General features: G+C 38.8%; 9 protein-coding genes, 1 long non-coding RNA gene and 1 other non-coding gene across 15 annotated transcripts; 4 read left to right on the plus strand and 7 right to left on the minus strand.

Annotated features, from left to right (window-relative positions):
* Positions 1-1,769: 1,769 nt before the first annotated feature.
* Positions 1,770-53,849, plus strand: LOC120525195 (rho-related GTP-binding protein RhoA-D). The gene is made up of 5 exons (XM_039747302.1): positions 1,770-2,003; positions 38,350-38,507; positions 38,871-38,991; positions 44,757-44,887; positions 50,355-53,849. The coding sequence occupies exons 2-5, from the start codon at positions 38,352-38,354 to the stop codon at positions 50,526-50,528; spliced, it is 582 nt and encodes a 193-aa protein (XP_039603236.1). The 5' UTR covers positions 1,770-2,003; positions 38,350-38,351; the 3' UTR covers positions 50,529-53,849.
* A 27,947-nt stretch (positions 53,850-81,796) lies between these two features.
* On the minus strand, positions 81,797-192,629 carry elapor1 (endosome-lysosome associated apoptosis and autophagy regulator 1). Its single transcript, XM_039747304.1, has 22 exons — positions 192,412-192,629; positions 152,354-152,474; positions 149,295-149,481; positions 148,898-149,045; positions 143,224-143,304; positions 138,737-138,842; positions 136,865-137,014; positions 133,805-133,893; positions 129,750-129,927; positions 127,118-127,246; positions 126,678-126,768; positions 121,404-121,509; positions 120,857-120,994; positions 116,679-116,933; positions 108,789-108,962; positions 105,695-105,845; positions 105,114-105,207; positions 101,480-101,584; positions 97,622-97,748; positions 92,486-92,664; positions 87,076-87,241; positions 81,797-83,639 (listed from the first exon to the last, which is right to left on the minus strand). Exons 1-22 carry the CDS (start codon positions 192,508-192,510, stop codon positions 83,571-83,573), a joined length of 2,943 nt encoding a protein of 980 aa, XP_039603238.1. The 5' UTR covers positions 192,511-192,629; the 3' UTR covers positions 81,797-83,570.
* Positions 192,630-228,648: 36,019 nt separating this feature from the next.
* On the plus strand, positions 228,649-237,222 carry c3h1orf194 (chromosome 3 C1orf194 homolog). The gene is made up of 5 exons (XM_039747305.1): positions 228,649-228,855; positions 231,559-231,675; positions 235,600-235,715; positions 236,413-236,531; positions 236,762-237,222. Exons 1-5 carry the CDS (start codon positions 228,775-228,777, stop codon positions 236,830-236,832), a joined length of 504 nt encoding a protein of 167 aa, XP_039603239.1. The 5' UTR covers positions 228,649-228,774; the 3' UTR covers positions 236,833-237,222.
* Positions 237,223-240,492: 3,270 nt separating this feature from the next.
* On the minus strand, positions 240,493-240,881 carry LOC120526982. The gene has a single exon (XR_005633264.1).
* A 3,556-nt stretch (positions 240,882-244,437) lies between these two features.
* On the minus strand, positions 244,438-260,320 carry tmem167b (transmembrane protein 167B). The gene is made up of 3 exons (XM_039747310.1): positions 260,148-260,320; positions 257,523-257,654; positions 244,438-246,081 (listed from the first exon to the last, which is right to left on the minus strand). The coding sequence occupies exons 1-3, from the start codon at positions 260,155-260,157 to the stop codon at positions 245,999-246,001; spliced, it is 225 nt and encodes a 74-aa protein (XP_039603244.1). The 5' UTR covers positions 260,158-260,320; the 3' UTR covers positions 244,438-245,998.
* Positions 260,321-263,220: 2,900 nt separating this feature from the next.
* Positions 263,221-402,570, plus strand: LOC120525201. The gene is made up of 4 exons (XR_005632901.1): positions 263,221-263,277; positions 316,645-316,819; positions 317,163-317,196; positions 401,957-402,570. It is a non-coding gene; the product is annotated as an uncharacterized LOC120525201 (long non-coding RNA).
* On the plus strand, positions 282,838-285,214 carry gpr25 (G protein-coupled receptor 25). The gene has a single exon (XM_039747309.1). It carries the CDS (start codon positions 282,982-282,984, stop codon positions 284,137-284,139), a length of 1,158 nt encoding a protein of 385 aa, XP_039603243.1. The 5' UTR covers positions 282,838-282,981; the 3' UTR covers positions 284,140-285,214.
* Positions 339,898-386,992, minus strand: LOC120525198 (innate immunity activator protein-like). 3 transcript variants are annotated; one of them, XM_039747306.1, is made up of 10 exons: positions 386,884-386,992; positions 369,743-369,853; positions 365,964-366,097; positions 365,237-365,359; positions 363,330-363,558; positions 360,379-360,432; positions 358,422-358,674; positions 357,046-357,213; positions 355,884-356,637; positions 339,898-344,352 (listed from the first exon to the last, which is right to left on the minus strand). In XM_039747306.1, the coding sequence occupies exons 2-10, from the start codon at positions 369,795-369,797 to the stop codon at positions 344,260-344,262; spliced, it is 1,863 nt and encodes a 620-aa protein (XP_039603240.1). In that variant the 5' UTR covers positions 369,798-369,853; positions 386,884-386,992; the 3' UTR covers positions 339,898-344,259. The 3 variants fall into 3 exon arrangements, with proteins under 3 accessions (XP_039603240.1, XP_039603242.1, XP_039603241.1); XM_039747308.1 differs by lacking the exon at positions 386,884-386,992 and adding an exon at positions 383,697-383,792; XM_039747307.1 differs by lacking the exon at positions 386,884-386,992 and adding an exon at positions 374,568-374,918.
* A 7,181-nt stretch (positions 402,571-409,751) lies between the features above and the next one.
* Positions 409,752-486,324, minus strand: dcst1 (DC-STAMP domain containing 1). Its single transcript, XM_039749655.1, has 16 exons — positions 486,253-486,324; positions 458,409-458,534; positions 448,902-448,976; positions 448,498-448,626; positions 441,859-441,998; positions 441,366-441,618; positions 436,626-436,769; positions 436,327-436,448; positions 430,429-430,586; positions 429,824-429,923; positions 426,153-426,248; positions 425,709-425,835; positions 420,736-420,852; positions 420,262-420,404; positions 420,065-420,178; positions 409,752-410,247 (listed from the first exon to the last, which is right to left on the minus strand). The coding sequence occupies exons 1-16, from the start codon at positions 486,308-486,310 to the stop codon at positions 409,996-409,998; spliced, it is 2,154 nt and encodes a 717-aa protein (XP_039605589.1). The 5' UTR covers positions 486,311-486,324; the 3' UTR covers positions 409,752-409,995.
* Positions 486,325-492,965: 6,641 nt separating this feature from the next.
* Positions 492,966-513,247, minus strand: LOC120525202 (ras-related protein Rab-5B). 3 transcript variants are annotated; one of them, XM_039747312.1, is made up of 6 exons: positions 513,142-513,247; positions 512,013-512,283; positions 511,309-511,460; positions 510,169-510,291; positions 509,935-510,028; positions 492,966-495,443 (listed from the first exon to the last, which is right to left on the minus strand). In XM_039747312.1, exons 2-6 carry the CDS (start codon positions 512,173-512,175, stop codon positions 495,322-495,324), a joined length of 654 nt encoding a protein of 217 aa, XP_039603246.1. In that variant the 5' UTR covers positions 512,176-512,283; positions 513,142-513,247; the 3' UTR covers positions 492,966-495,321. The 3 variants fall into 3 exon arrangements, with proteins under 3 accessions (XP_039603246.1, XP_039603248.1, XP_039603247.1); XM_039747314.1 differs by lacking the exon at positions 513,142-513,247 and adding an exon at positions 513,090-513,109; XM_039747313.1 differs by lacking the exon at positions 513,142-513,247 and adding an exon at positions 512,592-512,658.
* Positions 513,248-519,088: 5,841 nt separating this feature from the next.
* On the minus strand, positions 519,089-531,897 carry cdk2 (cyclin-dependent kinase 2). The gene is made up of 7 exons (XM_039747315.1): positions 531,601-531,897; positions 530,194-530,271; positions 529,879-529,999; positions 523,550-523,720; positions 522,645-522,746; positions 520,135-520,338; positions 519,089-519,809 (listed from the first exon to the last, which is right to left on the minus strand). The coding sequence occupies exons 1-7, from the start codon at positions 531,714-531,716 to the stop codon at positions 519,705-519,707; spliced, it is 897 nt and encodes a 298-aa protein (XP_039603249.1). The 5' UTR covers positions 531,717-531,897; the 3' UTR covers positions 519,089-519,704.
* Between the last annotated feature and the right edge of the window lie 20,242 nt (positions 531,898-552,139).

Raw genomic sequence — 552,139 nt, forward strand, 5'->3', positions numbered from 1 at the left:
CTCGCCCCCCCCTTACAGCATCAATCAATACCCCTCTATCAGTCTTCCGTGCTGTACTCTGCCCTCCCTCAAATCGGACATAACAGTCACTTAAAACAAAAAAGGCTTCAACCTGGCTGGTCACTACAATACTTTCGAATTTTACTGCTTTCATATTCTTTACCTTTCTCTGCATGTGTATCGCGCCATTGTTTGTTTGAGCCTTTCAAATTCCACTGCTTTCATAATCTCTTATCTGCCTTTGTTTCTCTCCAACGTTTTTGGGTCTCTTTTCTCCTCTTTTCTTCTCTTTCTTCTTTGTTAGTTGTTGACGTTTCATCTAGACCGTATTGTCCTTATACGCTTTATATGTGCTGAGAGCACAAGATCTGTGTGTGCTACGTGCCTTTACACGACTGAGTGTTTTGCTGGCAGTGCTCTTATTTGATATTGTTTGCATCTCGCGGTTCTTTTAAGTGTCTTCCGAGAACTTCCGAGAAGATCACGTCTCGTTGCCCTGCTTTTCCTTTCCAGGATTTTTTTTTTATAATAGAGAGATTTATTCATTATTATTCTTATCTAATTCTATTTTTAAATTTGTATTTAAAGGAATTTTTTTGACATCTTGTAAGGCACTCTGAGTACATCCTGTGTACTACATTGTGTTATAATGAGAAGTCAACCAAAATGACACCTTTTATTGCCTAACTGAACATATTACCATAAGCAAGCTTTCAAAGCAGCTCAGGGTGCTTCTTCAGATTGGTTGTAACACGGTACAACACACAGACATTGTGCTATACAAATAAATATTGCTGCTGCTGTACTTGGTTAATAAGTTTATAATTTGTGCTGTGTTTCTGTGTGATTTGGTGTAGAACACATCTCAATATCAGAAGGACCTTGGAGATACCTATTGGATATTTTCAATCTCAGGTTAATATATATTTTAAAACATATTTAATATACACAAAAAATAGAGTGTGAAATACACTCTCTAAAATATATTGTGCTGTACACTTGACAGTTTATTTAAAAATATATTATGCATTTTCTAAAATATATCTTACAATACATCATTCCTATTTTCTAAAAATATAATATGCAATATGCTTTTATATTTTGGAAATTACACTACAAAAACGGCAATAACTTGCATATTTCACAATACATTTCAGTATACTACAAGAATTGTGTAATATATTTACTCTTTAGGTATTTCATAAATTTTTTTAAAATTATAATAATCTAACATTTTTTAAAATGTTTTAGATGATGTCATTTTTGTAACGGGTGTAAGTCTGCAAAATATGGGTGAATTATCTTTAATTTTTCTTTGTTTTGTTTAATCATTTATATAAGCATTCAGTTACTTATACTGTATATTTCTCTTTCTATTTCACTTCTACGTCATGTTTTCCTAAAATGTAATTTGTAAATGATTATAAAAAGATAATCTTCAGGTGTCAACGCAGTACGAGTTCGCAACAGGGTGCAGACGTTCATTTCGTCCGACAGCGTGGACCTGATTATACCGCAGTTTCCCATTTCGTGGACGTGTCTGTCAAGCATTGTGTCGCCGATACTTTGTTCCTTTTTCTAAAATCTTCACAAGGGAGAGGCACTGGGCCAAGAATAGACTCTCACGCAACTTCGTATTCTCCCTCACTTCTCTTCCCTCCCTCCTACCGTTCGAGCAGCCGTACCCAATTGCTCCCTCCCCGCCTCCTTCCAAACTCCCATGATCCTCGCTGTCGAATGATGTCATTATTTTTTAACCCGAGAAAAGGGGTGGGGATTTAAGTAATTCCAACAGCTGCACCCCGCCCCTCCTCTTCGGACCCCTGCGGTAGCGAAAAAGGCAGGAGGGCGGGAAGGCGTGAGCGTGGAAAGAAGACTGGGAGGTTCCAAGGAGCGCGAGAGTCGTGTGTGCCTGGTTTCTGTGGTACTCTCTGTCACCCCAAGAGACTGCACCAGCAGGAGACATTGAAGTGTGAGCTGCCGTAGGATCCCAAGGAGTACAGGTAAAACAAGTCTTGGTCTTGGATGGGATAGTGTTTGTGGGAAAGGAGCTTGACGACGCCCCAAGCCGGACAAGTTTCCGTGTACTTTCGGGTCGTTTGACTCGTCATGGAGTACGGCGCGGAGTCGAGCAAAGTTCGCAAATAGGGAGCGTCACAGAGGTGTAGTTGTACCGCCCAGGCTCGCATGGATTTGGAAGGAGTAGTGTCGGCTCATTTCTGATCCTTCTCCACTCGCCTGTTTCTCTTTTGTTTTGTTAGCGGGGTGTCGAATGACTTGAAAGGTTTGTTTATTACGATTAATGTAATAGCTGCCCGCGCCCCTTTCCGTGTCCTTTCTAGGTTCCTCATAGTATGTTTCTTTTTTTGACCGGTTGATTCACAAGGTTGTTCACCATCTGCGCTAGCTAGATAAAAAAAAAACACGTATAGTGCTTCTACTGATAAGAATATTTTCATTTTTTATAGTAAAAAAAAAGTTTTGTCGGCTGTATTTTATTTTGAGCACCGTGTAATCCATTTCAAAACCGAGTAAAGGCTAGTGATGGTACGTTGCCAACCACCCCCGCCCCACAGCGCCACCGCATATACATAGTTGGTCATTTAGTTACCCAGTGTGTTTCAGAACTCTCCAGTACGCTCATGAGCTTGAATACCAGAAGGACGGGGTCACTTATCTCATTAAGCAGATTTTCTTTGTAGATCATCCAACCATTTTCTTAAACCGCTTAATCCTGTTCTAGACCACATACTTATTTTTATTCTGTGTCGTATTTTATTTTAAATAGAACATCGGTGATATTTATTTGAAATAAGAACTTTTACTGGGACTGCGGAATAATTACTTCTGTTGTGTAAACCCTTATCCAGTTTTTGAAGCTGGGGCATCCTGCCAGACAGAGGAGAAAGGGACGGAACTGAACCTAGACATGGCCCCCGTTTATCCTGGACATAGTTTTTGGTTACACTAATAAATATAGGTTAATAACCGCATGCAACCGTCCACTTTATGTGCCACTGACCAAGCAACATTGGTTATGTATTACAATGCTAGTAATTTAATATGGGTATATTGATTCATTAATACAAAGTATGATCAAGTTGTAGTTATTGTTTTGTTCATTTTTAATTTGCTTTGCCTGTGCATGTTACAATGACAACAAACTTTATTGGCCGACTAAGATCTCCAGATCTTTTTTGAATTTCAAGTCTCCCTAAAACCACCTGAGATAGATAATCTTTTCAGAGCGTCCTTAGCCTGCTGCAGGTCACTTGCTACTATGTTTCGCTCTGTCCTCTTCCCATGGCAGGTACTCTGAGCATTCTCAGTGGGACTCTCCAGTGATCTCATCAGACTTTCCTGTTTATGGTAATGCAGTAACTCTACTTCATAGTCCTCTAACATTGTCAAACCCCCTTTTCCCTCCTCGCAAAATCGTGAAGATTTAGGCTAGCAACCCCGTATTACACTCATTTTCATATTTTCTATATTTGGTTTTTCATCTGTGTAAATTTTGTAGCTGTGGATAAGTAGATTGACCTGTAGGTGGAAAGATTTGTCAGAGAGCTTAAACTTCTGCTTCATCACCATCCAGCAGTAACTTAAAAAAAAAAAAAAAGTCATAGTGTTCAGTTAGTGGTAAAGAGAAAACGGAAGTAGAGAATGGAAGATTTCTTACTCTGTCCTTGAGCAAATCTCTCACCAAGAGCTTCAGTTGGATGATTGTAATTAAAAAGCGATGTAACATGCCCAAGCACAGATTTCCATGTATTATCTATCTTGACCTAGGTTGATGCTTTAATAAGTTTATATTAACTAAATGGGATAATTACAGTATATTAGGATAGCTAGAAAGGTAAATAAACAAAATTCCAGTCTGTACTGAGTACTTTCAAAGTTGTGTTTAACAGTTGTAATGAACTTGGTAATATCTGCTTCAGCTGCAATATTGAAAATATACAATAATGTACATTAAAAATTAATTTTTCCTTTCACTCTACCCATTTTGTTCAGTTTATGGTATCTGGGGCTGAAAATATCCCCACATCAATAGAGAAAATTGTGAGGAAAAACAGTCCTAGATGGGGATTGTAGGGCACATTTCGTTAAACAAGGACTGTTTATACTTGCCAGTTAACTTAAATCGCATGACTTTGGGATGAAGAAGTGGTGTATCAAGGTATGTGCAGAACGGGGAGAATACATAAACTGTGTACAGATCATTACCCCATGTTTAAAATTCAGTCACTTAACAGCTATTAAACTGTTTAATTGTTTTCCACTTTTGTTACGGTTACTTTGAATTGCCTTCATTACAAATTTGAATTTTCACCAATTGTTAGTACTTGTAACCATGTTTATTTCTTACATTATGATCAGAAAGTGTTGGTTCTGTGTTGCCATTATGATGCCTTAGTCCCCCAAGAAAGCTCTGCACAATGGTTATTTGAGATTGCATAATATTCCTAGTATATTGTCTCTATTCAAAACTGTACACTCTGTATTCTCATTTGAAAATCCTCACATCCAACTCTGTACTATTTTCCTGGGCTTGCTCTTGCTTCATTTATTGCAATGTGCTTTTTCTGGTATTCTACTTTCTGCTCTCTCTTGGTAGTTCATTAAACCACATTCAAAGATAACTGTTAGGTAAGGACATAAAAACATTAGGTTTGAAGACTTGTCTGGTGGACACTATCAGGAAGTGAGAAGGGATACACAATTTTCGTTTTTAATAAACAAAATAAAGTGTTTCATTAAATTCCGAGGACACCTTGCCACATTATCTCAGAAAAGGATGGATGTGTAATGATTACATCCATCAATTCAAAGGATGTGCCCATTCCAACATGCATCAGACATGAGGCTGAAACAATCCCTAGACAGAGCTTCAGCTTACAAGCACACACATACACTAGCGTTATTTTATCATCAACAAATCCCCAAACCTGCATGTCTTTGGAAGGACACCAGAGCCCACTGTGGAAACCAGGAAAACGTGCAAACACCAGGCAGGGAACACCAGGGACATGACTCCCTGCGAGGCAGCAGCGCTATCGCTGTGCCACAAAGCCACCCCTCAAGTGTAATTATTAATAGTATTATTATGTAAATAAAGTTAATGATTTATCTGTAAAATGTAATATACATACTTTATATGCATTTCATCATGAAAGTGATATCAGGTGTACATCTAAGGATTCTAAATGTGCAGAGAGCTGGAATATCATAAATTGAATGTGTTCTGTGTGGCAATTGCTGGTTGCCGCTGCAGTCAGTACAGGAGGAAGCCTCAGAAGCATGTAGCAATTAAAAACTGGGTAGGTTTTAAGACAACGTTTACGATGTACTACTTTAATAACAAAATAAACTACAGGTTTAAAGTGGAAATTTCGAATTTAAAGACAAAATTTCCACTTTAATCACAAAACAGACCTTTTCTCTGTGTCCTTTTTTTTTTTTTTGCTGTGGCTCCAGTACGCTTCTGTACATTCTGATGCTGCTGTGAAGGTTAATTAAAAAAAAAAAAAAAAGACGGCACAGAAGATGGTATGTGAGACCTTTAAAATGTATCGTATGATTACGATGGGGAATGTGTGATGCTTCAAATGTACCATGAATACATTTGTATGTCAGCATTTTGCTTCACCATGTCGAACCATTCATCAAACATCGCAGCACACACATTGATCCTGTAGGATGTACAAAGCGGCTTGCTGTCATATTGATAGTAAACAGATACTCTGACGTCACATTCCAACTTGAACACACTGCACCCCCTGCCTTTTTTGTAGTACTGCTACTCACGCACACATCACGTTAATTTCTGAGGATGTGCTCAGAGGACACGTCAAATGAACGCTGGGAATGTGTGGTAGCCATGATACATGTGTGTAAGCATTCTGAGTGTGAAATATAAACCCACCCTAATAAGAAGACTTAATGTTCTGTAATAATCCTGACAGATTTTTTTCAAGCTATTAAGGTCTACTGATCATAATATAATAAGTTTCATAGTATTTTGTAAGAATCTAAACTAAATTTTAGTAGTAATAATAATGTCAAGCAAATGCAACAAAGTCAAAATGAATACCAAGGTATGTTTTAAGAGGATATAGTGTATAATGTAGAACTACTTACTAGGAGAATAAAGAGTTGAGCAAAAATTGCAAATGGAAAAACTGCTATATAACGTGTAGCTTATGCATGCATGAGAAGAATGGTTAAAAGTAAAAGTAGAGCTAAAATGCGTTTTCTGCAGAGTTCTGCTCTAACTGCAAGAGTTTTTATCTGCGGAGGTTCAGTGCTTTATTAGTAAATGAATGGTCAAGGAGGCAAGCAATGAAGTGACATTTTTTTATTACAAATGTAACAGTAGACACACTATACTGTAATGTAGTGCTGCTGTAAGTAAAAAAAAAAAAAAAAATTCCAATTCACACCTCAAATCATTGGTGTTCATTCCACTCATCAGTATAGTCTGCTTAGAATAGTTATTTTGAGACAATGTTGTTGCAAACATAGTAGTTTCTATGATATTTTATGTGTTCTTTGAATTATAATTAAGGCAAGGGATCCATTATTTTAGCATGGAGGAACACAATGATCATGTTAACAATAATAGGAAATTTTGTGCAAAATAACTTTCCATGTTCAACTAGCTGCAAAATACCAACAAGTCAAGATATGACGGTCCCCAAAGTACTGTCTTACTCTGTAATTTCTTCTACATAATCTTTATTCACCATGTGAGTCACTAGGTTCCAGGAGAAACATTGAGTACTTCAATCTACATCTCCTTATAACTTCAACTTGCTTAAATGAAAGATGTTCAACCTTTTTCTCATAAGTCATAAAATAATGGTCCTGAAATAAGTCTCAAAAGAACTAGAAAGTTTTTGGAACATCCTCTAACCCCAATAAATGTTTCTTATAATATGGAAACAATTTCCCTTCTCTACACTATCTGCATGTGGGTAGTTGCACTACTACTCCCAAGTCAGTTTCATGAGGCGTACTTTCAGACTTTTCAAGTTTGAGCTTCACTTTGCATGTTTGACACTTTACTATTGTTTATATTACATTTTTCTGCCTTCGTCAGCATTCTGTAAAGATACGTTTGTAATATTCTACTGATTCTATTCTGCTTCTCAAACTAGTTTAATGTCATCTGCATACTAAATCAGCCCGTTAGCTGCAGGTTATTTACAGAAATAATTAAAAAAAAAAAAAAATTCAGTCTATTTTTAACATTACTTAATTAAAAAAACTTATTTGCACTATTGCAGTGTTTTTTGTGTTTTACTCAATTTTGCACTTATTTAAATAGTATGCTTTGAACTTCTAGTTCTTTCAGTTTGATCACTAGCCTTTTATACAATACCTTATGAAAAGATTTTTGAACATCCACATAAATATTGCTTCTAGCCCTTTGATCAAATGCTTTTCTCATTGAATTCGCAAAAAGTAACTCTCCCCATATAAAACCATAATGGTTGTTCTCCAGTACTCTTGTATTGGTGGGTTGTTTAGTCTTTGCTTTAATAATTACTTCCATTAATTTATTGGTGAAGCACCTTACTGGCCTCATAGATGTGCTGGTTGGCCTGATCGCCTTTTTTAAGTAACGGGTTAAATTGTAAGCTTCCTGTAGGCACTGATTTCTGAAAGGTTTTGTATGCAGATCGGCCCCAACATTAAAACCACTTGCATAATGTTGTGTAGGTCCCTCTTGTACAACAAAAAAGAAGCTTTGACCTGTTTAGGCATGGACTCCACAAAACATCTGAAGGTATCTTGTATCTGACTCCAAGTTGTTTGCAACAGATCCTTTAATCTGCAAGGTGGGGCCTCCATGGATTGAACTTGTTTTTCCTGAAAATCCAACAGATGCTTGGTTGATTTGAGATGTGGGGAATTTAGAGGGCAAGTCAACACCTTGAACTATTAGTCATTTTCCTCAAACCATTTCTAAACAATTTTTACAGTGTGACAAGGCACATCATGCTGAAATAGGCCACTGTCATCAGGAAATACCATTGCCACAAAAGAGTGCACAAGGTCTGCAACAATTTTTAGGTAGGTGATACGTATCAAAGTAACATCCGCATGAATGTCAGGAGCCAAGGTTTCCCTGCAAAACATTGCCCAGAAAATCACACTGGTTTGCTTTCTTCCAATATTGCATCCTGTTGCCATCTCTTCCCCAGGTAAACAATGTGTTTGTACCCGGCTGTCATCCTGATCTAAAACAAAATGTGGTTCATCAAACTAGATAACCACCTTCCATTTCTCTGTGGTCCAGTTTTGACTCTCAAGTGACCATTGCAGGTGTTTTTGGCAGTAGACAGGGGTCAACGTTAGCTCTCTGTTCTGTGGTTATGCAGAAAGCTGCAAAGCCCTGTGAGTTCTGATACCTGTCTGTCATGCTCAAGATTTTTTTTTTCCTTTTTCCTCCTCTACTTCGAAATCTTACCAGACCTTTAAAACTGACACTTTTGCTGTAAAATATTCCATCCCTTGACAGGTACCTTTGTAAATAGATAATGTTATTCACTTCACCTGTCCATGGTTTTAACATTGTGGCTAATTGCTATCTATTGATGGTAATTGTTGTAATTTGATTTAAGATTCTTTATAGTACAAAGAATATTCATATTTACATGACAATCTTGGCTCCAGCAGACCCCCGTGATCCTGTGTTAGGGTTAGAAAATGACTGACTGTTTCCATCCATTTTCTTAACCCTCTCATCCAGGGCAGGGTCACAGTGTAACCATGACTGACTGTTTCCATCCATTTTCTTAACCCTCCTATCCAGGGCAGGGTCACAGTGTAACCGGAGCCTATCCAAGTAGTCATCTGGCACAAGGCAAGAATAATACTTGTACAGGGTGCTGGCCCATAATAGGGTGACCACATGTACACATTCTAAGTTCAGTTAGTGCTAAAAAACAGCAATGAGAATAAGACTCCATAGTGATGCAACATGTTAACAGTTCTATTTACAGAACTGTTAAGCCATGTCCATTCCTTCAAAATGAGTAACATAAACTTGGATATAGTAAATTAAAGCGTTCCTTGATTATTCTTTATAGGCAGCATTGCTAATTTATGATGTTGTCATTATTTTTTGGGTAAACTGCAGCAAAATGAGAAATAAAGGTTCAAATATCTGCAATGGCATGCTGACCTGATTATTAGACAACATGCATGGATTTCTAATCCCTGTAACAATGCATCAACCATTTCACTTCACTAAATCTAGCACTGCACCTCCCCAGAAATGTTTAAGTGGGATAATCACCTTCAAAGTGCAGTGGTGCAATAACATCCGTAAATTTGGCAGCTATCATTTGTAAGCTAGCAAAGATAAGGAAACAACTTATCACTGGATACTCTGACTGTTTGGGGGAAAAAAAACTTTTGTATACCACGCCTACATTCATTTTTGCTATGCTAAGTTCTAGACTATGAAGCTTGATTCTGACCCACCTCTCTTTTGGTCTTGGTCAGCTTATCTAAGACCGGACCAGCACCTTGCAGGTTAAGATATCTGAGAGCACCCCTTTGCATCCAAATATGTTTAGCTTATAATGGCTAGGGGGGTGATGGTGGGAGTAATGTAAATGTTTATCTTCGCAGGATGACATTTGTTTTCCTATCATCTACTACTTGTGATCTCTTATCAGAAAAATGTTTATTGTATCAGAATACCTAAATGAACCTGTAAAAAGAAATGACCAGGTAAAATGAATACATAGATTTAATTATGAAATTCTTTGAAAAGGAGGACTGACTAAAAAAGCAGTGTGATACCTTATATTTTTATATCCAGCAAGCTTACTCGTCCATGGTTTGGGTGAAATTTTTTATAATGCTGTAATTGCCCAAATCATGGTTCCATATATGCCAGCCATGTCCATTCCTTCAAAATGAGTGATATTGCTACCTTTAAATTTTTTGACTGCCTATTTTTTTTGTTAACCTCACATAATTATTTCCCAACAGAAGAAGCCAATTTATTTTTTTTTTTAACGCTCTTAGAACGCATGTCATGCAGAGGAATAGCAGTAAGTCAGTATTGGCAATTGAACTGGAGCCTTTCAAAGCTGTTTTACATGGGCCCTAAAAGAGATTTTTTTATTTTTTTTGGTTAGTTCAGTTTTCACCTGTATGCTCATTATAGTAAAGTCACTGATCGACAGTACTTGCAGATATAACGTTTAGATGTTGTAAGTGCAATAAATCAAGCCACAATTGATTTGTGGACTTTGAAATGGGATTAAAATGACACCTTAAAAGTAATATTACTGTGAAACAGTTTCAGCAGATTCATGTGAAATATATGCTGTAGGTAGCAAAATATTTCAGGTTGAAAAAAAAAAGTTGGGAATTGACTGTGTGCCTGCTTCAGTAATGATGTTTTAGAATTCTTCATTCAGTAGACAACACTGGTAACAACCCGAAATAGCTTATTTGACTAGTTGTCTATTTTGTGTTGTCTCGGGTGATTTAAAAGTTGATGCTGTTAGCAGGTTTGGCTGGTCATGGTTTCACTGAAGAAATACATGAAATTTTACCAATACATTGAATGGCTAGAAAGCCTCCAGAAGAGGTTTACAAACAAGGTCAACACTTTCTTCCAGTAAAGACAAATGCTATATGTGGTACAAGTGGGATGATCTTCCCACAGAAGCCCAAATTAACTTCATCCTGAGGATAGCTAAATAAGTTTGTGTTGGTAATGTTAGGCCAATACTGTACTAAAATGCTGGATTAAACTTGGACTCTAGACCCATCATTCTATTTGTAAAATTTTGAAAGCAGGGATCTGTTGTAGGGCATTTAAAACCTGTGCAGATCAATCTGAGAGAGCTGCAGGAAGAGAAGTTTAGAGATAAAGTACAGGAAGGGATGGAGGAGCCGTTACATCCAAAAAAATGTGAATTTTAAAAGATCTGGGTAACATTCAAAACCACACTTCTTAGGGTAATAATGCCATTATAAGATAGGAGCAGAAAAAAAAAAAGACAACTGCATTGTGTCAGGAGACTGTGAAATAGGCTGTAAAGGAAAGGAAAACCCTCTTTAAGATGTGGAAGTTCAAGAAGGAGGAAGATTGTAGGTTGCAGTCAGGCCAGAAAGATGAGCTAGCTTTAACTACAAGCTTCAGAATTATGAGTATTGTTAGGAGTACTTGGCAAGATCTGTCTAAACCTTTCAAACAATTGCCAAGTGAGTGTAACAAAAGTGTGAAAGCAATTGGGGATTGAGCTGAATTTTCTGATTCAACAAGGACAACCCCATATATGAGGCTGGCAAGACCAAAGAAAGTTGGGAGGAGTACTTCAAACAATTCTTGACTCCAAGTGGTGGGCCAGCAACATCATTCTCTGTTCATTCTGAGATATCCAGACCTAAAATAACCAAACATTCTTCAGACGGGTAATAAACAACAGTGCGGATAATGAAGCAGCAGAAGTAGATGCAATATCGAGAGGTTTTATTTTAGCCTGTGATGAGGCATTGTGTGCTTAACAGATCTCCCAGAAGGCCTGCACAAAAGAAATGTACCTGGAGGACAGGTAGGTAACCTTGGTTGTCCGAATTTGAAATAAAAGGGAAGCAAAAAAGAACCGGTTGGTAATGAGATTTCTCTTCACTGTAACAACAATTCTAGTGACTATGGATTTGGGGAGTTTAGTGTAGGTTTTTTTTTTTTTTTTTTTTTTATTTTAAAAAGCCCACAGTGAGAATATCAGCCTATCTGTCAACATTCAAATACAGTATAACTGACATTTTATGCCTAGTAACTGAAAAATTACTATAGTTTAAAATAAGTGCTAAAAAGAAACATTATTATATCACTGCCATGTGAATTAGTGATTATCAAGATAATTTAGGATATTTTCATTTGCACAAATTCTTTTAAGTTGCTCTTGTAACAATACAAATTTTCAAGTCTGGTTTAGCCAAAAGCCATGTTTTCTAATGTATAACTTGTGCTGTTGTGAGATTTATATTTACATCGGCATAGGTGATTAAGAACACTGAAAAATAATATTTAATAGACAAGTCAAATTCAAACTTCTGATGCTTTCATTTTCTAAATATCTCCCCGTTTGATTCAGTGTTTTCCGCAAATAGAACATCTTGCGGCGGGGTGTTACAGATTTGTGTTCAAATGCCAACGCAACTGAAACTTTGTTACACGCAAACTGTTTAGAAACTACAACTTTACAAGTAATTTAGCAGTGGCATATGTTATGCAAACTCCAAATGTCCCGTTTGTTTTTAAAATTTATAAAATCCTGCTGCGTCTTTTTCATTGTAACATTACTCCTGCAATGCCAATTAAACAGCTAGAGATGTATTTATTATATTCATAACAAGAGAGAAAACGACACTATGACTTACTACTACATCAGATTTTCAAAATGTTGCACCATTGGCAAACACACATGCTCGATCAAAACATAACTTTCTAGGGTTTGCTTACCTGCTGAGAATGAATGTTGTTTGAGTATATACATGCATATATCTCTGTTACTCAGTTTTTGTGCATCATTGTAGCTACAATTTTTAAAGTGCTTGGTGTCAAATAAAGGTATTGTACACATACAAAATGACTTTGCAATCTCAAATTTGATTTCTAAGCCGAGTAAATAAATTTAATTTTCTAGTAGATTACTTTTAGTTGCAAGTTAGAATTTTCCATGAAATAGAAAAGTGTGCCAGTGTAAGTTAATATACACCACAATGGCTGCTGGTGTACCTCAAATAAGTAAAGAGTTCAGGTTCTGTGTATTATATTTGTTCATCTGTTTGTGTTATATTTAAATTCTTATTTAACTGTCAGAGAAACAAACATTTAAATGGAAAATTCCTTTTTGTTTGTTGGTTATTATTGATTTGTTTGTTAATGGTGCAAAATCTTAATTTTCTTTTTTTTTAAATTACCTTATTAGCACAATGCAAAATAGCAGTTATCATGACCATTATACAGTTGATTTAAATATATGTGAGAATTGACTCACAAAAATGTATATTAAACATCAAAATGGTAACATTTACCAAGGAGACCCCACATGCACCTACTGCTAGTTCAGATTTTTGAAGGAGAAACCGAGATATGCCCCAACTTTAAGAGTACCTTTGTGAAATCAAACTTTTCACTATAAGATGATTATTATTTAAGAATTCATGCAAAACCACCTTACTTTCTGTTGTTTTCAAGCAGATTTGAATAAGAGATATTACTGTATCTTAGGTCTGTGTTTACTAATACAGAGTTAGCAGTTGAAATGGTCTGGCCATGGCTATATCCCATTTGTTCTGGTATCATTTAAATATGTGCCATATGTACTTTTACAGTTTTTATCACATTTTAGTTGTACTAGTGAACATTACTTTTCCTGTAAAAAAAACAAATGAACAACACAAATTAAGTGTTTGTGGATTTGTTTTTCCCAAATAAATATGCTGTTTTAGTAACTTGGCTGCCTGCATATGTCTACATTTGTGTGCTTCCATTAACACATTACATGCGTTATTATTAGACAGGTGCCAAATGCTTCATATCATTGCAAGCTGAGCCACAAAAATGTCTAGTCAATGTACAAGTTTTGAAATGATAAATTTTATTTTAGCATGAGCATAAGAAGCAGCTCATTTTGTCACGATTGTAGGAAAGTGAGGGTGATGTTCTATCCAGTGTGGTGTTTTACGCCCAGTGCAATCGTAATTGCTCCAAGTGATCCGTACTGAATAAGCTGGTTAAAAAATAGGTGGATGTTTGGATGAACACCTTCAGCCATATCCATTACCATTAAATAATAAATGCAAAGAGTTGTTGGTTTGTGGTTTTTTTTTTTCTCTCCTCTAAGGTATGTGATGTTGTTTTCATGGTATTAATCTTTCCATTTCACATGTGTGATACTCAAAGAGAAAATAATTGCAATCTATAGCTGTTTATACATGTATGTATAACACTCTATAATCTTGACAAAGTGGTAATTTTTGGTTTTGCCTTGAAAGAGCTGGAGATTTTCTATTTTGATGAAGTTACTCTATGTGGGATTTTTTTTTTTTAAATTAGCATGCCTCCATTAATCCCATACTGAAATTCAAGCCTTGAGTCCAATCATTGTCATATACATATTTCATTGGAAACCATTATGGTTTCCTTGTTGATTATATAGGTGTGTGGTAGAGGAGCCATTCAGTGTGGGTGAGGGCTAAGCGAAAGAGGGCTCCTCTGATGTCACCAGGAAGCCCTCCATTTTGTATTGCTCACCACCTGTGATTATGTGAACAGTTGTCCTTTAGCTAACAGTGTAAAAAAACTGATTTTAAGGACAGTTTATTCTAGTTGGCATAGTTTCACAGCTGATCGTTTATTGGCAGTTACCTCAGTACTAAATGTGGCATACATCATGGTGTGATCCCATGAAAATATAGGTCTCTGTGCTTTAATACCAGGCTGGTGGCAAAAAATTTGTGGAAATAGTCAATGAACAGCATCCTGACATAGGTGTTTTTTGACCTGTTTTTGTCCAGGTCAAGAGAGATGGCATCATCCGCACATCTGTTACAATGGTATGCAGACAGGTCAGCAGGGATGTTGTGATTAATATGGATCGTGACCAGTTTCCCTAGACACTTCATCACTGTGAAGTTGAACACAGTGGACTAATAGTTATTCAGGCAGGAAACAGAAGATTTCTTTGGCACAGGTGAAATATTTAAAAAAAAAAAAAAATACCACTGTGGCACTATATATATCGGTGTTCACCTGTAACAGCTGGGTGGTGTATGCCTTCAGGACGAGGGATGGAATGCTGTCTGGGCCAGCAGCTTTGTGGGAACCACACCACTTTCTGGTACCACTGGAAACATAACAACAACAACATTTATTTATATAGCACATTTTCATACAAACAGTAGCTCAAAGTGCTTTACATAATAAAGAATAGAAAAATAAAAGACATAATAAGAAAACAAAATAAATCAACATTAATTAACATCGAATAAGAGTAAGGTTCAATGGCCAGGGGAGACAGAAAAAACAAAAACTCCAGACGGCTGGAGAAAAAATAAAATCTGTAGGGATTCCAGACCATGAGACCGCCCAGTCTCCTCTGGGCATTCTACCTAACATAAATGAAACAGTCCTCTTTGGATTTAGGGTTCTCACGGAAGGGCTTGATGAAGATGGTCACGTAGAATTCTGACTTTTAATCCATCCATCATTGTTGGAGCATCATGAAGCTTTGAGTAGGTGGAGGTGGTGCAGGCCACCACCACAAAGAAACCGGAAAAAGAAACAGAAAAGAGACTAGGCGTCAGTACGGATTTTAGAGCCACAATGAATAGTTATTATGAGGAAATTGAACATATAGAGTATCAGGATTAAGTTAAATTGAAGTTATAGAAAGGCCATGTTAAAGTAATGTTTTCAGCAGTGTTTTAAACTGCTCTACTGTATCACCCTGGCAAATTCCTATTCCCACTCTGAGCCCAGAGGCATAAAATGCTCAAAGCAGTCATTCAGCTCATCCGGGAGTGAGGAGATGTCTCTGGGCATGTTTGGTGAGGTTTTGTAGTCTGTGGTCGCTTGTATATGTTTCCACAGTCCTCTTCAATTGCTGCTGCTGTATTAATTTTCCAGCCTGCTTCTGAGTCTTTGCCTTTTTGATCAGCCTCCATTGCTTCTACCTGGAGCTCTTGCCATGGAGTGTCATTTGAATTTAAAGCAGCATTTCCATTTCCTCAGGTACAGTACATTTGAACAGCGATGTTCACCCAGGGCTTCTGATTAGGGTAGGGACATGCAGTACTGGTAGGCACACACAAGTTGATATAAAACCTCACTTAATCCGTCATCAAGTTTGCATATTCATCCAGGATCTTTGAAGAATCTTTGAAAGTGGGCTAGTAAGTTAATCAGTCTTAAAGTTTGGATTCATGCTTGGGATGTTGGGTTTTGACTCTTCAACAGGGATCCATACTACTAGAGCTTCTTGCATTCCTCAGCTTGTATTGTATTCCCCTTATCCTTCTCTCAGCTGCTACCAACTCTTTACTGTTCTCCTTCTGCCTTTTTATTAATCATATATTCTATAGCCGTTATCATTTTTGTGTTAACCTTTTAAATCACATTAAAATGTGATGGAGTTGTGGTAAAGCTCCTGGCTGTATGTGGATTTTATTTAGTCATTAGGACATTTTTTGTTTTGATGCTGTGGAAGTGAGAGTTTACAATAATAAAAAAAAAACACTATGAGCTTCAGTAGGCTTCAAACAGTTTATCCTCTACTGTCCTGCACTTTGCACTTCTTCATACCCACAGAAATTATTAATCCTTAAGATACTGACACTTTAAAGGTTTTTTCCTTACAAACAATGGTTACCACACCTAAAAATCATACTAAATACAGTGGTGTGAAAAACTATTTGCCCCCTTCCTGATTTCTTATTCTTTTGCATGTTTGTCACACAAAATGTTTCTGATCATCAAACACATTTAACCATTAGTCAAATATAACACAAGTAAACACAAAATGCAGTTTTTAAATGATGGTTTTTATTATTTAGGGAGAAAAAAATCCAAACCTACATGGCCCTGTGTGAAAAGTAATTGCCCCTTGTTAAAAAATAACCTAACTGTGGTGTATCACACCTGAGTTCAATTTCCGTAGCCACCCCCAGGCCTGATTACTGCCACACCTGTTTCAATCAAGAAATCACTTAAATAGGAGCTGCCTGACACAGAGAAGTAGACCAAAAGCACCTCAAAAGCTAGACATCATGCCAAGATCCAAAGAAATTCAGGAACAAATGAGAACAGAAGTAATTGAGATCTATCAGTCTGGTAAAGGTTATAAAGCCATTTCTAAAGCTTTGGGACAACAGTGAACCACAGTGAGAGCCATTATCCACAAATGGCAAAAACATGGAACAGTGGTGAACCTTCCCAGGAGTGGCCGGCCAACCAAAATTACCCCAAGATCGAAGAGACAACTCATCCGAGAGGTCACAAAAGACCCAAGGACAACGTCTAAAGAACTGCAGGCCTCGCTTGCCTCAATTAAGGTCAGTGTTCACGACTCCACCATAAGAAAGAGACTGGGCAAAAACGGCCTGCATGGCAGATTTCCAAGACGCAAACCACTGTTAAGCAAAAAGAACATTAGGGCTTGTCTCAATTTTGCTAAGAAACATCTCAACGATTGGCAAGACTTTTGGGAAAATACCTTGTGGACTGATGAGACAAAAGTTGAACTTTTTGGAAGGCAAATGTCCCGTTACATCTGGCGTTAAAGGAACACAGCATTTCAGAAAAAGAACATCATACCAACAGTAAAATATGGTGGTGGTAGTGTGAAGGTCTGGGGTTGTTTTGCTGCTTCAGGACCTGGAAGGCTTGCTGTGATAGATGGAACCATGAATTTTACTGTCTACCAAAAAATCCTGAAGGAGAATGTCCGGCCATCTGTTAGTCAATTCAAGCTGAAGCAATCTTGGGTGCTGCAACAGGACAATGACCCAAAACACACCAGCAAATCCACCTCTGAATGACTGAAGAAAAACAAAATGAAGACTTTGGAGTGGCCTAGTCAAAGTCCTGACCTGAATCCAATTGAGATGCTATGGCATGACCTTAAAAAGGCGGTTCATGCTAGAAAACCCTCAAATAAAGCTGAATTACAACAATTCTGCAAAGATGAGTGGGCCAAAATTCCTCCAGAGCGCTGTAAAAGACTCATTGCAAGTTATCGCAAACGCTTGATTGCAGTTATTGCTGCTAAGAGTGGCCCAACCAGTTATTAGGTTCAGGGGGCAATTACTTTTTCACACAGGGCCATGTAGGTTTGGATTTTTTTTTCTCCCTAAATAATAAAAACCATAATTTAAAAACTTCATTTTGTGTTTACTTGTATTATATTTGACTAATGGTTAAATGTGTTTGATGATCAGAAACATTTTGTGTGAAAAACATGGAAAAGAATAAGAAATCAGGAAGGGGCAAATAGTTTTTCACACCACTGTAGAAGTTAGTTTCTATATAAATAATATGGCAATAAACATGAATTTAGACCAACAGATAATAAACTGTAATGATGTGTACATTGCTCAGCTGTAGTTTTCATTTCGAAAAGCAGAGGTGTGATGAGCAGATCGCTACTGTTCATTAACTAACTGATTTGTTTAAATTTTGGACCCCAATTTTCTTTCTTTTTCGCTGCTTAATGTAGTAGATTGACTTTTGCCAGCCATTATCTCCAGCTCCTGATTCATATTCAAACTTTAATAGTACCTTGTTAACAAATCAGGCTTTGAAAATTGCTGTTGTAGGGGTAAAATTAGTCATATTAAGCTTTTTTTCAGGTGTTTGCTTAAACTGGTGATTTTTATTCTGATAGATCCAGTATAACACAAATCTATAAAGTATCATTACAAACATAAAACTCGAAGACAACAATAATCATTCCCAAAAACTTGTAAGCAGCCAGTTTCTCAAAAATGCATTGAGACTGATATATTTTTTGGACTCGCATCTTGTAGGTAGTCTGTTGGGAAGCCTGGTGGCCCTGATGTTGATTGACTTGAGCTTATCAGGTGAAAGGAAACTGGTTAATTTTGGGAAAGGGTCTAATGGACTGGAAAAGATGTTTACTGTTCCAGAGTGAAATGTTAAATGAATCCACAGTGGGAAGGTGTCAGCCCTTGATATTATTGTGCTAGACACCACTCTGTCTAGCTGCTTTCAGAATTTGCAAGCATTGACATATTTAACCTTAATGTTAAGTGTTAACATTTTACTGATTCCTATGATACTCCAGTCGTCTTTAGTGCAGGTGAGCTATCTTAACCATAAAAGATGTTCAGTAGTGTTAGTGCTAGAAATGGTGGTGGCCATCTATTAATGTATAGAGTGTAGAGTGATATTTTGCCATGTTTAAAATCCACCATGTATGTTTTTTTTTTTCTTAATCTACATTTGAAAACCATTTGTTTGTGGGTAAGGGGGAAAAGGAGCCTTGATGAGATACAATACTCTTTTGAATTCTCAATAATTGGGTGGGGGTTCATGGACATCTACATATACATTTATTGAATGTGTAAAAACTTAATAGAATGGTTTTGTTAATATTATGTTACATTTACCTCAAGTATTGTGCAGAGCCAACTAAGGTGGTGCGGGCATGTGAGGGGAAAAAAAAAAGGCAGACAATTGGCTTAGGAATTGTGTCGGTGAAGAGGATAAGGTTGACACGAAGGCCGAAAATAAGATTGTTGGAGATGGAATGAAAAGAATGAAGTACACAGAGAAAGAAAATTTTATGGGTTAACTGGCTAACTTTTATAAACCATGAAAATATCTGTTAAACCAAAGGCAGTGATAAAGATAAAGAACAGCATTGTAGTCAGTAAAGAGTGTGTGGATGTACATGCTGTATAATTCTGATTGAGTGTCTCGAAGCCTCTTGAACACTGTGTACTCCACAGATTTTGTTAGGTATGAGTCATTCAAATACTTTCAGTATAAAAGTCAATAAAGCAGTACAATGAATATTTTTGAATTTCTAAATTGTCATCTTAACAGTTCATGAGAATAGAAACCAGCTGGCTTGTTCAGGACTTAAATACCCATATAGAAACGTGATTAGTTCCTGACAATGTTGTGTATGCTAAGAAGCCACCTTATATAATTTTCTCAAAAAATAAGTGGCTGAAGGAACATGTCAGATCGCTCCTGGTCCATCTAAATCTTCATCTTGTTTTTCACATACAGTAAATCCTGTCATTAATTGACTGTTTCACCTTGTACTCTGTACTTAAGAGAAGATTTTGCCCCCAAAGTCTTCACACTAGTCCTTATTTTATTTTTTCATTCCTATATTTAGCCTTTACCATAGATATTCGAAAAACACTTTACAGTGTTTGCTTTTAGCCTTAATAGTTTTTGAGAGACCTGCTTTCTTGGAAATGGATCAGCTGTATAGAAGAAGCTGTTTTAATACTATTTCTAGTAATAGTGATGCCAGTAATTTAGTAGTGATCACATTTCTTCCAAAAGAGAAGAAGAATCATCCTCTTTAAAAGTTGTTGTCATGCAAACATATGAGGGTAAGAGACATGTTTTAATATTGTAAATTGCTAACAATTCTGAAGGCACAAGTATTGTTACATAAAGGATGCATGATATGGGCATGGAAAAGGAAACATTAAATTTGGTTATTAAACTGTCATCATCATCAAATAGACTTACACTTCACAAGGAGGTGAACATTTGGCTGTTTATTGCAGGATGAATGCACTATCAGTAAAACTGTTTGGAGGATGCCTGTGTGTATATACTACTTGTGCCTCTCAACAGTGCACTAACAGAAGTGGTGGTTTCGAAAAATAAATGAGTAGAATTTCTTTTAATCTCTTTGAAAAGGGTGTATTTTTAACAGTTTGTCTATTGTCCGTAATTTTCATTCACTTGATTAAATTCATTTTATAGTTGACACAAACATTTAATGAGTCAGACATATCAGTCATGCACATAAAAATAGAAGCATTTGGATGGCAATATGTTGTATGGCACAGTTTAGGTGGAAGACCTGGTCCATGACAATTAAATAAAAAGGGTGGTGACTTGCTGTGTTTTCCAGAAAATCCGGTCTAGCATTTTGTGCTGAGAGGTCTAATTGAAGCCAGGGAGCGTATTTTCATATACAAATGAGCATGGCTAACTATACCAGCTTTCGCTCCCAACAGCCACCCATTTGTAAGCTCCACAAAAAGCCATCCCGTTTTACTTGTAAATGTTTTATTTTGACAAGCTATTATCTGTTCTTATAGGTATACAATGTCCAGTTTAAGTAATACAGTGATCCCTCGCTATATTGTGCTTCGACTTTCACGACTTCACTCCATTGCGAATTTTAAATGTAAGCATATTTAAATATACATCATGGATTTTTCGCTGGTTTGCGGATTTCTGCGGACAATGCCTCTTAATTTATGGTACAGTTTGTTTTCCCAGTTGATTTCATACAAGGGACGCTATTGGCGGATAGGTGAGAAGCTATCCAATCAAAGCACTATTACGTATTAAATAAAACTCCTCAATGATGTACGATATGCTTCCCGCACGGGGCTTCGCACACTTAAAAGCTCTAACAACACGTATTGATATTTGATTGTCTCGCTCTCTTGCTCTCTCTCTCTGTGTCTGTCTGCTCCTGACACGCATTCTTTGAAGTGGAAGATATGTGTGCATTCTTTTAATTGTGAGAAAGAACTGTCATCTCTGTCTTGTCATGGAGCACAGTTTAAACTTTTGACTAAAGGGTGTTATTTAATGTCTATAGGGCTCTAATAATGTTAAAAAAAAAAAAGTATTTAGAAGGTCATAAACAGGTTTTCTATGCTCTAACTGCGAAAATATTAGATTTATAAATAAAGAATCCTACTTCATGGAAATTCATTTATCGCGGTGGAGTCTGGAACGGATTAACTGCGATAAACGAGGGTTTACTGCGTAACTCTGCAGAGAATATTTATAAACCATGTCAGAGAGTGTACTGTACTGGGATTACTGTAAACACTGATTAATTGATATCAACTGAGTTATGCAAAATCTGATTTCCTTGGAGCTCTGAATTTTTCAGTACCATGTTAATGATGCCGGGCATGGGATTTATCAGAAAACTGTAGTGGCCAATAATTTGCTTTTTTCGCATGTGCACAGCTTTCAGACTTTACAAAATGCAATATATATGCACACAGGTAAGTAACACTACAAGTGCAGTGGAAAGCAACTTTTTAAAGCCTGCTATGTTAAAAACTGTTTTTCTTCCATGAAGAGTGTCAAATTAGGGAATGAGCCATTTTAATGAATAAGATTCAACACATTACTGTGGACTGAACCTGAGTGCAGGATTATGAAAATCATGCATTTTATTTCAAAGTTCTTAGATTTAGCTTAATAAAATGCATTCAAGACTTTTGGAAAAAACACCACATAAACTATCCTAAGAGCTTAAAGCTGTCCTTGAGCCACCTAGAATGATAGTTTCGACCCGCACATCATTGTTTTGGTGAAGGCCAAGGATTACTCCACTGTTAACAGACAAACCTAAAACGACACAACTGATCTCTACCAAAGCCTAACTACAGAAACTAAAGTAATTATGACAAAACGTTTTGTGGAATGATGAAATCAAACTGCTCTTTAGCAATGTAGACCAGTTGTTTAGTGGCTACAAAATGAAACATGTAAAGAAACATGCACTTTATCTACAGTTAAATACATTGAAGGTTCCTTAATTTTGTTTGACTCCTTTCGTGTCTTTGGTGTTGGAGGTCTAGGGCATATTAAAGGAATCATGGAATTGGAAGATTATCTAGGCAAATTAGAGTAGAGTATGACACCAAGTATCAAATAACTATGCAAGTGTCAAAGATCCTCTCTTCTTAAAATAAAAAAAAAAAAATCTGTTAAATCTGGCTATCAATGAGTTCTGAATTAAAATGAAAACCTTCAGAAAAAGTGGAAATCTGCAATTGGTAAAGAGGTATCCAGCACACATTTAAGAGCTAGGACAATTTTCAACTGACGTTTGCACAGGCAAACTTGAAAGATCTACAGTGCATCCGAAAAGTATTCACAGCGCATCACATTTTCCACGTTTTTGTTGTTACAGCCTTATTCCAAAATGGATTAAATTCATTTTTTTTCCTCAGAATTCTACACAACACCCCATAATGACAACGTGAAAAGTTTACTTGAGATTTTTGCAAATTTATTAAAAATAAAAAAATTGGTATTTTGAAAGGTGTTACAAGAATAGATTGAAAGAGGTTTTTATAAATGTGGTATTGTAATTTAAAACTTTGTGAGTAATCTTGGTGTTGTATCAATTCATGTAGCACTGATATGTTGTTTATATTTAGTTTTAATTAGTTTTGATTTAAGAAGTATTTTATATTAATGACAGCAAAATATCAGTGAATATACTTAGTTTGTTCTAAAGTTGAGATAATTTAGGTAGTTCATGATGATAATGTTTCCAAAAAAAAAAAAACTATACAGCAGGCATGTCAAGGAACCGGCCCGCAACAGAAATCTGTGCGGCCTGCATGACGGATCCTAGTTAACATTAAACTTGTACAAAATGATTACTATCGTTTGTGATTGAATCATTCTGCATCTTCGGCGTTACTTATTGACTCTTCTTACTTCTGCCTTCTGACAAAAGCACGTTTTCCCATGGCATTACGGTACTGGAAACCTCATCTGCTAGTATAGTTGCAGCCGCGACTGAAGTGCTAGGCTGCGGTCCGCGGCACACTACCGGGCCGTGAGAGAACTGCTAGCAACGGAGACTCACTCAGTGAAGGGCTACAGCAAAAAGGCTGCCTCCTTCACTGAGGACACTTTTCAGAACGCTAGGCGGGCAGGGCTTTGCAGCGGTGCAGAAAGAGGAGAGAGACCACGGTGAGAGAGTATTACAACAAAGTATTATGTTTCTGACAGTTTTCCCATATGACACGAGTCCACAGAAATCTCGTTGCTACGAAGTACATTCAGCAGCAGATACTTTCATTACAACGAAGTGACTTTGAAATGCTTGAATGAATCATCCACAGAGCAGTTAGTTCTGCGGTCATAGCTCAGTTGTGGACATTTGCACAACGATCCCCAAACAGAAACACTGTTTAAAAAAAAATAAATAAATAAATGTTCGTTCTTCGAACATTCCTTGTGCTGTTTTTGTTTTATGTCGTTTTAAGTGATACCTTATCCTTATTGCTCATCAATATTTGAAAAACATCCATTAGAATTTAACTCATTATCACCCTTCTATAGAAACGGAATACTTGTTATATGCAAAAAAGCAGAAAAATCTCGGGTTGCAAACGTATGCGAACTGCTGCATTTGAAGATGCCGAAAAAGCCGTTTTTATATGGTTGCATTGATGCTTGTTCAAGAAACATTCATATTAATGCGCCACTCATTCAAAAATATATGAGGTTTTTAAACTCTCTTGGGACCCGGACAAACAATCTCGCACTTGGCAATAGCGCTTCGGGACGCACTTCAGCGTGTCGTTCCCGTTGGGTGGGGGGGATCCCAAATCCCAAAAGAGTTCAGAAACTTCACAATATGAAGAAAAAAAGGATCATTTGGCTTCTGATTGATTAACGGCACTGACCAAAACATGCTTCCGCACTTAGATAATGTTCATGTTGAATTCCTCCCACCCAATTGCATGGCAGAGCTTCAGCCATTGGATTTGGGCATCACTCGCACCCTGAAAATGTATCATCGCAAGGAAATGCTGAGAAAAATTCTCATAAGCCTAACTTATAGACAGGAGAAGATTAAAATAATGAGAAAGAAGCTATTGAAGCTGCTTCCATTTCCAACATCCTATCTTTGTGATGCACGTTTTCTGCAGTGACAGCAACCAAAATGAGATTACGGAATAGACTGAGCATAAGCAACACACTTCGCGTGTCACTGTCTTCCATCCTCGTCAGATGGGATCGTCTGGTTATTACTAAATTATAACTTAATAATAGAAATGTAATGTAAATTGTGTATAAAACTGCCCTACGAACCCGCCCATAATCGTCCCATAAACTCCAACCTCCAACAACCCAACCGGTCCCTGGAAAAGTTTGCTTCTAGTAAAGCAGTCCTTGGTGTCAAACAGGTTGCGGACCACTGGGCTACACTACTGGCTGGGCTGCTGAGACTGGGCACAACTGACCATCACGAGTAGTAGTAGCTCGCATATTTTCATGTTTTTTTTGTTCTAGTTTTATGTAATTTTGTGCTAGTATTGTAACGAACAGTTAGTGCAGACTACAGCTGAAGATCTGAAGTGGACGCGAGAGGTTGGTGAGTTGTTAACAGATTTTTGTGATTTTGAATTTGTATAATTAGTGTAGGTCATGGGGCTTTTTGCATATCGGCTTATTTTACAATGTAAACCTTGAAGTAAACTTAGTAAAGTAAAAATTGATTTTTTGGAGGATTTGTTTTCCAACTTGTATTACTGAGCAATGAATTCAGTGAGCGTTTTCGCAATTTCAGTTCACACGATCAGGACTTTGTGCTGTTTACGTCACCATACTCTTACAACGTTGAGAATGCGCCTGAGAATATCCAAATAGAATTGATTGAACTGCAGTCAGATTCTGTTCTGAAGGCAAAATATAACACAGTTGGTGTGCCAGGCTTGTATGCTTACCTCCCACCCTCGTATGTGCAGATCCGTAAGTTGACATCGAGAGTACAGTCTATGTTCAGAAGCACTTACCCTTGTGAGCAATTGTTTTCATTAATGACAGCAACCAAAACCCCACATCGCTCAAGACTTGCTGTCGAGCACCTTTCATCCCTCCTAAAAGTTGCAGCTGCACAAGATTTCAAGCCTAATATTGACAAACTGGTTACTGGCAAGAGATGCCAAGTGTCAGGGCAAAAGGAATAAATCTCACACTGTAAGACTCCTATATAAGCAATAAATATAATATAAGGACCTACAGTGGAGGAAATAATTATTTGACCCCTCACTGATTTTGTAAGTTTGTCCAATGACAAAGAAATGAAAAGTCTCAGAACAGTATCATTTCAATGGTAGGTTTATTTCAACAGTGGCAGATTGCACATCAAAAGGAAAATCGAAAAAATAACTTTAAATAAAAGATAGAAATTGATTTGCATTTCATTGAGGGAAATAAGTTTTTGAACCCTCTAACAAAAAAAGACTTAAAACTTAGTGGAAAAACCCTTGTTTGCAAGCACAGAGGTCAAACGTTTCTTGTAATTGATGACCAAGTTTGCGCACATTTTAGGAGGAATGTTGGTCCACTCCTCTTTGCAGATCATCTCTAAATCCTTAAGGTTTCGAGGCTGTCTCTGTGCTACTCTGAGCTTGAGCTCCCTCCATAGGTTTTCTATTGGATTAAGGTCCGGAGACTGACTAGGCCACTCCATGACCTTAATGTGCTTCTTCTTGAGCCACTCCTTTGTTGCCTTTGCTGTATGTTTTGGGTCATTGTCGTGCTGGAACACCCATCCACGACCCATTTTCAGTTTCCTGGCAGAGGGAAGGAGATTGTCACTCAGGATTTCACGATACATGGCTCCGTCCATTTTCCCGTTAATGCAATTAAGTTGTCCTGTGCCCTTAGCAGAAAAACACCCCCAAAGCAAAATGTTTCCACCCCCATGCTTGACGGTGGGGACGGTGTTTTGGGGTCCATAGGCAGCATTTTTCTTCCTCCAAACACAGCGAGTTGAGTTAATGCCAAAGAGCTCTATTTTGGTCTCATCAGACCACAGCACCTTCTCCCAGTCACTCTCTGAATCATTCAGGTGTTCATTGGCAAACTTCAGACGGGCCTGCACATGTGCCTTCTTGAGCAGGGGGACCTTGCGAGCCCGTATGGCAGTCGAAGCAGCCCACCAATGGTAGTGAGTTTGACATGCCTGCTATACAGTATCTCACCCGTTGTTTTTAAATTTGTAGTTTTTTAATTGTTGCCTTATTTGTTTTGATCAGCAGTACACATTTGCAGTGAAAACCCCCTTTCAGATTATTTCAACTTAAGGTAGATTTATCCTTACAAAATAAATTGGCCTTAGTTGTGTGCTCTCTGGATCATTAACTGTCTGGCATGTTAGATTTTAATGGTTATCTCAGTCAAGAATGATGCTCAGTTTGTGTTTTGGGAGGGTGTTTTTTTTTGTTTTTTTTTGTTTTTTTTAAACGATCAATGTAGCCTGTGTAATGCCTTAAATATTATCTCATCCGGGACCAACAATGAAGCAAACTCCTCAGGCAGCGCTTTAGTCAGGGTGGTAAACAATGATACAAAAGTAAAGTGTTACAGAATTACATGCACATCCAGTACCATATTTATTTACTACCTTTAAAAAATTTTATTAAATAAAATTTTAATTTAAAGGTTTAAAATTTCCTATTTTGCAGTTGACCACGGTATGCCACAGATCAATCTGTAGCATTGGTGTTCATTTTCTTGATTTTATACATGGTGACGTAGGTGCAGGAAAGTGGGTAGGGAATGGAAGTGCAGTTTATGGCAGTACTGGTGCAAAGTTAGAGAAAGATCGAATCAATGCCATATCCTATAAGTGCTAGATAAGTTATCTTTGTATGCCACTAAAACCAAAATAAGCCTATAGTAGCTCTGTATTTAACAGTGTTCTTGTCATCTTGGCAAACATTTGCACATCAAGTAGTTGTTGTTGTTGGTTTTTTTTTTTTTGGATATTTCATTTTCAGGTTAAACCAAATCCATTTGCTAACATTTAGTTTCCATATATAAACTTTTTATCCTGAATTAATCATGTAGCACTTGACATGAGCAATACTACAATGATAGAATAGCAAAAGTATTTTTTATTTTAACCAGTGTCGGACGTATTTTAAGATAAAGAAGCTTAGATCTGTGGCACCTCTGCACGAGAACCACCTTTTTCCACCCTCTCAAACATGCATAGTTTTTAATGTCTAGAAAACGGTCAGTCAGTCATTCTCCAACCCGCTATATCCTAACACAGTGTCATGGGGTCTGCTGGAGCCAATCCTAGCCAGCACAGGGCGCAAGGCAGGAACAAACCCGGGCAGGGTGCCAGCCCACTGCAGTGTCTGGGAAAACCTTTGGGATTAAATCAGTTGGAGATCTGTACATAGACAATGTCTTTGCATCCTATGAACAGTAACACACCAAATTTAACTTTCCAGCAACACCTTTCTTTCACTACCCTTGAATTAGAAACTTTGTTAAACAAAACCTGCCCACTTTTTCTCACCTCCCACCTACCTCTATGCCAGAAAAAAATATTAAATCAGTCGTAAGGACTCGGACAGCATCTCTGAAATACATAAAAACATTTTGCAGTCCCTCCTTTTCCCACTGTACTCTTGGATCTTTAAAAAGGATCTCTCACTCCACATCTCAGAAAAGGAGTGGAAGGTAACAATGCACAGAATTTACTTGAGCTCCATATGTGCAAAGCATACAATTATTCAACTTAACATTTATATATCAAGCACATCTGTGTCATTTAAAATTGTCCAAAACGTTTCCGGGGCGAGATCAAACCTGCGAATGTTGCAATCAAGTTCCAGCCTCATTGGGCCATCTGTTTTGGGCATACACCAAATTAACATCATTTTGGACCAAAATCTTTAAATGCCTTTCAGACAGCCTTGTCACTATCCCTCCTAATCCAATAACGGCTGCATTTGGTGTACTTCCAGATGGGCTTAAAGTGGAGAAGGACAAACAAACTGTGATTGCCTTTACTTCACTATTGGGACATAGACTTATCTTGCTGAACTGGAAGAATCATAACTCTCCTATTTTAAGTCAGTGAGTAGCTGATGTTGTATACTATTTGAAATTGGGGAAAAAATCAAATTCTCACTTAGGATCTGTACAAAACATTTTCAAAACCTGGTAGGATCTAATCGGTAACAATTTGGAATAAGCATTTTAATTGAGTAAGCGGATTCTCTCCCCTATTTTTTTTTACACTTTTTATTCATTTATTAATTTATCTATTTTCTTAGTCTTACTAGTTAAAGTTTTACTCTGCTATCCTAGCTCTCTTTCTTATGGGTGCGGGTTGATGCGTTTCAAACCTAGTTTTGTTAAACTTGACTTTCTTGCATGGAATGTTATTTGATTTTAATGAAATGAATAAAATGCAAAAATGAAAGCATTCCTTATTTTTTTGATTATTTTCCATTTTATTTAACTTCATAAATAACAGCAGCTAGTTTCAATGTGAAGTAATATGGTGGATTAATATCTGGCAGTTTGACCCACTTGTGCTTCTTTTAACATTGAAGATTTTTATGTTCTGCTTTTGAGATAAGAAGAGAATTTGTTGCCTTTATGTTTAACGTCCCTGTGTGGAGTACACACTATGCCTAATGAAAGTTGATTGTCTCTTCTAAGTGCTGTTTCCATGTCTTTCTTTAAATTCTAGGCATTAGGTAAGACAAACATTAGATAAGAAAGAAAACATCTACTTAGCCAGATTAGCTGAATCCGCTGTAACAAGAGCATATTGGAAAAAGCAAGTTCAGATAGAAATTGAAGATAGTTAAGTTTATAATTGTTAATTCTGTTACACTGTATCTTGTATACACCTCGAGGTTAGATTCATACAAATATGCATTATATGTTTGCTATTGTCTGGAATGTAAATGCACTGTAAACTGGGACTTTTCTGACTCTGTGGAAAAAACAGAAAAGTCCCAGTGTGTGCTTTTCTCGCTCTCTCTCCTTCTGATTCATGAAAGAAGTTATTAGCATTAATTATTAGTTTCAGAATAGATCCTTCTTTAGTTCCTCAAAGTTACGACCTGTTTTCTTGTGTTGCTTGCCTCCTTTTGTTTTGGGTAGGAAGGACACTGGAGTAGATTGGCCTGGAATGCAAGCTGTACAAGGAGGAGATGGCCGAGAAATGACGCATATGCGGCTGTTTCCAGCTTGTCCTGTTTAATCTCCCAGGGATTGGAATGCTAATGAGCACTTCCTTTGTTCTGGCTCCCGCTCACTCACTAAACTTGCTGGTTGTGGGTTAAAACACAGTATCAAAAATGAGAACATAATTAAGATTTTTCCTCAACTTCAGGGTTTTTTTTCTCCTCTTCATTCAAGACTTAGGATTACAACATTGTAAGTTAGGTGAAGTCACAAGTTTACAAATGATTGCTTTCTATTTCCTTGTTAAAGAAGCAGAGTCTTTTAACCAGGTATGCCATCCCTTTATCCCTATCAAGCAGAAGTTGTTTCAGTGTATTGTTCTGCCCTATCCATATCTTGCTGCCAGTGTTAATTAGTAAACAGTAAGGTTATGTCCCTTTTATTCATAGTAAAACTGTACGATCTTAACACTTCGTTGATTTTATCTCCTAGTATCCCTCATTGATAAAGGTTATTGTGGTGGTGTGCACTGTAACAGGTACAATATAAGACTGTACATAGGAATAAGTTCAAAGCTATTTGTGAATATTACCACACATAATCAAAGCTTGTACTCGTCTTGCTATGGGATGCTGTGTGAGTTATTTTCAGCATGTTTAAACAAAGTATTAAAGATATCCGTGGACTTTGGAATCCACTGTCTAATAGCCAGGGACAAATGATGATGCCAAAATTGTGTAATATAAGTAACATTTTAACCTGTTCAGTGTATTTTCAGGGATCATTATTTTCTTTTTCTTTTTTTAAATACTACTTCCTTTCCCACCTTCTGCTGTCTCCATATCCATTCACTTTTTATAAAAAAGTGATCACTTTTAACAACCAACTACTCTTAAATCTATTGCAGACATGAAGAATAGTTACATCACCGCCATCATAATGCTCATAACTGTTACTCAGGCCAGTATCAGCCATTTAAGCACAAAAGTTGCACTGACTCGGTAAAAGTGCATGGTGATAAGAATACATCAAATATATTAAAACACCAGGGCTATAGGTGTTTTAGTGACGGACAGTGGAAACAAAAAAAAAAAATGATGGCTTTTAGGTACCAATTGACTAACCATCAGATGGGGAGTGATGGTCAATCTCAATGGTTTATGAATGGCTTCATCTAGCTAGCAGTTTAGCTAATCTGGGCAATAGCATCTGTTTGTAAAACCACTTTAGGAACTTATGTCTGTAGTTCTTAAAGTGTGGGTCATGGAACACCTTTGGTCCACACAATTGTGGTTGACAAGGTGACAATCCTTGTTTTATGTACTTTAGTCTATTAATTTATAGTACCCATGTCTGACATTTACTGTATGGTATGATCTGGGGACTATGGGGAACGGATCAAAGAATTGCCATAAAATACTTCATCCAAGTTTGTCAGTGTCAAATACTGTATATTGTTTCATTAACTCTGCCATACATGGACATGTGAAAAAGGTACACAGTGATCCCACAATATTAATGAACAAGTTAGAAATACTGCACCTTTGCTGTCTCCTGACACTATTCTACATTTCTGTAATTCTATTAATAAACTATGGGCTGCTATGTTACTGGTACTATATGTGCATGCTTTGTCATGAACTTACTGAAGGAGTCCTCAGAATGGTATTGATGGGTGCAGGTTTTTGTTCAAGTGCAGTTTCTTAAATTTACTGTAGTTATTGCTACTGAAGCAGTAATCGCTAATAGAAAATTTGAGTGCTTTATTGCGGCTAACTCTTGATAACATTTATTTTAGCCTTACAGTTTTTCTCGGTTGTTTTTGACAAATCCGCAAGTGAAAATGGTACTGCTTATTACCACATAGTTTATGTAAACCTGCACACCCTTAAGTCAGTTTCTCGGAACAGAATATAATTACTCATTATTCTTATTATATGTGTGTTTTTTTAAACAAATGATTTAGTTGTGGTCCAAAATAGGATTAAGTATATTCACTTTGAATTACCCCAAATATTAGTTCTATTAGTCACATTATCAAAATGAATTATGTTTTCATCTGTTTAGTTCTGCTCTTCAAAACATTTTAGGGATGTGTGCATGGTATAAATCATCACATGCAGAAATGTTAATTCAGTTGGTAGGTTCCTTCAATGGTGAAGTAAAAGGGGAAGTAGTTTAAAAAATATAGGTTTTAGTAGATGATAAATCCTGTCCAAATGTGGGAGTCAAGTTCAGAATAATTTTCAGCATGGAGGTGGGCATTATATGATCACCAGTCACAAAACCAAGTGCTGCCAGTGATCATCCCAGAAGATTTTTTTTTCCTCTGTGTATTGCAAGAGAGAATATCAAATATGATTTACATGGAAACATGTGGCCAGACCAGCAGGAGCAATAGAACAACTCATGATGTAGAACTATACTTGATCTTTCCAACATAACTTCCTAAAATACAGTGTATATTTCTGCTGTAACGTATAACTTCATTTTTTTAAGGCTTCCAGATTTGTCTTTGGTTCAGTGTGTAACATTGTAATTTAGGTTGACCTAAATAAAAAATAAATTCCTTTACAAATGTTAATTTCCCTGTCCTGTAGAAGATATCATTGTGCCTTCATTGTAGTGGTTTCTAGAACATACATGTGCACCTTTTTCTGCCACATTTTTTCCTTCCACTCAACCTTCCATCAATATGCTTGGATACAGCACTCTGAACAGCCAGCTTCTTTAGCAATAATCTTTTGTGGCTTACCCTCCTTGTGGAGGGTGTCAGTGACTGTCTTCTAGATAACTGTCAAGTCAGCAGTCTTCTCCATAATTGTGTGGCCTATTGAACCAGACTGAAAGACCATTTAAGGGCTCAGGACACCTTTGCATGTGTTTTGGTTTAATTAGCCAAGTGGAGTGTGACACCATGAGTCTACAATGTTGAACTTTTTCACAATATTCTAATTTTCTGAGATACTGAATTTTGAGTTTTCATTACCTGTAGGCCATAATCAGCAAAATGAAAAGAAATCAACGCTTGAAATATATCACTCTGTGTAATGAATCTATATAATGGAGTTTCACTTTTTGAATTGAATTACTGAAATAAATGCACCTTTTAAGTTCATGTGGTTTTTGTGCACAAGCAAATTCAGCTGACTATAGAGCAGTAATAGAGAGGTGGAGTAAATTGAGCAACAGTTGATACATTTTAAATCTTGAAATACTTCCATAGTATATTTATAGGTTGGCAACATGACTAAACATTCTGGCTGGTATGTCTCTAGGTAATGGTTCAGAAATTTCACATTTTGGTGTCATTGACTAAATGGCGGACAAGAGAATTATATTTTGAAGCATGAATAAAAAGATTTGTATGAATTACTTCATTTTGCTGGTTATCCAAATAATTGTAATGCAGTGTACAGTATAAACTGTTCTGACAAATGCACAAGGAGCTGAGCAAAATGCTGGACTGTTTAGAGAAATTATCCTGATTGCAATTGCTTTTTTTTTTTTTTTTATATATAAACCAGCTGCTAAATAAAAATGAGATGCAGATGACAAAGTAGCCAGCAGTTCTCCTCCTAACTCATAACATTTGTGTCTAATATGTTGTTCTGCCCAGAAAGGTGTGCATTCCTTCTGCACAAGGGTACAGAAGATCTATTTGTACCCTGAATGTAGGGTAATGTTCATAAAAATTAATAACCTCATTAACAGAAATTAAGGGTTGATGAAAATATTGGTCATTGGTATTGGGGGATTTTTTTTTTTCCTCATGGGCAAGTAATAAAGTATTTTAGTATTTAAAGTAATGGGAAATGACAAACACAAGACATGTAAAGATTTCAGTAACCTACTCATTAATTAATAGCAGCCTAAATAATTAGTGAAAGTGGAATAAAAATCATGAGGTTAAAAACAGAACACTGAATTATCCTAGCACAACATGCTTAAATGTTGGGTACATTCCAGTAAAAGTTTAGCAAACCCAATTGTCTAATTTATGACTGGGCACCAAAACATATCAATTGGGCAATAATAGCTTGATTAATTAAATTACTAGTCCAGGTAAAAGTAGAAGTTGGATGGGATGTAAAATCATCAGCCAAAGTGGGCAATGGTGGGGCCTGCTGAAACTAAATTAGAGAGAAATTATCCTAGTTCTGTTTACAACGGTGTATGTTCATTGTAAATTTTGTTTCAATAAAATATTTGGTGGGACAGATGTAGCTATTGTGGTGTTAAGTTAAATGATTTTTTGCTGTTCTTCCTTTCCTGTTTGCTTGTCTTGATTGCTCCATTTTCTTTCTTTTGCTTAACAGTTCAAGTGCAGGCTTCTCTAGTCCAGATTTTATTGGTCACTATGCATGTCTCTTCTAAGTTCACTTTGTCAACCTGGAGAACCCATGTGTAGCCGTTGCTGTCCTTTAATTCTATGCTGCCAATTACATGCACTGCTTCTACTGCATCAGCGCTGTCAGGCTGCCTATTGTTCAATTATTTTTTTTGTTGTCAGTATGGATCACTGGTTGAAATTTGGGGTATTGAAACACATTGTTACAAAAGCAACAATGTTAGATTTGAATTTTATCATGTTTCCAATAAGTGCCTTACACATCATACTAACAAGTGAGTGTTAACCATTGGCTATCCTCTATTTTTTTGACTAAATTAAATTGGATCTGTATACTGCTTAATTTGTATTTTATTTTTCTTCCATTGAGGAGACTTAAGTAGTCACTTTCAATTAAGGTGATATTTTTTTTTTTTTTTAATAATTTTATTGGTTCTGGGGACTTCACCAAAGCAAGTTTAGTGAATGTTTATCCTTAACATGACAATTGTCACCTGCCCGAAAGGTTGATAATAACTTGGATCACTGCTACACCTTAACGGCAGCCTATACTACGCATACACCTTGGATGGCCCAGCCACCTGTCCGTACTCCTGCTAACCGCTTACAACCAGAGCTTGAAATGCAAGGACCTGGCAAAAAAGTTGAAATAACGAGGCAGAAATCAGGAAATACTACAGGATAGCTTTGTTTGTGTAAATTGGGACATGCATAGATTCTTTTAATCAGATCCGAATACATATGCAGATGCCGTAATGGGTTTTATCGAAACTTGTGGATATCATCTGTCTGCCTATGAAAACAATTCACATATTTCTTGATAACAAATCATGGCTCACTGCTGATATCAGGAATTTACTGAAGGTATGCAGCAGTGCATTTTGAAGCAGATATGGAAACGCTGAAATCCAGGTAAAACTCAGAAAAGCCATCAAAAGTGGCTAAACATCTGTAGCAGTTGTAATTTTTACAAATTTTGGCAGAAATCCGATGTAGTTACTGACTATAATTTAAAACCTAATCTAATTTCCTGTGCATTTTTCCCTTCCCGTTATACTTTGTGCTTTGATGCCCGTTTTGATTCCGTTAACAATCGCCCAGTCATTCAGGAAATCTGTAGCCCCTACCTTCTTTAAAAAGGCAATTATCCCTGTCTCTAAGAAAACAAAAATGATCTGTCTGAATGATTACAGACTGGTGGAACTAACTCAGTCATGATGAAGTCCTTTGAGACAAATTTTTATTTATGCAAACTGGACTATTGTTGCAACAAGTCAATACAGGATGCCATATCCCATGCATTTCATACTGTCCCAGCAAATCTGGATAATTAAAAAAAACAAACAAAAAAAACAAACCAAAAAAAAACCTACTGTGTTACTAGTCTCCTGTTTATAGATTACAGCTAAGCATTTAACAATGACCACAGATCTACTCAGTTTATTACTTTGCACCACCCAATGCAACTGTATTTTGGACAGATTGGCAGCAGCATATCCTTCACGCTGATCTTTAACACGTGCACTTCACAGGGTAGTGTGTTGAGCTGCTTTCTCAACTTGCATACAAAATCGGATTACAGAAATGGAACTCATTCATATCCTGAGGGCTTTGTGTGTGGTTCATGTAAAAAATTGTATGTGTTGCATGCTGTGTATATTTTTCCAAACCCAGCTGGAATCTGTATCCTCCCAACACCACCTGGTTAACTACAGTCTGACAGCAATGCATATCAAACAGCACATTTATTTAAGAAATCTACCAACATTTTTCCAAGGGTTTTTTTTTTTTTTGGGGAGCAGTTTGCCTCAATGATTGGTGTTGCTGCCTCACAGATCCAGTTTCTGGGTTCACATTCCAGGCTCGGGCATTTTTTGTTTAGTGAATGTCCAGCACTTGTCTTTATACAGTATTTGAGAATACATTTTAATTCTATTAACTATTACAGCTCTGGTGAAAACAGTTCCAAACTGTAAAATAGCATATTTATTCAGCATCCTTCAAAATCCAAACCTATAACTCGAGCAAAAGCTCCAACCATCACATTCCAGCACTCTTGTTTTTCAAGATAAGTGAAGTAAAGCCAAAGGAAAAAATTCATGTGCTTAAAATATGGAGCAAAGAATAATATATAGATTACTCAATTTCAGTGGTTATACTTTCCTAGATTGAACAATTTAGAGCAAGCATTAATAATGAATAGTGAATGAAGCCAGATATGGTTAAAAAAAGTAAGTATCATTATTTCAGAGGATTTCTATTATGAATGAACAATAACTTTGTGAACAGAGCACAGTAAAAAGACTATCTTTTGGGTATTTATTAAAGTGAGTAGAAGATTCATCAGCATGGAGGAAAACTAATGAGCCGGGATGGGGGGGATTTTGCTGTTTATTAAACAGGAAAGTAAATGGGACACACAAAGGTGAAAATATTAAGAGTTCTTCCAGAATATATAGGGGAAAAGTACAAGGAACAACAAGTTGACATAAAGAATCAGATGCCAATCCACCTACCACACATCCTGGGAGACTGTTTGAGGGAAACAAGGGAGTGCTTTGCCCACTTAACTACCAAAGGATCCCTTATATGCTCACTGTGCTGTTTGACTTCCCTCTTTCTAACTCTTTTCTCCTTCCCTTCATGCCAGTCGAACTCTTGCCATCCAAAGTTTGCAGACTACAAGCTTGAAGATTATGATCATGGAGAGATGCTGTAGGTCATTCTCTTTTAGTTAGGAGTTTATCTTAATTACTAGGTGAATATTGTATAACTAATATACCTAGATGTATTTTTTTGGGGTTAGACCTATTTTAAAATCTATGAAGAACATGCACCGTGTTGGTGTGCAGGTATTTGATGTGTGAGTAAGCCATTTAAGTGGAGCATGGGCACAGATTAATGCATCAGAGTGTTGCTGTTTTTATTAGCTGATATCGATCAATTGGAGATTTGTGTGTTTGTAAGTTTCAGTGATGCAATTATGAAAGAAAAACAAGTTCTTGCCCTCTTTTCCTTCCTAAAATTGGCAAGTCCTAGTTCTTCCAGTAGAAGGAGCCCTAGCTTTTTTTTTTTTTTTTTTCTTTCTCTTCCCAACACTTGTCCATGTGAGTTGTAATTTCATTGACAAACTGCTCCCCAGTTTTTGAAATCCAGGAGTAATCATTAAAGCACAAGTTTCGTATTTGTCCATAAAAGCATATTTCTTCACAAAAATGGTATACTGTACATTAATTTGCCATGGAAAACTGTTTTTAATTAAGCATTTTTGTGTTCATTTTAAGAAAAATGCTGGACCTGTTTATGTGGTTTAGCTGCATTTAAAACATCCTTAAAACTTACTGAATATGTCTACTTTCAGGCCAGAAATGGTCCCAAGCATTGATCCATGTCTTGAGATTGCACACATTGTAAAACATATCTGTGTAGTTTTTAGTGGCTCAAACTTCCTTTTTCAGAGATTCAGCCATTTTAAAGGCAGTTCTAATGTATTCACTGCCTCATTGTCTTTCTCCCTCTGTGGCACCTTTCCATCCACCAGGACAAGGATTCCTGTGGCTCGTTTTTGTGAATGCAGCAATTGCAAGCGTAATTTGAACTTGGGTTTTTCTCTGAATAAAAAACAAAAGCAGCTGTCATATTATACCTAATTGTACACACTCCTCCACACTCCCAACTAATTTGGAATTGCCACTTCACCTAACCTCTGCATTTTTGTGAATGTATAAGGAAGCCCAGTACTCACTTTGGAAGAATATGCAAACTTCACACAAGCCACAATTGGGCACAAGATTCTGTCAAGAACTAACACTACACTACATGCCACCCTAAATAAGAACTTATCTGTACAGTATTCAGTTTACCTAATATTCAAGGCTGTGTTTTTCACCATGCTTCACTTTTAGCTGCAGTGCAATGACTTGTGGATAAAATTTGAAACTGCCATAGTAGGTTTTAGAAAGAGACAATTGGGGAAAATGCTCTTTTCATCTTAGGCTGCCATGCACTACCTTGGACTGTGGACAATTTGAAGTCAGCACCCATAAAAATAGTCTTCAATGGCATATTGTGTTGTCTTTTTAGTTTGCCATTGGAACTCTTCATGTGCTTTTGAATGTTAGGTTCTGTTCAACAGAGGCGGGTTTTCAAACATTCTAGTTGCTGTAAAATTTCTGACCTTCAAACCTTTAACTTGAGTAACTACCTGTAACTTTGTTTTTGCTGTATCTGTTTTTCCTCCCTCATGTCAGTATTTGTTATAGACATTTATAATTATACTTTAGATTGACTAATAGATTGGCTAATGGCAGTGTGTAATTGTAGAACTAGAATTAGTAGAATGAATAATTATGTAAGCACTTTGTTGGTAGGATGAATATAAAATGTGGGTTTGCTCAATAACATGTTATCATTTTTAAGAATATCTCAGAATTCACGATAAAAGTTACATTAATGCATGTTTAAAGCTGATTCCTATAGTATATGTATTTTTTTATTTATTTATTTTTTTCTTCAGGAATGGCTGCCATACGGAAGAAGCTAGTGATTGTGGGGGATGGAGCATGCGGAAAGACATGCCTTCTTATTGTCTTTAGTAAAGACCAGTTCCCTGAAGTTTATGTTCCAACAGTTTTTGAAAATTATATTGCTGACATCGAGGTGGATGGCAAACAGGTTTGAACTGACACTTACTTCTGTCATTTGCCTTGTTCTGTTTCCTGCTTTGTTAATTGCTACTTTTTTTCTCTTTATTTGGGGTTTGAAGAAATTCTGGTTAGCAGTTATGTTGTTAAATTGAATTGTAAATGGAATATAATTTATCTCACTATTGTGAGATGGTATGTTGGAGAAAAGCAAATTTTCATGAAGAAAAACACCAGTAGGTTGAAATGCTGATCACTCAGCAGTATACCAAGGTAGAGGCAGGAATTGTAAAGGAAACTTTGTGGTTTAAAGTCCTGTTCCTAAACCACTACATTGTAATGAATACTTGGTTGGTACATATTTAAATTGACAAACCTCTGCTGCTCTTTAAAGGTTGAGTTGGCTTTATGGGACACAGCAGGCCAAGAGGACTATGACCGCCTGAGGCCTCTTTCCTATCCTGATACAGATGTGATCCTCATGTGTTTCTCAATTGACAGCCCTGACAGCTTAGGTAAGTTTTGAGAGTTATGGTGTTACTAATTATGTTGCCTTTCATTTATGTGGCTGCAGAGCTGGCTTGACTCTGCAATAGTTAGATAGTGGTGAGATATTAATAGAATTTGAACAGCTTTGTGTTTTGATTCCTGGATTAAGTTGCTATCTTTGTAAAGTTTGCTCATGTACTCATGTACATGAGTTTCAACAAATTACTTTGTTTTCTTAACTTTTACCAGATATGTCCATGGTAGGTCTTTTGATGATAACAAGATAAGCACAAGAGTGGATGTCTGTTTTTACTTGAATAGATAGATATGACATCTGCAATTAATAGACAAACCTGATTCTTGGAATATACAGTAAAATGCAAGTATTTTATTTTTTACTTCTTTTGGAAGTGTTGACCGTAATTTACAAAATTTATAAATATAGTGGATTTCCTTTTATATATGACTAGCAAAACACCCGCACTTCGCAGCAAAGTAGTGTGTTAAAGAAGTAATGAAAATGAAAAGGAAACATTTTGAAAATAACGTAACATGATTGTCAATGTAATTGTTTTGTCACTGTTGTGAGTGATGAGTGTTGCTGTCGTGTATGTGTGTGTGTATATATATATATATATATATATATATATATATATATATATATATATATATATATATATATATATATATATATATATATATATATATATATATATATATACACAAACAGTCTTTGGGTCGAGCAACTGTTGCTGGGGTGCCAGAATCCATGAAGGAAGAAAAATGAAAAACATTATTTGTACAAAATCTTTATTTATCCATTCCTAAATAATTAAATGGGCAGGCTATTTCAGATCAGTGCAATACGCTGTTTGTTAAAACGGATGACTCCGCTCTTACGTGCAAGTCTGCCTGGATATTATGAACTATCGTATCTGTTCAAGTTCTATTTAAATTTTAAATAGAAGGAATTTTTATTTAGTCGACAGAATATTATTCCGGAATAAATCAACTCAAACCTTAAATAACTTATAATATTTTGCTCTCCATAAAAATATATCCTGTCTAAATTATACAAGTTAGAAATAAAGTAAACGTTAAAAGAACAAACATTCAAATTTCTTTACTCTTATGTAATTTTATATAAAAAATAAACTTAAATTTTAAATATCCCAAAAGATTTTGCTCTCCATAAAAATATATCCTGTCAAAATTATACAAATTCAAATATGAACATGGTGCATAACAAAACCTGGAAATATAAATAAAATTTGTTCTTTTCAGCAATAACAAATCAAATCATTCAGTTGTCTTTGCTCTTATGTCATTTTATCAGAGCTGGACGCTGGCATTTTTTTGGCAACAAGTTCGTTTATGTTTGGTGTGAGGTTCTGTGTTGTGGAGATTCTCAGGATGGACTGCAGGTGCTCATCAGTGAGGCGACTCCTGTGTGCTGTTTTGTTAGTCTTCATGACTGAGAAGAGCTTCTCACACAGATATGTGGTACCAAACATGCACAAGGTTTGAGCCGCATGTAGACGGAGCTGGAGCATTTCTGCAGGAATGGAGTGAATAAACTGTGCGGCCGTGCAGTATCGTACTTTGCCTTCAGTGTGCCATTACACTGCAGCTCAATCACCTCCATCTGAATCTGCACAGGTGCAGTTTCCACATCAACGGCAAATGGGTTGCGAAACAACTCAAAATTCTTTTTTTGTTCTTCAAAGCCACCAAAGCGCCGTGCGAACTCAGTGCGCAGTGCGCTCAGTTTATCAGCAAAGTGCATATTTGGGAACACCATAGTGCAGAGTTGGTTCAACATTACTTGGCAACAGGAAAAGTGGGGCAAGTTGCACTGGTAGATTTGTGTCTCCCATAAAAGTAGCTTCACTTGAAATCACTTTGTGATTTTGCACGGGTAAAAACGTCTGCTGAAGTGTCAGATTCTTCTTTAACTCTTCTGCTTTCTGTATCTTGTGCATTGCATTCAGGTCTTTCAGGTTATCTTGATGTTTTGTCTCATAGTGCCATCTTAGATTAAATTCTGTAATTACAGCCACATTAGCTCCACAAATGAGACACACGGGTTTACCGGCAATGTCAGTAAACATATACTCAGCCTCCCATCGATTTTTAAAGGCTCGATGTTCAGAATCACCTTTTCTCTTCAGCATCGTGTGGGCTAGCTTCGCAATAACTTGCAGCATCATAAGCTAGACTTGATCAACATGGTAAGTGTTCGGCAAGGCAGCTGAAGCGCTGCATTATGGGATCTGTAGTTTATTGTGTTACCGGCGCTTCATATCCCCGGGCCATTAATAACAATAATATATAAAATGATCTCGCGGGCGGATATAATTACACGCCGGGCCGGATGTGGCCTCGGGCCTTGAGTTTGACACATATGGACTAAATAGAACTTGAAAAGATATATTTTTCAAATGTGATCGCAATTCAGATCGAGTTGATACGCACTACAGTACATCGAGCCCGCGTGCTATTGTGGTTTTGCCTGTGTGCCTCAATAAGTTACCCTCCCCTCGCTCTTACTTTTTTACCGTTCATCTAATGAATACACTGAGTATGGCTTTACCAAAACAATCATTGATCGCGAATAAAGTATCCATTATTCATAAAGCTTCAATTGGTGATCTGTCTTTCTGTGTTAACCGCATATTTTTTCATACGTCTCAAACCAAGGGGATGCGAGGCTAAAATGAATCGGGAAGCACGCGTACATACTCAGTGCATCCCCTCTCGGGAATCGAATCTCGGACGCCGGCACTAGAGGCGAAGCCTCTACTATTGCCACAGCGTGTTGCTTGTCTATTTGAGCGTAGCAGTGTAATTCGGTTTTTGTTCAGCACTCTTTGGAACTGTTGCTTTTTGTCTGCGCACTGCGTCGGTTCACGTGAGCCATTGAATCTGGTTTTATATGTCGCTCGCTTCTAATTGTTTCGCTGCCTTCTTAATTATATAATGTATGTTTTCTTCAGCGGTTTTTGGAGCTCTTCCTGGTTTTCTATGTACTGCGTGATTATGTGGGAGGCGTGATGATGTCGCACGAAACTCCGCCCCCCACGGCTTTCGAGCTCAACTCCATTATAGTATATGTAGAAAAATAGCTTCCAGTTATGACCATTACGCGTAGAATTTCGAAATGAAACCTGCCCAACTTTTGTAAGGAAGCTGTAAAGAATGAGCCTGCCAAATTTCAGCCTTCTACCTACACGGGAAGTTGGAGAATTAGTGATGAGTCAGTCAGTGAGGGCTTTGCCTTTTATTAGTATAGATTTAGATTAACAAAAAGCTGCAAATTATTAACATTAAATATTATGTACAATTTTTTTAAAAAATGAAATACCCGTGTGAGCGTGTACACAATAAAATTTATTATGAAATACTGAAAAGGTTTGTATGTGTATTAACTGAAGGACAACATTAATTTTTGTCAGATTCAAAGAAAAAATAGTATTGTTCCATTTTATATGGATTTTTTTTTTTTAATAATTTGAGTAGGGACATCGTTTTTCCATTGGAATGGTAGGTATGTTAGAATTGTTACAGTTGAATAAGGCCAGACAATTTGCTAAATTGAAGAAAGGTCAGTATCCCTTCTAATATACAGACCTGTGTGGTAGGCTGGTCTCCTTTACCTGAAGTAGTGTTGTTTATATAGGGGGCTTAAATGATGTTTTTCTGGTTAATGTTTTAAGGCAATATTCAAATACGAAAATCCTCTTTTTTTTTTTTTTTTTTTTTTATCGGTACACTCAAGAACTATTGGGTCACTCAAGAACTAAGTCTTGATAAGTAACATACAAATAGGGCTGTTCAGAACCCCACAGGTATGGGGCAGGCACCAAGGAGCTCCATCAACCCGCTCTCAATGCAAAGTAGCAACCAAATTGTTGAGGGGTGGGAATTAGAGAAGAAAACGGGGTGCCAAGACTATAATATGCAGTAGTTTGTGTGAAATTGGTTTAGGTATGAAAGAGAGAATGTCAAACAAGCCAAGGTTAAATACAAAGTTTAAAAAAAAAAAAAAACAAAAAAAAAACGATGGCAGTTAAAATTAGCAGCACATTCAGGTTTATTTCGGCACTTAAAACAGAAACCGCAGAATGGAGCCAATGTGAGAAAGCACATGATGAGCTGAAGGTAAAGCCTGTCCACAACCAACAGTTCTGGCGTATTCATCCAGCTGCTTCAGCATGGACCACACAAGGCACAGTCCCATATTACATATCCCATTAGATAGCATGATTACATTAGGAGCACATTGTGTCTTGTCTAGAGCGGGTGGAAGAATTCACTGGAGCTGTCCATCACATCTTCTTACCCTACAGTGATGGTTAGGCTATGGTGGGTAGAAGAGAGAGCAAGCTGTCTGTAACAGGCAGTCAGAGGACTATCAGTAAAAACTTGGAGTAAAAGACTTCTCTACAGTTGGGCTCTCCAGAGATCTGTAGTTATAGTGAAAGGGAGAAGCTAGCTGTTGTACTCTGAAAGCTACACTGTTTGTTAGAAGAAAAAAAATAGCTTGTGGTATAGAGGAAGGTATGTCTTCGGTACAGGAAAGAGCAGTGATGGCTGCAAGAAAAAAAGCATTAGGAAAACTGCAAAGTTTAAGGAAAGTCCCGGTTACAGGGATAAGGAGGGCTGAAAATGTAAGAACAAAAAAATCTGTTTTATTTGCATGTTTTCTTTTTGACAAAAAAATGTTTTTGTATTGTTTTTTTTTCTGTCAAGAGTAATTCTGATTTCATAAAAGTGATTTCTGTGTTGAATGTTTAAATCATGAATTGTGTAAGATTTTATTTCACTGTAATCTGTACAAATCTGTACTACTACTGTAGCTACCATTTGATTGGGAAGTTTATATATGATACAGTAAATTATGGTATAGATTTCTACCAGGAAGATATTTAAAGTGTAACTGGATTTTTATGCTTACATAGATTGCACTGCCAACAACCTTGCAAAGTAGTATTTGGAATTTTTTTTACATTAATTGGTCATCATTTCAAATTCTGAGATATTATGGCTCAAGATGTTAACTGTTGCTGATATTTGGAGGTGTGAAACATTCATAATTACTGATTTTCAGTGATTCAAGTGTATGGTGCCTTTAAGTTTCTGTGCCGGTAAATGCATTTGGTTCTCCTTTGCCATAAAAGCAAATGCACATGTTCAGTACATGCAACTGAAACATGCAGAGAATTGGTATAAGGCTGCGTTACAGAGATTGAAAGGAGCAGTAAACTTGTTGAAAAGAAGATCTCTATATTGGTTGCTACGACACTGATTGGATATGAAACCTCTGACTATGAGCAGAAAACAGTTATGAGTAAGGTTTGTTGGGTTCTAGTTTTAGCCAGCATTACAGGCAACCTTTCCTGTAACCAAAAAACAATGTCTGCAACCATGAAGCCTGAACAAAGTGGTTATTTCTTTTATACTACTTAGATAGACATTGTGCTTTTATATTTATTTATTTTTTTATTTATTTATTAAATGTCACTAGTATTAATTAAATTGTCAATTACCAGTCTCCAAAAATGAAGTATTGATAGTAGGATGCCAGATTACTGAAACAAAGAAAAACATGATATATAGTCACATGCTTATTGATTTGTGTTGGTGGTGGTTGATACCCATGTACAACTGAGCTCACATTTTAAAGGTGTTTTTTAAATCTCCCCATAACCACAAAGCCCCCCACCTTTAAGTTGACACCGTTGTTTGTATTTGTACTGTTTTATGACCAATATTTTCCTCATTTTTGTAGAAAATATCCCGGAGAAATGGACTCCTGAGGTAAAACATTTTTGCCCTAATGTGCCTATCATCCTTGTTGGAAACAAAAAGGACCTGCGAAATGATGAGCATACAAGGAGGGAATTGGCCAAAATGAAGCAGGTATGTTAGGTAAAACTTCCAGGCTAAGTTTTACATGGTGAACTAGTACTGCAAAAGTATTGTAAAACTCAAATTTTAGAATGGTATGGTACTGGCATTTTGGGGTTTTTGGTACCAGAACTTGTGAGATTTATGAACTTTTTGAGACCCTCCCCAACAGGACGACATGCAGAAACACACAGAAACGCGATTGCCTCTTTTGAGACCCTTCCTAAGAGGATGACACACAGAAGTATGACTGCCACGTCTGTTGAGGGTTGCTTGTCTGTCGCTGAGGCAACCGTAGATTCGGCCACAGAAACAATTACAAGCTGACCACTGCCACACACAAATCGCCAGTCACCTTATGGGTGATGCAGGGAACATTATAACTTGGCCACTGACCTGGCCCCGACCCTTCCTGTTTGCTGTGTCTGTGTATAGTAGAAAGGTAGATCCTGCTACAATAAATGACCTTGCTGTTTTAACTTGAATAAAGCTGGTTTTGCTAAAGTACTGAGACTCCACTTAGTCTTTGGGGTGCAAGGCACTGATTTGCACGTCACAAAGTAAACTCGTTATTGCAGTTGTGGAAAAATCTGTTTTGTAGACTGAACACCCCTTCGATATAATTGGAACTTCACAGCTATCAAGGTGGGACGTGGTGGGCCCAATGGCATGGCATAATAGGGACGCAAGCAATTGTGATGCACTCCGGAGAGGCCAGAGTAAGATGAGAATGGGCATGGTTAGGAGTTATTTGCTTCTGAACCATTTTGGTACCAGTATGGAGGTCTTAAAGCTGGTATCGATAACTAACAATTAAAAATTTACTACCAAGGCAACACTATCCAGACTAATAAGAAATACCATATCAAAGGGATTAATGAAAGCTATCAGAACATTTAACTCCTAGTATACAGTTCAATTTGATTGTCTTTGTCTGCTTATGTTTTTTTTTTTTTTTTTATATAAAAGACAGGAGGGCTAATTGCTTAGACAGTGAATCCATCTCAGTCATACAGTTAAAACCCAACAGTTTCCTGGAGATCCATCCCACCTAATCAAACCCCACAACATCTGTTGTTTTGTGGAATTTATACATTAAGAGGTAATTTTACGCAGAGTATGCATAGGACAGTCTTTAGATCATTCTCCTGCACTCCAAAAACTTGCCTGCTAGACTACTTGTATGTCAACTCTAAATTGGTCTAATGGAGATGTGTGTTTAAGTGTCATCCTACAAACTCTGATGTTCTTACCTTTATACAGCTTTGCATTTGGGCCGCCTTTTTTCTTTTTTTTTCCTGGTTATATGCAGTTTGCCCTCTTAAGACAGTAATGGACACCTTTGCATGAAATCTTCGGTTTCTTGGCAGTTTGGCACATAGAATAGAATTCATTAAACAACAATGCTTTGACATGTTTATTGGGAAAGCAGTCTCATTTTGGACATTTTATTTAGTCCAGAATTGAACTTGAAGAATGCCAATACCTTACAACCCAAGGAAAGATCGTTTGCTTTATTGAACAGAATAAAAGGTTTCAAAAGTGCTAACATATGTTTAAAGCTACGTGGTTATTATAATAACTTGATTGGTTAAGGGTGAGCCAAGAGTTTGCCATTAGAATGCTGGAGTAATGGTTGCTGATATAAAAAGTGGCAGTTTCATGTGGGAAAATAAAAATTTTAAATGTACCCTGATTTAAAAAAAAAAAAAAAAAAAACATAACTTTTGGGTTATTCCAAACTTTTGAAGCTTGTATATGTGACTGGAGTTCCTTGTTTACCAAAGTGTTGCTAGTGGTGATCTTCTCTAACAGCATGACAATCCCTGAACCTGTAATTCTGGATATATTAAATTATTCTGAAAGTTTTAGCACCTAATATTGGCAGAATTCTTTGAATTATCTGTCTTCTTTAAAGGGTTGAATTGCGTAATCCACAGCATGGAATTCTTTATCTCATTTTATTGGAAGTTGGACACATAAGCAGAATTAAAATCCAGTTCTAATCATGGATCAATCAGCAGCTAGAACTGGTTTCACACTTTTAATTAATCAAAACAAATATTTTAAAATAGTCTTGTTTTAATCGGTAGTCCAGAATAAGATTTAACATCTGTGCGCTTTAAATAAACTAGATTAACAAAAAAAATTGTGAATAGCATCGTAACATTTATTTATAGCAAAGAGATCCTTTAGCAAAGAGAATACGTGTCACTGCATGTAACCAGCAATACTTGCTGCTGCTCAATAAGCTCTGTCACTGGTAAGCAGCTCTCTGTTTAGCAGAGAAGTGGTATTGATTGTGATAATTTGTTTTTGGTTATTGTTCCACCTGCATTTTTGCTGCTTAGGGCATTGTGGTGCATTAGTTATCAATGCTTTCTCGTTGTTAAGGTCCCATTTTTGGCCTTAATAATCAGTCCAGGAGAGTTGTCAGATGCTTCCCTAACCCTCGGGGTTACTTAAGACCATAGCATAATTTATAGCCCACTTAAAACAATATCAGTTCTGTAGGTGGGTGTGTGGCCTCGGGATGTATGATGGGGTGAGTAGGGCTGATTGCATTTGCACAAGAGTATGGTTAGTTCCATTTGCTTCATGCACTTCCCATGGGTTGTAATTGAGATACTGCAACTGCAGAAGCAGAAGAAGCAAAGTGGTTAGTAGCCCCACAGAGCAGCTAACGATCAGTCTCTCCAGGGGTGGATCATCCCCTGGTGTCTTCCTAATGATCCTGAAGATGCTGAGAGAAGCATCGTGGAAAGCTGAATAGAGTCGGCTTGGAGCATATTGGTGGGACAAGAACCAGAATTGGGCACCACAGCTGCTAAAGGCTTTGACAGCTGGAAAACTGCTGTGGTCAACTGGGGAAACAAAGAAGGATCACTATAACAAGAGAAAAACCATACTCTAACCTAACATGCATAAATACTAAGATAGCATTTTTACAGGAGACTTGTTTAAGCAGTAAGGACCAGTTTAGACTGTAAAGAGATTGGATTGGCTACATTTTCCACTCCAGCTATACAAAGGAAACTGCAGGTGTGGGAATCTTAATACATAAAACAATCTCCTTTGTTGCATCAGTAGTATTTCAACTTCAAGGTTGATATGTCATGGTGATGGGTAATCAAATCTAATATAATTTTGATAAATATCTATCCATCTAATGAGGATGATAGATTTTATCCAAAATCTATTTGCATATTTTCCCATTATGAACACTCTTGAAATTAAAATAGCTGGATACTTTTTAATGTTTTTTTTTTTTAAATCCACACCTGGATAGGTCTCCAACAACAGTGGCAATAACATCTAATACCGCAAAAACAAACCCACAGTTTGTAATGGATCATAACTTATCAGACCCATAGAGATTCTTAAATCCAAACTCGAGAATATTCCATCATCTCACCAATACATCATAGTTACTCGAGAATTTATTATTTCATATCCATAATTTAATGCCCACTATCAAGCACTTCAAGGCAGAGAATCTTATCTGTTGCAGCTCTGAATGTTCACTTTTCTACCCTGTCAAACCTACACAGTGTATTTTTGAAAAATGTCCACAATTAAAATTATGTAGAGAATTGTATATAGATAATGTCTTTGCATCTTAATGAACAATTATGCCTCAAATTTAACTTTCCAGCATCACATTTTTTTCCCACTTCTTTCAAATCAGTAACTTTGCTAAAATGAACCTACCCAATTTTTCACACCTTCCATCATTTTTTATTCCAGAGGAAGTACTGATCAATCTTGGACCCTGACAGCATTTCAGTAATATATTAAAACATTTTAAAGTCTTTTCTTTTCAAAGATCTTAGGATATGGTGGTGAAAGGATTCACTTAATACTTCAGAAAAAGAGTGGAAGGCAAGCTATGCATAGATTACACTCTAGCACCCACCTTTTATAAAAAATAAAAAAACAATCCTGCATGTGGTTGGTTTTTTTTTGATTGATTGGTGGTTTTTAACTCATAGAAGAACACTTGGTTTTATGAAACATTTATTTATTGACTGTTTTATTGGAGGCTTGTAGAGCACTACACTTTGAATTTTTATTTGTTGAATAAAAGCATTCATGCACTTTCACCACCTCTTGCAGTGCTATGGATCCTCATTTGCCCAGTTCATCCCGGTTGCGTTATCGATGATTTTATGTTCAAGTGGTGCCTGGGTGTGTGCAGCTAACTTGGAACTCGCACTTCCCATTTGACCTCAGTACATTTTGCCTAGTTTTGTGAAGTTTCTAAACTTTTCCTCAAGATCACTCCATTACTGAGGTTTAGGTGTAAATTCTTAGTATTTTATGTTTTAAATTATTACTGCTTCAGTCTAATTTTAGTTTGAAATATTTGTTTTAAATTAACTAACAAAGCATTATGCTCTTTTTTGCCTATATTTCCTTTCATTTGATAGATGTTTTTAGTGCAAGGTCTACTCTGAATTTCATTTTGTCATTACACTGTTTTTAACATTAAAAATTTAAATCATTCTAATTTTAAATGGGATAGATTAGAGTGGGATGAGTGTTGTAGGTTTAATTTTTTTCTTTTTAGTAATCATTCCATGGTTATTCTATACTGACATAATTCTTCTCCCTGTCCATAAAATAGTTTTATCGAAAAGAAACTTTACCTGACATCAATAGTGTGTTTTATGTTTTTTTTTTTTATAAATTGGTATGTGCAAAATCGATCAGTATCAGGGTGTGAGGTACTGTGGTGTGTTGCTTTTTGTCACAGTCCTCATTTTTTATATATAATATATATTTTGTAATTAATAGTTAACTTTTTGATGAGGGAGAACATACTAGATTAGTCAGTTTCAAAGTCATTATTTGTACCAGTTTGGCTATACCCATTTATTTATTTATTTATTTATTTTTAAAGACAAAATACAGAAGTGATCTTTATATTCATGTAACAAGATCAAGAAATTCATCAAACAATAAGCTTCTAAATGTAACCTTATAGTTTGTAACTGCACTGTTTCATTATTGCATCATAAGCCTGGGGTCCGGATTGGTGCCTCATAGACCCTGGAGATTGAGTTTGATTCTTGTCAGGTTACTGTCTATGTAAAGTTTTTTGTTTTCTCGTGTCTTTTAATATATATTCCAAGTACAAAAAATGGTAATACAAATTGAATAGGAACTCTAAAATCCCAAAATTAGCATTAATATGTGCCCTGTGGTAAACAACCACATTCAGAGTTGTCTGCTAAATGCCTAATTTTGAAAAGAATGGATTTTTGGCTAACGGCAACAGTAAAAAATGAATTTAATAATGTGAATGCAAGCCTAAAAAATAAAAGGGTCCACTGAAATAATCACTTATGTCAGATTGTCCTTTCTTACAAAAGTACTAAAGAAATAGTGGGGCTAAAATATAAAGTATATCTTGCTTCAAACCAAATTCATTCCTTAGGACTGTCCTTCTAACCTTTCATTTCTGTTGATTTCATAGGAACCGGTAAGGCCAGAAGAAGGGAGAGATATGTCAAACAGGATCAGTGCTTTTGGCTACCTGGAGTGCTCTGCCAAGACAAAGGAGGGGGTACGGGAAGTGTTTGAAATGGCAACACGGGCAGCCCTACAGGTGCGGAAACGCAAAAAGAGAAATGGGTGCCTGCTGTTGTGAAATGGAATGACAAAGAAGGCTAACAAATCTAGTAACTTTTCCAACAACCATCTGTACTGTATATTCTCCCCACTTTCTCTCATGCATATTTTTCATGGCCCAGGAGCTAATTTCACCTCTGTGGCTCACATTGTGGGATTCTTGTTTATGGGTAGATGTGGGGAACCTAATTGAATTCAGCTACGCATCTGACAAGATGCTTTACAGAATGAAGTTTAAGAAAAAGTCTTATTTTTAGTCTGGGGAACCTGTCCCTTGACCTACAGTTTGCCTTGGTCTTTTTTGTGTGTGGAGATATATATATTTTTGTCAGTCCCTTTCTTTCTTCTCTTATACTACTTACCAATTTTTGTCTTCATTTGTTTCCTGGTTGACAAGGTGGGGCAGCATGTCATCATATTAGTGTGCCGTACTTGTGTTTTGAGGATCAGGGTGCAACAGAATTGGTTACCAGAGCTGGCCAAATTGATTGTGTCTAAGATATCTCAGCTTGCAGACCAGCTGTGGCTGTTGGAAAAATGGTCTAGATTTCTATATAAATATAAAGACAAGTATACTTGAATATTCCTTTTTTTTCTGTCAGGCCACAAGAGATAGCATTTTCATATCTACAGAACACAACTACAAGAAAGTGATTTATTTGTCTAAAATGCACATAGAAGTATTTTAAGTTGTAATTTTTTTTTGTAAAGCAGATACTTAACTCTTGCTTCAGGAGATGGCTGGCTATTTCACCAGCACTCTTGAGGTTGGTTAGAGCAATAATAATGACTACAATGAGATATGATAGTAAATTTACCATTTTTAAGCTATATAATGCTGACAGGCACACAAGTACTGGCTTGAGCAGTTGGTGTAAATAAAGACCCCAGAAATGAAATATATGAAAATGAGAAATCATCAAGAGCACCAGCCAGGTCTCTGAATCTGAGGCCTTAGTGTGCTACCTTGTTTATGATCATTTACTTGATATGCTCTTCCTAAGCAGGAGAAGGAAGTGTGTGTCAAGTTGTGTGTGTGTTTTTTTTTTTTTGGTAAATGTTGCCATTCTTTTTCATTTTCAAAATAAATCCTTTTATGCGAGTTGCTGTCAGATGAATATATGATGGTTTTGCCTCATTACAACTCCAAGACCAAATCTGTTAAGCCAAGTGTAATAGAATGACTTGTTTTCCATAGCTTGATTTCAGAAAGTGGTGGGCTTTTATATATTATAACCATTAGCCAAGTTCTTGATTTCATAAGTGCATCTTGTAATGCAGTTTTTCCTGGTTTTCCAGTTGTTTACAAGATCGTATTCTAATTTGCATTCTGATTTGATGTTTGATTAAAAAATAAAATATTCAGATTAAAAAAAAAAAATTGTAATACTTTTAAATAATGTCTAAAAATGTTAGTCACTTGTTTCCTAACCTTTATAATGTAAAAAAACTTTAATTTTACATTACGATTTCCATGCACCAAAGCTGCTGGTAGCAAGAAAAAGCAAAGACAGTTGTAGGCAGCTCAGGGCAGGCCCTAATGGAGCAGCTTCGCAGGTAAGGGACTGAGAACAACAGAAAAGCTTGTTAGTTGCCACCTTATTTTGCTTAACTTCCTTTAGTAGTCTACAAAGAGCTAAGACTGTTTTCCATTTACCATTTTGTAGCCAGAAAGCTTATTTGAGTGCTGTGACAACAGTGGGTATGTTTATTGAACATCATCTGTGGTCAGGCTCTGGTGACCACTTGCACCTGCCTTTTGATAAATTTTGTGAATCTTATTCTTAAATCTGTGAAGCTGGAAGGGAGAGGTATGCACGCTTTCTTAAAAAAAAAAAAAGGCAAATTTCTATGAAAGCCCATTGTCAGTGCTTTGTAATTCAGTGAATTTTGCTGTAGTGAATGTTCAAAGAAATCAAACAAGGAATGATAATAAAAGTATTTTTTGCAGTTGTTTTGAGCTGCCTCTTTTTTAATAGTTGTCACCAGGTGATGTTTATGTTGATGCCCCTAAATGTTTCAGTTACTGATAGCTGAGTACATTTTAAGACCAGGTAAGCAGTAGGCACAGTTTCATCTTAAACCAAAAACTGTAAACAAAGTTTTCAATTCATGGAGTCCTGCATGAATTTATGGAGTAGTATCTTCTTTCCAGTAGGCTGTCTGTAGTGGTCTGTGTAGTGGTTTCTTTCTAACTACTGCATGAAAAGTAACTAATTGGAAGGACTTCTCATACAGTTTCAACTTTCATGGCATATAAATAATGGGCAAATTTAAACATTTCTTATTAACTGAATGCAGCTATTTATCATCCAACTACTCTTAACTTGCACAGACAGAGTAAACAAAGTAATCAGTATAAAATTATTCCAAACAGTTGGAATCTTTTGATCTTTGTGAGGAGAACTGTGCATAATTTCAACATTTGAATAATTGTACATGCACTTAACTGGCTCTTAAGGTAGCTGATGACATAATAACATGAGATTTATCCTGTGACATGGTCATGCTTCCTATAGTTTTAACAAGTGTGAGTGTAAGCTTTGCCATAGTTTAAGGCTGCATATTTTGTCCTTTTTGTCTGTTTAGTTCTGTTCCACCCAAAGGCTTTGTTCAGCTGCGGTAACAAAAAATGTACTGTACAGAAGTGTGGCAAGTGTCTAATATTGGTAAAGTTGTCAGTATGCTTTGAAAATATCTGATTGGAGTTTTCTCCTGTCAAGCCATTGCAATTGTATGGGATTCAAAACTCATTTTTCCTTTGTGTGCTCAATTTTTTTTTGTTCTGCCTTTCAGCCTTGTTGCAATTTTGAAAACTCATCTGTGTCAAATAAAACAATTTATTGTTGCATTTTCATACGTTCAGGTCTGCCATCTCTGTAAAAATGTGTGCACCTTTCAGCAGTGTGTTCTTCACCTGTGGCTTGCCTGTCTACTCTGTGCCATTTTCACTTCTCCATGTGGAACACAGTTGTGTGCTTTATGCTATTGGCTCCAAATGTATGAACAGCATTATAATCCAATTCTCAATCAAATCATGAACTACAGGATTGGTTGACTATCGAAGAGACAACTTTTCACCAATTTACATTAAGTGTTCTTATTTCACGCAGCCTATGGAACGAGAGTGGCAGCATGTTATGTTATTTAGGCATGCAAGTAGAGTTCCATTGTACTTTGTACACATGATAATACATCTGAACTGATTACAATACGTTTTTTAAAATGATACATTTTTTGAAAGAGCCAAGGCCGACTGTATGTTGCTGCAAAGTTCATGGTGCCAGTTCACACTTAGGTTTTACACACTTTTTGTGGTATGTTGTATTCATGCACAATTTAAAAAAAAAAAAAAAACTGGGGAAAGGAAAAAGGAGTTTATGTGAGAAAGCTATGCTTAAAGCTTGTTGGTCTGTGAAATGTCTTTCATGCAAGATATAGACTGTCAAACTTCTGTGTTTTGTTGTGGCTTTGGGTCTGCCAGAATTGTTCCTGTCAGAGGTCCCCCCAAGTTGTTAACCCATTACATTTTACCTGAAAAAGGCCCTTAGGTATAATTTTGTTTTGTTTAACCTTATACAGATTATAATTTACTGTGCCTTTGTACCACTTCAGATTATTCACCGGACTTCTTGAAAAGATTTTTGTTCTCTAGTAATGCCTGTATCTTTGGATCAGAGAGATCCATAGTAATAAAGCAGCAACAGTCTTAAGCTAAAGCCAAACCTGGGGCCTCGTTTATAAAACTTTGCTTAGGTTCCATAGTAAAATTTTGTTTATGCAAGAAAGGGAAAAGGATCCACGGTAAATTCATTTATAAATCTCAAATCAACTTAAAACTGTGCCAATGTGCTTGTTGCCACTGCCTATCACTAACCATATATAGCAAAAAAAAAAAAAACCAAACGTTTTTGGATATGCATGACCTACTCACCATATAACTTTGCCTGTGTTCCTGAATGACATCTGTACTACTAACCATGGAAGAAAAAAGGAAACCAGGTAGAAACAGACTTCAGTGAATGCAAATTTGAATTATAGTATTGATTGAAGTGGAGAATCGCAACAAACAGTGTTTCTTGGTCGCTCTGTAGGAGTCGCAAAGAAATGGGGGGAAAAAATCAAGCGTGGGAGCAAATGACTCAGTTGCCAAAGTGAAGAAAAAATGGTCAGTTATAAAGGTTGGAGTGAAAAGGAGAATTGCAGAATACAGCCATACTGCGCATGCTACTGGCAGAGGTACCGATACAGCCGACCTCCGCTCCTTTGGCTTGCAAGTTGCAGTTGTCATAAGTGAAACGGCCATCAGTGGCTTTCTGTCAGACTGTGACAAGGATTCAGGTGTCAAGATGACAGGGGAGAGCACATTCTGTTTTGCAGCATTCAATATCACAATTCTATAGACAATTACAAAAATTATATAAAATGAAACAGTATGATTGTGCAAGTTGTTAATGAACACACGTGATCAATGTGTTTGTATGTTTATTTTACCGTTCTGCAGATTGTAATTTGCCAAGTGGAGAGAGCAAGAGCACCTGCTGTCCGCCAGTTCAGGGAGCCTGACACGCCGTGTTCTGAGTGATGACGTGCTGTAGATGCACCAAGAATTGATTCAGGTTATTCATGCCTTGTGTCAATCTGAGGCAGGCTGTCAGCCAAGGGTTGTGAGATATTAACAGCATCCCTATACGTAAAATACTTCATCCAAGTAAATGTTAAATACATCCAGTAGTTTATTCTCACTGCATTTTATTTATAACATGCAAATATCTTAGAATTGACATTGCAGGGATGTCCTGAGAGATGGGATCAGGGTCATCTATTTGCTCATCTTGGCCCGTCTCACGTGGCAGAGAGAGTCCACCTTTCTGCACTGTGTTGTGCCATACTCGCAAGCCATCGTGCTGTGGCAAAACTTACTGGAGTTATACAGCAGTGTGCCGCTCAATGAGTCCAAACACAGCTACCTATGGTTGAAGTCAGAAATTGAAACAGAATTCTTTAAAACTCATAACCCTGCCACAGATTTTATACTAATAAACTATAAATTTGGCATAGCATTTAACACATCTACACTGTGCAAGGCAAAAGTAATCTTTTTCCAACAGTAGTAGACAGATTATTTCTTTTTTTATTGACTATATCACAATTCCAGTGGGTTGCAAGTCTATGTACATTTTAACTGTTCTTTTAAACAATTTGGAACATTCCAGAAAATTATGGCAAGCCTTTAGGCAATTCAACAGTTAGCTTCGGATAGCCAGTTAACCTAATTGGAGTTAACATGTGGATGTATGTTAGTTAAGGCCTACCATCAAACGCTGCTTGATGTAGTGAAAGAATCAAAAATCAACCAAAACCTCAGGAAGAAAAATGTCAACCTCCACAAATCTGGTTAATCGTTGGGAACAGTTTCCAAATGCTTGAAGATTCCACATTTATGTGTACAGACAATAACACACAAGTCTAAACCCCATGGGACCACACAGGCGTCATACTACTCTTGAATGAGATGTATTCCGTCTCCTAAAGAAGAACGTGCAAATCAATCCTAGAACAACCGCAAATGACACCATGAATATGCTGCAAGAAACAAGGTTGACAAGTACTGTAGCCACAGTAAAACAAGTCTTAATATCCGCATAACCTGAAAGGCTGCTCAACAAGGAAGAAGCTACTGCTCCAAAGCTGCTATAAGAAAGATGGAACGCAGTTTGCAGTGACAAATGGGGACAAAGATCTTGCTTACTGGAGAAAGGTCCTCTGGTCTGATGAATCCAAGGTTAAAGTGTTTGGTGATAATGACCATTGTTATGTTTGTTGGTAAAAGGGTGAAGCTTGCAAGCCAAAGAACACCATCCCAATCTTCAAGCATGGAGGTGGGTGCATAATGTTGTTGGCGTGCATTGCTGTAGGAGGGTCTGGTGCACTTCACAAAACAGATGGCATCATGAAGAAGGAAAATTATGTAGATATACGGCAGCAACATCTCCAAGAGATCAGTAAGGAAGTTGAAGCTCAGTCACAAATCAACAATGAAATCAAGCATACCTCAAAGATTGTGGCAAAATGGTTTAAGGTATTGGAGTGGCCATCATAAAGCCCTGACCGAAGTCCAACTGAAAATGTATGGTTAGAACTGAAAAGGCATGTGCCAGCAAGGAGGCCTATGCACCTGTCCCAGTTACAAAAGTTCTGTCTGGAGGAATGGGCCAAAATTCAAGCAACTTATTGTACGAAACTTTGTGGAAGGCTACCTGAAACGTTTAGCTCAACTTAAACAATTTAAAGGCAATGCTACCAAATATTCACAAAGTGTATGTAAGCGTGTGATCCACTGGAATTGTGATATCGTCAATAAAAAGTGGAATAATCTGTCTGTGAACACTGTTGGAAACAATTACTTTTGCCCTACACAAAGTAGATGTCTTAAATGATATGCCAAATGTATAGTTTGTTAGTATAAAATCTGTGGAGGACTCCAAGTGAGTTTTAAAGAATTCACCCTAAATTGTTTTTATGTTAACAACTGTACACTTAATGAAGCTGTGGCCTGTTCTATCACCGATTGTGTGCCTTTCATTGCATCTCCTCTCGTGTGCTGTTTGTGGGTTAGCGAGTGATCTGAGGAGCCAGTCTCTCTTTGGGGTACCCACTATCCCCTGAAAGAAAGATCATTCAAGTTGTCTGAAGTACCAAACTTAATTGCACTCCTATTGAAGTAGGTTTACTTACCAAGAAGCCAACCGTCAAACGCAGCATGACCCCGAAGTCTGCATCCCACTCTACTGTTTGATGAAATGAATGAAGTGTGGTTTCGAGCCAAGCCACCTTGCGATCGTGTGTGTTAGATGCGTTTGAGCATCGCCTGGTAGTTGGGTGTTAATCAAATAAAAATGCTTTCTGTTTATGAAAGCAAATTTGTTCTGTGAAGGCACCTTTATCGCAATATGCATGCAGTCATTGCCCCAATGACATTAGAAAAATCGATATTTCTGCAAGTTGCCTTGTGATCTTAACTTACCCAATTGGCGGTCAGGAAATCCGATATATGCGGTTAGCATCTTTATTCTACAATCTCATACAAGTGGCATGAAACCCTGAAGCGCACCTGTCGCCAAATGGCTCACGATTGTTAAAAACCTGCACTTGGACAGTTAGAGCTCGCTCACCTTTTACGTTAGTCACCTAAAGTACAACTTGAAATGAAGAACTAACACAGGTAAAGCAGCAGCCCCGTTTGTATTTTCTAGGCAGCTTGTACAACACTCAGAATTTAAAAAAAAATAATAAGTAGCAGTGCCCCCTAGACATGGCCGAAAGGGAACGCTTTTTAAGTGAAAATGTGTAAGCCATCTGGGCAGTTTGCATCGTATGAGGTTAAAGGTATCCATTGTCATGAAAACTGCCAGCACTAGCTTTCATTTGGATTCAGTAATTAACTACTTATTTGTGCATTGCAGCAATATTGAGAAAAATGGTCAAGAGCTTTAGAATTGTCATTTATCAGCCAGCACGCAAGTCCAGGATGAGCTTATAAGTGGTGCCGAAGCCATTGACCAGCAGTAATGCATGTCTATGCCATGCTGTACTTCATCGTGTCTAAATCACAAGTACGGGTCAGTATAGGAGCCATGAGCAGGCTGAAGGATTGTTTTTGCATACCAGCTCAAAATTTTATGCGTGGCTCTGTAATAAATACAGGTATAGTCACTAAATAAACTTCCCAGCAGGAAATTTTAGAATTAAACTATATATAAATGGGGAATCTGGACAACATTTTGGCAGAGAGGTTCAATGGTATGGCGTGTCCTACTGGATAAAAACACACACTCGACTTTACTGTACACAGTGCATCCGGAAAGTATTCACAGCACATCACTTTTTCCACATTTTGTTATGTTACAGCCTTATTCCAAAATGGATTAAATTCATTTTTTTCCTCAGAATTCTACACACAACACCCCATAATGACAACGTGAAAAAAGTTTACTTGAGGTTTTTGCAAATTTATTAAAAATAAAAAATTGAGAAAGCACATGTACATAAGTATTCACAGCGTTTGCCATGAAGCTCCAAATTGAGCTCAGGTGCATCCTGTTTCCCCTGATCATCCTTGAGATGTTTCTGCAGCTTAATTGGAGTCCACCTGTAGTAAATTCGGTTGATTGGACATGATTTGGAAAGGCACACACCTGTCTATGTAAGGTCCCACAGCTGACAGTTCATGTCAGAGCACAAACCAAGCATGAAGTCAAAGGAATTGTCTGTAGACCTCCGAGACAGGATTATCTCGAGGCACAAATCTGGGGAAGGTTACAGAAAAATTTCTGCTGCTTTTGAAGGTCCCAATGAGCATAGTGGCCTCCATCATCCATAAGTGGAAGAAGTTCGAAACCACCAGGACTCTTCCTAGAGCTGGCCAGCCATTTAAACTGAGCGATCTGGGGAAGAAGGTCCTTAGTCAGGGAGGTGACCAAGAACCTGATGGTCACTCTGTCCGAGCTACAGAAGTCCTCTGTGGAGAGAGGAGAACCTTCCAGAAGGACAACCATCTCTGTAGCAATCCACCAATCAGGCCTGTATGGTAGAGTGGCCAGATGGAAGCCACTTCTTAGTAAAAGGCACATGGCAGCACAACTGGAGTTTGCCGAAAGGCACCTGAAGGACTCTCAGACCCTGAGAAACAAAATTCTTTGGTCTGATGAGACAAAGATTGAACTCTTTGGTGTGAATGCCAGACGTCACGTTTGGAGGAAACCAGGAACCACTCATCACCAGGCCAATACCATCCCTACAGTGAAGCATGGTGGTGGCAGCATCATGCTGTGGGGATGTTTTTCAGCGGCAGGAACTGGGAGACTAGTCAGGATAAAGGGAAAGATGACTGCAGCAATGTACAGAGACATCCTGGATGAAAACCTGCTCCAGAGCTCTTGACCTCAGACTGGGGCGACGGTTCATCTTTCAGCAGGACAACGACACTAAGCACACAGCCAAGATATCAAAGGAGTGGCTTCAGGACAACTCTGTGAATGACTTTGAGTGGCCCAACCAGAGCCCAGACTTGAATCCAATTGAACATCTCTGGAGAGATCTTAAAATGGTTGTGCACCGACGCTTCCCATCCAACCTGATGGAGCTTGAGAGGTGCTGCAAAGAGGAATGGGCGAAACTGGCCAAGGATAGGTGTGCCAAGCTTGTGGCATCATATTCAAAAAGACTTGAGGCTGGAATTGCTGCCAAAGGTGCATCGACAAAGTATTGAGCAAAGGCTGTGAATACTTATGTACATGTGATTTCTCAGTTTTTTTTTATTTTTAATAAATTTGGAAAAACCTCAAGTAAACTTTTTAAAGGTGTCATTATGGGGTGTTGTGTGTAGAATTCTGAGGAAAAAAATGAATTTAATCCATTTTGGAATAAGGCTGTAACATAACAAAATGTGGAAAAAGTGATGTGCTGTGAATACTTTCCAGATGCACTGTAGATTAGAGATGTGCTATTCACACTAACACATGAGTCTATTGCTGTTGTTATTTATTGTACTTTGCCAGAAGTTAGTTACGAGATTGGGACACATCACAACTAGTTTTACGGATCTTTTTAACAATTAGAATACAGACTGGTAAAGTGATTCACTCCAGGTCAGTTGGTGAGTCAAAGCAAAAGACTGGCAATCTTAGGTGGTGCCAAGTTACACAGAAAGGCAGGAGACCCTAACCAAGTGGACATTCAGAGTACGGATCACCTGCAATCATCTTCTAATTTATTGGCTATGTTATGTGACCCTGCACTTGAAATCTTAACATTTTTAAACCTTTATAAATGAACTTGTGTGCAGAAGTGTTATTTCATTAAACATGAAGCAGCAGGCCTCTTCCTGCAATGAAAACCTCTGTCTCTGGTGCCATCTAGTGGCAGCACACTTGTAAACTACCTGACAGTCTAATTGAATTGGTCCTAAGGGACCCCTGCAGTTTTTGTTTTAATTGAATTCTAATCTTAATTAAAATGTGGTTATTTCAGTATTTGTAACATTTTGTATTCTATCAACCAGAGGAGTGAACCACTGATTATGAAATGTGTTGAGATATAAACCTGCACCAAAAAGGGTCTCCGAGTAGAGCTTGAGCCTCGCTGGTGTAGCATGAGGGGAACTGATAACATGGAGGAAGACGGTAAAAGTTAGCACACTGACTCTGAGAAGAGACTTTTTTAGTTTGTGGAAGTCAGCTTTTTAAAGAGCTGCAGTTGTTTAATGTCGTTCTTGTCCTGCACACTTTTTGGGATTTTATTAACGAGCAGCGCCATGATTTTCTGGGTGCTCAGCCCCTGCCCCTCCCTATTGCCTGCACGGTGACCCCCTCCATTTCTATGCCTTCTCCTCCGTTTCTTTTGCCATATGAAATTCATCAGGCAGCAGTCATGTGATGAGCAGGTCCAATGAAAGACCACTTGCAACCAGACAGGAGGCTTTCCCAATGGCAGGATGCACAATTCTAGGGTGTAGTTCCTCTGTCAAGTTCTCTCTTTCATTTCTCTTCCTCCTCTCATCAAGTCATTTGTAGCAAGAAGGGCAACAGTGACAATTTTGAAATAAAAAGATGACACCCTGATTGAATGCTAGACAGGGGGAGCTCTTTAGCTGGCTAAGATGGCTGCACTCGACAGCGTCAATGAGGACCCTTAAGTGAGAGTGACACTGCCTGACAGAAGTTTACCACCAGTAATGCGACTTTCTCTCTCAGTCTTCTTTGTGCTGTCCGGAGCTTGAGGGGATGAAGAGTCTTCCACGGGACTCTGTCTGCTGATGCTGCTTTGGGGCTGTTTTGAGAGTTTGTCCTTTGCTCCTCAGTTGTTTTTCTATCATCCTGCGCCAAGTCTCTTTTGGTCGTACTGTTTCTTTTTCTCTCGGGTGTCCATTGAAAAGCTATTTTTGGTAATAAGCTGGAAGCCATCTGACATAGATGTCCCAGCCGTCTCCTTTGACACTTCTGGGTTGCTTCTGCCAAGGGACCTGCCCCTGTCTTGTTTCACAGTTGTTTGTTCAAGGTGGTATTCAAGCAATGGATTTTCAGGATACGCCACAGACGTTTGGTATGGAACACTTTCAGCTTCTGCTTGATGGTGGTAATGGTTTTCCAGTACAAACCATAGAAAAGAATACTTAAGGTGGTGTTCTTGAATATCCTGAACTTTTTGAGGACGCTGGGTCCAGTAGATCTCCAAATAGGCTTGGACAATCTGAAGGTTTGGTGGCCTCTGCTGATTCTGGCATTAATTTCTTGGTTGCAGTCACAGTCTGTTGTCACCTTATTGTCCAGGTAGACAAATTCTTCTGCATCCTCTAGTGGCCTGCTGTTTGACTAGAAGGGGTAGGTTTGGTGTTTTTCCTTGGGACCTGTGTCTTCTTGTTGTTTACCTTGAGTCCAATGATGCTGGCTGTCTCACCGAGATCCTCCATCTTCTGTTGGATGTCTTGTCCATCTGATAGTAGCTCCAGGTTGTCAACATAGTCTAGGACCTCTAGCATAGAACGTAGGGTCCATTGGATGCCCTGTCTCTTTCCTTGGGTAACCTTCTGCATAAGCCAATTGATAGCCAAGGAGAAAAGGATTGGTGTTCACACTGAATGAAACTGTTAGTTTATTGTTGCAGATGACTTTGAGTTCAAAGTTCTCATGGTGGGACTGGATGATGTTGACCAGTGGCAAAGGGATACCATAGTGTCATAGGAATTTCCTAAGCAATGCACAATGTTGGCTGTCAAAAACTTTCTCAAAGATGATGAAAACCATGTAGAGGGGACTACTCCATTCATGGGTCCACTTGAGGATCTGGTGAAGGCTGAAGATATGAACAATGCAGGCTCTCTCCTTCCAGAAACCAGCTTGTTCCTGGTGCAGAGTAGTGTCTGCTGCTGTCATGATGCACTAAAGAGTAAAATGGCTGAAGACTTTGCTAGTAAGATGGGTTATGCCTCTCCAGTTGTTACAAACCCCTAGGTCTCCCATCTTTGGCAGCTTTATGACAATGCCAGTTCTCCATTTGTCTGGGGCTCTCTCCTTTTCCCAGATGCCTTGAAGGATGTGCTGTTAGAAATTTTAGTGTCTCTTGTTTTTCTGCCATCAGCATCAGGGCAGGGCACATGCCATCCTCTCCTGGAGCCTTGCCATTCCTTTCCTAAGTTTGTGAATGGCTTCGCTCACTTCTCTTACCATGACGTCTCCCATGTTGCTATCCAGTTCCTCTTCTGCCTGAGTGATTTTAGAAAGCACTGGTGGATCTAATCAGTTCAGGAGCCTCTGGAAGTGTGGTCTCCATCTCTCTACTTTGGTGTTCTCTTCTGCAATGGGTGTCCCATCCTCAGCCATCACTGGGAGGTCCTGGATCTGTCCTCTGTCACCCACCATTGGGTGACGTCCAAGTCAGTGTACGTATGGTCTTGTGTGCAAAGTTTGTCATATTCTTCACATGGACCAGTGAGATGTTCACGATTTTCATGTTTCTTGGTAATCATATAGACCAGGGGTGGCGAACTCCAGGCCCAGAGTGCTGAAGTGGCTGTAGGTTTTCATTCTTAATTAGTGACCAGTTTTTGTTTCTGATTACTTCTTTTAATTAACTTGATTCAGGCCCCATATTTGTTTCTTTTTCCTTAATTAGTCGCCAAACAATAATGAGACACAAAACAAGCCACCACATGACCAGCTCCCCTGTGCCCATCAAACAATATCTGAAAATAAAGAAAGGTGATGGTCTTGGTAAGGTTGATCTCTCAGCTCTCCAAAACATTTTGACAGCATCTCTGAGAAAAAAACATGAAAATTAAGAGTTTTGGAAATGTGTGCTGTGGCAGAATGAGAGCAGCAACAAACCATGGAGTTAAATAACTGGTTTAATTAACAGCGAGAATTGTCTTCTCATTAAGAAAGTAATTGGAGTCTAATTGGTTGGAGTTTGAAGCCCCAGTTTAGCTGGTCATCTGTTAGCTCGTTTCATATCTCAGTTCTGCTTGGCTGTCATTTAATGAAGAAAGGAATCAATTCAGAGGGCTGAACTCTTCTAACAAGGCTATTAAAGTGATGGGGAAAAGTTAATTAGCAGTGAAAACTGGTCACTGATTAGGAAAAGGGTTAGAATGAAAACCTGTAGCCACTGCGGCACTCCAGGCCTGGAGTTCACCACCCCTGATCTAGACGGTCTTCATGTCCTGCAGCTTGCTGGTTATTTTGGCCTGTTCAGCGAGTCATTCTGTATATTGCTGCCCATCTGTTCTTGCTGCCATCTTGACTTGAGTGTCATTCTCTCTATACTGCGTTACCATCCTCTCTTTCAGCATAGGTGACTTAGAATCCAGAAGTTTCTTCTTTATCTGCTTCTTTTCCTCTATGGAATTCCATGAGTTAGCAGATGTCACGTCTGAATGGATCTTCTATCTGTAGCCTATCGTCTCTTTTGCTGCTTCACTCATGGCTTTATTAAAGCTGTAGATGGTCAACGCTGCTTCATCTTGAAGGATTCTAAATTGGTTCCTCAGTCTTTCTTAATTAATGGGGCCTTCAGCTTAGCAGCATCAATGCAAAGGTTTCTCGTCTCCCTGATTCTCGGCTTCTTCAATTTTAGAGTAGTGGATTGTGGTCGCTGCCAATGTCAGCAATTTGCATCACACGTATGTCTTGTAGGGAGCACTTCCACTTGCTATTAATGATAACAGCAACATTTATTTTAGTAACATTTTAATACAACAATGTAGCTTAAAAAGAAAACATTACAAGACAATTAAAAACAGTTAAGATTGGGCAATAATATTAAAGAATAAGTAATGGCAAAACAAAGTAAGGTCAGATGGCCGGGAGGACAGCAAAAAACAAAAACATAATGCATGGTTAATTTGGTTCTGAGTTCTTCCATTGGGTGATGTCCAAGTCAGTGTGGGTGGTCTTGTGTGCAAAAATTGTACCACCAATGACTCGGCCGTTTTCTTCACATAGACCAGTGAGGTGGTTTACCATTTTCAGAGAGTCCCCCAAGTCCATGTTGTCCCATGATTCTCTGTCTGTTCTTGTTCCTGCCAACTCTTGTGATGAAGCTGTTACGCTGTAAAAATTCATTTCCAAGGTAAATGGTGTACAGTATTGTTATTGTGACTTGATTGAGAAGGCATTGTTACAGCACAAGAGTTCACATTAAAAATACTAAAAGGGTAAATATGTGGACACATCGTTTGTCATGCAGAACAGTGTGATGACTTTCAAGTAGAGTGAATAATTTTTCATGGCACTGTATGAAAAATATATATAAAGAGAGAGAATTAAGAGAGGGAATTATGTGCAAATGCTATTTTTAGACCAGGGGTGCCCAATGTGTCGATCGCAAAGGTAGTGCAGGTAGATTGCGTTGCATTCAAAAAACATTTTTTTAAACGTTAGTCTATCATATATCCTCCCTATGGCATTTGCCACTTGATTGACATACAGGGCGGCCAGTCTGAGATCTCTTCTCTTCTAACACGCTGGTCATCCCGCACGCATGATGAAACGTGCGAGCTACTGTAAAACTCTAGTTAGCCTTCCAATTTATATCGAATAAAGAAGGGATTTAAAAAAAATGTTTGGGGAGGGTATGGGCTGGATGTGGAATTGGAAGAGGACTTTTTTTCTCACAATGTCACAATCGAAGTGCGTTTGTCTGATCTGTCAATCTATTCCAAAGAAGGAAAATGTGGAAAGGCACTTTGGAACTGTTCATAAAAACTACGAAACTGACGTCCTGCCGAAAAGCGATCTGAGAAAGAGAAAGGAAAGGGAACTCAAATCACAGTTAATCGGACAGCCGTCATTTTTCACTTGGCTGAATTCAAAAGCTCCTTGACTGCATTATTCGAAGCCTACTTATGTATGCGAATCAGCCTTTTCCCACGTGACGATTATTAAACCCAAATACCCTAGTGACCATAAATGTATTGAATTGTTATTGTGCTGTAAACGTTATTCAGTTATGCAAGGCCAGCCCACCACACACACACACACACACATATATATATATATATATAATTTTCATGTAGGTAGATCATTTCGATCATTTCGACCTGGTCATTTTTTAAAAGTAGCTCGCAAGCCGAAAATAGTGTGGGCACCCCGTTATAGACTATAGCTCTGCATTGAACGCAATACTCCCCTCTAAACTCGTCAGCAAGCTCAGTGGCCTGTGTCTGCGCACTTCTTTGTGCACTTGGCTTCTTAACACGATGACAGGCAGACCCCACGTAATCTGAATGGGTGGCCACAGCCCATCTTCCCTCCCTCTCGACACACACTTCCCAGGGCTATGTTCGGACGTTTACGACAGTTGTTGCTGAAGAATGGCATGAGAGTTTTCGTCGTATTTTGAGCGAGCTGCTTCACCCGCACATCAATGGAAAGACCACTGCAATGAGATCGCCTGTCAGTGTTCTCAAAAAAGTGGCCTGCACACTATTAGCAGACGAGGGGAGACTACGCAAGACGGCAAACGCCTTTGGGTTGTCAAGACAGGTGGTCTCTAAAATAGAAAGGCAAGTGTGTAATGCAATTACAGTCCACATGGGCCCTGTGTATAAACATTTACTTGTCACCGAGCCCAAAGTGGAGGACGTTGTAGCAGCCTTTCACCGAGCCCATGGAACTCCCTCAGTGTGTGAGTGATGTGGATGGGACTCATCTAGAAATAAAGCTGCCATCCACAAATTCCATGGATTATTTGAACGAAAAAGTGGAGGATTTCTCTTAACATACAAGCCGCCTGTGATTACAAGTGTTCATCGACTGACGTCATAGTGAAATGGCCGGGTAGCGTTCATGACGCCGGTATTTTCGGAAATTCCATGCTGAACACACATTTTGAAATAAAAGGACGAAGGACATTAATCTAAATGACCTTCCCTTTGTTCTCAATGCTAAGGTGACTAGAATTTTTGGGCCAATCCGGGGACATGGGGGGGCTAGAGGAGCGTTGACTACTCCCCTCGTGTTCCGTGTTTGAAGTTCACAACAGAAGCATCCGGGGTCGGACGCAAATACGAAAATTCACGCTGAAGCCCATCACTGAACTGACACTTCCTTTTAGCACTCATGTTGAATCACAGGGATCACTTCGCCAAAATGCAGAAGCAACAGGTGGAAGAAAAGAACCGCCACGCTGCTCTCGCATCCAGAAGCAAGCCACGCGTAGACACAGCCACAGCCACAGCCAGAGCACGAGTAGGGACTCTAAACACTGCAGAGTACAAAGCGAAAGCTTATCACGTGATTTCTCGCCAAAGTTACAGAATGCGGTAAAGCATAACCTCCGTGAAAACACCGCGCACGCGTGCCGAGTTCAAATTATCGTGGTGATGAGATACATTCAATAAAGTGAACCTGCTGAAACCGGGGACGAAATCTTAAAACGGGGACATGTTTCTAAGTGGGGATAGTTGTCCGAAAAAGGGGACTGTCCCCGGACAACGGGGATGGATGGTCACCTTATCTATGCCTGTTTCGTGCTCTTTACACTGGATTTTTGTGTTTTCATGTGGATGGAGGGAGGAAAACTCCCGTTTTAAAAAATCCCCGGGTACGTGTGGACTAGACCGCAGGCTTTACTCGCACTGAACAACTCAAAACAGCGGATGGGAGGAGGTGGATAAACTTGAATTCATAATAACGCAGAAAACTCGACGGTGGATCTTCACTATGTTGTATTCCTCCTGTATTCCACTTTAAGAGGTATCTAATTCCGTTTAATAACCACCGGCTCACACACGGGTTCTTACTCAAAACAGCGTCCTTTTATTGTTTTACTCTCCACACTTCTTCACACTTATATTTCCGGTTCCCATAATACCTTTCCAAAACACCTGACCTATGACATGTTAATCATGGATATGACATCCCCCCTTTACTTGGCATTAGACTTCTATTTGAAACAATAATAAAATAGAATGAAACTGGGTTGCATGCACAGCCATTAAACTAATCAGCATTACAGCTTAACCAAACATAAATTCCTTATTACACAGATAAACATTGAAAAGAGCATTATTTTTTTTTTCAAAATCATGAATAGCATTAAAGTGTTGACTTTGTCAATCTTATGCATCATATGTCAATCATTCACAAACATAGTCAGAAAGTCTACTAGGTTTTCGCTTAACTCTTTGTGGTCTAATCAGTATTTCTGCATGTCTCTGTTTATCAGAGTCCTTTTCTGTTTGCGAAGTTATCTGTTCTTTTCTCTCTTCATTAGCATCTGTGTCTGTAGATCTCTGTGTTGCCTCCTCTTCATGTAGTGTTTCGGGAATTTGTCCTTGTAATTCATATTTCTTGACAAAAGTAGTATTTCTCGCATATTGTGCTCCGGTTGGGGACTCTACTACGACTTTGTTTCCTGTTTTGCTGATGATTTTATGTGGTGTCGTACTGAATGTTGTTGAGAACTTGTCAGTCTTGTCTTGTCCCAAGAGTACAGTATCACCAACATTGACTTCTGATTGTCGTGCCCCTCTGCACATCTGCATACATTTTGCTCTTTGCTTTTTTCTCTGAGTCATGATCATATAGTTCCTGATCAGCTTGCGTCTCTAAAAGTTCTGGCAGTTTTCCTCTTATCTTTCGATTAAAAAGTAATTCAGCAGGACTTTTACCAGTTGTTGCATGGATGATGCTTCTGTACACCATCACATATTTCCGCAATTCTCTTTTCCAGTCTAATCCTTCAGCTTGAGCAATCCTAATTCTCTTCATAAGTGATGCATTTTGACGTTCAACTTCTCCATTGGCTTGAGCATATTTTGGTGTGGTTTTTATATGCGTGATTCCATTTTCATCACAGAAACGTTTGAATTGTTCTGATCTAAATTGAGGTCCGTTATCTGATTTGCATGTAATCGGTAGTCCGTGTCTGCTAAAGATTGTTTCCATGCTGTCTATGACTTTTTCTGTTGTAGTGGTAGTCAAGATGTCATACTCGTAGTATCGACTGAAGTAGTCTATTATTACCAGAATGGAGTGGTTTGACGGGAGAGGTCCTAGAATATCTACTGCGATATCCCGCCAAGGTCCATCAGGTAGTTGTGTCGATCTCAGTAATTCAGGTGGATCAGGCTTAGCCACTATCTGACAACCGTGGCAGGCCTTGCAATGTCTTTCGGCTGCTCTATCCATGCCCGGCCACCATACTTTTGATCTGAGATGTTGTTTTGTTCCTACGATACCTAAATGTCCTTCATGAGCTAATACAAGTGCTCGTGCTCGTAGTACCTGGGGTAATATTATACGTGTACTTCTCAGAACAAGATATCCAATTGTGCATAGTTCATTTGCAATAATCGCATACTGTTTGCACTTTTCAAAATGTCCAGTCTCTATAGCCTTGCGCACCTCACATAATTCTGGATCAGTGGCTGATGCTTCCTCCACTTCTCTGGTTGTCAGTGCTTTTGGAGTTGCATTCACTGCTACAAATCGTACATATTCCTCAGCTCCATGTTTGTGTTCAATATGTTTCACTGTATTTGTCAGCAGTCGTGACAACAATCAGCAATATTATTCTTCCCTGCAATGTGGATCACTTTGAATTCATATGGTTGCAATCGAAGAACCCATCGCTCAATCCGTGCACATGGTTTGGATCGGGGACCATATATTACCTCCAACGGCTTATGATCTGTGACTAGGTCAAATTTTCTCCCATAGATATATGGATGTAGTCTTTCGCAGGCCCATACTAAGCCTAGCCCTCTCTTTCTGTCTGAGAATATTTGCGTTCGCAGTCAGTTAAACTGCGGCTTACATAGCACACTGGAACATTAATTCCTTTTTGGTTTTGTACTAGTACTGCACCTAATCCCACCGGACTTGCATCAACTATCACTTGTGTTGGCATCTTTGCTGAAGTAAGCTAGAGTTGTAGTTTTAGCTAATTCTGCCTTAAGAGCATTGAAAGCTTGTTTCTGTTCTGGCCCAAATCTGAACGGTGTGTCTTTCCTTGTCAGGCGTCTCAGTGGTTCTGACATGGTTGCAAATTGTGGAATAAATCTGCTGCTATAACCCACTAGCCCAAGGAAGCTACGCACCTCAGTCGCATTCTCTGGCTCCCGTGCTTCAGTTACAGCTCGCACTCTCTCCTTTGTCGGTCCAATTCCTTTCTGCGACAATAGGATTCCCATAAAAATCAGCTTGTCCATGTTGAATTGACATTTTTCTGGGTTCAGCGTTAATCCTGTTTCTCTGAGCCTTACCATGACTGCATGAAGTCGTCTGTCATGTGTCTCTTGGTCTTGTGCGTGTATGATTACATCGTCTGATACATTCTCGACACCTTCAATTCCAGCTAGAGCATTAGCTATTTCATGCTGATACTGTTCACTAGCAGATGATACTCCAAATAATAGTCTTTTATATCTGTACACTCCATTATGAACTGCAAATGTGGTAATTTCACGTGATTCAGGGGTCAGCTCAAGTTGGTGGTAACCCCATTTCAGGTCTAACTTGCTGAATATGGTTGAGCCATTCATGCCCTGGAGCAGCTCATCCACAGTAGGGATTGGAAAACGTTCTCTCACTATGGCTTCGTTAGCCCGTCTCATATCTAAGCAAAGACGAACATCATTCCCTGGCTTTGGGACGATCACCACAGGATTCACCCATGGGGTAGGTCCGTTCACAGGTTCGATGATGTCTAAGTCTATTAACTCCTTTATCCTGGATTCCACTGCCCTTCTGAGATTAAAAGGTATGCGTCTAAGTGGTTGAGCTACAGGTCTCACCTCTGGGTTAATGTGTAGCTGGACCTGTCTCGTTTTCAGCTTTCCTACTCCTTCGAACACGTTAGGGTACTGCTGTTGAAGTGCTTGTTTAATGTCGGTTACTGTAGAAATGTTGGCACCTATTTTCAAAACTCCCAAGCGCATCGCTGTTTCTTTCCCCAGTAGTGGTTCACCATTACCTCTGATTACAATGAACTCAGCCTGTTCAGTCTTATCTCCTATTGAAATTTGACATGTGAATGCACCTTTTACAGACAATGGCTGGCTGGAAGAATATGAATAAAGTTTCCTTTCTGCCTTCGGGATATAAGAATGACATTTAATATGTTCTGACTTCAGCTTTTCCCACGTGTTTTCTCCCATTACATTGTTTGTAGCACCTGAGTCAATCAACATTTTTATGTTCACTCCTCCAACACAGAAAGTAAGTCTCTCTGGCATGTCACCTTCATTAATAGTAAATGCAAAATCCTCATGTGCATCGACAGTGTTTACATTTTGTTTTGTTTTTGAATCTTTTGTGCGGCACATTTTTGCATAATGGTCTTTTCCATGGCACTTGTGACATATCTGTCCACGTGCTGGGCATTTCGGATCTCGCCCTATGTGGTCGGTGTTTCCACATCTGTAGCATTTTCCATCATTTTTATTGTCTCTATTTTGTTTTCTTTTTACATTTTCATTTCTGCATTTTGCCCCCTTTTCTTTCTGGTAAATTCGGCTGACCGACTCTGTGCTCGCTTTTGCTGTGTGTGACATGGTCGACATTTGCTCCTCGATGCTCTCACAGCGCGCCGCTATTTCTAATGCACAAGCTAGCGTTAAGTTACGTCCTTCTTCCAAAAGTTTTCTGCGTACATATTCAGACGTTCCTTTACTTAAAATTGCATCCCTGATCTGATTGTCTGAGTCGTCACCGTAACCACAGTCTTTTACTACCTGCCGCAGGCGTGTGGCAAACTGCTGTACCGTCTCACCCAGCTGCTGGTGTAGCTTTTGAAATGCGTGTCTCGCTAACGCTGAATTAATTTGAGGTACAAAGTATGTATTCAAAGCATCGACTGCCTTTTGGTAGTCTGTTAGCTCACCCGTGTCCGGCAAAGTTGAGAAGATATCCTGCACGTCCGCTCCGGCCATATGTAGTAGTAGCGCGCGTCTCCTTTGCTTCGTAACACCGGTTGCATCTTCGTTTATTATGAGCCCTTTACCGTCCGCATATAGCTCAAACGACATTAGCCATCTTTTCCATCTCGAACCTAGCGTGGCTGGATCCGTGTAGCATGCGAAGTTCTGGATTCCGGATTTCTCCATACTAATTGACTAATTAATCCAAGTAGTAAAATTAAAGTTCTCCTCGTCGCCAATGTTGTATTCCTCCTGTATTCCACTTTAAGAGGTATCTAATTCCGTTTAATAACCACCGGCTCACACACGGGTTCTTACTCAAAACAGCGTCCTTTTATTGTTTTACTCTCCACACTTCTTCACACACTTCTTTACACTTATATTTCCGGTTCCCATAATACCTTTCCAAAACACCTGACCTATGACATGTTAATCATGGATATGACACACTATAACTCGGTTATAACATTTGTGATAAACATCAAAATATTTCTAATATTACTGAAGCCTTTCTCCCGAATTTGTGACTGCTGAGCTCTTTCTTGTATGCTGCACAGCTTTTATACCACTTTAAGGGACGCTTTATACTTCACGCTCAGAATGCGTACGCGCACACATCATGGCTACCATGCATTCATTTGATGCTTCCTCTGAGGTTTTCCTGAGAAATTAACACGATGCATGCATGAGTGGCACTACCAGCAAAAAATTGAGAGGCGCAGTAAGTTCAAGTTGGAAAGTGACGTCAAACCGCTTTGAGGAGCCGACGAGATCGATGTCTGATGAATGGCTCGATGTGGTGAAGAAAAATGCCGACATAGACATGCATTCGTGGTGCTTTTATATTCAAGCGTCGGATATTCCCCAACATAACGACGCAATACATTTTAAAGGTCTCACACCTTCTGTGCCGTCTGTGCTGCACTTTAAATTTTATTTTATTTTTTAACCTTCACAATAGCACCAGAATGTATGGCAGTGTATTTGAGCCATAGAGAAAAAAAAAAAAATTAGGGACACAGTGGAAATTTTGGGTTTAATCTTGAAATTTCCACTTTAACCTCATAGTTTATTTTGTTATTAAAGCAGACCGTCGTAAATGTCATCTTAAAACCGCCCCAGTTGCTAATTGCTACGTGCTTCTGGGGCTTCCTCCTGCACTGACAGCGGCGTCAGACAGCAATTGCCACACAGAACACATTCAATTTATGATTTTCCAGCTCTCTGCGCATTTAGAATCCTTAAATTTATACTGGACATCAATTAAATGATGAAATGCATTAAAGTATGTATATTTCATTTTACAGATAAATTGTGGGTGGCGCAGTGGTAGCGCTGCTGCCTCGCAGTTAGGAGACCCGGGTTCGCTTCCCGGGTCCTCCCTGCGTGGAGTTTGCATGTTCTCCCGTGTCTGCGTGGGTTTCCTCCGGGCGCTCCGGTTTCCTCCCACAATCCAAAGACATGCAGGTTAGGTGGATTGGCGATTCTAAATTGGCCCTAGTGTGTGCTTGGTGTGTGGGTGTGTTTGTATGTGTCCTGTGGTGGGTTGGCACCCTGCCCTGGATTGGTTCCTGCCTTGTGCCTTGTGCCCTGTGTTGGCTGGGATTGGCTCCAGCAGACCCCCGTGACCCTGTATTTGGATTCAGCGGGTTAGAAAATGGATGGATGGATGGATAAATTGTTAACTTTATTTAAATAATGAATACTGTTAATAATTACTCTTGAGGGGTGGCATGGTGGCACAGCGGTAGTGCTACTGCCTCGCAGGGAGTCATGTCCCTGGTGTTCCCTGCCTGGAGTTTGCACGGTTTTCCTGGTTTCCACAGTGTGCTCTTGTGTCCATCCAAAGACATGCAGGTTTGGGGATTTATTGATGCTAAAATGACGCTAGTGTATGTGTGTGCTTGTATTTATCTTGCGATGAGCTGATGCCTCATCCAGGGATCATTTCTGTCTCACGCCCAGTGCTTGCAAGAATGGGCGCATCCGTGGATTGATGGATGTAATCATTAAACATCCGTCCTTTTCAGAGATATGTGGGAAGGTGTCCTCAGAATTAATTAGATGTTTCAGGCAATTCACAACACAGCAAAGCCGAACGTTGTTTTCTTACCGTCATGATCTCGCACTGCCACGTGGTGGAACCTTCCAGATTTATGTAAAGTACATGCACTAGTATTTATTACCGCTTGCGTAGCAGTAGTGTCTGCAGGTGCCAACATCATGTCGCTTGAAGTATAAACCCAGCTTAGGCCTGGACTTGGACTTGCACTTTGACAAATTCTGAATTTCTCCTACTGCCATTCAGTTGTAAATTGACTATTTTGCTTTTGATCGCTGACCTGCCTGTTGATAACAGTAATTTTATTCATTTCATCCATCCATCCATTATCCAACCCGCTATATCCCAACTACATGGTCACGGGGGGTCTGCCGGAGCCAATCCCAGCCAACACAGGGCACAAGGCAGGAAACAAACACCAGGCAGGGTGGCAGCCCACTGCAGCTTTATTAATCCCATAAAGGAAAGATTAACTCTTCCAAGTATGCCATAATAAAACATAAATTATACAAAATACAGATTATGCAAAGAATAAACTAAAATGTACAGTTAGTCATTTTCTAACCCCCTGAACAGGGTCGCGGGGGTGCCGGTGCTTATACCCGGGTCTCCTTACTGGTACATGGGCTGACTGAGGCTGGCCTATGTGGTGGTCGGTACAATTCGGTCCATCACCAACAAATACAGTCCTTCTCACCTCACTCTGTTATGAATCTGGGGAGTTTAGAATATTTTTGGGAGTATTTTCTTTATGTAGCTGGCAGCCATTTTGTATATTTGTTTTGTTAGCAACCAGGTGAGTTGTATGTTGTCAGCCGGTCACCACTGTTTGTCCATGGTTCTTGGCATCAAATAAGCTAATTTGGTATTGTTTCTCATGTGTTTTTGGTGTCTGAATTGTGCTTTCTTTTTGACTTTAGCTTTTTGGACATTGGTGTGTGTCAGTTATTGTTGTTCTGTTTTTGACCTGAGCCTCTTATCTCCTGTCCTTTTACTCATTTCTGCCACTTTCAGCACTGGCACTAAACGCACGTCTTACTCTCACTCTTCTTCTCTCCCTGTCAGATGAGCCCTGACCACCTCTACTGCCTTTACTGACTCCAAAGTTTCTTGGTCTGGACTCTGGAAGGAGTCTTTTGTCCACTGGGACCACTCGAGCTCGAGCCCTGATTCACTTCCAGACAATTTGTTGCACAACGTGTTTAATTCCTAACTTGTATTTTTCATGTTTTCTCTGTGTTAATATGGTTATATTTATTTACTGTTTGGTATTTGGGTACTGTTTCTTTAAGTGCCCTTCTATTCATTGTGTTTTGTATGTGGAACCAGCATGAGGTGGGACCACCCTTGGCCTTTCTACTGAGGTCAGTGAGGATCCCAGCAGTGGATCACAACCTTGGAGTTTATTTAAGTATTAAGTATAAGTATAGTTTTCACTTTTTTCCGTTTAATATTTTTGCGTCTATTTTGGGATTACAGTCTCTAGATTGTATATTGGGACTTGCTTGCCTTAGATTATGTTTTTAGGCAAGTCATATTTGCCCTTATTTTTACGTTTACAAACGTTTGTGTATTTTTCACTTTTATTTAAAAATAAAATCTTAAATTACACAGATCTTTTGTAGGACATATCTCCTCATCCAACAGGCCTTACAATCCCTCCCTGTTATAAGGCATTATTGGGCATTGTGATCTTCCAAAGCCTGGCAGTGTTGTTTGAGGGCTGGCTACCTGGTGTGAGGACATATCTGGTCAGGCTCAGGAAGGTCTTGGCTTGTTTTGTATGGCTGTTACTGGAGGCCTTACACCTCCTTCTCCATTTATAACTTCACCACAGTTTGGAATAATCCATGAAACTCTTGGTGCCATCTGAGAGGAACTCCCCTGGTAGGCTTCAGCTGTCCCTGCAACCACAAGCTCTTATCTGTAATATTGTGACGAGAAAGCTGGGTGTAAGTGAAAACATCTCCTTGTTGCCAACTTTGTTCCCACAATTAGTTATTTTCAGTAATTCTTCCCTTAACTGTATTTTTCAGTAACTCAACAGGGACAACCTGAAACTTCTCCCTTCATCAGTGGTCTGTTTCCAACCATAACATTGCTGTTGATGTTTTTTTTATGTGGTAGCCCATCCTTAGTACCCTCATGATACACAAAAATCATGGGCATTGTGAACAGCAGGAAGACCATAATGATGATAAGCCACAGAATGCCAGAGAATTACAAATGTTAAGCATAGAAGGGGGTCTTGCTAGTTAGAAGAGGATCCTAAAATGGTCCTGGCACTTTTTTGTCATTAGTGAATTGGAATGGCAACGCATGGTCACAAAAGCCTTCTGCCAACAAGTTCTAAGAGACCACCATGGAGCTCTAGCATGAGGTCACTTCAGTACAACTAAAGCAGTGCCCTGGATACAGCAGAAGTGCTACTGGTGTCACTGGCCGAAGGATATCGAGTATCACTGTAGGTGTAGTGATGCATGTACAGCTTGGTGAGGCAGTTAAGGACACCCCTCCACAATAATACAAGCCAAGATGTTCAAAAGAGTGGGTAAGAGAAGAGACCCCAACGTTCTTGCTGGAATCTGACCATCTTACAAAGAAGCCTCTGCTATGCCCAACCAGACTCTCTGCCTGTACTTCAAGCACTCGATGAGGATTGCATTTAGCATTTCTTTAGTTTTGAACAACCTCTATTCAAATCAGGGGTCCAGTTTTGAATGTTGCATTGTCTAGATGTGCCAGCAGTTGGAGACACACAGCTGAAGACCTTGAAGAACCCATTTGTACCCGAAAAGAGATGGTTTATTGGGTTGGTTCAATCAGACTGTAGGTGTCCAACTTGCACTCCTCACATCACAAGATCATGGAGAACGGGATGAGCAGTTGCCACTTTCTTTTTTCCACAGATTACTGTCGAGTCCACAGGGTGTACCTCTGCTGTTTTAAAAATGAGATGGAAGATCCAGATCAAAAGGCTGCTTTTGTGTTCCCATTAACTCACATTTCTCTCATCCAGATCTATAACAACATGAAACATTGGAGAAAGATAAGAACAGCAGAAAGTTGATTTTTTTCCCCCACACACTGAACTATAGACACGTGGAATGAATGAACAAATAATGTGGTACAAAGACCATTCAACCCGGCATATCCTGATAATCCTATCCACTTAATTTCCCCAAAATAACATCTAATCACAGATTGAAGGTTTCCATAATCCAACTCTTTACCACACTACCTGTTCATTTATTTCATGTGTTTTTAGTTCTCTGTGTGAAAAAAAAATATTTCTGGATCCACTGTAACAATTCCCTTTAGAATATTAAACACTTTGATCATATCACCCTCTAAATCTCGGTTTTCTTAAACTAAGAAGGTTCATATCCTTCAGTCTCTCTTCATAGTTCATACCTCTTAGGCCAAGAATCTTCCGAGTCGCTCCCCTCTGGACTTGGTGCGATGCTGCTCCATAACCTCCCTTGACTTGTACTCCACCCATCATGATATACAACCTAACATAGCTAGCATTAGCTTTCTTGATTCCTTCTGTCCACTACGACTAATAAACCCTTCTCATAAGGAGCACTTCAACTTTAGACCTCCCATTGTATATTCAAATTCCACTTTTGTACTTCTTCCATGTAATGCTTTACTTAAATAAAATTTCAGCAGCCACAGATCTAACCATAGCTGTCTGCTGTCCAAGTCCTTCGGTAATGATTTGTCTGATTCTCGCTTACCTGCATACTTTGATAGTTATTAGCTCAACTATGACATCTGATCTCAAGGAAGGCACTTTAAAGAAGTAGAAAAGATACAAGTACATCCCTCACAGTCAGAGTGGATGCTGCCATCAGTAAGGCCTTGGCCAAAACTTACCTATCTGGGAGAAATGGTTTAGCAGGTGCATATTACAGCAGAAGGGAGGATGGCTGTCCTTTGTCAAGGCTAACTTGCATCACAGATCTACTTTCTACCTCCAATACGGACAACAGGGTTACCCAAACCTTGATGGCTATGCCTTCTCCAGCTGATAAACTGGGATGATGATAATGTCAGCAATATGAAATTCACTCCTTCATAGATAGGCAAGGTACATAAGAAGATGACTCTTGATCTCTTGGTTTTACTATTCCCTCTAGAGTGTGAGTTTGAGAGGAACTGGAAGTGGAATGAGAGAAAACTAAAAAGAGGTTAACTGCTACAAGTAAGGGGTGCTAACATCTTATTGAAGAAGTCCTGAGGTGGTGTACAGAGGGGAAGGAGATGCTGAAAGAAAGAAGAGTAGCAAGGAGAAAGAAAAACGTATTATACAGCTAGAAAATTAATATGGTGCCATCACAGTGAACACTAAAACAATGTGAAAGACAGTTCCGTTTATTAAAGTTGAGTAGACAGGCAGTACTGTACTGTAAAGAAAAGATGCACAATAACTGAAGATGAGAACAGAATGAGATTTTCAGGATATATGCTAGCAAAACCAATAGGACTTCAATAAATATAAAATACTGTAAGGCAAATAAATAAACAGATTATGCCATATTTCAGTTTTTACACTCGTTTTAGTTTGTATCCTTAATTAATGAACCGTCAAAGTTGGCAATAGACATTTTCCTATATTTGTTAAATCTATTAGAAAATGAAAAATGTTTTCCTACAAAATGAGGCTCACTTTGACCAGTTTCTCTGGTGAGACCACATTTCACAAGGATCCCATTGTGTCCTCTGACAGATAGGCGGCAAATTTTACTTAAAAAATAAAAGGCATCCTGGACCTTTTGAAGGTGTAGAACGGTAACTAAAATTACGAAGACTAAAAGGAAAGACCAGCAATGAACAAAGCAGACCTTGGCACCAAATTCCCATGTCACACTTTATGTGAGGCCGACAACATCCACCTGAGTGTGTTCAGTCAGGGCAGCCCGCAGCAGTGGGAATGTGCCCTGAAGAACGACATCCAGTACGGGTCTGCTTTGCTACTGCACACGTGTGTTTGGACACTGTCCTTTAGTCACCAAAATTAGGGTCTAAAAATCAGGTGCTTTCTTTTATCCTTACTGTCTTTTTCCTGTCTATTGACACCTCAGCTTTTCCTCCTGTTTGTTATGTGTCTTTTTTTAAAAAAAAATATTTCTTTAGGCTCTATTGAAGCGAAACTTAATCACCTCTAGAGAGACGCTGCCTAATCAATTTTCTAGCAATGGTGTTGCTCCTGTTTAAACTGGACTTTACTTCAGCTGCAAGAATTAATAATTCAACTACCATAACTATCAACTTGTTGGAAAATAATAACCACAATGATCAAGAATAAATTCAACCTGTTCTTTTGACACTCTCAAAATTTTGATTACTTTTGACATCAGGGCTGGGGTGGGTTGGGATGAGTATTTTGGAATATATATACAGTATGTAGTCACACATGCGGGTCAGAGGAGCACCTTCTGGGCTCATCTGAAGTATGTAACGCCACTCTGGAGCGAGAGGGGGCGCTGTCACTAAGTGGGTCATCTCCGTTTCCATCAACAGAAGATGCCCAACGAAGGCAACTGACTTTGCCCCTTCTGCTCAGACCTCTATAAAGCCTGGGGGCCCCCAGAACAGAGCTCCCACCATACCTGACCCGCTCAAGAGAGCGGACTAACCCAGCCTCAAAATGCTAGGTTCTGTTATTTGTTTTATTTAAACCTGACAAGAGGATGTCATGTTTCATATCCTTGGTTAAAAAACCAAAACCTGGTCATAGCTATAACAGTTCTCTCAGAAATGGCCAAATTCTTCATACAAGTGACACAAAATGTAACAGTTTCTTACAACCAGAAAATATTTTATAAGAAAAAACAAAAACTTTACCCAATCAAATAAAAATCTGAAGATCAGATAAGTACAGCTCATCTTGTTTTTCAACATTTAACACAGAAAATAAATGTCACAGGAAGCAATGACGATCAATCTGTGCTGCAATTCCAGCAATAGCGTATTTACAGTATATGCATAATAAAAAAAATGAAACTGTAAGACCACTTGGGTGTGCCAAAACAAATCTGTATATGTTATAAACAAAGGCTGGAATAAGGACTAATACAATTAAAAATACTGGCAGTGTTTATTTCTGAGCCTTCAAACCAGTTTGCTTGTAATACAGAAGGTTCCAAACTAGCTTTTAGAAATTAATTAAACATTAAATTATTAAGGAGAAATTCTGGTTTTCTTGAAAAACGTATTGAAGGTAAATTAAAAGGGAGGAAGTGTCTGATCAACACTCTGAGACCACAAGGACAGTCGGCTCACAGTCCGTGCCTTCCAGAAGATATGACCTGTCTGGCAGAAACCACAAAGTGAGAAATCTGAAAAGATTCGGCTGATTTTTCTATGCTGCATTAGTAACTGTAAGCGGATTGATTATTAATTTATTAATAATTTGAACCCATTTGTAGCTCTCTTTAAAGGTTAATATGCCTTATTATTATGTTTACTGTTTCCTTGTGAGGTGTCTTAACAGATCACATTGGCTGCAGGGGAACATTTGAATTACTTCACAGTTAAAATGTATGCATATATCAAACAGTATATGTATAATAAAATTGTAATATGAGAGAATGTAAGTACACTCCATGAAATATTTCTACATGTTACACACATGGACATATCAAGATACATTTCATCATCATTTAAACAGTATCTGTCAATAAAGCTGATATAACAAACATAATGCTACATATACATTTGTAGTCCATTGTATAATTTAAATAGACATAAATACAAATTTTTTATGTGGGAAAAGTATATCCCCAAATTGATCACTACCTCAAACATGTAAACCTAGAATTAGGCGCACCAGATCAGACACAACGGATTAAAACATCATTAGAGAAGTTCTAGGCAGAGCTCGTCTTATTTAAACATCACACATGAAGTTTGGTTTGCTCTTTGTTTCTGAAATGTGTGTCATTGCCATGCCAAGATCAAAAGAGCTCTCTGAGGCCTTCAGAAAGGAAGTTATAGATGCCTATGATTCTAGAATGGGATTTAAAAAGACCTCCAAACAATTGGAAACCAACCATTTTACTTTTCGGAAGATCATCTACAAGTAGGGAAGATTTCAAATAACTGCCAACTTGTCCAGGCCAGATCGTCCCAGCAAGTTCTGCCAAGGGCAGAATGCAAGGTGCTGAAAGAAGCATCTAAGAACCTCAGAATTTAATCATGGGACCTCCAGGTAGCTCTTGCTTCTGTTGATATCAAAGTGAACAAGTCTACCATTACAAACAGGCTGCATAAATTAGGTCTACATGGGAAATGTGGCAGGAGGAAACCTTTGCCTATGTGTTTATGGGAAAACTTTAGTCGTGCCCTGATGTTTTTTCTGGGCAGCAAAGATAAGGACTTCTGAAACAATGCGCCCTGGAGAGTTGAGACAAAGATAGTTATTCCACCACAGTACCAGCCATGTTTAATGAAAACCAAAGATGGCACTGTGGTATAGCGGGCCCACAGCTCAGATCAAAGGCCACTTTTTAAATAAATAGTCGCCGTACTCGCAGTTACAGAGAGAGGGGGGCGTGGTAGTGTGGCCGGAGCGGTTCCCGGGTGATCCGTGATACGGATGGTCCTCGCTAAAGTGCACAGGTGAGGAGTCATCCACATCTGTAATTGTTGCCGGGAGTTGCTAATTGCCACACCTGATCTACATCTCCATAATATTTAATAGAAGCGCGAGGCGGATGAAAAGGGGGGAAAAGAGAAAACAAGAGTAAGAGAGAAAAGAAGAAAAAGAGAATGGAAGGTTAAAGGAGAAGGAAGCAGGAAGGAGAAAGCCGGTGCATAAGCAAGTGAGAGCGCGAGGAGGAACAGAATCTATTAAGGTGGAAGGCAGCTGGTAAGAGAGCCCCAGAGGAGTGTTTGGCCAACTCTCAGAGGGGGGCTGTTGGAAGTGGAGTTTAGAGGAGCTGGAGTGACCGGCAGAGGGGTTGACTGGCCGTTGAAGGAAGCGGAGTCGAGGAGGCTTTGAGTGTGTTGAGCCCCAGCAGAAGGAACCCAAATCTCGGTCCGGCCGGAGCCCAACGTAGCCGGGGAACAGGGGGCTACCGGACCAGAAAAGGAGCTGCACTTGCTGGTAGGTGGACTCCCCTGTTGCAGGGTCCGAATGGGAGAAGCAGGGAAGCCACCAGTAGAAGAATGCACCTGGCTTTAGTTTTAAAGAAAGATTGCTTCCAGCTGTTATTTTAACCTCATTCTTTAAAGGATTTTTTTCTATTGTGTTTTTAACCTCCATGGATTCACCTGTTTTATTGGATTATTTATTTAATGACTTATTTAAAGCACTGCACTATTTATTTGAACACTTTGATTTTGTTGATTTTTAATAAAAGCACTTAGCACTTTTTGCATCATTCCCTTACTCAATGGTTGATGTCTTCACTGCCTAGCTCATCGGTGACATTACCGACGATGTCGGGTTCGAGGGCTCCAAGAAGTAAGATAGGAGCATGGAGCAGAACCCGCATCGTCACGGGCACTTGACCTGAAAAACCTGATACCAGCTGTAAAGCATGGTGGGGGGCATGTTATAGTTTGGGACTGTTTTGCTGCATTATGGCCTGGGAAGCTCACAATCAAAGAATCTACAATGAATTCTTTATTCTACTGGAGGATGCTTCAGGATAATTTGAGACTATCTGTGAGAATACTGAAGTTACATTGAAAGTGGACCTTGTAACATGACAATGACACTAAACAGTCCAGTAAATACACCAAGGAAGGGCTGAAAATAAAAAATGGAGGTTCCAGATTGGTCAAGTTAAAGGCTGGATCTGAATCCCAGCAAGATGTTGTCAGGGAGATTTGAAACAAGCTGTACATGTAAGACATCCCTCAAATATCACACAGCTGAAAGAATTCTAAATGAAGGAAAGGGAAAAACTTCCTCACAGTCAAAGTCAGAGAGTGCTAGACAGTTATAGGAGCAGATGTCATATTTTTTGTTGAATACATTATTGAGATGTAAAATTTTCATTGCATTTTTCAGTTACAGTACCTTTATCTAATGATACTATTTAAGCAAAGATCAAATCTTTGTTAAGTCCATATATGGTAAAAAGAAAAACATTTTACGGGGGGTACTTACTTTTTCACATTAGCTATATAGATAACCTAACATGAGATGCATGAATTAAACAACATGCCAGGGAAGGATGAGCTGTTGCAATAAATCAAGCTAAAGGCAGAAGTCAGAGACATGTAAAAGTCACTGCTGTGGCCAGTTTTTGGTCTGCTGAAATGTAACATCTGCAAATTTCCTGAGGTGCAGGATACGCATTTGATTCTCTAGGTTTCTACAAGTTTTGCTTGTAGTATTTTATATATTTTACAAAAGGTACAACAGGAAAATTAACATTTCTTTCAGAGCCAAGTTTAAACAATGCCTTAGTGCAGAAGTCCTATTTCACATTATTTATAATACGTGCGAACTATCCAATAATCCTTTTATTTATCTGCGCAACCATTTTCAAACCTGCTTAATCCACTTCAGAGGTGTGGAAGGCAGGAACAAACCCTGTGGGATGCCAGTCCACTGTGGGGCACTTTCACACACATAATCAAGTAACCTAACCTAACAATTTTGGAACTGAGGGAGAAAAATGCCGGCAAACACAGACAGTGACCAGAGCAGATTTTGAACCTGCCTGTTCTATTTTAATTTGCCACAGTACAGTTCAAAGTGCAGGGACTAAATTATAGACAACCAATTTTAGTTCACCCCACACTGTATATTTGACAAAATTAATACTGTAATACAAGCAGCACCGTCACTGACGCAAGTGAGGTGGGCTCTCAGAGCAAGCAGTGCGCTTGTTTACAGCAAATGTGCAGTCGGTGTACAGAGGCAGTCAGTTCGAATTATCAACAATAGTCATTATCTGTAAAATGTTAATAAGCTAAAAATTATCCCAGCCCTATTAAAAAGAAAAGGTCTTCTGCAGAAGGTCTTAGTTGGCCCACAAGAATAAAAAAACATTAAAATTCTACAGGGTTTTTTTCCCCCCACTTTTGAGATCTGGATGGGTTGGCCTGCTTCATAGCTCAATGTCATTTTGCCCGGAGGATGTCTTCAGTGGAACAGAATCAAAGCCATCAGAAGTCCTCTGTAAAAATAAATAAATAATAATGTTAACACTATAAAAGATTAAAACTAACAATTTGATGACAAGCTCAATGTAACTACTATAGAACCAACAAGGAAAGGGACAACATTCAGCGGGAGTGATCTTGATTTTTGAATGAGAAAGAGAAGGATATGACAATGACTCACATGCTTGCAATAAAAAATTGAATATACTGTATTCTGGATAAAAATGGATATGGACGTTATATGCAAAGTATAATTTTTTATTCGTGCTGCATTTTATAAACTGTCTAGGGGTCGTGAAAGTGTGAATTTTTAGAAAACATGACAATATACCTGACCTTTTCATCCAATAGTGAGTGTAAAGTGAGCCTTTACAAGATCCATCCAACATCCAACCCTCTATAGCCTAACTACAGAGTCATGGGGGTCTGCTGGAGCCAATCCCAGCCAACACAGGGCGCAAGGCAGGAAACAAACCCCGGGCAGGGCGCCAGCCCACCGCAGGGCACACACACACACACACACACACACAAGGGACAATATAGAATCGCCAATGCTCCTAAACTGCATGTCTTTGGACTGTGGGAGGAAACCCACGCAGATACGGGGAGAACATGCAAACTCCACTCAGGGAGGATCCGGGAAGCGATCCCGGGTCTTCTACCTGCGAGGCAGCAGTGCTACCCACTGAGCCACCATGCCGCCGCCTTTACAAGATGAATGTACTAAATATTACACTCAAAGCGACATTGGATGGGGTCCATGTACCTCTAAAGCAGGGCTTCCTAAACTTTGTTCTCTTGCTAAACCCTTCTTAGTCGGGGCTGGGCTTTGGTCTTAGAACCCCTGCAGATTTTGCTTTTTTTCTCCAGCCTAACTGGAGTTTTTTTTTCTGTCTTCCTGGCCATTCGACCATACCTTCTTCTTTGTTGCATACTGTATAATATTATTGCCAAAGCTTATTTGTTTATATTTTATTATTTATTTCATTTTGTAAAGAACTTTGAGCTACACTGCTTGTATGAAAATGTGCTATATAATTAAATGTTCAAGACCCAGTCCATGATGACCCTTTGGAGAATCATTGCTGGCATTTAAAGCGGGCGGTGCCCCCTTGGAGAATCACTACTCATATTCATTGGAGCATTTAGGTGGATGCAGTTGGTACCTCTTGGGGAATTGCGGAGCAATATCCATTACTTAAATAACCATCATGAGACACTTTGCAAATCGTAGGCAACCCATTCCCATTAAATACAGTGGTGAGTGACAACACTAGCGACCCAACAGTGGCAATCTGCAAACCATTTTAGTTTAGTTTAATAAACTGTGCTCTGAAGTGTTGCCTTGGACGTAAAGAGACTGTCGAGATGCACATCGATCTTAATCACCATAATGAAGGGGTATTCAGGAAATTCAATATCTTCATCCCAAAAAGGCTTAAGGAAAATGTATGAGTGATATGCTTCACAATCAAGGACTCACTTTTAACTTGCACATGCAAAATAAACTGGGGTGAGAAATTAACTTACATTTTATTTACTTAGCAGACACTTTTATCCAAAGTGACTTACATGAGAAGTCAAATACAGTACACTCAAGTAAACATCAGTCTGGGAACTGTTTAGGAACAGGACAAGATAACAAAATTGAGCATCACAAGTGAAGAGTTCTAATCTAAACAGAGCAACACAAGACTACTTACTCTGATCTTGGCTGCTAAGTGTTTTGTCAAAAGGAAAAGGCAGGAAGTAAATGTTTTTAAATGCCTGGACAAAAACCCTAGCAGTTCAGCTGGGTTGCAGTATAGGTAAAGCACAACGGCGTTTTTAATCCTAAACTTCCCTGCTACAAAAAAGTTGACAAAAAAAAGACTGGGAGAAAAATGCATACAAAGCTCAAAGATCGACAGAGCAAAACTCTAAATCAAATCAAAAGTCAGAGCCAAAACACCAAGGAATTCAGAAATAAAGAAAATAGCTAGAGGTTTTAACCCTTTTAGCCCTGGATTTACTGTTTTTATGGGAAAAAATATTTTGTGAGATATTCTACCTGAATGAAAAAGTAACACTATTATTATAAAATAGCTGCCAAATACTTCAATCTTCTTGAGGAAATAAAATTGAAAGTGTTACACAAAGTCTGTGTTTCGTAGACTGTATACCAGTCTCTCCAGTCTGTGTTAATGGTAGCACGCCCGGTTCCAACAGCTGCAAACGTACCTGAGCTTTACAAAAATTGCTGCATATATATACTAGTAATAGGATGCCAGGGACGAAAGGGTTAAAGAGTGATCTAATCTGGGATGGCTGGGAAATGCCCAGAGCTGGTCAATGATGGCATCAGTAGTTGTGCACTCCTGGGTCATTGCCTCAGCGATGCTGTGGCAACCATAAACAAAATGGTGGCTCCCAGGAAGAATAAAATGATGTCAAATCAAGATACAAAAATACTTTAATTAAATGTAATGAATTTTAACTAAAAAAAACCCTAATCACCATTGTTTTCAAAAACCTTCAAAACCTATTATAAGTAAGGAAAGGACCAAAAAACATGTTGTTAAGATAGCAAGAAGGGTCATAACGAACAAAGTATTAAAACCATGACCATTTAGAACAGAAGTGGCCTTAGTGGTGTGCGGGGCTTAGGGCTGACCAACTACACGTCAAATGCTGTTACCAGTATGTGTGGACTGTATAAACTTGCGCACAAATTTAATAAAAATAATGTTAACAAAAAAACAGATTTTCTCATTACAGTATTCAGCTAAATTTTTGCAAGATAACACGCAGGCTTTATCAAAATATAACTGGAGAATAGAACTCTGCTCGAACGGAACATGCGGACCTCAAAGGTGGGACGGGACCCCCTTAGGTGTGGGGGCCTGGGGCTGTCGTCCCACTTTCCACCCCAAAACACCGCTCCCGATTTAGAAAAATACTCTAAATAACACCACCACACCCGGAGGCTATGCTTAACATATAATCTTCAAAAAAAAACACAAGAAATGGAAATTTGGGGAAAATCAACTCTATAACTACAGCTGGCTTTTCTCACAGATGACTGAAAACTACATCAATGTGGTGTATATCATTCATGATTCTATTAAAGTGGAGCTAGCAGCACTGGACACAAAGCAGGGGTGATCCATGAATGGGATGTCAGTTCATCGCAGAGTACGCTCATAAGCAAGTCAGCCTGGAACAAGTTACACTCACCAGCCAAACCAATCACATAAATCAGTGATGTGAACAAGTGGAGATGTATAAACTCCACAGAGATAGTGACTGAGTGGAGAACTGAACCCAGGACTCTGCAAACGTGAGGCAGAAGCTCTAACATCTGAGTTAGTGAGCTGCACTAAAACTGGACCATGTTGTATTTTAGATTTTTGTATTTTTTTTAAACCATTAATGCAAACAAATTTTGTTTATTACCGAACCCACCCTTACCTTGGAAGAAAAAGATTTGATTTTCCCAAAAATAGATTTTTTTGTCAAGAATAGTAAATCATCTTCAATATCCTCTCCCTCCATTATGGCACAACTGTCCGCAGCTGGAAGCTCACAGTCCTTCAAGTTAGAATTCATCATTAGCCGAGAGTATTTATACTCTAACCTGTGCAGAAGACAGAGACATTGGTCAGAACCTGTTTCACAGGAATGTGAAGGTAAAATCCAGCAAAAAAACTGACACAGAGTAATGGACAAGGAGATAACATTTTAATCAACTAGAATGCAGCATTGATGGCCTCCAGGTCATATTCAGCACTTGTTGTGTAGACGTCACAGAAACAGCCACATCCCAAGCTTTTCACTCAAAGTCACGTTCAGGCTAAAAGTGCTTCCAATCACACTATTAAACACACCACATGTCCCCATATCAAACCTGCTTAACCCCCTTGTTGTTAACCCCAAGCGTGATTAGGGCTTGGAATTCTATGTAAATAGAGTTAAGCCAAAGTCAGACTTGGGGTGACATGTCACGATCCGCTTTACTGGATTACATCTTGCCTGAAGAAGTGGCCTGAGTTGCCTCGTAAGCTTGCATATTGTAATCTTTTTAGTTAGCCAATAAAAGATGTCATTTTGCTTGGCTTTTCTCTACATTCATAATGGCTAACACGGTACAACACCCTAGTACTACTACTGCGGACAAACCTGCACTTCCTCATTGACATTTTATGGGTAACCCGGCCTAAAGACATCTGTTGATCAGGACTATGAGAACTAGCTATGATTTGTCAGTGATAAGTTTGGTTGTGAAAATAGTTGTTTTAATGAACAATTATGATGAGCAGTGTCAAAAAAGTCACAGTGGACCATTTGCTTGTTGCAGTTGCTGGTAGCCTGTTTCTGCAGATGACATGTGGGTGTCTTTTGACACTGCAGGGCACAGTGGGTAAACCAGCCCAGAGATGATGGTACTGGTCCGCAAACTGGTTTAAATATAATAATACCCAGAAGATGTCTGCAATTTAGTCCAGCTCTCATTTTATCTAAGCATTTTGAGCTTTTTGTCCTCCATAAAGTAGATCTGGGATGGGTTTCCATTTAATAAAAGCAGATGGAGATACTGAACTTTTGAACAGCACTAAAGCATGATAATGCATTCAAATTATAAAGTTTGTTCAGGATTGCTTTAGAAATAAGATGTACTGAGGCGAGAAATTCAATGTGGCTTTGCAAAAGCTTTGTTTTAAAGAAAAACTCCAATCTGATACAATCAGTAAGGATTGTGGAACTCGAAAAGTTCACAAACTCTTTGTTTTGATGTCTTCAATGTGTCTCCAGGCCAAAAGTAGTTGATACCTGCCATGAACTTTGGAAATGATAGCTTTTATTATGCTAGTCTCCCATAAACCACAGATTTCTTACAAATCCAAGATATTATTGTTGTGTGCATTTTCTCCTATGCGTTTTGTGGAGGACTGTAATTCGATTACAGGTGCCAAAAGCCATCTGGCAACCTTCCTGACGAGTCTCCTCCTTTACAGGTTAGCATTTTCTGGCACTTTTCACAGTGCCTATAAAAAATATGAAATATGAAGATTTTATTGTTATGTAACATTGAATCCCAGTGGGTTTAATTTGGCTTTTATGACACAGATCGAAAAAAATACTGTTTAAGGCACTCTAGGTAAACAAATGCAGAAGTAAAGTTTCCTAGGATGATAGAAGTAATCATAAAGCATAACAATTTCAGCTACAACAGACTGATTGTTACCTTTCTATTTTAGGACGCTCCTGACAAATCCACTTTGTTATTTCAAATCAGTTTTCATCAGTAAATGGCAATAAAGAAATTGCAAGTTTGACAGTTTTTTTTAATGTGTTTATTCTCAGTAGGCTGTGGTGTTTATGCTTTGTTTGTGAAAAAATGTTGGTCTTTAGAGCTGATAGTGTCCCTTAATGTTGCATGTACTGTGAGGAAAGGATCTTAAACTGATTGGGCATTTTATTAAAGAAATACTCCACTCAAAAATGATCATTACATACCCCATGTAGTTAGTAATGATGGCCAAGGAAACATGTTTAGCTTGTGTTTTAGTGAAGAAAGGACATGACAAAATTACTGATAAAATGGGACCTAAAAGTGACCAACACTGTACAATGGCAAATGGTATGAAAACCTCCAAGTAATAAAAGAAAAGAAATGTTGTATAATTCATGTGTCAGTTATCCATTGTGGAAGCTGGCCCGGACACAGACAGGCAGACACGTTCATGTCACCCGCAACACGTTTATTTACAATCATATATACAAAAGTGCACCACAAACCCCCAAAAGTCCTGGCCACAACAATGCCTTCTTCACCTTCAGGCCGCCTCCTTGCCTCCTCCAGCAAGCTCAGTCCTCTCCGCACCCGACTCCAGCTCTGAATGAAGGGAGGCGGCCCCTTTTATAATCACCCGGATGTGCTCCAGGTGGGTTCCGGCAATCACCCACCGACACGCCCCTGTGTGGCGGAAGTGCCAGCTGCATCCCCGGAAGCACTCCGGGTGTCCCTGCTCTTCTTCCCCCCAGCACTTCTTGGTGTGACGGAAGTGCTGAGGTCCAGGGCTCCCAAGGAACGGGAACGCCCCCAAAGCAACCAGGATGGCAGCCCCCACGTGATCCAGGGCGCACGTAGACCCTCCTCCGGTCCCTCAAGGCGTCCCGGCCGGGTCGTTGCCCCTGGCATCCCTGACACCATTTATATGCTCAAAATATGCAAAATGCATGCTTTTCTGCTACAATATTTTTATTTAGTTACTAATGGAATAAGTAGAAACTGTTTCATGACTTTTTGAATTGAAGACAGGACTCTTGACCAATAAGTGAGGGGGAGAGATGGGTCTTCAATTCTAAAAGTCATGATGCCTTAGTTTCCTGTTTATATGACTTTTGCACTTTATTCCAAAAGAAAGTAACAGTATTTTGGCAAAAACACAAGTAACACAAGATTTTTTTCTTTATCCATGGATGTTTTTCACATTATTTAACGTTGTCCAGTGTTGGTCATTATTGGCTCCCATTCTATAACAGTACCTGCTTTCTTCACAAAAACATGAGATTTACATTTTTTTCTCAGCCACCACTACAAGCTACATGGGGTAAGGAATGTATAGAAATAACATTTTTGTGGAGTATTCTTTTAATATCTTTTTAGCATGTCCTTCCCACCTTTTATATATAAACAACCAATGGAAAAGGGAAACATTTTCTGCAATGAATAAACTATAGTTTTGACTTGTGTGTGTTCCTCGCAAAGTTGTCAAGTTGTTTTAGCCCCCCAATAAGCAGTCCAAGCTTCAATTCACCAAATACACAAAAGCTCAAAAGGTGAACTTTTACCCAATGAGGTTCTTGAGGAGCAATGCCTGAGCAGGTCACTTTTAAAAAAGGCTTCATTGAAAAGTTAGGTCACAGCTAGACAAATGTCACACTTTTTGTCCAATCCATAATGCCTTGAATGTCACCAGAAGTATGGTTGAGGGTCATAAGCAGGCTGCAACTGGACATATCATGGATCATCCTCACCAGACACCATATATTAAGCTGCTCCCTCAATGCAGGCAAAGTTTAAAAAAGAATAATAAATAAATAAACAGGACAGATGACCATCCAAGCTCTGGTCACCCTCAGAGCAGCGCAGACATATGTCCGAAGTCTGTTATTTCAGCTGTCCAGAAGGCTTTGTATTCTGTTGGGGGCCTAGGCAAAAATGGCCTACAGTACCATGCGCTTGATGCCACAGTGGAGATTAATAAAATAAGCAATTGTACCTATTTCTGTAGTAGGTCAGTGCAAACAACTGTTGTAACTACTAGTCATGGTAAGGTCTTTAAGAAATGTATTAGTGCACCTCTTAGTTTGACGAATTTAAAGAAATTGCTGGAAGGTGGCACACTGACACTGCTGACACCAGGATTATCAGAAGGTGACTAATAAAACTGGCACAATAACTTAAAAGACTATCTACCATTTTCTTACTGATCTGTCCCTCACTCAGTGACTGCTTGTGGCTTTACTTACCAGTCATGTACAACTGAAGAAAAAGCAACTTATCACACGTACAAAAACAATGTGGTAACAATCTTTTACAAGCATTCTTTCCAATGAATAAAAATTTCAAATATTTAAACCATTTTGTTTGCAAGTTGTTCAGACTTAACATTAAACACCACATTTCAAAGGAAGCAATGAAATTAACAACACCACATTTTTTATTTGCTTTACTTAATATGTTTAAGTTTTTAGATCAAGCAATTTTCTAACATGATACTCAAAAACAGTAAAATGGGCAAGTCACATGAAACAACATTTTCATTGGTAGCCATCGCCTATTCATGAGCCTTGAGGTCACCAGTTAAAACACAATAGATGACTTGGGCCAGTTTGACATGCTTCACAGAGACATGAGCTGGTTCTTTAGTAAGTGAATTTTAATTGTGTAAAAGAAGAAAGTAAAGTCTAAGAATGTGAAAAAACATGCTCACATGACTAATAGTATGAAAGTTGAAACAGCTTTTAAAAGAGCGTTTTGAATGTATAGTCCTGACTCACATAATCATAGTTTCTATAGTCTCTTTAGCCAGTGCACGTCAATGCAGGAGATGCTGCTCATAGACATGAGGGCTCCGCGTTGCCCATCTAAAGGACTGTCTGGCTGTCAAGGGAATGTCTCGGGCAATGGTGCAACAGGAGAAGAAAGAAGGTCAAAAGGGTCTGTGGAAACAGGGACAGGGCAACCTACAATGACAAGGGGAAAGCAGCCTGGTGTGGGCAGACAGTAGGTGGTATAACCTTCAGATAATTAAGTGTTGCTGAGGGTAGAAAAAAAATATACTGATCATTGAGAATTTCTGGAAATAAAATGAATGGCCCCCTCAGCAACTAGTGGCAGCAGCCCCAGCAATGCCAAGGGCATCACATCCCCCACAGAGAGTGAGAGCACATACTGCAGGTGAGTTGTGGGAAGTCAGTTCAATTCTTCCTGGTTTGCAGTTGGATGTCCAGAATGGTATAAAAGGAATCATGTTACCAAACATACTGTAGATAGTAGCTGGCCTGTGTTATGGCATTTGAGAGAAAGTTGGAGATCAGAAGAGGCCACTAGGGCCTATTTTGTAACTCTGGAAATTTATGGGAGACCCCTAACCCTTAATGACTTGGTTTTGAAGTGATGCATGGGTGAAGTTTAAAGGACATCCTAGAGTGACCTGGTGTGTGCCTGTGGGTCTCCTCCAAGTTGACTATGCATGGTGCATGCCTCACCAGAGGAGCAGTCACTCTATTTTAAAGTTCCCCTGGAATGTCAAGCTATGCAGATGTTGTTATTTTTTAAATATTATTTCAAACACTTGGACTGGGTACTCACTTTTGTGTTTTTTTCCAAAAGTAGCATATTACTGCCACTAGAAGAACAGCCATCAGTGTGCCTGTGGACAATCCCAGTTTAATCCAGAAGCTCATGGATTTGCATGCCCTCACCTTCTCCATTGGTAATTCCACACCTGCAGCACAGAGTCGGGGTGTCCTCCACATGTAAGTTGTTTTCTATTAAAATAACAAAAAAAAAAACAATTACAATATTGTCCACATTGCAAGTTTTATTGACATTGTGTGTACATCTGGAAAACCCCAATGATCTTGTTGTTTAAACATTTGCTGATTTTGATCCCAAACCTATAGACTCTTAACTGGGAAGTAAATTAAATAACGTAGGATCCTGTACATTACTGGCAGCTATAACAAAGAAGCAAACCACATATATAATGCTGTGAAAAAGTATTTGCCCCATCCTAATATATGGTTTTGCATATTTTACAATGCATGTCAGACCTTTAAACAAAATGCACTATTACAGAACACATAATAAACTTATTAATCGTTACTTTATTCATTCAAGGAACAAATTTATGCAACACTCACATCACTCGTGTGAAAAAGTAGTTACCCCCACAGTTTCAATAATTGCTGACAGCATCTTTTATCAGCAGCATTAATTATATATCAGTCTTTCTCATCGCCATTAAGCATTTTACCCATTTTTAATTGTTGTTCTTCTTCCAGTTCAGATATAACAGTTTGCAAGCATGAAATGCTTGTTTCGGGTCTTGACACAAAATCTCTTTTGGATTCTAAAAAGGACCTTTACTATGCCACTGCAAAACTTTAATGTTGTTTCTACTGAGCTATACAGCTGTAGGCTTGCTTCTGTGTTTTAGTTCACTACTCTGCTCCATCACCCACATCATGGAGAAATGACTGGATGCACACCTTAAGAATGCAGAATTCATGGTTTATTCAATAACAGTGAGTGCTAAGACAGTAAAGTATCCCTGCACCACTACATTACCAATCCCATGGCATATTGTAGGTATGATGTTCCTGCTATCCAACACTGTATTAGCCTTAAATCATTTAATTCATCTGTCTATAGAACATCATTCTAAAACGTTTGGGGATCATCCAAGTGTTTCTTTGCAAACACAAGATAAGCATTGATTTTGCTTTTGGATAGCAGACGCTTCTTTCTGCCTTGCTAATCTCCCATGAACCCCCTTTTTATTCAGTCTTTTTCTTATCTATGAGTCATGATAATTAGCTTAAGCTAAGGCTACAGAGACCAGTAGTTCATAGGATGTTCCTCTGGAATCCTCAGTGACTTCTTGAATGAGTCTTCATTATATCTTTAGTGTAATATTAGCAGGCCGGCCTTACCCTGGAAAATTTATCACTGTTCAAAATGCTCTCCATTTTATTATAACAGCTCCAACTGAGGTGCAGTGAATCCCAGAGCCATTCCCTGATTAGTAATTTTCAGTAACATTTCCCTTTTCTTTTCTGGAATTTCTCTTCCACCCTTGGGTTGACTGTTTCACTCTCATGGTTTATATTCAATAGGACTGGCGGCAATCAGGTCTGGCTATGTTCAGGCTGAGTTCGATTAACTTTGGTTAGTTTGAATGAGTAATTAAGACGACAATATGGTTGTTAGATAGCTTTATTACTTAAATATACTGTATTGTAAGTGCCTGAGAGGAAGGACAGGCATCCCAACCAGGACGGAAGATGATTGCCTGAAAAACAAATCCACAGCCTTCAAGTAGAGGAGCTGGAGTTGGGTGGAAAAAGGATAAAGCTTGCCTGAAGGAGTGTAAGGAGAGAGGAAAAGAGAAGGAGAAGAATTATACTGCATTGGAATTGTAATTATGTTTACTTAAAGAAGCCTTTTTGTAAGGTATTTGTAAAAGTAAGCCTTTTATTGTAACAGGACTTGTGTCTGAGGTTTGGGGTGTTACAACTCCCCATAGTGGTCACAATGTTAAACTATTTAAAAATGGTGTTATGTGTTTACTCTGGTTCAATTTATTTAAAACTACTTTTTGCCTAAAGATCTTAAGCCATTCACTATGAGAAAAAGTGAGAATATTAGAAAGGAAGCAAATATTTTTTTCACAGAACTGTGCTTTTAAATTGGCAGATTAATGAAGGGAGTTTACATAACTAGCTAGGTGTGGCTTCCAGCATCCCCTTTAATGAATTAAGTAGATCTGATAATGGGCAGATAGATGAAAAAATGAGACTGTTTAGTAATTTAAGGATTTTCATTTTAAACAGGACCTTATGTTTCATTAAGAAACTGCAGGCTAGCAAACCAGTTGCTGAAGGATTTTCCCAGGACCATTACTAAAAAATAAAATCTTTAAGTATGTGCTGCAATGCTGCATTGTCGTAGCATTTTTTTGGCTACTATAGTTTAGCAGTCTAAGCCTGAATACTCCCAAATGAATGACACCCATAATGCAGTACCGTTATTAAACACTTGCAGTATGTGACATGAATATATATGGATTTAGCAGATATCTGTTTTCACATTGACAATGAAGAGTGATCAGTATCAAAAAAGCCACATTAAATCCATTGTGATTTAATGCCGTTCAGCAATGAAATGTGAAAACTTCCAAAGGGTTAGTATTCTTTTTAGGCACTGTATAGAAGATCTCAACCAGCCCTGGGCGGGATGTCGGTCCATCATTATATGACGGTATGTCTAAAATGAATGTACTTGAATAACTCAAATTAAATTATCAGGGCTGGCTCTACCATTTAGGCATACTAGGCAGTCATCTAGAGTGGCAAAACCTGGGGGTGGGCATTTATTTAAACAATGCCAACTCTGGCTTACAAACACTTAAGATTACCCGTAAATACAACTGTTTGACTCCTGTTAACCCTTTTATACTTTTTCCCCCATAGAAGTGATGTGTGACTGCCTGTGCAAGCCCATTATGAATGATCTTCCAAATCCTCAGCTTCACAGAGGTGCTTTCTGTGCTCTTCTTTGCTTCTTTTTTTTCTTCAGGTGCAAGCTTGCAGTTCTGCTTTTGTTTTAGTACTATTTCTGTTTCATGCAGTTTGTTCTTTATTTTTTTCCATCCTTATTTTATAGATTTTGGATTTCTGTTTCATCCTTTTTTTTGCAAGTTACAATGTTAATACATGGGGAAACACATAGTTGCAAGTGAACCATTTCAAAGCATCCTGTCTGTTCCACAGCTTTCATTGTCCAGATTATTTAAATGAGAGTGTTGCGAGGGTCAAAGCATTTCCATTGGCAGGAGAGGAGGGTGAGGAGCACCGATGCTTCAAGTGTAGGAAAAGGGATCATGGAAAGACAGCCACAAGTCAGAAGCACGATTTAGAATAGCTGCCAATCATGCCAAGCTAGGTTCGAGGTGAGGATTTACTTATTCTCATGTCTGGCAGCAGCATATTTCTTGTTTTGGAGGTGTTCCCTATGGCCAATAACGGTGGGTAAATTTGCATAGTCGCATTATATCAGTACTAATGTCAATAATACGTGAACGTAATAGAAAAAACTCTGTCATACAATGTAGTAGTCAGTTGTGCATTTTTATTGTGTGTGTGTGCATATATATCTCCATCCAACCCACTTCAGGGACAGCTGGAGCCTATCCCATCAAGCATCAGGGTGCCAGGGTAAACACACACACTCACTCACTAGGACCAATTTAGCAATGCCAGTCCACCTACCTGCATGTCTTTAGACTGTGGGAGGACACCAGAGCACCCATTCGAAACCCACAGGTACACAGTGAGAACATACAGACTCCGCACAGGGAAAACATTTTTTACTTACATGTGCTAATCAAGATGCAACACGTCACCACTCTTCTGTGCCATGATTAGTGAGTAGAACATCCTTACCTCAAAACCTCGGACTTCCTTATTTAGAATAACTATTTTATAAAAGTGTACTTTTAGAAATAGGGAAATGTCCTGTTGTAGGCACTAATAATATCAGTACGTCCACGTGATTCATTTAATTCACAGCAACCTTACCAGGGGAGAATGAATTAGTTAAAACAATGGATTTTGAAAAAAAAAATGTTTTTAAGATCTCAAAGAAAATATAAAAAAAAGCAGTTTTGAATTTTAGGGATTTTTATAATTGTTAAGGACTGTTTAAAACTGTAAGCTACTATGTAAGTAATTAACCAATTCATTATTATAGTATGTTCTCCCTGGGTGCTCTGGTTTCCTCCCACAGTCCAAAGACATGCAGGTTAGGTGCATTGGCGATTCTAAATTGTCCCTAGTGTGTGCTTGGTGTGTGTGTGTGTGCACCCTGCAGTGGGCGGACGCCCTGCCCAGGATTTGTTCCTGCCTTGTGCCCTGTGCTGGCTGGGATTGGCTCCAGCAGACCCCTCGTGAACCTGTGTTAGGACTTAGCGGGTTGGAAAATGACTGACTGACTGACTGATTATTATAGTATATTGTTAAATGTATATATCTCTATTAAATATTTGTGCTTACATATTACACATTACTAAAATGCTAAGTCAAACTTACCTAGTATCTGTTTTAAACTGCTAGGTTTTTTTGGCATCATTTATCACGAATTGTGAAATTCATTATAACACATATATAACCTGATAGCACAGCAGCACATGGTGGTCCCTGTGTAAGTCATTTTAAAGCAGAACTATCTAAATTTTATAAATTGTGATTCTTAAAATGTACCCTCTTTAGGTTCTGTGCCCAAACCTCATTGTAGTGAAAAGGAATAAAGAGGTACCCTCAAGGTCAAAATTTTACATTCCAAAGTAGTCTAGTGTCTCTTCCTGGCAAAATGTGATGTGTGCATAAAGAACAAACACACATACTCACATTGATCTTTATATATGATAGGTCATATTAAATGCATACATGAATGTAAATATATAAATCAGTTCATAGTCCATTTAAAAAAACAGATTCTAACCACAATGCTATATAGATAATATATCAATAGATAAAATAACAATAATTCTACATTTATGAAAATGTTATATCATTTAAAGTATCAAATGATTGGCTTTGTTAGGGATAGGGTGGCAGCCATTTACAACTTTGCCTAGGACAGCAAAGATGCTAGAGCCGGCCTAGGTGAATTATGCAAACAAAACTTTCCAACTACAGCTACCATATCTAACAATATTCTTACCTGGACTCCCTGGACACACTCGCTTTCAATCTCTTTGTAATCATGTTCTGAACAAAGAGGGCACGCATGTGCTGTCATCCAGAGAAAGTGGTATGTGCAGCCATCACATGTACCTTCTGGACACTTGCTATGTTTATTAGAAAAGAAAAAAAAAAATAGAAAAAGGGTGAGCAGCTAATGTTAAAGTAATTTTCAACTACAGAGTTCCACATTCCCAACAGTTATCTGCTGTGGCTTTCAAGCTTCATCATCTACTGATGCAAAGAATGACATAAAGATTGAAATCCTATACCGGGATTACCATGAGGGGCAAAAGGAGAACATGCTGTTTGGTAGGGCACTGATAACTGTGGTCACTAATAGTTTGTCTGGCTGTGTTTTGTTGTTTTATTTTTTTCTCCAAGCATTGTGACTTCTTTTCATATTTAACATATGGCTTTTGAGAAATCAGTCTCTTCATAACTGAAAGTACTATACAGCACAAAAATGTTCTCATATAGAATTTATTTTGAGGCAGTTCTTCAACATTATTTTTAGTTTTTAACTTTTATACTGTTTATGCTCTTATACTGTATTGCCTTGTTTTTATTTTCATTGCATAGTTTTACAGTTTGTTAGAATGCTATTATGGAATTTAGTTTTAAGAGGTAAAGATTTGATGAGGGGTTTGCATCTTCAGTAACCTTTGACATTTGATCAAACCATTGGCTTGAAATTTCAAAACATTGCAGTTTAGAGTATACATTTCCAAAAATGCACATTAGACCAGAACGCTCTAAAAGGGTACACAACACATAGGAAGATAAAACAGTTTATTCAGTTTATAAAAACAACCCCTCCTGGAATTTCTTAATTGTAGTCAGGACAAAAAAAAAAAAATCAGGAAATCCAAGATGCGATTTTATTGTGGCCAAAACTTGACAAACACAGACATAGGAGAAGGATGAAAATACACAAAGGAGAAAAAGAAAAAATATTTTTGAGCAAAAAAGTTAATAAGTGCCAGCAAATAAAACCAAAAACTTCAGTTCAGTTTTTAGATTTATTGAAAACCTTGGATTTTGCACTATGCACACAGCCATCTCAAATCCTGACACTTTAAGCATAAGAGACACCATCAGGGCCATGACCATTTCTTAGTCTTACATGTTTCAATTGAGTTTTCAGTTTGTGGTGTGTCACAATTGAAATGGAAATCACAACTTTTATTATTTTTTATTTTATTTTGTATTTTTTTGCTTTCTTTTACTTTTATGGCCATCTGGACATTGCATGATGATTATGGCATCATTCAATGATTTTGGATATCACGATGCTGTGAATCACTAGGTGGACATGGTTACCTACCCTTCATGGGGACATGGCTACATGGCCTTTTCAGCCATCTATTTACGATACTTATTTCACTTACTTAAGATGCCTTATCGTTTTTCAAATTTTGTTTAAAAAGGAAATGTTTGTAGTTTGAAAAAATTAGTTTTCTGTGTCGTAAATGGATAGGTATCCCAATGAAGGTGGATTCAACATTACCTGGATGGGAAGTCAAAATAATGGATGTTATCAGTCAGTGTGACAGAAGACCTAGCAAGACTGTCATCACAGCAGAGATAATTGGGAGGTTCTAACCTGCCTGAGCGGTCAATGTAGTGGATGGACACAGCTGAGTTGTTCCAGTCAGAAGGGTTAGTGTTCCCTTTCTCAGTTTTGAGTCCAGGGCAAGTGAAAAGCACTGGAGGGCAGCATTCCTTCTGGTGAGTCCCCCATTGGACACCTGTATGGCACCACAGAGAGTCTGCTTTTGTAGGGTTGCCCTGGTGTATTTCACAGGTGCTGCCAGGTGGGGAGTGGCTATTGGGTGAGGAGCCCCCTTGTCTTGAGGGGCCTGGGTTGCACTGAAAGCTTGCATATTGTAATCTTTTTAGTTAGCCAATAAAAGGTGTCATTTTGCTGAACTTCTCACTACAGCTTTTAGACAGACATTCACCAAACAAGCAATTCTTCAAATGCTACTTAAACACAGTGAGGGAGTCCGCATTTCGAATGGAGCTAGATGCTACATATGAAAACCCTGGACGGACATTTGACACCACACAGAGGTCATCACCAGATGCTTGTTCAATAGCAGACCTCCACCTCAACTATATTGACTTCTTTTGTCTTTTTACGACTGAATAGGTCACAGCTGAGAGCTGTTATAATATTTTTTGCTTGACTTACACCCTTTGTCTGTTCTAAAATAAAATAAGTAATAAATTATTTAGATAATTTCCTAACTGAAGTTCAGCTTCCATAGTGTACAGAATGAATGTTTCTAGAAATGTCACCTACTGATTGCTAAAGCATTACCTAAAGCAATGATAGAGCAGAAGAGGATGACACAAATTACACACAGACTATGGCACAGTGAGACTAAAATTGATGCAGATTACCACATTCACACTTCTATAGAAGCAGAATTCAGATACAATGCTGTGAACCATATTTTCACCTCCTTCATGATTTGCCCTTTTACCGTAAATATTGATGCTGGGTATTTTCATGTCTTCAGACAAAAATCTTATTAGTTAAAAGTCTCCTGAATGCACAGACATATCTTTAACATATTTCATTTAAGTAATTAAAGTTATCCAATACCAACTAGCACTGTGTGAAAAAAATAACTGTCTCTTACTTAAATCAGCCAAACTCAAGGGATAACTACAGATAGCTGAAGACACCCAGGTAGGCTTCATCACAGCCAGCCCTGCTACATATAAACTCCACTTCCTTTGACTCTAACCTTTATAATCAAGTTGTCAGCAAAGGATTTAACAAGCACATCATGCTACAATCAAAGGAAATTCTTGACAAAAAGTTTATAATAGCTATCAGTCTGGAAGCACTAATGAATCTTCTCAGGAGTAGCATGCCTGCCAAAATTGCACCAAGGATGCAGGATGTCATGCAGGAGGTCACAAAGGATCCTAAAAAACTAAATAAAATACTGCAGGCTTCTCTTGCCTCAGGAAAAGTTAACATTCTTGACTCCACAATCAGAAAGACCATCTGCAAAAATGGGCTTTATTGGAGAGTGTTAGAAACCACTGCTAACCAAGAAGAGTGTAAATGCCCATCTCTCATTGCCAGAAAGCACCTGGATGATCCCAGAAATGGAAGAAGGTAATGTAAACAGAGAAAAGATTCCAAAATGAGAACCCCATACCAACAGTCAAAACGCTGAAATAGTAGTATGATGGTGTATTTGATGCCTGAGCACCTGGACTTGCCATAATTGAAGGAGCCATGAATTAATAAGGAGCATGCTCATTTGATGTAGCAAGACAATGATCAAACAAACAAAAAGTATGTCTACATCGGAATGGTTGAAATGAAGCAAAATGTAAATGCTGGACTGGCCTATTCAAAGTCTAGATCTAGACGCAGTGTAAAAACCTACCAGTGTTGCGGAATTAAAGCAGTTGTGCAAGGAAGAAGTAGCAAAAATTCCTCCACAGTGATGTATAAGACCGATATTGAATTATAAGAAGGGTCAGGTTGTAATAATTGCAGCTTGTTAGCCTTTCTTCTCTAGCCTCTTTTGGTTTGTTACACAGTGTAAGGTGGTGTTAGAGACTGTTTATTCAATAAATTAAACAAAAAAATATTTGATTTGTTCACTCAGAAGACTTCAAAATGTTCAGTGGCAAAAACTAAATAAACAAAGGAAACAAGGAAAGGAGCAAATGCTTTTTCATGACACTGTACATATTGCATATTTCATAGAAACAAGAATCTGCAAAAAAAAAAAAAGGTGTCTTTTTGCAGCCACTTGTTTTCTAACACAATCTGAATAAATGCCTCACGGTTGGTGACACATACCTTGGAAGGCTCACAGTTCCTTCTACGGCCACCGCTGTTTGATCACATCTTAGCCGGACTGCACTTGCTCTTCCATCTTTACAAGCCTGAGTCCTCTCATTGGACCTGCAATGCCCGAAACATACAGTCACTGGGAGAATAGCTATAAATAATGCTGTTACTGGCACATAAACACTTATCCTTTGAAGTTCTGGAATGATACACGTACAGTAAGCTCTGAAAAAAATACCAGCATGAATTACTATGACATGGAGATCCAGAATGTTATATTGTGTGTGCCCTTAGTCATATTTGTCCTCCAATAGTATTGTCATCCCTAGTAAATAAAAGCAAAATAGGCTGTTTTTCCTCTTGATCTTTCAATCCAAATATTAACAAAAATCTAAATTTTATTTGAAGTAAAATAACTGAAAGGAGAAAATTCTTTATAATAAAACATATATTTTACTGAAATGTATGTATGCCACCATTTTTGGCACCCTATCATTTAATACTTTGTACATCCCTCTTTGCCAAAATAACAGCTCTGAATGTTATTTTAAAATACTTAACACATAGCAAGGGACCCAAGATGATTCCTCCATACAGAATCACTCTAGATCTTCATAGTTTGAAGTCCATGCTTGTGGACTTTTCTGTTCAGCTCATGCCACAGGTTTTCAATGAGGTTTAGGTCAAGGGACTGGGATGACCATGATAAAAGCTTGATTCTTGTGGTCACAGGACCATTTCTGTGTTGATTTTGAGGTGTGTATCGGATCTTTGACCTGCTGGGCATGGACCAATATCCTGGTAGAGGCAATCAGGTTTTGAAGTAATATCTGCTCATACTTCGAGTCAATGATACTATGTATCCTAAAAAGTTGCCCAGGACCTTTAGCAAAGGAACAGTCCCACAACAGCAAACTTCACAGTGGGGTTGAGGTATTTTTCTGCATGCCTGCCCACCTTTGGTGTTTTTGCTAAAATGTTCTATTTTCGTCTTCTCTGATCATAAGACTCAGTCCAACTGAAGGTTCCAGTAACATCTGTAGGTGCCTGATTTTGTTGTTTGATGACAGCAGAGGCTTGTTTTCTGGCAACCCTCCCAAACAAACTGTGGATATGTAGCTGATCATACTTTTGGAGACGCTCTGATGACAACGCTCAAATAATGTATGCGATCCACTAGCTGTGATCTTGGAGATTCTTTGGTCACTCTAACCATTCTCCTCATGGGGTAAGGCGTCAATATAGACACGTCCTCTTCCTGGCCGATTCTTAAGATCTTAAGTTGTTTTAAACTTATTTATTATTGCCCTTTCAGTGGAAACTAGCATATTCAACTAGCAGTTTGCTGATCCCTGCAGCTCAAATACTTTTTCTCACACATCATTACTGTGTTCTCAGGTCTTTCCCAATGTCATGGATGGCTAAAGGAATATAGCCAGTGTCTCACCAAATATTTACACCCGAATGAAATAGCAAGTTATGGCTGACCATTAAGTGTTCCGGTTCCCTCAGATGAATTTCTAAACATAAAATATGAATGGAAATACAGTATACTTTGGTCAACGTTTACTCATGTGACTTTCTAGGGGTGCACATATATTTGAAAAAACTATTTGTTTCATGATGAGATTTTATTTTTCCTTTCAATTATTCTACATCAAGTAAAAGTTACATTTTAAATGAAAGAGCAAGATGATAAACAATAAAGTTATTCTTTCTACAATCCATTTTACTTTTATTAACCAAGGGTGCCAATTTCAGTGGATGGCCATGTAAACTGCCATAAACAAAGCAAAACTCTTGAGGTTTAGACCTCAGAGAATCTGTTATCAGTTGAAGTGAAATGTGACTGTCAATCATACCTTCATTCTCACTAAAATATGCAGGATTTAATATGTTGCATCATATGGTAATAAGACCCTTAAAGACTTGTGCATTAACAGGGTCTTTGTAACTTTTCACAGCCCTAATTATATGTATGACAGTTTAATGAATATTTTTAATTAATATAGTTCAATTTTTTAATGAATGAAGGACAATTCTAGATAGAATATACTCAATTTAAGCAACAGTATTTTACAAGTGTGCCAGGCCTTTATAGAATAAACATTGGACTCTGGCGATATTATATTATCAAAGTGTTGTAAAAGGTTTCATGGACTATCATGTTTGATCATTAGTGAGAAAATTAACATTTCTTAATGTAGAGTTTGGTACATGTTTAACTTGCTCTGTTAACAATTACTGTGTCTCATACTGTGTCTGCCCTGAACCAAGCCACACTTCCGGTGTGCTGTGCCACTGCTTATTAATAACAATTACTGGCTTTGCCTGTGGCCCACGTAGATTTGTTGTATCTTAAGCATATTCCTCAAATTTATTGATCACTTGTTCATTTATTTCTCTCTAGCCTCCTGAGCTTTCCAGGTTCTTTTAGTCACTCTTGTTTATGACCTCTTGGTTTTATTCTTTGTTCCTTGCCATTTTGTCCCTTCTCTTCCTTAATTTATACTTCACATCTTTTGTCTGAACTCGACTGCATCTCCTTGCTTTGCTCTTGTTAGACTTCAGTCTTTCTTCTCTGACTATGTCTAACAAGCCACACATGCTGTCCATTGTTAGACCTTCAAGACACTCAACATACATTAGGTGTTGTACTTATGGCTAATCCAGTCTGTTTTGGTGACTGAAAGCTGAAGGCAGCTCACATGCACAAGACCTGAGAACTCATAACTTCTGACGAGATAAACAATTCTAAATGAATTTCACAAACCCGAGACCAAATGGTGTCACAGCGGGTTAAAAGGTAAGCAAAAACTCAAATTAAGCTTATCAATCAGCTATAAACACCTTCGAAATAGAGAAGCTGGTGACCACTGATGCACTTTATACTATGCAGTTAATGCTTGAAACTGTTTCCAAAATATCTCTGGTTGATTTATGAAGCTTATAAACTTGATGACAAGTGCTTAGAGATAAACTAGTATGCAGCCAGTGTGAAAACATACATCAGTTGCATAAACACCTTTTCCTGCATGGTTTTAAATAGAAAAAAAAATATATAAAAAAAAGAAAAAGGCCAAGGAATTGCAGACACAAAAATGCAAATTAGTAATATACAGTTAAGCATAATGGGCAGCATGGTGGGTCATGGGATAGCACAGTTGCCTTGTTGGTGACCAGGTCTGAAATTCAGACCCTGTCTCTGTGGAGTCTATATGTACGTTTCCTCCGAGGTTCTTCAATTTTCTATCCACATTCCTAACGTGTGTCTGAGGTTAACTGGTGACTCTAAACTGTCCCAGTATGAGTGAGTGTGTGTGTTTGTGGAGTGTTCCCTGTGACAGACTGGTGCCCCAACCAGGATAACTTTGTACACCTAATACTGTCAGGATAGGCACAGGGTCCCCATGACCATGATCTGGGATCTAAGAGATTTGTATCATTACTTACCACCTAAAACAACTTTAGAAACTGTTAGGATATGTTTCATGCACTATGCTATTTAACCAATCACCCATATTGTACTTTCAAACAAACCGGACATTAGCAGACAAACAGGTGGACGCTGAGTCTGTACAGAAATTAAAAGATAAAGAGACTGAGAATCATTGCCTTTCTTCTTGCTTGGCTTTTGACTTACCTGAAATAAAAAATGATGTCGGGCACTTCAGTCTTACCAGGAAACAGGTCATCTGGTGAGGAGATATTGTGGAAAGTGCTCTCAGTTGTGACACCTAAATAACAGAGGAACAAAATAAATAAATAGGCACGGTCTCTTAAATGTCTTTTAGTGCACACAGAACCATAATTATAAATCAATACCTAATATCCATTATTATCTTCCTTGTCAAAAACTGTTAGTCACTTATGATATAAAGTGAAACAACAGAAATTATATAGTACATGAAGAAGCAAATATAAAAATAAAAAAAACTATAAAAAAGAGAGTTTTAGGGCAAAATGTTATTCAGAATAAAATACATTTTTTCTTCCAAGTGTAGTTGTGAAGGTGACTCCCAGCTAAAATGTCATTTTACAACTGTACTGTATCATTTAACAGTTCTTACACTGCATTCAGTACACAGTGTGGCTTACGTTCTGCTTTTCTGGCTAGACCCCAAGTCAGCTTCTTCGGCATGGATTTCCAGGTCATCCAAGTTCAAATCATTGGCTAATGGCCAAGTGCTGGTGCCCATTTATAACTTACAAAGTGAGTCCTACCTATGAGTCTATCTGCAAGGCTGAAAGGCTGTGATGAAATGATGTTCCTCACACCCCTCATTTCTGACGGTAAAATAGTTGACTGACAGATGTAAGACCGGATTCCTCGACTTTCTGTGACATTTTCGATGCAGACAGCCATTTGCCTTCCCTAGGAAAATATGAAGTACATATTAAATATAATCAATGTTTATCAGACTGTGAATTCTGTATATAGTACATAGACTTAATGGGAAAAAACAAGTCTTTTCAACTAAAAAGTTCAAAATTTGTGGTTTGTTTTTGAACCAGATGTTGCAAAGAAATAATAGATGATGCACAACTTTCCACAAAGCTCCTGATACTTGGTGCAGTAAACATAAGCTTTTGGAAAGTGTAGAGTGTGTGATCTGCACTAACAGTATGTGTATGAATGGAGCAGTTTCATTCATTATGTCATGGATTGAATAAAGCCTGCGCAGTAAGCGCTATACATTTAAGAGGCTCCACCAACTGTTAAATATAAAGAAATCAGTTGTACTTGGAGACCTCAGGCAGTGCTACAGAGACTTCGAAAGAGGTGCAGGAGCGGTAGAAAACAGAGGAAAAGAAACCTGGGAGAAGTCTGAGACCGAGAGTGAACACTGGCTGTAGAGAGCAGCAGGGGGTCCAAACCATGCACAAGGTTTTTATTGTGAATGTAATTCTATATTCCTCAGTAGCACCTTTTAGTAAAGATATGACACCCTTGTGACGAGGCTAGCAAAATATTTGATACATTTGTATTTACATTTATTTGCTTACCTGACACTTTTGTCCAAAGCACCTCACAAAAGAGGTCAACATAACCATGCAGAATAAACATCAGTCTGGAGGACTGCTTAGGAACAAGTGCTATAGGACAAGGTTACAAACTTTATAATCACAAGTTAAGAGCTCAAAACAAAATGCAAGCAAGTTACACAAAAACCAGCCAGTATCAGTTAGACAGAAATTCAAGAAACGCTGCTTAAACACAATGTGGAAATCAAAATTTCAAATGGAGGCGAGTTTCATTTTTCATTTCATCAAATAGGAGTAACGCACAAAGAGAGTCTGGATTGAGATTTGAATCAGACACCATTCATCAGCAGACCTGAGTGGGTGAGAAGGAGAAGAGGACTTCACAAGTGTCTCCATATACATTGGAACAGTCCCAGTAAAAATTCTATAAGCCAAACATCAAGCCTTTTAACTTAATACTTGCTGCTACAGGGAGCCAATGTAGAGATCTGAAAAGAGGAGTGAGGGGTGTCCACCTTGATTGGTTGACCACCAGACATGCATTGGGTGGCTTTGCTGTGTAGTGTTGTAAGCTGAGCTATGCTACACATGAAATACTTAAGGCAAGCTAAAACTCTCAAAGTTGATGATGATGAGTTTCTTTCATTTCCCTGATGTCTTGTAACGGTAAATAAAGGTCCGAGAGCACAGAAAATAAATGAATGGTTAGTTGGAAGTGCCTCAAGCACCAGTAAATTAACCACAATTAATCACAATGCCATCAAGTATAAAGCTCTTTAAATTGTATGATTGTACATACTGTATTAGAACATTACTAGTAATGTACAGTAGTACTTACCAAGTCCTAAAATTAGATAAATCCAACCATTGGTGACCAAAAAAAAAAGATATACAGTAAAGAATAATTTTCCTTTACAGTGTTCAGTCATTGCTACTCTGGTTCTCAGATCTTCAGTAAATCACGTGAATAGCAAGTGAGAAAATGTACATATTATATAACATTCAGGTGCATGCAGGGACTTTATTAACTGATAAACCTGGAGATTTAAAAATTTGTAGTTACTCTAAAGAGTCAGTTATTACATGTATATTAAATATTTTTGCAGCAGTGAGTCAATTTAAGCAATAAAAGTAATAAGCATTAGCAGATGACATTAAGTCCATGTGTTTTAATAGCACTTTACAATGTCATGTAGTGAAAAAGGGGCTCGGACAGGCTTGTGGTTGCTCAACAGCTTTTATAACCAGCAGTTTCTATATTACAAGAAGTAAAAATGATGGAGATTGTAACTTGTGGAGGTTTGGCAAATAACTGCAGTTCAAACTTCTTAAACGAAAAAAAGTACCCCATGGAGTTTTACAATTCTTCGCTGCTTTGGACCACAATGGACAGCAAGCCTTAAGTTTTGCCAATAAATGATAGCATTACAGAAATATTAAATGATCATAATGTGGAGATAAAACAGCTATTAGGGTGTTTTAAATGTGATGTAAATACTGAGTATTCATTTGTTCACTCTGTGTATACAGAAACTGCATAATTCCCATTCTCATTCAGAATATTTACATGGATGACTATTTTTTCCTTTTTTACTTTTACAGTTAACTTATCTCAAGCAACAGGAGAAGGGTACCGGTGTGCAAGCACCTTGTATGGGCACCTCTCCCAGCATTCGACTAATTTGTATTTGGGATCTATTTTGCCATCAGGAATGGCTATCAGATAGGTAAGTAAGAAAATATTCACGCTGAAGTACCCCCTCACAAGGTCAGTTTGAAACTAATTTGTACTTGGAAGTCGCACAGAATGTTACTCTGTTTTAAAATGGATGAATTCACCAATGCTTTTCAGTTGGATGGTTTGAAGCTTCACAAATATGAGCAGTGTGATCTATTTGTGATATCTCAAGAAAAACTGAACTTTCCTGACAAATTTTCTTAAAAAATAATTGTGCCAGAATTTCAGCAAAATCAGTTCACAGGGAGCCAAGATGGTTCACGCGGACAGATGAACAGATAGACTGATATGACAATGACAAAAGGTATTGATTGTATTAGATGTGAATGTGATGTGAACCCTAAAAAGGGATAAGAAAGATAATCTCTGATATTAATATGCATTTTTTAAAAATGAGCATTCTGCTGCACAGCAGTGAGAACAAAGTCAGAAGTATCTACAATACCAGCAAAGCAACTAATTCTGTGTTAGCCACCACCTAACACATTGATATGCTAGAAATTAGGACTATTATATTCCGTTGTAAATATTCTCCTCCACAACTACATTTTTATGGTTTGTTTTACTGGCTCTCTATTCTTTGTTTACACTTACCTCGTTTCCACAGATACTGAGGCTGAATTGGTGGAAGTACTTGAGGCCTCTAGATGTGAATCTTGGGCCCATGAGAAATGTTGTGCCATTGGATAAAAGGCTAAGGTCAAAGTGAAACAGCTGCTCCTGTCTAGTTACTTCAAATATACAGTCATTGAAACACGCTGTCTGCATCTGAAAAAATGAAAATATGCAGTTGAGGATTTAATAACCAGCGAATGTGAAATTTTGAACAATGGTAAAAGAGAAGAAGAAAGTATGATAGCAGGGATACTCATTTTTTGTCTTAGATAGGTCCACATAGAAAGACTGAGTTTAGATAAAGCTGGGAACTCTGGAACTATGAAAGTGCTACATTTATGTTACCACTATTTGATGTGTGATTTCAGTATGTGCACCTCAGATTTGATTTCTTCAGTTGTCACTACAACTGAAAAGAAAAAAAATCACACATGATAATTATGAAAGATACATTAAATATATCTAAAATGCATTTTAAAATCTCAAAATGTTAATTCAGCTTGCCATACCTGCTGTTTGACTATTTTTATTTTGTCCACTGTACAAGCCATGTTTTTATCCTGGTTCCAACAGCTAGTCTGTGTAGGGAGGCTTTTGAGCCATGTAAGGTACATTAGGTGAAGCAAGTCCTTGCAGACTTGACCATAAGGCCTTCTTTCCAGTTCCTGTTTCAACATTATTCTTGCTGCTGGTAAAATCCTTGGTAATTCAGCTGTATGCTTTTTTTGCATCTATATTTTTAATGTTAGTAGAGTCTGCCACAGAGAAATTTGCAGTCAGTGTTGGCAGAAACATACATGGCAGTGGTTAGTGAAATCTCCCATGATTCGTAGGTGACATTGAACAGTGAGTTTGGTCTCCCTAGGAGACCGGGGCACGCTCACAGATACATGTAAAATTAAAGAGAAGGGAATTCATCCCCCTTGGAGACTGGCACGTTACATATTACAGTACGGGTAAGGGAGGCACTTGGATAGGCTTTGGTGCCCCTAAAGTCAAGGAATCCCTAGGCTTGTGCCTACTTGGCTTATGATTAGAGCTGGCCCCGTCTGTTACTATGCATAGTTTTTTTGAGAAATTACACTAAGAAGCTCAGCAACTAAAGGCTTCATAATAACATTCATCTCCTCACAATTTTGTCATGCACATCTTGGGAAGGTCACCTATCATATTTGATGGTCCCATAACACATGCTTTGCAATGATTGTCGATTCAAGAATGATGTTTAAATTGAACATGTCAGTCAGATGGGCCTATACACAGTACACAATTATAGTGCTAGTCTACAGACCACCAGGGCCATATTCATTGTTCATGACTGAATTTAGCAACCTTCTGTCTGATTTGGCTATAAATTATGATCACGTAGTACTGATGGGGGATTTTAATGTACACATTGATGTGGAAACTGACACTTTTAGCAAATGTTTTACTTATTTGTTAAATTCAGTAGGATTTTGTCAGATTGTCAAAGGTCCAACTCATAATCATAACCATACATTAGATTTAATTATAACTTACAAAGTTGAAATTCAAAATTTAAATATTACTCCATTAAATGTAGTTATTTCCGATCACTTCTTAATTACGTTTGATTTAGTTCTGCCCATGCCAGCGCACTCGCAGATTAAAACAAAGACAGTGCGACATCTAGATTGTAATTCTGCTTCAAAATTTATAGATACCTTGAGTAAGTCGAGTGTAATTGTGGAAAACCATTTAGATCAGTTAACATCAAATTTAAATGTGGAAAACAATTTAGATCAGCTAATATCACATTATAATGTGACCTTGAGAGATGCTCTGGACACAGTGGCTCCCCTAAAACAAAAGTGATCAAAGCACATAGAAACTCTCCCTGGTTTAATGAAAATACTCGAGCTCTTAAATTAGAGTGTCGAAAACTGGAGCGCAGATGGAGAACAACAAAGCTACATGTCTTTCAAATTGCATGGACAGAGAGTGTAAATAAATATAAAAAAGCCCTCTTTAAAGCTCGCTCAGAATACTATTCTACATTAATAGATAGCAATAATAAAAATCCTAGGGTACTTTTTAGAGCAGTGGCTAAATTAACAAATGGGAATTCAGATCAACAGTGCAAAATACCAACAGATATTAGCAGTACAGACTTTATGAACTTCTTCAATGAGAAAATTAAAAATATAAGATCCCAGATCTCAGCATCACAGTACAAACCAAATACTAGCTTAGCAGACCCTGCTGCACATTGCATTCAGCACTTTAATAATTTTAATCCTGTAACTCACCAGGAAGTCTTTTTAATTACTAAAATGAAGCCCACTACTTGTTCCCTAGATCCAGTGCCAACAAAACTAGTAATAAGTGCAATGGATGTTCTTGCAGCGCCTATTTTAACCGTTATCAATAGTTCATTACTGCATGGCACATACCTGATGCACTAAAAGTGTCAGTCATTAAACCTTTACTTAAAAAGTCAGACCTAGACCCACACATACTAAATAACTATAGGCCTATTTCAAATTTACCATTTCTCTCTAAAATACTAGAGAAAGTAGTCGCCAGTCAGCTTCAGTCACACCTTACGCATTACAATTTATTTGAGAAATTCCAGTCTGGCTTTCGACTGGTCATAGTACAGAAACGGCACTAACACGGGTTGTAAATGACATTCTGATATCCTCTGATGAAGGAAATTCCACTGTAATTATGTTGTTGGACTTAAGTGCAGCATTTGACACCATTGACCATTCTATTTTACTGTACAGGCTAGAAAACGATGTTGGGCTTACAGGCCCCGTGCTCGCTTGGTTCAGTTCTTATTTATCAAATCGATTCCAGTATGTACAGAAATGTGCAGACAGTACTCCATCATTATACACAGAAGTTCAATATGGTGTCCGCAGGGCTCAGTACTGGGACCTTTACTGTTTTCACTTTACATGCTTCCACTGGGATCTCTCATTAGGAAACATAATGTTAATTTTCACTCGTATGCAGATGACACCCAGTTATACCTTTCATTTAAATCAAATGAAGTTTCTCCGATGTTGTCTTTAATTAGTTGTGTTAGTGAATTAAAGGAATGGATGAATGAGAACTACTTGTCTTTAAATACAGATAAAACAGAGATGTTAATTGTTGGAGGGAATGACGCTGATCACAGCAATATTTTGTCGTCATTTAACTCAGTTGGAATCCCAATTAATTTTACTGAATCAGCCCGCAATCTAGGAGTTATCTTTGACTCTAGCATGTCATTTAAAGCATATTACAAAGTCGTCCAAAACATGTTTTTCCATCTTAAAAATATTAGGAAATTAAGGCGCTTTCTAAATAAACAGGATTGTGAGAAATTAATTCATGCATTTATCTCTAGTAGGATTGACTACTGCAATGCGGTGTTCACTGGCTGTTCAAACTGTTCTCTATACAGCCTACAGAAAATATGAACACATAACCCCAGTTCTTAAATCTTTACACTGGCTCCCAGTTAAGTTCAGGGCAGATTTCAAAATCCTCCTTTTAACATATAAAGCATTAAATGGCCAAGGTCCGGCTTACTTGTCTGAACTTATCATGACTTACAAACCTGAGCACATTAAGATCTCAAGATGCCGGTCTGCTTAGGATTCCAAGGATTAATAAAATAACAGTGGGAGGTCGAGCTTTTAGTTACAGGGCCCCTAAACTGTGGAATGGTCTTCCTGCTTCCATAAGAGATGCCCCTCGGTCTCAGCCTTTAAATCCCGGCTGAAGACTCACTACTTCAGTTTAGCATATCCTGACTAGAGCTGCTGATTAACTGTACATACTGCATCTCTGTTGTTAGTCATTAGCACTATAACATAAGTAACATGATAATTATATTTGAATACTAACCCTCACCTATTCTGTTTCTTTTCTCGGTACCCAAATGTGGCCATTGGTGCCACGCCCACCTGCCAAGTTGTTTGCCTGCCTATGGTAAAGTCATCCCTGATGGAGGATCACAGGAATAATGGGAAAGAGGGGTCCTTTCATCGGAGCAACGTTTCAGCCGTGGCATGGCCAAATGGGGAGGCAGCTAGATGGATGAGGTCTCCAGGACTCTAAAAATATCCAAACCTAATTATGTCATATCATCTACTGTTAAACCGTACTTCTAAAATTTTTATTATTATGCTGTCTTAAGGAATTGTTCTGTTCTGTATATTGTATTGTATTGACCCCCTACTTTTGACACCCACTGCATGCCCAACCTACCTGGAAAGGGGTCTCTCTTTGAACTGCCTTTCCGAGGTTTCTTCCATTTTTCCCTACAAGGTTTTATTGGGAGTTTTTCCTTGTCTTCTCAGAGAGTCAAGGCTGGGGGGCTGTCAAAAGGCAGGGCCTGTTAAAGCCCATTGCGGCACTTCCTGTGTGATTTTGGGCTATACAAAAATAAACTGTATTGTATTGTATTGTACCTGAGTAGTGAAACTAACCACTATACGTGACCAGTTGCCAACCCACTGATTCTTGAACCCAAATCTAGTCTACTCGCAGTTTTTGTTGCCAAGCAGTCAATAGCTAATCTCATAACAGATACCTAGAATGTGATGGGCACCATATCTCTTAGGGTATTTGTTAGCCATAGTGATAAAAGCTCATGAGACACAAGAAGAGATAAGACTCTGAATATTCTGGACTTGGAGTATAACTTATCTCAGGGAGGCACACTGTTACAGTGATCAGCACTGCAGACTCACAGCTCAGGTCATATTTTTGGAAACAATAATTGGTCCAACATAGTTGACAGACACTTCTCTAAACCACATGGACAATTAAAAGACCATTGCACCATTATATTCCACTCAAAACTAGTTTTAATATCTACATTTTCACTGACTTTGGAGCATTTCAAGGAGTTTGCTGAAATTCATGAAAGTGTCCATATTTTCAAAGAGCTTAATTCGGGTGGTTCATTTATCACTTAATAATTACTATTGTGTCTTCAAATTTTGGCCTGTTCTTTTTTCTTGGATTATATGTCTTCAAAAGAATTTCTTATGAAAACTTTGAAATCACTTCAGTTTTTTGTGCAGTATCTTCTGACTCCCCGGTATGAGAAAAACCCCACATATGATATGCCATTCAACTCATCTTGATATCTAGCTATGCAAGACGTTTGCCTCATTTGTACCCCCTTTCCCCCATTTTGGCCCAATAGACCTGAAAAATCCTCATTTTAGGCAATTTTGAGAACATATTTTATTTAGGAAATTACACTTTTATGATAATAAGTAAAGCGATAGTTATACTCAGTAAAATTAATCAGAAGAACTTGAAGTTGGGCATGTCATATCAACCAACCCCAAGGGTTCAACCCCTAATGGGATAAGAAAGGTCACATTTATTCCTTTTCACAATACTTTGAAAAAATGGGGATGGGTAATGTAGGCATATGGAGTGTTGTTTTATTCTGTTTCGAGGCTGTGGATCATGGAAGGTTAAAAATGAGAAATTTCAAATATAAGCATGTGGAGTATCATTTTAGACTATTTCAAGTTCAGTTATTACATATATGATGCTATTTTTTATTTTGATTCTTTAACAGTAGAGAATATTTAGACTTTAAACAATTAAATTGAAGCACACATTTTGATATTTCATACATTTAATGCAATTGTTCTTCTACCTCAAGAAGTAAATCAGAACACTACCTATGAACACCCCGAATTAGGATGGCTTACGCGAAATCAGAATTTTGCTGAATTATTGCTGTAATTTCAAATTGTGACCCTTTTTGTATACAGTAATCCCTCACTATATCGCGCTTTGACTTTCGCGGTTTCACTCTATCGCGGATTTTAAATGTAAGCACATCTAAATATATATCACAGATTTTTCGCTGGTTCGCGGATTTCTGTGGACAATGGGTCTTTTAATTTATGCTACACGCTTCCTCAGTTTGTTTGCCCTGTTGATTTCATACAAGGGACGCTATTGGCGGATGGCTTAGAAGCTACCCAATCAGAGCACGTATTACATATTAACTAAAACTCCTCAATGCTATAAGATATGCATCCCGCGCGGAGCTTGATTGTTTGCTTTTCTCTGCCTCTCTCTCACCCTCTCTGACATTCTCTGCGCCTGATGGAGGGGCTGTTTGCACAGAGGCTGTTTGCTTAAAAGATACTGACGTTCCTCTAAAAAAATGCCGCTTTATTGCGGTGCTCGGCATATTTAAAAGCACAAAAGCACACGTATTGATTTTTTGATTGTTGCTTTAATCTCGCTCTCTCTCTCAGACGTTCTCTGCGCCTGACGGAGGAGATGTGAGCAGAGGGGCTGTTTGCACAGAGGCTGTTTGCTTAGAAGATACTAACGCTCCTCTAAAAAATGCCACGGCAAACTTAAAAGCACACGTATTGATTTTTTGATTGTTTGCTTTTCTTTGCGAGCGCTCTCTCTCTCTCTCTCTCCCTCTGAAATTCTCTGCTCCTGAAGAGAAGATCTATTTGCATTCTTTTAATTGTGAGAAAGAACTGTCATCTCTGTCTTGTCATGGAGGACAGTTTAAACTTTTGACTAAAGGGTGTTATTTCATGTCTAGAGGGCTCTAATAATGTTAACAGTGTGGGAGAGTTTATAAGGGCTTAAAATATATAAAAATAACTACACAAACATATGGTTTCTACTTCGCGGATTTTCGTCTATCGCGGGGGGTTCTGGAACGCAACCCCCGCGATCGAGGAGGGATTACTGTACTATATTTGAATTTTGGGCTATAGTTAGCGTTTGTCCTTTTTTGCCAAATAATCTCTATATTTTGAGTTTGGACTTTTTATTTTAGTCTTGTTTTCTTGATTATTACTGAATTTTAATTAAATAATTTATTTTGTAACTTTAAGTGTTTTACAACAATCTACTTAAAATGATCAAGTCTTTATTGGGGCTTATGGCCTTTTCTTTTATTTTCACGAATGAATTATAAGATATTGTTTCAACTATTACAGTATGTTTCATTATGCATGACGTTCCCAGAGAATCACTTAAGCCATTACAGTAAATAGATGGATGGATACGTATTAATTAATGGTTATATGCCATATTATATATCATGATACTGGCTATCTCATAATTCCTAGAATTAATAAAAAACTGCTGAACAGCCATTATATCATTTCCTCCTAAACTCTGCAGTGACAAACAACCTCACTTTAAACATTTATTCTGGGGCTGAAGACACAACATTTTACCTCCATCAACTGCAGTTAGAGTCTTTCCAAGTTATTCATGTTGAATTTCAGTCATTTACATATTAGCTGCCATATCTGCCACAATGGCTATCACATTCAAGCCTGCTGGGTGCCCCATTTATTGACCATATAAACCTGTAGGCCTATTTAATCAGGCGATGAACCCACCTCCCTCTCCGCAGTTTCTGCACACTGGTTCATTGCACTACCAATGAATCACTCCATTTTACCAGAGAAGGGCTGAAGGGTCAGGCCTACTTTCTATTAAGTCTAATAAGAACTCTGTAACTCCATACATATTTCTTACTGATAGTGATGCTTCAGACAAGTCAGGAGTTTACTTTTTCGTAATTTTGCTGTTGTTGTTTTGTATAATATTTTTTGAGCTTCTGTAGAAAGATAAATTTCCCCCTAGGGACATATAAAGTAACATCTATCTATCTATACTGGGCATTGCTTTTATTATAGTTTAAACTCTGCACATGCTACTGTGAGAGAAACTATTAGTTCTTAAAAAAATGCGGCTTTTTATATATTCTCTTTATCCCAAGAATATATCTGCCTAACTGAATGCCTTTTATTTTAAATGCAATTTGTACAGATTTGAGCCACAGATGAAAAAGAACTGAATTTGGACTCCAAACGTTTATAACATTCCACCTACCAGGTTGCTTTTGGTGTGATCTCCACAAGGAAGACATGCCTTGAGTCCATATGGATGCTCCAGGTTAAGGTAAGTGTTAGAAGGGCATTGATGGCAGGTACCAGTGTCCACCTCTATGTAGTGTCCTGCAGGGCAGGGGACACATGATTTTGATGAGCCCAGAGCACAGTGACGACACCGTGACGCCACACCATTTACCACATTTGTCACATTAATGAAGTAGATTTTCGCCATGTCAGTGTTGAATTTTCTTTCCTAAAAGACATTATAAACATTTACAAATTAATACATATTTCAATCATTGATCATTTCAACTATTGTATCAATATCAGGTGACTGAGGGGTATAAAAGTTTCCAAAGGCCACAATTTTTTTTTTAAGAGCTTGGAAGTGGATAAGCATTAGAGGTTCTTGTTTAACTGGTCTGATAGTTAGGCTGGCTTCAGCGACACAGACTACTGTTGGGCTATAACAAAGTGTAAAAATATTAATTATCCTAGATTAAGAAAAGTTCACCTTAACAGCTCGCCTAGTCACACCTGATTACATTTGTAATAGATAGCATTTCATAAATGTCTTATAAAGGGACAGTAATGTCATAGTCTATACAGCTATTTGAAATATAGAGCAGTTTCCTCGGCTCAAGCTGATGTGAAAACAACTTTGATACTCCATGGCTTAAGCCTGACTGTTTATTGCAGAGTGACTTGGAGCCAGAAGCCATCTGTACATGGGTACATAAATCAATATTATCTGCTGAAGCAGGGGATCCAAGGGCAACACCACAAGGTGACAGAAAAAGGAAGCTAATTAACTCAGTCATATGATACGCCAATGAGGGATAAAAATGATGCATTCAGACAAAGACTCCTTGTGGGTGACAACAAGTATTATAAAGCAACATCTCATCTGGCAAAAGGAACAAAGAGGAGAAAGAGAGCCAGCCCCCCACCTCATTTAACAGCTTGGCAGGCCAATTCAGGATTGTTGACTGCATGGAATCTACTGCAACAGCCTTGTACTGTGTGGCTGGTCATGGCGTTGCACACGTAAACACTCAGGATCATGTGTGTTAGAATGAAGGATGGTGATATTGCAGCAAATCCTGAATTTTACAGGTATCAGATCAACCACTGAATTTGTACACTTTAAAAGTAGGTATAAAGATGCTATACAGCCCCTCAGTCCTTTGATTACCTGGTAAAGTTCACAGCAACAACAGGCATTTAGGAAAATGATAAAATGAAATATCACAGTTAACAACCAAACAGTTCTACCGTAAAGCCTCCCCATAATAACTAACCAAACTAACATACACAACACATAAAACACTCTGTTTGATTATGCTGTCTTAAGCGTATAAGACATTTATGAAGTAGACCTGCCTGACTGTGAGGGTTCAATGGTCAGATGGCAGTCCACTGACGAACAGCTTCCCAAAATTGAACAGGCAACTTCTCCTGCCATTAACTCTGGACAATTTTTTTTCTCAAAAGTTTTGCTTCCTGAAAAATGTTTTAATGATTATGATAGTGGGCTTCAAGCTGAATCCAAATATAATTTCAGACTTAGCACATAGAAATTTTGAAAAATATAACATTAATATTTACTGAATTTAGCGTGTTTAATCACTTAATGATGCTGAAACATTACATTAGTTCAACTGAGCTAAAACTGTTTTGCTCCTGATTTCCATTTTTACTCAGCATCTGATGCTTCTCATTTCAGTGTCCAACAATATTCAGCCAGTACTGAAGGATTCTAATACCATTTTTCCATCATTGCAATGTCCTGGCGAAACCTTTTACCATGTTCAATACTGACTGCACCAAGATTAGCAGGGAAGAATTCCAAGTGTGAATGTAGAAAATTAATCTTTAGCAAAATATTTCACTTCATGATTTTGTATGCCCGAAGCATGTTATCAACCAGATTTACATAGTTTGCTGCTCTGTAGATGTCAAGAAAATTCTTAACAACATACATGAAAGTCTTCCATGTGATTTACACCAGCCCAATTGGCAGTTCTTTGAATTGCTTATCATTGATGATTTCTATGATTTGTGGACAAACAAAAATCCATCCATCCATCCTCTTCCGCTTATCCGAGGTCGGGTCGCGGGGGCAGCAGCTTAAGCAGAGAGGCCCAGACTTCCCTCTCCCCGGCCACTTCTTCCAGCTCTTCCGGGAGAATCCCAAGGCGTTCCCAGGCCAGCCGGGAGACATAGTCCCTCCAGCGTGTCCTGGGTCTTCCCCGGGGCCTCCTCCCGGTTGGACGTGCCCGGAACACCTCACCAGGGAGGCGTCCAGGAGGCATCCTGATCAGATGCCCGAGCCACCTCATCTGACTCCTCTCGATGCGGAGGAGCAGCGGCTCTACTCTGAGCCCCTCCCGGATGACTGAGCTTCTCTTCTTACCCTATCTTTAAGGGAAAGCCCAGACACCCTGCGGAGGAAACTCATTTCAGACTTCAAACAAAAATGCCTTCCTTAATCTTGGTACCAGTTATTCATGGAAACAAATGCATCAAAATTTAAAAAATCCTTCAAATTACTTGTTTAACGCTTTCGCAAAATTCTTAATCAGTCCAAGGTTTATATGAAGAGGAAGCAAAAACATTCTTGTTGGGTTAACACGTGGTTTATGTACTTTTCTGTCCTGGAACAAAATGCAGCCAAGTTATTCTTAACCTAGCAAGACTCCTTAGCATGGCTGTCACATTCCAGTATTTGATATATCCAAGTTGCATTCCTTGTAGCAATGCAACTACATTTAGATCACCAGACATGTTCCATCTGTAGTAGTTGTTTTGTATAAGTATTCTTTTTAAATAGTGGTAGAGTACCAATATTTTTGGTCTCAAATACAAAACTATGCAAATGCAATAGAAAGGTATCTGACAGGAAAATTTAAAGTTGATTTTTGTGATCAGCAGGCCAAAAGTAACAATATACATACACCAAGAACTGTTCAGAAAGTTAAAACTTCATTGTCCACTATAATTAGAGTTCATGCCATCAGTACATCCTAGAAATAATTGGAAGTGTGTCTTTCTCTTTTAGCTGCAGAATGTTTTCCCTAGCCACACTCTTGTTTCTGGTAGATGTATATTCCTTCAATGCTGGAAACACTCTTCATCAGTCATGCTTACTTCACCAAGGTTATTCTGCATTGAGATCCAAATGCTTCACACCCACCTATTTCAAGTTAATTTGTAACCCTTAAAAACATCCCACGGATCAAAAGAAACTCACCAGAGCTGACCTCAATTTAGTATTTTTGTTGTCCTCTTTACAATACAGAAAAAACCACACAGGCATGGACAAAAATATCAATCAAATGTTAACACAGAAGAGAAACCAAATACTGTATGTGCTATTGCCATAATATTATAGTACTGAATGACTGCCATTATGCAAGTAGGTGGTATTTCATATTCTTGCTGTAGCATTTAGGCAGCACTGTTGCTTATGTTTCTAACTCAGACTGTCATTATCCATCATACATCAAAAGTGTCCCCCTTTGTTGATTGGCACCCTGTTGAAAGTAATGCCCTATTTATTTAATAGCACCTGAATTAGCTCTCTGCTGCCACCAACACTTTCTCTTTGCTTGTGAAACATGTTGTGTATCAGTTGCCTTCCATTCAGGCAATGTACTGTAGTGGGTTGTGGGTTCAAATGCTACTACTGACACTGTGTGACCATGAGCAAGTCACTTCACCTGCCTGTGTTCCATTTGGAAAAAACTGTATCTCAAATGTTCTATGTTGACTTGGATAAAGGAATCAGCCAAATAAATAAATGCAAATTGTACCCCTTGGTGTCAAAAGGAATGTCAGACCTCAGAATATTTAGGTTCTAAATGCAGACATGAGCCTCAAGTAGGCATCCATTTAACTCAAAGCATTCCAGGAGGAAGATGGCCAATCAATTTCTTGGTGGCTCTATGTTCTTATGCTTTGAGCAGTTATGGTTTGGATTACTTAGTGATTAACCTCTCCTTCTCTCTCTCTCTCTAACTGTATGCTGTTGGTAGAACAATATTAATATGTTACAATAATGTATTTGGTGGAAGGAAACCAAAGAACTGACTCACATGTCATTCTCCCTCTGTATTTTCACCCAAAGAAAAAAAAAGGCTAGGAATTCTTTGATATTATTTTCATGCACCTTACCATAGATTGGCTTTTTGTACGCTGAAATGCCCAGGTAAAGCTTGTTGTGTAGTTAGAAGTCACAATGTATGTATAAGACTGTTTGAAAGCAGAGTCACTCCACTGTTCAACTGAATTGGTATGCCTTTCATTCGTGCCCTGCGGAAAGTGGAAGAAGGGAGCTTAGAATAATGAAAAATAATCAGCAGTTCAAGAAAGACATCCTCAGATGTTTTACAGGTATTAAAAATGTTTCCATCCAGTGTATTTTATCTACCAGCACCCTGTGGCAGCACATAATCAATGTGGTTGATTTAGTTTACACTTCACTTTAGAACACAATTTTACGTGGCACAAGTTAACATATACACCAGTTGTAAAACTTGAAAAATACCACATTTATTCTGTAAATGTTGCTACATAAATTTAAAATGATTTTAGAATAAGACTGCAACATAATAAAATGTGAAAGTGATGATGTTTGAATATTTTCTGAAAGCACTTTTACAGTATGTGATTGTGTCCACTACAGAAGCTGCTGTACAAAATAATGAACAAACGATCTTACCGCCATAAAGTAAAACTTGCAGTCGCCGCTACATATGGTTTCAAAGACAAATGTTACCCTTGCCAGCTCACTGTTCAAGAAGTCATCAGACACAGAATGTGGAAATCTGTTAAAATAGCATCAGGTAGATGTCAGTAGTAGTAGTAGTAGTAGTAGAAGAAGAAGAAAAAGCATTGTCAGAGGCAGACATTGCTATTTTTTCCCTGCTCTATCATCAGGGTGAAAATGACACCAACTGTGGGAAAGTTCAAAATCTATACATCTACAGTCTAGGGTGATGGCAGGTGGTGCAAGGCTGGCATTGGAGACAGGAAGACTCATTAAGAGATAAAAAGCAAAAAAGGCAAAAAGGCACAGTGGAAAGAGGGAAAGCCCCATCATGATGCTTTATTATGTATTTAATATCTACTATTTTGAAGTGACATTAGGACATCTTGCTTTTTAAAATGTATTAGATCACAGCATCAAGAACACAATTTAAAAGCATTTTGTTTTCTGTTATTATCCAAAGTGTAGAAATCCATCCATCTATCCATCCATTATTCAACCCACTATATCCTAGCTACAGGGTCATGGGGGTCTGCTGGAGCCAATCCCAGACAACACAGGGCACAAGGCAGGAAACAAACTCCGAGCAGGGCACCAGCCCACCGCAGTGTAGAAATCCTGGATTAAATTTAACATAAAGATAGCAATACTCTGAGACAAAAAGCAAAATCTGGCCTCGCTTTTAAAATTTACAAAGAAAAATGCTTCACTTTAGATCAGTGGATCACAACCTACTTTTGGATGCTTGTGTTTGATGCCCTTCCCGCTCAAACGATCGCCCTCGATTCAACAAGGTGGAACCCACCAAACATTTGGTGGTCACTAAGACACTTGTACGCGAAAAAGTGGGTTGTGACAGTAAAAAGGCTGTTAATAGATCACAGCCTATAGACATTTAGCCTTCTTTGTTTTTGCAAGTGGGCTTGACATCTCAGCTATTACTTTGTCCTAAAAACCTAACAATCATTTTGTCTGTGGATTTCCCCAAATTCTCCTTTTAAAATTTTTTTATTTATTTTTATTTTTATTTTTATTTATTTATTTATTTATTTTTATTTATTTATATACTGTATATATTTTTTAAACTATTTTAGCTAAAATAATACTTAATAACCCATGTACTAAAGCACAAAGTGGTATTATTTCAGCTTTAAGTCTGCCTATTTATGCTCAATCAGTTTTCAAGATGTAATGTGAATATTTGTTATTTCCAGCATCAGGAAAGTGATTTAATAAGCTCAGTATATAGGCCTTCAATCACAAATGTCAAATCAGTATAGTAATGACCTTATTAAATTAGCCATTATATATTGTTTGCATATACAGTGGGGGAAATAAGTATTGAACGTGTCAGCGTTCTTTTCAGTAAGAGTATTTCCAATAAAGCTATTCATATGAAATTCTCACCAGGCATTGGTATTAATGCAATAAATCCACTAGTATAAAGAATTCACAACATTAAAGGCCATTAATAAAGGTATGTGTAATAACATGGAATGACACAGGGAAAAAGTATTGAACATGCTAAGGAAAAGCAGTACACCAAAGCAAGGAAAGGCAATGAACCAGCTGAAATCCACAAGTCGTTAGAAAGTAATTCCACCTCCCATCTGTGCAAATTGATGTCAGCTGGGTTAGTACATATTGATGGGCTATAAAAAGGTGTTTTGCTACCAAGGTGTCTCACAAGAAACATTTTATGATGAGTAAAAGAAAAGAGCTCTCCCCAGACCTTCACAACCTGATTGTTGCAAATCACACGAATGGAACTAGTTACAGATGTATTGCAAAAACATCCGAATCTTCCAGTAAGCACCAGTGGAGCTATCATCCACAAATGGAAGGAACATCACTCCACCATCAACCTCCTCATGACATTTCTAAACAGGAAGCCAGAAGGATAGTCAGAAGTCTAGCCCAGGTGCCAAGGACCACTCAGAAAGACCTTCAGAAAGACTTGGAGGCAGCAGGTACAATTGTTACAGAGAAAACAATAGGCAAAGCACTCCACCGGCATGGCCTCACCCCGCAAGCACCAAAGTTGCACTTTTTGGCTGTCATACTACATACCATGTTTGGAGGAGAAATGGAACTGCACATCATCCAAAAAAATACTACACCAACAGTGACATTTGGAGGTGGAAGCATCATGGTGTGGGGCTGTTTCTCATTTCATAGTACTGGAAAACATCAACTAATTGAAGAAGTGATGAATGGAATCATATACCGAGATATTCTGCTACCATCCAACAGGACGATGAAACATGTGAAACTTGCAATTGGTTTCAGAGAAAGAAAATCAAGTTGTTAGAATGGCCCAGTCAATCACATGACTTAAATCCAATTGAACATTTGTGGAAGGAACTAAAGATCAGGGATCACAAGAGGACTCACCAGGAATCATCAAGATTTCAAGACAATTAACATTGGAAGAATGGGTCAAAATCACACCTGACCATTGCAGGTGATTGGTTTCTTCATACAGGAAGCATCTTGAAGCTGTCATTACAAACAAAGGCTTCTCCACTAAGTATTAAATTAGCGTGTTCAATACTTTTTCCATGTTTCATCCCACTTTATTACACATACCTTTATTTATGGCCTTTAATGTTGTGAATTCTTTAACTCAGCCACAGGGGATGCACAAACCAGTGTGTTTCTTCATGCAGGTCCCAAGCCCAGATAACGGGCATCCGGTGTAAAATTTTACCAAATCAATATGCGGACAACAATGCAAATTTCCATATCGGATCAGTCGAGCCCCGGGTTAAAAACGACTGCCACCATTACTGTTAGCCAACAGGGTGCCCACGGAAATTGGGCTACTGTTGGCCAAAGAAGAAGAAAAAGAGGGGGAGGCAGGAGGAGAGTAGGAAAGTAAAGAGAATGGAACTTAGGGTAGGAACTTTGAATGTTGGCAGTATGACTGGTAGGGGAGCGAGTTAGCCGATATGATGGAGAGAAGGAAGGTTGATATATTGTGCGTGCAAGAGACTAAATGGAAGGGGAGTAAGGCCAGGTGGATCAGAGATGGATTCAGATTGTTCTATTATGGCGTGGCTAGGAGGAGAAATGGAGTAGGGGCTATTTTGAAGGAACAGTATGTCAAGAGTAATGATTATGAAGCTGGAAATTGGAGGTGTGATGATAAATGTTTTTAGTGCATATGCACCACAAGTTGGGTGTGCAATTTTGCCAAAATGGACATGGCTGTGATGAAACATACTTTTTAGAAGAGGGAGGAACATAGGGTTACGTAAAAGAGTGGAGGAACATGCACACAGGTAGATTACATCCTATGCATAAGAGTTGATCTGAAGGAGATTGAACACTGCAAAAGTGGTGGCAGGGGAAAGTGTAGTTAAGCAGCATAGGATGGTGGTCTGTAGAATGATGTTGGAGATCAAGCAGAGGAAGAGAGTGAGGGCAGAGCCAAGGATGAAATGGTGGAATTTGAAAAAGGAAGAATGTGAGGTTGAGTTTAGGGAGGAGGTGAGACAGGCACTGGGTGGCAGTGAAGAGTTACCAGACAGTTGGGAAACTACAGCAGATGTAGTAAGGGTGACAGCAAGAAGGGTGCTTGGCATGACATCTGGACAGAGGAAGGAGGAAAAGAAAACCTGGTGGTGGAATGAGGAAATACAGGAGAGTATACAGAAGAAGAGGATGGCAAAGAAGAAGTGGGATAGTCAAAGAGCTGCAGAAAGTAGACAAGAGTACAAGGAGATAAGTCGCACGGTGAACAGAGAGGTGGCGAAGGCTAAAGAAAAGGCGTATGATGAGTTGTATGAGAGGTTGGACACTAAGGAGGGAGAAAAGGACCTGTGCTGATTGGCTAGACAGAGGGACCGAGCTGGGAAAGATGTGCAGCAGGTTAGGGTGATAAAGGATAAAGATGGGAACGTACTCACAAGTGAGGAGAGTGTGTTGAGCAGATAGAAAGAGTACTTTGAGAGGCTGATGAATGAAGAGAACGAGAGAGAGAAGAGGTTGGATGATGTGGAGATAGTGAATCAGGAAGTGCAATGGATTAGCAAGGAGGAAGTAAGGACAGCTATGAAAATTATGAAAAATGAAAAGGCCGTTGGTCCAGATGACATACCTATGGAATCATGGAGGTGTTTAGAGTTTTTAACCAGATTGTTTAATGGAATCTTGAAAGAGAGGATGCCTGAGGAGTGCAGAAGAAGTGTACTGGTGCCGATATTTAAGAATAAGGGGGATGTGCAGGACTGCAGTAACTACAGGGGAATAAAATAGATGAGCCACAGCATGAAGTTATGGAAAAGAGTAGTGGAAGCTAGGTTAAGAAGTGAGGTGATGATTAGTAAGCAGCAGTATGGTTTCATGCCAAGAAAGAGCACCACAGATGCAATGTTTGCTCTGAGGATGTTGATGGAGAAGTTAAGAGAAGGCCAGAAGGAGTTGCATTGCGTTTTTGTGGACCTGGAGAAAGCATATGACAAGGTGCCTCGAAAGGAGCTGTGGTATTGTATGAGGAAGTCAGAAGTGGCAGAGAAGTATGTAAGAGTTGTACAGGATATGTACATGGGAAGTGTGACAGTGGTGAGGTCTGCGGTAGGAGCAACGGATGCATTCAATGTGGAGGTGGGATTACATCAGGGATCAGCTCTCAGCCCTTTTTTATTTGCAATGGTGATGGAAAGATTGACAGACGAGATTAGACAGGAGTTCCCGTGGACTATGATGTTTGCTGATGACATTGTGATCTGTAGCAATACTAGGGAGTAGGTTGAGGAGACCCTGGAGAGGTGGAGATATGCTCTAGAGAGGAGTGAAATGAAGGTCAGTAGGAACAAGACAGAATACATGTGTGTTAATGAGAGGGAGAGCAGAAAGATAATTTAGGATGTCACTTATTGTCTCTTCAGAGCCAACCCCCATGTTAACAATACCAAACATGATTTCCATCTCTAGGTACTGTATGTGTAATGGTCTCATATGAAGGATCTTCTACAGCCATCCCAATGTCCCCACCCCATCCATCTCTTCTGAAACCTTCCATCTCGTCTCTCCAGTGCTTCTTTTGAAAGAACAACATGAAAAACTTAGCACTACAACATGCCAAATACTCATACTTCTCACTCAAGGCCATGCCTTATAATTGGAGCCCCATGATTCCAAACAAAGGCAGCTTCTGCCACCTACCCATAAGAGGATTTAAAGTACTGCTTTTTAAATGATGGTTATATTTTTCCTTATTACCTAAATCCAGGAACATTTAAAGTGAGGGTCATGTAGTCATTATCAGTCAGACCTGGAGTTGTGTAGATGTAGTCTCCGGCAACCTCCCAACCTTTGAAAATGAAGAACAAATCATTTAGGGTACTCAGAAAATTTTAAGAAACCAGGAAATATTTACTGGACAGGACTATTCAATTTTTTCTCAGAAAAACAGAATATACTTTTTAGGATGTATTAACCAAAAAACAGTTTACAGTTCATTTATAAAATAACTTAAAAGCAAATCAACTCTTGCATATTGCTTTTGCATTTTTAGGTGTTTATTTAAAATAATTCACCCAGTCAAGTCCATGAAGGCTAAGTGGATGGACTCAGAGATTTTTTCTTTTTTTGCCCTTCCATCCATACTTTTCAAAAGGTATTCCTGCCTAGACTGATATATATTTTTTCCTGTTACTTACCCGTAAAATCATCGCTTTCACTGAGATCTGATCGGTATATTTTGCTCTTCAGGTTGTCTGGCTTCACATTCCACCATTTGTATTCAAAGCCTAGCACAGGCTCAGTACCTGCAGGACACTTTGTGCACACTGGAATTTAAATATAGGAGTAAATGAGTATATTTTAGTAGTTCAGAGAAAGTACTGTAAAACTTGCATTTGCTGGCATATTGCTTTTGTGTACAAAAAAGCATTTGACCATATCCCAAAAGAAGTCATAAAATAAGCAATGTGGTATATGGGAGTGTAGGAATGGTTTTGTTCATAAAAAATGGTGCTAGGACAGCTGTATAAATGGAGTACACGGAGAGCGGCAGCTTTAGAATGAAAGTGGGAGTACATCAAGGTTCAGTTCTAAGCCCTTGTTTGTCATAGTAAAGGAAGCAGTTACTAGAATATAAGACAAGGACTACCAATGGAACTTCAATATGGAGATGACTTAGTTTTAATTGCCAATAGTGAGGAAGAATTAACAGAAAAGGTTCTTAAATAGAAAAACAGATTGGGTGATATGGGGTTAAAAATTAACCTAGTCAAAGCTAAGGTGATGATGGAAAGTGCCAAAGAGGAAACTGTAGAAGAATCTGGAAGGGGCAATGTAGTACATGTGATAGAAGTGTAGGTTCAAACTCTGTCAAGTGCACAGAATGTGAGAAATGGGTTCATGCAAAGTGAAGAGGTATAAAGGAGTGGCTGACAAAAGTCAGCTTCCCCTACATGTGCAGAAGATGCAGTGGTGGAACCCCACAGACAGTTGGTGGCACAGCAGACTTTGTGATTGAGGGTGACACAAAATTAGAGTGAATCGATAAGTTTCAACATCTTGATGTTATTCTAGGCTCTACCAGTGGGGCAGATTTAGCAGCGACCACCAAGCTGAGATGCAATTAGCAAATGTTTAGAAAAATACTACCATTACCATAGTCCAAAGTGAGTTCACCTAAAACAAAAGTGAACGTTAATTCCACTTGTGTGTGTCTGTATGTTAGAGAGAACTGAGATGTGTATAATAAGATGGATGTGTTTCTGAAGGACTGATGGAATGAATGAAATCTGAGCTGTAGAATGAATGTTGAACCTATAAAAATCATCTTGCAGAGGTGCCACCTTAGGTGGTATGGGTATGTGATGTGAAATGATGATGACTGGATGCAGTGAAGTCTTGATCTACTGGTGGATGGTAAGAGGCCTGTGAAGAAAACACATTTTACAGAAGATGATACGCATGTCAGAAGTCAAAAGAGAAGAGGATTTTGGGGTAAAATGGTCAACATAGGTTATTTTGGAAACTAGACATAAAACTGAACTGAATGAAACACTTATTTGCTAGACCATTTTGAGCACTTGTTCCAGTTTGGTTAAGTCATGTACTCTGGCTTCAACCTCATCAAACAGGTCCTGCTGCTTTTCCATAGTCAAGCGAGTCTAATCTGGACAAATGTTAACAGGTCAACCTGAACACAAAAGACCTACAGCATTGTGGAGCTTCTTATATTCCTCATTGTCACAAAGTTCTAAGCTTCCCAGCTTATTCAGCTCCAACATAAGAGATTTAAGATTATCTTTGTTTAGATCCAATCATTTTTAACAAAGCCTAATATTTTCATTTGTCCATATGTTTAGAAGGGCTTGTGCTCTGCTGGACCTTGCAATAAGAATTATCAACCTTCACTGTGTCACTGATGGATTGGGTTTCTCCTGTTATTTGGAGTTTATTTTTTTTATTGTACTGTAAGTGATGACATCATGGCTCCATATTGGTGATTTTCACTGGTAACATATGTAAAAAAGGCATTCATTGTTAGGTATGTCACCAGGCGGCATTGTTACATGTGACATTACCAAGAAAAGCACATCACAGAATGCTTGTTAAAAAAAAAGCTTTAAAGCATAGCTTAGAATCAGTTAGGGAAAAATAATTCAGCTTAGTTTTATGGACCTTATTATTTTTTAAAATGTATTCATTTATGATTTTTGACTTTGATTTTGTACATTTGGTTTAGATTTAGTCTATTCAATTTTTCCTTCTGGTTAAGTCTTTTTTGTACCCATTCCTTACTAATGACAAACATTTCTAGGTCTGCAATGTCTTCATTTCTTAATCTGTGCGACATTTTCTTGTGGTGTCCTCACAATCTGATCATTCATGTCCTTCATCATGAGCTAACAAGAATTGCATACACTCTGGGTCACACACCAATCTCAGCATGGGAAAATTCATTTATTGTTTTGTAAAAGACAATGCTTGGACAGTATTCATATAAAGAAAACTCATACCATAAAGCATTCCTAGTTTTACAGTCTCAAATCCATTTAATTCAATTCAGTGTCGTGATGCTGAGGCCTATCCTGACAGCATTGAAACACCGTATGAACCAGCAGGGAAAGGGCACCATTCAATTACAAATATTACAATAAGAATAATTTCTAATAGATTACTGAAGATGTATGACATTAGGTAGAAAAAAAGGTCAAGATAAGGAAGTAGGCATGGGTATTTGTTAATACACCAGTAATACATATTTTCATGAAATTAGTGTCTGCAGAAAATGAATTCTACATGGAAATGTTTGATGTGAAACACATACAATACCTGTGCCATTTGAGTAAGATCCAAAAGGGCAGGCCTCGCAAGATGAAGTGTTAGTTTTAAAGAAGCCTGGATTACAAGGTGGGCAATCAACCTTCTCACCAGATGCTGGCAGTGACACTGACCCACTGATATCTTCACTGCAGATTTTGGGTTCTGTCCATTTATACATCAGTTGAGTCTGCAAATCCATCACATGAGGGCTTAGTTAAAATCATTAAACATTTTTGTTTTTACACCATATTTTAAGAGATATACACCGTACATGGGAAGATAAGGAATGTGCTAAAGTTTGCAATGCATGCTACATCGGATTTTGTAAATTCATCTGAAATTTAGTAAAATCAGCAAATAAAATAAAAAGGTCAATTGACTGATTATCATATTGTACAAAATAGTACATTTTGAAAATGTATTACAAATGGCAATTTTATGCACTACAAATATAATTCCATAGTAAATAACTGTCATTTGCAACCAAATGACTTTTGAAAATACCGAAAAAAAGATCTTGTGTTGGTTTGCTCAGGTCATTATGTAAATACCTATACCTTTGTTAATGTACTTATAGATAATTCATGTTATATGTGTATTTGTACCTTGTATCTATGATTATAATCATTTTTGTTAAGTATATATTTTTTCCTGTTTGTCTGCTGCTGTAACCCTGCAATTTCCTTCAGGATTATGTTTCTTGGAATTGTTCTCTCATTTTTGCATACCCCCTTCCATCATGCATTATGGTACCCCGGCTTCATGACAAATTTTCAAAATACCCACAAGTACATGTAAAACACATTTACTGTGCAGAAAGGTCATGCTTTTTCCTGTACCCTAGGCAGTCAGTAAATAAACAGAGCTCTATTTTGTACGGTGAATGGCAAGATAAAAACAGAACACTTATGGCTGAAGTACATTTCACAGGGATGTAGCATTTTTTGACAATGAAAATAAATGCCTAAAATCCCAGAATGCAGAACATGGCAGCCAAAATGTCTAACAAAACCTAATGCATCCTGACATATAATACAAAAGTAACAGAAAAATCTATTCCATCCCTTTTCTAACCCACTTAACCTGTTCAGGGCCATGAGTAAAAGAAAAACAAATAAATACAATTTCCCTATTCTAAAGTCTTGCATTTACCATGCCAATCAATGTACCAACCTCTATGTTAGACTGCAGTTAAATCAATCACCACTTCTTTTTTATATCACAGCAGGAGTAACTCATTTCAAGATAAGAGCCAAGTCCCTTGTCACCTCACTAACCATCTCCATTATGTGTGGTCAGTGAACTAAACCCCCTGTGACTTTGAGCAGGTGTAACATGAGTGGCTGAGGCTGTGTGCGAGAGTGTGCCCAGTGGTGTCCCCTCCTCAATTGGTTACTGCTGTATGCCTGGGAGAAGATGACAGATCACTAATATCTTGAATTAACTTAAGCGGGTTCAAGAATAATATTGATGAGTAGTTGAGAAGCACCATTATGGTGCAATGTCTGCTTCTACCAATGACATCAAAATAATTAATACATGTTATCTTCTACAAAAATGTAAAAAAAAATCAAATGTCTCAAACAAATTTCAGTCTATAGATGATATAAAATTAAGACACAACACAAAGTGTTTTTCCTCTTTTTCCCTAAAAGAATGACAACATAAAAGGAAATATTTAAAGAACAATAATGTCTTTATTATTACTGTGTGTATATACCAGTATATAGGGATATAAAAAGTATACACACCTCTTCCAAATCACAGATTTTGTGTAATTAAAAAATGAAACCAAGATAAATCCCATCAGAACCTGTTCCACTTGTATTGCAAAATTGCTATCTATACAAAGAAGGTACAAGCAAATCAGAAATTGTTTATAAATAAAAAAAAACTTGGTTGCATAAGTGTGCACACCCTTTAATAATCAGGGATGTGGCCACGTTCAGAATCAACCAATCACAATAAGTCTCATCTCAAATAATAGTTAGTATACACCTGACATCAATTAAAGTGGCTCTGATTAAGCTCAGATAGAGTTTGGCTGTTGCTGTAGGATTATTCTGTTATCCTCCTGGTTGCAACAAACTCCAAAAGCCATGATCCGCAAAGAGCTTTTAAAACATGAACAGGATCTCATCACTGAAAGTTATCAATCAGGACAGGGGTACAAAAAAAGCATCTAAAGCATTAAACATCCCATGGAGACTCAACAGTGACTCTACCAAGATCAGGATGTCCCTCCAAGATTGATGAGATGATGAAAATAAAACTGGTCAGAGAGGCCACCAAGTGGCCTACATTAACATTAAAGGAGCTGCAGGACTTACTGAAAGTACTGGTTGTTCCCTAAATATGACAACAAATCAGTCATATTCTTCATATGTCTGGGTTGTGGGGTAGGGTAGCAAGACAAAATTATTTTCTCACAAATAAAAACATCCAAGCCCAGCTAAACTTTGCCAAAAGGTATACCCAGTTTCCCACAACCATGTGGAAAAATGCATTATGGTCTGATGAGACCAAGGCTTAACTATTTGGTTATAATTCCAAAAGGTATATGTTTAGGGCAAAAATAACATAACAGATCATAACAACAACAATGCCCCCAAGTGAAGCATGGTGGAGGCAGAATCATGCTTTGGGGTTGTTTTTCTTGGGCTTTAGTCAAGATGGATAGAATGATGAACAGCTCCAAGTATCAGTCTATTTTGACAAAAAACCTTCAAGGTTCTGTGAGGAAGGTAAAGATGAAGAGGAACTTCACCTTTCAGTATGACAATGACCCAAAGAATACATCAAAATCAACAAAACAATGGCTTCATCCTAATCCATTCAAAGAAGGATTAATGTTCTGGAATGGTCAAGCACTTTGAAATTCTGTGGGGTGACCTGGAGAGAGCTGTGCACAAAAGATACCCTTATAATTTGACAGATCTGGAAATTTTTTGCAAGGAGGAATGGGCAAAAATCGCCAAGTCCAGATGTGCCAAGCTGAAAGATTCTTACCCAAAATGACGGAGTGCTGGAGTACTAATGTAACCAGGTTTTTGTATGATTGTTTTTTTTTCTTTTTTCACTAAAAAGTTTGATTTATTTTCACCTTCTTTGTATAGATTGCAATTTTTCAAAAAACGTAGAATAAGTTCTGACAGGATTTGTCTTGATATCTCTTTTTATTACACAAATTCTGCAATTTTGTTAGGAGTGTGTAGACTTTATATCCACTGTAAGTGCAGGGGAAGTTTGCTAAGTGCATGGAAAAATACTCTGCAGGCACTGAAGAGGTTTTGTTGCACAAAATGATGATTCAAGAAGATTAGCCATGGTATCACCAAGGCTGTTCTTACGAAAGGCACAGAAGTGCTGATGTTCGACATAGAGGGAGGAATTCATAACGCTAGCAGATGAACCCTCCTCGGGGATGACTGGGCTAGAAACACTGCATTCATTTCTGTGACTCTGGATATTGTGGTGATTATAAATCTACAAAGCAGCAAGGCCATACTGCAGGAACTGATCTGCTTGACAATGCTGAAAATAATTAATATTCTTTACGTTCCACTTTTAGCATGGAAGTGCAGGAGAATTCCTCAAGATAAGCAAATTTGGGATGATGGTCTCCACTGCAGAAAAGTGTTTATTCATCTCTGCAATGTGACCTACTAACAAAACTTCACTTTGGAGTAGTCTGAGGTGGTTTAACTGAAATACGTTTCTCCTGATATTATATATTTAATATAAGACTTGTCAATGCCTCATATTAAAAGGTCATTTTACTATCAAGTCAATATGCCACACTGCCCAAAGATGACTACTACTAATAATAATCTACTGATGTTCTGCAAGTGTTATGAAGATGAAAGATAAAAGGAAGCCTTTGTTAAATTCTTGTTACATAAGAGTAAATGAGTAATAGATGCATTTTGAAGTACCTAAACTAAAGTGTTACCAATAATAGTGTACCTGCTATGGCACATGCATTTTATACTGCCAACACACTCAGATGAAACAAGCCTGGGTCCATAAGAAGAGATGACAATAAAGAAAGCACTGTGGTTTACCTGTCCATTGACATCACAGGGTGTATGAATGTAGAAATAATCTTTTTCTGTACAAGATAGACGCTTCTGGCATGTTCCAGACCCAGTTTCTAGAAAACATAACAATTACCCAAATAAATATAACAAAGACATTTTTCTTCTAAATTTGGGCCAAAAAAGGAAACTCCACTAGAATGATTTATGGGAGATGGAGGCAAATATAATTACCTTCCTGCTCAGAGCTACCTATGATATCCATCCTTCACCTAAGAATCCCAACCAGTGGCTAGGCAAAGATCCATCATGCCCTCTTGTGTTTAATACCTGCTACCCTCAGACACATCCTCACTAGTTGTACAGTGAGCCTCTCCCAAGGTAGGTACACTTGAGACACAACCAAGTGCTGAAGTGCCTGGTGGCAGCACTGAAAGCCAAGCAAACAGCTACCAAAATATTGCCCCCTTAAAACATCATGTGTAGCCCTAAAAACATTGTTTGTCTGAGAGGGGAAGCAAAGGCAGAGGAAGCTTCACCCACTGACAGGGTAGGATAGCTGGAAGCTGCTCAGGACTGGGAGATGCAGGCTAGTAAATGCCTCCATTGTACAGTCCAGTCAGAAATAGTTTCTGCCACCTTGAGAAACAGTGTTAGTAATGTGGTTCAACTCTCTGTGCACTGTCTGCTTTGTAGATCTGTTGATGAAGCAAGTGAGAGGAAAAACCTGAGCTATGCCAAGCTGGAAGCTGAGGCAGAACAGCAAGTACAGAGAGCAATGGTCCATCCAGTGGAGGATGGTTGTCAGGTTGTTATATACAAACATCTACTGCTAGGTTGTGGAGTGACATGGGAATCCATGACCAAGCACTACATCAGACTATTAAATAAACTTCAGGGACTGCAAAACACAGTGGCCAGTGGATATGGCTGAAGAGGAAGGATCTTAGTTAGGCCTCAAAGCATGGAGCACACACCTGGGTCTGATAGACCTGTGGTGGACCTGGTTCAGTAGAGAGTGTATTGCAATTAAAATGCCAAAACACCTGATGACGCTGAGGTACACATCTGAAGATGTGCCACAAGTGACATCTGCTAATCATTGAGAAGCTGGTGTTGGGGGTTATCTATGACAGACTGTCTCAGTTTATATTATGAAAGTGGCAAAGAACAGCAAGTTTGTTTAGTGTGGGGGACTTTTTTAGGCACAAGGGAATGTAGTATCACATCTTGTGTATTCAAATGATTTAAATTAACTTCACGATTACATGGTTTCAAAAAGTTATGGATGAATGCCTACATTGTAGAGCTATCAAAGGCACACCGAATTGAAAGAGTAAACAGTTTTTCTTGTGATTCCTCCTAATGAAAAGCCATGCACAAAATTAAGACAGATCAATTGAACCAAGTGATTTTTGATAGTATCATCAAAGAGATTGGTTTCCCTGACTAGTTCCAATTTATGCAATAGTGTCATTTGATTAATTTGCCAGTCAATAGTCACTGACCATCACAGTTAAATTTATCCCCTGCTTGAACAAAAAAAAAAAAAAAAACAAGTGAGTGGTCTCAGGGAAAAACATGGAAGGGTTGACACTAGAAACCAAAACCAAGATTTCTTTGTTATAGTGCGTCCATGAATGCAATGTAAGTAACATTATTAGAATTTCTGGAGAAATGTCATCTTTGTGAAGTAAGAAGTTACTTCAAGAGTTCGTTATGTAGACTTGCACATTTGGAAGCATCAGGAGGTACACCATACTCTCAGTGAAGATATTGCTGCAGAATGGAGAAAAATACTTATGATGTAATAGAACCTAATGGTGACTTGTGCTGTACCATGGTAAACGATGTGAAAAATGCCTATAGAAAAAAGAAAAAAAAATCCTTTAATGCGGGGATGTCGAACTCTGGGCCTGGAGGGCCACAGTGGTTGCAGATTTTCATTCTAATCATTTTCTTAATCAGTGTCCAGTTTTCACTGCTAATTAACTTCCTTTCCCTTCATTTTAATAGCCCTGTTTTTAAGGATTCAGTCATTTGAATTTATTCCTTTCTTCATTAAATGACACCCAAACAGAAATGAGACATGAAATGAGCCAAAAGATGACTGGCTAATCTGGGATTTCAAACTCCAACTAATTTCACTCCAAACAATATCTTAAAGAGAAGCTGATTCCTGCTGTTAATTAAACTCATTATTTAATTACATGGCTTGTTGCTGCTCTCATTCTGCCATAGCAGACATTCCCAAAACTGTTGATTTTTCTGTTTTGGTGACCTGAGAGATCAACCTTACCAAGACCATCACCTTTCCTTATTTCCAGATATTGTGTGATGAGCACAGGTGAGTTGGTCTTGTTTTGTGTCTCATTATTGTTTGGCTGCTAATTAATGAAAAAGACAACTAAGTGGCTTGAGTCAAGTTAATTAAAACTAAGAAAAGAAGAAGTTAATTAGTAGGAAAAACTGGTCACTAATGAAGAAGATGGTTAGAATGAAAACCCGCAGCCACTGCGGCTGTCCAGGACCAGAGTTCAACATCCGTACTTTAATGTTTCAGCAGTTTAGAGAAGACTAAATGCCTCTGTTTCACACCTCTCAGTTTGTTCTTAAGAGGCACATAATTTATGTTACTTTCAGCTGGCAGTAACATATAGCATTGCTAGTTTTGGACATGTATTTGTTATAAGTCAGTTATACTGTTTATTGTGTCACAGCTTGTTCCATCTGATCATCTGGCCGAAGTTGGGAGCACAAGCAGAACCATTAAGAGAGTACAGAGGAACTCTGAGTGTCTCAAAGAATGTTATGTTTTCTTTTAGTAAGGATGTGATCACTCCCTTCTTAACAGGTTAAGCTGAAGCGTGACTGGGGCAGTGACAAGAAATGGGCTACTGCCAATGATTCCCAATTGTGTCTGTCTTTCACCAGATGTCTGCTGTGAGTTCAACTGTCCTATACAGTATATGGTATTTGTCAAGACGAGTGGCTTTTGAAATAAAATTTCTATTTAAATTCAGATATCATTATGAGTTAAGATACACTGAACTGTAAATTAAGTCAACTCTCCGAGTTTGTACATACCAGAGTAACTGTTTTTGTCACATTGCAGGCACACTGTTGCTCCTTTGTTTGAGTATGTGTTTGCTGGGCATGGACTGCAGATGGAAGAGCCAGGCTTGGAGCTATATGTGCCAGCTTTACAAGGAAAGCACTCAGAAGTGTAGGCAACTCCTTAAAAAAAAAAATAAAGGGTCAATTAACTAGTCAAGTGACCATGCCACAATTATTTAACTTTAACAGATTCAACGCCACTTACTGACTTATAGTAGTAGTGGCATTGTAACATATGCAGGGTAAGGTAAATTTATACTTATGACCAAACAACATGCAACATATCACCACTCCATGGCTCCATGACAACAAGAATGTGTTAAAATATATAAATATATAATTTCTCATTATACCAAAAAAACAAGTCTAAGTGTCAAATATGGGCAGTTTTGAAAAGATTTAGTAGTATGGCTAGATTATACCTAAATAGATAAGCAAGTACACATTCAAATAAAATATTAGAAAGCCGCAAGCTTCTATAACCCTGATTATCTGAAAAATAGTACTCTTAATTTTAACCTCAATAATACAAGGGTCGTTTGATTAAGTTTGGCACATCTGTATGAGAAGACCCAACAAATAATTTGGTGACGCCACGGCTAGCAAGTGTCACTCTTGAAATTAGGTCAGGCCAAATTTCAGCCGGAAGTGACGCATTATGTTCTACAGACGTTTGAAGAGATTTTTTCCAATAAAAAAACAGTGTTTAACTTGCTTTTTTTTTAACCATACTTTTTCAAATGACCATCATACTTATACCAATCAAAACATAATTACACATTAAAGAACAAAGTTTTCTTGTATAGTTTGTTCTGAACTTGCACACTATGTCGTCTGAACTCACTGACCTCTTCAGAACATTTTAGAGCATTTTATTTACTGCTCAGAACTCGCCCAGCAAAAAGACACAGTCCATATTTTTATTATGCTTATCAATGTTAAAATAATTATTTTATTTCTGTACATTTATGACCAAATATATCCACATTTTATTTCAAAGCTATTCTGCAGTATTTTTCATCAAACCATATACAACAGATATATAACCAAAAAAACTCATGATATCAGATTTGCAAAAACAAGTTGTGTTGCAGTGCCTGTTTACTTAGCAGGACAAAGCTAATCTCTTTTACCAGTTTAATTTTCTATTGGACAGAATAAATGTTTTTTTAATAAAAAAAAAAAAAAAGCGATTTGTGGGGACCAAAATAAACAACTGTACACTAAAAAACAACAACTTTGTTTCTCTTGTCTGTGTGCCAGTTCTAAAAACGCTTACTATTTACAAAAACATTGTTACAGCTAATGGGTAAATCACATACTCATTAGTGGAAATTAATAGGAAGCGCATTTGGACTGAAGCCAGGAAGCACTTCTTTCTAGGACTCTGGAACAAACAACCGAGAAATGAAGTTGACGCAGAAACCTTGACAACCTTTAAGAAAAATCTGGATAAGATATTGGGACAGGTTAGCTATTAGCTAAACAATCAGGCTTGATGGAGTGAATGGTCTCCTCTCGATTGTCAAATTGTTCTTAAAGCTGCCTACTGGCTCAGACATAGTACTAGCCTTTAAACACCAAGACTGCCAATTCAATGTCTGATCAGATAGTAGCAGTAGGAATGCCACTAGAAGTGTCATATCAACCGAGTACATGAAATTTTTATTTGCATGTCCATGTGAAAGTCATCTCACCTGCCTAAGCTACCACTGTTAAAAAAAATATACGTACTGGTAGAATGGTTCTATACTCACAAAGCGCTTTGGAAAGATGTTCACAGCAGAAAGGTTCTATGTCAAATGAAGATTTGTAGTAGGAATTATTAATGGGATAGTTCACCTGTAATGTCCACTGCTCTAATGAGAACAGGCTTGGGTACACTGGAGTCCGGTGAAAGGCCAGTTGTCTTCCAGAAAAGCACATTATTGCCTCGTTGAAGATCAAGCTGAATTTGATTGAAACAAATTGAAAAAAAAAATAATACCACATTAAGCAAGATATTATGAATAAAAGGGGGAAATTTAGAGTGCTAGAGGTTGAGTACTGTATATCTAGACCAGGCAAAGCTATAAAAAGCAAAGAGTGCTCCTACTGTGAAAAAATGGTGTATATCTTGACAGACGTGGTGCCATTAAGAGGGTCTATCTACAGTTCAAATACTCCTGCATCTGATGGGTATGAACACCAGAATACAGATGGTTAAATGATCAAACAGAAACAAAATCCTGGCATTCCTCCATTGGGCTCAACGTTTGAGGACTTGTAAAGTACAGTATGTCTGTCTGTCTGCCTGCTGTGGCGACTTGCACACTTGCAAGCCTACATATATCAATAAAATACTCTGTTCCTCAACTGTCTATACATTTTAAATAAGATTGTGGCCTTCCTTCCTCTTACCTGTTGAACCACTATTCTATCTAACCACCACACTACGAGACTTTTAAGCCCTAGCCAAGAACTGCTTCCAGGAATGCTCCATGAAATAACATTTGGTGTTAGGACTGTGTTGATGAAACTCCAGGCCATTCTGCTTATATTCCCTCTAGCAGCCCACTTCTCTCTTTTTTAAAGGGACTGGCAACCCCCAATTACTTGCTCAGCACAATGAGAAACAGGGCACCATATAACAGAACATTGGAACAATTGTGAAGAAAACAGGACATTCAACCTGTTCATCTATAGATTGTCCAAAATAACATTAAAATGAGATTTGAAGGTCTCTAAAGCCCTGCTGTCTGCCTCACTACTTGGTAATTTTATTCAATGGTTATTTGCATGAAGAAAAATATTCTAATACAGTATTTGCATGCACACTGCCCTTAAGTTTTCAATCATTTCCTTCTGTTCTTGTTGCAGGATTTATTTCAAAGTAAGAACTGGGATACACTGCGCTAATTACTTTCATATAATTTTAAATACTTTGATCATGTTGCCTTTTAATCCCTGTTTGTTTAAAACATAACAATATAATTCACTTCTCTCCTGCCACCTAGTGTTCATTGAGGAACTTTTTTCTATAACAGTCCCCCAATGTCCTTCATTTGTTCTTCTGTTCCCTTATGGTGATGCTTTGGCTACTCCAGCATGACAAAACCAATAATAATAAACAGTGCAGTCCTGAAGAGGGACATTTATTGCCTGACTCTTGTCCTAAACATCAAGACTCTGACCAGGGGTCTCACTTATAAAACTTTGCAAAACACACAACAGACAGACGAGTCCCTTTTTTGTTTCTCAGGTCCAAATCACTTTTGTTCCTTATTCCTCACAGCTGCATTATATGCATGGTATTTCTAGGTCAGCACTTACTGTTCCTCATCTCTTGCCCAGACGACTTCAGCAAAATTAAACCTGTTTAACTTTGATGGATTGAGTCACAAACAGGTTGGACTGAATATGGACTGGGAATGTCAGACTGGCACACCGGGACTGCCTCTGACTTAAAAAGGTTATGTAAATGTTGTCTGCAGCTGAAAATTACTGGAAAGGTCTGCAATTTGACATGACATCGGGTCAGTTTTCTGTGAAATTATAATGCCTCAAACTTCTCCAAAAGCAAGGGAGAGAGCAAAATTGACAAGCTGCAGACAGGCGTGTCTTGTGCTGGCATCGCCAGACACTATGGATTGTGGGGAATTGAACATGAAAATATGTGAACACTAGAAAACAGGAAGATGTAGACACATCGCATAGGCACGTTTCTGTGGAATTTACCTTTATAAATCACAATCATCTTGTAAATTTGTGTACATGAATGCACCTTGAACTCTACCTGGTTGCTGCCCTGAAAAAACTATACACAGAGTATGCTAATCAACCTCTACCATATTCAATCACAATACTGGAGAATTCCATTTGCCGCTAGAACAGCCTCCCTTCTGTCACATCAAGAAGCCACCACTTGCATTCAAGAGTATCTCCGTGACTGAATATTCAACATTATATGCAGTAGCCTCTGCACTCTCAGGGCCAGGGAAAAGTGTAAGGTGCCAGTGTCTGAGCGGGTAGCCAATATCACTTGACATATGTAATGACATGACAACAGTTGCATTACAAACAGGTCATTCACCACATACAGCACCATCACGCCTGCCAAAGCTACTTTGCCTCAAAATAAACAGATCATGGCTTGACCCAAGCCACCAAGCCATGACAAGTATCATTCACATTTTTGTATCACAGATGACTTGTGCATTAATGGAATGTAACTGCTTACAGTTAACAAAAGCAGCTTCATTCTTGTTAGATGCCCCTGTGGAAATAAAAGTGCAGTAAACTGCTCCAACAACAACAGTAGAACCGGAAACTGCTGCACATTTGTTGGCTCAAATGTGTTGTTTTATGTATGCACACCCACACTATATGAAAGCTGGAGGTAGCGCTCTTCTGGTCAGTTATTGGCTTCCAGGACAGTGGGCATGAAGCTTGGCTGAGATATTTGACATGTTCCCTAATAAGTAAAAACAGGTTAGCGATAAATATATAAATGAACAAAAAAACAAAAAGTTCTTCCATGAAAATGCATCATATTGACCATCCCAAAAGTGAACCAAAACATAGTCTACTGTATATATCACAATTGTCACTTTTCAGGTGTTATATGTTTGTGTTGTGGGGTACAAAATCTATACATTTTGGTTTAATTTTCCATTATATTTTGTTCAAGACAAGACAACAGATGAACTACATTTAGGACATATCAAAGCAGGTTTTCTTCCCTTACACCTCACTTATAAAACAGCTGTTCCAACATAGTAAGGAAGACATGCTGGTGGCTCAATTACTTTATAACCTGAGAAAGGATGGACATCTAATTATTTTACAGCCTGGGAAAGGAAGATCTGCCAACACCTCAGATAACATAAAAGGTTTTATTTTTTGGGAAAACAGACAGTGAATTAATTCTTCATATTGACAGCCAGCCAATCAGAATATCTATCAATCACATCTTGCAAAACCCCCTGGTACAATTTTAGAATAAATATGTCTCATCTGAGGAGTAAGAAAGAAGAAGAAGAAGAAGAGAAACAGCGATGACGGACAAAGACGTCACTGGTCGTCAGAAAAGCATCACGAACATTGATTGCTAAATGAAATGCCGCCCTGGGATATTCATCCTTGTCATCTGTAACTTTTTTTTTAAGCTTTTTCTAAAAACTATATATATTCAGACTTTCCTATTAGTTCCCATTTTCCATTATTCTTTGTTCCAGTGCTATTATTATTCTTGTAATAAATACCATGCTGCTTTTAACGTTCTATGCTTTGTCTTAATGTCTATAGAGTGATTGAAATAATAAGTTAGATTTCTTTGAGCACCTAGTGCAGCCGGAGATTTGCCATTACCTCTGTGCTGCGAGGTTTATTAGGCTGAGAGTGAGAGCTCCACTCAATAGTAGGTACAGTACGTAAAGAAGGCATTCTTGGCTGATAAATGGCCAGTAGTCAAGAGTGCTAAGTCTTTGTATGTTTAAATGTATTCTTGTAGACCAAAAGTAATATTTAGGTATGATATATCATTAAAACATTGTATGTTGTTCGTGCCGATAATAAATAAGTCTCTTGAAGTGCTTAGTGACAGGCTGTATTATACCTAAAGCACTTGTGTGGTTCAAAGTGCTAAAGGTTAATCAGTGTGTGTGTGTGTGTGTGTGTCATTCATGGGGCACTGTTGTGGTTAGGGTCTGTGTGTATGCGTATATCTATGTATGTGTGTATTCATCTCAAAGTGCAACAGTAGACCAACCCGATAACGAACTTGACGAGAACTTGGGAAAACAAGTAAAGGGTAAGTAGAGGGAAATACTACGATAATACAGTTTGTCATGTCAGCACACATTATAATAACAGCGGGGTGATGTCAATTATTATATGTGTGGGCCATAATTTATCTGATTTGGCTGCAATTTCCCTACTTGATCAACAGAGTGGTCATTTCCCAGTTTCTCTGAAATGTTGCATATGGATGGCTCAGAATTTCTGTAAATATACACACTTTCTCTTGTCAAGTTTTCTTTTATAAATCCTGAGTCTACATACATACATTTACAACCTCTTTTTGTGTGTACACAAGTTTTAGAAATCTGACTTCTGGTCTCCTTCTCTAGGGCTATAAGATCAACCAAATATGAAATGGGATGAAGATCTCCAGCTACTGCTTAAAGCTTCTCCCAAATAAAAAAGTCAATTCAGTATGAAATGGCCATTGCAGGGAGAGAAGAGAATTAAAATAACTTGGAGAAGGAAAATATAATACCCAGAATCAGGGTATTTTCAACATAACACTCAACTTCCATTTTCAAAATCAGCAAGACAGATATACTTACATTGTAAGAAATCCATTTATTTTCTGTGATTTGCATCCACTGGTTTTGACTACCTTCTGACTGGCACTGGTCATTTTGAACCTGAAAGATAAAAGATACACAGAGAAGAAGAACAGATATCTTTGATTCAGGCCCTGCAAATGAAAGTGGACACTAGGAAGAAAGCGAAATCATACAGCCAAGTGACAGGTTAAGATGGTGCTAGTTTAATATTCTTGCTTCTGAGACCTTATGCTGCATATAAGAAGGGATAAGACAGCAGCCTCCATTTCCAAACTTAAACCCAAGACCAAAGCTCTAACCAAAAAGAAAGATAAGTTACTGACTACAATGAAAAGGAACATTTCTTCAAGGGGCATTTTTGAGCAGAAAAATGGTGGAAGGTGGGGACAGTGGATGAAACCGTTAGCTTGCTAACAGATTATTGACTGACTATGAAAATCTGATTACTGACTATAGTATATTCTACAGTGTATCCTAATATTTGTATGCCATCTTCCCTTAACAAGTTTCTAACCATTTCCCTGTGTTCTTGTTGCAGGATTTATTTCAAAATAACGACTGGGATCCAGTACACTAATTTCTTTCATATAATTTTAAATACTTTGATCATGTCACATATTAATATAATGAACCTCTCTGCTGCCACCTAATGTACGCTGAGGAACTTTATTCTTATTGACTATAGCCAGCCATTGTTGCCTGTAATAACTTGGTGGGACATGGGAGATTTAGTTCATACTTTAACACAACATGTAGTAGCTACAGTAATTAGAACATGCATTACACAGTTCCAGTAGCCTGACTTATCTGTGCAGATTTAGAATGTTCCACCTACACATTTCATCCCATTCTGTGTTTTTATCCCTTTAGATAAAAAGTGAAGAAGCTGTCGCTGCTGCACTATTCTAGAGTCCAGGGTTCAAATTCTGGAGCAGGTGCTGTCTAAGTAGAATCATCATAGTCTCCTCATGAGTGAGTTGCTGTGGTGTGTTTGTGCTCTGCAATGGGCGGGTGTCCTATTTATGGGTTAGCACCTGTCTAGCTATCAGAAAATGACTCTAGCCCAGGCCAAACTTGTAATGGAAAAAGCCAATTCAGAAATCCGATGTATTGTACAGAAACTGTATTATCAAATACTAATGTAACAACAAAAATGTGTAAAGTTAGGACCACTTAATGTGGGTGTAGTTGTAAATAAATTTAAATAAAAATGTACAGTTTCTTTATGATTGTAGAAATTATATGCTTATGGAAAACACTATATTTTCTGTTCATATATATTGCGTATTTTCACAAAAAAAATTTTAATCTGTTTTAGATATCTTGTTTGTGCAATGAGGCATTGAACTTTGCCAAACACACTAAGGCTTGTCATTTGCACTTCTACCTGTTGTGGTTCAGGTGGAGCAACACCTGCTTGTGTCACCTTTATAAAGGGTTACAGAACAACAAAGGTCATACTTAAGCTGATGGCACATTACACGACTTCTAGTCGTAAGCAGATGACAAACCTGATATGAGAATGTCAGATTACGCAACTAAGGTGCACAGCATGATAGATTAGATGACTCCATAACAATTTTGAAGCAGAGTTTCATATTTCCTTTTTTCTGACAGCCAGTAATGTGCAGCCTGACAAAGCTGGTGCTGGAAAAAAGCGCACAGTACATATCCGCACAGTCATATAAGCATACGGGAAATAACCATACATGGAAAAATGCGCATACAGAAAAAAACACACATGGAAGAATACGCTAACGGTAAAGTGCGCACGTGGAAAAAAGCACACAGCAGCAACATATAACTATTATAAATATAAAATACTCTCCACCTATACTGCTAGACATTTTTTACTATAATAAAACAATGACTGGTTTGCTCTTGTACAACGTCTCCGTTCTTCGTTTTCATTAAGAAATGGCACTTTGTTGATTGATTCTCACGGCACCTCCAAATATCTATTCCAATTGTTGTGCGAAAACGCAGATATTCAAATCCCTTGTAACCGAGAATTTGCTTGCCTTTCTGACTGGTCGAAACTCCATCTCCCTTATTCAAAAAAAAATGTTCAACTTGCCTTGCTCGAAAGTTAGGGAAGATTAAAGAAAACTCTAACTGTGTGGCCTATTTATAGGACAACCTTTACTTACTTGCCGTAATCAAAACTATAAAACCCTAATTTGCCTACCTGTGAAATAAGAAGGTATAATATAAATTCTGAAAACTACTGTAAAGAATAATAATTTCCTAGAAATGGCAATTTAGGCACAACAATGACATTAATAAAAGGATTAATGACTATTTTATTTTATGGACCATCCAACAGCCCACTTGGATTACCACACAATAAAACATACAAGCTTATAAATACGTTTAGTGAACATTTATACAATTTTGTTTATTGTGCTGTATAATAAAATTTTTTTTTCTTCTTTGCATATAAGCCTTTTCCGTATGCGCATTTTTCCATGTGCGCATTTATCCACGTGCGTTTTTACCCGTGTGCGCATTTTTCCACGTGCGGTTATTTCCCGTGTGCTTATATGACTGTACGCTCTTTTCTGTGCGGATATTTCCTATGCGCTTCTTTCCGGTCACCTCAAATTCAGTAGTAATCTCTGCCTTTTTCTTTCCCCATTCTGTCATGATATGTAAAACACAAGACATCAGATGGCAAGCATCTCTTCAGTTCTTCAGGTCTGAAAAATTTGCATTCTTATTCCTCATAGCTGCATTCTACGCTTTGTACGTCCAGGTCAGCACTCATTGGTCCTCAACTCTTTTACACTGAGCTTGCCCCAATGACTTAAGTAAACTCAAACCTGCTTAATTTTATCGAGTCGAATCACAGACTGGTTGGACTAGGTATAGTAGACTGGTGCACTGTGACTGCTTCCAACTCACTAAGATTATGTAAATGAAGTCTGCAGCTGAAAATCACTGGAAAAGTCATATAATGTGACATGACTTTGAGCCAGTTTTCTGTGCCTTTATAATGCCTCAAACCTCACCACAAGCAAGGAAAGGAGTGCTATTGGCAAGGTGTGGACAGGCTTGTCTTGTGTTGGAATCATTGGACACTATGGATTGTGTACTGACTGCAGGCAACCACATAGATGACCATCGAAGATCTATTTGCCTTCATGTGAACACACCAGGACAAACTGACACATCAGACTGACATCCCACAGACAGACCATTTCAGATTTTCACTCACGGTCCTCTGTTCATGCCTCTAGATTTGTCATCCTACAGCATGCTTTGGCCTGCCTTCTTCCTGACCTTAACCTCATAGAGCAGCTTTGGTATGCTCTATATAGTGGCATCTGGAGATGTTGGCCTTTGACAGGCTGAAAGTCACAACATCCCACACCTGTAGATTCAGTGGTTCATTGGCACTGTGCACCAGAAGTGCCAAGGGCAGGTAGCTCAAAAGGTGGCCAAACAAGATATTAAAGGACACTGGTGTAACTGACAACTGATCTTGATCGCATTATATATTATCTGCATGGCTCATAAATTCTGAAAGAAAGTTTTGGTCTGTGACTGATGCCATTGTAACATGTTTTGTATTATCAAAGAGTATTTTTTGTACTAGTGGGACTAGCAACAAATACTTTGCAGTGTGTTGTGAAAAATATTGACAATAAATTGAACTGAGAAAACTGAGAAATGCAATATACAGTGCACCCGGAAAGTATTCACAGTGCATCACTTTTTCCACATTTTGTTATGTTACAGCCTTATTCCAAAATGGATTAAATTCATTTTTCTCCTCAGAATTCTACATACAACACCCCATAATGACAACATGAAAAAAGTTTACTTGAGGTTTTTGCAGATTTATTAAAAATAAAAAAATTGAGAAAGCACATGTGCATAAGTATTCACAGCCTTTGCCATGAAGCTCAAAATTGAGCTCAGGTGCATCCTGTTTCCCCTGATCATCCTTAAGATGTTTGTGCAGCTTAATTGGAGTCCACCTGTGGTAAATTCAGTTGATTGGACATGATTTGGAAAGGCACACACCTGTCTATATAAGGTCCCACAGTTGACAGTTCATGTCAGAGCACAAATCAAGCATGAAGTCAAAGGAATTGTCTGAAGACCTCCGAGACAGGATTGTCTCGAGGCACAAATCTGGGGAAGGTTACAGAAAAATTTATGCTGCTTTGAAGGTCCCAAAGAGCACAGTGGCCTCCATCATCCATAAGTGGAAGAAGTTTGAAACCACCAGGACTCTTCCTAGAGCTGGCCGGCCATCTAAACTGAGTGATTGGGGGAGAAGGGCCTTAGTCAGGAAGGTGACCAAGAACCCGATGGTCACTCTGTCAGAGCTCCAGAGGTCCTCTGTGGGGAGAGGAGAACCTTCCAGGAGGACAACCATCTCTGCAGCAATCCACCAATCAGGCCTGTATGGTAGAGTGGCAGACGGAAGCCACTCCTTAGTAAAAGGCACATGGCAGCCCGCCTGGAGTTTGCCAAAAGGCACCTGAAGGACTCTCAGACCATGAGAAAAAAAAATTCTCTGGTCTGATGAGACAAAGATTGAACTCTTTGGTGTGAATGCCAGGTGTCACGTTTGGAGGAAACCAGGTACCGCTCATCACTAGGCCAATACCATCCCTACAGTGAAGCATGGTGGTGGTAGCATCATGCTGTGGGGATGTTTTTCAGCGGCAGGAACTGGGAGACTAGTCAGGATAAAGGGAAAGATGACTGCAGCAATATACAGAGACATCCTGGATGAAAACCTGCTCCAGAGTGCTCTTGACCTCAGACTGGGGCGACGGTTCATCTTTCAGCAGGACAACGATCCTAAGCACACAGCCAAGATATCAAAGGAGTGGCTTCAGGACAACACTGTGAATGTCCTTGTGTGGCCCAGCCAGAGCCCAGACTTGAATCCGATTGAACATCTCTGGAGAGATCTTAAAATGGCTGTGCACCGATGCTTCCCATCCAACCTGATGGAGCTTGAGAGGTGCTGCAAAGAGGAATGGGCGAAACTGGCAAAAGATAGGTGTGGCAAGCTTGTGGCATCATATTCAAAAAGACTTGAGGCTGTAATTGCTGCCAAAGGTGCATCGACAAAGTATTCAGCAAAGGATGTGAATACTTAAAAAAAACTTTTTTCACGTTGTCATTATGGGGTGTTGTGTGTAGAATTCTGAGGAAAAAAACTAATTTAATCCATTTTGGAATAAGGCTGTAACATAACAAAATGTGGAAAAAGTGATGCGCTGTGAATACTTTCCGGATGCACTGTAGTTCTAGAGTTATTCAGAATCGTCAATATCCAGAAGCTTTCTGTAAATGTGGGTACCATGGATTTCATCTCCTTTCCCTCATGGGACTGTGGAGACTTGGGCATCAAAGAGTCATTGACCATACATTAGAAACTTACACAAGCGGGAAGACTTCCTCCCATTTTACTGATCTTACTTTAGACTTTGGTATCAATGTGGACATCTTTAGTAGCTCGTGATGACAGAGTATGGGCTTTAATTTGGGTTTTAATCCTCTTTAAATGAACCAGCAGTCTCAATCAGTAATGGCAGCATTATTACTTCACATGCTGAAAAAATAACTTCATTTAAAATCAGTACACAGTGATATGGCCTATCAACACTGATGGATTTATAAAGTCCAAAAAACATACTGTACTTACATAAAACTCAAAGAAGATCCTAGCATCTGGGTAATAATAGTCAAATGTGACTTTGCCAGACTGCTTGAGGTTGACAGAATATGACAGAATGGAGGTGTATTCATCAACACTGGAGGCAATGTAATCTCCTTTGGGAATCCACGTTGAACTGAAATAAATTATATAAGAAAGTAGTTTATTCATTAAAAAACAATGCCGATAATTAACATCTGATCCACAGACTCAGATCTTATTCACTTCAACAAAAAAGGCACATCTGCTGACCAGAGAAAGCTATGATATTTTTGTTCAGATTGAGATCAGATCCAAATCCTGCTGCCTATTGGGTAGGTCACCTTGTGGTCATTCTAATATTAGCTACAGGATTGTGCTGTAAACTTTAAATTCAAGCACTTACTTGGAGCAGTTACTCTCACTCATGTGGAATTCGAAAGTCGGGGTCATAGCAAAGTTTGAAAATCCAGGCGGCAGCGTGTCCCACTCATCTATCCTGATGCCAGTCCCCAGAGAGTACGTGCCCGCCGAGCACTTCAGACATTCCTGATTCTTCATTTCAAGATACTCCCCAGCTTTGCAAGAGAAAGCTGGAAAGATGAAGGACAAATTAAGAACAAAGGACGACTGCTTTATGAGCACTAATATTATCTAAGAGGACAAATATTTTCTTTCTGCCAGACTAATCAATGAACTGCATTCTTTGAATCTGATCAGACCTACGTTTAGTGCACATCATTATGAAACTGTGTCTCTACCAGAACTTAGGTGACAAAATAGCGCGCCACAGACTGCAGTACCTATGAAGTGACACTGGCAGAATATCAGGAATGTCTCTGTATTTAGAGCAAGTGGGGCGCAGCAGATGGCGGTGTTGTGCAAAAATGAAATTGACATTTCCCTACAATTTGAACAGCTTATTAAAATGTTTATAATGGTATTATGGTATCAACACAATGGAAATTCAAAAATGTTTGGATGTCATACACTCACCTAAAGGATTATTAGGAACACCATACTAATACGGTGTTTGACCCCCTTTCGCCTTCAGAACTGCCTTAATTCTACATGGCATTGATTCAACAAGGTGCTGAAAGCATTCTTTAGAAATGTTGGCCCATATTGATAGGATAGCATCTTGCAGTTGATGGAGATTTGTGGGATGCACATCCAGGGCACGAAACCCCCGTTCCACCACATCCCAAAGATGCTCTATTGGGTTGAGATCTGGTGACTGTTGGGGCCATTTTAGTACAGTGAACTCATTGTCATGTTCAAGAAACCAATTTGAAATGATTCGAGCTTTGTGACATGGTGCATTATCCTGCTGTAAGTAGCCATCAGAGGATGGGTACATGGTGGTCATGAAGGGATGGACATGGTCAGAAACAATGCTCAGGTAGCCCGTGGCATTTAAACGATGCCCAATTGGCACTAAGGGGCCTAAAGTGTGCCAAGAAAACACCCCCACACCATTACACCACCACCACCAGCCTGCACAGTGGTAACAAGGCATGATGGATCCATGTTCTCATTCTGTTTACGCCAATTTCTGACTCTACCATTTGAATGTCTCAACAGAAATCGAGACTCATCAGACCAGGCAACATTTTTACAGTCTTCAACTGTCCAATTTTGGTGAGCGCGTGCAAATTGTAGCCTCTTTTTCCTATTTGTAGTGGAGATGAGTGGTACCCGGTGGGGTCTTCTGCTGTTGTAGCCCATCCGCCTCAAGGTTGTGCGTGTTGTGGCTTCACAAATGCTTTGCTGCATACCTCAGTTGTAACGAGTGGTTATTTCAGTCAAAGTTGCTCTTCTATCAGCTTGAATCAGTCGGCCCATTCTCCTCTGACCTCTAGCATCAACAAGGCATTTTCGCCCACAGGACTGCCGCATACTGGATGTTTTTCCCTTTTCACACCATTCTTTGTAAACCCTAGAAATGGTTGTGCGTGAAAATCCCAGTAACTGAGCAGATTGTGAAATACTCAGACCGGCCCGTCTGGCACCAACAACCATGCCACGCTCAAAATTGCTTAAAATCACCTTTCTTTCCCATTCTGACATTCAGTTTGTAGTTCAGGAGATTGTTTTGACCAGGACCACACCCCTAAATGCATTGAAGCAACTGCCATGTGATTGGTTGATTAGATAATTGCATTAATGAGAACTTGAACAGGTGTTTCTAATAATCCTTTAGATGAGTGTATATCAAATGTAGACAGACTTGTATGTATTGTAAAATTGGCATTTACTTGTCAAAATGATATTTTTTTTTCACAAGTTCATTAAGAATGTTCTTAATATCTCGTAGTTCTGTGCATACAGTCTGCATCAATTTACACTGTATCCTGGTGATGGTCTGAGTACTCCATAATGGCACATTGCTATTGCTCTCCCCACTCAGCTGTTCCCACTCTTAGTTTTTTCTTTTATTTGTGACTCGTGCAGAGAGACCAGTAAAAACAGTGTTTTTATGGTTCTACACTTTAGTCAGCAATAAGTCAAGTTTACATTGACTGAAGTTTCATTTTCAGTGTTCACTCTTGGTTTGTAGTAAGATGTCAATCAAGAACATAGCCAAATTTACATAGCGACTAGGTCATGGATATTCAAAAAAAAAAAAAAGAAAAAGTCCAATTTTATGGTACCAAGCTCACATGAATATGAAACATCTCCAGAGCTTTAGGTAGGTAAGCAATTCCACCCCAGAATGAGATTGGCACACTTGCTAATGCAACCTTCTTTCCAATCTGCAGTTCAGAGGGGCGTCAAGTGTAATATGAGTAACTTCTCTTCCAGTTCTTTTCCACCAAGCTCCGCCCCTTTGGTGATCTCCACCAGGCATCAGGAGGCAGTCAGATGATTCAACCCATTGCACCTGAGCAGAACCCTCAGAAGCTCTACTTTATTCAGTGTTGATACTTTTCTGTACCTCACAATTAAACTGGGGCCCATTGGTTTCTCAACTCTTTCTGTGGATTATGGACACCTCATTTATTTTACATTGGCTACTAACGGGAGACAAGGAGTGGTTAAAAGTGCCTGCACAAGCGCATAGTTTTAAGCTGATTTGAGATTTTTAAAGAAACTTGGCATGCCATATAACATACATACGGTTTTATAAATCCAATTTTTCTTGTGTGTGCATCATTTTTGCCTTTTGAGAATAAGCAAGGTTCTACACACAAGGCCCCTGAACTTTAAATACAATGGCAACTGGTTTAGTACCTTATTGATGGCACCTGTGTAAAATCAACTAACCTGCCTGTGCTCCAAATGTAGACCATTTTAGCAAAGTACTATAAAAATAAAGGTTGATTGTTTGCAGTATAAAGTTCACCTATGGAAAGATACCTAGTTTACACGAAAATGCAAAAACCCTCTGTGAGCCCACATAAAACATATATTAAGACTCTCCACATAAATGATTAATATAATATTTGGAAATTGCTTGCTTACAGCACTCTGTGCCTCTGATTGGGTCCGGTAAGCCAGTGCAAATTTCTGGTGTATGGGGCACTGCCACTCTCCACCTGGATCCAAGGCTGTCACACTCAGTGTATTCATAATGGTAATCAGACTGCAAAGAAGAACATAAAATGGTATGGTTACTCTTACATCGAAGGACATAAAGCTTACTTCAGGAACATATTTTTGGTACACTCTATTAATCACTATAAAGAAATGGTCTTTTCGCATGATCTGTGGAGGTAACAGTGCTGTTTAAAATGACCTACATCTCCTAGCAGCCCTGGCATTATAATGCTATTGGGCACATTGGGAGCCTAAAAGACGCCAAGGCTATCACAATCATCTGCTCATCACATAATCTATTGGATTACAATCTTGGATTACAGTTTCTTCTGGATGTATGTGCTGTCCTATGCCTGCTTGTTGGTGTGAATTCATCTTGGCTGGCTTCATCAACATCTGGGGAGCACTCCCAATCACCTCCAAGCCTCATGCTGGCAGGAAAAACTTTACATTTCCTTCAGAGGGCTGTTCACAGAGATTTAATTTCACACATTCATCATCACCTTCATTTTTATTTATCAGTTAATTGTTCTGCTTATCAGTGTCTCTGTGTGTAAGTATGTGCGTGCCAGGTCAATGCAGGGTGTGTACCTGGGGTCCCCACAATAAACAAAACAAATCACCATCCTCAGATGGTGTGAATCTTAGTGTTCCCCATGATCACTACAAGGCATTGTGTCTTTCTGTTCTTATCCAGCCTCCTTATTAGTGTTGATTGGGGAAATTCAACAAAGCATTTTTCACAGAGGATATGCTTTGCTTAATGAATAATTCCAGAAAAAAATCACTCTGTTGCCAGCGTATATGATCATTTTTTCCAGCTCTCCATGACGCTTTTTGAGGCCAGCATGATATTACAGAGCTTTGTCCAGCCGTTGCAGAATTTAATGCACGTGTACTGCAAGATCATTGCCATTCTGCTTTGAGCACGAGTTATGTCACAAACCAATCAGTACTCAAGTCTTCCATCTTGCATGCAGTTAAAAAAATAAGTCAATGAAAAAAAAATGCAATATTTCCATTTGAGGGGTACATTAGCTGACCATAAACATTTTATGAGTATTGAAACCAGATATATAATTTACAGGCATAAGTAGCCATGTGCTACAACTATGATCCAAAAGAGGCCTTAAAGGAGCCCACCCCAAGAAAAAAAAACACATGCATTTTCATTAAATAATAAAAATAAAAGACTTGTTAACATTTACAAGGGATTTCTATCTTCTTCAATGGAGAAAAAAGTGCAAAGCATCTGCTCAGATACACAGGAACCAAAAAAGACATTCCAGCTGCGTCCAGAATCACAACTTCAAGCAAGGGAACAAGCCAGTCCCATAACATGACTTTGTTGCATGGCCAATGTGTTCCCCCAGATTGGAACTTTGGGAGTGCAATTACATACACACTATATTGCCAAATCATTGAATTCAGGTGTTACAATCACTTCCATGGCCACAGGTGTATAAAAGCAAGCACCTAGGCATGCAGACTGCTTCTACAAACATTTGAGCAAAGAATGGATCGCTCCCAGGAGCTCAGTGAATTCAAGTGTGGTACTGTGATATGATGCGACCTGTGCAATAAGTGCATTTGTGAAATTTCCTCACTACTAAATACTCCATGGTCAACGGTTAGTGGTGTTATAACAAAGTGGAAACAATTGGGAACAACAGCAACTCAGCCACGAAGTGGTAAGCCATGTAAAATCACATAGTGGGGACAGAACATGCTGAGATGCACAGTGTGCAGAAGTCACCAACTTTCTGCAGAGTCAATAGCTACAGATCTCCAAACTTCATGTGGCCTCCAGATTAGCTCAAGAACAGTGCGTAATGAGCTTCATGGAATGGGTCTCCATAACAGAGCAGCTGCATCCAAGGCAGATGCAGTGGTGTAAAGCACACCACCACTGGACTCTAGAGCAGTGGAGACGTGTCCTCTAGGGTGATGAATCACACTTCTCTGTCTGGCAATCCGATGGACAAGTCTGGGTTCAGCAAGGTATATAAAGAAATGGATGAGCGAGTTTGGTGTGGAGGAACTTGACTGGCCTGCACAGAGCTCTGACCACCACCTTTGGGATGAATAAGAGAGGAGACTGCGAGCTAGGCCTTCTCATCCAACATCAGTGCCTAACCTCACAAATTCACTCCTGGAAGAAAGGTCAAAAATTCCCAAAAACACACTCCTACACCTAGTGTAGAACCTTCCCATAAATTAAAGTTTTTATTGCTGCAAATGGTGTGCCAACTCCATATGTATATATGTATGTATATAAAGCTTATGTATTAAGAATGGGATGCCATTAAAGATCATGTGTGTGTAAAGGCAGGCGTCCCAATACTTTTGCCAATATTGTGTATGTTTTTTTTTAATTTTTGTTAGTCAGTGGCCATTTGTTGTATTTTGGTTTTGATTATTGGTCCAGCATACTTGGCAGATGCTTCCATATTTCTCAGGGACAATTAAAACACCACTGAACCATTATACGCCACTCAAAACTAGTTTAGCTCCTCCTCCTACTGTACATTGACTTCAATGTATTTCTTGGAGATCAGCGGACTTCCCAAACATTTCTGCAATTTCGCCAAGCTCTGGCAAAGTAAACTCCACAGTTCTTTCTCATTATTTCTCCTTATATCCAGAATTTAATTTATTCAGACAATTTTTTATATCTGTCCATATGAAATTGTTTTCAGAAAACAAACTTTTATAAGGGCTGCATAGTGGTCCAGAATCATTGGCTTCAATCTCACACACAGTTATGGTTAGAGTTGGGTTTGCATGTTCTACCTATGTCTGCATTGGTTTTCTTTCTCCATCCTCAAGGACATGCAAATTAGGTTAACAGATGATCCTACATTGTGCCAGTGCGAGTGAGGGAGGATATATGTGAGACCGTATTCTGCAGTGGAACAGCACTCCATCTCGACACGTTTCATGCCTTTATTCAATGTTGCCTGGTACAGGTTCCATCCCCCTTTCACCCTGAACTGAATTAAGTGGGTTTGAATTTATGTATGAATTTTTGTGTACAATAAATATCTGTGGTCAAGTTCTATTGAGTTACACTATCTTTATGAAGTCTCAAACTTGTGTAGTGCATCTTCAACAAAAAGTGTATCAACAATAAAAGGAACATTCAAAGCTAAGCTAAAGGGTGTAAGGAGGTGCTCAAAGTATTCCATACAATATGGCACAACTGTGAATCAGTGTAGAAACATGGAAATCTCTTAAAAAATGGAAAAATACAAGTCAGGTAGGCCACCAAAATATCTATTGTAACAGAAAAGGAATAGGTTGTCCCCTGTGGGGATGTTGAAGGACTGGGTTGCCATCAATATTTGCCCCCACATTGTTCCTGACTCCAAGAGTGACATATGTTGAGCAATACCACTGTCTGTAATTATGGGGTGGGGGTACACCAGACAAGTAATAGGGGATCTTTACAACAGCTATTTACTGTAATTTTGTGTACTGTATTTCAAAAGTCTTTAGCTAGATTTTGCATTTATAGTTTTGGAAGACACACTTTTCAATTCTGTCCCATTTTGGGTTACCTCTGCATGCTTTAGATAGATAGATAGATAGATAGATAGATAGATAGATAGATAGATAGATAGATAGATAGATAGATAGATAGATAGATAGATAGATAGATAGATAGATAGATAGATAGATAGATAGATAGATAGATAGATAGATAGATAGATAGATAGATAGATACTTTATTAATCCCAAGGGGAAATTCACATTACATTTCACATTCACATCACTTTACCCCATTAGAATGAAAAAAAAAGTCAAACTGAAAAAATACAGTAAGCGGGAACCAAAACAAGTTTCTATATAAACATACTGTCACACATGCGTGTTTAGGAGACAACTAAAGGGCTTGAGTACATGTAATTCCACACCGGACCAGGGGGTGGTGAAGTGCACTAATTCTCCCTTTCGATCTTTTGTAGACCATTCTAGGGAAATCCCGCCCAGCTCTGGGGCAGCCACCGACGTCACTTCCGGTTCTGGTCCTGATGACATCACTTCCTCTACTGGTCTTTAAAACTGCCATCTTGTGTATAATGAATCAGTTCTGTTTTGGACTCTATTGTGTGAACATATCTGTTCTTTGGACTCAATTTTGCAGCTGGGAAAGACAACACGGGTGGCTGCCCCAAACCTTCTCAGAGTCTTATGGTCGTTTTGTGACAATACAAAATCATCAATAAATATACAAGAAAAAAAATGCGTGAAATTATACAACTCCACTCTATGATTTTTTTAATAAAGCAAAAGCAATTGTACATAAGGCAAACAACTTCTCAAAGCCACTCACAGAGGATTACAATAAAAGTAGTAAACACAGTTCAATCAACATATGTAAAAACAAAATGTTCTCACAAACTAGTTATATACCAACTTGTAATACAGTAATACATACAATACAGTACAACAAAAATTGCAAACCCAACAGAGAATGTTTTTCAAATGTCTATTAATAGACTATACCAAAAAAATACAAAATGAATTTTTGTTCAGTTTTTACAGACATTAACAACGAAAGGATGTATAGAAAGTCAGTATAACCAAAAACAAACAATAAAAATAAAATAAAAACCAGTGTGAGTGAACTGAATAAACCGATCAGTCCTAGTTGTTTACAATGATCATCAAAAAGAGCATCAGAAGATGGGTACACTTCGGTCAAAAAGGGATGGACATGAACAGCAACAATACTCAAGTAAGCTATGGCATTTAAACAATGCTCAGTTGGTACTAAGTGGCCCAAAGTGTGCCGAGAAAATATCCCCCACACCACTACCCCCCAACCATCACCACCACCACCTGTCAAAACCATTGATACAAGGCAGGCATTCTGACCCTACCATCCGAATGTCGCAGCAGAAATTGAGACTCATCAGACCAGGAAATGTTTTTTCAATCTTCCATTGCCCAATTTTGGTGTGCCTGTGTGAACTGTAGCCTTAGTTGCCTGTTCTTATCTGATGGGAGTGTCACCTGGTGTGTGACTTGCTTCAAAGTTAAAATATTGTGCTTTCAGAGATGCTCTTCTGCATACCTCAGTTGTAACAAGTGGTTATTTGCCCTTCTATCAGCTCAAACCAGTCTGGCCAGTCTCCTCTGATCTCTGGCATCAACAAGGCATTTCTGCCTAGGGAACCGCTGCTCACTGGATATTTTACCTTTTTCGGACCATTCTCTGTAAACCCTAGATATGGTTGTGTGTGAAAATCCCACTTAGATCAGCAGTTTCTGAAATACTCAGACCAGCCCACCAGGCACAAACAACCATGTTACATTCAAAGACTCTTAAATCACCCTTCTTCCCCATTCTCATGCTCAGTTTGAATATCAGCAGGTTGTCTGGACAATGTCTACATGCCAAAAGGCATTGAGTTGCTGCCATGTGATTGCCTGATTAGATATTTGCGTTAACAAGCCGTTGAACAGGTGTACCTAGTAAAGTGGCCAGTGAGTGTACATTGTACAAGTGAAAACTGATACTCAGCAAAGGTGTCTATCCAACTGATGAGAACCTGATTAATTTTGCTAAAAAAAGAGCCTTTTGATCAATAGGGAAAAAAGCCAGATAAAACACACTACTACTACTTAACATTCTCAAATCTGCTTACCCTAATTCTGGGCCTGTGGCTATCCTGGCAGCACCAGACACAAAGCTGGATTCAACTTGGGAACAGGTGTAGACCCACACACAGGACTAAAGTGCATGTGATTGGGACAAGGTAGAAAAAAATACTCAGAATCTCAGAATACTTTCTGCCACATAATAGGTATTTTCTTTCTTTCTTTCTTTTGAACTCTGCAAACAGTAGCTTTGCTAGCAATGTCTTTCAGACAGCATGGAATAACACGTAGAGCAGCAGTGCAGCCCTATGAGATCATTCATCCACAGTTGTAACCACTTTATTACACAGTTGTGTCTGGCAATGGCTGGCCCTCTGTCTTTCATTTCTCTGCTTTGCTGGACCAGATATCACTCATTCCACGCTCAGGATAAAGTTTATAAAACAGCACAAAAACAATGTGTGCATGTTTGTGGTTCTTCAATTGACACCTCAGCATATTCACAAAAAGACATCTTTTGTTCTATTGATCTGTCTCTTTATGAAGAAACTGTCTACATATAACTGCAAAATTTATTAACCTACTCAAGATGGTGTGAAAGCAACTGATAAATATCAATAAAGCTGATCAAACACCACCGCAGGAATTTTTGCCTGAACATCTTAGATATTTATAGAGTTAGCAACAGAACAATCAGTCAGCATGAATCTTTTAAAATTATTTAAAGCATTAAAAGGGAAAGCTGTCTACATGTTTGTCATCTGTTAACTTTCATTTCCATCAACAATATATAGCAGCCTTTTAAAATTAAGCAGAAATGCCATGGTTTCCTTAGTGATGACATGTAGTTGTATGGTAAACAGAAAAGGCAACAGCAGGTCATAAATGCCCGATAGCAATCCAGTATAACTAATTAGTTGTACCTCGAGCTGAGCAGCTTCTCCTTGAATATCCCCATTTATTAATGAAATGACTCATGTCATGGTGACTTGTAGTGCCCTGGTGTTTATCTAAAAGGCTGTCAGCTGCTTAATAGGCTGAACTGTTTGCCTTTCTTCCTGGGCGCCAGGCAGATTATTACAACTGAGCATTTTAGGGAAGGTGTCAGCAGCTGTCCTCGGAGTAACAGTAAAACCAGAATAAGACAAGAGATTTGGGAGCTTTCAGTAATGCTTAACAAGAAAGCCAAGTTACGCCTGCTCATGGGTAACTACTTACCTAAACATCTAGAACAAGTGTCAGTCAGCACACGAGGCGACAGGAAAAGGAACACTTACTCTTGGTAACACTATTTCACTATTAGCTTCTTCCCAAAGTTAGTTTTGTTTAAAATATGTAGTAGGGTTGCAGCTGTCCAAAAAGGTTGGTTTCCTGACTCCCAATTAAAAAAATGAAATTTAATATCCTGGCAACAAAGTCCCTGAAGCCAGTGTTTACTGATACGGTTGACTTGACTAATGCTGTTTCAGTTGTTTGATATTTATTGCACCCAACAAATAATTCACAGAATCACACACACATTGACAAAGGTTTACATAGTGGAGCATACCATATTATATGTATAAAATCTCCACCTTAAAAAAAATAAAGTATAAGTGTTTGTGTGTCTGTCTGTGCATCCATCTGGCAGCTACATCTCTGTCATTTCACACGATGGTGCATCACAAACACTAATGCTTCTTTTACAAATCTCATATCAAATGGCATATAACAGAAACATATGTCTTGCAAGGCACACCACAAACATTAAAACTGAGGTCTACATAGATTACTTTGTGAGGTTTCTAAACTCTTTTAGGATTCCCAACAGGATGACGCACCGAATAGCGTCCGAAAGTGTGCTCACCGCGTCTGTGGAAGAGCAACTGCAGGCTCACAGCACTGAAGCGGCTTGCCGCGGAAACAAGTCCAAGCCCATTGCAGTCACAGTATAAAAGCCTGTCATCGATGGATGATGCAAGGAACATTATAAATTCAGGGAATAGTTTTACTTGGCCACTAACCTGGCCATGAGCCTGCCTGACTGCTGTGTCTGTGTGTAGTAGAGTGCTAGTTCCCGCTACAATAAGTAACTGTGCTCTTCCAGTTTCAAGCTGAATAAAGCTGGTTTGGCTAAAGTACTGAGACTCAGCCTCAGGTTTTGGGGTGCAAGAAAGTGACTAACATGTCATAACTTAAATTTCAATCTGTCTCAGCGAGTGTAACACATGTGCATAAAAGGATCACTTTCTACCTTTGTCACTAATAGTATTGTTTCTTTTCTCATCCACAGCACCGAGAAGATACCCCATAAGCACAAATGACTCCGCCCCTTCAGGTTGGAGGCCTATAAAAGATGGGGTTACCTTTGGACCACAGCCAACTGTAAGACATAGGTCTGCCAAGCCAGACCTGCTATTCGGATCCATTTCAACCTGCTAAGAGGCACGTATTGCCCTTTTATTTGTGTAGATCTTTTGGCACCTTCCACACGTTTTCTTTTGTGCCAAAATCAGCGGATTAAACAATTTAGGATTTTGTGGTGTCTTCACAGTTGGCTTAGTTGTTTGGCAACAATATGGCAGTATCAATCAAACTGATATCTTTTTTTTGGTGTAAGTGCATAAGTCCTTCAGTAGTAGTATTTGTGGGTTTTATTTTAGGATAGTTTAGTTGTAGCTTTTAAGTGTGTAAACTGTATGAATAAAGCTAGTATTACTTTTGTCAGGAACCTAGCAGGCAGGTGTCAGACACATAAAGGCAATGACAATGACTCACTCAGAATGTTTTCCAGAAGATTGGATAAGACTTTTAAAATGCATGCAGGTTGATTAAGGTATTCTGGTATACAGAGGCAAACATTAAAATGGTGTGTTATTTATTAGCATGTACTGTATACATTGTGAACGTTACCCGGACACAGACAGGCAGACATGTTGTAATCCACCACCACACATTTATTTTACAACTATTTACAAAGTCCAAAAGTGCACACACCCCAAGTCCCCAAAGTCCTGGCCAACACACAATGCCTTCACTCTTCAGGCCGCCTCCACTCTCCTCTGCTTAGTCCTTCTTCCACCCGACTCCAGCCTCGAATGAAGGGAGGCGGCCCCTTTTATTAGCACCCGGATGTGCTCCAGGTGAACTCCGGCAATCACCCACCGACACGCCCCTGTGTGGCGGAAGTGCTCTCCGGGTGTCCCTTCTTCTCTTCCCCCCCAGCACTTCCTGATGTGGCGGAAGTGCTGAGGTCCAGGGCTCCAAAGGCATCGGGGCGCCCCCTGCCGGTGACCATGGGCCCCTACAGTGTTGGGCTTCCAAGCCCTCTACCCGTGGCCCCCAAAGCAAGCAGGGTGGCGGCCCCCACGTGATCCAGGGTGGGCATAGACCCTCTTCTGGTCCTTTAGGGCCCTGGCATTCCTGACAACATTTAAGTTCAGAAAAACTAACTAGTGTACAGTATATAAACATGTAAGACGACGTAAAACAGGGGCTTGTGACTTTATAAGTCAACATGTTTCTCATATTTTGCTCAAAGTAAACTCACAAGAGAGAGAAAGAGAGAGACATTCATACATGTTTTTTTTTTAAAATAAGCAAAGGTTGAAATACAATTTTTCAGTATTACTTACTTGAATTTGTTATGTTTATTGACATTTAGCAATGACCGAATAGTGTTAATATAACTAGCTGCATTCATTTAGGTTATGTCCTCTCAAGGGCAGCAGTTTGAGTGCAAACAGCCATCACAGTAACTCAGTAAGGGAAGGGTTTTGTTAGAATATTTGTGTAGCCCTCTTAAGTTAATATTAATGTTAAATTTACCTACATTTTTACTTTTTTTTCCCCTTTTATTTATCAGTTTTCCATTTAACAGCAACATAAATACACATCTCTTCAAATACATAAAAATGCCAAAGGTATTGATAAACATTTTAGTGTTGACTATCAGATACGAACAATAAACCTATAATGCCTAAACCCCATATCCCACCCATAGGCCCACAAAAAAGATAAATAGATAAAATAGATAATGATTAATTAAATAATTAAACAACAAGAAAGTAATTTAAAAAAAAAAACGCTAATACACAGGATGTTACAAAAAATAAGTAGATAAATAACAATTAAAAAAAAAAATTAAAAAAAAATAATAGTAATAAAATTGGAAATAAATAAATAAAGTTCAATCGGGTGCAATTGTTTCCAAGGATCTAAAATAAGAAACAAAAGGTTGCCAGACCTTCAAAAACCCATCAGCTCTCCCTCTCAGACTAAACTTGATTTTTCAAGTTTTAAAAAGAACATAAGATCCTTCAGCCAGCGGGCCATGGTCGGGGGATGCGAGCCTTCAGGACAATAATATTCTACGTCGTGCTAACAGTGAAGTGAAAGCGATTGCATTCAATTGTGTACTATTAAAACATGTATCATGATCTCCAGGAACCCCAAATATAGCGATCAAAGGACAGGGTTCCAGTCGGATTCCAAAAACATGAGAAATAATGTCAAAATAGGAGGTCCAGTATAACTGGATTTTGGGGCAAAGAAAAAACATGTGGCTTAAATTGCAGGGAGAGGAGTTGCATCGGTCACATAGGTCAGGAACATTGGGATAAATTTTAGATAGTTTAGACTTTGACCAATGTAGCCTATGTACTACTTTAAACTGAATAAGAGAAAGCCTTGCACAAGATGAGGAAGTACGAATCCTCTTAACTACACTATCCCAGTAGCCCTCTCTGAAGTCCAGACCCAACTCCTCTTCCCAATTTGAAATAGTTTTACTGTCAGAGCAACTGTCCATTGAAAGAACAGTATTATATATTTGCGAGGTAAGAGATTTCTTATGTGAAGAAAGTTCGAATAAGTCTTCCCAAGACTGTTTAGGTGGGCGAATGGGAAACTCAGAAAAATAGTGGAAGCACAGTGTCTAACCTGAAAATAACGAAATAAATGAAATGAGGGCAAACCATATAGGGACGACATATCCGTAAAGTTAAGAAAGATATTATCCTTATAAAGATCGGAAAAACATGTAATGCCCTTTTTATCCTATAAATTAAACAAAGAGTCTAAAAGGGAAGGGGGAAAAAGGTGATTATTACATAGTGGGGCCAGAGCAGAAGCAGAAACAGATTTGAAGTGGGGTCGAAATTGATGCCATATCTTAAGAGAGTTAAGTACAACAGAGTTATCTGTATATTGAGTAAGGGATACAGGGAGGGATGAAAATAATAAAGCGGGGAGAGAGGTTGAAAAACATGATTGAGCTTCTAGCTGACACCAAAATGCCTGAGGATCTTTTAGCCAATAAATGTATTTTTGGATGTTAGCTGCCCAATAATAAAACATCAAATTGGGTAAAGACAGACCTCCACTGAGTCGGCACTTTTGTAATAATGGCTTGCGAATTTTGGGAGACTTACCTCTCCATATGAATGAGGAGATCATTTGATCAATAGATTTAAAAAAAGATTTGGGTAAGAACAAAGGAATGCACTGGAAAAGGTATAAAAATTTGGGTAAAACATTCATTTTAACTACATTAACCCTGCCCAATAGAGATACCGCAAATTAGCCCATCTTTGAAAAGCTGACCTTACATGAGACAGTAGAGGAGTGAAATTAGCAGCCCGTAGAGCCTTAGGTGAGCTAGTCACATTCACTCCCAGATACTTGAAACCAGTATAACTCAGGTGGAAGGGAAGGTCAGTCTGTCTGAGCCGTTGTGCAGCTTTGTTTATAGGCAAGCATTCACTCTTTTGAATGTTAAGTCTATATCCAGAGAAGAAACCAAAATCTTTTAGTATTTCCATAACATGTGCTAGGGAATTAGTCGGGTTTGTGAGATACAGAAGTAAATCATCTGCATACAAGGCCACCCTGTGTTCTATATTTCCACGAGTCACGCCTTGGAACAAAGAGGAAGTCCTGAGAGCTATCGAAAGTGGCTCTATAGCTAAAGCAAAAAGTAAGGGGGAGAGAGGACAGCCTTGACGTGTGCCACACGATAGAGGAAAAAAGTCAGATTTTATGTTATTGGTATAAACAGAAGCTAGGGGGGAAGCATACAAGAGACGAATCCAAGAAATAAATCTATGCCAAAGCCAATTTTCTTCAGGACTGCAATGAGGTACTCCCACTCCACTCTATCAAATGCCTTTTCAGCATCCAATGAAATGACCACTTCAGGAGAATACTATGATGTTTGGAGTACAATATATTAAAGAGGGTGAAAATATTAAAAAAGGAGTGTCTTCCTTTGATAAAACCTGTCTGTTCATCTGAAATAATAGATGGGAGGACTCCTTCTATGCGAGAAGCTAACAGCTTGGCCAGAATTTTCACATCCACGTTAAGAAGGCTTATGGGTCTGTAAGAAGTACAAAAGTCGGATCCTTCCCTTCCTTAAGTAATAGTGAGATAGAGGCCTGTTTCAGCGTCATGGGGAGAGAACCTTGCTCTAATGATTCCTCAAAGACAGACAAGAGTAATGGGGCTAATTTGGGATAAAATTTCTTATAAAAATCTGAAGAGAATCCGTCAGGACCAGGGGATTTACCCGATTGTAAGGATTTAATCGAAAATATGACCTCATCCAAATTAAGGGGGGCATCAATTTCTACTGCTTTAACTGCCTCAACTGTGGGGATAACTAAACTGTCAAGAAACTGCTGCATATTTCCTGAGTTGGGAGGAAACTCTGAGGTGTAAAGACTGGTATAAAATGCCTTAAAGACAGAGTTAATTTCAATTGGGTCAGACGTCAAAGTACCTGATGTATTTTTTATTTGCATAATGTGACGGGCGGCATTATGATGCCTTAGTTGATGAGCTAACAAATGAGAAGCTTTCTCCCTGTATTCATAATAGTTACCACGAGACTGTAATAACAGCTGCTCCACCTCACTCGTTGACATCAAGTCAAACTCAAGTTGCAAGTTAAGACACTGCTTATATATTTCTGGAGAAGGCTTCAGGGCATACTGGTGATCAAGTTTAAGAATTTCTGTAGATAGGTCTTTTAGTCTGGATTTCTTAGATCTGGACAGATGAGATGCGTATGAGATAATCTGGCCTCTTAGGTAAGCCTTAAGAGTCTCCCATAATAAGGAATTTGAGATGGTATCTGACCTATTCGTAATTAAAAAGTCATCAATGGAAACAGAAATATATTCACAAAAGGCCGGGTCTGAGAGAAGCAAGGAATTGAGCCTCCAAGTGGGTCGAGCTGTATGGTAGGTGGACAAAGCGATGTCTATAGCCAAAGGCGCATGATCTGAGATAACAATTGGGAGATACTCAGAATTATGGATTTTTGAAATTAAAGAGTCATTAATAAAAAAATAGTCTATACGAGAATATGTGTGATGAACATGGGAAAAAAAAGAATATTCTCTGGCTTGTGGATTATGAAATATCCATGGATCAATGTATCCATTTTGAGTCAAAGTCTGAAAATGACTTTGACATGGCAGATGGGGCTTTTATGCTGGAGGCATATCTAGTACCGGATCAATAACACAGTTTAAATCCCCCCCAAAGATCAGAAGGTGTGTATTCAAATTGGGGATCATCCTCAAAAGGTTATTAGCAAATTGGGCGTTGTCAAAGTTTGGGGCATAAACATTCACCAAGACAATAGGATTGTGCAGGATAGTCCCTACAATAATTAAAAATCTTCCATTTTTGTCTGTTATTGTCTCAGAGAACGAGAACTGTATTTTATTACTAATTAAGATTGAAACACCTCTTGCTCGGGAATCAAAGCTGGAATGAAAGACGTGACCTATCCATGGCGTTTTAAGTCTTTTCTGATCCTTAATACGCAAATGAGTCTCCTGAAGAAAATAACATCTGCTTTGAGACGCTTTAAATGAGTGAGAACTCTAGATCTCTTGACTGGACCATTCATGCCCTTCACATTCCAGGACAGAAACCTAATCGGGCTCCCCATAATGTTACTGTCAACCATATTGGTTTTTTCCAAGCGCGTTACTGTACAGCTATAGTACCGAATTGGAAGGAAAGAATAGAGCAAACATTGCAACACATTAAGCACCGACACTGTGAAGGAAATGACACACTGCAATCCAAATAAAACCAAGTAAATGAAAAGAAGCAAAGGAAAACAAACCAAAACACATAAACATGGGCCTGAACCCCCCCACCCCTCACCCTCTTAGTCCCCTTCCCCAAATGAAGAAGACAGCAGCATAATCCAAACATCTAGAACCTCCTATCTCGGACTCCCACCACACTATCCACATAACATTATAAAAAAAGAAAAGAAAAAAGTAACCTCACCCGGTAAGATGAACATACCAGTCTAGAGAATAAAACAAACACCTCAAAACCAGCAGAATGTCCTCAATGATTAATTAAAACCATTAATTCAGTGTCACATAGAATGAGCCCTGCAACCGTGCAGATAAAGGATCATTGAGGTGAAAAATAATTACTTGTCTCTGCACAAATCTTGCACAAATTTGTCGGCATCTGACGCAGATTGCAGCCATTTTCTCTCTCTGGTCGGCAGAACGATGCGCAGTTTAGCTGGATAAAGAAGCGCAGGCCGGTATCCCCTCTTGTAGAGCTCTGCCATGGCCTCCTTGAACCTCGCGCGCTGCCTTACCACTTCAGGGGTGTAGTCCTTGTAAAACCGAATCTTATGGTCGTTATAGACCAGATCATCTCTCTTACGCGCCTTGCGAATCACCAGATCCTTTATTTGGTAGCGATGAAAACGAAGGATAACCGGCCGGGGTTTCCCCCCGGCGGCCGGCTTGGGAGCTAGGCTCTGGTGTGCCCTGTCCAGCTCCGGCGGCGAAGTAAGCACCTGCGATCCAAGGACATCGACAAGGAGTTGAGAGAAAAAAGTAGTAGGGCGTGGACCCTCAATAGCTTCAGGTAAACCCACAATCCGAATATTATTGCGTCTGCTGCGCCCTTCTAGATCTGCCATCTTGAATTTTAACCACTTGTTATCTTTTTGGAACGCAGAGCATTCCGCCTTGATCTGGTCTAAACGTTGATCAAAATCGGTATGAGCAAGCTCGAGAGAACTAATACCAGACTATGGTCGTGTACTGCAAATTGAACACTGTCCAGTTTAGACGATAAGTTCTCAAAAGAAGGCTTAAAGTCCGCAGACAGCGCAGCTCTGTGATCTTCTAGCAAAAGGCTAATCTGCACCATAGTTGCAGGAGCCGACGGCGGTGAGTTTTCTTGGTCTCGTTCGGATTTATCCTTCGATTTAGGCATTCTACAGCTGGATTCAAAGTAATACACGTAAAAATTCCTAAATCTGGGTTTCAGAGCAAAAAGTGTGAGGTTTGTAAGATAAATATAGTACAGTGTAGCAGCGTGAGCCGAATACACGTCTACTCAGTAGACCACATCCCAGAAGTCTCCATTTTTACTTAATTTGAATAGAATGTAGTTTTCACATTGTTAATGGAACATTAATGTTCAGCTGTATTCTTATGCGATAACAGAATGCTCACATATTATAGTTAGACAGCCAGAAAGAAGCATGAAATGTCAAATAGAGAGCGTGTATTTTTCTGACCATTTCATATGCATGTTACTGTTCATATGATCATAGTGTATATGAAAACATATAGAAAACTTTATGAAATGTAACCTAGACACAAAGGTGTAAAATTGAACTTCTTATACATTTTGTATTTAACCAGCTGAGACAAACACGTGACTCCTTTCTTCAAGTCACTACACTGGCTCCCTGTAGCAGCACACATTTCCCTGAAGCTTGCCTACAGAGTAGTCAATGGGTCAGTACTGGCGAGGTCTGATGCTCCTTCTCCCCCACTCTGGTCTGCCAGTGAACAGCATCTGGTGATTGTGCCTCTGTGTGGTATCAAGTCTCAATCCTCTTTTCCTGTATAGTTTCTAGTTGATGGAATGAGCTGCCAACCTATATCTGTACTGCTGACTCCCTCATTGTATTCAAGAAGCAATTGAAGACCCATCTGTTCTCTGAATATCTGTCAAATTGATTGGAAAAAACTTCTGCTCTGTGATATTTTATATTGTTGGTTAATCTGTTATTAGACTAAGTTTAATTGCTTTGTCAATTGTCACCTATGATTGTAAATTCATTATTGATTTCATCTTTTTCATTTGTGACAATCAGCTTTTGTTACCCGTCCTACTAAACATTTCTGAAAAAACAGGCCCTAACCTAATGTTACTCGACTATGTTTACCTCTTTTGTAAGTCACTTTGGATAAAAGCGTCTGCCAAGCAAATAAATCTAAATGTTATGCAATACTGCAGTGGGCTGACGCCCTGTCCGGGGTTTGTTTCCTGCCTTGCGCTCTGTGTTGGCTGGGATTGGCTCCAGCAGACCCCTGTGACACTGTAGTTAGGATATAGTGGGTTGGATAATGGATGGATGGATGTTATACAATAACTTTACTTTTCTTTGTAAAATAGATTTTTCTCTTTATTGTTGCGTGACATGTTTGCTTTGAATTTTACTAAACTTCAAAGAAAGACTTTATTTTGAACTATTTGGAAACCCTTGACAAATGTAACAACACTTTTCAAACGTAGTTACCTGGATGTAGAGCACCACATCCATGAATTCCACCAGGAGCACAGTCCTTCAGTGCGCTTTCGGACTTTGCCAAGATATTCTGAAGTGTGGCCATTTTAGGGGAAGCAATCCAAAATTAGATTCCCAAAATGGAACTAACATATCTGTGAACCCTGGTAGGAGTGTGGCTTGTAAGCAGAGCTGCCTCTGGCCCCTAGTAAGTTATTAAAGCTGAGGTAGCCAGCCTCAACCATCATTAATGTATTCCAGACCTCTTTGCGAGAACAAAGTACTATCGAGCATAAAGTGCGGCATGTTAGGTTGAGTGGACGGTGTCAGTGATGAGTGAATATTTAAAAACTGCACAATGTATATGTGAATTATGGCCAGTCGTATTTCCGGTATTAACTTCTCCAGCAACATAAAAACACCTTAAAGGTTAAAGTGCCTTTCGGGAGTGCTTTTTGATAAAACATCCAAAAATTAGAGGTAACTGCTCAAACATTAATAAAAAATAAAAATACAAAATTACTGTGGTGGGCTGGCGCGCCCTGTCCTGGGTTTGTTTCTTGACTTGTGCCCTGTGTTGGCTGGGATTGGCTCCAGCAGACTGTGGTGTTATGGGTCCACAGCTCACTGAGCAAGGGCCATTAATAAATAATCACCGCACCCGAGGCGGCTTCGTGAGGGGGGGGCGATGTTGTAGCGAGCCGCGGGGTGGTCGTCGATGTGGGCGTTTCTCACCGTGTGCACAGGTGAGGAACTGCCCACATTTGTGATTGCTCCCGTGGCTAATGCTGCAGCTGCTGTGGCCCTCGTCATTTTAAAAAGAAGCGCGAGTCGGTTTTAAAGGGGTAAACGATCGGAGAGAAAAAAGGAAGGAGAGGACGGAGGTTACCGGGAGCAGGAGAGGAAGCAGGCGGTGCGTGAGTGTGGTGAGCGCGCGATCGAGCGCTCGTGGACAGCTGCGTGGAAGCTGGGTGTTAGGCCGACACCCAGGTGTTTGTGTTGATGTCGCTCCCGCTGAGCGATCAGGTAGCGGGAGTGACCAGGGAAGGCGACTGGCCGCAGAGAGGCCATTGAAAGGCAGCGGAAGTCGGGAGACTTGGTGGTGGGAATCCCCAACGTGAGCGACCTGGCCGTTGTGGGAAACCAAGTTCTCCGGGACTGGGATGAGTGCCATACCGAGCCAGGGATCGGAGGTCTCCAGTCTCGAATGTGTGATGTAGGAGGGCAGCTGCAGAGAGCGTCTTGCCTGCTGCGAAGCCCAAACGGGATAAGCAGGTGAGACGCTAACAGAGACGCTACCAGAAAAGCACCAGAGTTGTTGTCGGTTTAAGACTGCTTCCTGATCATTTTAACCTCTCGTTTTAAAGGAATGTTTTTTTCTTATTGTTGTTTTAACCGCCACGTTCTTTTATGGATTATTTATTGACTCTTTGAAAGAACTGCACTATTTATGGAACACTGTTTTTGTTGGTTTTTAATAAAAGCACTGTTGCACTTTCTACCTTCCCCTTGCTCAGTAATTTGCCTCCATTGACTAGCTCACTCGGTTACATTATCGACGGTGTTGGGTTCAAGTGCTTCAAACATCAAAGGGAGTGTGGAGCCAGAACCCACATCGTCACACAGACCCCCTTGACCCTATGGTTAGGATATAGCGGGTTGGTTAATGGATGGATGGAATACAAAATTAATCCTAATGCATACTCTTTGTAGAATTTCACATTGTAATGTGTTGTCCTTCTCAGGGAATTTGGGATTAAAGACAGTAAAAAGATTACAAATTGAATGGGGGGAAAAAAAATCAAACAAATGCCAAAACCATAACTGTGATAAAGGTTTAGTTTCATTTTCATTATAGTATAAAAAACATTAGTTTATAAACCTAAAGGAAACTAATCTAAGCAGAAAATGAATAAGCTAAGCATTCCAAGAATAGACAGACTGATGGCAAGGTTTTCACTTAAACAGATAATTAAATGCTGAAATGTGCCGTTTCAAAAAGATAACTGTCTGCAAGTGTTGAATACTTTGAAAAATTATCCAAGTGTAGTATACAAATGTAATATGGACTCCACCTTTTTACTTAATCATATTTCAAACCAGTCTAAATTTTAGTGATAATTACTTTAGTTGAATTACAAATCAGTGACTAATGAGGCCTAAATTTCACCTAATAAAGATTTACACCAACCAAAAAAAATACAGTTGGTCCGTCTGAATATTTTGGAAATCGTATTTATTTGTTTCTATTTGGTTCAAATATCATGTTACATATGTGCCCAGCACCACCTGCTATACTTGCATTATTCATAAAAAGCAAAATCATTGTCTGCTGCTTACCTTTCCTTCTTATTGCATAATGAATATGAAAGCAGAAAACAGTAAAACCTGTAAGTAATGCATTTAAAAAAAATCCATGCTTAAAACACAGCACTGATTTGATAAATATAGTGACACAGTTAAAAATAATAAACATAAAAAAGCTAAAAAGGCTGTCTTTAGTCAAATACACAATGAAAGAGAACTCTGCCAGCTGGCATTTGCCCTGTTTTTAGACTCATTTAGCCAGTTCTGAATTATCAGGAAAATGAGAAACTCTATCTGCACCTGGAAACTTAGTTTCCTCAACAAACATAATAGATTTTAAATGCTGAAGCACCTCAAGACTCTTACCTTACTTAGCATTATACCGTGCTCACTCTTCACATGAACCGCAAAATGTACTGCAGCAATAACCACACGATCAGGTTGTGTAATGACACCAATGCCGACAGGCAGATCAGTACAAACACCAAAACATCTTAGACAAAAAAAAAAATCACTGTTGACGTTAGGATAAAAAACCTCCATGCCAGTGGAAAACCATCTGCTGCTTTAGTGTCCTTACATTACGAATCATGGAGATCTTTGCTTGAGCAGTTTATCACCAAGATTATACTGAAAAAAACCTCCAGAGTATATATTCACATTCTAGAGTTGCCTGAGGGAAAGCTACACGTGTTGTATAAGAGGATACTGATGAACTTTTATTGCTGCACGGCGAGTCCTGATGATATGACTGTCAGCCATTACTATCAGTAAGGTAACAAAATTACACAAAAGAAAGGCTATCTGAAACAAGGCCAAGCTTGTCTCCTTTTAAATTATATATTTATATACATACACAAAGGATGAACCAAATATTTGGCTAAAAATAGGAAAAAATATATTTGGTATTCACCCAATGAGTAAAAATGCTTATTTTTTTGCTGAATGCATGAAGCAGATTCCATTGCTCTCCTGGACGATGCTTTCAAACAGCACCACCTGTTCTATAGTCAATGAGTAATATGTCACATTGCATTGCATCGTGGGACACAGGTGTAATCTTTAGGGGACTGTACTGTTTTACAATTATAAACAAGCAGTAATGACACATTACAAGAAATTGTAAAGCTTATACAAGGCAAAAGCAACTAGACTGAGGAAGGGAGGAGAATAGATCATACCAAGACAAATTGATTTCGGAAACAAAGCAACACCATTTAAAACTCGAGCTTAATGAACAACGCATATATGTACAACTTACCATCCAAGTTATAAACAAAATGCCTCAACAAGCAAACTCTGCTCACATTTTCTTATTGTTTCATTTCGGTTCAACATTTAAATATGTTCTGCTTGTAATGACTGATTACAATAATAAAAGGATTTTCATTAATTTACAGTTTTAATAATTCAAATTAAATAAAAAAGATTGTTTATTAATTTAGGTCTTATGCAATAGCACAAATATGCCAAAAATAATTGAAAAAATTATTCTGCATTTGGCAGATTGTTTTATGAAATTAGCAGCTTTGGCTAAGAATTTTCATTACAGTGCATCCAGTGCCCCCTGGTGGTGGTCACGGACCCCTGCCGGGTTGAGCTTCTAAGCTCCAATTCCGTGGCCTCGATGTAAACTAAGGGGGCTGCCCTCTCGTGTCCTGGGGAGGTACTGCTGGTAATATGTCCATTCCCCCGGTCTTCTCTTCAAAAGGGCGTCACGTCCGGGGAAGATCCCCGGCCGTCCATCACAATACATACACTGTATGTGTTTACTCTGAATGTGGCTTTGTGTCCATTCCATTCATGTGTGAAACCCACGATGATCTGGTACTTCATCCAGAAAGGGAAACGTAGATAGTTTGTTCCTTAGGGGTGCACAAAATGTAACAAGTTTTCATAATTTCAATTTGTTATTTTGAGAAAGGGATTGACAAACTATATTGGGCTAAATGGCCCATTGTCAAAAGTTGTTCTTACTGTATATTCTTATTTAGTCTGACAGCCTTGCCCTTTTTTCATGAGGAGTTTCCTCCAATGTCCAAGAACTCCACCTAAATCCACTCCCCCTTTAAATCTTCATAAGATTACTTAAATAAATTAATGTTCTTCATACTTACACTTGTGTTGAACATTACAATATGTACCCTACCTAGACTTCTCAAAAAAAAAAAATCTGCTGACTAGTAAGTACATGATTTCCAAAGGTCATGATATACCAGCAAAGCTCCCAACAGCTGCAAGTAGGAGTTTGTGTCAACTCTGGTAATTAAAAGCAATTAGCATAAAACATATCAAAAGGTAACAAAAAATAAAATTGGCATGCAAAATATCTAGTAGAGGTGTGTTAAATGTGAGTCAACATACATTTAGGTAGGAAAGAGTCCTTATCATCATATTATGGAATCTTATGAAGATAAAAAAAATTAACATCAATGTACCGCACAAGATTATCTACCACGACTTTCCACAAGGATCAAATCAACAAGCTACATGAACAGGGATTTAGTGAATGACTTGCAGATTGGTACAAAATTAGATTAAACACAAAAGGGTAAGGAAATGTTCCTGTATTAGGAGATATCAAAAGTAGCATCAATTACTGATCAGTGAGGGATCAGCTGGTCCGTCTGATTTTTATTAATGAATGACAGTATCACACAATATATATGTGCAGACAATGCTATTTTAGCTATTACTTTGAAGCAGTTGCATTTTTGGCCTGAAAATTATGAAGGAGTCACACGGAGAGAGAGTGAGACAGAGATACAGTAGGAGAGAGATTATCAAGCACAGAGAAGCACTTATGAAACCCGCTCTTCTGCTTAAATCAATTAGCCTGGGTACATGACCACCATTAATCTCCAGAAGGATCCTGACTTGGATAGGCTCACTGACCTGGGGAAAGTGAGTGCAAATGGTGTTTGCTATGACCCTAAGTGAGTGGTGCGAGGCACAGCTTGCACTGTTAATGTTCAAGCAGGACAAAATGAAGGATCTACCAACATATTGTCATATGGTATAACCACCAAAGGATAGTATTATAAGATATGTTAATATCATGCTCAACACCAAAAGCAGAAGTGCTAATGGATATTCATGAATTTCCAATTTTTATTCAGTGGACAAAGTGCTACATTTTAGTACAGAGGTGTCAAACTCCAGGCCTGGAGGGCCGCAGTGGCTGCAGATTTTCATTCAAACCCTTTTCCTAATCATTGACCAGTTTTCACTGCTAATTAACTCCTTTTCCCTTCATTTTAACAGCCCTGTTTTTAAGAATTCAGCCCTCTGAATTGATTTGCTTCTTCATGAAATTGCAGCCAAACAGAAATGAGACATGAAACGAGCCAACAGATGAGCAGCTAAACTGGGATTTCAAACTCCAACCAATCTATTAATGAGATGCTGATTCTTGCTGTTAATTAATTAAGCCTGTTATTTAATTTTGTGGTATGTTACTGCTCTCATTCTGCCACAGCGGACATTTCCAAAACTGTTGATTTTCTGTTCGTCAAAATGTTTTGGTGACCTGAGAGCTCAACCTTACTGAGACCTTCACTTTTCTTTATTTTCAGATATTGTGTGACGGGCACAGGTAAGCTGGTTGTGTGGCAGCTCGTTGTGTGTCTCATTATTGTTTGGCTGCTAATTAAAAAAGAGACAACTAAGGGGCCTGAGTCAAGTTAATTAAAACTAAAGCAAAAGAAGTTAATTAGCAGCAAAAACTGGTCACTAATGAAGATGGTTAGAATGAAAACTTGTATCCACTGCGGCCCTCCAGGCCTGGAGTTTGACACCTGTGTTTTAGTATATATTAGTAATCAATGTGATTCATGATAATGATGATGACTACACCAAAATAGTGAGATGTACATGTTCATGTACACTTTAAATTGTGTCATAAAAACAAAATTGTGGGTTGCTTAAAACAGCTCTATCATTCAAGCACTAAGGTGAAACTGAAAAGTTCATCAAAGTTATGCCTCGAAAACTACAGACGCAAGGGCTTGCCCAAGCAACCTGAAACCAGGCCTAAAGAAAATTCCACATGCTCCAAAAATAAATATTTTTCTAGATAAGAAATTGGATTGAACATATCAGGAACAGTTAGAAATAAATTGCTTAAAGTGACTAAGAGGAGTTTTCTATAAATGTTATAGCAGTATGTTCATTGTTGAGGTCATTTATTTTTATTTAAAAATTTAAAAAACAGTGTCATCTTCTGGGAGACTGGTGGATGGTGTCCCAAATGCCCTTAAAACAACGTTTCTCAACCTTTCTGGTGTCATAGCCCACTTTTCCCCCATGTAAGTGTTTTAGCAAACCACCTATGGGAATCATGTGCTCTCCTCATAGTTTTTCCTATTTCTGAAACATTATCATCTGTCCCCCTTGTTGAATCAAGCACAATTGTCAGAGCAGGTTAGCAATTCACGACCGCCAGCGGCAGCTCACCACTGAAAAGTGGGGCACCCAGTGGTTAAGTAACATTGCCTTAAAGGATAAGTTTGGTATTTTCCAAGTCAAATCATCTTTATAAGGCCAGTTGTTCAAGCTTTAGTAACACCTGTTAGCAGCTTGGGTATGGCAGTTCTTATACTGGTAATGGTGGTTGCAGGAAGGCTCTCGCACTCTTAGGATATGACAAGACTAGAGGAACCAAACTGGGGAATAGCTAGTGGATCATGCAATGGGCTGTATTGGTGCACATATCAATGCTTTAAGCTATGTACTCAGATGGGTCATTCCCCATTAATCAACGGGCAATGACTCAGTATATGGAATGACGATGTTTGGAGGTCTGCCTCCATTCACTGCATTCTTTTCATCCACTTTTAATATCATTTGTTACTCCTGTGTCATCCATTTTGTATACTGGTTTATTTAAGACATCTAGACTCATGCATCTCGGTACAAACACTTCTTTATTCGACTGTAATTGATATAATGATACATTTCCAGTCTCAGTTAATATGCAAAACTAAAACAGTTTATACTGCAAACACTGTGCTTAATTGTAGGTACACTGTTAAAATACCTGGTATTAAATGAGACAAACTGCATGAGAAACTGAAAAAACTGCAGACTGTCAGCTAATGTATGACAATAGTTTATTTAGCTATAAAAGTTAAATAAGATGTAACGCATCATTCGAAATGTCGTTTAGTCCAATACAGGGTCATGGAAGGCCAGAGCCTATACCAACAACACTGGGAGAAAGACAGAAAAAAAGCAGTAAAAAGCTTAATACAAAATGGTAATAAAATACCATATGAATATTATAACAACATAGTAGTAGTAGTATTGTCATGTGAACAGAGTACAGTAAAATTTACAGTGTAGCACATCACCACTTTCTGGCACCATGATAAACAAGATAAGACAGAACTTGTTCTATTTCATTAAAAAAAGAAAAGAAATTAGCTCACCAATGTTATCACTTATGAATTATTTACACATTTTAAACTTCAATTAAATTATGGTAATGTAATGGAAAGGAAAAGTAAACCTGTAAAATATGTTTTGGGATTTTTCATTTTATTAGGTATGTTCAGGTTTTTGTTAAACTGGTTCTAATTAACTGCAATGGGCCAGCGCCCTGCCTGGGGTTTGTTCATGCCTTGTGCCCTGTGCTTGCTGGGACAGGCTCCAGTGCCCATCATGACCCTGATCTTGATAAAGCAGGTTAGAAAATGATGTGTCATGATTCTAATTAATTCTGATTTTTGGAACCTCTTCGTTTCACTCCTATTTGTACTGGCAAGGGTCACAATGGCAGGACAAAGAGTTAAGCAGTCTTTGCCATTAGCAACAGTCTCCATGCATTTAGCTATGGAAGTCTTTTTTTTTTTGCTAACTTGTATAGCAAATGGATGACAGCTGTTGTTTAGGAGCTGGTGGTAAGCTAATAATTAAAAGTTTATTGCCCTAAATATGTCTTTTGTCTCTATTCATTTCTAACACATTTAATTCAATCTACAGTTGCAGGGGGTGGAGACTAATCATTCAGTTAAGCGTTTTTTTATCCTTTATATTTTATTACTGTGTCAAAAATGTTTTATTCAGGATAACCTCTTTAAGGCAGTGAATTAATTAAATGGACTTAATGATGCAGCAGTATACTGTGGTGACAATAAGCACATCCCTGGCGTACATCTGAAGGCAGAGTACACAAGTTCAGAAGGCTTTTAAGCTATGTACATTAAGTCTGTTGTCCATCCATCCATCTATTATCAATCGCTTATCCCAGGTCGGGTCGCAGGGGCAGCAGTTTAAGCAGGGAAGCCTAAATCTGTTGTATCATCTTTATATGTGTAAACTAGTCTAACTTAATAATTTGTGACAGCTGCCTGTCTGACAGATTAGCTCGAGCAGCTCCTAGGGGCAGGATGGGAATGATAGGCTGCAATGATTTGTGTAAGGGAAGGAAATTACATGCTATAGCCCACACAGTCATAGAATGTGCCTAAGGAATTTTACAAGCGATTTATATACACACACACACACACACACACACACATACATATATATATATATACACACACACACAAGCTATTAGGCAGTGACAGGCAGAGGATGATTAGGGGTGGGGGAAGAATGGACAGGGCCAGGACATCAGGATAAACGCTCCTCTTTTCAAAAGATGCCCAGGGACCTTTAATGACTATAGAGAGTTAGGTCCTATGGCATTGGGACCCACAAACAAACCATAGGGTAAGTGCCCCCTGCTGGTCTCACCAATGCCTCTTCCAGCAGCAACCTAAACTTTTCCTAGATGGTCTCCCATTCAAGTACTGGCCAGGCCCAAACATGCTTAGTATCAGGTGGATGACCTGTTCTGAAGCACAGGTGGTATGGCTGCTTGCTACCATTGCAAATATAGCACAACAGATATACAGTGCTCTCCATAATGTTTGGGACAAAGACGGTAGTCGTCTGTGACACACACACATCTGCTTCCTGAAGACTGTTATCTGTCAAACAGACATTTGGGGATTTTTCTTTAGCATAGCGAGGATTCTTCTGTCATCAGCAGTGGAGGTCTTCCTTAGCTTACCAGTCCCATTGTGATTACTGAGCTTACCAATGTGTTCTTTCTTCTTAATGATACTCCACACAGTTGATTTAGGCAATCCTAAAGTTTTACTGATGTCTCTAATGATTTTTGTTTTTCAGCCTCATAATGGCTTCTTTGACTGTCATAGATTAGGTCTTGCCCTCATGTTGAACAATGGAAAATACAGACTCCAAATAGTAGAAGCAAGCCAAGGTATCTTAAAGAGCAATGAAACACACCTGAGGAATCACAAACACCTGTGACACCAACTGTCCCAAACATTATGGTGTCCTGGAATGGGGGTACAATGTAGAAAAAGTGTTGTAATTTCTACAAAAAGTGTTACTGAAGTATGTGCAAATATTCATAAATGAAAGTCTGCAGTGTACTTTATTTAATCACGTCTGAATTGTTTGATTTGTAATTTTACACTGTGGAGCAGAGTGGTAAATCCAAGAAAAATGTGTCTTTGTCGTAGACTTTATGGAGGGCACTGTAGATTTAAAGTGTACCTGAGTTGTATTTATTCCTAACTGTAAATAACTATCTGTTATAAGCTGAATTATGTGTACTCTACATGGGACAGCATTCACTATTCACTGCACACAGTAGAGGCTTGTCCACAAGCCAAGAATGCAAAGGACAAGTTATATTATTTACTTTTAACTTTTTAAAATTATGTTAAGTTTCTTATTGCATGCAATATTTTATTTGGTATATAAACCAAGAATTTTCAGATTTTAACAGAGTTGAAAAAAAAGTACAGTATACTAAAAAGGCACATGTTAAACATCAGGATGTTTTTAGAACTATGTTATCATTTTTATTTGCACTGTAATAAGCAATGTTTATTTTGCACACAGAGTGGAGTGTTTCAGCTTTTGTGAAGTGAATAACATCACAAGAAGGAGGAAATTCATTTGAATAAATTTTGGTAGAATGGTTTCACGCCAAAAAAAAAGATCAAAAATATTTCACATTTCACATGGACAATCAGAAGCAGGGCATGAATACTTCACATCAGGGAGTGAGGCATAACCTTTTCAACAGCCACACAAATTGCACAACATTAATTTAAAGGACTATAACCTCATTATTGTCACAATTACATATTTGACATCACACATATTCTTTCTTAAAATGCATGGCATGAAAACTGACCAGCATGTCAGACATCAAAAATGTGCAGGGGTGCTAAACTAGTATTCAGAACTCTTCATTCAGATTTGCATTTCGATAGTTTAGCCAATTTTATTTGATAAATAAAAAAAGACAATTATATATTGCACAATTGTAGAATGACCGGACATTGCCACTGCAGCAACCAACACTGAAATAAAAACAGACTAACAAGAAAATAAGGGAGGTTGGTTGGCTTTTGTTGTAATGGAGTTAATTAAAAGGACTCACTGTTATTGCTGTGCCTAGATCACATTACTGTAAACTGCACGAAAATACAGGATTTTTTTATAAATAAACATGCACTCAAAAATCACTGCATAAAGGATAAGATTTTGCATCCATTGTTCCAGCATTTAGAAACTTTTACAGAAGGTATCAAGATCTCCTATACTAATTCTCATTTTATATATATGTAATAGAGACACTGCATTTTAAGAATTTTCCAAGCAGATATAATAGCACTAGACAAGGCAAACTTGAAAACAAAGAGGATAAAAGAAGATGGAAAATCACAATAAAAGACCTTAAAACTACAAAATCCCAACCAATCTCCTCACCAAGTTCAAGCACTTCTGGCTTATGGTGTATTTCTAAGTTTTCCTTGTGGACAGAATCCAGCTCCAGGGGACAAGCTCAACCAATATCATGAATTCAGAAAATGAATGCAGGGATTAAGTTGTTAAGAGTAAAACTACACTTCCGCCTGGCAAAAATTTGCTGAGTGTTTACTTTTAAAGAACATACATTAACTTTGAAGGATTACTAATTACAGTTTTTAATGAAAGGCAAAAAAGCCTCCAGGCCATATTCTTGTACTGAGAGGAGTTCAGATAACAAAAGTGACATATAAGTGGCAATGCTGGAAGTCATGGATGTGTTAATTTGTTAATACAAATAATGCTAAAACAAACACCACCACCAAACAACAAAAATGAAAATAATACAACTATTAAAGCCACAGTAATTTACACCCACAATAAAAATATTCTTTTTGCTCACTACTTTAAATTAATTGATGAGCAGTGCACTTTGTAGTCAAATGCTCCATCCATGGCATATATGGGTAATCCCCATATTCATAGCTGATCTCTAGAGAAACCAAAGAATAAACTACTAGCAGTTTTTAAAAAATGGATTGGGCAGTTCAAGAGCTTCTCCTCCCTAAAGAACCACAGCATGTTAAAAGTTCCCATTTTAAAATGAGCCTTTTAGTTCATTGCTCTAATGTCGAGTTCATCTGAAATCCTTCGATTTTCTGTAGCCTCATTGTTCATGGACTAACTTAAGTGTGTAATACGAATGGTGGATTTTGGGCATCCACTAACCACAGATGGCAAGTTAATCCATTGATGGGGCATTTTCACCCACACATCAACATTCTCATAGTGCCTCCAGTCAAAAGCATTTGCAATGTTCACTCAAAAAGGAGGCCCAGCTGGCAGTCAAAGCAAACAAATAAGGCAACAAAACTCCACACAATAAAAACACATCACAAATAATTACTATACAACAGGTTAATAATGCTGAAACATATTTAAATATTTGGCAAAACACTCAAACAAGCTTACAAAGAATTCTTGGAGTGTTCATTCGAACAATGACTTAAAAATGGTACAGTGGAACTGTATTTTTTGTCAAGGGTGTCTAAAGCAGGACATGCTCCCAACCTGAGCAAACAGCACACCCTTTCTTTTATGCAAACATAGACTTGTTTATCCTTCACAGGCTCACCTTCAACTAAGCGATCACTTAATGCAGACTATCATTGCACAGGTGACCCACTTTATAAAATGAATGCAGAAAAAAAACGTGTAAAACAATGCACCCTTTATTGTAGCTGCATAATTTATCTAAAATATGCAGTGTTTCCTGAAGGACAGACACTAGAGAAAAGTTCCGTAAAGGTGGACACCAAAAATATTACATTTATAGACACCTGGAAAGGGCCTCAGATATTACATTGTTAAAGTATAAGATTTTCAGATGATATGTAGCAATAAAACAATGATAACTTTCAAAATTAACAACAATATGATACATTCATTATGGCAGCATATTTGCTTAAAGACCATATCTTACCAGAAGCCAAAATTAAATCAGAATAGGCACTAAAATTCTGAAGATAAAACAGTGGTGCAGGGAAAATACAGCAAAAAGTACCCCATGTGTATGCAAATTACCAAAGCACATCTTTTTAATGTGTATGTATTTACGTCACCTGCTGTTGCTTTAGAATACTTGATTTTTTTATTATTAATTAAGCATACACCTTTATCCAACTTGACTTACAAAGAAAAAGTTATATGCAAGAATGATTTGAAAGTACTGGAGATATTTTGCAGACAGGCAGAAGAGAGAGACTTCTAGAGGAGACATATGGAAAGACCATTAAACTTGGACCTGGAATTATTGAGGAGCAGGACCATTCAGAGAACTGTAAATCAAGACAAGAACTTTGATGTGGATCCATGAAGCAACAGAAACCCAGTGGAGAGACAAAAGCAGAGTAGTAGTAGGAGTTAAACAGTGGACAAAGACCACCAGCTAAGTAGATAGATGAATTCTGGAGGAGCTGAAAAGGTGTGATAGCACCTGAAGGAAGCCCCGCAGGAGTCAGTTGCAATAGTCTGGCCAAAAGAGCACCAGTGTCTGAAGAATGAGTTGCATGGCATAATTAGTGAGGAACGGTTAACTCCTCTGAATGTTATAAACAAAGAAATGACAGGATTGGGTCACTGAAGAAATATATTCAATGAATTAAAGTGAGGAGTCCTGAATCATGCTAAGATTGTTACTGATGGTGAAAGGGTGACATCTTCAAGTGCAATGTTTAGAAACAAACCTGAGAAGGTAGAATCAGGAGGCAAATGAATATGTGATATCTTACTTTGAAAGGTTACGTTTAAGTTGATGACCATTCATCCATGGCAAGGGAGCAAAGAGATGCCTGGAGATTTGTGCTTAAACCTGTGGGTTGTAAGAGAGAAATGAGAGGAAAAGCTGTGTATCATCAGCACAGATGGCAGGAAAAGCCATGAGAAGAATTAACATTGCCTAAGGAATGAATGTAGAGAGAAAAGGGAAATGGACCCAACACTAATCCTTGTGGCATACCTGTGGAGAGTTTCTGGGGAAAAGACAAAGATTTAGACCAGGAGACACAAAAGTACCCATCACAGAGGTAGGACTTGAACTAGTCCAAAGAAAAGTCACTGATTCCAAGCTTATTGAGGGAAACGATAAGTGGCTAACAGTATTGAAAGCTAATTAAAATAAGAACTTTGGATAGAGAAGCAGCTTGAGCAGATCTAAAAGCATTTCTGACTGAAAGCTGTGTGTTCTCAATAGAGCGACCCTCGTAGAACTAATTTTTGTTATACATTCCCATGCATGTTTCAATGTAAAGGGTTTATGAGTTAAAAACATATCTTCAAATCAAATTGGCTCAGGAATTTACTGTGGCAGTAACAAGTTGAAAGAAACACAGCGCTGGTGTGATAACAGTTTACTGCAGACACAACAATACAGCTTTACTCTCCTGCATTCAGGAGAGTAGTTCCAAAAATAACTACAGTATATGGCTACTGTACATTTGCAAAGAACCTTGGGATAGTATTTGCTATAGAAGGGCATTATACAAAATAAGGGCTATTTGAAGTTTTTTTTACAATAATGGAAATACCAGAACCCTCATCTTTGTAGCTCATATACATATTTTGTCTTCACTCGTGGATGAAGATATGGAACAGGTGGACACATACAGTGGTGTGAAAAACTATTTGCCCCCTTCCTGATTTCTTATTCTTTTGCATGTTTGTCACACAAAATGTTTCTGATCATCAAACACATTTAACCATTAGTCAAATATAACACAAGTAAACACAAAATGCAGTTTTTAAGTGATGGTTTTATTATTTAGGGAGAAAAAAAATCCAAACCTACATGACCCTGTGTGAAAAAGTAATTGCCCCCTTGTTAAAAAATAACCTAACTGTGGTGTATCACACCTGAGTTCAATTTCCGTAGCCACCCCCAGGCCTGATTACTGCCACACCTGTTTCAATCAAGAAATCACTTAAATAGGAGCTGCCTGACACAGAGAAGTAGACCAAAAGCACCTCAAAAGCTAGACATCATGCCAAGATCCAAAGAAATTCAGGAACAAATGAGAACAGAAGTAATTGAGATCTATCAGTCTGGTAAAGGTTATAAAGCCATTTCTAAAGCTTTGGGACTCCAGTGAACCACAATGAGAGCCATTATCCACAAATGGCAAAAACATGGAACAGTGGTGAACCTTCCCAGGAGTGGCCGGCCGACCAAAATTACCCCAAGAGCGCAGAGACGAATCATCCGAAAGGTCACAGAAGACCCCAGGACAACGTCTAAAGAACTGAAGGCCTCACTTGCCTCAATTAAGGTCAGTGTTCACGACTCCACCATAAGAAAGAGACTGGGCAAAAACGGCCTGCATGGCAGATTTCCAAGACGCAAACCACTGTTAAGCAAAAAGAACATTAGGGCTCGTCTCAATTTTGCTAAGAAACATCTCAATGATTGCCAAGACTTTTGGGAAAATACCTTGTGAACTGATGAGACAAAAGTTGAACTTTTTGGAAGGCAAATGTCCCGTTACATCTGGCGTAAAAGGAACACAGCATTTCAGAAAAAGAACATCATACCAACAGTAAAATATGGTGGTGGTAGTGAGATGGTCTGGGGTTGTTTTGCTGCTTCAGGACCTGGAAGGCTTGCTGTGATAGATGGAACCATGAATTCTACTGTCTACCAAAAAATCCTGAAGGAAAATGTCCGGCCATCTGTTCGTCAACTCAAGCTGAAGTGATCTTGGGTGCTGCAACAGGACAATGACCCAAAACACACCAGCAAATCCACCTCTGAATGGCTAAAGAAAAACAAAATGAAGACTTTGGAGTGGCCTAGTCAAAGTCCTGACCTGAATCCAATTGAGATGCTATGGCATGACCTTAAAAAGGTGGTTCATGCTAGAAAACCCTCAAATAAAGCTGAATTACAACAATTCTGCAAAGATGAGTGGGCCAAAATTCCTCCAGAGCGCTGTTAAAGACTTATTGCAAGTTATCACAAACGCTTGATTGCAGTTATTGCTGCTAAGTGTGGCCAAACCAGTTATTAGGTTCAGGGGGCAATTACTTTTTCACACAGGGCCAAGTAGGTTTGGATTTTTTTTCTCCCTAAATAATAAAAACCATCATTTAAAAACTGCATTTTGTGTTTACTTGTGTTATATTTGACTAATGGTTAAATGTGTTTGATGATCAGAAACATTTTGTGTGACAAACATGCAAAAGAATAAGAAATCAGAAAGGGGGCAAATAGTTTTTCACACCACTGTAGATCAGTGGTAGCATAGTGACTTCACTTGAGCATTTGTTTTCTTGCCTTTGGAACAGCCACTGCCTAGAGCTCCCCTTGTGTAGTCCCCAGTTCTTTTATCATGTGAATGCTGCATAACAAGTTACTAAACAACAAACCATGCTGAAAAGGACCAGAGGCAAACGTTGGGTATAAAAAGGCAAGACTAGGGTCTGCCCATTCCCAATAGAAGGCAGCTTAGTTCTGAATGTGTTCAGGCTTTCATTAAATAGTTTCATTATGCTATTACACAAATGTTTGGCTTATATTTTAGACGCAAGTGTAACAATCAGTGGGCTTAAAAGAATTAAAACAACAAATAATGTACAAAATATGCAGTTGAGACAAGACAAGAGACAAAAAATAGCATGCACATGCCATTGAGATTAAAATAGAATGTTATTATATTGTTATTGTAAGGATCTGTTTTGCTCTTTGGGCCAGGGGTTTTACTATTCCCTTCTCCATTTCAGGATGTACTGTATAAGCTTGGCCTTGTTTTAATTGTGAAAGCCACAGACTTGAATTTGCATTACTGAGCCAGGGTTACTTAATATTTCAAGACCTACGTAGTGGTTTGAAGCTTTCTTTAAGCCCTGCATTCTGTCCTAACTTGAATGGAAGAGATACTATTTTAAAGAAAAACACGAGGAAACACAACATAGTCAACACAAAGCAAGCTAGAATCAAAACTGAGATATCAAGCCACACTTTCTTCAAATTCAAAACAGAAAAACACAATTCAAAGTCAAAATGTCATTGTCAAAAGTATGTTCCTCAAGCAGTGTTTTTTAAAAAAAGAAAATCAAAATGGTATCCAAAACACTGAAATTTATTTTTAATAATATCAAATAATGTTTAAAAAATAAAACAAACCAGATAAACAGAACCTTCACATCCAAAACGCCTAAATGGTCACAAACAGCCAAATAAGATAAACCGAAGACAAAGAAGAATTAAAAACAGGGACAATTTATAACATGTTCATAACACATTTAGTGATAAAAAGGGTGGGCAAACAGGTGCACTATGATGGACATGTAAGGAAACAGTCAAGGAACAAGTCAAAAATTTAAAAAAAAAAGATAGAGGTGGAAGTAGTCGCATGCAGAAGGACAATGATGCCCAAGGCTGTTACATATAGAAATATGGTATAAAATGACATAATGTTCAATGGGCTGCAACCCCCCCTTTTCATTTTTTTTAGATTTTATAAGACACATATCAAATCAAGGACACAATCACTACTACATCTCATAATTTATTTTTCATTTCAGTTTCAAACCTTTCCTCAATTAACTCAGAGAGCTAAGTGAACAGATAGTCCAATGTAACACACACTCTCATGCATATCTCGTGCATTGAGACATCAAACAGGTTAACAGAGGCCCAAGTGAGCTTACTTTTGACTAAGTCTAAAAAAGTTTTTTTTCTAATTTTAAGAGAGTCAGAGTTCTTCCAAATGATCAATACCGTGAGCAAGCAATGCAGTAGAAGATATCAGAACCGACTTTCATGACAGTTACTGTAAATAATGGTATTACAGCATTTAAAACAATTATGAATCCCTCCAAAAGTGTCTAACAAAAGGGGTTGTTGTTCTTATGTGAGAGGCTTGTAGCCAATGGTATCTCATGTGGCACTTTGGTCTGGGAGCTTCGTGATTAGTAGCATTACCCGCATAATTCACTAAAGTCATGTAAGTCTGCAGTATATAAAAATATGGATATTGTAAAACAGTCAAAAGGAGTAATAATAGTTAAATATAAAAAAGTCACAGGAAGGTTAATTTGTATAAAGTGAACATATTCAAATTATTATCAGATGCCTCTTGCTGTATGGTAATCACCATCATACAGAGCTATATAGATTAACATTTCAAAATACTGCAGAAAAAATATTTAATGAGGGAAGAAAGTTTAAGCCCATACAATACCATTATATAGACCAACTGCAGCACATGCAGCCACTACTGTACAGTCCCATTAGTTCATTATTAGTGCATTATGCATCGGGAAAATGTATGCCTGCATGGTGCATGTTCCTCCATATACAGTATGTCTTAATGTTCCACCATATTTTAATTAGTGTGCAAAGGGCAAACATAGGAAAATGTTTATTTCAGATCACTTGGTCTAATTTGACCACATGATCATTTAGGTTTACAATGAGAGAAAACAGACTTCATAATCATTGTCTTCACAGTTTTGTGCTGTGAGGTTGTTGGGAAATAAAGCAAATTAATTAATTCATCTTTGAATTCATACAGTACCGATGATGGCTGTTACTTCAGTGAAGTATTTCAATTGTGTATTTGTAAGCCACAAATAAGAGGTCAGGGTACATCAGTATTGGACCTCAACAATATATATTTTATTATCATATAACATCAATCAGTCACATTTTATGTGGTTACAGCAAACACAGGCAGATTAGGTTGTACAAGAGACACCTCTGTGATTTGAATATTCTCCACCTAAGCTTTATACCATCATGCTATCTTACAGCTTGTTGCTGGCTTATTGGGTGGATCTTACACCACATATCCAAATCTTTCTTTCTAAACACTTAGGAGAAACATTTAACCTGGAAAAACAACATTCAAAACGTCTGAATTTAGTTAAGCTTAAAATGAGCCCTGATAGGCAAATAATCCAAGCTAAGGGGAGTCTGCTTAGCAAACAGCTGACACTGTCACACCCAGTGCAATTATTCCTCCTATTTGCCTAAGAACTGTCTTTTCCAGGGGTTTTAAACAAATGATTAGTTATTCAGAAGTTACAGGACTTTAAAATATCATCTCAACTGGGTATGTCAGCTTTTCTCAGAATTAGATGATTCAGGCTTCAGAGTCCGTTTTTTTCCTTAACATCTGAACCCTCAAAGTGCTCACTGGATGCAACCACATGGAATCTCACTTCACAAATGTGAAACCCACGGCTACTGTAGGAAAAAGGGCACAGCCTTCACTTACCATTGGGAAATTTAACAGAATTAGTTGGCACTAATTATTTATTAATTAGTTGCTTTTAAAAAGATTCTACAACAGCACTAAATCATTCATTGTTTGTCATTTTTAAGCAGGTTGCCATACACAAATTGGCCATAAAAACTGAAGGGGGGTCAAACTGAAACACATCAAGGATGATAGAAGGCACTCTCAAATTATCTCCATACAAAGTAGAATGCTGAAGTGTTCAAAACTGCGTTTTTATTACAAATAAAGAAAACAAAGGTGAGTTTAACAAAATGAGCAACAAAAATTCACAAATTAAATCCTAAACTAGATGGTTAGCCTTCCTATTAGATGTGGTGGCTGGTCCCCTTTCCATCTCAGTACTACACCAGTAGTCTTTTTCACTCAATTCCTGTACCAGTTTCGCAGATCCTCTGGACTATCTTATCTCACTGGTTGAGAGTGCATGCCCACAACCCTTTCAGCTCCAAGCTCACTGAACCTTTGACTGTAAAAGGATATTAATCGCCATCCTCGAATCACTTCTAGAACTCCTGGGGACATCCTGCCAGAACTTCTCAGATTTCCCCACATGTTCGGAGTCCTAGGCCATATTTAAATATTCAATTCAAAATTAAATTTTCTCTACTTCTGTGATCACTGAGGAGATCATATACAAAAAGTACCTTAATTTTAATCACATGCATCATCTACAGGATTATATTTTTATTCAAAAGAGATCAAATAGTACAAACGAAAAAACAAATTGTACTTATAGAAGGAGCTTCTGTTATGATGAGTGCCCTAATGTCAGATATAAATGGAGAGGTGTTAAATGGTAATTTTACAACATTTCCTTGGAATAAACTGAAGGTATTTCTTCAGAAGCAGATCAGCTATTAAAGGTTTACTTTCAAGATTTGAAAAGCTCAGTCATTGAAACTTAGTCATTCAGAATGATTAACCTTAGATACATTTTTGTATCTTCCTTGTAACCGTGTAATAATATAGGTGGGCACAGAAAATGAATGCATGATTGTAAAAATCACTGTTGCGGAATTTTGTCTCTTTTGCAATTGCTTCTAATTTACTTTACTAAGCTCCTGCTCTCTTGACTGTACTCTGTAATGACTCTTACTGTAAAGGGACTCCTGGATTCAGGAAAGTTTTTGTCTGACTGGAAACAAAGCCATTTGTAGGTACTATTTTCTTAATTTGACTGTAATAAGGCTGGAATTTGCATAACTTTTTTTTTTTATACAAATATTTCCCCAAAATACAGGGGTTGGCAAAAGTAGGTTTACAGTTGTGAGTAGGTAAAACACAAAGTTTAATCAGGTATTTTTTTTATTAATTAAATGTATTATTCCTTTGTATTATTTGTCTTCTTATTATTATTGTTATTAGGAAGTAGATTACAAGAATGTGTAAATAATGAAGGCTGGAAATTTGAGCACTTATGGATATTGTACCTGAATGCACTGTGTCATTCTTTTGAGTTAATAAATTTAAAAGCTATTGAGTTAATAAAGCTGTTGTAATAATCATAACCTGCATGTCTTTTTCCACATGAACAACTGTAAACCTACTTTTGCCCACCCCTGTATAATCCTGTGTACTGTATTATATCCAAATTTTGATGCTATGAAAACTTAAAACTTGTGGAGCTTAAGAAGGTGCACAATATAACAAAAAGACTGAAACTGAAAATTGCAACATGGGCATCAGCAAGTAACCACCAATACCGCACTATGGCTTGTCAACATGACTTTGCATTTAGTTACCATCACTAATTCATCATCATTATATAAAAGTTGCTCCAACATTCCTATGCAACATTTCTCTGTTTAGCCAGGTGACATTTTCCAAAACTAGAGACACACGCAGTATATGACAGAAATATAAACTCGTCCTGCTTTAAGACCAACTTCCAGCTGGATGTCTGCCAAAGATACTGTCTCTGTCTTACCCACTTTACCAGACATTTTCTTTCTCTTATATTTGAATAAACTGAGGGTAGCTGACTAACCATGCAGCTAACCTTGGTCTTCTCATGTTTTCTCTCAATAGTGGTCTTAGCATCCTTTCGGATTTATTTTTATCACATTTGGCAGCATGAAGTTCTTTATTTTGTTGTCCTCTGCTGCCTCCTGGGTTTTAGGAAATACGTTTAAAAATATTTTACTTAATGCCAAGTGGTGTGGAAGACAGTAGGACTTTAGAGACTTTCAAAACTAAACTTATTATTTATTTTAGAATTATCAAGTGGATAGGACTTGTGAGCTTTGTTGGGCTGAATGGCCTGCCCTCGTCTAGATTGTTATAATACATTTGCATTATTTTTTAGTGCTGGGTCACTAAAAGGCATACAGCCTATTAGTGGTCGGAGATGCTTGACCCTTGACTATGACAGAGAAAGACAGAGAGTGGCCAGAATAGTATGAAAAAAAGACCTCAAGATCAGTTGGTGCGCTTATCATATTGAATTACCACAAGCTGGGGACGACAGGACTAGAAAACTAACTTAAGGGCAAACGTGAGGACTAACAAGAGTCCATTTCTCTCCAACCAAGTAACAGCTGATAGGCTGTCTTGGTGATCTGGCATTTTAAAGACAATTACAGACTCATGGATATATAGACACCAAAAATAAATAAATCAATAAAAACAGCAACCCTCAACATAAAATATATGGCTTGGATAAAGAGAGTTGCTGCTGTCAATAAAAGGCTTCTAGGTAGCTGTAACATATATATATATATCTCTATATATCTATCTATAACAAACTGAATGAGAATCAGTGTATGTGGCCGTAATGCATATCCACAAAACTGAACCTGCCAAACTTTGCACAGATTCCACATTTGTACAGGAGAAGACCACAGGCTATAATTTGTTCTAGTATGTGATCACACCATGGACTATATATATATAACCATATATATATATATATATATATATATATATATATATATATATATATATATATATATATATATATATATATATATATATATATATATATATATATATATATATATCACACTGCATATTAAATATATATTAAGCAGAATGTTTTTGTGAACTGCGGTGGGCTGGCGCCCTGCCCAGGGTTTGTTTCCTGCCTTGCGCCCTGTGTTGGCTGGGATTGGCTCCAGCAGACCCCCGTGACCCTGTGGTTGGGATATAGTGGGTTGGATAATGGATGGATGGATGTTTTTGTGAATGTGGCTGGTATGGAAATTAACACTGTTGAACCCATCCCCACCAAACTTTGCATAGAATGCCATTTATACAAAGGAACACCACTGGCTATGTTTCGTTCAAAGATTTAGTTGGTATCCCAACTTTTGGGTAGTCCCTGATATTATACACATATACAGTAAATTACAGGGTGCTGTACTAGTGAGTTCAGCCCAGCTGGTGACAGCTCTAGATGCCTTGGTTTCAGTCCAATGCAAGTATGGAAGTTACACATTTATCCCATGTCCAAAATCTGTAATGAACTAAGTTCGTTCAGAAAATGTAAGAATGGGTAGATGTGTATAATGATTTTTGTTATAATTTAATCCAATATGCAACACTGAATGTACATGTGAAATATAATAACATATGAAATTACAACAGCTTCTACCCCTCTACCTTTGACTCTGAACTCTGTGCTGCCTCCCTGCCCTCAAACCTGCCCCTTGTAGCTCATTTACATGCTGTACATTTGTAATGCTTGTGATTACTATTGATTTTTATTATTTGTTTTTATTTATTTATCACTATATATTTACTTAACTATTATTTATTTATTTATTTACAGTAAAATTCTTTACCCATCTTCTCCTGTGTTTATTTATGTATATGATGCACTGTTACTGCTATTTTGTGCCATGGTGTGCTGCAATGCTGTGTATGGATAGCGTGACAATAAAGCCACTTGACTAACAATCTAACAATTAAATCAAACACATTTTTTTTTTCATTTTAACAGTGTTTGATCTATCAGGCTCAATTAGGATTATTAATGATTCATTCACTAAAGAGATTCTATTTCAGGAAAAATTATACTGTGGTGTAGTAAGGTGTCACACCATCATGTTTAAATGCCAAGAATAAAATATGCTATATGAGCACCTCACTGCTGAATTTTGGACAAATTTAATGCATTTAAAATTGCCCTTTAACTAAATGTAGTATTTAACGGCTTGCTTTCCGTTTCGAAATACCATAGTTTGTAATTATAAAATCCTGCAGATTTAGTTGTTTATATGAATACTGTACGTAAGAATCACTACTTTGTTTTTGGCGCTTTGAAATCTTATCTAACCAGGTGGTAACATTTCATGGTGGCATGGCGATTTCTGGTGTTGCCCATTAAATCCTGCTCTCATAAGATGGTTAGTAAACAGAGATTACATTTACAGAAAAAAGTGTCAATTTTTCCACAATAATTTATTGCCACGTAATCGACCGTTCAAATTGATCTCAAACCGCCTAACTGGCAGTGCCTACAGACTAAGTGGATTCCCGTTAATAATACGCAACCTTTTGTTCCAGCCTGTTCATTTGCGAGTTTCCGACCTTAGGCACCAACACCTGACAAAGGTGTCGATGGCTCGCAGCATTTCTATGCCAAAATGCACATGAGATAACACATCTCAGCTGCTTTCTATACTGTATATCCTTAATGAAGTTCAGGTCGTAAAAGGCGCTATAAGCAGGAACGCAACGCACAATTCTAGGCGTTGTCGCGTAACAGCTGTTTCAGGTATAGTGGAGCCGCCGCACCTGTCCTCCACTCTTCGACCTGAAACTTGTATTTGCAGCAGTTGATAAGCTATTAAAGTAGTGACAATTCAACGCGCCACACAACGGACGAAGCAGGGTAACTATGTCCCTTTGACTTAATTACAATAAAGGTCTGCGCTCACCTCTTTGCACACCGGCAGCTGCCTGCTCTGCCCTGCCACGCCGCCGCACAGCAAGACCACGCTGTTCAGGTAAGCGAGAGCCCAATGGGAGAAGACCATGTTGCAGTCCGGTGAGCTGGCTGTGAGGATTACCCTGCTCGCGACTGTTTTATATACTCGCGCGACGCGGGGCAGAGGCAACAATGTACCTGCTCTCTTCGGAAAACTTCGATTCTTCTTTCCGAAAAGTAACGAAGCTGCTTTGGTTTGACGGGGTTGATGGGCGTATTTACGTCGACGGGTGTGGTCATGAAGGGCAGGTGAATGAAGATAAGGGTCGCTGCTGTGGGCGTTTTCGGATGAAAATTAAGTGGAATCTATTCAAAGTGGTTAATAAAACAGGCGAGGAGCCTCCGGATCAGTAATAATATTATTAGGAGCCGCGTGGAATGGTGTAACAAGGTTGGTGAAGCAGCGCGAGACTGGCTCCACGAGCGACATCACCACCGAGACCACACAGGTTTGGTTTGGGTTTGGGTTAGGTTTGGGCAAGGCTTCACACGAATGATCCTGTAAAGAGAAAAGTCGGGCTGTCTGTCATTTCTTCGGCTAACGTGTTGATACATTAAGTGTTTTATACTGCAGTAGAAGAAGATGGAGACGCAGTCATCGTTGATCTGTTCTATCGCGGCTACACACGTATTGTATTGTACTGTATTAATACATACGGTGGAACATCTGTTAACCTATCCTTCCATTTCAGGATAATAGATGTTAATAACAGTTCGTATATATCCTTCACCTTTGGCACTTTCAGTGCTGGAATGCCCTCAGACAAGGCCTGATTGTAATGATGTGAAAAGCATGAGTCTTGGCGAGCCTGTTTCAGGAAGCCGACCTGCACTGGTGCAAGGCAACATCAGGCTGGACTCCAGCCGCTGGATAAAAAGTCATGCATATTTTATAAAGAAGATACCAGAATGGTTTGGGAGTAGTTAGGTGATAATTCTGCTGTGTTCATAATTTTTATCATCTTTCCCACCAAACATTTTCAAACTAGTGATAAGCGATACTGCTGATTTTCTTTTTGATCCAGTACCAGGTGTTACAGAGGCCAGTAATGTCGATACCGATACCAACATTGATGCAGCCAAAGTGTCATCTTAATTTTATATAAAAACATGGTGGACATCAAAAAGTCACATTTTAAAGACTTTGAATTGGTGCCAAAGATCTTGCCTTTTTTATTAACAGAAATTATTAAACATGTTCAGTTCTTGCAAACAATCTGTGGAACATCAACAAGTGTTAGCATTACATTTTTTCTCAACATGTAACAAGCATTGCATTCTTTGGCTCAAAAAATGCCATTTTTATTTTTTACTGTAAAATGTGAAAAACACAAAGTATGCAGTCAGAAGTGTAAAAAGTATAATGATGCATATACTTAGTGAGCAGCACTTTCGGATTCACCAGGATCACTTTCAGTTTCATTGTCCATTTCAGTTTACTGCCAGAACACAGATCGGCTTCGTCATTACTGCTGATGAGAGGCTCCTCAACATCACTTCTTATCACTGTCAAAAGCATGAAGCACTTGGGCTGCTGAAAAACGTTTTTTTGCAAGACACCATTATTACTAGGCGGACCTACAGGTGAAAGGAAAAGATGCACCTATACTGTTGCCCAGGTAATGTTTGGGACTACCACTTTTAGCATTGTTTTAACAGCCCAAGTGACACTCTGGCCTAATGCTAGGGAATGGGCTGTAAAGATAATGTAGAACATAATTTTTTTTTATTTTACAAAATGGAGATAATAAATACAGAAAGACTGAAAGTGTATTTTAAGTATGTACATTCATTAAGCTATAAATGTAAAATACTCCCTGCTAAGAACATACATTGATTGTTTTCTATTCAGACAATTGCAGCAACCTTACATCAATTTACAATAATAACGTTACCTGGGTACTTACCTGCCTTTTTGGAAGGCTTCTTTAAGAGTAAACTGCAGCCAGAGTATCTGTGCACTCTTCTGATCGCCTCGATTGTAACTCCTCATGTTCAGCAACGTGACTAACTTTTCATGAGTTTTACTACGTTTGTGCTGTTGCTACAATAATGCACAGTCTTCTGCCACATATCACATTTTGCTTGATTATTGTTCACTCAGTGGAGTAGAATAACTCCAAACAACGCTTCTCTTTCTTTCTGCTATTTGCCTCACACACACAGTCTCACTGCTTTGGCTGGTGAACCACAGCACTGCCAGTGTGAATGCAGGGGAATCAAAGGCGTGGATGAAAGAGCAGCTCCCGTTTTACACAATATTTGACATATTTAATTTAATCATGCTCTCATTATTAAATGCTTTTTAAAATAATTTCTAATAAACCTGCATATTATTGAAAATTTATAATATTGAAACTTTTAATGTGAACATTGAAGCTTAAATTAAAAGGGAAGGATCGTAAGCATCGATACTTTAGTATCCATCCACCCAGGAACCAGGAACTGAGAGGGAGCGGTGCTAGCCACTGAACATAAGAACATATGAAATTTGACAAGCAAGAGGAGACCATTTAGCCCACCAAGTTAATTTGTTTAGGTAATATCTTAAGTTGTTCCAATGTCTCAAAGGTTGTCAAGATTTCCGCTTCATTTACATGTCTCAGTAGTTTCTTCCAGATTGCTGCAGCTCTTTGAGTAAAGAAGTGCTTCGTGGTTTCAGTCCTAAATGCACTTCCCCCTAATTTTCACTAGTTGAAAGAATTCTGCTGGATCTACGTTATCAATGCCTTTGCTTTGAGTCTCTGCTCAAAACTAATCAAGTTTAATTCAATGAGTCTGTCAGAGTATGACATGGCCTAAAGTCTTGGGATGCCCTTAGTTGCTGTCTTCTGAACATTTTCAAGTGCTGCTATGTCTTTAATGTAGTGTTGTGACCAGAACTGCATGTAATACTCCAGGTCTGGTCTTGCCAGTGCATTATATAGTGTAAGTGTAACATTATTTGGTTTATATAGATAGATAGATGGAGAGATAGATACTTTATTAATCCCAAGGGAATATTCACATACTTCAGCAGCAGCATACTGATAAAAACAATGTTAATTAAAGAGTGATAAAAATGCAGTGCAAGTTAAAAAATGCAAGGTGGAGAGTGCAAGGCAGGTATAACAGTCAATAACATTGTATAGTGTTAACATTTTTCTGGTGTTCAGTTGTTGGTGGTTTGGATCACCCCATTTAACAAAGTCCTTGATTAAGTTCCTATACTCCTCCTCCTGCCCACTCCTGATGCAGCCCATGATAGCAGTTTTGTTAGAGAACATTTGCACGTTGTAGGACTCCGAGTTGTATTGGAAGTCTGATGTGTATGGGCTGAACAGGACCGGAGAAAGCAGATTCCCCTGCGGCGCTCCTGTGTTGCTGACCACAATGTCAGACCTGCAGTTCCTGAGACACACATACTGAGGTCTGTCCACGATCCATGCCACCACGTATGAATCTACTCCCATCTCTGTCAGCTTGTCCCTAAGGAGCCAAGGTTGGATGGTGTTGAAGGCGCTAGAGAAGACCAGGAACATAATTCGTACAGCATCACTGCCTCTGTCCAAGTGGGAGAGGGATTGGTGTAGCATATAGATGATGACGTCCTCCGCTCCCACCTTCTCCTGGTATGTGAACTGCAGAAGGTCGAGGGCGCTCCATGGTCTTCATCACATGTGATATCAGGATGACACATATTCAACAGTTTTTACGATATAAGCAAATTATTTGCCTTTTTAATACTCTAGCCTCTGCATATTGCTTAGATGATAAAGGTGATATATCAATATAAATAAACCCCCAAAACAGGTTGTGTCCTGTTGGACAGTGTATCACATCTTGTATTTATAATTGATGTTTGTTTTTCCTACGAGTAAAACTTTACACATTTCAGTGTTAAACTGCTTTTTCCAAATGTTCACCTAGGTCTAAAGTTTTTCAAGTCTTTGCACTGCTTTTGCTGCTTCTTCAGTGTCTGTCTTTCGTCTAATTTTAGTGTCTTCTTTGAATTTCACAAGTTTAGTAACAGTAGCAAAATCTGTATCATTAATATAAATTAGAAAAAGTAGCAGTCCAAGGAAAGACCCCTGAGGGACCTCACTGATGATGTCACTCCACATGGAGTTCTTTTCTTTTCTGTACTCTTTGTTTCCTGCTGGTTAACTAGCTTGAAATCCAGTTTTGTAGGTTATCTCTGATGCCTGCAGCTTCTAGTTTCACTCTGCCAAAATGCCTGCAGCAAATATGTTAAATGAGGAATGATACTGATCCTGTAAACCTATATGTGCATATATTGTATGTTAAATATTCCACTATGAAAAAACACCTTGCAGTTCCATCACAAGAATATATTTATATGAAAATGATTCCAAAACAAATTAATCAACTGGCCACCCATTCATTGAGTGGGGTTAATCTAATTTTAGGGTTACAAGGAGCTAAAGCCTCTTCTAGTAGAACAGGACTTAAAGCTGGAACTATTACTAGATGTAATGCCAGGCCATCAAGTGGCCATTTACACACCCTGTACCACATGCATGTCCTAAGGAAACAAACAGGCTATTTAGAACAAGATGCGCTTATAGTACAGGAGGGCACAATAGGCCTTAGAGAAATAAATGTTAATGGATGAATATCCATCAATCCATCCATTTTCAAACCCGCTGAATCCAAATACAGGGTCACGGGGGTCTGCTGGAGCCAATCCCAGCCAACACAGGGCACAAGGCAGGAACCAACCCTGGGCAGGGTGCCAACCCACCGCAGTAATGGATGAATAGTTAATTTTAAATAGAATTAATATTAGTAATTCATTATTTGACAAGAAAGCTAATACAATGTACTTTACAGAATAATTCTTATTAAAGAGGAAAAATATGTCACATTCATAGCAGAAACTGTAAATAAACTGGGAAGCCTGATTTGAAACATGCAATGATAAAATAAAAAAATAGAGAAAAATAAGTAGTACAGTTTAAAGAAATCCACGTGCAGAATGCATTTTAGTAAAGGTGAGTCTTCAGCCTTGATCTGAATGTTGGAAGAGAAGGAAAGAGGAAGGTCACTTAAAGATGATAGTACAGCGCCACTTGAGAATAGGGAGGGAGCTGACTTCAGAAAGTTACAGTTACCACATAGGTTTGTGTTTCCAAGCTTTATAAATAAATAGCAATTTCTCAAAAATCATCATGGTAAGAACAGGGAGCCTGCACAGTGGAGTCATCTGGGAGTTTAATTGTTGTGATATTAGGAAATATCAAAGATACTGTGTTCTGGATAGGATTGGTTCCTTCCTTACCTCCCTCTGAACACCTGAATTAAAAACTGGGCCCAAAAAAAAAAAGAGAATAATCTGGCACCCTCCTTTAGCATTATGTTAACCCTGGAAAAAGAAGCCAAAAGCGCTGAATTTTTTTCAGCAACGAAAATGTCATTATGTGTACCAGAAACATGTAAATATCAAAACGTCAACATAATCGCGTTGGGAAATGTACTGTATGTCTAGTGTGTCTGCTGCTGTATTGATGCAGATTTAGTTTACATGCTTTGTGTGATATGTTTTGACAATGTCACCACTGCACATAGATGCTGTTCAAGAAGATGTAAAAAGATTTTTTGTAATATTTTTTTCTGCTGCTTGTGCATGAGAGGGTAGAATGACAGTGTCTGGTGCCCACATGATTAACACCACTCTTTGGGTTATTGTATGCTACCACAGTTCAAGGCTTAATGACGTCCACATTTTCCCAGACACAGACATTGACAGGAGGCAGATATCTTTCTTGTTATGACTTCCATTTGATCACAAAAAATTGTGCCTTTTTGCCACACAGCTAATGCAATACGTTGTAGTTGGATGCGTTCATGTGACAAGAGTCTTATCATGGTAGTTCACTCGTAAAGTGCCATATGCATCAGTTTCACTTTCCATGCCAACATATGATGACCAATTCACATTGTCGTTACTATTGCTCGATTCAACTAATAATTCAGTTTGTTCTAAGATTTATGGCTTTTCATTTTCCATTGCATTTTTGGTTGAAGGCTCCTTCCCTCTCAAAAGTATTGATGAGTTACCACAAAGTGGCAGAATGCACAGAAATACTTATCATTTTTTGCAGCATGATATTATTTCTTCTAATGAATGACAGCAGAATGCTATTCCAAGAGTTTTTCAGACTAAACACTATAAAATGGATCATTATGTGTCACCCCGAGCCTGACTGTGGCTTAACCATAATTAACTGTAATTAAATAGAATTCTGAGCCAGAGCCACACTCTGAGTTAACACCAAGGAGTTTAAGTGTTTTTATGAGAAAAACATTGAAAGAAGAATTTTTCAGTAATCTAGTTTTTCTATTTAGGAAGACAAGGAAAACATTTCTGTATCTAAGACTAACAGGTAAGGTCACTCTCTAGACACTATATACTAGATTAAGATGCTTTTAAGACGACAGTATACAAGCTTATATTATGCACTTTTTTGGTTCTATGGTGTTCAGTGTTTTCCCACTGAAGAGAAACCTTATAGTTTCAGGACTTCAAGTTGTCCCAACATTGTTAAGAAGTAGGAGGCCTACAACTAATTGGTGGCATTCTAATAGAATCCTGTAAAATAAAGAAACTCTCTTTTACCTTTGCTTTGCTGAAGAGCCTTTTATCAGCCCAAGAGACAGAGAGCAAGTAAAAGAAGGGGAAAGGACATAAATAAAATAAGCCATACAATGGTGAGATGGTTCTAAGTCACTTCACTCCTCTTTGCCCTACATTAGTAAAATAATCAAGTTTTAGTCATTCGGTGCTAGAGTATATCACATGTAGCTTGGTTAATTGGCCAGTACATCCACAGTCAATCATGTATTAGACAAATTACAATCAGTCATCCCAACACATTTGTATGTAATATGATTACAGTTCTATTCACTTTATAGTCTTTAGTGGTCAAGTGGGAGTAACTATGAGTTTGTGGGATTGCCGTCCATTCTGGAGACGCTTCACACTTTTTGTTCAATGCTTACACAATATGCACCTGCAAATCCTACTCTGGACTGTATCAACAGGTTAGAAAATGGCAAGTGGATAAATGTTCCTCAGTGCACAGGATAAAGCACTGTACAGATCTGAAGTGGGTGAGGCATCCTTCTGACAGCCCACCAGCCAATCATTTCCCTAGTCTGAACTACTACACCACTGCCAGATAAAGCCTTCTGCAGGCCTACACTGTATGAATGACAACATGGAAGGACCGGCTTCTCAATTGGATTGGAAAGTGCTGCCTTACCCGGCTGGTAGGCTATAATAGATGGACAGTGCAATGGAAGAATCAACCTGGCCAGGGTGGTTAATAATTCCTATCCGAGTCGAGGCAGTTGAGATGTAGTGAATGGTCTAGGACAGTTTATCCCCCAACATTGGAGGTGGCAGTGCTTTTCCAGTTGGCTGCGACTTTGTACACCTGTAGGATATCATGGGACCTGTAGTCTTGAAAGGCAACCCTTTTTGGGCTCCCAGGGTCAGGCTGGGTGCCACCAGAGGGTGCTGCTGAAAGAAGCTCTTTCTATTATGGGGAGCTTCCACCTGACCCGGAAAAACTTCCCACAGGCTACACCATGACACCAGAAGTCCTCCCTCGTCTTGTATAAAAGGAGTCACCTCACTTAAATTCAGAGAGTCAGAGTCCGGAGGAGAAGGACAAAATTCACCTGGAGAATTGGAAGAAGAAGAAATATATGGGGAAGTAAGAAGAACATTATTTGTAATTGGGCTTGTGCAGTCTTTAAGAGAGTGAGAGGTTTTTGTGAATAATAAAATCTTTATTTGAACCTGGGACTTCTGTTGGTGTGTTTGGGGATTGGGGGCTCAGTGGCACCTCCTACAGGTCACATTGCAATAGCCAGCAGGATTTTCCTGACAGGAACCTGTATCAATTAAGTTTATTGTGACCATAATGCACAGACACAACCTTGCCTCATATTAATTAAATCATGACTGTTGTACCTTTTGCTATGGGGAAGAAATCAGTAAAAAAAGAGTGGAAGGCAAATGAGGAACCAGACATCAGGGAGGAAAAACTGACTAGGCTACAAGACTACCTGCTACTTATCTTTCTCAATGAGGAGTGGGAGGCTGCCAGGATGAGAGTATGCAGGATGACCACAGTGATTTTTTTTCAGCAATTGATCTGATTCAGAGGTTTGGGCCACCACTGGGTTAAAGATACCATGCGATTATCATAATTGTGTGCCCTGTTCCCACTGTGTTGACAGTGGAAGTGAGGTTTATGCTGCTCTGCCTTACTATAGACCTGAGGAAGAAGGTGATGATGGGCAGACAAGCTGTTGCAGTTATGAGAATCTTGCCCCACTATTTGCAGACAATGGTCATGTGCCCAAACCCAATGAACATGGGAAAGTCATGATGGCGATTGGAGTCTAGAACATTAGGGTATAAATCAAGCCCCAGGAAAATCACAATGAGAGACAGTTATCATGAGTAACCCCTCCATCTCTTTCAGGGATAATGGTGAGCTCTGGAATAAGTGTCTTTATTCTATCTACAAATTAGTAGAGATGGAACAGACTGGTTGTGCAGGTAACCTTCTGGCTTTAATCTCTCATACTCCTCTGGTTCACTTGGTGGAGCGTGCATGTCATGGGCACATAGCAACAGACTCACAGCTGGTGAAAGGAAATGTTTGAAGTCTTTTCTGGAACAGACGGACCACCTCAATCTTTGAGAACAAGAAAAGCCGGTCAAACCAGTGTGGGCATTTCAATCCATGCTAAACACACAGGAAGTTGTGGTAAAAGAGATTAAAGATGTGGTAAAGGCAGCACTTGACATGATCAGCTTATTTTTATGGTGTCAAAGAATATATAGAACTGCTGCCTGGAGTCAATTTGGCATTCCAAGTAAGTTGTTCTTGTTTCAACACCTACACATATTAGAAAAATTTACAACATCTGAACCTCAGGTTTCAGAGGTAGCTACTCAAACTGTTGAGGTTAGAGTGGGCATAGCAAAATGAATGCAGTGTGAAGGAGTCCCAGCCATATCTAAAGGGAAACGAGTAGTGCTCGCTGCAGTAGTTGTACAGGAGGAATCATCCATTCCTGAACATCAAGTTGTTAAGAATACCACTCAGACTTTGGAGGTCAGGGGAGGTATAGAAACAGGAGCACAGAGGGAAAAGGCCCTTTGTATAAGTAACGGCTTCTTATTAGCTCAATCTCCTACAAAAGAGGCACCCTCTTATTTAGGTTTTGGGGTTCTAATAATAGTAATAATTCTTTGCATTTATATAGCACTTTTCTCACTACTCAAAGCGCTCAGCAATTGCAGGTTAAGAGACTTGCAGGCCCAACAGAGTAGAGTTATTTATATAGTGCCTTTCCCATGCTCAAGGCAGTTCACAGAGTTTAAGAAAGAACGGCAGGGTATATTTTACATAGCATTGTACTAACCCAGCTAAATAAATAAAGAAGAGTAAGATAGTAAATGCAGAGAAAAAAAAGCCTAACAGATAACATAAATGATGATCTAGCATGCACACACAGGTTACATGAGCATCTTGACAGAGTGAAAGAAGGGTAATAAAGTCAGGTAGAGCTAAAAGCCTTCCTGAACAGATGAGTTTTGAGTTGTTTTAAGAATTCATGGAGTCAGCTGACCTGATTAATTTCGGTAGGTCATTCCAGAGTCTGGGCGCTATACAGCTGAAGGCCCTGTCACCCATGGAGTGTAGATTAGTGTGGGGTACAACAAGATTGCCAGAATCAGAGGACCTTAGTGGGTGGACAGGCACATAGTGATGGAGAAGGTCACTGATGTAGTTTGGCGCAAGGACGTTTAAGGCTTTTTAGGTTATTAGTAGGATTTTATATTAAATTCTGTAAGGCACAGGGAGCCAGTGAAGGAGAAGCAGGATGGGTGTGATGTGCTTGCTGCTGCTGATCTGAGTAAGGACTCTTGCAGCCGAGTTTTGAATAAGCTGGAGCTGTGATATAAGATTAGAAGGGGCACCTGCCAGTAGAGATTTACAATAATCGATGCAGGATGTGATAAAAGCTCGGACAAGTTTCTCAGCGTTTGAAAAGGGGAGGAAGGAAAGAACACGTGATATGTTTTGGAGGTGAAAGTAAGTAAGTTTCTTAATGTGATTTATGTGGGCGGAATAAGAAAGGGAGGAATCAAAAAATGACGTCAAGATTCTTTGCAGTAGAGGCAGGTCTGATGAGATCACCACCAAGATGGACTGGGAAGGAGCTCATTTTTTATTAAGTTGCACTTTAGTCTCAATTTGCAGGAGTTCAGTTTTGTTGCAATTTAAATGTAAAGAGTTCTGCTCCATCCAGGTTTTAATTTCACTGGGGCAAGTTGTGAACTGAGAAAGCTCTGATGAAGTTCCACTTTTAACATTGAAATAGAGTTGAGTATCGTCTGCATAAAAATGATAACCCAGTCCAAAGCTACGAATAATGTGGCCAAGGGGAAGCATATAAATACAGAAAAGCAGAGTACTGAGGACAGAGCCCCGAGGAACTCCTTGTGTGACTGGCGCCAAGCTGGATCTGCTGTTGCAAAGACTAACAAACACTTGTCTAACAGATAGGACATGAACCACTGGAGGGCACTGCCAGACATACCCAGCATGTTCTCCATTCTGGACAGTAGAACGTCATGTCTGACAGTGTCAAATGCTGCACTGAGGTCTAACAGAATTAATATGCTGGTTTGTCCAGAGTCTGCTGCCATAAGCAAATCATTGGTTACCCGTAGCAGAGCAGTTTGACAGCTGTGCCGCGCCCTGAAACCAGACTGAAAGGGTTCCATCAAGTTATTAGAAGTTAAGTAGTTGGTGAGTTGGGAAGCTACAACACACTCAAGAACTTCTGACAGTAAAGGTAAGTGGGAAATAGGCAGAAAATTGTTAAGATTGTCAGCATCAAGACAAGACTTTTTTAACATTGGGGTTACAGAAGCGATTTTAAAAGTGAGCGGCACAAAGCCAGTGTCAAGGAATGAGTTTATTATTATTATTGTAATAGTCGGGATTATGGCAGGAAGGCAGGGGGATGGGGTCCAGTACACAAGTAGTCGGCCTCATCTTACAAAGGAGGTCATTAACAAAAGCAGATGTGACTGGTGAGAACTTAGAGAAGGAGCTGAATGGAGTGGCAAAACTGGAAGAGATATAAACAGATGATGTATTTATGTTAGTTTAATTATTTATGTAGATCTTTAATTTTGTTACGGAAAAAGCGGTGGAATTTCTCACAGACTTCAGTAGAAGAGGTTGTTGGGCCAGATGCAGGTTGTAGTAGTTTATTAACTACAGAAACAAAAACCTTGGGTTATCATGGCCACTATCTATTATTCAGCCATAATGGGTGTTCTTGACAGCAGTTAGTACATCCCTGTAAGCCCTTTGGTGGTCAGAGAAAGCCTGGATGTGCATGGTGAGGCCAGACTTAGTGACATTCTCTCAAGGCGTCAGCCAGCTGCTTTCATAGATCGCAATTCTGAATTATACCAAGGAGCTGAACGCTTAAAGGAAACTTCCTTATGTTTTAAAGGAGCTGTTTTATATAATGCTGAATGAAGGGCTGTGTTATAGTGGTCAACAAGACTTTCTAGTGTTGATGGAATAGGTGAAGACAGTAACAAATCAGAAATGGATCCAGAAAGGATAGAGGGACAGATGTTTTTAAGGTTTCTGTAAGAAATTTGTCATTTACAGATAAGAGGAGGGAGAGGTAAAGAGACAGTGAAAAGTACTGCTTTATGGACAGAGAGTCCCAAATCAGTGCTGTAAGTGTTGGCTCCAGATCGGGGTGCCCAAGACGTCGATCGCGATCGACCGGTAGATCGCAAATGTAGTGTAGGTAGATCGTGTTGCATTCAAAAAACATTTTTTTAAACGTTAAGTCTATCATATATCCTCCCTATGGCATTTGCCACTTGATTGACATACAGGGCGGCCAGTCTGAGATCTCTTTTCTTCTAACACACTAGTCATCCCGCACGCATGATGAAACGTGCGAGCTACTGAAAAACTCCGGCTGTGATCTAGTTAGCCTTCCAATTTATATCGACTAAATAAGGGATTTAAAAAAAAATTTGTTTGGGGAGGGTATGGGCTGGATGTGTAATTGCAAGATGAATTTTTTTCTCACAATGTCACAATCGAAGTGCGTTTGTCTGATCTGTCAATCTATCATTGCTATTCCAAAGAAGGAAAATGTGGAATGGCACTTTCGAACTGTTCATAAAAACTACTGAAACTGGCGTCCTTCCGAAAAGCGATCTGAGAGAAAGGAGAGGGAACTAAAATCGCAGTTAATTGGATGGCCGTCATTTTTCACTCGGCTGAATTCCAAAGCAAAGGCAGAAACACCGAAGCATCGTTCCGGGTGAGTCACTCGATCATTAAGCATAAGAAGTCCTTCCAAGAGCTACCTCCTTGACTGCATTATTCGGCTCTGCTTATTTATGCGAGTCAGCCTTTTCCCACATGAAGATTATTAAATGCAAATACTGTAGTGACCATAAATGTATTGAATTGTTATTGTGCCATAAAGGTTATTCAGTTATGCAAGGTAGGACAACATATACTGTATTTTATGTATAAAGTATACTCAATATATATATATATATATATATATATATATATATATATATATATATATATATATATATATATATATATATATATATATATTTTAATGTAGGTAGATCATTTTGACCTGGTCATTTTAAAAGTAGCTCGTAAGCCAAAAAAGGCACCTTTTTGTGGGCACCTCTGGGTCAGATATACAGATCAGATCCAGTATATGACCACCAGAGTGAGTGGGAAAATCAATATGTTGTCGCAAGTCAAAACAGTCAAGTAAAGATAAAAATTAATTTCTCAGTTTAGATGTCGGGATGTCAATATGGATGTTGAAATCACCAAGAAGAATGACTCTCTGGGAAAAGGAACTTAAGTGGGTTAATAGTTCAGTCAGATCAGATAAGAAGAATGCATTGTATTTTGGAGGATGATAAAGAACAACAAGTAAGGCAGGACCTGATTCCATTATTAGTTTAAGAGCCAGACATTCGAAAGACAGTGGACAGTCAATTGGGATTCTTTTGATGTTTAACTCCACTCTGACAATTACTGCAAGTCCCCCGCCTTGTCTTGAGCTACAAGGCTCTGTGAGGAAAGTGTAACCAGTTGGTGTCACCTCTGTGAGGGACGTAAATTCATTTGGTTGAAGCTAAGTGTCCGTTAAACACAGCATATCAAGTTTGGTGTCAATGATGAATTCTGGCAGCACCAATGCTTTGCCATTAAGAGATCTCGAATTAAGCAATGCAATATAATTTGATGAGACTTCTTGTTGCACAGAGCCCTGACCGGAATTTATTTTTACATACTGTAAATTTGGCACAGTGATACTTCTATTTCCAAGGCCGTGAGTAGGATGGCATATTCCTGAGCAAATGCTGCCTGTGATCTTTTCATTCGCAGCCCGGCAGTTGCAGCAACCTGACCCGCGATGTACATGTGTCTTTTAGGATATTCACGTCAGACTATTTGCTCTGGACAAACTGTTTAATATGAAGGAGCTTGTCACAAGAGTATTTTAGCGTGATACTTATCTGATAGCAGAGGAGAAGCAGCACAGGACAGCGAAGCCAGTGAGACAGGCGGGTGCAGTGGGGCGATGAGCGGTAATAGCAAAGCAGCAGAAAGTATTGCAGCAGGAGGTAGCAGGATTTGGAGGTTCCAACATACAGCCGCAAACAAGTAACGCTGGGTATTACAGGCATGATCACCCCAGAGCCACAAGCCAGGTGGGTGTGAACATCAGATCAGTTCTTAGTCATAAAGCACAATAAAATGAATCGAGAGCAGACCAGCGTAGCAACTGTAATCAAGGAGACAGATCATCCTTGGCTCCTAGATCACCAGGTACAAAGAAATGTTTGTAGGTCTCGTCCTGTGACCCACAGATTCAGTTGTTCCCAGTCAAGGTAAACTCCATAAAGTCCGTAAAAATTCATCCAAATCCATACAATTCAATGAGACAGACAATCAAGGGATCCTTGTTAATCCATTGAGGATCCCAGGTGGCAGTCATGTAATGCAGAAAATTAAATTAGGGAGCCCCATTAAGCAGAGTGGCTTGCCTAACAAGGGGCAAGTGACCAATCCAGACACCTCATTGAGGCCAAACGGACAGAGGTCTTCACCAGTTTTGACTTTGTTAACCAGAAAGACACGAGAGAGGTGAGGAATGTAAAATATTGAAGAAGGCCCAGGATAGAGGGTGTTGTGAAGTTTCCTGTCTGTTTAAAAGACATAAGAAGACTGCTTCAAAATATAGGGTGTCTTGCTTTGAGTGTCAACAGGGGGCACTACTGGAGAGACTGCCATTTCCAAACACCAAGGAGAACCGTGTGTTCAAAGTTCCCCCCACCCTTGCAGATCAATGGCTGGGGAAATTCATCATCTAACTGTAGGTTCTCTGTTACAAGTGATGGGAGGTGCTGTGGGCAGTATGACTTACTTCTGCAGGTGATGCAGACTTTCCCCCTTGCTGGACTACTCGGTGTATCCCCTAAAACTCACCTAGGGGTTGAAGCTGTGTGAACAGAGACATGGAAGGAACATGGGATGGATAATGCTGTCTTACCCAGCTAGAAAGCCATAATGTAGAGAAAGTAAAATGGAAGAAGCAACCCAACCAGGATGACTAATGGTTCCTATCCCAGTTGGTGCAGTTGGGATGCAATGAATTGACTGTGACAGTTTATCCCTCAACATGGGAGGTGACGGTGCTTCTCTAGTACACTCCCTGTTTGGACACCCGCAGGGTAACTATGGGCCAGTAAGCTTAATGTTAATCACAAGTAACAACAACATTTATTTATAGAGCACAATTTCATATAAACAATGTAGCTCAAAGTGCTTTACAAGACGTCAAAGAGAAAGTTACATGAAAAGAAATAACAAATAAGATTTGGTGAGAATAATAACGAATAGGTAACAAAGAAAAAATAAATCTATACAATATTATAAAACATAGACAGACAGACAGACAGACAGATAGATAGATAGATAGATAGATAGATAGATAGATAGATAGATAGATAGATAGATAGATAGATAGATAGATAGATAGATAGATACTTTATTAATCCCAAAAGGACATTCATCTATACTAATAAAAGGCAAAGCCCTCACTCACTCACTCACTCATCACTAATTCTCCAACTTCCTGTGTAGGTAGAAGGCTGAAATTTGGCAGGCTTATTCCTTACAGCTTACTTACAAAAGTTACGCAGGTTTCATTTCGAAATTCTACATGTAACGGTCATAGCGATCGATAATGGTCGACAACGTCCGCCATGTTGAACTTTCTTATTTATGGCCCCATCTTCATGAAATTTGGTAGGCAGCTTCCCTGCGCTAACCGAAACCAATGTACGTACATATTTCGATGGTATGATGCCACTGTCGGATGCCATATTGAACTTTTCAACAGTCTTTGTTACTTACGGGCCCATCTTCAAGAAATTTGGTACGCGGGTTCCCAACGCTAAGTGAATCCTACTTACGTACATATATACGTCCATAGCCTGCAGCTCGGTCACCATGAGAGGCAGCGTTGGTTCCCCCATCCCAACGCCTCCCACGTTGTTGGCTGCCTGCCTATATAAGGCCATCCGTCACTCCAGTCTCTACATTCCCTTCCTTGCTTCGCCACGGGATTCACGTCTCCCTGCTGATAACTACAGTCTTTTTATTTAATCCACGGCTTCTCCGCTGTTTTATTGTTCATTTATTACGATTATAGTTATTGTGTAGGTATTTTAGACTTACTTTACATTGTTCAGGTACCCATTTCCTTTATCATTCCAACCGTACCCCCATTAACATGTCTATCGAGGTGATCACCATCGATCAAAGAACTGTCACTTACCGAGTGGTTTCCATGCCCGGAGATGGCACCTACCTTTTCCATTCTCTTTGTTACATATTGCACGGCCATATCAGGCTCACTCTTGATATCTGGAGGAACATTGTGTCTTATGTATTGAATGACTGGGACAGGTTCAAGGTGTGGACTGATGACGGTACAGGAGAAAATTATACTACACAGGAGCACTATAAGAGTGAAATGCTTAAGCCTATGCATCTGCATGTGAGTTGATGGCTGCCGCTGAATTGTTCGGTTGTCGCTTTCAAGTGTACCGAAATGGCCAAATATTTTACACCTTTCGACAACCGCCAATGCCTCTTAAACATTTTAGATTGACAGGTGACGATTTCAGTAGTGGACACTTTGATGTTTATGAATGTTTAAACTCTCAAAAGCTGGATGTGAAGTTATCGATGAAACCGGTTGTATACATACAACACTTGACAGATGCCGAATGTCACTTCAACACAAGTCCTACAAATACTGTCGTAATTGAAACAAACCATGAAACTCAAACCGATTATGACAGCAGCAATCCAAGCTGTGAGATCATTTGAAACAAGATTACTGTTCACATGGCCAACTGTACGTTGCATGCTCAAGAGTAAGCTCAGCGCACAGCTTGGTCATATTACAACCGGAGGGCCGAACTCACAATGTGGTATACAAAGAGATCCTTAACAAATAATTATTGGTATATTTTCTCTCAGTTTAAAAAGGTTTAATTTTCTTCTTAATAAAAATTTTAAGGAAGTACTTCGCCACTGCGAAGCGCGGGTATTTTGCTAGTCAATATATAATTAATAGAAGGGTAGTGTCTTTATATACAGTGTAAATGGCCGTGAAATCATTCCGCACATAGGGAACGTAACAACGTAAAATAACGAAAGTGTTGAGGAATAGTGAGGACTTACGCTATCTCTGAAACGGTGAACTTTAGATTTGTTGCACCCCTTGGAAAGCGGAGCGAGGTATGCAATTAATTGTATGTTGTTTCATTTGTTCATTTGTTCTGTTACTTTGTAGAATGTTAAAAAATGTATGTTTATATTTTTGTTTATAGTTTTCACAGTGCTCATGACTATATAATGACTACAATAAAGAGCCACAGTTTGAGACATTAATAAAGATAAACGCACCAGTCTGAGATTCTCTGCATGTCGATTCTTTGAAACCACGGGCTGCTACATACAGTATCATAATGTACAGTAAGTCTCTAAAGATGAGCCTGGTGATAAGGTCAAATGGTCGGGAAGACAGAAAAAACACAAAAAAATCCAGTTAGGCTGGAGATAAAAAAAACAAAATCTGCAGGGGCTCCAAGGCCAAAAGAACACCTAGCCCCCAACTGGGCATTGTACCTATATTAAAAGTTCTTAAGTCATTCCTCTTTGTTTCTATCCTTCATCTGAGAGGATTCAATGAAGTTAGTCTCATGGACAGCAGAGGCACTATTAGGTAAACTAAAGGAATCGAGTATCAAGGGAAAGATCAAGCAGCACATGTCTGGAACATGTGTACTATGAAATAGTCAGCATGGGTTCTGATGGGGAAAGTTTTGTTTTGTCTAATATGCTACAATTGCGGAAGCAATAATAACATACAACAAGATATGTGAGGAGCGTATGATATTATTTATCTTGATTTTCAGAAGACTGAAGAAAATGAAAATCCAAGCATATCTCTCCAGTTTTGATGTCACTACATTGGTTACCTGTTAGAATTGACTTTAAAATACTGCTTATGGCTTACAAGGGCTTAAATAATCTCGATCCATCCTATATTTCGGAATGTCTTTCACCTTACACTCCAACTCATAACCTTAGATCTTCAAACAAGCGTCTGCTTATAATTCCAAGAGCTAAACTTAAAAGAAGTGGTAAGGCGGCCTTTTTCCGTTATGCACCTAAATTCTGGAATAACTAACTTATAGAAATTCACCAGGCTAATACAGTGGAGCACTTTAAAAACTTCTAAAAACTCATAATTTCAACATGGCTTTCTCATAGCTTCATTTAGTATAACCCTTATATTCCGTATATGCATTTTATTATCATTTTTATCATGGTTCTGCATTCTGTACTAAACCCTACTTTTTCTGCTGTTCTTTTTCCAGTGTTCTGTGGTTGTGATAGGCGCTACTACCACGTGATCAAGGCACCATGCAGTCCCTACATTGATGGATTGAAGGCCAGAGGTCCACTTGATCATCATCATCTAATTCTTCCATGTTAAGCCTGAAAACCATGAGGACTGAGTTAGATCATTTATGTTAGGTAGAATACCCAGCTGGGCAATCTCATGGCCTCGGAAACCCTGCAGATTTTGTTTTTTTTTCCAGCCCCCTGGTGTTTTTTTGTTTTGTTTTTTCTATCCTCCCTGGCCATCTGAACTTTTTCTTTTTTTCTTCATCATGTAAAGCACTTTGAGCTACATCATTTGTATGAAAATGTGCTATATAAATAAATGTTGCTGTTGTTGTTTTCATAAGGTACCACATGAAAGGCTGGCAATCAATCTAAAATAATTGGAAACTCACGGTGCAGTGTGCAGATGAATGCAAAATTGGTTCAAACACAGGAAGCAAAGGGTAATGGTAAGAACTTTTTCAGAATTAGGTGATGTTAAAATGGTGCCCCTCACAGTTCAGGGCCAGGGGACTGCACTTTTAAATATACATAAACAATCTAGACAAGAATATAACCAATAAGCTGGTTAAGTTTGCAGAAGCTGTCAAACTAGGTGAAGGCAGGTAAAATAGAATCAAGTAAATTGTTACAGAGGCACTTGGATAGAATACAGGCTTGGACAGGCCTATGGGATATGAATTTTAATGTAAGTCATCTTTAATTGCACAATATTTCATTACCTAATGGTTGAAACTTGAAAGTACCCTTTATGAGAGGAGGTATTATTATTATTATGCTTATCGAGTCATAGTGGACTTGTCACTATTTCCATCAAGACAGTGGGCAGAAGTGATCAAGAAGGCTAACAGAACGTTAAGTTATACATTACGATGTGTATAGCACAAGTCAAAGGAGGTTGTGTTTTAAATATATAACTGTGGTCAGTTTTGGTCTTACAGTAAATCTTGAAATGTTCCTAAGGTGTAACATACTTAACATTAGATTTAAAACACAGGTCATAATCCAGGATTATACCAAGGTTCCTAACTTTGGGTGTAGTTTGTAAAGCTAGCTTTACCAGTAGAGGTAATACTTTATCTCTCTGAATACTATAACCTAGAAGTTAAATTAAGATTCAAGATTTTTATTTGTCATATGCAAAATCATACAGATATAAGCTGCAGGGAAATGTTTTTTTCTTAGCAGATCCTAGATCATGCCTAAAAGAAAAAGCTAATACTAACCCATGCCACAAACACAACATACAGTAGCAATAGCAGAAAAAAATCTAATAATGGCGATAATTTAATGACCTGATAACAGAAAAAGTTCCTACAAAAGGCTACAGAATCATCTGCCTGACTTCAACAGCTTCAACAGTTTATTTCTGGGCAGACTGGAGATTCTGGATATCCTAAGAGATTTGACGAAGTACCACTTCATGAAGAGGAGGACGTGGAGTCCCATTGGTGCACTAAACCAAGCACACAACCCTCTAAAGAGATTTCCATGCACTCAGTCTGGATACTCCCAAAGGCTGCAGTGTAAAAATTCTTTAGGATGGGGTCGGGGCCACCTAAATGTTATCAACTACCTAGGGTGGTAAAGTTTCTGTCTGCTGTTACTGATAACAGAGCCATACCCCATGAACTTCAGAAGAGGTCATCTACCTGAAGCAAAGTATGTTCGGGCCTGGGCAGTATTTGGGTGGGAGATCATCTAGGAAAAGCTTGGGTTGCTGCCAGAACAGGTGTTGGCAAGGCCAGCAGGTGGTGCTTACCTTGTGGTCTGAACGTGGATCCCAGTGTCCCAGTGCAGTGATGGAGACACTGTGCTGTAAAAATTGCACTGTCCTTCAGATGAGATGCTAAACTGAGGTCCTGACTCTCTGTGGTAATAAAAGATCCCTGAGCATCCTTCATAAACAGCAGGGTGTATCCCAATGTCGAGTTTGAATTGTCATCCATGGCCTAGTCATTCTGGCCCCCTAATCATCCCCTATCTCTAATTTGTTATCTGTCTTTCACCACCTAATAGCTAATATGTGGTGTGCATACTAGTGCAAAAATGGCTGCTGTTGCATCATCCAGGTGGATGACGCACATTAGTGGTGGCTGAAGTGGCTCCCCACTCACTTTGAAAAGCACTTTGGGTAGTGAGAAAAGTGCTTTATAAATATAAAGAATTATTATTATTATGTGTGTTCCATGTCAAGTTATCAGCAGTATGAACTCCAAGGTACTCAAAACTGCTTACCCTCTCTACGGATGTACCATTGAAGACAAGGGGTTACGACCATCTCCTTGATCTTTCTGACATTCTGGTTTAAATGATTGGTATGACACCACTGCACAAGGTTGACCACTTCCTCCCCCAAGTTGTAGTCAATATCCACTGTGTCTGCAAACTTGACAAAGGAGTTGCTGCTGTACATAGCTGTGCAGTCATAGGTATAGATGGAATAAAGAAAATGATTAAGGACACATCTCTGAGGTGCTCCCCTATTGAGACTGAAACAATGCTGCTCACCCTCACCATTGTGGTCTTCTGTTAAGAAAAGCTAGGACCCAGTAGCAGATGGAAGTGCTGTATCCCAAGTCATGAAGCTTAGCAGTCAGAATGTGGAGCAGTATAGTGTTGAATGCTGAGCTGTAATCTTTGAACAACCCTAATCCTAACCCTAAGCCTAACCCTCACTTGATGGTCTGGTGATTTAATATTGTGTGCAGTATCTCTGTGATGGCATCTTTATAGTCACCTGATTCAAGTGATAAGCAAACTGCAGATGATCTATACTGCTGTGTATTGAGGTACAAATACAGTTTTCAACAAGTTTTTCAAAGCACTTCATCACTATAGATTTTAGGACATTTATCATTGAGGCAGGAGAGGTTGCTGGACTTGGGAACAGGGTAAATGGCTAATTTATTTTTTTAATCAAAATTGGGACAGTACACTGAGCCAAGGAGTCATTGAAAACAAAAGTTAAAAAAGGTACGGGGATGTCTTTCCCAGTGCACAGCACTCATCCAGAAAGGCCAACCAGTCCTACAACTTTCCTGTTGTTCACTTTCCTCAGAGCCTTCCCAATATTATCTTCAGAGAGACAAAATGGCCTCTCCACTACTGAGGTTGGCTGGTTAATGTTATTATTAGTACTGCTAACATCAAAACGTGAAAAGAAGGCATTCAGTTCATCTGCCAGACCAGGATCAACCTGATATTTGCCTCTATAGTCTGTTACATTGCAGAGCCATTACCACATATCTCTGGAGTAACCAAGCTAGAACTGTGACTCCACTCTGCCTCTGTAGTGGCGCTTAGCAGTGTTTTCACCATTCTCAGATTATAAGACCCAGCTTTGCACTCACCTATATCACCCAATGTGTTGTAAGTCCAAGCCTTCAATGCAGATCTATACAAATATCTGTCTGTACTGCTATTACTAATGATTTGGTGTGTAAAACATGCTGAATAATGTGATATGTGTCTCATAAAGCTACAGAACTGAGATGGTTCAAACAGCTAAGCTAAGAAGATAGCTAAGAGGCTAAGAAGGCAATTAGATTTGGATGATTCTTTGAAAAGCTGCCCACAATGTCATGTGCTGCATTGGAATGGTAGTGAAAAGAGCCATGACGGTAGCTCCGTACTTCTGGAAAAGACCAAAAGAAATGGTGACAATAATTAAAACAGGACTGAAGATCTCTCATGAAATCCTACATTATATGACCCTACACAAGAGTTGTATCCTGTCTGGGTATGAAATGCTATTCAAATTTATTCATCGAGATGTTCTTCTGATCTTCATTGGATCACAAAAGAAATTTCTATCAGCAGGCATAAGGTAGAAACCCAATCTGGATGAGGCTGCAGTCTATAAATTGTGGTGCAGACAGACTTATACTGACACTAGGACTGTTTAATGTCGACAGATCCTCTTTGAATATAAGAGGAAGTGGACATCCTAGGAGAAATGTAACATCAACCAGTGGCATTTCTACATTTAGGACAAGTGAAGCATTATTCTTCATGTCCCAGTAGATGGTGCTATTATACAAAAAATAAATAAGTAGCAAATTCAGCTTAGTCATCAGACTTTTCCAATTTTTCATTATATGCTCAATGCAATTTCTTCTCTAGAAAAATGTATTTTTGAAGTGTGTGAATTTTTTCTGATGCGGACAGCCTGCTTCCAGGTTGCTTGCGCAGGCACTAGGATCTGGCAGTGTTCTCGGCATACCCTTGCTCATGTGTGCACACTTGCAGCCTCAGCTTTTCAATTCTTTCACAGGGGCTTTAAGCTTAGAGCTCTATATAGAGATTAATTGATTAATTGTTATGACACAAATTAAAGGATACGTGAACTTCTTCCTCTTGCTATTTTGGAGTAGTCATCATTATCATGAATAGCATCAATTACCTATGTTCAGTATGATTTGCCACTTTGCTAAATGAACAAAAATTTGGTAATATTTATATACGTTTATGCTTTCTGTATTGAGTGTTTGATGCTTAACACTGAATACTACCCTTTGGTGATTATGCTGTAAGACATTATGTTGATAGCTCTTCATTTTGCATGACTTTATTATTCAGCTAATATTTTATCATCACTAGTGTTGGTAGCCTAATATATTGTGAAACGTCACATCTCCCACTTGCTCTTTCACATGACCTGTCTTACATGGCACCTTCCATGCTGCTTTACTGTATATGCTCTCATTCGCCTCATCCCCCAGCCTGCATGTTCATGCATCTAGCTTCATCTGACTCTGCTCAGCTGAGAAAAGAGGCTGCACCATCATTGCTCACTTTCCATAGCTTCATAGGCTGAGCCAATCCATGCCAGGGTCCCTTCCAAGATGGCCAGTGGACACATGCCAAGGCCAGTGGATTTAATTGGTGTAGCGAGTGTCATAAATTGTGCACTCTAAATACTTGGTCATCTCTCTTTTTTGCACTCACTCACTCACTCACTCATACACACAAACACCCTCTGCACTTGTTTGCATCTCAGTTCGTCCTGACAGTGTCTGTCTCCCATGCAAAGTGGGCCCCACCACAATATTCATGTCAAAAATACAACTGAAATGAATGTAAGAATTGCTACCCTTTGTGCAGAGCTCTATAGTCAGGAATCAAACCTCATGCCCAAGTTTTGTGATGCAGAAACTCAGTGACACTAACTGATACTAATTCAAAAGTATAATAATACTATACATGCAAAATTATTTAAAATGCTGCTTTAAATTAAACAGCTATGTAAATTAAAGGCACTATATTGTCTTGGGTCCCCAGAAATACATGGAAGCAGAGACCACACAATATATACGTAGATACCAAAGCCCAGACTCTTCTAGTCAAGTGTTGCCAGGATGTACTATGAAAGGAGCCAAGAAGAGAGCTGCCAGTTCTCTTCTGGATGACAAGCTGTACTTGTAACAAGAATAATCCTTGTTCTGGGGAAGATTCCTGCTAGCTAAAGGAACAGGATATGGGGCTATCAGACATCCTGGAGACCCTTTGGGGCTATTACACCCAAAGCACTTTTAAATAGAACAATTGGAATGAAACCTTAAAAGAGATTAAGGTTCTGTAGTCCATAGGTGTCCAACTCAAGGGTTGTGGGCCAAATCCAACCCTTGGACATTTTCTTATGTGGCCCACTTTATCAAAATTCAAAACATGTTACACATGACCTGTAGTGATTATTAGTTTTCTCAAAGACCCCCTTTAACATGTGTTTTATATATAGATTGTATCCATATATAAATCTGGTAGATTACATTTACACTTGGCATTGGCATTGACATTGCACCCCAAGTGACTGCTTGAATTTATCTATGCAGCAGAGCGTACCTCTACAAGTAGCCTGCAGTTAGGATTGGAACTGACCAACAAGACGAAGCGGAAAGAAAGGGATGTGCCACACTGCCAAAATGAACTTAAACATTAAAGTATGATGGCGAAGATGTGACGTCACATGAAGAAGATGGATGGTAGCTCAAATTCACTCACTTTTTAGTGCTGTGCAGGTGTCATTTCTGGACCCCTTTCTGTGGCTTACCTGACTACTGCCACTACTGCCACAACCTTATGTGATTCTTCTGTGTCTTCCTCTGACTTGACCGTCTTTTGTGGATAGAAGATGTATTTGCATTTCTATTTGCATCAAGTCTGACCGGTATTCGTTTTTGACCAACTTCATATAAAGCCTGTGTGGTCCATCGCCAGTATGTTGACATGCGTTTTTTTAATGTGGTCAAATGCCATCTGATCATGACGCACGTTAAGTTTTCTTTTTTGGTATTTGGTTAATGCAGGTGTAAAAAGGAAATACTTTGCTTTAGGGTCAAATTCGGCCCATTTGTGGACTGGTCACTCAGCATTATGTGCTGATGCCCAGTGTTGACTTCAGTCCTGTAGTTGCTTGTATCTTTCCTAAACTACTGCAGTGTTCAAGAAAGAAAAGCTAAGAAAAAGGAAAGAGAGTTTCAAGGAAGACATGAGGCAGAATATACATTTGTGATGAGCAGAGAAGTACCCGTGGGTCTTGTTTGTAAAGTAAATGTGGCAGCCATTGTTAGCTGGTATATTCTGGCCTGTATTTTGTATAAAAAGTGTTATTACAAAAACAAGTTTGATGCCCTGCACGTATAACAACACAAAGACTTTATTTTTCTTCACCTGCAGCAGTAGCTCAGTCGGTAGAGCGGGTTGTCCAGCAATCGGAGGGTCGCAGGTTCGATCCTGGCTCCCAGCATGAGAATGCAGCTGTTGTGTCCTTGGGCAAGACACTTAACATACCTTACCTGCTGGTGGTGGTCGGAAGGATTGGTGGCGCCAGTGTTCGCCTCTGTCAGTGTGCCCCAGGGCAGCTGTGGCTACATAGTAGCTTATCATCACCAGCGTGTGAATGGGTGAATGACTGTTGTGTTGTAAAGCGCCATGGGGGGTTCTTGACCCACAGGCAATACACAGTCCCACAAAACACCAGTCCAACACACAGCAACACCACCTTTCTTCCTTTACCACCACTCTTCCCTAAGCTTCGTCTCCTTCCTCCCAACTCTGGCTCTTCGAGTGGTGGTGGCTGGCCCTTTTTATAACCCACCCGGAAGTGTTCCAGGTGCTTGAGCACCTGGTCCTAATTGCACCTCCGGGTGGGGCTGAAGATTCATCCAGCCAGGCTGCTGAGTCCATGCAGCTCCCCCTAGCAGCCATCCGAGCCCCCAACCAGGCTGTGTAGGACTCCATCTCCCATGGAGCCCTGCGGGCGGTTGGGGAAATCACCGTCAGCCATGGAGGCTGCCACCAAGCGTCCCAGAGGAGGTACTGGATTGCCCATGGTGGCTCCCCTGGAGCATAAGCAGCAGGGGCGTCCCTGCCGGGCATGGGACCCGGCTGTCTTTCACACCAACCACAGAGTCACAGGGGCCTGCAGACAAAAGGTTGTAGGACAGACAGGCATATTCCATTTCACCAGGCGGGAACCCTAGTCTTTTCTTAGCAAATTATTGCCATTCACTCTTATCACCAGCTAAAAGTCTCAGTTTGCCTGACTGAGCCTCCCTACAGCATATGTAGCCATATCTGATCTGTAACAGCCAGGGACATCTCTCTCTAAGGCAGGAAATGGACTCAAGTTCTGAACAAAGGACCGTAAACCCAGTATGAGTAACACTGACAGACAGACCTTTGCACCAGTGGTCAACTAAGAGGATGCGCTTATGTGCACAGAAGAAGAGAATGACATAACCTTTATTCCTCCCTATAAAACCCTTGTAATACCGTAACTGATTACTCTTCTCTCACTACGCTACAGCTTGACCTGACCATAATTTGGCTGCCTATAGCAAGAAATCATAGCTGATAGAGTGAAACTGCAACAGAAGTCAAAACAATCTCTTTACTCCAGAGGGCAACCATGCTGGACTGAAAATGTGGAATACTCGTATTTGTTGGAGTTTGGATGAGGTTTTCATTTGTCTGACCTTGCTGAGGGAGAGCAAAGACAGAAACAAGAGAGTAAGACCATATGTAAACCACACGTTTGCCTTGCTAATGACAGTCACTAACTGATCACCAGTTGACTTAGCAGGAGTAACTTTGTTAGCATCTGAGGACACTTTGTGTCAAACACTCGAAGAAAAGACTGCAGTACTACCCACAATCAGAAGGTACAACCAAAGGCAAAGAAGTTGACCTCTTGCACAAGGAAAAGAAAGCCTGCTGAAAAATCCTTCCACTTGTGTAGAGAAAGTTGACCAAGAATAGGAAACAAGAATCGCTCACCTCGAACCATAAGTATACTTTGATTCCGAGAACTATTAACTGCAATTCAATAGACAGGACAAAGCCAGTTAATGTGCTATGATATCGCTGTTCAATGCAACTACAGATAATAGTTCTGGCTATTATATGCTTCTAACCCTAAATCCAAAAAGAAGAGGCAAAGCAGCACCTCACATGTGCGCACAGTGAGACAGAGAACTCAGTGTGGTGGGGGTGGTCCCCCACTAACAGGGCGAATGTTAGCTGCTGTGAGAAAATGGATGCTACTTACTAGCCATAGAAACTTCATAGCCAGCCAGAGAAAATATCTAGCTGAACCCCATGAATTGAAAATTCAGGATTCATAAGTTGTGTGCCTTTTCCTATAAGAGAGGAAAGTTCTGTTTAAGCCAAGAGATATAATTTGATAAATGATGTGTCTTTTCTACAAGAGAGAAAAAGTTCAACTAAGCTTTCATTATTTTATGTTTTGTGTTGTTTGTGTCTTTTGTCTGTATGTATGTATTTCCATATCTTCTATTATCCTTATGTTAAAAATAAATTGTATTATTTTGCTTATTTAGTATACTCAGTACACTGCTGCTGGATTATGTGAATTTCCCCTTGGGATTAATAAAGTATCTATCTATCTTCTTTCAACCAGTAGGTCTCAGTTATTTGTGAAAGCAAGTCTTCGGCTACGTTTCAAATCACAACATAGAAAGAGAAAGTGTTAACATAGACTTTTGCTGATTTATTAACCGTGTGCATAAATTGTACAGATCTCTTCATATTTCTGGTATCCCAATTGGAACGTGAAACTGAGATTCCACATCCCATTCACTGCATTAATTTCCCATCTTGGGGTGAGTGTCTTATTAATCAATAAAAATCCTACAAGTTGAATATGTAGATTATATAAAGTGTCTGGATTGGTTTTCAAATCAGTCCATTTGGACTGGTTGTGAGGCAGTACCTTAACCTTAAATGTCCAGAAATGTGATATTATGATATTCTCTATTTCTAAGAATGGGATTCATAAACTCTACTTCTCCTGTTATTAGTCATTTCCTAACGATATTTTCTTACTCAGTAGCTAGGCTGAAGTGTTGAAAACATAAAAAGGAGGTTAAAAGTTCTACCCATAATTGTGTTTTTCTTTTCTTGATGCTTTGAATAATATGACCACAATTCTGCATGAATAATTAAATCATGCCCGTATGGATGTCCAAATTCTGAATTGATTAAATTCTGAGAACTTCGGGTTAATTCTTCTCAGTACCCATCATGTAATCTGATATGGTACTGAAGGAAAAGCTTATATTTCTTCAATTTGTTTTCCAATAAGACACATAAATGAGAGAATAATGACTTTGGCCTGTCAGTCTAGTTCTTGAAAAATGGAAAAACATATCACCATTATTCAAACAATGTTGTTGATTATTTTATTTTCATCGTTTTACAATCTGATGTGGCCAATACCTGCTTTTCTCCATGTTTACAACATGAGCACTGTGTATGGTGTGATGTACAGCAAATGCAGTATCACTAAAGTTTATTTTTCACATTTTGAATGTGCTTTAAATACACATTGTAGTAATTTAATAAAGGTAAGAAAATCTAAGAAAAGTTTCTTTGTTAATAGAGTTTAATTGTTGCTTTAAAAATTTTGAACTTTAAAAGCTCAAAGCTGGAACTTTGGATTGAACTCAAAATTACAAAAGTCTTTCTTTTAAAGTCCTAAATATGTGTGCTATACTTTAAGAACTTCTGTTGTTGGTGTGGAGCGTGGGCTTTACAAATGTTGAACTTTATAGGTCTGAAGCTGAAAAGTTGCAATTCACCTAAAACTTATTTGTCTCATAGATCAGGGGTGTCAAACTCAAGGCCTGTGGGCCACATCCTAGCCTTGGACCTTTTTAATCTGTCCGACTTAAACATTTGAAACATTTTATATAGGGCCCATAATAACTGTTAGTTCTCTAAAAGACCCCTGTAAGTTTAGATTCATATAAACAGTAGATTCTATCTTTAAATAACTTACATTTACACCTGCTATTAAAACCTAAAATGCATCTCCAGTGTCTGTCAGCACTCTGCAATGACTAACCTGTAGTTAGAATGGAAAGTGGCAGCTCATAATGAATGACCCAATAAGAAAAAATTAAAAGAAGGTGACATGCCACATTACCATGAAGAAGTGCAATGCTTTCTCATGAACAAGATGTAGCTTGACACACTCTGCTAACTTTTTAAAGCTGCACAGATGTCATAGTTGGCCACTCATCCCTGGCTTACCTCACTGTTGCCACCGCCCTCCAAGATTCCTTTGTCTTTTCCTCTGAGTTGATTGTTGCCTGTAGATATAAAGCATATATGCATTTAAACTCCTGTCAAATGTGATTGCTATCCATTTCTAACCCAAATCTGAATGTGGTCTGCATGATCTATCACCCACACGTTTACACCCATTCATTTAATGTTGTCAAGAGCCATCCAGTCATGATACGTGTCAATTCAGGTGTAAATAGATGTACCTTGCTTTAGCTACAAAATTGGTGGCCTGTGTTCTGACTGATGATTTCACTTGACTATATGCACTTAAGAATGACACCTACATGAGCCTTTTACAGGTGGTCTTCCAAACCTCAGGATGCAATGTACTTAGCTTCACAATGAACATCCTTGTTTCTTTATATTGCTCAGGTACAATTTCATGGTTTCCCTTTCAGTAAGTTTGTTCTTCATCTTATTTTCCATCTTAATTTGACATTGATACAGATTTTGAATACATATATATTTCCATTCAGATTCTTCCTTTATTTTGCAACCAAAATGCAATGCCATTAAAAGCAGCTTTAGAAAGATTGTTTCATTTGTCCATTACGAATGCAGAAATATTTCCCTGCATCAGATGAGGAATACGAATATTCCAAAGCTGGATTTGTGCCTAACTGGTCAGCATGCGAGTGGCAAAGTGGGTAGTGCTGCTGTCTTGCAGTTAGGAGACCTAGGATCGCTTCCCGGGTCCTCCCTGCGTGGAGTTTGCATGTTCTCCCCATGTCTGCGTGGGTTTCCTCCCAAAGACATGCAGGTTAGGTGCATTGGCAATTCTAAATTGTCCCTAGTATGTGTGTGTGTGTGTGTGCACCCTGCCCGGGGTTTGTTTCCTGCCTTGCGCCCTGTGTTGGCTGGGATTGGCTCCAGCAGACCCCCATGACCCTGTAGTTAGGTTATAGTGGGTTGGAGGATGGATGGATGGTAAGTATGCTCTTTACAACCCTGGTATTTCTTGAACTGTATATTAAATATTATGTACTTTATTAGGTACACCTTGCTAGTACTGGGTTGGACCCCCTGTTGCCTTCTGAACGGTCATAATACTTTATGGCATAAATTCAATAAGGTGCTGGAAACATTGTTCAAGGATCTGGTCCATATTGACGTGACAGCATCACGCAGTTGCTGCAGATTTGTCGGCTACACATCCATGATGTGAATCTCCAGTTTTACCACATCCCAAAGATGCTTTGCTGGGTTCAGATCTGGTGACTATGCACATGATATTTGTATTAACAAGCAGTTGAACAGACATACCTAATATAATGACCAGTGAGTGTATATCATGTATATTATACTTGTTTAATATTACTTTGATAATTGTTATTATTCTAATTCAGTATTAATGTGAATAATCTGTGAAAATAGTGAAAAATATAGAAAAATCGATCATACAATGTAGCAATCAAGTGTGTGAGTTATATGAATTAAAAGTGTGTGTATATATACATACATATATACACACTAGGGGGTTCCCCCCTGCTCACCAACCCCCCAGGCGTGCGCTATGCGCCAGCCACTTCACGTCTCTGCCTCTTGTGAAGAGGGGGGCTGAACGCACCCCAAGGAGACGGGGTCACTCCTCCCAAACCCCCTCTTAAACGGTGATACAACGGGAAACAAAACATTTTTCGTTGCCTTCTCTTTGCTCGATCAGCTGCTGGCTTGCTTCTGCTGCCGTGCTGCATGATCACATGGAGCTTTGAACATTTAAAAGCCTGCACAGTAGCTGTCCTACTCTTTTGTCTTTTATTTCTGGCCCCAGCTGTGGTTAAATCTCTTGGCACAAAGTCTCATCTTGCAGAACATGAGTTCTTGATATTTTTTAGTTTATAATTTAAAAACTACTAATGTGTAGCATCCACTTGGATGATTGCAATGGCAGCGATTTTTGGTCCAGTATGCTCACCACACTTTAACAGTAAGGTGGTGAAGTGGTGAGGCAGAGAGCTAATTAGAGACACGGAATGCTTAGCCATGGAGGGCAGTTTAGCATGGGCATGGAGATACACTCTACTGTTTATGTAGGATGCCCAGGGATCTTTTATGATCACAGAGAGTCAGAACCACAGTTTTACACCTCATCCGAAGGACAACGCCATTTTTACAGCACAGCATCCCCATCATTAAACTGGGGCACTGGGATCCACATTCAGAAAACAGGGTAAGCGCCCCCTGTTGGTCTTACTAGCACCCCAATAATAAGTGTCATATCTGGAGGAAACCAGGCACTCATCATCACCAGTGCAATCACACTCGAAAGGTGAAGTATTGTGGTGGTGCCATCATGCTGTTGGTTTCTTTTTTTTTTTTTTTAAGGCAGTGACTGGGAGACTAGATAGGGTGGAGAGAAAGCTGAAAGGAGCAAGCAAAGTACAGAGGCGTCCTTAGTGAAAACCTGCTCTAGAGGGTTCTGGACCTCAGACTGGGTGGAAGAGTCACCTTACAACAGGACAATGACCCAAAGTACAAAGCAAAGACAACACAGAAGTGGCTTACAGACAACTCTGTGAATGCAAGTGCCCCAACCAAAACGAGACTTGACCCCAATCAAACATTTCTGGAGAGACGTAAAAATAACTGTCTACCAATACAGCAAAGGGGACAGGGTCTGAATAGTTGTGTCAATGTCATATTTCAGTTATTTATTTTTAATAAAGTTGGGGGCTTTGCCAACTCCCCTGCCTGTGCTAAGTGCCAGCAACTTCGCATCTCTGCCACTCGCATTTGTGGATTTCACTTTCACCTGTAATTGAAATAATTGCTTTAGACAAAATAAAGGTTTGGGGACCGTCCCCATATATTGTCGGTGAGACAATAAGCAAAAAAAAAGATGTTGATTCAAAGTTGGGAATTACAATGAATATCTAATTGAGACAAAATGGCGTTTATATGTAAAAGAAAAAACATGTGACAGGAAATGGTTGGCAGTCTGGAAGCTTTACAGGAAGTGACGTCTTCAGTGTTGGCCGGAAGTGACGTCATCAGGGATGGCCGGCAGTGACGTCATCGCGCCATCTTGAAAACCCGAAAGTTGATTTATTATTTACAGTCTTGGTTTCTGTTGGCAAAAAGAGTTCAGGTAAGCACCACGTGACAACCCCTCATCTCGCGATGTTTCACTCACCCTTAGGCTCTCTGACTGCCTCCTAATCGCACTTGTGTGACACACCAAACAAAACTTTTAATTCACGCGGATAAGCCTCTTCATTGGGAAGAAACACTACTTCTCCCTGATGGCAACATGAATTAGACGATATACAAGTCTCCGACTTAAAGTTTAAAGCCAAACAATATTAACATACTTCTGTCATATCACCTATGTCCATATATTCAATCTCTTTTCGCTTTTACCTTATTGTCAATATCGTATTGAATTTTGATTCCGTGTTTGGAATTACATCATGACAACGCAACGTATAACTGCCCATGAGTGAATATCGTTTCTTTCTCTCTACCCGAACTGTGTCTGACAATAGCATTCACACAAATGAGAAATGATTGAACCGTGTGCGTGGTTGTAAATGTTTTAGATGTAGGCAGGACTTTTCCAAATCTCTTTGCATAAAGTCTTGTCTGGTGGGGCTTGAGATTTTCTCTCACAGGATTTCACTTTCACCAAACAACAAATCTTTTAATTCTCGAGGATACGCCTCTTCATTGGGTAGAAACACTAGTTTTCCCTGATGGCAACACGAATTAGACGATCTACGACTTAAAGTTTAAATCTGAACAATATATTTGATCTCTTTTCCCTGTTCCATTATTTCACTGAGTAATAATTTCCATTTGTTTGCGCTAATGCGATCTTTACTATCCTTTTTTCGAGATTTTCAAATTTTTGTACTTCCATTATCTCTAACCTGCTCTGCATGTGTATTGAGCCAACGTTTTTCAATTGTTTACGACGTTCTACTTTGTCATCTACTCTTTGTCTTTTCTTTCCAGCCCCGGGCATGGTTAAATCTCTTGGCACAAAGTCTCGTCTCGCAGGATGTGAAAGTGTCTCTCTGAGAAAATCACGTCTTGTCTCTTTTCCCAAATTACTTTAGCATAAGGCTGTAACATAACAAAATGTGTAATAAAAGGAAGGGTCTCAATACTTTCTGAAGGCACTGCAAATATTTATATCTGTTCATAATCCAGTTGAAAAAGCTGGCTATTTTTATGACTTCTGACAGTCGCTAAAATGTGGTTGTGCATCCCTTGCGATTCAGAAATTGGAATATTAGAGTTAGGAATGGCTGATAATCTTGTTTGGCAGGAGCGTATGGAATGTCATTTGTGCCAAAATGAAATAAAAATGTAATTATAAAATAACCGCATGAAAAAGTGCAATGATATATATAAACAAGGCATTATTGTACATTTTGAAAACCTGCAACTGTATAAATGATTGATTGATAGACAACAAAAAAAGCCTAAAGAGACCTTTTGAACAAAATAAGGTCGTTTTAAATAAAACCAGCAGAAGTCAAATTAAAAATCCCAGTAATAAAACTGAATAAAACGCTGAAGCATCTTTATAATAATAAGTAGTACCAAGAATTTGGTTGTGTTTTATATTTATTTTACAAGTTGTATTTATTTAATTCAGCTTTTAACAAAACATTGGCTGTATTTTGCTTAGAGATTTAACACTAATTTGATGCTGTAACAGTATAAGAGACAAAGCTATGTACTGAATAATAAATGTCACTGTTTCAGTAGGTCTGTTTTGTGTCTCTGTTTATTTGAACTCTTTCCTTAGGCCAGTAAACTACATGACATATATTGAAAATGATCGAGATGGTAGGCTAATTAAAAAGGTCCAGTTTTTTTTTAGAAAAAGGACAATCTAAGAGGTTAGCTACACCCCTGTGATGAAGGCTAGATACACTGTGCTACCTAACAGAATGTAATGTTCATGGCGCTCAGCGGACTAAAGTGACACGAGTTGTGGATGTGGTATGGGGCTGTCGAGTGGCTCAGTACTTCACCCAAGGCTGGAAGTGATAAATCTACATCCACTTCTGCATTTACAGTTAGGTCCATAAATATTTGGACAGAGACAACTTTTTTCTAATTTTGGTTCTGTACATTACCACAATGAATTTTAAATGAAGCAACTCAGATGCAGTTGAAGTGCAGACTTTCATCTTTAATTCAGTGGGGTGAACAAAACAATTGCATAAAAATGTGAGGCAACTAAAACATTTTTTTAACACAATTCCTTCATTTCAGGGGCTCAAAAGTAATTGGACAATTGACTCAAAGGCTATTTCATGGGCAGGTGTGGGCAAGTCCGTCGTTATGTCATTATCAATTAAGCAGATAAAAGGCCTGGAGTTGATTTGAGGTGTGGTGCTTGCATGTGGAAGATTTTGCTGTGAACAGACAACATGCGGTCAAAGGAGCCATGACAGTGAAAGAAGCCATCCTTAAGCTGTGAAAACAGAAAAAAAACATCCGAGAAATTGCTACAATACTACAAGTGGCAAAATCTACAGTTTGGTACACCCTGAGAAAAAAAGCAAGCACCGGTGAACTCAGCAATGCAAAAAGACCTGGATGTCCACGGAAGACAACAGTGGTGGATGATCGCAGAATCATTTCCATGGTGAAGAGAAACCCCTTCACAACAGCCAACCAAGTGAACAACACTCTCCAGGGGGTAGGCGTATCGATATCCAGGTCTACCATAAAGAGAAGACTGCATGAAAGTAAATACAGAGGGTGCACTGCAAGGTGCAAGCCACTCATAAGCCTCAAGAATAGAAAGGCTAGATTGGACTTTGGACATCTAAAAAAGCCAGCACAGTTCTGGAAAAACATTCTTTGGACAAATGAAACCAAGATCAACCTCTACCAGAATGATGACAAGAAGAAAGTATGGAGAAGGCGTGGAACAGCTCATTATCCAAAGCATACTACATCATCTGTAAAACACGGTGGAGGCAGTGCGATGGCTTGGGCGTGCATGCCTGCCAGTGGCACTGGGACACTAGTGTTTATTGATGATGTGACACAGGACAGAAGCAGCCGAATGAATTCTGAGGTGTTCAGAGACATACTGTCTGCTCAAATCCAGCTAAATGCAGTCAAATTGATTGGGCGGTGTTTCATGATACAGATGGACAATGACCCAAAACATATAGCCAAAGCAACCCAGGAGTTTATTAAAGCAAAGAAGTGGAAAATTCTTGAATGGCCAAGTCAGTCACCTGATCTTAACCCAATTGAGCATGCATTTCACTTGTTGAAGACTAAACTTCGGACAGAAAGGCCCACAAACAAACAGCAACTGAAAGCCGCTGCAGTAAAGGCCTGGCAGAGCATTACCAGCATCTGGTGATGTCCATGAGTTCAAGACTTCAGGCTGTCATTGCCAGCAAAGGGTTTTCAACCAAGTATTAGAAATGAACATTTTATTTCCAGTTATTTAATTTGTCCAATTACTTTTGAGCCCCTGAAATAAAGGGATTGTGTTAAAAAAAGTGTTTTAGTTGCCTCACATTTTTATGCAATCGTTTTATTCAATCCACTGAATTAAAACTGAAAGTCTGCACTTAACTGCATCGGAGTTGTTTCATTTAAAATTCATTGTGGTAATGTACAGAACCAAAATTAGAAAAAAGTTGTCTCTGTCCAAATATTTATGGACCTAACTGTAAAAGTAAAAGTATTACTCTCTCGCGTGGTGTCTCTCTCTCTCTCTCACAGCACTTAGATCCTCAACATGACATTACAACTTTATTTTGTGTACATGCGGTACCAGAGTAATGCTAAATAGGATTTTATACCATTACATTACATGACCTGGGCAGCGGAGTAGTTAGCCCTGCTGAAGCACATAAACTATGGTTCAATTCTGTCACTTTCTTTGTGGATAGTAGGTCTTGCCATGCCGTGCACATAGTTGTTTCTTATCCCATCAACCCTCGATGTGTTATGAAACCGACTGCATTGTCAGTATGACAGAACACACAATCTACAAATGCGATTTTTTAAGGATTAGCCGGAAATTAAAAGAATACTGACAACGATTGACACCATCCAACTAGTTTCCAAAAAAAGTTGTGTCCAGTTTAGGGCCATCGTGGACATGCTCACTCCGATCATGTCCATTAATAACCGCTAATCAAAACAGGCGCACGTTCTTAGGCTATGTAAAAACATGTAGCACTCAGGAAAAAAATATGAACCTTATGCATTGGCATCTGTGACCGACAAGTCTTTATGCAACTTCACAAGCCACATTATAGAGCAAGCAGTACTACAGGACGACACTGGTATGGCGGAACGGGTAAAATTCTTAAAGTCTTTAAAAAGCATTACAAATTTCAGGCATTATTAATAATATATAATTAGGAATAAAAAATTGTTTTAATTATACTAACTTCAACATTACATCACAATTAAAAGAACAACAATGAAAGAACGTAAAGGTCGAGCGTTCTCACAAATAATCAAGGTGCGTGGCGTGAGATGTGACGTCATAGGCAGGTGAATTTCAATACTATGCGCAGCGCCGTCTCCATCCGTCTCTAAGCAACGCGTAAACATCGCGAAGCAGGCAGCTAGTCCCGCGCGTGAAGGAATTGGCATTTTCTGTCTAAAACTTTTACAAAATGCCATCGACTAGAGATCCTTTCCCTTTCCCAAAATATGAAAATGACGACAGTTTCATGGGAAGAGCAAAACGAGAGAAGGTGGGTTTTTTAAAAAAAACTGACAATCGCCTCGTGCCGCCAGTTTATTTCAAGTATTCGAAACCGAGAGCGCACAATTGATGAAAAACATGTATGAGATAAAAAAAAATGAAGGGCACATCAAATTCCTTTCGCGAAGTAGTGGTGCTGGATATTGTAGTCACTAAGTCGCATGTCATCTTTTGTCTGTTTATTGGTTTTTCGACTGCACTGGTCTGACTCCACTTATTAAGTAAACAGTTGTCTTTCGCTAAACTTTGTTTGCTTTTGTCACTAAATCGAAATGCACTCTGTTACCTTCCGTCTTTTACCGGGTGTAGAATTTAGATTAAGTAGAATTTGGATTAAGCCATTTAAAAATTTGATGGACAGATAGATGGGACAGTAAGGAGTAATGTGGTACGGGGCAGTCAAATTTAGTATCGGGGCGTTCAGAAGACACCATTTTGATATGGGCAAATTACAGGCTATTTAAAATACTTTGTTTTATTATTTAAGTAGAGTATATTTGAGTTTTTATTATTTAGTCTGTAGAAGTCTTGGTTTGTGGAAATAGTTATGAATAATTTTGTATTAACTCAAAAAGTGACTTCTAATTTAAAATTAATTTTTCTGTTCTTTATTCCTCAGCTGGGCTGTCATTTCTCATTACTAGATTAACCTGCATGGCTTTTCTAAGAAATGTGTCCTACTGCTGCAATTATCATATCTACAGAATTATTAATTTGTCCACATATAACACCAGCTGGAACTTTTTGGAGATTTCATATGCTAGAAAATATCGTATCTGAATTGGACTAAGTAGGTCTGATAATACCAGGTTATTCTAAATTGTCCGAGCAACCGTGAACAACATTCAAAAGCTGTGCTGGAAACTCATTCTATAGCCCTATGGTTTCTACAATATTCCAGGCAGGACCTTCCAAACGTTACTGTGAGATGCTACAGAGTATGGCTGTAAGACCACCTAACATGAATTTTACAATGCCATGGAGTATAATGAAAAACACTCCAGAATTTAGAAGTATCCAGCAACTAACTGGGTTGTCTGCATTTTTTGATATTTCACAAAGTTGTGGTGTGGAAAAAAGTGATCATTATCTTCTTCATATTAACAACTAGGGGACTCTGCCTTTTGCTCGCCAACCCCGGGAGGGCGCTACGTGCTAGTCACTTTGCGGATATACCACTCGCGTATGGGGAAGCAGACGTACAATTTAAACAGATTGTTACTTTCATGGGAATTGTTACATATGCATAATAGAACTTTTATACATTACAGCGAATAATTAACCATAGTAAAAAAAAATAGTAAGACAATAAACTGAAAGACAATTGTTTCATGTTGTTAGCGGTATTCGTTGCGTTATACGTTTTCGTTCTGTCTGGCTTTGAAATTAACACGCAGATACTTTTTAAACTTACATTTTAACTGTAAAACTTACGTAAAACCTATTTTTTGAATGAACTTTGTGTCAATATCGCATTGAATTTTGATTCCGTGTTTGGACTTAAATTGTGACAACGCAACGTATAACTAACTCCCTGTGAGTGAATATCATTTCTTTCTCTCTAATAAATACAGACTTTTTTGAATGTTTGTCCCTGTGATTTGTTAATTGTCATAGCAAAAGCTATTCTAACAGGAAACTGTAAACGTTTTAATACGGATGGCATATCAAGATCTCCTTCGGTGTCTAATGTTACCCGCGGAAGATGTACTACATTACCTTTCTTGTCGCCTGTTAAAATTTTACATGTCAGAATTGTTCGACAGCATAGTCTATTGATATGCATTTAACCAATCTGCCGTGTAACCGATTGACAATTTTCACATTTTTTTTTTTACTTCATTGTTTCTCGGTGCTGAGAATGTGGGCACGTCAATCAACTGGCATATCATCCAAGCGTGGTAATCCAACCTGTGCCTTCTTCCTGCTCTGTGACTTTTCATGGCGGGGTCACACTACCCATCAGTGATGGTTGTCAGACTGGAAACCCATCCATCCATGTTTTATCGAGCTAGTGCAGGATAATATGATGTACTGGAAACCTTGCTATGTAACTGTTAAAATGCTGTCAGGTGTGATTTTCCAAAAATCAATGTTAGAAGCAAATAAAAACGTGTCCTACAACGTAACATTTTCTTAAAATTGTGATCAACTTTAGTTTTAATTCCGTTCAGTAATACTAGGGTATTGTACCATGTTAGCCATTATGAATGTAGTGACAAGACAAATAAAATGACACCTTTTATTGGCTAACTAAAAAGATTACAATATGCAAGCTTTTGAGACAATTCAGGCCTCTTCTTCAGGCATGCGAGTACATCTTGACTGAAGAAGGGGCCTGAGTTGCCTTGAAAGGCATTATAATCTTTTTTAGTTTTAATTCAATTTAGCTGATTTTTGTATAGCACTCTTTACTGAGTGTAGAAACAGAGTGCTGGGACAAATTCTCAGGTAAAATACAAACTTTACAATTTACTAGTTACATAAGGAGTGCAAATAAATGCACAGATTTGTTGAAACAGACAGGAAAACAAAGTACTTTAAAACAGATTAACACAAATTGGGCCCAGCAATATCTGCCCATTAATTAATTGTTGGAACTATGGCTAGCTGGTAAGAGAAGAGAGGAAAACAAAAACCTCATAGTTATGGTTCGCTACAAAATTCTTCAATGAATTTCTTTTTCTTTCAGGTTTCAGAGTTTTCTAAACCAACTCATCTAGCCCAGCAGGAGGACCCCTGGAATCGCCTAAACACCTCTGCCACGCTTTCAAGCTCTCGCAGGGAGGTCTACCACTTTGACCCTGAGGTATTAGGAGAGATGGTCTAGTAGGCATGTTGCTGTAGAGACAAAGAGGCACTTGTAATAACAGTGTGAATGATCGAATGCTCACTATCTGATAAATGACTTGCGGGAGGCAAATCTGCTAGAATTTCCTTTAATAATGTGAGGGGCAAAGGCTGGGGTGTGTATCTGTGGAGGTCAAGGCCCTATGATGCAATATGGTGAGATTTAGGGTCATAGTTTAATCCCTGAAATAAAAGTCTGTTGCTTATCCAGTCACTGGTTTGTCTGCCGCAGAAATTAAAATTTTTATGTTGTTACATAACAAAGATTCTAAATATTTGCTGCTTTTAATAATTTTATTCAGCTTTTATTTCTAAACATTTAAATTTAATGAAAAAGGTGATTAAGAATCGTAGGATGAACTGAATATGAAATTTGTATTTTTGTTAATAGACTGCTACAGTATATGACCCATAGAGCACTTTGTCACAGGGTGCTGAGAAAAAGTATAATTTAAGACAAATCTTGACTGGTTGCAATGTAGGGTGACAAGGCCACATAAAAATCTGATACATCACATTGCACAGCAGATAGTTTGGAAAATGACGCAAGTCCCTTTTAGATATTCCTTCTTGGAAGTCATACTATATGTTCTGATTGATCAGAAATGAACATTGTGTTTGGTATTGTGCACAGTATGAGCATTTACCTGGCCATCATGTGACAGTGTAATCTGTCAGTCATGCCCTCCTAACAAAGCAAAAGTTTTCAAGTTGGAATTCCATTTGGGAGGCTGAGTCGTTTCAATACTTCTAAGCAAGTTTTGTATGCTACCAAAGGCCACAGTGAAACCTCTACATTAAAAGCCATTTCCTGCTATTAATTAAGCAATGTATTTAATCCTATGCCTCTTTAAATCTCTCATCCTACCTGACAGGAAGCCCCCAGGAACTACCTAGCAGTAGGCACTGGCTTCTAATGTGGCAAGCAAAAACTTGTAACCACTTGAGGCCTTCTAGGATAAAGACTAGAAATCTCTACCTCAGGTCATTAGATAAGCTTTGAGCTGAAACTTTGCGTCCCTAGAAAGTTCCTATATACTGTGTATATACTGGATATGAGATGGTTCTCTAAAACCAACTTCTCTATCCATCTACATTACCAATTATCCAATTTATAGTCATATGGCGCAAAGCCTAGTCTGAACACATTGGGTAGAAGTCACTAAGCTACCATGGAATCGGTGCCAGTCTATCACTGGGTACATTAATGGGCACACCCACAGTCACCCATGCAGAGCCGTTTTGGAGCGAACATGCTGGCATTCATTTTTTTTGCCTACAATGATTTGTGGGGGATTTGCATTAATTTCTAATTGTGGGTGTACATCTTAAGTGTAAATTAAAAATTAATTTTAAATGTTTTAGGAATTAATTTGAAAACTATATTAATTAAAGCTTATACATTAGGCGAGGTCTTGCAATATGAAAGACACAATGTATAAATTTTATTTTTTAGCATGCGGCAAGGTATAAAAACGTGAAGAGTGACATATCCTTTATTACTTGCTGAGCATGGCCATCCATTAAAGTCTAACATGTCCACTGTGTTCTTTGCGTGAGAGGATGAATTTATTTGAAAACTGAGAAAGGAGCTATCACTTAACATCTCCTTAGTTAATGAAGTCCTATTTACTGTCACAGGAAGACGCAGCCTGCACCGGCAGCATTGGGAGCAAGATTGGAGACCACCTAAACAGGGCATCTGTCCCACACCCTCCACACTCACACATACTGGGTCAATTTCAAGTAGCCAGTCATTTTAACCCACATATCTTTATCCATCAGAAGAACAATATGCAGACTCCAACATATAAGTACTACACCAGCTATGATTTACTCCTAATAAATAAATAAATGTAAAGGAGTCTTAGCAGCTTAGACACTACGGGGCTTCACTGTGCACCTGGGAGGTTTTCATGGAACACTCTTAGGTCCCCACATGACAAATTAGGCTATTAAGACAAAAATACTGATAATTATGAAAAACCAGACTCTGTTTTGTAGAATACATGCTCCATCCCCGAAGAGATAACTGAAGATTCTTATCCCAGGCCCATAATCTCTAAATTAAAATTCAGCTCTGTCAAAAATTATTTTCAGGTGGAAGAAATCATTTCATTGGAGAAAGAAAAAAAATGGGACGATTTCATCATTTGATTGTGGAAGAATTGATAAGACGTTGTGTATTAATTGATAGACACATAGGAAAGGCACTTCTTGGCAAAGACAGTTGATCCCGAGAGGATACTGCACTGTTGTAACAGCTGACCCACAACAGAATATGTTCAAGATGAAACAATAAGATACATTAAATAAAAGCTGTCAATAATCTAATTAGCCTGGTGCTGAAAGTGCTCCCCCACATTAAACAAAGTGTTTTGCAGAGCATGTGAGACATTGTTCAAGATACCCCCGTTTAACCAACACTCATCTATTTGCCTTTCCCTACCTAGTCTAAGCTAGTGCCCAACACAGACACAGCTTTTCTGCTTAATTTAAGCGTGTTGGGGTCCCGGTTCGCAGGCTGCTACCCATCATAACACCACATAAAAGATCACACACTTTGAACCATACACTGATGGTGTATACACAGAAATGTACACTGAAGGATGTTATTTGTTGATTTGTGCTACTTTCTCTTGATTTCTCAGTCCAGCACGTGAATTAAATAGAAATACTAAACACACTTATATTCACTTGTGTAATCCTGTCACTTATAGTAAGCCTCCTTGTAAACCTTTCAAACACTGATATTCTCAAATGCCACCTTCCAAGACTTCAAGATTTAGTAATGGTTGCTGCTTGGCTTGTAGCCCACTTAGCCATTGCTGTCTCACACCTGCAGAAGACTTGGTTAAAATCCCTGCCTAGTGCTTGTTAGTCTGTCTGGGTTTTCCTTCTCCATCTCAAAACTACTGAGGTTAAGTTAATCAGCAACCATAAACATGCCAATGTGTGTGGCATTGTCAACTGGCACAACACCCAGAAAATGGGTGGATTGACATTAACTGTCATTACCCCCACTTGAGCAGTACATCATGAACCATCATGTCAGTTGTTTGTATTTGGCTACTTTACCATAGTGCTCCCTGTCATTTTCAAAGGCATTGTATAAAACAGATTGACTTAAAGACGTTACCTCCAAATATTTTCATCTGAAGAAATCAAACCAGGATAACAGAACTGAGCTTAGAGCTGAAATCACATTGTGTAATCACGAACAAGAGACACAAAAAGTTAGAACTCCCATTATTTAATGAGCTTTGTCCAAGGTTGTCAAAACACACATATCCTTAAGCAATATTGCTATTCAAATTAAAATATCTGACTGGACAACTAGTTCCACCATAAATGCATTCAGGTCATGTTCATAATTTCTGTGTGCGTTATGACCAAAGCCTCAGATATTTTCAACCCAATTCCTGAGTATTACTTTTTGTAAATTATTACAAAGCTGCAGTTTCCTTCTGCTAGCTAAAACTGTTCACAAGCACCTGGTCTCTTATTTTGCTAGACACGCCAAAGAGAATACCACACGGCATTTTGCTATTAGGGAACTTCAATGATAGGACACAAAATGTGGCATATTTAGTAAAACCTGCATCCAGCTCAAACTCCTAGATCCTGTAATTCCCTAACACCTTGAGTTATATGTTAAGACATGGCCAATTCTCATCATAGTCAATCATCAGAAATACGTTATAGACTTTGGGCTCCCATAACCCTGACTAGAGTTAAGTAGGGTCAGACAATTTCAGCTTTACAGGTTTTTCTATACCTAATCAATCCATATGTGGCACGGCACCAATAATTCTTGATAGTTGAACCCAAATGACACTTGAAGGCATGAATACAAATGGCAACTCTCTTTTTTGGCTCCTAGGCACCCAGGGACAATTTGGATTTTGTTCTGAAGACAACATACAATCATCATGAGGAGTTTCTTAGAGATAAAAATCAGACTGTTATACAGAAGGAAACTGTTACTGAGGACCATGGGTGAGTTTAGAATAAAATTAAGATTAATTTAGCTGGTGTACATTTCTTTCTACTAGAAGAGATTTGGCACCATTTAGAAGAACAATTTTACTCTAGTTTGCAATAGAATGTTCTCAATAACAAACTGGTAAGTGTGCTTATGTTAGTTATTGGTTACAAGTAAGCAGCTATGTTAAGTTTTTGCTAAAATGCAATAATCCTATTATATGAAGCTATATAAAAATTAAAACATTTACAAATATTTGAATGGTACAATATTACTATTAGATGTATGGATCATGATAAAGGGATTTTTCACAAAAAAATAAAATCACATCTAACATTTTGCAAGTTCATCAATTGCATTGGATACATCCTTCAGATTAGATTAATTCATAGATGCATATTAAAAACAGAAGTGCTGTATAAAGAAGCATTCAGATAAGCACAGTACAATCATACAGAAGTGGATAAACAAAATAACCAATTAAAACATCCCCCACAATCCCAATTTTAAAATATTTATACCTTCCCAGTTTCCATCCAAGCTTGGGTGTGTGCACCAATAGGTCCCACCATTGATGCACATGGTGTCCCCATCCATTTCCCTGACTTACTAGTGCCGCCATAACACACACTGGCCCGATTCACCCGTGAACTGGATTGAGCATGTTTGAGAATTTCTTGTTTTTATTACCCCAAATATGTATCATTACAGGAGAATTTTGAAGAATCGTGTCAAAGAAGTTCCTCCTCCCACTGAAGCTGAAAAATATGCAACAAGGGTGTGGGTGAGCCCTGCAAAGCAATCTATTCACAACATTGGGGGAGCAATAGGTGAGTAGGAGCAGAACCCTGTAACACTCATCCACCTGGAAATCAAGAGAACATTTGCTGCCAGGTTTACTTATTTTTTGCTGATGCAAACTGAACAATACTAAGGCATCAATACTATTACACAACTCTTAGTAGCCAGCAACTGTAAAAATTACCTGTGGAAAAAATACATAACCACCAGCAGGTATAGACATGGATCTACCTGAAAAATGTTTGTTTTTCTTTTCCAGAAAGTCATCACAGTGCTTCCACGAACAGGGGTTATTCAAGGAAACATGACGGAGGATTCTACTGCACCTAACAGTCCTGTATTTTGTGGGTGGTCTTCTCACCATATGTAACAGAAATCAATGCAAGATGCCTCTAGCATTAATCCAGTTTTAAAAACACACAATGTAACAAGCAATAGTTCCCTTTCACTATTAACATACCACTGAAAAAAACATTTAACTCCAGAATAACTTAAATTAGTTTTGTAATGAATACTGCATTCAAGGAGGAAATGTACAGATATATAATATTGTGAAACATTTAATAAAGCATTTCAAAATAAATCATGAAGAAATATTTAATAAAGCTCAGTGGGAGGGACAATATCTACAAATAAACTGAGCAGGCAGTGTAAATAGCACATTAAACAAGTAAATGTAACAATAATGAAATTAAGCACAAAAATCCTGAAGAATCATCTGGAATGGCAGAAACGTTTAAATTTAAGTTCTATAACCTTTGGTTCCATACTCTAATGGATGCCACACAAGGCCAGGGCCTTGTGTATAAAACCTTCCTTAGATTCCATTCTGAACTTTTGCTTATGCAAATAAAACCACAAATTGCACAAAAAATCAACTTATAAATACCATGCGTAAGCCCAGTTCCACACACACAGTTTCTTTATAATCTCAGATGACCTAAACGCTGCCCACATGTGCATCCACTCCCTGTGACCCCATCAGTAACCATATAGCTTAAACAGTTTGAATTATGCATGACCCAATTACTATAAAAAAAAATATGCCCATGTTCCAGAGTGCCATCTACACCACAAATCACAGAACTAAGGGAAAAGGCAGAAAAAGAAACTTCTATGAAGGCAAACTTCTAAGTATTATTGACCAAAGTGGAGAAATGCAAAAATAGTTTGCCAGTCGTACAGGAGCTAGTGACAGGAGCAGTAAACGCTACAACATTAGAGCAGCACGGTTACTGAAATGAATACAGGATGGTCAGGAAAGAGTTTTCCAATTACATTTGCCATGCAAACATGGAGAAGAATTGCCGTAGCACTGAAGTCCCAAGGGACTGGGTGTGGGTCATCAACTAGACAAGGCTGACCCAGTGATTTGTGAAACTGGCTGCTAAAAAGCTACAGCAGAACTGGTACTCCGCAGGGGAGCTTCTAAACCACTGCTTTACACGATTTTGTCATTTCACAAGAACAAAATATGGAAGGTTTCAAAAAAGGTAGTTCTATTAAAAGCAGTTCTATAAAAGACTTGATTAACTGAATAGTTTTATAAGGTTTTTACTCATAAAGTGACTCATTTAAAGTTTTGCCACCAAACGGAGCCATTTGGCAGGACAATCAAATAGTACTCTGCCTGAACTGCCTTTGCTGTACCTTTCAGATTTGATTCTCAAAGTAAACTGCCCTGTAACTGTACAGCTCTTTACACAAGTGTTGATAGGGGGGAAAAAAGGAGATATTCTTCATTAGTATGAAATACGGGACTTCCTGGGCCACGGGTGTGGAACCTCTCGGGAATGCTTTTGCAGGTTAGTGACGTTTTGAAACTAGCAGCAGCAAGAAGTTTGAATAAGCTGCACAATTCTCTCAAACCTCCTTAATCCCATTAGGCATCATGAAAGGCAGAAGCCTGTTGGGACAGCACCAGGTACAAAGAGGAACCAGCACTAGACAGGTTTCCAATTTTTCAGAATCCACACTGTTAATTGACCATCTAACCTGCATAAACAGTATGTTGGCTATCAAAAGAACCAAGAACAGGAGAGTGGTTCACTTCTCGCTGCACCACAATGTCAATCGATTTATATAAATAACTAACTAAAATCTGCAAACTGAAACAAGCTAAACTGACTGCTCTGACTTTTCCCTGGTACTTAAACTTTGATGCCAGGTTCCCTTTACTTTGTACAGTAATACAGTACTGGAAGGTTATTTTGCAAGTGTTTCATTAAGACGATATTTGTTTTCAGTGTTAAGGTAATCACGTATATGGACATTTGTCCATTCATCCATTTTATATCGAGTAGAGTCGTTGGAACTGGCGTCTATACCATCAAGCACAGGGCACAAATCCATGGAAGAGCAGAGATAGGCAGACAGCAAGCAACTGCATAAAATGCAGATCACTTATTTATCCTTTAACCAATCAAGAGCATTATTCACATGGAGTTTAGGGGGGGGTCGGGGGAACTATTAGTGAAACTCAGAAACGCACAGTCCGACACAAAAGGAACTTCGGTGGAAAAATAAGCTTCCAATGCTCAATTGACTTGCAAGCTGTAATCACGTCATGCGTTTCCATATATACTTCAGATATTTGAGTTCTGAACGTCTTGGACCAGACCCGACTGCGCAAGGCTACCGAGATGAAGTCCAACATGACTGGGGCTGATGTAGTACTAGACGAATCGACTTTATAGGTCTGCAACCCCGTGTGAACCGACAAATGTTAAAGCAGTGCGCAACTAAATTTAACAGAACCAATTAACCTTACAGAAGCTTGTTCCTTGAAAAATATAAAGGTAGATTAGTAAAATATCTAAATCAGTCCCGTTTCATCGTATGGCTCTCAAAGAGTCTGAAATGTCGTGCACGCGACCACGACACACATTCGACTTTTTTTTAAACCAGCTTTTCAAACGATTACAGGCACTGTTGTGCACATACACAGAAAAGCGCAAATGTGTTGTGTGGAGCGGGATATATGATGCAGCGGTGAACAGCGTGTGCGTGATGGAACAAAAGCGAGAGCGGCCAGGAACTGGACAAAACGGGCGCCACTTCATTGTTGGTCAAATTGAATCACAATTAACGAAAACCGTCACCTCACCAATAACCATCACTGGCGCGTTCAGCGGCTGTTACAGTAATACTTCCAAATAGTCAGAACCTGGTTTGTCCTCAGGGACATTTGTTCCGCTTATTCTACAAGTGCGAGTTTTTTTTTTTTTAAACCACAAAACGTCTTTTGAAAAAATGCTCAATTCCTTGAGCCACTACAAATAGGGATGGCTTTTTGGATACGCTTGCGTGTGCGCGATCTTGTAGAAAAGTGAACCTAAATAAGCAAAACGGTAAACAAAGGACAAGACGAGTACAATCAAGGATTTGAACGTGAACAAGTAATAAATAGCGCCGCGTATCGCAGAAAACTCCTAACTAGATCAGTTTACGTTTTACAAAGTTAGCTTTCATAAACGGACTCGGTTAATTCATTTATATCGGATACAGCAACGTCTTGGCTTTAAATTCTATTACCCTTGCAAGCCCCCCAGTTCAGTTTTACTCTGCCAAACGTTTCATCAACTAATCTCTGGCTCCACTGTTCATTTTTAATTCGATCCGACGGCGCCGCTTTTTCGGCCTTGCGAGTGCTACACACCACAGACCTAAACAACTGGGGCTTCCCCAAAGTCATGACCTCGCCTTCAAGGCCGATCCACAATGGTCCAGACCCTCCCGTTAATCTCCGTGCAATAATGCACAACATTTTTATTTTATTGAAATTACACAACATTCCATACAAATACATTTTTTTACAAAAACAGGATCGAAAACTAATCAAACCCCACCACAATAATTGCGCAACCTTTAGCCCAACTCCCAACGAACCTCGTAGATAAGATTTACCGCCGCATCACTCCCTTCAGTCCCAATGGTTTCCTTTGATATTTTAACGATGGCGACTGCTAGGTTAGCCATCTCTGTTTGCGGCCAGGTCAGAATCGCCTCTATACTCACAGGTCGGCCCATTCCCCCGGAGTATATCACCCTGGGTTCATCACCGGCCTAGTATATCTGATCAATTCATCATGCCCGGTCCACAAGTGGATGTGCCTCTTTTACAGCAGCCGCCGTTCGCTCAACGCTGCTAAAACAGCTTGCTTGGCAGCCTCTTATCATCTTAGAGCCATGGTGAGGCTTTCTGGCTCCAATCAAATAAGATCACGGTGTAGATTTTTATATAAAAGAAAAAAAACACACGCTCTCTTCCACACACGCTCACAAACACACTCCCATACTCTCACACATACAAGCGACCACTTCCTTTTTGAAACGCTGGGCACGCGAATTTAAAGTTAAAAGCAATGCATTCTGGGAACAGGGAAGACACGACATCGTCATGTTTGGTGCCCTCTATCGCACAGGCGGACATTACTCTGCATTAAAATTGCGAGTGAAAGATACCTGGCTAATATGGAGGACTATTTCGGACAAAATTAAATAAATAAATACGTGCGCAAATAAATAAAAGTATTGTGAAATGTGAGCATAAATAAATGTATCATGAAATGAAGCCTTAATAAATAAAAGTATCATGAAATGAAGCCTTACTAAATAAATGTGTCACGAAATATGTTTTGTGTTGCTTATTTATTTATTTCATTTTGTCCGTAACATTCCTGCAAACCGTCATGAAATACGACTTGAAATAAAACTGTCACTTTCACTCGTCAAAGTTGAGAGGGTGGGCTCTAACACGCCCTCTAGTTACTGATTGGTGAATCGATAGCACAAGAATTAATTAGAAAAATGCTTACTACTGCCGATGAAATGGATTCTGCCGAAGATATTACGTATTTCAGAGAGAGAATTGAAGATTTATCGGAAGAAATTACAATGTTGGCGGCCCTTTTACACTTTGACATGGAATGCCCAAAGCAGCTCCAACTAATATTTTGAACTGAACAACTTTGCCACTGATCAGAGCTGTACAGTTGTTTGAAAAAGTAGCTGCGAATATGCACCTGACTTTATACTTGTAAAACAAAGGTCAAATACTCAGTTCAAAATATTAGTTGGAGCTGCTTTGGGCATTCCATGTCAAAGTACCTAAACTAATACAGCCGTTGCAGCTTACCGTATACAGTGGGTACGGAAAGTATTCAGACCCCCTTCAATTGTTCACTCTTTGTTATATTGCAGCCATTTGCTAAAATCATTTAAATTAATTTTTTCAATCATTAATGTACACACAGCACCCCATATTGACAGACAAAAAAAAATAATTTTTGAAATTGTTGCAGATTTATTAAAAAAGAAAAACTGAAATATCACATGGTCCTAAGTATTCAGACCCTTTGCTCAGTATTTAGTAGAGGCACCCTTTTGAGCTAATACAGCCATGAGTCTTCTTGGGAAAGATGCAGCAAGTTTTTCACACCTGGATTTGGGGATCCTCTGCCATTCCTCCTTGCAGATCCTCTCCAGTTCTGTCAGGTTGGATGGTAAACGTTGGTGGACAGCCATTTTAGGTCTCTCCAGAGATGCTCAATTGGGTTTAAGTCAGGGCTCTGGCTGGGCCATTCAAGAACAGTCACAGAGTTGTTGTGAAGCCACTCCTTCATTATTTTAGCTGTGTGCTTAGGGTCATTGTCTTGTTGGAAGGTAAACCTTCGGCCCAGTCGGAGGTCCTTAGCACTCTGGAGAAGGTTTTTGTCCAGGATATCCCTGTACTTGGCCGCATTCATCTTTCCCTCGATTGCAATCAGTCGTCCTGTCCCTGCAGCTAAAAAACACCTCCACAGCATGATGCTGCCAACACCATGCTTCACTGTGGGGATTGTATTGGACAAGTGATGAGTTAGGTTATTTGGTGACTATAAACTGGCTGTGTAGGAGTACAAGTATGGGTGTGTACATGTTTGCAATAAACTGGTTCTCGCCCAGGGCTACAGGCTCCCACCCCTGCAACCCTGAAAAGTAAAAGTGGGCATAATTGCCAGAAAGACACCGAGAGAAATTAGCATCTAATTTCTTAGCATCACAAGTTTATTTGTCAATAATGGATAGCATAGTGGAGAGTGCCATTGCATTACAGTGGCTTTAAGTTCTTCTCACGATACTGTGGGCCACCAGTGGGCCTGAGTTTTAACATTGCTTTATTTATCATCTTTTTTGGGAGAAATAGTTATTTTCTCAACTTGATTGACATTGTAATAGCAGTTGATAGGGCCCTATTGGTATGTAGCCTATTCTAATTTTGATTGTTGAAAATGGGTTGCAAGTGAAGTGTTAATGCTTAATTGAAATTCCCTGAATTTCTGCATTAATTACTCACAAAAGTGTGATATGTTTTAACCACAGTAACAAAAAGCAATTGTTTTAAAACTAACAACACAAAGAATTGAATTTCCTCTCAACACTTAATATATTGTTTAAACTTTCTTAATTCTTGTAGCAAAATGCATTTTGAACCCTTGCATTCAGTAACTGGCAGAATCTGTTAGCAGCAGTAACCTCCAAAAAACATTTCCTGTAGTTGAACTGACTTACACCAGTTTGTAGGATTTTTTTTAGCATACGGTCTTACAAAACTGCTTCACTTCATTTATATTTCTGGGGTTCTTGCATTGTACACTCTACTTTTGTCATTACCTTTGCAGGGCATCCAGTAGTATAAGAAACAGTGCTGGATTTCCTCCATTTGCAGATAAGTGTGCTGTGGATTGAGGACCACCTGGATATTTAAAACTGCTTTTGTGTCCTTATCCAGCTTTATGCATCAAAGGAATTCTTCATCTTCAAAAGTGTTCTGGTATTTCAAGATTTACATGACAAGATCTCCATCATGAATAACACTGTGATGCAGCACAAACTCAACAACCTTTTGCTTTTCTCTGTTCCGTTCATTATAATTTGCAGTACTCCAGAGTATGTACTCTTTGTCATTAAAAGCAGAGTAACATCAGGCCATATTCTAACCGACATAATTCAGAGCAGGGTCTGTGAGAGTCTGGAGGGATGCGGATGCCTATCTCAACTAACAAAGGGCTGAAGTCAGGAACAAACCCTTCACGGGGCACTAGTCCCCCATTACAGGGGAAACACACATCCACACAAGGGCCATTTTAGCATCACCAATTCATATAACCTGCATGGGTTCAGGCAGTGGGAGGGAAAGCAGCACATGGTGGAAGCAGATACAGAGACACGGAGAACATGCAAACTCCATGCAGGGTGGACCCGAGATGTAAACTCTGGTTTCCTTACTGCGAGGCACTGCCCTAGCAGTGTAAAGGTAATGAAAAATTGAGGATACACAAGTGGATGGCATTTCTCAGTTGTCAGAAACATTTCAGAATAGGAACCAGCAAACATGGCAAATTCCAAAGGCCAGGTTTAGGAAATAAGGCAATAGTGAACAGACTTTTCGTTGAGCACTCTAGCATCGACTTTCTGAGAATGCTAAAGAAGTTCTCAATGTCAAAAAAGATGGTCTGATCTGCCAATGCAAAGGCAATTTGCCTTCAGTGCAACACTGAAGAAATGTACTATGTACTGCACGCCAGCAAGGTTGAGTGCCTTCATTATCATACATGCAGGGCTGTTTTTTTATTAATTAAAGCAAAACTAGATTATATTAACATGGATTTAAAATATAAAAATAGGTTAACTGTTAATTCTGATTGTGAGAATAGATGTGTGTGTGTGTGAATGGACTGGAGCTCTATTCAAGGCTGATTTCTGCATTGCCCAGTGCTGCTGGGATAGGCACCACCCCCTGGGAGTATTAAATGGTTTAAGCAGGTATGAGAATATGATATTAAATAACAAAAATATCACTTGGAAAACACCTAGTAATGGCCATCCAAATAATGACTTGCAATAATAAATAAATATCCAAGTAAGTGAAAAAGAAAGTAAAGAGCAAAATCATGAGCTATAATCTCCCTTGCCAGTTTAATGTGATTTAAAAAAGTACCCACACGTGTCTGCATTATTCAGTAAAAACATACAGATTAACTGTGATTTCGTTACAGAACTTTTGTTTTGTAGGAAGTACAATTATAAAAGCAATTTCAAACTCTAATCCCATCCAAAGGCAGATATGTCTAGTTAGCAGTGTACAGAAGAACAGTTATGTGCCTAGTGTTGACATTTCATAATATCATAAATTACAGAGACTGCCACTGCAACATGAAGCTGATAGTAGTCCACAAGTTATTAAACTTCTCGTAATGGTAATCTTTCAAATAACCTCCCAGGACATTCCAGGTTGGGCCATATGTAACTAAAGCCAAAGCAAAAAGAGTTAAATATGATCTTACTAACATGGACACTAAGAGGTGCAGTGTAAACCTGCGGAAAATAGCAGTAAAGTGACACACTTATGTACCAATAATAATCTTAGATTTGCATTTAGACATTTCTAAATATGAAGTTGCTGAGGGTCAGGAATAGAGCTATTTCATGCTTTTAAAAGGCACCTAGGAAATAAATGTCCGGGACTTCCTGATAAGGTCACAGTGTCAAGACAGATGTATAGGGCTAATACAGCCAATGACACCCATTGAAGTTCTGAAGCTGCCTCATCTTTGTAAGGCAAAGAAAAGCTCAGGAGAATCAGTCCATTGCAATTCCAAGATATCCTCAGATGTCCTCAATTTAAAATTGTCAACATCCTTACTAAAAAGGTGAAAACTAGATGCCTTGTTCAGATAATTTCAACACTTGGCTCAGTCCCTCGGGAATATTGTGTGAAGTCCATCTCTGGTAATTCCTACTTAAATTCCGAAAGCATAACAAAAAGTCACACATTCACCATAAAGCCCACCCCTCCTGTTTTTCGTACATTAACTTTTTTTATTAAATATTTCCAAGCCATGTGAAACAAGACATATATACACCCTGGCATAACTGACTAAAATAATGCAAAGCAACATATGTCTTTTATATATGCTGTTTTCTGTAATTGTCCCACAGCAGCATTTTCACAAAAGGGGTCTGTTGAATAGTGATACATTAGGGGTAAGCAGAACAAACTAAGGGGAAGGCTGCTACTAATCTAGCAAAATGGGCCATGTAAATTTTTATTTTTTTCCCCAAAGCAAGCAAGTAACAAGCTTATTAAAATATCATAGCCACAAAACAGCTATGCTCTCATACTTCCACCAGACAAAAATGCTGGCTTTCTTCTTCGAAACATTTCAGAATTCACACTGTGCTCTTCTAAAAAATCTCCAGTAATTTAAAGGAAAAAAAAAACCAAAACACTAAACTCCCAAATTACATAAAATATAACAACATTACAAATAACATTATCCCCTCCAGTTTGTGGATATGTAGGAATTTGTGGTCAGACAACTGTAGAGGGTCCAGAAGCAGCATACCAAAAAGGGAACATGAGACGACTCCTTTGAGATCTTGGTCACTTATGCCATCTTGGCTGAAAATATCCAGATTGCCTGGTATGTCTTTAAACAGTTCCAGAAAAGGATCATTTTATAAAAAGGACATAAAAAGCCATCACCATGCATGATAAAGCAACTGCAACATGAAGTCTTGTTCCTATTACAGCAGCTGAAAAAGAGAGAAACAGCAAATAAATCGAGTGCCATTCGTATATGACATCCATGATATATATATAGTGCTCAGCATAAATGAGTACACCCCACTACATTTGTGAGAAAACCTTTAGTTTCCTTTCAGTATCAACATTTTCATGCTGTCAGCAATGGCTCCACATGGAAGAGAAATGTCAAAAAATCTGAGAAAGGAAATCATTACTTTACACAAAAAAGGTGAGGGCTACAAGAAGATCAGCAAAGCTTTACATATCAGTCAAAATACTGTAGCAAAAGTGATCCAAAAATTTAAGATGGAAGTGCAACCATCTTACAGAGACGTCGAGGCTGTCCACAGAAGTAAACATCTCGACAGGAGCGTCTTCTGATGAGAAGGGTTGAAGAAAATCACCATGCAAGTTCAATGCAGTTAGCAAATGCAGTAGAAAGCCAAACTGGAGTGACCGTTTCCCGTGACACCATACGGCGCACACTGCAGAGGAATGGCATGCATGGGTATCGTCCACAAAGGAAGCCTCTCCTAAAGCCCATACACAAAAAAGCACGCCTAGAATTTGCTAGGGCCCATGCTGAAAAAGATGAAGACTACTAGGACTCTATACTCTGGAGTGATGAGACAAAGATCACTGTTTTTGGAACTAATGATTTCAAAACTGTATGGCGTCGTACAGGTGAAGATTTCAAAGAAAAATGCATGGTGCCTACAGTGAAACATGGTGGTGGCAGTGTCCTTGTTTGGGGCTGCATGAGTGCTGCTGGTGTTGGGGAGCTGCATTTCATTGATGGTATCATTAACTCAACAATGTACTGCTCTATACTGAAGGAGAAGATGCTGCCATCACTCCGTGTACTTGGTCATCGTGCACTTTTCCAACACGACAATGATCCAAAACACACATCTAAAGCTACTGTTGCATTTCTGAAGAAGAACAGGGTGAAGGTGATTGAATGGCCAAGTATGTCTCCTGATCTGAACCCAATCGAACACCTGTGGGGAATTCTGAAGCGACAAGTTGAGCATCACTCTCCATCCAGCATCCATGCTCTAAAAGAGGTTATTCTTGAAGAATGGAAAAAGACAGATGTTGCAACTTGTTCATTCCATGCCTAGAAGACTTGGTGCTGTCCTTAAAAATCACGGTGGTCATACAAAATACTAGATGTAGTAGTTTTTGTCGCGGGGTGTATTCATTTTTGTTTCAACCAATTTGAGTAAAACTGAAGATTTTGTGATCTAAGTTATATTATTAACCTAAATTTCATGTTATGGAGTTAAACAAGTGCTCAATAAAACTCAGCCTTGTGAAAATTTTGGAAATTGTTCTTTTGTTCATTGAGCTACTGATTAAATTTGTACTTTTTAAAGGGGGTGTACTCATTTATGCTGAACACTGTGTGTGTGTGTGTGTGTGTATATATATATATATATATATATATATATATGCAGTATAATCTGGAATAAAAATGGATTTTCATTTGGATTTTATGTAATGGGCTTACAAATATAATCTAAAATTGTTGAAATAAATGGAGGAGTTCAAGTATCTCGGGGTCTTGTTCACAAGTGAGGGAAGAATGGAGCGTGAGATCGACAGGCGGATCGGTGCGGTATCCACAGTGATGCGGGCTCTGCATTGGTCTGTCGTAGTGAGAAAGGAGCTGAGCCGTAAGGCAAAGCTCTCAATTTACCAGTCGATCTACATTCCTACCCTCACCTGTGGTCATGAGCTGTGGGTAATGACCGAAAGAACGAGATCGCGAATATAAGCGGCTGAAATGAGTTTCCTCCGCAGGGTGTCTGAGCTTTCCCTTAAAGATAGGGTGAGAAGCTCAGTCATCCGGGAGGGGCTCAGAGTAGAGCCGCTGCTCCTCCGCATCGAGAGGAGTCAGATGAGGTGGCTCGGGCATCTGATCAGGATGCCTCCTGGACGTCTCCCTGGTGAGGTGTTCTGGTCACGTCCAACCGGGAGGGGGCCCCGGGGAAGACCCAGGACACGCTGGAGAGACTATGTCTCCTGGCTGGCCTGGGAATGCCTCGGCTAGAAGAAGTGGCCGGGGAGCGAGAAGTCTGGGAATCTCTGCTCAAGCTGCTGCCCCTGCGACCCGATCTCAGATAAGTGGAAGAGGATGGATGGAATGAAAATAAAATACTCTGTGTGTGTGTGTGTGTATTATATATATATATATATATTTATTGTGCCCTCCACAATTATTGGCAACCCTGGTTAAGATGTGTTCTTAGGCTTTTTTTTCAAAAAAATATAAGCTCAAAACACAAAAAAAAGAAAATTCAACCTTTAATTGAAGTATATTTATTCATTGGGAAAAATCCCACATTAAGAAATATATTTTTTACATGAAATCATGTGTGCCACAATTATTGGCACCCCTAACAATTCCTATAAAATAAATGCAATTGAAGCATTTTTATAATTTCTAGTTTAGTTTTTGAAGTTGATCAGAGTAAATTGGAACTTTTAATTAGTTATTTGTGACTTTGTGTCCCTGGGGTATAAATATGATGTGGAACAGAGTCCTATTACTCTTAACCACTCTTCAACACGGGAAGACAAGAGAACATGCCGTTCAAGTAAGGCAGATGTGTTTCGACCTTCATAAGTCAGGTAATGGTTACAAGAAAATAGCTACTCACCTAAACCTGCCTGTATCTACAGTCAGAGGAATAATAAAGAAGTGTAAAATAAAGGGAACTGTGACAAACAAGGCTGGAAGAGGATCCAAGTTTATCTTAGCACCACGCACAGTGAGGAGGATGGTAAGAGAAGTAAAAAATTCTCCCAAGCTCACTGTTGGAGAACTGCACCAAAGAGTGGTATCATGGGGTCACAAAGTTTCCATGACAATCATAAGACGCTATCTCCACACCAACAAGCTGTTTGGGAGACATGCAAGGAAAAAGCCTTTTCTTACCTACAGCCACAAACGCAAATGTCTGAAGTGTGCTAAGCAGTACTGGGGCTTCAAGTGGGACCATGTGCTTTGTTCAGATGAGACTAAAATTGAGCTTTTTGGCAACAAACATTCTAAGTGGGTCTGGCATGAATCCAGGAATGAGTATGCGGAAAAGCACCTCATGCCCACTGTAAAGTATGGTGGAAGATATGTGATGCTGTGGGGCTGTTTCTCTTCCAAAGGCCCTGGGAACTTTGTTTGGGTTCATGGCATCACAAACTGCTAGAAATACCAGGACATTTTAAACCAAAGTCTGGTGGCCTCTGCCAGAAAGCTGAAGATGGGTCGTCATTGGGTCTTCCAGCAAGATAATGACCCTAAACATATGGCAACATCTACACAAAAATGGCTCAGCAGACACAAAATCAAGTTCCTCCCATGGCCATCTCAGTTCCCAGACCCCAACCACATTGGAAACCTGTGGGGTGAGCTGAAGAGGAAAGTGCATAAGAGAGGACCCAGGACTCTGGATGATCTAGAAAGATTGTGCAAAAAGGAAAGGTCAAAAATCCCCGTCTCTATTCTCCAACCTTGTGAAATGTTATAGGAGAAGATTAAGTGCCATCTTGTTGGCAAAAGGGGGTTGTACAAAATATTAACAGCAGGGGTGCGAATAATTGTGGCACATGATTTCATATAAACAAATGTATCTCTTAATGTGGGATTGTTTTCCCAATGAATTAAAGTACTTCAATTAAAGGTTGAATTTTTCTCTTTTTTGTGTCGTGAGTCTATATTTTTTGAAAAAAAAAGAATTAGAAGCCTAAGAACACATCTTAACCAGGGTGCCAATAAGTAAAACCTGAAAAGTTTTGTACGCATATGTGCTATGAAACCACTAAATAAGAGCTGGTCCAACCAATTAACTTCAGAAATAACATAATTAGCACCCCTGGGAATTACACTAGCCAAGTTTCCATCCAGTTTTTTGCGACGTTTTGTTATCGACAAACAGAATATACGTAAAAAAAATGTGCAAAATTTGCTGTCTCCAGCCTGTTTCCATCCAACTGGCTTTTTATCAATAAAATGATGTGCGTGATGATGTCATCCTCACCAAAACGAACTGTCGCATAAGTTTTGTTGAATCGCGAAAAAAAATCTGCCCTTGAGCCATTTCGATACATAATTTTATGTATGCCGCAAATTATCTACCTTTTGTTTTCCACGTTACACCCCCTCCACTAAACAAAGAAATGGAGAGATTATTCAGACAGTTTTTTGAAATTTGCCAGCTTACTGTTATTTCAGTTTCACAAATAATTGGAATTGTACATAATATCCGAAAACGACAGCAGAATGAAGCAGTTGCTTGTTTGATAGCCCTAGAGCTCGAAGAAAGTACCCCAGTGCGACAAAACCCACGGGTATGGGAGAGACGACGGAATAAGACCTTCTGGGAGGAGGTGGTGGAGAGACACTTCACAGAAAATCTCTAGCTGCAACATTTTAGAATGTCACGGCCGATGTTTGAGATGTTGTGTGGATTCATCAGTCCTGATGTTGCGCCCATCACAGGTTGCCACCGACCACGGTTCCAACCCAGAAGCGGATTGCCATCGCCCTTTACAAGCTGGCAACCTGCGCCGAGTATAGAGTAGTTGGAGAAACTTTCGGGTTAGTAAACTACCGTCCATCAATGTGTATATGCTGTGTGCACCGCTATTAAAGAAAAATTAATGCGGCGTTATATCAGACTTCCGAATGTAGCGGAGGCCAATGAAATTGCATATCGCAATTCCTTGGTGCATCTTGTGCCACAGATTTACGGAGCGCTAGATGGCACGCATGTGCCTATTCTTCCCCCGACGGAAGGCTACCGCGATTACATTAATCGCAAAGGGTGGCCATCTATTGTTCTCCAGGCCCTTGTTGATGACAGGTGCATGATACGAGACATTTGCCTTGGCACTCCTGGAAGTGCCCATGATGCAGCTGTGTTTGCAGCATCGGATCTTTACAGGTGAGCCTACCTTTCAACATCCCTTCTCAGTGTGATAACAACTGAATTAGTACTGTAACTTGCTTCCCTTAAGGTTTTTAATTAAAAATGAAATTTGAATTAATACAAAATAACAACGTTTAATCAAAAAAAACTAAAGTTAATATTGATGAGAGAATTTCTCATATATGCTAAAACATCTGCCATTTAATAATAAGAAAAAAATGCTTAGATAATGAAACACACGGTTTACTAAATATTTTGACTGGCACAGTAAATTACCTTTGCGGTTTTTGTATTATTTAGACATCCTGAGAAACACCCCCAGGCTACAGTTGATGTAGAGGGAGTTCAGGTACCCCTTTTAGAAGCAGGAGACCCAGCCTATCCGCTACTGCATTGGCTCATCACGAGAAATAACGAGTCTCTTCATCAGACCATGCGAACCACTCCACCATTCTCATTTTGATTGCACGTGATAAAAATGTATCATGTGACACATTTATTTGCGTTAAAGCCCTTTTTTCCTACAAAAAGTGTTTCCAATGTAGTTGTTGTGACATCTGAAGTACTGATATGGAATTTATGCGCTAAAGTTAAATGGAAAAATATTATGTCGACATGTACACCATTTTATCGATAATTAGCATTTCCATCAGCTATATCGGTAAAAAAATTTGAAGCGCTAAATATTTTTTCGCAAAAACTCCTTGGATGGAAACCTGGTTACTGAAAAAATTAAACTTTTAATTGAAAAAATAATCCCTCATCAAGGGACAACAAAACCACGTGTGCCACAATTATTGGCACCACTAGAAAATCCTATAAACAAAGTGTAACTGAAGCATTTTTTCCATCTGTATCTTACTTTTGTGAGTCAATCAGAGTGTGTAGGAAATTATATGGAGTAAGCCATTATTTCCTGTGCCACTGGATTATAAATATGAGGTGGCACAGTTGCCAACTTCCCACATTCATTCAAAACATGGAAAAGGTAAGAGAATATAAAATTTAAACGAGGGAAACGTGTTTTTACCTTTGTATGTCAGGGAATTATTATAAAAATTTGCTACTCGCCTGAAAAAGCCCATATCTATAGTTAAGGCAATAATAAACCATAAATTAACTGACTCTAACTTGCCAGCAAGAGAGCTTAAGTGTATTTTGCCACCACACACAGTGAGAAGCATGGTAAGAGAATTGAAAAAAATACCCATGAATCATTGTTGGAAGAAATACAAGAAAATGTGTTATCTTGGGGTCTCCAGCTCACCAAAACTACCATCAGATGCCACCTCCATGCCAAAAGATTACTTGGAAGGCATGCCAAGAAAAGCCTTTCCTGTCATTTAACCATAACTGTTAAGTGCTTAAAGTTTACTAAACTCTTCTGGATCTTTGATTAGAACTGTGTTCTACTGTCAAACAAACCAAAAACTGAGCTTTTTGACAACAAACCACTGAAAGGTGGGTTTGGCATAAAATGATGGATTGCTATACCGAAAATAACTAGATTCCCAAAGTCAGTTATGGTGGACACACTGTGATGTTGTGGGGTTGGTTTTCTCTAAAGATCCTGGGAACCTTGTTAGATGTATATGGCATCATGGGCTCAATAAAATACCAGGAGATTCTAAAATGTAATTCTGGCTGACTCTACCAAATAACTACAATTGGACATCATTGGATCTTACAGCAAGACAATGATCCAAAACATGTGTCCAACTCAACCCAAAAATGGTTAAAAGAACACAGAAACAAGCTCTCCCTCACTGACAACCTGTTGGTTGAGCTGAAAAGGAGAGGGCAGAAGAGAGGACCCTGAATGATCTGGATAGACTTTGTAAAAAGGAATGGTCTCAGATTGCCTACTTGATATTTTACAACCTTATAAATAGGTCTGCCGACCAACTATCAAGGAGTTAAAGAGACAGAATTGGGAACAGTTAATTTAGTAGCCAGGTCAAGTGAACTATTCTAAGGGGAAGTCACTGTATAAATATTACCCAGGTAAAGTAGAGCATAATCTATATCAGGGGTCCCCAACTCTGGTCCTGGAGGGTCACAGTGGCTGCAGGTTTTTATTCTAACCCTTTTCTTAATTAGTGGCCATTTTTTGCTTTTAATTAATTTCTTTTGAATTAATTTTATCCGAGTTGCTCTTGAAGACTCAGACCCCTCAATTGTTTATTTTTCCTTATTTAGCAGTAAAAAAATAACAAGATGAGCCAAAACATGAGCAGTAAACTGCGTCCATCATACAATATCTGACAATAAAGAAAGGTGGAGGTCTCAGGGTGATCTGCTCAGGTCCCCAAAACAGTTTAACAGTGCTCTTAGAAAAGGGAAAAATCAACAATTTCAGAAATATTTCCTATTGCACAATGACAGCAGCAACAAGCCACGGAATTAAAGAATGAGTTTAATTAACAACAAGAACCAGAGCCTAATTAAGCAACTGGTTAGAGTGAAAGTGGTTGGAGTTTGAGGCCCTGACTTAGTTGGTCTTCTGTTGGCTCACTCACCTCACATTTCATTTCTGTTTGGGTGCTGTTTAAGGAAAGAAATGAAGTAATAAAGAAATTCAGGGAAACAAACCTTAAAAAACAAGTTAATTAAAATTAATTCAAAAGAAGTCATTTAGCAGCAAAACAGTGCACTAATTAAGGGTCGGAATGAAAAGCTGCAGCCACTGGGGCCCTCCAGGACCGAAGTTGGGAACCCCTGATCTACATAGAGATCTTCTACATGAGGAATAGTAATTTCATATGGGGGTCAACAGTTGATAGATAAGCATCATTGCCACAAATGATTCAATGGACAGACCTACTTTTTCAAAAGCAAAAACATTAGAAACTCAAGAAATTGTCAGAACAACTTCTAAAAAGGGTGGATTAAACTTAGAAAAGATACATATCACGTTCTGTTCATGATTGGCTGTAAAATGGGCAGTTTACATAATCAAAAGTCTTCTCAGCATGGAGTGTGAAAAGTGCTGCTGGATTACTAAGAGTGGTAACTAAGATAGCAAGTAGGCGACCCTCAACACTTGAGGAAGTTAGCCACAGTGAAAAACGTTTAGTCAGGATATATTCATTTATGAATAACTTTCTGCCGCCCACAATCAAGAACCTTGCCTAAAACTTTCGAATTGTTGCTAATGTGTGGGACAGGCCTGAAGCTCTGTAATAGTGCGGATGCGTTGTTTTAGGGGTAGTATAATGACTGGGTATATTAGGAAAAGGATGCCAAGGATAGAGTTGCCAGGCAAGAGGAAAAGAGGAAGACCTAAGAGAAAGTTTATGGATGTGGTGAGAGAGGACATGCAGGTGATGGGTGTAACAGAACAAAATGTAGAAGACAGGAAAATATGGAAAAAGATAATCCGCTGTGGCAACCCCTAACGGGAGCAGCAGAAACAAAAAGAAGAAGGTAATGACTGCCATACACCTTAGGAGATGTACATCTGGCCCTAGAGACTTTCCAATACTTACCGAGTCCAAGGCCTCCTTAAGTTCTGATAAGACATTGAGGTATTTCAGGAAAGATGCTACCATGAGGGGTGGGAAACACTTCAACATCAGGGAGGGAGAATTCTTATTAATAACTATATAGAGAACTATCTAAGAAAGGGAACCACAAATTCTCTTTGTTTTAAGAAACTGCACTCCTTTAATGTGGACAGTTACACTCTGCGCATTTTGTACAATTCTGCCATAGCCAGTACAATTTTCTATACTGTGGTGTGTTGGGCAGGAAATATCACTGCAAGAGAGGCCCCAGAATCAACACACTATTTAAAAAAGCAGGTTCAGTTATGGGACACACTCATGATCCTCCAAAGGTAGAGAAGGCGAGAATAAAATCAAAATTGATGCCCATTACAAACGATGCTGCACCTCTTCTCTCTGACACACCATCATTGAGTGTTTCCAGACAATAAATTATTCAGCAGAAGTATGTAAAGAAATGCTGCTGAGGCTCCTTTATACCAACAGCAACTTGTCCTTATAACGCCTCCAACGTGACTGCTCTTTTTACCTTTAGCCAAGTCAGAAATTTTTCTTTCCTAATAGTAATTCCAGTATTGGCTGCTGTTGTTTGTCATTTAATTTATTAGTGTAGCTTCTGTACAAAGTTCAATTTTCCCATTGGAACAAGTAAAGTGCTATCTATCACCACCAAAAACACACTAAACATTTTAATTATGTATATTGCTGTACTGTACTTGCATAGCTTTATCTAGTTAACTCAACCAATCCCTATTCCAAACATCTATAACATCATAATAGATTTTCAATATTTTTTCTCTTAAAATTAGAAAAAATTAATATAAAACAGAATACGGCTTTTTAAACAAGTTCTTTGTTAAAACTAACAATATGCTGCTTCTCATGTTGACACTGTGTGATTAAAACAAATCTTTTTATTAAGAAACTCCTGAAACTGGCTGAAAACAAAAAATAAAAAGTATGTGGATGTAGATACACCAACATATAGTGCAACAACCATGAAACTGCTCTACTACTGAATATTTTTCTTATAAAATGGTTAAAGATTTCAGAAAATATCAGTAAGAAATCAATATCTTAAAGATTATGTAGGGGGGTACAAATTTGTGCACAAATTCTATTCAACAGTTTAAGCTTGAACTTCCAGGCGGATATCTTTGACATGGCAAATTCACATTATGTTCTGGAAATTAAGCACAGGGTCAATTTTAGATAAATATATCCTCCTAGCTCAAAACATACTGCAGGAGTAGAACAGATCAAGAGCGAGTTTCCTAAAAGCAAAGTGTAAGTGACACACACCTTTTTTCCCCCAATGTTTACATATGGTAGAACGGTATACAGTGGGTACGGAAAGTATTCAGACCCCCTTCTATTTTTCACTCTTTGTTATATTGCAGCCATTTGCTAAAATCATTTAAATTCATTTTTTTCCTCATTAATGTACACACAGCACCCCATATTGACAGACAAAAAAAAGAATTGTTGAAATTGTTGCAGATTTATTAAAAAAGAAAAACTGAAATATCACATGGTCCTAAGTATTCAGACCCTTTGCTGTGACACTCATATATTTAACTCAGGTGCTTTCCATTTCTTCTGATCATCCTTGAGATCACCTTCATTTGAGTCCAGCTGTGTTTGATTATACTGATTGGACTTGATTAGGAAAGCCACACACCTGTCTATATAAGACCTTACAGCTCACAATGCATGTCAGAGCAAATGAGAATCATGAGGTCAAAGGAACTCTTCCTGAAGAGCTCAGAGACAGAATTGTGGCAAGGCACAGATCTGGCCAAGGTTACAAAAAAATTTCTGCTGCACTTAAGGTTCCCAAGAGCACAGTGGCCTCCATAATCCTTAAATAGAAGACGTTTGGGACGACCAGAACCCTTCCTAGAGCTGGCCATCTGGCCAAGCTGAGCTACCAGGGGAGAAGAGCCTTGGTGAGAGAGGTAAAGAAAAACCCAAAGATCACTTTGGCTGAGCTCCAGAGATGCAGTCAGGAGATGGGAGAAAGTTGTAGAAAGTCAACCATCACTGCAGCCATCCACCAGTCAGGGCTTTATGGCAGAGTGGCCTGTCAGAAGCCTCTCCTCAGTGCAAGACACATGACAGCCCGCATAGAGTTTGCTAAAAGACACCTGAAGGACTCTGAGATGGTGAAAAATAAGATTCTCTGGTCTGATGAGAGCAAGATAGAACTTTCTGGCCTTAATTCTAAGCGCTATGTGTGGAGACAACCAGGCACTGCTCATCACTTGTCCAATACAGTCCCCACAGTGAAGCATGGTGGTGGCAGCATTCATGCTGTGTGGGTGTTTTTCAGCTGCAGGGACAGGACGACTGGTTGCAATCGAAGAAAAGATGAATGCGGCCAAGTACAGGGAGATAAAAACCTTCTCCAGAGTGCTAAGGACCTCCGACTGGGCTGAAGGTTTACCTTCCAACAAGACAATGACCCTAAGCACACAGCTAAAATAACGAAGGAGTGGCTTCACAACAACTCTGTGACTGTTCTTGAATGGCCCAGCCAGCGCCCTGACTTAAACCCAACTGAGCATCTCTGGAGAGACCTAAAAATGGCTGTCCACCAACGTTTACCATCCAACCTGACAGAACTGGAGAGGATCTGCAAGGAGGAATGGCAGAGGATCCCCAAATCCAGGTGTGAAAAACTTGTTGCATCTTTCCCAAGAAGACTCATGGCTGTATTAGCTCAAAAGGGTGCCTCTACTAAATACTGAGCAAAGGGTCTGAATACCATGGACCATGTGATATTTCAGTTTTTCTTTTTTAATAAATCTACAACAATTTCAAAAATTATTTTTTTTTGTCTGTCAATATGGGGTGCTGCGTGTACATTAATGAGGGAAAAAAATAAATGTAAATGATTTTAGCAAATGGCTGCAATATAACAAAGAGTGAAAAATTGAAGGGGGTCTGAATACTTTCCATACCCGTGTAATGCTTTTAACATGGCAGTTCTTTTAATGACATACATACCCTTGTAGAACACACCCCAGACACCCTTCTTTTCCGATAAGAGCCAAGACTTCAGACGTGGCACTTTCCTGAAGTATGCACATGTACAGACAAAGAGCAGGCCAAAAACCAAGATGCCATCAAAGGAATACACTAGAAAAAAGAATACAGAAAAGAATAAAAACTGTGTTTTTTTTATTTTTCCATTAACTATTCAAAACACTCTAAACAATTCCTTTAATTGAAGAGTTCAGTAAAATTTGCATGGTGCACGCAAAACCAATATATGAGAATATTTAATACTGTAAGAGCTATATGACTAAAATGCCTTGCATTATACTGTTCTTCATTTTAAAATTATGAAATTTAGACCAAATATTTAGCATTACATGGTCTCAATCATGAAAAGGCATATTAAGCTGTTCAAAACCACCAATGCAGCAAGCACTTCAGTGCAGTCATAACCCCATATTTATTTTTGATTTACTTGAATCCAGAATATATTAGCATTTATTCATCTATCCACCCTTAGCCTAAACAACTCACCCAGTTCAAGGTTACATTAAGTCCATGCCCATCCCAGCCGTACTTGGCATAAGTCAGAAACCAGTCGTGTGCATATACAGTACATACATTTTCTCTCTCTCTCTTCTGCTCACTCATTCACACTCATACAAATGGCCAAACTAGAGGATCTAAATAACAAACTGCAAGTCTTCAGGATTTAGGACAAAAAGTTGAATACCTAGAGAAAAACTCAAGGAATGGACGTAAAGACTGAATACTGTAACAGCATAGCACAACCTGAGATTCAAACTCAAAAGCCTTAAGAAGGATAATTTAAATGTTCATGTAAGCTAAGATGTCCAAGAGTGTTAACCTAGTATAAAAAGACCACTCTCAAGTCTGGAGGTGTGCTTTCATATGTATACATCATTTGCCAGTGAGCAACTATGAGAGAGATGGAGAGAGGGAGTGGAAAAACAGAGGTGTTCATTGTCCTTGATTCTGTTTAAGTTAATTGTCATATGTACACCGTACATTGAAATTCTTATTTGCAGGTCTCCCACAGACTAGTGAAAGTATTAAAACACCAAGTGCAGAAAAAAAAATGACAATGAATAAAACAACGTACATTGGAAGCAAATTATACATTTATATTTGTTTATATGAGTGTCTGCGGAGTACCCTTAATGACCCTCTTTGTACTGTTCATTAAGCGTGATCATTTGATGTTCTAGAATGTTTTAACATCTGTTCCAATACTCTCTTGGCCTGTCTTCACTATCCTCTGTAAAATCTCAGCAGATTTAATACTTGTCAAACTAGGATAAGCGTACATTAAATAAACTTCTGTTTTCACAAACGTCAATTTTCCAAATTGCCCTGATTACCAGACAACTTAAGATGCTTAAATAATTAGGAAGCATACAAGTAATGAATATGAGAGTATTTAGTTTGCTGCATTTCTTAGTTTTGTGATGTTATCAATGAGTGCGATCAAGAAGAAAAGATAGGGCCACATGCACAGTGCCTAGTGGTGAGATTGCACAATTATAAGTTTAAAGGGGCTGTAGAAATAAACAGCAAGCTGTAACCTGCAAATCAGTCAGTGGAATGGTTATGGTAATACTCGAAAAAATAATGGATCTGAATGCTTAAGATTGCCATTAACTGTGCAAACCCTTCAAATGATTAATGCAAGAGCTAATAGAAGCGAGGCGTCTTATTTTTCTTGGACACTGGGATATCAGTGGCTTTAACTGACATTAGTAAAAACAGATTGAACATTCGATGGTTAATGATGTCTATAATCACAATAGCTAAATAGTCTGTCTGAGTCTTGAGGATAATTTGTCATACACTTTAAAGCTTTCTTTACATCAGCCAATGTGCTAGAGTGCCCAAAATCAACCAGTGAGCACGTACTGATGGATCGTATTCGCACAACTGAAAACAAAAGTAATAGCAATTTGATTCGTTCAAGAGAGCGACGAACGCGGAAGTAGTCCTACTTTATATCGTTTTACATTTTAGAACGATACGTGTTCCCTGACACGTTTGACATACATCGAAGATTATTCCGTGCAATGCTTTTTATTCCCCTCTGTTTAAAAAAAAAAAATACGGGGTACATGCTTAATCTGCTAATCCTGACTCTCAAAAGAGTGGGTTTCTACATGGTTTCCATCACTTAGGGTTTAAATTCTTGATTCAGTCATTAAATTAATACAGCCAATTTTAGCAACTAAAAATGCAGTTTTAACAGCCATGCCTAATTGCCCACGCAACTAATATACAATTCAGGGAAAAAAGTAGCAGTTCTTAAAACAAAGTAGAAGAACATTTGTGGCGAAAGCATACATTCTCCCTTTAGAATCCCCAATTATTACAGTAAGGCTCTTTTGAAAAGTCTTACTTTAACATATTCGATTTTATCACTGTGCTCCTGTGTCACTATTTGCTACGGCGTACATACTGATCCCCTTCAGCAATACTAAGAAACCCTGACTGGCCCAGTCCAAGCAAACTAGTGAGCCCGGCCTGGTGTTGACACCATCGCCACGTACGCGACACCGCCCAGCACTTCCTGCTTCACACAGAGTCGAGTGAAAGCTGACTACCATCCCACTACACTGCACTTACCGTTAGTCATGTTGAATAGTTATAGTGCTACCTCCGACAAATTCTGTTTTCACGACACTGAAACGTATTCCATACCCATTTCGTCTCAGAATCTCTCTGTCAGCTGATAAACTGACAACAAGGCCTAAGCAATCGAGGACACGTGAGAAGAGCGCAAGTCGTGAGCAGTAGCACGAAGAGCGATGCGCCCTTTGGTGACGTCACATCAGGCGGGCCTTGAACTGGTGACGTCTCAACAGATGGAGGTAGGGCAAGGTACAGTATAAAGTTTTCTTTTTACTGTCATTCTTCATCAGAGGAAGCTATAACGATAACATTTTATTAGTAGGCAAATATGTCATGAAAACAGCTTTGTGCCATATATGCAAAATATATTGAAAATGATGTTATTTCAAGGGATTTGAAAGGATTTGGTGCAGTTCAACAAATAGGCCTTAGTAAACTTTTTCAAAGAAGATTGTAATACAAATTAGGTCATTTTAAATTGTTATTTCATTACTAATAAAATATGTCTGCCTTTAGTGGTGGTGAAAGTTTGGGCTTGCTGAAGGCTGCTATATGTGACAATTGGGTAAAAATAAAAGTAATATCTATTTGTGTCTTTGCCAGTTCATCTTTAATGTTTTCTTTGTCCAATGCCAGTTACAATACAATTAAAATCAGTGAAGTCACTTATTGTATGTTGTCAGAGGTCTTTAGACTCCATAAGACCTTAGACAGTAAACTTATTTGACTACAGTGCTGTGGAGTTTAGATTTCTGAATATACAGTAGCTTGTTTTTAATACTTAATTTCATTTGTACAAATCACTTAATGCACTGAAATGTTATACAATATAGATTTTACATTTAGAAGTTATTGGCCACATATACACCCCCAGAGATATACAGTAAAATGCAGATCAGTGAGTCGCCTGTACTGTGCAATAAAATAAAAAAATATAAATTAAAAATAAATATTATACAGTAAAGATGTAAAATAAAAATGTTCAAGGAATTGTAATTGTGTAACAAATATTCACATTAGAGGTATAATAACTGTTAAATGATTATTAAATAATAAAACAAGTTAAATATCCATCCATTATCCAACCCACTATATCCTAACATGGGGGTCTGCTGGAGCCAATCCCAGCCAACACAGGCCACAAGGCAGGAAACACCCTGGGCAGGGCGCCAGCCCACCACAGGGTGTGCACACACACACACCAAGCACACACTAGGGACAAATTAGAATCACCAATGCACTTAACCTACATGTCTTTGGACTGTGGGAGGAAACCGGAGTACCCGGAGGAAACCCACGCAGACACAGGAAGAACATGCAAACTCCATGCAGGGAGGACCCGGGAAGCAAACCTGGGTCTCCTAACTGCGAGGCAGCAGCGCTAGCCACAGCACCACCGTGCCACCCCAAGTTAAATATAAATTATAGATTGACTATTTTCACAATTTTCAGGAATGCCTAAAAAGATGACCATTTGTTGTTTTTATTATTTGGGAAATTAAGCTCTTTCTCAATATTTCTTACTTGATTTGAGGTAACACAGGTGCCTGCCTGATCTTAACGATTTAAACTGGCTGTAGAAAGGGTGAGAGGAGTCCTTCTTGATCCTGGTTACCTTGATAATACACATTTTTGTATACATGTCTTATAGGGATGATAGTGATATCCCCATGATGCACCCAACCAAGCACACAACTCTGGAGCACTCTATGGTCCTTTATTATATCATTCCTATACCAAGCATTGAATTATCCTGCCAGTATGCTTTCAACGGACTCTTCAAGATTCTTTTTGACACGCTGAATTTCTTCAGTTGTTTGAAATAATAAAGGTGCAGCCTACCAAAATCTCTCTGCATGTGGACCTTGTTAAGTCACTCCTGATGTTGAATCCCAGGTACGGGGCAGTCTCATGGTCTGGAATATTTACCATATATAAAAATAAATCCAAAGCACAAGTAAAAGATAAGTTAAATATTCTTTTTGATAAACTATCTGTAATTTTTAAGTTGTTTTCTAAATACACATGCAAGTACCAATCTCATGTTGGCCTGGGTGTAACACAACAGTTTGTGTATTTGTATATTCAAGTGACATAACACAGATGTCTGGAGTGAGAATCATAAATTAATTTTGGCATAATTGTCTTCTACATCACATATAGTGATTAAAACAGTGTACATATACCAAATATAAGGACATTGGCAACTTTTTAATTGCTAGCATTTTATTTATGTTTTAAACTTTCAGATTTTATCATTATTAAATGTAATCTTTGTGACAGGAGGACACGGCAAGTGTTGTTGTTGTTGTCCAGCAGCAGTAGTAAATAATGAGAAGGTGCTTAGACATATTGTCCTGTGTCTACACCAGCCTCCTGAGCACTACAGATCTCCAGTCACTTCACAACAGACAAAGTGAAGATTCATAGCTGGCACCTGTCTGTCTGGTGACTCCACAAATCCCGTAAAGACAACATTGCTTTGTGGAGATTCACAGCTTCATCTATAGTTTTGATGCAAAACACTTCTGTCTTCCTCTTTGCCAAACTGAAAACTCCATCTTAAACAATGCAATGCATATTGAAATGTATCCATTTTTAAATTATATATTTTATTGGGCTTCTTAAATAGGCACTGTCACTCTGTTAACTAAATATACAAATAAAGTGTTTCATCAAGTATATTTGCAATGGCATATGAATGGAAATTAAAGATGAATAAATTTCAGTTTAGGCTGGCAGGGTGATAAAATAAGATAACTGGTGAACTGTGCTTAATGGTTTTGACCGGTCAAAGCCAGCATGTATTAAAAAAAAAGAAAAAGAAATCATTTAACAATGCATCTGAATGATTTCAGTTCTAAAAATGTAAAAGGCAAAATATTTACAGCTCAGGGAAACAGCTTTATGCCATTGCCAAACTGAGAGATTTCTGAATCACAATTTCTGCATGAAGAGGTGGGCGAGAGCAAACCAGTGGGCAGGGCCAAACATGATGCTTGAAGATTATGGGTGGAGTTAAATGTTTTACTCTATCCATATTTAGTCTCACCCCAGTCCACAGCCTGCAGCAAGGGGTATATGACCTTGCAAAGCTAAGCACAAGGTGGAATTGTTCACAAGGGTATAGTCTGTGATTTATTTTTGATTGTTTTAAAATATGTGTATAATGCACAGTTTTAAACTGAATAAATATTTTAATATAAAGGGTGTATAGATTCACAATTTTAAAGTAAACTATAGCATATTTTGCACAGTTATTGTAGATAAAGAATGCATATTATTGCTTTAAAATATTTAATCCATTATTGGCAGACTGATATAGGTTATATTCAGCTTTCAATGATGTTCTAAACCTTTTTCAGTTTTCTTTTAAACTAATTTTAGTAGTCCAAGAGGGACATTGTTTTGCCTGCAAGGCTAAAAACTGATATCACAATACCTCAACAATTAAACATATTCTTATACTTACTGTAATGTATTGCATAATATTTTGTTGTGGTTGATAGTAAATTGTTTATTTTGTTCTAAATAATGATGGAGCAGTAGTTAATGCTGGTGTTTCTCTGCTCCATGAGATCTGGTTTGAATCCCAGGCCAATCACTGTGTGGAATTAGCATGTTTTTCATATGTGTGGGCTTTCACCGGATGTATGGGTTTTTTTCACATCTCAAAAATGTCCATATTATGTTAATTGGTGACTGCATCTTAACTTGGTAAAAGTATGGGTGCATGCATGAGTGTGCAATGTAATAGTCAGGCATGGCACACATGGCTTGCTGCTCCCTTTTGTGTTCCATCTGTAGACTATCTGCTCAATATGACCGTGACTTAGAATAAGGGTCAGACAGTGGGTCACCAGTCATCTTATTAATTATACCACTGGGATACCTCATGAAACCAATAGACACATACATGATCAGAACATGTTACTTCCTTAGAAACAGTTTTCAGACTAAGATACCAATAATCATTTCAAAAACATAACTTTCCCAAATGTGCAACGTTTTACATACAGCAGAATCTTCTGGAAGAGGTAATTATTTAAAAATTGAGAAACCTAGCGTGCTGTAGTAGTATTTTTGCTATAAACTTGAATAAAAAGAGCTGCATCTTTTGAAATTAATTACCATTCAGAATATAAAAACAAAACCATTCAGAAGCAAGAAATTCGTAGTAATTTTAAGTATTTCCACTAGGCGGCGTGTGAAATTCATAAGCCGGTTTCAGCAGCTGCAACTCAGTACCGGTTGTATGAATAAAGGGAGCGAGTAACTAGTCTGGAGCAGAAGGGTTTCCAATACTTACATTGTTAAGTATTATTTAAAACATGTTATAGTAAAAAAAAAAAAAAATAAATAATAATACTTTCCCAATACGCATGGCCTTATGTTGCCTAACCAAGACTTTAAGTGAGGGATGGATGCGCTGGACTAGTCGACTTAGTCCTTTATTGAGGATTATAGATTCCTATCTATTTTTAACATATAATTGTTGTGTACATCGATAAATTGTATACTTATGTTTCTTAAAACGAGTGTGTTTTAATCAATTCGAAAAAGTTTACTTGGCCAGGACTCTACGGAAAACAGTTGCAATATTATACAATAAATAATTACATATTACATTACATATAAATAATTCAAATATTACATATGCATCCTGTTGAGGGTTATCTAAGCAGCAGTGGGCATAGATCAAGAAATTTTTCTGGACAGGACATGGGTCCATTGCAAGTTAAGGTACACAGTTGCTCATGCCAGAGAGAGAGACCAAGCAATACGACGAATCACCTGGATTGGGAACCTAGTGCAGAGGGTGACACCTCATTACCACACCGGGACAATTTAAAATCACCAGTCTAGTAACAGAAGGTAGAAACCGTATGCAACAAGGATGCCAGTACAGTATATGAATATAGGAACATGGAAAAAGTACCCGTGTTGCATTCACTTAAGTTCTCACTGGCAAAAATGTCAATCAAACCTCAAAATCAGTGAAGTTTCGCCATATGCTGGCGTGCTGCATTCTACATGCTTCTTGCGCCCTCCGAACAAGCGCCTTCTTTTACCAAGATGAAAAAGGCATTTGCTCCTAGTCTGTCAAAGTCATTTTTCTACTGCTAGATTGATAGATGCAGTCCTTCAAAACCCCTTTACCGTTACCCCACGACATAACTCGTTCACCGCTTGTCGCCAGTCATCCCCGGGTTTGCGTCTCTAGTGCACTGTCAATAGGGACGGAGCGCGGCTGTTTAGACAACATTTGTGGCAGCAAGGGAACTGAAACGGGCTGTCGGAGCATAAACAATGAGAAGTCCAAAAAAAAAATTACATCTTTTATTGGCTAACTAAAACATAACAATATGCAAGCTTTCGGGGCAACTCAGGCCATATCTTCATACAGTTTGTAATCAAAAAGCTGTTTGTTGCATTCTAATGGTGACAGCATTGTAATTATAGTTATAACTACAGGGAAGCATACGACGATGACGATTTTGCATACGCCACTTCTAAATGTACCTGGTTTAACATAAGCTTTTTGCATCTTTTGAAGCTTTTGTTCACAACGAAAAGCAGATGTCATGTGTAGATGATCCCTTGCAGAATTTCAATCTCTTCATTCGTGAGTTAGATGTACTGTAATTGTGACTGAGCTAAATATACATGCACAGAGGTGTGAAGTCAGTCTTAACGAGTTCTTGGCATCTTTGCACTTATTGTATGCAATACTCCAAATATCTGACTTTGAAGTGTACTGATCAACAAAACCTTATGGACCATGGATATGGAACATAAGTGAAAAACGATACAGTTTACTTGTGAGGTCTTTGCATTTTGTTGACATCTTAACTGTCACTTCAGAAAGTAGTGGGAAATCCTTTCTGAAAGTAAAATCTCAACACTTCTCAACACTTTACATACACGAGCAGAATGTCTTTGTTGACAACCCGCAAGCTACAGTTCTTTACTCAGTTGGTTGTATTACTCTTTACTGAACAGCAAAAGTTTATATAGGGAGACACAAGTGCCCACAGTGAGAAAACTTGAGAAATACTGAACCTGCTGATGTTTTTTTTACTTTATTTTTTGTCAATTTTTACATTTGTTTTCATTTTTCTTTGGTTTAATTAACAACTAAATTTAATTGAAATCTGAAAATAACTGGTGCAACAATGATGAATATTTTTCTTTCCTCTCTCCTTATGTTTATCTGGCTCTTTCTATCTCAGTATTGATAGTTGAAAAAGAAGGCTCATTGTTTTTGATATTTAATGCGGATTACTGTGCTCTGATGTCTATCAAGTAAAATTTTAATCATTGGCATTGCGTACTCTGTCCCTCTCTGTTACTCATAATCGCAGATGTTGTTTTTGTGTGTTTTTCTTTTAAACTGCTTGCTGTTGTTATGCCTCAAGTTTAGGCAACTCACAAACTTTGACATTACGTTTTAGTTTTTCCGTGATTCCTTCCGAACCAATGGGGCTCCAAATAATGGTTTAAGCCCAGGACCCCAAATCCAAATCTTGCGCATATAGTGCTGTCTAGACATCATGGACATCACCAAGTTCTGTAGTTGTCAGAAACGTTTTAAGGAAAAGATTGCACATCCATCCTGAAGTTACTGTAATCCTTAAATAAGTATTAGCCATGAGGTTACTGGTCATTATAGGATGTCATAGAGGACTTTGGGGCGAAGTTCAGGAAGGTAAAACAGTAAATGAAAAAATTCTCATTGTCACGTCAGTCCTTACGTTTTGAATACATGTCAGTCGTGAAAGCTCTGAAATGATTGTGTTATGTTTAAGTGATATAATGTATAATGCACATAGCTACACAGTCTTTATTTTTATTTTCATATATCTTTAATTGTGTATTTGCCTTAAATCACCTATTATTATTATTATTATTATTATTATTATTATTATTATTATTATTATTATTATTATTACCCTGTATGCAATCTACATATGTTTAGGTTGCCAGTTCTTTGATCTATTTTATTAAACAAAGGCATCTGTATTTTTACATCCATTGTTTGTGCATTTTTGTAGTATGGAATGTTTTGGGGTGGGGGTTGCCAGAATTGAACCTTAGGCTTCGATTGGCACGGCATGCGAAAGTTATATTGAAGTAAACACGGCCCACGCGGCACAGAACTAAAATTGGGCAAATATGCTGGGAAGGCAGTATTTTTAATCACCATGTCAAGCTACAACAATTAACTTTTAAATGAAAATAACTATTTTAATTAAGCTACAACAAATAAATGAAAATAACTTTTAATTTCTATGATCATTCTTAGTAATAATAGCACAATTGATAACATTTCCTTTCTGTTATCCCTAACATTGCTGAATTTGATTAATAACTTTTATGTAACATAATACCTTAAAATTATGGACATGAAGAGAAATGACAAAAGTAAAACACAGACGTGTATTTTATGCTTTTAGTTTCTCTCTTGGTTTCACTTACAAGGCACCCAGGAAGTTACTGAGGTTTTCCGGCAAAGAACTGAAATGCTGTAAAGTAGATCAGCATCAAAACGTTTGAGAAAAAAAAGTGTATTTTTGATCTGATGATAGACAAGAGAAAACTCCAAGTTTTAATTAATTTCAGAATACATAGATGTAAAAAAAATGGTTCGAAATAAGTAGCAGATAAGGAGGCTCCGCTTTCCAAAAAAAAAAAAAATCCATTACACATTCTTCATACTTCTCAAAGTCCATTTTCTCATATCTCAGCATGTCCAGATGCTGTCCAAGAATGTTTTAGAGGAGCCCTCAGATTTCTGTTCTGCACTCTTAATGTGGTATGGCAATTTTTTCTCACCATGCAGCCACTAAATGGGTTCCCTATTTATTTCCAAATTAGGCAAATGATCCTACAGCAGATATGAAACCTTAATTTTATTCACACTTATAAACCTGCTATAAAAGTGAAATTGATTTAATTCAGGCCTTATGTAATGGTACACATATAAATGGGCAAAACATAAATGAAAAGGGCATCTGGCATTCAGTTCTCTGCCTAGTATTTTCTGAAATTCACCTTTGACCAAGAATTTACATTTTGGTGCATTACTACTATCTCCAGTTTATTCTGTTAGTGCAGTGGTTCTCAACCTGTGGGGCGGGCCCCCTTGGGGGGTGCAAAGTAACAAAAGAATGAAAAGTATAAAAAAAATGTGTTGAAACCAAAACAAATTAACTTAAACTACATTCCGATACTAGAACAATAAATATAGAGTTAGATAAATGTTGATAAAAGTTAAGTAGATATAATAAAATATGCATCTACATTTCAAAAAAATGTTGGGGGGGGGCGCGATTAAAACTGTTATGAAAACTCGGGTCGCAAATACTTAAAGGTTGAGAAATGCTGTGTTAGTGTCTTTTTCTTTCTCTGTTTGGTCTTTCACCTCTGTTTATAGGTTATCTCTCTTAAGTGTCTGCACAGCCTTCATCAACTCTTGATCCTCTGGAGACCTCTTTTTTACAGGAATAGGGTTGGGTAGGGCAAGGGTAGTGGACACCATAGAGGCTATGATTTTTCCTTTTTTTATTGTTCATTTTATTGTAAGTTTGGCAAATCCTTATTTTGCTATATTTGTCCTCATTTTCTATTTGATTTTAAAAAAGAGTTAATCTCAGAAAGGAGTATACTATGTTATAATAGTGTCTCTTCATTTGATGTAACCTCTATTATATTATTTGGTAGATCGTTACAGATTTTGGAGCTCCATAACTACAAACTCATCTTCCCACGGATATTTGATCTATTCTTGGAATTTTAAGGACTGTTTCTGGTAATCCCATTTTGTAGTATAGGCAATAAGAGTTTTAAGTTGAAATGACACCAACCAATTTATGACTTTATACTGGGTGTCAAATATGGAATTTTAAAATTCAGATTTATATAAAACTGAGCCATGTCTATTTTTCTTTATTGTTATGTTCATTAGTATTTCTAATATGCTGTACTGATCCAAGCCTATTACTGTTTTGGACTCAATTTTCCTTAGTGGCTTTTTGTTATGTGTTATTGTGACCATAATGGGGTTTTTCTGTGTTCCACTTAGGCAGGAATGTGGGAAAGGTTTGAATGGGTTATGTCTGTTTCGGTCATACTGGTGGTTTCCTGTGTATGTGACTCGAGATGGTCATGCTTTAACTATTTATTCTGTTCTTTCCTTTCTGTTTCTTGTTTCATACATTATTTAATTTTCCATCACCCATGTGGCTAACCTAAAACTATTTCCTCCTGGAACATTTGGGTCATCATTTAAAGGTTTAGAGATTGTGTAACCTATTTTACCTATGGCAGAAAAGACAGCTATATTACTGCAGGTATCCAGATTGTTTGAAATAACAAATGCTGTAACCACTTCTTTCTTTTCAGAATTATATAAATGTGGAGTGATCATTCTAGAGCAACTAAATTTACACTTAGCATTGATTTTGTTATTTGCTGGCAGAAATAATTAAGGGAAGTATTGCGTTATTTCATGTCTACTGCTAAACTTGCTCTTGCTAAGTTTTAAATTTCAAGGCCTTTCATTTCTGGTATTAATGCAGATTTATACATTAATCCACTATTATATAAACTTCACAGTTTCTCAGTCAGAATCATATCCAACATAGAACATGTTCATTATGCAGATGAATACATAAGTAAAATCTGGTTAATGAAAACTGTTTCATTTTCCATTCATTCAACTCTGCTATGCTCATTGAAATTTCAATTATTGTTTTTGCATAATACTGACTTTTTCAGTAAAAGCTTCCACAAACTGAATGGATATATTTTTATTAACCTTGACTATATAGGATTCCCCTTTTGTGTGGTTGAGTGTTAAATGACAAAGCTGCAGATTTGTTTTGAAGCCCACATCCTTAGTGATTATGCACCAATGTGTAGAAGACCATGAGCAAAAGTTATTAGATTAAAATTAATTTCCTAGCTGCTCTAAAGAGAGGAATTTGAATTTCACCAAAAATGAATGGAATATTATACATCCAGTGCTAAGCCTAATATATCATTGGCTCTTAGACTTCTGAAAGGTGTGTATATTGCCTCTATTTTAGATATCCAAACCAAATCACAGTTCCTGCCAGTAAACTTATTTTTGAAACAGGTTTATGCTGAGATTTATATGGTTTGTATGGTTTTCTGGCCTTCTGAATTCATTTCTAAGATTAGTTTTTTTCTGTTTCATTTTTATTTAGTTAAGATTTATTCATGCATTTTCCCAAATCCATTTTGTTTGTTGTGGGCACTGCCATATTGTGATAGTTGCCAACTCATTGCTAAGGAAAACGGACCAAAAGTGAGAGATGTGTGATGTCATCGTTGCAATTAAATAAAAATGAACATGTACACTTTTTGGTCATCCAACTTTACATAAAGATCATTTGAAGTTTGCAAGTGTGTGTTTTGTTTAGCATTCCTGGCTAAAAGACTTTTTGGCTCCAAATTATACTATGTATTTTGGGCTTCAAACCGATTGATTTGACTCTTTGTTTAACAAACGTGGCTTGGCCTTAAACACATTTTTCATCATCTGGTTACTACTTAAATTTCCATCTGATAAATTCCATAGCAGAACAGGAACTCTCTTTCCAGGTCTTTCCATTCCAGCTGACTATTGTTAAGTTTTATATTGTCACTAATTTCATTTAGCACCATGATGATCTCTCCACTCTCATCAAATACTGGTATGAGGTCATATTCTTTCTCTACTTTGTAATGTAAAAATACTTCCTATCACGTATTCTGCTTTAGTCTATGACAGGTATAATGGGGGAATGTCATTACCCAAGTTTGAATTATTTCAGTAGGTATACACCCTTGTTGGCAATTTTAACTTTAAGCCTCCCCGTTAACCCACCATCCTTGCTTAACAGTGAATGCAATTTGAGTCTCTCCTTCTTCCTCTTTCTTTCCCTTCACTGTCGTGATTTTGAAGCCATAAATCCCTAACGTGTTCATCTTATTTCTTTTGCCATTTGTCCCACCATGCTGGAAAACTGGAGTTGAACAAGACAAGTCCAAAGTAATTAATTCTAGCAAGGGTTGTAACCAAAGTCTAAATATGCTGAACTAGTAATCTGTCTACACAAACCAAATATCAATGAGGAGAAATGTAAGAATTTCTATATCTATAAAGAAATCATGAAAAATTAAGAAACATGTTCTTAATCTGTCTTGCCTGGTTAAATAAAGGTAAATAAAATAAATAAATAAAATAATAAAAAAATCACACAGACTAGCTGTTATGCCAGGCAAGAAGAGATGTTTAAAAATCTGACTTTGAACAGGACAAGAACTTTAATCAAATAACACATTGTAGTCGAAAACACAAAAGCTCCAGTAATCCTAAATATTAAAGCCAATATGTAATCCTAATAAAAATGAATCACTCTATTCAGTAACTAGTAACACAAAATGCACAAGCACACCATTTAAGTTTGTTTCAGTATGTTATCCACAATCTTAGATATGGACTGTACTAAGAGTTGGTTTGTAAAGCATTGCACTTTTGACGTTATAAGAGCGCCACAACAGTAGAGACTCAAAAAGTGTGGATATATTAAACACCAAACATAATAATAATTAAAATAAACTTTATTCCAAACATAACAAATATACAAAATAATTATTCCTGAATGTACAAAACCTGACAAAAAATAAAAGAATGAAAAGAAAAATGTATTTAATTAGGAATAACTAGAAACAAATTCATATCATTAGATTAACTACCACTATAAATGTTTTTTATTGTTAGTATCTGGAATCTTGGACAAGCAAAGAAGCACAATACAGATATAGCTAAGACAGTGCTATCTCAAATTAACTACAGGGGATGAAGGCTATAGCACGACACAATAGATGATACGTGTTATGACCTGTGGTTGTTACATGGTACAAACCGGGATGGAAACTATATACAGACACTACCTAGAATGGCAGTACCTACTCATAAGAAAAAGAAATGAAGGCACACCCTGGCAAATTTTGTTTTTAGGTATTTGAAAATTATCTTATATCATCCAATAAATTAAAGATATGATTTATATGTAATCCAAAGCCTTCATCAGAAAAATAAACCAAGAAAGTACATGGATTAACCACAAATAAAAATTTGTTAGCATTCCCACTCTTCAAAACTATTCAGATATGGTGGCAGGTTCAAAGACACATGGGCTTCTACCTGGGTTGACAGCCCAACTGGTTCTGTCAGGATGTCAGCAGCCTGGAGACATTTTTGATAGTTCAGGGCTGAGGACATTCCTGTGGTTGAAGTCTAGATTACCTGTTACCACTTCTTTCATCGTTTACCTTCATTTTAGGTATTTCCATAAGATACAGAGCGGTCTACTCTTTTCTCCACTCCTTTTCCATCCTATCTTGTTTTTTAATCTCACTTGTTCTCTGCCTCAACATTTAGGGCCTGTGTCTGAACTTTATACTACCTTGCATAAATTATAGTCAGTATGCAGTCTTGCCACTCTAGTTAGTCTGGAAGTGTGGTCTGCTGCTCCCTCCCCTTTAACCTTGTAACAGTATTTTATCTTATTTCCTCTAAAAACCCTAATCACGAGCATACCCAGTATAAGTTTGTATGCAGCTGTATCTTATACTATGAAAGTGTTATGCCATACGTTTGGTTACTCACCTTTACTGACAATTTTGCTTTTTAAATACCCCTGTTACTTCTTTCTTCATGTTTTACTAGTTCCCTATTTCTCTCTTGTCTGATTTTTGGTCTGTGATGTTTTTTTCTTCAGTCCTCTATTGTCATTTCTTTCTCACTCTATATCTTTCTCTTCTCACTTTCATTTTTCCTCTATACAGTAGTGGCTTATCTCTCTTGTCACCTCTGCCATCAAGGAACCACTTCTCTTGCACTACAAATCACATAATTTGAACAAAGAATATGGATAGGAAGGTCTTTACCGGAAATGTTTTAACCACAGAGTACATTGATGGAAATGCTGGAATAGAAATGGAGCATTTGAAAGAGATTTGAAAAGTATGAAAGTCATTGTCACACTTTATCAGCTCGTTTTAGTGTTGTTTTTGGAAAAAATGATCAGCAGGTCAGAGATTGGGCCAAACTTTAACCAAAAACTTACAGAGTCTGCCCATTTTATGGGACTGTTGAATTAATTTTACCTTACAAAATGTTAGGTTTCAGCCCAGGGTCCCTCCCCGGCTGGTGTTCAAATTTCTTTTTTATGTTTATTTGCACATGTTTGATTAATTTGTTTGTGTTAATATCGACTCCGGCACAGACTTTACTATATAGAAACCAGGAGTGGGTAGGTGGACTGATGGCTGAGGTCTCCAGGACTCTGACTTTGTTTTTGATTTTCTCTTTAACAATTTTAATCTCCTCCATTGTTAACTGGCCAAAGTTTGCCAGTCATTTAATGGACAAATATTATTTCCATTTTAAGTTTGATCATTTTATATTTTGTTCTCTGTGTGTTTTAACAAATCTGTATTTATATGTGCACCAGTTCTATATTTAGTAATTTGTATATTCTATACATTCACAGAATTCAGCACCTGCACTCAGTGAAGGGTGCAATACAAAAAAAAAGATAATGCATTGTAATATTTTTACTGTATTTATGTTTATTATTTGTTTTGTGATAATTTATTTATTTTGTGCATTTAAATTGTATGTGTCTATGCTTGCTCTGTAATGTTCCATGTATTTTGTAGGTGGTTCCCCCAGTGGTGAGACCACCTGTCCATTTCTGTCAGGGGCTACCCTCCACCCTATAAAGTCTGAGGAGGCAGCACTTAGTGGTGCAGGTAAATGTTCTTTTGTGACTATTGTATTTTCCCCCTTGATTTGTATTTTTGTGACTTATTTGCCTTGGATTGCCTTTGTTTGTTAAGGCAACTCCTTCTGGGCCTTGTGCGCTATTCATTATTTCAGAGCATTTTTAAAAAGAAATCTTATATTTATAAAGATTCTTTTCCCCTTTTTTGCTTCAGGCTGAAGACCCTTGTGGGTCTTTTTCAAACAGTGTATGGGACATTTGTGCCTAAGGACTTCCCATTCATGATGCAAAAGAGCAGCTTTAACATTTAGAATGATTATTTGCTGATTCAAATATATGCCTTAAATAGAAGGCTTTTAGAAGTCAAGGATTAAAGATATATTTTTAATTCATTTCTACCTTTAAGAAAATACATTTTTGAGCCAAGCATTATAATTTGATATTCTTATTGTTTTCTCTGTGACACCAAGTTTACTGACTTTGATGTGAGCAGTTAACAGAAAATAAACATGTATATTCATTAGTAACAAGGCATTAGCTACTCCTCTGCTGGTAATATTTTATCACTGGTAAACTAAAGAGCTTTACCCAAGGTTTAACTCTGTATTTTAGCTAAAAGAAAATAAATGAACCTGTAATTCACAAACTTATTTCCTTGCTAGAAACACAAAACATGGCACTAGGAATAATTTATATGCATGAGCAAAATATTAAAACAAGTATAAGCATTCCAAAATAGCAGAAAACATCAGTCTGTGGAGTAAAAAGTCCTGACCTATGCAAACCATCTGGCCCAGTGTTATGATTGTTTTGAATCGTACTTTACAATCAAAAAAGTTATGTGTCTGGCAAGAAAAGAAGGTTGTATTCCTTCTTCAGTTCTAAACTGTTTAGCAGTCATAACCAGGCAGGGGTTCATTAGGTGAAAAAGTCTGCTACCAAAACCAAAATTAGTACCAAAATCAAAGTCAAAAAATGTTACCAAGTGTAACAAAAGAAAGTAACAAAATAAATGTGAGCCAAATGTTAGGAATATACCCAAATACTTTGATACATGCTAAAACACAACTGTCACATTTTATAGCAGTGGCATTGAGATATATGATGGCAACTGTATATAACGTGTTGACACCAGGGACAAAAAGAGAGCAAAATGGAAGCCCCCATTACAAAATCAAAGTTGCATTAAACAACACTGAAATTTAATGAAAATAAATATGTTGTGAAAAAACGCATAGGAATGTTACTGACCCTCGCAAAATCATGACACCTAGTGACTAACCTACAGTACTGGACTTCAACCCATTCAGCCTTTGTCTCTGAATCACTAGAGCTGAACGAACTGAAAGCCACATGCTTTCAGGGCTGTCTTAATGCATGGGCATGCTGGGCAGTTGCCTGGGGGCCCCACGATCATAGGGGCCCCATGCCAATCTATTTATGTTGTGACTTGATGAGTGGTTGTGTAGGTAGGGGCCCCAGTGCACTGCTATGCCCGGGGGTCTATAATGCTGTTCAGACGGCCCTGCATGCATCGTCCCCACCTCCTGCATTCCAGAGTGAACCCTAAAGAGAATGGCATGATTGTAGCTCCACCAACATTTGGCCAGCTTGCTTTCTGAGTTTAATCTGATAACAAGAAATGTTTGAATCAAAGATGAGCTGACGTGTCCACAAAGGCTCCTTTACATGAAAAGGTACATTAAATGACAAAGAGTGCACACTCCATCCAAAGTAAAGTTCACCAAAGCAAAGACACACACAATTCCATACAGTATCAGGCATCATCTGTGGTGTTGTAAGACTGTTTATCTGAGCCAAGATAAATTATAACTCTAGTATAGGCGGTAAGCAATTAGCTGACAATCTGTTTTGTCATTTTTAATTATTACTGTAAAAAAAGAACATGATTAATTGTGTCAGTTAAACGTCTGGTTTTTACAAGATAGTAATTCATTCTGAGAGGCAAGTCTCTTGTATAGCTTGGCCTAACAATTTAGTCCTCTTTCACCATGGCCATACATTGCAAAAAAAGGGTGAGTTGACTGTAATGTTACTATAAAAATTCCAAAAGTAAAACAGTAAACAAAAAAAGCTTGTAAAATCAAGAGAACTTGGAAAATCTGTGCACAAACAAAGGGCAGCTAAGCTCTTCCATGTTACATGCTTGTATGCCTCAAATCCCGTCTTTTATGTTGATTTATAAGCAGTTATATTTTATATATTTTATTAACAAATTGTACGGTATGATTTTGTTTATTAAAATAAGTGTAATTTAATTTAGTTCAGTTTATTTTTGTATCACGCTCTTCACTGGGTGCGAGAGCAGAGCGTTGGGTTAAAGTCACAGGTAATTATGAATACAAAATTTATAGATAACTAATTAAATAATGAGTACATATAAAGACATAGATTTGTTTAAACAGGCAGGAAATGGTTAGAAACTGATCAAAATAAATGGACCGCAGCACTGTCTATCCATTTATTAGTTGTTGAACTATTACACAATTTAGGTTTAATGGCCAGAAATGCAACCTAAGTAAGGAAAATAAATGTCTAATTGTTTTCATTACCAAAGGGAATACCAATAAATAACTGATTGGTTCAATCCTTCTCATCCACATGAATCCTACAATATTCTAATTTAAATAATTGTTTGCTTCCATTTAATAAATTTAGATACAAACAGCACGAAAGGTGTTATGTAATTACGCATTAAAAATATGCATTATGTGCAAATGTGTACATTCAAATCATGATGGTTAAAAGAGCAGCAACCCCATCTACAGTATGTCTGTATAGCCCATGTTAACCACTTAAAAGTAAACCTTTTGATATAAATAACATAATAAAACAACTTTTTCCAGTACAGAGGCTCAGGGAGATGATGCGTGAACTGACACCCACCAAGGGGAGGAAAAGGGAAAGATCATTCCAGTGAGCACAGTCACACACACTAGCACAATGGGTCTCCAAACAGCCTAAAAGCTAGGGGACCTCCCAAGAGCAATAAAGCCAAACTGTGTTTGTCACACAAAATAAATATTGACATCAGATTTTTATTACCACCCATTTCTGAAAATATATTGAGTCTTTACTTTATTTGTAAGACTTCATCAGTAGGTCAAATTACGAGTTTCTGGGTCAGTTCTATTAGTTCTAGGTTGATCATTTACATTCTTATGCATTTCAATTAACATGAGTATAAGAAAAACACATACTGAAGACTCCTGCTGCAGTGACACTGGGTCAGTCCAGGTTTTCTTGACTTCTCAGTATCCTGCTAGATACAGTATAGCTTACTACACATTTAAGACTGATGTTTGGTCCACATATTAGGAACCGAATAACCAGCTGATGAACATCCGCTGTTAAAAAAAAGAAGAAATCACAGCTTGAACACCCCTCGCCTTAAAAGCAATTCTGTGTGACCAGTGTTAATTCGTTGTCAGGCAGAATCGTATTATGTGATTATATCTTTTCAGTTTTGTATTGTAAACATCGTGCTTATGTAGCATTATTAATATGTTAAAGCAATAGTGACCGCAGTAAAGGGGATGCCAGAGAGTATTTTTTGTCTAAGTGTTTCTATATTCAAAAGGTGTAGGCTGAGGATTACTAAAAAAGACTACGTGGTGTAGTGGTTAGACTCCGAGAACAAGGAAGACGCCACCCTAATAAGGAACTTAACCATCTGCATCGTCCAAAGAACCTCAGACAAATAAATGCAAAACAAACTTTGGTGGCATAGATGTGTTGCGTCTAATTGAGCTGTACATAATGAGACATCCCGAACGCTCCGATGTAATGCTATCGAAGAGTTCACGTTCTCTCGGTCTAGAACCGAATACTTCATTGTAGGACTTAATGGAATGATGTCAATAAAAACATCGTAAAACAGCGCAATATTACCTATTAAAACGTTTTCTAATTGTAAACTATGATGCTATATACGAATGAACTGTGAATATGGTTTTGAGAGATTCTTCATTCAGAAAAGTCTAATCTTCGTACACGTTTTATTTCTCAAAGATTCCAATATATTGCGCTACATCATGGGTTATTCCTACGTCCTGAAAACGTGGAAGCAATGTCAATCCTTAACACTAAAGTATCTTGGTGTGAGTGCGTGTGACGGGTTATGACCAGAGGAGAAATGACACTCTGTCACTGCGCGGCCATGAACTAGAATGAACGAATTCAGCAGTGCAGAAACGGATACATGTTATATCATTAGTTTTCACCCACCGTCCTAGAGAGCATTTAAGGTTATTTAAACCCTTTAAAAGGTAAATATTATATTGCCATAATTGCGCCAGTTTCGTGTAACTTGGACTTTGTTGATGCTTATACAAATAATATATAAATATAAAAAGGGAAAACAACATAATTTTTAGACCTTATTCTCCAAGAGCCAACCAAAAGCAATTTAATGCAAATACTCATAGGCATTATTATTATTATTAATAATATTAATAAACTGACCTTGTAAATGTGAGTGTGAATGTGCCTTGTGATGGTCGGATATCCCATCCAAGATCGATTACAGTCTCGTGCCCAGTGCTGCCGTTAGCCTTTGGCAGTCCACAAACCTGGATGGAAATATGTATTGTACTGTACTAATATGGAACTATCGGTACTAATGTACCTAGAATTAATTATAACTGCTGCAATATTTTTGTATTACTATTTTTGTTATTATTATCGTAACAAATAGGTAGTAATAATATTTTAATGATTACATTTAAAATGTATTAAAAATTAATATTATTCAAAATAAGTGATAACAATTATTTTGAGTTTTTCCTGTACTGTATACTTATATTTTTTCAAATTATTATTATTAATCTATCCATCATAATGCATTGATAATTCCTATTATTATTGCTATTGTTATTGTTAACAGTAACAGAGGAAATAATATTCTAATTATTATTTTGAGTTCTTCTTTTAGTACTGTCTTTTTCAAATTATTGTTAATTATGCATTGATTATTATTAATAATAATACATTGGTAATTATTATCCTCAGTAGTAGTACTAGTAACTCACAGAATATGTATTTTTTCAAATTATTAGTTTTGCCTTCTACTGTTACTAAGACTTGTTCCAATTATTTTTAATAATATTTTGAAGAATATAACTACTACTATGTCTTAATAATAATAATTAATATTAATACAATAAGAAAAATACAAATATTGCTGCTGCCACTAATAGTAATATTACACATATAAATGCTCATAAACTGTAGTGGCTGAAGAGAGGAGCAGTAATAAGATTGTCTCTAAGGTTATTGAACAGCTCCTCGTATTAACCAATACTGTACAGTACATTTCTTGCATATATAAATATACTGTATTGTGGTGAAGTATGCAAATACAAATTGCATTATACTATTGTCATTGTTTATAAGAAAGCCCAAGCTGACTTGCAACATTTTAAATATAATGGGTTACATTTCTTATGTTTTCTCCAATTGTAGCAGAAGACAGCTGAAGTGACTGTTCAGAGCCTTAACAACTAGGCAACACTCTCTGCCATATTACACACTTTGTGTTTGTGAGTTTTTTCCAGGTATTCCAATCCTTCCCAACCCTGAACTGGATTTAACCAGTTTAAGAATTTTTACATGATGTTACTACAACTATGTCTAATTATTATTTGTTCTAATATAGATAACTTATGAATTCATATAATAATTATAATAATAATACACTTTTATATCAATGCATGTTATTAGGCATATATTATATATTAATATATTATAAGTTTGCACCTCAACTTGTCCTATCATATTTAATATTAACTAACTATAGAAAGAATACAGTCTACTTTGCACATGCACAAGTTGAAACACGATAAAGCATCATTATGCATAATATGATTTTGCTGCATAAAAGCCTCTAAAACCACTGGCAACATCGTGTAACTGCTACAGATTAGCAAAGAATAGATATGTGTGCCAATAGTAACATATCTAATAGAGTAATGACAAATTTAGAAATATCTGCATCTTCCATTCAGCGGAAGTTGTAGATATTTTAATATTACTTAAAAATACTCTGTAGCATAAGCAGAACTCAAATGTATATGTCATTAGTCAAAAATAAATTCAAAAATATATCAAAGGGAAATTCTATAACAAGCCTTTTTCCTATTGTGGGGTGATAAATAAATGACCTTTCTATGAAAGTTGGTGTCTCAATGTGAGTCTTACTTACTTTTAAATTAAACACATAAAGTGAATGGGGTTCAGTTTTTTCACAATTATGATTAATCCACAGTATGCTATAGTATAATAAAGTATGGCATAGCATAGCATGGTATCGTATAGCACAGCATAGGAAACAATTCCTGTAAAGTCCATGAATATGAGTCTCACCAGCAAGCACCAAAAGGTAGTGCCCACTCACGCAAACACCCACATGGGGTCCATTTACAATCTCAAAGATATCTAACATGCATTTCTTTAGAATATGGGAGGAAAACATCCATGAAATGTATTTCCTAATATATCCTTCATTGTGGAAAGCAATATTCTACATTGCATATACAAAATTTGTCAATAAATAATTCTTATAATTATATTTTCTTTTAAACAATGCACTATTCTTAATTAACCACAATTTGCATCCAAGATAAAATTTGTACAAACACAAGTTAATGTCCAGATATTTTTAATTCCGTGTGCATTTTAATTGTGGAGCAGTAACCATCTTAGATAATGTAAATACACAAATCAAGATTAAAATATTAATAAGAGTGGAGACCTGTTTCCAGATATTTAATTTTAACGTAACTCAGCAACAAACCTGCAGCTATACAACAAGTAACAGTCAGCTAAGCTTTATTTTTAGGATTGACCATACCAATCTTGTCTAAGCATTTTTGAAGTTTAAGGGCATGAGGCGCTGAAGAAAACAAATACAGTAGTCTGGTAATTTAAAGCCACAGCTTTTTACACAGATAATTTTTGGACAAATTAGTGGGATAAAGCTGTCTTATACTTCCTCATCACTGAAGAGTATATAATGTTGAGTCTGTTGACAACAACCAAAAGTATTGCCGTTATTGAGCTCATATGATATGTGGGCACATATCATATGGGTGACTTTGTGTCAGATCACACTTGAAGACACCAGTTAGTTTCTCACTTTAATTATAGGCTGTGACTTTATCTCACAGTTGACTCTGTGTTCACAAATGAAAGGCAGTAAACACTTGTACAGTTACTTAGCATTAACACATACCCAGACAGACACAGGCATTCATGCTCCTGGATAAACCAAAGTAAAGCCAACGCACACTCACACTGGTGCACACCTTAAGCAAAATGCAAAAGCTGATATTGTTGTATCTACACATGATAAGCACATAATTCCTCCATGGTGAAATACAGACACAGTCTTACATACATTCAGTTCACATCTGCTCCCACATGTCAAATAAATCATCCGTCCATTTCTAAGAACACAGTTGAGAGAAGTGAGGCACAAACCAGCCTTGTACAGGGTGTAGGTCTCACTCGTACAAACACACACTCTAGTATAGGTGTACTCTACTGTGGGTGGCTCATATTGTCAGGTGTTGTCATTGGTGATGTGTAAGTGTTTTTTGAGTTCTTGTTACATAACAATACCTTGATATACCCAGGTAGCCCTTATTTAAAAGTGTTACTTTGGAAACAGTTACACTGTAGCCTGATCTTTTGAGGAGTTTCCTTACATCAAGGTATCAGTTAGGTATACAATAAAACCAGGGTGCACAAAAAAAAGCACACAGAAATACACAGGATGACCAGGCTCAGATATAAAGCAGGAGTTTTCAAGTTCTACACCAATTTGTTGCCATCAGATCATCCAATGAAGCTTTACATAAAAATACATGTCATCATGAACATTTATGAGAAAGAGCTCCCTGAAATCATTAGAAATATACTTTTAAGCTAAATCAAACAATCAATCTTTATTTTAGAAATGTTTTAAACTGTCATTAAAAGTGACACTACAGATTAAAAATGATTACAACGTAGGACCAAACATACTGTATAAACTCAGCAGTTAACACAGAAAACAAATAACACGAAAATGGAGCACAGCCAATTACTAGGAAATGATTGAAAGTATCTGTGACAAGCTTTAAACTACAAGGACCAAAAGGAGCGGTGTAAAACAAACACAGCTCGGGTGTTAAACTACAATTGAAGGGCTAATAAACAGAGCAAATGAACAGCATACATGCAACAAAAGTATTGATGAGGCAGGACTGGGTCTCATGTTAATATTTATCAAGAATAATTCACATATTCAATGAATAATAATCATGCATCATTTATTGGGAGCAACGATCCATCTGACTGTCCACGTTGTAGCAGTTTTCCTTTAATTTTTACTGTCTGTTTTGGTGATAACACACAGAGAGGTAAGCAGAAGTAACACACTTAGTCCCAGGGAATACCTCTGTCATTTATACACTCACACACACACACACACACACACTTATCTGCTGACAAGATAACAGCTGAAATCTATATTTACATTTCCCTGTCACTTAATGCAACATTTTGCTAAATCTGCACAGAAATGGAAAGCCTAATTCAAGTATGTGCATACACACCATATTTTCCCTTCTTGCATGTTTTTTCTTTGAAAAGAAGTCAGAATCGGCCAAACTCTTCACTCTACCATTCCGTGTTAAGATGCTGCAAGTGCCTGAAGTTAAAAAAAAAAACTCTTTTCAAACTCACTATTTCATTTTTTTTTAATAGTTTACTGTGTAATGTGTGTTTATTTAATTTTTCTATAGAGTCTCTAGCTGTTTGCCATAAAAGGCTCACTAGGTCGTATTATTTGTTGTTCTGCCATCCGGCCTTGCAAAAAAACAACAACTTGCAAAAATGCTGTGTGGTTTCTCCAATCCTGTGACGCTCTACTCTGCAGTTTAAAAGGGGTGACATACCTGCTTCTTTGGCTAAATGTGTTCTCACGTCTCTAAATCTGATCACATTGTTCACCATTTGCCTGCATGGACACCACCGAGAAGCATACTACCTATCCTGTGTCAAACGACATCACCTCTGACTACTATGAGGAGCCTATTTACATAACTGATCTTTCTCAGGAGGCATGTTATGATGAAGGCCTTCCATGGAAATCTGTCGTTATTCCTATTATTTACTTTTTTGTCTTTTTCCTGGGCTTCCTAGGAAACAGCTTTGTGATTGTTGTCATGAGTAGAAAACCAAGAAATAGGAGGTTGGTCGATATATTTGTCATCAACCTGGCAGTGGCTGACTTGATCTTTGTTGCAACGCTACCGTTTTGGGCAATTTCAGCTGCACAAGAGAACCACTGGATGTTCGGTATACATCTGTGTAAGTTGAGCAGTTATATCATCTCAGTCAACCGTTACTCCAATATCTTTTTCCTAACTTGCATGAGTGTGGACCGCTACATGGCCATTGTACGGATGCTGGACTCCACCTTTCTCAGGAGTACTAAATGCGTTCGCCTCATCTGTGGCATTATTTGGACTACATCTGTCATCTGTGGGATACCCACATTGTTCTACAAACACCTAGAGATGAATGAGAGTGGAGAAACGGTCCACTGTGTGGAAGCCACACTTGCTACTGGTTACTGTGAGATTACCTTGAGCTCTTTGTTCCTTGCCTTCATTCTGCCAGTGTCTGTCATTCTCTTCTGCTATTGCTCCATCCTGGTGAAATTGCGTCAACACTTTCAACATCAAAGTATCCAGGCAAAGCTGAAGAGAAAGAACTCGCTCAAGATTGTCTTCACCATTATAATCATTTTCATCATATCATGGCTGCCATTCAACATCTTCAAGGCAATCCACATTATGTCCATCTTTCAGAAGTTATCCTGTACAATGATGATTATCTTGAATCAAGGCATCGTTTTATCTTCTTGCTTGGCTTTTATCAATAGCTGTGCCAATCCCATCATTTACATCTGCCTGGACCACCACTTCAGACACAGGGCAACTCATCTCTGTCTCAAGCGGTTTGGGACATGGGTGCAACAAGGATCTCGGGCAAGTGCAGCTTTTTCTGGTACATCAACAGACAGCTTCTCTGGATACACAACTGGAAGGACTCGCCTGGCATCGCTTGGTCAAGTCTCAACAGTTTCAGAGTATATTAATGGCAGCGGACAGTAGACACCGAATCTCATTTTACACAAATTAAAGCAAGTCATCATGTTTTCTTGCAACCTCTGAAAGGCTAAAATACTCCTTCAATAACATTAACCTAAACATATAGCATTTGATTCTTTTTGCTACACAAGTACTGAAACAGGAACTTAATGAAATGGAATTATCCAGCCAAAGAAATTTGCACCTTAAATGACCTAAGGATTTATAATTGTGTAGAAAATTTATTAGAGTTCTCCTTTGGAAAACAGGTGAGGTGTGATTGGGAAAGCCATTATTTTATTAAACTTCACAACCCACTTTCAATTTGACTGTAGTTGGCACACGGCTTTCAGCTACAGAAGTGCTTAGTTCAAAACACATGTGACAAAATGCATTTTTTTGCAAGCCATAAGTGTAAGGTAGTTGAACAGATGAGGATTTTTGGCCAAATCACCTACTATCAGTGCAGGTTAAATGCCTGGTAACCTAAAGTAATCTGGAGTTTGTACAATTTTATTTTTTCTTTGGGGTAATGAATTTTCACATATGTGCATTTCTTGCTAAGAATACTGAGGGAAGGATTGTGGGGCACAAAAGAAATGTCACACCTGACTGTAAGAAGCCATTTCTTCATTTGGGCTAAGCTATTCCCTGATATATTTCAAAGAGTTACCCAAACTACTTTATTTCCGAGAACTAATTTTTGATCTTTCATCTGTACAATCAATGGAGGAATTAGTTGTCTACAGCAGTGATTTGGCAGCCCACGGTTTACAACCCTCTGCTTATGTTCATTTAAGTCTGATCATTCTCAAATCCAAACTGAATTCTCAGCTGACAAGTTACATTTTCATACTTTGTCATATTGTAACGTACAGTAATTGGATTTTATGCTTCACTTGACTAAAAGGTTGCTTGCACTTTTCTGTAATATTGTATAATTGCATTTGTAATTTTATCATTATGTGCTTTATGGCTTTTTTGAATCTGTAGCTTCTTTTGCCTGTTCATTAATGACTTAAAGGTTTTAGATGAAAGAAAAAAAATCCCTTTGCTGTCCCAATATAAGGTAGAGTATTTTTTAGTTTCTTTGTTACACCTTGCCTGATGAAGGGGCCTTAGCGGCCTCAAAAGCTTGCATTTGTAATCTATTTAGTTAGCCAATAAAAGGTGTCATTTCACCCTACTTTCTGCTGCATCAATCTATGGCTAACACAGTACAACACTCTACTGCTATTGATTTTCTTGTATAACTAAAAATCTTTTCTTTACTAAATACACAGTTTCAGTCCAAGTTTGTTTTGATAAAATTACCAAAAATGTTTGCAATGGAGGGCATTGTGAGACAATGGTTTAAGCGGATGCTTCACAGCTCTAGAGACTTGTATTTGTTTTCTTCTTTTTTACATTCTTTATTCTTGTTTTAGTTTGAAGGGAATGGTTAATGTTTTTTGTTATACTACTTCTATATTTATTGAGTTTCTGAGCTGAACTTCCCCTTGGGACACATAAAGTAATTATCTATCTATCTGATCTGATGAGTTTCTATAAAAAGCCAAACTTCCTCCTGACAACAAATAATGTTCTGTCTATCTACATAACAAATTTAGGATGTGCACAAGAATTCTGTGATGGCCAAAAACACCTGAAATCTTGAAATTAGTTTCAAAATCACAAGCAGTAGACTTGTCAGTTACTAGAAGATACAAAAATATCATTATTTTAGTAATTTTTTTTTTTATTTTATGGAGAATGAGCCCTTCTTTGTGTGGAGATTATACTTCTGCATATAATATGCGTACCTTGAAATCTGCCTCTGCTGTGAATAAGAAACTGCTCCTCTTATCCTGCTGAATATTTGATCACAATCTTCTGGTCTTTCTCCAGTTTTTAAATGTGAACTCCTTGTTATTCCCATGACCTTTTCTTGTTTTAATAGCTTCTTATTCAAGAAATAAGCTCATGTGCACCAATCATTTAAAACACTTGATTAACAAATCTGTGGTGGGCTGGCACCCTGCCCGGGGTTTGTTTCCTGCCATGCGCCCTGTGTTGGCTGGGATTGGCTCCAGCAGACCCCCGTGACCCTGTAGTTAGGATATAGTGTGTTGGATAATGGATGGATGATTAACAAATGTTATTAGAGCTGCACCTTTAAAAAGAAGAGAGCATCCTGTTAACCTCACTACCTCAAGTAGTAGGAAATTTAATGTGCTTCTGTGAAGTCATTTGCTTCCAGTAAGGAGTGCCTTTAATTGCTACCCTTCCACTCACTTTCAGCCTCAGCATCAATACATTTGTGGCTCAATTGTCCAAAAATACAGTAATGGTGGTATGGAGGTGTGGTGGTTTGTGCTGCCGTCCCCTGAATCCAGTATCCTGTATTGAAATCTCACACCTAATGGTTGTCTGTGTAGAGTTTGCACAGTCTCCCCATGTCCTTGTGAGTTTTCCTTCCACATCCCTGTGGATGTTAGTTTAATTGGCAACACCAGTCTTGCTGAGTGCATGAACGTCTCATGCAATTCACTGGTGTCTTGCCCAGGGTTAGTTTCTGCTTTGTACCCAGTGGAATAAGTGAGTTTAAAAGTTTTATGCTGTATTACAATCACTGCTGGTGCTAGGTTATTTTGCACCTTAGACCACACTTATTACAGTAGCGCGCCAACCAACTTTTGGTAGCTAACCTGTGCAGCTTATGATTTGCACCCTAGGCGACTGCCTAATTCTCCTTAATGGTGGCACCAGCTCTGGTTTCAATTACAGAAAAATGCCAACTCCACCTGCAGTGCAACAGCATCTGCTGTTGTTCGCAGAATTACAAGTTCTCCGTAGGTACACTAAGCTGATTTCTTCAACAGGCAATAATAATTTTACCCATTCCTTAAGGCATTAGCTCTAACAGGAATCCTACTTTTAAAAAGGCAATTCAACTTTAAATTTGAACTCACCAATTACTGTGTCTCTCCTCAGTCATGAAGACAAGTTCAAATGAGCTGCAATTGTATTGTTGCTTTACAAAAATGCAGTAAAATATAGCTGACATTACTTAAAAGAAGAAAAGATACGTTTGTGGCAAGGGGGGTTGTACTTGTAACGAGTACTGAGGCGTGAGAAAATGTGTAGGAAGGCTTTCACTTGGCTTGGCCTCACATTTCCATGAATAAAGTTCATGGCTTATTTAGACTAAAAAACCCTAAATGAATCAGAAATCTTACTTCAAGCTAGATAAGGAGATGAATCATCTAGTTTCACACCACGTTTTGATTTCATATTAGAATGAGTATATAGGCATGTGAAAATATTTACTCTAACAAAGTAAGCCCGAGCTTAATATTGAGTCAAAAGCGAGGTTTGTTGTAGACAGAGTGGGGTAAGTTAAGTGTGTTATGAACAGTTTTCATTTTTCAAAAGGAGTACTTCAGCTGGCTGTAAAATAAATATAAAAGTCATATTTATTATTACTATTTATTTAATATTTATTTTATATAAGTACAACTTTAACAATATTCATGTGATTATCTTTACTATAAATGTGGCACCTTGTAAAGTTTAACAACCCATCCTGTAATTCCATTTTAACGTATCTGTAGCAAGCAGCATAAAAACACTGTAGTTAGTGTTGCTGTCTCCCAGGTCCAGTGTCATGGGTTTTATTTCTGAATCTTGTGTTTGTCTGGTTTTACCCCCCACATCTCCAAAGATGTACAGCTTAGGTTAACTGGTGATTGGCCCCTGTGGTTTAGGTGATGTTTGTGAGTGGGTGCTATGATGACTGGCAACCTGTCCAGGGCTTTTCCTGCCTTAAGCTCAGTGCTGCCAGTTAAAGCCCCTCATTATCAGAACAAGAGTCTGTAGTAGCACATGAATGTGGAGAGGTTTTTTTGTCTGTCACCGAGTTTGTTGGTGCTTCAGTTGAGTCTAGCTAGCAGTTTTTAGAGAAGAATTATACAACAACAACATGTATTTATATAGCACATTTTCTTACAAAAGATGTAGCTCAAAGTGCTTTACAGGATGAAGAAAGAGAAAAAAGACAAAATACAGAAATAAAATTAGGCAATACTAATTAACATAGAATAAAAGTAAGGTCCGATGGCCAGGAGGACAGAAAAAATTAAAAAAAACTCCTGATGGCTGAAGAAAAAAAACTAAATCTGCAGGGGTTCCAGGCCATGAGACCGCCAAGCCCCCTCTAGGCATTCTACCTAACATAAATGACCTCAATCAGTCGTCATGGTTTTCAGGCTCCACGTGGAAGAATTAGATGATGATGGTCAAGTGGACCTCTAGCCTTCAGTCTATTAATGTAGGGACTGCAGAAGATTGGGTGGTGGTGACGCAGATCCCAACCACAGAAAACAGGAAAAAGAACAGTATACATAATATACTAGATATAATATACACACTATACATATATACATAATCATTTAAAGCATAATCTACAGTTACTTGTTAATTATTATATTTGCTGCATGCTGCTCCACTGTAATCTATCCATTGACTAAACCTGGAAGGCCCCATTTATGTATTTCACAGTACGGTTACACATGGTACTTAAAATGTAGCTGTTGAAAATAATAGAGTTGGCATGTTTTTGTTGGGTAGTACAATTTCATGTGTGTTCTGTTTATTCTTCTATCTTTGTGCATTAAATAGAGGACTGATTTGTAAGGCCTCCTCTCTACATCTCATCCTTATGTGATTAGGTTACACAGGGGCAATTGTTACTAAATATTGCATGTTTGACACTAAAGTCAATAGAACCAGTAAAATATGATAAAATAACTTTCTTCTAAGAATGTTTTTGGACTAATAAAAAGCCCCTTTATTTTAACACCTGCATCATATTTACACATATACTATACATTCATTTGACCACAAAATATATAAAACTGGAAATTCACAAGCTAGTTTGATTGAGAACCATGAAGTTTGAAATAGCAAGAACCAAAATCAGTGTAAAATCAGGCAACAAAATCATGCTACTTTAAGTAATCTATTAAAAGGAATTGGACAAAGAAATCATGATCAGGTTTTATTTTGTATTGCACCTTACATAATCAGCAATTAGTAATATTAAAGTCTATTTGTATTTTATAATGTACATTTACTGCGGTGGGCTGGCGCCCTGCCTGGGGTTTGTTTCCTACCTTGGGCCCTGTGTTGGCTGGGATTGGCTCCAGCAGACTCCCGTGACTCTGTAGTTAGGATATAGCGGGTTGGATAATGGATGGATGGATGATATGTTTAATAAACACTATAATAAACACGAAATTAAAGTAGAATATGATGGCACAGTGGCTGCAAGCAGCAGTGAAGTTTAATCAATATTTAATACATTATTTAATTGTATGTATTTAATAAGCTTGCACTAATATAAATTAATTCTTATGAAGTACTATTCTTTTATGCATAATTATTATTATTTTATTGTTTTTATTGCATTTCCTTTTATATGTTATACATTCTTGATGTTTGTTCTCTCCATTAAACTGTTAAAAAAAAGTAATTTTTTGGCTCAGCCAGGAGAAAAGCAAAATTCTTTGTTTCCAGAGATTTCTAGCAAGAGGTGAGTGAGGTGAGTGAAGCTCCTGGTTAGAGAATGACTAGTTTATCGTATCAAAACAATTTTATGTTAAAGTTACAAAAAGGGGTTCCAAACTCTGGCACTTGAAGAGTCCTGACGCACTGAAGTATCACAACTGTTGATCTGCTTAAATCTGGTGTGCCCACCCAAAACTTTCCACCCTCTACACTCTGCACACTCTAGCAGCACTTGGAGAAGATGCCAGCTGGAGCACTAAGAACACTTCAGCTAAAAGACAAAGAGAGAGAAAGAGGGCAAGTCTCCTAACCACAGCATCAGCATTTATCCTACTAAATTTTCAGCAGAGCCTGACATAGGTTCTATGCAGAGTGATTATTCAGTCTGAACAAAGTATAAAATTATTATTTTCCATCATATTTGTGTTGTTATCTTGCATCTGTTGTTGCCTTAATGCAGTAGTGCAAGCAGAACTACATTTCCACAGTGGTTTTGATGAGCTAATCGTTCTCTGCGAGACAACGGCATTATTCCTGGGACTGAATGCCTGAATGTTTTTTACATGTTGTTCTCCCCTTTTCATCCATATACTGTAGTCTGGTTTTCCCCCCACATTCCTCAAGACAGGTGTGTTTGGTTGAATAGAGATTCCAACCTGCCCTGTGGAATTGGCCTAAGGCCCTCTCCCGGTTCTGTTTTCTACCTTGTGCTCAACTAGTAACAAAATGGCAGTACCTTGTAATAGGCAACATAATGCACAATTGACAACAAACATTACAGAAAACAATGAGGGCCTGTGTACAAAAACGAAAAGTGTGCAGTTTAGAAACGTAATATTCAAAATTCATCAGAACAGTGGATACCATTCAATGTCCTTGTGGTTTTAGCTATTCATGGCACTTATTGGTTCGTTGTAAAAAAATGTCTCCGAGCCTAGTGGTCTGTGCAATGATGCAGCATACCAACTATAAGACCACAGGAGTTGAGAACAGTTTGTGTGGTTGTAATCTCCTGTTTATGGTTCAGCATTTATTTGAGCAGCAGATGTGTCATTTTCAGTTTGAATTTAATGTTCTGAGCATAAGGCAGGTCTCTACAGATCTGTAATCCAAGGAACCTGAAGCTGTCAAAATAATGTTCACTGATGATTTGTCGATAACCTCATTTGGATTGGATGCCCTTTTGCTTCCTGATGTCTACAATGATTTTCTTTTGTCTTTTGGATAATAATGTTACCACCTTTTTTGTATGCACCCATCTGATCATTTTTGCGTTGCCCAGCTAATATGATGTGATTGGCTAGTTTGTAAGTGTATTAAATAAAATAATCGACTACAAAGCCTTGAGCAGTTGAAATGGGGAGTGTGAGAGGTTCCTGTGTTAAAATCTGTGTGAGTATCATCCTCAGTAAGATGTGCACTATGCAGCTACAGTGTCATGAAATGTGGGAGATTAGCAAAGCCTAACACTATTTTGACATAGAAGAATAACAAACACTGAGCTGTAATGGAGAGAAAGCATTGTTTTCATCAAAAATCAGTTCTGTAGAACACAGAAAGAAAATGGAGTATCCAGAGAAAACTTATGCAGGCAAGTGGATTAAATGCAGACTCCATTCAGAACACTGCCCAAGCCATTCTTTGTCAAAAGAAAAGCTACAATCAATAAATAGCATCTTAATTCTGGTGGACGTCTTGTCTATGTGCAGGGTCAGAGACTCGGTGTCATCCACTGGCCTCATCGTGAATTCAGAGCTGATGGTAATGTCATAAGTGCCTTAAGTCATTATGAAACTCACTTTTCTCATTTTCACATACAGTTTTCTTTTTCTTCAGTCTTTATTTCACTGAACACTGTGGGAAAGTGTCTAAAGGCCTTATCTGTATATCACTAAGACTGCTTTCATTAAAACTATTTTCACTAAAACATAAAATCCATATTTCACTGAACACTGTGGGAAAATGTCTAAAGACCTAAGCAGTGCAATTTTTTCTTTGCTTTAATAAGCATAATAAATTGCATTTTTGACAGTTAAAATGTAGCATCTGAACTAGTTTTTTTTTTTCCACAGATGTATTAATATCGCAAAAACATCATTTTTAGAGTAGAACAAAGGATACACTGTTTCCTTTTTTATATTTGGAGAACTATTAACTTCTCAAAAATACAATACTGTAGTTAAAGTTTTGCTTAGTTGTATATATTTTGATTTTTCTTTTAGAAATTTAAAGTCTTCTAAAGTAAGCGTCCTTGATCTATCAATTAAATACTTTTAAGTGAACTCCATCAATAATAAATGAACGTGTTGTGATGGTGTATGCACGTGTGCTTTTAGATGGACTGCCATTTTGTCCTGGATTGATTCCTAACTTGCATCCAATAATGCCTGAATATTCTCTGGTTCCCTGCAATGTGTAGTGAAATAAGTGAGTTCATAAACTAGATGGATAGATGGCTGGGAGTCTGGCCAGGCTATGGAATGGCCTTCCATTATGGACTGACTCTTGCCTTCAGACCTAATAGTATTGGCTCTCATCCTATGACACAGTATTAATAAATGGTTTTAAAATAATCAAACAGATCATTTTTATTATGTACATATACTGTATAGCTCCCACCTGTAAAAAAAGGCACACTGCCTAGAAATACCCAAATCACTAAAACTTTATTACCAACAAATATCAAGAAGTGAAAAACACGTGTGGGCAAACTAACTTTTTTCTATAATGTTACTCAAATTTCAATCAAATCCGTCAAGGCATTTTTAAAATTTTGGGTTATTTACTTTTTCTTATTGCGGTTGGTTTATGCCTGAATATTGATATATCAAAATGTCTTTCAATAGTGAATGTGTTTCAGAAATGTATACACTGTGTGCACAATTATTAGGCAAGTTGTATTTTTGAGGATTAATTTTAATATGGAACAAACACAGTGCTATCAGTCAATCCAAAATGTTAATAAACCTGAAACCTGAATGTTTCACAACGGAAATGTGAGTGTGAACATCATCAGGGGAATACATATGTGCACAGTTATTAGGCAACTATTAGTGTGCAGATTTATTATGCAACTAAAGGAAAAATGAAAATTTTCCCATCTCACTTGTTTATTTTCATCTGTTATAGTGAATAATAAACAAACACCTCAAAATTTACAAATAAACATCTCTGACATTTCAAAAAAAATAAATCAATCAATCAATGACCAATATAGCCACCCTTCTTTCCAATAACAGTCATAAGCCTTTCCATTCATGTAGTCTGTCAGTTTCTTGATCTGTTGACGATCAGCTTTTTATGGAGCAGTGACTACAGCCTCCCAGACACTCTTCAGAGAGGTGTATTGTTTCTCTCCCCCGTAAATCTAGCGTTTAAGAAGTGCCCACAAGTTCTCGATAGGGTTTAGGTCAGATGAGGAAGGGGGGCCATGTCATTATTCCTTCATCTTTAAGGCCTTTACTGGCTGGCCACGCAGTGGAGAACTTCGATGCAAGTGATGGAGCATTGGCCTGCATAAAAATCATGGTCTTTTTCCTGTATCACTGTTTGAAGAAAGTGTCTTCGAAAAACTGGCTGTAGGTTTGGGAGTTGATTTTGAGTTCATCTTCAATGCAAAAGGTCCAACTAGCTCATCTTTAAAAATACCAGCTCATACCAGTACCCCACCTCCACGTTGGAGTGGAGCTCTGTGCCCATTACTGATCCACAGGTCCATCCATCTGGTCCATCAAGAGTCACTCTCATCTCATCGGTCCATAAAACCTTTGAAAAAAATCTGTCTTCAGATATTTCTTGGCCCAGTTTTGACGTTTCAACTTATGTTTCTTGTTCAGTGGTGGTTGGGTTTCAGCCCTCCTTACCTTGGCCATGTCTTTGAGCACTGAACACCTTGTACTTCTGGGCACTCCAGGTAGGTTGCAGCTCTGGAATATGAAAGTACTGGAGGATAATGGGTTCCTGGTAGCTTCACGTTTGATTCTTCTCAAATCTTTGGCAGCTAATTTGCATCTTTTGTTCTCAACACGTTTCTTGCGACCCTGTTGACTATTTGCAACAAAATGTTTGATGGTTCTGTGATCACACACCAATATCTTAGCAATTCCAAAAGTGCTGCATCCCTCTGAAAGACTTTTTACAATTTTTGACTTTTCAGGGTCAGTTAAATCTCTTTTTTGGCCCATTTTGCCTGAGGAAAACTAGCTGCCTAATAATTCTGCACACCTTGATATAGGGTGTTGATCTCCTTAGGCCACACCCTCCCTCATTACACAAATACACATCACCTGACGTGCTTAAATCCAATAAGCATTCAAGTTAATACAGCTTGGAGTTGGAATATACGCATTAAAAATGATGATATGGTCAAAATACTCACTTGCCTAATAATTGTGCACACAGTGTATATTAATGTATACAGTAGCCATCCACATGGTATCCTACTTTTTCATATTTTTTACCAGACATATTATTAGCTTCTGTGCCCTAAAGATGATCATTGTTTTTGGTCCCACCAAGCTGTTTTGAGAGAACCACAGAAAGACTAATATGAAATGTCAAAGCTTAGGCCTCGCTGGAGTAGCCAATATACAAGAGCGCAAGTATTGCAAAAGTATGATATAGGTGTATGAATTGTCACAAAAAAAAAAAAACGGCATCTAATAGAAGGACAGAGGAGGCTGCTTCCAGGAGCCATGTATTCCCCCTGTCCATAGGGTGGCAAAATCCCCCTGGTGGAACTCCCATGTGTAGCCCTTCAGGGAACATTGGGAGATGTGCAGTAGTCCTGGGAGGCAGCCCTGTTGGGGTTCTGTCAGTGGGAGCTGCTGGGAAACACTGCCCCTACTTTGAGGGACATCCATCTGGTCTGGAAATGCTTCTGATGTGCAATGCTTTGACACATGATGTACTCTTGTGTCCAACCTAAATTACACCATCTCATCTGCACCGGAGTGTCAAGAGTCTGGAGAAGGTGGACTGCACTTGTGAAAGAATGGTGGAAGGAAATGGAAGGTGATCAATTGTATGTTATTATTGTGCTGGACTGATTTAACCCTGTAAGGAAATTCTTATATATTAAACAACCATTCATTTTACATAAAATTCTGTTTCTTGTAGATAGAGAGAGAGAGAGAGAGAGAGAGAGAGAGAGACAGACAGACAGACAGGCACACACACACACACTTTGGTCTGAACACACACCAGAATGAGTATAAAGCAAGATAATTAAAAAAGAAAAGTTCTGACTTGGATGTCACAGTCTCTTTGAAGCATTACGCAGACTTGTTGGTATAAAAGAGCCCTGTAGCGTAGAGACAGACAGACAGAGAAAGAGAGTATGCGATGTCAAAGCTTAAAATTATACCAGCCATCAGAGCTCCATCAACCTGTCTAGCAGCATTAATATAATTTTGAAAAACAAAGAGCTTTTTTTCATACATCTTTATTAATTTCTGGGCCCCTGTAGCTGCAGCTAACTTTAGCCTGTGCATGAATCCAGCCGTGCAAATCATTATTGAAGTAAACTGCAAAGCTGGCCATAAGAAATTACCCACAAGTGATTCGAGGAGTTCAGAAGGTTGCAGAGTGACTCAGAGCGAGAGATGACTTGTGAGAAGACTGAGTCTTGGGCGGAGGAGTTTTGGAGAGCACCGATTGCAGTTGGTACCCGCTGTGGTTAGAAAACATCTAATTTCCCTTGAATGCTGTGCCTTTTGCTTGAGTACTGATTACTCTTTAACTGTGATTTTGGTTTCAGGTCTTCAGTCACAAACTAAAATTGCGAGAGCGGAAAACACATAATGTATTAGGAGGCATCAGTGAGAAAAGAAAAATTAATTGCAACCTGATGATGGCAATTATTTCTATTACCTTTAAAACTATATAATCTATGCTTTATAAGGAGCCCTTGTGGATGACACCCATTGGTACAACACAGGTAAAAATGTACTACTGCCATGGTGTTCTACAATGGAATTTCAACAGTACTCTTTTCTTAATAAGCAATACAGAGCAAATAATGAAAAAACACATTAAATCTTTACATCAGGACCTCAAGATGCACTGCTGACACCTGGAATAATGCACCACATGGACTCAGAGGGCCTCCCATCAGCACGAACTGGAAGAAACCAAGTTTCACCCACCCACATAATGTTTTCCCAGCTCTTCAGCTCCCAGTGTTTTGTTGTTGTCTTTGCTGCATCTCTTCTGTCACGCACAGGAGTGAAATACAGTATATTCTCCCAGACCTATCTAACCATTCATTCTGATGTGTCTGTTTATTTGTGTCAGTTTTTCTCAGGTTGCTGGACTGTGGTGGTGGCACAGTGGTTAGCACTGCCGGGTCATCACTAAAGGAACTGGGTTCAGTTCCAGGCTTGCACATTAGGTGCAAAATTTCATTCTCATCTCCACAGCATTGCTTGTCTCTGTCCATTTTTGTTCTTTAATGATGCTCAAAGTCTGGTTCATTGTTTCATAATGTCTCGTATTGTTTACTGTAATTCCCTCTTCATTGGCCTCCCTGCAAAAATTATATACAGAGGCTACAGTACATTCAAAACTCCGCAGCCAGAATCCTCACCCACACAAAGCGTTCTGCTCACATCTCCCCTGTTCTCTCCCAACTTCACTGGTTACCTGTTCCATCAAGGATTTCATTAAAGATTCTGCATCTCACTTTCAAAGCCCTACATCACCTTGCCCCACTCTACCTCACTCAGCTCCATACACTCCTTGTTGCTCTTTCAGGTCCTCACATAGTAATCTCCTTACTGTCCCATGCACCAGACTCTCCACCCTGGTTCTTCAGTGGTCTGGCCCCTCAACTCTGGAACTCTCTTCCTCAGTCTCTCCGAGGTTGCTCCTCTTTCTACACCTGTAAATCTCAACTCAAAACTTACCCCTTTGACAAACTTTGGTCTCCTGTGTGATCTCTTTTTTTTTTCTTCTCCTCCCCATCTATACTGTATGTAAAGCGGCCTTTGGTTTATGAAAGGCGCTCTAAAAATGCAACTTATTATTTATTATTGCTCACTGTGTAGCCTATATTTGTCCCCTCAATTTTCTACATATGAACTGTCACACACGTGTGCTTAGGAAGCAGCCAACAAGCCCTAAGGTGAGTGATGTTACAAGAGATAAGGGGTCGATTGTATAGGGTGGTCCAGCTCTAATTATGCAATTTTCATTACGCTATAACTTATTAACTTTATTGCATAGAAAAATCACCTGAAAAATCCCAGACCATCGAGAAATGTGCAAACTGACGACAAGAAGAATGGTCTTAGTGCCGAACTGTAATCGTCCCAGCATAGATCAAAGTCATCCAGACGATCTGGATCTGCATAATTAGATCTGGACCAACCTGTATGTACTAACGTCTCTCTCTATCAATAGAACTAAAGAAGAAAAATAATAATTTACCTTCAGTACTTTCGGTCACCCAAAATTTCTACCATTCCACAACCCCGGTTCCATATTCCAGTGATGATGTCACTTCCGGCTCGCCTGAGATGATGTCACTTCCGGCTCCGCCTCACAATGGCACTCTTGGCCTGCCATGGTGACATCACTTCCAGTCCCACAATGATGACATCCTTTTTTTATCAACCAGCTTTTGATGTAATTTCCTGTTATCTCATTTCCTGCCACCATTTTGTTACAAAAACACCTTGTTTTCAGTGCTCAATATCATATGCTTTGGTTTTTTGATCCATTTTGCGCTATTTTTTGCATATTGTCCATGGACATCATGCAGGGTCATTCCCCAACTCTTTTTGAGACTTCCTGAGTCATTTGTTCTATCACAATACTCTTAAAAATAAAGGTGCCAGAGTGGTTCTATAGAGTGATTCTGTAGTTGAACCATTTGTGGTTCCCAAAAGACCCATCTGCATGAAGGTTCCAGAAAGACCCTTTATTTATTCTGATCTATAGCAGACATTATACATTAATAAACCATGAATAGATGGTAACAGGTTTGAGAATTACCATAAGGCAGGGGTCCTCAATCAAGGTCCTGGAGGGCCGCAGTGGCTGCAGGTTTTTGCTCCAACCCAATTGCTTAATAAGAAGCACTTATTGCTCAAGTAACACTTCTACTTCACTTTATTTGTCTCTTTTGTTAAGATTTTGAATGCTTATTGCTTATTTTAATCTTAAACAGCTGTATTCTTGGTTTTTAATTGCTCAAATTAGCAATAAGATACAAATGACAAAAGAGACCAGCATTTCTTCACCTAGCTTGTTACCATTTACACCTGTGTGTATTTATCATGCACTATTGAGTTTAATTAAATACTTGCAAGGAGAAGAGAAAAAAGTGAAGGACTGAGAATTACTCCTCCATTTTGGATGGTATCCTTAGAAAGGGGAAGAACATCCAGGATCTGAGAATGACCTGACATAGCAGAGTTAAAGCACTAACAAGCAACCAGGTTAGAACAAAAACCTGCAGCCACTGTGGCCCTCCAGGACTGTGATTGAGGACCCCTGCAATAACGTCATGATTTGAAAAGGGCCTTTGCTTACAGTAACACCGGCAAAGTCCAGCTTTCCTTAGTCTGTGTCCTGCTAGGTAGCCTACCTTAAAGATTTCAGTTTTTTTCTACGTATAAGAAAGTTTTTTGAAGTACAAAGAAACAACTTCTTATTCAAAGAACCTTTCCCAGAATGAAATGGTACTTTGTCAAGCAATAGTTGTACAGGGAACCACACAAATCAGTAAAAAACCAGAAAAGAAGTGTAATTAAAGAAGCAGTATTTTTATGAATGTGCTCTGGTTGTTGTTGTTGTCGTCTTTTATAGGGTCATTATTGTCACGTGTACAGAGTACACTGAAATTCTAACTTGCATGTGCTAATCAACATGCAACACGTCATCACACTCCTGCTCCACGGGTAGGGAGTAGTCATTTTAATAAGCACACCAGCAGTTCTAACAAGATTAGATAACATGAAAGTAATGTTTCTCAGCCTTGATTTCAATTCACAGAATGATAGGGCATCTCATGCAAAGGCATTTAGGTTCCTGAGGTTTTTCTGCCATTTTGTTCATACAGAGGTATTATGCAATCTTGGAACCGTCTGAAGACCTGTTTCTCATGACTGCAAATGTATATTCTAAAGTTTAAGTGTTAATAAGCGCTGCACTTAAAGGAAGCAGTGCCATTCAAGTCTTTATACTGCAGTCGAGTACTTCTAGGACCCTGGACGGGGCTTGATATTTAGGCTGGGGTGTGGTGGGTCAGACAAAACATTAAAAAAGTAAAAATAAATCACTTTCCTGAGCCACAACTGTACTACTGCATATTTACATCATATCTCAAGGCAAAAAATACCCTAAATTATTCAAAACATAACCTTACAATATAAAGTAAGCCTCACTTACATTAACACATTTAAAATTTTGAAAATGTAAGAAAATACTCAAATACCATTATCGACATTTTAATGATATAAAACTTTGTTTTTTTGAGTTTGTTTACTTACTGTAATTGTGGCAAAGTGAGTGCTTCCTTATTTTTTTTAACAAGTCAGAGAATGTACACATGAAGTATGATTTGGGTGTGTTTGAGGATTGTATTAAACATCTTAACCAAAGAGATAAATATCTAAGTTTTGTTTAATAAACAAAACATTTTCTAAGCAGGGTGTGTGTGACTTTGTGTTTGTACAGATGGCACATTCAGGAATAGGCTGCGGTTAGCACCTTCTGCCATCTCAATAGCTTGTACCGACTACTGAAGATCTGCCGACAGGAGAGGCTGTCAGATGAATTAAAGAGGAAAATGCTGTATACAAAGGATCCAATTTTAAATAACCTCAGCTCAGATCAGCTAAATATGAAACAGTGAAATCATCCATAATTGAAATTGAACACAATGCTACTCTGTTTCAGAAGTGTGGCCCAAACCAATACTTAAGGGGGGTATTTGCATTTCTAAGGGCAGTTTCCAATATAAAAGCAAATTAAGTCAAAGTTAAAAGAACTATTTGAATATAGTTTTGTTTAAATTAAACAATTAGTGCTGACAATGTAATTAATTAGGTACGAGATTAAAGAGATGGTTCATAACAAGACGTCAGTGCCACCATGAGCAGACTTTGAACAGATCTTTGCTTAGAAGCCACACCACTGTTAGCCAACTAACAGTACAAAAATCAAAACCAGAGAATGAATCCATTAAACATTCTGAACAAACGTATATCATAACATATAGTAATCAAATATTATATTGATTGAATGCTATTCTTATTATTTAATTATTACACACTTTACACCAGAATTGTGTATCACCAGGCAGACAAAACACGTACATACAGTATAAGCAGTACATAACACGACAGTGGGTAGCCATAAACCGGACTCCATCCCTCCCCTTGAGCTCCCTCTAAACATTTTCTCATGTTACCTCAGCTTGAACATGGGATTTTGTGCCTTCTTTAAATGGTCCATCTTCAAGGCCCCAGATACCCTCCAGGTCACACATCAGGCCTGGATGCTTGCTCCTGTCTATGACAGCTTTTATGACATCTCACTCTCTACTTTTTTGGGAGATACAGAGAAGAATCAACATCAATTTACATGAAAAGAAAAAAAAAAAGTTTGGAGGGAAAATTTAGGAATCAGTTGACAGTTCATGATGTGAAAGCCGACTACTTATTAACTAAGCCAACAGAAGTTTGAGGGGCTTTGTACAGGCTATGCAATATAACTGACACTAACTAGTATGCAAAGTTCAGGATAAACAGGGACACTCATATTCTGTTGTAAAAATGCATATCTTGGAGGTAGGGTGGTAAAGGTGTTTCTTACTGCAGCCTCACTGATCCAGCGTTCTTGGCTCCAGCCGAGTACCCAGTTGTTGTTTGTGTGGAGTCTGTTTGTTATCCCTGAATGCAGGCCATTCTGTGTGTGCTCTGATTCTTGCCACTCCCATGTACTGTATGTATTGGATAATAACATACTCAGGGTGCGAGTGTGAAATGGCACCCAGTCCGGTATTAGTTTCTGTCTTGCTCATTTTTGCTTTGCACCCTCCCCTACCCATAACCCATTGTCTATGTGGGGAACGAAAACTTTAGATTCGTCACAAATCTTGATCTCCATTTTTTGATGGATCTCGACGTTTTTGGGTCCCTTGATGCCAAAAACATTGATATCTCAATGATGGGTTTGTGTGTGTGTCACAGTTTCCTGAGGACAGTCTAGAGCTTAAAAACGACTTGACAGAAAAATACAAAACTTAAAACTTAAGCCTGTTATGAGATGACGATGTGCTGATTAGTTTTTGAGCCAAATTGTGTAAGAGAAAGAGGCATTCTAGAGCAGGGGTCTACAACATGTCGCCTGCGAGCTACCAGTAGCTTGCAAACCCTTTCCAAGTAGCTCACCAAAGGGTTAATGAATCCTACATAAATTTGAAAACTTGATTAGTCAAATTAGGGGTGGGTGATCTTTCCAAATAATCATATCACGATCCTTTTAACACAAAATCACGATCCACAATCTGAACTGCAATCTATCTTTTCAGTGTGGCATACGCTAAAGAGAATGTCCAGACTCAAACTCATCCAGACCTACTTAACACTTTATTTTAAATATCAAACAAAGTTGAATTCAATTGTTCTCTCGTTCTCGTTCTCCTCCCCTCAGCCTACTGCATGTTTCTTGGATTCGCACAAATAAATCGATACCGCAAGTGAACTATGATACATAGCAAAATAAGAGAAGTCGCAAAATCAACCGGAATGTTCAAGCAAGTTATAGAAAAAGACCCGATCTAAATCCATTAAGTAGTTGTCTCGTGAAAAGCAGGCAGACAGACAGACATTGGATTTGATATATTATATATTAGTAAACCTTCGAAATAATGTGCACTTAAAGTCTCAACAGCATTCTCAGCATTTCTGGAGCTTAGTAGAGCCAGATAACTATAACAATTTTGACCAAGTAGCTCTGAAAATGTTTGCTTTGTTTGGGTCTACAAACCTCTGCGAGTCTGACATGAATGTCATGAAATCAAAGTTCAGAACGAGACTGACAGACGAACATTTAAATGACTCCATAAGAATGAACCTAAGTGGCTCCACTCCACCATAAACCTCTCTTGTTGCCTCCATGCAGTGCCAGTCATCTGACTAACTAAAAAACACATCACACATGCAACTGGACATGTGAATACTCTTGTGAAGTGAAACAGTAACATTTAACAAAATGACAAATGAAGAAGTAATATCTGTCTATTTGTAATTGCAGGGTTTTGTTTTGACAGCATTCATGTTTTAATTCAATAGTGTGAGATACAATAGAAAATGCATACAGACATACAAAATGCACTTGCAGGTGAACTAAATTCACTGGTCTACAAAAAAAAAACATTTTTTGATTGCTACTGGGATCTTCAGAGCACCTCTTTATTAAGTTTTTTATACTGGTTCCATATATGAAATCGGAATTGAGCTAGCACATCAGGTTTTTGAAATACACATCATTAACGTTTTGACACTTTTGAATATCAATATAATATATCAACATGATATCTGGAGTTTGGATTCTGTCCCACCAAAATTGTTTTGATGCGTTTATTCTGAAAACAAACCAGAAGACGATTCCAAGAGACACGTTAAAGCATATTTATGTCAATTTACCTCAATATAAAAGTGAGGTCAGCGTGCCCAAAAATGTTGAAGGCGCTCGCTTTTGCACTTGTACTGCACATCTGTCTCTCTTTGCAAGAACCAACAGTAGTCACCCATCAGGCTCAGAGTGAATTTTCCCCCGATATCAGTTTTCTATCACCTTTATATCTTGATGAAATCTTTCCCCATGCTCATCTCTGACATCGCTTAGATTTGGTGGAAAAAAGTCGAGATGAGAATGTAAAAAATGCATCTTCAGTGACATTCTGGCTCCCATAAGCTGATACGCTTTCAGCAGGTTCTCCACAAGCTCAGTGTTATTCTCTGCTCTGTGACTGCCAAGAAAATTCTGGACAACCCACACAAACGCTTCCCATGCTGTTGATTCAGTTGGCTTCAGTTTCCTTTTGAACTCCTCGTCAAGCATCAGTTCACGGATTTCCGGAACAGCAAAAACACCTTCCTTAATTTTGGCTTCACTTTTCTCGAGACCAAACTTATTTCTTAAATGCATTGCCGTTTCTGTCCATCGCCTTGACAGCTTTTTCAAAATAATGGTGAATCGAACCAACGAAATGCAATGTTATGTTTAACAGTAAAAACTCTTCTTACTGCACCGTCATGTCCGAGTTGTGGCATTATGCTTTAGAGTCATATAAGACCTGGTAATCAGTAACAAATACTTTTTTCTGCTAATTAAAAATTAGTAATTTAAAAAAAAATGTATAATGACAAGGTAAACAGCTCACAGCTGTTAGTAACGCGTGGCAAATTCTTTTATCTCAATGGCATCCCTACCGGTATTTATCAAAATGGTTATCCGCTTTTACTGTCCAGTCACCCAAGTTGTCCAAGACCTGGAACATCGTAACTAAAAAAACGGGACGTGCTGGACGAAAACAGTTTTCAGATTTGGAGTCAGCAAGTGAAACCTGTTAAAGTAAAGGTGAAAGACTCCCAGTAGCAAAATGCTTGTTGACCAGTGATATTTTTTTGTGATGTTTTAATGCAAAATGTGAGCTGTGGACACCAAAATTTTGTAAATCTTCAGGCAAAACAAGCTTATTCAGTTTGTTTGGGTTGAAATAAGCCGAGAATAAAAGTTAGAAAACATGAGTAGCTCTCGGCCATTTTCATTTTGTAAAAGTAGCTCTCAGGGGGGAAAAAGGTTGGAGACCCCTGGTCTAGAGCTAAAAACAGCTGTACAGAAAAATACCAAACTCAAAACTTAAGCCTGTTATGAGATGACGATGTGCTGATTAGTTTTTGAGTCAAATCATGTAAGAGAAAGTGACATTCTAGAGAGACCCTTAAATACTGTAATTCTGCAATTCATTTAGAATTTTTCGTCAACTGCTATCGTATTTTATGATCAGAAAGATCAGCATCAGAGTGGTAAATAATTACTGAAATATTATAGAATAGTTTGGATAACTTGGTTCCTAGGGCACAGAGCCTACTGATGCTCTTGTCCAAATTTTTGTTGGGGTTGGGAGTATGCACTGATAGCTCTTTGACGAACCTACCACACGCCAAAAACCGCTAGGCTCCAATACAGTAATGCTGACTTAAAGCTTAAGTTAAGTTTAAAGCTTTTATGCTGAGTGGCTAATGGCTTATCAATATTCAGACATACTGTACCTGTCATAAAAATGTCTGCCATATGTTTAATGGAAGACATGCACGCCTCACTCCTACTTAATAAATCAAGCCTTCTGATGACAGCTTACATTAAAGGCAGGTAGTGTGGTGTAGTGGTTAGGAATCCTGAGGTTATGGGTTCGAGTCCTGTTACTGACACAGTGTGATGACAAGCAAATCATTTCACCTTTCTGTGCTCCCACTGGGAGATCAAAAAAAAAAGAATCTTAATCTTAATGTAGTAAGTCACCTTGAATAAAGGCATCAGCCAAATAAGTTTAAAAAGCTATTATACAGTTGTCGAATAACTTTTCCAGTTGCAACCTGCTACCACCTTCTGAAGTGGCTCTGCAGTTCCCACACTGCCTGCAGCCTTTGTATAGAAACTGTTTTTGAAGTTCTGCATTCACCCCGTCCTGTTGTTTTAACACATTTTACCTGCCGAAACGTTGGGGTGAGAGAAACCGTGGTGTACATCAGCATTCTCATATCTCAGTGTGCTGCAGCAAAGCACCGACTGAAGTTTATATCATCAGCCATGTCCTGGCGCTGACATTAACGACAGCAGCTTCCTGAAAGTCGCAAACTGCAGCTGCATGGAATTCCCTACAGGAGCAGCTTCTTTTGGGTGTTTGCTTTGGCCAGTCAAGTGGCCCAGCTTTAGTTTGTTAGTGAAGATGGGAGAGCCCAGGCTGCTTACTCAACACTAGAGTGCCAGGAAGGCTCGTGAGAGACACTCTGCCCAACGAGTGGAGCTGTGAAGTCGACAGGCAGGCACTTCTCACACGCCTCATCTTTATCTATTTTTGAGTCTAGCTCTCAACGCCCATGACTGATTCTGAAAAAGCTTAAGGGTGAAAAAAAAAAGGTGCTAATAAACACAAAACCCACTGAAACTTTCTTTCATGTGCCGCACGTAAGCTCTGTCTCTTTATTATTGCCATTATAGAATTATATTTGGGTTCATTTTTTTGTATTTCCTCCATTTATGCTGTGATAGACGTCCGGGGACCTTGCCCCACCGGGACAATGGGAGAAGGGAAGGACCGGGAGAGGCGCAGTGTCTTCCCCGGAACACAAGAGGGCAGCATCCCTGGATTATATGTGGGCCACGGAGCTTGGAAGCTCAACCCTGTGAGGGGACGTGGCACTGGGACAGCTCTGGAGTCTGGGCATGCAGCACTTCTGCCACACTCGGAAGTGCTGCCGGATGTTAATTGGGGAGCACCCGGAGCACTTCTGGGTGCTGTAAAAAAATTAGCCACCTCACTCTACTCGAGGAGCCAGAGTTGGGTGGCAGTGGACAGAGCTTGCAGGGGAGGAGTGGAGGCGGCAGAAGAAAGAAGGACTGCGTATTGTGTTTGTGCAGTTTGGAAAAGGGAGAATAAACGTGTGTGACATCGTGAGCCTCAGTGTCTGTCTGTGTCCGGGTGGATCTTTCACAATGCATCTTTTTAATTAACTATTATTTTAAATTAAACATTATGGATATTTAGCCATCAATCCATTTTTAGAATCTACTACTCTGGTTATAGAAGCTCAGGGAGCTGGAAGTCCATCCTAGACTCTTGGGATACAAAGTGGAGACCAAGACAGGACAGGGCACTGGTGTGGTGCAACACAGACACGTCACAATGTCATTTGCCGTTGTCTGATCTGTCTTATCAGAGAGGCCCAATACAGCATCTATGAAACTTCAGTCCCCTCCATACTGAAACAGTTGAAGATGCCAAGCCTTATGCCACCATCTTGGAAAAAGAGGTCAATGCCACTGTTTTTCACAGTTTTGGACTGTAAACAGATAAGACATCAGGAACACTGAGCAGGGGTGCTGCACATAAAATGAAGACCTGATGTAGAGCTTATTTATACATATGTCTTCAGATGTGAGGAATAATCGATAATCAGTATATATATTGCTTTGAGTTGTGAGGTTAACTACTTTTTACTCATATTGTATATTCTTGACTGCATATGTGTATAAATGTACATGTTTGGCATAGAACTGAAAGCATGCCAATTGAAGTCAGATGGTAAACGTGATGAAGACCTACAGGAGTTAAACGATAAGATAATAAAAAGAAGCAGGGACTTTCCAAAAACCTAAGAAGCTGGAAATTTCCAGCAAAAACATTCTTCTTATTACACGTTCGAGAAGTGTTGTGGTTACAAGAAAAAACAGGATGGTTATTTATCAGCTGTTAACAGTAATTAGATAAGTAAGTAAATACAGTAAATTATAACATTAGTTCTGCATACATAACATTAGTGGCATGGAGGTTGATTTAATGAAAGTAAAACATCAGTAAAAATATACAAAGTAACAATATTCTCAGACCTGTTTATTTAAATCTAGGGATGTGGGAGGCCATCAAGAATAAGGAGTAAAGCAGCATCACCTCACACATTCACACTCACACTTACTGTACAGGATCAAGAAAAAACAGAAGCTGTCTTGCAACCAGTTAACATAAGCAAACCTAGATGTTCATCAGATTACTAAAGATAAGGTAAAGGCAATAAAAATCACAAACCTCACGACTTGTCTGGAAGTACTGTTATGAAATCTGGTAGACCTGACTTTGATTAACCTAAACGGTTTACCAGAAAGAGGAAATTATGTTAAGGTTTAGCCAGGATACCCTCCATGGCTTTAGTCTCTATACATCTTTGTTTATTGTTTAGTTTTTGATATATTTATATAATATCATCATTAAATTATTTTCTTTAGCATTTCGAGTACGTTTTATATTCACTCATTTCATTTTCTGTCCCTTGCCTGGGTCCACCCTTCCAACTCTTCCAGGGTGATACTGAGGTGTTCCCAGGCTAGCTGAGAAATTTAATTGCTCCAGCGTGTCCTGGGTCTGCCCTAAGGTCTCCTCCTGGTTGGACATGTCTGAAACACCTCCCCAGAGAGGCATCCTAATCAGATGCCCAAACAACTTGAAATTAATCTTTTTCCATGTGGAGGAACAGATGCCCTACTTTCAGCTCCTCCTGAAAGTTTGCACTCGTGACTCTTCCTCTAGACACCATACGAAGGAAGCTAAGAACCACTGTTTGGATCCACAATCTAGTTCTTTAAATCACTCCCAAAAACCATGACCATAGGTGAGGGCAGGGACACAGATTGCCTGTTAAATCTAGGGTGCTACTTTCATCTCAGCTCTCTCTTCACCACGACTGACTGGTACAACGTCTGTATAACTGCAGATGCAGCTCCGATTCACCTTTTGATCTCCCGTTCCCTTCTTACCTCCCTCGTGAAAAGAACCTGCTGTCATAAAAGAATAGCTTTGTGAGTTAACATTGAGAAGAATTGAGGGCTAGTTTGGTGTGATAGGCCAGAAAAGACAGTAAATACATCATTGGTCATATTAGCATGGAATTTCTTGAAAACACCTTCTTACTGTATTTACTGGACTGTGACAGAAATAATAAAAAAAGCTAGTATGCTCCATGAAACATCCAGCTTATTAGATCATTCCTGCTGTATATGGTGGTTTATAACCATCAGATCTTTGCTGTCTTACTCTGAATCTCATCAATTCAACATCTATATATATAATTCACTAAGGCAAGACGACCATGAAAAGCACGTCGGAAGGGGTGTGGATTCACTAAGCTGCCGACAAGTGAGACATCTTGGGCGCACACAGGAAGGAGCCACGCCCACTAACTCCAAGACCATTGGATACGGCGACAACTCTCAGGGCCACGCCTACCAACTCGGACGCGACGACATAGAAAAAATGGCGTCATTTATGTTCGTCTGTCGTAGAGGCCACATGCAGTGCAGGTCAGGTTAATGTCATGTACCTTTGAGCTACGTTGACTGTTCATAGAGGCATGTTTCTCGCGGAGGTGAATCACCATATGCAGCGTGTGAAACGGTTTGCAAGGGGTATCCCATGGGATCCTTAAAACAATCCTTTAAAACTGAGGTTAAAGCACAATGAAGGAATCAGTCTTTAAAAACCAATAAACCCTGTGCCTCTGTTTCATTACCGACTCACCTGCTTCACCAATGCAGGCCCTACAACAGTCGAGACGCTCTGTCAGCAGCTGACCTTCTCTGTGCCTGACCGGTTCACACAGAGGCAGCGCAAGAGAAAGCCGCGCCAGAGACAGACCGAGGCACACACACAGGCAGCTGGTGGGCGGCTCTCCGTGAGTTTCTCTTGCGAGCGGACACATGACCAGGCGGTGTGTATGCTTCGAGAACGAGGCTGGACGCGGCTTGCGACCGGACACATGAGCAGGCAGTGTGTATGCTTCGAGTGTGAAGGTGGACGTGACAGGACCATCTAGGAAACATCATGTCGCGGATGTGATTCACTGTATGCAGTGTGTAAAACAGTTTGTTTGTCGCAGATGTGAATCGCTGTTTGCGAGGGGTGTCCCTGTGTCTTTCCAGAAGTGTTCAACCATCAATAAATAATTATGCGGCGTTTGTTATGCCGCGGGTTCACTATTGTGTTGTATTTTGCTCTCTCCAGAGTTCCATCTTTTCATTCACTTACTGTTGTATTCTCACACTAACCTGTTTTAGACAACCGTGTCTTTCCAGAAGTGTTTACCATTCAATAAATAATTATCCATGAGCGTGTGTCTAGGCGTGGGTAAGCCGTTGAACCCCATTCGGGCTGCAAACCGTGGAATTGCCACTAAGTGCGACTCATACACTCCCACTGTTTTCGTCCCTACCCTTTGTACACACCCCCCTCCCACACATTGACTGTTAATAGAGGCATGTTTCTCGCGGAGGTGAATCGCCATATGCCACGTGTAAAACTGTTTGCGAGAGGTATCCCATGGGATCATTAAAACATTCCTTTACAACTGAGGTTAAAACACAATGAAGTGAGCAGTCTTTAAAAACGAGTTTTCGGTTACGACGCATGACCGCGTGCAGCATAGCAAAGTGTTGTACACGTTACATACAGCAATTCGGATCGGCGACAAACATGCGTCTTCTTAGATGTTCCTGCACTTTGTACACACCCCCCTCCCACCTCGCTACGCCGCACGGACAATTGTGTGTTGGTTCGTTCCGTGCATTGTTACAATGTTGCCTTTCTTGTTGAATTATTACAGTACCGATTTTGCAAATGTAAATTTTTCTTCCTGTGCTTAAAAATTATTAAAAAACCGGCCTGATTATGCGTCATATGGTACGCCGCAGGTTGGCTAGTTGGTTAGTTGGTTACATACATTTACTCACTTTAGAATCTTGTAATGGAATCCATGCACAAAATGATCAGGGCCCACCCTTACCTGACCAGAAAAACCTTTAACAACAACAACCTGACCTGCCAACTCCATAGAAGGGCTCCTGGCCTGTCTAGGCCTCAGAAATGGGAAACAGGCTCATAAAGTTCCAATAACTTTTAAAGGCCTCAAAATTGATCAAAATACTTCTCAAGGAAAAGAAAGCAATTAAAATACTTTGGCTTGAGAATCAAGTCCACAAAGAATCTTTATAAGATACAAATTGTATTTATATAAACAAAAGAAGAACAAAACTGACCAGCAAATGCACAGATATGGTAAAAGGATTTGCCTAAAAGGCAATCCAAGTAAAGCAAGTCCATATTTGTAAAACAAAAGGGAAATCAAAGAAGAAAATCAATACTCACAGTAAATGAAGCACACTTAAACCACAATGAGCCACTGGAGGGTCTGCTCTCAGCTCCTAAAGATAAAGCCTGAGGGCGGTCCTTCAGCGGTGACATCAGGGTGGTTCCGCCTCTTGGGGTTCCACTCACAAAACACAGGGAAGATAAGAGAACAAAACAGAATACATGGATACTAAATAATACACTAACAAACAATACTAACAAAAAATAAATAATTTCAATAAAAATATAAAAAATAATCCATTAAAGTTAAACATAGAATATACGAGAAATAAAAGCAAAGACAAACAAAAGGCAGGGCGCAAACCCAGGCTGTAACATAACAGAGATGGACTGGCATCACATCCTGGGTAGGCTCCGGCTCTGTGCCTCTTGTTTCGTGGTGTGACAATGGTTCCTTGTCCTCTTGTAAAAGACTAAATGATAGATGGATGGATGGAAGGTTAGATAAAACATAAATGTAGAAAGATACCGATTAATAGTTTGAACTTAGCTTTAAATGATGCTGCACTGCTTGGCTCCCAATCACATTTGCTTTCAAGTGTGTACCTTTACTTTTTCATCTCCTGCCACATCCCAAAAGTGGGCATGTCAAGCTGGCTGGCAGGTTTTACTAGTTTTGATGTGAATATCCTCCTGCAGAGTGTGCCACCATGACCAGAGTCATGTCTAGGTGGAAACGGACCACTTAGGCTCAATTCACTTCAGATTTATAAAGGTTTGGCCAAAACATCGATGGTGTTTGCTGTCTTAAAAGAATCTCAGCACAAATTAGTCCATCAATATTAAGACTGTAAACGAGAGCTCTGAGGTGTCATTCTGACAGCATCTGCAGGCTCTGGTATAGTGAAGGCTTTGCTAAATATATTCAGACCCAGAAGTGTTTTCACATGGAATTACAGATTTTGTTCAAGTCCATTTACAGAAGACTCACATTCTAAAGACCATTTTAAAAGAAAAATGAGCAGATGCCAAAAGCTTAAGTTTACAGTATTCAACTACTGTCACTTTTTCTGAATAAAAACTCTGCTTGGTGTCTATTTTTAGTGTACATAGAAAGAGATGTGTTGTTTGGCTTTATTCTTCTTTTTCAAATCTTTGACAATAGTTATTATAAAAGTACTGCAGTTTAATGTAGAAAAATGCAAAGTGCTACACATGGGAAACAGGAATATCAATTTTAAATGAAAGACGGGAGACACTGTTCTAAAGGAAGCAACCTTGGAAAAGGATTAAGGGGTTTATGTTAACACATGATTTTCATCATCTAAGCAGTGTACAGAACAGATTAAAAATGCAAATGAATGTTAAGTTAGATCATAAAAACTGTTGAATATAAATGCTCACACTATATAATGCATTAGTAAGACCACGTCTGGAGTACTGTATGCAGCTCTGGTCACCCCTGTACAAGAAAGACATAGCAGCACTTGTAGCTGAGCAGAGGAGAGCAACCAAGTGCATGCCGGGACTTAAGGACATGTCCTACTCTGACAGACTCAGAGAATTAAATCTGTTTAGTCTCAAGCAAAGGAGACTGCATAGGGACACATAATCCAGGTATTTAAATTCCTCAAGGTTATTGTTAAAGTAGATCCAACAACATTCTTTCACTTTAAGTGTGAATCACGGACTCAAGGCCAGCAGTGGAAATTAAGGGGAAGTGAATTTAAAACTGGTGCTAGGAAGCACTTTTTTATGCAAAGACTTCTGGGACTCAGGAACAAACTACCGAGACATGTAGTTGAACCAGAAACCTTGACAACCTTTAAGAAGAATCTGGATGAGAGACTGCGACAGCTTAGCCATTAGCTAAACAAATGAGCCTAAAGGCCTGAACTGTCTCCGCTCATTTGTCTAATTTACGTTTTTATGTTCTAGCCACTTACTAGCAATAAATGTGAATGAACGACTACTCTTTAAGAAACTTTGATGTACACTCACCTAAAGGATTATTAGGAACACCTGTTCAATTTCTCATTAATGCAATTATCTAATCAACCAATCACATGGCAGTTGCTTCAATGCATTTAGGGGTGTGGTCCTGGTCAAGACAATCTCCTGAACTCCAAACTGAATGTCAGAATGGGAAAGAAAGGTGATTTAAGCAATTTTGAGCGTGGCATGGTTGTTGGTGCCAGACAGGCAGGTCTGAGTATTTCACAATCTGCTCAGTTACTGGGATTTTCACGCACAACCATTTCTAGGGTTTACAAAGAATGGTGTGAAAAGGGAAAAACATCCAGTATGCGGCAGTCCTGTGGGCGAAAATGCCTTGTTGATGCTAGAGGTCAGAGGAGAATGGGCCGACTGATTCAAGCTGATAGAAGAGCAACTTTGACTGAAATAACCACTCGTTACAACCGAGGTATGCAGCAAAGCATTTGTGAAGCCACAACACGCACAACCTTGAGGTGGATGTGCTACAACAGCAGAAGACCCCACTGGGCACCACTCATCTCCACTACAAATAGGAAAAAGAGGCTACAATTTGCACGCGCTCACCAAAATTGGACAGGTGAAGACTGGAAAAATGTTGCCTGGTCTGATGAGTCTCGATTTCTATTGAGACATTCAAATGGTAGAGTCAGAATTTGGCGTAAACAGAATGAGAACATGGATCCATCATGCCTTGTTACCACTGTACAGGCTGGTGGTGGTGGTGGTGTAATGGTGTGGGGGATGTCTTCTTGGCACACTTTAGGCCCCTTAGTGCCAATTGGGCATCGTTTAAATGCCACGGGCTACCTTAGCATTGTTTCTGACCATGTCCATCCCTTCATGACCACCATGTACCCATCCTCTGATGGCTACTTCCAGTAGGATAATGCACCATGTCACAAAGCTCGAATCATTTCAAATTGGTTTCTTGAACATGACAATGAGTTCACTGTACTAACATGGTCCCCACAGTCACCAGATCTCAACCCAATAGAGCATCTTTGGGATGTGGTGGAACGGGAGCTTCGTGCCCTGGATGTGCATCCCACAAATCTCCATCAACTGCAAGATGTTATCCTATCAATATGGGCCAATATTTCTAAAGAATGCTTTCAGCACCTTGTTGAATCAATGCCATGTAGAATTAAGGCAGTTCTGAAGGCGAAAGGGGGTCAAACACCGTATTAGTATGGTGTTCCTAATAATCCTTTAGGTGAGTGTATAGTGTCTGCTAATATAAAGTATAACTTGTACTTTCAAGAAAGATTTCTGCAACTGTCTGTTAACAAGAGAAATCCTACATTTTGCAACCCACAAATGCCATCCAAGGTCATGTGGTGGTGGTGCCCATGCCAGCAGCCTTGATCAAAAGGCAATAACTCAACTTGGATAGAACATCAGAAAAATAAGATAAGTAATAACTTCAGACCCACTTAATACAATTCAGGGTCACAGTGGAGCAGAAGCTGTCCTAGAAGCTTTGAGCTCAAGGCAGGAGCAAACACTGAATGAGACGTAAGCCGATGACAAGGCCCACTCATACACACGCCTACAGTGGGCCAAGAGTCAGCAGCCACCCTTTCTGTGGGGATGTGGAGTACAAGCTGACAATGACTGGGCCAGAGATTTAAATCCAGGATGTTGGATGAGTATTAACTAAAGTAACAGCATTCTGCCTGATAAGAAAATATTTCTTAAAATGAAAATAATGAGCAAGAGGAAACACTTTGTATAGGGTGGTCCAGATCTAATTATGCAATTTTCATTACGCTATAACACATTAGGTTTATTACATAGAAAATCACCCAAAAAATCCTGGACCATCGAGAAGTGTGCAAACTGACGACATGAAGAATCGTCTTCACGCCGAACTGAAATTGTCCCAGCATAGATCAAAGTCATCCAGACGATCTGGATCTGCATAATTATATCTGGACCACCCTGTACTGTAGGATATGGGAACAGGGCAGTGATCCATTCATCATCTATACCCAGTCATCTTGCAAAACCGAACTAGACTGTGGAATTGGAAAAAATGGGCAATGTAACTGTTAAATAGTTCATAATGATGACAAGTTCTTCAAATCAAATTGTATTTATTACATACAGTTACACAAAGTGCAGTGTTACATTTATAGGTCTGATCGCAATCTCGTCATTTTGGTGGTTACCTACTAGGTAACGCTTATGGTTGGTTGTCCAATTGGCAAACATCTGCCACACCCTCTCAGTTATGAGACGCAAATCATAGACATGCCATATTGTAGCTGTCAAATAATGCAAAGAGTACACACGCATGTTTCACCCTAACTGGAGCTCATCTGTGGTATGCACCTTTGTTTCCCCTTGCAGGGATCGAACCGCAGACATTAGCGCCTCTGACGTTGCATCACAGTAGCTGGTTCGCTTACTTGACAGGGTTAAGATCGGAGTATTAAATCTATAAGTCTGATCGCAATCTGATTATATAGGTGGGAAGCAAAGGTGCATACACCTGATGAGGGTGAAACACGTCAAATAATACACAGAGTACACGACACAAGTACTGTATGACAGTACAGTATGTAGTGAAATGCATTGCTGCTAAACTCCAAGACTCTGCATTAGAAGAATATAAAAATACAATAAATAGTAAAGATTCAGTTTTCTAAGTATCAATAAATATCAATATATACAATGACAGCATTAAATGAGTATTATAAATCTACATGGGTTTATATATCGACGCGATCCAGTGACCTGAGAAGAAGACTGGACTCCTTTGGTACTGTGTCTCTCTGGAAAATCCTTGGGTACTGTTGGTTTGACTTTGTGTCAAATGAGTGGTTGCCCACGCAGTCCTCAATGAGGCACATTACCTGCATTGTGAGGGAGTGTGAGTTACGGCACTACGGCCATGTGGCACGTTTCCCCGAGGGTGATCCAGCTCATAAGATCGTCATTGTTGGAGACCCAAGTGACTGGACCTGGCCAAGGAGACACCCACGTAACACCTGGCTGCGCCAGGTAGAGGGTCATTTCCAGAGGGTGGAACTGGACTGTGCGTCTGCCTGGGGGGTTGCAAACTGGATCCTGAGTAGTTTTGTCGTGTAGTGAATGCGGGAACGAACTGTACCAGTGCATGCTCCCCAACCTGACTTGACATGATAGTAAATAACTTGATACAGGAGAATTAACAATAAGGCATTGTGTAGCTCTACTCACTGTCCTCATTTAGGATGTGGATGGTCTCTTCTCAGTCTCTCTGCAGTGGTCTTCAGACAGTGGTGACATTTTCTAGAGAAGAGATCATTGTTGGAATGGCTCTTACCTCTGATAATTTTCTGTTCCCTGGTCTGACATGGCTTGGTGTCCCAGAAGTTTGAGCATGCACACCCAGTGTAGCCTTTTGGTCAGTGTAAAGACAGTGTACTCAGGATGGTTCTCCTCTAGGAATTTGCTAATATCGCATATTTACTGTACCAATAAGGATTTACGTCTCTGTATGGAGTTTGCACATTCTGTCTGTATTGTTATGATGGTTTTTTTTCCAGTTTTTCCAATTTTTCTCCCACTTCCCAAAGGTGTGAATGACAAGTTACTTGGTCGCGCTCATCTGGCCTACTGCGAGTGTGCACATGAGTGTGCTGTATGATGAACCACCGCCACATTCAGGGTTGGTCCCCACCATACTTCCAAGCTTCATGGAATGCTGAAATGGATATGCATGTTAAAAAAAGGAACAATAATTATGAAAAGCACATTATGAGGTCTTCATTAGAGCCAGTTAGGAGAAAATATTACCGGTACATATTCTATCACAGAGACTGAGCATACAGAAGGAGGCTGCTTTAGTGCTTTATTGTTGTAAAACTATTAAGGTCAACATTTTCCCTCTCAGACATCGACTGCCATGTAGAAGGGAAGAAGCGTTGGTGCCAAACAATAGGCAGAGGAAAGTCCCAACCCTCAGCTGACAGCCAGTGCCAGTACAGTCAGTTGGCGCATCGCTGAACTGTTACGAAATTGAATAAACAATGGCTTGCACAAAACATATGAAAAACAGCTATGCATATTGTGAAACACTGAATGAATCTTGTTATGTTATTCTGCCCTTTTTGTTTTTTTAGTAATTAACCGTAATACAGTTTATCAGGAGATACTCCTAGGGAAGCAGACAAAGGTGTGAAAAACTCAAAAATATAAGCCAACCAAAAAAACTAACAACTAAAATGCAAACAGTCCCTCATTAGTCTCCTCAGAGGGACCCTCAAAGGCTTCAGTAGCTGCAGGTTTCTATTTCAGATTTTTTTTTTTTGTTATTAGTAACATTAGCTTTAGTTTGCTTCCTTGTTAAAGAATGAGAACCCTGCAGGACAAAGTGGGCATTGGTCCATTTTATTTGGATTTCAATGACACACAAGACTTTAAATCAGCCACCAGCTGCATTTCAGAATGAAGGATCCTGTGGCTTTACCAACATTTGGTCAACTTGTTTACAGAGTTTCACTTGATATTAAAAGTGTTGCTCAAGGATGAGCAGACATGTCTGTGGAAAGGTGCCTAAAAGGACAGTTAATTCTAAGATTTGTAAGCCCAGGCTGAACTTTTCTCACTCTGATGGTCAAAATAACACACCTCTAAGCAGGCACTGGATAAGTAACTGGACGGGCCCATGACCCAATCAAGAGACTACACCTTTGTTTAAAACTAGGTGCTTACATCTACATTGATTTATGTGGAGGATACCAAGGGAACTTGCAATATCAGAGGTTCAACTGATTACATTTTTGTTGGGTTTTCCAATTAGAGCACAGGCCGGTCAAATGACTTGCTCAGGGCCACACAAAGTCAGTAGCAAGATCTGAACCCACAGCCTCAGGGTTTGAAGTCCAAAGCCTTAACCTTAGCCTTAACACTTGCCTGCCTGCCTGCCTGCTTCTCGTCTGTCTCTTTTGAGCAGGATGCTATTCTCCACAAGACCTTGGAGTTGGTCATACTGAAGTAGCTCTAACATCCTCTCCTCCATACTTAAGTTTGTTACCCGTGCCTGAGCCCTGTTGGGAAAAGAAACTACACTTCAAGAGGGGAATTTCAGAGCTGGAATAATTTACGCTTTTCTGTATGAGTAGGAAGAAGACATGACACAGAGCCTCAAAGAAAACGGAGGAAGACAACACCACACCATGGAGAAAATGCAACACTTGATCTCAGAGCACACTCTTTACTCGTGCCACGAGGAATAAGAACTCTCAGTGGCTAGTAAACAGCCAGCCACCAACACGCTTGGTCATTTTACTGTGTCAGGTAATCTAACTTTTACAGGTTTTTAATTCATCTGGAGACAAAAGTCTTGTGGTGCGGCCTAACAGTTTAGCCCACTCTCACCCATGGATGTGCATGGACTGTGACATCACGCCAAAATTCCAAAAGGTAAATGAAAAAGCGTTTACAAGTGAAGAAACTTCAGAAAACCTGCAAACCAAGAAAGAGTGGCCAGCATCTTCTGTGTTATATGCTTGTCAGTCTCGTGTCCTGGATTTTATTTTATATTTATAAGCAATTCTCACGTTTCTATAATACTTGCAATGGTCAGTAAATTGTTTTTATTCTGTGTCTTAAATAATGTGCTTCTATTATCTTGCTGCAGGTCTAATGGCCAGATACCTCACCTACGGAGAAAGGTAAGGAAAGTAACGGAATGGCTTTACTGAAATGTCTAATTAACTAGTATTGTTGCTAAAGACAAAAGAGATAATTGATCGACCAGCATCAACCATTTCTTCTTATCTGCACTATTCCTACGACCCTTATTTCTTTTGAACTTAAAGAGCTGCCTGTGCTGTCACAGAACCATCATGGAGCCAATCCCACGCTCTCACTAGAACAGAACTGAAATATTCAGTGGAGGAGTGTGAGGTGCTAGCACGCACATGAGAGCTACCATTTGATCGACCTTTCGTGCTACAAACCGACCATTAGGTGCTCATTAACCTGCTCTCCGTATGTGTCACCAGCCGCAGACTATTGAGATTATACCGCAGGCATGAGCACTTCTTTACTTACCCGTTCATTGCACGGTGTTAGTAGTCACTTAAACCAAGCACTGCATGAGTCTTGTTTATACATATACAGTATGTTGCACTTTATGTATGACTAGCTGTCCCCCGCGGCTCTGCCCACGGAGTAGTGAAACACGACAAACTTTTAAAATCAATAAAAAAAGAAAATGTAATAATTTGTATTGAGAAGAATTTGTATTGATAGCTTTCGTATCCACTCCAATGTCAAGCGTTGCCACCGTATCTGATCGTGTTCAGCACTGATGGGAGAGCATCCCTCGCGTGGGGAGAAAAGCATGTGGTCGTGATATCTCTGCCAAAGAGCAGGTACCCTCTAAAACACACGTAGCTGCTAAAAACGTAAAAACGTTATTCTTTAACAGTCTCTAGATGATAATGTCTGCTGAACAAACAGGTATTGCTAGCTAAGCGGAGGCAAGCTACGCTCCGACACGTGGTGAGAGGTAGAGCGACTCGAATGGAGGCTGGAGCGTGAGTGAGGGGGGCTCCCTACTCTTGAGTTCCCACCTTACCTGCCCTTCAGCCTGCAGCCTGTCTCTTGGATTCGTGCAAATAAATCGGTGCTGCAACCGAACTATGATACTTAGTGCAATGAGAGAAGCCGCAAAATCAACTGGAATGTTCAAGGAAATTATAGAAAAAAACGCAATCTATATCTGTTAAGTAGTTCTCTCGTGAAAAGCAGACAAACGTTGGATTTTACATATAGAGACATGTTAATGTCGTCTGTGGAAGATGTGCAAGTTAAAATTTCATTGTGCTGTTTTTAGTTTTTTTTTTTTTTGCAATCCATTTTGTTGTTGAAGGGAATAAATAAAAAACACAAAGAAACAGGACCTGTGCAAAAAGATATAAACTGCTTGCCGTGGTATTGGTCCTCACTCCCCACATCCTGACCTGTGGGAAAAATTATTATACAGAAGCAAGATAAAGGACTCTAAAAGAGCCTCCAAGACAAATCAAATAGAACATCAGTCCATAGGCAGACCAAGAAAGACAAGACAACGGGAGGATCAGTTTCAGTTGTCACCAACCACCAGACATCCAGCCACCCACAAGATTGTCAACCGAAAGCCATTTCCTGAAGCTGGGGCCAGGCAATCTAATGATCTGCAACGGCGAACACACAAAAAGAATCAGATTATAGACAGAAAGGTTTTCAAATATCAACCAAGTTAGTAAGTGGGGCTTTCCAACAAGAAGTCAGTGCCAACATAGTGGTGATGGTACCCAGAGAAGAAAAAAAAAAACAGCCTGTGCTGGATTAGATCTAAAGAAAGTGTGGAAGGAAAATGGAAATTGAAAGAGGGATTTGGGCAGAGAGGATAAATAACAGAGAGCTTGAGACAAAAGAACATCAGGAAGTAACAGAGAGAGAAAGACAATTCCAAAATGTGTGGAGGAAAGTTCAGGGAACATTTCGGGAGTTCAACTGACCAAGAGGCCACTTTGGGGGGTTTGGGGGGCAGTCAGTGGACAACCCCACCAAAAAAAGTGTACAAGGGCTAAGATATAAATGATCTGCAAAATTAAATGGTGTACACTGGTGATTGGAGTTCCTGGAGAATATTAGAGATATTTTTAAAGATGGAGGGTCATATTACCACATTGAACACAAAGGTAAGGACTTGTAGGTGGCTTGGTGCAGAGCAGAAAACAAAGTGACAACTGTTTTTTTCATATGTAACAAGAAGAAATTAGAAAGTATAAAATGATATGGAGGAATAGGGGTGGAAAGCGACACACCATCTATCCCACAAACTGAGCTCAGATGAAGACAGAAGAAAAAAACTACAAGAAAGCAGAGAGAACCTGTACCTTAGTGTCTGGATCCTTCACAGCTCAAAATCATCAAAGACATCACCCAGGGTGTTAACAGCTAAAAGAGACAAAGCCACCAAGGAACGGAGACGGGGCATCCATCGATACACAAAGTTTCATTGTGAAAATGGATACTGGTACCAAGTCTCCGAGTTTGAAAAAAGAGGCTTGAATCTTAAAGGGGTACTTTGAAGTGGTGCTCAAGAAAATGTTTTCATGCAGAAAGGAGGAAAAAAGAAGTTCAGGATATATGAGACACCAATAGCGACCAACGCTGTATGATGTCAAATTGTAGGAAAAATGCTAGTGGAAAAAACAGACAAAAATCTCACATTACTTGTGTTACATAATCCACATCTGTTATACAGAAACTGCCTCTGTTGGCATGCTGCATGCTCGCAATACACAGGAAATGTGAAACTGTGTTGGAAAGTCATTATGGATTCATGTAATTTGTCATCCCTTGAAATTTTGAGTCGTGTAATCTGACATCTTCAAGGCAATGAGATCAGCAGCTAGAGTAATTGAGCAGGACATTTTGACATCTCCTCTGACTAGAGGTCATGTAAATACACTGCTGGCTTTAGTCAGTCAGGGACATGTTGTTTTGTACATATACATGTATGACAAGAAGGATGGGGCCCCTTGAGAAGATCTGCACGAGGAAGGGCGCCTGATCTCACAGAAAGGAATGTATTGTGAGAGGGACGGGCCTTGAGTGGTACGAGCGTCACTGAGACGTTGTATACAGGACATGGTGTAAGGCCTCATGACATACATAGGCAGTGTAAGTACAAATGAAGGCCTGGGGCCTCTTACACACCTTTATGCAAAAAGACGAACAGGGCCAGGAGCAGAATATGCAACAAAGTGGAAGGGGTCTGAAAAGTGTGACAGAGAGCATCTCACTGAGGAGAGATTCTAGAAGGAGGATTACATAGAAAGAGCAAAAGAACTGAGAATGAAAAGAAATGATAAAGCTTCCTCGATACATCTGTACAGTCAAATGGCTGGGGACAATCAGAGAGTGATGGGACATGGCAGACTAATCTACGTAATTAGAGAGAGATTGTTCATTTCGTGTAGCTGCAGTACAGTGAGAGTTCTGTACAGAGAGGTGTGTATGAGTAGAGTGTTGGGTCTTCAGGACGGGATTCTAGTGTGGAACACACTGTGGTGTTTTCATGTCAAGGGTCGTACCCCATTATAAAAAAAAAAATTTCCATCACCAGTTTAATTCCTGCAGTTAATAAAAGGGCCCCAAAACTTATACCCAAAGGCAGTAACCCCAGAACATGAAGGCAGTTCAGCACAAAAAGTGTATGAGAGAGACGCAGATGCACAGGCAGCCTTAAGGAAGTGGAGCCGAGCCAATGCACCTGGCAGCCTGCCTTCAGAATATGTGGGACTGGCGGGGGGGTTTTGGGAAGTTAAAGCCCTCGGAGGAAACCCACAGATTTCAGTGATTTATGAGTTGACACCTTTATCTTTGTATCTAAATCACGCTGTTGTTAGGTTTCATTTCAATTTCAAAGCTTAGCCTGCAACAGTAAAAGCACCTTTGAACAGAACAGAAAGGGCGTCACGGGGGCAAGCGTATGGGGAAAGGAAAGCCACAAAGTTGAAGAACAACGTCTCGTCAATATGTCTGAAATGATTGTGAGGACTGCTTTGAACTGATGGCCTCATTTTCAAAAAGGAAAAACCTGTCGCTTCACAAATTAACCCAGACCTCCTCTTCCTCCTTAAAAGTCCACCCCAGCCCTTTTCCCTTGTGGCTCTTCTTGCTGGACAAAACTAGAACTTGGCCTCCTTGGTTGGTTCCACTACATGGCTAAGCCATATGGTCTGCTATCCAGAAGCACAGGCCCTCTAAAATCCCCTAGGTCTAATGCTGTTTTCCATTTGGACTGGGAAGTCTAATTTTTTATTATACTGGAACACCCCCACAAGTCAAATTTCCTACTCAGAAACTCAGGGCTTTTCTGCCAAGTCAGAGTTTTTCCAACTTCAGATTATGACATCAATCCAAAATGGCGACTCGAATGTTAGCGAAAGCTGTAGTACTATACCGTTTCTTAGCCCTCTTGTCTATTTGTGTCTCATTAAATCAGACGTACACACAGTGCACTCCAATCTCTATCTGTGGACATGTTGCTTGGACATGCAAAATACTGCGTAATGCGTTGTTATCAATTGGTATTTATTCCAAAGGAGCACGCATAACAGCGGTCTTCCTGGAGGCGTCCGTATTGTTTTTCTGAATGCTTTACTGGAACCCGATCAACCCGGTTGTAACATCAATCCTAGCTCCGACTTCTGAGGTAAATGGAATGCAGCATAACATTCCAAGCAGTGGCGTCAATGGGGTTGCTGTCATCCAGTGCGGTAACCAAGGCCGGATTAAGATCCCCCTCATGCCCCTGAGAGACTTGATGAATACAGCTCCTTAACAGAGAGTTGATCAGACCCTAAACAATGTAGCGCAGACACGCGGCTGGCTGTTCAGTAACTCACACTGTTAATGGCATGTGAACACCTCAGCATTGAATCGAGTGGGGATGGAGTCCCCCTTTGGTGATTTCAGCCTGAAACACACACATTTTATATAAAGTCATTTGAGTGTCACCCTCTCTGATGGTGATGGAGTCTCCGGATGCGGTCAACACCCCCCTAGTGATGCCACCGACTCCAAGCCCTGCTCTGTCACATCGTTCATTGGGGAAGCCTCTTTTTTGGCTGATCGCAAGGGAAGCTTTTTTAGCAAACTGGGACACCTTTTTAGAAATTTAGTTTTGTGCCAAATCTATTTTTTTCCATTACCGAGCTGTAGATCAATCGAGAGTCCGTACCACAAGGAATGCTTCTACGTCTGGATTTTGTGTTAATGATTTTGTTTGGGATAACTAAAATGAAATGACAAAAATATTTTTAAGTGCATCAGATGTCATTTTGTACTTTCAGCACTTTGTTACTGGGTTGCTTGGGCACACAGTACTGTAGTTAGGGGTCACCTCCCAGGAGGCACTATGAACCTCATCACAGTGCTCTTGCTTTATAGCCTAGCTGAGCAAACAGTACAATGTCCGAGATTACGGATTAACACCTCAATCAATGAATTAGTCTTGTGCTCATACTGTTAATAACTTACAATATTTCCATTTTTCAGTTTGGTTAATGGTTTTAGCAACTTGGATCTGAAGAAAACTCAGCCTTCGATAGACGATGTTTCACAATTCACCGTCAGCTTTTTTAGCAGTTTTGCACTCTGCTTTTAGATAATAACATTTTACTGATCTTGGTTTTTCCATTACACCCGCATCTCCTGGGTCATTTTATATCATTCTTCAGTTGCTCCCTAATTCCAGCTGGATGGGGTCTACGCTGCAGTCCAGCCGAACCTTTTTTGGCACTCATGACAAGCATAACATCTTTACTGCCTGCTCAAGACAAAACTGCCACACACCATATCTCTCTATTATAAAAAAAAAAAAATCTTGGGGAGGCAGACTAGGGAGACAAAATGTGATCTTCTCGGGAGACAATTTGAAGTCTTACGAGAGACACTTTAACTTGCTCCCAGCTCTTAAAACAACGACAAGCAACAAGCAAAACACGCAGCTCGCCAGCAGTAGAAAGCCAGCAGATGATCCGACCGCTTCTCCTTGCGTGCGTTCAGCCACCCTAACTCTTCATAACGTGAGCGGCAGAGACACGAAGTTGCAAAAAGGACAGCGGCCGTACAGGCTTTAAAATGATCGGGCAGCAAGACAAGCAGAACAGGTAGCTCGCCAGCAGCGGAAAGACAGCAGATGATTCAATTTCATCTCCTTAGCATGCGTTCAGCCTCCCCGCCTTCACAACACGAGCAGCGTTATACATCCTGCTAGAAAGAGATTTAAATACGCTCGGGGCTGGAAATAAAGGACAAGTATTTTTTTTACAACGTCATGCGAGACAAAGCAGTGAGCCATCATTTAAAACAACTCCACGGACATCTAACCTCGCAGTTGTTGGTTTGCTTTTGGCAGACACGCATCATGTGCTCTCAGCTCTTAAAATAACGACAAGCAACAAGTAAAACACTCAGCTTGCCAGCAGTAGAAAGCCAGCAGATGATCCGACTGCTTCTCCTTGCGTGTGTTCAGCCACCCTAACCCCCTTCACAACGTGAGCGTCAGAGACGTGAAGTGGCAAAAAGGACAGCGGCCGTACAGGCTTTAAAATGATCAGGCAGTAAGACAAGCAGAACAGGCAGCTTGCCAGCAGCAGGAGGACAGCAGATGATCCGACGGCATCTCCTTAGCATGCAGTTAGCCGCACCCCCTTCACAACGCAAGTAGCGTTATACGTCCTGTGAGAAAGAGATTTAACCATGCCCGGGGCCGGAAGTAAAGGACAAGTATTATTTTTACAAAAGTTTTTAAGATAAAGTGAAAATAATGCCTATGTAACAATTCCCATGAAAATAACAATCGCTTTAAATTGTATATCTGCTAAACCAAACACGGGGTGGGCAGGCTGGCAGTGGAGCCCCAGTACTTAAAAAAAAAAAAATGGGCATGTCATGCTGTTTAATTGTTTGCTGTTGTCCAAGATGAATGCATTTCTGAATGTGCTAACAGAGGGCTTGCCGGAGAGTTGCAGGATGTTTAAAACAATTAAAGAAGCCAACTTCTTTTTAAAGGATAAGACTGGCATTTTTCAAGTTAAAGTTATTTCTTCACCATCATGGTATATATTAGTTTATCACTTGAAACTGCATTCTAAAGTGAAATATAATTAAAAAAAATAATTACCCCACTCTTGCGTTTCATAATGGAGCTAATGGATACTGGGGTCCTACTATAAAGAAAAGCCTTAAAACTTACATAATACATCCATTTTCAAGTGCATCTTGGGTTTACACACATATTATAAAACAGCATATCCGTGTTGTAAAAATTACCCAAGGTAAGAAAGGAAAAAGCAAACTATTATTGTGATATGCAGCCCTATTTAAAAGGTGACCAGCTCACTTCACAGGCCACCATGTTTAGCTTGAAACGTAATCACCAAACACAGTTATAGACATTGTTGAATGTTGATGCGGAGATGTGAATTGTGGTCACTGTTCTGTAGACAGCTAGACAACAGTAACTGGAAAAGGCACACTTACGATTGCTTATCTTCTTTCACTACACAAGCAGTTATCTCTTTAATAGAGATCTATCTATCTATCTATTATTTATCTAATCTATCTATCTAATTCACAAAAAAGTGGCCTGCTGCCACTGGTTTGGTAAAGCATGCGTGTGCTTCAGTGAGAGACAACACACACTTACAATACAATCAAGTGCCAAGGAATGAACAGAGAATACAGGTATCCATCCATCTTCTTAACTCGCTTATCCAGGGCAGGGGTCATGGGGTAGCTGGAGCTGATCCCAAAAAGCACTGGATAAAAGGTAGGAACAACTCCTGGATGGGGTACCCACATACACACAGGCCACTTTACAACCCTACTTCAAGCCAATTAAACTTAGGGGAAGTTTAGTAAATTTAATAAAAATGTTTTAGCATGGACAGAGTGATAACGCAAAGCTGTCATCCCTGCCTAACAGCACCCGGGTCTTCATGGAGTCTGCACATTTTCCCCATGTATTTATGGATTGATTGGTATCAGTAATTTATTAACTCTAAAATGTAGTCCTTGGTTTTTTTATTACTACATCTTCAGCAAGACCAACTTATCATGTATTAAAAATTTCAATCCTTCAGTCTGCTCTGGTCGCAAATTTCTAATATTTTGTAGTCTAAGTTTTTTAATTTTTTTTTACTGTGCTTGTGTAATCAAGCCATGGAAAAGGTGGTTTGACTTGTTCAATAAATGAAGGTTTTTATTAAAAGTACAATGCAGTGTAATCAGCTCTGTTCAGATGTATTCTTATTGTACAAAATACATTGAGACTCCTTTCAGTAGGCTGCCACTCAGCATACATCTTGCTCTATAAGCGATGTAAAATAAGACTATGGAGATGCGGTTTGGCATTGTGTTGTCATAACTGCACTGACTACAGCAGCAGCAAACACAAAAGTAAGTAAGAAATGTATCCTTACCTCGAGAAAACAGGACCTGTGGATCTGCGATCAAATGAATATTTCTAGTTTCCTTCCATTTTTAGAAGAATGCCTCATAAACGCGGAGGAGTGTTTTCTTAAATCGAAAACTTAGCCGCTACAAAGTGGACATACTAGGTTTAAGGTTCTCTCCTTTATGTTTGGACCCTGGTACCCTACAGTACATTGTAAACTGCAAGAACTGATAAGGTATTTATACAATTTATAAAAAGTACTTTATTTTAGAACACAATTTCAAGTAGCAAGTTAATCTATACCATGATTCTGAAGAAGTAACTTAAATTTAAAGAAAACTTAGACAGGACTTGCCATTTAATTATATGCCATTGCTGTCGCGGTGAAATTGCAAACACAATCATGGTGAAATGAGTGAAAGGAGACCCACAGATCAGACCAGGGCCTTCACTGGCCTGCTTAGAGATAGGCCTCGCCATGGACAGCCTGAATCCAAAATAAACAGGCAGGCTTTATTTAGGCTACACAGACCCACCATGAAGTTCAGAAAGTTCAAAGTCCAAAAATATGATTTACATGTTCAAAATACACAACATACCCTTCAAAAGTGGGGATATACTTTTAATCTCTGGCTTGAGAGACAAGATAAATAAGGAATCTTTGTAAAATAATGAATTGATTTAAATAAGAAAATGATGCACAAAAAGAAACAAGAATAACAGAAATCAAGGAAAAAAAGTAAAAGTCCTGGTGTCCTAAAAAGACAACCCAAGGCTAGCAAGTCCAAATCAAGATCCGAAGAATGAATCCAAAAAACCCAAGAAGTACTTACATAATGAAAAACACTCCACAACTTCTTGAGGAACTTCTGCAGGCACCATCTCCTCCATCTAAATATAAAGGCAGGGGGTATCCCAGTCGCAATGACATCATGGTGGCCCTGCATCTTGTGACTCCACCCACAAAAATACAAGGCATGATACACAAACCAACCGACAATATTTCAGTAAAACAATATTAACAAAATGACCATAACAACCAAAATCACATGAAAAGCAATAATTCAAAATGACAAAAATGTACACAAGTCAGGGAAAAACTAAAAGCCAGGCTTGCCCTCAGCTCTAACGCAGTAGGCCTCACCACCTGAGGCAGCCTGACCCCAAAATCAACAGGTGGGCCCAGAAATGAGGCTAACTAAGGCTTATAAAGTTTTAAAAAATATATATATCAGAGAGAGAGAGATTAGGAGCCGCGCTGTGTCACGCTTGGGACACAGATTTGCACAGAGACACAGGAGGTCGTAGAAACAAGAAGGATTTTTATTCAAACACCGCAAACACATGAGCTTAAACGTGCTCCATGACAAGTCAGAGATGACAGTTCCGCTAGGAGCAGAGAGAGATAAAAGCAAACAATCAATTCCCAAAACTGACAGGCGCTGCAAGGCTTATAAGTCGGCGGAGTACCGCGCGAGGCATGCAAGGCTTGTATTACGCGTTATAGTGCAGGGATAAGGAGCAATGTGAGGGTAGTCAGTGTTTCAGGGTTTGTGGTTTTCCCAGGGGCGTCTGTCTCTATTTGCGGTGCAATCAGCCCTCCGGCTCACAGCTGTTACAGCGCATTGCTGCACCCACCACATGACAAACCAACTCAGGATCCCAGATTAGGACCCGAGTGCAGCCATGTGACGGGTGACACCTCAGCACCACACTAGATCAGATGCAGTGGAACAGTGTGAGGTTTTTTATGGTGGCTGGGAGTGGTAATTCTGCCACCAACCCCCAAGTGTTTCCCTGCTGGTTGGAGGGCCTTCATGCAGGGATGGATGCAGATTAATGTCACACCAAGGACGGATTATATCAGAATGTCTACAAATATCCAAAGGAAAGAGGTAAAGACATGAAAACTTCTGGCCATGCTCAATGGAAGTTTCTTAAATAATTAAAAATGTAGGAACAAAATCCACAAGAGGAAAACATTTACTTAGTTGATGCCTTTGTCTTGCAATAGCTGAGCTACACTTGGTTATGTTTATTTTGGTGTTCTAATTTGATCACAGACAGCTGAAGCAACATGCGTGTGGTCATACAGTGTCAGCAGCAGGATTTAAACCCACAACCTCACGGCTTCAGATTTAAAGCCTTAACCACTATGCCACACCAAAGACAGGGAAAGACACAGGACAAAAAATACAAGGAAATAAATCCAGTAATAGCAAGATCAGAATCAGTACCTTTCATGACAGAAGAGTCAAAACCAGAAATCCAAAAACAGAAGAAGCACAGAATGACAAGCAGGAGTCAAAGGACAAAAGCACAATGGCAACGTTGTGAAACGTTGCTCCGATGAAAGGACCCCTCTTTCCCATGATTCCTGTGATCCTCCATCAGGGATGACTTTACCATAGGCAGGCAAACAACTTGGCAGGTGGGCCGTGGCACCAATTGCCACATTTGGGTACCGAGAAAAGAAACAGAATAGGTGAGGGTTAGTATTCAATTATAATTATCATGTTACTTATGTTATAGTGCTAATGACTAACAACAGAGATGCAGTCTGTACAGTTAACCAGCAGCTCTAGTCAGGGCACACTACTGTTGAATCACTTGTGCTGACTACCGAGGATCTGTTTGCTGTCAAGAATGACTATCAGGTGTGTAAAAGAGGGAAATACTGAAGACAAAACATTCAAGATGAAATAGCCCCTCTCAGGCTAAATCTGAAGCAGTGAAGTCACCTGTAATTAAAATTACTCAGTGTCTGTTTTAATGATTAGCGCCGTGCAAGTGTGAGTTGCTTTGGGCAGGACATATTGTAGCATTCGTTGATTCACCCATTCATCCACACTCTAAATCAGTTCATCCAGGGCAGGGGGCGGCTATTGCCTATCCCAGTAAGCAATGAGCACAGGCAGGGACATCTCCTGGACAGGGCGCCAGCACATCGCACGAACACACACAACACACACACTAATTCATATAACCTGCATGTCTTTAATCGGGTTGTTTGTTTCAGTTTCTTTCTACAGTCCAATCTCCACACAGGAGAGCACCAGGGACGTGACCCCCCTGACTCTTTACTATGAGGTGACACTACATTACCATGCACCTAATTTATTGATTAACATATTTACATTAGACTGTGGCCTTAAAATTAAGGGGAAAAAATGCCCTATTGTAGTAACATATTGAATCCATTGGGGGTCATTCAGCCCCCCAGCCACTCCTTAAATACTGACAATAATACCTTAAGTTCACATTCACTGAGTGTTTGATGTTCTCTAGCAGTTTCAAAGGAAAGACATCAGTCAGGAGCATGGCCAAATGTGGCTCATGAATATTCAAATAGGCATTTTTTAAGCCATATATAGTTGCTGGTGGGAGGTGACAAGGAGTGGCTAAAAGTGTGTGTGTGAGCTCATAGTTATACGTTCATTTGAGATTTAGAAAGGAACTTTGCATTGGACCTGGCATGTGTGCAGTTTTATAAATCCGTTTTAGTTGCTAGTGCGCCATTTTCCTTTCTTGCATAAGCAAAATTTTAGCATAGAATCTAAGCAAAGTTTTCCACAAGAGGTTGTGGTCTCTAGCTGTATGCTCGGGTGACTTTGCCTCCTTTGGCTCTACATGAAGGCAGATAAAAAAGTACCATTAACACAATTCTACAATAGTAAATGTCACAATATTGATACCATAAAGACAAAACAAAACGAAAAGCATAATTAACTGCAAAATATACCAAATATTTATGTTGTATATATACAAAATAAAACTCAAAAACAGCAAAAAAAAAAAACAACTTTAAAATACAAGAGAAAATACATGAGTCAGAGTTGACACCCTGCTGGTGACCTGACAGGCATTTCTCAGCTCCCAGTGGCGTCACTAATTCTCGTTTTCATATTTCTTACATTTGTGATGATTACAAAAATAGCCAGGAATTATTAATCTGGAAAATGCATTAGAGAGAAGGCTGCACACAACTGTGAGGTGTAATGGGATGATGAGAAAGGTCGAATGAAAACAGAGGGTGATGGAGGTGAGGGTGACCAGACGTGGATGGAGGAGTCGGTCACGAAAGCTATGGGAGGCTGGTGATCATGTAGCGATGGTAGAAAGCAAAGTGGAATCAAATGAGAAGAAACAGCAGGCATGGATTTGGAAGGCCTGAAGCATTGACATGATACTGATGCCTTTTTTCGCATATTTTTGTCGTTGTAGTAGTTTTTTTTTTTAATATTAGGATTAAGTTTTTATTTTTCCCCGCATCTTGTTTGTCTTTGCTTACGTGAGTCTTTTTGGAAGCGTCAGATAACTGCGATCATCTTATTTCTGGCATCACAGATGTGATGATATAAATATAGTGATGTCATTAGCTCACATTGGATAAAATGTCCTTTGTAAAAACATTTAGTGTGGTCAGTTTGAATGCAAGCAGGCCCCAGTGTTAGGTTTGGTTTTGACTTTCACTTCTCGTTGCGTCCTTTTGTTCTTGGTTGCCAGTTTCCAGCGATTTCCCAGTTCTTACCTTTTGCCCGTCCCGACTTCATTACTGCTCAATTTACATCTCCCACCTCCTTCTTCTCCTCACAATAATCCTCGGCAGGCCGTGGCTTAAAAATAAAGGGAAGGTGATGTGGATTGGCAAAGACTCACTTCACCTCTCCTAGGTGTTTGAAGTTGGTGAGCACAACCTTGACGTGAAAAGCTGTTCATCCTTCATGAACGTCCTAATGAGAGTTCCTGATCTGTACACAAGGTTAGCTAAAGCAGGTCCTGCTTGAGGGAGAAGGAACAAAACTAAAGATGGAAGGAGCATGACAGTGGACAGCCACATGTGCCTCATTGATCTGAGCACCAAGACTGATCCCCAACCATGAGGCCAGAGGGTCAACAGTGCAGGCATGTGGTCCAATTTAATGGCGCACTGTTGACATTGTTGACAATCAAACAGTTTATTCACAGTAACAAGAGAATCCACTTAAAAATGAGCACTTCCAGTAGGAGTATTCCATGAGACAAGTTTAGAAAAACCCTGGAACGGTTTAGGAACAAGAGAAGGAATTCAGGCCTCCACACTCAGTATTTGAGATAAAGGGAGCTATCCAGAGTAGAAGGACCATCTCTGTCAACTCTCAGTCAGTAAAGGGCACAACTTCTGTGCCACACTTCTGCTACCTTGCTGAGTACATAGCCCAGCAATTTCAGACAGCAAATGAGGGGACATCTGATCATGGTGGTGGACTACACAGTGCCAATAATGGAAATGGAGAGGTTGTTATACAGTCAGGTCAATATGTATTTGGACCGTGACACAATTTTCATAATTTTAAATTAATGTCTACACTTCAATCACATCTCAATTGCTTTGTTTCAAATCCATTGTGGTGGTGTACAGAGATAAAATTATGAAAATTGTGTCTCGGTCCAAATACTTATGGACCTGACTGTATAACAACCTCTCCGTTTCCATTATTGGCACTGTGTAGTTCCACCACCATGATCAGATGTCCCCCCATTTGCTGTCTGAAATTGCTGGGCTATGTACTATGTAGAAAGGAGGTGAAGCATGTAACTTCTACGATGCAAGGGAGCAAGATGTGACCTGTGAAGGTAAAACCTTGAAGAGAGATACAAAAGAGCAAAAGGACAGTCAGCAAGCAGATATTCAGAACTTCACGTGTGGTTGAGCTTAAGGATGAGTCAAGGAGGAGAGAAGTCACAACACCCACTGGATCCCAAGACAAATGTTTCACCTACTGTTCAACTTTGATCCAGGATGCCCTTCTCTAGCTCAAGTGTAAAGTTGTCATCTTCAGGAACCATCAGAGTTCCTCCTTTTGCAAGATTTAGATGTGAAATTAGCCGACTGGCCACAAGAGGGAAGCAGAACGTTCTGTGAAAAGGAAATCCTCCAAGAGGACTTTGGTAGTTCGACTGCATGCGTCACAACTGGATGAGTGACAAGAAACGCAAATGTGAACTTTAAGGGCACCGATCAGCACCGCAAACTCACAGGTCCCAAGATCAAAACAGGAGGCAGTCATCACCTCTGGGAGTTTGTGTCCCAACACTCAATGATGCGCTGGCTAAGTTAATGGGGACCTCTGAATGGGAGTGAAGTGCCCTCTGCCAAGGACTGGCACACCCTGCAGCGTTGGCTCCTGTCCTGCAACTGATGTTGCCAGGATAGGATTGTGAGACGCCATAGCTCAAAAGTGGCTGAAGTACAAAGAGAATATAAAATCTGTCCATAAAAAGTTTTAGAAGTTTTCACATTTTTTGTTCTACAACATACAATCACAGTGGCTATAATTTGCCTTTGACACGGCTCTTTAATATCAATGTGCAAATCGGTATACGTTATGAATATAAAACATAAGATGACTGATCACACGAGTATTTGTCCCGTTTAATATGACACATCTAAATCACCACTGGAGCAGCCAATTTGTTTTAGAAGTCCCAGGATGATTTCATTGGAGATGACGTGTCTGGGGGGGTCCGTTGTGTGTTGTTCAAAGCACCTTATCTGGAAGGTCCAACTTGTAGTGAGTCAGTATGGCGGCCTAACCTTCTAGAACACTCCAAGCAACTCCGCAAGAAGGATACTGAAAAGCACAAGTCAGGGAAATGAATAGGCCTTGAAGCTAAAGCAGTCGTTAAGAACTGAAAATCTGTCTAGAGGAAGCCATTCACAAAATGGGAGTGATCGTGCGAGACGGCGAGGAGTGAGGGAGGTTACCAAGAGATCTATGGCGGAGTTACAAGCTACAGTTGCAAAGACTGGAGAGGCTGTGCAGATGTGACGGTGCAGGTTAGCTCCACACTCCCACCATTGTTTGGTACCGTCAATACCGTAACTGACGTGAGCCTAGCAGGTGAGGACACATACAGTACGTCCAGACTAGGGCTGGGTGCGTAAAGTGCTCAGTGCTTTTATTCAAAACCAAAGAAGACAGTGTTCGGAATCGTAGTGCAGCAAATGTTCATTCGATAAACAAAGTGCCATTGGAGGTTAAAAACAGTCAATAAATATTCCACAAGACAAGGTTAAAAATCATGCAAGGAGCTGTCCTCTAAACTCCCCAAGCCCTGGTGCATCCCTTTAAAAACCGCCATCTCTATTCAGATCTTGCAGCTTGGCAAGATGTCATCCAACAGGCGCAGACAACCTTCTGATCCTGCTTGTGTCCCCGACCCCGCTGCCCATCCCATGAAGTGCCACGGGGCACTTCTTTGACTCCTGCTGCCTTTCCCTGCCCTCGTAGGGTTAGCCCCCTTTTCAGTGCCAGCCACTCTCTCCATCCCCCGGGACTTCATTCCCAATCCGCCTGCTTCCTTTCCGTCACACTGGCTCTCTCATTTCTTTTTTTGTTAACCTTCATCCTTTCTCTGTCTCACCTTTCATCTCCCCCTCTGCCGTCTACGCCCTTCTTTATCGCCCTGTCTAACTGGATGCGGGTGCGACACACCGCTCCACCCGAGGCACGATTGAGGCGCCCGACTGATCTGCCGATCTCCGCACGTGGCGCAGTCGACCAAGTATCCCATTTAACACAGCGAGTGAAATGCGCTCGCACACAACCACACCCGATTCTAAGCCTGCATGCTACACAGCACAAAATGATTTCTTTAAAGAGTCTCCCAGTGCCACGAACCGTTCATCACAACAGACAACAACTGTCGGCCAGGCGCTTCACCAGTCACAGCATTATGGGGGAACGGCCAAGAGAAGAAACGCCAATGACATTTTGGCTGGAGTTTAGCAGAAGGCCCAGGGGAGACTCTGAAGTCCACTGAAAGAGGGCTCAGTGGCCTGAAGAGACCAAAATTGAACTTTGTTATTTATCAGACCAAAGGCCATTTTGGTGTAAAACTGGGGGGTCCAACTCCGGTCCTGGTGGGCCGCAGAGGCTGCAGGTTTTCATTCTACCCATCTTCTTAATTAGTGAGCCGTTTTTTGCTGCTGATTAACGTGTCTTGCCTGAGTTTTAATTGACGTGACTCAGACCCTTTAGTTGTTTCTTTTTTCCTTACAAACAATAATGAGACACAAAATAAGTTGCCACGTGACCAGCTAACCTGAAAATAAAGAAAGGTGACGGTCTCGGTCGTGTTGGTCTGCTCTTGATGGCGGTCTTAGAAAAAAACAGCTGAAAGAAACAGATAAATTATGTGCCTCTCAAGAACAAACAGAGGTGTGAAAACGAGGCATTTAGTCTTCTCTAAACTGCCGAAACATTAAAGTACGGGTGTTGAACTCCAGTGGCTACAGGTTTTCATTCTAACCATCTTCTTCATTACTGCCCAGTTCTTTGCTGCTGATTAACTTCTTTTCTTAGTTGTAATTAACTTGACTCAAGCCCCTTAGTCGTACTTTTCCTTAATTAGCAGCCAAACAATAATGAGACACAAAACAAGCCGTCACATGACCAGCTCACCTGTGCCCGTCTCACAATATCTTTATATTTAATACCCTACCGCGGCTGTCCGTTTGTCTGGCCAGGATTTTAAATCACCTGTAGCTGACCTATTGACCTGAAATTTGGTACATTTATACTACGTGACGTCTGCTATCCGCTTTCAGCCTGATGATTGACTCCAAGGTTATTCCTCTTTTTATTTTATTTTATTGTAGAATCAACTCTCAGCAGCATCTAGCAGGGTGGCCATGCAGCACATGCGTACGGGCACCATTTTCATTCCCTACCACCTTCGCCGTCACTTCCCCTACCTCTTCATATCTTAAATCATTCTTGAGGCAGCTCGAAGACTTAAGTGCCAGCTTAAGTCAAAAATTAAAGAAAATGTACTAAGTAATTGCAACACAAAACTCTGACTCAATCAGTTTTAATAAGAAAAGATGCGGACTAAAGAGAAGCGGTGGGCCGCTAGGGTGGAGAAAAGACGAGCTGCTCAGGAAGCAGCAAGCGCATCAACCTCTGAGCAAACGAATGGTAAACGTGCAGAGAAAGAGGAGGAGAACTAGGAATGCTCAAGTCAAGTGTAACGTTCAGTGGGCAGTTACTGGTCTGAAAATAAAGAAAGGTGATGGTCTTGGTAAGTTTCATCTCTCGTGTCACCAAAACATCTTGATGGTGGTCTTAGAAAAAAAACAGAAAATCGGTCTATTGTGGCAGAAGGAGAGCAGCAACAAGTCATAATATTCAGTAACAGCTTTAATTAACAGCAAGAATTGGCTTCTTATTAAGAAACAGGTTGGAGTGAAATTAGCTGGAGTTTGACGTTCCCATTTAGCTGGCTCGTTTCAGGTCTCATTTCTGTTTGGCTGCCATTTAATGAAGAGACTAATCAATTCAGAGGACTGAAGCCTTAAAAACAGGGCTATTAAAATGAAGGCAAAAGGAGTTAAGTAGCAGTGAAAACTGGTCAATGATTAGGAAAAGGATTAGAATGAAAACCTGCAGCCACTGCGGGCCCACCAGGACCGGAGTCGGAAACCCCTGGTGTAAAACAAACACTGCATATCATCAAAAACACACCATCTCCGCCATGAAGCCTGGTTGTGGATGCTTCACGCTGTGTGGATTCCTCCCTGCATCAGACTTGGGAGGGTAAGATGGGTGCAGCAAAACAGAGGGACATCCAGGAGGAAAACCTGAGGAAGTTTGTAAGGGAGAAGATCTGGTTGCGAGTAAGACAATGAATGACACAAAGCATACAGCCAAAGCTACACAGCAATGTTAATTAACGCCCTGAAGTAGAAAGAGCAGAGTCCACACCTCAGCACAACCGAGAGGCTCTGGCTGCACTGATCCCTCGCAATCCCCCACGCAGTCTAAACAGAGAAAAATGTCCAGATGTGCAAAGCCGATCGAAACGTGGGCTGCCAAAGGTGCACCTACTGTACTGCATGCGGACTACTACGTGATTTTCAGTTTTAGATTTGTAACAAACTTGGATCAGTCTTTTGAAATTTGTTTTCATTTTGACACCTAACCCTACTTTGCAATGGATTGGAGTCAAAAAGCCGAATTGTTGTAAATTCAGTGCCGTAAAGCATGAAGTCCAAAGGGCTGAGCCCTTTTTATAGGTGCTGTATACTCGCTAATCAGGCTGCCAGACAGTGGACTGTACTCTGAACCCCTGACGATGATGGCTCTATAAACCTGAAAGTCGGCAGGATTTACATCAGTTCATTATCACTTTGACACTAAATAGTATTTTTTTTTTTTGATGATGCAGTCAAAATGGCTAATTAAATCCACTGGGAAATCAACTTTGCAAAGCAATAAAACATGAAAATGTTGCACCTTCTACAGGCAACGCACTTTTAAGCAGCACAGTCTTTATCCAGGTCGGCCACGGCACCCATTTTTTTTATTTACATTACGTTCTTAATCAGAAAGCCTGTCACTTAGATGGCTAATTCTTGCCCAGTGTCTCTTCTATGTGGACACCTACAGAAGTTTGTACCTGTAAAATGAAGTCTTTGGAGATGCAAACACAAAGGGAACATGGAAACCGTTCATGGAGTTAAGTGGCGCCTCATTTCATGTCTATTTAGTGAAATTCACTGAATGAGCCATTAGAAGCCGAGTAAGTTTACAATGTTATGAAAGTGCATTGACAAGAACTAAAATGGCACCCGCGTCGGGTAACGTGGGTTTAAAATTAAAAAAGTAAAAAAGAGCCCTCATCACAACCTCGACAACGCAGTCACATAACCAGTACCACAATGTCACAAAAATAATGAAAGACAAGACGGTGAAAGGCTTAAAACATAACCGAACTGAACCCAATAGAATGCAGGAAGACGCGCAGAGAACTGCATGTGTGAGGTAACCCAGAAGACGCAGGGGGATATTCAAAGCAGAAGTCACAGTCAGTGAGGAAATGGACTCCACCTGCACGCAGCTTGTGAGGTCAGAAAGCATCCATCTAGTAGGCAGCACTGGGCGGACTGTGCTTATCACGTTAAAAGAATGAAGAGAGAATTATACAATCACGGTGGGCGTCTTTAAATAAAAACTAAACTCGGGATATTCTCAGATCTGCTTAACTCAGTTTAGGGTCACAGGGGACCCAGAAACACAGAGAGTAAGGCATTATAACCTATCATGCCCAACCACAAATCACCAATCAACCTAACTGAACACCTTTAGGGATGTCCAAGAAAACCTATGTAGATAACCACGAACATCTGTGTTCGCAGGATTACAACAGCACTAACTACTGCACCACCCGGCTGTTCACATCCCAATTCAGAAATACTGTGTTCAATATTAATATTCCTAATGAAGGTAAAGACAAAGAAGTCTTAAATCACAGAAGCAGTCTGGGTAGTATAGAGAGCTGTGAGGCACCAGAAGCGAACTACCTGCTATAAAATATGAAGGAGTAGCTTGTCCTTTGTGTCAGGTTTCAAGTCTTAGAGCCTAGAAGTGCAAACTGACAGAAGGTGCAATCCACACTGAAAAGGAAAGAAATGGAAAATCTACACTAGGAATCTGAAAAGAAACCGAGCCACCTTGAATCATCAAGAGTAACACGTTAATGAAGGAACTGCAGGCATGGTGACCCCTGGGGATGAAGATGAAGGGACCTTGCAGTACACTTTACTGTCACATGTACAGGCAAATAAAAGTGGCATCTGCAACAAACCACAAAACACTCCTCCTTGTGACAAATGTTTTATTACAAGATTTTAAACATACAATATTAGTATATTACTTCCATGTAAATCAGCAGCAAAGAGGTTATACAAAACAAACCTGTACAACAAATAATTTAATATATTAAAAATACATACACAGCTCTGATCAAACAGTTTTACAAGTTAATTGTAGAAGGCAGATAAAACTAGAAAAGCATCTGCTGAATTGACAGCAGCAGCAACTACTCAAGGAGCTCGGCCACCGGGGCTTGACAAACATGGGAGGACGACAGGGCTCGAAAGCGAATGTGTATCAGTATGGTTTGGCTGCAGTTTTACAACGGAGACCGACGCAAAGACGAACTGACATCTAAAGCTACACACATTTTGTAAGCACACTTGTGGAAGAACACCAGACACTGTCCAAAGTCTGCCAAGTCACTTAAAGGAATACTTCCACCCAGAGAACCTTGTGGTTTGTACTGATGGCCGAGAAGACATTTTGAGGTCATGTTTTCATGAGATAAACTTTGATAGAAAAGGGGACCACGGTGACCAACACAAACAATACCAAAAAGTCCATGAAGAAGAAAAAAATAAATAAATAAATCATCCATTACTCGTGTTGCATAATCCACATATGAAGTTATAATGTCATGTGCTCACAACATCAAAACACGTGCCTTTACTAAAATATTGTTAAAGTAAACATTAAGGCCATTACAATAACATACGCTAGAACAGTAGTACATAAACATTAGTAGGAACAGTCTATATTAAATAGCAAGGGACCCTGACCTCATTCTGTTTCTTGTCTTAATTTTTTTTGTCAAAAATATTTTTGCAAGAAGCCTAAAGTAAAATAATAATAAAAATAAAATAGAAACGTATATGACAACACAGTAAGTATAATTAATATTGCCTTAGTGTAAACCTTTGTAACAATCTGTAAGACACAATATCTGAAGAAGATATTTAGGTAAAGTTTTCTATTTTTTTACCTCATGAAATTTTTCTATATAATTTCATTACAGACAAAATTTCTTGTAAATATTCTGTCTGAGTCTGGTAACAGTTTGCCTTGTTCAGGAATCTCTACAACCTTCACGACAATATCTGGAAAACTTCTAACTCTTGATAATGCAACATAAAACTGACCGTGGCTGAATACTGGTTCTGGCAAGTAAATGCCAACTTTCTCTTCCGAGTCTTTCGCTTTTAGCGTTTTTCTGACGCTCATTTTCTTTTTCTTCAATCAATCTATTTGCTCGTATTTTTCTTTGTCTTTCAGCCTTTCTTTTGTTGATATTTACTTGTTGAGCTGACCGTTCTTCCAGGAGATGTTACTTATATAGGATTTGATTGTTTGTGTCTTTTGTCCTACTTGACGTGTCGTTTTTTTTTGGGTGGCATGTTGTTAGTAGATACGTCCGTAATATTTTCTCTCGCAGTAATACTGGCTTGTTTGCGGCTGTAATATGCGTCACTGTATTGCGTGTCTTTAATTTTCTCTCGCAGTAAAACTGGTTTGTATTTCCATAAAATGCCTGTAATTTTCTCTGACAGTAATACTGGCTTTGTTGTTTGTAATATGACTTTAATTTTCTGTCACAACAGTGGGCAATCAGCAGAGTGTCCCCAGCAACTGATGTAATATGTGTGGCGTGCAGCTGATAATCGTGTCTGTGGCGTCTCCCCAGCAAGTATTCTAACCTGTGGTGGCGTGGAGCGGACTATTGCATGTGTGGCATTTTATGTGCGCGGTTGCGACTACCCAATCAGCACTCTCCCCAGCAATGATGTCCTTCATTTGCTTATCATGCGCGGCCGCGGCAAGGCTATTCACTGTGTGCCCAGCTTCCAGTGTGTGTGTGTGTGTGTGTGTGTGTTCACAGTGCCGTGCGCATGGGCAGGGCACGGTGCGGCCCCACGCATGCGCACTTCACCAGAAGACATACACACACGGACACCTGGACGCACACAGGGGTTTTATTAAAGAGGTGAAGTCATTTCCATAAAATGATCTTGTGCATGAAAATGTAAAGCGCTCAGAGCATTTGAAGTGAAAACCCGCCTCCTGGCCTCATTCATTGGTCAGGAGGCCAGCCCAGTAACAGCTTATTTATTGGTCAACACTGCACTTTGTGTGATATCAACAAAAAGATGTGCACTGAGAGACATGAAAAAGTAAAGATTAAACACATTAGGAAGAGAATGTGCCTCGGAGTTGTGCCTTTCCAAGCTGAAGGACGACTCCACCATGCAGTGTCACAGACTGCCACTAAATAACCTAAAGCTGAATACAAATGTACTGGACACAGGGGTAGAATTCAAATGCCTGGTTGCATTTGTGATATTGTTCGCTGTTGTTTGTCTCCATTCTGCATAAAATCTCGAGTTAGCAATTTTTCTCTCCCCTCATTACAAACTACATGAGGTAAGTAACAGATTAAAAATAATAATATATACACACATACATGGGTGGAGTATTCCTTTAAATGAATGGACAGAGAGGTCAGTCTGCTCTTAGTGTTTACATAATATTGTCAAAAAGACTTCAGTCTATTTTAATTTGACATAATTACATCTTTTTGTTTAAATGTAATGCTATTGTATGATTTGTGCCTGCTGTATCACAGGACCAGATACTTCATATTGTATTGTAGGTAATTAAAAGAGAATGACGGTAGAGCACTATTAAGTCATAAAATCTTTATAAAGGAGAATGCAACAATTACACCCAAACCCAGTCATTCCCCAAACACAAACATACCAGATATGTGCCCTCTTTTAAGATGTGCGTGTTAATGCAAGTATCGGCAAAGGAAAAAAATCAATAAACGTCACTCATAAAACTGGAGAAAAATATTCAAGTAGTATTATTAATGGCTGGTGGAAGGTGCTCTTCAAGAATATAATGCAGCAAAAGCAAGAGGAGTTAGTAAAGAAACCCCTGATAAACATTAGAACCCATGTTTGCGTTCATGTGGTGGAGTTGATGACATGAAAAGCAGTACGAGTGGAATGAGAGTTAATAAAACGAGGATAAGTGGAGGTGACAATCAAAGGTGGGGGTTTATTTGGACCTCTGGTGCTCATTTCCTCATGATGCCTGTCCAAAGGAAATATTTTTGATGTCACTTAGAGCGAGTATAGTGTGCTCTCAGCAGAATTTATGGAAGTTTATTGTTAATGCAGACACTGACCCAAGTGACACCCTGGCTACCTATGTAGAGGTTAAGACAGGCAATACAACACATTATTTTTTTCTAATACATTTTCTGAATATTAATTAATCTTGACAGGAGCTTAGAGTATCACTATTTCTCTTAGAATTTTTTTTATAAATACACTGCACTTTGCCTTTCTCAGAGGGGGAAAAACCAACATCAACCCAAACTAGCATCACATCCTCTTGGTTTAAAAGGCCAAAAATTTGTCAAAATCTTCAGTATTTAAGAATGTTTCAGAAAATGTGGCTTTTTACAGTTTCTTATTGTAGATTTGCTAGAAACTATTTTAATCCCTGAACTGTCAAAACAAAATATTAGTCCATATCTTATATACATAGTTCAGTAGAAATATGTTGATAGATATCTACCATTGGAGATGAATCCTAAAGACATGTTCAGCTACTAGTTAGCAATGTTTAATTAGATTCTTACTTGTGAGCACAATGAGCTCCATGTTTTTTGACTCATATTTCTAGCTGCTGTGTGTTATTCACTTCTGCCTGTTCTCCAGACCCAGTTTACTATCATGGGGTCATGGGTACTCCAGTCTAGCATGGCAGCACTGGGCACAAGCTCTGGATGGGATGGCAGCTGATTAAGAGCTGCTTCATTTGATCATAGCAGGTCACTTTAGAGTCGCTGATTAGCCTAACAGGCATATTTTTGGAGGAAGTAAGGAAAATACTGAAACATCCATAAAAACACCACATGAAATCTACCAAGACACTGACCTCCCAGCGAGAGACAGCGGCACTAATGCTGCAACACCACATTTCCTCTTTTGTAAACTACTAGCAGTTTTTAAGGTTTAGCCATTTTAGTCTTTACTCAATAATAAAGGAGTTTCCTTTCCTTGCTGTCTCTTTACAAATACTGAACTTTAAACAATGATAGTTCAATATTAAATTCTGGAACACCTGCTTATGAATAATCATTCCATCCATACTGTTATTTTATGGAATGGATAAATGACACAAACAAACAGATATATTAAACAATAAATATTGCTTTATTTACTTAGAGCTCTCTCCATTTGATGAGGAAAAAACATACTGTAGTTCTTAGTTATTTGGAAGGCTTTGAAACATATTGTAATGAGTTGAGCCACCCCTTAATGGGCTGGGCAACTAACAAGTCAATTCTTCTTTTCTTGAAATCACTAGGCCACACCACCTGACCCTTTAAAACCATATTAAATGTGTTTTAGACATTAGGCTGTAAACCACAATATTGTGAGCTAATTTCTATCCACCAGTTCTGTGGGGGATGCTGAAAAAGCTAATATGCAGCCTGCCAGTCCTCGTGCTACAGAAATATCCGAAGAGCTGTACCATTGTGATATTTGGGTTACTCATGACCAAAATGAGTAAGTAAATAAATAAATAAATAGACAGATGGGTGTAGATATCCCATAGCTACAGTATATATTATTACACAATGTGGAAACAAAACAGCATTGTGACTACATAATGAAAATCCAAGTTTTTAAACAGTTTTTTTTTCTTTTCTTCCATAGAAACATAGAAATGAACCAGTGCTACTATAATATCTCTATAAACACAATAAAATTCATTACTGCACATCAGCACATGAATCATAAGGTCACTTCAATACATGTAAGACAACTTCCTGGACAGTGTTAAATAGGAACCAAGAAATCACAGTTGCTTGGATGTTAAGGATTGTGAAAATGTAATTTCACAGTGCAACTGAGTTTTGCCTAGGATTCAAATCAGTATTACCTCAGAGCATTCAGATGAAAATGTATTTAGACATGGATTACCTGCAGTATTTTCAAAATCAGTTTTGAGGAGTTAATTCAATGAAAGTACCAGCAAAACATTTTAAAAGCGTGTAAAGCAATTCTGCATAAAATAACTCTCTACTTTTCAATCTTGGTCTTTTAGATTCTTGTCATGAAAAAAAAAAACCTAAAAAGTATTCTATATCTTAAATCTAAATGTAAAAAATTACAGTTATGTGACAAACATCTACTCAGTTCTTAGAGATGGTTGCCTTTTACAAAATAAATATAAAAATAAATTTACTAGCAACACTTGGTGTTCAGAAATTCACTTAAGGTCATTGGATTTTAATATAAAATAACCATTTTAAACTGAATTAGTTTACGGCCCCATGTTTGCCTGGAAAAGCATTCCAAAGCAAATGGAGAATCACATTGCAAGCTGATATGATTTCCATCCAAACTTCTAATCAAAAGAAAATGATCGATTTAAATTAAACTTCCTCTCTATTCATTCTCACAAAATAGCAAATGTGTCTTTTGTTAATTTGGACTTTATATATTATTGCAAAAGGATGTAAACTAAACTAAAAAAGCAATCCAGACGATACTGCTACTCTTCCCTACAATCACTTACTTTGCTTATTTAATAACTTTAGTATATTTATTGTAGAATGTTGTAAGTGCAAATAAAAATACTTTGCATAAGGGCAGCTGATTTCTTTTTAAGTTATTTATGCATTACCTTCTTATACATCAACGCCTACATAAAAACAGTTGTTTATCATATGTATGTTGCTATTAAAATATTAACAAAGAAACAGATGCAAAATCTTGCAGTTTAGGTCAAATATACCTACTGTGGGTTAAACTGTACATTTTACAAAGTCTCCTGCAAAGTATTAAATTCCAGTACTAAACTTAATTGAACAATTTTAGTTAAACAGAGAGATTAAAATATCTAAGAATAGGTTTCATATTTCCACCAGGATATCAAGGGGAATTTTTAATGCTCAATATCTGAAAATACTGATCTGGAAAAAAAATAAATCCTACTATATGACTTTGTCATATTGTACTGCAACACTTTAAGGCAAATATAACATGAAATGAATTGTAAAAAAAGAAATTGAATTAAGAAATTGGTGGCCTATCCTAGCAGCAAAATATGAAAGCAGTGACAAAAAATGAATAAAGTGCCAATCTATGATGTGACACCGTCACACATACATGTCCCTTTAGGATATGGAAGGCAAATGAAGGAAAATATTTCACATTTAGAAAATTAAGGAAAAAATGAGTGGATTACTAGACATAAATTTGGAATCTGTCAAGAGTATGATGATAGACATATGCATACTTTATGTGCATGAGGGAAAACAGGTTAGTGATCCATTCATGGTTTTCAACTTGGATTAAGTGAGACAAAGATTTTCCCCCTAACCCAAGTCCCGCCCACTTCCCAAGGTGTGAGTGGAATGATCGTACGCCATACTTTTGTCCTACATGGCCTCAGGGTGGGTAAACACATCTGTAAATGGAGTGAATTTTACCCACACACAGCAGTTTGTCATGACCTACAAAATGTTACTTCCTGAAGTTTTCAGTTTAATAATAATAAATGAAAATCTTCTTGGGTTTTGTCATATGTCAGGGTTATATACAACACCAACAGATCTACCCTCTCAAAGTACAGTAAATTCTATTTTAACTGCTGCCATACTATTACAATTTTCTAACTTTGCCCTCAACCCCCACTACATTTTTGTACCGTCCCAAAAAGAAGAATTAGAAGTGTAGTGCACAGCCACAAAGACATCATTTCTTCCCACTTTAGATGTGCCAAACTGTCCTAATGATTTGGCCTGGCCTGCCAGGTTGTTCTTGTAGCTGTACTTCAAGTGCTGTATGATGTGTCACTAAGCAATGATCAACGCTGGAACCATCATCTGTTATCTCCATCACAAATAGCTACAATTCCATGTTATTGCAAAGTTTTTTGCTCAAACATCTATTCAAGTTGTGGTGATCAAGAAAATTAAGGATAGCAAAAGTTTCTTCCTTTAATTTGAGATCTCCAACCTAAACAGTAAACAATGAAAGTACTGAATTTACAGAATGATGTCAGACAACATGACCCAGGGAGAAATCCACCACATCCACCTTTTGCTACACCTGACTGACAATTTCAGCGTCTTCTTCCTCATACCACTGGATTGGTGTGCCATCTGGGGCTCTGTGCAAGATTAATCTCTGTGGAATCTGCAACAAAAGAGAAATCAGAACTGTTAAGCATCACCAGCTTGTACAGGTTTGACAAGAGAAACCTAGTGCATTATTGTAAAGTACATTGTTCACCTAGTAAAAATAAATGAGAAAACAAGCTGCACTGAAATCATTTTACTAAATTACATAACTTCAGCTACCTCTTGCACAAACCATTCTTACAGCTAGTTGTCTTGTAGATGGTATCAAAGTATCAAAACCCAGAAAAGGAGATTAAAAAAAACGTTCAGCCTCCCCAAGAGGGACGTGTCACAAATATGCAGGACATTTCAATTGTGTGACTAGTAATCCAAAAGTGGTTCCATCATATTTTATATTTTAAAATATGCAATATAATTGGTGCTAAAGACGATAAATAAGATCTATGACAGTTTAAAACATTTTTGGTCAAATATTAAATCTTGATATCATTCTTTAACAGAATTTGAATGGTAAGTAAAGTAGGTGCCACCACCTCTGTTGAATGAACCCCAATAAGAGACCTGATGTAAATAGAGGATTTGCTTTTTTTTTTTTTTAATATAAGTAAACTTAAGAAAAATGAGTTTGAAAGGGAACTGAACTAAAAGTGACTGGTAAAACCTACTCTATGGTACGTGGTAATATACTCCATTACAAAGATGGCTGCTACAGCCTCCAAGTCCAAAGAGGTGTTAACACTACAGAAAGGCTGGCTTAAAATTAAAAAAAAAAAAAGATCAACCATGTACGCAAATCTGTACTTCCCAAACTTTGACTGCAGATGAGGAGATGGGCTTTAGTACTAAAAGATGTTTAGTACAGGACTGCAAACTACACTGAAATGGGCGTTTCTTTGCTTTCAATCTTGCAAGTAGTACAGTTATTATAATGCTTGTGGCTATCAATTTAAAAATGTGTTTGAAAAAAACATGTGCCATGACAACCTGGCTCAGTTGATTACTGCCTATTAGATAATTACTTATTATGCAAGACAGCTGCTGCAACATTTTGTTTAGCTGCTTAACATGTATTTTTGGAAATACTGAGAGATGGACACAAATGGATAATGTTAAAGAATTTCCTTGGCAATGATGAATTTACAGTTATTGGTTTAAAACACTTCACATTGTTTCTGTAAAACAAAGAAATGAATCCACTAGTCAACTGTCATAATCACCAAGTGGCATAAAGAAGTATTCATTACATTTACATTTAATTTATTTGGCTGACGTCTTTATCCAAGGCGACTTACAACATTTATGATATAACTGGTTACATTTCTTTTGGTTTTTCCCACTGTGTGACTTGCTCATGGTCACACAGCATCAGTAGCAGGATTTGAACCCAGGATTAACTTTAGCCTTTGAAAAATCAAGAGTGAGCAAGTTGGGATTTTTATTTTAAACCAGCAACCATGACCCTGTATTACTTTAACCAGATTTGAAATACATTTTCTACCCTTAAAAATTAAGATCTGAAACACACTTTAAAACCAAACCTTTTCACTAGGATATTTTGTAAAGTCAAATAAAATTTTACTTTTAAGAGATTACAATTTGAACAATTGTGTTCCTCACAAAGAAAAGTTAAAGAACTCAAGCATGACTGGGTGCATATCCTTTTGAAGTGCCATCAATTAATTCACTCTGAAAAGAAATCACAGAACAACTGCCGAAACTCCCGCTAAACAAACATCTCCAGCTGCTATGCAGTCAACCAGCCTGAGGCTAAATGAGAAACAAACAGAACAAGGGAGGCATGAAGTGGTTAGTCACTGCTGTGACCTCAAAACGAGTCACTTGCACCATTCACTTAATGGGTCACTAATAGGCCAGCAGCAAAGCCAACCAGTCCACTAACGTGTTTATTCCCTATAAAGTGTTGGTCCCCAATCAGAGGGAAATGTTGAAAGATGTCTACCATGTCAAAATTTGGAGTTTACACCCACATGAGACTTTGATTAATGTCTTAGTTAACTTAGTCGCATAATAAAGGAGGTGGTAGAAAGCTACTTCCTTATCATTCATTCTTCAATAAAGCACTGAATTTCAATTCAGTCTTTTAAAAACCATACTTTTCTCTACTTCCTATCTTATTGCTTTATTCATGGTGACAGAAGTTTATAACTACATACAAAAAACACCTTTTCAAAGGGTATTCCATATCAGCCTGGGGAAGGATCTGAGAAATAAATATTAAATGATCCATCTTTTTTTTTTTTTTTTTAAATTTAAAAAATCTAATCTAATTTTAGGGAGTCCCTTAGTAACAAAGGACAATATATATATATATATATATATATATATATATATATATATATATATATATATATATATATATATATATATATATATATATATCAGAACTGTGAATACAGATTCCAGAAAATGTTTATTTTACATCTGAGACAATAAAATATTGACATTATAAAGGAATATGGCTAGATATACAATAGAAGTTTGGACAGCTGAAATGGAGGATTGCAATATTAAGTGAGAAATGCAACTGAATGCTTAGAACACAACACAATTGGGAAAAGCAGAATAAACACAACCAGTGCCACAAACAAATTTATACAGTTATAATAAAAGAAAATTACCGATAAGAAAGGGTTGTGTGGCCCAGCAAAGCTCACCAATCATGTCCACCTAATTTCTCTTAGGTTTTGAAGAACCCTAAAGTCTTGCTCTTTACCACACTCTTTTATAGAATTTCATGTGACGTTTAATTCTTTGTTTGAAGAAAAGCTCATGACATTTGTACAAAATTTACCTTAAAGATGTTCTCAGCTTTGTCCCTTTCTCTTGCTGAACTCAGTTTTTTTTTCTTCTTTATTTCGCCTTATACAATTTCTCATATTAGGAATTCGCTAGTTTTCACGTACCCCTTGGGGTTAGAGCGCAGGGTCAGCCATTGTACAGTGTCCCTGGAGCAATTGAAAGTTAAGGGCCTTGCTCAAGGGCCCAGCAGAGTAGGATCTCTTTTGGCAGTGACTCGAACTGGCAACCTTCGGGATACCAGCGCAGAGATCCTTAGCCTCAGAACCACCACTCCGCCCTTAAATTAGGGTTTAAAGTAATATCTTGGATGCACTACACCAGGTCTTTCATAATTTTAAAAATTCCAATTGTGTTACTTCTCAGTCTGTTTGCTTAAACTGGAAAAGCTCTGCTACTTCAGTCTCTCCTCATAGCTCACGCCTTTCAGTCCTTGAATTGGCCTAACTGCTGTTCTCCAGACTTTTTCCTAGTGTTGCTGTTTATTTTGGCAGACTGCAGACCAAAACTGTACACAGTACTCGAGATTAACCTTACCAGTTCATTATAATGTGCAAGCATAACATCATTCGAATTACACTCTACACAATGTAGAATATAAAACTTTGTTAGCCTTTTTAATGGCCTCTGTACACTGTTTGGAAGTTGATAATGACTAGTCCAACATGACTCCCAGGACCTTCTCTAGAGAGAACTTCACATGCTCCAAAGAGGACGTGTGGCTTTTTTACAAATCTCTTTAAATAAAATTACATTTTATATATTTATAGCATACATACATACGCAAAACGCATACACACACAGTTTTCTTTATCGAGATAGATAGATATAGATATCTATATATATCTATTTATATATATATACATATATACACACACACACACCTGGAGCCATCACCTAACTAAGCTCAAAGCTTGATTTAGTCTCCTTAACTAACCAACTCTTACCATGTTCTGAGAGGCTAATCTCTTAGCTGTCAAGGTCACAATATCCTATTCTAAAGTACCATAAGTCTTATTAAGAGCATTGAAGGTTTATTTTTACCCTTGCCTATAAGACTCCAGAACTATAGACTCCTAAACCAAATTATTTTCCCTTAGTTTCTCTTAATTATAATTCACTGCTGAATTGTATCCTTCAGTATGCAATTTTGTTATAGTTCACAATTTACCATCAATTAACACCTTAATTTCCTACAGTTTTTAAAGCAGTTCCCTTTTCTGAAGGGAATGAAATTGTCACTTTGTGCAACAATGGTAGCTAGTAACCCCTTCAACTCTCTAGCCGCAGTAAAGTATATATTTGTTGTTAGAGAAAAGGTGAAAACTTTATATTTAAAAAAAAAAAACACCACAAGAATGTTGCAAAGCACCATGCTGAACACCTAAATATAATACAATTTCTTTTACCACCTGGTAAAGTGCAACAGAATGTTAGGTTATGGTAATCCCGTTTTGTTTTTTTTTTTTAATGATCGCTATTCATGCGCTAGTGTCTCCATCGTAAAATGAAAAATGTAGTTCCACTGTTTCCATAGTATTTTATACAAATAAGAGACAGCCTCAACTCTCATGGTAAGAACACAATAAGTTAGTGCAGCCACCACACCTTTGGAAGTTTCTATGACTACTGGAATGATGCCAGCAAGATTAGCAAAACCGAAACACATCTGTCACATTATACTACTCTGGGTTCACCAAAGGGTTATAAGATGTACACTTCAAGCTGAGACTAGCAGTCCCTTTCTTCCTAGCAGATGCGAGCCTCTGCTTGTTCGAATTGCGTGTCCCTGCCCAAATGCCTAAAAGGTAAAAACAAAGGACTACGCACAGACAAGAAGAATCTTGCAAGTCATAACAGAGGTATACATAACCCCTGAACTGGGAGCTGCTGATGGGATTTTTGTTCAGGCAGAGCCTGACAGGCAGTAACTTTTAAAGATTAGAGTTTTTCCCGAGAGAGACAGAGAGAGAGAGAAAAAAGCAGAGGGAAAAAAGAAAATAGAGACAAGTCACAAGAGTAGGGGAAAGAGAGACTTGGAAATAATTTTAACATACTGTGATGCTCACAAGCCCATTAGCCAATTCAGGATCCCAGGGTAGAACCTATCTTAACATCAGTGGACATAAAACAGGAAACAGCCACTAGTCCAATACAGGGGTCACTCACAATAGGACTAGTTTAGAGACAACACGTAACCTAACCTGTACATCTTTACTCTTTAGGTATGGTGGAGTAGGAAACCCCAAACAGGAACAGGGAGAATGTTCAAACTCTAGGAATACTGAACAAATGAAAACGTTAACACACACACAAAAAAAAGCAAGCAAATTTCTTTGAAAGAATTGTGTTTACCTTCACTACTGGACAGGGTTGGGATGAAAAAGTAAAATGAGGAAATAAGGATATCATCTTGCAGTTTTCTGATTTTGACCCACTACAGATAATTACTTTAGCTCTAAGGTAAACCTTTAATAAAAAGAAAAGGGAACTTAAATCTGGTTAGCAGACGCTTTTGGTTTGCCTTCCATGAAAGAGATACTGTACTTCTCAATTACAGTGAGAAGTACTGCTTTTTCTGCAAAATCAGGAAAGAATGACTGTGTGAAAATTTATGTTTCCACATATGCCAACTGTTCAGACTCACTCAGATTAGATGGAGACAGTAAGTGAATCACAATATTAATCTCCTACGATATATATTCCAAAAGGAACTTGCTCAAAAACACACATAATTGGATATTTATTTGGATGTTTTATAGATAATTCTGTGTTAAGCTTGTATAAGAAAGAATTTAGTGTGGAGGTCAGAAGATGTATAGTGGTATAATAAGACACCCTGGGGAATTCATTATACATTCTCGCACAGCGTGGTCAATATTAAGTATTAAGTATGAGCCACTATATGGGCGGCATAGTGGCGCATTGGTAGCAGTGGTGCCTCGCAGTAATGAGACCTGGGTTCTCTTCCTGAGTCCTCCCTGCGTGGTTTGCATGTTCTCCTTGTGTCTGCGTGGGTTTCCTCCTACAGTCCAAAGACATGCAGGTTAGGTGCAGTGGCGATCCTAAATTGTCACTAGTGTGTGGGTGTTTGTGCGTGTGCCCTGCGGTGGGCTGGCGCCCTGCCCGGGGTTTGTTCCTGCCTTGCACCCTCTGTGCTGGCTGGGACTGGCTCCAGCAGAGCCTGTGTTAAGATAGATCGGGTTGGAAAATCACTGACTGACTGACTGCTTTCAAAAACGACTTCTGTTTTCCCCACTCTTCTATTAAGCAAACATTTGGGCCTTCTCACATCTCATCAGTAGAAGGCTGCTAGTTTTTGAGGATCATTGGTTTCTTTGTGATCTCCCTTAAAGACAGATTTTTGTTCAGATATTTAGTTTTAGATACCTTACATGCAGACTTGAATTTACGGACATCAGCAGGTTGGATACCGACTGACTTTTTTTTAGCTTCTTCATAACATCCATCCATCCTCTTCGGCTTATCCGAGATCAGGTCACGGGGGCAGCAGCTTGAGCAGAGATGCCCAGACTTCCCACTCCCCGGCCATTTCTTCTAGCTCTTTCAGAGGAATCCCGAGGCATTCCCAGGCCAGCCGGGAGACATAGTCCCTCCAGCGTGTCCTGGGTCTGAGCCCCTCCCAGATGACTGAGCTTCTCACTCTATCTTTAAGGGAAATCCCAGACACCCTGCAGAGGAAACTCATTTTAGCCACTTGTATTTGCAATCTTTCGGTCACTACCCATAGCTCATGACCATAGGTGAGGGTAGGAACGTAGATCGACTGGTAAATTGAGAACTTTGCCTTACGGCTCAGCTCCTTTTTCAACACGACAGACCGATACAGAGCCTGCATCACTGAGGACGTCACTGATCCGCCTGTTGATCTCACGCTCCATTCTTCCCTCACTCGTGAACAAGACCCCAAGATACTTGAACTCCTCCACTTGGGGCAGGATCTCGCTCCCAACCCTGAGAGGGCACTCCACCCTTTTCTGGCTGAGGACCATGGTCTCGGATTTGGAGGTGCTGATTCCCATCCCAGCCGCTTCACACTCAGCTGCAAACCGATCCAGAGAGAGCTGAAGGTCACAGCCTGATGAAGCAAACAGGACAACATCATCTGAAAAAAGCAGTGACCCAATCCTGAGTCCACTAAACCGGACCCCCTCAATGCCCTGGCTGTGCCTAGAAATTCTGTCCATTAAAGTTATGAACAGAATCGGTGACAAAGGGCAGCCCTGGCGGAGTCCAACTCTCACTGGAAACGGGTTCGACTTACTGCTGGCAATGCGGACCAAGCTCTGACACCGGTTGTACAGGGACCGAACAGCTCTTATCAGGGGGTCAGGTACCCCATACTCCCGGAGCACCCCCCACAAGATTCCCAGAGGGACACAGTTGAACGCCTTTTCCAAGTCCACAAAACACATGTAGACTGGATGGGCAAACTCCCATGCACCCTCCTGGACCCTGCTAAAGGTGTAGAGCTAGTACACTGTTCCGGGACCAGGACGAAAACCACCCTGTTCTTCCTGAATCCGAGGTTCGACTATCTGATGGACCCTCCTCTCCAGGACCCCCAATAGACTTTTCCAAGAAGGCCGAGGAGTGTGATCCCTCTATAGTTGGAACACACCCTCTGGTCGCCACCCCGGTCTGCCAATCCAGAGGCACTGTCCCCGATGTCCATGTGATGCAGAGGCGTGTCAACCAAGACAGTCCTACAACATCCAGAGCTTTGAGGAACTCCAGGCGTATCTCATCCACCCCTGGGGCCCTGCCACCAAGGAGTTTTTTGACCACCTTGGTGACCTCAGTCCCAGAGATGGGGGAGCCCACCTCCGAGTCCCCAGGCTCTGCTTCCTCATTGGAAGGCATGTCAGTGGGATTAAGGAGGTCTTCGAAGTACTCCCCCCACCGACCCACAAAGTCCAGAGTCGAGGTCAGCAGCAAACCATCCCCACCATACAGTGTTGACACTGCACTGCTGCCCCCTCCCGAGACGCCGGATGGTGGACCAGAATCTCTTCGAAGCCTCAGAAAGTCGTTCTCCATGGCCTCCCCAAACTCCTCCCACGCCAGAGTTTTTGCCTCAGCAACCACCGAAGCCGCATTCTGCTTGGCCTGCCAGTACCTATTAGCTGCCTCTAGAGTCCCACAGGACAAAAGGGTCCTGTAGGTCTCCTTCTACAGCTTGACGGCATCCCTCACTGCCGGTGTCCACCAACGAGTTTGGGGATTGTCGCCACGACAGGCACTGACCACCTTACGGCCACAGCTGCAGTCAGCCACCTCAACAATAGAGGCACAGAACATGGCCCATTCAGACTCAATGTCTCCCACCTCCCTCAGGACGAGGTCGAAGTTCTGCTGGAGGTGGGAGTTGAGGCTACTTCTGACAGGGGACTCTGCCAGATGTTCCCAGCAGACCTTCACAACGCGTTTGGGCCTACCAGGCCTGACCGGCATCCTCCCCACCATCGAGCCTACTCACCACAAGGTGGTGATCAGTTGGCAGCTCCGCCCCTCTCTTCACCCGAGTGTCCAAGACATTTGGCCGCTGGTCCGATGACACGACCACAAAGTTGATCATCGAACTGAGGCCTAGGGTGTCCTGGTGCCAAGTGCACATATGAACACCCCTATGCTTGAACATGGTGTTCGTTAAGGACAATCCGTGACGTGCACTGAAGTCCAATAACAAAACACCTCTCGGGTTCAGATCAGAGGGGCCATTCCTCCCAATCACGCCCTTCCAGGTCTCACTGTCACTGCCAACGTGAGCATTGAAGTCTCCCAGCAGTACAAGGGAGTCTCCAGAAGGTATGCCCTCTAGCACCCCCTCCAGGGATTCCAACAAGGGTGGGTACTCCAAACTGCTGTTCGGCACATACACACAAACAACAGTTAGGACCTTCCCCCCCACACAAAGGCCGGAACCTCTCAACCTTGCGCAGTAGCTCTGGCTCCTTCCCCTTCAGAGAGGTGACATTCCACGTCCCAAGAGCCAGCTTCTGTAGCTGAGGATTGGACCGCCAAGCTCCCCGCCTTCGGCCACCACCCAACTCACACTGCACCTGATCTCCTTGGCCCCTCCCATAGGTGGTGAGCCCATGGGAAGGGGGACCCACATTGCCTCTTTGGGCTGTTCTTCATAACAGGCATTAAGAAATTGGTAAAGCTTTGGATTTTTTTATCCCCCTAGTTGGAAATGGAAATTTCCAATAATCATACCTGTAGGTTGTTAGGCATTTTACTAAATGGCCATTTATGAGGCGGAGATGTACTGTACATAATCTGATCTCATGAAAAACAGCATAATTTGCACACAAGTGAATTTCCTGCACCTTTTTGGATTCTTCTAAAGACAGTTAGTCACACCAGACTATTTGGGTGTGTCAAACCATAACATAGTGAGCAAGAACTTAAGCAATTAGTCATTTTCTGTTAGTTAAAAAGCTTGTCAGTAAGAGTTTCCTGCAACAATATCAATTAAATGATAAATATATTTAAGATTCCATCCATCCATAATCCAACCCACTATATCCTAATACAGGGTCAAGGGGGTCTGCTGGAGCCAATCCAAGCCAACACAGGGCACAAGGCAGGAATAAACCCTGGGCAGGGCGCCAGCCCACCACAGGGCTATATTTAGATTTACTTTTGTTAAAGAATAAAATGTGAAGTCCACAGAGGTGGAATAGTGGATAGCCACAACAATTATGAATAAAAGTGTTAAAGAGCAGTTGGCTTAGGGTTTGATGAGACAGATTTAAGGCAATGAAACATGCTAGCTGTTGAGAATGGGATATTTCATTTATGTATTGTACAAAACTTCTTGAAACAGTAATACTTGGTACATTAAACAATGACAGCCATTTGTCAAATTAGACTAATGGCTGCATATTAACAAAAAAAAAAAAAAAGCTTCACATGCAGCACAGGCACTGCTACAAATTTAAAAAGTGAAAATGTACTTAAATATAAAGATATTTTCTAGTTCATAAAATAGACCGGTTTTGAAAGCATTGCGATTTTGATATGTTCATTGTGACATACAGCTCTAAGTACCAGAAACCCATGTAGCTATCTCAGTGACCCTAACACCTTGATGTCTGCAAATGTCCTTCACCTCTGATTAATAAAGCTAAATGTATCAAAGAATAACTTCTCACTATACCTACACCTTTGCAAAATTATACCAGTGACCACTATACCACTCTTGGAATCAATCCTAAAAGAAGACCAAGCCTGGCTTCTGTATTCCACATATTGATTTTTTTCTGCAGCCGAAAGTTTTATCATTAACATAACCTTACAGGAGTCAAACCAATCACTCTAAATGTCAGATTCTGAAGCAGTCTATGAAGCTTTTCTCACCTCAGTGATAATGTGCAACATGTCTTCCTGCACAATGTTTCAAAAACACTAAGCAGTTTCACAATACAACTTCCAAAGTCTTGTCATAATGTATTATATTTACTAAAACTTCAAGCTAGGACACCAAAACTATTAAGATATTTGTATAATATATTAACTAAGTTGTGTGAAATGCTAGAGACAAATTTTTCATACAGGTTATTACTTTTAGTTACAGTAATACCAATAACCAGAAAGAATGAATTAATTTTCATACCCAAAGTAGGTTTACTTACAGTTTGGTGGGTGTAAGTGATGATATGTCCATATTTCAACAGGGTCAGCTTTCTGCTGCACAAACTGAATAATGTTTGGCATGCTTTTCTTATTTCAATGCCCTACTTCTTCATTTACGTTTTACCTTATGCTTGCAGACAGTACTTCAGTTTGTCTTTGAGGTTTCATATTTAATGATCCTCTTTAGCAACCAAAAAACTTACATCTGCTGGGGTTTCACTGATCAGTATATTGCTTAACACATACAAGGGTTATCAAACTTAATCCCCTTGGGCCAAATCCATCCCTTGGACCTTTTTAAAGCAACCCACATCATCTATATTCAAAATGTATTACACACAGCTTCTGATGACAGTTTTCTTAAAAACTGCCTTTAGTATGCATTATATACATAGTTTCTATCCATAAATCACATTTACACTTGGCATTCAAATGCCTCTCTGGTGGTTGGCGTGTTTATGCAAAGTACAACACAACCACTAATCTGTAGCTAGAAGGAAAACAGGCTACTTATCATGACCCAACAAGAAAAAGTTAAAAGAAAGCGATACGCTACACTGTGTTTTTACAAGATTTTAAAGAAGTGACCATCTCATAAAGGAAATGCTACCGTAATTTCACAACTACCACTTTAAAGCTTCACAGGGGTCAATGCTAGCCAATCCTCCCACTGCTTACCTTACTGTGCATACCACCCTACACAATTCTACGGTCTTTTCCTTTACTTGATTGTCCTATGTGGATAAAAAATGCATTTCATTTTCACTTGTGTTAAATGAATATTGTCTGTGTGCTCCACCACCAGCACATTTACAGAACGTCCGTTTTTTTTTTGTTTTGTTTTTTCAAAACAAGGTGTAATTCATTTGCGTGAAATCAGATATGTCATCAGTCATTCTTTATAGCATAAACCTTTTAAATGAGCTTGAAATAATTATCAGCCACTTTGCAATGTTTGTAAATTAAAGGGTTTATACATCAATATACTGTAGAGTTTCAAGTGCCTTACTGCAGTATATCAGCACAGAAAATTTATATTTTTAGGTCCAGATTTTGTTTTATATGATAAATAAATACTGTATATTATTGATGAGTAAACCATAGTACCTGATGCGGATGAGAATGGTACGTTGGACGTCTGGTTAATGGAGACTCATGTCCTGGTGCACTCCTTAGCTTAATAGCGCCTTGACGGTCTAGTGAGTGGGGACGCCTGTTCCTGAACCTTGATCTCTCATGCCATGATTTCAGTTCTTCCGATACCAAATCTCTAGCCAAAACTCTAGCCCCATTCTGAGGGTATTCCCGCAAAGAAGGAGTTCGGCCCAGTCTGACATGAGTAGGAATTGCCCTTGGCATTCCCGGTGGCATCCTTTCTTCCTCATAATAAGCATCACCATATAAATGCTGATCCCAGGATGGTGAAGGTGTTCTGGCCTTTGTGTACAGTCGTTCTTGGGGGAATGAATTATCACAGTCACCCTGAAATGCATGTAAGCAGCCTTCCCCATAGTTATATGGTCTAAGAAAATTTGGAGAAGACTGATTCTGCCTATTCCTGTAAAAAAATGGTACTTTTTGGCCGTTGTTCAGTACAGGGGGTCCAGGATAAGGTGGTGGAGATGGTTTGCAGAATTCAGGCAAAGCTTCCCGGCAGGGAGAGCTAGTGTATGATGGAACAGAGTGTTCAGAATTGCTATCCTCCGAGCTGGAATAGTAGATAGGGTTTGACATTGTAACTCTTGGCAGTGGAGAGGAGTATTCTGGGGAAGTTACAGTGTAATTTGTGGGGCGCCTCCTAGGCAATCGGCTACGTCCTCTCAGCTCTGGAGAATCTTGTGAATGATCAGCATTGGTCAGCCTATAAGAAAAGGGAAGACAAAAAAAAACAGTAGCTGAAAAAGGGGGACAGAAGAGATTAATCAATGCTGGAAAAAAAAGTAGCTTATCTGTTTAAAACTGGAAAAAAAAACCAAAAGAATCTGCAAATCAGTACATAACCTGTGTACACAACATGATCCAGAGCAAGTCACAACTTGTCTGTAGTCAACAAATAATCATTTCAGAAAAAAAAAATTGGGTGATACTGTTGAATATTTCAGGATTGTGGTGGTCATAACAGGACCTATGTGGTATATAGTGTAATTATCAGGCATTCTTAAATAAATTCAAAACGCATAAAAGTGAGGTCTTACCCTAGAATAGATTGGACAGCCATAATGTCCCAAAGCTTTCTGGGATTAATATAGTATGTTTTTATGGTCCTTACCGCATTGACTGGCTGTGTCCCCTGCGACCTTGCAGTTCTGGAGTGGAGGGTGCACTCGTTGAGCCGATCTGCTGCAGGGACAAGTTCTTGAAAGGAGTCAAGGGAAGTGCAACTGATAGTTCATGCTGGCCTTCCACTGGTGTAAGCACTGGAGTCAAACAAGGACTGCTATAAAATGAATGATCACAGAAAAATTTAGAACAAAGAAATATTCAATATTCAAAACAATGGCTCAGGATATTGGCTGCTACACTGCTATACAGTATATTACTATAAAACCTGAAATGTAAAGTATTATGAAGAAGCTTAGATTCTAACAATAAGACATACACAAAATACAACTTTATATTACTGAAATTCTGTCCTGCTTACTGAATTACTAGTTCACTTAAAAAATGGCGGTCATAAAACATGCGTTAAGATTCAGAAATAAAAAAATATAATGGCATGCTATACTTCTGGAGTGGCAACCTAAGGGGAAAAAAAGGGTATACTCATCTTATCCATTAACTTTCCCAACAGTTCAGATAAAACTGCAGTAAAACTGCTGTCTCATAAAAATCACACATTTATATGCAGTCAAATAGTGTATTTCTTCTGACTTTTGCTAGATTTCCACACATATGAAAGAATCAGTCTTCAGGGGCTTATGATCTAAGTCTTAAAACTCCAGAAGCATAATCTCCTCATACAAAATACATAATACTATTTAATGAAATTATTTGAAGGTAGAGATACATTTAAACAGTGGTAGCAAACACAAGAATGAATTGCTTTTCTGTAGATTTTACAGCACTTCAGAAAGGAATATTAATAAAAACAATCAATCATTTTTAGGTAATGTTTGTGTGCATGTGGTCTTATGCTTGCTCCATAAGAAGCACGAACATTAGGTCGCATCACACCGCCTGCCGTCCACTTCAGATAACAGAATCATGCCTCTTTTCAGTAATCACACACATACACACTTACGTTTTCTTTTAATCAAAGGAATACAAAGGTGATGTATTTCTTCTTGCTGATAAAAGAGTTTAGAGCTTGAAATGAGTAAATCATCTTCTACTTGCAAATGGTGGAAATGTAAATAGTGTATGTTAAAATAAGAAGCAACCCTAATACAGAATATCTGGTAAAAATTTAAATATAGGCAAGAGCAATTATTAAAACAAAATATATTGGCCAATACAGAGAAATACCTGACTAAAGGCCTAAATCTGTACTTATTCTCTGCTATGGTTTATTCTTTTTGCTCTTCATGCAAGACAAGAGTTATGATGTAAAGGCAACAAACTTAAAAGGGGCAACATCATTTTTTAGGCCAGGGTTTGGGTCTAGGATGAAGAGATCTTGCTTTTAAACATTAAGATTTGAGTTACCTGGTCTGACTGCTCGCTGTAGATGATGAAGCCTTCTTTGTCTTCTGGTAGGGCTGGTCAAGGCTGGACTCATGCCAGGCAGTGTTCTGGATGGGGGCACGCTCGTACTGTGAAGGAAAGTATAAACCCTGTTTGAGCCCTTCAAGTGTCTGAGGGGGATGTGGAGTGGGAACTGGTGAGCTGTAGCGAGGTACTGGACGCATAGGAGAATTGTTTCTGGAACCAGGAATGTGACTAGATGGATGCCCTTCATCTGAAAAACATGAAAGAGACTTGTAATTGTTTCATGATAAAACATACAAATAAGAGTTTTTATACTTGGTGTGTATTTTTTATTTTCATAGTATCTATCAAAGTAAACATGATTGAGCTCATTAGCAGTATAAATGTTAGGTGCAACCATCCCCTTCTTTTCAAATTTAAAAGAGGAAGGGGAAAAAAAAAAAAGAAAACCTTGATGTTCCAAAGCGTCCAATAATCACTAAATGCTAACCTAAACATTAATGCAAGGTCCATGTCTTATCCTTATAAATAATTTGATACTATCCGTATGTATGATGTTCCCGTCAATACCCCGTATGTATGGTGTTCGCGTCAATACCTCGAATCAAGTTAGAACCATGCAATGGGACGGTGCCTCTGTAGTTAGAACATCACGTGACATACGCGGACGCAGTATTGCATGATTGGCTAAGAATGTTCGAATGCTTCAGTGACGCCGCTGGACGGCCGAGTATAGTAAGTCGGTATTGGTTCGAGCAGATAACAGTAAGTTCGGTTGGTTTTTGGAACGTTGGTTTGGTGGGGCGTACTTTCCAGGATTAACATCGTCGACTGACTTAAACCCTTCGACAACTGCGGAAACGTAAGTAATTTAGAATGTATTGCCATTTGCTTGGTACGTCAAAATCTATCTTTGGGCAGTTCGGGTTTGGCATCCGTCCTTCTGACATCTAATGGCAAAGGTTCATTTATAATGCTACCTGAGCACATCAGGGTGTAGGTTCAAAGAAACTAGGTTTCCCATCTGACTACTCATTAAAGACACTGCCTTACTCATACAGACAACAATACAAAACTATGGACAATAATATGGACAATAAGGTCAGTCCAACTTCAATGAAGTGGTGGATGTCAAAAGGAAGAAAGGTTAGGTATATCACTATGAATATTGTGCAAATATCCACACGACTGAAATTTGAAAAGAACACAAACTACCGAGAAGACTTCATAATATCAAATTCTATTTTTTTCTGAACCAATGAAAGTTAAACATCCACATTACACTTTTTCCCCTCCATTATCACTATGAAAAGTATTCTGAAATCAACATAATTAAGTATGTTTTTCTGCACATTACTTTCATTAAATTCAACAAATCTGTCATGGGCAGAACCATAAAACACAATAAGAGTAATGGACTAGAAGATAATGGCAGCAAAAACAAAAATACAATGAATGCACGTGTTCAGGACTGCAAAATTCCAGTCACATAATTATACTGTACACTTATAAAATCTGGAAAGCTGCTTAAATGACTTAAAACGCCTTTAAACAAAATACTTTGTTTCAGACTTAAAAAAAAAAATGTTTTATTCTACTAATGGCTTCTCTTCATTAATATTTAAACATATTTTTCTATAACCACTTGTACATACTGTAATAATATTAAAAAAAAAACACAAGTTAGGTATGCATTCAGCACATGAAATGGTTATTAGTACCTTACATGTGCATACACATTTTAGAATCTTCTAAGTAGAGTTAATTATGCAATTAAAAATTCCTTTAAAAGCATAAACAAACTCATTAGATAATTACTCTTTTCCTCCCCCTATTCTAGAGCTGGCGTGCTGCTTCTTGAAAGAAAATGTCCCAAAATGTTTAAAAACCAAAAAGGTGCATTTTTTTTTTTTTTAGCAAAGACAGTTTCATAAGAGACTTAACAGAAGCTCACCTTCCTCAAGAATGGCCACATCTGACAAAGAGCTGTCATCAGATATATTAGTACCTAAGGTTTGAGACAGAAAAAAAATGTATATATTCCTTTATAAATTAAATGGTACAAACAATACCCACGAAGGATGTACAGTAAATAGAAACATCTACAGAGTTGAAGTCTTAAGACACGCAAACCAAATACATTATTGTCAATTAAAATGGTTATGAAGCATTTGATTTTTTTTGTTTGTCATTCTTGAGCCTCATCAAGATTCCCTTTTCTGTTTTTCTCCCACCACCCCAGGCAGACATTGCTCTGTTTTACACATTAAATATAGTAAAAAAAAATTATTTTTAAGTTTCATAAACCTTGAAAACAGTAGCAATTAATCTATTTAATCTTAAGTTGATCACACATTTATTAATCCCTTTATACTTCCTCTGCTTTAGACAACTAGTTTTTTTTTTAACTTGGATTTTCAATAATGACTTTTATATGTTACTGAAGATGCATCATTTCTCAGTCAGAAGGTCCTCTTCTTAAATGCTACTTGCAAACCACCTGAAATGAGGGTTTTTTTAAAAAGGGTTAACAGAAGGACTGTTTTTTGGATTCTTTTAGACTACTTATTTGCGTTGGTTTTGGAAAAGAAGGTTTTCTGTTGACGAACAGTCTTAGCATTGCAGAATCACAGTTCAAGAGGCCAAGTTCCAAATTCAGCAGCATGACCCCTGCCTATGTGGAGTTTACAACTGATCTGTGTTATTTTAAACTGGCACAATACAATTAAATATGAAAGAATGTGCTGGTGATGAACTAGCATCTCATCAAGGATTATTTCCTTCCTCACACTGATGCTAATGGCACAGATTCTGGAATGAAGAAATGGTTTCATTAAATTTTAGTTATCTGGAATCCCTGGATATTAATCAATAATCATTTTCAAAATAATATGAATCTTCGTGAATGTACATTGTTAAATCTTGGTAAAAGGCCACATAAAAAAAACTCTAAATTTCCAAACATTCTGGAGAAACCAATAAAATAAACAAAGATGTCCTCATTCAAACCTGCTAAATGGAGAGGCATCTTGCTCCCAAACACTAAGACAAGAACTTAATTTTCATCAATAAAAATGCAGACCTGAAAACAGTAACGCCAGTTGGGTGAGTCAAGTAATAATTAGACTGAAATTGCACCATTTCATCAGATGCATCAGGAGTTTAAAACACACACACACACACATCACATGAATGAGCATTTTGACTGCCATCTTTAACAGATTTTTAATTTATTCTGTCCAGAAATGAAAACTGAACTGTCAACTTATCCTATGTATTACTTCTACTTACAGTAAGAATCATTTATTATTTAAATTGCCAACAGATATTTTAGACAATAAATACATCTCTTTTCAGCTTACACATATTTGTCCTATGGAAGCTGTACTAAAACAAACCCTGGTAATAATACTACTACAGCATTTCTTGTTGAATAGAACAAATAATACATTCAAGGATGGCTTGTCCCCTTGGAAGTTCCAAAATAAAATGTTTTGTACATATTGCAACCATTTTTTTTAAATACATTTTATGACAATGTGCATAGTAATAAAAACATAAGAATAGTAGGCTAACCAAACTGACTACATTGTCCAAAATTTCTAAAATTACTTTTTATACCTACACTTAAGACTACAAATCTCATTTACAATGAAATTCTATTTGGTACAAAAAGGAAATGAAAGGGTGATGGGGTAGAGAGAAAATCTACTTGAATTAGACAACAGCTGAATTCATAGTAATTGCCTAGATACGTGTGATGGTTTGATTTTTAATCTTAAAAAATGAATTAAAAAAAAAAAATCTTACTGCACCAAATCTACTCATGTCAGACTATAGTTTCTTATTATTGATAGATGACAACTCAGTCTTTGTTTGCATAACATTTTAGATCTTGGTCAGTTTTAGTTTTTTAGGTGTGTTTGCAAATAATGCGAGAAGCATCTATTGCAATAGTCATGTTTGTCAGTTTAGTCTTTTTTCAGTGACTTTTCTTCTTTTAATAGGGCAATATTGATACTGATTTTATGCTAGTATTGGTCATTGTGTATTAATAGTTATTTTTCAATTGCTGGACAGTACTCTATTGGATATAGTTTCAAAATATTTTATGTTTAAGAAACTGAACAACAGTTAGTCAGAGACCTTTACCACGAACATATATCAAATCAATGCCATTTTCATATCACTTGATCCTGTTTGTGCTCCATTATTAACTCCATTTTAAAGTGCTTTTATAATCTACTAACACATGTAATTACATTCAATTATCACTATTACTTTTGAATATGATTTATTGTTACAAAATTATATCATAACCAAATAACATAACTGGATGAAGAAATAGAAAATGACAGTTGCAGAATGCATCTGAATGTTACACCACAAGCAAACTTTCTAACTTATTTTATTTTAGCATGATTAAAGATTTCAGTCTAGTTCAACCAAACGTTACAAGTAAATACAGACATTATGACAACAGAGCTGCTTGTCATATACAGTAAGAACAATTTCCAAAGGAGACATTATTTTATCAGTGTCTCCAGTATGAAAATGTTTATATTTTATAAGTTATTCTTGTGAAGCATCTTCCCTTCTCATAACATTTGTGTTGCTTCTCAAATTATAGCAAAGCAGTGCAACTGCATCATCCACTAAGTCACTGTACCTTCTACTGTTCACAGGAAATTCCAGGTCAAAATTATAGGAAACACCTCAGACTACTCTTCCAGTGCAAGTAGTTTTAAGTACAGTAGTTTAAATCAGGCAAACTATGTTAAGAATAGATACTTCTACATTTTTAATGATCAAAATTCATTTTATCTTTTAAGTTCACAGAAAACAACTGAAGCAAGTACAAATTTAATTGACTGGCTATTTAAGATTGTAGCTATGTTTGCCTACCTTCAGAAAGCTTGTCTGCCATAAGAAGTGGTGTACAGCCCTCTTTCAGTCGATACTCATTCACAGCCTGCTGCAGGTCCTTTAACTTTTTATCTTCTCTTTTACATTGGTTAATTCGATTCTTTTTAATCTGTTTGCTTATATTCTCCTCCAGGGACAGTCGCCGGGCAGCTTCATAAATCTGACGCTGCAGAGCAAGGTCAGCTTCCAAAGAGCTTAGTACAGGATCCTGCAAGTGGCAAGAGCAGAAATAAATATTCATGAGTATCATTCTGTCCTGTTTTTGTAACCATTAATTACAAATGAATTTAACAAATTGAAAAATGTTTTGTCAGTTTATCTGAAAATTTGTTTTACTCTAGTGCATGGGTCTCCAATGCCAGTCCTGGAGCATTACTGTGGCTAAAGGTTTTTATTCTATCCCTTTACTTAATTAGGGACCAGTTTTTGCTGCTAATTACCTCTTTTGCCTTCTTTTTAATCGACTTACTAATTAAGATCAGACCACTTTTTTTTCCTTAATTAGAACCCAAACAATAATGGGATACAAAACAAGCCAACAAGAGACCAGCTAATCTGTGTCCATCATACAATATCTAAAAAATATAGAAAGGTGAAGATCTTGGTAATGGTAATCTGCACAGGTCCACAAAACATTTTGAAGGTTTTCTTGAAGAAAATCAACAGTTTACTGTGACAGAATGAGAGCACCAACAGGCCAAGGAACTAGATAACGGGGTTAATTAGCAACAAAAACTAGCTTCTAATTAAGAAACTGGTTGGAGTGAAATTGGTCAGAGTTCGAGACCCCTACTTAACAGGTCATCTGTTAGTTCATTTCACATCTCACTTCTGTCTGGGTGCCATTTAAAGAAATAAAATGAAGCAATTCAGAGGACTGAGTCTTAAAATAATTTAATTTAAATGAAGGGAAAAAGTCAATTAGTAGGAAAAAAAAAAAAAAATGGGTCACTAATTAAGAAAAGGTTGGAATGAAAACAAGAAGCCACAGTAGCGCTGGAAGACTGGAGTTGGAGTCCCCTGCTCTAGCAGGATACTACTTATAAAACTCAATAATAAAGTATGATGATCAACAACATCACTTTACTAGAGTCTAGTTCCTTTAGATATTATTCAACCTGTAGCTTTCTTTTCCGGGTAACTTACTAATTGCACACTAACTTATTTGGTCAACCCATGTTATGTCTGTATTTGCATATGCCTCCATATCTTGATTTCTTTCACTTGTTTTGATCCAACAGTGGACATGTTCTTCTACCATAATACTAGTTCCAATTTAATGCAATATTCTACTTTAACTACGGCTACAAAGCAAACAATTATTAGCTGTCATACTTAATACAATAGTAGCATAGTTGCCTAGTTCCATGTTCAAAAGTAAAATTCAAAGACAGTTTTTGGATCTGAGGAGATCACATGGGTAAAGAAGTGTTCTCATATGAATAACTTACGCTGATGTAAAAAAAGTGTTACAATAATGCCACTTAAGAGCAAAACAGTGCAACCTTAGACAAAATACATTTTTTCAGGGTTAATTTGGAGTCATTCAAGCTACTCGTCAAATGTTTGTTATGTGGATGATGCAAGAGCAACCAAACAAATCCATGTAAGCCCATGGAGAATGCGAAAAGTTCTCATGATCTGGACAGGATTCAAATCCTAGACACTGTGATACCATCAGCACTAATCTTTGTGCAGTCGAATTCTTCTTTCTTGAGCATTAAATGTCATTATACATAAATCTATAGGGTGGTGGTATGGTTTTTAGAAAAAAATAAATACTTCTTGTAAAAATACTACACATGGCAGACTGTAAACAAGGAAACTTGCCTCATTGAAACATGCATTAACCACTGGCCACTATGAAGGGGATAAAATGTCATTACCTCTCCTCCACGTTTAATGCTGTGCTCATCCAGTTTAAAAGCTGCACCTATTCTACGCCTGATGGTTGGTGGCTTTTCTCCTGGTTCTAGTGGAAAGTCCTTGGGAAGTTTTCCAGTTAACTCCTGTGAATAAAAAGAAACTGTCTTACCCTGCAAATTTAGATCATTTGTACATATCTGATGAATAAATACAAAAAACAATTATTCAGTCACATAACTCTTTAGTCATTCCCATTCCAACTAAGAGTTATTTCCTTATTGTACTCTCTCACTACAAAAACCCACCTCTAAATGTTAAACCACTGCAAGGAATAAAAGAGAGAGAGAAACCCCATCATGTAGGAAAAAAAGAAAGAATTGCAAAGGGGAATTTCTTTTTTACAAATACTGCATTAAGTCTTCAGCAGAACAGGTTTTTTTTTTTTCCCCAAAAACAATTGCCAAAGGAATGATGGGAAAAAGCTTTTTCAATTTCACAATATAAATCAGCATACTATACTTGCAAGTTCTGCAGATTCAAAAGTTACCAAAATTCATATAGCAAACACTCTATTTACAAGGAGGACAAAAAGGACAGAGAATACACAAAGTCAGGAAGGAAAAAAATAAAATGGAGAACTGTAATTCTCCAAAAACTGTAATTAAAAGGTTAATTTGCATAATTGCTAATCTCTAAGTTAGTCTTGTACAATGTTAGCAGTGACCTTGACTGAAAGATTGTACTCACAGCCTCTCGCACACACAAATTCTTTAGCTCCATTAAGCATGCTTTTAGCTTCTCTTCTAGTGCTACTTGCCGCAGCTTTACTGCTTTAGTGATAGCAGTCAAGTCTTTCATCGGGGACAATGGGCTATCTGGGCCTGAATCAAAATAAAAATTCAGTAAATAATTAATAAAATAGATACACTGACAAAAAAAAAAAAAGTAAAAATGTTAACACCTGAATTAATATTTTAAAGCATTACTACAACCACAGTAAGTTACAATAATCATAGTTAAAACTTGTCTAACTACCTTATGTCATCTAATCAAAGCAAGCTGGGTTCATTTTTAATGACTGTCAAACCACATACTTTGACAAGAAATGGAGGTTAGGATCGGATAGTATTCATAAAAATAGTCCGAAGTAATATTTTTTCCAACCAAGTCATTAACATATACATCAATATTGATAGTGATCACTATTACAGAAAATTAACCAGAAAAATTACTGAAACACTAATTCAGTCAACACTGGCACATTAACATTAAACACTGTTAAAAGATATTTTTTGTTGTTGTTCCCATACATTTGGTAGTGTGTCCTAGTAGTAAAAATTAGATGTAAAGACTAGTATACAAAGCAACTTTGTTCTTTTTCTGACAGGTCTTTTGTGATCATTATATTGTTCATAATAAGTTACTAATAGCATAAGTCGCTTAAGCCTCTCAAAAATGGATATAGTGTAGACATGTGGCAGAAAGACTGCAAAAAGCATCATTAATTGTTTATTCAATAAGAAAACTGTAAACCGTTTTTTTTATTTTTATCTAAAAGGATAAGGATTACCTCATATCACCCTTCAAAGCAGCAGAATACAAAATTGTGGCCCACTAAACAGCAACACGAGATAAAATTGACTCCTATAAATTTGGCATTAAGTTAATTTATTCCATGTACTTAACTATAAAACCCGAAATCGAAACACACATTTTACTTTACTTTGATTCTTACCTGCATTTCAATTCTCAACTACTAAAGGTTTGATAAAAAAAAGTAAAATTCCCAAACAATCAAAGTCATTCAATTATATGAATGCTCAATTCATTAGTATTTTTATAAAAGTTACAATAACTCAACACAGATGTCAATATAAATTTTTAAAATATGGGACTGTTGAGAAATAAAAATAGAAGCAAACAAAGTTAACATTTTGTGCTTCTAAATTCTATATTTAATGATTGATATTAACCTACAAGCTGCTACAGGAATTTAAAATAACATTTTGTAAGGCTCAGGGGGCTTCTTTAACCACAGAACAGTGTCACTTTGTTTAAAAGCCTCTCTCAGATATATCCTATTTTCCCTATTTTTCAATTGGTATAAGAGCTGGTAACTCTACAGTAGTAGAGTGTGAATAACCTCATTAGGAGTTTACTGACAGCTAAATATAGATTACTAGCCTGGACCACTATGTAATCAAATAAGCCACTGAATTGTTATTATAGCCTGGATCATTTTATTATCCCAATAAATTCTCTGTAACAACATATCAATATGGGGCAGCACAGTGGCACAGAGGTGTTGCTGCTGCCTCACAACAGGAGGCCAGGGATCACTTCACAGGTCCTCTTTGTGTAGACGTTGCAAGTTCTCCCTATGTTCATGTGGATTTCCTTCAGTTTTCTCCCCAGTCCAAAGACAAACAGATTGGGTGGATTGGCAATGTTAAACTGGCCCTAGTTTGTGAGTGCATGTATGTCTCTCTGTATTCATCCTGTGATGGACTGGTACCCTGTCCTGGGATTGTTCCTGCCTTGAGCGCTGTGCTTGGTGGAATAGGTTTAAGCCCCCAGCAACATTGCTCAGGTTAAAGTGATTTTTGAAAATGGATGGTTAGATAATTTCAGTGTGTGCTGGAGTAACAAAACAGACAAACTGCCCCCTTAAGGTTTGACTATTATATTTATTAGTATATCCTTATAATACTCAGTTGTATTTATTAAAAAAAAAACATAACTGATAGTTAATGACGTAAATGATGCATCTGCACTGATGAGATGAAACTTTTGTGCTTCAGTTCAGGAGAAGTTAGAAATATTTAGTGGGGGTTTAAAATACTTCCATTTATACACACATGCTTAATAGCTTAGCTTCCTTACCATACAGTACATACACTGTGATCTCCAGATACAGACCTGATTAAAGCTACAAGGAGAAAACATAGCTTTTACCTAGGGGCCTACAAACTCTGGAATGACGTACCTGTCATTATTAGGGAGGCTTATCAGTCTGAGTCTGAACATTAAAATAAAAGGCGAACGACTCATATTTTAAGTTAAGCATAATGTTGTTAGAGCCGATGTGGAGAAAGCTTGTCAACAATGCACCAGCTGATAAAATGGAAACACGGTTTGATTTTTGTGGTATTTTACTAAAATATTTATTATTTTAGTACAGCAATGGGCATGGCACACTGTTTGGTATGAGATATCATGCTGACTGATAGGCAGGATTTGAAATATGAAAGTAGAAAATCACTTTCTCTGTTGTAATTTATACTATAAAAATACTTTGAAAATATATTCTAAAATATTTAATGCTCAACTATAAGAAACATACGTGCTGTATAGTATATCAACTAATATATTCTAGATGAAGTCGGTGGGACCTTTCTCCCTTTAGAAAATGGACTGACAGCCTACTGGTGCTTTGAACTTGTTTGCATGTGGTGACATAACTGAGGAAGTTTACTAGCATTTTAATAAACTAAAAAGTAATTTACTTTTTTAAAAATATTTAACTAGGTTAATGAGTTTATTACAGACCCACAAATATATTGCAATTTATTGTAATTTTATTTTTAACAAAAAATAATTTATTGCAACAATATACATGCATTTACTGAATGCCTATGCTCTAGACTCCTCCAGAATTTACCCAAACCCCAACTTCATCTCCAGCCACAATCAGCACTGTACATATTCTAATTTACAGCAGATCTTATTAGCCTAAATTTTAATGCAACATACAAGTTGTATGTAGTCTATAAAAACCTAGTAAACAGACATGTCCATAATACAAAGTTGAAAGTTTGCCCCCAGCACTGATAAGAAATTACAAAATTGGCCCCTTGAACTAAAGGTTTTCAATAAGATTATCATCTTAATTTTACACACCAATAAAACCATCGTTTATAGTTATTAATCAGCTTAAAGAAGCACAGGAACAACTACATGGACAAATGCTATGTTGTGACTGTCTCTCGTTAATTTTAATCATATATATTTAATTGTCATTAAGAGATTATGCTAGTTATAAAGCCACTTGTTTCTACTTACTTTATCATATACTAAATACTTAGTTACATTTCAGCATAGTTAAACAGGAAGATGGATGTACTGTTTAAATACATAATATAGTAGCTAACTGACATCTCTCATTTAATGAAAGACCACAATTATGAAATACAAAACAAAGCCAATCATGTAAGAAAGTATTATGCAGTTTTATGGAAAACCTTAATCTACTGGCAGCAAACTGGGTATGCTTGCAAGTGCAAGTTTTTTCTACCCATTTTCTCACTGCGCCATTTATTCTCAGTCTTTTGCTTGAAACACCAACATTCATTAATTCAGTAGAATGTTTTGTCCTGCAGGCTCCCTTAATTTGCACAACATCTTACATATAAACTAACTCAGAATGACATGCAAGACAAAGAATAAACCTATAACATCTATGTAAAAGATGAAAAGACCTGTTTAAGTTCTTAATTCAGCATTACAAAAGAAGAATGTTCTCTCACCAGATTGCAGAATGATCCCACTGTCTGTGTCACTGGTTTCTTCTTTGCCCTCCATGGTGAGAAAAGGACTGAAAAAGTCACTTCCGACTTAAGAGGCAAGAGGCTACAGACCTGCAAAAAGAAGATACACATTTTTCCTCTCTCCTACACAAGGACGCCGGAGTGCTCAGCCTGACAAAATGGCTCTGAGGCTAAGGATCTGAGCTGGTATCCCGAAGGTTGCCGGTTTGAATCTCTGTCACTGCCAAAAGAGTTCCTACTCTGCTGGGCCCTTGAGCAAGGCCCTTAGCCTTCAATTGCTCCAGGGGTGCTGTACAATGGCTGACCCTGTGCTCTGACCCCAAGGGGTATGCGAAAAACCAAGTAATTTCCTTTGGTATTAATAAAGTATAATAAAATTTAAAAAATATACACGTTTTTATACATCCAAGAAAGTTAAAGAAAATTATCAAGTTGTAAAAAGAGTCTTATCTAAAAAACACACCCTTTATACATAAAACTACTGGAGTGTCAGACTTTTGAATAACTAATGCAAAACTGAAAACAAAAACCTTAATGTATCTTTAAAATTTATGCTTACCAAAATGCCACAACACCCTTTTGTACTAATTAGTTCTCTCAAAAAATTCATTACTTAACATTAAAAAAAAAAAAACACCCCCACACACACACACACACACACACACACACACATAATCAAGGTTTGCTCAACGCAAACACCCTGGGCTAGTTGATGATGTCAGAAACATTCATTTACGACTTGGTATCTCTGCTGAATCATTCTGTTGTTAGGTTACACAAACTTTTGGTTAAGTGCGTACATGTCTGTACTATTTCCTTGGGACCGTCTGGTACATGAACAAACACAAGATCATCCACTACAAGTAGAAGGATGTGAAAGTTTCCCAAGATTTTAAAGATTATCTTTACTGGGTAAAGTTTGTCTAATCAACAACAGAAAAGGAGGACACACCCTAGAGCAATAACAGGACAATACTAAGCAGTTATGGCAAATAAATAAAATAAAAATTGGTAAGCATTTCTTCTTCGGCATGAAACAAAAGTTCAACACTGTGGTTGGGACAAAATGTGTTCCTTGGTATGTACTGGTGGGGAGATATCATGAAAATAAAAAGGAAAATACATTGGAGATTAATGAAAAGGCAATCATTTTCAAAGGAACCTACATCCAGACACCTATCAAATAACAAGTACCACCTGAAATCAAGCAGAAACGCAACACATTTAGAAGGACATAATACTGGTTTCACATCTGGTCAGACAGATCAGCATTCCCATTTTAAAATCTTAGGGTACATGTGGTGCTGTGTCTTTTATTCTTATGAAATACTTGCAGGCTCACCAACAGATGTTAAATATTCTTATGTTTTTAGCCTCAGGAGGTCAGTTATATTCACAAAGCACAATATTATAGATATTTGTGTAAGAAACAAATACTTCACCAAACAGTGATATTTTGAGCATCTAGGTCATGTGACTTGAATATACTAAGGGAAACACTGAAATCTGCAATTAAATTTGTAGGATTTAAAGTGAAGATGTGCATAAGAAGGCATGCCACGAATATACTCTTGTCTACTATGTAATTTTAATCACTTTCAGTGAATAATGGTCTTGCAATGACATTTTCTAAGCCGCTTTTCTTAGCATGCTTAATACAAACCTTGGAGGAGTGGGGCTGGAGCCTATCTCAGCTAGTACAGAGCACAAGGCAGGAAAAAAAACCTGGACAGGGATCCAATCCATTATATGTATAACACACACACACACACACACACACACACATCAAAACATATATACTAGGGCCAATTTAGCATCGCTAATTCACCTAAACTGTAGGAATTTGGACAGTGTAAGCAACCTGGAGCTACTGAAAGAACACACAAACACCATGCAGGAAGGACCCCAGACGCAAATCCTGGTCTTTATAGCAAGGCAGCAGCACTACTATTGTGCCACTTAAATGAAAATCTCTTCTGTTTTCATTTTAAAAGAAATCAACGGGCGGCACGGTGGCACAGTGGTAGCACTGCTGCCTCACAGTTAGGAGACCCGGTTCGCTCCGGTCCTCCTGCGTGGAGTTTGCATGTTCTCCCAGTGTCTGCGTGGGTTTCCTCCGGGCACTCCGGTTTCCTCCCACAGTCCAAAGACATGCAGGTTAGGTGGATTGGCGATTCTAAATTGGCCCTAGTGTGTGCTTGGTGTGTTTGTGTGTGTCCTGCGGTGGGTTGGCACCCTGCCCAGGATTGGTTCCTGCCTTGTGCCCTGTGTTGGCTGGGATTGGCTCCAGCAGACCCCCGTGACCCTATTCGGGTTCAGTGGGTTAGGAAAAAAAAAAAAAAAAATCAACAAGGCACAAGTGCTGCTAACTTAATGTTACTTATTTGCAGACCAAATTGATTCTGAATAGTTCAGTAATAAAACTTGAAGCTTTCAATTTAAATTTTCTAATTAAACAATGAAATTGCGAAAGACAGAAACTTCTGACATCAAACAACACCTCACTTCCGACCCTCAAGTCTTTAATGTGGTTAATGAAGAGTGCATGGGGAATAAAAAAAAAAAAAAAAATAGTGGTGAGGCATGTATGTTGCTGCCACCAAAACAGTTCTAGAACACGTTGCCCAACTTAATTACACAGTACTTGCTCAGCTTGAACACTCACCTCTTGCTTTCTCACCAACATCAAATGCTACCTAAGGAAAGAGTCAGCAGTCAAGCAAGCATTTTAATAAAGTTACTACCTGTAATTGTTTCAATAGGGGCTGACACTAAGATGCATTACTATTAGTTGTTGTTGCCATTGTAACATCTAAATAATAACAATACAAAACGGGATAGCTTTACAGAAAAGGACGGCTAAAGAGATTATCATAAACAATTCAAATCAGGTTATCTAAAGCTATGGCCACACTACTAATATTTTCAGTTACACATTTGCATATTAACATGGAGGTCTATATATCATCACCTATTCAAGTACCATGGAACTGCACATGAAGGACCAGTGAGTTATATATCTTCCATAAAAGGAAAACCAAAAAGGGACATTTTGACTGGCATATCTGAAGGCAATATCAAAATATATTTAAAATAATTTGTGCTCATGGTAGCATATGTATTTAAAAAAAAATAAAGGGAAAAATGTTATATGTGTGTGCTATACAACTGTATGCCCACACCATTCACATTCATGCATTATTTGTCTCAAATCCAAAAATAGCTTCCACACAATATTTTCATTACAGAGGTCCTGAACTGCTGAAGCTCCTCCATCATTTACTCTCCAACAGATTATCATTTTTTTTGATCCAGTAAGAACACCTATGCTCTTTATGGTAATTTGTATTGTAAACTATTACTTCTTGAGTCAATTAAAATCAGATAAACAGACAGAGACAGATCGATAGATCTCTTCCATGATGGTCTGCAGCCAAATAAAACACAACCTATAAAAAGGGACATCAAATCCTCAGCAGCTGTCTTACAACCATGTGCCTCATATTTTATACTTCTTAAAATACTGTACACCCATTATATTAGCAAAAAATGGCACTGTTAACTACAGTAGTTAGAGAATAGATGGAAACAATTTTTAAAACTATAAAGTTGATTAAATTCACTTCTTCCCCAAACCATTGTTATGCCCCAAAATGTAACACTGTCCTTTTTAAAAGGGATCCCATTTTAATGGATAATGGAGCAGGAATACTAAACACCAAAGAACAAAAGTCACAATAAAATCCTCCCAAATCATTACTCCACTAGGTTATTAATCTCATAAAAAATAACAAGCATGTAGCTCATTGTTTCTCAAGTTGTGTGTGGAGGAGAAATTGTGGCTGAAAGTTTTTCTTTAAACAAACCTGCACTCAATGACACAGTGGCCAATTTAGAGAGAACAACCTTACCAGCATGTTTTTGGGGATGTTGAAGGAAAATACAAATAAAAAACACAGAACACCCTAATGAAAACTCATGCAGACAAAGGGAGAACATGCATACTTTACACAAACAATGACCAGATGCAGGATTCACACACTCAGTAGTGCTAACCGATGTGATAGCAAACCTTCTTTACCAGATATGAGCAGATTAATAAAAGTTAAAAGGATATGGGCCTGTTGAAGTTTTCATACATTTGCTCTGCCTGACAAAGGAAAATCTTTAATAATTAACTTGCCTTCTCACCATTATAGTCGTGCCAGGTAAATATAAAAATGGCAATTCACTTACACAGGCCAAATTTACATCCCTTTAACCTCAACAATAATATTATATATAAGGACTGCTGGAATCATTTGAGCTTGACTCATGAGCACAATATTAAAAAATGCATCTACAACTAAACACCAAAACTTTGACACAAAACTAAATTTTAAAAAAACGTCATTTATAATAAAATTATTCTATTAAAATGTTTCTGAAAATAGAAACACCACTTGATGTTCCTTTTTATCTGGATACGTTAAGATTGCCAGTTTTTTTAAAACTAAAATAGAAATGGTATAAAAACACTATGCTGTATATTGTAGTAACGGGACTAATTAAAACAAACTTAAAAATGTTTTTAAAAAAAATCAAGCGAAGATCCCCTGCAATGCATTGGCTTTGCGTCCGTTGTTAGTTCCTACCTAGCGCCAAGCACACTGTAAAGGCTCCGGGCTCAGCGATCGTTCATCTAGATTAAGCGGATTTGAACCACACTACTGCAACTATTCACAATCCAACCGAGATGAGCACCGCATACAGTAAACGATTTGAGCCGCACAGCAGAAAATGAACTTTTAAGCTTCCTTCTTACCTTTATTATAACTCGTTATGATTAAGCGCAGCCTTCATGCCATTCATTTGTGGTGTTTTTTAAAGCATAATTTATTAACAAGGGTTTTCTTCGTGGATCGCTGTTCTACAGCACGTAAGCACGGCGCACCCAGCTGTGCATGGGTGAGGCAGAGATAAATAATACCTCCCCTTGAGCCTACTCAGGTGCAACCGCGATTCATGAGCCCTACAGTCCAGAGATCCCGCCCCACTCACCAACAAAACTGAAAACTGAACTTTCGTTACTAAGAACAAAACGTGCAAGGTAAACCCGCAATACTTATTCCCCAGTTAATGTATAGGCTTGTTAAGGAGATGAATGTACACCAAACGTTCCACATTTGTAATACCCTCCCGACTTTTCAGTTTCATAATGAAACGTTGTTACCCAGCATTAAATTCTTCTGTAAAAAATTGAAGATGCAAGATTTGTTTCTCAAGGATACAAAAAAATAACACACAGAAGGAGGACAAGGTCTTATGAAAGAAAAAGGTTGCAAGACAATCAACTTTCATGTCATTTTCAGTTTCCTTGCAAACATTATTTGACCACTGGAGTGTCTCATAAAATAAACAAAATAATTCTAAACGAAAATAATTGACACATGGGAATTGCATATAAACAAATATGCAAATATAATTATTCTATAATATGAGAATATATTTATCAAAGGTGACTTACAAGATCAGGATTCAATTGTTCAGATTTTTTATTTAGAGTTCAAAAGGTTAACTTGCTTGCTCTGGGTTATAAAGCAAGTCAAATAGAACCAGAACCAAAAACCTTGTGCTTTAAAATGTTCACCTTTTTCACTGCCTTCAATGTACATTCTCAAATTAACCAACCTATACTGTCAAAGGGAATGCAAACTCCACACAGAAGACTAACTACCAGTAAATACTGTAATTATTTAGCAGGAATAAAATAACCAATTTAGAACTGACAGTAAAACCAAGTGACAAGTCACAAGAAAACAGTCTAAAGTTGTTCCGTTTCAAAATTCCACCTTAATTGCCTTTTGAAATCTGCAAAATAAAGTAAGCTTTCTTTTATATAGCAAATTTCTATAGTGAACACCCTTCTCACATAGGCTGTTCAGTGTGGGGAGAAGGGGCACCTCCCCCAAACCTCCAGTGACATGAACCATAATTATTTTACTATTAGTTAAGTGTCTAATTTTACTACTTTAGTGAAAAGAATGGCATTATTATGGTTAAACTATTATCTGGATATTTTCCTAAAAAAACTTGTTTTCTTGGGGTAGGTATGGACAAGCATCTGTTCATCCTACAGGTTTGCACCACTCCAGTCCTAGTTTGTTCTCACACTGTTCTTGATTAGCAAGCAGACACATTATCTCTTTGTTAATTATGGATAGTCAATATTTTTTAATAAATGTGACAATGTTAATCCTATAAAACTATAAATTCAAAACCCCAGCTACAGAAGGTATCACCTCTGAGAAACAGAAACTGGTGCAATGTCCCAGGAGTTATTTTCAGATATTGCATTACTGCACAATACAAAAGTAATGACTGTAAGAATAGGCAAATATTTACACCTCTGGGAAAATTAAGCAGCTTCTAATTCAGTAGTTAAGCTATCTATTTTTCTTAGGATTATAATGTTAGTTATATTTTATCATAACTTAAAGCAAGAGCATTGTAAAATTATAATAAGAGTTCATTACACACAATGTTAACACAATCTGTTTTTGTATATCCACACATAAATGCCTTTATATTCACAGTAGTTTCTGCTGTGAAGCTAAATTGACCTACGTGTGCATTATAAAAATAGAAAAAAAAAGCCAATATCTGTTTAATCCCCCTGGTAAAAAAAAAAAAAAGTGAAACTATGGTAATGAACCTCTGATCAGACAGTATGTCATTGAATTAGCTCAAAATTTCTATTAAGCGAGCAGGTTTTAAATATCTTACTCAATTCTTATGCTGCTATGCCTAAAAATAACACAAAAGTTGTTCTGTATTGCTCGAGATGGTGCTCACTGCGACTAACTTTGAACAAAGATTGTACATGAGATTATAAATAAAGTGCAAATACCTGACAGCCTGCAACATATAAATGACATGTACACCAGGCAAATAACCAGCCACAAAAAAAGTTTTCCCTTATTCATTCCAACTGTTGAATACTGATATCCTATCAGAAGTGCTCAGCTTCTGTGACTACAACAGTTAGTATAAGGAAGCATATCATACAAAAAAGTAAAACTGGCATTACCATCAAGCAGTTTAGTCAAGCTAAACCACAATGCACCCCCACTCCCTGAACAGTCTTGTCTCACATTTGCACTTTAAAACAGAACTCTCTTTTAATACTGTACTATGCAGCAATCATGTTATACAGTTTTTTTAGACCAAACTAGAACAGAAGACTGAGGAGTTGCAAGTGGGACTATAAAATTGGGTATTTGAATCCAAGAAAGACTAAAACCTCCTAAATAATTTCCACAGATTAGTGTAGATCAAGGTAGTAGCATAAACTACACAAAAATCATTCAACAGATTACATGCACAGCTGAACCTGGAGTTATGGGGGTTGTTCAGGAATCAAAAGGAAGAGCAAAAAATAATTACCAGTGAAAAGCTAAAAAATATTCAACCTCTGGTTAACGAAACCAGCCACATCTTTGTAACCTTCATCATACCTATCCTAATCTCAACAAACTTCCTGCATTTTTTGCTAATGCCTAAAAGTTTATATTGCTGGTGCTAACATTATCTGATATTTGGTCCAAAAGCAGATTGAGTTCTTTTGTGTGCATATGGGGAACTATTTACAATTCCCACCTCTATCTGCACAGCTTTCCTTTTGCCTAATCTGTTTCACCCAGAACAGGATTGTGGGACACCAGGCTGCAGATGGAATTGTGTGAGTGAGAGAGAGAGAGAACAAAAAAAAACAAAAAAAACCCACACACCTAACAATACATACTAGAAAGGGTGCTAGTCTCTTGCAGAGCACATGCACACAACTATACTCATTTGTGCCAAGTAATTCAGAGTAATCATTTAACCCTGCACTGTTTTCAGACTGCAGAATGAAGCTCCCATATGTATCATATGTACAGTTTAGTATAAAAACAGCTATGAAACAATTCATAACCGGGCGGCACGGTGGCACAGTGGGTAGCGCTGCTGCCTCGCAGTTAGGGGATCCAGGTTCGCTTCCCGGGTCCTCCCTGCGTGGAGTTTGCATGTTCTCTCCGTGGAGTTTGCATGTTCTCTCCATGTCTGCGTGGGTTTCCTCCCACAGTCCAAAGACATGCTGGTTAGGTGCATTGGCGATTCTAAATTGTTCCTAGTGTGTGCTTGGTGTGCGAGTGTGTGTGTGCGCACACTGCGGTGGGCTGGCACCCTGCCCAGGGTTTGTTTCCTGCCTTGCGCCCTGTGTTTGCTGGGATTGGCTCCAGCAGACCCCTGTGACCCTGTAGATGGAATATAGCGGGTTGAATGATGGATGGATGGATGGATGGACAATTCATAACCTCAAATAAGCAATTACATTCAAACATATTTCAAATTTATAATGCTCACATCTGTCTAAAGAGCAAAGCAAAGAGACATCTTAAAATGTGTAAATACATAAACAATGCCTTAAAAATGCACTACGTCCCGAATTTTGTTGCTGGACTTTATAGGTAGCAAGATAATAATGAGAAGACAGGAACAAAACAAAGTTATATGTCAACCAAAACATTGAGCCAATCAGTAGGAAGAAACAAGAAAGAAAAAGCTCCAATATGCACAATAAAAGTTTAATTGAAATAACAATGACCTAACACTCTTTCACTAAAGCACTGCACGAAAATGACTGGGATGTACAGAATTTCTAGGCTTGTTGTGAACTGCCTAAAGAGTGGCAGTTGGCAGATCTTTTATCTGAAATAGTCTCGCAGTTAGTCAGCAATGCTAAGCATGCCTGCCAGCTGATTATTATCAATGTTCATTACGATAAACTCAGCACATCTTCAGTGGGCCAAGTAAGTACAATTTGTCAACTCATGAGGTTCTCATGGGTACCTTGAGGCCAGCTTGCCACAAAAGTCAAACATGTCAGAAAGCATTCAGAATACCTTGAAAGAAATATACATAGAGTGCAAAAAAGCAATCATTTAGAAAATTCTGCTGGGAGGGGAATTCTTTAAGCTTCAAGGAACAATGAAAGTTTAAAAGGAACAAAACAGAAAAGTGGGATTTTTCATTTATGATTAGACAAGTTTCGTTTAGAATAATTTCACAAAACTATCTCCAGGATATATAAATTTTAAATTAAATTGCTGGCAATAAAGGAGTGGTGTCTGACTTGTCTGCCTAGTTCCCATCCTGGTATGGCCTAGAGGTTACGCACCGGTCTATAAAGCACAAGATTATCGGATTAATTCTACTGCTGACTCACTGGGTGACCCCACATTATTTCATTCGTTAGCATTTCAATGGAAACAGTTGTAATATGTGCTGAATATTTTAAATGGATTTAAATAAACATGACAAACAATTAAAATGTAATATATTCTCATCATCAAATTGAAAAACAAAAGTAATATCATAAACAAACTATTACTGGAGTGAAGAAATAACAAAAGACCTTGACCTACAACAACAGAAGTTTAAACTTCATCTTAACATGCAAAACCATGCCAGCATACCATAGGAGAGGCTTGTTTAAAACTTTTTTTTCAATGTATGAACAAAGTTCCTTACCACAAATACACCCAAAGCTGTTCACTCTTTCAAGTAGATTCTGTAGCATCCATACTTTAATATTCTATGTGCTATAAAAGAACTGCAGGTAAATTAAAACACTACTTCATTTGCTGTACTGGCTCTGTACTTGTTAGTGACATAATCAGTGCTACCTCAGCACCAACAGTGATAATAAATAACCAGCCTAGAATGGAATAGATTCCCATTGTACTAAATAATCACAAGCATACAGTTGTGGTCAAAAGTTTTGAGAATGACACAAATATTAATTTTCACAAAGTTTGCCACCTCAGTTTTTCATGATAGCAACTTGAAAATCCTCCAGAATGTTATGAAGAGTGATCAGATGAATTGGCAAAGTCTCTCTTTGCCGTGAAAATTAACTTAATCCAAAAAAAAATTTCCTCTGCATTTCAGCCCTGCCACAAAAGGACTTGCTGACATCATTTCAGTGATCCTCTCGTTAACACAGGTGACAGTGCTGACCAAGTCAAGGCTGGAGACCACTCTATCATGCTGATTGAGTAAGCAGACTGGATGCTTTAAATGTAGGTGGGGATTCCAGCAAGTGCCTAAAGTTGATTCAGCTTCGGGACTGGGGCACCACCAGTGCAGAGCTTGCTCAGGAATGGCAGCAGGCAGGTGTGAGTGCATTTGCATGCACAGTGATGCAAAGACTTTTGGAGGATGGCCTGGTGTCAAGAAAGGCAGAAAAGAACTCCCTTCTCTCCAAGAAAAACATCAGGGACAGACTGATATTCTGCAAAAGGTACAAGGATTGGACTGCTGAGGACTGGGATATAAAGTCATTTTCTCTGATGAATCCCCTTTCCGATTTTTGGGGCATGGAGAAGAAAAGGTGAGTGCTACCATCAATCCTGTGTCAAGCCAAAAGTAAACCATCCCAGGACCATTCTTGTGTGGGGTTGCTTCTCAGCCAAGGGAGTGGGCTCACTCACAATTTTGGTTAAGAACAGTGTCATGAATAAAGAATGGTACCAAAACATCCTCGGAGAGCAACTTCTCCCAAACATCCAAGAACAGTTTGGTGACGAGCAATGCCTTTTCCAGCATGATGGAGTACCGAGCCATTGGGAAAAAGTTAATTAGTAGCTCGGGGAACAAAACATCAAAATTTTGGGTCCACGGCCAGGAAACTCCCCAGACCTTAATTCCATCGCGAACTTGTTGTCAATCCTCAAGAGGCGGAGTGGTAGCTCTGAGGATAGGGATCTGCACTGGCAATTGGAAGGTTGCCGGATCGAATTCTGTAAATGCCAAAAGGGACTATGCTCTGTTGTGCCCTTCAGCAATGCCCTTAACCTGCAATTGCTAAGCGCTTTGATTAGTGAGAAAAGCACTATATAAATGCAAAGAATTATTATTATTATTATTAAACAAAAACCCACAAATTCTGACAAACTCCAAGCATTGATTATGCAAGAATGGGCTGCCACCAGTCAGGATTTACCCCAGAAGTTGATTGACAGCATGCTAGGGCAAATTGTAGAGGTCTTGACAAAAGAAGGGCCAACACTGCAAATATTGAATCTTTGCATAAACTTAACGTAATCGTCAATAAAACCCTTTGAAACCTATGAAATGCTTGTAATTATACTTCAGTACACCATAGAAACCTGACAAAAAGATCTAAAACACTGAAGCAGCAAACTTTGTGAAAACCAATAATTATGTCATTCTCAAAACTTTTGGCCACAACTGTACATTGAGGGCAGTGGATCATCAGCCTAACAGCACACATTCAACCTGGCAATGTGAAAAAATATTCCAGCACTGGGACACCATACAGATCTTACAAAAATTACACCCTACCGCAAATAGGAGAAAGAAAACCCTAAGGGTTAAGTGTTACATCACTGAACCATTTTTTTAAACATGCATGATATTTTACTATCACTTAGACATAATATTAAAGCAATGTTTTCATCAGTTTGGAGTGGGGGATTGTCTTAGTGGAGATGCTCTTGAAAAGACAAAACAAATTTATTGAAAGAGTTTTGAATTCAGTGCCATAAGGCTAAAAGCAAATGCCCCTGATAAAGTACAAAACAGAAAATATTTCAGGAACTTCAACTAAGGAAAACATTCACTGTAAACTATTAATTAATAAGCCAGCAAAGAATCAAAAGGAAGCAGAGAGAGAGAGAGAGAGAAAGTAGAAAGGCAAAGAAAAAAAAAACAAAAAAAACACACACACAACAATGTAGAAGGAGCAATGTGACTTTTGTGCTGCAACTTTTCATGCTCATCAGAGTTGCTCATGTTCAGCAAGTTTTTCCAGATGACTTATCTTCAAAAATGCCAAGCAGAATATGTTAAGAATAACCCAACTATTGTCCAGGCTTTCACATTACATTTGGAGAGATTGGGTTTTTGAACAGTTGGTTTGCATCAATGGTCACTACAACAATTTCCTAAATTAGATGCTAATTCCTGCCTTGAATAGAATTCCTTAATAGCATTTTGTCTCCCCCCCATCACATTTTAATGTTGGCCTTTTACACTATCTGAATTAAATGCAAGGTTTTTCATTGCTAACAAAAGGACAAAAATCAGGCACTTCACACAAATCTTTGCAGTCTTTTGGATATCTATTGAAAAAAAGTATTCCAAAAGAAAATCTGTCTAAAATAAATTAAGCAATTACAAAAAAAGAAAAAAGGATCAGCTCATTCATTACCATTGTCCCAATCCATTTTCTTCACTAATCACATGCTTAAAATAAAATAATGTTGTTCAACAAAGAGAGCACAAAACTGTATTAATATTTAGAGGTGTTAAAGACCTCCTGCATGCACTGAAAGTGAATTTCCATACTATATTTTTTTGAATTAACAAAATGAGTGAATACAGATACAAATTCTCCTTTGTAAAAAAAAGCAATAAGTTTAATAAAAGTAGAATGGAACCTCGTGTTTGGTGTACTGATTGCAGTGTATAGTTAAAATAAATTAAACCCTCTCCCATTTTGTACAGCATATTTACAAGTGAAGATTATTTTTCCATATTAGTTTTTCCATTGATAGGCAATTCAGTGTGGTTGTAACCACGATTGACTAACTAACGTTTTAAAGTTGCCACAAACCACACTTTCCAGCATTAAAAATGAAGGGCTATAGTTAAAGAGAAGACGACAGACTATGCACCAAAGCTTCACTTTAAATCTCAAAGAAATGATGAAATTAAAAAAACAACAAAAGGTGAAATGGTTACTAGAGCAAAATAAGGGGAAAATTAAATGAATTTTAAAATACCAGCAAGCTACACCTCAAATAAATGAGTTCTTCCCCCATTCTTTTGTTTACTGCTTCTCCACCCCACAGAGCACGGATCAGGCACACAAATCTAGAACAAAAAAAAAAACAAAAAAAAACCTAATCCCGCAAACAGCTCCTTTGATCGAAATCTATGGTCACGTAGAGGAGCAAAAGCTTCAGATAAGCCAGCAAAAGTGGATTTTGCCTGAAGATGAGCTGTCAGAGGATGGAGACATTTAAACTTCTTAACCAACCAACCCCCACCCACTCCTCCCACCAATCAAAAAGAAATTCAATTCCCAGGGGTTTGAGATAAGCTTTAAAAAATAACAAATCATTGTGATACCTAACATAAGTCAAGATTTTTTTTGTTATTGCATGAAATACAAGAGAAAACAAGCCAGTTAAAACAAACATTGAAGTAAATTTTAAATATTCATATACAAATACACAGTATACTTCTTTATTTCCCCAGATCTTCATTTAGAACAACTACTAAATAGGATCTTGCATTGGAATTTTGCTTTAGTAAGTGGCCGGTAAAAGCAAAGTCAAGTTTGTGTTCCAGTTCAGTTCCAGGCATGACAGTTTTCTTTATGGGTTTTGCATCTTGCCCTGTAACTTTGTGATTTTGTTCCCTTAGTTAAGCTAATGAATGCTCCACGATGGCCCGATGTCAAATCCAGCATTAGCCCCTACACACTGCCACGCTGTGTAGAACTGACCTGATTCTGGAGACTTATAAATTAATGATCGACATGCCTATTTAGAAATTTCCATCTCAATGTGCTTAATTCTAACAGGTGCTTTAACAAAAACATCAAGAGATTTATGGACACTGTGGGGAATATTAAGACAATATGAATGAGCAAGCAACTCACTTTAACACCACTGCCTCATTTGAAACTAGAATGTGACCAAAAAAAAAATAAATTTGAATGCGAGTGTCAGTAGGCTTTGCACCCTAGGAACCAACTTATCCAAACTATTCTAGAATATTTCAATAATTATTTACGCTCTGATGCCGATCTTTCTGATCATAAAATAGGTCCTTATAATAGCAATTGACAAGAAGTATTCATAATTAATTGCAGACTTACAGTATTTGTGAGTTCCTCTGGAGTTCCTCTTTCTCTTGCACGATTTGGCTCAAAAACTAATCAGCACATTGTCATGTCATAACAGGCTTAAGTTTGAGTTTGGTATTTTTCAGTCCAGTCATTTTAGCTCTAGACCATCCTCAAGAAACTGTGATGCACAGACACACATCCATCATCAAGATATCAATGTTTTCGGTATCAGGGGACCCTAAAAAGTTGAGATCCGTCAAAAACTAGAAATAGAAATTTTGACAAATATAAAGCTTTCACTCCACTTTCACAATCCAAACATCCATGTTCCTACTTTCCTCAGGACTTCTACTGATGCATTGTACATTTCTAGTGAGTGCTCATTAGTTGTCAGTTCTCGCATTCACATAAGCCCACCTCGACGACTATTTGATTTTTTTGCGGGGTGAGTCACAGCACACTCTGACTGTGCTGCCCAGGGATGTTAAACTACATAACTGATCCCAACTTGCTAAGATTATGTAAATGAAGTCTATGACTGATAATCATTGGAAAGGTGATGTAGTATGACAAGGGCTTAAGGAGCCTTGCTATGTCTTCACAAGTGCTTAGCAATTTCTGCTTAGTACTTGCCAAATGTATCACAGGCTAATTGTAGCAACCACTCAAAATCTGATCACAAGAAATTGCAAAAGGTTGTGAAGACGGCCCATGTCATCATGAGAACACAGCTACCACCAATTCAGAGCAATAACAGAACACAGGGACACAGTTTTCTGGAGACTGCCTTTTAATTTTTCTTTTTCTACTTCAAAGGAAGTAGTACACAAATACAAGAAACTCCAAAGCCACATGAATCCTAAACACCAATTACAAAATACTTGGACTCCTCTCCTTAAGTTTTATATATTTTATATTCTACTTATGAATAATGCTAGTATGTTTAATGATGCCTCTAAGATATTAACATTTCACTTCTTTAGATATTTGTGCATGAAGATATGTACATCATCACTTTGTTGAACACAACATATACACCAGTAAGCTTAAGCTAACATTTATTTTTACCCTCACCATAAAAAGGTACATGCATACTGGGAAACGGTTACTCCCATGCTTACCACTGCCAAAGTTGCCTAACTATGAAATCTTAGCCACCCGACAGAAGGCAGGATGCCTTTCAGGGCAACTACCATAGAGCAGCCATGAGGTAACATCAACTTGATGGCACCTAACGAACTAACTATTCCCATACTGAAAAGAAAAAAAAAGCTGAAATGTTGAATATCTAAATTTCTTTTTTTCATCATGGAAATAACTTCTATACTTTTTTGTTTTGTAGAGACACAAGGATGTTACCCTTCATATTTTTTTATTTATATATATATTTATATATATATATATATATATATATATATATATATATATATATATATATATATATATATATATATATATATATATATATATATATATATATATATATATATATATATATATATATACAACATACATACATATACACACATACATACATATACACACACACACATATCGGTACCTACTATTAAGCAGCTATTGAGGAAGGGGGTTCAAATCCCACCGCCAGCTCAATGGGTAACCATGAGCAAGTAATTTTATCCACATACAATTTCAGTGTATAAATATTGCTGTACGTTTCAGGACATACTCAAAAACTATAGTAAGTTATCCATCAAGAACGATGTTATAAATAAAGAATCAACGATGAACGCAAGTAAAGCTAGTCAATCTCAATAAATAAAAAGAAAACCTTTACGGTGAGCTACTTTGCTGCTACTCAGTGTTACATTGTGCATATCTGAACACTTCCTGGCAACCCAGTCATCACGACTCTTGACATGGTGCATTTTACTACCTTTTTCAATCATATTCAAAAGAAATGTGGCACAGTGGATGCTATACTGCATTTCACTGTGCAAGTGTGCCTGTTCAGACGATATTTCTGAGCCCTTGCTTACAACTAAGCTAGTCAGGACACATTCCTTAACTCCACTTTTATTCTACCCTCAATCTGCTATACAACTTAATACTTAAGATGCACTGTATATAGAGTGCAGTTCTTAAGCTATAACAACGTAAAATCGAACCACAGAATGTTCGTATTATACAGTTGCTGTTCCAGTGCCCGTGCACAAAGCAAGCAGGAGTACTCATTCTTTGAGTCTGCATTTAAGGCACAAAGTAAACATCGAGGCGGATTGTCTTTTGATATGCTTACAGCTTTTGCTCAATTTCCAACCATTTTCTTCGTGCTTACATTTAGTGCAAACCTCAAATTATCAAGGTAGAAAATGCATGATTCATAGAAGAAAGGATTACAATGCAGCTATTTTGGGAAATGCCAACGATTGGCCCCTTAATTCCCACTCATCTAATTATGGTTCAGCTTGGCGTGTTAAACAGATTTGTAATGATTTTAGTATCTCACGACTACAAATTTTAACACTCTAACGGGTCCATCGACTTTTTTTTCGGAGACCCCAGTCCTAGTTTTACGTGTTGCTGTACCCTAACAAATGGCAGAAGCCAGCTGTGGACGAGGCAGGTACATCGCATGTTATACTCAGTAAATGTCGTTTAGAGAATTCGCGTCACTTAGATTGTGGGATTATCCCAGGTAATAACACTCAAGTAACAGAAGAGAACGGTTCAACTACCCACATAACCCAGTCCTGCTAAAAACCAAACCATGGGCCAAAAGTTTGGAGGCGGCAGTGCCACCGGAACGCCCATAAATGTCTAACGGAGTAATTTAAAGCACCGTTGGTATGAAACGCTAGAAACTGGAGGCGATTATGGTACAGTAAATGTTTGACTAGATGCTACTTACGAGAATAAAACTTGTAGCATGAGGTTAAATGGAAAAAATATAAACTTACCCGAATGCATTGTCTTACCCCGTTTTGGTGCCAAGCCAGTTACGACGCCAACACGAGTTCTCTAGCTATTGCGCCATTTGGCGCTAGACTCGTACGAATGCGCGTAGTTTAAAAGTAAAGTCAGTGAAACTGTGATGAAAGGTTTCCTACAGCTTTCTGTGAACAAGTATTACACACAACAAACAGCAACAGTTCTTTAGCAAACTATCACAAAATAAGTAAGAAAAAAAAAACATCCGAACGTATCGGCTAATGAGCCCGCCTTTGTTTTATATAAACACTTTTGACGCTCCTACCTGTTCAATTCCCACTCGAACTGTACTTTCATTCAGTAGCTTCGTCTACCTGTTGCCCTAACCCCATACACTAACCAACCAACTTTGTGGGCAGTCCAGCCGGCAGCTGCGCCGTGATTCACGGAATGTTACGGCCTGGGCCATCTGTCTGTGGGCTGTACCATTCAGAACAACTAAGGAGAGGGGTCATGATTTTTGTGTCGATGGTAACTGGTACATCTGAGAGAACACAATTACACTAAAACGCCTCGTGCCGTTAATCATACACCCATTACTTTCACTTTTAATTAAAAAATGAAAGTCAAAATTCGAGCTTTTATTTGTTTGTATTAAAGCTAAATAAGGGATTCCCCCTTTCCTCACTAAGGCGCCATGTACCAGTCAGGATTTGTTTCTCGAGTGAATGAGTGCCTTTGGAGCCGCACACGGCGCGCTGCGGGGGAGGAGGGGGTGGCTTTTGTCCCTTTCGCACTCAGAGCCCGAGCCGGCGACAGCGCTATGAAAACGTTTATTCAAAGCGCAAGTGTGCGCGACAGCTGTTCCGAAAAAGAGTAGAGAAAAGTGATGAATGAGCAGCCTCCGTCGCCTTTAGAAAGTGCGCATGCCGATACAAAGCGAGGGTCCGCGATTTTTTTTCAAACTACATCCACTCATCTATTATCATACGGCTCCTGTCGAACTATATGGGCATATCTAAACTGCATTTTCGAAATAATCTTTTACATAACCTTAGATGAGAAAACAAGAAATTTAACTGGACATTTAAACGAAAGTCACAAAGATGCGGAACTAGCAGAATTAAGAAAAAACAAAACAAATTTGACCTCCCCCGCATTTGCCCCTAAAGGTCACAGGACACTGCGCTTCTCAGTACCCTAGGCAGTCAGAAACAATAAAATAGGCGTGCCGGAGCACATGGTCCGAAATGTAAAGACCAACTCCGTCCGGCATTCGGCTGTTAAAAGGCTGTGGAGTCTCATATTTGAGTAATCTTTTCTTCCGCGTGCTCCGTGTTTGTTTTATTAATGTATTAAGGAAACTGAATAAAAATAAAATAAGGGTAAATTAATTATTATAGATACATAAACGTGTTGTTAATTCCAAAGTAAATTGCAAGGTTACAGCAGCAGACAACGAAGGGTACAAATGAATATATAACAATAATTAAATACTTAAAAAGGTGCAAATACACATATATCAAGAATTATCTACAACTAGGTAAAGAAAGTGTAAGTATAAAGTGATTAGAACTGCACATACAGTACTTATAAGTTAATTATAAGAAACAGTGTTAAGTCACTGGCACAGTATATTGCACATAGCATAATTTCCTGTTAATATGAAATTATATGTTGCAGTTTAAAGATGTAAAGTTGCACAACAGAGTGGCACGCCTTAAACATGGATTTGAATTTTGAGATTTTAGGAGCTCAATAGACAGACATCTGGAGAGGCAGTTTCAAAAAGTTGGTAATGCAATGCTGAATGAGTGTTTGCCAAGAACAGCGTAAAGAGGATTAGGGACTTTGAAGAGGACTATGCTATCACGGAGTTTATACTGGGTAAGCAGTGTGGCATATGACTTCAAAGCTTTGTTCTGCTTTCTTTTGAAGGTTTTTGCCTATGATAATATATATATATATACAGTATGCCGAATTTTGATCCAGACTACATGCTATGGGACAGATGGATGAAGGATCGAATGCTATCAGTGGCATTTGAGCAAACTATGCATGCATTTACTGCAATCACTGAATCTGGAGTCAGTGGTAGCTAGGGCCTATCCCAGCAGGTGTGGGCACACTGCTGAAACCAAAACTGGGCAGGATGCCTATTCATTGCATTACCCATTTTCACATGCAGACTGGGCTATCTTGCTGTCACCAGTCAACCCAACCTGCACAGCTTTGGAATTTGGAAGGAAGCTGAAGACCCAGGAGAAAACTGACAGTTAACGAGAAAGGTTCAGCAAACTCCCAGGACCCTGAGGCAGCAGTGCCACTCAGGATCAGCTCAACTAATTTTGACAAGCTTATCTAGACCAATAGGATTACAGTATTAGACAAATTTTAAATACATGTTTAAAGATGTATTTACTTTTTTATCACTTTTTAGTAAAGATGGAAAATTAGAAAAAATCAGTATAGTGAATAAGTGCACACATTAGCTTAGGGAAACTACAGTATATTACCACAAGGCATGGGCATCTAATAACAGAGTAATCAAAACAAAAATCACAGTTGACCAAGTTCCTGTAGCAAATAAAACTCAGTGTGATCTGCTTACACCACCCCACCCACCCTACTTCCACACGTGCTAATGTATGATGTGACACTTTGTAGAGTCAATAGTCACCATGAGCTACATTATGGAATGGCAGACCAAGCTTAGGATTTAGCCAATGTCTATAATAATACAAATGCAAATGTAGACACCCAACATGAAGTTTATATTATTCATTGACATTGTGCTTTTAATATTTGGAGCACAGTCAGATTGAGTGGCTTTTTCAAGGACACACCGTTAATCTTAAACCAAAAAAATGGGCTTAGAGTGCAGGGATTTAGCCACTACATCAATTCTGCCTGGCTAATTTATCAAATGGAAAAAAGCAAAAAATTGTTCCCAAGGAAAATGTTTAAAGGAACCAAGAGTGTGAAATATGTGATTGGGTTACAACTATTGTATATGACTCACATAATGTACATATCAGGGGCACTCAGCTCTGGTCCTGGAGGCCCACAGTGGCCGCAGATTTTCATTCCAACCAATTTCATAAATACAAGCCAGGACTAGCAGAAAATGAAACTTGTATTTAACTACAGTATATGGCTTGTTGGTGCTTTTTTCATCCAAGACAAATCTTTACAACATTTTTTGTGAACAATATCCATATGTTTTAAGGTCAGTAACAGATTTGTACCTCTTAAGACTTTCCCTTTTGTCTCATTTATTTCAAAACATTTTACTAGCACAAATGCTTCATGATGCATATACACAGGTTTAAATGGAAGCATATTAGCTAGAGAGCTGGTGGTTCTTCTGTCATTTGCATCTCAATATTAAATGATGGCTGGTTAAGAAAACAGGCATCATTTAAATCCTTAATGCAGCTGTTTAAAATTAAAACCGAGAAGGCTTCTGAATTGTAACAATGAGTTAACTAAAACCAAGCCCTAAAAAACATATTGCTTCATATTTTTCTCACCTCCCACCTACCTCTATGCCAGAAAAAATATTAAATCAGTCTTAAGGACTCAGACAGCATCTCTGAAATACATAAAAACATTTTACAGTCCCTCCCTTTCAAAGATCCAAGAGTACAGTGAAAGAGTAGCAATGCAGAGAATTCACTCAAGCTCCATATGTGCAAAGCATACAATTATTCAACTCAAAATTATATATCAAGCACATCTGTCTCATTTAAAATTGTCCAAAATGTTTCCAGGGCGAGATCCAACCTACGAACATTGCAATCAAGTTCTAGCCTCAATGGGCCACATGTTTTGGGCCTGCGCTAAATTAACATCATTTAGGACCAAAATCTTTAAATGCCTTTAAGACGGTGTTAAGTCACAATCCCTCCTAACCTATTAACAGCTGTGTTTGGTGTTCTTCCAGATGGGCTTGAAGTGGAGAAGGACAAACAAACTGTAATTGCCTTCACTACACTATTGGCACGTAGACTTATCTTCCTCAACTAGAAGAATCCTAACTCAGCTCTTTCAAGTCAATGGGGAACTGATATTCTTGAAACTGCAAAAAATCAAATTCTCACTTAGAGGATCTGTGCAGAAATTTTTCAAAACCTGGCAGGATCTAATCAATAACATCTTAGATTAAACTCTTAAAGCACTGAAGAAGCAGATTATCTCCTCATTTCTTTTTCTACTCCATTTATCTTTATACTGTACACTTAATAAACTCATCGATTTACTTATTTTTACTAGCTTTAAGATTCACTGTGTTGGCCATGCTGTCTTTCTCAGAGGTGTGGTTTGATTTTTTTTCAATCCTATTTTTGTAAAAATTGATCTATTTGTACGGAATGATTAAAATAAAATAAAAAAATATATATTGCTTCAAATCTGGTCAAAGCAAAAAATATGCAGCCACCGTGGACCTCTAGGACTTAGGATGAGTACCCCCGGGATGTAGAATAAAGTACATCAGAATAAAATTATGTAAAGTATTGTATGGGAAGCTGCTAGCACCATTAATGGAAACCAAAAAAAGGGTAGGAATAAATATTACTGAAGGTGTTGTTTGGAATTATAAAATAAGTTAGAAAATGTACACATGGTCTAACTCTTGCATTTGGAGACATAGTTAACTGCTTTAAGAGTTGGGTCATTTCATATTTTTGTTTAGTTACTTCATCAGAGTCGGTTATCATATGTTTAAGTATTTTTATAACATTGAGCCATATTCAAAAACATAAGTGAGAACAGAATATAATTATATGTATTAGTAGAGTACATAAAACACTTTTTCAATACAATTTTACAAAATCAGGTAATTAAAAACCAAGCTCAAATAAGCATGTGGTGGCTAAAGCAGCTTTCATACACTAGATTCAAGAATGATTCAGACCCCCTTCACTTTTTACACATTTTATTACTGCATGTTGCGGCCTTATGCTAAAATCATTTAAATTATTTTTTTTTCTCATATCAACTCACAAAGCAGAAAAAGGATTTTAGAAAGTTTTTCAAATTTATTAAAAAGAAAAAAAAAACAAACAAACAAAAAAATATATATTGACATAAATATTCAGACTCTTTACTCAGTACTTAGTTGAGGCACCTTTGGCAGCGAATATGACCAAGAGTCTCCTTGGGTCTGACATGACTTTACACACCTTGATTTGGGGATTGCCTGAAATTCCTCTCTTCAGAGTCTCTCAAGCTCTGTCAGGTTGAAAGGAGACAGTCAGTGGACATCTGTTTTCTGGTCTCCCCAGAGATATTTGACTCTGGCAAGACAACTCAAGAACATGCCCAGAGTTGTATCTGAGCCACTTCTATGTTGTCTTTTCTTTAGGATTGTTGTCATGTGGGAAGGTGAATCTTCAGCCCAGTCTGTGGTTTCAGAGTGGTCTGGATCAGGCTTTCATTAAAAATATCTCTGTACTTTGCTCTGTTCAATGTTGCCTATATGCTGTCTACTCTCGCAGTCCCTGCTGTTAAGAAGAAAACTCCAGAGCATGATGCTGCCACCACCATGCTACATTGCTGGAATGGTATTACAAAGGTGATGGTACAAACCTGTCTCTCAGCTCTGTAAGCAATTCCTTCAACCTCATGGCTTGATGTTTTGTCTGATAAACTTTGTCAACTGTAGGACCTTCTATATGTGCTTTTCCTAACCACGTCCAAACAGCTGAACTGACCACAGGTACACTCCAAAAAAGATGGAGAAACATCTGAAAAATGATGAATAGAATAAGATGCACCTGATCCAGACCTCAAGTGTTAAAGCAAAGGGTCTGAATACTTATGAATACTGTACCTACATCAATGTGATATTTCCATTTTTTATTTTTAATATATTTGGAAAAAAAATTAAATTCCTGATTTCTTTTGTCGTTCTGGAGTATTGAATATTGCTTTTAAATGAATTTAAAAGGCCAAAATGTAACAAAAGGTGAGAAAAGGACTGAATACTTTTTGTATCCACTGTAGATGTTAGATTTCAGTTCAAGTGGTGGAAAACTTGCATTGATTTATTAGTGGTTGGTTGTGTAAGGGTTATGGGTAATTGTAGAATATATATTTTAAAAATCACATTTTTGAAAGAAGTACTCAATGGAGAATTAAAATTAATGTTAACAATTGCACATTTCTAAAGCTCCTAGCTACGTGTGTGTCTCTGCTGTGTCTTCAATAACTTGTATTGGGGATTTGTTTTGCTATCAGGAACGACTATCAGATGGGTAAACATGAACAACAAAAACCACTTTAAAGGTAAATTTGAAAGAGTTGCATAGAAACCTCCTTTGTTTTAAGATAAGACAAGTTTGAAAATTCACCAATGTTTTTTCAATGAGAAATTTGTACAGTACAATGTGCTCTGTTTGAGACACCTCAGGAAAAATTCAACTTTCTTGACAACATTCTTTGAAAAAACAAATGTACCAAATTTTAACAAAATCAGTCCACTAGAAGCCAAGTTGTTTCATGTAAGGAGGCAGACATGGTGACAACATTCAGTGCTTTTTGCGTTTTCTGTGAATGCAGCTAATAAAGATCATGAGGACCTTGTACAAGAAAGAATAAGTTTGGTTTCCAAAACAAGAAAATCTGAGATAAGAAAGAATTCCAAGAATGCTGTTTCAAGTTGTTAACTCTTAGATTATTTATGTCTAAATGTACACAGAAAAAAAAACAAAGCAAAAGAGTAAAAAAAAATCTAAAATTTTAAAGTGGTATTTTTTGGTTACAATGTGAGAATTAAAACTAGTACAGAAAATCACCATGGTTTAATGATGTGTATGTGAAATATTAAGGCTAGTATCATTCCCCAGGAAGAGTACCAGCTTAGCCAAGATGGTGGTGACACCAAGTGCCACTGCAGGAACCCAAGAGGAAATAAAGAATGAGGGGGGCTTACTAACAGCCAGACACAGCACCTGCCACACTCTTACAGCATGTCATACAACTTCCCAGAGCATGCAAATCATTTTAACTGGGGTGACAAGAATTGGTGTGGTGGGTATATTAAAGCTGGACACCCTGTTTTGCTGTAACTAAACAGGCTAGGTAAATGAATGTGTGGTTGAACATTTTCACGGTATAGACAGCTGAACCACCAGCTTTAATGAGAGTATTCCTGAGTTGAAATGGGACTGAAGCATAAATGTCCTTAATCCCAATTAAGTGTTCCTACTTGTCCAACTGGTGCACACCAGTCTAACGAAGTAACATTTGATTCATCTCAAATGGCAGTGTAAGTAAATCAGACACACAAGTTTGTCAATCTAAGGTGTAAGGGACAGTGCACTAACATTTGAATTGAGTCAACTTACTACACTAATATCTTAAAATTACACACTGCTGATTGATGCACCTTACTTTTTTGCAAATCCACATTCTGGGCTATTTTTATAGTGGTACCTCCTACTTTGTCCTCACACACCTGCCACAGTGGTCTAACATTAAAACCAGTGAGTTCTCTTGCCGACATTGCTCAAGCATCCCACCCATAGATGGATCGTGGCTCACAATGAGCAAATTAGCCAAACCACATGTTAAGCTCGTAAACACTGGGCTGTGTGCTAATAGCTCATGTGTCAAAGGCTCGCCAAAGTATAAAGTCTTTCACTAACCACACTTAATTCGGGCTCCTTATTTGTATGCACAGAGCCAACAACATCACTAGGACTGCTGACTGTGAAATGTGGTTCAGGTTCCAGTGTAACATCTGCTTCTGTGATGTGGTTGCATTTGATCCCATCACAGCATAATGCTGCTGTTCCCTGTCACATTTCAGCCAGGGTGTGTCACCTGGCTTATGTATATTTTCCATTTCTGTGTCTTATTTGTTTATCTTAAAGTGTTATTTTGCAGGTGTTAATTGTATTAATGTATTGTCATTGTTCTCTTTATTATTTACTGTCAATGTATTTATTATGTGTTCTTCTGTGTTCTCTGTTCTTTGTGGGTGGAAACCAAAAAAGTGGGACCACCATGTTGTCACTCCTGATGGATCTCCATAATCTAGTACAGGGGTCCTCAATCACGGTCCTGGAGAGCCGCAGTGGCTGCAGGTTTTTGCTCCAACCCAGTTGCTTAATAAAAAGCACTTATTGCTAAAGTAACACTTCTGCTTCACTTTAGTGATTTTGAGCCCTTATTGCTTAATTTGGTCTTAAACAGCTATTTTAATTGCTCCTTATTATCAATAACATGCAAATGACAAGAGAGAGCAGCATTTCTCCATTTAGCTTATTTACATTTACACCTGTGTGTATTTATCTGCACTATTGGGTTTAATTAAATACTTGGAAGAAAAATGAAGAGAAAAAAAGTGAAGGACTGAGAATTACTCGTCCATTTTAGCCTTCAAATCATTTGCATGATAGAAAGGGAAAGAAAATCTAGGATATGAGAATGACCTGACATAGCAGAGTTAATTTAATTTCATAGCTTGTTAGTGCTTTATTGGCAAGAATTGCTTTCTAATTAAGCAACCAGGTCAGAACAAAAACCTGCAGCCACTGCGGTTCTCCAGGACTGGGATTGAGGACCCCTGATCTAGTACATTGAGGCTGTGGAGCAGATCCTTTAGTGGTTCGATGATTGTTGTTGAAATTTTTTGTTAATTCTGGTTTCTGGATTTCTTGCTTCTGTTTTTGGGTTTACTGTTTACTGGATGGGCAGCACGGTGGCATAGTGGGTAATGCTGCTGCCTCACAGTTAGGAGACCTGGGTTCGCTTCCCGGGTCCTCTCTGCTTGGAGTTTGCATGTTCTCCCCGTGTCTGCGTGGGTTTCCTCCGGGTACTCCGGTTTCCTCCCACAGTCCAAAGACATGCAGGTTAGGTGCATTGGCGATTCTACATTGTGCTTGGTGTGTGGGTGTGTGTACGCACTGCAGTGGGCTGGCGCCCTGCCTGGGGTTTGTTTCCTGCCTTGTTCCCTGGGATTGGCTCCAGCAAACCCCCATGACCCTGTAGTTAGGATATATCGGGATGGATGTTTACTGGATTGCTAATTGGACTTGTTTGCATTGGGTTGTCTTGTTAGGCTAATTCTTTTTGCCCTTACTTTGGATTTTTGCCATTTTATGTTTTTTTTATTCTAATTCAAAAAAATCTTAATTTATTAAGATTCTTCATTAGTCTTATCCTTCCAAGTTAGATGTTTTCATGGTTCTTCCTTAAAGAGCATTTTTGATATTTCTTGTGTATCTTGGAAAAGTTACGTTTCTTCTTTATTTTTTAACTTTTCAAGCCTGTGTAGGCTGAGGCCTGTCTATAGGGTTTTGAGGTCAGGCTGCCTGAGGTGAGGCCTATTCTAGGCTTTTATGTATCAGCTTGTGTTTATGTGTAATTTATATTTTGTTGTGTCTTTGTTAAATTGCAATTATTATTGTCCATGTATTTTTGTGATTACTGTTGGTTTTGTTTATTATTTTGTGATTATGTACTATCGCTTTAAATGTGTGTTCGTTCCTTGTGTTATGTGAGTGGAACGTCAAGAGGCAGGTCCACCTTGATGTCACACTTGAAGGACTGATCTCCACCTTTATATTGTGATGGATCTGACAGTGTCTTTGTTACTTATAGGAGTCATTATTGTATCAATTTCATTTGAGTTTTCTAGCTTTGTGGATTTCATGATTTGGTTTTGAGTGTTGGATTACAGGTTGGACGTGGATTGCTTCTTTAGGCAAATACTTTTGAAGCCAGAGTTTGATGGTAATCATCTCTCTTGAAGAACATTTTTTTTATATTTTTGTCCAGATATCCTTTTCTGGGCCTGTTATCTGGGCAGGTCAGGGATTGTCTTGGCTTGATTTATTAAGTCTTTTTTCCATGTCTGTGACTCCATCTCACAACACAGGCAGACTAGGGAAGACCTGGCCTGGTTTATGGATCTTTTCTAACCCTCACAGCCTTTTACCATTTTTGAGAGCACTGAATCATAACAGTCCAAAACAACATCCAGTAAACGCAAACAGGGCCAGGTGTATTCCATTTAAAAGTCGGATTTGTAAGGAGGCAATATTCATAAATATCAAACATAATCACAAGATAGTGGTATACTTACCCAGAATTAGAATTTACTAGGGTGCTGATTTTTCTTTTTGCAGTTTTCATGATCTGGTTTAATATTTTTACTCTGCACCATTTCAGTCTATGCAGGACGATTTTTCCATTCACCTTCTTCAAACACACTGGCAACAGCTGGAGTGGTGTGGACTTTAAACTGGTTCAGTTCCTGTTTGTGACCCTAAAGCCAATGTCATATCATGCAATGATGTTGCCAATTGCAGTTGCTAATCTCATTGCTTGACCATATCAATTTACATGGCTAAAAATCAATGGGCACATCAGATGCAGCGACTGTGTCACAACTTTCCAGCACAGTCTTGCTCCTCTCCTGTTTGTCTGACAGCCAATAACGTGTTGCCTGACAGAGCCTGTGCTGCACAAAGGACTAACAGGTACGTCGAGTTCAGCAGCTGTCTTTGTACTTTTCTTTTTGTTCTTTTTCCATTCTGTTGTGGTTCATGAAATATGAGACATTAGATAAATTAGCTTCTCTTCTGTTTGTGAGGTCCAAAACACCCTCATTCCTTATTCCTCGGCACTGCATTATATGTATTGTACTTACGGCTGAGCAGTCAATGGTCGTCAGCTCTTATGCATACAGAGTTCACCCCTAGGACTAAATCTCAGTGATTCAGGAAGTAGTTGGAGTGATTCACTGGGTATGTCAAACTCTGCAGCAAGCCTATACATTAGCATGTAGCTGACTGCCTCTGACTGGTGAAGATTATGCAATTGAAGGTTACAAATGAATACCACTAGAAAATCAATTTAATGTGGCATGGCCTTTAGTTCCTCATTTAACAAGGCTGTGGTTTAGGTGTAAAAATAATCTTTAAACAGTTGTATCACGGCTTGACCATGAAGATTGATGTGGATAGAGGTATTTAGCCAAGTGTAAAATAATAGCACTGTTAATAAGTTCTTTCATTTTCTATTTTGTCAAATATACAGTGTTTGTTTCTCTACTTAGTACAAAAAGTGAATGTTGCACAAAACAAATGCAATCTAGACAACTAAAGTGAGATTTTAACAAAAGACTGCAGAGAAATAAAGCTGTACACACAGACCTGTCAACTGCATGACAACATATGAGGTACACATAATTTGAAATAATGGCCTTCCTGCAGCTTCGTAGGCCAGTACAGATTCCATTAAGCTAACCAAACCAAAATGTTTCACAAATGTTTCAAAGAAACCCTAACATCAACAAAGGAAATGGAGGTTATTAATGTCAAAGCAGTACTGGGAGCATTATGAATCCCCCACCATAAACCAATTGCTCAGTGGTGATAGGCCAGTGTCAAAATCTTCATCAAGGCTATACTAATCTCAAAGTGTTCATCCTATATTTCAGTTTTTAGGCCCTCCAAATGTTCACTTTTGTTTTACAACCCAACATGCACTGCATCAGTCCAAGTAATGACTTCCTAGCAAAAACAAGTGGGAAATATAATGTTCCAGAGTGAAAAGGATAGTCACAAATCATTATTGATAGTTTATAGCTGTTTAACTATCTTTGTATAAAATTATTTGTGAATTATGAGTAGCCACATCCTAGTCTGGTCTGGCAACTGTACGCAGACCACATAGTTATATGGCATGTGGTTAAAATGACCCAGATCATCACTGGAGCCATGGCGTCATCTATACAGGACATTTATGACAAGAAAGACCTGAAGAAAGCACTTTCCATCATGTCAGAGCCCACACACCATAGCAACAAAGTGTTTGCATCCCTGCCACTCAACAAGCACGTTAAAGTCAAGAGAATGGCAACCAGACTGATTCTAGGAGAGCAAGGAAAGATTAATGAGGAAACTGCAAGAGTTGACATTTTTCCACATAAGAGAAATGAGGTTTTGTACATGGCATGAAAGAAATGTTTGAGATTATAAAGGGTGTAAGTAGGCTGATGGAACTCAATACTTGCCTTTACCATTTAAAAACAATTCCTCGCATCAGTGGCATTGTTGCTCTCATTCAGTTGCTGCTGGATTCTTCCTATGTGGAGTTTTCACACCCTCTTTGTTTAAAATCGACCTTCCTCCAGGGACTTTGAATTCTTCTAACAGTCCCAAGACATGCATTCACTTTGATTGCTGACTTTCAACTGGCCGTCTGAGTGATTGTTCCTGGATTAGTGTGGCTTACAACTATTTGAGCCTGTCTCCCCCCTTATGCCGATTGCTGCCAGGATAAACTCCAGCTTCCGGTGTCCTTGTAATGGATAAAAATGTCCAGAAAATGGATGGACTGATGAAAGTCAAACATTTTTTCATTGCACAGATAATCGTAAATATGTGGGTGTGGTTAAAAGTAGCAACATAAGCACTTTCAAATAATGACTTGATGTTATTTTGGAGTCACTCAGTAAAGGGGACTAGCCAAGCTATGTTGGGCTGAAGCAATTGTTCACTTCAAAAACCTTTATTATGGGCACAGCCGAGCTAAACAATGACACAGAAATTAATGATCATTTACAGAGGAAGCAGCACAAAGTCAGGATAAAATGAAGGGGTGAATTGAGGTAACAGAGGTCTTTATTTAAGGCTGCTACTGTGTGACCGAGCTGTCTGCGATGCCGAAGTGAGTCGGCCCAGCTGCGTCTTCAGAGCCTTCTCTGTTCACGCTACTTATATAGAGTCTGCTTTGCCATCATTTCAGTCAAGATGATTAAAACCATTTATAAAAGCCTTGATAAGCAATTGAAAACACTATCTGAGCTTGAGAACTTTTACTTGCACTTGTAGTACAACAGATCTAGCATAAATCAGTCCCAAATCTTTAATATTGTGTGGGTATTTAAGTTAACCTCATGCAGCATATGTTAAGAAAAAAAATCTAATAACAGTTTGAATTTTTTGAATGATGTGATAGGTGTCTGAATAAAAGGTATACTTCTACAGTTAAAGGATAATTTTGGTATTATTGAAGTCAAAGTTATTTCTTCACAGTCATGACATATATTAATTTTTCACATGAAAATGCATTTTAAACTGAGGCATTTTTTTACCAGTTTAAAAACATAACTAGCACAAGGGTATTGGGTTTACAATGTAAAAACAATCATATTGAATACATCCACTTTGAAGCAGCAAAGATTTTGATTTAAAAAACTAGGGGTCTTTGCCCCCTGCTCACTTCGCTCACCCACCACCCCTGAGCCACTTTGCATCTCTGCCGCAAACTCTGGTGGTCTGCGGGCTGGACGCACACTAAGGAAATGCGGTCTGATCAGCTGCTGGCTTGCTGCTGCTGCTGCCGAGCTGCGTGTTCTACTTGTCGCTCTGCGCGTCGATCATTTAAAAGCCTGTACAGCAGCTGTCCTTTTGTCTCACTGCCTTATCTTGCGGGACGTTAAAGTGTCTCCGAGAAAATCATGTATCGTCTCCTTCCAGGATTTTTTTTTTTATAATAGAGAGATGTGCCTTTCATGTTTCTGAGGCATACTTGTGGCATCAAAAGTAAACTGGAAATAATACATTTAATCTCAGAATCCTGGTACTATTTTCTCAAGGTAAGGATACATTTCTTGCCCACTTGTCTGTTCTCCGTGGGCATTGTGAGTGAAATTATTCCATCCCTTCTGCTTATAAACCTACTTTTGCTTCTGCAGTTCTGTTTCTTCAGTGGTTATGTTCTGTAATAGCTTATACCAGCAGCCAAATCATATGATTTTTTTTCCTAAATGGCACCTACATTTTTAATTTTTATTTACAGAATTTCTAGATGCAGCCAAGGAGTGAAGGGTCTCCAGTTTGGTGGCCTCAAGATTGCATCTCTGCTCCTTGCAGATGATGTGATCCTGTTGGCTTTATCAGACTTTTATTGGACTTTGACCTTAGACACGCATGATTTGAAGAGTTGAATGTGTAGCGACTGGGATGAGGATCAGCACCTCCAGTTTCGAGGTCATGGTTCCCAGCTGGAAAAAGGAGGAGTACCCTGTCCGGGATGAGGTGCTGCCTCAAGCAGATAAATTGAATTATCTCGGGATCTTGTTTAAAAGTGAGGGAAGAACAGGAGATTGACAGGCGGAATGGAGCAGCATCTCCAGTCATGCAGGCGTTGAACTGTTAAGTCATGGCCAACAGGGAGCTGAGCCCTCGATCTGTGGTTACCCTGCCTTCCTGTCCTCACCTGTTGTCACAGGCAGTGGGTAGTGATCGAAAGCAGCAGACATTAAATGAGTTTCCTTCACATGGTGTCTGGGCACAGCCTTAGGGATAGGGTGAGAAGGCACATTCTTTTCACCTGCTACATTCTGTGTTATTTTACATAATAATAATACATTTTATTTATATTAGCATCTTTCCCATTCTTAAAGTGCTTCTCAGAAATCTAGAAAGAACAACAGGCCATATTTAATATTGGATACAAATAATATCAACATGAAACACTAAATAATGATAAATAGTAAATACAGGATGTACTAAGCATTACAACAGAAGTACTACAAGAAAACCCTGAACAGAGAACATAATGTGCGATACAAACAAAATTACCCTGAACACCTGAGTCAGAATGGCAGGGAAAGTTAAACGCCCTCGTGAATTAATAAGTTTTAAGTTACCGGTAGAGCAAGATTCACATTGAATGGCAGTGTTTTGTTGAACAGTGCACATAAAAGTTTAATTTTACTTTGTACACATAACAATAAATCTGAACTGAAATGATTACACTGCATTGTATTTTTAAATAAACATGCATGTACAATAAAAGAAACAAATCAGAAAATTAAAAAGGCAGAACTTGCAATAAAGAGCCACAAACTAATTATTGAATTTTATAGCACATGAAAAGTGAGGAAACATTAATAAAAGAACTGACGGTGTTTTTGAGTGAAAACAAACTGATGCTCACTAATAATAATCCGTAAATTCATGGAGACAATTTGTAGACTGCATGAACACCTAGCACTGTGAGTGTACTATGCTATATACTGTATACCCTGCCGTTCTTTCTTATATTCTGTAAGTGCCTTGAGCATGGGAAAGGCGCTATATAAATAAAATGTAAAAAAAACAAAAAAAAGAATAGTTCATCTAAGTCCTCTGCAAAAAACATCTGTCCTAAACCGAATGCATACCTACTGTATAACATCTGTTCAGTTCTTGTCACTTGATTCCATAGTATGCACACGCTCAATATTTCTCCTGCTAGACCACTGAAGCTTACTTGTGCATTATTTTCCATATTTACAAAATATTGAACTAACCTCCTATTTAGTGAATGTATACAGTATAAGCGATTGTAAGTGTGACTTTTTCTAGTTATTATTGTCTAATTGTTTACAGAGGACAAACAGCTGTTCACGTCTGGGATTGAACATTCAATAATGTCAATAATGGTGACAACTTTCCGAGGTGGAACTGCACCCCTGACCCAGAAAGAAATCTACGGACGAAGAAAAGCACAGAAGTGGCTGAATTTTACGAACAAGTTTGGCTTCTTAAAATAAATGGGATATGCTGTTGTAATATGTCTGCAATCTCAAAGACGTGAATTAATACTCAATAACGTTTTGGCAGGAAGAGTAGACATATTCAGTACGTTTTAATGTTTTTTTACATTGGGACCCAGGTACCTTTTGAGTACATTAGATAACACAATATCAGGCTAGTTAGGTTTTTAAATTTGTAAAGTTTGCTTTGCTTTAGAACACAATTTTATGTTTCAAATTAATGTATTGCCTAACTTTGACTTGAAAAATACCGAACTTACCCCTTAATGGCAACTAGCAAGACTGGCCACGTAATTGTGAAGTCCAACGCTTTGCGCACATTTTAAGACCTTATAGCTAAATTTAGGCCTTCTCCTTGAAGTCCTTCATAGCACTAACAGGTTGAAGAGCTCTTTTTAATCTCTATTACTGTTTTGACTGAATACTTATACACATTTCCTATTTCTAGTAGCCACACTTGACATTTATAATGATTGCTTTATTCAGTATTTTATCTTTTGTGCAGTTGTGAACCTCTTAAACCATGAGATGGCTGAGGGCTGCAGGTATCCATGCAGTAATAAGACTAGTGACAGTTTTTAGGACTAATATGAAGTCCTTTATTGACTGCTGCATGGAAATGGCAAAAAAGTTTATATTCAGATAGGAAATTGCCAAGAAGGATGAGAAACTTATGCCAACTGTCACTAAGACATCATTCTATTATCCAGCCCGCTATATCTTAACTACAGGGTCACGGGGGTCTGCTGGAGCCAATCCCAGCCAACACGGGGTGCAAGGCAGGAAACAAACCCTGGGCTGGGTGCCAGCCCACCACAGGGCACACACACTAGTGACAATTTAGGATCGGCAATGCACCTAACCTGCATGTCTTTGGACTGTGGGAGGAAACCCACGCAGACACGGAGAGAACATGCAGACTCCATGCGTGGAGGACCCTGGAAGCGAACCTGTGTCTTCTAACTGCGAGGCAGCAGCGCCCTTCAGTAAGACATGTGCCATGAAATTAATCAAAAAAAGAGAGAAGGTGGCAATGTAGTTGCTGGAGTTTGTTTGTTTGTGAAGAGAAACAGCTGATGGAGACTCTAAAAAAGAAAAAAATAGGAATTTTGGACAGCAGCAATGAAAAAATGAAATGTGTTCAAGGAAACAGGAAAGAACAGCCAAGGAAGGATTCTACCATCAGTACAAACAGTGGTGTGGTGGTCTGGACAAACCTCTGTCCTGTCATACACACCACAATGGCAAAATATTTAATAAGCAAAAATGTCTCCTTGAAGAACTAAATAAAAAATTTAAAATGCTCCAACTTCCATAAATCTACACTCATTGGCCACTTTATTAGGTACACCTGTTCAACTGCTTGTCAACATAAATATACAATTTACAATACAATTTATTTTTGTATAGCCCAAAATCACACAAGAAGTGCCGCAATGGGCTTTAACAGGCCCTGCCTCTTGACGGCCCCCCAGCCTTGACTCCCTAAGAAGACAAGGAAAAACTCCCCAAAAAAAACCCTTGCAGGGGAAAAACCTTGGGAAAGGCAATTCAAAGAGAGACCCCTTTCCAGGTAGGTTGGGCGTGCAGTGGGTGTCAAAAAGAAGGGGGCCAATACAATACAATACACAGAACAGAACAAATCCTCAAAACAGTATAAAAATAAAACTTTTACAATTACGGAGCAGAATGTAACAGTAGATGATATAACATAATATGATTTGGTTTTGTTGAAATATCTAATCAGCCAATCACATGGCAGTAACCTAATGCATTTAGGCATACTGTATAGACATTGTTCAGACAACCTTCTGAAGTTCACACCGAGCATCAAAACAGAGAAGAAAGGTGATTTAAGTGACTTGGAACATGGCATGGTTGTTGGTGCTAGACGGGCTGGTCTGAGTATTTCAGATACTGCTGATCATCTGGGATTTTCATAGACAAACATCGGAAACAGGGAAAATATCCAATAAGTGGCAGTTGTCGAGGCAAAAATGCCCTGTTGATGCCAGAGGTCAGAGGAGACTGGCCAGACTGGTTATAAACTGATAGAAAGGTAACAGTAATGAAAATAACCACTCCTTACAAATGAGGTATGCAGAAGAGCATCTCTGGACACACACGTCAAACCTTGAAATAGATGAGCTACAGCAGCAGGAGACCACACTGAGTGCCAGTCCTATCAGTTAAGAACAGACAACTGAGGCAACAATTCGCACTGGTTCATCAAAATTGGACAATAGAAGATATTAAACATGTTGCCTGGTCTGACGAGTCTTGATTTCTGTTGCAGCATTCAGAAGGTAGGGTCAGAATTTAGCATCAACAACATGAAAGTCTGGATACATCCTACCTTGAGTATCAACAGTTCAGGCTGGTGGTCGTGGTGTAATGGTGTGGGGGGATATTTTCTTAGAACACTTTGGGCCCCTTAGTACCAACTGAGCATTGTTTAAATGCCACAGCCTACTTGAGTATTGTTGCTGACCATGTCCCTCCCTTTATGACCACTTTGTACCCATCTTCTGATGGCTGCTTGCAGCAGGATAACGTGCCATGTCACAAAGCTCACATCATCTCAAAGTGGTTTCACGAACACTACAATGAGTTTACTGCACTCAAATGGTCTCCACGATCACCAGATCTCAATCCAATATAGTACCATTGGGATGTGGTGGAACAGGAGATTTGCACCATGGATGTGCAGCCAACAAATCTGCAGCAACTGTGTGATGCTATCATGTCAATATGAATTAAAATCCTTGAGAGATGTTTCCAGCACCTTGCTGAACTTGTGCCACAAAGAATTATTGTAGTTCTGATTGCAAAAGGAGGTCCAAGGAGGTACTAGGAAGATGTACCTAATAAAGTGGCCGGTGAGTGTATTTTCTAAACCTGCTTATCCAGAGCAGGTCGCAGGGAACCTGAAGCCTAACTCGGCAAGCACTGAGGCAAGGCAGGAACCATCCCTGGACAAGGCGTCAGCCCATCACATACAGACACACACACACAATTGGGACCGACTTAGCATCACCAACCCACCACCTTCAGAACAGTTAACCCAATCCCAGAACACCCTAAATGTTACACCATGCATACATTTTGTAACTTGTTTAAAATTAAAGGTTTTATTTTGCCACAAATGCAATAAGCAGACAAACAACCTAAAAAGAAAGTTTTCTGTTATTTCAATATTGTTCACCATTTTAGGATTTAAATGTGTTATTGTAAGATTTAGGTTATATTCTAACTTTATATTATGAATAATTTATGATATTTGACTTGGTACATGATATAACTATGTAGCAATATGATTGTGACTTTTTGTAGTTTCTCTGCACCACGCTTTCCCATAGCAGTCGAAATGTCAAACTCTGCTTCTGCCTAAAATATCTGCTTCTCTGTTGAACAGGCCCTGCCCTGCCTCAGGTATTCAGTTTTAGAGGTAAGGATGTAGAGGCAGCTAGTTAAACGCTAGAAATGATGGGGTAATTTAGAATTTTATGGAACATTTACTATTAAAAGCTTGTGTGACATGTAAAAGAATACTATTAAGCATTTCTCTAAAGTTTCCTTGTAGAGTAATATTCATTTGTCAGGGTTGTCTTAACGTATGGGCACAATGGGCACTGGCCAGAGGCCCCAGGAGCCCAAGATGTTTCTAATGCCTATGTACAGTATGTTTCAAAAACAGAGCCCCAGTGCACTACTTTATCCAAGGTGCCTAATATGCTGGTAAGACAGCCCTGCGATTCATTCATTTTCCAAACCAGTGCCTTGTGGCGGTGTGTTGGTTAGTGATGCTACCTCACAACTATTGAAGCTTGGCTGTAAATCCTACTATAGTTTTCAGTGTGTCAGGCAGCACATCTCAAGAGAAACTAAACTGGTCACAAACATCACCGCCATCATTTAAAAAAAGCACAGTAGCTCCTCAAGGAAGTGTAGTATGTAGAAATAAACACTGCTGAGCTTCTTTTGCAGCACCACTGAGAGCGTACTGACAGGAATGATCACCGTCTGGTATGGAAACATCAAAGCCCAGGAAAATGGATCACTAAAAAGAGTGGTGAAGCAAGCACAGCACATTACTGGTTCTATTCTTCCCACAATGTAGGCCAAATAAACCACACAGTGCTGAAAGAAGACTCATGCAATTTTGTGCGAGACCCTATTCATCTTGGGCGCAGTCTGATTTCCAAACTGAGTTCAGGCCATTTGTACTCTAGTATTAAAGTTAGCACCCCCTTGCTTCAAGAAAAACGTCTACCCTCTGCAGTCTGTCTAATCAATAACGTGGGCCACAGACGAAATAAGTAAACTGCACTTTAAGGACACAAAAAGCACCCATCAGTGTACTACCATGTCCTGTATTTGTACTACTTTGTACTTGTTTTGTATATGGGTGGCGTGTACTGTTTTGTGCAATTGACTGAAAAGATCAAGCAAGATCTCCTACAATATGTGCAAAAGGCAAATAAAGAATGTGAAATCTTGAATCTTTCTCAGTTTATACATTTTCCTTACCCATCCCAGGAATGTGCAGGTTATGTTAAATGAAACCTCTGCATTGGCCTTGTGATGGACTGCTGCATCACCTTGGCTCGGTTCCTCCCAAATCTCAAAGATCTGAGTGTCCAGTAAATCGGGGAGTCTAAGCTGGCCCGGTGTGTGTGCATGAATGTGCAGAGCAGTGGACCGGCCTGCCACACAGAGCTGGGCCTAATGCCGATGGCTTGGGCTTTGGGCCCCAACTACCCTGAAATGATAGCTGGTCTTTCCAAAATCTCGAATATAAGTTCTGGGGTATTTTTGTTTTGAAAAGAAACAATTAAAATGGCAGCAATAATTAGTAAATATTTTATTTTTTTGTCCAAAGTAAACAGACTTATCTATCACATGGTCAGGAAAAAAAAATACAAGGCCAGCCTTTTGTGTGCACCTGCAACAGCTCCAACCTACATTCTGCTCACTAGCAGTGCACTGTTATTGATTTTGCAGATACTTTTATCTAAGGCAGCTTACTAGAAATTCAACACACTGTAATATGCTTATATTTGAGGAATTACAGTATCAAGAAAGTACAATATTAACCAGCAATGGAGAACACTATTTTATACTAAAGTACTGGAGGCAAGCTAGCAGTACTAAAAAAGTATACTTAATTAACCGGGTGGGGACAGCATAACTGAGCATCACCACAGGAAATAAAGTCAAGCAGAAGACCCAAGATGCTTCATGAAGAGGTAAGTATATTGGGAGTAACAATGAGGGATAAAAGGAAACCACATTCTACAGCAGGGGTGCCCATACCCTCTAGGCATTTCAGGGGATGTATGACAAAGAGGAAGGCTGCATCGTGAGTCGCCAGAATTGAGTGAAGTGCATTTGTCTGACTTTATCGTGGGTGTCTTGCAGTGGGTCTATAATGAATTAAAGCTCCTGCACTGTGATTTGAAAAGAATCAAGCATTGCACACGCAACTTGCTCCTGCAAATGAGCCACAGAAATGCACATTCAATCATGAGTTCCTTTTCAATAAAGGCAAATGACTTTTTTTAAGAGTATGGAATTTGGGCCTTGCAATGTTCCACAGAGAAGGCCGAGGTCTAGTATTGATTTCTGGGCAAGCCCCGATTGTGAAACGTCACCGGTTTCAAGGTTTGATTGATGTTTTTGGCGGGGTTACTGAACTGGATGCAACATCTGCTGCTTAGAATCAGTCCATCTCTCGTGCCAGCAGTCCTATCAGTAGTGCAGCAATTTTAACCTTGTGGCGCATCTGTTTTTGAATTGCAGTGCTTGCTAAAAACAAAGCTTGTCAACTGCGCTTCACTGTTTAGAGGTGCGCCGCCATCTGTTGCTTCACTGGGATCTAGAAACCCCCAAACTCCTCGATCGCTGAACATGTGTCATATCCTTGCAGTTGCTGGCCAACCCCCAGATCGTCTCTAAGATTCACATGGGACACATTTACAAGATTATTGAGATTTGTGAAGGTAAATTGCTCAATTTATATTTAAATTGTATGCACTAATTTAAAAGCCTATTTTTTTCAAGTTCCATATGTGGTTCAAAAATTAGAAATTTTACTTTTTTATCTTTGCCCTGCGGTGGTCTGGCACCCTGCCCAGGATTTGTTCCTGCCTTGCACCCTGTGCTGCCTGGGATTGGCTCCAGCAGACCCCCGTGACCCTGTGTTAGGATATAGCGGGTTGGATAATGACTGACTTTTTCATCTTGAAATGTAATATTATTTTGGTAGGGGGTGCAAACATAAATTAAATATTTTCTATGGGTACAGAGCATAGAAAAATTTGAGAACCAACCAGAAAGGACTAAGAAACAGTGAAAGGAGGCTTGGAAAAGAGATTTCTTGGAAGGAGGTATGGAGATACAAGAAACCAGAAGAACAGGCACATTCAAAAGTGCCATTTAAGTCATTCACTCCGATCACACATGAAAAGGAAAAGAACCATTTCACAATGGAAGGCAGTGTTTGCTGTTTGACGCTCTTCTTCACAAGCACTTGCGAATCTGACCTGCCAGCTCAGAAATTGGACTTAAAACCATCAAGTCACAGCTTACTGTGAATCTTTAATATATCAAGTGTTCTTTACTTTACATATTGAGCATCTCACAGAGTTCTGCAAAGCACGATTACAATACCATCTAATTAAATGACGATGTTACATTAAACAAATGCCAGTATGCACAGGAAAGGAGGGGCACTGCATACATTTAAAGGGCAATGCAGCAGGTGGTAATGTTGGTGGATTCCTCACTGGTGTGTCTTCTGTGTATAAAGGGAGTGTTTTCATCCTGTTCACGTGGTCTCCCCGCTGCCTGATTTTTACATAAACGTTATAGGCAGGACAGGTTGATGGATCTTTAATCACAGATTATCTGTTCATTCTCGACCTCCAACTCACCCAAGAAAGTCCCTTAACTGCCCATACTCTGGTAAAATAACTAAATAAGTGAACATCTGTAATGTATCCCAATCTTGAAAGTTGCCCTGGGGAAAGACATCTGTCAAATAATCAAATAAACAAAAGTATTAATAAAATTGCTTGTAACTTCCCATAAATGTTTCTGGGAATGACTCCAGTACTGTGAAACCCTGTACTGGTTCTGCAGGATCAAATATGAATGCATGGAAGATTAAAACAACACAAGAACCTGAAAAACTCTAGGTACACCTTTAAATATTACACAGTGAGAACTGCTTGCATTGAAATCAAAAATAGACACCAAGGGGTCTTAAGTGTAAGCACTTCAGAAAGTGGACTGTAGTACTAGGGTGTTGTAATATGTTAGCCATAATGGATGAAGTGAGAAGTTAAGCAAAATGACACCTTTGATTAGCTAATTAAAAAGATTACAATATGCAAGCTTTCGAGGCAACTCGGGCCCTTCTTCAGGCAAGATGTAATACAGAAACTGTATCTAAGATGTCTTACTTAAAGGTTTTCCAATGCTATATCTGTCCTGGTGTCTATATAAGCACAGGGAATTCCAGTTTCTGTATCTTGCCTGAAGAAGGGACCTGAGTTGCCTTGAAAGCTTGCATATTGTAATCTTTCTAGTTAGCCAATAAAAGGCGTCATTTTGCTTAACTTCTCACTGCAGAAAGTGGACCAAACAACAATCAAAATGTATTGATCAAGGGATGTAGTACTGCACATACGTAATAGTAACCAAGACCTCCATGAAATGCTAAGATGTCCCCCTCCTTTTTGCAACAACACCACCTACATTCAACACATTTCAAAGAAAAGCTGAGGAAGGCCTTGGGATGAAACACCAGCAAGGCCATCTACTGGGTAAACAGATACACCACTCAGCAGCGGCTGCTCAAAAGCGCTGTCAGCTTTCTTCAGATTCACTCTCACTTTCACTCTCACTCTCGCCGGACACATATTCTGAAAATGGTGTGCAGGCATAGCAGAAACAGTCCATATCCTGCCAGCACATTGGACAGTACACTGTGAAGCACTCCTTCGAAGGGCACACAAAGCTTTCTTCTGTCTCTGGTTCAGAGCACACGAGGCAGCGCCGGCTTATCAGGCGCCGCAGTATTGGGCTCCTCATGTACAGTCTGCCAAGCCAAGTGCGCACCTGGTGGGAAAAGGAAGATTCGGGAGAAAGTTTAAAAAAAAATACTAAAAAGAGTACAAAGTGGAGTATTAAATCGAGGGAAACCAAAGTCTCTAACATTGCTGAATGTTAATACGGAAAGAAGATTGGAGACAAGAGTAAACTGTTGTAACCAGAAAGCATCAACTCTTATCAAAAACAGAATAGTGAAGAGAGTAACTAAAAAATAAATATAGAAAGAGGCAACAGGGCACAAGCTGTGTGGGCAAGTCATGCAAACAGAAAACTGTCCTAACACAGCAACATAGAAGAGCTAGAAAAGGCAGAAGTGTCAAACACAGCAGGAAGCAGCTAGATGTTTTAGGAGATAACGGGAACAATCATTGTCTAACAATCATCAGGGCCTCTGATGCTACGTTACATTTGAACTGAGAGGTTGGAAGTTTTAAGTTCCTAGTTGGTAATAGTATGGTGCTGAGGTGTCACCCATTGCATGGCTGCACTCGGGTTCTAATCTGGGATCCTGAGTTGGTTTTCATGTGTGTGCTCCAAACCTAACCTCTCTCTAGTTGGAATGTTCAGCTGGAATGCCCCCACAAGTCAGATTTCCTACTTGTAAACTCAGGACTGGTCTGTCAAGTCCAAGTTTGTCCAACTTTAGATTATGACGTAATCACTCACCTCAGAGTACTGCATCCTCCACCCATCCTTCTGCTGATACCAGCATAGGAGAGAGTTTCCCCCACCCATAATTACAGCAGCCCAGGTAAGCAGAGAGCTGAGGAGACTTCGTGCCAGCAAAGCAGTGGGTCCAGATGGAGTATTGCCACAACTGTTGAAGGCCTGTGCGTTGAAGCTGGGGAGTTCAACCTGAGCATGGAACAGGGGAGAGTCCCAAGGCTTTGGAAAACATCTTGTATCACCCCAGTCCCAAATGTATCACGTCCTGGTGAGCTGAATGACTTCAGGCCTGTCGCACTGACATCACATGTATGTGATGAAGACCATGGAGTGGCTGCTGCTTCACTACCTGAGGCCACAGGTCCACCACGCCCTCAACCCACTGCAGTTCGCATTCCAGGAGAAGGTGGGCATGGAGGATGCCATCATCTACATGCTACACCGATCCCTCTCCCACTTAGACAGAGGCAGTGGTACAGTAAGAATTATGTTTCTGGACTTCTCTAGCGCCTTCAACACTATCCAACCACTGCTATTTAGGCACAAGCTGACAGAGATGGGAGTAGATTCACACCTGTTGGCATAGATCATGGACTATCTTACAGACACACCTCAGTATGTGCGTCTCGGGAACTGCAGGTCTGACATTGTGGTCAGCAGTACAGGAACGCCGCAGGGGACTGTACTTTCTCCGGTCCTGTTCAGCCTATATACATCTGACTTCCAATACAACTCGGAGTCCTGCCACGTGCAAAAGTTCGCTGACGACACTGCTATTGTGGGCTGCATCAGGAGTGGGCAGGAGGAGGAGTATAGGAACCTAATCAAGGACTTTGTTAAATGGTGCAAAACCAAGGAGCTGGTGGTGGATTTTAGGAGGCTCAGGCCCCTCATGGACCCCATGATCATCAGAAGTGACTGTGTGCAGAGAGTGCAGACCTATAAATACCTGGGAGTGCAGCTGGATGATAAATTGGACTGTACTGCCAACACTGATGCTCTGTACAAGAGAGGACACAGCCGACTATACTTCCTTAGAAGGCTGGCATCCTTCAACATCTGCAATAAGATGTTGCAGATGTTCTATCAGATGGTTGTGGAGAGCACCCTCTTCTATGCGGTGGTGTGCTGGGGAGGCAGTATAAGGAAGAGGGACACCTCACGCCTGGACAAACTGGTGAGGAAGGCAGGCTCTATTGTAGGCATGGAGCTGGACAGTTTGACATCTGTGGCAGAGCGACGGGTGCTGAGCAGGCTCCTGTCAATCATGGAGAATCCACTGCATCCGCTGAACAGTATCATCTCCAGACAGAGGAGCAGCTTCAGTGACAGACTGCTGTCACTGTCCTGCTCCACTGACAGACTGAGGAGATCGTTCATCCCAAACACTATGCGACTCTTCAATTCCTCCCAGGGTAAACGTTAACACTACACAAGATTATAGACTGTTATACCTGCCTCACAATCTCCATCTTGAATTTTTTAACTTGCACTGCTTTTTTTAAATTGCTTTTTAATTAACATTGTTTTTATCAGTATACTGCCACTGGAGTATGTGAATTTCCCCTTGGGGATTAAAAAAGTAAGTAAGCAAGTACCTACCTACCTCACAAACTTTAGTATTACACTGTTTATTAGCACTTCTTTCTCTATTTTTGTCTCATTAAAACAGCTGAACACACAGTGCTGTACAACTTCTAACTGTGGACATGTTGCTACTGTGTTTGGATGTGCAAAATACTGTGTAATGCATTGTTATCAACTAGTATTTATTCCAAAAAAGCAAACACAACAAAGATTTTCATGGAGGAGTCAGAGTTGCTTTTCCGAACATTTTAATGGAATGCGGTCAACTCGGGTGTGATATCATTCTCAGCTCCAACATCCAGATTTTGTGGTGAATGGAATGTAACATGAGGTGAAGACTGTGGGTGGCTTTAAGTTCAGAGGTCTCCATACAGTCTGAAGTGAGTAACATGGCCACTGCAAAGGTACGAAGGCTTTGCACCCCAGTTACAGCTTTTTAGGCATTTATCTGCAATGGTCGCCAACATTAATATGTTTGTCAATTAATGGGAAGATCTCTAATCACTATTCCAAAGATAATGTCTGGCTACATGGAGGAAATCAAATTGTAATACTTTATATTGTCAGGCCTCTATGAGATTAACAACCCATACCTGGGGTCACCACAGAAAGCTCTTGAGAAGGGTTCAGATGCCGACCTTTGGAGTTCTGTGATTCAGAACCTCCACTGAACAGCCAATCGTCTGTTTGGTTTATGTCATGATTTACACAGCACAAACTCAGAAGGTGGTCTTCCTGCAGCACAACATGACACTTATGCTAATTTGCCATTATTCCTCCTGAGTAAGGTAAGTCTCCCAAAACACAAATTTTAATCATAGTGTAAAAGCATTTTATGACAACAATGTGTGAAGTATGCCTTGAAATGACTGGGCATGTTGCATAACGTGACTGATAAGTAATGTAAAGGCAACTACACATAATCGGATGTGTGGAATTTGATTGGCTCATCAATGGAACACAGCTATGGAGGTTTGCAGCTCGAATCTGTTGGGCTTTGAGAGACCTTCTAACCTCAGGAAATGAGACCTGTGAGTGAAACTGAGGACAAGTTTACAAACCTTTTCAGTTTTTAGTTCTATAAGTTTGGAGCTAGGAGTGAAGAATTAGCAAGGACTTGTCTGACAGGAGCTCAGTGTTTATTAAAAAGGAGGTAGAGGTACAATAGATGACTGCTGTGCCAACATTGCTGTGGGTAAGTGCATTAGGCATCACTTGAATAATAAAAGCACATTATTTGTGTATATGAAGGCTCAGAGGAACATTTGAGTTTATTATTTTCTGTGTTCCTACCCCTGTGGGTAGAGTGATGGCTCTGAGGTTAGGGATCTGTACTAGCAATCGGAAGGTTGGTGGTTCAAATCCTGTAAACACCAGAAGTGACAATGAGCAAGGATCTTAACCTGCAATTGCTTCGTCCTGGGTATAACGTTAACCTGCATCCAGCCCTGCAGGGAAAACTTGGGGGTTGATGGCAGCATTGGCACTCCAGCCTCTGTAAAAAACCTCACACTGTTCCAGTATGGTGCTGAGTTGTCACCAGTTGCACAGCCACACTCAGGTCTCAATCCTAGTGGTTCATCGTGTGGTGGGTGCATCAACTCGCTCAAATCAGCGCATGCTCCCAACCTCTCTCTCTACCACTTTGTCCTTTTTATTTAATAAAGTATTGCTCAGTGTATCTGGGCTACCTTTTGGGCTCTGGGAATCTGCTCCAAGGTACCCCCTACTGGTTAAAGCAGCTAAAACTCACATTAGCTTAGAGTGCCTGTTCTGTAACAAGCCTAAGAAAGTCTGTTACAAGCATTTAGGACACTGTATACAAATTAAATGCATTTTTATCATTGTGGAAAGCAAGATGTAAAAGTGTCCTCCCAAACCATTCACCCTGATCAAAGCTGTAGTGGCTCTTTGAAGACTGCCTTTGACCCTGCAATCAGAAGTTCCTCCTCCAGTTTAGCCAACCACTTTCCACATTTTATATCAACTGGTGTTTACACATTTAAGTAGTATTACACATTTTCTTTTCTTTTAAGTTTTCTGTTGATTTTGTTAGAGGAGCTTTGTTCGTGACAAATTCCAATGTATACAAGTTTCAAAAGCCCTACAAATGACAGTAGTGATAATAATAACAGACACTCCTACAATATTTGGACCACAGAGTGGTGTAGTGGTTAGTGATGCTGCCTCTAGTCCTGACTTGCCAAAGAAAGATAAGTGTCTTTGATTGGCTGGCTGTACTATATTGTTCCACTATCAATGACAATACACATGTTCATATGTATGACCGGCAAAAGCCCGCAGGGTTGCTGAAGACTGATTCTGCCTCACACCCGAAGCTGCCAAGATACGTTTTGTATTTCAAGATCTTGCATTAGAATAAACATTTTGAATTTGCGCTATGATATACTGTAACATTCCTGGAGTCTGACTAGGATTCTTCACCCCTGTTCTCACATGGGTTTTCTTTAAATAATTAAATTTCCTGTCACTCCCCAAAGACATCCAGATTAGGCTGATTTGAAACACTAAATTATTCTGTTGCTAGTGACTGTACCCAAAGGTGGCACTAAGCACAGGACTGTACATAAGAGAGGCCCCATCCTACCTGTTAATCTGTTTAGAATAAATGGACACAAAAAATAATCACAGATCTAACATTTATCTAACAGGCAGAGTAGTGGCTCTGAGGCTGGGGATCTGAACTGGAAATCGGAAGGATGCCGGTTCGAATCCTGTAAATGCCAAAAGGGACTCTGCTCTGTTGGGCCCTTGAGCAAGGTCCTTCACCTGCAATTGCTCTGTCCTGGGTATGACATTAACCTGCATCCATCCCTGCATGTAGGCTCTCCAACCTGCAGGGAAAAACTTGGGGGTTGGAGGCAGAACTGGCACTCCGGCCACCATAAAAAACCTCACACTGTTCCATTCCATCTGAACTAGTGTGGTGCTGAGCTGTCATCCGTCACAAAGCTGCACTCTGGTCCTAATTTGGATCCTGAGTTGGTTTGTCGTGTGGTGGGTGCGGCAATGCACTGTATCAGTGTGTGCTCCTAACCTCTCTAACATTTATAAGACAGGAGCATAATACAAAAGACAGCACTGCTCAGTTCCACCCATAAACTTAATAATAAGGGTAATATTGAGAGGTTATACCATAGAAAGGATGTCTAGATGACACACCACACAAATTTCACTCTATGAACAAATAAATAATCTAAAGGAAGCAACAACGAAGTAAATTAGATAAAGAGAAAAAAGTACTTATGAAAAATGAATGGGCTAGGCTTGTCTATATAAGTGGACTTGCCTAGAGTGGCATTTGAGCAATTACAGCTGGCCCAATGTTCCACTTTAAACTGTTACATAACCTATTAGAAACTTGGTGACAAAGCACATCATCCTATTAATCATGTCAAATGACTGAAAGTCCTAACCCAGACTGCCCATCTGTATTGCTGTGTACTCCTTCTCTGCGTCAGTCTCCAGCTTTTATGCACAGCGTTGCCACTACACTCTACCCATCCGAAGTATGGATCCCACCCTTGCTGCGATGTAAATTACCATAAACTCACACCACAAAGCATCACAGTTTGTAGATTTGCAATGTGGCCAGCTGTGAACCTGCAGCTAATAGGTGATCTTCTTTAGTCAGCCACGTAGAGGTGGCCTCAGAACACTGTGAACAGAGCGCACCTCTCCAAACCTAATCTTAATTAGTCCCACAAGCAGGTCCTCCAACTTGTAAGGGAAAATTTAAGGGTTGGTGGCAGGGTTGGCAATCCAGCCGTTGTAAAAAATCTCACACTGTTCCAGTGTGGTGCTGAGGTGTCACCCATTGCATGGCTGCACTTATGTGGCAAATCCCTATTTATCTCACAGTGGGCCTGCTGGTAGTGGACACCAAAGAGCTGACATAAGTCAAATGCAGTAAGTATTATACAGGACTTTAAGTAATCACTTGCTGGTTATTTTGAGTTTCTAGTGTTACAAAATGCATTTCAGGCAGAGATTTGCTGGCTACGTTTGCAGAACTGTGAGTTGAGCTACAGAAGGACTTGAAGGAAGGTCTGAAGGAGGAGGAAGGATTAAAGGATCTGATGACTGCTAGGAAGACAACCTCTACAATGCATGTTCTTTTCAGGAAGGCTGCCTCTCACTCCAGCCATCCATATTCAAATCCTGAGTGACTTTTCCCTGTATACAAATCGATATTTGATGTACCAAAGTCATCTGTTAAACAGAGTAACCCCCTGCAGATAAGTCCATCCTCAAGTAACCATGATCAGTCCGGCTGTATGAAAGGTATCATCTAGTAATGTCCAATGCAAAGGTCACATATTCACCAACATCAAAGTAGTGTCATTAAGGACAATTGAGATTGCTGCAAATAACACCACTGTTACTTCCTCATTCTTGTCAGTATAAAATACAGCAAACATTTTAAAATTACCTTTTTCTTGCAGTGTGGTACACGTGACTTTTATCCTCTTGAATGAACATGGATTCTTTTAATTTTATTTGTATTTGGTGAGATATTTAACCTTTTCTGAGCTTTATTTGAATTTGTCATTTTGAAATATATTTGTATGTTCTTCTGCCTCAGTGGGCACAGGTGTTGGCACCATGGCCACCATCTGTCTTTGTCAATACCTTTAAATCTGCTTGTCTGATCAGAGAAGACAGAGAGTTAATGAGCAGTGGGGTACCCCTAACTCTTCATTTGCCAGGACAAAATCTGAGGAGGCCATATTAAAGTGCAACATTCGGCAGTACTTTTGTTCCTACATAATTTTAAGTGTCTTTTACCTCTTTATTGTTGGCCCCTCTTATCTGTGTCTGGATGTCTCACTTAAGTGGAGGAACAGGTAGGACAAATATTAAGTAGCAATCACTCTGTCAGAGCTTGGCAAATTGGCAAAGAGAAACAGGAAATGCTCTAAACTTTCATTTTTCTTATGTTTACACATTAGGAAGTGGAGAATCTCCATGGTAGTCCTTGGCATTGCTACGATATTGTTACTGCTGTTACTTAATTTGGAAATTGTACAGGGAGAAGTACTGCTTAGATTAAATAGGCTAAAATCAAACAAAACACTAGACCCCATTAAAATGTACCCCCAAGTATTTAGGGAGATTAGCAAGTATGTACAGTATATAAACCCTTGAGTCATATTTTTAGGAATTCAGTATACATTGAGGACATTCTGCAGGACTGGAAAATGGAAGATATTATCCTGTTACGTAAAAATGGTGATTGGGTAAATATAAGCAACTATAGGCCAGAATGTTTAATATGCCTCAAAGGTAAATTAATGGAAGGAGGATTGGTCCCTGCCTTGTGCCCTGTGTTGGCTGGGATTGGCTCCAGCAGACCCCCGTGACCCTGTATTCGGATTCAGCGGGTTAGAAAATGGATGGATGGATGAAATATTAAGGAAAAGATTGAACAATACATGGCAAAAACAGAAGTTTTACTGAATAATCAGAATAAGGTCAGAAGAGCGACGTCATGTTTTACCAACATGCAGGAATTCTATGAGGAAACAACAAAGGATACATTCAGAGTGGAGCATTTCATATTATTTATCGTGACTTTCAGAAAGCATTTGAAAAGGTACCACATGTGAGGTTGGGCATCAAATTAAAAGAAATGGGAGTTCAGGGAGCAGCATGTAGATGAGTACAGAACTGGTTCAGAAACAGAAATCAGAGGGTGATTGTGCAAGGAACCTTATCAAAATTGGCAAATGTGTGGTGTTCCACAGGTGTCAGTCCTAGGGCCACTGCTAGTTTTAATATATATAAATGATTAAAATCGGAATATAACTAACAAGCTGGTTAAGTTTGCAGATAATCTTGAATCCGTTGAATCATTACAAAGGGAACAGACAGCATACTGACTTCGGCGGATTTGTGGCAAATGAAATTTAAAGTAAATGTAAAATATTACACATAGGAAGTAAAAATGTTAGGTTTGAACACAAAGGGAGGTCAGAAAATTGAAAGTACACCTTATGAGAAGGAGTCGAAGTGGAGTCAACACTGTCAACTTCCAGACAGTGTTCAGAAGTCATTAAGAAGGCTAGCAGAACATTAGGTACAAGTCAAAGGAGGTTGTGCTGAAGCTTTATAATGCAAGTAATGTGTGCAGTTTTGGTCTCCAGGCTAAAAAAATGACATGGCAGTGCTGGAAAAAGTCAAGAGAAGAGTGACTAGGTCTGCAGGGGATAAATTATGATGAAAGATTAAAGGACTTGAGCCATTAAAGTTTAGACAATGTAGATTTAGAGGTGACATGACTGACGTGTTCAAAATTATGAAGGGAATTAGTAGAGTGGCTAGAGACTGTTACTTTAAAATGAGTTCATTAAGAACAAGGGGACACCGTTGGAAAGTTCTTAAAGGTAAATTTCACACAAACTATTTTTTTCATACTGAGAACTATAGACACATGAAATAAGTTACCAAGTAGTGTAGTAGACAGCAGGACTTTAGGGAACTTCTAAATTCAACTTTGGTGTTATTTTGGAGGAATTACATGGACTGGATTGGCAAGCTTTGTTGGGTAGAATGGCCTGTTCTCATATACATTTTTCTAATGTTCTCATTTTCTATTAGATGTGGGTCTTGAGTATTTGGGATTCAATGATGAAAAGATTTTTTTTACACTATCAAGCATGTCTTAAGATGCCCTAGAATGCTCATTGCCATAGAATGCTGTGATGGTCACCAGGTCTATGACTACTGTACGTTCTATCTGATCGTGAACGGCCCAGTAGTTTATTCTTTCCATTACTGCTGTTGAGTGGAGTTTTTAAATTTTCTTTCCTCCAGTATCAACGGACTAAATACCAGATTTTACCTTTAATAGACCCTACACTGTTATACCCTGTTTCACTATGTATTTAATGTAATGTGTGTGTTCCAAGTACATACATTTTGTATGGTTACGCAATCCAATGTTAATAGATTGTACATATGGATTTCTGCACATGCTCTGAGCCTGTACTCTGTGAACATCGCTTTACAAAAATAAACTGGAAGTAAAATTGAACATCAACCCTGTGACATGCAATAAATAAATGTCAAATCCATTCTGACAAGAGAACTTTCACACTGCTCATATTCACTGCTGACACACAGAAGAGTTAGGGTGGAACAGGAGGTATGTCTGCTTGGGCAGACTGAGCAGGTCCACCTTGCAGACACACACCAGTTCCAAATGAAGAAGACCCCTTTGTCTCCAGATGAGGAAGCAGAGGATGTAGTGTGGGGAATCACACATTAACAGGGAAGCAGCTGAGCAGACAAAACTGTTAAAAGAAATGACACTTCCTCTTATAACAGGTGAACACACTGCCTGCTTACATAAAGACTATGGCAGGTAAGGAAATTAAGTCCTAATGGAGGAAGTCCAAAAATCACAGAAAGAGGGAGTGGACAGGGAGCACAGAAAATACATGAATTGGTGAATGAAGAAGTCTAACCAATGAGAACAACATACTTCCTATATAAGAAAAAGTAAACTGGGTTTACAGGAGGAAATAAGACAAGGTCGTGTACACACCATTATTGTCCCCAAGCGAGCACTTCTCCTGACCCTGGAGCGCTGTATTTCATTATACATGCAACGCTTCCTAATACGCTCATTGTAGAAATAAAGTGTGCGTTTCTTCTCTTGCTGTAAAGGAAATGACATAGAAAGTGAAGTAAAATCAGCAGCAGCCACATTTGAAAATTGCTCACATTCAGTGCCAGTCTCACCTTTGGGAAAAAGAAGGCAGCAATGACCCGCCGAACACGCCTACAATACACCTCAAAGCAGCATGTGATGAAGAGAGCCACTACTGGCAAGATGGTCCAGAGGTACTGGATAAGGGTCATCCTCCTGGGATCTGGAAGGCAATCTGCAGGAGGTAATGGGAACCATTGCAATTTGTAGACTCAAATGCCCATAAAACCATACACTTTATATCAAGGGAAGAGAAGAAAGAAGATTGGTGCAGACAAACTGAGAAATACAAAGCAAAGAAAGCAATGAACACACAATGTGTTCTGATAATTTAAATATATTATAGGCTGGAGTGAATTCACGAACCAAAAGGAGGAAAGCTTCAAGTAGGGGAAGGACAAGACTGAGGAGGCTTTTAAACTACCATATTATACTTCAGTTATTTCTTCTAAATGTGAAAAAAGGGGAAAAAGACAAGAACAAGATGAAGAAAGTGAGTGCCTTACGCAAGTTGTTGCTGGTCATGGTAAAATTGGATTTCGTCTTAAAGGCACCTATGGTCTTCCGCAGGAATGAGGCCAACATTGATGTTCCACCCACCTTGATCTCAACGTGATGACCACCTGGATTTGAGACAGAGTACACAGTGGTCAGTATTAGGCCTGGTTTCTGAAGTCTACATAATGGATAAGGTCTTAGACAGAAGTAATCCAAACCTTTAAGACTGATTTGGTCATTGCCTGCAATTTGATGACACTAGACTGGCAACTTCACTACTACTGTTTGGGGTTTACACAATTAAACTGAAACCTTCCTTGGGTGTGTGGCGCTCCCGATATCTTTGCAAAAGGACAAAGGCCCAAGTCTTTAGAGTCCTGGTGCTTCCTGTTTAAAGATATGCTAGCGAGACATGGATGCTATCCAGTGACCTGAGACGAAGACAGGACTCCTTGGGCATGCTGTTCTCTTTAGAGAATCCATGGATACTGCTAGTTTGACTTTGTGATGAATGAGTGGTTGTTCATGGAGTCCTGAATGAGGCACATTACCTGCTTTGTGAGGGAAGGTCAGTTACAGCACTACGGCCATGTAGTGTGATTCCCCAAGGGTGATCTGGCTTACAGGATCCTCATTGTCGAGGACGCAAGTGGCTGGACCAAGCCAACGAAACACCCACGCAACACCTGGCTGTGGCAGGTAGATGGTCATTTCTGAAGGGTGTTACTCAACCACCTGTCTCCCAAGGAGGGTTGCCAACCAGGATAACCTGAGCTGTTTCGTTGTGTGGTGGGTGCGGCAACACACTATGACATGAACAAAGAGAGGCATTGCATTTCCTGTCCGGAGCAGAAGGCTGGTGTAGATGGGCAATGTGGCAGGTGGTACACTGGGACTGTGGTTCTAGCAGCAATGGAGGGAAAGTTCAGTACTCAGAAGGGCGACAATCGGGATAGTTACTACTTCTTTTCCAAGTTAAGAGGACTTAAACCACTTGAGAGCAGTGCCAGAGATACCCAGAATGTTCTCCATTCTGGACAATAGAACATCATGGTTGAGACTGTCAAATGCTACACTAAAATCTATCAGAATTAATATTCTGCTTTGTCCAGAATCATTACTTACTGAAAGAAGAGTCATTTTAGAGCTGTGCTGTGTTCTGAAAACAGACTGAAAGTACTCCGTCAGTTTATTACAAATTGAGAAACTGGTGAGTTGGAAGGCCACAACACACAAGAGAACTTTAGACAGAAGATTTAAGTGAGGGATTAGGTGTAGATTGTCGAGATTGTCAGCATCACGACCAGACTTAATTAATATTGGGCTTACAGAAGCATTTTTCAAAGTAACTAACACAGAGCTTGTGTCAGGGGATGTATTCATTATGTCATTACAGTCTGTATTATGACTTGAAGGATCGCTTGAGAAGTGTGGTGGGGATGGAGTTCAATACACAAGTAGTAGGCTTCGTCTTACAGAGCAGATCAGTAATAAATGGGGAAGAAACTGGTTAAATTTGGAAAAAGAACTGGATGGAGAAAGAAGATGGGAAACACACAAAAGGAGGAAGAACTTGTATTAGTTAAATTATTTCATTTTTTAATTTTACCATGGAAAAGGTGAAGGTATTTTTCACAGTCTTCAGTTGAAGAAGTAATCAGGTCAGACGCAGGTTGAAGTAGTTTATTAGCTACAGAGAACAAAACCCTCCAGTTATCATGGGCACTCTTTATTATCCCGCCATAGCGTGCACTCATGGCTGTAGTTAGAAGCCCTTTGATGATCAAAAAAGGCCTGGGGCCTCATGTATAACGCCGTGTGTAGAACTCGCACTATAACATGGCGTAAGCACAAAAGCCAAAATGTGCTTACGCACAGAAAAATCCTGATGCAGGAATCTGTGCGTACTCCAACTACCACGTTCTTCCGCTACATAAATCCCGATCAGCGTGAAAAGTAACGCTCGTGCAGGCGCTTTATGTAATGCCCCAACTCCTCCCAGAATTACACCTCTTTGAATATGCAAATCAATATAAATCGCCCTTAAGCTCAGCCTTCTGTGAAAAGACAATAGGAAAAGCACGGGGGAAAATATAAGAATTTCAGCGAATACCAAGTGGAGGCAAAGGAAAAACATACTATTTGTTCAAATAAACTGTGGTATAATCAACAAAAGGAAGTTGATTGAGTGACATAGCGTGTTGGAGAAACTTGAAAGCTCACGTTCACAAAATCGCACAGTGCCCGAAATAAAAAAGAAGTCACATATCAAAGTCGCCATGAAAAGGCGAGTTGTAGCCCACTGTCTGTGTGTCATATGAAACCTTATTAGGGTACAGAGAAAAAAAGGCACACAGTGGGGAAAAAGCACGAAATGTCAACTTCAATCTCGACATTTCCACTTTAATCACGTAGTTTATTTTGTCATTAAAGTAGAACATCATAAACTTCATCTTAAAATCGTTTAATTAACCAGTTTCTCAAATCACATCGTAATTAAAGTAGCACGTTAAATGCTTTGTTTTGTATTTGATCTTCTATGTGCTCTATGTGTGTGAATCACTACTTGCTTCTTAAACCGGCTCTCTTCCTCCAACTGGACACAGAATCCATTACATTCGTGATATTACAGCTCTCTGAATAACTAAAATACTGAGATGCATACGTGATATCATTTTTATGATGATAGGAGTTAAAGTACGTTATTAAACATGAGTTTCACGGCGCAGTGATTGTGTGCGACCTTCGATGAAACAATTTATTGCAGCAGTACTCAGGTGCGGCTCTAGGCTTGTGGTGGCACTGGGCAGAGGAAGAATCGGTGGCTCCTTCGCCCGCCAATGTCAGTAAGGTAGCTTATGCACTGTGGATGGCCACATCTGTTGCAGACACTGCATAGCCGCCTTGTGCTCGTGACACAAGCATTTAACTTTTGCTGGAATTTGTCGCTGCGTTTTTAGCTGTGTTGTTATTTTCTCTTTCTGTTTTATATTCAATATATATTGGCGTAGCCGCCACTGCAGTCCTTGCTTTTCTTTCCCCAAACAACCGATCGCCACACAATCAGCTCTGTAATAGAAGTTAAGCCATCTGTAAGCTTAGCGCTGATTCTTCAAAACGTGGAACATTGAAATATCTTTGTAGTACATGTTTAATTATTCTATCCTTCACGACACTCCCAGTGAAGAATATAGATTATTTAAATGAAGTTAAAGTTTTATCTGTATAATTTAATAAACATATTTTGCTGCATTTCACCTTAAAAATGTTATCGTCATCATATGTAAATACATGCTTTATAAAGTGGCTCAGGTTGTGCGATATTATAGTGCAAGTTTACAGTGGGGTGATTGTACTTATAAGTACAAACAGTTCTACAAGGAGCAATTGATTAAGTGCATTTAAAGTTCTTGGGATGAAACTGTTTCTGAACCGCGAGGTCCGTACAGGAAAGGCTTTAAAACGTTTTGCCGTGGCTGAGGCAGCGTATCCTTGATGCTGTATACTGATAATTCTCTTTCCGATCAGCTGCTGCTGTGAGTCACACTCAGATAGAATGATATAAATACTCCGAGTGGTGCAGTCAGAGTAATATGGAAAAAGATGATCTGCTGTGGCAACTCCTAACGGGTGCTGCTGAAAGAAGGAGAAGAAGAATAAGAAGAAGGAGAAGTGAGAGTAACAACGCTAAAGCATTTATGGTATTTGGAATACTATGGCTGTTCCCTGGACCATTATATTGTTACAAGTTAATTACAATCAGATGTATTACACTAAAAAACAATATGCGGTTAGTTTCAGTGTATTTATAAAGCTGTGTCAGGAAAATAAGGTGTAACCACACAGGAACAGTAGCCCTGCTTTGATGCTGGGTGCCGCCAGTCTGCAAAACCAAGCGGAGAACTTGCATACGACAAGGTATGAGGTACCGTGGAAAAGTGCGTGGCTTTACGCCAAGTGTAGGTTTTATACATTGCAATTTTGAACGTGGAAAAGTTCTTACGCAACATTTCTGTGCGTACGCACCGTTTATGCATGAGGCCCCTGGGCATGAAAAGTGAAGCCAGCCTTCAGACAGACAGACACTCTCTCAAGGCATCAGCCAGCTGCTTTCATAGATCCTAAAGGAGACCTTCCTGTGTTTTTAAAGGAGCTATTTTATCTAGTTCTGAATAATTGAGGGCTGCGTTATAGAGATCAACAAGACTACCTAATGCGGATTTTAAAGCAGAAGACAGAAAAAAGACAAGAAGATTTCCTAAAGTTAAAGGGAGTTCTACTCAATCCTAAACCAAATGTTGAAAACGTCAAAAGCAAATGAAAAGACATTCTGGTCACAAAGTGAATTCTTCGTATTGATATCTAGAAATACACTATCTACGGCAGAGTGCACAACCAACATGAAAGTAGCACACAACTATTTAATTTATTTACAAAACCGTGAATATTTTAGTAATGTTTTTTTGGTCATTTTTATTTATATATTAGCTATATACATTTCTTTCATGCTGCTGGAATGGCACCCTAATTAACAAACCTTAAATTTTATATTGTAAAAACTCCAAGAATTTGGTGCTACCTACTGTATAAGAACAAATAGGGAGATATTTATCAAAAATCAATAAGACTATTATACGGATTCAGAGATGGTCATATTTTGAAATTGTTTTTTGGTTACACTATTCAGTACAACAACAATTTATTTCTTGCATAAGACAAAAATATACAAGGAATGCCTCAGTGGGCGTTTAACAGGCCCAGTTTTTTGGCAGCCCCCCAACCTCAACTCTCTACGAAGATAAATACAGATAACAAAATATTTGTGTCAACCTAACCTAAATTGCAGAACATGTCAGAGGGTAAAGAAATTCTGATCTTTTACCCTTCTTCTATGTCTTCACTCATGGTATTATCCCCATCTGCTGATTGCAGAGCAGCTATTGATACCATCTGTGTATGCCAGAACATTCCCAACACTTACTTTTGAAGGAGTACTGCACAAAAGAGTGCTTCCTAATGATGTAAAAAATCCTGTAAAGCATCCAGTCAACCACTAGAAATACGCTTATAACACTGGCCAGTGATATAATCTGCAACATGCTCACCATCTATGAAAGAAGAGAAAGAGACAAGCAGAAGGTTAGTCCCATATGCCTTCAGTATATGCTGTCCTCATGCCCCCCAAAAGTAAAATAAATGAATGACTGGAGTTTCCTCTGACAGGCTGGTGTACAGTAAGGCCTCTCACTGGCAGGCGCAGACAAGACAAAGGGGTAAAAATAACCTAAACTGCTGATCCTATGGTTCATCAGCACAGTTTGGAAAGCTTAGATGATAACTTGGCAATACCATTAATGGACTCTTTTCACTGTGAATTGTGAGGGCAGCTAATGTGGAGCAGCCAAAGTAGGAGCTCGGTATTCACCATGGAGCGCATTTCAGATGAGTGCATGGAGAGGCTCCAGGGGAAGATAAAGTCACTGCATTCTGCCCGCCTCAATGGTAACAGATATCTTTTTCCCTGAAAAGATAAAGAGAAACAACCATTTAAAATGTCAATGAGTTCACGATCCAGCAACATGACATTAATCACTATACTTCTGTTTTGTGATGCCACGCTGAATGTGGCATTTCTTTTACAGCTGAACAACACGGGTAATGCTCCAGCAGCAACAGAAAACACAAAGTGTACAGACAAAGTGGAACACAATATTAACAATCAGAAACTTAAGAAACACATTATATACACAATAAACTCAGTATACATTTTATTTGCAGAGAACCTAAAGAAATACTGTACCTGTGCAAATGTGCACCAGGTACCATGCTCTGATATTCTATTGTGTTTTGTTGCCAAATGTAAGCCTGCTCTACAGCACATGCCCAGTGCTTTACCATTTCCTAAAAACCCTGATACTTAAAATTGTTTCTGTCCTTGAATGAATAACCATTGACTATACTGACAGTCAGACATCATCTTCATACTTGCATAACCAGTGTCCACTAAATATCCAATTCATTTCACAGATTTGGAGATTATTGATTTAACAAACACCACACAGCAGCTAAGACCTAGGTGTAATCTAAAATTGGATGCCTAACTGAAAGTGTAGATTCTTTCCATAAGTTGAAGGCGATAAATGAAAAAGCACATTCTGCTCCAAGTTTCCTGATTTGCCATTTATTAGGGTGAATGTAGAAGATATCTAAGAGAAAGTCTTTAATTTAGCACAAGGGAAAATCTTAAGATGTAATACAAATAAAAAAATACAGGAGTAAAGAAAGTCCATGTCTACCTAAACATGAGCTTCTGCCCAACCCTCTCAACTCTAAATTCAAAAGCCAACGGCAAGATGTTGGTATTTATACCTTCTTCCTGTTGTGATATCCCATTTGGTTTCCCGGCCACACCCTTGAATGTCTTGTACTCCCGTATCCTGGATTTTCTTTAACTTGCTAGGAAACCACAAGTGCTTCCTGGCTGCCTGCCGCATGACATGGCCTGGCCAACTCTACCATATACTTAAAGATCTCCACTACATCCAGAAGCAGAGAGGGATCAGAGCAGGCCCCATCCCTGTCTACCAGAGTGTTCTACAGGAAACAGCCTCAAAAATACTCACTTTATCAATAGAACTATCCTGACAGAACCATAATCAGCGCTCAAGGGATGTGACTGTGCTATAAAATGACTTGCTCTATACACATACGCATTACAATGGGGGATCTCATATAATGAAGTAGAATTCAATTCAGTTCAGCTTACTTTGCATAGAGAATTTCACTGAGCGTAGATTCAGAGTGCTGTGTATGAGCAATACGTTATGAGCAGTACAGTATAACATTAATTATATCTACTAATTGGTGTGTGATGATTAATTACAAACATTATTTATACTTTGTTTTATTTACAAAATGGCAGAGATGCTTTCTAGCCTATTATTCAGGACTAGCTGTTCTACCTCTCTAAGATGGGTTGAAATCTAACTAATCAATTTAGACCTCAGTGTTCACATTTGTAGTACAGTGATCCCTCGCTATATCGCGCTTCGACTTTCCAGACAGCTGCTCCATCTGTTGGAATGACAAATGCAATGCATTTTATTACTAGAAATGTTTGTGATGAAGCATCTTTTGGAATGACAGAGACACAGAAACCACATGGACACAGTCACTTATACTTTTGTTAAGGTGGATAATCGTCAGTCATAGTAATGCTTAATCAAAAAACCAAAATCAAAATGAATAACAACAGCAAGCCATATGTTTGCAAAGTTTCTATAAAACATTTGCTTTTGTTTTTCTTTTCATTTTTCAAGTTCGGATAGCCAATCTTTTGCATATTTTCATGGCTCATACAGCATGTGCATCACATGCCTAACAAATATACTGCATCATGGAGACTAGAAATACAAAATGGTGTCCCTCTTAGAAAAAAGGCACAAACTTGCAATGTGTTCACATCACCTAAGTGTTCAAATATATCAACCATAAAAGTAATAATGAATTTTGCAAAAAAAAAAACAAAACTACAAAGTCTAAGAGAAGCTAACAGGGGTTTAACAGAGTCAACTTGCATATTTTTATTAACACTAGTTATTATTCTATATACTGTATTATTTTTGTTACTCCCAGTATGTAAGCAAAATTTTCAAGAAAGATTTAAACAAATAAGAAGACATGACCTTTAATGTAAATTAAATTTACTGGGCAAACACAGTTATAATGAACAATCATGAGATTGAAACTACAAATAACATTTTAAAAAATTTGAAATGAAGTACACCACCTGTTATCACAAACACACTCAAGCTAATTCATGAGTGTTGCTCCAGAATAACAGAAGCAAACAAAAACTTTTGTAGTGAGTGGATTTCATCCATTAAATATTTTATAAGGAAACTTTGAGCTGTTGTTGACACTCAGTATTTATTAAAACATAATGTAGAGTAAAATTTTCTTTTATAATTCCCTGCACTAAACTTTGTAATGTGAACTTTCCCTGTTTGCCACTACACGCTAAGCTCCAATGGTCTGAGTTCATTACTGTATTTGCATGACACTGCATGCCCTTACTGACTTCTTGAACAAGCATTTTCAGTGATCTAATCAAGATCACATAGCACTTGACACCATTATGAACCAGGTGTAAATGCCCTTGTGATTAGACAATCATTGGATGAAAGCTTTACTGCTGCATTATTGAAAGCATCCTGACCAAACGCATCACAATGTGGTCTGGTTGCCTGACTTCCCAGGATTGCGAGCTCCTCCAAATACTGTTAAAATCATTGTAGAAGACCTTAAACAGCTTCATACAGTGTACTCCACCCAACGCCTGAGGAGAGCTGAATCCATCATCTCTGATGCCAACCATTCAGCTCATCCTGTTTTCACATCAGCCTAAAAGTAAATACTACAGGAGCCACACCACATTCTCCACCCACTTCAGGGACAGCTTCTTCCCCCAGTCCATAAAGTCACTGAACTCTTGGTAATCTGATCGTACCTGGCCTGTACTGTACCCACCTGCTGTTTTATGTGTATCTCTGCCCTAAATTACTTGTGGCACAAGAATTTTATCATGCAACAATAAAGATCAAATCTTATCACTATCAACCACATTCAGAGGTAGTAAGAATCAGCAGCTGCATTTAATGTAAACGCAAATGTAAATGCATTCTTCATTTGCATACAACAAGCAGGTAAGTGGATTTGAATTTTGCAAGGATATTGGCATCATATCTCTATACAGACACAATTCACACACTGGAAACTCATTTTAATGCCAGGTGTAAAAATAATCTGGCTAAATTTTTCTGGATACAATGGCAATACAAATTGCATGCTAACACTAGTTGTAAAGGGTGACACAGATCACAGATGATATTCTATTGAAATACCCCAGTACTGTGTGACAATTAACAATATTCCAAGTTATATTATGTACTTATATAGCATGCTTAACCAGAGCCAATTCAGATGGAAGAGATAAATTTCAAGTAATTAGTGGCATACTTTACACTTTGCAAACCACTTGACCCCTTTACCCCCCAGTTAGCATTAAGAACTTTCATATGGATGATGTGTACCCACCTGTTTCTTCCTTCGGGCATCAATCTCCCTGAAATATGTGCTCACATAGTTATTGTCAAAGCGCAGGTCCTCCAGATAGGAATTAGTATATGAGAAGGCTCTGAAAATGATCAGAAAAAGTCAAGACACAGGACCCTCAAGCTATCTTTTCAGCCTATGCTATTTCTCATGCACATAAGGCTAGAAGAACCAGCTCTTAATATGTTCCAAATCTGCCATTTATGTTTCCAAAGCCTAAGTGCATTCCTTTTACGCTGCTTTCAGAAATTGGAATCATAACCATCTGTTTGAGTTTGTCAAGTCCACATTCCATCCTACAACACAGACCTTAAATTGTGCTCTTTTGTATTCATAATGACCTGTAATAATCAGTATGCTTTAGAGTTATAGGTCTCTATCCCCCACAAATGTCTTAAATTAACTTTTCCTTTTTAATACTCAAGACAAAATCTTAAAAAATAATAACCCTGTTTACTCTGTCAGTATCACTGTTGTTCATACTATAACAAATGTTAGGCTGAAAGAGGTAACAGAAAGACCTCTGCTAATCAAAATGAATATCACAAATAGGATGAAAACCAGCCTGTATGATGAGATGGACCTACGAGAGAAAGATGAAGACAAATGTCACAGACAGCAGGACTCTGATAACACCCATCACCCGGCTGACTGCTGATTTCTTGCTGCTCAACCTCTCCCTGAGGTTTTCAACGATAGTGGCTTTGCTGAATTTGTTGCCCACAATGGAGCTCTGGTCAGTTTTCTGCAAATGAAACAAGAACATTAGATAGATAGATAGATAGATAGATAGATAGATAGATAGATAGATAGATAGATAGATAGATAGATAGATAGATAGATAGATAGATAGATAGATAGATAGATAGATAGATAGATAGATAGATACTTTATTAATCCCAAGGGGAAATTCACATAATCCAGCAGCAGTATACTGATACAAAGAAACAATATTAAATTAAAAAGAAATAAAAATGAAAAGAATTAAAATAAAATTAATGTTCGCATTTACTCCCCCGGGTGGAATTGAAGAGTCGCATAGTGTGGGGGAGGAACGATCTCCTCAGTCTGTCAGTGGAACAGGACAGTGACAAAAGTCTGTCACTGAAGCTACTCCTCTGCCTGGAGATGATCCTGTTAAGTAAAGTACACTCTTAGTACACATTAAAGTACACTCTTAGAAATAATGGTTCCTTAATAGCACTTTGCTGGGTTTTGGGGTTGCTTTGCTTGAACCATTGCTTGAAAAGGAACCGTTTCTTTATGGGACTGGTTCTTTGCATATGAAATTGGTTCTTTCAGATTTGAAAATGTTCCTGATATGTGGACAAAACTGAACTGAAACTTAGCCTGTATTTTTGTATGCAGCAAGAGTTCTTCAAAAATTAGGAACCAACTGATATTTCACAAATCTGTCATCATCTTTTCATGACCTCTTATGTAGCCTGTTACAGATCTAAATAAATAATTGTTTTGTCTGGAACCTTCATGTGGATGATTCTTTTGGGAACCAAAAATTGTTCTCCAATGGCATTGCTCTGGAAAACGACTTTCATTTTTAGAGTGTTGGTATTAGGAAGAAGAAGTGGAGATGCACAATGGGCTCTTCAGCTTTAGCAGATGCACACCAAAGACTGTTAAAACTCCATTCATGTTCGGCCTACCTCAGTAGAGACTAGGGAGCACTGAACTTAATTTAACACTTTCAGACATGGTAATTCTAGTTTATAGTGCCTATGTAGAGTATTCAACCCCTTGGAAGCTTTCACATTTTATTGTTATACAACATTGAATCACAATGAACTTAATGTGGCTTTGTTGACACAGATTAACAGAAAAAAACTCTTTAATGTCAAAAGTGAAAACAGATCTCCGGAAAGCAGTCTAAATTAATTACAAATATGCAAAAAAACAAACAAACTGATCACCCCTTCAAGTCAGTATTTAGTAGATGCCCACCAGGTACCTATGCCAGCTTTAAGTTTTTTTGCACTGTATCAGCTTTGCCCATCTGGACACTGCAATGTGTCCCCCTTGTTCCTTTATTTGCTCAGGCTCTGTCAGATTGCACTGCTTGTGGTTCAAATTTCACACAGACATTAGAAGCCTTTTCTTCACACAAAGAACCATAGACATATGGAATAATTTAATGATAGACGGTAGTAATTTAGGGACCTTCAAACCTCGGCTGGACGTGATTTCTTGAGAAATTAGATGAATAGCACTTATGAGCTTGTTAGGCTGAATGGCCTCTTCTCTTCAAAATTGTTCTAATGTGTTAATAATGTGGCTTGACATCCAGCATTCTATTATGCTATCTTAGGGCTTGGTTAACTGTGTGTAATGCTTTATTAATAAGAAATAATTATTTGTTCATATATACTTATATATTGTATATATATTTAATTATATGTAATAATAAAACAAAAAGGTACAGGATAAAGTGATACATTCTGCTTTGATTATATATATATATATACTGTATATATATATATATACAGTATATATACATATATACACACACATACATATATATATATATATATATATAGTCACATACGTGCGCATGGGAGCCAGCCACAGGGACCAAAAGAAGGCAATTCCATGCCCAGCCAGGGGGTGGAGAGTGCATTCAACCCTCTTATTTTGTCCCCGCAGACCAGACATTGGAAATCCTACCTGAATATGAAGATGTCACTTCTGCCTTGGCTCAGAGAATGTCACTTTCTGTCCTGGCCCCGAGGAACACATCACTTCCTATCTCGGCCCCAAGGACAACATCATTTCCCCAAACCTCCCTATAAAACCCCACTTCCTTCCTCTGTTGATCAGTTCTGTTTTGGACTCTGTTCTCTACATATATATATGCGCCAGCCACTTTGTGTCTCTGCTGCTCGCGTATGTGGATTTCACTTTCACGAAACAACAAATCTTTAAATTCTTACAGATACGCCTCTTCACTGGGAAAAAACACTACTTTTCCCTGATGGCAACACAAATTACATGATCTACAAGTCTTCAACTTAAAGTTTAAATCCTAACAATATATTCGATTTCTTTTCGCTGTTCCGTTATTTCACCGAGTAATAATTTCTGTTTGTTTGCGCTAATGCGAGCCTTACTATCATTTTTTTTAAGACTTTTGAATTTTAGTACTTTCATTATCTCTAACCTGCTCTGCATGTGTACCGCGCCAACGTTTTTGAATTGTTTACAACGTTCTACTTTGTCATCTACTCTTTGTCTTTTATTTCTGGCCCCGGGCATAGTTAAATCTCTTGGCACAAAGTCTCGTCTCACAGGACGTAAAAGTATCTCTCTGAAAAAGTCATGTCTCATCCCAGGCTAAAAAGTCTTGTCTCGTCCCAGGATATTTTTTATTATAATAGAGATATATATATAATCATAGCAATTTTATGACTTTATCCTGTACCTTTTTGGTTTTATGCAGCTTCTGAAATCACACAGTTAACATGTAGGAGTTGCTTTTTTAACACAAGTACTAGATTCCTGGAAATGACATGTTTCTTAGGTGCCAATAATATGTTGAGGGACAGATCTCAGATAAGATAAACTTTGTTTGTCATCTTGCCTGCCTTGCTAGGAGAGAGGAACTGCATAATGCTGTGTGTCCCAGATCAGGGTTTCTCAACCCCAACAGGTCGTCAACTTAGGTTTAAACAAAAAAATTAGTCGTGTTTAATGTTTTAGGGTGCTACAGATTGCAGATTTCAGTCCTGTACCCAAAGGGACATTTTTTTTCCTTGCATACCGGGGAGTTGAAACAACTGGCACAAGTCCAGTTACGAGCAAATGATAGCCTGTTACACCACATGCTTCACTAAGAACACCAACAAACATGGAGAAGTTCCTAAAATGCCCCATAGTATCATCGACTCTGAATTCTTTTAATTCCATAAAAACCTCACAAGATTAATCCCAAAAACCTGAACCAAACAGGAATGTTAAAACAAGATACAACCCAGATTTTCAAAGGTATACATTTACTTTTACCATGAAGCGCAGCAAAGTAATGGCTGATGTGTGTTATCTAAAATGTGGTACAATAGAAATCTTGAAGCCTTTAGCTATAAAGACATTTGGAAAGCATGCAACTTGCAGAAGTAAATCAATCAAAGTTTTTAATGAAAAAATGAAAATATTGAGGCTTCACACAAACGTTCTAGCATGTTTGTACAAGAAGCCAGCAGGAACTCAGGGCACTGTCTCGTTGCACATTAAATTGCCAAATATAAGAAAGTGCACACAATTGCAGAACAGCTCATCTCGCCTTGTGTAATAGATGTGATCACTGGAATTCTAGGCCAGTCAGCCGCCTGCAAACCAAAACATATTCCTGTCTATACTGTCTTCACTTTCAATTGATTTTGACAAACTTCAGAAAATCAGACATGTTCAAGTTACCCATTAAATATGGACACTAAATTTGACTCAGTATTAAACACCCGCTTATCATATTATTTTTGTAGTATGTACTACTGTACATAGTTCATCTATCATGTATACTGTACTTAAACAATGTGTGCCATTCAAAGAAAAATGTTGGCTAGTTTACAATAAAATTACTACAAATAAATGGTCAACAATGAACAAAAATGGATAAAATTGGGACCCCAGGCCAAACAGGCTGACAGCCACTGTCGTAGATTATCATGTGGAAAAATATTGTAAATGTAGATGCAGGCTTCTACCAGCTCTGTCATCACCAGTTTGTAAGAATAACAAAAAATTATCTATATTTTAACAATGATTCCTGTCTATAATTTCATTGAATGGTGTACAGACTCAGTTGGATGATTTATCTTCCCTTTCACTTGGTAATTGTGCCTACCTCATTATCCAACTGTGAGATCATGCAGATTTTCAATAACCTCCATTTGAATAGGGAAGTAACGTTACACAAGGTTAAGGTGCTATCACAATACATAAGACTTCATTAAAATGAGAATGTGCAAAAGCGCAGAATATTTACCATACCATTTTTATTTGTTGAGCGCTTAAAAACACAGCATTACAACTGACCGAAACGCTGTACAGTTAAAACAAACCAGACTAAAAGCAAAATATCAAAAACAAACATTACGAGAGAATTAAAACAAAGATACTAAAAACAGGTCAGGGGACCCAATAAAATAGAGAAATAGCAAAAGCAAGTGGAAATGAGACAGGTTAAGAATTAAAAGCCAATGTGAAGAAGTGCGTTTTTAGGCGTGATTTGAATGTGGCGACTGAAGCGGCATGCCTAACCACTAAGGGTAGGGAGTTCCAGAGCCTGGGTGCACAGAAGGAGAAAGCCCTTTCACCACGAGCTTTAAAATGTGCCTTGCAGCCACGTTTTGAGCCAGTTGGAGTCTAGAAAGAGTGGCTTTACTGATACCATATAGGCAGGAATTAGAGTAGTCAAGCTGGGACATAATGAATGCATGGATTACTGATTCCAGGAGGTGGTTAGACAGAATAGGTTTGAGTTTGGCAATTCGCCTGAGATGGAAAAAGCAGGATTTTACTGTGCTGTTGACTTGAGCATCCATTTTCAGGACTGTATCCATTTTAATTCCAAGATTGGAGACAGACGAAGTTACTGGAATGGGAAGAGAGTCGAGGCCAAGGGGTGGGGTCTGTTTGCAGTCGGGACTAAAAACAATGACCTCGGTTTTTGAATCGTTCAGGTGAAGGAAGTTTATAGCCAGCCAGTCCTTAATGTCAGATAGGCAGTCGAAGAGAGGTTTGGTTAAGTCAGTTGGCTTGAGGGAGAAATAAATCTGGCAGTCGTCAGCATATAGGTGATATGAAATTGCATGTTTTCTAAAAATTGCACCTAAAGGCAGAATGTAAATTGAAAATGGAACCCTGCGGGACCCCACATGGGAGTGGGACTGATTCATATGAAAAATCGTCTAGCATGACTCTGAGAGTCCTGTTGCAGAAATATGACCTGAACCAGTCGAGGGCTAAGCCAGATACACCAGCCCAGGATTCGAGTCGGGAGATCATGATGTCGTGGTCGATTGTGTCGAAGGCTGTAGATAAGTCGAGAAGAACCATAATCACATGGAGTTCTGAGTCCAATGCCAAAAGGACGTCATTTAGGACACGTAAATGCGCAGTTTCTGTGCTGTGTTGGGGCCTAAAGCCTGACTGAAAAAGGTCCATTACCTGATGGTCCTGTAGGTGATGAGTTAATTGCTCATAAACTACTTTTTCGAGTATTTTTGACAAGAAAGGTAGTTTGGAGATTGGATGAAGATTGGAGAGAACGGCAGGGTCAAGATCAGGTTTTTTCACGATTGGATGTACAACTGCGTGTTTGAAAGCACGAGGATAAACTACTAGTTATGATCTTTAGGACATCCCAAAGCAATTCAGTAGAAGACCATACATGATCTTTTAAAAAAATGGACAGTGAGAGAAATTAAAGCTCACCACCAGAGATCCAGTGTTTAAGGTAAGGAAAACCCACACACCTGGACCATCATGGATGAGCTGAAGCCCTTATCCATATTGTCCACTGATGAAGAAAAACGATCGAAGGTCTCCCCAAAGTTTGGGTCAATAGGAATCTTATCCTTGCACCAGCCAGTTGCCACTGAAAAATACAACAGTAAAAGAGTGTGAAAAATGTCTACTGAAAAGCAGAGACGTCCACGCCTATTTCTATAAGTAGACATTGCTTGCACAAGAAACTGCTGCATCTTTAAATTAAAGGCATGGACTAAAGATGACTGTATCATAGATTGCAGAGATAGTAGTCACACAGTCTTACACCTAAATATTTCACATGCAAAGGAGAAGGTCATGGGGAGGCACAGCAGATGACTGATCAATGGCAACATAATCTTTTCGTTACATTCCACCCACTTCCGATGAAACCAGTCCTTGCACCGCTGAACAGATTCGTCCACTACAACTGCAAGAGAAAACAAGTGTTAGACTGAAGGTACTGAAGAATGCAGTAGCAACTGGGCAAGAGACATTTCACAATTGGCCACTACAATATGGGATCTAATTAAAGTACTCTGGCTAATTAGTTAATTAAAGTGCTAGTTTTCTTTTTCTTTTTTTCACAATTGTGGCATGCTGTTGTTAGCCACAGGCATGTGCTTTGTTAAGCAAAGCTGTATTTAGTAATTTTATAAATAGACTTTGTCTTCTTGAGCAGCATATAATTGTGGTCAATAGGGCACAAGTCCAAACACAAAACTAAAGCCTGAAAACTTACAAAATATGCCCTTCTTCGAAACACAGAAAGTTCATGCATTTTAATTCATGTTCTGAGATTACACAAATATTAATGAAGTGCTTATCCAAAGTATTTTCACAAAGATACAAAATGGATGATTCAATCAAGGCCAGAAAGACTAAAAGTTTCAAATAATTTTGTTTTGTTGTAATTTAAATTACAATTTTTTGTTGTTTTGATTGCTTTTTGGCCTTTTTGCATTGACACAGCTGAGCTATAGAAGGGTGCAGTATGCACAATAAAGTGTCAGAACTTTGACTCAGTCATACTTAGTGAAAGGCTTCGTACTTAAGGTCAAACAAATAATTTCCACATTTTCAAAGTTATATTTTATATCATTTCATGCCACCACTTTGTGCCTTTTTGTTGTTGACGACGGAGACAATTCATTTCTTGTATAGCTCAAAAGCACACAAGGAATTTCTCACTGTGGCTTGAAAAGGCATTGTTTACCATTGAGACCACTGCTAGCCTGTGACCACTGAAAGCTACAAAGATCAAAGTAGTCACGATTTTGCTATAAAGGAGGGTGTAGTGCTTCAGTTTACATCCAAGTTATTGTGGATAAAATCTCATTCTAAATCTCTTTAGGCTAGCTAGCAAAAAGAATCTCACTTAGTCAACACATTTGGCACGTAATTTCAACTTAGATTTTTGGTCCGTGTTTTTATTTTTAGCTAATTGTTGTTTTTTTTTTTTTTTGATTTAGACTCAGGACCCAGTTAAGACTTGTTCTCTGTTGTTTTTCTTCTTCATCCCCTGTTTCATTATTTTGTGCTTCTCCCTTTCTGCCAAGCACACCTTTACTGTGACAGGACACTGAAAAAGAATTATGGGTTTTGACTCATAGTTCATGTTGTGGTTTTAATTCTGGTAGCGTCCTTGCTGAATTATTAGTAACAAGTTCTGTGAAATGGATTTATTATCATCCCCTGATAATAGTCCTGCAAGCTCCTAACAGACAGACCTTACAAAATTTCTGCCACTTGTTACAACATTTGTAACATGGGATGTAACCTGCCTAAAGACGTAATGGGTAATTACATCTAATCAAAGCACCACTACCCATAGGCTCAAGGTGTCGAGATTACTAAATGGTCAGACAGAAAGCGTAACCATGCAATTCTTTCATTATGTTTTCTCACTCTTGCAATGTGCAGATGCACTCTGTTGTACCGATAGATCTACTTTGTGCTAAACTGCTACAGGCACTGATTCTATTTCAAGATTGTTGTTGATTTTCTTCCACAAAATGTTTTCAACCAGCTCCATTGTGTTTGTCACACACTGTACACATGAAAACTCTACCCTCGCTCATCTCCATGAATGGAGAACTTGTAGTCTTCCCATGGAAAAGACAGTGCCAAAAATCTGAAATAAAATTATTTGTGTCTTCCTATTTTTGTTAATAACTCCCCTCTAAATCAAAGAATGCATATTTTATGAAAGTAGGAAGCTTTATGGCTTAGAAGAGGACAAATCTGCCTTTTGTTCCACATTTGGACAACTTCCCTGATGGTAGCAATTTTAAACCACTCAGGCAGATGTTTTATTTATAAAAATTACCTAGTACAGCTTCACTCAGCACTTTATTTATAAAATTAGCTAGTACAACTTCACTTATCAGTCCTGCAGTGTCTGTAACAAAAACTGGCACATGACGATTGTGAAAAAACAACTTCAATAAAAGAAAAAAAAAATCCAAATGTTTTAAAGGACTACCAAAAATGATAATGTTTTTATCTGTTGCTTACCAGGTTGTTTGTAGAGACAGTCAAGAAAAATTTATAATCTCATGTTTTCATGGAAAATGGATAAGTTCCTGATACAATTTACGTCAGTGGGGGCTCACATTGAACATATTAGATAACACATAAATGTTCACAAAAAAAAGTCAACTTCTGTTACATAATCCATATGTCAGGTATGTGCAGTAGAAATAATCTCTTGAACTCAGGACCACTGATAGTCATGTACTGAGATGAGCCAGGCAATGAGGACACAAAACAAGCAAGTGCAAGGTGCAAATGTGAAAGTGCTTTTAATAACAATAGTAAATTGTCCTCAAAAAATTATTTAATAATCCATAAAAACAAGTGCTCTGGCATAAAGGTTAAAAATAGTAATAAATAAAAAAACCTGCTAAGGAAAATCCAGAGTAAAACCGTGCAGACATCTGGCTTCTTTTTATCTTGCACACTCTACCAGCCCAGCACGTCTTTGGCTCTCTGTCTCCCCAGCTCAAACTACTGGTGTTCTCAGTTGGTGGAGACACCAGCAGATGTGGTCCCATCCTCCAGCTTTTGTCTCAACTTCCTCCTGCAGCATCTGCCATGATGCTCAAAATTGGCACTTTGTCCTCCAAACACCTTTCTGGCATCTGTGGGATTCCTATAAGAGAACACTTCAGGAGCATTGTTCCCTTCTCTTCTTCATGGGGTCACTGACTGCCTTTCTCACTACCACCACACAGCCTCAAACATCCCAATTTGCCTTCCTCCACTTCTTTCCTTTATTCTGATCTCCTTTATCCCTCGCTCTGACTCCCCTTCATACCTCTGTGGGCACAGTGTCTTAATTACAACCCATGAAAAGTCAATGAGGAAATTGGAACCAACTGCACACTTATGTGAAAGGGGCTGCAAAAACAAGTGCATCTTCACAGCCTGAACTGTAACATTTTTATTTAAAAACCAGCCCTGCCACGAACCTCTACTTCACCACAAGGTATCCAGTCGTATGCTCACAACGTCTCAAATGCATTTTGGATGCAATATTCTTAAATAAACCATTTACAGAAAATTCACTTGTGAATGAAAAAGTGGTGCTTTTAAATGGGAAAAGTTTTTAAATTAAAGACCTGCCATCATTCACTGGTTGTTAAAGCACAGTACTCTATTGCTCTATGAGTTTTTTTTCAATAGGTTGTGAAACTGCACAACTGAATTGTTGAAGCATATTGAACAATCTAGATGAGAACAAGCCATTCAGGACAACAAAGCTTGTCAGTCCTATCCACTTAATTCTTCGAATATAACATCAAGTCTAGTTTTGAAGGTCCCTAATGTCCTACTGTCTACGATACTACTTGGCAACTTATTCCATGTGTTCTCGATGACCTCATCTTAAAGTAACAGTCTCGATCCCCCTGTACTAATTCCCTTCATAATTTTAAACACAAGTCATGTCTCCTGTTAATTTTTCCTTTCACTTCAACTGAAAAGGCTCGGCTCTTTTAATCTTTCCTCATAACTCATCCTCTGTAGCCCTGGAATCAGCATAGCCAGCCTTTATTCTGGACTTTTTCTAGCTCTGCTATGTCCTCTGTGTTAACTGGAGACAAAAACTGCACATAGTACTCTCCAGATGTGGCCTCGCCAGTACATTATAAAGCTTGAGAATATCCTCCTTGGCCTTGTACTCCACACATTGTGCTATATAACTTAACATTCTTTTAGCCTTTTTAAAGGCTACTGAACACTGTCTGGATGTTGATGGTGATGAGTTCACTGCGACTCCTAAATCCTTGTCATAAGGTGTACTTTCAATTTTCTGACCTCCCTTTGTGTATTCAAACCTAACATTTTTACTTCCTATGTATCATACTTTACATTTACTTCCTTTAAATTTCATTTGTCACAAATCTGTCCATGTCTGTTTGCTTTCCCTCTGTAATGATTCAATGAATTCTAGATTATCTGCCAATCCAGATAATCTTGAATCTAAATGCAATGTATACTTTCCACCTGATAATGTTTTTACTCACTTTTTTGTAACTTTTATTCTCTAATTTTACTCCTGTTTCAGACCACACTCTGCACTGTTGATGATCTGAAGTGCTATGTTAGCCAAGGAATGAGATGTTACTGGTCAGTGCTCCTGACCAATGAATGAATGGGGAGAGGCAGGGCTTCAGTTCAAAAGCTCGATCTTGTTTACCAAAAATACAAATGTCTGGGACATTGTGAGCATATGAATGGATATTTAACATTTTATATGGAGGTTTTGATATTGCTTGTTGTTGTTCAGTGCTGGCCTTCACTGAAGTCCACTGTATGAGGAAAATTGTTATCATCATTCTCCATGAAAGCGTGAGATTAAATGTTTTTCTTCGATCATCAATACAAACCACATAGGGCAAGTAACATAAAAAAATTAAACTATTTGGATGCAATATTCCTTTAAATGTGCTACACATCTAGCAGTAAACCTTCAGTTTCTACAATCTACCTGCTCCCTAGTAGCAGCACTGCAGATACTCACACTCACAACGCATCTTGGTTTTATAGCTAAACTTCTCCTGAGTGTTCTTCAGTGTAACTGGGGGTGTGGTCCCTGCTGTCAGCCCATAGTTACCAAACACTTGTCTGGTGGTGGATATTGTGGTCACCACTTTCTGGGTTAAAGGTGTTGTGCTCTGTGCATTCATTCCATAGTTTCCTAATACTTGCTGGTTAACACCTTTGAATTCCTTCCTGATGTCTTTCACCTCTTCTTCAAATTCCTTGTTCCCTTTCTGAAAGAACAAGATACTTGAAATTCAGGACAAAAGGACAAGGATGGTTATAATATTTACAACATTTCACTATTTCAGACATTCCCCTATCACCAAAAGAAACTTTTCTGCCCTGCTTAGTTGTTATTACTCTATCCATGATGCCTTCCCATCTTCCAGATATAAACAATCCTGCATCCATAGAAATTACCTTCATACTTGTGAGTAATCAGGTTAAGTGGCAGCCCTGGTTCTACTCACCACCATTTCATTAACAATCTGCAATACAGGGGCCTGCACCATTTTAAACATCATTTTAGTGTGGTTGACAGCTAGCTCTGCTGTACATCCCATTGAGAATGCAACATCCCGTATATTGTGGTTGATGTTTGCGAGTGGACCTGTTGAGCACAAAGAACAAAACATTTCATTACATTTTTCGGTCTATTGATTTTGCTTATTCTATGAATTCTGCATGTTAAAGCTAGGTAATGGCATTTCTGTACGGTCCATCTAAATGAAGTAAACATCAATACTCTGAAAAGTGAAGCAAAACAAAGGGTTGATACACATCAGTCCATGTTAGGGGTGACCTATCACAAGGTGAAGTAATTAAGGAGCTGCCACAGAAGAGAGTACAGAGAGAAAATACACAACATGAAATGCGTTGGACCATGTGACACCTGTAAACATGGAGATTTGCTATCACTGTATTAGGGTAAGTTCAGAAGATATGTAATTTCCTGATAAGGAAGAGGCAGGTGTTCTGCAAATGTCACCATTGATACTGTACTTTTTTGGCTAAAACCAGTTCATGAAAGCTTTTCTAGTCAAAATCTACTGTGGCCAGGTGCAGGATTGACATGTTGCAGAAGGATGAAAGTTGGGACACCAACCGGATCGTCCCATTGAAAGTGCAATAAAAGAAAAGTCTCTTGGTATTGTACAGCATGTCTTTAGGTGAAACATAAGCAAAAGATATTGAGCTGTTGGCTGCAGAAATAAAGGTCGTTTCACAGGAGCTCCATCCAGTGGATCGCTCTGATCATAAAAGATGTTGTCTTACAGGCAGCCAGGTTCTTATAGTGGACGAATAGGAAGGGGCGGGGCTAAGTGCTGTCACTGTGAGGTGTCTCAGAGCTGGAAGGAGAAGAGAATGTTAGTGGCAGCTCTCCAATTCACCCTGGTGGGTTGTCAAATACCTTGATCGTGCCCGTAAGGAGATCCTCTGATGCACATGCGTGATACTAGGAGAGGAATCTTTGTCCAGTCCTCCAAAAATAATTGTTTTATACTGTATGTGCTGTAGCTGAGGGAGTTCTGCACACTTTATGCCACACATTCAGATAAGTTAAAGATCATTTAGCTATGGACTCTGATCTGGATATTCCAAACCTGTTCACTTCACATTTTTGGAAATATTTCTGAGCAGAAGAGATCTAAAATAAAGTCTTTCTTAGGGATAAAGTAGAAGTGATCATTTTGTTTGGTCAACACAAGGTTGATTCTATTTATTTATCGTTTCTTATCGTGAAATTTATTGTTAATTTGTCAACGTCATTGTACACATATGTATGTGTTTTTATTTCTAGGGTCACAATTTGTGACTTGATTTTCATGGTTGTGGCCACTGTTTATAACCACATCATCCATTGCTGGCTACATAACTTTAGTCAGCACAACACCATTACCATGGCATCATTATAAAACTTGGTGGCAGGGCCAGCTCAAGGGTACAATGCACCCCTAGGCCAAGTTGGATACATGTGGCCAAAAATCACCCCCATGAAGTTGTCAAGCAAGGAAGATCACTGCCCTCACGACTGCATAACACGTCAACAAGGGGGGGACTTCGGAGACTGGCGCCCTTGCAATCACAAATGACTAAACGTTTTGGTGCCCCAAGGCCAGTGCCTAATTAGCTTATGCCTACAGCCAGCCCTGGTTGGCGGTGCAACATGTGGTTGGAAGACTAAGTAGTAAAAGCTATAGTTTGGACCTTTTGCTTGCTTCATTTTGACTTCTACTCTTGATTAAAAGTTTGGAAATGTTGGTAAACATCTTGGCAAATGCTAAGACAATTAACAATTACTTTGCTAGTTTCCATTTAGACCTTTTGACCCTAGTTTGTTTAAAGACTACTTTTGGTCTCACACTTTCTGCCTTTCCCCATGTCCTCATTACATTTTTCTTTCTTTGTCCAGCATGGCAAACCATTTCCTAAGATTATAACATTGGAGAACAAAGCTAGGTCAATACAACAGATGCCAAATCAATTTCCACGTAGAAGGGGTCAAAATCAGGGTAAAGTCAGGCAAAGTTGAAAAAGTATTTTCCTAAATATTTTAAAATTTGAACAAGAATTCTAGTGAAGTCATTGTTTTGAAAAGTTTTACAGTTCAGACTCATGTACTGTAAATGGCCATCTTTATATATCACGACCACAATGTTGTCACAGGTCGCGTGGCACCTGTATCATGTGAATAGCAACCACACAGTATTGTGTTCATATTCTACTGGAGTATTTGGAGCTCTGAGTTCTGGGGTTGTACCTTCCCACTTCAGTGCACTTATGTGAATTTACAAACATGATGTCGCTGTTAATTTGTTACTTGCTCTGTAAAAAAAGCAATTCAAGATAAACTTTTTTTATGAAAATAAATGTATTAAATGTGCATCACTTCACTCCAAAATTGCATTTCTGACTAAAAAAGTTATATTTGTCTTATGCAATTGACTAAGGTGAAAGGTCAGCATTATGTCACAATTCAGAGAATTTGGGTAGGTTTGCTTTTTCTGATTGTCCGACATGTAACTCAGAAGTCGTAAAGTGTTCACATGGAAGTTCCAACTTGGAAATTCGTATTTACCGTCTGTCTGATAGCATGTAAACCCAGCAAATTTGCAGCAACCCGAAACACAAAATGGCAGCACCCATGAAAACAGTGACAAAAATGGACTATCACCAAAATAATGTTTTTCAAAAAATAAAAGAATGGAATGCTAAAACAAAATAAATAATTAGCTCCTGACGTGGATGTACTCAAATATTTAATCTATTGTCCCATTACAAGACACATTTTTGGCTCGATGTCAGTATTCTGACAGACACACAGTATTTTATGCTGCATCTTGGAATTCATAATTAACTCAATAATAGCAAGCTGCCCACGCCCTGAAGCAGCAAAGCAGCCCAAAACCATAATGCTTCTACCACCATGCTTTGCAATTGAAATAAAGTACTTCTGTTCAAAAGTGGTTTTTGGTCTGTGCCATGTGTGACATTGCAGCAACTGAAAGATAAATTTGGCCTGATCTTTTCAAAACACTTCTTCAGAAGGCGTATTCTTAAACCTAAATGATCCCTGTCAGATGTGCATTTATGTTATGTTTTGAGAGCAGTGATCTCCCATAAACAGCACATCTATGAAACTGTCTGCTGAAAACTGACTTGAGTATCATGCCATTCATTAAGATAACCCTTAAGGTTTTTAGTTATTTGTTTAAAATTCCTTTTCAAGCATCTCTCAGTCAGAGTGTAGCTGAATGTACCTGTGATGTGAAATATTGTAGAATGAGCTCACCTTTACGTTCATTTCCAACTATTTAATGACCTCTGCAGGACATCAACAAGAACACATTTCTCATGTCCTGCAATAGCTGCACCTAAAACAGCTTATTAATCTTGTTATCCCGATTTGGCACAAGTGATTGTCATCGGTTTAGAAAATAAGACAATTTGTACACATGCATTTCTTGCCCCAGAATATGTTATCTGTTGCTTAGGTAACTGCCGAGAATGTATTTTAATGTTTTGTATACAACATATACTACAGGTGGTGGAGACGCAACCCTTCTGGGACGATCCCAGTCTGGATGAATGAACAATTCATACCCCAGTGCAATAGTGGCAGTATTCCTCTGGATTGCTCCCAACTTGGACACCCACGGGGTTGCCTGGGAATTGTAGTGCAGAAGAGCAACCTGTTGGGGTCTGTGACGATGTAGGTTCTGGCTCCACACTCCCATTGCTATTGGAAGCACTTGAACCCCACACCGTCGGTAATGTTACCATTGAGCTAGTCAATGGAGGCAAATAATTCGAGCAAGGGGTGGTGCAAAAAGTGCAAAAGTGCTTTTATTTAAAATCCAATAAAACAAACAGTGTTCCAAAAAGTAAAGTGCAGTGCTTCTGCTCTTCAATAAATAAATAAATCCTTTAAGAAAATGTGGAGGTTAAAACACTAGAAAAAAACACAATCCTTTAAAGCCAGAGGTAAAATCTTCTTTAGGAAGCAGCCTTTAAAAAAACCAACAAATCCGGTGCTCTTCTATGTTAGCGTCTCACCTGCTTCTCCCAATTGGGCTTTGCAGCAGGCGAGACACTCTCTGCAGCTGCCCTCCTGTAACACTCACACGAGACTGGAGACCTCCTGATCCCTGGCTTCAGTTGGCACTCATCCCAGTCTCGGAGAACTTGGTTTCCCACAACGGCCAGGCTGCCCATGTTGGGGATTCCAGCACCAAGTCTCCCGACTTTCGCTGCCTTTCCATGGCCTCTCTGCGGCCAGTCGCCTTCCCTTGGTCACTCCCGCTACCTGATCGCTCAGCGGGAGCGACATCCAACTCGACAGACTGGGTGTAGGCCCAACACCCCAGGCCCTCGCTGCTGCCCGTGAGTGCTCGTTCGCTCGCCCTTCGCGGCTCTCTCTCTCACCGACCTGCTTCCTCGATCGCTCCCAGTAACCTCCGTCCTCTTTCCTTTCAATCTCCCCTTAACCGACTTGCGCTTCTTTTTTATAACGTGAGGGGCCATCGCAGCTGTAGCATTAGCCACGGGACCAATCATGGATGTGGGCAGTTCCTCACCTGTGCACTCTGTGAGAAACGCCCACATCGCCAACTGACCCGCGGCTTGCTACAACAACGCCCCCCTCACGAAGCCGCCTCGGGTGCAGTGATTATTTATTTAAAATGGCCTTTGCTCAACGAGCTGTGGATCCATAACACCACAGGGTCCTTGGATGCCACCAGGGGAGACCTTCCTGCTTGGTGCAGCATCCATATGGCCTAGAAGTACTTATGTGCAATATGGCAACACCAGAAGTACTCCCAGGTTCCAGATATATGGAGCTGCTCTGACTTAAACAGTCGAGTCTGAGTTGCAGGGCAGTGGACAATGTTCGGCAGGGCGGAATGGGAAAAAGATGGGAAATTATTAATATTGCATGGCGCAGTGTTGGACTGGCTTCAAAACATGTGAAGGTGTCTTTGTTTAATAAATATTTTTATTTTAACCAGGAACTGTGTGTTGTGGTGTTGTGTCTTGCTTGGTGCTGCCCCTTAGTGGTCACAAGTACAAGTCAAGTGAGTACATAACATGCTAGTGAGGCCTCACCTGGAGTAAAGTGTTCAGTTTTGTGTCCCTATATTACAAAAAGAGACATAGCAGTGATAGAGAAAGACCAGAGCAGAGCAACTGGGCTGATTCCAGACTGAGAGGTATGAGCTATGAAGCTGTGAAGACAGACTGAAGGAGCTGAAGATTTCCAGTTTAAGAATAAGAAATTACGAAGGGACATGATTGAAGTGTTTCAAATTGCAAAAAAAATTAGCACGATAGGTTCCAGGTGTTACTTTAAAATATATTCTGCAACAAGAATGCAAGGACATTGTTGAAAACTTGCTAAGAGTAAATTTTGCATAAATGTTAGAAGGTTTTTTTTTCACTGAAAGAACTATAGTCACATGGAATAAATTACCAAGCAGTGTGGTGGAGAGTAGGACATTAGGGACCTTCAACTCTCAACTTAATGTTATTTTGGCCAAGCCAGGAAAATAGGATGGGCAAGCTAGTTTGGCTCTGTTCTCATAACAATATTTCCAAAGCTCTAACTCTAATTTGGCCTTGTGTGTCATGTGATGTACAAGTATGTGATGTCTGAAACTGGATGGATGGACAAACACAACATTCTTTACTGAGGAAGAAACACTTGTTGAGAACTCACATTTTTCAACAATGAAAGGTTGTACCATCTAATCAGCCATTTTCTATCATAAGATATATGTTTTATATGTGTTTAATCCAATTCAGAGTGATGAAGTAGTGAAAACCACCCTGGCAGCATTAAGCCCATATCGGTGCATCACAAGGCACATTTCAAAATACATTTCAAGCCAGCCATGGTTAAGAAGGCTAACAGATTGCAAGTTGCTTTTCAGAGTACAAGTCAAGGGATGTTGTATGAAACTGTATAATGCACTACTAGACCGAGTGCAGAATGGTAGGTTATGAGCTATAAGAGAATATTAACGAAGTTATTTATTTTCAACTTAAGTATATATAGCTTCAAAAGTGAAACAACAGAAATATTACAGATTATGAAGTCTATTATAAGATGTACTGTATGTCAGTTGTTACTTCAAATAAGTTCTTCATCAAGAACATGGAGGTACCAGTGGATTAAGAGAGAGATGGAACCAATTTCCTTTAAATGTTATTGAAAGAAGTACTTAGGATTTCAATATATCTTGACTTTATATTGGAAATGTTAGGAGAACAGGAATTAATGGGCTTATGAACATTTTTTACATTTTGACTTTATATTGGTAATGTTAGGAGAACAGGAAATAATGAGCCTATGAACATTTTTTACACTCTTTTAATAATATTCTTGCCAGCTCCCATCTCTTTGACCGCCAAGTGCTAAGGTGTGAGCTGACACTACTCTGCTGCTCCCTGTGTCAACCTCATAGATGGTAGCCAACAGAAGAGGAAAAATGACAAGACTGGAGGGCTCTGGGCCCTTAACAGGTCAATGAAAATCAACTGCAAGGATTGTGAGACTGATGCCTCCTCATCCTCCATACAGTGATCATCCGCTACATAATATTACCCACCTTTATAAAGTCCTGTTACGACAAAGAACATAATGTATGCTCGTCCATGTCCACTGATGGTGTTGGGGACAATCATCAGCAATGAGCATCTGAACCTTGGCGACATGCCAAAACCCAGACCGCTGACCGCTAAGAAAAGGAAAGAAAAAAAAAAGAGGCTGACTGATTTGACATCATTTTAAATGGCATCAAGAGTGAAACCTGGGCACAAAGGTCCCTAGTTCAGAGGGTAAGTGGATGAAAGAATGAAAGAGAGCAAGAGAGAGAGAGTAAAAGAGAGACAAAAGAATGAAGTGGGAAGAAAAGAGAGACAGAGAAGGGAACAAAGATACAAGTAGGTGTTATTGTAGGACATGGAAATCATAATTAAGATGGTATACTATCATGCTTCTGACATAACTCACCAGCCAGAGAAAACAATGAGTAGATTTTCTGATGTTCATAAAGAGGAAGATGATGAATGAATGCAAAATACAATCCTAGAAAGGATAAACTGGTTAGAATTCAAACATATATAGTCAAGATGTGCAAATTCCCAATCAAAAATACATAGTGATAAAGCAATGGAATGCATGCCCCATTTGATGAGAAGAACACACAGACAGACACACAATTACTGTCAATAAGCACAAGGATGTTTAGAAAGGATTACAACCACAATTGTCTCTAAAAAGTGCCAACAGTACAATAATGAGGGGGGCCTTCAGTGTCAATAAGAAAGATTCTCTCTGATTCATGTGATGAGTTGTCTAATGGAATACTTTTTTAAAGTAGGTAAGGATTAGGCACAAGGAAAGCAAGAGGCTCATTTAGTGCTCCAGAGGCAGCCTAAACAGAAGGAGTGTTTCCTGCTGTGGTGTTTTATCACTAAATGTCAGAAACTAGAAGGAGTAACTCCATGTTGCCCGGCTAATATCACAAAAGCAGAGAATGCAGCTTGCTGTGTTTTAGTGAAACGTGGCTAACAACTACCATCCCAGATGCTAACGTGGAGTTACCCGGGTTTAGCACAGTTAGAGCGGACAGAGACGCAAGTACCTGCGGAAAGAAGAAAGGAGGAGGACTCGCTCTCTATGTCAATACAAAGTGGTGCAACTCAGGACATGTAAACGTTAAAATCTCCACTTGCTGCAGGGACATCGAACTGTTGGCCGTAAGTCTGCGCCCCTATTACTTGCCCAGAGAGTTTGGACACGTGATTGCTGTTATTGTTTACATCCCTCCTCAAGCGAACGCGGAGATGGCGAGTGACATCATCCATTCCGCAGTTGCTAAGTTACAAATGCAGCACCCTGAGGCACTTGTGCTAATCGCTGGAGACTTTAACCATGTAACGCTGGACAAAACATTACCTGCCTTCTCCCAGTATGTGGATTGTAACACTCGGGAAACAGGACTATCGACCTACTGTATGCAAACGTTAAAGACGCATACAGCGCCACCCCGCTGCCTGCACTTGGGAAAGCAGATCATAACCTGGTTCTGCTTCAGCCTCAATACAAACCAAGAGTGAGGGCGCTACCTACAACTACACGCTCATTCAGGAAGTGGTCCCCTGAGGCAGAGCAGGCTCTGAGAGACTGCTTTGGAACTACAGACTGGGATATATTGCTTGGGTCACATAGTGAGAACATTGAAGAGGCTGTTGAATGCACAACTGATTACATCAACTTCTGTATGGACATTGTAGTTCCAGTAAGAACAGTACGCTGCTATGCTAACAACAAGCCATGGATTACAAGTGACATCAAGGGCCTTTTGAACCAGAAGAAAAGGGCTTTTAAAGGTGGTGATCAGCATGAGCTCAAGCGTGCAGAAGGAACTCCGAGTCCAGCTCAGGGTGGCGAAAGAGCAGTACAGGAGAAAGCTGGAGCAGAAGTTGCAGAACAACAGCATGAAGGAAGTGTGGGATGGGATGAAGATTATCACTGGCTACAGCACCGCCATCGAGACAGACGTGGAGAGAGCAAACCAAATGAACAACTTCTTTAATAGGTTTGATCACCCTAACCCACTCTCACCTCGAGTACTGCATCCTCCAACCATCCTTCTGCTGATACCAGCATAGGTGAGACATCCCCACCCACAATTACAGCAGCCCAGGTGAGCAGAGAGCTGAAAAGACTTTGTGCCAGCAAAGCAGCGGGTCCAGATGGTGTATCGCCACGATTGCTGAAGGCCTGTGCGTTGGAACTGGGGAGTCCTCTACAGAGCATCTTCAACCTGAGCCTGGAATAGGGGAGAGTCCCAAGGCTTTGGAAAACATCTTGTATCACTCCTGTCCCAAAGGTATCACGTCCTAGTGAGCTGAATGACTTCCGGCCTGTTGCTCTGACGTCACATCTGATGAAGACCATGGAGCGGCTGCTGGGAGCGCCCTCGACCCTCTGCAGTTCGCATACCAGGAGAAGGTGGGAGCAGAGGATGCCATCATCTATATGCTACACGATCCCTCTCCCACCTGGACAGAGGCAGTGGTGCTGTAAGAATTATGTTTTGGACTTCTCTAGCGCCTTCAACACCATCCAACCTCTGCTCCTTAGAGACAAGCTGACTGAGATGGGAGTAGACTCACACCTGGTGGCATGGATTGTGGACTATCTTACAGACAGACCTCAATATGTGTGGCTTGGGAACTGCAGGTCTGACATTGTGTTCAGCAATACAGGGGCGCCACAGGGGACTGTACTTTCTCCGGTCCTGTTCAATCTATATACATCAGACTTCCAATATGACTCGGAGTCCTGCCACGTGCAAAAGTTCGCTGATGACACTGCTATTGTGGGCTGCATCAGGAGTGGGCAGGAGGAGGAGTACAGGAAGCTAATCAAAGACTTTGTTAAATGGTGCGACTCAAACCACTTACACCTTAACACCAGCAAGACCAAGGAGCTGGTGGTGGATTTTAGGAGGCCCAGGCCCCTCATGGACCCTGTGATCATCAGAGGTCATTGTGTGCAGAGGGTGCAGACCTTTAAATATCTGGGAGTGCAGCTGGATGACAAATTGGACTGGACTGCCAATACTGATGCTCTATGTAAGAAAGGTCAGAGCAGACTATACTTTCTGAGAAGGTTGGCATCCTTCAACATCTGCAGTAAGATGCTGCAGATGTTCTACCAGACGGTTGTGGCGAGTGCCCTCTTCTACGCGGTGGTGTGCTGGGGTGGCAGCATAAAGATGAAAGACGCCTCACGCCTGGACAAACTTGTTAAGAAGGCAGGCTCTATTGTAGGAGTAAAGTTGGACAGTTTAACATCTGTGGCAGAGCGACGGGCACTAAGCAAACTCCTGTCAATCATGAATAATCCACTGCATCCACTGAACAGTGTCATCTCCAGGCAGAGGAGTAGCTTCAGTGACAGACTTTTGTCACTGTCCTGCTCCACTGACAGACTGAGAGATCGTTCCTCCCCCACACTATGCGACTCTTCAATTCCACCCGGGGGAGTAAATGCTAACATTACTCAGTTATTATCTGCTTTTTTATTTTTGTTTTTTTCATTTTTTTCATTTTTATTACTATTTAATTTAATATTGTTTCTTTGTATCAGTATACTGCTGCCTTGGGATTAATAAAGTATCTATCTATCTATCTCTATCTAGAAGCAATTTGGTGAAGTGACCTAAAGAAACAGAACTTGGATGAGAAAATGGCAACAGAGAAATGAAGCAGTTTTAATGAGGTAAATCAGAAGACTCCACCGTAATAAAATGACACGTCTGTGTATCCGTCCAGTTGCTATGTCTCTGTCACTCCAAAAGACAGTGCATTACAAACCTTTTGAGTATTGAAATACATTGCATTTGTCATTCCAAAAGATGACACATCAAAAAACATTAACACGGCTTTTACAAATCCCAAACCAAATGGCTTATAACAGAGACGTATGCATTGTATGGTGCATGGCAAACATGAACACTGAGGTCTACATTGATTACTCAGATCTCAAATCACCTTAGTAACACGGCTAATTTCACAATAATCAAAATGTTATAATGTGTTATTTTTTTTAATATTTTTGTTGCCTTCCTTTATGAGGTCCGAGTACATGCTGTACCTGAAATACGGGTTTTGGACTCCAAGGATTATGATTTTCACATTCATTTCTTCCATTATACAATATGTACAAAGTTTAATTCTGCTCATATCTTATCACAACGTCATACCGTTTATAGTAGAGTGTTGACCGTTGCCACAGTGATCTTTCCCAGAATCACCTGCAAGTACTCAACTTGTTACATCATTCAGAGTGCTTGTACAGCACTTTTCTATTCTGAATATCTGATATTAGGGTTCTAGTTTTGCTGTGTGTTGTGTTTTTTTGATCTGCCTATTCCTGGCAACAAATGAATATTTTTCTGGTTAAAAGACTTTGATTTTTTGCTTAGTGTGTTACACTTGACGACTGGTGGGAGTGTCTTTTCTAGTTGCGACTCTTGCCTGTTTTTGTGCCCATGTCTCATCGTATAATCTACTTTCATTAAAATCTTTTTACTGTCTCATCTTGAGTCAAAACACAAGAGGAACAAATTGCCAACTAAATTCAAAGTCTTTATTCTAAAATCGATAAAAAAACAAAACATTAATAATCTTTGTTTTTCTCAAGTCTTTCCTTTGTTTTTACTATAACTAGGGGGCTTTGCCCCCTGCTTGTTTCGCTTGTACACCTCCCCAGCGCTACGCAGTAACCACTTCGCATCTCTGCCGCTCGTGTTGTGAAGAGGATGGCTGAACGCACGCCAAGGAGATGTGATCGCTCCTCGGACACACCCTCTTAAACGATGATACAATGGGAAACACATACAGTTTTTTTTTACCTCCTCATTGCTTAATCAGCAGCTGGCTGCTACTGCCATGCCGTGTGATCTGCATTACGCGCGGCGCACTTCTGTCATATCACCTACTGTATGTCCATATATTCAATCTCTTTGTGCTTTTACCTTTTCATCAATATCGTATTGAATTTTGATTCCGTGTTTGGAATTACATAGTGTCAATGCAACGTATAACTGCCTGTGAGTGAATATCGTTTCTTTCTCTCTACAAGAAATGTGTCTGACATAACCACACAGGACTTTTCCAAATCTCTTTGCATATGCTCTTGTCTCGTGGGGCTTCTGGCCCTAGGCATGGTTACATTGCTTGGCACGAAGACTCATCTTGCAGGACGTGAATGTATCTCTGAGACAATCACATCTCGTCTTCTTCCAAGAATTTTTTTTATAATAGAGAGATCTTTTGGTATAAATTTAAAGCATGCTAAAAAAAGCTCAGACTGTTCCAGTGTGGTGCTGAGGTGTCACCCGCTGCACTTGGGTCCCAATCCAGGTGGTTTGTTGTGTGGTGGGTGTAGCAACACACTATCAGAGCTATCACCACATGCCACCAAATGTTATAAAAGACTAGGTCCCACAAGACTCAATCTTTTATCAGTGCCCATCAAAATGCAAAAAATGCCATCACCCATCAAACACTAATCAAAATGGTGATGAAATGATGACACAAAAGTAATAAAAATAAACCCCTAAAAACAACAGAATTAACAAATACAGAAATTAAATACATTTTATCAGGACAATAACCAGCAAGAAGTGACATGAGGTATAATCATGGCGCCAGTCCCCATTCTCTGTAGCTATTATAGTACAGAAATGCCAGAGATCATCTTACTATGGAGGAAAGCAATCAACCACCTCAGAAACAGTTATGGTCACCTAGCACTTTGAATATTTTCTAAGTTGATTTGGACAAATCCTCATCACATGTAAATGGTACTTCACATATCCACATATGTAAGCCTGCATACCCTTAAATCAGTTTCTCACAACAGGCTCCAAAGGCTCCCTTTCTCTTTTTTTAAAATGTATTTAGAATTATTAATGGTTTTAATGCACTTAATTAATGTTTTTAACTAGTAATGTTAAGATTTGTCATCTGGCTTGTTACCATACATTTTTTAATGTATTTGTAAACTAAACTGAAGGTTTGCTGCTGTCAATGCAGACCCATGTATCAGCCCACCTCAAATGCCTCTCAGATAAGCTGAGAACTAGAGAAATGTCACATGGTAAGCATAAAAGATCTAATGGCTGCCTACAGCTATAACATCAGAGAATACGAAAGAGTAAAAAAATGTAAAGTGGGATAAATTAAATGTTCACATATTTACTTGATAGCACTGCCATCACTGCTGCCTCAATTGCCTTGTTACATACACCCTGTTGGAAGAGCTTACTCATCTGAAAATAAAAAGGGTGAATATCTGTGGCAAGGATAAAAGTTACAAGCCTATCTGGATTAGAACAAGGCAAAGTTCCGGAGTGAGGCCTAAAGTAAGGTGGAAAGGATTCAGACCTGGGCTGTCTACATATAATAAACGCTCAATTGCTTTCATATAAGTTTTTTGAACTGTTATACCTCATAGCGAATTACGGCAAGTTCAGGTACTGTGATATTTGGGTACTGGAGAGAACCATTCCACACCTCATATATCAGAAGATATTTTAATGCTGTATGTGTTTGATCAGACTGAGTGAAAAAAAAGGAGGAGGGTTGGAGATTTTAGTGAATGTGCAATGATGACAAAGGGAGAACAGTATAATTAAATCTAAATGTGTGATCCAGGCAATGAAGTACAGACTGGATTTTTCCATGTCAATGCCCAGGAATGAAAGTTACATCATTCTGACTGACTCAGCAACAGAAATGATTAATTCTGTACCGATATCTTTCTAATGAATCATTCCTAATGCTGATGACTTCAGAGAAGGAGCCAAGGCCTATTAGACCTTTTCCTTTCGTTGACACTGCTCTATCCAAATGTTAATGCCTTTCAATATAAACCTGAGGCAGGATCCTTACCTCTTGTTACTGCCACTTAGTGCTCATTTATACTTCACACTCAGAACACGTACACGCACGCATCATGGCTGCCACGCGTTCCCAGAGTTCATATGACGCGTCCTCTGAGCAGGTCCTCAGGAATTAACGCGATGTGTGCGCGAGTTGCAGTAACACCAAAAAGGTGGGGGGAAGCAGTGTCATAAAAGTCTCTATTTAATTAGCTGCCATTATTTTTAATTTATTCTAGATTCAGAAAAGCACAGTAGCATGAATTTTAAATTTATAAGACATTTAGAAATATTTCTGCTTTTGCTAGAGATTTAAATGCTTAACTCTCTTTTGTTGATTTCATTACATTTTGCCCTTTCTCTGTGCAGTTTTTCCCCTTCATCGTATCTTATTAATGATAATTAAAAATGAGCAGAGCAGACACGCTGGCAAACAACACTGAATAATGAAAGGATGCAACTACTTTAGAGTCAGACCCACTAATTGGTGAATCATGGATTAATTAAACAATTAGAACACCTAGAAAAGTAGAATGAAAATCAAGATGAAAATATTGTGAAAAAAATACATTATTCCCATATAACTGCTTGGTACATTTTACTTTATATATATACTAGCGACTGGGAGCTTGTTCGAATCGGGCTACAAATTCTACGTTTGTGAAATCCATACTTTCTCTGCAAAGAATTATTTGTTTTTTTAAGTTTTTGAAATGATTTTGTTATCATGGCACTGATTTGTGTTTAAAATAGACCTTTTCGGCCGATGGATGAAGAGCTTCCTGTTTAAACGGGCCTGCGAGACGTGAACTCAGCTCTTCGGCGCATCTTATTTGATTTTTTCCGGCAAACAAATTTTCAAAACAAACCGCATTTTACGAATCTTATTCGGAGTCGGAGTAATAATTATGTTGGCGTGGTCATTTTAGATCTGAGATCAGTTAAGTTTAAACAATGACCATTGTTAATACCCAGCCGTCATTACTCAGTTTGCCAATAGGACAGATGCCAAAACCAAACTGCCCAAAGATAGATTTCGATGTACCAATTAAATGGCGATACGTTCTAAATTACTTACGGTTCTGGAGCTGTCGAAGGGTTTAAGTCAGTTGACGATGTTAGTCCAGGAAAGTACGCCCCACCAAACCAACGTTCCAAAAACCAACCGAACTTACTGTTATCTGCTCGAACCAACACCGACTTACTATACTCGGCCGTCCAGCGGCGTTACTGAAGCATTTGAACATTCTTAGCCAATTATGCAATACTGTGTCCACGTGTGCCACGTTATGTTCTAACTACAGAGGCCATTGCATGGTTCTAACTTGTATTTAGTCGAGGTATTGACTGATTTAATATTAATTTATATATAAGGATATTTTTTTTTTTACCAAACTTAGCTTTCTAATTTCTAGATTGTTCCCAAAACACAGAACTTGGGAAATAACACATCTCTTAATTAGCCTAGGAGTCCAATTAAAAACAGAAGCTGGTTGGAACAAAAACCTGCAGCCACAGTGTGCCCCCAGGCCCGAGGTTGGGAAACACTGTTCTACAACATAAGTACATGCGGCTTGGTGCACAAGCACATTCAGCTGGCCATGGAGAAATGAGAGAGAAGTGAAGTAAATTGAGCAACATTTGATCAAATGTGAATCTTAAAATACTTCCATAGTATATTTACTGTACATGTCGACAACATGACTAAACATTCTGACTATGTCTGTACACAATGGTTCAGAGATTTCACATGTTGGTGTCATTGACTAAACGGCTGACAAGAGAACAGCATTTTGAAACATGAACGAAAGGTTTAGAATGAATTATTTCATTTTCCTGGTTATCCAAATTATTGTGCAGCAGTTTGTATAAACTGCTTTGAGAAATGTGCAGGCAACTGAGAGAACCTCAGAACTGTTTAAAGAAACTGTCCAAATCAACCAAGAAAAACTGTAAACAGGCCTTGCTGATAGGAGTGGAATTTTGTCAAATCAATTTCAACCTGAGTGCCAGAGATTGATGTGTGGATTGATATACCGAGGAGAACCCTAAAGAGTAGTCAAAGGCAGCAGTGAGGGTCAATACATAAGATGGCAGGAACAATCATCAAAGGTGGAAAGGAAAAACAAAACACAAAGCGAAAATGAAGCCAAGCACAAAACCAGAAAGCTTCCCCTAAAACATTTTCTATTGCATCTGTTCTTTAAAGTTTAAAGTTGGGACACCATTTTAAAACACCAGCACAAAGACTTTGCACACCAAAATGGGTGCACCCATGCCAAAACAACAATGCAATGGTTTCAGTAGCCAGAAAACATGTGAACAATAAGGAATAAGTATTAATAATACGTTAAACCAATTCAGAGAGAAATACACACATCTAAATTGTGTTCTTGGCAAAATGTAAACCATGGAAAATGACTGTAGTAGGGCCAGAGACAAACACAAGGTGCTATGAACTGGTAGAGTATTGATTTGTTTACAACAGATGAAAATGCTTTAACAACAAAAATTCAAAATATAATGAGAAGGCTGAATGGGGAAAGACGCACTAGCAGATCTAAAACAAATTAGAATAGAGCTGAAATGGGAAAATAAATCATTTGACAAATATACAGCATGAGTGAGCCAATGTTTTGTTTGATTAAGGTTTACAGGCTAAACTACAAAAAAATCTTCCTCAAATGTATTAACTCCTTGGCAGCTGTAAGGAAATATCACACTATGTATATTCATGTTAAGTTGCTTCCTTATTGACTGTTTTTCATGAGTGATTTTTGCTAAAGGTATCACAGTATTTTCGAATGTTATAGATGTAGTCCAGATCACTAGGGTGCTCTATCCACTGTTTAAAAAGCTGGTATGTTGCTACTGCTAACATGAAGTGGTATGAAATAATGTAGCTCATAAAAGGCACTAAATAGTACAGGACTTATTGATTTGCACCATACAGTGTGTTGCATGTTGATTAGCACATGCGAATTTCACTGTACTCTGCACATGAGACAATAATGACACTATAAACCTAGCAGTAGGAAAGACTTTATGCCCCTTACCAGTTCCAAAGAGTGTTCCAAATCCTAGTCCCATCATGAACTTGGAATACTTGAATTCATCATTTTTGCTAAACAGGAAACGGGTCAAAAAGTATGGAAGCAGGCGATTGCTCACATGCTGAAGAGCTAAGAAAGACAAAAAAAAGCTAAGATCAGCAATAAAGCCACAACAGAACTGCACATTTCATGTTTAGTAGAAAAAACAGTAACATAGAAACTAGAGCTGCAACTATTAGTCGACATAATCGACAATGTCGACTAGAAAAAATCATCGACGTGGATTTTTTATTGTTGACGCGTCATAAACAGAACCTTCAATAGACGCTCCAGTCACAAAGAACTACATTGGTTTTGGTAACTGCAATATAGTACATGTACGTCTGGAGGCAGTATCGTTTGTTATTGTTTGTTAAGACTGCACTCAGTCCTGCCAACGCAAGCATCCTGGAGCTGTGATGCCGTCGCCATCTCTCGAGAGTTAAGTTTTAGCGAGTAAAGTTAGTGTCACGTGTTAACATTGATGTTTGTACTATAATGTGTATATCAAGGTTTCAACAATGATAGTTAACCCTTAAACCGACATATACTTGGGGTGTAATGCACCCCTGGATGACAAATACTTTTTAGTTGCACTTTTTAAATAAATGTCACAATTCACAAAGAAAATGTCAAATTTTAATGGAACATGTATTTTATTTTCATGCAAAGAGCATCACAATTACTGCAACACTGATCATTTTACACACTGCAAATGAACTGTAAAAAAAAAAAAACTACTGCAACAATCTATTATTATATGTTCAAGGTGCAACTGACGGCATTGTAAAAATTCAATACAAACACACAGAGGTAAACGCTGATGATTGCAGGCTCGTCTAGTGCATCGGCTGAATCCCAGAGACAGTGGTTCTGCCGGGGCAAGCAGTGGTCGTGAGCTGGTTGTTCAACGAATATATGGCACTGACTGATCAGCTCTGGCGTGCCGACAAATTGCACTGGGAAACAACTTTAGCCGGTTACAGAGTTCAATGAATGTACGTCGCCGAATATATGTTGCCGCATATACTCGGCTTCAGCGTGCTTCCAAATTGCACTGGAAACCGATTCTACCTGAATATACTCGGCTCCGGTGCGCTGGCAGTAATTACCTTGTTACATATTTTAGTCCGTTATTTTTTTTTTTGGCATAATATAGTACATGATGTGATAAACTACAACACTTTTCTTTCAGAGTGTGACGATTAAAATATCTTTCTCTGTCTGCAAAATCATTCTTATGTATTCCTGCTACCTGTACTCCCTCTGATCATCTCTTCTCAGCGGCTGGGAACATTGTCTCAAAGAAGAGAGGCAGCCTCACACCAGAGCATGTCGAAATGCTCACGTTCCTGCACTGCAATCAGGAATATATGAACTGAATTTTTTATAAACTGTACATTATTGTTTTATTTTATTTGAATTGAAGCTTTCTTTAAACTTTTTTTGGTTAAGTTAAATGCACTTTTTGTTTTTAAAGACTATGTGCAGTTTAGTTTGTATTGTTTAATGTATTTCTTTTTTATTTTGATGGTCACACTAATATAAAAACATCTGATTATTTTCCAATTCATATGTTTCACTGGTTATTTTAATTTGATTATTATTAATTTTAATCGTGTTAATGCAGAGACATCAAGGTGACATTCACAGGTTGACAGACGTGAGCAAATGAGGTAAGACATGCACTGGAGCCCAGAACAGGATGTGCAACCACAGGTCGCAGGCATCAAAATAGTCAGGCATGAAATAATTGTGACTAATCCAAAAATAAATTGAACGATTAGTCGACTACCAAAATAATCATTAGTTGCAGCCCTAACAGAAACAATATTCAAAGGTTTACTAACTTAGTGACATTCCAATGGTCAATTCATAAAGATCCACATTTTGTCACTGATTGAATTTTGTCATTCTATAAGCTGTTAAGTGACCTAATGTCAGAAGATCAGAACATGACACATGGTTTACTATATTTGCAGATCAGCCATAATATTAAAACTAAACATTAAAACTACTAATGGGTAAAATGAAAAACATTGATTATCTGATTACAGTGAAACCTGTCAGGCGGCGAGATACAGTATATCAGGCAAGAGTCAGTTCCTGAAGGTGGTATGTTAGAAGTAGGAAGAAGCGGCAGGTGTAAAGATTTGAGCGACTTTGACACGGGCCAAACTGTGATGGCTGGATGACTGGGTCAGAGCATCTCCAGACAGGTCTTGTGTGGTGTTCCTGGTATGCAGTAAATAGCACATATCGAAAATGATGGAAGGATAATTGGTGAATTGGTGACAGAATCATCCAAGGCTCACTGATGTGCGTGGGGAGTGAAGGCTATCCCCTCTGGTCTGATCCCACATAAGAGTTACTATAGCACAAATCACTGGAAAACATAACAGTGGCTATGAGAGAAAGGTGTCAGAACATTGCAGCTTGCTGCATATGGGGCTGCGTAGACACAGACCAGTCAGAGTGCCCAAGGTGGCCCATGTCCACCATCAAAACAACAACATTTATTTATATAGCACATTTTGATACAAACAGTAGCTCAAAGTGCTTTACATAATAAAGAATAGAAAAATAAAAGATACAATAAGAAAACAAAATAAGTCAACATTAATTAACATAGAATAAGAGTAAGGTCCAATGGCCGGGGGGACAGAAAAAACAAAAAAAAACGGCTGGAGAAAAAAATAAAATCTGTAGGGATTCCAGACCATTAGACTGCCCAGTCCCCTCTGGGCATTCTACCTAACATAAATGAAACAGTCCTCTTTGTTTTTAGGGTTCTCACGGAAGGACTTGATGATGATGGTCACGTAGACTTCTGCCTTTTAATCCATCCATCATTGTTGGAGCATCATGATGCTTTAAGTGGGTGGAGGTGGCGCAGGCCACCACCACAAAGAAACGGGAAAAAGAAACAAAAGAGAGACTAGGGGTCAGTACGGATTTTAGAGCCACCATGAATAGTTATTATGAAGAATTGAACATACAGAGTATCAGGATTAAGTTAAATTAAGTTAGTAAGCGCCTACAATGGGCACATAAACATCAGAACTGGACCATGGAACAATGGAAAAAGGTGTCCTGGCCTGATGAATCATGTTTGCTTTTAGATAATATGGATGGCCAGGTGCATGTCCACCATTTACCTGGGAAAGAGTTGTCAGTGGGATGCACTTTATGGGAAGAAAGCATCTCAAGCCTGTGAAAGAAGTATGATCCTCTGGGCAAGGTTTCTCAGTAGAACATTGCCCAGAGCATTACACTGCTTCCGCTGGCTTGCATTCTTCCCATTATGCATTCTACTGCCATATCTTCCTTAAGTAAACAGCATTTTTAGGACTGTTCAGAGCTTGAGATGACCTGAATAGTGAACAGTTCTCATAGAATTCCAACCAGTCTTTCCAGAATCTGGAAAACCTTTATGAAGTGTTAAAAAATGAGGTGATATGCCAAAATAGGGATGCTGAAGTAAAACCTCCCAAATGGCACGCCAATTGTGATGAGTAAAGCAAATCTTAGAAACAGAAGAATTTAATAAAATTACACATTTATTTTTGAAAAGAAAAAAACATTTGTGCATAATTTTCCCAGTAAATGTTATGTGTATCTCCATGATCTTGAAGAACTTAATTTAACATAACAACTGAGATCTACTGGCCCAATTCTCTTTACAGGTTTAAAGACTTCAATCATGTCACTTCTTAATTTATCTTTGCTTCACCTGAAAACGTTCAACTCCTTTAGTCTCACCAACAGATCATATTTTATTGTCCTGGAATCAGCCTTTCTGCTTTTCTCTATAATTCTTCTAACACTGCTATACTTTTTTTTGTAATATGGAGATTAAAAGTGAACATGGTCTCCCAAGTAAGGCCTTATTATTGTAGTATATACAGTAATTTAATTATAACCTCCCTTTGACTTGTACTCAAGAAATTGCATTATCCCAGTAGCCATCATAATGGCTTCTGAACACTGTCTGGGTGTAGAAGGTGTAGAGTTCACTACTATTCCTAGATACATCTCCTAAGATGTACTTTTACATTTCAAAACTCCCATTGTGTATTTACATCAAAGATTTTTACGTCCTACACTTTCCATATACTTAAAATAAACTAATCTGCCACAAATCTGCACAAGCCTTCATTCTGTAATGAATCATTTAGTTTAGCAACATCTGCAAACTTAACCACTTTGTTATTTATAGTCTGATTCAGGTCTTTTCTATTTATTGAAAAGAGAAGTAGCTCCAACACTTTTCTCTGAAGGACACCACTTTTAACATCACCTAATTCTGAAAATCCTCATTTCACCATAAATCTTAGTTTGTGGCGTTTACGGCAATTTTGTATCACCTACACACCATGCCCTGAATTCCCACTTCTTTTAGGACTTTAAAGCCATGCATATCAGCTATGTGACACAATTACTGATATTGCTGGTCACTTCCACCTGTATTAGACTTGGTTCAGAGCTTGGTTCAAGCAGGTTAGAATGATGGATGAATGTGTAGCAGGGCTCAGATGGAAAGAGTCTGCTATGATGAAGAGTCACTTATTCTTCCTGAATAGTTACTTGCACTGATGTGCTTCTCCTTTGGCTTGACTGGCTAAGAAAGTTGCAAACATACCGTATGTTTGTGTCTTAGGACCTGTCATGGGATGGATGGATGTGTCTAAGCCAATTATACCTAGGAAGACAACATCTCCAACTATAATTTTTGGTCTCAGTCATGCCTAAAGCCCTGATGAACACACATTCACATAATCCCCTTTCTTTCAGTATTGATGGCAGTAAGCCTTTAGCGGCCATACAGCATTCTTCCTTCTCTTTATTTGTATGAATAACCTTTGTGCGGCTGTGGGTGGACCCAGTTTGTAAAATACTCTGTCATACAGTTTTGTCACTGCTCAGTTCAGCAGTTGCAAAACAGCATCAGTAACCTGTGCACATCAGTAGGGTTTCCAACAATGTCATATTAGACTGATTCACTTTGAAGAATGCAACGCTGGTGTTAGCTCCAAATTCATTTTAGAATCCTTTAACTGCATTTTATTATAAGAACCTATGAATGACTCAGAATCAATTTTATTTGCCAACACTTAATGTACAGGAATTTGACTTGGTAGATTTGGAGCCGTTTATAATAGAACACAACATTACATACAAATAATCTAAACAGCATAGGTTAAAAAGAAAAACTTCATTCCAAGCTGCAGAATAGTACAATTATAAATGATGATGTGCAAGTGAAAATGTGATTGTGTATGCACATGTCTAGACATATATGTACATACAGTATACTGTACATATACACACACACCCCTTCAAAATGCATGACCATACAAAGAAGACAGGCTAAGTTACTGGTTTGAGAGGGCTAAGGCTCTGGGAAGGAAACTATTAAGGTATCTTGTTAGTTTTTGGTTTAAATGACCTGATCATTTACCAGAGGAGAGTGACGACCTGGGTGAGATAAGTCCGTACTGATCCTTTTCACATGGTTAATGACACAAGATGTATTCATGTCTACCACAGATGGAAGAGCACAGCCAATTATTTTTTTCAGCAGACCTCACAATATGCTGTAATTTATTTTTGGAGTGTGCCGCTGCCGAACCAAACCAGACAACAACGGAGAATGTGATTACACTTTAGAATGGCTGGGAAATATTTAATTTCTTTAGTTTGAGTAAGAAGTACAATCCCTGCTGAGCCTTTTTAGTGATGGAAGTGGTGTTAAAATCCCAGATGAGAGTGTTTGTAATAGTTGTTCTCAAAATTTTTAACGATTCCACCATATTGACTACAAAATCAAAATCATTAATTTCTACTGGAAGAGGTTGTAACTGCTGTTTGTGAAAGTCACAGACCATTTCCACTGTCTTGGAGGTATTGAGCATAAGGCTGTTGGAAGCATACCAAGATGCAAGACAAGATATCTCTCTTCTATAATGTGTTTCATTTCCATTAGAAGTTCGTCCAATAATGGTGGTGTTATCAGCGAACTTAATGATTTTAATTTAAGAATCAATGAACCTGCAATCATTAGTGCAAAAGGAATATAGTAGGGGGGAAAGTACACAGTTTTGAGGGGCACCTGTGCTAATATAGAGACAGTCTGAGAGGAGGGAGCCCACATGAATGTATTGTTTCCGGTTTATCAGAAAACTGTAAGGATTCAGTTCACTCTATAGAAGTTTAGTTATTTATTAACAGCTCAAAGACAATGGTGTTAAAAGCTGAACTGAAGTCAACAAACAGCATTTTGGCACAAGTCCCTCCACAGTCCAGATACTCCAGCACCAAGTGAAGGCCCATGTTGATGGCATTGTTAACAGATCTATTTGCTTGATATGCAAACTGAAGAGGGTCGAGATCAGTAACAGCAACAAACCTCAGATGGGTTAGAACAAGCCGTTCAGTGATAACAGTGATAACAAACAAAGAATTCTCATATTTACATTTTGATCAGTCAAAAATTAAATTTCATCCATGTACAGTGCTACACAAAAGTAAGTACACAACATAAAAGGAATGTATTTTTGAGACATTTGGTTACTGTATATGATATACTAAATTCTGTTCTGTTTATTTTTGTATAGCACTCATCACTGACAGCAAGTGCTGAGAGCTGATATATGATTATATTTTTTCAGCAATATTCATAGGTAAAGATGTTAATTTAACACATAACAATGAAAATTATTCTTTGTAATTACTTTTTCAACAGAAATGTCAGAAATGAAGTGCAACATTAGCTTAAGTAGCAGATGTTACAACCTTGGCCGAAGTAAATGTCCATCAGTCTCCTATTTTGACTTGGAAGCAACTTCTGACCACTGCTCCTTATAAACCTCATCCAACTTGATGATAATGGAGGACCTTTTGCATAATTTGCCCATTTCAAAATCCCACACAGCATTTTTATGGGGTTATCTTGGTTTTGACTAGGCTACCAAAGCTTTATACTTCTTTAAAAATGGAGATCCACCTCTTCACCTCATTCATTGGTCAACAGTCCTGTCTCTAATTCAAAAACCTATATTCTGAATACCCAGTAGAATTTATTCAACAATATTTTAGCAAAAAATGCACAGGTTTTGCCCACCTGGATAACTTCATATGTGGATTATCCAACACAAGTAACAATATTTTTTTCATAGACATTTTACCGTGTTTCTCAGTGGTATGGTATCGGTCTCCACAGACTTCTATTTATCAGCAATAGTGTTATCTCCATTCTCCATGAAAACATGAAATTCGTTTTTTTCTCAGTCAACACTACAAACTACATGGGGTAAATAATATACAAAAATATTATTTTTGGGTTAGGTATCCTTTTTAGCATTTCAAACAAGAACACATTTCTTAACCCAGTGATGTATTCACTTGCTTTTCTCTGCACAGCATCTTAATTTGCTTTAACTTAGAAGCATGGTGCCCAAAACTGCACACACTACTCCATTGAACATTAATGGAAGACACAAAGGCCCACAACATTCAGAAACTTGGCCCACCCAAATCATGAGACATTATTTTGCACCTGCTTAAATGATGAGACATTATTGTCAATGTCGAGTGAATACTGAAAGCCAATAGGTGAATAATTTTGAAATTTTGAAAGACGCTCGTAAAGTTCCACTATTGGTGTTATTATTCTATGCCAAGCCCTCATTAATGCATCCTTGTTTGGTAGTTTGCTTTCAACACTTTGGAGTAATGTCAGTTTGTCATGTTCATGCCATCATGAATTTTACTCTAAGGAATTAAAAAAAAATGGCATCAATGGAAAATCAAAACGCAACTAACAAATTCTACTTAAAGAAACCTACATTTGATGAAGCAGGCCCTACTATTTATCTCAAACCTAAGGTACTGGACAAATAGTGATGCAGATGCATTACAAACTTGATATGAATCTCCAGAAAAGGCAGTTAGTTCAACTCTGCCAATTGATATTTGGAAGTAAAAGACACTCAACTGAAGTTTGTAAAATTTTAAGTTACCAAAATATTTGGAAAAAAATTTCCCAAGCTACATAGTGATGAGCAAACTACATTGTGAAAGATGGAATCAGAGGTGGGAAGCATCTGAGACAAGGCTGTTTTAAGGGCCAGGTTAGTAAACAGCACATAAAAGCACAAGTAAGATATCATGCATACAAGCAGATGCATAAAAATGAAGGAAAAAATACAAGTTTTAAATCAACTAAACAGAGATAACGAAAATTGTATCCTTTGTGCACAGAAACCAGGAGCTTTTTAAAGTGGCTCTTGAAATCGTAATGTTCTGTGTCAAACAAGATATTCCATTGGGTGGGCACAAACAAACAGATGAGGCACTAAATCAGGTTAACTTTGGAATGGTTTAAATTGTTGACAAAGTATAACTCTGAAATTTAAAAAATCACAATGACATATTGCCAAAAACTGATGAGCTCTGATGTATAAAATGATTTGCTTACGTCTGCTGCTAAGAAATACAAAAAAAAAAAATTTGCATGCATGTCCTAATGCCTATAATGCTATTATTGCTGATGAATGTAAAAATGTTTCAAAAAGTGAGCTTGTGATTGTCTGAATTCGCTTTATTCCAGGACACATTATTAAAGAAATAACTATTGGGTTTGTGGACACACATGATATGACCACTAATGGCATTACAGAGAAAATCCTTGAAGTGTTAGAGCCACTAAATAGGAACTCATTCCTTATGCATGGCATTTAGTTTTGATGGTGCTTCAGTAATGTCAGGAAATAAAGGCAGGGTAAAGGAGACACTGGGGCCTCATTTATAAAAAAAACTTTGCTTAGATTTGAGCATGGAAATATGCACACACCAAAAAATCTGATTCATAAAATCTGTCATATGTACATTTCTATGCAGTTTACCATTTATAAATCACAATCACCTTATAAATGTGTGTACATGAATGAGCCTCGAATGTTGCCCTAAAAAATCCATAAATGAACCATGCTAATCAACATCATACATAAGCAATCATGAACTTCTTTGGCTGGTAGAGCAGCCTCCTATTTAACACATTAAAAAATTGCCAAATGCATTCAAAGATTTCTGGCTGCACTCCGCAACTGAGAGCACAAGATCATGTAGGGCATTACAGCGCCTCTCTTCTGCGTTCTGCGAGTCAGGGAAAGCACCACAGAAGGTAGCCGCTATTACCCGGCACATGTAATGACACAATTGTGATGGCCTTATTTAGAAATGAGGGTTCAGCCAGTTACCTTACCAATAAGCAAGCCACCACATAATGTACCATCATGTTTGCTGAAGCTACTTTGCCTCAAAATAAATAAATCACAAGTTGACCCAGGCCACTGAGTCACGACATTTGCAAGCCATATCTTGGCATCACAAATAACTTGTGTGTTAATGGAATTTCACTGCTTACAGTAAACTAAGGCAACTTCAATCTTGCTAGGTACCCTTATTGCAATATTAGTGCAGTAAAGTGCTCCAATTCCATTAGGAGAACCTGACACTGCAGCAAATTGCCTTTTGATGTTGGCAAAAACTTGTTATGTTTTGCGTATGTGCCCCCACACCATACGAGAACTAGATGTAGCACCTTGCTGGTTAGTTAATGGCTTCCAGCACAGCCAGCATGACAGACTGAAGCTTGGCTGAGACACTGCAGACCAGTTGGCCATGTTCCCGTAGAAGTCAACCATCCAATATAAACTGACGAATAACAAAAAAAGTTCTTCAGTGGAAATATGCAGTACTGACATTCTTAAAAGGGAACTAAAATACAGTCTGTACATCATAATTATTACTTTTGATTTTGTTTTGTCTTGGTAGAGTAATATATTTCTCAAATTTCCCCTTTTGTATTATTAATATATAGCCTTTGTCAGAATGCCTCAAATCTCCCAGACTTATCATTGTTTATAAGGTACTGTACCATATAACTTCTCCCACCTTCCCTTCTACATGTATAACCTCAGACAATTAGGTGTAGTAAAAGACAAGCAGGAGTTAAGTTACAATTTAAACAATGTACTGTATATTGTTACAATTTAAACAATGTACTGTATATTGATAAAATATTGATAAATAATAACAATATACAAAGTACATTTGAATATTGGCAAACATAAAACCTGATAAATGGTGATGTGTAGTTTCAGGCGGCACACAGACTTGTTAGTTACTTAAAATGTCTCTAGTTTAGGCATCATTTGTGGTCAGCGTTCTTCAGAACAGGCCACATGCCTGTCTCAATATGGGTGCCGAGCTGTGATCTTCATTGTGTTGTCCTTTTCAGTTCATGGTGTGAGATGGTCTTTCATCATTTGGTAAGAGAGAGAGAGGGTGAGGTAAAGCAAGCAAATTTATAGGTTTTCTGTCCAACCCCTAGAGCCAATAGGGCTTTTGATACAAGCTAGTTCCAAACAGCCATACTTCAGACCAATGGGGGGATAGAACACCTTCACACCTGCCCTCTGAACCATATATTAAGGTAAAGCTTGTCAGTTAGGCAGTCTGGCTTTCCTGTGGGGGTTGACTGGGTGTTCTGCATAGAAATATTAGCCAGACTTGTTTGAGGCACTTCCCCTAACCCTGTTGTAAAATTACATTGAGACTTATTCCTAAAAGGGGGGTAAACATGAATGCTTCTCACTAATGTAGCACAAATATTACATTGCTTTGCCTAAGTTACAAATAAAGACATACAAAATATTTATCAACTTATATGCAAAATTTCACATCACAACAGAGGTGTAATATGTGTGTCAAGACAAGGTTTTTATACACCCATTTTTTATAGATGTACTGTAGGTGTTGTCAGGAGAAGAGGTCATCAGGTGATGCTCAACTATCTCAGACTGTTCTGACCCTTAATCAATAACACTCTCTAGTTGGAGGGTCAGAAGTGCTGGCCAAGTCACTACCCCTCTCCTCCAGGGTTCCAGTTAGTGTCCTCTCTCAAATGCCTGAGCCAACAGAAGGCCCTTTCTGGCGCTTCTCCCAGCCTTCAGACAGCTGTTTTCCTCTCATGGCTCTGCACTCCAACTTTTGTCTGCAGATTCCATACATATTGGAATGGGAATCATACTCCTCCTCCCCCCATGGGATTGTTAATTCTACCTGGATAATTTTCTTTCTCACAGGAGACCACATGATGCTGTCTGGTCTCAGAATTGTGGCAGTACTCTCTATGGAAAAAAAAGTTTTCTTTCCAGGTCAGCCTTCATTTCCCATACATGCACTGACCACAGCGAATTCTGCTTGGCTTCACCCTGGATGACCAGCCTCTGACCTTTTTTTAACAAAGGTGATGGTGCTCAGAAGTGACTATTTTGGCTGGGTATTTCTTTCTCCTTTCCCGCTCTAAGATGTCTGCAAGCATTGTCAACACCTTGTCATGACACCCCCTATATATCCCCTTAGTCAATGCTGTTTGGCACTGACAGGATGTGCAACACAGTTCCTCTATCCCCACAAAGCTTGGAAAGAGGCTTCTCCCTCATTCCCCACCTGTGCATGATGACAGGAGTTGGAAGTGTTATCATACACTGGTCTGAGCAGAAAGGAAATTTGAAAAGGCGACAGTCGCCACCGTTCATTCCATGTGATGGTTATCTTTGGGAGGTTCCATCTTGTACAGGCACCTTGAATTCCAAACTCAATGGATTAGGTTCTTTTTATTTTCTCCTCAAGGGTTTAAACTTCTCTTTTCCCTAAGAGTGGACTTTGACCACTGTTTGAGATGTGATGCTCTTCCAAATCAAGGATTTCCATTGCGGTCTCTGGTAATGATGGAACATTCTGCTTGTCTTGTTTTAATACCAGCTTCCCTGACAAAATGGTCTTAACAGTCTCTATATGTCAAGGAGATTCTGAACTTGGCAATTCTGAAATTCTCTAAAACTGAATACAAGGAGAGCTGGAGCTGTCCAGACCTTATGTAGATCCCAATTGATTTAAAACTTAGGGGTATTCCCCTAATATTGTTAATCTTTCCCTCCACACCTTCTACAAATTTATAGGCTCTTCATACACAACGAGCCACATAAGCCTCATAAGGTGTCCATGTTAGTAAATCCATGCAGGCCAGACTTGTCAATCTTCTACAGCCAATCTTTAACTTGTTTTTCTGTGCTGGAGATGCCATTTTTAACTGTCGGGTTATCGTCATACCACTTTCCAAGGCATTTAATTGTGGTGTAAAATTGTGCTAAGAAATTCAAAAAGCTGAATTAAGTAATTCATTCTTTGATTTTATTTCAGGTTATCTGATAAGTAATGGTTCATGATATTTATACAGTAATGTGGTTTTAATGATAGAAAAGTTCATGACTCTTGCAGAACTATCGTCCAGACTTATGGTTGCCTTCCTAACTGTTTCCACTTCCATATCCAACTTTGAAATTTCTGGCTTCGCTTGTGCTACACACACTTGCATCAAGAAAATTTTGATAATTTCCAACACAGCACTCACACTCAACAACACTACTTAATGTGGTCACTGGGATAAAACTACACAGAGTGAAATGTTATTTAACAACAGAAAGAAAGACTCAAGAGGTAAATTGAAGAATTTTGTTATCTGATAACAAGTCTTCTAGGATGGCTTAATGACTTCCACAAGGCAGAATAATCCTCAGGAGGACCATCAGATGTGCTCTGTATCTATCTATCTATCTATCTATCTATCTTGTAAAGCAGTATTTATTTTACAGGTATATATTACTTTTATGAAGCGCTTCACTAATGGAAACACCATCTGAAACAGGAGCTGAACCCTGAAGTAACTAAATTCCAATTACAACTACATCTGCCAAGAAGAGGCATATGCTGCATTCCCTTTAACTCAGAAATCTGATGTTGGAGCTGAAAATGACAGAACTCAAGAGTTAGTGACGTTCTAGTAAAACATTTGGAAAACCAGCATGGACACATCCAAGAAAACCTTTGTTGTGCTTGTTCCATTGGAATAAATAGTAGTTGACAACAATACATTAGGCTGTATTTTGAGCATCCAAAAACTATAGCAGCATGTCCACAGATAGAAGTCGGAAAGTACTGTGTGTGTCTGATTTAATGAGACACAAATAGACAGAAGTGCTAATAAACAATATAAAACTACAACTCTCACTAAAGTTTGCAGGGTACGTTGCCATTTTGGATTGACGTCATGATCTGAAGTCGAACAAACTCAGACTTCACAGGCCAGCCCCAAGTTTCCAAATCATAAATGGGGCATTCCAGTTGAAAATTCCAATATAAACTTGGAAATTCCAACATCCCGCTTAACATGGAATACAGTAATAGTAGCTGATTGCAGTACATGTCAACAATAACAGAGATCTAGCAATTAACATTTTTAAAAAAAACAACTAACATTTTCACAAAGGCCACATAGCTAGCGTCACATTTACAGATTTATCAACCACAAAAAATGTAAATTTCATATGTCAACAAGAGCAGTCTCAAAAATAATAACATCCATCCATCCATTATCCAACCCATTATATCCTAACTACAGGGACACGGGGGTCTGCTGGAGCCAATCCCAGCCAACACAGGGTGCAAGGCAGGAAACAAACCCCAGGCAGGGTGCCAGCCCACCACAGAAAATAAAAACAATGTATTCAAAATTAAATAGACTGCACCAGCAAAGAGAAACAGTGATCACACATTGATGGGTTAGACAGACACTTCACAGAATAATTGCTAAATGGAACAAAAGTTCAGCTTCAGAAATTACCACTGAATTGAATCAGCAGCTCTGTGATCGACTCTCAGCAAAAACTCTACATTGTGAGATTCACAGAGTTGGAATTGATGGAAGTCTCTTGTATTTGAAAAACTGCTAGTATCCAATAACCATGTACAAAAAAACATAACAAGGTATAAAAAGCACATGTAGGAGCAGAAAAAGTGGACCACTGAGCAGTGGAGAAAAACATATGGTTATTGTGTACCCTAGCTTTCATTGGAGAAAGCAAAAGGATGCCTTCAACCTACAATATCTGTTGCTGTCAGTTTAGTCTTGTGGGACCAGATGTGATTCTCAAACAAGAACACATATCTGGGGGACAACCCATAAAAAACTGTATAGTGAATTGCGGCAAAACCCTGCACTACAAAGGCTTCACCCACAGGGCTTCCTCCTAAAACACCCGCCCTCCCCATATTCTTCCAGTCCATGCATTTTAAACCTCTGTCTGGGTTTCAGGGAGAGAGCAAAAGATACTGAGCGAATAAAGCCTTGATGCGGAGGGAAAATAAAAAGTTAAATTGCTGTTATCCATTCAAGAACTCAGTACAAGGTTGCTGAACCTTAATAGTAAATCTGCATGTTGTAATGAGTGCTGCAACAGTGGATACAGAGAGACACACACACTACGTCCACCGCAGCTGATGGGCACCACACATTTGACAACTGACTTTGCCACTATGATGTCTTCTTGTCATTTTAACTATTCCATCACTATATGACATAACAACAGCAAACAGAGTTTAGATAAGCGTTGTGGCCTATGGATATACAACATGTTAAAACACTGTGGCTATTTTGTTGTGGCATGTTTGAATTTCCAATTAGACAGTAATGTTAAACTTCTACAGTTATTTGTTTAGACATGCATTAAGAATGCGGTGTTGTGCATCTGTGCTTTACTAGTGTTGTTAGGTCGATTTGTTGATTCAGGTGTTAGTAGTACTGAAATCTACATATCCTGTGGCTCTTCGTTACCAGCTCTCTTGTGTGTGGCACAAGGTTTACTTCAATTTTCATGTATAGCTGCCAGTTCTTTCAAGCTTATCAACTCCAATATTATCATCGTAACGTTGAGCAACAGAGACCACACACAGTACCTGTGACAACATATCATTCACGTTTACCATTCATCCATTGATGCCACTGAATGCCAATGTATAATCTGATGCTACAGAAAGGTTTTTCTCCTGCATAAAGTTATGTTTATTTTTAAGATATGTAATGTGCTGTCTGCACACATGACACACATTTATATGTCTAATAAGGCTTTTTTAGGAGACTTTTCAACTGTAGACAGTTCATCATAAACAGAAGCTTGCTCTCTGTCAATCAGTTTAACGAGAGAACCTCTGATCACTGCAGTTCAAAATCTCTGGCCCTACTCTGGGGGCCACCTTCATGAAGAATTGGATTGATTTAGAAATCTAATACTCGGTGAGCCATCTAATTGTTCCCACCCAGATTTAAGCACAATTTACTCATCGTTGTCTCCATCCAGTGGCTTCAGTGAGACTACCGTCAGTTAAACATTTGGGTGTATTCTTTGTAGTTTGCTGCTGGAGCACTACAATGTCTTACTGGGATCAGTAAAGTATCTATCTGACCAAACTGACACCCAGCTATCACATATATGCTGTCTACCACCTATTCCTTAATGTAAATAAAATAGTTTGCATGTGGTAAAGAAAGGTGATGTCAGACATTACTGTCAATATATTTCAAAGTATTCAGGATCGCTTCAGAAAATGAGAGATTTTTAATGTAAATCAGCAAAGATTTATTTTTCCCCATAAACAGAGTTTGGTTTATTTTTAGGGTTATAAGCCATTTTAGACATACTCTAAATCAGTGTTTCCTAAGCTGTGTTCTGTAGAACCCTACAGTTCCACTAAACCTTATAGCAGTACCATAGGCCATCAGCCATAATGCCTTCTGTTAACTGTAGTTACTGGAAAAATTAGCAGTGATCAACAAATAGCCAGAATTTGATGAAACACTGATCTGAGCTCACCCAAACCATAAAGCAGAGGTCCCGCAGTCTGTTATGATGGTTTATAAATGTCTCTGTTGTTTGATGCATGCTGTGTTGTATTAATCACAGTTCATCTACTTGTGCACATTAACTAAATGGAACCTATTAATATTATTGTGGTTACTTTTTATTTATATTTTTTTACCAATACGAGTAAACAACTCAAGTAAGATTTGTTTTTTATTTTAAATTGTTATTACATGCGGACGTCAGTCAGAATGTTAAGGAGACTGTGTGATGATCAGAGAACAGAAACAATAACATTCCTATCACATAAAAACTGTGACCTTGTGCAGTTCTTCACAGATAAAGATTGGAACATCAAGTTTTGTGACCTTACAAACATACTTTGGTTTTTGAAAACGTTTAACTTATCACTTCAGGAAACGCATAAAATAATATTTTACAGTTATAATAAAAGAGAAATACCAAAAAATGAAACTTTGGATACAAATAATTGAAAAGAACTTCTTTAATAAATTCAAAACTTAACTGACCACATGAGAAACGAAGATTACAATTTTAATGAGCTAAAACTTCAGTTTTCAACTGTCAGTTACTATTTTCCTAAAAGTTAGGAATTTTTGTGGATTTTGGATCCATTTAGTCTCAGTGTCTACGAATGAAGAAGATATGTTGGGTGATTTGTTTCCTCAGATGTTTAAAAATTTGAAGACTAGTTTACTTCTTGATTAGTAAAAAGATCAAAGTAAATGTGAACTTTTGAGTGAGTAAGCATTTAATATTCTACTCCATTTTGCTTATACATGTTTATGTGAAAGTTGACTTTCAACTGTCACTGCAATGAAAACAAAATATCAAAATAGGCAAAACACTGCATGACACCTACATTAAGGCTGTCTTGAACAAACTTTACACCAACTATTGATGAGTTGTGTCATAAAATCCAATCAATTCTTTTTCATTTACATTTCATACCTGAAACAGTTTTTACTATTTTTATCTTTTTCATAAATATATGCAGGGCTATTCAAAATGAAAGAGCATATTTCAAAAATGTATTTCAAACAAACTATATAAGACAGAAACACATTCCGCACATCACTGGAAACAGGAAAGTTTAAATTTTAAAAGCCCAACTAAAAGTACCAGTGAATGCCACTGAGCGTTGTTTCTCGTTTATAGTAAAATGGCAACACCACAAGAGAAATCACAAATGGTAAGTATGTTTTGTGCCATTTCTGCGGAACAAACTGTGACTGGATTTTCATACCTGGACATGCTACAAAACTGGTTGCTTCCCCAACTTCAAGAAGATTCAAATGACTTAATTTTCATGCAAGATGGTGCCCTGCCTCATTTCCACTTGGAGGTCTGGCGTTACTTAAACGACACCATTCCAGGATGATGATTTGGAAGAGGTCGACAACAAGATTTTGCTCATCATCTATGGCCTCCCAGGTCTCCAGACCTTACCCCCTGTGATTCTTATCTATGGGGGTACATTAAAGAAAGAGTGTTTATTCCACCTATGCCTGCTAAACTTCAAGATTTGTGACACTGAATTGAGGAAGCTGTGAATTCAGTAACTAGAGACCAGCCGACTCATGTGTGGCATGAAATGGTCTACCGTTTTGATGTTTGTCACGCTACACATGGTGCTCATGTTGAGTGCATGCAACCTCAAAGATCATAGGACCAAACTTTGAACTTTCCTCTATCTTGTGATGTGCGGAATGTGTTTCTGTCTTATACATCCATCCATCCATCATCCATCCTGCTATATCCTAAATACAGGGTCACGGGGGGGTCTGCTGAAGCCAATCCCAGCCAACACAGGGCGCAAGGCAGGAAACAAACCCCGGGCAGGATGCCAGCCCACTGTCTTATACAGTTTATTTGAAATACATTTTTGCAATCTGCTCTTTCATTTTGAATAGCACTGTACTGTATATGCAAAAATATATAAATATTTTCTTGATTAAAACATTTTTCACATTACTGATTATTTTATTTCCTTTTTTTTATTTTCATAGGGTTCCACAGATCAAACGTTTGTATAGGGCTCTGTAGTCCCAAAAAGTTTAAGAAACACTGCTCTAAAGGTTAAGAGAAAAAACTCATAATGGTGTATTTATTTACTCCCCATTCCGATTAGTGAAAAACGGGACTGTGGCCAGCCAGAAGGTTCTGTATTGCTGAAGAGATGCCCTTCCGAACTTAAGTGCACTGCTGTGCAGTGTTAGATGACGACATAGTGCCACCTACTGGAGAAGTCTCTGGACAGTAATCTAATGAGCACTGAACAACTGACATTTGTCATGCCCTTCCACATTCATAAACACCACCAAATGAATAAATCAATAAAACAAATGATTTCTAAAGATGTTATAGAAGGGAAATAAGACATTGCCTAGATAAAAAATGAAAAGCCAAAAGTGACTATCAAATTAAATGGAGTTCATAGGATTTGTAGTCAAAGTCAAACTGACACTGCTATCAGTAACTTTTTCTAGACATCTAGACTCAAAAGTTTGAATAACTCAGAAATTGTCATGTTTTGAATTGAAATTAATATTTTTTATTAACATATCATTAAATTGATTTTTAAAACCAGCAAAGACATTAGTAATAGTGCTTTTAATAGCTATTACTGCTTGAAATGACTTGATTTTTAATTTAATCTTTATGCCAGACACACTAAAATTGTATTATATTTTTCAGCTTTCACTTACAAGCTGTAGAGGGGCTACCCATGAAGTACAGTGTCCTCCATAATGTTTGAGTCAAAGATACATTTTTCCTTGATTTACCTCTCTGCTCCACAGTTTAAGATAATAATCAAACCATTCAGACGTGACAAAAGTGCACATTGCACACTTTCATTTAAGGGTCTTCTCAAATATTTTGGTTACATTATGTAGAAATGACAACACTTTTTCTATATGGTTCCCCCTATTTCAGTGTACCATGTTTGGGACACAGCAATGGCAGGTATATTAAATCAGTCATATTTAGTTTGCGCATCTCTTTGCATACAATGACTGCTTGAAGTCTGCGATAAATAGCTCTGGTGATGCTCTGCCAAGCCTTGAATGCAGCCATCTTCAGCTCATACTTGTTTTTGGGGGCTTGTCCACTTAGGTTTTCTCTTCGGCATATGGAAGGCATGCTCAATTGGATAGAATCAGGTCACTGGCTTTGCTGTTCAAGAATTTTCCATTTTTTAGCTTAGCTTTTAGAAAGAATAACATGTTGCCTTAGCAGTCTGTATGGGAGTATTATCTTGTTGTAGGATGAAGAACTGTCCAATAAGATTGGAGGCATTTACTGTAATTTGAACAGATATTTCTATACACCTTAGTGCCACTACCATCAGCAGATCCATCATCAATGAAGAGAAGTATGTCAGTACCTTCAGCAGTCATACAGGCCCAATCCATAACACCTCCACTACATTTAACATATTAGATGGTATGCTTGGACATTGGGCAGTCCCTTTACTCTCCAAACTTTGCTCTTGCCATCACAGTGATACAAGTTATTCTCTGTCTTGTCTGTCCACAAGACTCTTTTCAAGAATTCTGCAGGCTCTTTTAAGTACTTTTTTGTAAACTGAAATCTGGCCATCCTGTTTTGTGGCTAACTAGTGGTCTGCATCTTGCAGTGTGGCCTTTGTATTTCTGCTCATGAAATGTTCTGCAGATAGTTGTCTATGACACATACACATCTGCCTCATGGTTACTGACCTCACTAGTGTGTTCTTTCTTCTTAATGATATTCCACACAGTTGGTTTAGGTCCTCCCAAGATGTTGCCAATGTCTGTAATGTTTTTATTCTTGTTTTTTAGCCTCATAATGGCGTCTTTGACTTTCATTAACTAGAAGCAAGCCTAGGTATCTTATGCCTGCACTAATGAGGCAATGAAACACACATGAGTAATCATAAACACCTGTGACGCCATCATTGTATGCAAAGAGATACGCAAACTAAATATTACTGATTAAATATACCTGCAAATGCTGTGTCCTAAACATAATGATGTCCTGAAATTATGGGACCAGGTAAAAAAAGAGTTGCAATTTCTACAAAGTGTGGCCAAAGTGTGTGCAGATGTCCTTAAATTAAAGTCTGCAATGTGCACTTTAATCAAGTTTGAATTGTTAGATTTGAAATTTTAAACTGTGGAGCAGAGGGGTAAATTAAGGAAAATAATGTGTCTTTGTCCCAAAACTTATGGAGAGCTTCATATATTATGGCTATCAGGAAGGTCCTGTTAAAGTGTTCTAGATTTGGCTGAAAACTGAAATAATCCTCTGTAACTATGGAATATACAATCAGAACACTTAGGTAATGCTCAGCTTAAGCTGACAAAATGCATCATACACAGATATGTAATATTAAAACCACACCACCTTGTACTTCTGACCAGCATCACACAGAGCCCACGCTTTTTGGGACATATGTGCACTTCTACATAGGAAATCAAAAAACAAAAACTCATTAAACATAGCAGTGTTGGTCTTCACATAAACGGTAGCTAAACTGTTGGTTGAAATTTCTTAATTTGGGACATTTTCATCTGTTTAATTTTTAATAAGTAAATCTTAAATGTGAGCGGTACAGTGGCTCAGTGGGTAGCGCTGCTGCCTCGCAGTTAGGAGACCCGGGTTCGCCTCCCAGGTCCTCCCTGCATGGAGTTTGCATGTTCTCCCCCTGTCTGTGTGGGTTTCCTCCCACAGTCCAAAGACATGCAGGTTAAGTGGCCTGGCGATTCTAAATTGTGCGTGTGTGTGTGTGTCCTACGGTGGGCTGGCCCCCTGCCCAGGGTTTGTTTCCTGCCTTGCCTCCTGTGTAAGCTGGGATTGGCTCCAGCAGACCCCCATGACCCTGTAGTTAGGACATAGCAGGATGGATAGATGGAAATCTTAAATGTATAAGTGCTTTTGTTTTCTTTTCTTCAGTTTGGAGTATAGTCTAATTTAAGCTAAAACGGCTATTTCACAATAGCCATTGCAGATTAAAATACAATAATTGTGTACTGTGAACCGGTTTGTTACAATGCTACAGCCAAAGCTGCAGCTCTTTTTAGTTAAGAGCAAGCTTGTGATTTCAAGCGGGTCAACGCAAGCTAAAATAAAAGGAAGCACCCTAACAATGACCTTCCATTTGAGCCTTTTCCCTTGCAAATCCAATAATGGTTACTTAGTGATATACAACAACATGTCTTTTTCTTTTTTATCTATTTTCAGGAACCCCAAAAGTTTTCAGTTTAGCTCTTTTAGGAGTCCAAAGGATTAATTAAGACCCCCCACCCATGTTTAACATCTTGTCCGAGGCTTCTGGTGTTTGAAGTCTTCTTATAAACACAAGTCTTCAGGAAAGTATCCTAGGCCTGCTTATGATTTCCATTGAGCTGTTATCCATTCCATATCAACATACTTTTATTAACTTGATTCCTAAGCACAAGAGTATCAAAAATATCTCAAAATGCACACTAAAGGTGGGGGGAACTTGGCTACAAACAAGAGGGCAAATGCTGAATCTTTATAAATAAAAAGAATTGTTATCACACAAATATGCTTTTGTTAACAATGAAGTTCCAAAGAGCACGAAAGGCAAAAGGAGTTGTCTGAAACAGTAAAAATGTCCTAATAATCCAAAGAAGAGTAAAAAAAAAATCAGTGCAAATGATCCAAATCTAGAAAATTACAAGAGCACAAAGTAAATCAGAATCCAACAAACTCACCAATGCCAGCGCAATCAATGAACCGCAAGTGACTGTAGGTTTTCATCAGCGGCAGCCCTTTGCAGTGATGGGCAGGTGGTCCCACCTCCCACAAAGCACATGGTGCATGAAAAAATATATTTAGATATAAAGAAACTAAATGATCTACAATGTAAAAGAAAAAATAAATAAAAGTATAATCTGAACCCCTGCCAGGGGAGGAACTCAGTCAATCAGCTGTTTTTTTATATAGTTATTTGGCTTGTAGAGCTAAGAACAACTGTAGTGCTAAGGCTGCTATATTACTAATCTAATTTTTATTCTCAGTAACCTGTTGTACATTTTGATGGGCACTGTAATAATTTTGACATCAGTTAAGTTGGCAATACTATATAAATAAATAAAATAGCAATAAAAAACAGATCCTGTTTTTTCATCTACTACCTGTGTTCATAGTTAGTCTAAATACTTTCCACAAGTGTGAAGCCAGTCAATTCTTCATTGACATTCCAGATTTTAACTGGCACCAAAGCTGACATACCACTCTATAACAACAACAACATTTATTTATATAGCACATTTTCATACAAACAGTAGCTCAAAGTGCTTTACATAATAAAGAATAGAAAAATAAAAGACATAATAAGAAAATAAAATAAGTCAACATTAATTAACATAGAATAAGAGTAAGGTCCAATGGCCAGGGAGGACAGAAAAAACAAAAAAAAAACTCCAGACGGCTGGAGAAAAAAATAAAATCTGTAGGGATTCCAGACCATTAGACTGCCCAGTCCCCTCTGGGGACTATACTACTGTTAATGCCTGTTAAAGCCTCCAGAGCTGCACTTTGTGTAAGATTAACCAAAACACTACGGTTTACAGTGTGAAGTATGGGTTTGTATGATACCACTGCCAGCAAGCCTAAACAAATATGGTCAGCCTTTAGTATAAGTGGGCTGGTTTGGACAAATTGATTGTGCTAAGTGAATATCAATCCCATGCTGTCACCCCCTACCCAAGAATGTGCAAGGTGCCAGGCTGTCCAAAAGGGGCAGGTGATTTGAAGTGATCTGTACCACAAAGTTCCCCAAATCTGGAAACCCTCTTCACATACTCATAAAAATATAAATATACAGACTTTTAAATATTTTTATAGTGACACACAAAACTCTTATTTTTACTCACCATGAAATTTAAAATTGGCTGGAGAGTAGATGCATTATAACTAGAGGTGCGTCCGTCACAGACTCAATGTCCGTGGCAAGATATTGCATAATGCAGCATTAAACACATTAGGTTGGACAAAATAATAAGATAGTGGGAAAATGGCAATCACAAATAAATTATGCAGTGGGTACGTGAATAAACAAAAGAAATGGACGAGGAAGGATGCAAATGTGGCTATTAAAGAGTCTTGTTTTATATAATAAAAAAAAAAACAGGCGTCGAGGACAGACAAGGGTGGCAATCAAGGTGACAATGTTTGTGTGACACCTGAAGGAATTGAACAGCACAGGACCGTGATGAAACTATTAAGGGGCCATTCACACTTGAACGTTGTAAATTTCCAGCATTTGTTGGATACTTTATAAAATTTTTAATGTCATTTTTCAAGTGTGCTTTGAGTGTTTTTCAAGTGTTTTCAAAGAAGCAGACCCCCGTGACCCTGTGTTCGGATTCAGCGGGTTAGAAAATGGATGGATGGATGGATTTGCAGGTGTAAGGGACGGATGGCAGCTCAGCCCGGCCGGGATGCCCTGAGGATGGAAGTATGGGGGAAGGCAGCTACATTTAGACACTGCCTCCCCCAAAGCGCTGGATGGCTGCTTCCCTACACTTTAACGGTGCCCCAGATTCACATGGACTTTGGAGTTAAATATCGCAGCCCTGCTGGGTACCGTGGGCACCACCAGGGGATGCTATGAGAAGACCTTAGGACTCTTATTTCCTACATAGTACTATCAAGTCATGAGGACGGAGACCAGAAGTACTTCTGGGTTAACAGAAACTCAAGTTCTTCATCTGACCCGGAAGTTCTGAAGTCTTGTGGATGGAAGGATGGAAGCACTTCTTGGTCGGACCATATATAAAGAACTGCTAAAAACCCAGCAAGCGAGCTAGAGTCGGATGGAGGTGGACAAAGCTTGCTGGGAGGTGTGGAGGAGGGATTTAAGATTATTGTGATTGGTATTTGTTTGTTTATTGGTGGCTGTGGTGCTTAGAGGCACAATTTAAAGAAGAAAATATTAAAATGTCTTCTTGGTGCTTTTGACATGTGTCCTGAATGTCTGTCTGTTGGGTTTAAAGGGGCAAAAGTGCCACCTAGCGTTTCACACAAGGAAAATATCACGGCCATCAATTTCTGTCACCATTTTATGGGTTGTGAGGTGTTATCGGGCTGTGAGATGATCGTTGTGCCTCCAGAATGTCTTCTATGGCTTTAGACCTTTCATCTATTTAAATGTAAAGAATTATTAATTCATTCCTATGATCACAGTACTGAAGAGGAGATGGTGTAGGCATCATGAGCATGCATAGTGTGTGCACCCACTTCTGCATCAAAGGGAGTTGAGAGGAAGAGGAAGCTGCTTCTTCCAAAATTCCAGGTCGATAACCACATATGTACAGAGAAGTGTGATAATGTCTTTATGACATATAAGGATGCTTATTCTCACCACTCAAAAAAAATGATTGTATTATTTCACAGATATTGCCTGCTGTGGTCAGCACCATCATGCATGTGCGTGATCCAGCTGAGTAGTGACAGCAGAGGTTAAGTGTGCAATTGAGTGACAAGACCTGAACAGATGGCATATACTGTGCATTTAAACCTGCATGCTCTGAGGTGTGCATTTAATTGGCCCACCTTAGGTTTACAAAGAGCCAGTGATTGTCGCAGCAGAACTGGGTAGAAGGTAAGAAGTAAACACGACTCCTGTACAGGGTACCGTCGCACAACCAATCAGAAAAGAGTGTGCTGCATGACATCCAGCAACAAAAGCAAATAAATAAAATATCTGTTTAGTTTGAATACAGTTATTTGCTATTGATATTCTGAAATAGTGTGACCTGGAGGTGGTCCAGTTAGTGCTCTGACCTAGAATCTACAGGGGCTCGAGATGGAAAAAGGTGATGAATGTTATTAACTTCACAGAACATTAAGGACTAAACATATTTTGTTAATTCAGAGGCATCAATGACACGTGCAGTATTCAGTGTTAAAGCAAGTAATCATCAGGTATCACTAAGCACACTCAGTAATAAAAATCATTCTAGAAGTGCACAAGGAGAACATGCAAGCCCCATATATGGCACACGAATGCAAGCTCTGCGTTATCACTCTGCCTATATAACATCTGTACCACACTTACTGAACTTTAACCTGATTAAAAGTACATTATTTATAACATTTGCTCAGGTCTCATCACTTGATTGCAAGCTACACTCAAGGTTAATCTCTCTGTCAGCAGATGAGAATGCACGAGTGTCGGTGACGATGCTGGCCTTTTTTTTTTTTTTAGCACATTTCATTCTGTGCTCATCTGGGAAGAGAGCGTCTTCTTGTAAAAATGTAAAAATGCTGCAAAAACAACCCCTTGTTTTTTCTACCCAGCATTTTAGACATGATACCATTCATTTCAATGGAACAAATGTTTAGCTGAAACCTCCCGAAAACTGCTGCAGACTAGATAGATAGATAGATAGATAGATAGATAGATAGATAGATAGATAGATAGATATTTTATTAATCCCAAGGGGAAATTCACAAACAAGAAAACTAGAGTTTTCTAAACCACTTTCTGCTATAATGTTTAGCTGAAAAGCAGTTTAGGAAAATTCTGGTCAAAATGTGGTGTGAAAAGTCCATAATACTATGTCCTACCACCTTCAATCCACAATAATTGCAGATGCAAGACCTGCCTTGACCAGGGTGATAGCCCTGTCAGGGTGTAGGGTGGTCCACAAACAAATGCCAAGAGTCGCTGTGTGTAGAATCATTTCTCCACAAGGCTTATTTTTATCCATTAGGGATAGCTTGCTTATGTGTGAAATTTTGGTCTGACTGTAAAACATCTAGAGGTCACTCCATTTTGAGTATTTTATTTGTTTTGTTAGTACATACTATGTACTATGCATTTTTGTGCCAGTGTACTCACCACACATTAGCTATTAGGTGGTGAAGTGGTGAGAGAAAGACTGCCAGTTTGAGAAAGGGGATGATTAGGGGGCCAGAATGACTAGGCTATGGAGGGCAATTCAGCCTGGGCATTGGTACACACCCTACTTTTTACAAAGGATGCCCAGGGATTTTTATGACCACACAGAGTCAGGAACAAGATTTTACATCTCATCCAAAGGACAGATTACTTATTCTAGTAGTAAGTAGGGGTTACTCTTTTATTTCTAGTTTATTGGTGATCTACACAGAAATATTTACAAGCATTTGGTAACAACCACTGCCTATATAAAGTGGAGAAAACTTCACAACTGCTAAGTTATTACACTTAACAGTCGTAGCAGTAACTTAGGAGTTATTTAATATGGGATTTATTGAATTAATGTGGCTTCATTTAGTTTAGGATCTGACCCAGAGAACTGGTTCCTTCAAAATCCCATCTTTCATTTACCAACATCAAGACGCCCATATAGACTTAACATGTTGCAACTAGTCCAGGCATTTATTTGTTAAAAATATTCTCTTTTAAGGCTCAGGATGACTTCACGTGTTTATATAAGACAGTGGAATGAAGCACCATTTACAAACTGAGCTCCCCTCAATGACATTGAATTTTCATCAGTTCTTAAGACCAACCCCAACCAGGCTGTTGGCCAGTAATGCATTTACAGCATTTCCAAGGCACCACTATTTTTTTTTTTTGAACATTGACAGACGTAGCCCTCTTTGAAAACAGGGTCTCAGAGAAACAAAAGAAAAGATGGTGCAAAGCCAGCAGTGGCCATCATTACCAGACATTCCATGATGTCTTAAGCTGACAAATGAATCTGAACAGCTGAAGTTACAGGGAAAGAACAACATCCTTCTTTGATGTTCTAATGGAAAAAAGGCAAAGAAAGGTCTCAGCTGTTTCTCAAAGAAAAAAAAAACATCAGAGGAGTAGACAGATGATCCAATCTTCAACACATTTTGTGAACTTTCAACACGCATGACGGTAGTGAATGACATGGCTTAAAGAGGAATAACTCTAATCTAAAAGTACAATGACATACTAACAAAGGGCAAGGAACAGAAACAATTTACTCTTCAACTGGTTGAATATTTTACAACTTCATCAAAGACAGTACTATAGTTGTAGACGTACAAAGTGTGGAACAGTTGTCTGCTGTTCACTTCAGATGACTGCCAAAAGGAGTGACACCTAAATGTTGTTTATTTTCATCAAGATGTTGTGTGTTTTTGTTATATATACGAAAAAGAATAAAATTTGCCTTTTGGAGAACATTAATCTGTTTTTTTGGATTATCCTAGTCAGGGTGAACATGTTCAACTAACTCGCAGCTTTAACAAAACGGTAGCCCAAAAATAAAAATTATGCGGCATCCCTAATTCTCCAACTGGTGCCCCCAAGTTTTTTATACCCACCATATAATCCAACATTTACAGTTTTTTCAACTGGAGATGTACGTTTACTTTTTTTCCACTGGGTTTTGGTTTTTACAGGATTTTTCTGATATTGGGATTTGGGAAATTTCAACAGCATAGCGAGACCTACTTTCTGTTTTAGTATTCGAGTTAATATTTAAAACATCTGTCACTTGTGTGCAGCGTGTCGTTTTCTGGAGTGTATTCAGGTCACCTTTGGCTTCTGGCGGTCTTTTATGGACACGCGACTGTTTCTGATCTCGTTGTTCTAAAAGGAAATCAATAAATCATCGACATTTCTGAGCGATGTCAGATTGCTTTTAGATCTTTTATCCATTTGGCCGCTGAAAGCCCAGTTTTATTGGGTACTCGTGTGTTATAACCTCGCCACTCAACCCAGATAGCGCGTATCCTTTCACTCATCCGTAGAACCTCCAATGGCGATGATTAGAAACTTCGCGACAGAAGTAATGTTTCAAAAGTAATTAAAAATCAAATCTCACGTATTCTTGGTTTTCGTTTGAAAATAAAAGAATGTAAAAAAGTTTGCCTTTGCCTGTGGCGGGATTATAAAACACGAGTACCTTTAATTGTGTACAAAAAATAATGAAATGTCTAAATAAATAACACCGCTTTTCCAAGATGTCAATACAGTCTGGGCGAAAAGCATAGAAACCCATACATAGGGAAGACCGACAGACGAATGTCTTGGCACTCACTGCTATGTGAGTCCGGCATCTTCAAACTCCTCCGTTTTCTTAGCGCAGTCTCGTCCATCGGGATCGCTACATACTCTCCCATCTCTGTGAAACAAGGCGGTGTTCATTCGACTCCCGCAGAACACGCGGCGCGTATGTCTCGGAGTGCTGGCGTCACTCCTTCTAAAGTCGAGATGTGGTGACGTCATAACGTGACCTGTTGGCTGCACACGTGGTACTTCTAAAGCGCGTATTATTCAACGGAATAAATGCCAAGTTTGACGTTCAAGCTTTTAGGTGTTCTTTAGCTGTGAAGCTCCGACTTTTCGATGCATTGAAATGAATTTTGAACCCCTTCTATATTGAGACTTCATATCTTGGCTTCATGTCAGAATTCCACTTTTAGGTAATATTTGGGCCAAACCTTCTTCTTTTAGCTGCTCCCGTTAGGGGATGCCACAGCGGATCATCTTGTTCTATATCTTCCTGTCTTCTACATCTTGCTCTGTCACACCTGCATGTCCTCTCTCACCACATCCATAAACCTCCTCTTTGGCCTTCCACTTTTCCTCTTACCTGGCAGCTCTATAGTTAACACCCTTTTCCCAATATACCCAGCATCTCTCCTCTGCATATATTCAAATCAACGCAAGCCAAATGATCAGGCGAAATTGGCCAGTAACGCAACTGCCTCTTATACTGTATATTGTAAATTTAAAAAACGATATTTCGCAATCAACCAGATGTTTCCTTACTTTTTCTCCGATTAGCCTTGGGATGTGTTATTCCTGCTCAAGGAGTATACCGTACTTACAAATATTTTTTTTCAGGCATATACAGAGGCTAAATTAATTCCAATTGTTATAATTGAATTGCTATATCAAAAGTAGAGTCTTCCTGTGATTGACTGGTGCCCTCTCCAGGTACTGTTCCTGTATTGTGCTTAATGATGGCTCAGACAGATTCCAGCTCTCCAGCGCCCCTACCCTGGGGGGTTAACAAGATGTATTGACTGATCAAAGCAACGAGCTACAGGCGTTATTCGCAGTTGCTGTTACCTACGGTGTTGAGTCCGCGCTTAGAGAAATGGTAACACACTAGTCTAGAGTTTTTTAAAGTATGGGTTGCGAACGTTTGTAATATGTCGCCTGTCTTTGTATGGTAATATTAGCCGAGTTCGTCCAAGCGCGAGTTCCGCGATGAACAGAATATCGCCGCCCTGGTAGTTTGTGATCTGAGACGTTATGTGCCCAGCGAGTGCTTTCATCTGTGCTGCAGATGAACGTCTTGAAATGCCTTTACAGGACGAATAACCGCAGCAACTTTAAATCGGTGTGATTGAATAGCTTTTTGACATGCCTTGTCCACAGACTCGTCCTGGCATACAGGCAGGGAGACATCACTAACACCATTTGTAGGGCTGACTAAGGTTCAGATCTCTAGAAAACTTGTAATCGACAATTTGACCCGTTAAAATACTTTCTGTATATGCTAATTATTTTTGTAAAGGGTGTACATACTGTTCACATGTAATACGGCTGTGTTATCGCTATGGAAGGAAGGATTGGCCTGCCACAAGGGGTCAGGCTAAGACAAAAATGGAAACGATATGTACAGACACAAGGTTCCTCAAATACCAAACCTGCTATAGTATAGGCATATCGAGCAACGGATCAAAAACAGCTGCGCCTATCTATCTATCTATCTATCTATCTATCTATCTATCTATCTATCTATCTATCTATCTATCTATCTATCTATCAAGGAAACACTCATTTCACCAAGTACATTTGGACTAAGATGTCTGGATACCTCATCTAGACATTTCTTAAAGACATTAAGGTCTTTTCTTCACCTTCATTACGTGGTAGATTGTCCCTCATTGCCACAACTGTTTCCACGAAGTGGCATAGTACTTTCTGGATTCTGTTTTGAGTTCACCTCCTTTAATTCCTAAGAGATATCTTCAGGAACACAAGTAATGATTTATTTGATAGAACTCTGCCAGACAGACTTGATTGATGACTCTGATTTTTTTAAAACCGGAATTAGTTCCCTGTTTCTATGTTTAGGACTAAAGGGGCCTGGGCTATCAAAGTAGAACATCTCTTTGGTGCCAGGGTGCTCTCAGTTGATCTTTCTTTTTTGTAGTGTGGTGATCAGAACTATGTAAAGGACTGAAGATAAGGCTCCTTTCAGTTCAATTTGACTTTGTCATTATGCCTTACAGTATAAGAAAACACATTCATACTGCTCTCACCGGTGCATAAAAGAAGGTTCCAAATGTGTAAACTACAGTATGTAAAAGTATCACACAGAATACAACAAATACATATTTACACTAGAAATGGTGTGAAGCAACTCTATTGAGACTCACATAGATGTCATTGAAGCAGGTGTTATACTCATTTCCAGTTAGACAGTAAGGGTTGCAGTCTGTCATGTAATGAACAGGGCATGAATAATGTGTGAAATGGCAGCTTGACAGCTCTAGGATAGAAGCTGCTTCTCCATTATTAGATGTGCATGACTAGATGTATCCTTCAAGGATGGCAGGAACAGGAGCAGGTAGTGTGGAGTCTGTAGTGATGCGAGGTTTCTCCTCCACAATCTCATGCCCTTTTATGTGGGGTAGAGTAGCCTCAGTAATTTGCTGTGCTGTTCTTACCACCCATTTCAGAGGCTTATGATCAGTCATATTGGAATACCCATACCAAGCTGTAATACCAGCCTTCAGTACACACTTCACATGTATAAAGGTGAGGAAGTGTAGTTGTTGGTTGGCCTTCTTCATGATAATGAAGCTGTGAAGGGCCCATAAGAGATTCCAGGTTAAATGGACATCCAGGAACTTGAAACTTAACCTTCTGCAGAGATGGAGATGGGTCTGTAGTTTCTGAAATCAACTACTAGCTCTTCTGTCTTGCTGATGTTAAGTCACAGGTTGCATGGAACATCCTCCTGCAGGCTGTCTCATCACTGTCTTGAAGCAAACCAACCACTGATGTGTTTGTACTAGAGCATCCTACTGTTAGAGCATACTGTCATTGATTTGCATTCAACAGTTTGTACAATATAGCCCAATATTTTATTTGCCTTGAGGCTGAGAATGTTACAATGGTGTAAACCACTAAATCCAAAAACATTCTAGAAGGTCAGCACCAATCCATCTTATATTTAATGTTTATTACAGTAGTACTGAATTACCTGTTTGACCTGATTCAGCATGACATTAGACCAGTGTCTTGAAGCTCGGTACTGCAGCACTGCCTCAATGTCAGAGCAATATGATGTCACTTCACAGCTGTGAGTCCTTCTGAAATTCAGGAAAAATGGGAGATTAAGGGAGGATCCATGCACTTCTGAAAATGGTTTCAGGACCTGAACTCTCTTGGCTGCCAACCTAGTATCTCCTATTACTCCAAATCTGGCATCGGCTGCAAACCTCTCATATTTAGTAGACCAGAGGCTGTCCTCAATAATCCTTTGAAGGGTTCAACTGATGACCACATCCCACTTGTGAGGCACTGCCCGGCGTATATTGACCCTTCGTTTCCTGTCCAATAACCTTCTCACAAGAGAAAAGTGGAATCATGGGTAAAGATAAAAATTAATCATACTTCGATTTCATTGAATTATTGATGATATTAGGGTAGTCAGTTTAGTTAAAGGACATACATTTACTTGATCAGTTTATGGGTCTGCAAAGTTTAAAAAAATATGTATATAAAAAGGAGCTATCATTATTATTGTAAGCTACATTGCATTTTAGTGGGTTAAATACGGAGTTGCCCAATATCAGCATTATACATTTTGCCATATTAGTTTGATGCAATTTATTTTTACTTGTGACACAAATTCAATACTTTAAAAGAAAATACAAAAAACTGTTTCTACGTGTTTTACACAATATCTTATCTCAAACGTAATTTGCTGAGAGACACATTTGGTAGTGACTATTCCACTGAAAGTATCCTTGAGCACTGGCATGTGGCTTTGCAAAATGCATGCACCATTTTGACTCTCAAGACGCCACTAATGTGTCAAGGTGCTGCAAACAAGGATATATCTCAGCAGCCCGGAGCTCAAAGTAGGAGCTGTTGACTCTACTGAATGGTCCAAATAGACTCTCGGTGCTCATTGGTGTCGACTCCACCTAACTGCAGACCTCCAAAGACTAAGGTTGAGCGAGGGTTATCTGAATCAAGTAATGCAGTAGTGTCTTCTTTAATTCAGCTTGGAGTTCCAGGCTACAGGGATATCAAACTTGACCACATTATGCCAAATTTGTAACTTTTAAAAGAAAAATATTCCACCATTTTCAAAGGAGACATATAAAGTACTGAATGTGTGGTTAAATCTTAAGGTTCACACCAAACCCGTGGGTGAAGCTGCTGCTGTGTGCAGAGGTTTGAGCAATGGTGGCCAAAGGCAAGTTGGCTGAGAATTTGATCCTATCCTGCCAGAGGGGGGCCAAGCTGTTTCTAGCACTCCAAGTCAGAATCCTGACGTAGACTTCAAGGGGGCTGGAGGTTGCTTAGTTTTATTTTTTAAATACACTGATTTTATAATATAATAATAGGGAAACTTTTAACATTTATTTTTTACATAGCCACTTCATTTACTAATGCACCATGGACACTTTCTTGTTTTGGTTTTTATAAGCACTTTCCACTTTTTGCACCTTAAACTTCGTTCCTCTCCTCACCGGCTTGTGGTTCACCTTGGTTTACAACTATCAAGGTCCAGCTGCATAATGAGTGTGCTAGCTGTGGGCAACCTGGGCATCACAGGACTTAAGTGGACCAGCAAGAGCCCAGACTTGAATCCAATTAAACCTCTCTGGAAAGACCTGAAAATAGATGTCCACAGACAGTTGTAATCCAACCTAAAAGAATTTGACCGGCTCTGCAGAGAACAATGCTAACAATCCCCAAATCCAGGTCTGCAAAGTTTATCACGTCATATCCAAGAATTGCCATTAAAGGGCTTTAACTAAGTAAACGTTCTGAATAATTGTGTCAATATGACATTTCAGTTTTTTAATTTGTAATGCATTTGCAAAAAGTAGTAAAATCCTGCTTTCGTGTTGTCCTTCTGTAGCACTGAGTGTGTGTTCATTTTTTTCCTTAAATGGTTTTATGACAAGGCTGCAAAATAACAAAATGTGAAAAAAAGCAAAGGAATCTGAATATTCTTTGAAGGCACTGTAAGTTGTCTAAAATTGTCTACAATGTACTGCATACAAAACCCAAATGACATTGGTAGGTCACAATCAAGGAATGTCCATCCATCCATTATCCAACCCACTATATCCTAACCACAGGGTCATAGAGGGTCTACTGGAGCCAATCCCAGCCAACACAGGGTGCAAGGCAGGGAACAAACCCCGGACAGGGTGCCAGCCCACCACAGGGCATGCACACACACACGCGCTAGGGACAATTTAGAATCGCCAATGCACCTAACCTGCATGTCTTTGGAGTGTGGGAGGAAACCAGAGCACCCAGAGGAAACCCACACAGACACGGGGAGAACATGCAAATTCCACGAATGGAGGACCCAGGAAGCAAACCCGGGTCTTTAGGAATGTCCTATTATTAAAACATTTTTTGCAAACATTTTTGTATATCTTTCTGCCTTAACACCAGTATCTGGAGTAAGTGCAGGTGGGTTAAAGGCACACTTTGAAAAATAAGTTTAATATCCTATTCTATATGGTACCACACCACACTACACCGCTTTGTTCAAACAGAAGACACTCATTCCACCATATAATGTGGTGGGAAAGTTATGCTCTATACTATATCAAACTGGGGGAAAAAATCAATTTCTCTCTATGAGGCTCTGTTCACAATACTTCCATACTTTGGCAAGATCTCATTAAAATTCCATTAAAGTAAGGATGCAATAATAAACCTTTTTTTTTTTTATTATTGTTTTTGCTGTCTTATCCTCTCTAAGGAACCACTTCAGATGGGGCCCTCTTTGTCAGGTAGAGGCCAAGGGCAGACTTTCATGGCTTGTCTTCAGAATATACTATTACACTTGATATATCCTTTTCACATGACTGTTTTATATGTTCTTGTGTTCTGTTCCTTAAAATACAAAAAAATAAAAGAAAGCTTTCTGCTGGTTATATGGTTTGTCATTTAGAATGGTCACTGTAGTCTATTGCAGCTAAAACTGGATGCACGCTTCATTCACCCACATCTTTACAAGTGAAATGGAGACAAGCCAGTATTAGTCTGCAAGGGCCATGAGGCATTCAGATTCTCACTCGTCCTAAAATGGTAATTTGTTTATTTTATTTAGGGGATCCAAAATTGTTAATTGTTCAGAATTAATAAGGATTAAAGCAAAGTATATTAATTTATCAATGTGCAGTTTATGTATCAAAGCAAACTTATATAGACCTACTTTATAAAACACACTGCAGGCTACACACAAGCTGCAAAAATTTAAGTATAATTGTGCTGTTTATAGAAAGAAAGTGCTCTGTGGGAAAGTGCACCACTGAAGACTAATAATCGCACTCTGGACATTTAACTGGTCAGCATGCAGCCTCATTAGGCTAGGCACTTAGAATTCTTCAACAACTTCTACTGGTAAAAAGACAGCCATTGAGTTTTTGTTTACTAGGCTGAAACAAGTACATTGGATTGGTAGCAATGATATACAGAGCAAAAGTTACTTAACAAAATGCAGACAGAGAGCAGGAAAACACTAGACAATCAATAAGAAAGGCAGTCCATTTAATACATACAAGCAGACAGAACATTGTTGTAAATCTTACTTACATTAAATACATAGTGAATTGTCTGCCAGAACTGAAAATACAATTGTTACCTCAGAGCGTCCAGCTCCCAGTTTAATCACTATTAAGTATACTGATTTGTTTTATTAGGCAAGTATTTTGTTTAGCAACATTTTTGAATAAAAATGAAGGTAAAAAGGTTATCAGGGTTAAAAGGCTGCAATATACACTCCTTCATGGTGAGCTTTTACTAAATACCAAGGTCATTGCAGCTTGATTCCAGACTGCTACAGGGGAGTCAGCTGCCCTCGGACTCTCAGGGCAAGAGAATTCATGCCACGACTTTCAACCTGTACCTGCAGCCAGCAAATCACAGAAAAGAGGCAGCTGAAAGGAACAGCTTCACAATTTGTAAAAATTTCCCAGTGTGTACACTTCTGTTCACAAAGCCGGTAGAGAATCTCCTTCTGGTTTCATTTAATTTTCACTTTACCTTCATGTACCAGCAAGCAAAATGACTGCTAGACCGTTATAGCTTCATACTGGTAATGGCCATATTTTCAGTATGACAAAGAGCTTAACAGAACAGACATCACTGAGGGTTCTATATATAAATCAGGGTTTAATACTCAGCTAGGCTAAGTGCTGCAGAAAACTGCACAGACTGCATTTTGGACTCCAGGCTACAACATTCATGTCCAAGTTTGGCAAAGGAAGAGGAGGCAAAAAGTAAGAGCTGCCCCATGATAGACAGGAGTAAAAATGAAAAATACTGAATGGTGACACACCCCTTTGTGTATCCTTGTGGAACTCCCCTCTAGCAGCTGGAGACAATCATTCCTGCAGTGTACTTACTTTTATCTGCCTCTCAAATACAACTGTAGGCAGAGAGAGAGAGAGAGAGAGAGAGAATACTGCAGATATTAAATAAGCACAGATCACAAAAAAAAGATTAGCATACAGTTTTCAATTGATTTACAGGAATTTGATCTGAATAAAACAATCTAGAGAAATGTTAAGTCATCTGTAATAAAATTAAAGGAGATATGCGAAGGCAAGATAGCACTACATTGGAAGAGTGTGCCAAGCAAGCCCATCCCAGGCAAAGATGCCATTTCATTGGTTCTCCATAAGCCTCTTATCCGATCTTCTTCAAATTCAGTCAGTTTCTAAACAAAGGTCAAGTATATATTCTCCCAATTAAATAATCCAAGTGTTGTTCTATTCAGGAGGCATCTCAATGAAGATACTAGCACAATGGGACACAGACACCCCACTTCCAAAACTGAATGAACCAGTATGCAAGAAATGGTGGAAGTGTGCTCTAAATGCCAAATAAGGCCCACCAAATTGCTGGTCTGGATTGTCAAGGATCCAGTATCAACTTTGTATATTTGGCTGTGCTTACAGTGCAGTAACTGCAGGATGCCAGGTTCAAGAGCCATGAACTCCACAACTCATACAGCTAACCAAACTGTGTTAAGCTCACATCCAAACTTTTCTAAATTTTTTATTCTCACCCATTTGATACAGACTACCTGCTGGTAACTTCAAGTTCACCCATATCCTACTAGAGTCTCTCTGGGCTACATACCAATAAGCACATGAGCCAAATAAGAATTTACACAATCAAGTCCACCCCCTCTCGATTTATTTTTGACCTCCCATTAATGCATTTAAACCAGGAAGAGCATCCATCAGGTTCCTTTAGATATTAAAGAATTTCTGCAGGCTGCAAACTGCTTTTTTTGTCTCAAGAAGCATGCTTGTAGACAAGGCAATGCTTCTGTTGACCTACAGTATATCTTGCATTTTTCTAATGGTCCAATACACAATAAGATAAACTCATTTTATCAACAAATTTGCCTGATTTTTATCTTTAGAAAAAGACAGAAGATATTAAGAAGTGCCCATAGCTAAAAAGGCAAAAGAGCCAACTAAGTTCACGTTTGGCTACTCCATGAAAACAAAGAGATGTCTCCCTCCAATTCAACAGAGCCACTTGTCCTTGCTTAGTTAAACAAGAGACTATGAATTTTATTATATCTCCTTCAGTAAATACTTGGTTCTGTACATCTACATAAGCCTCTGTCTAGCCACTTGGGCCCATCCCAAATATTTTCAAGGTGCATTTCCTTCAGGTCCCTCTGTGAGATGAAACATTTCCTTGATCCTATAATCCTTATTTTGAGTCACAATTCTGTCAGCCTGTTCTGCTCTCAACCCACCCAGCCCACCCTCTCCCATTAGTCTCACCTTTAGCCAACATACGAGTCAGGAAACTGACATCCAATAATTCCCAGCCCCGAAACCCCTACCCCAAATCTTTTTATCTAATTGCTGCAACACTGGGTTTTTGCAGGCTGGCTTGGCTCACTAAGGTCCACTCCTCCACGGACCCGGCCTGCTGTTCCCCCAGGACCACTTTGTGGTTCACTCTTTGGCAGTTTTTTAGCTGGAAGAAAGAGAGAAAGAAAAAATAATGAAAACACAAGATTTTCAAACATGCCAACAATCCTCCTACTTGGGATGAAGTCATTTTTCAGACTGACTAAACACCTAATATAAACCATTTTGCCAGGAATTACTTTGCAGTGTTTTTCTTTGTTTGTCAAATTCATAGATCTAGCAATGTATTTTGAACACAATGAAAGTCTTTCTAATTGTACACACAAGCAGACAATGACACCACAGAAGCTTTACACTTCAGACCAATTTAAGAAAGTTATTGGACTTGCAAATCATCTGCAGCCTATGAAGTGGGTTTTTATTTTTTCAGTTAAAAGAAAGAAAACAAAATCTACTCTTAATGTTTTCCATCCCAGGTATGATTTTTGGGTTGGAGTTTTGTTTATGTTAAACTCGTTGTGGTGCTTCTTAAGCAGAATTTAAATAGATTGTTTCTTATATGCATTTCTGTAGGCTTACTACTTTTTCACACAGCTTCTCAGTTTTCATCACACTTCATATCTCATTCTTCACAGGCAAAAACATCCTTGAATACAAACTGTTGTGCATCCTTCAGAAGCAGGTACTACACTATTATTATTATACAACCCAGTTGTTCAATCTATACGAGTGTAACTAAATTCAGCAGTTTCATATTACAGTTCATATTAGTTTCATTACTTAAATAATTCAGGTAACTGTAGTTTACACATGTATTGTTAATTAAAAATTAGGGAGTGGTCTCCCTAGACTTTCTCGTATACTCAGATTTGGGGATGGATATTTAAGCAGTAAACCGCAAGACAATGATTATATTTTTATATTATGTACATTAAGGAACCATCAACAAAAAATAAAATCAAATTAATAATATATTGAACAATTATTATAAAAGTAAAGTTGAATAAATTGGATTCTGCAGCTGCATGAATAAAAGGTAAATTACCACTCCCGGTTAACGAGAATTGGCCAAAGGTTGATAGAAATCTACGTTAAAGCGTACTCAAGTTATTGTGTTTACACACACACACAAATTCCAAAAATGATATTTTCGCACTCAGGGAGGTCTAAAACATTGACATTCATCAAAATTTCGAAATTGAATTTTTTGAGGATTCTAATACCTTCCTTTACTTTGTATACAAGAAAGTCAGGGAGATCTAAAATGTTGAGATTCATCAAAATCTTGACATCAAATCTTTGGACAATTACAATACTTCCTCTGTACTTCACATATGAGAAAGTAAAAAAACCAAAAAAAAAAAAACAACAGTAATATTTATTCTTAACTATTATGATTCCTTGAGTTGCACATTACCTAATGTTTCAAGCAAATTGGGCAAACAGCTTTTCATGTCTATTTAAGTGGCAGTGACACATTGATTATGTCCTACTTTTAAGTAGAGTATGTTATTCAGTTTTACTAGTTATCAGTGTTTATTGTAGTTTACTATTGATATTAATTTCACCATATTAGTGCATTGATGTTCTTAGTTATTATTTGCATTTATCACTGTAGTTACTGTTAAAAGGATAAGTTCAGTATTTTTCAGGTCAAAGCTATTTCTTCAGAATCACAGCATACATTCATTTTCACTTGAAATTGTGTTGTAAAGTGAAGCTTTTTTTATTTAAAAAATACCTAGTCTGTTACACATTTTAAAATAAACGTGATGTGGCCGGGGACTTAATTTGAAAACAAAAGCCTTAAAACTTATCAAATACTCAATAAAACTTTCTGCTTGAAAAATGGATGTATTATTCTGTGTCTTGAGACTGCATGCGTATTTTAAAACGGTGCATCCATGTCATTTTAGGAAGGAAAAAAGATTAAACTATTTTAAAATGAAAATGTACACTGTATACTTTACCTCGTTGGTCGTCTGCCTCTGCAACAACCCCAAATCCCCTGGGATTTGTTTTTGCTTTGAAAAGTCATCTCCAAATGGTGTTATTGAGGTTATTAAATGTTGATGCCCAAATGTAAATTACTATTTCTGTTCTGTGGACAACTTCAAAATAAAATGTCACACTTAAGATCACTCAGTGTCTTTTACTATGTATAAAAACAATAATAAATTGTTCATTAATAATAGTTACAAATTACAAATCAGAACTACCTCATTATTATTATGGGCTTAACCGAATGGAAAAAAGAAATGGTGAAACTTGCCAATTACATTTCCTCACTCAAAAACGTTGACTGTAGTTCTTTTATTATCATATCCTCTGCAAAATGACTCAGCATGTGCCATAAAATAATTGGTTTGTGGTGTTGCAATAAGTTTCATCAATGTCGGGCTCTATCTCATAATCTGCCTTTATTTATATTTTTTCTCATTTTTTTTTGTTTTAATTAAGCATGCACATGACATTCCACAATTAGCACTGCAAACTTAATATCAATGAACAGGTGGCCTTCGCCCTTTCAAAAATGCAATACAGTATATTCAGTTCAGTTCATATTTATTGTTACATGTACAAATTACAATGAAACTCTTATGTGTGCACTTTACCAACATACACTACGCTGCAACTCAATGTAATAAGTCGCCATTTGGAAAATTTGTCATATGAAATTGAGCACATATCTGCTGTTAAACCACTGTCTGTATGTGCCTGCCTATAAAAAATGAATAATACAATACGTATGATTTGAGTACATGTGGCACCATTGATGGTGTGTGTTCTGAATCTCGCAAGCTGCGCATTCAAATCAGATAATTTCAGAGTATAAATGACAGGTGAGCTGCACAGCATCATTTCTTACAAGGCATGGAAGAATATAACTATGTGATAAAATTCATTTCTTCCAGTTTACTTTTGTTCTCACAACATTACCTCAAAAATTTGGAAGACATGTTTTCTTAAATCGAAACCTTTTCTGTTTCAAAGTAGTATTTGAAGGCTTTCGTTTTTACATTTAGATCCCAGCCCCTTCACCCCCATTTTAAAATGCAAGAAGAGAATGCAAGTATTTTTTTCACTTATAAAAAATGTTTCACTTTAGAACAAAAATTTGATGTCACAAATAATATATACCATAATTGTGAATAAACAACTTAGACTTGATAAATATCACACTTATTTAAATTAATAACGCCTTCTTTTGTTTCTGGTTTGTCAAAGGAAACCACACACAAACACACACCATTATCATCACCACATCTCACAATATCACGTCATACATCTTAATCAACATAATCATCACCTTCCATCTGTAAAAAAAAAAAAAGTACCTGAATATGTAATGGGATATCTAGGTTTAAGAGTGGCTTGGATATGTATTTTGAATAAATAATTATAATGGAAATCCTCACTTTCTGACAGTTGTCATTGGATATTTTGGAATTCCACAAAGAACTGAAACTAAGGAATTAGCAGTGGGATGGCCGTCTCACTGCTGAGTTCTTGAATGCTTTTTCAGCCTCGTTTCTGAAATATGCATAATTGTTCACTGCAATAGGAGAGGAAAACTAGATTTAGAAAATCCAGAGTGGATTTACGACTGACATTTACATGCTAAATGAACACATATTTCAAGGAACAAGGTCTGATACAAGCATCCATCCATCATCCAACCCGCAATATCCTAACTACAGGGTCACGGGGGTCTGCCTGATACAAGCATTGCAAAACAAATTCATAGCTCTGTACAAACAAGATACCAGATAAAGATTTTAAGTTTCCAAAACTGACAGCAGTGACCAAAGATAACCCACAACTTATGAAGCGACTTCAATTATAGTATAGTGAATTTGTGGAAGTGTTGGAGAAGCAGAAGGGTGAGGTTTGAATTGAGATTCCCGAATATAAACAACCACAAATCATTTTTTCCAATTTAACTAAGCGCAGCATTTAACAACATTGACCATTCAATTTTACTCCACAGGCTAGAAAATGACATTGGACTTACAGGCACTGTCCTTGCCTGGTTTAGTTCTTATTTATCAAATCGATTACAGTACCTACAGAAATGTGCCGACGGTACTCCATACACAGAATTGAGATATGGTGTCCCGCAGGGCTCAGTACTGGGACCTTTACTGTTTTCACTTTACATGCTTCCACTGGGATCTATCATTAGAAACCATAAATGCTAATTTTCACTTGTATGCAGATGACACCCAGTTATACCTTTCTTTAAGACCAAATGAAGTTTATCTGATGTTACCTTTAATTACTTGTGTCTGTGAACTAAATGAGCAGCACCCATTTTTAGCCTTGCCAATAGTTCATTACTGAATAGCCCATTTCCTGAAGTGCTAGAAGTGTCAGTTATCAGACCATTATTTAAAAAGCCAGACCCACATATACTTAAATAATCATAGACCCATTTCAAATCACCCTCTCTGTAAAATATTTCAAAATGCAGCAGCCACTCAATTTCAGTCTCACCTTACATATCAATTTGTTTGAGAAACTCTAGACTGGCTTCCACACCAGTCATAGCACAGAAACAGTGCTAATCCATGCTGTAAACAACATTCTAGTATACTCTGATGAAGGAAATTCCACAGTAATTATGTTGTTGGATTTAAGCACACAGAGCAGCAAGGCAGACTTTACCAGAACGAGATAGAAGACCAGTGTTACATCCAATTCAGCCCCCTCCCTCCAGAAAAAATGTCAAACTTGAAAATCTTTGACAATTCACGATCAGGGCTTGCACAGAAATTGATACTAGGGCATACCCTTCCATATGAATAAGTGGAAGGTCCAAATTCCATTATCTTAAAAAAAAAACCAAACAAAACAGTTGCTTGCCTTTATGTACGCCCAGCCCACAACAAAAAACTTGTAGAGAATGTGCATAATTCCTGAAGCTCGCTAACAGGTGAAATCTGCACATGCAGTGCCTGACTCTTAAGATGTAATGGTCACAATAAGAGCTGTGAATTTATGGTGACTTGTCAATTCATTTCGATATTCGGTTTATACCTGACAATTTGTGACTCAATTCAAAAGAACACCACCTGTGCCTTTTTCAGAAAATGAATTTTCCAAATAAGGTAACAAGTCTGTCTCCATAAACTAATCTTTAAACAGACTGCAGTAAACTAGGGGTTTTCAAACAAGGGGGCTACAGCAACCCTGCTGAGGTTATGTTCTTAAAACATTAAGCCAGATTTTAAAGATTGTCTTTAAATTCTCATGTAGTTTTTAAATAAATATAACTAAAAAGTAGAATTAAAGTTTTGATACTAAGAAAACAAAAGTAGGCATAATTTCTTTGTTACAAATACTTGTCTTAGTTTACATTGTAACATTTTGATAAAAGTAAATTTGACTAACTGTAAACCGCTTACTGCAAGGTTTCCCAAACTTTTTTAAGCTGACGTCCTCCAAAGCGGCGTACCATCAGGTCAGGGACTCCCACTAATATAAACATAATGCTGCGATTTTAGATCTCGGTCATGGTTAATAGTAGTAAACGCAGCATGATTTGGAATAACAGTAGACATATCAAAATCAAAAGTAAATGCTTAACTGCAGTAGACTACTGATACATATGTTATCAAATGCGGTTTGATATCTCTAGGCAAGGAGTTCCCAACATTTTTTTTCTTGACATTCCCCCTCCAAGAATTGAATGTTTTGAAATACCATGATTTGTTTGGTCTTAAATTGTTAAGTACTGAACCATAATTAAGTACAAACAACTATAGGTGATGTTTCTTAAATTCACCCATCCCTAATATTGTATTTTAGAGTTTTAACAAGCGAAAAACGATAGTTTTTGTGTAGATGAGGGTGTATATTTTTTAGTTATTCTTATGCAAGACAAATGCTTTTTTAATAAATTATTTTTATGCAAGAACAGTAGGTGGTTTGATATGTAATTAAAATTGAAAACCTAAAATTTTCACACTTTAAATATACACAGATTATACAATGATTACAGAAAAAAAAATAAAAATAAAAAACGGACAAATTTGTTTGTACCCCTTCACAAAAACAACTGTTAAATACAGAATAAGCAATGGTGGACGGCAATTAATTTTGTCAGTTTCAGACAAAGATTTTGCTTTGTTCTGATTCAACAGAATATTTCAAATAACAACAAGTGAAAATGGATGGACACAAATGATGGGACCCTTAACCTAATATTTTGCTGCACAAACTTTAGAGTCAAACTTTACAAGCAAGTGATTTCTTGCAGCTTTCAATGAGACATCTGCACTTGTCAACAGGTAGTTTGGCCCACTCCTCCTGCTATGTCATGTTTGAAGGGGGCTTTCTCCGGACTGCATGTTTCATTTATTTCCCATAGATGTTCAATAAGATTTAAATCAGAACTCATACGAGATTATTTCTGAATAGTCTGATGTTTTGCTCTTCTTGGGTGCTTTTAGCTGTGCGTTTTCATTTTTCTGTTGGATGATCCATGACCTGTGACCAAGACAGAGCGTTCTGACAAGGGGCAGCACATTTCGCTCCAGATCTGTCCAAAGGAAAATTCTCCCAGAAGCACAGTGACTTGTCCCATATACATTTTAGCAAATTCTGGGTGCATGTTTTTCTTTCAACAAAGGAATCCTACTTGGTCTTCCTCCATTGAGCCCAATGCCAGTCAAACAGTGATGGATGGTATGATCAGACACTGATGGACCTTGACCTTGGAGTTCAGCTTTTATCTCTTTGAAAGTTTTCCTCTGCTTTTTCTCTACCATTTTCACTAGCCTTCTGTGGTCGATTTTCCTCTTGTGGGCCACATCCAGTGAGGAATGCTACAGTCCCATGAACCATAAACTTCTTAATAATACTTGCAACTGTTGTCAAATGAACATCAAGCTGCTTGGAGATGGTCTTACAGCCTTTGCCTTTAACATTCTTGTCTAAAATTGTTTTTTCTCATCTCCTCAGACAACTCTATCCAAGACAATGTTCAGGCCAAGTCTGTTTCTTGGTTATACCTTTTAGGTTTTCCTGTTCCAGTATTAATGTTTAAAAAGATAACGTCTGTCGATTGTTGATAATTGTGTCCGAATCAAAACCTTTCAATTGCTGATTCATTTTAGCAAACAATAAAATGTTTGATACATTATTAATTGTTAACATTTGGCTCATTGCATATTCTTCTGCATTATTCTGTCAATTTCTACAAATATTATAAAAATGATGATTCACTAAAAACATTTACCAAAACAAAAAATATTGTAATGTTGGATTTTTTGTCAAGAGAGAGGGACACTGTGTGTACTTCTCAATGGGGAGAGGAGCAGGTGAGAAGGAAGGCACTCATTTGTTAAAATGCTCTTTCTCACAAAATTCCCTCAGTTTCGATGTGTGGTTTTTGGACAGTATCAAACCTAGGGGAGTTGCAAAAAATTGGAAGCAAGAGGCTGAAGTTATCTCAGCTACCAAGTAATTGGGGTAGACTTCAGACTGGTGCAGGCAAACGCTGGACAATTAATGCATTAACATATGCTTCAATAACCGGATTATTCACAGAAACCTGTTTTTTTTAAAATGCCATGTAAACCGTTATTCCAATTAGAGAAAATTAGGTTATTGGCCTCTGAGAAACATGATTTAGGTGATTACATTATTCAAATAAATGTATACCAATGAGCTGGATGTATAGTGCGAAGCTCGACAACACATTCTCGAGAGCAGTAGAGTAACAAATTAAAATAAACATGCGTTAGATTACTTGTTACTTTAGAAAGTAACCCGACTACGTTAATGCATATCTTGTTTATGTAAAAATACCTGCATTGTTACCATTACAGTGGCACTGGGTGTAAGGTAAGAAACACGCTTGCCAGGTAATCTGCAGAGCTCAACTGCACAGCCAAGCAGAAAAAATTGTGCTGCATGTAAATTTCTGTACATATTTCATTAGATGAAAAAAAGTATGCATTTTAAGGTAATTGTATGTATTTTACTATTTTTATGGTCATTTAACAATAAGCCTACCAAAAAAAAAAAATGAATAGATCACACACGGTCTATAGTTTAATTGTAAAAATACCAAATCAGAGCATCCCTAGACGTTCCTTTCCCTTTTCCAATGCGGACCATTTCATAAAGTCGCCCTTTAAAATGGGAAGCTAGCAGGAATGCTGGAAAGCTAATATACACCTAACTGGAAATAAATTTGGGCAAACTTAAGTGTTCAAAGAAATAGTAACACGAAATGCACATGGCTGTACTATCTCATTTAGACAGGTGTGCAGTGTGATGGTGATTTGTATAAAACAATACAATGATAAAATTTCACACAACTGGTCAAATACAATACACCCAACCAATTCTCAGACTGCTGTAACATGATGGGCATGTGTCATTTGCCTTTATGCGTTTTACAAATTGAACAATTATATGTAGTAAATGCTGCACCTAGAACAAGGAGGGGATGTGGAGCATCAAAAGACATATACCCCCACCACTGTGAATGTGTAACATGAACATTTTATTCAGTATTACAAAAAGCACACAAAATTACAACTTTAAGAAACAGAATTCTGAATGCTTTATTTCATTGGAATATACTATACTGTACTACACGCAGGAACATGCATCAACCCCATAGAATTTTTAACTCATATTCATAAATATACTTCAAGGAATATATTTAAATTTTACATTTTTGATTTAAGTGATATTAGCACCTGTGTGGTTGTAATTCATGGAAGAGGTGTTGTTTCTGTTTTTAATAAAACTAAGATGCTCAATATCAACATTTATTACAAAAATAGCTGTTTTTCTGATTTATTACTCTCAACAGATGAAACTCAAGGAATATACATAACCCTCAACCTCTGAAGACATGCTTTTTATTTATTACAAATGAGTGAAATGATTACTTCGAATCCTTTGGCTGAGAAAATGTTGACTGCTCAAAGATTTAAAGTTCATTCCATAAAACAGACTCCTATGGTTAGGTTTTAAGGAGGAAAAACTATTACCAAAATAAATGCCAACCCTCACAGCTTTTGCTAAATCACTGATAAGATATTACAAGTGAAATAAGAATATGCTATCTAACAGAAAAGCTTTAAATATTTAGTCTAAAATAAATGCAGCACATTACCCTGCTAACCTTACCGCTACTATAAAGAATGGTGGGGTTACTATTATGTAAATACAAAAACATGCAAATCCTAGAGGACAAAAAATGATCCAGTCTATAAAAAGTCCAGGTAACTGAGAAAATGTTCATCTTTCAGGAATAAAATGATCTGTGACCATAAACGCAATGTGACACTAAAGTATCTCAGAAAAACAGAAAATATCTTTTACTGATCTGGGGGGTATTTTCCGTACGTCGCTTAAATTATCCAAGATCAGATCTTGGATGAGTTAATGCCAGTGAAACTCATCCGGGATAAGTCGGTTTTTCCCAAACGTAGCTGTGTAGTAGATTAGTCTAGCTGGATCTAATCAACCGAGATGATTGCGCGTGCCCGCGCGGATTGAAAAGTCCATATATATTGAGTCTAGAAAACATGATCAGCAAGTCTTTGAAAAGGCTGCAACAAAATGATGAAAGAATGTGCACATTTTTTCACACAAGTGGAGCAGGACCTTTTACTCAAAGGATATGAAGAATTTCAAGATTTAATATGCACAAGGGGTAACACTACAAAAGCAGCCCAAATCAGAAAAGACGGCTGACAAAAAATGGCAGAAAAATACGTAAGTAGCGTGCATTGTACTTACTGAATGCAGCGTTTTATTTCCTGTGTGTCAGATTAATTATTATTTAATATGTCATAATTCCAGATCAAACGTGAGCGCAAGGAGAACATAGGAACAGGTTAAAGTGAAGTACAAGAATATACTTCAAAATGGTAAATATTGGTATATAATCATTTAAAGAATTGTTGACATAAAGAATCATATACAGTATAATATAAAAAAACATTAATTTTAAAGCTAATAAGGCGGCAGACAAGCAAAAAAACAGGTGGAGGTCCACACGGTCCAGACCTAACCCCTGCAGAAGAGTTGGTTCTCTAGCAAAATGCCCACCGCCCTGTTTCTGAGGGCATTCCAGGGGGAAGCTCCTCCTCAGAACCAGTGGCAGGCTGCAGTGGTCACTTCATTTCAGGTAAAGGATGGTCATCATATATTTGTCCTCAATGTGTGCCATAGGTATGTTCCATATAGCCCTCTATTTTTGTTGGGTCAGTTGCAGGGAATGTCACATCCCTAGAATTTGTGTCTGACCAACGAGATATTGACAAAGGTCAAATATTTGATGAAGACACCGTGTCTGAATATTCATCAGGAGGAGAGGTACATTTTCTAAATAATGTTTGATCCAACTCCACTCTGATCAGTCCCGTGTGCTCCAATCACATTTGGAAATCCTGGGTAATGAGAATGTTAGGCTGATTGTGAGATTCTTTATGGAACTGTGGTTGTTTTTGCCTGTGTATTACCTACCTACAATGACATAAAACGCCTCTTTTGTCTGCACACGCAGGTGTTCAGGAAACACTATGAAAACCCGAAGGAAATATTTCAGAGCCAAACAGACTTTACGAACTGCCTGGCAAGCTGCACTTTTAGATAGATTTTCCACATCGCCAACAGTATGTAAAAAAAAGTGACGCTTGCAAAAAACCTCAAAGCAATGCATACTGTCTGTGTGGTTAGGAGAGCCTGACTTCGCCTAGTTTGACTTCAAATATAAGGGGGTAATAAATCTTTGAGGTACAATATCCCCTCTCCCCCGGCTAAAGCGGTATCTTTCGAAAAGAATTTCCTCTGGGACTCCGAGCAGGTTTGAGGATTTAGATGTGCTGCTATGACAACACATCCAGCAAGAGTTTTGAAAAACCAACAGATCCAGGATCATGCCAAATCGTCAACAATTACATCCGGCTAAACGAGTAATCCATCCATCCATCTATCCATCCATTGTCCAACCCACTATATCCTAACTATGTACGAAAAATACCCCCCAGGTGAAAATAAAGAACCAAATCCAACAGAAAATGCTGAACAACAAATGAGGACCAAAGTACAGGTGCAGCTCAATAAATTAGAATATCATTGAAAAGTTAATTTATTTCAGTAATTCAATTCAAAAAGTGAAACTCATACATAAAATAGATTCATTACACATAGAGCGATATATATTTCAAGCGTTTATTTCTTTTCATTTTGCCGATTATGGCTTACAGGTAATAAACTCAAAATTCAGTATCACAGAAAATTAGAATATTACATAAAACCAATTAAAAAAAATTATTTTTAATACAGAAATGTTGGCCTACTGAAAAGTATATCCATGTACATACTCAATACTTGGTTGGGGCTCATTTTGCATGAACTACTGCATCAATGCGGTGTGGCATGGAGGCTATCAGTCTGTGGCATTGCTGATGTGTTATGGAAGCCCAGGATTCTTTGATAGTAGCAGCCTTCAGCTTGTCTGCATTGTTGGGTCTGGTGCCTCATCTTCCTCTTGACAATACTTCAGGTCAGGCGAGTTTGCTGGACAATCAAGCACAGTGAAACCATGGACATTAAACCAGGTATTGGTACTTTTAGAAGTGTGGGAAGGTGCCAAGTCCTGCTGGAAAATGAAATCAGCACCTCCCTAAAGCTTATCAACAGAGGGAAGCATGAAGTGCTCTAAAATTTCCTGGTAGACGGTTGTGTGGACTTTGGACTTGATAAAGCACAGTGGACCAACACTAGCAGATGACATAGCTCCCGAAGTCATCACTGACTGGAAACTTCACACTGGACCTCAAGCAACTTGAATTCTGAGCCTCCACTCTGGGACCTTGATTTCCAAAATGAAACGCAAAATTTATTTTCCTCTGAAAAGAGGACTTTGGACCACTGAGCAGCAGTCCAGTCTGTTTTCTCCTTCACATGTGGTGGGTCTTGAAGCACTGACTCCAGCTGCAGTCCACTCCTTTTGAATCTCCCCCAAATTCTTGAATGGGCTGTGCTTCACACTCTTCTCCAGGATGTGGGTATCCCTGTTGATTGTGCACCTTTTTCTGCCACACTTTTCCCTTCCAATCAACTTTCCATTAATATACTTAGATACAGCCCTCTGAACAGCCAGCTTCTTTAGCAATGACCTTTTGTGGCTTACCCTCCTTGCGGAGTGTGTCAGTGACTGTCTTCTGGACAACTGTCAAGTCAGCAGTCTTCCCCATGATAGTGTGGCCTACTGAACGAGACTGAGAGACCATTTAAAGGCTCAGGACACCTTTGCAAGTGTTTTGGGTTAATTAGCCGAGTGGAATGTGACACCATGAGTCTGCAATATTGAACTTTTTCAAAATATTCTAATTTTCTGAGATACTGAATTTTGGGTTTTCATTAACTATAAGCCATAATCAGCAAAGTGAAAATAAATAAATGCTTGAAATATATCACTAAGTAATGAATCCATATACGAGTTTCACTTTTTTAATTTAATTACTGCAATAAAGTTTTTGATGATATTCTAATTTACTGGGATGCACCTGTAAATGACTTTACAACCAGAAGCAAAAACTTACACTCTCTGGCAAAGCAATGTGGGCAGGTTAAAGTAAAAACTGAGCAGGTATACGTTAAGAAAAAAAAGTTTTCTCCAATCACTTTGAAACATCTTTTTCAGAAGCAGAAAATTAAAAAAGGTACAATTGTGTAAATACCAATACAGAAACAGCTTTTGTATAACTTGTTAATAAAAGAAAGTTCTATTAATATTAAGCACTATTGATGTAGGGATACTGGTCCAATGGAATTACATAAATGCAAAAAAGTGCTGCTGTTATATCTTAGTATACTTTAAAATCCTGGGTTAAAGCTGCGAAATTTTTAAAACATAAAATGATTTACAACTGTTCAAAAATAAAATAAAAATAAAAAAGTAATGTTAAATTCAATATTTGGCCTTTCTCAGAATTTAGCTATTACCACAACTGATGACTAATGTGCAGTTCTATGAAACCTTAAAAGACAAAAGGAAAAAAAATCTATACTACTCAATCACGCTTCTGAGGGTTGACAGCTACTGAATTACCCAAGTGGCAAAGTACTACAGACCACTTCATTCAGCAAAGATTATAAATATAGAAACAGACACTTGCAAGCATGTTCATTCTCCATTAACAATTGTTAATATTTGAATTGTGTGAAAGTTTTAAAACTAACAAATACTAAAATCTGGTATAGCAGGAAATATGTAGCTAGTAGTCATGGATAATTGGAAGCGAGGAAACATATGACCAAATATTACTTGATATCTAAATTCATAATTAAAAAATGTAATCATCCATTAAAATGTCACTAAACAACATGGTTATAAAAACGTAGGTACAGTATCCAGTACTATAAATTTGATTCAATTATCTAGCAGTACTGTTAATTTAGAGACATTTTTTAGAAGGACTGAGCATGTTTGCTTAAGAATCAAAGCTAATAGAAAAGATTAATGTAGAAGATTTTAGCAGCATAAAAAAAACCCAGAAAATGAAGCATTTCTATAACGTAACACTGTGTCTTTTTTAGAACAAAAATTACTAAATAATAAAATATAATGTTTTGCAATAAATATACCAAACATCATTCATTAAGACACATACTATTCTGGCTTAACCACTTAAAAAAAAAACTATTTTGTAAAAACTACAAAACCAAATAACAGCAGCAAAACCATATGTCCTCTGACTTGCTCGTACAGCTCTTTGACTTTCCAGACTACCAGAAACTTCCACTGGGGCTTCCATCCTGAGAAGACTTGTGCTTCATTGGTGGACAATAAAAGTCATAAAATACCGAAAAAAAACAAACAATCTCCTCCATGCACCATAAACACAATGCAGATAGGTTAAGAACAAAGCTAGTCTCAGCCAGTATGCACAAGATTGTGAAATTAAAACAGTAATACATTTAAATACAGGAGGCCAAAATATATCAGGCTAAACTGTTTTCTTCTGAGCCATTTCAATACCACTAATAAACACAATATCAAAAAATTATAAAACAAGCAACACTCACCCAATCTTAGAGTATTGTCAGTTGCCTATGTGTATGCAGTATACTGTACTATCACCCGGCTTGTTTAACCTGTCCCCTGTCAACCTGTTGTGACACACAAATACTGATTTCTTTTTAAAGGTTATCTTGTCATCAGTTACAGCCTACCATAAATAAGCATATTACTTTTCATTTTCTGATGGTTCACATTACAGACAGGTGTTCAGCATGAATACAGTGGACTCCACCAACACACAATGGAATGGAACTGGAATTGACTAAGGTAAAAAGTACATTACGTCTCAACCAGCTGTTCTACAAATAGTTCAAAACACTGATTATATCATATCATCCAAAACAACTAAGAACAGAAGCAAGTGCTTACAAGGACATATTGAAGGCAGAAAATTAAATACTCATTCCTTTAAAACTGACTCAAGCATTCAGGAATTCCATATATATCTGCATATATGCTTTGCCCAAATAAAGGTGGTAAAACTGATTTCATGGAATGCTCCATATGTCACATTTTAAGTTAGGTGTTGACTTACCTATGGCCAAGAACAGGTCATTTACATTCATAGCAGTCTTGGCTGACGTCTCCATGAACAACAAACTGTTGTCATCTGCATAGGCCTGGGCTTCCTGGAAAGTGCAAGAGCAGCAGAAGTCAGGAAGCAAAACTACCTGTGCAAAAGTTGCAGTATATCTAGAACTTTGGATACTGTAAATGTCTAATTGACGTAGTAACTTTAAAAATGAGACAGATTTAAGAGAGAACATACCTCATACTCTACAGCTCGCTTGCTTGAAAGGTCAGCTTTGTTCCCAGCCAGGGCAATCACAATGTTTGGACTAGCCTGGCGTTGCAGTTCCTTCACCCAAGTCTTCGCCCGTGCAAAGGTTTCCTACCATGAAGTACCAACAGGAAAACATTAGCTATTTTTTGGATCCGTACATTTTAAGTTTAGACTTAAAGTTGTCCCCTATGTCACTTTTTCAAACAACACATTTTGGGTGTAGTTTTCAACTTCACAGGTGTCAACAACCCCCTTTGGAATAACCACTATAACATAAAATTGTAGATTCAGCCCATTCTTGATGGTGTACATATCAATTAACTTCTATTAGGGCCTCTACCTGAAATATTTCAAGATTCATTTAATTTATACTAAAATAGTGGGTATAAAGGAGCAATTTTCTTCTTCAATTAAGGTGTCTGTACATAATAAGAATATTCTACCAAAAGAATCTTGATACAGCACTCTCTCTAATCCTATGCTTTTTAACAGGTGTTTGTGGTGTTATATGTTTGCTTTATTTAAAGAAAACCACAAAATTCTGTTGGCAACATATGAAGCTCCTTGCAGTTAGGGGGCAAAAATAAGATTTTCTCAGATACGGTTTATTTTAAGAGAACCACTAAAAACTTGGCTCAAGTGTATAGTAATGCTTGAACATTACAAAGGAAATCTGTCACCTTTAAAAAAGGCAAAGGTCTTTTTGCTGATCAGCTGTATAATTTTTCAGGCATATTTGGTTGCATTTATTAACAGTAATTATTAAAAATTGGTTAAATTTGTGCCCTCTTTTCCTTCATAAAATTAAAAAAATCCTGTAGCCAAAATATTCAAATTTGATTAATTTAAAAGTTGCAAGTTAAAATGAAAATGCTGTTATGGCCATGTTTAATGGTTATGGTCCCATTTTGTCAAGTGCGCAAAAACAAGTCACATAGGATACCAAGCACATGAACACCACTTTGCATAATTAAATTCAACAATTAAACCACAATGAAACTGAAGGTTACTTTAAGTCAGTGTTTAAAGTGGAATATGGTCAGTGCAGCAAACCATAAGAATTTAACCTTGCACAAAAATAACCAAATTCTTTGCAGCACTAGGAAAATGTTCATAGCGATTTACCTGATTGGTGATATCAAACACCACAATGGCAGCCTGGGCTCCACGGTAATACATTGGTGCCAGGCTGTGGTACCTTTCCTGGCCTGCTGTATCCCAGATTTCAAACTTCACTGTTGTGTCATCTAAGCAAACTGACTGCGTTAGAAAAGCAGCTGGACAAATAAATAAAATAAACAAACAAATAAATACAATTTAAAATATACACTGTAACAAAAATCAGATGTGTAAAATGTTACGATAATCTCAATACTACATAATCATTGTACAAAACCCAATTAAGAATAAAATTGAAAAAAAAAAGCATTTACAAGTTTGAGCTATTCCACAAGTAACCAAAATAAAACACTCTGTAGACCAATATCCTGCAATCCCACAAACCATCTACTACTGAAATACAAATACACAAAAAAATCTGCCTTAATTTTCTCCACATATGAAATAATGATACAAGTAAAAATAAATTTCTGCACATTGGTAAAATTAACACAACATGAAAGATATAACATAAAAACATACACAATAACAAATTAAAATCTAATACTCCCTTCTCAAAAGTTAAATAACTATATGTTGGCATGCATACAAAACATGGATCTAGCTGAACAGTCCCATACAACAACAAGAAGAGATAATACAAGAAAAGCCCTCTGACTGATTTATGATCAGTCTAGAACAATGCACTACGTCATCAAGTGTCACCTTACCACCAATGGTGCTCTCTTGGTATTCATGAAACTGCCCCTTAACAAAGCGCAGAACCAAACTTGATTTGCCCACTGCTGATTCTCCCAGCAGTACCAGTTTGAATTGGCAGATCTTGCTAGCCTGAGACTGGCCATTGGGACGAGAAGCTGCGCGGCCTGCCATAGCCAGTGGAGGACGCCGCCTCAGGGGGCAGGGAAAGAGGGAAGTGGGGTGTATGTGTGGACCTCCGTTGATAGAGCCAGTCTCTGGATCAACTGACTATTCCAGAACCTGAAAGACAAAAGAAAGAGGCATATTAACTTGTTGGATGGATATGAACAACCAAAATTGTACTTTGACATGCAACAAAGTGGCATAGAATCTTTAATACAAGGGCAAACATTCAAGTTTACCTTCCCCGAGAAAATGCTTTACACAAATGGGAATTCATGCTACCAAGCTCAACAGAATCAACAGAAAGCGGCGGAAGGATCGTCTCTTAACATTCAGGTGACAGGATCAAATAGTTTATGTAAGTTCACAGAAGTACCGTCGAGTACTAAGCTCGCCACCCAGAGTAAAGAGAACCAAGTACCTACTCTTGACAAGTGGGGGGAGCCTCCAGTGTCACCCAAGTGCCCCCAAGCCAAACCCCCATTCCAGTCCTGGAACAGACCCATCTACAGGTTGTCTCTCTTGCTGCCAACACTCCACCCCAAGCCCAAGCCCTATTCCATTACATCCCAGTTCCTTCTTCAAATAGTCCAACCTGTTCCATTCACTCCCCCACACAGTCTCCACCCACTGCCTCCCCAGCGATTTCAAACTGGGGCAGGGACACCGAGACTGGCGTCACAGACGCAACTGGATAATGGGAGCGGTCAAGATGCTGACTGGGAGCGAATACGGGTTCAGGAACTATCCCGATTCACTGTGTTAGAAGTGGACCAAATGTAATCTGGGATAAAGATACACCGAAGTCAGATACGTCTTCCCCTCCCCCCACTGCGCCGCGTCTGTCGTCCCCGATAACACCCCGTCACCGGCACACACCCTGCCACCTCAGACACCCGAATAACAGTTTACTGACGTTACACCTCATTGTCACTGCCTGACACAAGGTCCTGAAGATGTCTCTTCGCTACGTACCTTTTTGCTCCAGGCCGTCGCTTTCCTTTCAGCGCAGCGGAGACACCCGCTTCTCAACCAACTCCTTAAACGTGGGGCGGGGCGGTACTGTGACAGACAAGAGTAACTGCCAATAATACTTGAAACAGCGAAGTGACAACCCTATAGACCAATGAACGTGAGGCTTACGAAAGCCTGCCGGTTCTTGAGAAGGGCGTAATTTGTAATTGATCGATCGTTTTTGTATCCAATTGAAAGCTACCAGAGGGTCGCTTTAAAGTGACAAAGTATGCTGTTAAATAACTTGGGATAAATGGAAACGTGAGAGTTTCTTTTTTGACGCTGAAATGAAACAAACGTGCATAAGCAGAAAGACCTTTGCTGTTCCTCTTAAAACGTTGCTGATTATGTCAGGTATGTACGTCTGACCATCACCAGATGAAATGAAGTGATTGAAGTCATTACTATCAATAATGGCTACGAATGTAGTAAATATGTTACTGTCCAGGGGGTAATGGAAAACACTCCAGATTATATATATAACTGATTCACTAATCAATATTATAAAGGTTGCACGTTCTTTCCATGAGTGCGTGGGTTTCCTCCCATACCCCATATACTTTTAGGTAATTTTTGCACTCAAAATCGTCCTACAGGATGTGGGTGGAAAGGTTTGTGGGAGCGTCCAGTCCAAGCTGCCACCTGACTTGTGGCCCGCCTTTACGTCTTTAACTTTAGAGAAACATTTGGCTGGATTTCTTTTGTTTCCACTTGGAGCACAGGATTTTGAAGTGACTTGCTCATGTTCTCACAGTGTTCACAATGTAGCGGGAATTGAACCCACCAGCTCAGGGCTTAGAAGTCCAAAAACTTAACCATTACAGCACACTTTAGGCGCACTGTAATTTTGAATTAATGAACACGAAGCTAGCTGGATAGGTAGATAGATTGATCTTTATTAGCCCCGGTGGAATTTGGCTTTTTACAGAAGCTCATTAAATTTATATTATATATATATATATAATAATAAATAATAAAATAATTTTATATATATATATATATATATATATATATATATATATATATATATATATATATATATATATATATAATTACACACACACACCAGAATGGCTAAAACGAAGGAAAGCTAAAGAAAGAAAACTGCCTTGGCAGTCACAATCGCACTGAATCATTATATAGGCGTATTGCCGCTGATATGAGGAGTCCCAGCAACGTTTCTTGACACACTTCTGCTGAATAATTCCTTGGCTGGAAATATTCGCTGTGTCATGGAGGGGATGTGCAGCGATGTTCACAATTGCACTCAGTTTTTTTTCCCATTCTCTCCTACCTCCTGGGGGTCGAGAGTGCGTCCCATAACTGAAACTATCCTTTTAATTAGCTTGTTTCTGATTAAGAAATTGCATCTACATTTAGCACACATGGGAATAAGCTGCTTGAAATAAACATATGGCTTTGGTACCCTGAGACTACTCCTGGTCCTGGGGTGTATACAGCTGGTAAGCTTTCTTTACAGCAGTAGAGCGCTACCAACCGGAAAGACAAACACCATATTAATTAACTGCAATAAACTCCCGCGGAGCCACGTCGTTCCAACTTCTCATTTAGGCTGGCCTTTGTAACTTATAGAAGGTCTTCAGATGATCTGAGTCAGACCCCAGAAAGCGGTAACGCATTCGCCAAACCAAATGGTGGTATTGCTAGTTTCAGTAGAATACTCAATGTTCCTCATCCCTGTATTTGCCGAAGACTGACTGAATTTTTAGACGTTATAATCGCCACAAGGACTTGTAAGTTACCAGGTTGTCCACGAGAAGGAAAACACGACTTAGGAAAAGTTTTAATAAAATCAGATATAAACACTTGCAGCCACAACACGTTAACCCTAACATTCCAACTTCCAATCAGGGTTTCTGCACGCAAGTAGGATAAGGCGGTCACACACATTTCGAACCAATCAGAAGAATGGTTTAGCGCATGAGCTGCAAAAAGAGCAACTCTAATGCCGGAGTCATGAATCTCGAGACTAGGTAGGCTCTTTAGGGGACTGCTGATTGGTTAACTGGGTGGGCACTGTCATTGACTGACGGAAAGCCCCCGGATTGTTAACTCATTGGGAGCTACAAGCGAAAGGTAAAGCTACTGGGTAATCAAAAGAGAAGTCATGCTGGTAAACTTTGTAACAGACACGACGAAAGGTGCACACGTTTTAGGTTTAGTATGGCATTTATATTTTTTTAACAGAACACACTTTTGTGTGAATTCTAGTGAATGGCATGACAACATTCAAATTCCGACTTAGAAAGGCTACAGCATCTTATTGCAACAATCGATCCATACTCCAGCCAACTTATTTCACGTTATCTTTGCTGCGATGCAGTTCAGAAAGTAATCAGTCCAAAACCACCTCGGACACATCAGGCCAGTTTTCTGCGTACCGGTACAAGCCCAGGCAAACAATATATGAACATACGAAGTCAACCACAGTGTGTAGACTGGTTAATGAGAGGCAGAAACTAACCCATGTGCCACCATGATACCCCATGTTACTATGCGCCTACGACTGCAGAATGGTTTGAAACATTAAACGGGGGGTTTAAAATTTCAAATTACTGTATAACTTTATCTTACGAATGAGGCTCAACCTTTACTGTAAATGTAACCTCCAGGCTGTTGTATTTGTAATTTAGATCAAATGAAGCAAACTCCACCACCTACAATAGACTCATGGTCAAATGGATGATAGATACGAGGGTACTGAATAAACCACAGCATTCCTTTCATGAATACACTCATGAAATAAAATTGACTTTTTCTTCTGGGTGTCTTGTCTGGGTCTTATAAGGAATGGATGATACCTAATCTTTGTATAACTGAGACATACTTTAATAAAGTAGTTGAGAGGTCTGAAAAAGGCCATCACATATGGTTGATTGTTACTGGGTGCTGGATAAAATCTATGTGCATACACATTTGGGGTTGTTTAAGGGTTGATATTGTTGATATCATGAAATCTGAGAGAAACAAACAGGAATGGTATTAAATCTTGAAATTCTCTTCAGAGAATGCTTGCCTCAATTTTAACAGCTGCATTCAGTTCATAAAGTAACAATGTATTTCTGGGTTTTGCCATCATTAGCTATTTAGGTGAACTTTGTTCAAATAATTAAATAGCTTGCCACTGTACTCTCAAACAACCAATCAACTCTGATGGATGCTTACCATAAAGCTTTCAGTGCAACGGGATTTATTCAGATTCTACATTATTTTTCTTTTTGCTTAATTATAGCTAATTTATTTTAGAATATGAAATGTTTCTTAATTATTACCCAGTTAAGTGTCTGTCTCATTTATAATTGATCTACATTAATGTGAAAAAGTAAGAACACCCCATACAATGTTTTTTTCTGTTTTAACATATGTGGACATTTGAAGGTTTTATCTTAAACAATAACTATAAATAAAGGTGATGAAATATAACAGACATCATGCCTCATTTACATTTTATAATCACTGTATAATTTAAATAACCCTAACTGCAAACTTTGCATGTGTACATACTCTATATTCCTTGATTTGCAGGGCATGTGCAGATCATCATCATCATATAGTCCACTATGAATTCTTCTTTGTACCAAAGGGTGCCTGAGGATAACGTGAGACCATCTATTAGAGGTCAGAAGCTCAAGCGAAATTGGACCTTGCAACATGACACTAAACATGCTAATAAATCCACCAAAGAATGGCTGAAGAGACAGAAATGAAGGGTTCTGGAATGGCCAAGTCAAAGCCTGGATCTCAGTCTCATCCAGATGCTGTGGGGAATTTGCACATTACAAACCCCTCAGACATTGCACAGCTAAAAAATTTTGCATAGAGGAGTGGGAAAAACTTTCTCAAAGTCAATATCAGAGGCTGGAAGACAGTTAAGGAAACCAGCTTTTAGATCCAAAGGTGGACGTATATTTTCCACAGACACGAATGGCACATCTGTTCATTTTTCATTAATCGTTGTAAAATTACATTTTCATTTTCCCCCCCAAATGCATCATCTTTATGGATTGATATTGTTTAAAAGATCAAATCTTGATATTTCCACATTTGTTGTTTCAGAAATGCTCAATACTGTAATTTTTCTGAATGTTTCTTAATATAAGTGTGGGCTGAAATAAAAGTGACCATTCAGATACAGACATTCATTTTAGGACAGTGAAACAGGCCGAAACTGCAATCAGCACCCATAGCAGTTCCTATTAAAAAAATCATTAAACTTTTGGGGTAATATACTAGCCATAAGGTACACATGCATTTATTAAGTCTTATCCAACTAACTATTCCATCTGTTTTTGCATGCATGATTATACTTGGACAGGATGCCAGCCCATTATGCAATGCATTAATGCACAATATATCACACTTACTATTACTGTGCTAAATGGTTTAGTTTGAGAGCAAGGTGCTGGCTTTACACAATATTTTAACAAGAGGCCAATCTGTAACTATTAAGAAAACTTTTACTCTGCTTCCCTGACTCTGGCTTCAAACAGAAATCCTCTTAGTAATTTTCAATCTTGAATATTTTAATTACATTGCATTACCTGCGTTGTGAGGGAGCGTCAGTTATGGCACTACAGCCATGTGGTGCGACTCCCCAAGGGTGATCCAACTCGCAGGATCCTCATTGTTGCGGAACCAAGTGGCTGGACCAGGCCAAGGGGACACCCACGTAACACCTGGCTGCGGCAGATACAGGGTAATACCCGAAGGTGTGTACTGGGCCGTGTGTGTGCCTAGTTGCCAACCAGGTTTCTGAGCTGTTTTGTGTAGTGGGTTGCGGCAACACGCTGGACCAGTGCATGTTCCCCAACCTGACCTGAATATTTTATATATTTTAGTTTGTAAACTGTAGGCAGTTTGACATGTTGGTTAACAGCCCCATTTCTACATTTTAAAGTTTCTATTTTCCTTCAGTGCCTAACTATATCAAATATGTGGCAGAACTAAGAGTCTCTCATTCAGAAACACGGCAAAGAAAACTTTCATATCTTTTAATTTGATTTAAATGTGTCTTCACAGCCTACTATTTTTTAACAAGTTAGAGAACAGAGTCTGGAAGACCAGAATGATCTTGGTAATCGGTCAGCTGTGCCATACCTGCAAGGAAATTGTGCAAAACATGAAAAGCTAGGCACAGAAAATGTGGGTCAGACAGAGAGACAGACATATCAGGGTAATTTAAAGACATAAAGAAGGATTTACAGTGGGGGAAGCATTCAGTCACAGCACATTACAGGTCAAGATACTATGGAATCATACCAAAAGTCATATGCTCTGCTCTTCTCATGGCAAAATAGTTATGGGATTATCTGATCATGACTGACAAGCTGTATTAAACCAATGCAATGTGGTTGTTAAATTATTATTTCTGCATAGAGTGTCTCATTATAATATAAGGCTTCAGGAGAGCTGAATAACCCAGGAATAAAAGTGCAGATGTATTACTGTAATATTTAATGTTCAATAAAGGGCTGAAAATGACATTATTATATAAAAAGTTATTACAAATAATAAGGTAAATCACCCTACTGAAAAAAATGTACAGTATAACTACAATATATTCTGTCACAATGAATAGCTGAGGCTGTTTGAACAGAAATGAATGTCTAGATCTACAGAATAAACTTTTGGTAAATTTCTCTATGTGAAGAGCAGTTGTGTTGGTACAAATTTTGGAAGCAAGTGTACTGGATTTTATAGGGTCTCTTACATATACTGCACTACTGGACAGAAAACTGCCCCCACTTTACACCTCGCCTCTCTATGACAGAAGTTACAGAGCACAAAAACACAATATTTACCAAAGAACATCTTATTTGAAACACCCCAACCCCAATTACATTAAAAAATTGTGATTTTTTTCAAATGTACAGGCTGAATGGCAGAAAAGACAAAACAAGAACAGTTTTATTTCTCCTGGTGGTGCACAGGTGGCCTTAATAAGCCACAGTCTAACCCATTGCAAACAGCTCCTTTAAAACAAAGAAACACATTTCTAATTTTTGAGTCACTGCTAAAGATAAACAGTAAAGACCTGCCCACTCCACCCACCCACAATATGTATGCGATTCTGCAAAATCAAAAACGCACCTTTTAAACCCTAACCCACTTTTAAAAAGAGAGTATGAATATGAGTTCTCAAACATTGAGATCTATCTATATAATGGGAGTGCAATATAACACAAACCCATACCCACTCCCTTTTGAAGCTTAAAATCTTAATCTAATCAAGTCATACAAATCAAATCAAATCCTAGCAGTCGGGATTCATGACAGCCATAGAACAGACAGGCTGCAATGGAATGCACTACGATACTTCCCTTTCACTCCAGGAATCCAAAGTGGGCTGAGACAAGCCACAATATCTTTTTGCTCTGTTGGTCCCCCAGCATTGGAAACACCTGACCAGTTAGCTTTATGAACAGAGAGACTTAGAAGCTCTTCTCAGTCAGTGAAGAGATTATTCTGATGCTGGCCAACATGTCCATCTCCAAGCATTCACCTTACGGACGCAAGTATGGAACAGGCATGGTAACATCTCGAAAAAAACGGTGCAGTAGTGCATTTTTCGCGGAGATCCTCTTGTTGGGGTCATACTGCAGCATTTGCTAAAAAAAGTTAAATAAAGAAAGAGGTGAGGGTAATGGGTCTAAATGAAAGACACACATGTGCACACACTACGTCTAAACAGCACCCAGCTGCAGTACATGAAGGAAGCTCAAATTCAGAAATCAAACTACAAACTGGGTGGCTAAGTAGTTAAAAGCATCTACAAAGTTTGACAAGTGTACAGCCCATTGATCAGATAGATGTGCAACCAACATTTTTATTTAATAAACATGCCCAAATATTAACACTGGGAGAGAAAAAGTACATGCAAGATAATTGCTGGCATTGCCCAAAGTTTCTGAAACTTGCCAGCTAATTACTTACTGCAAGGAGATCCTGACCATCTTCATCAAGTGGTGGAGCCACTTTACTCAAGTCCTGTCGAGCCCACTTGGGAAATGTGGATTTGTAGTCTGGCATGGAGGTGACACCCGGCCACACTGTCTCATCTGGTGTACCCAGGGTCCGAAAGATACGAAAGAGTTGGTCGATTTCTGAGTCACCTGGAAACAATGCCCTACGTGTGACCTAGATGAAAAGTTAAGGAAAAAAAGGGGCTTAAAGTAGCAGTTTAATTTTTAAGCTCAGCAGGCAGCCCCAAAAGAAATGTGTTTGTAGAAATTATAGGAGTCATTTCACATAATTATATTTCACTGACAAGTATAAATCCTAATACAGTTCATTTCATTGGGGGTAACAAACCCACAGTACTTTATATGAGCATTATCTCTTTAAATAAAAATTTTTAAAAGTCCCCATATACAAAAACAGACAAGACACAAGATCCAGTATTTTATGGCAGGGAAGTGCATAGCTTAACATGCAATAAAATAAAACTCTGGTCTTAATTAATAAATGGCCAGTCTAACATTCAGCATCCTTACAGTTCCCACTAATCTGAAATACAGTGGCAACCACATGCTCAGGGTGGGAATTTCACTTAAACCATTTGACCTAGGAGGCTAGACAATCATTTCCTGGACTATCATAGAAAATAATTTTGATTTTTTTTTTGCACAGACAAGTGAAGCAGTAGACAAACGCAACATGTATGGCATGATTTACTTAAGACTTTCTAAAAGCTTTTGATACCACACTATGCCAAAGACTAACTTTGAAACTATAATTTACTGACATTAGAGGTAAATAACATCTGGATTTCACGTTAATTCAAGGGGCAGAAGCAAAGAATATGGTTAGGAGAAGAATGTTCCACATGTAGCAAGGTTCACCCATCTGTGCTTGAACCATTACACTTTGATATTTATGTTAAAGGGCTTGATTCAAACGGAGATAATAAATGTGCGAAATTAACAGACGACACTAGAAGAAATAGCAAATACCAAGGATACAGCTGAAACAATCTTATCAGATAGGGAATATACAGAAACAAATAAAAAGGCTGATAAAATATTAGGTTATATTGCAAAAATATCTATTGAATAAATCACAAGATACTATGCTCAGACATGTAGTTCACTAGTGAAACCTTATCTGGTATACTGTATACAGTTCTTACCCTCATGCAAACAAAAAGCATAGCTGCTACAGTACAGAAAAGAGCGCCAAGGTGCACGCCTATGTGAATTAAACATCAACTTTTGAGAGGACCATATTTCCATATGAATTCTTTCAGCTAAACAGTGAATCATGGACACTGCTGGAAATTAAGGGGAAGTGCAATTTACAATTTCTGCAAAGGTTCATATCAAACCGAAAAAAAAACAAAAAAAAAAACACTAATGAGTCACATACTTGAAGAAAAACCCTTGACAATATTTTAAGTTTGTCTGGGCAACATAGTTATTAACTAGCTAAACATGATTAGTGAACTAAATGGATCTTCCCATTTGTTACATGTCTTGTACTATATAGTGTAAATTCTTTGCGTTCAGTCATCCACTTCTTTTGCAATCATATTCACCAACTGTCGCCAGCACTAGTATGCATGAGCATAGTGGCATACGTAGACATACGTCAAAGTGGGCCTCACACGGCAGTCTCTTTTAGAAAAGACCTTTGTTTACTACCACGTGCTTTGTATCCCCAGAGGCCAGTATGCCAGGGTCAGTTGAGAGAGCATTACTGGATCACCACTGAAGTATCACATTGGCATTCTATGAATCAGCCCACATCAAGAACAAATATTCCTCTCATTGGAAAAGGAAACTTTTTACCCCAAGGCAAAAGTGATGTAAACCTCAGAAAATAATGAGTGTGGTATAAAATGGGATTTACTTGAAAATCAAGTGTAAGTAAAGGTTACTTTTGAGGTATTATTTATTTCAAGGTAATTTTTTGAGCATTTGCACCAACTATGTTTAAGGATTCCCAGGTGTTTTTAAGAGGTCACTCATAACCTTGTGCTCACACAAATAACAAGGCCTGAACGAGTACTGTAGTGTCATCCTAGCAGAAACATGCATAAAGAACTGTCGCAGAATATAAGAGAAAAAATTAAGCAAATATCTAACAGCAGACAAATCCATTGAGCAAAGCTGTATTATATAAAGGTGAAAAAGCATGTGCATTTATGACTTGATGCCCCAGGGTGCTCATATCCCGAGTTGTGCACAGGACAGCACAAGATTTGCACAACCACAGGCTTAACAAAGAGTTCCCTGTGTGTCAAAACAATATAACCATCAGCTAGCAGAATGTTCCTGGCTGATATAACTGAAGGTCTAAGAATGGATGATGTTTGGGGATATTCAGATAAAATTCCAAAGATAAAATGTAAAATAAGGTACAAATATACTTCTGTTTGAATATATAAATCCATTGAAAATACAAATATTACAAACCCAACAGACAAACAATACAGAAACTCCTACCATTTCAGCAAAGATGCATCCCAGACTCCAGATATCGACGGCTGTGGAGTAGTATTTACAACCCAACAGAATCTCAGGGGGTCGGTACCATAGTGTCACCACCTGCGCAGAGAAGGAACAACAGATGTGTATTTCATACTATACATATCTACAAGGAGTTTTACTATTTGCCATAGTTTTCTATTTTATATCTTCCATCATCTGAACTAGTCAAGTGATAAGTAGATCTACCTTGGATGGCCCCTTGCGAGTGTAGGTGTGTGTTTGAAAGTGGCCTGGGATGGTCATTATTCTATGCTGGATTGATTTAAGGCTTGCGCCTATTTTTTAAATTGACTGGTCTGAATACACAATGATTAAATTAGTGAAATTAAAGTCATTGTCAACTATACACATCACAGGTTTAAACACTTCTAATACCATATTTGTAGACTCCCAAACTTGCATTATGAGCCACCCCAACCAAAACTGCAACATATTCCTAAGAATCTAGTACCACAGTTGCCTACAGGAAATATTATCCATGGAATACAGCAGGAGATACTATCAAACTGGCATGGAATACAGCATATTGTAGATTCAATAAATAATAACTGGTCTGGTTATAGAGAGGCTTTTACATCTAAAAGTCCTTAGCTAAGTTGCTACAGTACAAACTTTGCTAGAAACAGCAATTCTCAGATGCATACCCTTAACTACTATATAGCTCTTTGAACAGGCAATGCAGAAGTACCTAACATTGCACAAATATCACACTTTGTGAGGGAGGGCTTTCCTGTTCAGCCACATATGTGCTACAATTAGTTTATAAAACTATATTGTACACTTTTCATGCTGCCATCAACTTTCCCTGCCTCACATTAAAGCCACACACTACTGGTGACTACTTATTAAATTTTCCTTACCTCATGGGTGTAGGTGCGAACAGGAACCCCAAATGCCCTGGCCAAGCCAAAATCCGCCAGCTTGATGGCACCTTCAGCATTGATAAGTAAATTTTGTGGTTTGAGATCACGATGCAAGACACGATGAGAGTGGCAAAAGGCAAGCCCCTGCAACAGCTGCCATAGGTAACTCTGCAGACAGAAGACAGTGTTGAAAAAGTGTTATAAACAGACAATAAGCTGGAGCCTTGGGGCTAGAGAATAGCTCCACCATGGCACAATATTATAAGCCCAGAATTAGGAGAACAGAAAAAAAAACATGACTGTTAAATATCCTTATACAAATTGTTATGTAGCACAGTGATCTCTCTCCTTAGTGATATCTTTTTTACACAGTGCCTTTTCTCACAGTTAAAATGCTAACAAAAAATATAAAAACTTTGGTCAATTCATCTGTTTGTACATTAATGAAAAATTTTAGAGAGAGAGAGAGAAGAGAGAGAGAGAGAGAGAGACACTCATTCTTTTTAGTCTTCTTAGTATTATAATGGCATAGTTAAGGTTGTTAAGACTTGTACTGGGTGTGACCAGGATGGACAGTATTAGAAATGAGTATATTAGAGGGTCAGCTCAGGTTGGACAGTTTGGGGACAAAGTCAGAGGGGTGAGATTGCGTTGGTTTCAGCACATACATAGGACAGATGCTGGGTATATTGCCTATCCACAGGGGTCTCTCTATAATGTAAATTATTACTTGCATGTAAAATAGAGGTCCTTGGGTTGCTCCCCCCAACCATGCTGAATTTCTCACTGTACTACCAGCAAAACTGTACAATTTAAATTTTTTGACCAGCTCTTGAACTCTAACTTTTCTCACATGGCCCAAAGTGTCTATATATTTTCGTTGCAGCCCAAAGTGTCTATAGATTTTCGTTGCAGCTGTATTATGCCAATCTGTATAACACTGGCATCCAATTTCAACTTATTCATATAGTTGTAGGGTGTTATACCATATTACCCATTAATGGAAGCAATGTGAAGTAAATCAAAATTACACCTTTTTGGCTAACTGAACGGAGTGACAGAGTACAATATGCAAGTTTTCGAGGCAGCTCAGGCCCTTATAGCCAATAAATAGTGTCACTTTGTTTTGACTTCTCATAAACTTGTTCATATGAAACACATCTCAACTTTAGAAACTAGCAAATATAATATAAAGGTAACTCAAAAAAAGCATAACATTGCCATAATAGTTATATAACAGCAGCTACATTTTCTAGTAACTATATTAATGCATCCCATTGGGTAATAGCAATTCTTTATAAAAAAATAAATAAAAATTAACCTGTTTCTTGCCAAGCACTCTTATAGGTGCAATTATAAGTTAAATCTGCAATAATTATTTTAATCTTTGGAGACCTTTTAAGCAATGTTTGAATTCACAGACATGAAAGTAAAAGCAAGACAACAAGAAGCACAATTACGTGTTTTTCTTTAAAAGAATGAAAATGTCTCTACTAATATCTCAATAAGGTTGATTCTTTATTTGAACTCCTTAATTTGGTATTGTGATTTCACTTGCATGAAAGCAAAAATGCTCAACTTTTCAATTCCACAACTGATTACAGGTGGCAATATTCACTCTATAAAGAATGCCTGTCAACAAATAGCAGAATAACATGCAAAGCCACATGCAAAATCTTGTTTAGCAAGATAGAGTGTCTGATGCACCTTTGGCTGAACAAAATGCATCAGCAAAAATAAGGTGACAGTCTGATTAACTAAAAAAAAAAAAAAATCACATATATTAAAATAAATGAAGATAAACAAATTCTAGATAAGAGGTACATTCTAAACCATTTTTATAATTCATTGGATCAACCAAGAAATATACTGTAGAAGCCAAATAAAATTAGCATTACAATTTGGATGCATATACAGTTATTAAAGTGTGATAGTGATTAAAAGTTGAAGTAAATCTGACAATTATTATTTTGGAGAAAAGCGCTTATGGAAATTAAGTAGATACACTAATTCTCTTAACACTGTTTGATAACGTGACATGTGTGAAGCAGGGGAATTTTGAGTTTGAAAGTTTTAACCAAGGTGTATGCAAACTTTGGGCCCAAACTACAGGCAAAATAGGCAATTGCCTAGGGTGTCAAAGTTTTGACAGAGCAGCATTTTGTTGACATAAAATCCACCAAATTCATCAATAAACCTCTGATGAAGAATAAAAACCTTGGACGACGTTTTCCCTTGCCCGGACGCGGGTCACCGGGGCCCCCCTCTGGAGCCAGGCCTGGAGGTGGGGCTCGATGGCGAGGCCTGGTGGCCGGGCCTGCACCCATGGGGCTGCCGGGCACAGCCCGAAGAGGTAACGTGGGTCCTCCTCCCCATGGGCTCACCACCTATGGGAGGGGCCAAGGAGGTTGGGTGCAGTGTGAGTTGGGTGGTGGCGAAGGCGGGACCTTGGCGGTCTGATCCTCGGCTACAGAAACTGGCTCTTGGGACGTGGAATGTCACCTCTCTGAAGGGGAAGGAGCCTGAGCTAGTGCTTGCGAGGTCGAGAGGTTCCGCTAGATATAGTCGGACTCACCTCGACGCACAGCTTGGACTCTGGAACCAATCTCCTTGAGAGGGGCTGGACTCTCTACCACTCTGGAGTTGCCCCCGGTGAGAGGCCAAGCAGGTGTGGGCATACTTATTGCCCCCGACTGGAGCCTGTGCATTGGGGTTTACCCCGGTGGACGAGAGGGTGGCCTCCCTCCGCCTTCTTTGGGGGGCTGGGGAAGGGTCCTGACTGTTGTTTGTGCGTATGCACCGAACAGCAGTTTGGAGTATCCACCCTTTTGGAGTCTCTGGAGGGTTGCTAGAGGGCATACCTTCTGGGATTCCCTCGTTTTGCTGGGAGACTTCAATGCTCACGGGCAATGCCAGTGAGACCTGGAAGGGCGTGATTGGGAGGAATGGCCCCCCCGATCTGAACCCGAGCGGTGTTTTGTTATTGGACTTCTGTGCTCGTCACGGATTGTCCATAACGAACACCATGTTCAAGCATAAGGGTGTTCATATGTGCACTTGGCACCAGGACACCCTAGGCCTCAGGTCGATGATCGACTTTGTGGTCGTGTCGTCGGACTTGCGGCCATATGTCTTGGACACTCGGGTGAAGAGAGGGGCGGAGCTGTCAACTGATCACCACCTGGTGGTGAGTTGGCTTCGATGGTGGGGGAAGATGCCGGTCAGACCTGGTAGGCCCAAACGTGTTGTGAGGGTCTGCTGGGAACGGCTGGCAGAGTCCCCTGTCAGAAGTAGCTTCAACTCCCACCTCCGGCAGAACTTCAACCACGTCCCGAGGGAGGTGGGGACATTGAGTCGAATGGGCCATGTTCCGCCTCTATTGTTGAGGCGGCTGACCGGAGCTGTGGCCGCAAGGTGGTCGGTGCCTGTCGTGGCGGCAATCCCCAACCCGCTGGTGGACACCGCGTGAGGGATGCCGTCAAGCTGAAGAAGGAGTCCTATAGGACCTTTTTGTCCTGTGGGTCTCTGGAGGCAGCTGATAGGTACCGCAGGCCAAGCGAACGGCTTCGTTGTTGCTGAGGCAAAACTCGGGCATGGGAGGAGTTTGGAGGCCATGGAGAACGACTTTGGACGGCTTCGAGGAGATTCTGGTCCACCGTCCGCGCCTCAGGAGGGGAAGCAGTGCAGTGTCAACACCGTATATGGTGGGATGGTGCGCTGCTGACCTCACTGACGCTAGGGTCGGTGGGAGGAGTACTTCAAGACCTCCTCAATCCCACTAACATGCCTTCCAATGAGGAAGCAGAGCCTGGGGACTCTGAGGTGGGCTCTCCCATCTCTGGGACTGAAGTCACCGAGGTGGTCAAAAAACTCCTTGGTGGCAGGGCCCGGGGTGGATGAGATACGCCGAGTTCCTTAAGGCTCTGGATGTTGTAGGACTGTCTTGGTTGACACGCCTCTGCAACATCGCATGGACATCGGGACAGTGCCTCTGGATTGGCAGACGGGGTGGTGGTCCCCTCTTTAAAAGGGGACCGGAGGGTGTGTTCCAACTATAGAGGGATCACACTCCTCAGCCTCCCTGGAAAAGTCTATTCGGGGTTCTGGAGAGGAGGGTCCGTGGATAGTGAACCTCGGATTCAGGAGGAACAGTGTGGTTTTGTCCTGGTCGCGGAACAGTGGACCAGCTCTTCACCCTTAGCAGAGTCCTGGAGGGTGCATGGGAGTTTGCCCGACCGGTCTACATGTGTTTTGTGGACTTGGAAAAGGCATTGACCGTGTCCCTCGGGAATCCTGTGGGGGTGCTCGGGAGTATGGGGTACCGGACCCCTGATAAGAGCTGTTCGGTCTCTGTACAACCGTGTCAGAGCTTGGTCCGCATTGCCGCAGTAAGTCGAGCCCGCTTCCAGTGAGAGTTGGACTCCGCCAGGGCTGCCCTTTGTCACCATTCTGTTCATAACTTTATGGACAGAATTTCTAGGCGCAGCCAGGGTGTTGAAGGGGTCCGGTTTGGTGGACTCAGGATTGGGTCACTGCTTTTGCAGATGATGTTGTCCTGTTTGCTTCATCAGGCCGTGATCTTCAGCTCTCTGGATCGGTTCGCAGCTGAGTGTGAAGCGGCTGGGATGAGAATCAGCACCTCCAAATCCGAGACCATGGTCCTCAGCCGGAAAAGGGTGGAGTGCCCTCTCAGGGTTGGGGAGAGATCCTGCCCCAAGTGGAGGAGTTCAAGTATCTCGGGGTCTTGTCCACGAGTGAGGGAAGAATGGAGTGTAAGATCGACAGGCGGATCGGTGCGGCATCTGCAGTGATGCGGGCTCTGCATTGGTCTGTCATGGTGAAAAGGAGCTGAGCCGTAAGGCAAAGCTCTCAATTTACCAGTTGATCTACGCTCCTACCCTCACCTATGGTCATGAGCTATGGGTAGTGACCAAAGAACGAGATCGAATACAAGCGGCTGAAATGAGTTTCCTCCGCAGGGTGTCTGGGCTTTCCCTTAAAGATAGGGTGAGAAGCTCAGTCATCCGGGAGGGGCTCAGAGTAGAGCCGCTGCTCCTCCGCATCGAGAGGAGTCAGATGAGGTGGCTCGGGCATCTGATCAGGATGCCTCCTGGTAAGGTGTTCCGGGCACGTCCAACCGGGAGGAGGCCCCGGGGAAGACCCAGGACGCGCTGGAGGGACTGTGTCTCCCGGCTGGCCTGGGAACGCCTTGGGATTCTCCCGGAAGAGCTGGAAGAAGTGGCCGGGGAGAGGGAAGTCTGGGCCTCTCTGCTTAAGCTGCTGCCCCCTCGACCCAAACTCGGATAAGCGGAAGAGGATGGATGGATGGATAAAATCCACCCTACCCACACCACCACATTTTTAATAGAATACCTTTGTAACATTGTGCAGCTCTAAACTCTAAAGAGGAAGCAAAATGAACGCCCCCACCCCTTCGCCCTTTGATATAATTTGTGTGTACCACTGCGCTCAAAACAACAAGGGGATTCCCTCCATAAATATCTGTACAGGAAAAACCTTCCAAGACTATATTATTTGGGTGCAACATCTTCACCTTAGCCTAGGGCAGCAAGAAAGATAGAGCCGGTTCTACCTGCATCCCTCCCAATCCTCGTCAGGACAGCGAGCCATAAAGGCAACAACAAAATGCATTTTAAACCCCAACATGCCTTTCACTACATTATTATTTTTACTTTTCTAATTGCATTGCATCTATAAAGCATGAACCACTTATGACAATGTTGCACAGGTCCTCTTTGTAGCACTCAGCTGGTGTCCTGCTACAAACGTATTGTGACATGTCTTGCTGCTGCTGTGATAAATGGGAAGCAGGGTTGAGAAAGAGGCAGGGGGAAACCACTTTTTGTGAAGGCACAGGGCACATGACATAGAGTGAGTGACATGGGTCATGAATAAAGCTTTCTCACCAAACATGCTAAACAGATTTTGTTGGTGCTTACATATTTAAAAAACACTTGCCTGAGTACCACTAGGATTTTTTTTTCCCGCTGTTGCTGTTTGATCCTGCTGTGGCTGCTACTGCAGTTGTTACCATAATAATAAAGTATAGGAAAAGCAGGTATAAACATACATGTAATGCACAGAATCATTAATCTGAGTTAAAGTGTATCCGAATACTTGTTTTTAATTTGAATATTCGAACCTTAGTTTTTCGCTAATTTGACAGCCCCATTATAGTGTTCATATCAAATTATTTTGGTGTAGAAACTTTGGCATCAGACCATAAAATCATGCCGAAACCTCTATTTGACAAGTCTAGTCAAAAACAAAAGTGCCCTGTGACCAGCTGAATTATTCACACTCACCTTGATGAGAGGCAGAGGGATACCTCTGACGTTAGATGAATCCATGAATTTCTTCAAGTCCTGATGGAGGAACTCGAAGACAAGGTAAAGTTTATTCTCTGTGTGAATGACATCATGCAGCCTAGGGAGAGACGCATGCAAACTACAATTAAAAGATTAAAATTTAATGGGAGTGGAAAGGAGACATAATATCAGTCAGTACAGCACTCATCCTGAGCTGAGATGGGAAGCTGCTGTATCAGAAGGCTATACATGCATGGTACAATACTTCATAGACTTGCTGTTTAAAAAAAAAACAGCACGCTGGACTCTCACCTGACAATATTGGGGTGATTCAGTTCCTTCAGTAGCGAGATTTCTCTGATAGCGGTACTTGGAACTCCCTCTGTCTCCCTGTGACAAAGAAAACAGCGTGGAAATTTACGAAAACCTATATAAAGATGAACATGGTAGTCACTTCTGTTCTCTTTCTTATCAACCAATTCTTATGATGTTTTTATGATAACCTGAACTTGTTAAGCCTTTTAAAGTTTCTAACACCAATACCAACATAAGTCAAACTATTGCTTTGAAGTTTACAAACTTTGGTGTATGCATTTAAGACACTGAAAGAAAGACTGCTGTGAATTTTTAGCTTTATCCAATGCTCAGGCTTTGATAAAGTAAAAAGTGTTCCAGTCCAATAATGGTATTGCATCTTGCATACGCTTTAACAAATTCACACCATACTTTACTCATAATGTAAATATGACACATCAGGTTGTTTAAATTAATTTGTAGCAACTATGCATTCCATAAGTAAAAACTGCACTGGTCTAAATAAAATATACTATAATTGTAATACAAAGAAGTGCGTTAGTCAAATAATACTTAATATTTATTCAGGAAAAAACACAGGATAAATTAGATTTTGAAGATGATGTGTATTTTGTGATAACAGAAACATTTCCATAACTCTTGAAAGAAAAAATATTTGAACTCTTAACAAAAAATTAATTTGCTTTATTTTTTCTGAAATGGTCACCATGAGATGGTAGGACAGTATAAAAAGGCAGCAACAGTGTATTGAGCTCCCTTACCAGATAGGACATGCAGGTGGCAGGTTGATTAACTCTTAACTGAGCCTCAAAATGTGCGTGAAAGGGAAGTACACCAAATTTATATAAAATTTAAGTTCTACTCCAACTTGAGTCCCGACTAACAACTGGAACACGCCGGCCTCGCTCAACAGTACAAAGGGATGCCCCTCCCTCGCCAACAACATAGACAGACTGGTGAATGAATACCACTCTCAACAAGAGACAAACTCCCCCTCCTTTCAAAAGACAAGTAGACAGATGTAATCAATACAACAACGGAGGACAGAGACAGATGGAAAACTCTTAACAGCAGGGACATATGTTCGCCCCCCTGGCCACCACTACCAACTGAAGCATATTCATACTAAGGCACATCCGCAATTCAAACACAAGAGCGACACTGGCAAACACCGCTTAAACAGCGGAAAAAACCGCGACATCAAAGACCGTAGGCACAGGTAGAAAGACACTCAAGCACAGAAGGCTTTCCTAAATATTGCAGAAGTTCAAGTTTAGAGACAGGAGTCGGCTAGGAGGCGAGTAATGCAAGTGGCTATTGTGACGCGCTTGCGTGTTTTTTTGTTGTTGTTGTCTAGAAAGCTCACTCTCGCGGGCTTTCTAGCGCTAACTGAGAGGCACTCACGCGTCCAAACGAATCTTCTTCAGCGCCACCGTCTCGCCCGTCACTTTGTTTTTGGCCTTGTACACCACTCCGTAAGTCCCCTCACCGATCTTCTCAACTTTATGAAAAGCCTCCATCACCCCCAGAGGTCGCCAGCTGACGGGCGGAGTTCTTACTCAAACTTTTCGTTTACGCCGGAGGCAGTCAGTGCGCAGCGGGATCAAACTCAAAACTTTTTACTTTGATAAACACAAGGCTGTCCCGCCGTAACAAAGTGGAAGCGTCCGTTTGTTCCCGCGTTCGCGAGACCACGCCTTCCGGCGAGAATCTTCAAAAGCCACTCCCGATTAACTTAGCGATTGGACAAAATCCGGCGGTAATTGAAGGGGAAGACCGAAGAAGACCCTACCATTGGCTGTTGTTACATAAAAGCGCCTCTCGTAGGTCGCTTGACGTCTTGTATTTACATAGCTCCACCTTTATTGCGTCCTTATGTGCGGAGACCTCTGTCTTTATACATTCATAGGTGTTTCGATGCCATTCTGTGGTGGATGTTGTTAGAGTAAGCTAATAACACCAGACAGAAGAAATTCGTTTAAATATTTATGGTCAAGTTATTCTTTCACAACGCAAGAACATAATGCCTGTTTTCCTTCAACGTGTAGTTTTTTTGGAGGCACCATTATGATTTTTAATAGCACCGTGTTAATAAAAAAACGTCTTTAGGGTATTAACAGTATAGTAATGCAAGGAATTGCAACACGAAGTCAGTGTTGATCTTGGCACTTTTAAACTGGTTATGCTACTTATATATGTGATGAAAATTTCTAGTGTTACTTAAAATTCTTTATTTAATAGTTATTGTTATATTATCAGCATTTTCTCACTACTCCCTTCTGACATACGGCAGAGTAATATCGCCACTAGCACCAGTAATTTCTGATTTCTGGCCACTAGCAGTAAGTTTGCTGAACAAATTTAAGCGCAAATATAATAACGTACCTAACTGTGTGTATATTTATAATACGTGCAAATACATATTATATATAATTACAGTATATAAATATAGACTGCTCAAAAAATTTAAAGAAATACTTTTTAATCAGAGCATAGCATCAAGTCAATGAAACCTCTGGGCTATTCACCTGGTCAGTTAAGTAGCAGAGAGGGTTGTTAATCAGTTTTAGCTGGTTTGGTGTTAATGAAATTAAGAACAGGTTCACTAGAGGGGCAACAATGAGACGACCCCCCAAACAGGAATGGTTTGACAGGTGGAGGCCACTGACATTTTCCCTCCTCCTCTTTTCTGACTGTTTTTTCACTAGTTTTGCATTTGGCTAAGGTCAATGTCATTACTGGTAGCATGAGGCGATACCTAGACCCTACAAAGTTTGCAAGGGTAGTCCAACTTCTCCAGGATGGCAAATCAGTATGTGTCATTGCCAGAAGGTTTGCTGTGTCTCTCAGCACATTCTCAAGGGCATGGAGGAGATTTCAGGAGACAGGCAGTTACTCTAGGAGAGCTGGACAGGACCGTAGAAGGTCCTTAACCCATCAGCAGGGCCGGTATCTGCTCTTTTGGTCAAGGAGGAACAGGGTGAGCACTGCCAGAGCCCTTTAAAATGACCTCCAGCAGGCCACTGGTGTGAATGTCTCTGACCAAACAATCAGAAACAGACTTCATGAGGGTGCTCACTGCCTGGCACAGTGAAACTCAATTAGCATTTGGCATAAAATACCAGAATTGCCAGGTCCACCACTGCTTTTCACAGATGAGAGAAGGTTCACCCTTAGCACATGTGACAGATGTGAAAGGGTCTGGAGAAGCTGTGGAGAATGTTGTGCTGCCTGTAACATCATTCAGCATGACCGGTTTGATTGTGGGTCAGTGATGGTCTGGGGAGGCATATCCATGGAGGGATGCACAGACCTCTACAGGCTAGACAACGGCACCTTGACTGCCATTAGGTATCAGGATGAAATCCTTGGACTCATTGTCAGTAAATCCCTTAAATTAAAGCTGAAAGTCTGCACTTCAATCATATAATGATTGCTTTGTTTCAAATCCATTGTCTCACTGTGAAAGACCTGTGTGCACTAAATGCCACCACACAACAATGACGTCAAGCTAATGATGCAGATGAAGAGACATATTGTTGAAATGAAGCAAATGCTGAGGCACAATAACGTGCAAGTGAAACATCTCAGCAACATAGGGCAAGGCTTAAAGTTTTCACTAATTCATTGTCAATCTGGAGGTATTTTCTCAAGACAAAGATTAATAGGACTCATATGCCAGTGATACGGCTAAGATATGATATTGCCAGTGTCTTCTTAAAAAAGCCAGCAAGCACAGGTAGGTCCACATCTTGTACATTGGGTAATTCTTAAGAGTTAGCTAATGCCTCTCCAAGTTCATCAATATAGTTAAACTGCTAGGGAGACTTCAGGTTGTTTTTTGTCTCGAAGACCACATGTAGCTAAGGTCTTATAGATATAGATAGATAGATAGATAGATAGATAGATAGATAGATAGATAGATAGATAGATACCGTATTAATACCCAAGAGGAAATTCACATAATCCAGCAGCAGCATACTGATACAAAAAATAATATTAAAGAGTGATAAAAATGCAGGTAAAAACAGACAATAACTTTGAATAATGTTAACGTTTACCCCCCCAGGTGGAATTGAAGAGTTGCATAGTGTGGGGGAGGAACGATCTCCTCAGTCTGTCAGTGGAGCAGGACGGTGACAGCAGTCTGTTGCTGAAGCTGCTCCTCTGCCTGGAGATGACACTGTTCAGTGGATGCAGTGGATTCTCTATGATTGACAGGAGCCTGTTCAGCGGCCGTCGCTCTGCCACAGATGTTAAACTGTCCAGCTTCATTCCTTCAATAGAGCCTGCCTTCCTCACAAGTTTGTCAAGGTGTGAGACGTCCTTCTTCCCCAGCACACCACCGCATAGAAGAGGGCACGCGCCACAACCGTCTGGTAGAATATCTGCAGCATCTTATTTCAGATGTTGAAGGACGCCAGCCTTCTAAGGAAGTATAGTCGGCTCTGACCTTTCTTACACAGAGCATTAGTATTGGCAGTCCAGTCCAATTTATCATCCAGCTGCACTTCCAGGTATTTTTATAGGTTTGTACCCTCTGCACAGAGTCTCCTCTGATGATCACGGGATCCATGAGGGGCCTGGGCCTTCTAAAATCCACCACCAGTTCCTTGGTCTTGCTGGTGTTCAGGTGTAAGTGGTTTGAGTCACACCATTTAACAAAGGCCTTAATTAGCTTCCTATACTCCTCCTCCTGCCCACTCCTGATGCAGCCCACGATAGCAGTGTCGTCAGTGAACTTTTGCATGTGGCAGGACTCCGAGATTGTATTGAAGGTCTGATGTATATAGGCTGAACAGGACCGGAGAAAGTACAGTCCCCTTCGGCGCTCCTGTGTTGCTGACCACAATGTCAGACCTGCAGTTCCCGAGACGCACATACTGAGGTCTGTCTGTAAGATAGTCCATGATCCATGCCATCAGGTATGAATCTACTCCCATCTCTGTCAGCTTGTCCCTAAGGAGCAGTGGTTGGATGGTGTTGAAGGAGCTAGAGAAGTCCAAAAACATAATTCTTACTGCACCACTGCCTCTATCCAAGTGGGAGAGGTATTGGTGTAGCATACAGATGATGGCATCCTCCGCTCCCACCTTCTCCTGGTATGCGAACTGCGAGGGCACAACGGACCTGTGGCCTCAGCTGGTGAAGCAGTTCTTCATCACATGTGACGTCAGAGCGACAGGCCGGAAGTCATTCAGCTCACTAGGACATGATACCGTTGGGACTAGGGTGATACAAGATGTTTTCCAAAGCCTCGGGACTCTCCCCTGTTCCAGGCTCAGGTTGAAGATGCGCTGTAGAGGACTCCCCAGCTCCAGCACACAGGCCTTCAGCAGTCGTAGTGATACTCCATCTGGACCTGCTGCTTTGCTGGCACGAAGCCTCCTCAGCTCTCTGCTCACCTGCACTGCTGTAATTGTGGGTGGGGATGTCTCTCCTATGCTGGTATCAGCAGAAGGATGGTTGGAGGATGCAGTACTCTGAGGTGAGCGTGGGTTAGGGTGATTAAAGCTGTTAAAGAAGTTGTTCATCTGGTTTGCTCTCTCCATGTCTCTCTCGATGGTGGCACCCCGCTTCGAGCTGCAGCCAGTGATGATCTTCATCCCATCCCACACTTCCTTCATGCTGTTTGTTATTCTGCAACTTCTGCTGCAGCTTTCTCCTGTACTGCTCCTTCGCCACCCTGAGCTGGAATCGGAGTTCCTTCTGCACACGCTTGAGCTCATGCTGATCACCACCTTTAAAGCCCTTTTCTTCTGGTTCAAAAGGCCCTTGATGTCACTTGTAATCTATGGCTTGTTGTTAGCATAGCAGCGTACTGTTCTTACTGGAACTACAATGTCCATACAGAAGTTGGTGTAATCAGTAGTGCAGTCAACAACCCCCTCAATGAGCCTGCTCTGCCTCAGGGGACCACTTCCTGAATGAGTGTGTTGTTGTAGGTAGCTCCCTCACTCATGGTTTATAGTGAGGCTGGAGCAGAACCAGGTTATGATCTGCTTTCCCAAACGCAGGCACGGGGTGGCGCTGTATGCGTCTTTAACGTTTGCATACAGTAGGTCAATAGTCCCATTTCCCCGGGTGTTACAATCCACAAATTGGGAGATGGCAGGTAATGTTTTGTCCAGCATTACATGGTTAAAGTTTCCAGTGATTAGCACAAGCGCCTCAGGGTGCTGCGTTTGTAATTTAGCAACTGCGGAATGGATGACGTCACTCGCTATCTCCGCGTTCGCTGGCCATCACAAAGCCCTGACCTCAATCTGACTGAAAATTTGTGGGGAGAACTGAAAATCTGCCCCAGTTACACCAGTTCTGTCTGGAGGTGGGGGCCAACATTCCAGCAACTTATTGTGAAACTCTCTGGGCAAGTAGGCCTAATAGGCAAACTTACGGCCAACAGTTCGATGTCCCTGCAGCAAGTGGAGATTTTAACGTTTACATGTCCAGAGTTACACCATCTTGTATTGACATAGTGTGCGAGACCTCCTCCTTTCTGCTTCTGCTTATATTTGTAGACCCTGTTCCACATGCAATTTTTTAACAGCAGTTTCATTCTAAACACTGATCAGATCATTTTTCCACATTGCAAAATATTAAATCTAAGCAAGTAAAAAGCAAATATACATTTTTTATGCAGTGTATGTTCCTTGATAACATTGTCCAGATCTCCATTACCACAACTCTGCAACATTCTTGGTAATGATAAACGTTTAATTCTATACTCATTTTTTTCTCAGCATGTCTCTGTTGTTTTCATTGGCTTCTTCCATATTTTCACAAAAAAAACTTTTTTTCACCATCCTATACATTATTTTTTCCAGTACTACTTTTTGATTATCATAATATTCCTTCATTTCTCACATACCCTTTCCCACATGCTCCTTGCATTTCAAAACTCTCACAATAAATGTAATGTTAATTCTCTTTTCTTCTGAACATTCCCCTCTTACATATTTAATCCCTTTTCACCAGATCCCCTTCATATGGCATTAACATGATTATTTTTGTCTTTCATGTCAGTATTATACAAGAACAAAAATTAGCACTTTGATCTCACTTTTAGCTCTTTTCCCACATAGGATGATTGATCAAAAAGTTTTGAGCTTGACCTATTAAAAGAAACACAAGTAAAATCAAATATGTTTTATATTTAACATAACCCTTGAGAACTCTAATATGTTTGCTCTAATGCTCACAATGGTTTTGCATGCTACTAAGGTAAATGTTTTGTCTTGGTTGTACAATCACTCTTCTGCAGATATCTTGACGTCTTCATCATTGGCATAGCATGTCCTACAGTGGTATCCCATCATATCGTGAAACAGGTGGTAGTCACACTGGGCCAGGTCTCAGGACAGGGTGGGGGTGGGTATAGCATCCATTCAAATCCAATGTTCTGCAGGACAGCCTTTGCAGTTTGTTGACCTGGGGTTTTGTCAGGAAGCAGAAGGAGGTGTTTGACAGTTTACCTCACTACTTTCCCCTTATTTCATACTACTGACACCAAAGCAGATTAATTACTAAGGCTTTTTGATGCTTTTAATCAATAGAATTAAACCTTCAATATGATAAAAATTGTGCTAGACCAACTGGTATCTTGAATTTCTATGTACTTGGAGCATCACCATGTTTTCATTGTTTGAACTGTTATTTCGACTCTGGATCATAGTGATGTATTCAAGGTTCATCCCTTGTTATATAATACTTTATAAATTTGTTAGCTTGAGATTCTCTTTGGAATATTAGATGTGGTGATGCTTCTTTTCAGGAATCAACATTCTGGTACCCGACAAGTACTGACCTTACTCATGCTTAATTTTTCATGAAGAATAGATTCAGCACACCCATAACTATTCCCTATTATATCTGCTATCTCATTGACAGTCCCTCTTTGATTCACCATTATAATTCACTCCACTGTCGCAACATTTTCTTCTCTTTGACATCAAAAGTCAACCAAACCTTAGGTCATATTTTAGATATGTACTGCCATGACAAAAATTCTCTCAAATGTGTCATACAAGTAGATTGATCCTAGCAGATGTTAAATATGTGAGAATGAATCTCCAAAGACATGTTGTCCTCTAACATTAGAAATTCAGTGATAGTATAACACTTGATTTTGAGGTTTTTGGCACCTATTCTGACTTAGTTCTGAAACAATAGATGTACGCTATAAGCCATAGAAGCTGGAAACTTCATTTTCACATTATCCTACACAATATCTAATTTTTGGCCACTTACAAAATCCTGCTGAAAGAGGGTACTACCATCAGGGAATATTATTGCCATGTACGTGGTCTGCAACAATTTTTAGATAGGTGGTACATGTCAAAGTAACATCCATATGAATGCCAGGATCCAATGATTCTCAGCAGAACATTTCCCAGAGCATCACAATACCTCTGCTGGCTTGCCTTCTTCCCATTCTGCACCCTCTTCCCCAGGTGAACAACGCTCATACTACATAGCTGGCTATCCACATTATCTAAAGGAAAACATGAGTAATCAGATCAGGCCACCTTCTTCCATTGCCCTATGGTCCAGTTCCAACACTCACGTGTCTATTGTAGACACTTTGGACTGTGGACAGGATTCAGAATGGGCACTTAGGCTGGCCTAAGGCTATGCAGCCCCATACTCAGCACTCTACAATGCACTGTGTGTTCGGACACATTTCTTCATGGCCAGCATTTAGCTTTTCATCTATTTGTGCTAGAGATGCTCTTCTCTTGTATTGGACTTGATGGGCTTGCCTACACACATCAATGAGCCTCGGATCACTTTTGGTTGGTACTAACCACTGCATACCAGAGACACTACACAAGACCTGCCATTTTGGAGATGCTCTGACCCAGTCTTCTAGTCATCACAACTTGGCCTTTGTCAAAGTCGCTCATTTTCCACTTTTCCTTGCTTCCAACACATCGCTTTCAACAACTGGCTGTTCGCTTGCTGCTTAATATATCCCATCCCTTGACAGGTGCTATTGTAATAAGATAAACTATGTTATTCACTTCACCTTGAGAGTGATTTTAAAGTTGGGGCTGATCTGTACATGTGAATAGTAAGTTGCTATAGTAGTTAGGTTGGTTTCATTGTTTTATTTTTAGTGGAGTACAAATGTTGTGAAGATTATTGTGGCCTAGGCAGGAAGGCATTGAAGTAAGTCCAAATAAAGGCTTGCAATCTCAAGATAAATGTTGAGAATTCAACACCTACATTTTCAGTCATCAGGACATATGATAATGCAGTTTGCACAAAGACCAATGAAGATAGAACATGTTACTGTATATACTTATTATATTAGTACTGCTGGCTTTTTCATGCTGCTTATCTAAAGCATATGCATCTTTTCACCCCATCATATTATCCTTCCTCATCCATCATAAATATTACAATGGCACAAGCCCAGCACTTTAATACTTTGGCATGCTGTCTCCCACTTAATCTGCTGCTCCAAGTAGCATCACAATTTCCCAATTCAATTATAGTGCATCTGGAAAATATTCACAACGCATCACTTTTTCCACATTTTGTTATTTTACAGGCTTATTCCAAAATTGATTAAATTAATTTTTTTCCTCAGAATTCTACACACAACACCCCATAATGACAACATGAAAAAAGTTTACTTGAGGTTTTGCAAATTTATTAAAAATAAAAAACTGAGAAATCACATGTACATAAGTATTCACAGCCTTTGCTCAATACTTTGTTGATGCACCTTTGGCAGCAATTACAGCCTCAAGTCTTTTTGAATATGATGCCACAAGCTTGGCACACCTATACTTGGCCAGTTTCGCCCATTCCTCTTTGCAGCACCTCTCAAGCTCCATCAGGTTGGATGGGAGGCGTCAGTGCACAGCCATTTTAAGATCTCTCCAGAGATGTTCAATTGGATTCAAGTCTGGGCTCTGGCTGGGCCACTCAAGGACATTCACAGAGTTGTCCTGAAGCCACTCCTTTGATATCTTGGCTGTGTGCTTAGGGTCGTTGTCCTGCTGAAAGATGAACCGTCACCCCAGTCAGAGGTCAAGAGCGCTCTGGAGCAGGTTTTCATCCAGGATGTCTCTGTACATTTCTGCAGTCATCTTTCCCTTTATCCTGACTAGTCTCCCAGTTCCTGCAGCTGAAAAACACCATGCCGCTGCTGCCACCATCATGCTTCACTGTAGGGATGATATTGGCCTGGTGATGAGTGGTGCCTGGTTTCCTCCAAACGTGACACCTGGCATTCACACCAAAGAGTTCAATCTATTTCTCATCAGACCAGAGAATTTTGTTGCTCATGGTCTGAGAGTCCTTTAGGTGCCTTTTGGCAAACTCCAGGTGGGCTGCCATGTGCCTTTTACTAAGCAGTGGCTTCTGTCTGGCCACTCTACCATACAGGCCTGATTGATGGATTGCTGCAGAGATGGTTCTCCTCTCTCCACAGAGGACCTCTGGAGCTCTGACAGAGTGACCATCGGGTTCTTGGTCACCTCCCTGACTAAGGCCCTTCTCCCCCAGATCGCTCAGTTTAGATGGCCGGCCAGCTCTAGGAAGAGTCCTGGTGGTTTTGAACTTCTTCCACTTACGGATGATGGAGGCCACTGTGCTCATTGGGACCTTTAAAGCAGCAGAAATTTTTCTGTTAACTTCCCCAGATTTGTGCCACAAGACAATCCTGTCTCAGAGGTCTACAGACAATTCCTTTGTGCTCTGACATGAATTGTCAACTGTGGGACCTGTGTGCCTTTCCAAATCATGTCCAATCAACTAAATTTACCACAGGTGGACTCCAATTAAGAAACATCTCAAAGATGATCAGGGGAAACAGGATGCGCCTGAGCTCAATTTTGAGATTCATGGCAAAGGCTATGAATACTTATGTACATGTGCTTTCTCAATTTTTTTATCTTTAATAAATTTGTAAAAACCTCAAGTAAACTTTTTTCACGTTGTCATTATAGGGTGTTGTGTGTAGAATTCTGAGGAAAAAAATGAATTTAATCCATTTTGGAATAAGGCTGTAACATAACAGAATGTGGAAAAAGTGATGCGCTTTGAATACTTTCCGGATGCACTGTATATCACAATACTACTAAGACCCATACACTACTACTCATCCATTTCAACAAACTAAACGATCCTCTCGGTTTTTTTAACTCTTTTATCACCTACTCCGGTATGATTACCATATAAGCCATGTAGCTCGTGAGTCATATATCGATAACTAACCTTTCAAAGAATTCTGTTTATTTTGTTCACATTAATTAATATAACATAACTTGAAGGTTGACAGAAAATCCACTGGAAGTCACAAGATCTTCTTTAATCCTGATTAAGTTCAAATTCCTGACATACTACAGACCTAACTCTGCCTTAGTAGCTTCCAACATGCTGTTTTTGATGCAGTTTTGCAGCAGCTTACTCATACAACTTAACAAGGGTGCTGCTCTACTTTACTTAGAAAAAACCCTGCTTTGTAAAATCCATGGACATTTAGTAATATAATTAAGACAACCCAAAAGTAATCAAAAACCCCAAAAAATCCAAAGAACAATACATACAGGAAACACAATCCACCACAATTAATGCACTTCTGAAGGACGTACACATTATCCTGAAAGGTACAGGCTGAGGGTGGTCCTTTAGAAGTGATGTCATGGTGGCCACGCGTCTTGGGATAACACCCTCAAAACACAAGGAATGTGTGAAAATAAACGGTAAATAAATACTAAATATTAGATCAAAAAATATATATATTTTTAAGTTCAGCTTGATTGTATGTAATGTTATCTTCTTCATTGTATAAGTTAGACTTGATCATAAGGAATGTTACTTTCTTCAAATAAAATCTCAATTAAAAAAATATAGTCATATACAAATAAACGTAAAAATGGTAGCAAAATTTACATAAATACAAAAAACATGAACAACAAGAATGGAATGGTGCATATAGTACTTCCAGGTAAATTTCACTCGGTGGAAGATTTAACAATATAAAGCAATTAATTGTACTGTACAATAATATGTAATCAAGTACATAAGATTATATTTATGTAAACGAATAATGTTGGCATAAATGAACAGGAAATAAAATTAAGTGAATAACAAATGATAGTTAAATTTACACATTTCAAATTTAAAAGAAAACACAAGGGGTAAAATGAAGTAAACAAGCTGCACAGACAGACAGATTAGTACTGGGGAGCAGGGTTGTCAGATCTTGCAAAAAAATTCCAGGAACAAAGACAACTCGAAACCCACCTAGTGGTGCTAGAAACCAACCTATTATTACACCAAAATATCACCAAAATTTATATTATCAACAAAATAACACCAAATTGTGACTGGCATAGTGGTCCCCACTTGGAGTTTTGAGGGCATTATTATACATATAAACCATTAAAAAATAAGGTGGGGAGTACCCCCTTGTGGTTTAACACAATGATACAGGCATTTATGAAAGTAAAGTGGGGGTGAGGAGGTCCCATTTGTATATCGAACATGCTACAGTAGGAGAGGTGGTTCTTAAAACAGCCTAAAATACTGTATTATTTTTCAAAAGAAGCCTAACAAAACACAACCCACGAAATCACCTTTATTCCCTGCAAAAATCAATGAAAAATAACCTATTTGGGTGGAAAATTCACATTCCTGGCAACACTGCAGGAGATGCTTAATGCCTCTGTGCACATCAGTTTTTACAGATCTAGGAGCGTGTGTGTGTTCATTTTTTCTCTTCATCATACAGCATTTGTCCTACTACAGGAAACAAGCCTTCAGCTGTTTTCATTTATAAAGTTCTTTCAGCACGTGAACTTGTTTCTTCATTTTGATTATCTTAGAATTTATATCTGAACTTAATTTCTCAATAAAGAAATTTTCACCCCATTACCAAATGTCCTTTTTTGTAGAAATAATAACAAAAAACAAAGATAAACATAACTCAGGGAATTAACATCTGGCTGTAACTTAATAGCCTGACCCTTTATCTAAAGATAGAGTAAGGTAATAGAGGCTGCCATGAGACTACAACAACTCCTAGGTTTACTGCCTTGCAATGGCAAAGACAAACCCTAGAGGAAAACAGAAAGACCAGGAAATGAAAACTAAAATCAGGTCATAAATAAGTAAGGGTCTGAAAGAAAGAAAGATTGAATTCACTCAATAGCAAACTAGAATCGCTATCCAAAAAAAGGAAACAAGTAGAATTTCTTCACTGAGAAAATATGAAGAAGGAAACTGACTAAAATTACAATTCCATCCAGTAAGTTTAAATACTGTCACCATAAAGATATATTACATGCGCAGCTTCCTGCAACTTCCCCCTAGCAACTTATCATTGCATCCAGACAACCGAGAAATAAAATGGTGACACCATCTAAAAACAAAGAATATAAGAATTAATCAAATGTATTTATTCAAATATGAAAGTAATAATTATGATTAAAACCCTACTGCAAATCTCAGAAAACAAGGAATACAGAAACAAATTAGAAAGCAGCAAGGTAAAATTTCAACATTAAGACAAAACATTTCTTAACTAATCTTTCTAATACTCCCAATTCATGACTGATTAGGTTGGGCCAAAATATCCATTCAAGGGTGAGTTCAGAGATGACTGGCAGAGGGAATCTCTACCCAGTAGTGTGGCTCACACATATGTAGTAATAGTTAATACCACCAAAAAAGTTTTCCAGCAGCCCTCTCTCTTTCTTTTACTCTCTGTACTCTAGCTTCTCTTTCACCAGCCAGTGAGCCATTGCCTCAACTCTCCTTCCAAGTACAAGCGTAATTACCCCTTCCTCAAGGTGGCTATAAAGGCACTTCCAGCATCACTCCCATGCACTTTACCAGGTATTCAAAATAAAATCCTCTCTAGTGATCACCTAGGAGTCTTAAGTTATTTGTCAGCTGCCCTTTCCCTTAAATGGGTAGCACAATCTGTCTTCTCTAAGACAAGGGTCTGTTACGATCTGTTTAGGAGGACCAAGAGAGACAGAAATTGTGTTTGGAATGATTTCGATTTGTACTGTGTGTATGGACTCTCCCTTTCTCCCTTGTGTGTGTTATTGATAATAAACACACTATTGCTTTTAATTCATTTGACCTCCTAGTATTATACTGGGTACGGAGTGATGCTACATTAGTGTCCTTTCCTGTAAAAAATACATAAACACACACACATATAAAAGCTGGGTAAAAAAAACTAATTGCATAAATGTATGAAATTAATCATATCTAACAGTAAAACATGTAATTATAAAATTAATACATACATCACAAAGTAAATGCACAATGTATCATAAATTGAATGTAGAATTAACTTAAAGGAATTAATAAATAATGGCATACTATAAACTTACACGATGATGCTAAACCTGAACTTTTAATAAAATACTACTTGAGCAAGTACAAACTGAATTTTAATACTGTCCTATAAGGCAAGTTGAAAAGAAGGCAATAAGAAAACTAGGGCAATGTATTAATTATTAAATTGGCATAGCATATGAGACACAGACGTGTCAAATTAAAAATGACTGTTGACCTTGAATGTACTGCTGAAGACTGTTTTAATTGTGCCTCCACTTCAGATAGTTTAGCACATCTAAAAGATTTAATGCTTTTGTGGTTGGTAGAATCTTGGTGTGTCTTTGGACTTTTTGAGCAGTTGGAACCCACTGCAATATATACACGTTTGCTCCATGCATGCTAAAAAAATGATATTCATAGCTTTTATCCCACTTAAAAACTGACACCTTGCATTACTTGCTTTGCATAAATTAGTGAAAGTACTGCAAACGGGAATAATGGGTAGGGATTCTATTTCGTAGAATTTTGTCATTATATTAAGACATTCAGCACTGCAAGCTGGTTGGCAGGCTGGTAAGTTAAGTATAGAGTTAGTAGAGACCAATTTTGCTTTTAGTGCCACTCAAAGATAGCCTATTTTCCACTTATGTGATATGACATTGAATCGATCTTACAGAAACATGAAATGGATAAAGAAAAAAGAGCTTGATTTTTACCTTCACAACTTTTCTCTAGCATTGCACCAGGACTGCCATAGACCCCACTCCCCCCTTTCCTGACACTCCCCCAAATCTACTGTATGTCGTTATGTATTGTGGCAGATGACTGGGGACCCTACCCAGCTGGGACGTCTGGAAGGTCCACGATAGGGACAATACCTCCCCTGGGCCACTGCCCTGGTCTGCATGGGGGCCATGGAAACAGAGCTGGGAATCTCATCCCTGTTGGGGCCCGTGGCCACTGCCAGGGGGCACCCGGACAATTATGGAACCCTGGATGACAGCACTTCCACCACACTTGGAAGTGCTGCCGGAAGGAATTCTAGGGACAACGAGAGCACCTGGAGCACATCCGGGTTGTTATAAAAGAGGCCGACTCCCTCCAGTAGATGAGCCGGAGTCGTGAGAAAGAAGACAGGGTTTGGGTGGAGAAGAGTAAAGACGGCATAAGTATTGAGAGAGACTGAAGAGACTGGTTGCTTTAGGCATTGTGGTGCTGTTTATTATAATAAATGTGTGTGTTTTGGGACATTCTGTGTCTGTCTGTCTGTGCCGGGGGCTGTCTTTCCACAGTATAAATCAAGAAATTGAACACCAGTGCTACGTATTGACATGTAGCATATCATTGTGAACCACATAATACAAAATGTTAAACCTTTAAATGAAAATTATATTTCATAACATTTTTAAAGGTAGCATATATTGTTTCATAATGTTAAAAAAAAAGGGACCAGAACTGGACATGATGTTAATAGAGGTGGGACCAGAAGTGACATATTTAAAGTGGCCAGAACCAGAAGTGATGTCATCAGTGGCGGAAACGGAAATGTCATCATCGTGGCCAGGCAGGATTTCCCGTAACTGGTCTGTAGAGGGCGGCACAGTGGCGCAGTGGGTTCGCTTCCTGGGTCCTCCCTGCGTGAAGTTTGCATGTTCTCCCAGTGTCTGCGTGGGTTTTCTCCCACAGTCCAAAGACATGCAGGTTAGGTGCATTGGCAATTCTAACTTGTCCTTGGTGTGTGAGTGTGTGTGTGTGTGTGCGTGCCTTGCAGTGGGTTGGCACCCTGCCTGGGGTTTGTTTCCTGCCTTGCACCCTGTGTTGGATGGAATTGGCTCTAGCAGACCCCTGTGACCCTGTAGTTAGGATATAGCGGGTTGGATGACGGATGGATGGTCTGTAGAGAAGAGAGAAAAAGAATCAGTGCACTCCGCCATCTCCTGGTCTGGCTCGGAATTACTCTCATTCAAGCCCTATACTGTAGCTGCCTCTTGTACACACATACTAGGGGGTCCCCCCTGCTTGCTTCGCTCGTGTCTCTGCCACTCGAATTGTGAAGAGGGGGGTTGAACGCACCCCAAAGAAATGCAGTCGCTCCTCCGAAACACCCTCTTAAACGGGAATGGGAAACAAATAGTTTTTTTTTTTACCTCCTCTTTGCTTGAGCAGCTGCTGGCAGCTACTGGCTGCTGCCGTGCCACATGATCTGCATCTCACACGGCACTTCGAACATTTAAAAGCCTGTACAGCAGCTGTCCTACTCTTTGTCTTTTATTTCTGGCCCCGGGCATGGTTAAATCTTTTGGGACAAAGTTCCCTCTCGTGAGACGTGAGTTCTTGATATTTTTTAGTTTATAATTTAAAAATGGAATAAGAATCTGAAAATCTAACAGTAATCTTAACATTAAAGTTTGATAAATTCTGAAAAGAATGATACCAAACATATATATGTAGGTTTTAAAATAAGCCAGATTTAAAGCGTGACAAAAAATGTGACATAAAAAGTCACATAAAATTGTTGCACAAAATCATTGCACTTTTAGGCTTAGGATTTTATATATATAGAGTAGATATATACAGTTGTGCTTGAAAGTTTGTGAACCCTTTAGAATTTTCTATATTTCTGCATAAATATGACCTAAAACATCATCAGATTTTCACTCAAGTCCTAAAAGTAGATAAAGAGAAACCAGTTAAACAAATGAGACCAAAAAACTTATACTTGGTCATTTATTTATTAAGGAAATGATCAAATATTACATGTTTGTGAGTGGCAAAAGTATGTGAACCTTTGCTTTCAGTATCTGGTGTGAACCCCCTTTGCAGCAATAACTGCAACTAAACGTTTCCGGTAACTTTTGATCATTCCTGCACACCGGCTTGGAGGAATTTTAGCCCATTCCTCCGTACAGAACAGATTCAACTCTAGGATGCTGGTGGGTTTCCTCACATTAACTGCTCGCTTCAGGTCCTTCCACAACATTTTGATTGGATTAAGGTCAGGACTTTGACTTGGCCATTTCAAAACATTAACTTTGTTCTTCTTTAACCGTTCTTTTGTAGAATGACGCGTGTGCTTAGGGTCGTTGTCTTGCTGCATGACCCACCTTCTCTTGAGATTTAGTTCATGGACAGATGTCCTGACATTTTCCTTTAGAATTCTCTGATATAATTCAGAATTCATTGTTCCATCATTGAAGGCAAGTCGTCCTGGCCCAGATGCAGCAAAACAGGCCCAAACTATGATACTACCACCACCATGTTTCACAGATGGGATAAGGTTCTCATGCTGGAATACAGTGTTTTCCTTTCTCCAAACATAATGCTTTTCATTTAAACCAAAAAGTTCTATTTTGGTCTCATCCGTCCAGAAAACATTCTTCCAGTGTCCTTCTGGTTTGTCCACGTGATCTTTAGCAAACTGCAGATGAGCAGCAATGTTTTTTTTGGGGAGCAGTTGCTTTCTCCTTGCAACCCTGCCATGCACACCATTGTTGTTCAGTGTTCTCCTGATGGTGGACTCGTGAGCATGAACATTAGTCAATGTGAGAGAGGCCTTCAGTTGCTTAGAAGTTACCCTGGGGTCCTTTGTGACCTCGCCGACTATTACACGCCTTGCTCTTGGAGTGATCTTTGTTGGTCGACCACTCCTGGGGAGGGTAACAATGGTCTTGAATTTCCTCCATTTGTGCACAATCTGTCTGACTGTGGATTGGTGGAATCCAAACTCTTTAGAGATGGTTTTGTAACCTTTTCCAGCCTGATGAGCATCAACAACTCTTTTTCTGAGGTCCTCAGAAATCTCCTTTGTTCGTGCCATGATACACTTCCACAAACGTGTTATGAAGAGCAGACTTTGATAGATCCCTGTTCTTTAAATAACACAGGGTGCCCACTCACTCCTGATTGTCATCCAATTGAATTGAAAACACCTGACTCGAATTTCACCTTCAAACTAACTGCTAATCCTAGAGGTTCACATACTTTTGCCACTCACAAATATGTAATATTCGATCATTTTCCTTAATAAATAAATGACCAAGTACAAAGTATAATATTTTTGTCTCATTTGTTTAACAGGTTTCTCTTTATCTACTTTTAGGACTTGAGTGACAATCTGATGATGTTTTAGGTCATATTTATGTGGAAATATAGAAAATTCTAAAGGGTTCACAAACTTTCAAGCACAACTGTATATATATTGTGGTGGACCCCAGCCGTGATGCCACTTTGGTATATGCTCAGCGGGAGCAGCCATGGAATTTGCAATACCTCCCCCTGGACGCTAGATGGCAGCCACCCTGGGTTGGAGCGGTGCCTCGGTTTCCCGCAGGGCTCCATGGGAATTTTATTTGGGTGCAGCCCTGTTGGGTTCCACAGGAGCCACCAGGGGGTGCTGCAGCTGGGACTCCTGAGCCCTTATGGGCAGTGTTTTTGTCACACTTGGAAATGCAGCCGTAACTCGGCAGTCAACCACCTGGAACACTTCCGGGTGGACTATAAAAGTGGCCAGTAGCCACCACTCAAAGTGCCTGAGTTAGGAGGAAGAGGACTACATTTGCTGGGAGGAGTGGTGGTGCAAAGAGGAAGAGTGTTTGTTCTTTTGGTGTGCTTTGGGACTGTGTTGTGCCTGTGTGACACAGGGAAGACGGGCCCCACAGATGAAGAAAAATAAAAGTTTATTTGTTTTTATACGTGCTTCCTGTGTGAGTCTGTGTCAGGTCAGATGCCAATATAGTGCCTTTTGTTACAATATATATATATATATATATGAAAATGCTGCCCTGACCAAAGCACTGCCAGAGGTGTGGAAGGGACAACATTTTTTAACACATGCTAAACAGGCAACATCCATCCATCCATTATTCAACCCGCTATATCCTAACTACAGAGTCACAGGGGTCTGCTGGAGCCAATCCCAGCCAACACAGGGCGCAAGGCAGGAAACAAACCCCGGGCAGTGTGCCAGCCCTCCGCAGGGCACACACACACACACCCACACCAAAAACACACTAGGGACAATTTTTAGAATCGCCAATGCACCTAACCTGCATGTCTTTGGACTGTGGGAGGAAACTGGAGTACCCGGAGGAAACCCACGCAGACATGGGGAGAACATGCAAACTGCGGGAAGTGAACCTGGGTCTCCTAACTGTGAGGAAGAAGTGCTACCCACTGTTCCATCGTGCCTCCCCAAACAGACAACATTAATCACAAAAATTAACATGTTAACTTTCCCTTATACATACATACAGGGTGGTCCAGATCTAATAATGCAGATCCAGATTGTCTGGATGACTTTAATTTATGCGGGGACGATTCCAGTTCGGCATAAAGATGATTCACTTACAAATAGTGACAAATGTCATAGACATCATATTTTATTTATCTCTTTGCTTGGACCTCTGGATCTGTTTGCCAAGGAGAAAAGAGTTTCCAAAAACATATATCCAAGGTGTGCAATCTCCTCTACAATTTAAGAAAAGCACTGTTTGATTAACATAACAGAGTTTTAGGAGGAAGCGATGAGAATATTTAATAGCAGCGGAGCATATGATGTTGTACTTCCAAAAAGCCTTTGATGTGGTGCCTCACAAGGACTAAGGATTCAGAGCATGATTTGCACATGCAATAAAATGGACGTCACCATGGAAAACAATGGCCTTCAGTGCGATGAGCTGTTTGATATTATCTGATGTCAATGTGGAATCCTGCAGGGATTTGTGTGGACGACTGTTATCTTTCTACTTTTGATAAAGAGTGTATTGTAAATAAATAATTTAATTGAATGAATTTCAGCATATTGTGTATAAGCACACTTATGATCACAATGCACTATAAAATTATTTTCCAACATGTATGACAAAAGGACTCCATAAACAAATACAAATATAATGCTAACACATAAATGGAGAAATATCATGCATTAAATGCACAAGTACTGTACATAAATATACTTACAGTGTATGTCTGTATGTAGCGAGTCTCTTTTGAAATTGATTCCACAGATGCGCAGTCATTGACCCATTTTTCACTTTCACCCTAAGTCTGGAAGGGAATGTCCCAGAAGAAGACTGGCAATGGCACTGTTACTTACCTACAGCTACATCTCTTCCATGCTGCACCCCTTAAAAGTCCAGAAAAGCAGGAAGTCACATCAGTTGAAAGACCATCATTTTGGAAACACCACTGTCCACAACCATGTGTTTCTTTGGTAGATGTTTTTCCCAAAAATTATTTGTCAACTGCAATTAAATTGGATTTTTCCTACCTGGGACTCCAGCAGTTTTTTTGTGTCGCTCTCTTTTTTTTCCTACAGGTTCATATTGAAACATTAGTTTCCCGGTTAGTTCTGAGTACACTGAGTGCTAACAGAAACCGTGCTTTACAAATGCAAATATTGTAGAGCAATAATGAACATTTATTCAGCAATAGGTGAAAATACAAACACAGGTATGAATATTCTGGTCGAGCTACACCAGAATTTTTCTTTATGTGTGCAGACAGATGTCTCTAATGTTAACATTAACTTACGTAACATATAAGTTGTGTCACAAAAAATCAAACAATGGGAAGATGGTGCTTGGTCTGTCTTGATGGATCTCAGATCACTGTAATAACCTCTAACAGCATTATCTGAGAAAATACAGCAATATAGGTTTAAATGTTAAGTAATCTGAGAGCCTCACAATCACCTGCTATCCTTTAAAATCTACAAACTGTGACCTGCCTAAACAGAAACAGCAGTACCTCATGTTTAGAATTAAATGGCTTTGGGGTGAAAAAGGACAAGTTGTAGCAACAGCAAATATACACACTGAATGAATCGAATGCAAGACTCTAGAGGTCTCTGCTAGCAATGGTAACCACATTGTGGCTGGATGTTTCCTGGGCAATGCAAGACCATTTTGGGTTACTATCATCATGATAGAACATTGGTTGCTTCAGAACACCGTCCTGGAAGTCATGCATTTGACATCATTAGCGTGATGGCATAAACGAAGGTGAGTCATATTTGTCATCATCCGAGTTTACAGATTTTGCAAGAAAAGCATTTCTGCATGAGTGTACATGTGTGTTAATTAGTACTCTTTGGATGTTATGAGTTGCATCTAAATTAGGTAAATGGTTATATAGGTATTTTTGCTTCTTGGGTATATTTATGTAACCAAACTAGAGTGTATCTTGAGATATATTTCTCCAGCTATCAGGCATGCAAGTCAGAGGATCAACTTCCAGGCTCATCATATCGTGTTTACATACACACAGAATATTGTAAAATTTATTAGTTAAAAGTCATTTTCTATGGTGGATCCTGTAGAAATTAAGAAAATTCAAATCCATTATTCTAAAAGACAAATTTGTTTGTCTCCATGTTTGTTGTACCCATTGAAGATAAGGAGTGGTCAGCGTATGCACGCAAGGAGGCTAGGAGTTAATGGGAGGCAATGTAGCAGCAGTGTCCTCCAGAAAACATCTCTCAGTCAGCACTGTAAGCAGAAGTCAAGGAAGAAATGCAGTCTGGACTGATCGATTCCCAATTCATTTTAGACAAGAGATCAAGCCTCCATATTCCTATTTTTAATTACAGAATACTGCTCTAGTTCTTCTTTATAATTTTAATCTCAGGCATTAG

Source organism: Polypterus senegalus, chromosome 3, assembly GCF_016835505.1.
Source record: "Polypterus senegalus isolate Bchr_013 chromosome 3, ASM1683550v1, whole genome shotgun sequence".
NCBI classification, from domain to species: domain Eukaryota; kingdom Metazoa; phylum Chordata; class Cladistia; order Polypteriformes; family Polypteridae; genus Polypterus; species Polypterus senegalus.

Coding starts and splice junctions, on each gene's coding strand:
- LOC120525195 (XM_039747302.1), top strand. CDS start 38,352: ATGGCTGCCATACGGAAGAAGCTAGTGATTGTGGGGGATGGAGCATGC. Junction 38,508..38,870: donor TCGAGGTGGATGGCAAACAG/GTTTGAACTGAC, acceptor TGCTCTTTAAAG/GTTGAGTTGGCTTTATGGGA. Junction 38,992..44,756: donor TGACAGCCCTGACAGCTTAG/GTAAGTTTTGAG, acceptor TCATTTTTGTAG/AAAATATCCCGGAGAAATGG.
- elapor1 (XM_039747304.1), bottom strand. CDS start 192,510: ATGGTCTTCTCCCATTGGGCTCTCGCTTACCTGAACAGCGTGGTCTTG. Junction 137,015..138,736: donor TAGAGCAGTGGACATTACAG/GTGAACTATCCC, acceptor TTTTTTTTTAAG/GAGTTGCCTACACTTCTGAG. Junction 87,242..92,485: donor TTTTGGAAAAAAACACAAAA/GTGAGTACCCAG, acceptor TCTTCTGCACAG/GTTAGAGTATAAATACTCTC.
- c3h1orf194 (XM_039747305.1), top strand. CDS start 228,775: ATGCCATCGACTAGAGATCCTTTCCCTTTCCCAAAATATGAAAATGAC. Junction 235,716..236,412: donor ACTGTTACTGAGGACCATGG/GTGAGTTTAGAA, acceptor GTATCATTACAG/GAGAATTTTGAAGAATCGTG. Junction 236,532..236,761: donor CAACATTGGGGGAGCAATAG/GTGAGTAGGAGC, acceptor TTTCTTTTCCAG/AAAGTCATCACAGTGCTTCC.
- tmem167b (XM_039747310.1), bottom strand. Junction 246,082..257,522: donor CTGGGGTGTGTTCTACAAGG/GTATGTATGTCA, acceptor TCTCTTTTTCAG/CTGCTGTAATAGGAACAAGA.
- gpr25 (XM_039747309.1), top strand. CDS start 282,982: ATGGACACCACCGAGAAGCATACTACCTATCCTGTGTCAAACGACATC.
- LOC120525198 (XM_039747306.1), bottom strand. CDS start 369,797: ATGGAGGGCAAAGAAGAAACCAGTGACACAGACAGTGGGATCATTCTG. Junction 366,098..369,742: donor TGGGATCATTCTGCAATCTG/GTGAGAGAACAT, acceptor ATTTTGATTCAG/GCCCAGATAGCCCATTGTCC. Junction 344,353..355,883: donor ACCATTCTCATCCGCATCAG/GTACTATGGTTT, acceptor CTTTTGTTGCAG/ATTCCACAGAGATTAATCTT.
- dcst1 (XM_039749655.1), bottom strand. CDS start 486,310: ATGGACGAGACTGCGCTAAGAAAACGGAGGAGTTTGAAGATGCCGGAC. Junction 441,619..441,858: donor AGATTGTTAATGAAATGGTG/GTGAGTAGAACC, acceptor TTGTTCTTTCAG/AAAGGGAACAAGGAATTTGA. Junction 436,770..441,365: donor AACCAAGATGCGTTGTGAGT/GTGAGTATCTGC, acceptor TTTCTCTTGCAG/TTGTAGTGGACGAATCTGTT.
- LOC120525202 (XM_039747312.1), bottom strand. CDS start 512,175: ATGGCAGGCCGCGCAGCTTCTCGTCCCAATGGCCAGTCTCAGGCTAGC. Junction 511,461..512,012: donor CCAAGAGAGCACCATTGGTG/GTAAGGTGACAC, acceptor TTATTTGTCCAG/CTGCTTTTCTAACGCAGTCA. Junction 495,444..509,934: donor TGACCTGTTCTTGGCCATAG/GTAAGTCAACAC, acceptor TCTTTCTTCCAG/CTAAAAAACTGCCAAAGAGT.
- cdk2 (XM_039747315.1), bottom strand. CDS start 531,716: ATGGAGGCTTTTCATAAAGTTGAGAAGATCGGTGAGGGGACTTACGGA. Junction 530,272..531,600: donor AAGAAGATTCGTTTGGACGC/GTGAGTGCCTCT, acceptor TCTTTGTCACAG/GGAGACAGAGGGAGTTCCAA. Junction 519,810..520,134: donor ATGGTCAGGATCTCCTTGCA/GTAAGTAATTAG, acceptor AACTTTTTTTAG/CAAATGCTGCAGTATGACCC.